This window comes from Sylvia atricapilla, chromosome 11 (assembly GCF_009819655.1).
Source record: "Sylvia atricapilla isolate bSylAtr1 chromosome 11, bSylAtr1.pri, whole genome shotgun sequence".
NCBI classification, from domain to species: domain Eukaryota; kingdom Metazoa; phylum Chordata; class Aves; order Passeriformes; family Sylviidae; genus Sylvia; species Sylvia atricapilla.
The window spans coordinates 7722723-8299438 of NC_089150.1; the positions used below are offsets into that span (position 1 = coordinate 7722723).

The following is a 576716-nucleotide window of genomic DNA, read 5'->3' on the forward strand; positions in this document are numbered from 1 at the left end:
TGGGATAGTTACGGAGCCTGGAGCATATTCACGCACAGTGCTGGATTTTTGGGTCCCTCCCCTCTGTGTCAGAGTTTAGCACCTGCTGTGGAGGTGCTGTGCAGCCCCACCTGGATGGCCACACCCTACACCTTCAGCATCCACCTTTCCCAGGTGTCCTGGGAACACCACCCCCTTGGAACAGGGGCATTAGCAGGGGCTTCACTTTAGGAGTGGCGTGATGGGTGTGCACATTTAGCACCATGTACATGTTGAGAAGCCATCTGATGCACCAAAATAGAAGAATTTTGAACCCTGAGTGTAGCTCAGCGGAGTTGATTTTTGTCTTGCTCTGTGCTACTGGTAGAGGAAAGCATTGCCAGAAAAAGCTCCTTCTGAGGACTTAGGCAGGAATATGGCTTTGTGACCACTGACACAGGAAGCTTTTCCCTTCTCTTACCCACCCTTCGTATGTGCAACCACTTGGCCCTGAGTCCCTCAGAGGAGCTGGGGTAGTAGCAGAGTGTTCAAGTCATAGTCTATCAAAACCAGTTTAGATGCCTCTGCAGGTCTGTCACTGGCATGCACACAAAAAATATCTGTTCCTTGACCTCATTATGCTTGGAGCCTTCAATCCCACCCTGAAGCCCTTCCAGGACTTCCCTGACAAACCAAGTCTCACGAGATACAAAGCAAGGAATGAACTGCAAGCACTACCTGGTCCTTTTCTTTCCCAGGGGGTAGAGACGCACACACATACTGCTGCACATGTGTGTTCATGCCCTCTTTATCCTCTCCCTCAGCTGTCCCAAATTTTTATGTGTCCCAAAATTTATGTGATGGACAACAGCTCCAAGAGAAAGTCCTAAGAAAGCCTTACTGGGGTGGTCACCAGGCTGGTAGCAAAGAGCACTGAAGGACATAGAAATTTATAGCTCTGCTGGCAGTCAGGCAGAGCAGGAGAAACAGCTTGATTCTGCTCTGGAAATGTCTCCCTTTTTTTTTTTTTTTTTTTTTTTTTTTTTAAACACAAAATATTTATTGGGTAAAAACACAGCCCACTTCCACCTGCCACCTTTCAAAATAGTGAGCCCTGCTCAGTTTTTTTGAATGAGAGAGTGTGGGTGCAGCCTTCAGGAGATGCTCCTTGGCTGTGCATTGCTAACGCATGTTGGTACCTCCCTAAAACAGCAGCGATTGGACACCCTCGACTGAGTGTCTCTGTCATGAGCACTGACTCTGTGGCCTGGGACAGCTTTTTCTGTCCTCAAACCCCAGAAAAGCACCCCAGAAATTCCACAGTCCTGAGGCTTGACCACAGAACAGGGAAGCATTAGCCAACTCACTCTTTTTAAGGCATCTGGACACAAAAGATGAGCTTCAAGGTTATGTACTTTAGCGTGAGCAGGGGGAAGATCTCGCACACAGCATTGCTGCAAATCAGGATTTAACCTCCCACTCCACAGCCTGCAGCCTGTGGCTGAGCAAAGGAGTGCACTGCACCCTGATCCCCTCTGCACGTGGCCAGGGGGTGCTGGCAGCCCAACCTGCTCCTAAATGGGTGCAGCACTGTGGTACCAGGAGAGGGAAGAGCCACTTTGGGTCCATCCTGCAGAAATGTCAAATCCAAAATGGTTTGGATTTGCCTGAAAAATATCAGCCTGGGTTCAAATCCCCCCTGGCCACAGACTACAGTCTGGACAGGCCTCACTCCTGCTGCACCTTGGGCAACAAAGGTGCAAAGAACAAAGCTGCACCTTGGGCAGCACCTTTAAGGGCTTGTGGCTAGATGAGAGCACTGGCAAAGGGGGCTGAGGAATGCAAAGATCTGCTGCGGGTTCACGTCAACCCATTGCTGTGATGGAACAAGCTCCAACAGTCAAAGGACTTTTTGCCAGTACAACTGCACCTAGATGAAGAATCTGCCTGTACAGTTATGTCAATCAGTTTTGGGAAAAGAGGAAAATTTCATTCTTCTGCCAACAAAATTTTAAATGATAGATCAGGCCAAAACTTCTCTCATATTTACAGGGAAGTCCAGCGAAAATATCCTCTTTTTGACAGACTTACTTAAAGCATGTGGCATGGAGACTGAAAATGCTATCAACTATTTGACTGACAAGTGTCAGCAGCTGTTCATCCAATTTGTTTTATATTTCACCAACTAACAGATTCTTTCCCCTCTGCTGTAATGCATGTCTTCTGGCCCATAGGCATCTTAGAAATTGCTTTTCTGCCTTTCTAGTGACCAAAACGTCAAAAATATTACAAGACAATTTGTGTGCAGAAGCATAAACAGGCACGCAACAAAGCAAAGATGATTTTGCCAATGTTCAGGCTGTGTTATTTTTTAAAAAGTCACAGCAAACCTAAGGCAAAAATTATTTCTCTAAGCTTTAAAAGAAAATGCTAATGCAAACAAAGCAGATGATAAATCAGCACAGGTTAAAGCATCAGCTACCAAGGGGAAAAGCTGCTGTCTCTAATGGCCAGCCAAAATGCAGCTGAGCTGTATGTCAACCTCTGCACTTTGGCTGTGAAGTTCACAACTCTGCACTTCCAGTATTTGTTCAAAAACCTGCTCCGTGTTGCCAGGATTCAACAAAGCCACTTTGTTGTTTCAGCTTGTTGTATCAAACCAAGCTCAGCTAGGAGAATCCTTTGAGCCATTCACAAAAACCCAGCCCTCTTCATCTTAGGTCTAGCACTGCTTTCAGAACCCTTCAATCCTGACTGCATATAATATAATATAATTATTGCAGCTTTCACCCATCATGAACTTGCAGGTCTAAAAAAAGCCTGTGTGACACCTCTCTCTGGTGAGCTGTATTCCATGATATTTCCTTTAATCAAACACGTTTAGGCTTTCAAGCTAAACCTGAAGTGATATTTTTCTCAGCCTTTCTAAAAGATACATATTCCATTTCAAGTCGTAAATCCGCATTTGTTGTAACTATGCAAAATATGGGAGAAAAAAAGTGCAGAGATTATATGCAATCTGCCAGCAGAGTTGTGTGCCATGAGGAAAATGCCTCACAGGTCAAAACAAAGAAAAACACTGAGCAACAAATTAGTTGCAGGCAGTAGCTAATATGGAGATCAAAAGATTAAAATCAACATACAACGATGAAATCACTGGAATAATAGGAGCACTTAAGAAGATTAAGTCAATAACAGAGTCCAGTGCCACAAAAATAAGGTTTTGATTATACTGTAAAATTTTGTATTGGGAGAGCAAAAGCAATTACAACCATGACATGCTTCGCTATCCCCGCCTTAGACCATCTTGGCTCATTTCCTATGCAAGGAATACAGTTGTTGAAATAAACAGAAATGTTATGACTCAAGTGCTCGATTCAAAAACAAACCAGGTGGTCAGATCAGATTGGGGACTGTCAAGATGGGGTCTGTAAAATCAGGACTTGTTGCAGATCCTGGAGGATATGACAGCTGGGGGGAGCAAAGGCCACACCGTTTAGGACTGGCTTTCTGCACAGAGAGCTCCACAAGCAGCTGATGTCAGGGCTGTCCCAGGCTGTCAGCTGGAGAGGAGAAGAAACACGCACTGGAAGGGAGGTAGGAGGAGATAAATTGCTCAAAGACTGGTAGTGAATGTGGTGATGAACTCTGATAACAGGGAAGGTGTTTTTCTATCCAGCTAAAGAGGCAAAGATTGTGGGTTTGGTTTTACATCAGAGGCAGAGCACGTGGTGCCTTCAAGCCCATCCAGACGCTCATGTCAGGGACAGGAACATCTCCCATAGCCATGTTCAGCAGTCCTAGGACTCAACCAGTGGCACAGCCCAATGGGGATGGGAAGGATGACCCACCAGGGGCAGCTAATGCTCACCATGACAGATCTACCCTTGACCAAGTGCTTGGTGTATAAGCAGGAATTGATGAGCCAGTCCCTCCAGCACAAACTGGTCATGGCCATGGAGCACCAGCCTCATCCATGGACTGTGGGACCAAAGGCCTAGAGCTCCCCATGGAGGAACAGTTACCCTGGTGAGGTTCTCCATACTCAAGAAGTCTCAGAGCTCTTGGTGGGTTCTGCATGCTCTGTGTTTTGTGAGGAAGAGCTGAAACAGCTCCTCTGTGCCCCAGGGCTGATGACTTACCTGGGCTTTTCTCATAACTGTTTTTTCAATATCACTACCTCCAGCCCCACTCCCACGCCAAAATCACATTCTAGGCTCATAATTAAATAAATAACCATCTATTTTTACATAATTTGTCGGTGTTCTTGAACATTCAGGAAGTACTTGGGTTATGCATTGAAGTTTTTTCGTCCAGTAACAAAGTCCGGATTTTCAGTTTGGGCTCTCATTGTTGGGGGGGATTTTTTGTGGTTTTGCTAGACCATGTCTTCTGGGATGAAATCAACCCATTTCTCGTGCCCAAGCAGACAGCAGCACTTTCACTTGTCAGTCTGGGAGCCTTGCCAGGCTCTCTCTGACTTCGCCACCATGAGGGACAGAGATGCTGCAGTCCAGCAGGTCCCACACACCTTAGAGGAAGGGGACAAAGTGCTGCCATCCACTGCCACCTCCATGCAGCCCATGGAGTTCTGCAGCAGATGGGGACACCTGTGACAACAGTTCAAGCAATGGCAAATACAAATCTCAAACAATCTAGCGTGGCATTGCCAGAAAGTCTGGACAACACTGAGTGAGGAGTGAGTGGCAAAACGACAGTGGGAAGATTGGTTTGGGGAATATTCTTTCTCTATTTGGTTTTCTTCATTGAAAAAGCAAGTAATTTCAAAAATGAGATGTTTTTCTACCTCATTAAGGGGAGAATAATTCCAAACACGTGGAGTTTGTCCCACTTACTTTTTTGGCCTTCCTTCTTTCAAGCAAAAAAAAGGGAAGGAATAGGAACATGAAACTGAAGTGGGCTTCTACCCATTTTCACTGTTTTTTGTTCCTTTTCCTGAAACGTTTTCAGTAGGAAAGTGAGAACAAGGCCATCCCCCCATTATATTCTCCTTCTCTACTTCCTCCCACCTTTTCTCCTAAATAGAAAATAAGGGGAAAAAACCCCTACAAACCTAGAAAAACTTAAAAGCTCCCACTCTTTAAAAAAAAAATATAAGTACAACATTTCAAAACATTAGGAAGGAACATCTCTCAGTTTCAGTGTTCAGAAATGAAACGCAGCATTGCTCCATTACTGCAATGCGAAGGATGGCTATTTCTGACAATAAAGATGGAGAATAGCAGCTCACCCTTTCAACAATTTCTTCCTTGCATTACTGGACAGGTTGGCTTTGGACGTGGTGTGGATTCCAACGACTCCTCACCTGCCTCCTGGGCTAGACCAGTCTGGCACCAGGAACAAGATTTCCCTCAGGATGTCTCTCTCTGCTCCTCACAGGCAGGCAGGCAGCGTTTTTGGGGCATAAAGCCTGGCTGGGATCGAGCCGTTAGTTACCATTCCTGTTGACAGGCAAACTAGAATAGGCTCTGGCTCACTTTCTCCGAGCTGCGGAAGGAGGAATGAGCCGGGAAAAGAGTTCATTCAATTGCTTCTGTTTGGCAGCTCTGCAGGACTCTCCGCACAGACAGAAAGAGATGTGGCAAGTAAGGAGTTGCCATTTTTAGAATTACATAAGCCCATTTGATTGCCATCGAGGCACTCTGTGCAGCTCCTGCCACGGTGCCCTGCCGGTTGCTTTGCAGTGGGACTAGATTTCAAACAGTTTTAGAAGCAGGTCAGATACCAGCTTTTAAAATTGGATTCAGGTTGAAAATGTCAGTGTTACTCCTGCCATCACTGACAATATAGACCAGTACAGCCATGCAAGGACCCTGAGCCAGTTTGCTTCCAAAATCCCACTAATCACACATCCTCTGGAACCTGTAAAGTGCTCCAAAAACTTACCTCACCAATAAGAAAAAAAAATCTAATAATATAAAATAAAATTATCTGCCTATAGATAGGCAGTAATGTACATAACTTCATAAAAGGGATGAAAAAATACTCTGAAGGGTCTCAAAGCCACTGCTCCATCCAAGGTGGCCTTGCCAGGCACTCTCCCTGCCCAGTGTGGCAGTGCCCATTGGGTGACAGGGCAGCAGGGTCACCCCCCAGCGCTGTGGGTCCTGCGGGAGAAGATGGACTGCCCGTGGGGACTGAGGCACGCAGCACTGCAGGGGCGCTGCTCCCGTTGGACAAAGCATCGCCATTTCAAAGGAATAATTGGAAAGATTCACATGGGTAACGACCTCGCTTCACCTTTAACGCCCCAAACTTTTCTATCCTGACTTCTCTGTTCATTGCTTAGTAATTTGTCCAAACAGTGTCTGTCTCTGACCACTGCAATCTCACTTGCGGCCGAACATCTTGGAAGCATCCCTGGGCTGACCCTTCGAGGTCGTAATTGCTGCTTTGCATGGAGACAGACCCAAATCCAGCTCGGTGGGGCCAGGGCCGGGCAGCACCGCAGCCCAGCTCTCCTTCAGCCCAACCCCGGGCCCCTCCAGCGCAACTTTGCACAAAGCTGCAAAGCCACAGAAAAAGCTGCTCCCCCACCGTGGCTCACAAAGACACCCCATCCCACTTGCCTAGGCCGGTGGCTCACCCGGCAGCCCACCGCCTTCGATTAAAAAATAATAGGAAAAAGAATCGCGAAAAAAAAAGTATTTATAAAAATACCTATAAAAAGCAAAGCAGCACGGAAATCAAAGCCACCATTTCGGGGAGATTGAAGCATAATGCTAATAACTTTCGGCAGCTTCCACTGCGGAGTTTAAGCAGCTGCCAAGTTAAATAACTAGGAGGATCCTAAGTTATCTTCCAGTGGACCAGAAATGCCCGGTGCCGACTGCCTGGGCGGAGGCGGCCCGACGGACGCGGGGAGCGGGGCCGAGCCTGCGGGGCCCTGGGCTCCCGCCCGCCCGGCTCCTGCCCGGGACGCGTCCCCGGGAGCCCCGCACCGAGCGGCTCTGGCTGTCGAGGAGCGAAAGGGGTTCCCCCGCCGGGTTTCGATGTCAGCGCCCGGGGAGCCCTTGGGGCTGGGGCTGCCGGGCGCGTACGGGACCCTCGAGGGCAGCGGGGGCTGGAGAAGCCCCGAGTGACCCGGCGTGTCCCTCCCGGGGCCGGCCCGGCCCGCCCGGGCACCGCACTCGTTTTTCTGAGGAGGCAGCGGCGTAAAAATAACCCTAGAAGCGATCGCGCCCGCAATGGGAACGTCTTTGCGGCGCGCTCCTTCTGGGAAAAAATCCGCAAACCATTTCTCCCTTTAAATGTCGGGCGTGAAGGATTAACACCCCACGGGAGCACGGCCTCCACGGGAGAGGCGGAACGCGGGGCCGAGCCGGGAGCCCGCTGCGCGCCCGACGTGCAGACGCTGCTGCCTCCCAAAGCCGGGCTGGGCCGCTCGGCCCCCGGAGCCTCCCCTCCGCTTGGCGCTCCGGGAGCAGAGGGGCTCGCCTCGCTGGTGGGCAGGCGGCGGGGCCGGGGCAGCTGTCTCAAAGTCAGTCAGTTGTAATATGCTCGCCGGAACAGCAGAAGTCGAATCGATAGAGACGGCCTCCAGCTGTGCCTAAACCTGCGATTTCAATTAAAATACTGAGCTCTGATGGCCGGCTCTTAGCTGAGATCTCAACGCCCTGATGCGTAAGGCGTGTTGTACCCGGTTTCGAGCCGGCCGGGAGGCAGCCGCACACGGCCCGAGCCGGTAGCCGGCCTCGGGATGCGCGGGAGGTTCCCCGGGCTGCTGGGAGGAGGCAGCCCCGGGGCTCCGCAAGGGCCCCCCCGCCTCTCCTCGCCCCCAGGAGCCCCGGGGCCTGCGGGACCCGCTGCCCCGAGCAGGGCGGTGGGTGCGCAGCAGCGAGCGGGCAGCCGGCCCCTTGCCCAGGGAGAGAGGGAGAGACTCGGCTCAGCAAACACCCCGGCAAGGACGAGGGCGGCTCGGGGAAGCTGGCAGCGAGCTCCCGGTCCCGGCTCCACAGCCCTCCTTTTATCCTGCCCGAAATCATCTCGTTTACAGAAAATATTTGTTTGCACTATTAGTTGGTACTGGAGTTAATTACTCAACGTGTGAGCGGGGAGTAATATGGATAAAAGCAGCCCCAGTGTTTATTGTGTGGGTGAGCTGTTTGAGCGGTGCTTGAATAAACTGCAATTAGGGTTAGATAGAGATTAATTAACATGTGAGTGGCAAGGTGTAAAATAGTTCCCAACCCTCCACTCAGTATAATCTGCAGGCGAGGAAAAGAAGTTTGTGGAGGCTAATTAAATACTTCGCTAAAGCCGGCGAGCCCCGGCAGCGAGCGCAGTCCAGCCCAGCGCAGCCGCCGCCTGCCCGCTCCCGCTGCCCGGAGGAGGTGCGGGCCGGGCGGGCAGCGCGGCTCCAGCGCGGCGCGCCTCCCCGGGGCTCAGCCGGGCTCTCCCGCAGCCCAGACACCGGGCACGGCTGCTGCGGTTCTCTGCGGTGCCGTCCCAGCCTCTCCCCCAGGAGCGGGACGGTCCAGCCGCTCCCTCGCACGCTGACCCGTCAGATCGTGGCGGGCAGGGCTGGGCGGACGCCAACACCTGATGCTCCAGGCGGGGTGTCCCCCCGGGGCTGGGCTCTCCCCTCCGCCCGCAGGCGGTCCGGGACGGCCGCCGCTTTTCAAGTTTGTTTCTGGAGCGTGTTGTGGTGCGCAGGTGAAAAAGCCTGTCTGCAAACAGCCGCCGGCGAGCTGTCCCGGCGGGCAGAGGAGGCGCAGCTTTGTCAGCGCCGCACAAAACCCCCGAATTCCTCTAAACTTTCTTAGACGCGCGAGGGAGGGGGAAATATATATATATATATAGGGGCCTTTTCATTGCTTGCTTTACCTCTGGCCAGGCTCAATCTAAACCCTTCGCTCCCCCCCTCTCCCCCGGATAATCCTCCCCTTTATTTTAGAAACACACAAAACCTGGTTCCACGCAGCGCTATAGTAGCTACAAGTGAAAGAGAATTGAGCGCCCTGAATCGCCGGGGGAAAATTGGTTCGGCTGAATAGCCCCGGCCAGGGACGGGGCGGCTAATCAGAGCCCGGGGGGGGCTGCCCTGCAGCCGGGCCCCCCCAAACAGGTGGACGCGGGACTCTCTCAATTACCGCGTCCTCGCATCTGAGGTTTTCTGCAAATCCTCCCCTCCCGCATCACGGCGTTTTAATTGGAGAGAGGAAGGAAAGAAACCCCGGCATCCAGGCGCTATAATGTAGCGTCGCCTATTTGGGGGGGGCGGGGGGGAAAGGGGGAAGAAGAAAGTGTTGGAGAGAGTGGGAGAGTGGGGGGGAGAGGGGGATGCAGGACAAGGGCTACAAGGGCAAGGGAGGGTCGCCGGGTGCCCCCCGGGGCATCGGGCACCTTTAGGGGGTAACAACTAGCAGAACTTCCCTTCGCTGAACACGGGTCTTTTTTTTTTTTTTTTTTTTTTTTTTTTTTCAGCAGCGAACTCGAGTCCTGGACACGACTCCCTCCGCATTTATTTAAGGCTAATCACCAGCTACCCTGAGAGGGGAGAGGGCTGGAATTAAACTTAGTTTAATTAACATTAATACACTGTCCTAATTAATGGGTTGGCTATTAATTTATACATGCTGGAGAGGCTCGCAGATAAGTGACAATTTATTAATTATCTTCCAGCTCGGTTGCAACGGAGCTGATTGCAGATGGGTTGCCAAAATAACTCGAGCATGGTTGCGTGGTAGTTGCTTTAGAAAAAAAAAAATCATTCTCCCCCTTCTTCAAAAAAAAAAAAAAAAAAAAAAAAAAAAAAAAAAAAAAAAGAAGAAGAAGAAAAAAAAAATCCTCACGCTCATTCGGAGTGGCTCTTCTAACCCCAGCAAGAACTGGAGCACTCTTTTCCACCCAACTTGTGAATCGCACTTGCCTTCTAATTTGCCACATGCAAAACGATTCCTCTGCTTTGCAAGTTGCTTTTTAAGAAGGGAGAGAGAGAGGAAAAACCCAGCTCGCACACGAGCGATTTGTGCGTCTTAAACTGGAAGGAAATTGTGCGTGGAGAGGGGGGGCTCGTCTTCCTCTCTCAGCCCCAACCCACCGCGCTCCAGCCCGGCGCCTCGGCTTGGGGAAGATCCATGGTGGCATCCCCATGTCATTCTGCTCGAAGTGACTTCATATGATGTCAGCTTTAAATGTTCGAGACCGTGATCTGACGCTCAGGAAGTTGTTTGCTATCAAAATGTGACTGTGGCCACACCGCGCTGCTTGGATGAGTCTCGCCGGCGCTGGGCAAAGGTAAGTGGTCCCAAGGCGAGCCCCGCCGCCCCTCGCCTTGCCCCCCGCCCCTGGCTCCCTCATTTCCCGGACCGTGGCCATCGGTGGGGCTCGGCTGGGTGGCATTGGGCTGGGGGAGGGTTTTCTTTTTCTTTCCCTTTTTTTTTTTTTTTTTCCTTTTTTTTTTTTTTTTTTAATACTAACAAGGTCTAGCCTGCATGTTACTTTAGCGTGTTCCGCTTAATGAGCAGTAATCTGGTACCCTACGTGCCATTGTTCTTGAATATGTTCATTTGAATGTAAATAGGGAGGGGGTGCCGGTGGGGGGTGGGGTGGGGGGAGAACAAGGTGCTTATTAAATTGATTTGTCTCCTGGCTTTTCTGGAATGCAGAGCCGAGCGCGGGAGCGAGTCGCTGCTCACACCAAGTTCCCGCACGGCGGAGCGACATGGCGAGCCCGGGGTCGCTGGAGACGGTCATGCCTTCCTCCTGCCCCCGGCACGACGGCAGAGCCGCCACCGCTAACCCCTCCAAGACCCTGGCCTTCTCCATCGAGCGGATCATGGCAAAGACGTCGGAGCCCAAGCCGGCCTTCGAGGAGCGGCACGGCGGGCCGGGGCCGGAGCCAGGCAAGAAGCCGCTGAGCCTGTGCTCGCCCCTGCCCTGCGTGATCCCCATCCCGCCGCTGGGCTACGAGCTGCCCTCCAAGACTCTCAACTACTCGGAGCTGTGGAAGAGCAGCCTGCGGGGCGGCGCGGGGCTCTGCAAAGCCAACTGCGGCGTCTGCTGCAAGGCAGAGCTCGCCCTGGGCCAGCCCAGCGGCCGGCTCATCAAGCCGCAGGTCATCCACCAGGCAGGGGCCGTTCCGGCCGCCCCCCGCTCCCTCTACTACTTCAACTACCTGGACGCCGCTTACCACCCGGCCGACCTCCTGCACGGACAGCTCTTCCCGGCCGGCCTGCTGGGCGCCCCGCCGCCCGGGGGGCTCTCGGCCCACCAGAAGCTTTTCCTGCTGGAGAACGCCAAGCTGGCGGGGCTGGCGGCCGAGAAGCTACCGCCGCCGCCTCCCTTCGCCCACAAGGAGCGGCTGCCGGGACACCTGGACCAGGTGATGAAGGAGGCGGCGGCGGCGGAGCGCGGCGGCCCCCCCAAGGGCCACGCCAAGATGGGGGGCGGCGGCGGCGGGGCGGCGGAGGGCAAGCCCAAAAACTTTACCTGCGAGGTCTGCGGCAAGGTAAGAGGGACGCCGGCAGCCGGTGGGGGGACCGGGGGCGGCGGCGGCGGCGGGGCCGTGCCTGACCTCGCCTTCCCGGCGCTTCCCCGCAGGTGTTCAACGCGCACTACAACCTCACCCGCCACATGCCGGTGCACACGGGGGCCCGGCCTTTCGTCTGCAAGGTCTGCGGGAAGGGCTTCCGCCAGGCCAGTACCCTGTGCCGGCACAAAATCATCCACACCCAGGTAGGTGGGGGGCGGCCGGGTTGCGGGAGGCGGCGGCCGCCCCTGCTCTCCGCGCAGCCCCCGCTGACGGGCCTCTCGCACCCCGGTGCAGGAGAAACCCCACAAGTGCAACCAGTGCGGAAAGGCGTTCAACAGGAGCTCCACGCTCAACACCCACATCCGCATCCACGCCGGCTACAAGCCCTTCGTCTGCGAGTTCTGCGGCAAGGGCTTCCACCAGAAAGGTGAGCTGAGCCGGGGCGCGCCGGGGCCCTCGCCCATCATTAGCGGGGATTAAACGCGGTGAGCCCTGCCCGGCTGGGGGAAGCGAGGGGCGCAGGCAGATCCGCCGCCGCTCCCAATTACTTTCCCTCTAAGCTGGGCCGCATCGCCGGGCAGTGCTGACGGTTCCCCCTAAATGCTTTTTAAATGAAAGGTGCCGGGCCTTGGTCCTAATCCAGAGCCCTCCGTTTGCCGCGGGTCACCGGGTTGACCCTGCCTCTCATTTGTGCCATGCCAGTTGCGCGCTGCTCCGCGCTGACGAGGACCGAGTTTGACAAGTGGGACGGGGGTGCGGGTGGAGACACTTCCTAACGCCCCCCTTACCTGTGCACCGTGCGGCCCAGGCACCCTCCGGTAACTCCCTTTTCCATCTTCTTCCTCTTTGGCAGGCAACTACAAGAACCACAAGCTGACCCACAGCGGAGAGAAGCAGTACAAGTGTACCATTTGCAACAAAGCCTTCCACCAGATCTATAACTTGACTTTCCACATGCACACCCACAATGACAAGAAGCCCTTTACGTGTGTCACTTGCGGGAAAGGATTTTGCAGAAACTTTGATTTAAAGAAGCACGTCCGAAAGTTGCACGACAGCGTCTCCAGCGCTCCTCCGCCGCGGGACCCTGGGCGCAGCGGGCAGAGCTAAGGGCCCGGCGCGCCGCCACACTCGGACCTGCTCAACCAGGCCAGCACTATTTATCCAAACCAGCCTTCGCTTCTCTGTCCTTTTCCCAGCGAGCTCAGCCGCCGGTAGCAAGCGACCCCGAGCCGCAGTTGTATATAAGAGGAATCTTATTTAATGGCGCGTTGCGCCGCCGGAGCGGGCCAGGATGGGCCGGGCTGGCCGCCCCCCGCCCGGCGCCAGGACAGCGCTCTTTATACGTGTCTGTAAATCTCCATTTTAAATGTACGCTCGAATAAGTGAGGAATATATCTATATCTATATCTATCATGGGACAATAAACCGGCCCTTCGCAGGTGTCTCATTTCCCACCTGGGCCCCGGCCCGAGCGGGGACCGGGCTGCACGGCGCTGTGCCCGGCGTGAACGCGGCTTGCGGGAGCCGGGCCCTGCCGCTTCAGGGCCCGCCGAGCGCCGCGAGCATCAGAGGAGCGAAACGAGGGCGGGAGGGAGCCGGGCGGCTTCAGAGGGCTGCTGCCGCCCCCCGGAACGGGGTCAGAGCCCTCGCAGGACCCCCGGCGGGGCTGCGCCGCCCCGACCGGCAGCGCGAAGGGGCGGCTCGGAGTTTCCCAGCGCCGCTTTTCGGGGTCGGTTCATTACGGCGTGTTTAAACCGCTCCTGAATGACTATCTTTCCTTGCATGCAGATAAAATGATCTCACGCTTGCTTTCCGAGTAATGACCCAAATTAAGAGAGAAAACACAGACCCTTCAAACCGCATTACATTAATCTAATCACTCCCAGCAGGCCTCAGAAACTCTTTGTGATCAGAATATGGATAATCAAGCACTTGGATTACACTAAATATTCCATTCTCATCTCCCCCCCTCCCTCACTTTTAATACGCAAGTGTCTATTCCGGCCACGTCGTTAGGAACAATATTATTCTAGCGGAGAAAGGAGATTGAGGAGGCCGGGCGTGTGCGTGCTGCTCGGGCCGGGCTTGCCAATGAAGAGGGGAACGAGAGAGGCACCGAAATGCCTGGGGACGGCGTAATGGGGAGCTCACCTTTCTCCGCTTAATTGAGTGGTTAAATAGAGGGAGGCGAGGACGAGCACAGCTCGCCGCCGGGCGCAGGAACGGGAGTCGACCCCTCGCTCCGGGTTTCTGGATTCATTATTAAATAGTCTGCGATGTTCTGCGTTCTCCAAGGAGCGGGCTGGGGGCTGGGGCCGGGGCTCCGTGCCCCGCGCTCCCGCCGTAGAGACGGGGCGATTTTAGAGTTTCTCGGGGTTTGCATTTTCTAATGTCTGAAATAGCGTTTTGACGGTTTAAAGAGCGAAAAAAAAAATGTCCAATGATCCTGGCAGCGGGGAAAGATCATGACCGAATTTGTTAAAAAAAATTGCTAGAGTTTTATGTTAAAAGGAAATTTTTAAAAAAAGGGGAAAAAATGCAAACCCCGTTACCGATAAGTCAGCGGTCCGGATACCCTGTCAGGGGGAAACGGTCCCGCAAGCGAAAGGGTTGCGGCTCAAGCCCCGGCAGGCGGGAGCCGAGCCTGGCTCTCCCACCGCCGCGACAGACGGGGCGGGACAACCCACGGGCCGGGGACAGCGGGAGGGACCCCTCTCTCCGTGAGGACACTGTGCCGCGGAAGGCCACGGCAGGACGAGGTCCCGGAAGACGGCAGCGGGGCGTGGGCACCCCGAAGGGTTGCCTACGGAGCCAGTCCCGCTGCCAGGTCCGGGGGAAGCGCCGCTTTCTCCGCACCTCGGGTGCCGGGAGGAGGTCTGGGCTGCCAGCCGGGAGCCGAAAACGGGAGCCAGGCGCGGGCCCCACAGACAGCTCGCAGGCTGCTTCCTCAGCTCTCCTGATGGGCGAGAGCAGCGCGAAACCCACTCCCAGGAAGGGAATTAAGGAAGTGCGTTCTTATCGCATTTTTATAAAATGCGGCGTTGTTTACAGAGCCGTCTGGAGGGGAGGGCGGCATCCCCGTCACGGCTTAGGGCATCTTCGGGGCACCCTGAAGTGCCGTGTCCGCCACCACCGGTGGGCTGGGTCACCTGGGCCCTCCTGGGGGGCGGTGGGCGGCCCTCCCCGGAGCGGCTGTCGCTCCGGCTATCCCCCGATCTCGGCCGCCCCGGGAAGGGGCCGCGGCAGCGCGCTGGCCACCGGCCGGCCCCGGACCCCCCCCGGCTCTCGCCCGGATCCCGGCACACACAAGCCGCAGATCGCGGGGGAGGGGCGGCTCTGTCAGACACACACACGCCAGAGACTCCAATTATCTTCTCCCTCACAAGATGTTTCTGCTGTCCACGACTGCTCACACTTCGGCACTCTTGCCAGCAAGCCTCAATAACACAAAACCCGCACAAAAACCCCTTTCCCGGCGCCGCAGCCGCGCACACAACAGATTGAGCGGTGCCGGTGCCTCGGGGGGAGGGTTAGAGGTGCCTCTGCGCAGAGAGCGACGTGCCAGCGCCTCCGTGCTTCCCCCTCGGCCCGCCCGGGCCGGCCCAGCGCTTCCCCGGGACCGGGCGGCTCCCAGGTGCGTCCCGGCACCGCGCCGGGCACCGGGAAGCGACCAACCTACAGGCAGCTGCGTTGCCCTTTTCCCTGCACTCCGCTCTCCAAACGTCTGAGCAACCGGTTTGCTGCTAGAAACATGTTAATTGCCAACGGAGCTCATTAAGGCATGCACATGCAAAACACAGCGAGGGAGATTAAATGGACAAAAGCGCAATAATGAACTGTCAAAAATCGGACCCATCTACACGACCAGGAGCACTCAAGAATGAGGCATTTAGAGGCAACAAAGGATTGTCTGGGACAGGAAGAAAGGACGACCTAGACTTTTGTTTAGTCAACACAATTGATTACAAATGAGAGATTAACAGGATAGCTTCAGAGTTTTTTTGAAGGAGGCAGAAGAGAAAAGTCCAATTAAGTGCACCGAATGTTAACTACATTGATTTCCACGGCCAGCGCTGGAGAAATTCTCATTAAACCATCCCTGGCGATCCCTTTTGGAAAGTAATTTGTCTCCCTGATGGAGCAGAGAAAGGGAGCCATGTAAAGAGAAAGAAGCGCTAGTTCTTGGCACAATGAGCTTAGGAGACACACTGGAAAGAGCCAAAGGGGGAGTTAATGAGCATCTGACAAGCCGCTTGGACCCGGGCCTGGAGAGCAGCGATGAAAAGATGGAATTGGCCAACAACTATTCTTTATATCAAACATAAAAAGGCCAATCTGAAACAGCGCTGCTCAAAGCTGGTGGGGAATAAAAGAAAGGCCCCCAGTGAGGGGTGGAGTGGAGGGCTCAACTGCCCCTTTGGGACAGGGGAAGAAATGCACTGGCATGTCCCTCTCCGAGCGAGCGGAGCTGCTGGGCCCTCGGCACTGCACCCCGGCCGAGTACGGCAAAGGCCCCCCGCCCGGAGGCGCTTGCACAGACCCGAATCGCCCCAGGGCAGCCGAGCTGGGTACAGTTTTAAGAAGTTATCCCGCGGAGAGAGATCACGGTCAGCCGAAATCGCGGCGGCCCGGCTCTCCCCGAAGCCCGCTGCATTCCTCCTCCCCGGGGCTGCATTCCCCCGACCCCTCCCGCTGCCCCGGCTGCGGGACCCCCCCGGGGACCGGGCACCGCGGAGCGCAGCGCAAGGCAACGCGCGTCGTGTAGACACGGCTCGCTCGGAGGCTCTTAAATCAGATTAGAGCTCGTTAATAACAATTTTGGCTTAAGTCTGTATTGACTTAGGTTTAGGAATGGCTTAGCACTTTCGCTTAAGTCAACACCAGGGCTAAATTGACGCATGCCTTTCCCAAACCGCCGTGTCCCCCAGGACGCCCAGGTGCCCGCAGGACTTGCCCTTCTGCCGCTTTAAGCCGTTTTACGGAAGTATTTGCATTATTTTTAAGTAAGCCTGCTAGGCCTCGACTGTGCCAGCCCACCCCTGCGTGTCATCCACGAGGGTCCCCTCCAGGGACGGGTTTCGTGGGCCTCATCCTCCCAGGGCTGCGATCAGGGCACTTCTGTTCTTTCAGGCTCTTGCTGCCAGCCCTAGCGCTCCTTCCCCAGCCCTCGTGGTGTGGCTCCTGCCCACTCCCCTAACACCTCCTGCCTCTCTCCTCAGGTCCTCTCTAGCCCCTTCAGATTTGTACCCTGGATACCCCCAGAGAGCCGCCGCTGCATTGCCACCCACGGCCGAGCTCTGTGGAGAGACTGAGGGCCCCTGCAGCCGAGGGCAAAGACGGCACGGCGGGGCCCCGCGGAGGCATTCCCTTCAGCCGGCACCGACAGCGGCCACAGCGAGGGCTACCGCTGCCTGCCCGGCCACTTTAGCCCCATGGAGAGCCACATGCAGATGGGAGGGCAAGGGACAGGTAGAGCCTGGGGCTGTGCAGGCAGAGGGGGCCACCAGCAGGACAGGCACCCACCCCTTGGACCGCGCTCCTGGGCGGGGGTTAGTGCCTGGTGAGACGGTCACCCCGTGGCCTTCCTCTGCTGAAGATTCCTGCACACAGACCTCACATCACGGCCAGCTTTGCCCTACCCAGCTGCCCTCCCAGCTCCCCCTTGCTGCCATCGTCCCCGCCTTCTCACCAGCCCTCTCACGGGTACGGGGCTGTGCTGACCAACACCATCCCCACGGGGCCTTAGAGAAGAGGGAGGGAAATGTTCTTACCAGCTGGTTCTACCACACATCCTGATTCTCCAGGTGACGCTGTCCCAACTTTTCACTCCATTCCCAGCCTACTCCTATTGCTAACCCTGCCTAGCCCAAAGCCACAGCCAGCCTCGTGTTATCTGTATTTACCTCATTGATTTACTGCAATTGCTTAATTGATTGAATCACGGGCAACACGTGCCCTCAATTAAAAATTAAAAAAAAAAAAAAAAAAAAAAGGAAAAAGAAAAAAGGGTACATTTAGATTTCTGTGCTGTCTGTTTCATGGGCCGTCTCTCCCCGCAAGGTGTTGAAGCTGCCGCGGGCCATGGGGCTCAGCCCTCAGGGGGCCTCGGGCGCGCTCTCTAGGGAGCGCAAACAGCCCTTCACTGCGGGTGCTTCAAGTCACTAGTGATCTTAAACTCCGCTTTAAAGCGACTTCGGTAAGAGCATGTTTAGTCACCGAAGCACATTTTTGTCCCCAACGCCGTCAGACCACAGAAAAGGTCCGCTCCCAGAATTCTGGGTGTATAATCCCGAAACAACACAAAACTTGACTTGTACAAATATTTACATCTTTGCCGTCTTTTGCGTTGGTAGAAGAAGCAGGCCGATGGCAAACTTTAAAAGAGATCTGATCCGGGGACAGAAGTACTCCCGGCCGATGGGACAAGGAGTGGGGACCTCGCTGGACCCGCTTCGCCTCTCCCGGCTCCTCGCCGAGCCTCTGGGAGCATCCCCGGCCCCTCCCGGGCCGCCCCAGCCCGCGGGCAATGCGCACAAACGGGACCACAGCAGTGCTGGGGGGCAGCGGAACCCCCGTCCCAGCCCGAGGGGCTGCTCTGCCAGCAGCGGCCGCAGCCCAAACACAGCGGGGACGGGCGCTTTGAACCACTTGGGGGACCGAGGCCACGGGAGACAGGTATTTTCTCACACCAGCGCCGCTGCAATGGACACGATTGTCCTGGGAAGGGCTCAGGCGCTTAAACCGCAGAGAGCACCTGAGACCGCCCGCAGCCGCGTTCCCGAGGTCCCGTTAACTGTCTGATACTCATTCTACTGTCTTCCTCACTGCTGCCAGTTGCCAAGATATTGCACATAAATAGAAGCTTTCTGATTTATTATCAGCCTCTTCCTTCTGATTCATTATGTTAATGAATTGAGATATTACCAACACTGGATTATCGTATCTATCAATGAATCCAGCAAAAGAAAGCTAATTATAGAGGAAAAAAGCCAAGTGTACCCGGAAACTTCATACAAAAAAACCTGTCCGAGAAATAGAGAAAAGCGGCTGCAGTAGTTTAAGCACCCTCTAAACACAGCTTCCAGTTGTCTGGGCACTTTGGGTCACACAGACAAACCTTTTTCCTAGGGATTTACTGATACGTTTTTTACCGTTAACATCACGATTACGAGCGTTTCCAAGGAATCAAACCCGCTGCCCAGAGCTTTCCTGGGAATCTCGGCGCCGTTGAGCGAGGGAGGACACACACAATGCGCTTCCCTCTCCCAGCGCACCGCTCCCGGCGACGCGCAGTCCCCGCGCCCCGATCCCGACCGACCGGCACCCGTCCGTCCGCCCCCGCGCCACGGCGAGCTCGATTCACACCGGGCAACCACCGAGAGACGGGGTTTGGTTTGTTTGGGGTTTATTTTTTTCGTCCCCTCCTTTCTCCCTTCCCCACAGTCGCTTGGCTCGGCGTTCCCCCGGCTGGAAGCAGCACTGCCCCTCGGGCAGAGCCCGCACCGGCGGGGCGCGGGGCGAGCGCGTCCGCGGAGCGCAGCGCGCAGGTTCGCCGGCGCTGAACAAAGCTGCCGGCATGTGCTTCACTTTGAACACATTATCCTCCGGAAGCTTTTATTGAGCAACAGTCAGAGCTCCGTGAATGAAGCTATTGGAACGCATACGAACTAAATGGGTGAAGAAAGGCAAGTCTGGTTACCAAAATTACGTTTCTCATTCACCGCAGTGAGGCAGGTACTTATTTACTGCGGCTTCAAGCTACGGTAATTAGTAAAGGAGACTGTAATCTACCTAAAGGAAGGCAATTTTTTCCTTTTATTAATTCACAATAGATTTGTAAAATAATCTTACAGCAGCTGGCTCTGCTTGAATCTGTTTCAAAAGTGTGATGTAAATACTGTCTCACACTATTTTGTTGCTTATTAGGCTTTCTGGTAGGTGATACGACTGAGAGTGAGGGGAAAGAACACCACACATTTATTTTTAAGATCATCATCGCAGCGATAAAACTTACGGGAAGAAGTGAGCATACTTTCTATCTGTATGCGTTAAAAACAGACGTGTTCAAACTAAGTCAAATGTAAAAGCTACAACTGGAAGGCTACAAACACAGCGGGTACAGCTTAGCGCATTTTCAAGAGCTGTTTTAACTGTGTTTAAAAGGAGTAGCAAATTCCCAAATTAAATCACCCTATTTATAGCAAAGACAAAGAGTTTCACACAGCAGGAGGATGTACTAAAGAACAGTTTTCCCCCACCTGTTTCCTTAGCAAGGGTTTAAGTATCTATATCTACATCTTCCTAGTAATTGCATATCTGAAGTGATTCAGCTTACAAAGTATGAAACAATAGGAAGAATGCAAATAATCGATCTGGGATTCATTACATTTGGATTTTTCATCGGTAAACTTCTGAGATTTTAATCTTCACTTAGCAGATTAATATTTTATGTCAGAGTCAGAGGAAAACAAACACCATACCTAAGCAAAGTATTTATCACTCTTCATACTTGGCTGCAGCAGGCACCAACTTACATCCAACTCATACATGCAATGCAACACTGAGATCTAAGAGGATCAAAGCTTTATTTCAACTATAACACAGTATATCCATGGACTATAATCCTTCAGCAAACAGAATATCACAGTAATGAAGACCTTAGCATTACAAATATGTTAAAACAGCTTGCATTTGGGGTGATATTTAAGGTCAAGTTGTATCTGAACACAACTATTAAAATATTATGAAAATTACCATTATGGAGTAAATAATGTTTTCTTTCAGATATAACCTCTAAAAGTACATTCAATTTTAAATTTGGTTTTCTTATTTTTCAGTACCAACAAGCTCAAACTGAGCATCCCCAACCTGCTCTATGAGAATAAAAAAGACAGAAATGAAGAACTATCAGCTCAGCCTAAAAATTAGCTCCCAACTTCTATGAAAACATGACCCTGAATAAATACAATCAAGAGGATACCATAGTGTCAGATATGCATCTAATCCAACTATTTCAAATGTACCCTCAAATTAAATTAATAGGCTTGTGAAAGATTCTGCAGAGTAAGAAATTTCTTATGCTAGGGAAAAGTAACATGCCTTGCCTTCTGCTCCTGCCCCCACAGTCAGAATTACTGAGAAAATAAAAAGCTTGGGAATGTGATGGTGAGGTGACAAGATGGGTGAACGGCGGCGCTCCTGGGTTAGTATTGGGGTTACTCATCTGTGCATTAACCTAGAAAAGTATAAATAATAATTTCTTATTGCAAGATACTCCAAGATTAACTAACAAACAGGAAACACCTTTGGGTTTTCTCACTGCTTTTTACTCAATTGCTGTCTGCCATCTATCAGAAAAGCACAAAAAGTAACAGGCCCATAGGACCACTGCACCTTGTGTATACATATATTGCAACACAAAAGGACAAGCAGCAAGTCAAGACTATAGAGTAAGAAGTTTGGGTTTGTTTTTGTTTGTTTGTGTTTGATTTTTTTTTTTTTTGGGGGGGTGAGGTGTGGTGAAGGTATTTTTTTGGGGAAAAAATTATGATGAGTAGAAAATTACAGAAGATGTATATGATGTCATTTCTATATTTTATATTTTTTGATATATATATATAAAAGCTTGGGATAAAATGAGGTATAACTACATATGATCAATGTGTTTGAGGTGACCGCCTTGTCTTGGTGAAGAATACCCATTCAAGATCTCATAGAAGACCAATATTCAATCATATCAGTAGAAATCACTTTGGGGGATTCTGAATTTTTTTTTTTTTTCGAAGTACACTACAATTTAACATTTACTTTCTCAAATCTGTATCTACAAAAAAAAAGTATCAAGCTAGCCCAGCCATGGTAAATTAAACTCAACAAATCTAAGTAGAACAGGAGATACCATATAATTATGGTCCCTGCCACTGCATACCCCAACTCAGCAGACACTTGCTCCTGTACCTTAATGGCCCTGCTGTGTTGCCCCTGCCCCTCTTACTGTGCTATTTCACAGGCACAGGCAATTGCATTTATTTGCTTCATATCACAGGCCAACACGAAAGCCCTTGTCTCTGAGAACTGCTTCAAGTGTTTCTCTTCATTCAGTTTTTTCCTTTTCTGGACACATTCCTACATCATTTCCCCTGAACTAGCTGTGCTATTGCTTCTAAAGTTATGCTGCAGGAAATAAAATTAAATTCCCTCTTTGAAGATCATTTCATTTTACCCTCAGGCACGCTATGTGAGCACCTAACTGCAGCACGGTAACTACTCCAGCCCTGCTTGCAGGTTGCCAAATTCTCACCCATGCAGCTGCCATGCACTCAGTGTCCACACCCCAGATCTCCTTCCAGGGGAAAGCACAAGGGCAAGGAGCTAGCGAGCATCTGCATTGTGTCCCGGTGGTTAGGCGGAGTCGGAAGAGATAAAGACCCAGATTATTTGCATGTATAAAGTACTTAGGGGCCCGGATTTTTGTTGAAGTGATTTCCCTTTGGATGCAAAGAACAGGATGAATCCCATTCTTTGTTAGTAACTAACTGCTCATCCATCCCTTCATTCTGAGCGTCATGTAATAGGTTTTCCCTTCTTGTGTGCTCAACCGGTTCCAATTATTTGCTTTTTAAATGTGAGCTCTACAACGGTAAGATCCATACACATTCCCACTAAATCAGATTGAAAATCACATTGTGAGTTTACAGAAGAAAATATTACCAAGTTGTCTTTGTGACAGAACACTGAGTAGGTATAAAATTGCAATGGTCTCTATGCCAAGTTTTTTTTAAGCTCTCAGCTTGTAAGATGAAAGCCTAATTTGATATTTTTGTAGTTATATAACAGTTCTAATATTTTGTGACATTTTGTATTGTGACACTATAGATGAAATTGTCATCGGACTGACACCCTTTACTGTTTATTCCTTAATTACAACTGTTAACAACACTGCAGAGAAGCGTGCTAATCTGCCATCACATATTATGAAAACAACGTTATTGTTACAAACACCAACACCCACTCAACAGGATAATTCTAAGATGGCAGTTTCTGTAAAAAGTTATCAGTTTAATGGACACTTCAATAGAAAAAGTTTAAAATGAACTCTTAATATTCCTGTGGAAAATATGCAACAATTTTATATTGCACCTGAAGTTTTGATTTTATCACGTCAGTCATTCTTCATGCTGCAAAGGGATATGTTTTTTGAATAGTGGTGTCTCTTTCCATGTAGGATGAAGATGCATAGCACAGATAACTATTAGCCTAGCAATATTTGCAATCATTACACTTTCATATCCTCAGACACTGGCAGAGGTACTTTTTTTTTTCCCCCTACTACTTCCAGGTTGGGGGTGGAATGATGTTGTTGCAGGAGACAAAAATTTTACAAGTGCATTGACTCAAGTCCAGGTTCTCAACAATAGAAGAAATTAATATTTTCTAGGCTTCTTTTGGTTAGGAAAGATTAATTTTCTGCAGGCCATGTCACACACCAGGAAGGATTTTCCACTGAACTGACACTTTTGGAAGTTCTGTATCAGTGGATTTTTCATCCCTAGTTAGCTCAGTACAATTAAAACTCACTGATACTGCACCTCTGTAGGAGGAAGCTGAGAAGCTGTTCAATGCTGAAAATGAAAATATTATATCCTCAACTTCTGTATATGCTTTGTTCTTGGACAGCCACTGCCAGTTACCTTTCAGTTTGCTTCTTTCAAACTTTTCATGCCTCAGAAAAAGTTCTCACTTGTAGATTACATCAGCAGAAAGAAAATAGCATTAAGAGCAGTCTAGAAGTAGCAACAAGGCCTAGAGATTTGTTTGCCCAACCCTTAGACAAGCAATACAATGTAGGCAGAAGGAGGTTGGGAAAAGCTGCCTGGAGTGAGGTGTATGAATGAGAAAAATGGCAATGACAAAAAAAAATCAAGGAAAACAAGATGCAGAAATTGAAGTTTGTTCCTTCTACAACTGCTCTGGTGAAGGTTCTCGCACAGATTCCTGGGGCTAAACCAAGGCTACTCTGAGGCACAGCCTGCCTTTTCTGCTAACAGTAACTTCTTCCTTTCTCCCTCATCCACGAGCAGGCATGCAGCACAGATGACTGAAGTGAAGAAAGATAATGCAAGAATCTGTCTTATCGCACTTATATCTAGAAGCAAAGGATTAAAAATAACATAAAACTCTTTTCACACTGAAAACCCAATTGCCTTGGTGGAAATCTAGACACCAGTGTTGCTCCTTCTTGATCCTAAAAGCCCGTTTGAGGATTGCTTCCCTAGTACAGAATAAAAATAAGGATTTGTACACAATGCAACAATGGAATGAAATTATTCTATAAGATTTAATAATTTAATTTTCATTTAAATTATTTACACTGCAGTTTTAGTGGCATGATATTCTCTTGCCCAATCTGGATGATCTTCTCTGCTTAAGTGATAAATCACAAACCAAAATGAAACTAAAATGTTTATTTTTGTGAATCTTCTTCAGGGTAGTTTATGCTCTGCTTTGTAGCTTTCGTTTTCTTAAAGCCAATAGGAACTTCTGCTCTTCCTAAAAGAAACTCTTCCCACTTGGGAAGAGATTCTTTTACTGATGCCCAATAGAGAGTCTGAGAAAGATATAAGAAAAAATAAACTTAATTTTAAAATACGTGTCAGCCAGTTTAAAACAATATAGAAATTCAACGCATTATTAAGTCTTACTTTAAATGGAAAGCAATTCAGAAAAGAACAACGTACTTAACATATGAAATTTTTAATCTCTTGTATGATACAAAATATCAGCTTGGAAATATTTCATTCTGCAGGACAAACTGTGAAGTGACTGAATGTGCCCTCTTGTGGTAAGCAACACATCAGTTTAGACCTTACAGTACCTTTAAAAAAAACTATTTTCCATGATTATATACTTTTCCAAGAGCAGCTTTTATGGTTAAGTATGTTAGTTACTGGAATTTTATTTTGCAGTGGAAAAAAATTTGAAATGAAAGCTGCACATTTACCAATATAAGTTTACAGTTCTATATGGAAATATAGTTCAAAATATTTGAGTAAAATTTTAGACTTGATAACTCACTGATGAAGTAATCCCTCCAGTATATGGATCACAAATTAAAATAATAATAAAAAGGTGATCTATATTTAGCATGTGGTCTAGGAGAATCACTGTGGATCATCTAATCCTTCGTCTTGCTTTACACTGTGCCTCTGAGTAATACATTTAACACATTATTTATCTGGTTATTATCATTCATCCTTTTTGTGTTATCCTAAGGATAACTGTTGTTTGTAGGATTTTCAGGAAAATTTTAAGTGCCAGGTATCATTTTTCCCCACAAAATAACGTGATCTAGCAACTGTGCTAAGATAACACTATAATCCATCCACATATGTAAATATTTATTGCCATTGATGTCCATTCAGAAAAATGTAATTTTGCAGTAGAAAACAGTTTTGATACATATATAGTGAGCCTTTTTTCTTTACTTAAGTATATAATGAAGGAGAAGTGCAGCATAAAACTGAAGATCTCCCTGCAAAGTATTGGATTCCTGGCTAATCATTTTGATCCTTACATGCAACTCAGATATAACTATGCCTCTTGCAGGTTTACAAAAATATTTTCTTCAACAGATTTACTCAAAGAATCTTTTTTGACAAGCATATGTGCTGTCACACAAAACTACTCCGACTCAGCAAGCTGGGGATCCATTATAGCCATAACTTTCAGAGTATATTAATACAGACACATATATGGCTGAGTGAAATATGCTCAGAAGTGTTTTGGAACAAAGCATGCACAAGAATTTTGTACCACGAAAGAAAGTTTTCTTTTCCCACTATTTATAGCACTCTTCTCTAGAAGCATAAAAAAAAAAAAAAAAAAAAAAAAAGCTGAAATAGGATCTTCTCCTTCAAATAGTAACTCTGTTCTCTCCAAAATTTCACCACTGCTGCAGAGTGCAGACATTCTGCAGCCTCCAATTTGTGTGGACTTCGCTCGACAAGCAGCTTCACACCTACCACGGGACTAACTGACCCAAAACAACTCTAGTGGTGTCTCCAAAGCCACTGAAGAGTCTAAAACTACAGTCAAAATAGGTTGAATGTTTAATATTAGAAGGTTGGCATCTCTTTAGCATCATTCAAAGCCTACAGGTACTCAGGAAAGGATGTACCCTTCTGCCTGAAAATGTCTAAAAAATACTAAAAAAGCCACTGAAGGTGCATACCCAGTGTGCACCCTGTCACAGTCCCAGCAGGCTATTTACAAGATGCAATGACAGATGAAAACTTTGAACAGTAACCAGAACAAGAAGTGATGCCTCTCCTTTAAGTAATAGCCTAAGCATGCCAACACATGCCCAGCAGGTGTGAAGCTGAGGTACAATGCACCTCTCTTCACAGCTGACAGTGCTGAAACCTGGCCCTGTGCCCTGCTCTGACAGAGCCCTGGCCCCCAAACCAGCACGGGACACTCTGCTCCTGTGCCTCTGGGAACCAAGCCACCACACAGCACACAAACCACTGGGGCAAGAAACAGATGGGAATCTGCTCACAATTTTTTATCTTGAAGTAATGCTTTAGGGACTGCAGGTTGAGAAGGAAAAAAAAAAAAAAGAACCGAGTGTTCCTGCTGTAATACTTTTCATAAGCTTCCAAACAAATCTAAAATAATTGATGTGAAATTTTCTCTGTTCATGCTGATAAACTGTTGACCCTGAAATGTAAAGATGACAGTCTGTGGTAAACTGAGAATGGGATGACCATATAAAAGAAACTAAATAGCTCTGACACAGTAAACACAGTAATCTTCAGCTATTCACAATATTAATTTTTTTAATATTTAACTTAATTTTTAAATAGAAGTTTGTATAGATCTGAAAGCCGACAAATATTTCCACCAGAATGCTCCAGAATCTAGGGACCTTGTCCCAGAATTTAGGTTCAGCTTGCTACACAGTACACAGGCCTTTGGCTATACCAGTCACTGGATTTTAAAATCAATTATTTTCACTTTAAGAGCATGCTTCAGGGAAAAAAATAAAAGCGCAAAGTTTGGTAAACAGCAAATGAAAACAAATGAAAAGACAGTTCTAGGACTTACTTCTAACTTAACAGTATCAGGATGTGGAAGTAAACACATTCTTTCTTGCAGCCTTTTTTCTGCTGCTTCTATATCCTAAAACACAAGCAAAGCACATTTTAAAAAGAAGCACTTCAAATTTTAAAAGGAAAATACACATATAAAGACATTTAAATTAACTAAATAAACCCATTACAGCTAAACAGCATTTAAAAATTAACACTGAAGTTCAAATATATTTTTAGTCATTCTGAAATACAACTTGTACTACTTAGACTAACACCCTACAGCTGCTAGATATGTTTGCTGCACCTTTTTATACATTTCATAACCAAGTCAGACTTCTGCTGTAACCACTGCTATTCTCTCTGGACACCAGGGTAAACTAGCAACATTCTGTTGTATAAAACTTAAGGAAATAGAGGGGAATGGAACATCTTTTTCTCTGCTGCATAAGACTGAAGCATGTATTCTAGCTACTGTAACTGTAAAGTAACTAGGCAAATTATGTGCAAGATCTTTACTTCTCAAGACAAAGATGAGTTGCTAATATGCATGCATAACATGTGCACATAAATGTAGAGCTGCAGCAAGCTGTTCACCAGACAAGCTTGGATGACAATGCACCTCACATAGTTTTCTTACAAAAAAAAAAAAAAAAAAAATAAAATCAGTATTTGGGTTTCTGCTTGTCCAGTGGATGTGTGCTGGATTCACAGAGGCCCAAATAAATCTTTTAAAAAAGAAACAACAACAACAACAAAACAAATCAACAGCAACAAACAAATCAAAGCATGCCCCTAAACTAACCACTCTCCCCCTTTAAAGTTCTGACCTGTTCTTGTGGGCTTAGTTCCATACCCAAACATTGAAGAGATTGAGTGGTGGGCAGATGAAGAGAGACAGAAAGGGACGTGGGAGTGGGGTGTGAAGAAGCCAAAGCTGAACAGAGTGGAGGGGGAAAGAAAGTATAGCAGATGGCAGAGTTGGGAGCAGAGAGCGGGTGTGAAGAGTACAACAGAAAAACTAAATGAGAGAGGAAATTCCCCAAAGGGACTTCCCAAATATTCACCACCACTGCTGCTGAAAAGAAGAGTGAGATTCTGGAGGAGCATATCCACAAGAGAGACCAAACATGATTACTCGTATTGAATAATAGCCAGTCTGAATACATCAATAAGTAAACAGTGTTCAACTCAAGTTTAGTTCAGTAGAGTATGATTAATAAAAGCCAAAAACCAGCCTTGCTGAAGTTCAACTTAGTGACACACATACAGTCAGATTGTTCAATTTGGTGTTCATCTTATTTTATTTCATTAATTCCTTTTACAATGTTCTCTTCTATATAATTACAAACCTAATCCAAGCAAAATTGTTCCTCCCTTTTCTACAGCAAAATCCATACCACTGTACGAGTCAGAGAAAGAGAAAACTAACTCTCAGATTTATCCAAATTCTCACAAGCAGCAAATGGCTGCCCCTTCTCAGGTAAGAAAATAATTAATGGGATAAACATGTAGAGGACACAGGAAAAAGGACACAGGCCATTTGAAATCACGATGTCAAAATAACACAGAGTTAAGTGACTCAAGCAGGGAGTTTCTCTGTTGCACATACTTAGAACAGATAGATACAAACAGCAGCCAAAGAAGCTTGCACCAGAGTGGCTCAGGCCAGGTAACTTCTGGAGAAGTTACCACAACAAACCATACTGAATAAAAGGATCATTCAGTAATGTTCACCTCATATTCTTCCATTGGATTTTCCTCCTTTCCGATTCCTTCTTCCTAATTACTGCAGGAATTTTTCACAGGAAGGAAGAAGAATATCAATCATTATTTCTTTATAGACTCAGCCAAGTAACTGGGATGTTTATGGTGATAGGAAATGAATGTCTTTCAGGCAAGAAAGGAGACAGCAGTTGTGCATATATGCTTAGTAGAGAAGGTCACTTTGGCATAGCCTAGATATTGGATGTGTCTTTTCATTGCTCACTCCAGTTTGTGTTGTGCAGTCTATTGTCATTCAGAATACTGATTTAATGACAGACAGGGAAGGAAATTTTTGCTGGAAGGTGTAGTATGCTTTAGAAAATAACTGGAACTACAAAAAGATTAGATGGCACTTCTCGTGTGTCTCCACAACTGGTTAGCTTTATAGGAAAAATAAATCTTTGTCATCAATATAAAAATAAATACATCAGCAGTATAAAATTCCTTGAAAAAAACCCCAGCTAATCTAATATGTCACAGTACTGAAAAAAAAGAGAGCATCTTACAGTACTTCCCCTAAAACCACAAGGACTGGAACAAAAACAATTCAAGACCCTTCCCCAGAGGTAAAATGGAATGCATGACACATGCATTGCTTTTAGGGGACCAAATTCAGCTGTCACTTATATTGATATCAGTCTGGCACAATCACACTTAAATAATTCTGGAATTGCATGCCCGGGAAGGAAAGCAAATTTGTTTTAAATTACCTTTCCAGTACTAATTACTATATAGCATACTCTTTCTTTTCTATTTCATGGTACAAGCTGTTGCACAGTAATACATATTTCTAAACACAAGAAATATCACTGAGAAACAAATGTCATAAATTAGATTACAAATACTAGTCTAATTTCTGCTTTTATTACGACAACATTATATAAGCACCAAATGATACAGATTTCCCTAATCTGCAGTCTCCCTCTAAAGACATTGAGGAAAATACTCTGATAATTATGCTAAAATGCTGAACAAATGCTTGTAATGTCAAAATTTCAATTAAAAAAAAAAAGGTTAGTTCCTTGCTTCCTACTGATTAGAATTTAAATTAATTTTGAAATCTTTCCTGTGCATAAATTCCAACTAGCACAGAGAAAGAAAAATGGCTTTTGCTATGATCTATTACTGAAAACAACTGATTTTGCTTACATGCAGAAAAACAGAAATGCAAATAAAAAAATAACACTTCGTCATGTCCATGTATTTTTGAGTAGGCCAAATCAACAACTCTCCACATGGTAACTGTGAAATGTACAGTGCCTGGTATCAGGAACAATATTCTGAAGCTGGCACATTAATCAGTCTTGTTTTCAAGCTTCTCATATATTATGCTGCATAGATTTTTTTTTCCTGTTTTCTTCTGTTATCAAAAAGCATCTGCAGGAGTGCATGCTTGTTAAAACCAGGATAAAATTAATAGATTTAAATTGATTTATGCTATTTTATCCTGCAACAGAATTTGTTTTGGTACATATGTTTTTGCTTTTTTTCTGTACAAACACCAACATTTTTGACACTTGAAAGGAACAATTTTGAGGATGTGACAGAAGATAGCAAATATCTGTTTAACTGCAGAAATATTTACACTCTGTATATGTCTGAGCTATTGTTACCATTTCCAACACAATAAGGCTTTCAGGATGGAGAAATAGACTCTGCATTTATTGCATTTGCCTGCATACGTAACCTGAGAATGCATTCACAAACACATAATTCATAAAACCCTATATTTACAAAGTAAAAATCTAACCTAAAATGCCTGTGGAAAACAGGAGTCATAATGGCTGAAATTACTAAATCAACAAAATAAGAGCTATGGAAATAAACACCCAAACCATCCATTTGTCCTCAGCTTCTCACTGAAGCACCTACACTTACTATACCCAGTAAAGAGGGGCTTGATTGCTCCTGTCCAGAATGCACCAGTTCACCACCCCAAGTAGAAAAATATTCTTTGTCACACAATAGTTAAGAAGGCATTCCTGGCTAACTGTTCTCCTTGTCTGCCCCTCTCTAAATAAGCCTCCCGTTTAAATACAAACTCTAACATAACAGAACTATACCCACTCAAAATGTGAAATGTCAAATTTAAAATGTTCACATTTTAAATCTGAACCAGGCTCTGCGTGAAAAAAAAAAACAAACCCAAGAAATTCTGGTGACACAAATTAATCTTGTGATTTTCTAGAGTAAAACTCACTTTTTCCATACACGCATTATGGACCCATAATAACTAGGAGCTTAAAGAAAAGGCACAGGAGGTTCAGTTTCCAGCCTCCTGAAAAACTGACACACATTTTTCAAATGCATCGTGTCAGTGGTCAAGTGCATCTCTTCAGACTCAGATGCCTGAGCTAGGGGTTCCAGAGGAGCCTTTCATTATTCCAGTCCCTGCCATCAAACTTAGATCTTTTTAATTGCCTAGGAAACAAATCTTACCTAAATATGACAACGGGTATGTAGAAAAGCTATGAGTGTTATTAATGGTGTCACCCCTCTGAAGAGCCAGAAACACCAAACACTGCTTCTACAGACTTGCAAGTAAAATCCTTGAAGTCACTCTACACCTCTTTAGAGAAAAATATTACACTGAGAACCTCTTCCACAACTTAACACAACCACAGCAGGAGAACTGTTCCTGCCCCTGGCCCAAAGCACTGTAGCCTGGTCAGCCCATTTCCAAACACACCCCCATGTCTTGAATCAAAGCATAGAGGGGCTGTGAGTCCTGACAGACCCCGAAGTTCTCTCAGGCAGACATGTACTAGCATGTGTTACATCTCTACATGTGCTTAAAAAAAAATTAAAAATACATAGTAGCAGCTGCCACCTCGAGGTTTTTATAAGAAGGGCACGGGAAATAGGTAGTGATGCCATCGGATAATAAAGACTTGTCATTTAATACTTTTTGGGCAAGTTCCAGCTAAGGGAACCATATAGAAGAAAATTCAAATGACAACTATAGAGCAAACACTTTTTTTTTTTTTTTTTTAATTATCTAAGCTACATAACCGTGACATTTTGATGTGGTTCCTGGTAGTTGCAGAAACTTACATTTAAAAGTGCTGCATTCCTTCTACGAGCTGCATCAGCTGCTTGAGTTTGCCATGTCTTTTTAGTCTTTTTGTCTCTTAGATAAGTCTCCATCTGCTGTAGCAGCTCTGATCTCTGAGACAGTCTACAAAGGAAAACATTTTGCTAAGTGGGTAGAACATTTTGCTCAGGAGCTAGAAAATAACCTTTTTACCTTACCCAGTTTTCTCAAAACTATGGGGCTAATTAAGCCGGCTGCAGCGTGGGTGTGCTGGGGGAGAGAAAAGGTACAGGCAGGCATCACCTGCTGTGCTTGCACCAAGCTATAATGTTGCAACCAGCAGTCCTCAAATGCTGAGGTGTTTAGAAACACTGAATCTCCCACAAGAAGGAAAGACAGGGCGGGTTGGGGTGACTCCATCATTACTACACTTGCTCATTGGCACCTACTGTTGTTACAAGAAAAGCAAATTTTCCTGAATCACTACTGTATTTGCCTCACAATTTGAGTTTACAGGGCAACAAAGAAGCAATTCTATAATTGAGGCATTGAGTGAGAGAATCCAATTACCTTCCCCAAATAGGAATTTAACGGTGACAGGTTAACAATGGAGATCTTAAACCAGTACCACCATTGGAAGTCAAAAAAACCTCATCAACCTAAATACCCTTTAACGGCAGGCAAGGATGCTAATTCCCATGGTTCCTGAAGGAAGAGTGCCACCTCCTGGAACTCCAGCCCGTTGCTGAAGCAGCACTGCGCTGTGCAGAGCTCAGATTCACCGGGAGGGAGAATATCACCAGCCCCAACACAAACTGCTGCGAGGCAGAGCACAACTACTCACATCTCCTCGTGTCTTCTAGCAAGGTGAACCTCCTGAGCCAAACAAGATGACATCTTCAGTTGTTTGCCCCGGTTTTGTACTCTGTAAAATGAAAACCAAACGACATCAAAATCTTCTAAAGATGTACATTAACATGCACTTTCCAGCATTAAACAATTCTGCTTAGAAAGCTGCACACATTATATCTATATGTCAGCTATCTACACAAAACTTGCCACAAGACATTGCTACAATATGCTTTGAATACATTCACACTACTAATGTTCACAATATGTTTTAGGAAAATGCTACTATATCCTAATAATTTATGAAAACAAATTTTTTTTCAGTTCCAGACTCAGCACTGAGTTTTCTCGAGTTACAGATGCTTACAAACACACTCTGTGCTTACATAAATTGTCTATTACTGCTTACATTACTGATTTCTGGCTTTTATCACGTCACACTGAACACAGTTACTCTTGTAAACTACTTCTCACAATACAGGGATCTGTTCATAGGAAACTATGTTCATGTTATTTAGAACTTGCTGGGTTTTTTTTCTGAGCCATTAAGGAGATCAAGTGCTTACTGATGCAAATAAAGATCCTACAGCTCTTCTCAGAAGACTGAAAATGTTTTGGCTTTTTTTTTTTTTTTTCCCACCTCAGAGGTGACTGTGTTATTGTCACATTAAGTAAAATTAAATAACTTGTCACATGGTCATGTCTAAGGCTGGGAGAACTAAAAAACCCATCAAGATAACATTAGTTAAGGCCTCCTCACTATCACGTGTCACACCTAACTCTGAAACCAGCGATTTACACGTGCTCTCTGTGGACGCTGGGGCGCATCTTCTAGGAATACATGTTTTACCACACTCTGAAAACACTTCCATCAGCCTGTCCTGCTGCTAATGCTTCACCTTGTTTCACACGGAGCACAGCCCTATGGCGCTCCTTCCTTCAGCCGGGGCACTTCGTGCTCCTCGCCACACACCTTTACCGGCGACAGGAGAAGCCAGAGCACGTACCTCCTGTTTTTAAAGGCGCTATAGCTTACAACCGGAGCAATAAACCAGCATCAAAGTGAGTGACAAGCGGGCGCCAGCCTGAGCATCCTCCGCCCGCTGCACCGTGGGGCAGCCACTGCCCTGGGCGCATGCCGAGGCCTGAGGCAGCCCGGGATGAACCTCCGCGGGCAGCCCCCGGAGCTGCAGCCGCCCCAGGGAAGCCCCTGGGCCCGAGGACAGCATCGCCACCTCAGGACCCGCGGCCGCCGCGCCTCAGGCCGCGGCCCCAACTGCGCCGGAGCGCCACGGCCACAGCGGGGCCGCGCACCGCCTGCGCCCTACCATTGGGAGAGGGGGGCGGGATGGATTTACGATGTCGTAGAAAGGTACCAGCCCGTATGGTTACGGGAGAACAAGTCAGGAAATAAAAATTAAAAACCAAATACACCAGCTAGTTTACCTTTAGCCTCGCCGGCTTCGAAAAAGAAAGCCACCACCCGCATCGGTCTTCGGGACGTCTAAAAACACCCCCCGCCCCCGCTGCCATGGAGACGGCCGGAAAGGTGGAGCCGAGCTGCCGTCTCGGTGGGCGGGATCAGGCGGGGGCGGGGACGGGCTCCGTCCCTGCGATTGGAGGAGCCGGAGGGCGCGGGGCCAATCACGGCCCGGGGCGGGAGCGCGGGAGCGCTGAGGGGCGGCCGGAGGCAGTGGGTGGTGCGTGGCCGGGGTCAGCCTCACCGAGCTCCCGAGCCGGAGTCCCGGGAGCTGCTGCCGGGATATGCGTTTAAAATAAGTGTCCCTCCCTCTGTGCAAGGCACAGCCTTCCGTGTCCCTCCCTCTGGGTAAGGCACAGCCTTTATGTCCGACCCGCGAGAGCGCCCGGCAGCGCCAGCCCAGGTTCTCCACATGGTTTCCAAACCTGGTGTGATCCTGCCCGTGTGTCAGAACTGAGTTCCTTCCCGGCCTCAAAGCTGAAGAGTTGCTGAGGCGAGTCTAGTCCTTTAAACGCAAACTTACATCAAAATATACTCCATGTAAAAAAAAGCACAATTAACCCACTTTTATTGTTTTATGTAAATATTTTGTTCTTCATAGAAAAACAAAAAAATTCCAAGCTAGATAAAGCTGAAAAATATCTCTAATCCGTTTAATTCGTGCCCAATAGATTTATGCACATGTGCAGCTGCAGTTTTCTTAAAAGCTGCTCTGAAAGTGCTTGTCTTTCTATCTAAGCACTCTCTCATCTGAGTTTGACACCTCATCACAAGCCTTTCTTTCTGCTGATCAGATGCTTTCTTGTGGGTTTTCATCTCTTTATATTTCCTATTTTTTCCTATTTTATATTTCTGCAAGAAATTCACATTAATTCATTTCATGACATAAGTAGATGTTCTTTAATGTACTTGTCAACTTACCCTTGCTTACTGTAGCAGTCAGGATAAACTGTACTTAAAAAGTTATTTTAATTTCTTTTTATCGTTGTGATTTGAAGACAAGACTTTCTAATAAATGCCACGGAAGCGTAGGAGTCGGTCCTCATTTCTAATGGTGTGAAAAGCTAATTGTTATGGTCACACTAAATGTAACAGGGAACCTGAGTGTTTTGCATATTTTACTTTGAGCTACGCCTGCTCTCTGTAATGGCTGCGATCTTTCTTTCTTTCTTTGTAGCATTTAATGAATTTCAGGATGAAAAGAGACAAAGTGAAGTTTGGTTTACATATACCATTGTAGATGCCATTTGTGACGAGAATGCCAAGAGCGTTTCAGTTAAGTTGCAGATACTATCACTCGTTCAGTGCTGCGGAAACACACACAGGATGGAAGCCATAATTTTCTAATGGCTGGCTGATGTGACAGTGGGTGAAGTTCATAGCTACTGAGCTATAAATTCTTATTTTAACCTAAACGGGTTCTGAAGTTGTCAAGAATATAAGCTTTAAACTTACTGAAAAAAAAATTAAAATTGTGCTGGTAACAGGCAGAAATCCCCACGTGCTGGTTTGGGCTGGGGTGGAAGTAATTTTCTTCACAGTATCTGATCTGGGGCTGTGTCTGGAATTTGTGCTGGAAACAGAGATGATAACTCGGGGATGTTTTTATTTCTGCTGGTCAAGGTTGGTACAGAGTCAAGGCCTTTTCTGCTTCTCCCCCATCTTGTGGGAGTGCACAAGGTGATGGGAGGGACACAGCCAGGACAGCTGATCCCAGCTGATCCAGGTGACATTCCAGACCAATCCAGGTGACATTACAGACCGATCCAGGTGACATTCCAGACCGTACGGTGTCATGGTCAGTGGACAGGGCTGGGAGAGGCAGTCGTGTATGTGGGGAAAGTTTTCTCCTGCATATCTGAATGCGCTGGCACCTCACTGGAGTGTAACCTACAGTAGCATGTCATGTCAAGTGTGCCTCTGCCTTAGCTTCCAGTTATGTTATGGATCTTTCAGAAAAAAAGCCACCTTCAATCATTTTTATAAAAAGCCTTTTTTTCCACCCAGATTCTGTCTCCATTAGATACTTCTATCTTTAAGTGAGTTTACTGTTGGGTGACTGCTATAAAAATTTGAAAAACTAGATACTTGCCAGTGGGACCCTGAGATCTGTATTTACTGTCCATATGGATTAAGAACTTAATGTTAGCACTGAAATGGGAACATTGTGACCCTTGCTCTTTTTTAACCCTGCAACTTGATTTTTCTCTGAAAACCCGGAGGGTTTTTGTGAGTGAAATTGGTGGATTGGGACACTAGGTGGCACTTAAATACAACTAACAGAGATTTTTGTCTCTTCGACACACAAAAAGAGTCTAACACATCCTGTTCTAACATGCAGTTAATTATATCCTCAAAATGATGTCTTGGATTGATATTACTAAACAAACATATAAAAAATGTAATTACAGACAACTGAAAAAAATATTGTGGGCTTATAATTGCAAGATATGTTTTTTGCTTGTAATATGCTACGCACCTGTGCGTAGTTTATATAGATAGTATTTTATTTTGTCATTTTTACTAACATTTCGGATGGCACGATTTAGCTTTATGTGCGTTTATTTACTGCTACCAATTTTTGCCATATGTCAGTTTTAAAAAAAGGAAATGTTTTTATATGTTGGGATTGCAAGACACCAGTATTTCAAAGGGAAAACTGTAAGAAAGGAGTTTTCTTATATGAAACCACTTCAAAACTTTTTTAAAGAAATGCACATATTTCAGGTTTTTTTTTCCTTTGCTTTCCACTTCTTCCTTCCCTTACCTTTTGGAGGTACACCTCGGTTGGTACAATAGCTGAATATCCACTTTGAGGTCTATCTGTTCATAAACATTTGTTGAGTGATATCATTGGTAAAATGCAGCAGGCCTACGGGACATTCTGAGAGCTGTGAAATCCCATCAGAGAGAGCAGCTTGTGGCCATCACCTTGGCTTATGGCAGTTTTCCTATCAGCTGCAGGGGCTGTTGGCAGCGTTTCAATCAACTGCACAAGTCCTCTGCAAAGCTGCTTTAAGTTACTACAAGCTAAAAGGCAAAGGCTTGCCAGGAAATGCCCTCCCAGAGCAGGAGTGAGCTAATAAAGTGTCAAACTTAGGAGGGTAAGAAATGGGCTTCTAATTCCTCTTTCACATTCCAATATTTAGAGACTAGCTCTCAACCTTTCTGTTGGCAGGTCCCTTACCCTCCTCTGTCCTGAGTTAAAGATTGTTATCTTCTCAGTAGTAGTGATATTAGAGCTTAGATGAAGCTCATAAATGGTAGGACAACTCAGCAACACATTCCTGTGTTTGGGTTTTGGGGTTTTTTTGGTAGCTAAAGATGTGTATTTGGTGTGGGAAACACTGGTGCACATGTGGAAATCATGTGTTGTTTAAAAAAAATAGTCCAACACATTACTCTATGCTTAGACAAACTAATGTCACCTGTGTGTGCTTGTTGTACCTGTTTCAGGTGAACCAGGACCCAAACAACATACCAGGATGGGCTCAGCAACCATCAGCTGGTGCAAAAATAGTCCAAACTAGAGATGGCTGGGCCAAGTTCAGAAGAAGAGTTGGAAGGCCTGTGTGAAGAGGAAGAACCAAGAGCTGTGTGTGTGAAGGCACAGAAGTGGTGGAACTCCAGCTGCTTTGTGTGCCCACCAAAATGTGGTATAAAACTGTGCATCAGGCCAGGCCAGACTCTGTCCAGTGTCAAAGAAAAAAATACTGTTCCTGATAAAAAGATGTTAACGTGACAATATTTTCTTCATGCTTCAAGTAGAGATAGAAACCTGATAAATAGAACAAATCTAAGAAAATCAGTATTCAGCTGCAATTTCTTTTCAGGGAAGTCCTTTAAGGGTCTATAAATATAAACTAGACTAGACAATTCTTCAGTTTGCTGATACACCCACTCAGTCTGTCAAGGGGATACATGCCCCAACAGGTGCTCTCCATCAGTAGTGTCTATGGTATAGCTGCTTCTTTTTGAATAGTTCACAAAAATAGTTTGGCCCTTAAGTAATAACATTAAGCCTCCTCTTAAAAAAAATAAAGTACAGGTCTCAACTGACTTTAACAGATGTAGAGGTAGTTGAGTGTTTTACAAGGAGTTATAATAACTATTTGCAGTAATTAACTTGAATCTAATTGCTTCTCAGCGTGTTAGGGTAGTAAATTAAAACTTCATTTCAAACAACTCCTGTTGTCTGTTTTTCCTAAATGGTACAAAGGAAGCACAATAAAAAAAAAATCTCTTGGAGAACCACCATTCTCTGTTTGGAGTACTTTGAATGGAGGTGATTAGCTTTGATTTTACAACCAGCACTTCACTTACCTGTGTAGGCTGGATATTTCTTCCCCGGCATGGAGAGCAAACTCCCCCTGAGAGCGAAAGAAGTGCCTGTGAACAAGAGGGACAGAAATACACTTTTTGGCTCCTAAGTGAGAGAGTCATGTCAGATGGTTTATACAAGGGAAGGCTGATTTTCCCTGGCTCCCTCCCTAATCAGTGCAGAGAGCTCAGCTCTCCTTGGCCACAGTGTAGGCCCGAGGCTGAGCATTTGGAGCTGCTCTGAAGGACCAGAGGTATCATTCTTTACAGGCTGTGTGGGGAGCTTTGAGAAACTGCTTTCCTCAGATTGGTGCCTGTAATTATGTACCTGATCAGTGTCTGACCATCTGCTTCAAAACCATTCACAGCTTATGTCTTTCACACCCTAGTGGAGGTTCATTGGAGTTCCTCAAGACTGACATTGCCTGCTGCACAGACAGAAAGTCTGTCAGCTTTGGCCTGCTTTGAGATTCCTGTTTGAAACCATAGCAAGTTTACTGAGGAGCAGGTCAGTGCCTGCTAATTTCATGTGAATTCAATCATGTGCAGGTACTGCTGGTTATTTAAACACTCTTCTGACTGCATTCACACAATGCTTCAAACAAACTGGACTGTTCAGCTTTGTGCTCTGGGATGATGATGGACACCATCTTCAGTCTCAGGGCATTTGCATTGGGTGTACAAGTCACCCTACAGCTTTTTAGCCACTCTAAGTAATGCTATTGCCATCTGGTCGTACATTAAAATTGTCTTATTCTGTAATGATGATACATCTACAGCAGCAAAAAGTACTTTGAATTTTAATACATGCATTTATACGACTGTCAAGATGCCTGATATTAATAGCTTGACTTTTACTGTAAGCAGAGGTAGAAGAAATAACACCACCTTCACAGTTCTGGCACAGTTTCCTTATGAGCTGAATTCTCAGCCCATTGTTTCTGAGTTTTGCCATACAAATCTGAGCAGCAGTGTTCTATTTTTTAATTTCAGTTTAGATTTTGAGTGCTTTTATTATGAATTTCTTTGGTTCCAGAGAGAAATTAGAGGGGCAACAGTGCTTCTCTTACTGCATAACACCAACATTTACTGACAATAAAAATAACTGAACTTGCACAAGAAGCCAGTTTCTAATATACCCTTTTACTGGGTTGTTGTTATGAAGCTTGAGCTTTTCATTTTTGACAAAAAAAAAAAAAAAAAGCCCCACTTTTAAAAGAAAGGTCAGTCAATCTTTTTAGAAAGATTTAATAAATGACTTTTCCCATCTTACAGAATTTGGTCTTTTGTTGAATTGTTTCTGCTCCTATTAAAGCTTCACAAAAAATGTACCTTCTATTATATTTCTTCTAATAGGTTTCTCAGCCTTATAACTATAATAAATTTGTCAGTCTAGATTTGCTGAACACTGGAGTTGGAAATCCTACCACAACAGATTAAAAATATAACCATTTCTAAACCCTTTCAAGAAGTTTTACCCTTTCTTTCAACACATTTTATGTACTCAGAATTCAATGAAAATAACCTTTCAGAGTTATCCTTTAAAGTCTCTTTCTTGGTGATAGCACAGTTGAGCCATTTGATCAGCCAGTCAGAAAACCTGAGTTCTGTTCCCATCTCTGCCAGAGTGGATTCAGAGTCTGAACCAACTTGCTGAAAGCCAACATTTTCTTAAGTGTTCATTCAGAGGAAATGACCAACTTGACCCACATAAGACCTGATTTTTTAGAGCAGCTGAGTGCTCAGACCTGCAATTTCAATAATTTTGAGCAGTCCCCTTAGCACTGCCAAAATGGTTAAAAAAAGTCTAATAGATAGTGTAATAGTATCTTGTTTGAAAGCTTTAGAAGAAGCTTTTATAGCAGATTTTAAAAGAAATGCCCCCCCCCCCCCCCGTCCCAGTCTCTTTCCTCTCTTTCATTTTGTTTCCATGAATTTTGGTTGTTGGTTGTGGTTTTCCTTTTTCTTTTTAGGAGAGAAGTTACATTTCTTACAAACACAAAAGACTGGTTTGATAAACAGTTCTCTCCAGGAAATGTCTTAAAGTGTGAGAGAATGTAACAAAACCTTTAGAATATTAACAGCCATCCTAAAAGCAGAGAAGAAAGGAGCACAATCACGTAAATCTAAGAAAAGCAAACAGAATCTATGTAGCTCAAGCCTTGTGTTATAAAAAGAATCAACTTTACTTTATAACACTGTGTAAAGTATAAATGTCAGTGTATCATATTTCCTTTGTATGAATGATTTGGAAGGAGAGGGGCAAGAATTATCCAAGTAATATAAAAGCATAATTAATGAATACTTCCAAGGGACACAAATAATCTGCACTAATCTCAAATTACAGGTCATATTCTATCCTTCAATTTAACCCCCTCTCCTCAGGCTTACCTATAATCAGTAATGGAGAAAAAGATGTATTTTCTTCCCTTCTTTACTTTTGAGAGAATTGTTCAGCTGAGCTTCTTGCAGACTTGTTATGGCTCGTGCTACTTATTTGACCAGCTGTGATGGTTCTGGTGTGTTTCTGAGTTCAAGAGAAATGAGGATGTGTAGAAGAAGCTTTCAGGATGATCAAGAGAGTGAAGCAAACTTGTTTTGTGAGAAAAGATTTAAATATTTGGCTTATTTATCAAAGCAGAAGCAGGAAGAGCATCTGATTGCTTTCTACTAACAATGGAATGATAATATTAATATTGGTGAAAAAGAGCTTTTAAAACAAAATTATAGCACCACCAGAATTAAAAAATGGGTGTAATCCATTTGTGTCTCTGCCCATGGCCAGAAGGGTGGAACTAGATGATCTTTGAGGGCCCTTCCAACCCAAATCACTCTAAGATTCTGTAATGAATAAACCTTCTATTGAACAGAGAAGTTTCAGGAAAGTGCTTAAGCATGAGATAGATGAATTTCTAGACAGAATAGAGAGGGAGGGAGGTCATTTCAACACAGACCTTCACCCATCTGTGACTGGGAGTCTGAGCCAGGTCTTTCTGGTGACCTTCAGAGGGAAGCCCGACTTGCAGAGCCTTTCCAATGGCAAGTTTTTCATAGCAGACCTGTTCAGATGAGCCATGCTGGTGAAATAGCAGAATCCCACCACCCACATCAATATTGTTATCAGCTTATGGCCTTCACTGAGAGAAAACTTGGAAATATAAGGTCTTAGCCACCTGCCGCTCTGTGTCTCTGGCTATGGATGGCATTGCTGACGGAAAACCACACAATGCACAACTGATGTAGTTGGCTTGGCTCTGCCTGCCAAGCCAGGCTGCTTTTGTTGACATCAGTGCTATGTAGGTGTGCAGGGCATTGCTACTCCATGCAGGCTTTGGGAGGAGAATGTTTTGAACACAGCATCTCTGTGCTGTGAAGATCCTGTATGCATAGGCTTCCTAATGTAACCTTCTATTTGCTGTGATCTCACTATGAGCTTTACATTACAAAGTCCTACATAACATTATTTGTGGTTGGCTGTTTGTCTGAACTGATTTCATAGCCTAAGGCACAGAAAGGCAGGTGAATTTAAATTTTAGCTTTCAAGTTGGTTTTCAAATGCTGTCAGTTTAAAATATTTAAATAACAGCAAGTTCTAACAGCATTCTCAGGTTTTCCTGCACAGTTGACTGTCTTTGGCCTTACTGAACCAGACTCTATTTATGATAAGAGTTATGGACAGCACTGTGGAGGCTTTGAATAGCTGGGTAAAAATGTCAGTGCTGCCATTGACATGATAAGGGTCAATGCTTGCTTTTCTGTCATTTATGTTTCAGCTTAGCAATAATGTAGTGCAGGAGGCTTTGTTTGGAAAGATAAAACAGAAAGAGATATAAGAAAAAAAAAATACATTCCAAGGAATGAGAAAATGACTTTCTTTAGGGAGTACCAATTTATTTTCTTCATTAAACCTTATCAAAGAATGATATCAGTTGATGGTTGGTGGTATAGTTTCTGAAAATGGGCATGATGGGCATAAGCTGTAGCGTTACAGCAGTTTATATCAGTTTCTCAAAGGGAACGACTTTCTATTTAAATGCAGCCTGTGTGTTTATACTCTGTGTGTGAGTTTATGTAGCTGTGCACATCTCCATGCACTTCTCTCTTTCCAGTAATTTTTGGAGCTAACCATTTGCAGCCAAATTTAACACCAAGTTAAATAGTTTACTAGTCCCAAAGACATCAAAGTTCTGAAAGTTTTTTTTGAAGATAGATGGCTATTCAGAGAAAAAGAAAAGTAGTAAGGAGAGCTTTGTAAGATGTCAGAGGGTTCATGTAGGTTTTATTCCTACCAACTCAAATCTATAGAAAACCAGCCTCCTTGGTTCTGTTGTTCATAGAGCTGCATGTCTACTTAGTATTTTTCTGTATTTAAAGCAAGTGGAACAGAACCAGTTCATATAAGCAGTCAAATGATCTGTTGCTAAAATATGACTGGTGTATTAATCAAGCCATTACTGAGATGCTCTAAATTTCCTCTCTGGAAATGTCTCTCTGTAATTGGGTAATCTCTCAAAATAATTTGTGATACCTTTTTACACATTGTGCCAACTGGAATAATCAAACAGAGCTGATGAAAATTATGCTTTCCCAGTCATATTTGAAAAACATCGTGTGTAAGTTTTATATACTTTGAATTGTCTTAAACTATTAGGGATTCTGAGGAGGGACTGTTGTCTCTGCACTAAAAGACATGTAAACAAGTGTAGAAATGTTTATTAATGGCTGGTCATGTCTGTTTATTAATGTCTGTGTGAGAAAATCTGAGTGTTACTTGTAGGAAAGATCACAAAAGCATGACTGGGATCCATGGCTAAATCCTACAAAGTATGCTGAAGGTAGCAAGGTACATAATCACAAGATAATCTTTGCCAGTAAAGGATCATTTCCAATTAATTGCTCATGTTTAGAATAGAATGGAAAGGAAATACACATCTGAGAAAAAGAGGACTTTTTCTTTTCCCTTATAGTTTATTGAGAGTTTTTCTTTCTTTGTGTTGTCTCACTGCATATGCTTGCAGGACTATAAGGAAATACAACTCTGGCAAGGCTGGAAAGTTATGATTAGATATGTCTTGCTTCTCATAATCTACCTGGTGTAGTCTATCTTTAGATTTCATTCACTTTAGATTTCATTCATTGCTCACGGAAAAGCAACTGGATTAGTTTTAGAAAATGACTCAGCATGATATGGGGGTGAGGAGGAAGATAGACAGTGAAAGATCTCACAGCCTGCAAGACTGAGATTTATTGTAGATGTGACTTGGCAAAGTTGTTAGCTTTGAGTAAGATTTTTAAAAAGCCATTCGATTACTGGCTACTTTATGGGCCAAAATATATGTAGAAAACCAGATTAATCTCAGTGGAAACACTAAGTTAGAAATGGCATCATTCATTGTGAACTGTAAAAATGTTCCGTAAAGTCCCATTTATGGAAGAACAAGGCAACATAATAGTTCTTCAGAAAGAATCATCCATTTGCTGTCCCGATGCAGGATTGTGATCTGTTTGCCACTACACCAGTGATGTTCCAGACAGATTTTCGCAACATAACACAGACTGAAAAATTGCTGTTACTGAGAGTATAGGAAAAATCAGACTGTGTCCCACTTTTAAGAAGGGACAAGAGAAGATACCCGGGGAGGGTGACAAAGAGCAGCAGACATAAATTCTTGCCAGGCTTTGGCAGTCTGTAGACAAAGCACATCCTGAACCAGAGATTCTATCCACACCCTTGTGTTTAACATCCCCAGCTCAAACTCCTTCATGTCAATGTCTGAGGATAAGGTAAAGAGCACCATCCATAAATAAAGACCCAAACTGTCTCTTTATTATGCATCCACACACTGCTGATGTGGATGCATGTGGGTCCACAGCTAAGGTCCCAGGATACTACTACAGCAGAATAATTACTATTCATCAGGAATATCTTTGTCAGAAGACTGAAATAGGTTTGCCTAAAATTGCTCAGAGAAATATGCAGTAATGTTGAAAGCCAAGACATGTAGTGATAAGGTGACAGAAAATCTTGGCTCTGCTGAAGTCAAAATGAACTTTGCCCATGGTTTCAGTAAAGCCCAGATTTTTGCCTTGAGAGTCTGCCCAGACCAGCTGCTCTTCTTGGATGTCCTGAGAGTGCCCCTTGCCCAAAGGGGCTCCAAGGAAAGGTGTGCTGTCATGGATTCAGAACAATGGATTTTAACAAGCATGTGTGCACTGTGGATGACTGTACTGTTCTTTTTGTGAAGAACCTACTCTTTCCAGCTTAGCTCTTCATTTTCACAAAGCCAAATCCTGCAGCTGAGCACTTGTGGCTGTCAGTGTTCTCGTGCCACTTTGTGAGGGAGGACTGGCAGAAAACATTCAAGTGCAGAGGATTTTGTAAAAAAAGATGTTGACTTGCTATTTAGATAGCACCGGAAAGTGACTGTTGTGAAAAATTGAAGACTTGAGCATATACCACTTTTTTTCTCTAAGCTTTTTCCTCTTCTGTATACACAAATCAGGAAAAGAACCCTGTCCTGTCCTTTGGGAATTTCTTAATCCATTTGACAGCAAGTGCTTCTGCTTGTAGGTTTAGCACTTTGTGTTGTGACCACCAGAGTGAGATAAATCTATGAAGAGCATAGCCCAGAAGGGAAGCACAGTTTAGTGCTCTGCTGAAGCTGTATCCTCAGACACTAGACAGGTCTCCTGTGAAAGGAAGATTAAAGGCAACAACCCAGGGATGGGCACTGCTGTGACCTCACTGCTGCACACGTGAGCAGTGTAGAGCTCTGCTCACTCTGAGAGCTGTTAGCAAACACTTGGTCCCGTTCCCAAATCTGTCTGTACCAAAACAATGGTAAAAGCTCAGCTTCTGCTACAGGCATCAGTTACCATGTGGGAAAATGCGGCCCACAGATTATTGATAACCATGCCCTAGGATGAAGTGGATCTCCCCAGAATGTCAAGAGCTTATGAGCATTCCTCATTCAATGAGGAACGTGTAATGAAGCCAGGGTTAGCTGCACAGAGGAACTTTTTTAGTTCTGCCTGGTTTTGCTGTAATCTGTTGCAGTAGATACTACATCCTTATAATGAGGCTAGTTTATAAATTATTAATAGATAATATGAACATCCAGTTGATAAGGATAACATGGGTTACAAGCTCATCAGCAGATAATGCTCTATTGAAGTTGTAATCAACCTGCAGAACTCCACAATCGCCTATAGCATTTCAGACCTATTTGTGAAAATATATCTTAATTCCTATTAAATATAAAAGGAAATTTAGTACAAAACATGGCCATAATGGCTATGAGACCCTTTTTCAATACTTTTTTGTCTTTAAGCACTTGCTTATGCCTGCCCAGATCATTCTGTAAGTAGGAAATGTGTACACTAGAACTCACCTGTGAGGAGAGGGAGATGTATTTCTCCTCTGCTGCTGCATTATTGGGAAGCTCAGGTCTTGAGATGGGCAGAGTCAGGGATTTGGTACAACAGAGTGTGGAACAGCTGTGAAAACCAGCTGTGAGTGACGTGAAGTGATGTCCTCTGAAGTCACCCCTGGCAGCAGCTATTCCATGTCAATCAAGTGGCATCCCCCAGCTGTAGGTACAGAGCTGGACATCTGAGGGGGACAGTGTCCTCCTGTGCCAGCCTGGTCACTAAGTACCTCGTACCCACCTTGGATCTCATGTTCATGTGGGTGTCTGAAAAAGACTTTGAAGTTTGTGTTCTTAACACAAAATCTTAACTGCAGGAAGGCTAAAATTCCACTCTCTTGAATCTCGTTACTTTCTAAAATGCCTCAAGCCTCAAAAAGTGCTTTTGGGTATAGTGTGAGCTGTAATAGTTGTAATGACGAGTGGTGAAACCAATCTCTGTCCTGCTTTACACAAAGTGAAAAGAACTTTTTTTAATCCAGGAAGTAGTTAAGAGTGAAAGTAAAAGATCTGAGGATCCTTTATTTGGAGGTCTGCTGTCATTCAGGTCAGGAAGACTGTGATGTCCCCAGTGCTACAGAGCTGCCACCCTAGAGGGGATGTGGATTTAGTGACACAATTTTCCAAATCCAGCATGGAAGACCTGACTATAGAAATATATATTCCTCTCCTGTGAGAAGCTGAACTACAAACATATTTCCTGCTCTGTGCCATGGCTGGGACAGACCATTAGTTGTGTGCAGCCTGCCTGGAATAACGGGAGGTCTTTCTCCATATTGCTTTGCAAAAGTACCTTGTACCCTTCTCAGGAAACTGAAGTCAACAAAGCAATGGATAGGAAAGATTTTAGTGATTTGCTTATCTTCTGATATTTTAGCAGTAGATAAAATTAACCAGAGAAATCCCCAAACCCACAAGACCTGGAACAAACCCGTTCCCCAAACAATAGCCTGTTCAGTCATTAAGTGGGAATAACATGCACCAGTTGGATTATGATGCCTGCAGATGCACCATACTAAAATAAAACTAGTTGAAAAGGCAGGAACAATATCATCATCAGGTAGTTTTCTTACAGAGTGGAAAATAACTTTAATAACTTCATTGTTGGAACTAGTATAAAAATATAAAAGCTCTCCTCCCCCCCAGTACAGCAGTGATTGTGTTAAAAGCATGACTTCTGGGTCCTGAGGGCCCTTTTGGTGTCCTCAGCCTATGAAAAACGAGGGCTATGGCACACAGCTGGAAATCAGCAATGCAGAGTGTTGAAATCTCATTTGGAGGTGGGTGTATTTCAGAGTACAGAACCAAATGGGAAAATTCATTATATGGGAAGTTAATGCATCATGCTGCCTAGGAAGGATGCTGAGACATGGCACAGGAAAATCAATAAAAATTGAAGTGCAGGCAAAATGTGGAATAAGAGCTCCAAAAGACAAAGAATCTAAAGTTAGTATTACCTTTTTAGGACACGCTTTTTAGAGTTACTTAGAAGGAAGTGAAATAATGGAATTTTACTCTCTCTTTTGGGTAAGGACCACTCTATAGTCTGAGGAAGAAAAGAGGGGGAGATATGATTCAAGCAGAAAATTTGGGCAGGAGTAGCTGTGTGCTCAGAAGTCACCAGTCCTGCTCAGGGCTGTTCATTGCTGAGGCTGTCATTAAATACCTGGCAATAACAAATCTCTGCTCAAAGCACCCAAAGTGGTGAGTTCTAAGCCATTTGTGAGAGAATGGACTTTTCTGATCCGGCTCCAAGTCTATGGGGATGCAGCTGCCCCAAAACAATTCTGTGAACACTGGAAACCACCAGGAAAGAGTAGGACTGGGTCAGCATTTTGTGCCACATGTCTGTGACTTTGTGGCCATTTGCAAAATTTGCTTTATCATCTTTTGCAGTGTTTTTTCACCCAGCTACATGCACTGACAGGGGCATAAAACCAGAAAGAAATAAGGGCATAAAAAGTGGGGGTGTACTGGTATTCCTTATTTAAGAACTTTGGTGTAATTTGAGCTACTTTATGTAATTTATATTAAATTACCATGTTCTTTTTTCTTGTCATTTTGCAGCTTGTTCTATTTCTTTTTGTCTTATCTTTTGTGTGACAAAATTCCAGCTTAATATCTTTTTTTGGCAGTTACATACCTTATCTTCGTGGTGGATACCAGCATAAGGTATTTCAGAAACTACTGAAGCTGATGAATCAAAGACCAATCATTGATCTTCACTGGGGACTGGAAGGTGCTGAGCCCTGGTTGATCAGGCACCTGTGGAGAGACTGGAGGAGAATTTTGACAAATAGAGAAAACTGTGTTGTGACAGGGCTCTGTTCATCTCACCAGATCAGCTTGAATCAGTTATTCTTCCTCATACACACTGCTAGGAGGTCAATAGTGCTTCTGAAGTCCATACAGGATCTATAGCCTGACAGCAAACAAGCCACCTGCATCCTTTTTATTTCAGAAAACAGGGGAGGGAAAGAAAAGGTGCAAAGATTTGCTTATGGCCAATTTCACAGGCTGCAATCAATTTACAGGTCACTGGGAGACTTTCAGGCAAAGGCATAACATATGTCTAAGAGGCTCAAAGTAAGAGGCTATCTAGAAAATTGGATTTAAGTTATAAGGATGCTTATTTAAAGCACTAAAATTCAGAAGGCAGAGCCCTTCATAACCTAAGGGGCTGAACATTTAAGAGTTTTTAAAATTCCACCCCAGTCTAAAAATGGTGGTTTTCAGCTTGAAGTCTAGTATTAAGCAGGACTAAGGGCTTTCCTTGCCAGTTGCAAATTGTGATAACCTTTCTATACCTAGATAAATAAAGTGTCACCTTTTATTCTGTGTCACCATTGTTATACAGCTACATATATTACAGCTACAAGCCAACAGTCTCATTTGGTCACAGTCACGCTGTATTCAGATTCATGACGAAATGGTATTTAATTTAAATGACATTAAATTATATTCTAAATGAAAATGTTCATCTGATGATTGGACTCAGAGTTTGTCCAACAGTTCTGACACTGAGCCAATACCACTGAAGGTAATGATTTGAACCTGTTAGGAGAATGAAGCTGTGTGGAGCTGATGCTTCCATCAGGCTGCGTGTAATGAAGGCCTCCATTTATTGTTTTTCTATGGCTTTCTGTTCCTCTTGATTGTGTGCTGATGAAACATGATAAGCACCTTGTTACAGAAAAATGCTCTTTTATGTAGCACATGCAGGACATCTCCATTCCATCCCTCTTGTGCACCCCATAGGAACCCCACAGAAAAAAACAGCCAAACTTTCCTTCAGAGATCATAATTTCCCTCCCATGTATTGGCTGAGAGAAGAACAAAGATCTCATGTTACCCTGAAATCAAGCTCATCAGCTCTCCTTTGCTTTTCCTTCTCAGCAAGGAACTGGGAAGGATCACAGCCTTCTCTCTGATGGAAGGAACCTGCAGCATCTCAGAACTCTAGACTGACTGACAGAACCTCATGTTAGGAGACTCTGGGGGTCTCTGTGATGCATGGCTGAGAAGCCACTCTTCCTCTCTTGTGATATAAAATATTTTTAAAGAGTCTGTACTAGATTTATTATTTGGGCTTTATTTGGAGGTTCTCACTGTAGCCTCAGTGTCTCATTCCCTGCCTGAGCAGTCAGAGTCTGCTGCTCTCATCTTGCAGACAGGGCATCATTTTAGAACAAGACCCCAGTGAAACAGATGATGGGGGGCTGGGCCATGTTCCCTATATTGAGCCTGGGGCTTCCAGCCAATAATGCCTTCTCCCAAGACAAAAGACACATACCTTCTGCCTTTCTTCTGATGTTGGCCCAAAAACTCTCTCTTTCAGCAGCTCCTTAGACAAAGGAACAAAGTATTTATGATTAGTGCAAGGATATCCTGTGATATGGGACACAAGACCAGCAGGGTTTGAAGTGGGGAGTGACAGAAATGATGAGCTGTGCAGAAAGGATGGCTCACAGACACAGGGAAATGTGAAATTTGAAACGGCTCCCATAAGAGATATGGAACTGAAATGCAAAATCTTTTCAAAATTCAAAACCATAGCATAAAACACAAATGAAGCAGGCATTGACTCCTAAACAAGGATTTCAAGCCATAAGGAAGATAACAACTTTAGAAAAGAAAAGCAAGCCCAGTGACTGTCAGATTGATTGAACACAGTGTCAGGAAAGATTGCTTAGTGAGTGTTGCTTCTTAAAGCATTACAAAGTCAGAAAGACATAAAAAACATTGACTGGCAGCAAAGGGGAACAGAAATCACCAGTGATCAATAAGGTGGCTGCCAGCAGGTGGGGATGACATGTCAGTGCAGAAAGTACTTAGTGAGGCTTCAAGTGGCTAAGTAATAGGACTGGGACCAAGCCATTGATCAAAATTATTTTTATGTTGTAAAAGGTCTTGAAAATAAACCTTCTGGCATTTGAATCCATTTAATAAAAACGCTGCTATTATTTGTGCCTGCTTAAGATGACTGCTAGCAGCCTCTGGAAGCCTTAAAGGCTAAATTTGTTAGCTATTTATTACATAAGATGTTGGGATCTCCAGATACCACCAATTAATCGAGGCATATTTTTAGTAGTGGGAAGTGCTGCTAAATCATATCTCTGTTGCCAAAGCATTAATGAACTACTTACTACATCTTTCCTCCTGGTACATGTCTCAGCCAGGCCTCTTCCCTGAGCATTCTCAAACATGGAATCCAAGTACTTTCTCCAAGGTTTTGCCTTTTCTCATCCTCCCTTCCTGCCTCTGTTGCTGACAAGGATGTCTCAGGAGGAGCAAGGGCCTCCTGGAGCAAATGCTGCATCGCCTTGGCAGTGCAGGGACCTCTGCCCTGCTTGTTGTGTGTACGACAGTGACCCGGCTGGCAGCAGCTGGGGAATCACCTCAGAGGTGCTGCTGTCTAGTAAAAATACTGTTTTTTTCATTTAAGGTGCTGCCTTGGGGTGTTCTGATTTCTGTAGCTGTTACAGAGCTGTTTTTCGTGTTCCATGGCTGCCCCAGGTCATGTTCCCACTGCCTGGCCCCTACCTTCCTTGTGGCCTGTCAAACTCCAGTTTTTGTCATATCTATCGAAGATGTAGGAACAGTTCTACTCTTCCTTCAGGAGTGGTGATTTAAGTACCAGGAGATAAATCCCACAGCCCCTCTGCTCTTGCCTCTTCCAGGCCCTCTCTCTCCATCATTTCACTAGGCAACGCCCCAGTTCATCCTGTATTTGCTCAGATTTCCTGCTCACTGACCAGCCCTGTTACTCTCCTTTTGTCTGTCTTCAGTGGGGCTACATTTTTTTGTTTGTGTGGTTCTCCCTTCCCAAAATGAGACAGTTTTAACCCTGATGCGAGCAGACTGGGAGGTCTCCTTACCTGGTCCCAGTGTAGACCTGTCAGACCTGCATGTGTCTGCTTTGAACCAGTGGGGTTGGTTCATGTTCAGCTTGCCATCCTCTCCATCCTTCAGGCACTTCCCAGACAGGCAGGATTTACAGAACTTTTCCCCCTGTTGTTGCTGTGAAGTGCTGTGTACCCACCTACCTGTGCATGCAGGGGCTGCCATCTCCTCCACGGAGCTGAAGCAGCCAAAGTGGGCAGAGGAGCCTTCCCCTGGTGCCTGCTTCTGGCCTGGAAAAGTTACAGAGGCAGCAGCATGGAGCAGGGGCTGGAGGGAGCACCCACGAGGTGAGGGGCTTGGCAAGGGTCACCAGGCTGCTGTGCAGTGTCCCTGTGATCACAGTCCCCAGCCAGAGTTCCGGGATCCCTCTTCCTCCCAGTCAACCGAACACAGACCTCACAGGTGAGAATGCAGCAATGCAAAAGGCAGCAGATGTATTGATTTTAATCAGCAATTTTACACCAGCAAGCAGTTTGAGTTATTGATGTTTTTGTCCCTGTGCAGGTGCTGCTCTGGAGGCTGAGTGCTGCCGTGTTTCTGAAGGCGCTGCCAGCCTGGGCAGCTGCTGTGCCAGCAGCAGATTGCAACAAAAATCTGTCCACAAACCCGAGTGGCTTCCCCCCAAGAACAACAAAATAGGTAACACAGCCCTGAGCACAGAACCAGAACGGGAGGTGGCGTGTGCAGCTGCCAAGGTTCTGTGGCAAAGCACTGAGAGCATCGATGGCATCACGTGTGCTCACCTCAGTGACAGCTCCTGGCTGGAGCAGCAAGGAGCTGTGACAACTAACGCACCCCATGGGGGATATTTGCTGCATTGTCTCTAGGATTTGGAACATCTGTCTGAGGTGGGAATGGGTACTTTCACTTTTCCTGCCACAGTGCTGGGGTTAGTGAGCAATGCCATTCATCACAGTAAATTGGTGATGGTGGCTTGGTGGAAGCCCCTGCTCCTGCAGACTGGAAAGCCAGAAATAGATCGAAGGAAGGGCACATCAAAGGAGCTGGTGAGAAAGCTCAGGATCTGAGGTCCTGTTTGGAGACAGGTCCCCTTCCAAAAGGGATTTTGATGGCTCACAACTGTCTGGGGAGGAGCCTTGGTGGAAGGGGATGGGGTTATTTACTGGCAGCTCTCTGGTAGTTGGAGACAATTAAGAAGGGAACAGTGAACTCCACTGGCACTGGCAGTTCCCAGCTGAGTGCTGCCTGGAAATTTGAGATCTAATTAAAGCAGGCCTCGGATCTCATCATTCTTCCTGCACGCCTTGGACAATGAAATACTGACTCCTGCATCTGCTCCTTATGTGCACCCGATGCAAATAAGTAAGAAGTCTGTAAATACATCAAAAACCATACTTTATTTTATGTATAGCAATACAATTTACATATTAAATAACACTATAATAGAATGATTTGATATAGTTTAACATAACAAAAAGAAGATTCTTCAAGTTACAAAAAACCCCCAAACAAAAACCAAAAATGAACAAAAAGTCTCCCTCAAAATACTCCCTCCCACCCTTTCCCCAAACCAAACACCACATTTTTATTTTTCTTCTGAATGGATCAATGAGACAAACGTATCTAGTGACTGGCTAAGTCTAAATCCTGTTGTACACACTGACAATGGAATAAAAAAAATCTCCAACTTTCACAATCACTGCCCCAAAGAAATGACATTGTGGAAATTATTTTTGGAGTGTGATGATGGCGTCTCACTACCTTGAAACACAGAAGGTTTGTATTCACATAACCACCACAGAACTAGGAAGGAGGTGAAACTAGAAAAAAATTAGCTTTATATGAAAATATAAAATTCTATGATTATATACCATAGATACAAAGTTCCCAGAAGATGCTTATCTAAGCAACAAAATATTTACAGTTTTAATGACTTTGCTATTTTAAAAATGAAGGAAAAGAAAACAGAAGTACACATGAATGCTTCGGTCTTTAGAAACAATGGCTGCGTGCTAGTCTCAAGTGTTCTAACAAAACAAAAAAGTCACTACCCCAAATGTTGGAGAGTTGTGACATTGTATAAAATTGACTATCTCCTCTTTTGGAGACGTTTATTCTTAAAACTCAAGACATTTTTCTTGAAATTAATTATCCTCTGTAGAAAATGCTTCCCTTTGCAAATAGTTAACAAAAACACTAAAAACAGTTTAACAGCTAAGACAAAGTAGAGGCCAAATCTCTTTATTACAGTTCCTCTCTTTCCTTATTTTTGCATTCCTTCTCCTTTGATAAGTGAAGCCAATGTAGTTCACATTGTTAGAATGGCAACAAGGAGAAGAAGAGCAAAGGGGTAACAGTGAATTACATCCAAAAAAAAAAAAAAAAGAGAGAAAAAGAGAAAGAAGAAAAGCAATGCAGTAGATTAACAAATAGGCATTTTCCCTTCATATAAAAATTCACTGGCACCACTTGAACATAAACTTCGGAACAAAAGATCTGATGTCAAAAGACATGAATTTGAGAAAGACTGCTAAATCTTCAAGACAACTACATTTTTTTTAAATTAAGTTGGTTTTGTTTTGCTGAGAATTAGTAGCATGTATCTTTGGTAGAATCCCTATCTATACTTTGTAGCTTTTAAATAAAATATATCAGCTTTAAAACAGATTAATGAGAAGGCAGTTGTGCTGTATCATAAAGATTCTTCTCCTAATGTACTAATGTATCACTCTGTGTTCAAGCAATTTGAGCAGTCAGAAACTGGAAAAACAACCAAAATTTTGCAGATCCTGTAAATGACTCCACTAACCTAGAGCAGACCCACAGTACAGAAACAGTCACTTTACAAGGAAAAGTTTAAGGGGCTTGGATTTTTCTTTTTCTCTGTTTCTAAATTAGCGTTTGGAAACAGACACTGAAATACTGACAAATGTTGTTTAAAATGAATTCTTACCAAAAAAAAAAAAAAAAAAAAAAAAAAAAAAAAAGAATTCTTTAAAATTCTTTAGACATTGATCCTGCAGAAGACTTGGTGCTTACTCTGCACACCTAAGCAGTCCCAGCAGTTCCCCCAGACCTTCCTGCCAAAGCTCACACACAGGAGTGTTTGGAGGACGGGTTATTCTGAGCCTGCCACCTATTTCAGATGTTCAGACCACACAGAAACTTTCCAAGCATTCCCACTTGGAAAGCTTGGCTGCTTTTATGGTCTCAAGACACATTTCACATCTTTCACACGGTCTGCGAGCACAGGACACGTGCCAAGACATGGAGAAATGGTATTTTCTAAATGTAGACACATGTGTGCTTCAGTCCTTCTGTTCCTTATTTCTCAGGGCTGGTGCTGAGGACTACGCTCTGCAGTGATATAGGAACGTTCTCAGGTTCTCTTAATTTGCAGACCTGCACATTGCTTGGGAACCTTTGATGCTTGAAAGACATCCTGACTGAATGGCAGGAGCTGGGTACAGCAGAGGGGTTGGGGTCCCAAAAGCAAGGTGGTGATTTGCAGAGCAGGACTTTGGCTGGACACTCGTGGGAGCATCAGGAGAGTTTATCAGTGCCCATCTCTGAGCAGACATTGCTCCTTCTGCCACTCACTCAGTCCCAAGGAAAGGGTGCAAACCTGTGCAAGAGAGCAGAACTGCAGCTGCTTACAGGAGGATAGATTTGGCTCTTCTGTGTGCTCAATCCTGACCTTCACAAGCAATTTCTAGCTTCACTCCTTCAAGCCTCATGCACCACTACCATCTATTGGCTACCTGACTGTCAGCACAGCACTTAACATACAGCTCGAGCTCCCTTACAATACAGTCCATGGAGAACTCAGAGAACATCAGTGTACACTATTTCCCCATGGATTAAATCCCAATAAAGTATTTCAGGTGTTGGAAAATGCCCATGCAAATGCGCAGATTTCCAAAGCAACCACCAAAGTTCAACCCCCGCAGCCTTCATTCATTGATGTTTAAAACTTGTGAAAAGGTAAGGGATTAAAGCAGGGGTATTCAGGCAGTGTGTCACAAACCAGAGTTATCTTCCATCATGCCAGTGAAATGAAAAATAATCACCTGAAAGTACTGAACAAATCCAACCTCTTGATGCCTGCAGTAATCTTTGTGTCACTTAGTTGTCAAGCTTTGAATTTCTAACTTCTCCCTACATCTTCCCAGGAATTTAAAATACTTCTAGATTAAACTGATCCAACTAATGAGTCCCTTTGTGCTACCAGCTGGCATTGGCTGGCTCCAGGTTCAGACTGGGGGCACAGAGGGGCTCAGCAGCCTCTGAGGCTAATGCAGGCTGGCCAGAAAACCACTCAGCAAAACCTTGCAGCCCTTGCAGGGAGCAGCACTTGAGAACTTACTGAAACCATTCTGTTACTGGGGTGAAGTGACTGGAGGGCCAGTCCTAACTCCTACTGACTCCCACCTCCATGCAGTGCAAAGGGGATGCAAACTACAATCTTTTGAAACATTCTGCATATATTTTATTTGGATTAGCTGTTGCTGAAGAGCTTATTAAATTGTGATTTCCTCACCGAAACCATGGGCTTAGCAATTAGCAATTATTTGGATTGCTTGGATGGAGGGATTCAACAAACTGAGAAGTAAAAGGTGACTGTGTAAAAGGTTGCTGATGAATCCTTGAACACTTTGAATTGTTCTCCTATTAAGATAAAAGGCCAAAAGTTAGCACACATCAGTTTGCACAGCCCCTCTGCTCTCAGTGAGGCCGTATCAGTTTGCACCTTACATGGCTCTGAACCAACAAATCTCCTCTCAATATCCTTTTAAACAGTTTGCATTCAGCTTCCTTGTGAGTGAAAATACACAGAACCTTGCCAAATGTCCGTATTTCAGCAAGACTGCACTGGCAGAAAGTAATAGGTTTACATTTAAATGAAGAAGAAAAAAGTGGTAATATTTTGAAAAGTCCTAAAAAGTTACAATGAATTCTTTCTGTAGTTTCGAAGTGAAGGAATTAATGCCACATATAAGGGATAGTGCCTTTAACTGTACACCAAGGGTCACATGGCTAAAATCACATATTTCCTTTTCCAGGCAAATTCAATAACCCCTCCCTACTCAGTCAAGCTATGAAGGGCACAACTAATTTTAATTTTCAGGAGAATTAAGCATGTGCTTACTTCTTTTGTTATACAGGGATTGACCTTGTTAAATTGCAACCAAATACAAAGGAAGAGGGAGCCAGTGAGGATGCAAACTTAAATGCTCCAAACAATAATTATTTACATAATCTGGGGGAAACCATTCTATTGCTGTGGGAGGGAAAACACAACAAGCTAAGTTTGTGCTAAAGAATTAGTCTGGCAAAAAAAAAAGAGGGAGAATGTAACTTTATAGGTAGTTTTTTTATTAGTTTGCTTCACCAGTAAATATGGATCAGTACTTTATGTTTTAGCACTAAAGTATGAAAATTACACACCTGTAAAAATGGCATCTAACAGTTATGAAATTAAGAAACGCCTGTCATCATGTAACATACCATTAGGTGTGAGGTCATATTCAAGAAATAGTAAGGAAATTAGATGTGTTTAAAATATTGAATAGCTTAGTAATGTAAAATATTGCTACCTTTAATATATCTGAAAACTGATCTGATTTTGGGTTGTCATAGATTTTTCACTGTATTGGCTCCGATGAAAATAAAACCAAAATACTTTCCCATCACAGGGCTGGTTAAAAACCAAAATCAACATTTTCCTGAATACACGGGGAAACTTTGAAATTGTAAATTCGAAACTTATCGCCACATCCCACATATGAATTGCATCTAATTTATAATTATATTTTACGTAATTTATATATTCCATGTGAAGCAAGTCTCAGGCCTGTAAGTGTACAACACAGCAATTTGAAACAATACAGAAATAATTGTTTCAGCTCCACAAGGCTGTTAGACCTTCACTGTAGCTAATAATCACCTGCCACATTTGTCAAGAAAGGATGAGCACTGCTCAGCCACTCCACTGGAATGCAGAACACCGTTACCAAAACTTTGACATGATCACTAAATAATAAATATGGTACGAAGGGGTACAGTATCTGTTGTAGAAAGAATCCATCTGGCCTAGCATTCAAGATTTAAGATTCCAGGGTCACTGTAGTTAGCAAAACTTCACTGCATTTAAACAAAACAGAAAAAGTGTATGTTTGTTGTCATGGAATGTCACATCAGGGCTTGTCTTGTATTAGGATATTATAGGCAGTAACACTGATCATATAGTGCAAACTAGATAAAATTGCGTTTCACTGTGTGAAATAAACAGAGGTGCAAATGCTCAGTAGGATACCATTAAGACATAAAATGGCAAAAAATAAATATCAAAACTTTTATCAGTGTAAAAAAGTAATTGGGTTATTGTATAACCTAGAGTCTGGCAAAAAAGGCCTCAAAAAAGTTCAGTCTTCAGAAGTTCTACAAATTAAGTGCCTTTTCAGGTTTCCAATTAGACAAGAGACTCCATGCTTTCTGCGGGATCGGATTCGTCACTGGCCATCACAGCACCGTTTTTGTCCAGTGTCATGGGACCATTTCCATTTTCCTTAGTGCTGACCAAGCTTAGCATTGCCTTATAAAGAAACTGGTACTGTTCCTGGAAAAGAAAGAACAACTTATTTCAATCCTTTAAATGTACACAAATGATTGGCACTTTAATTTGGCATTCCCAGGGAAGGTCATGGGTGTTCATTACCAGCAGCATACACATAGCAAAGAAATAGACTTGGAGCAATTACCTCTGTTTATCCAGTTTAACCCTGTCAACCCAAACTCCAGTTTTGGGTAGATTATATTATTTCTGATATACTACTAAACACTTCAGGAGGGCAGGACAAAATCTGAGGCCAGAGCTCAGCTCCAGGTCATCCCCTGGGTGGCAGAACCTTGTACCACACACACTGAGGCAGGGAGGCTGCTCTTGCTGGACACTCAGGGAAGCGCCTCATCCCCCTGCAGCTTCATCTGCCCTGAGCATCCCTTCAGACCATAATGTGCCAGACCTAAAGAGCACAGCTTAGCTCACAGGGCTGGCAGGCAGATGGTGACAAGCTGAAAGGTCCTTCTCTGCTAGGACTTGCCTGTAGGATGATCCCCTCCAAAGTATGAGAAATAAGTTTAAGGGAAATCAGAAACTTACAGTGTGGCTTGGAGGTTAAGAAAAAAAGACAACTACACATAAGAAGTTCAAATTCTGCTAGGTAGCAGATGCTGTAGGGCTTGATAACATACACAATGCGTGTTTAAGTTCATGGTTTTGGTCTAAGATGAAAACCTTGTAAACTGTCTATTTATAGTCCATGCAAAGACTTACAATGTCTGTAAATACTCCAGGCCGCATAAGATTTATCATCTTTGCCACCTGGAAAACATCGACAGCATTTTCATTCTCCAGCTGCTGAGACAGAGTGGTAAGGGCACATAGAGTTCCTGCTGACACAGCTCCATACCTGGAAAATCACACCAAAATGAAGAGTTACTCAGAAACGCAACCCAGGCACTGCCACAGAGTCATGAAAGTGTTGTTATAGTCTTATCTGATTACTGCAGTTCCTCTTTTATCTACCAAATGCTTGTTTTATAGCTGCTAATTTTTTGTAATTTTAATTTATAGAAGAAATCTGATGGCACACCAGTCATCTCAGATAATCTGCACTATTCAGCACAAAGAACTGTATCAGCAGCAGAACATGAGCCATTCCAAAATACCCAGCCTGGAGACTGTAACACTGAAATGAGTTCTCCCACACCACATGGGCTGAGAGCATCTGCATTACAGAGGAGTGTATTTTAAATTCATTAGTGGGAACTCAAGCAAAACATGAGTGATTAGAAAGAAATGAGACTTTGCCTCTTCCTCCACATCTGACAATTGCAGAAAACTAGCACGGCTCTGTGGTGCTCAGAAGTAAATGGGGCACATCTCAAAGTCTTGCCTGGGTCTGATTCATTGGTAAAGGCAACGTCCCTGTGCCAGGCACCCAGGAGACATTACAGATTTTGAAGAGTTGAGCTGTGTTGTCATGTAACAAAACCCCAAACAGCAGTTATTCATCAGGAGCATGACTCAGTCCCTGAGATACCCTTGAGATACTGGTCAGGTGGAAACCTCACTGCTGCAAGCCTGGGGGTGTGCTTGGGCCATAGGTACAGGTGTGAGGCACACCATGAAGGATCCTACACAACGGCTTCAGAGCAGCCTCCACTCTCCTCTGCTCTCCTGGTGCTCAGGAGACTGGAATTCTGTCCTGGCTCTGTGGCTTTGAGAAAGTCTGTGTCTAAATGTTCCCGCTAGTAAATGTGGTCATCAGTGCTGACCTGCTCTCTAAGCCACTTGCAGAGCTTTATACGAAAAACTGAAATAATCAGCAAGTGCTGCAATACCATCTTGCACTGTGAGATTACCACTAGGATTTGTACAGCACTGCCACGGAAATCCAGACATGTGCTGACTTAATTTTATATGATTTTTGCAAACTCAAACTCCGTTTACCTAGAAATGGGAAACAGAACTCAGATCACAACAGATGTGCTCTATTGGATGTGAGGGCTAAAGGAGAAGCAGCAGCACCATACAGACAGCTGTGACTCATCTTCAAGGGCAGTGGACAAAGTATGTACTTGACAGGACACAACTAAATCCTTCTAAGGGTGTAATGGTATCATTTTCACTTGGGCTGGTAATTTCCAGTTCCTAACAATCTGAAGATTTTTCTTGCAGAAAATTATGCAGCACGTCTTTATGTAGTTGCCTACACTTGGGCAGTTACATTTAAAAATCTTGACAACTGTCTCAAGTTGGAATTTCTGAACTTTTAAAAATGTTATCAAGTTCATCCCACCATGTACTTCCTAAATACCACATGAATTTAGTTATCTGCAAATTCATATATTTGGAATTAATCTGCAGTTGTAATTATTAGTGGATTATGTGATATAGTTGTTGCATGTAGCAAAGGGAAATTTTCATTTTCAGCTACATTTCCTTAGACTCCAATGAAAAGCAGAATCTACATTATGTATTAGGCATAAAGATAAAATCATTGAATATGACAAATAAACCAAAAAAGCAATGTACAGAAAGAATGACTCAGCATTGCTTGGAATGCAATTTTGATTTTCCTTTTTTTTTTTTTTCCATCTAGCAATGAAATGCCCAAATCAATAATGTTTCTAATTCTGTAAAACATAATCTTAAATACTGCAAGAGCAGCAAAACTTCACTTCTGTCTACCCAAAGCATGAATATTAAAACCAGACTGGAATTAATCAGTGCTGGTGAAAGGCAACAGAGCTTAAACTCTGCATAAGCAAGGCAGGAGAAGGTGGTGGGGGAAAAACTACTTGCTGCAGCCCAAGGCACCATTTGCAGGAGTCAGTTGGGGAAAACCTGTTGCACCAGCAGCACATGGATGTGCAGGGAAAGCTCTGTGGATATGGATGTCCTATGGATATGTCTATGGATATGGATATGTGGCTATCAGTGTCCTCCTGGGACACCAGCACAGTGCCTGCTCTGAACCACTGACACACCAGAGCGTGGTAATGAGGCTCTTACAAAGACTCTCAAGACCTTCCCAGTGATTCTGTTTGTGGCAGTGACAAAGTCTAGCAGGCTGCAGTGCAGGGGGGCTGCAGGTAGGGCAGGTGCTTGTGCTGGTTTGGTGCTTGCTCTTAAAACAACCAAAGCACTGTCAGAGGCTGGGCCTCCTTGGGATTTTAAGCACAGAATGACTCCAGCAGGTGCTCTGTCCACCAGGTAACAGTCCCTCCACAGAAATCAGGTCAGACCCAGGCTCCAGCCTTACTATAATGGTATTTTGAAGCTCCATAAATGTGTGCTAGTAATAATTTGCAATGCAGTATTTAGCACCCTTTGTAACTGGGTGTTCAAGCATAGCTGGTGGGACAATGCTCACCACTGTGCTACAAAAGAGGCAAAATGTTGGGGCATGCTTGTTAGTGGGCCTCCTCCCTCCCACTTTTATGGGCTCTTGGAATGTTTTTTGAGACACAAAATGAGGAAGGATAAATCTGCTTTTAGAAGACCTTGGCCCTTTGTCACAAGATACTTCTGCTGCTCATGGTGAGAGAGCTGAGCCAAGCTTGCTCTGTCTTACATGGCACATGAAACCTGAGCTGTTAGACAGGAGCTTGGGCTGTTTTGAAACTTGTTTCCATCAGCCTGTATTAGGCTGCTTAGAGCCTTATCTAAACCAAAGTTCTGCTGGGTTCTGAAACAGGTTTTAAGGATTTGCTTGGAATACTTCCAGGACCAGAAGAACCCAAAATGCTTCCAAAGCAAACAGCCTCACCTCCTGAGTCCACCTAAGCTTATAACAGACACAAAAACTACACAAAGCAAAATGTATTTGGCCTCAGATAACAACTCATCCTTGAAAGTTTATATATTCTTAATCTGTTCCCTGGACTACTAAAGCCCACCTACTCCTGGATACTAAACCCCACCTACTCCATGCAGGAATGGACATCAATCCTAACAAGTGTCTTTCAGCTGAGTGTACAATCTGCACGTAAACGGGAGAAAAGCGATGACATACTCATCATGAACTATGGTGGGGCCATCCCTTGTTAAGGCCTCTTCCTTGATTACATTGATAAGTTCAAAGGTACTGCTTATGGGAGCGTCAGGGTTTGGCCATTTGGGACACTGAAAGTGGCGGACTTCCAGAACGTAGTCATCCTGCAATGAAAACCAGCCTGGCATTAGCTTCCTCCACTTCACAGGCATCAATCTAGGGGCAGAGAGGGAAGAGCCTCACTGCAAACTGAAGGGAAACTTTCTTCTTCCCAACAGTTTACACAGAAAGAGGACACAGCTCCAGCACGTCTGTAACAGTGAACAGCCTCAAATCATGCAAGTTTGACAAAAATGTTAATCAATGAAAGATTTTATAATCGAATTCAGGGCTCATATCAAACCTCACTCAGAGTCTTTACAGCTCGAAAGTCAAACAAGAGCAACCAAATCAAATTTAAATGGGCTTGCAAACTAATGTCTTGCAGCAAAGTCCAGATAGAAAACTAGAAACAGATCTACAGTTAAAAAGGATCATGCTTACATTTTTATGATTAGATAAGACCGCCAAACAATTAAACTATAAATGTTGAATTTTGTAAGCAGAAATAAGACAATACACCTTGGTAAAATCACATCTCCACTTTCCAGCGAGACAGACAGTTAATAGCAGCCTTACTAGCTAGAGGAATCTACCTGGAAGTAGATGAGAGAGAGGAAGAGCCAATGAGAATACCTTTCCCCTGAGAGCAACATGCATCCACAAGCATTTACAAGTAAATCCTTTCCAAAAATTTTCTGAACTCTTTTTCTTCTTGTGTATTTAAATGGCATCAACATAATTTTGGTGAAAAGCAAAGACCCGCATTTGGAGATTTACTTTACCTGGGTAGCTTCAAGGATAAAGTCATGGATGATAATTTGCTCTTCATTAGAGAGGCACAGTCTGTCTTTGCTGATAAGGGTCACAGTAAAGGCCTCACAGTTCATGGATTCCTCACGACTTGGCCAGTACACAAACTCATCTTCTGCCTGGAGAAATGAAAGAACACACTACTGCAGCCTTTCAGATACCTTGTGTGCAACAAAAAAATCCAGTGGATCAAAAAATTGCTTTGATAAATAGAGATGATCAGGAACTGACCTTTAAAAAACACTTCTGTCTAAAACAAATTTACTGTTACAGTAGGGTAGTAAACCTGCCAGATCCTCCCTTTGTGTGTTCAAACAGGTAACATCTGCTTTTTAATTGGTTTCACAGGGAAATGGTTCTCTTACCTCACTCATACTTAACCTTTGTATTGTATCCCAGCTTTATGACCTCCTGCCTACACAGTTCGTTTGCAAGTCAGATATTTGTTTAGAAAAAACTCATTGACCTTTAAAAATTAATGACTTGTTATTTTTAATTTGTGTTTATCACGGTCTAATACAAAACTCAAGTTCTGTGGATCAGGCCTAGGTAGAAGATTGATGGATACATCTGTAGGGCTTGAATTTTTAGGAGTGAGTGGAGGAGTGAAGAAAAAGAGAAATACCTAAATATTCTTAGCCTTGATAAAAACACTAGCTAAACTTAATGCAAGTTCTCCAACAAAACACCTCTGCCAAAGGGGCACTGTGTAACCTGAGTGAGACTGGGAAGGCTGGAAGAAGTTCAGTGCTGAAGTAGACTGACTGGCAGGATGTAAGTCAAAGCTGTTCTTTAAAATTTAACTGAGAATTCCTCATTTGCTACAGAGAAAGGAAATTATGGTCTGTCACCACAGACATGCAAAGTCCATTTCTTGTTCTGGCTTCAGAAATCTATGTCCCTGCAGCAGGAGCACAGAAGTTGCCCTGGCCACATGCACAGAGCAAACCTGTGTCTCTGGACATCCTGTCTTTCACTCATGAGCAAACGTGAACTATCACCTGATGTCATCTTGCTGTGGCCATGCACATCCCTCTAAAACCAGGTGTATTTCTGTGGGTCTGCAGCTCTGATGCACAAGATACTGTTGAGATTTGTGCTGTCGAGTGTTCATTCTGAAAATGTGACTTGTGGTTTTAAGTCCTTACAATTCTGCCCTAAACAAGCAGGAGCACTGGGAAGCAGAGTAATATTGCCAAGTGCCAGGCAAGGGACCTGTCCTGCCACCTGACAGGTCCTCATGCAGCAGGTACCTTGCATTATTGTCCTGTCCTTTGGCATTGCACATCTAGCACCTTGGTGCTGCCTGAATCCTGTGCACCCCTTCTTGCCAGCCCACACATCCCACACTGACACTGAGCTGAGGTGGGACACCACTGCCTTCCTGGCCAGAAGGGGAAACCACTGTGGCTGAGCCCAGGATTCCTCCTTTGCCCTTTGATCACTCTGGTTCTGCAGAGCTGTTTCATGTACATGTGAAGACAAGATCAGCCCCTTCATTTCCACCTGACACACTTCCATTTCCTAAGCACCTTCTGATCCTGTGGAATGTCTCTGAGCACTCCTTGCAGTGCTGCCCTGCCTTTCATGCCCACACACAAGCAGCATATTGACTGCTGCCTCTTTAGTAGCCCCTCATCACTGCTATTTTCCTGCTGTAATGAAGGCGGTTTCTCTTCCACTTTCAGCTACAATTGTCTGTTCACCTCAGTGATGCGTGCATGAAAGAACGAACCGATTAGTTCCTAATCCTTTTCAACACGCCCTCTTGAGACTTGCTGGTAAATCTGGAAGTAGTGATTAGCACTTCACCTGTGTCTCCTTATTCTCTCTCTTCTGTCTGACTCATTATTTCCACTTAAATTAACATACTTGTTTGCTTTTTACTTTCATTAAAATGGCATGTGCAGCTTTGCACAGTCACAATCTTGCACGGCCTGAGGCTTAAGCTCAGGGGCCAACAAGCAATTATCCTCCTGTCCCTACCTTGCATTTCTGCTCCTCTCAAAGTCCTTACCCATAACCCCAGGCTCTCCATACCCTCAGTGCTTGCATCCTGTCAGGCAGCCCCGAGGAGCTGCTGACAGCACTGGTGTGCTGTGCTGTCTGTGAGCACTGTGTACCCTCCAGCCTTGGACCAGGGATGAGTGCAGCAGGCAACAGCAAAAGAACAGCCCCTACAGCATGGAATTTCTCTTTTCGTAACCAGCTTATGGCAAAGTTTGACTAGGTGGCTCAAAAATTGGCTTTGCTTTCAGCCAGCAAACAGCCTCAGCAGGCAACGGAGTGACCCTGTGCTGTGCCCAGCTGGGCTGTGACAGTGGCACTGTGCAGGGAGGGACACAGGCGACTCACCAGGCTCTGGTTGTCCGGCAGCATGACAATGATCTGTGCATTGTGATCCCAGATCATTCGCCAGAAATCTTTAGTTGTATGTGGCAGTGGATGTTGGGTTATGATGAACTCGTTACTCCTGTAGTAGCCCTTTTGCAGCAAAACAAACACACGGTTACTTATTGCCTCCCATACTTTTAAAGCATCAGTTTCATTTCTGGGGACACATAATGACCCTATTTCATTTTACTCCACAGTATTTTCACACAGGCTATATTTTCTTAACTCTATTTCAATTCTACAGAGTCCCTACTGCTTTAATTTACTTTAAATCCCAGTATCTATTTGACTGTATCTCACAGAAATACACATTCCATCTAAATGCATCTTGTAATTAATTTTTTTAGGCAAGAATCTTTAATAAAACACGGTTAATAGCTTTACATTATGGGGAAGGTGTTAAAAATCTCATCTGTTAATACACAGCCATTACATACGGAATTAAGACAATTATAGGCATCTGGTATTTAGCACCTTAGAATTGATTTTACTTTGTAATTAGGTGTTGGCTTCCTCACCATGATATAAGAGGCATTAATGTAATCTGTTCCCTTCATTCCAGGCAGTGGTGCCAAGCCCACTCTAGCACGCTCAGCTATAACATTAAGGAAAAAAGAAACACAGAGAAAAAAAAAAAAAAAGATCAAAGTCTGATCATGGCACAATGCAGAAAGTAAGAATTTCTCAGCTGTTAACAAAGCAAACAGTGTGCAGCTCCCATCTCCCACAGGAGCAGGCCAGCACTTTAACTGCGTTAAAGCACTGCCTGCTAACACAGGATATAAAAGAGAATGTTGCACAATATTCCCACAAGGACAAAGTAATTTCAGGAATCAAATTTTACTATAGCAAAGATTTTCACAGCAGGCTGAATTACCAAATAACAGTATATGCAGTGATAACAGGGGATTTCGAGTAATTCTTGTGTGTAGTGTTCCATTTGTCTCCAGCAGCACACAAACCCAGCTGATTTATTTTGTTTTCCCTACCACTCTATAGCACTGCCATTTCTCACAGGGTGAGAGAACCTCCAGAGACAAACATCTTCCCTAATGAGGAACCTCCCAGAAGTGTGTGCTCTTCTGCATATCCACACTTCTCTGTGTTTGAGGGCTGGGCTCAACATCATCCTCAAACCCTCTGACAGCCCTCAAAATTCAAAATGAAATCGTGCAGCTGCATGACACAAAGGGCCAAATCAAACAGCCTATTTCTAGCCTGTTCCCATCTGTTTTTAAGATGTATTCTGACGACTTCCCTTTTTATTAACAAACTTCATGATGGACTGTGTCTGTGCCACTATTACTCTGTGCTAGCTTGGCTATCATCTGTCCTCTGTGTCCTCTTCTCTGGGTTATGTGATGGGGATGACATTGTGCCCGTGCTTGGTCTTGTGCAAGTTCATATTGCTTGACAGCCATGCACAGATTCCATTTTAATGACAGTGAAACTGTGTCCTCAGGCACTAAATACCCTGAAATCTGGGGCGGCTCACACAGAGGAACAGAGTGCAGTAGCTGAATTACAAACAACTGGTGCCAGTCACTCTGGGAGATCTCACCAGAGCTGGGAGCTGGTATCAAAGTAATCTCTCAGTATTCCATAGATTTATCCCCTACCTAATTATTCAAATTCTTAAGCACTTCAAATTAACATTTCACTTGGACAGTATATTTGGCTGACACTGCAACTATTTCCTTTTGTTCAGTTTCATCAGGGTAATACTGAAAGACAAGACAGCTTGGGCTGAACAAAAGATTACATTTCCCCTTCCTAGTGGCTATGTCTTTTCATGCCTAACACCGGGAGAATTAGGTACAAAAAGTTATGCTAGGCAGTAATCAAACCGAAGATGTGATCTTACATGGCACAACTGATGAGTTCCTGTTCTTCTCTTTGTTGCAGTCTTTCTGAGCACTGAAGCATTCCACGTATTTTGCATTACACTGTGTAACCAGCTGAAAAAGAATAAAGTAGTAAGTCAGCCCTCAGAGCGCTCTAAATGAAGAGAGAAGGTTTCTTTGCCAACTCCTGCGAAGATGCATTAGTAGAAGAATAAACTGCATTGTTAAACCTGTTTAAAGTACTCAAGTTTCCAATGGAAATCATCCTTTTCATACAACATGTTTAATAGATAAAAAGATCTCTGCAGCTCTCAGCTTTGAAACCTCTTGCATATGAAGTTCCACCAAAATGTATTTTCACAGAATACATTTCATTATCTTCGAGAATATATTTCACAAAATTTCAGGTGTATTTAGTCAGAAGCAGTTCTCAAGGAATAAAAGCTAGCAAAATAGAACAACAAAACTTTGAGGGTTTTTGTGGTTTTTTTTAAAATTTACTTTAATTTTATTTTTTTATTTTAAATAATAGCCAGATCATTCCTGCAGAATGTCTTTTTCTGCCAGACCTTTGGGGAATCCTCTACACTGGCATCTGAAATCTGAGGCCATGGGCTACATTCTCTGGTCTGCCATATTCATTTTGGGCTGCCTAGAGGCACAAAGAAAGGCAGATTTGTACTTGAATACACTCCCAGTACATGAAAACTCTGCCAGAGCAAAGAGACTAAAGGTGTCTTTCACATCTCCTGCACTCACACCTCGTTATTCAGTGTCATTTCACTCTGATGGCTGAATGTAAATTGCTGTACTGGGGCATGAGCACAAGTTATTTTCTGCCAGCTCTGTGGCTGCAGCAGAAACAAGAGAAAGATCTAATAATTGTTGCTGGTCACATCCCAGTTTGAAATGCACTCTAAACAAGATAGCACTCAACTCATCTATGCACTGGCATAAGCCCCATTAGAAGTTATGGGGTTTCTAAGTAACTGCCCAATGTTGTCAGAGAAGGTAATTTCTGAAAATAGCACTTAGGGTTTTTAAACTTTGGCACGAGTCATCAGAAAACATATAATTTATGTATATAATTTAGAATTGTTTGTAAAAGTGCAACGCTTTTTAGAATAACAAATCTTTGCCTCTTACTGCATTTTGTGTGGGTGTGCATGGGCTTGCACTTGTTTCTTTAATTTAGTAATTAAGCATCTGGAATGTCTTGAGTGATGGAGAAATACCGAGATTCCTACAAGTGAATTCAGATTAATTTTTTGAATAGCTTGGCACCTGGTGTAATTTAACAGCTTCAGTTCCTTGGGTAGTTATTAACTGAGTTTAGCTGTGAAAACAGATGTCATGTATCTCCTTGTGATACAAACTCTCACAAAATATTTTACAATGTATTCAAATAAAGTGCAATCAGAAAAATCTTAGGTCTCAAATAAGAGATCTGGGAGAAAGAAATTACTTTGGCCAGGAAGGAAGCAGCTATGACATAGCAGGAAACGCAGCAAGCCTCATGATTAACAAGAGAAAGGCAGATTGTGTTTCCTGGCCTTAAAACATTTGTAATTCCTTATCTGCACTGATAAAATAGTAGGTGGTGCAAAAACCTCATCTCTTGTCTTTCCTCATATCTATATGGATGAGAGCCAGAGTTTGGAGGAAGACTTCCAGCCAAGCTAACCACAGATTTGGGAACATCCAAGCCCCCTTGGGAACAGGGAGAGCAGCAGCACAGCCCAAACCAGTGTCCATGTCCCTCTTCTCACCTCTGACTGAGGAGCATGAGCACTGATTTCCAGCAATGAAGCTAAGACTGTATGGGACTGAACTTCTCAAGATGTTGTGTTGTGCTGTGCTGACCAAGTTTTCTGGTTTGGTTCCTTAGCCATGACAACAAACAGTGAAGATAAGCCATATAAAAGAGGGTAGGAAAATGAGGTCCCTCTGGATGGCAGTGATTAAGACTTACCTTGAACTGTTTTTCTAGGCGTGTCTTCCCTCCTATGCCAGGAATGAGGATGCTGTTAACATAACTGTGCAGCTGGTTTGCAGACACTTCAGTCTCCTTCCCAAGGATGGCTTCCAACAAGGCATCATGAATAAAAATGTACTGCTCCTAGAGAAACAGCAGCATGTCAGCTAGATATTTGAAGTACCTTAAAGAGCTGGATTTGTCTGAGGAGCAGTGCACACTAAAGGAAAGGGTGTGCAAAACAAGCCACTCATGCAAATATTGCCAAATTAAAAAAAAAAAAAAATTACAGATGGCGCACATACAACTCTGAACAAGTCAAAAACAAAATCCAAAGTTTCTAGTCTAGAAAAAGAAAGATACTCTTTTAGGGAATATTCTGTTAGGGAAACACAGTGCAGAAAAATATCGGCAATATATTCAATTTTTACAGGAATGTAATTGGAAAAATCTATCCTATTTTTGATTATAAAGCAAAAATGAATAAGGTTTTAAATTCAACCCCACTGCAATTTTTACCTCTGTCTGGACGAGGTAGTTGCGCTGCGTCCTGATATGTTTCAGGAAACCCAGGACATTAACTGTGCTTTTGTCTTTTATCTGCTGCAGCATACTGTCTATCACAATGTAGGTACCAGTTCTGCCAACACCAGCACTACAGAGAACATAAGAGAAACTCATGAAATACAGCCAGATGAAAGTAACTGCAGAAGTATAAGTAGAACAGAACTATGCAAATATTCATATATTCCTGTTCATGGGCTTCCATTTTCCTCCTAGCTTCAACTATTAAAGTTTCCCAGCAAAATATTTTGAGTTTCTGGAAATATTATCAGGTATATAATTCCTCCCTTCTGTGGGTATTTCTGTGCCTCAAGATGAGGCTGAACACAACACAAGCCATCACACCTGTGCCAGCAGCATGAGGAGGAGGCTCCTGGGGTCCTGGACCTCACACCTGGTTCACACTTGGCTCCTGTTTCCACTGCTGCTGTTATTTGTGCTGGCTGGATGAAGCCATAGAGAGGTCCACCCTTTGCCAAGCTGCTGTTATGTGATTGCCAAGGTCACTCCAGGCTGTGAGATGGCTCTGGCTGGCTTCAGCCTTGAGGTAAACTTAAGCTGCACAGTGGAACTGGAAACGAAAGTGGTACCAGCACTATGGGAAGGTATAAAAGGGAGCCAGAACTCCTTACAGTGAACGAGGGCAGTCCTGGGCCAATAGAGATGGCAGCTCTTCAGAGATTCTCAATTTCTGCTGAGGAAGGAGCTGTAACCCCCATCATCCTCTCCTCTTTGATATCATGCTGTGCAGCCCCCTCACACACAGCGATGAAGACCACATCCCTGAACTAGTATATTGACTGATCTACTGCTGTGACTGCAAGTGCTAGTTGAATGTGAGTGTGGTTCATTGCAATTGCATTCCCAGCTGTCCATGTGTCTACACTGCTGGCTCCCAGCAGAGGTGATCCTGCCCTGTCCATGCACTGAACTGGCAGCCTACAAACAAGCTTTGACCAAGCAGCTTCCCAACTACATCAGTGCAGTGTTCAGCAGCTCAGTATCGTGGCAATAGCAAAGCCCTGTATCAGCTAGGAAACTTCTGCACTGGAGGTGTTTTAAGGCAAAGTAGAGCTCGTGTCTAACTGCACTCCATGGTGCTGACACACTCCTCCTGTGTTGGTAACCTGCAGTGTTTGTCTGAGGTGCTCCAGCTGTGCTCCAGCTGTGCTTGCCATGGGTGTTTTGTCCCAGCCACTGTACCTGCAGTGCACCACCACTGGTCCCATGTCCGGGGTCCTGGCAGCTGAGGACCTCCTGACGAAGGTGAGCACGGGCAGGGCGTACTCGGGCACGCCCATGTCTGGCCACTGCGTGTAGTGGTACTGGATGACAGTCCTCTCGTTCTGCCGCCCCTTGGGGTTCCCCTTCTGACCCTGGGCACACACAAGGGACAGAGGAGGGAAAAGAAGCAAAAAAATATCATCAGTTCTGGCTTGCTCAGCTGAGAGGATGCTGGACTCTGACAGAAGAAACCTGCAGCTCTGCCTTCTGATGGGTGGAGACAGAGCTCGAGGGAAAATACAGGTGGGAACAGCAATTACAAAGACACTAAAGCAGCAGTGCACTTGAGGAAAAGAAACACAGGCTAAACCTTAGCAACAGGTTCCTTGTAATCATGTCTTTACTTACTTATTCCCATCCACCTGCCTCTCTGGGTTGCCTGTGCAAACACTGAGTTTTGCTCTTGTGTAGGGATGTGTTTCCCACACCGAGCAAGTGTTTCTATAGAAGGGAAAAAGTTTCAGCTTACCTGAACATAAAAGGAAACCAAACTAGAAAGTTCTGTGCCCTTTTCATTTGTAGTGGCTCAGTGCCAATACAGAAGAACTGATTGGGTTTTGGAAGCGTACTTCAAACCCTGCTGCCAAGTTTATTGAGCAAGGTGCCAAACAGCCCACCTAAAACATTAAGTATTTAAGAAAAGGCACAAAGAACTCGAGGGCTTTTTAGGGTGTCTTAGCAGGATGTCAGGGACTTCTCTGACACCTATGGCCAGCTTTCTCTTTTGTTTCTGTAGCGTTTGTTATTTTTCATTTATTAAACCTTTTACTTTGGCAAAACACGCCAGTCTCGCTAATTATTTTAAGCCAACCTGAAAGTGCAGGACACCCACAGAGACTGATACATTTTCACCCAGCTCATAACCCTCTGACCACATATTAAATTGTCTCACTCTTGTGTCCTACACAGGCCAGAAGACCCTGGAAGGGCGCAGAGAAGGCTCACCTTTTTCATCTTGGTGTTCCTGACGGTGAAGCGGCGCACGGTGTAGCAGGCGTGGACGTTTGTGCTCTTCAGCGTGACGATGATGTTGCCATACTCCTCGCTGTTCTCCGTGGGCCAGTACTGATCACATTTCCTCTGAACACAGACACAGGTGGGTGAGTTGGGTAAGGGCCTGAGCTGCTGCTTTGTATTTGTGTTTATAGCTTTTCGAAAAAAAAAGGTCATGGCTCAGTATCTATCCCTCTGTTCTGTTGGTTATGTATTATGCATCAGTACATATCAACCAGCGAGCCATTTAAAACAAATTCTGCCCAGGTGATTTGGGGAAGTGTTAAGGAGCAACTGCTAACAAACAAGAAAATCTCTTACTCTTCCTTTTTCAACAAGGTTTGTGATCATGACAATGATTCCTGTATTTTGTTCCCAAATCATCCTCCAGAAATCTTCAAAGGTAGACTTTAAAGGTCCCTGGGTAGCAATGTAGGCTTTTGCTTTGTTGTAACCCTTCAAAGAAAACCATAATGCCAAGTGAGATGAAAGCAGTATCATGGCAGAAAAATTAATATTTTAGAGGTAACAAGAAAGGTGCTTTCCTCGCTCAGAACAATGAGGAATTTGTAGCAAAATTATCAGGTGAAGTTGGAAAATACAATCACATCACAAGTGAAAATACTTCCTCCTTGTGGAAGGATTCAAAGGTAGAGCAGATAAAAACCATTAAAACAACTTACATCAACATAATTAGCATTAATGTAGTCACTGTGCTTAGAATCTTTCCCCGGTAAAGGCCTTAGCTTCACCCTGCTGTGATCATCTGCAGGACAGAAAAACAGCAGGGAAACATTAGGGAAACACAGTGCAGAACTGCATGCAAACACCCCATTTCCTGCTATCAGGGCTGCCCTTACTGATGCACAGAAGAAATTTGCCTTGGACTGGAGTCAAGAGGGAGATGAGAGTATCTGTTCTTGGTCCTCTGCTCATGTGCAGGTTGTCAGCCTTCACATCCCTTAAGGTACATGGTTCATGCTGAGACAGCTTCTATTTAAAGGGCACTGGAGCCTCAGGAGCACAATTTCTAGAATCATCTACATCACTGGGGGTAGTGAGATTCAAAGAGCCAGGGCACCCCATGGGCCTGGGAAATGCTGCCTGTGCTTGGCTCAGCTCATTATCCTCCCCTCAGTGCTGGGCTCAGACAGCTCTGCTGGCTCTGGGAGCTGAGTCAATGTCCTCACTCTTTCCCCACCATCATCACATCATGAGGACAGACTTGAGGCTGTGATCTTTAGCTCCTCTTTTTGTTTCACCCAAAAGCTTGAAGCAGGAAAAAATCATAGTCCTACTCTCAGGCAGAAGCACTGGGTGGTGCTTCCAACTCATGCAGAGATGAGACGTGAGCCAACTTTAAACATAAAGACTGGTGTCATTTGCCTTCCTTGAGGACCAATGGAAAGAGGTTCCCCCAGTGATAATCTGGAGGACTGAAGTGCCTGCTTCAATCTCCCTTCAATGTCACATCTCTGTACCTAGAGAGACATGAAATCTATGTCTAAAATCACAACTGGGACAAGCTCAATGAAAGCCTTTGTCCAAGGCCACACAGCAAGCCTTTCACAGGTCTGGGAATTGGTCCTCAGCAAGTACCTTGATTACTTCTGAAAATCTGTTAGAAATATGCACTTCCTTCCTATGCCATCAAAAGCATCAAAAGCATTCAAGATTTATTGCAATGTTTATGCACACTTTTTACCGGTGGGCTCTCCATGGCTGTCCCTACAGTGACTGTTGCATCTGCCATCCCATATAAGAGAACGACAGGGAAAAAGTTACTGCACTTCCATCCCAGACAATTTGCATTCTAGAGCAGAGTCCAGATTTGCAGTTCTCCGAGGGATACAGGCAAAGCCTACTCTGTGCTACAAAGATCACTATTTGTCCAAAGCCTGCACAGAGCTAAAACAGTTTGAAATACAGCAGATACACTCTGTAAGATTTAGCACCTTTGGGATTGTAAAGTAATCCCAGGAATCATCAGTAAAACTCTTTGCTCCTCCATGCACTTCCCTTAGGCCAGTTTTCAGGCATTAGCAGGCAGGAGAGCTCTGATCATCAATTTATCCCAGTTTTTCCTCCACAAAATTTCATACCAAACTTATACTTCTAAAACTACGCTTAGACTGTCAAACTGTGAAACATTTCAAAACAAAAGCTGGAGTGAAATCCTGGCCCTGGAGAAGTCAAAACATTCACTGCCTTTAGTGGGGAAAGGATCTCCTAGCCACCCTTTCACACATCTTTCATTACATCTTGGGGCCACCTGCCTGCCCCAGTCACACAGACACACTGCAAGAGGAGAGTGCCTTTTTGGGTTGATCCACTGTGCTCAGGCCAGTGCTGACTTACAGGCCAGGATGTTGATGTATCTGTTCTTGTGCTTGTTGTCGGGATGGTTGGAATGCTCTGCAGTGATGTTCATGTCAGCGGTACAGCGCTGCACTTCCTAGGCAGAAAGATGATTCAAATGGAGAATCTGTCAGTCCAAAAACACCCTGAGCTTTCTCTGCTTCTACAACAGCTCACAGAAACCACGTTCAGAGTATCAGTATTTTAATTGCTGGGTTAAACACGGAGTCTCTCAGTATTGTCCTGTGTGTTGTGGTCTCACACTGGGCTGTGTCAGCTGTCCCTGCAGCATGGTCACACTCCTTTCCACAGGCTTGGGGACAGATGAGCACCCTGAGGGCCAACTGTCCCCTCTGACCACCAGCCCCTCACCTTCTGCACTGCATCTCTTGCCATGTCCCTCCTTGGGGAGCTAAGATAGGGCCCCTGAGATGGAGGAGTGGCCAGTGCGGTGTAACAAACTAAGCACAAAAACCATTTCAACAGAAGACTTTTGACCGCTGGACAACTCATCTGTTTATAACCTCTCAAAATGGGGTTTCTGACATTTAGGTTTGGCACTGACCTTTTGCGAGTTCTCTGCAGAGAGATGCCTTTTGTAAAATATAAATAAAATAGATCTCTGAAGATAACAGTGAGAGCTTTAAATACCACTTCTGGGACACTGATTAACAGCCCTGATGCAGTGAAGAGAAGGTTGCATTAGTGTATATTTAAAAAGCAGAGAGACCAAGGGTCTCATGAAGCCAGAGATGCAGATGTCTGTCTAGCTGGGGCTGTAGGTGCCTAATTCCCTCGGAATTTTTAAGTTCTTAACCCACCTCTTAATCTGTTCAACAACAGAGTACAGAGCTATTGAAATGGGGCAATCGAGGGTCTTTTTTTTTACTCTAAAGAGAAGCAGCCATTCCCCTAGACCCTTCAGAGACTGCCCTACAAACTGAATGACTCAGGAGCCTTTCATCTCCAAGAGACACCTTTTTAGTATCTGTTTAACCATAATCTTCCTGAAAAAGAGAATCCTCTTTTTATCACTACATTAATATTCTTCATTTAAGGACATATTTTTGAAAAAAAAAAATTAAAATTTGGAGTTTATGAAGTTGTGGAAGAAATTATATTTATTCAAATCTTTTGTGACTCCCAGAAATTGCACCAAACAGAACCAATTTCCCCCCAGGATATGTGAGGAAGTGCCAAATTACTTTGTACTTCAGACTTTAAAAATAACAGTATAGAACCTAAGAGGCAAAGTCATTAGGAGCTCACAGCTGCTACAAAGATCATGAGCTAAGTGACAGAGAAAAATTATCACAAGAAATGCTATACAAACAGCAGATGTAGGAGTTCAGCATTATGCAGACATTTCACCAAGGACTTGCATAGCAATTTTGATATCTTCCCCAACATTTACATTTTAAAAGTGCAAAGTATACTAAAACCTTGTACATTTTATAGCTTTTATATCCATGTGACACTCTCAAATAACAATTGCTTCTCTCTCTCTTCCCAGCCCTCCATAGGGAGAAACATACTGTGCTCAAGGAGATGAGCTGAGCAAAGACAAAGACGAATCAAGCAAAACTCTCAGCTGGCCCTAATGGAATTTTCATAGTTCCACTTCTATCAAATAAAAAAAGCCCATATTAAAGTGTGCTCTTCCCCTAATTCTGCCTGTCAGCTCCAGTAAGCAAGGGATTTCAGATTACACAATAGGCAGGATCAGTTCAGCCTAAGTCATGGCTGGAAAAGCAGTGATATTTACAAGTTAGGTTGATTTGATGTAATTTTGTTTTACCTATTTTTGCATTTAGAAATCACACAACATCACTGCTATACCGGTACAGGTCACTCCCAAAACATACCCTGCCCCTTTCTGAAAAGCCTTGCATCAAACCCTACATCCCTGCATCACTATAAAATTCCTTTCAGATGATATTTGCATTGAAAAATTTATGCCAAATGCTGTAGAATTTAATACAGATTAATCCAATAAGGTTCTGTGGAGAATACTCTGAGAAGTTATACAATTTGCTAGGGAATTACCTCCCTGCTAAGGAATTTTCTCTGACAGTTTAAATACTACATAGTAAATGTATCATTTTCTATTAAATTCTATAGGATTTTTCCATAAGGGAATTGTTGGTGAGGTTAATCATTTTAATTAACCTTTTTATGTTGATGGTGACTGTTTCCTCGACTGTACATGTTCCCAGCTGGCCAATATAAAGTTAATAGAAGAGGAAGATTAAGCTGAGATGCTGAAATACACAGCAATGGAAAAGGAGGTCTGATGCTGTGAGAGCTGATGATTTGAAAATGCCTTTTCTTAACACATAGCATCCTAAATGGTTTTTAATACTCTGGAAAGCTGTTGTAATGGTGGATTCCTGTATCTGCACAATGCAAAAGCACAGCAAAAGGAGACCCTTACAGAAAAACTTCCCCCTTGCCAATATGCCTCAGCTATTTTTGCCTTTTTAAAGTCTTCAGCCCTCCACTCCTGTGTCCAGGACACAGGTAAGGCTTTGGGACACTGAAGCTGTCAATGAGAAGGGGACTGAGGACATCCTCCAGCTCCACCCTGGCCTGGGTTTGGCTGTGCCAAAACCCAGATGGGGCTGAGAGCAGGGAGTGGGTATCCTACCCTCCGAGGCTCATCTCTCCAAGTTCTAACAGCAAATTACTAAACCACAGCCCCCTCCCACCAGCCAGGAAGGCATAAGTTAACATTTCTCTGTTATTAAAGCCAAGGTGGTCGCCTTTCATCCATGCACAAAAGGCTGCAAGGAGACAAGACTAGCTACAGTCTGTTATCTGTGCCTCTGCTCAGAGTATTATTTACCCCTTGGCAGAAGAGGACACCCCAGAGTTAATAAATAACACCCCGGAGAAAGTCCCCTGAAGTCCCCATTTAATTACGTTATTTTACCACATTTATGTATATCACATATTTACTTTCCCAGCATTTTCTGTTGCTTATGCAATGAACACCCTGGGATTTCTAAACCTTACTGGCTACCAAGTCCTTTAGTTGCACTTAAAACATCCCCATGATTGCATTCCTATTCTAACCTACGCTAGCAGGCAGGTCACCAGGTCAGGGCTGACCCCAGGCTGCTCACTGCAGCTCAGCCTAAACAAAGTCCTCTCTCTGCAGGCACAAAACTGATACTGGCACCTTGGATAGTGTTTGTATCACCAAATTCAGAATTCATCCATAAACTTTTCATCTCTAGAATGTTTCCTTTGGCTTTCCTTAATCCTGTTTAGTCTCCTCCACTGATTTTAATGATGGCTGGCTTGCACATTGCTGCTCCTCATGTTTAACTTCCCAGAACACATTACCATCCCAGGATGAATGGGTACAGGCTTTATTCTGTCCTTTCAACTTAATCATTGACAACCCCAGAAACCAAAGTACATGGTTTCAATTGACTGTTAGTTACTGTAAGAAGTGTTCTAGTCTATGCTATTATGGCTAATTTACCTTTTAATTATATTGTCCATGCTAATGCTAATTGGAATTTGATACACCCAGGTTTAACGACCCATTTTAATTGCGTTTCTGAAACAAGTTACAGATTAGTTTCTTCTAAACTTCAAAGAATTTCCATTTAAGTGTAAAATCAAACTGCTCCAGTGTCTTGCTGGCAGTATAAGGTTCTGAGCAGGAATTTTTGCTACAGTGGCTGAGCAGGAACTTGGTCTCTTGATCTGGCCTTACAAAGTGCTGCTGCTGTTGTTTCCCATTACTTCAGGCTGATGTCCTGGCAGGGGCTGAACTGTGAAAGCCTATGAATAGCAATGAGGAGTCACAACAAAGAAAGGATCCTAATCTGAGCGACTAAACCTGAGAAGATCCATAGCTGTGTTTTGATATTAAGGCTGATATTTTTCAGCATGGAAGCAGATAGTTCATCCACCCCCAATATCAGTTTTGATCTATTATTTTAATCCCAAATTACAAGAATTCTGTGGTAGTGCTCTTGCTGTTTGTTTTATCACAGCAAATATGAAGACAGCATGCCAACAGAGACTGCAGATAGTATTTGAAGATATCCCCCAGGAACACTGTAGATTTCTGTAATGATTTAGCACTGGTATAAACTCTCCAACAGCACTCGAGAGAGAGGTGAGTTGGGGACAGCCTAGAAAGAGGTGAAAATAAACAAACCAGAAGGACTCAACAGAGGAATAACATCAATAGACAGCTAAAAGCTCCTGTGAAATGCATGGGAGAGGAAAGGATGGTGGGGTGGAGGCGTCAGTCTGACCAAAACCTTGCATTGCCCAGCCAATGGCTCATCCAAGTGGGGCTTCCAGGCACAAACCTTGGGAATGACTGGGAATGGCTGTGCTATGGTTAGTAACAGAAACCCCAGATACCTGAACTTTTTACTGCTTCTCTTCATCTCTTAATTCACAACAGCAATTTCTCAGGGTAGGTGAAGCAGTGAGGTAAGAATTGAGAACTCCACGAAGGCCCTGCTCTGCAGCAATATTTTCTCCTCCATCTTCACAGTGCTGCTTCCTTCTGCTTTCAGTACAGCAATGCACAGGCTGAGAATACCTCTAATTAAGGCAATTTTGGGCCAAGGGCTATAAAACTTTCCCAATGCAGTATTGCCTGCTAGCAGCATGCTTTTGAAATGGCATCTTTCTGCTGCTGAATTCCTTGGTGTAGATGCAGCTATAAGCATGTGTCTGGTGTGAGCTGTGTCTAATCTGTAAGGGATGTCAGTATATCTACACTGGGTTTTTTAGTATCTCAAGAAGTGTGCAAAGTGCAGCATTATCTGTTTTCAATGCAACCCTTTGCTAGAGAATAACATTCTGAGGTCCCCAGTTAAAAAGAGCCAGTGACCCCTGCCCTGAGCAGCAGCAACCATGAGAATAACGTTAGCAAATCCCTGCCACATGGCTGGAAATATAGATTTATGTTATTTTCTTACATTTCAGGACATTTAGAAGAAGGTGCCACTGGAGTATAAAGATATTTTCAATTGATGTGATGAGGGAGCTAGACAGCCTGCCTCTGAGTTCAGTGAGCCTGTTCAGACTCCAAATTGGCAATGAATCATTACACTCACAGGGCCACAGGCAGCAGAGGTCTGCAGAGATTGCATTTCCCCTCTCCAACCGCTTCACAGCAGCACTGACCAGCCCACTCCAGAATTACAGAGGAGGGAAATAACACTCCCTGATCTCAAAAATCCAAATGCTGCATTAAACTGTAAAAATTCACAGATAGCTTTGGGGATGGAAGGTGATTTCTTGGCTTAGTGTTCCTTTCTTAGAGCAAAAGGACACGATCACTCAAAAAAAACTTACTGTGTTATTCCAGTAACCGGCCAGGGGGAGGGAGTGAAAAGCTCTGCTGTGGGAGGTGGCACTTCACACTCTTTTTGATACAGGAATTTGGAGGGCACATGTCCTATATAGTCAGGCTATCAGGGGAATAGAGGATGACAAATATGACATCAGTTTTTAAATTGAGATTCAGAAGGGGTTTTAGGCACTGCAGCCCACTGTATCTGACATTTCTGTGGGGCTAACTGCAAGACTGCAATAGAGGAGCAGAGTTAGTGAATGCCTTGAACACTGGGAACAGGTCCCTGAAGAAGTCTACAGGCTGCCTACAAGAGAGCAGCATATCAATTTTCAAAATGTGTGAAAAGGCCTCTCAGAAAATATTACTAAAAAAAACCTGTTCTGGTTTTGGAGCAGAAAGAAAATTCACCTTGAATTAAAGGTGGTTAAAGGTGGGATTCACTGCCCAGGAACTGATAGTGTTCAACTTTCACTGATGGGACCTTAGAGGGACTTAATTTATTCATAAATGGACTGCAGAGGAGACAAACTGTGTTTACAATACAAAATTTTTCAGGATAATTAGAACAAAAGCTATTTCTGAAGGGAAGCTGAACAATCTCACAGCACTGAGTGACCGAGTGACAAAATGGCAAATGAAATTTAATGTTGAAAAATGCAAAGTGATAAATGTTGATAAATGCAAAGTACTTGGGGGAAAAACAACCCTAACTGGACATATATACTGACAGGTTCCAAATTTGCTATTGCCATTCAGTGATGAGACCTTGGGGTCACACTCAATAGTTTTCTGGAGGTGTCAGATGAGTGCTCAGTAATTGTTAAAATCCAAACAATCTTTTAGGAAGGAGGAAATAATAGAAAACTGAAAACATCAGTGAACTCTGCAGTAAAACAACCTGCCATATACTGTGCACAGCTGTGGTCTTCCCATCTTGGCAAGGTTATGGTAAAAGAAGAAAAAAAAGGTACAGAGGGGACAACTCATCACAAGTCTGGAGTGACTTCCTCCAAAAATCGAAGTGAGTAATTTAGACTTCTTCAGATTTGAAAATGGATTATTAAGGGGGAATATAAAGGCAGACAGAATCATGTGAGTAAACAGGGATGCACTTTGCAATGCAGAAAGTAGGAGGCACCTAGGGAAGTTATTCAGTATGAATTAAAAGCAAAAGGAAGTCTGTTCTTGTGGAACAAATTGTAGAATTCATTGCCATGGGATGCTTCGGACACCAGGAGCATAAAAGAGACAATTAGAAATTTATGGAAGAAAGGTCTATCAAAGACTGTTAAATGCAATGATACCAAGAAAATCTCTGGCTAGACAAGGAATAGATATAATCTCTGGCTCAGGAAGCCTTTCAATCTCCGTTGTGTATTGCCTTTAAACCCTGCCCTTGTAAAAGCTACCTTGTGGTAGCTCATCCTCTACACCACAGCAAGACAGTGCTGGAGGTACCTCAGAGCAAGCCAAAAACCTTCCTTGAACTTCTCTTAGTCTGCTACTGACCAAACTCCAGGGCTGAATACAAAGAGTTATGTCAGAGACCAGCACGACTGATGCAGGATCTTTATTTTAAAAAACTATTTGTTGTTTCAGTATTAAATTGGGTCCTGTATTTCCAATTTATACCAAAAATTGAAAATTCACAGGACTCAAAGGAAATCCTGAAAATTCTGTACATACAAGAAAGCCCAGCTATCACCAGACAATAAAGCTGGTTACTAGCACCATGATTACCCAAAAGGGAATAAGGATTCATTTCAGATGTACTTTCCAAGGGAAGATTTATGAGTTCAAAGTCCTTTTTTCCTCTGCACATAAAATGCTTCCTAAGCACATCCACAAAATATTTAGCTGTAATTACAGCTCAGTTTAAGAGGAGGAGGGAGCATTCACACAATTCACTTTTAAAAGAATCTTCTTCCTGTAAAAAACAACTCAACACAGCCCTAAATATGCTTCCAAAAACACAGGAAGTGACCCCAAAATCTAGCAACAAACAAATGGAGGAGGTTCACCTTCCACATTGGGCAGTGTATGTGTGTGCCTAGCTTAATCTTCCCTTTTGCAGCTTCTACTTTAAACCTCCTGCCACAGACATTTCTGAAGAGATTTTTGATCCATTTTTTTACACAAAATCTCATGCACTGGCTACCTTTGGGAGGATTTATTTATTCTGCAGCATTGACCATTTTTTCAGCACCTCCTTGCCACCCTCTTTTCTTCCCTCTTTAGATGTAAAAAGCTGTATTTTTTGTATGACTGCAGGATCCATTACCTCTTTTCAAAAGTTCCACAGGCATGAAGGCACGATATGGCTGTGGTACTTTCTATCCAAGCTTAGCAACCCTGATTTTCTCTTTTAGCTGGAATTTTATTATTTCTCCATAAAGCATTGGCTAAGTCTTCCCCATAGGTGGCAGATGCAACTCCAGCACATGGAGCATGGCTGGATCTGAGTGGATGTGAGAAGCTGCACTGCAGCCACTCCAACAGCTACTGTATGAATGGAACCTCGGGTTCCACTATTCCTCAGCCACTCTCCAAACTGGGGCTCTGACCCCTGAGTCAGTTTGGGCACTTGAGAAACATTTTACCTATGGGCTTTGTGAAAACTCCTGGGTTTCAAATCAGGCCCACGAGGCCTCAGCAGGGCAGAACACCAGAAGACGAGCTGGGTGGTTTATCTCAGACACAGATTGCCTTGTTCCTATTCCTGCTCCTTACTCTCGCAGGAGATTTCATTTACATTTAGGAAACTCAGCTATGGAGAAATACATCTGGAGTAGCTATCCTGACTTCAAAGCAGATGCTCCAAGTTTTAAGGCAGCACGGAGAATAGAATTTGGAGCACGCAGTGCAGTCGGAGGAGTGTAACTTCCCTTTGGAGGGGACCCTGTGCTCCCCAGAATGGGACTAATTGGCCAAAGCTCTCTCCAACTAGCTGCCACAGCACAGCACTCACAGCAGGGAACTCCAGGAGGAAGGGAAAAAAATAAGGCTATTAGAGCAGTGTTTTTCTTTGCTATAACACAGGCAGAAGGTGTCCAACATTTCTTAATAGCAGTGATTTAGTGACAACTGAAGCAAAGCCTGCTTAAAGCCAGACCAAGTTTACAGATGTGTTGTTGATTATTTTGAATAATTAAATGGTGTAAAACCCAGCTGTGATGAATAGCACTGGGGTCACAATTCATAAATAATTGAGAAGAGTGAGTCGCATTTGATCATCCTGATCAAATTCTACTCTCTGGAGAATAAATGTTTGTCCTGAATACCATCAACATTGTTAAATGCCTCAATATTCCTGCTCAGCCATCCAGCCAGCAGTCAATTGAACTAAATCACTTTAACACCTTACACATTTGCCTTCCTCATGAATACAAAATGTTTCTAACTTACACAACCCCTTTTGGGCATCAGACAAAGCAGACACTCTTTATAGACAGTAACCAAACAGCAACAATAAACGTTTTAAATGATCCCATTAAAAACAATTCCTGCATACAATCTTGTCTTTACAGCGCAGTAAGCAAAGAAGCTGTAGATATAAGGCCACCTATTTTGGTTCAGTGCCTTGTCTGTAAGCAGAGCTGCTGCTCCGATTCACAGGCAGCAGGCAAACACACTTTCTTTTGCTCACGGGGAAGCCAGAAGTGCAACTCCAAGTGATTTCTTGGGGCTTCTCCTGTTTCTCAGCACTTCCAAAAGTTCTGCAGGCTGTGACTAGACTGAGTGAAGGAAAAGCCTGACTCTGCTGTCTTATGCTGCATCATGTTTACCATGCTTTCATAATACGGGTTTGATAACCCAGAGGTAGAAAACTACTTTCACTCCATCAGAATTATCTCCAGATGACAGCACATTTATAGGTCAGAATCTGTTCTACACAGGTAACAAGATGCAAATTTAAAAATAGTCACATTAGATACATACCACCAACTAAAGTCCAAATCCTTTCTTCTTGGTTTTACTTGAACAAAATAATCAATGACTTCAATAACAATCTCTCCTGTCTGAACAGGGCATTAAAAAGGACTCAAGGAACTAACTCATAGCTTGGGTTTTCATCAAAGACTCTATTTTTACTCATTGCAAACACTATTTCACTACTTTTGGACTACTCAGGGAATATGTAGCTTCTCAGATGACTAGGAGGAGCAAATTCTGGAGCAAGAAGAGTAAAATAATTGTAAGAAAACCGTCTAGTTAAAAGTGACTGTTTTTATCTTCATGTTGTTCCTGGGGGCTTGCAGGCAGCTTTTCCTACTTAATAAAAACCTAGGAGAGTTCCCCCTTAAAGGCACCCAATCTTTGGTGGTTAGAAAGCATCTGTAAATGTCCAGTCCCACATTGCTCATAGCTGGTAGCAAATTGGTATCATCCTGTTTCTTCTGATACATTTGAGCGCTGCATTTACCTGACATGACAGCCTCACACAGATGTCACATGGTCCCCAATTATTAATACACAATTAACTTTAGGAAAACAACATTTTATTGGTGGGTCATTAAATCGTACCTCAAAGTCTTCTGAGAACCCATGCTGGTTATTAGAATACAGCTCACTGATGTGTTTAACAAACTGCTTGACTGGAATTGCTTCCATATCATCTGTAAGGAAAAAAAAAAGATACTCAGAGTTGCTCTTTGTTTCATACATAAAACTTGAGGAGAGGAAGTCTTCACTCGATACCATTTAGATCTGAGTTCCCAGGGGCAGAGCTAGTTCAATATGCAGTAATAAGAAATCTTGATAAATCTGGCCAGTTTCGAGGTAAACATTTCATTGTATTTCCAATTCTGAGCACTACAATTATAAATACTGAGAGCCTGTTCCCTGGGATGCTGATTTATGAAGTCCAATTTAAGCTCAAGGATAATCAGCTCTTGCTCAGTTTGAAGATGGCTGAGGATGGGATGAAGAAGCCTCCTCTCCTTTTACTTTACATAAAAAAACCCCATGAGACCCCAAATGTGAAGATACAGTTGACAATTACTCCCAGTGTTTCACCAGACTGCGCAGACACATAAGCCTTTCTTATTAAAGTTATTAACTCTTTCCCTTTCACACAATGATGCAGAATCCAAATGGGCTTACGAAACTGCTTCCGAGCAAAAGAGAAAGCAAACACAACAGCCACACTAACTTGAGTTCTTTCTCTTGCCAGACATTATTCTTAACATTGAATGGTATTGAGTATTCCACTGGACATTTGCCTTTGCACAGCACAGTGCAAGTGCCACCCAATATACCAGTACATCACTCTTATATGTCATCTTACAGGAGAGAAGTTGAAGACTCAAACTGAAGACTAACAAGACAGTTTTGAGCACCTAGGACTCCAGGCAGCTTCTAATAAAGCTGGGCTGTAGGATGGCTGCCTTATTCCTCTATTTAGCTCTCAAAAAAGGCCTGGATATTGTTATGACCACCACTGCAGTTGGCAGAAAAACTGCTTGCCAAGATTTACCAGATAATATTTTCAGTCTGGCATTTAGAAAATGCAAATTGCTATACAACTGTGATTACTTTCAGCATGTGAAATAACCTATTGCCTGATGGCTACCATTGTCTGATTGCATGATTTTATGGCAATACCCTGTATTTATATAATCCATTTAATATTCTTCTGAAGATAGTATCTAGGTTATGTTTACTCCCAGTAATTCAGTGGTGTATTTTTGCTCCCATTTAGCAGACATATGGTTTGGTGCTACAGCTGCATTATAATCTGGATTCTTTTCCTTTTAAACATCTACATTATGATAGAAAAAATCCAAATATTTCTACAGATACTTAGCAAAATTTAACGATAAATAAATAGATGTGACATTTACTGTATTCAGAGTGAAAGATCTTTGGCAGCTAAAACCTCTAAGCTGTCACATACGCTTTTCTTAGCAAAGGGTATGAAGATCTGTATGTGTAAATGAGGTTCTACTTTGGCAAGAATTTTATAGATCCCTGACAATCTGATTTCTTTCCAGCTGATGGCAGTTAATATTGACCATGTCATTACTTCTCTCCTTTTATTTTATAAGGTAATGCTCTAAGGTGGCTTTTTGCATCTATTGACATTTTCAGATCCCAATCAGCTCTCTTCTATTTTATTTACAAGGGCCAATTGTTAAAGATATGTTTGCAATCTGGTCACCTCACAGTATAGTAATGCTACTTTAATTAACCACATGCTCATTTACTGAATAATACAGAATTCAAAAATTTGACAAGTGTATGCTCTTCTTAGCAAAAAGCTGCAGCCTGCAGGAATGCTGGCATTTAAAAATATTTAAGTGATAACATTTATTCTATATAATATTGGGAATATCATGATTTCATAACAACATTTACTTCAATATTTTCACAGCCAAGACATTTGAATGGAATGATTTATAGGAAGAGCAAGAACCTGTAAAACAGTATTTCCTCTTCTGAAAAGTCACCCATACATCTTAGGAAATTTCCTTGAAAATAGCTTCTGCTATGGCAGCAATTGCATATAATCTCACAAGAGAAGTTCCACAGTTACAATTTGGGTTTTTTCCTTGCATAGTTTTAGCTCAGCTGAGACCAACCAATATAAAGGATTGGCTGCAGCAGACCAGTGTGTCCAAGCTAATTTTGTAGAAGGCAGAATTTAACTTTAATTGTGATCTGTGAGCCAGAAAATACATTAGAGATAACATGCTCTTCAGTCCATTGAATTCCCACCAATTTCAAGGATGGGTCTGCACCAGAAATCCATGGCAAAGAGTGGTTAGTTTTCTTTTTATCATCATTACTGCATGGTGGCAGTATGTCTCCACCTTTACAGCCACTGCTACTCCACTTCTCTCTTGCTAACTGTCCTTTAGTGTTTCTCTTCCCTTTTTCCTGTTCTGCATTTTCATTCTAACTCCCTCCAGAAGCCTTAACCCAATGCAGTTTCTTACCATATTTGATGACATGGGTAACAATTACACATTAAATAATTAAATAGGAAGTATTCTTGACATATGAGCTGGGTCAGAGGGAAATGAAGTTGCCCATCAACTTAGGAAAACCATGCTGGAGCAAATATAATTATTACAAATCAGAAAGATTAAAATCAGAACCATGAACATTTGAAATTTAAAAAACAGTTTTAAGGTTTTCAGCTTTCAAACTGGTGGGATAACACGGTCCAGCATGGTCTGTGACTGGGACAGGCACACAACCCTGAGGGGATGGGCAACCTACAGTGTGGTAGGATGTGGCTGGTCCTCCCTGCACACCCACCTTGGCCCAGCTGATGGCCACAGGGAAGCAGCTGCACAGCAGATAGAGCCTCTCACATTAACCAGTGAAACCTAAGTAATCTGGGCCGGAATTTTTCTATTCATAACCTCCAACTCCAAACTCCAGCCCAGGAACACAAATTGCTTTAGCTGGATACAGGCATGCTCAGCCATGGGCAGCTTGCCAGGCCTCTGGTAGAGTGTGCTCACATGCTCAGCACTCTGGAATGCTCAGAGCTGACATTATCTGGAGATGGCTGTGACCTTCTCCAGGAAAACCAATAGATGTAGCTAGATGCACAGCATCTGATTTTCCTTTAGCTATCGTCAGCCCAAAGGCTTTGGTTAAGCCTTCTTTCCATCTTAAAGCAAACAGATTTAAATGACTGTAATTCTTTTAGTCGATTGAAGAGATTAATAGAATCCTATAATGGCTAATTAGCAGCTCTCCATAGTTTTGTGCATATTCACTTTTGCACTATATACTTTTTCCCATCAAGAAGCTGGAGTGACATTTGATATTGTCAGTGCGATCCTTATATTTTGCAAGACCTACACATTATTCAAAGAGAAGAGGGAGGTGTTTTAATAACATACCTTCACCTCTAACACTGCAGATATAATTACATTTCTGTCTAGCTTGGGTTTAGCCATCTGTTTTATCAGTGTCAATAAAGTGATTTTGGATTTACTTCACTGTGAAATATGAGCTGAATCTGGCACCATAATAACGTACTAACCCTTTGTGTTACACAGAGAAAGAAATAGACTCAGATGGACAAAATTTTAGTAATATTTTTTATTATCAGATACTACCAAAGCTGGTGGGGTATGTTTAATTTCTGTGCTAAATATTTAATATACTGGTGGAGTCCCCATCGTGACTTGCTGGTCCAAGCCAAGCACCTAAGAGGAATATCAAATAAACCCAAAGGGAAGCACAAGGCAGCTCATTTCCTGCCACAAAGAGACAATGCCAAGAAGAAACTCATGTTTGTTTTAAAAAAAAATGACTGTAGAGGAAAACCTTCACTAACACTTCTTTTTTTAAAAGAAATGGCAATTGCAAACGCAGAACACTTAACACATTCCTTCATAATGCAGACACCTTCAAAAGAAGCCCAAAGCGTATAGAAGCAATAAAGTTCAAACAGGGTTACATTTTAAGTTCGGATAATTAGTAATCCTACCAGGAAGGATTTTCCCACAGCTCCCACTTAATAAGCTGCCTTTGTAATGTTAAAGCAATAGGGGCCAATTTCCAAAGAAAAATAGGATATCCTATCAGAAATGACATTTCCACATAATAGGGTCTCAGATTCATTTTGATTCATTTATAGTCTGAGAGCTCACCGGATAGTTTAGTGGCATTGTATTGGAATAGATGGGTTTGGGTCAGGAATTAATGAAGAAGGTCAAAACCAAAGTGCTTCCTCATATTACCTTTACTTAGATGGAGTTTTGGTGCTTCTGAAGACCAGATGTTTGACACATGAAATAGTCTTGGTAAGAAAATTCTCCATGTCTTTTGTTCTGTCTGTAAATGCTTTCTGTTTTTCAGCTATTACCTTACCCAGCCTCCTAAATCCAATATACTCCCTGCATCTTATGCCTTATTCTTAATGTGAAAGCTTATTTAGTTGGTTTGTGAGTCCCTGCACTTCAGTCTCTCATTTACTAAGCCACCTGGATTCATGTGCCATGGCTGTCACGTGCCTTGGTCCATCTGCTCCCACAGCAGCCCCTCACTGCTCTGTGCCATCCCTGCATCCTGGGAGTACCTCCATCAATTCAGAGTGCTTTTCCCAGCTGGCTTCAGCCAAAGAATGAAGGGATTCTCCCACTGCCCTCTCCCTGACTGGGCAGCTGAGCAGTGACCTGAATCCTGCTGATGTGGCTGATGACTGTAAGAAAGGATTGATTGATTTGTGGGAGGGGGAAGGGGAAGAGGAAGTTTTTGGTGGGGTAGATGGGTTGATCCTACTCATTAGGATGACGAATAGTGAAGTGACAGGGAAACTTCTCTTTCTGAAGGCAGCACAAACCTAACTTGGCTTATGATGACCATTAAACCAGTGACATGGCTAGCGACAGTGATCCTTAAGAATCCACTCTCAACAGTGATCCTTGCAGTTCTCATTTTCCGCAAAAAAAGTCTTCCCAAAATATCTACCAGTAGGATTGTAACAGGACTGGATTTGACCTCTTAACTCACTGTAAAGTAAGATACATGAAAAATACTTTCCCATATTCATAGCAAACGAGCACCTTTCTGTTCCCAGCAACACTCAACCCTGGGACGTTATTTCATCTTTCACTCTCTTATTCCTAGGAAGAACACTGAATGCAATCACAGGTTTCTTTTTAGAAGATATTTATTCATTGTTAATCACCTTCAGTGAAGTTTCATGGGTTTTTTTACTTTTTACAAGGAGAGATGAAAAAATTCTACAAGCAGCTGGAATACCTAAGATCAATATTTAGGATGCCTTTCACTTAAAATGGAATTTAACAGCCATTGCATACGCTACAATACGTACCAGAATGAAGGCTGCCACAGCTATGGCAGCAGGAGTAACCATGTGGAGTGTGATATTCTGTCTCTACAAGGCTGAGCATATACAATACTGCAAGGATGAATAGCACACCCTTGGGCAAAATTCTGCCCCAGCAGAGATTATTAAAATTTCCCATCAACTCAATTCAATTGTCCAACTCTAGAGAAAAGCTTAGACAAAAGTATATAAACCTACAGACTGAGCATCCACTCCAAAGTGCACATACTTAAAAGGGCTGGAAACTTCACAGGCTGCTCACACTTTGGCACACACTGAATTTGAAATGTCTGAGCAGACAGAAATAGCCAGCCCTTGCCCTAAGTCACAAATACTGGACTTTACGAGTAATTCCACACGTAAAACAGGGTGGTGCCCAGCTTTCTTCAAACCATTTCAGATTTAATGCAGTTGAATTATATACATTTATATTGTCAGAGCCTTTAATTCTGCAGTATACTGGCTTTCCTTGCATAACTATTTAAAATAAGAATGCAACTGAAGCCATTGTATTTCAACTGAAATAATTAATCTTTCTGACTGATTGCATTTATTTGCTTTATAAAAATTTGCCAGAAATACAATAACTATTTTATTTGTTTACCATTAGTATCAATTAATTTATGATAAAACAAAGTCATTAAAAAGCCTTAGTATTGAGAAGGTGTCTGCCTTCTGTGGAGATCATATTCCACAAATACTGCAAATACTGTGCAGAAGGTTTCATTCTAGGACATCAAACTACCTGCTGAAGATCTCTTTAGGGGGAAATCCTTCTTAAGTCACTGACCTTAATAAGTAAGAAAAATTACAAATTAAAATGAATTAAGATGAATAAGAGATCATTAAGAGTTGATTAATGGGGACACTATTCCTCATTAATGTTCACATTTTTGTAATCATGTGTTTATGAAGTATTATTTTTAATAAAAGCCAGCTTTGGAAGTGAAAAGGCATGGAAAACACTTTGAACACATTCAAAAGTCCTGGAAAGATGGGCATGCTGAAACAAAAACAGGAGTCCTTTCAGCAAGATAATTGCTATCTATTTGTTATAATCAGATCAAATGAACACAAGGGCAGGCTTCTGATAAAGGGAAGACATATGAAAAAGCAGAATATGAAAAAACACCTGCGTAATTCTGCTACATTCATCTCTCTTGCTTCAAGACTTAATCTACTACAATGCTATTAGCCATGTGTCAGTCAGGAATATAAAGATGTTAATGATAAAATTTTATATGTGTCAAAATAAGAGCTCACTTTAAATCTGCTTGTACAAAGATTAGGTTATCATTAATTATAAATGTAATAGCAATACACTTCTTCCCTTTAAGCAAAAAACCAATTTCAGTCCAAGAGAATGAAATAATTTGAATTTTCCTTTAGCCTAGACATTAAACATGATCTTATTTGGTATTGCCAGCTAAGGAATGCAATTTTAATCTCACACATTTCCATCCTCAGGTCCCAGTCCTGCCATCAATTACACACAAGCCTTACATTTGAGCACATGAAGATCCAACTCCAGGGCTCTGCCTCCCAGTGTAATAGCTCTCAGAAAAGGACCTATCTGCATTTCACATGGCCACCATAAAAACACATTCTTTTGTGCTGTAGCCAACACATGAAGCCTCCACTAGAAGAACCACAACCATAAATTCTACAGTGTACTACTGCAGGAGCAGGGTTGGTACCAGAGTAAAAGGTAGGTGGATGTTCCCTAAAATACCTTGATATTTTCTTGGCTTCAGAGGATGGCTGTGTTTGCCATATTGCATTCATGAATTTAATTGAAGCTGAAGATAGGTACAATTCACAATATGGTGCTGGAACATAAATCCACAGGGAGCAGAGAGCAGAAATAAAGTCTTAAACAGCTGAAGAGCACCACCTCTGTGCTCAGTGAAGAGCTTCATGCCCTTGAGAAAGAAGCCCTCGGCTGCAGTTAGTGCAGTTCCTGTACCTCACAAGGCTCACTGTGCTCGCTGCACTGTCACTGTCACTGCCACAGACATACCCTGGGCTCTGCTCTTCAGCTCTGGGAACGCAACTTGAGACAGACACACCTCAGCAGAAAACAGTAAGATACCAAGTCTGTGCTGGGAACCTGCAGTTTCCTTGTCAAATGAGATATCATTACTGTCTCTTCACAGATATGGTTTGTCAAAAGGTGCATGCTACCCGAACACAGCAGCTGAGCCTGTAAAAAACACATCCAGTCTGACCACTGACATTTGCCAGGAAAAGTTCAAGGCACTATTCAAGTTATTGAAGAGCCAAGAATTAATAAGATGGACTCATGATGGGAGTTCCTTGTAACCATGAAGAGACAGAGGGAAATGAAAGAGGCTCATGGGTGCCTTGGCCTTCACACCCTGGTGGGTGTGAGGTGGTCAAAGCACCTTTTGATTGCTATTCCTTGATTTCCTGGACTTGTACACCCATACTGAGACATTCTTGAAGAACCATGAGTGTTTCTCCATCAGATTCTGCCACTAGTTTTTTAAAATACATTATTGATAAACTCCATGGCTACTTAAAAATTAATTTACTGTCATTTAAACCTAAAACTGAACATACTGTGAACTGTTTATTAAGTCTTGTCATCTAGACACAGCTGCAATGATTGTCATCACCTCTGAGAAATTTTACTTATACTGAAAATATAAGACGAGAAATACTTCTGGAGAATATGGTAAATGAATCAGCTGCATTGGCCAGCTGTTTTGTTCTTTATGATATCTGCTTCTCTGGACTATGGTCAAAACTATGTAGAGTTTTGAGCTTTCCATCAGGTGAAGCCTTAAGTACTTCTGTACTGATCTGACCTCAAGCCCTACTGACATCAGTGCCACAGCATCCATTGTGCCCATGGGCTGGGCAAGGAACCAGTAAAGTCACAGCAAGATCCACAGCAAGAACAATGCTCCACCCAAGAGCAACAAAACTCTGACACAAAGGAGAGGAGGAGGAGGTTAGAAGTGGAATTTTTATTCATTTCACTGCTTGATATCATCTAAGTTGCACAGTGCTGCACTTCTGTTCTGCTGTCAGGGAACAGCTCTTGCTAGGAGAAGAAAGGAGAACTGCTAAGGGATGCATTTTGGTTTCATGGTTGCAAAATGCACAGGTCTACAGCTGTGATGCTGCTGGTGTTGTTACTTTCCCAACTCTACTGAAAAGGACCAGGTCCAGAAAATCCAGAAAGTCAGTCAGATACTGACCCAGCAACAGAGAAGACCAAACAAACAGAAGCAGGAGCAGCTTTGCTGAGTAAGATTCTGCCAAGAGCAAATGTTTTAGAGAGGAGATCCAGGGAAAGATGGTGTGTATGTGGCCAAAATCACCTGAGCGTGGAGACAAAGAGAGAAGATAGGGAGAAATAATTTTGTTGGGTGGAATGGCAGGGGAGTTTTCAGAAATCTGCCATTGAGTACAGATGCATAACTGTTAGGTGCAAGGCTTATGTGAGTTGAGATTCATACCTCAGACGTAATATCCAGTGGGTGACTCAGATAATGACAACTCCTTTGTCCTATGTTTCTCTAGATCAAGCAGTGCAGATAATTATGAATAATGATAATGATTTGGATCTCAGAGAGAATTTGTACAGATAGGCACACACCTATGGGTGATGTGGCTTCCTGCACAATAATTAAGGACGTAGCCAAGGGAAGTGAAATAGAAAATGGATAAAATGATTCCTCTGCAAGAAGATATTTTAGATTTCACACCTGAAAAGTTGCACTGTGTGCCTATAGCAGGTAGCTGGCAGTCTGATTTACAGCTCGTAGACCTGAGAAAACAGAGGGTTTGCATAAACAAGAGCAGGACATTGAGTAGAAATAAACACAAAGGCTACCTCTGATTGTGCCGACACGTCACGGAGCAGAGCAGTGGCACACAGAAACACCAGGGCTCTTCTGAAACCTCGAGCTGTGTCAGGACCTCGCTGTGCCTGGTGCCCGGGCACGTGGCAGAGCCACCCCATACCTGGGCCAGGAGCAGCCAACCCAGACCCACTCAGCTCCCTGTGCCCAGGAGCTCACTGTGTGCTGAGATGGGTCTTGGCAAACCTGAACATCTTCAGCCACGCTGCACTAAACTGCCATCACTGTGGCTGCTTCCACCAAGAGTGGATGTTGATCCACTGAACTGTAGGAGGTAGAGGCACAGTCCCACAGGGACATAGTCAAATTCCTCTTGTAAAGATGGGGTTTCACAATCTAACAAGGTTACTTTAAAAAACTTGTTTCTGTGAAAATGCCACTTGCATTTTGCTTCTAGTATCAACGTGGCAAGTAAGACATTCTCACACCCTGCGGCAGCTTCCAGAGGAAAAGTTCAGAGACTTATCATTTCATCAGCTGCCATCAATTTAAAGGAGAATTTTGTCATTTCATGTTCTTGAGGCATTTCAGTGGGCTGTCTATGTGGGAGCAGCAGCTGACGTCACGGAAGACTGTCATCTAGCAACAGGTATATGGGGGAAAACAGCCCACTTCTACATTTCCAAACAAGGAAAATACCTCAGAGAGCTTCAAGATCTTTCAAGGCAGTATCTCCCATATTTGGAAAAAGCCAACATAGCTGGAATTTTTCTCTACTAACTGGAGGCTCATGTCTGAAAGTATCTATGTATAAACTATTACCCCTGTATAGGTAATAGGTAATACACAAGAGTGAGGTGCTTACAGAGGGTGATTTGGCTTTTGGTGGCCTAAATAGCTTTAATGCCAGTGTAAAGATCTTCAAATTCACCAGTTTATTCTCTTTTAAGATTTTCTGGGCATGATTCAGCTTCAGATTAAGCCCCCTCCATTTGGATGTCTGCATTTTTAACTACAAAAGCTGCTCAGGGTGTCCTGAAGCATTTGCTCAGGGGATGCCTTAATCTGCAGTGCCCCTTATCAGGGGCGAGCAGCTCTAAGCAGTACTGAGTCTGAGCACACCTCAGGGAGCACTGCAGTGACAGCAGCATCACAGTGACAGGTTGTGGTGTCACAGCCTGGCTTCCTCTAGTCATGGGGAATGTCCCCAAAAGACAGTGTTCTGTTCCCAGTCACTTTCTGCCATGTCAGAATGTCTGCTGGAGAGGCACTGGTGCACAGGCTGCCCTGACAGTACCTGCTGCCTGCACGGTTTTAATGGAACTTCTTCAGCCTACACAGTTCATATGAATGCATTCCAGTCTTAATCTTTTGATGGACTGACCATCAAGACATCTCTGTCCAACAGGGAAGAGCCACTGTTTCAACAACACACACTGCAGCATGGAAGATGGAGCTTTCTGCTGGTTTATCTGAGAAAAAAATTGTCTCAATTACAATAAAAATACTACACATTGGCCAAAGAGGTTTCTATCTGAAGGGAGAATTTGTCTCCTCCAAGTGCCTTGTAGACATAATCCTGTGGGTTCATGCTGTGCCCGAGTCCAGCTTAGCCCAGCCTCCCCTTCCCCAGGAGCTCCAAGGAGGTACCACACAGAGTGGTGGGACCACTGAACTGACTGCCACAAGCAGTCCCAACAGGCATTTGTTCCTCTTGGTTTCAGAGTAGGAAGAATGGAGTTCTCCAGCTATTTAAGTTCCTCTGTGAAAACTAATCCCTGGTGGTCTAAGATTAAAACCAGTCACCTCCTTTACCCTAAAGGAGAAGGATGACTTCTTGCTAAGGATGTGAGGTGGCCAGGACATGCATTTTAGTCTCCAACAGAAAGGAGAGGGGACAACAGCACATTTTCTTTATTTTCAGTGGTACAGCATCAGACTGCAAGGCAAACTGCCTAACACTTTCTGCAGGAACGTAATAGCTGACCTTTTCTACTAGTTCCCATGGGTGCTTTGAAAGACTCTTTCTAGAAATAAGTCACACATGTCTACTGAATAAAATCAAGGAAAATATAACTGGAAAAACTTTTTCCTAGCACTTCACTTTGCTAGGAAGCAAATTTTTTCAGTGTCTCAGAAAAGGCTCTGAATGTTTTTTTGTAAAATGAACCTAATTAGCTACAGATTGAACCCCAGACCAAAGATGTAGATACAGAATATGACAAGGAAACTTAAAACACCTTCAAGAAACAAGTACAAGCCTCTGACAGACTGAGGTCAATATAACATTTTTGGTATCTTAATCCTGCCTGTGAGACTGACCATCATCAAACAAGGCAGCGGCTGCAAAGGCCACAGTAACACCAAGCTGCTCTCTGTCATCACAGCTTCAAGGCAGCTGCATCCTGCGCTTAATAATTCCCAGGGGAAATGCCTCATGAAGAGAGAATAGCACTATACTCTGCTTCCAGCATCACTCTCACTATAGCTGAGAGAAGAATTTGACCTTTGGTAACTTTATTAATACCAAATTAACAGATGGCTTTGGACTTTACTTTGAGATGGTTTGCTTATCCCTGTGTCTCACTATTCTTTCTGAAAACCCCACATTTCACCTCTACACACAGTGAAAGTGGGGGCAAGGCCCCCAGTCTCGAGAGAGCAGTGGAGCTGAATATCCCTCCTCTGCAACCTGCCCTGACAGAGCAGCTGGTTTCACCCTGGATGCAATGTCTCAGTGTTTTCAGGACTTGTTACTCATGTTTTTGACATTTTGCAAAGGTTATTCTGAAATTTCTATTAAAACAAAGTGGGAGAGGTGCCTACGGAAAAATACAGCACTGGCACTCGGAGCCCCATTACAAAGCACATTAAATGAAATGAAGCAGCACCGATACAACAAATTTCTACCAAAACTCCATGATTTATCACAAACACAACCTTCTCTTCTTTATGGAATTAAACCAGACTCCAAGTAGTACAAACACAGGAGATGAAGCCCGTCTTACCTGGAATAGGTATAATGGGAATACTTTCATTGGGGACCACACGGGGGGAACTGCTGTCCTCCACATAGAAATGAGCAGTCTGAAAACACTTTCTGTTAAAGAAAAAAGAAAAAAAAATATTCAGAGTGTAAAAAACTGCTCTCTGAAAAAAAACTTTTGCATATGTTCTGTTTCTCCATTTCTGTTCCATACTTTCAGATCTTACAATTTTAAAACATTGATACATGAAAACATATGTTTGTTTTCTACAATTACAATCCTAATTCCAGATTCTGGTGTGCTCTAATTCACTGACATCTGACATCCACCCATCATAAATGCCTCTATACATTATTGCTAAAGTACTACTGAATATGAAATTATAATCATAAAAGTTAGTGGCTGTAAAACAGGTTCCAAATACATCATTCAGAAAGAAACTCTGCACAGAAGAAACACATTCAGCATACAATTCAAGCCCAGATCCACCTAAGACACGCAATTTCCAGGGAAAATACACTTACTGTAAAAGTTTCTGCTGTGTAACAACCACCAGTAATACAGCATCTGTAACTGCTGCATATCATGATGTTCTGCTATGAAAGTTACCCTTCAAACATTAAGATCTTTTGTTTGTTTGCTTTTTAACACTTATGCCATATAACCTTCATCCCATCCTCCTCCTGCAAACTTGTATTACATATGCTGGTACACGAAAATCCAACAGACACTTCCCTTGGGCCCTAGGGCTCCTCTCTAAAAAGGCCTACAATGAAGAGCAAAACTTAAATCCACCTGACTCTTTTTTTACCTGTATTTAATGCAAAGCAGAGAGCACAAGCTGGTCATCACAGAAAAGGTACTGAGCAGAGTAACATCAAGAGATCCGGGGAGACTCTGCATGGTGATGTTAACTGAGGCAGGGTTTTCCAACGCCAGCGTCACTGCTCATTGCTGACTTAATGAGCTGCTTGAGGCTGGAACTGAATATTTAATGAGTCTTGCTTGGTGTGAGCAGCTATTGTGGCAGGAGAAGGGTCTGCTCTCATCTGTCGAGGCACTAAACAATAGCTCCCCAGTGCAGAAAGATCCCCCTCACTGTTGCCCTTCAACTGCTCCTCAACACCTGGGCTAGGTTTGTGGGGACCTGGTGAACTGGCCCTTTGCCAAGTTGCAGGTTCCCTTGCTCAAACATATTTGCACATGTGGCTGCCAAGCTGCTGCCCTGCAATTCCTGCAGTTTGCTGCTCCGCAACTCGGGCTTTGTGCTCTCCATGCAGAGCCCATCGTCAGAGCAAAGCCATTTGTGCTCCCTTTGTTTCCAACATCCACGCACGCTAGGGAGAAAAAAAGTCACTGAAAACCAAACCACTGTCTTAGGTGAAACCAGGAAAATTATCACAGGTGCTTGCTTTCCATGCATCTGTACTTTCTAGTGCACAGGCACAGCGCTTTGTAACACAAACACAGGCTATGTACAAGTACAACTTAAGACAATCCAGAAGCAGGAGAGAGTGCATTTCACAGCATGGAGTCACTGTCTGGGAGCAGCTTTCTATTTTCAGGCACGATGGCTTGCATTCTGCTGAAGTCATATATTTAGTGAGTATACTTTTGTTAAGAAACACCATAAGGTGAATTCACACATGAGGATGCAAGATGTGCAATAGTCTCACAGCATTTAAAGACATGGGTTGAACTCCCCCCGCCTCACCACTTGCTCCCTGTTCTTATTTTTTTTTTTTGGCAGCCTTTATTTTGGACAATGCACACCCTGGGGGCACGCAGCAGAATAAATCAGTCACACATAAAGAAGAAACTATGAATATGAAACAGGCAAAATGTTCCTGATTTTGATGTATTTGGGGCTCTCTCCCCTGAGTCAATACTACGGAAATCCTTGAATGGCTTCTCCTGGTAATGAAGGCCTTAAAAAAGTGTTTGATAAAACCCCAGACCTTTATGCAGGGATTTACAGGATTTTTTAAAGCTGATGATATTGAAGAAAAGCAATTTTTTCTTGTTAATTTGTTATTTTATACTCTCAGAGGCTCTGAAAGGCTGGCATTATGGTTTTTATACACAGTCATAAGATGGCTTTTTCTTGATAGCCTCAAAACATGTAAATGTGTCAGATAATCTCACTGTGCAATATTTTAAGGCCCATGATGGCAATAGCTGAATACTCAGCCCAGTGCAACTCTGCTGAGCACAATGTTGGATTAACAATGTATTAAATTAATATTTCACATAGTAACACTTGCTACAATCATTAATGTAATTAAAATTTCTGCACTGTAGTCCTGGAAGAATTTCTGCAGCTGTTTTGCAAAGGCAGACAACCTTCGACTTTGACTAAAGGTTTTCCCAAGTCACAAACATCACACTATTGTTTAAGGTACATATGTAATGCAGCACTTTTATTACTTTACAATAATGGATAGTGGCACATTTCGTGAAGAAATGTCTCTCAAACTTTTTTTTCCCACTTGTTTATAATAGCTGTAAATATTCTAAGTGTAGCCTCTAGAGCTGAGCTTACTGCACATGGGCCATTGCATCCCTGTCCCAGTGATTCCTTCTGTGCCTCAGATCTTGAAAAGATTTTTAATGGATTTAACGAATTTGCTGGATGAATTTTCCAGCAAGTTTTGCTTCCTGGGTCTATTCCCCACTCTGGCATCTTTCCTCTGTGCAGCTCCAGGAGGGAACACATCTCAGGGTGCCAGGCAGATGACTCCAGGTCGGATGATGTCCATTCTTCCTGAGTAAGGAAACACCTGGCTCCAAGCAGAACCTTCTGCAAACTCATCTCTAGTTTGTAGTAATAAATACTGGTAGCTGCCATCAAGGCTACTGAGAGGCATTTCAGACAATTCAGTATCTGCCTCCTCCTCCAGTTTAGGATTCTCCTTTCCATCCCTTGGCATTTCCATTCCCCATTACCTTTTCCTCCAGATACAAACCTTAAGTGGCAGCAGTTGCTAAGGCTACAAGAGGCTGCAGTAAATCTGAGTGTGTGTATGGGGAGGGCTGGATAAAGGAAAAGGATGAGAGCAGGAAATTGCTTTTTTCGAGCCACCGAGAGGGGTGAGAGGGGAGTGGATGCAGGGATAGACAAGGTTCAAATCTACACCTATTTTCACATGAGCACTTCACTCTGTAACTTTTAACCCCAGTGTGTATACATGGGCAGGTGCTTGCATATCTGTGCCCATTTGCTCAGGAAACCACCACTATCAGCAGAAAAAGATAACAGGCCTTTTTTCCTAATACAAGCAGTCCACAGTGAATGCACAACTGGGATTTGTCATGGCATAAATGATTATTAAAATCTTAACAACCGAAACACTAATTTTAGAACAATTATTGTATTTATGCAGCAGTAGTTGAGAAAAACAAATCACAACCTTGATTCACTTCTGAAAGATTTTGGGGAGCCATATCTTTTCTGTGAAATACCACAGAGTCTGTTGTCTCTGAAATGTGCCCGTGAGCAGTGAAGCACACGATTTTCTCTTGCCCCATATGTTTTTGTGGCTCTCTTTCCCTGGGGTACAATAACTGTGTGAGATTGTGGTGATCAGACACACAGTTGTCACATATGGACCCAAATGCAGAAGTAAAACACTGCAAGATTAGCATCTCCCCAGAGAAGCAGCACAGGCAGGGTCTGGAATGCAAAGACAATGTGAGGGAGAACATCCCCCTGCCCAGAATCTTTTTGCAGAGATACTGGCTGTGAGTTACTAAAGCAAATTAACAGGATGCAAAGTCCAGAGAAGCAGAACCTTATTGCTAAAATGAAAGCACAAAAATATGCCAAAAGATGGTCCTGATTAGCTGGGTTAAATGCTTGTTCCATCTCTGTGGAGCAAAATACCAAATTAACTTCTGCATAAGAGATGCCTTGTGAGATTTTGACACTCCAAACAGGTTTCTTTGGTTATTCGTTACTAAAGCTCAAACAGTTTCTTCTTTACGCTCCTCTAAAAGCAAGAGGGAGAAGTAGCTCATGTAAAGGCCTGAAAGTATGGATGCATTTTATTTTCATGTAAAAGGTAGTGCCTCAGTGTTAATCCTGCCTCCAATGCAAACACAGCTCGGCTGCAGACAATGGGAGGGCTGGGAATTGTTCCGAGGGCACTGCCTGCCCTTTACTCCTCTGTACTGGGTCTAGCACAGGCAGCATCCCCTGATCTGTGATGACAGGCAGGATCTTGGGAGCTGTGTGCTCTGGAGCAGCCAGGGCAGGGAGAGGAGGAGCCAGCACTATGGTGAGGGACAAGTGATTGCCTCTGCACTGGCTGGCTGGAACCACCAGGGCAGTGGCTGAACACAGGAAAAACCAAAGGGGAATGTTTCACATTCTGGGGACACCCAAGAGCCATGCCTTGCCTGACGCTGAAGCAACCAGCACATTCATTGCTCCTTGTTCACTTGTCCTTCTTCCAGGTGTTGATGTTGGCTGGAGCAGGGTGTATTCCCTCTCCAAGGCCAGCCAGATTTATATTACTTTATTTCTGAACTAGCATCTAGGAGCTCTAAGCTCTCTTCCTGGGTCATTACCTGCTAAAGCCAATTCAGGGGCAGATGGCTTGAAAGGGTCCTGCAGGTCTATTGACTACTGTCAGAGCAGAGCAAATCTTGTCCTTCAGGCACCCTTCCTCCAGAAACAGCCTCCCACACACAGAACCTCTGCAGAATGTATATTTGTTAACAAAGAGGACAATAGTCCCTGCAGCCATCCTACTTTTACACACATTTTTTAGCTGGTGGGAAGAACAGGAAAGATGGAATAAGAGTCAGATGAGGATCTGTAAGGGACCTCTAAACCAGGCTGCACAGGACATGGCTTAGTCTTTACCAAATGCAACCTGGATACAGGCATTCATTCCCCTTGCTCCTCCATCATGGGGGTGTCTGCAACTAACTCCTAAACAAGGATGTAAAGACAGGAAACAATCCCCTTTCACTACCTCTGTACATTCATTCTCACTTTCAATAGAAGAAAAGCTGCTTCAGATTCCCATTGAACTGTTTTGCATGTTTTTCAGGAGACACAATTAAGATCGGTTTCTGCTGGCACCAAAACCAGAGTATGTATGCAGTCAAGTGTACTAGTAACACATGGCTCTGCACTTTAAACTAGCTTCACTATTCCTTGGCAAGCATTTGTCACTGTCAGAATTGGCAATGACTCCTCAGAAAAAAGCACAGACTTCAGAACAACAGAAGTGCTGCAAATCATGACCATGTCACCAGCAGAGCAGTGGATGGGAGCCTGGACAACAGCTGTCTGCAGTCTGCACTGCTCTAGCTGGGGTCATCAGTCACTGATTTTTATGAGCAATAAAACTGACTCAAGCGTTAAGAAGAAAAAGAGGAGAGAAAACCACATGAAAAAAGCTGATCTTATGAATATGAATAAGTGACCAGCGTGGAGCAGTGATATTACATTCATTTTATCAGGGAGGCATCTGCATTTGCTATTTTTGGCCAGAAAATGGCTTATATTGCCCTAATTTTCTACAGTTATTTTCCTTCACTGGTCTTAATACTTAATGACCAGAATTCAAAAGCCAAGTTATAATAGAACCTGTGCCATGCTGGAGCAGTAAAGCACTGAATGCTGACAGAACTGGAGCTGCTGGAGGATGTACAAAGCAGGAATGCATAAAAACCAGGAGAATAAAGGAAAGCTGATAAAGGAGGAAAATTTCCCTACAGTAACACTGATTTTCCAGCAGATCCTTCCTGAAGACCATTTGCCTTTTTCCCACAAAGCAGTTACTGCCTGAAATGTTCTTTATTTCTTTATAGCAGTGTTAAGCATCACACAGATCTGGTACCTGGAGAGGTCTGGATGGTAATGGGTAGGTTTCAGAAGTGCATGGCATGCCAAGCCCTTGGCATGTAATCCTAGACAGAACAGTGAAAAGTCCACTGTCTCCTTCAGGGGACTTCCTCTGGGCAAGGAGAAGTACTTTTTCACATTAGGGAGTTGAACCCACATAGATCCACGAAAGACTCCAAATGCTAATCACCTGTCCATCCACAATATTCTCTAGTATCATAGGGAAATAAAGACAGGAAAAAGGCTGGGAAATGGCAGAAGGACAGTAAAAAAAAAGGTGGACAAGACTTCAAGACAGTATTTGTGCTGAAGAACACACCACTAGTAAAACTGTCCAGTTGAAAAACTAATCTGCAAACAAGCCTAGGGATTTCTGACACAAAATGACAGACAGCTAATTTAATATTTATGGCCTAAATTTGCCAGCTGACTACACAGCTCTCCACAAAATTAAAAATCCTCTTCTCCCAATCCTCTCCTGCACCAGGGCCCAGACACCCATTTATATCACATACAGTATTGAACTCAGGCATTATGTGAGACATGATTTTTAGAAGGGTTTTCAAATAATTAAACAGTTAAGAAATGACAACACCCCCAGATGGGCTGCCTTCATGTCCTCCCCCTTCATCAGCTGTGCAACCAGAGAGCACCCAGGTGGCCAGTGCAGAAATGCACTTAGAAAGCTCTTTAATTGCAAATCATGTGGATAAGTCTTAGTTTAACTCAGCACAAACGTTTTCCACGCTTCCTTGTCCCATCATCCTGGTGTCCCTGGAGAACAGTGAAGGCAATGGTGAAACCTTATTTGTGATGACACTTGGCCCTGTGACACTTGGTAGCTAATTACTCTCCTGGTGACCTCTGACAGGGCCAGAGGCACCAAACCTTCCGCTCCTGCTTTAATCAATACTCACAACAGCTGCCTTGGATACACTCAGCAATTTTACAGATGACTGAATGGGTTTACTCATCAGTATTTCCTACTGCAAGAGAACAAGCTCCTTGGTTATATGTATTACCACTCAGAACTTTAATGTCTTCAGGCAAAAATAGGGTAGACATACCTCTAGGTGGTATCTTAAAATGGTTTAAAATTAAGCACAGCTTTAAAAACCAAAGGAAAACCTGACCATGTTCATTTTCTTCTCCCTGAGCCAACTATTTATGTAATGCAACATTCATAACAAAGGCTAGAAAATTACAGAGGAAAATAAAGACATGACTTTTCCAATCAAATATTACCTCAGGCACTTCCTATAAAATGTGTGCTTCCAATGCCCAAAACATCATGTAATATTAAAAAGGAGACCTAAAATTTTTTTCACAAAAGAAAGCTGGATTTAAGCAAGTTAAGAGCGGTTCCATAATCACAAGAGCCACAGCAATCAACGAAGATTGCCTCTTACTAGAGAGGAGCTTTTAGCACCTCCAAGATCTCAAAATTTGGTATATTTGATATTATTGGTTCAGGACATGAATTCCTTTTGGGATGACGAATCTTAGGAAAAAAAATGAATAAAAGCAAGGTCACACAGTGGGACATTAAAATCCAGGTAATTTTAAATGCAAAGTGTAATTCCTCTGGATTGGACACAGTGTTACAAGAAAACCAAAAGACAGATGATCCAACCTGGGAGAGGACAACAGAAACAGAGAGACAGCCGTCTCTCTTTTGAATACTCACATAAATGTCCCTAATTACTCCCACCTAATTACTCTCAAAACAGGAGAGCTCTGCTATTGCCTTTACAAAAAATATTCTTTTCTTCCTCCAAATGGGACATCAGGACATTCAACTGACAGATATTTTAGGTATCCCAAGGCTTAGGCTGAAATCTAACGTAAAAGTCTCATAAAACTTTAAGCACAGCTTGTTCCTCAGTTTTGATGTCCCTGCCCATCTTCAGGCAGAAATGCCAGTTTGTTAAATACAATGAAATACTCAGTGGGAAGCTTCATCTTTCCAACACATGTGTCCATGTGCACCTGGACTAAAGCTGCATGGGAGAACTAGGAAGAATTCCCAACACTGCTGGACGTAATTCATGTTTAGCTTATCTGGGGCCAAGATAAATATTAAAAGAGTTATTATTTTCTTTCTCTCTTAATCACTGAGGGTATTTGGAGGGTGGGCTTTTTTCACTGGCCACTTCAGCAAGAAATAGCTACTTAAAAAATTTCATGGTCTCTCTGTTAACTCTGTTTAAAACACAGTCAGAAATGGCATTACACCTTCGGAAGCACAGCACAAAGGAAAAGAAAAGAGCAGCTGGCACCAAGAGCAGAGGAGCAAATTATTTAGTACCTGGTAGATAATAGGAACACTGAAAATACACTACTTAGTGCTGGTGCTTTAACAGTCCGTCATCTCATCAGGCTAATATAGACAGACTGGGTGGCAGCCAGCTGGTCCTTCCTCCCCACCCATCTCGCTGAAAGCAAAGATTTGTAAGCCTCCCAATAATAAACCTGGACAGAAATCTTGAGGATCATTAATCTCACTATCAATCAACCCATTTGGAGATTTGCTTCTTGCAGTTGCTGATGCTAATCAGGGCCTGAGTCGAGAGCTCTGGGGAAGCCTGGAGTGTGCATCTCAGGAATTGCTTTAATGAGTTTCTTGCATTCAAAGGTTAACAAATGTGACAAGGAAATGCAAATATCAGGGCAATACACTGCCAACCACCGAGCCAGACCACTGAGAGTTGCCATGCTGTGTACTGTGCTGCAGTATGAGGAATGCATCCCTACCTCACTCTGGAGAAACATCCAAGTGAGAGCCAGGACCTGTCTCTGATGCCAGGGAGACACACAGGTACTGAGAGCTTGGACTGCTCCAGCATTCCTTCTCTGCTGGGCTTCCTACCTTGGGCCCAGCTCTGCACTAACTGAGCTGTGCTGTACAGTAGCATTTGCTGAAGTGGTTTCTGGTTAAATCAGGCAGCCAGCATGGTGTGAACATCCCCACTGGGCTCCCTTCACCAGCCACCGCAGACCCACAATTAATGCATCACAATGAAAAGTCCCCACATCAGCAGGACCCCCACAGTAGCATCTGCCTTAAACTACTGTATTTTCTGTGAGAATGGTTCTACAAAATAAATAACATTAACCACAACAATGAAACAAATCTCAAGATAATTAAACTACAAGATAAATTTCATTAACATCAAAAAACCAGACAGCAGCATTAAGCATTGTCTTAGGTTAAAATAACGTAATCAAAAGTATGTATTCTATCACCATCTCCATAAGCTGTTAAAACCAGGTGGGGCAGTGTTCCTTATCTCTTCCATGACTCATCCCTGACAACTCCCTCTGGAGATATCTTCTATTAATGGGCCATCGAGGCCTTACTGAATGACTCACAACAATTACATCATTCCATTGTGAGATGCTCTGCCCAGGGGAGGGACCAAGCATTCCCACCTGGATATAATCTGAGATTTGGAGCAGCATGAGCAGGACTACCTCCTGGACTCCCAGAGGACAAGAGCTACATAACCATCACTGGACTAGAGGAAGGCCAGAGCCTTCTACAGGATCACCACTTCAACAGAACCACACCTATCACTGCAACAGGACTGCGGCCACCATTTAATCAGACTGCTGCCACCACCCTGACCAACACGGTGTCAGGTTGTGTCCTGGCTCTCTCAGTTTAAGACAGTGCTTTCTGCCTTTATTTTCCTATAAAAACGTAGTTCTGCCTTGGAAGCTCTCACTGGTTTGATTTCAAACAAGTATAAGCATACACAGGCATAATAAAGATACACAGGAAACAAAAAGAATGGATGTTTTTAACTACCATTTCCACAGACCAAATAAGCCATAATAAAAATTCTAGAAATACTATAAGCAAGTAAGAGAGGTAGAATCCACTATATCATTAGGCAGAGGGGACTGGAAGCATGATCCTGACAGTGCATGAAAAAAAAAGAGGAAGAGTTCCCTTTTCTAAATATTTATTAAGAAAAGGACATCTTGGAAATTTCTATAACTCATTCAAAGCTTCTTGAATTTTAGTACCAAGGACATACACATTCATTACACAAAAAGGATTCAAAGTATGAGGCATATCAGAAAAGTTACCGCAGTGTCTATTAGCAGGCTTCTAATTACACAGAAGAGCCAAGGATTGAAAAATCATAAAGTAACAAGACATAAAAGTGATTTTCCATTTAAAAAAATCAGTTGAAATTATTTTGAAAATTAGAAACAAGGAACTAGAAACTGGTTTCATCCTTATGACAAACTCTTTTGCACTAAGCACACACTCAGGCAAATAAATCATTGTTCTCTTATTGTCTTGATCTAGAAACAGCTGCTAATCACAGGAGCAGAACATTATAATTCAAGACAAAAGTTCATTGCAGATAAGCAAAACAGGAGAAATTCAGTCAACCTGTGTTAATTATTCGAGCCCTTAACACCAGATACAATTTGATGTATTTTCCATTTATGGACTGTTCTCTTAATCTGCACTACTTCTAAAGCTTAAACCTATATTTTATTAAGTTCTTGATAACCTTTCAGTGTTGTTAAATGTAGGACTGGGGAAAAGGAGAAAAAAAGTCCACAAGAACTGCAGTTCACATCTTAGGGAAAATGTGTTTCTTAATGTATGAAGAAATGTGCCTGGATGCACAAAGCACTAGCTCAGAAGCAGACACAATTAAACACAAGCTCTTGGCTCTGCATTTCCTTTTCTTGAAGCTCACGAAGGGCCGTGGTTGCTCTGGCAGTGTCCTGGAGGAATGTAGTAGATGTCTGCTCCCAGGTGAGCTGCTCAGCCCTGGCACCTCTAGCAATCCACATCCATTTTTCTCCTGCTGTATTCATGCATTTCATTTCCATGTTCTGATGTGATCTTTGGTGGTGCTTTGGCTGCCATCAGACTGTGAGCTTGGGAGAAGAAAAGACAGGAGCCATCACCATGGCCAGCCAGACACATCCAGGTGTGCAGCAAAAGGAGATTCCAGTGGGGACTGAGGTCCTGCTGTTAGATCCACCCCAAATATTTTCATCTCTCCTCATATCTAGGAAATGTAGTAACAAGTTCCTGCTTTATTCTAGTGCTCTAATTCAAGGACTTTTGTGAGCTAAAAATGTTGAAAACGCAGACTAAACAGCAGAGTATTTTGCCACTATTTCTGGTAGTTTTGTCCCAGACATTTGGTTTCAGATCTGTGATTTCCTGTCGAGAACACACAAGTGTGAAATACTTGTTGATCCGTTTATTCATTTGCCTCCTGGCTGATTGTAGCCATTTTGACAGAATGGATAAATTGACTTGCTCCTTGCTGTTTTTTTTTTTTTCTCCACACGCTTCTCTATCAGCCTGGAAGCACTGCCCTGGCTATCACTCCTACACCCTCACTTTACATTCTGCACCCTCCTTTTAGAGGCTTGCTAAGCCAATTTCACACAATACCCAGGTTGTCTGAAATGCCACAAACAAACTCTTGCTATAGCAGCTTCTGCAACTCCATCTGCCAGATGAAAACAATACATAATATTTAGAGAAATTATTTTTCAACAATTCAAACTCAATGAATACATCACTCTTTATAACAGAAGATGTATCTGAGAACTGCACTTGGTTTCTTGAGGCAGGACTTAGCCATTTGTCTACAACACATCTCAGCAAACCTGTTTTTCCAAATCATGAACAAAGATTGCAATTTGGAAAGGGGACAACTCTTGATCATCCTCACTGAGGAAATGGCAAAGGTAACAGCTTCAAGTGATCAGGCAAAAAACCTGTAACATCAGCAGAAGATTTTCAGTGCAAACTAATTTCAGCAGGATAACAAATGAGTCGCTTTTCTCTGACAGACGTGTAGCAGGACAGTGCATTAACTGATGTGTCCTTTATTGCAAAACATACTGTGTCCCTCCAGAGAGGGAGGGCTGGAGCAATGAGATGCAGCATTGTCAGGAAAAAGCAGAATAATGTGAACTTGGCACCACATAGTAGCTAAATGTTGATGCATGGAAATTAAGAGTCCAGGTCCCAGGCTCCAAATTATGCTTGACTCTTGTATTGCCCCTGTGTGATTATAGCAAGTTTGCATAGAATTTCCTGCTTCCTCTTCTAATTGGATTCCTGCAAAGGGCATTTTGCTGTGCCACGGGCTTGTAACTTTATATCCTGCTTTAACTCCAAACCCCTCAATTAATATTAAATTCCATTTATTATAAAACCATTTGTTTTTACCCACACAATGCTATCAGCAGCCATCTCATTAATATTTATTTCCCAAAATAAATGGGAATGTTGATGTTAAGATCTCAGATACAGCTAGTAACTTTAAAAGGGGAAAATATGTGAAGCCAAGAAGGTCAGGACAGAACATGAGTTGTTAATAGAAAGCATTCAACTCATGTATTTAACTCATTCTTTGCAGAAAGCTCAGTAAAATAGAGTAACATTGGTGGAAAGCAGCCACAATGTTAATGTTAATCCAGTCACCAGAACAAAATAATGAGTGAAATTGCAAATACATCTCTCTCTGGGATGGGAAGTTGCTGTATTTGGCATAACAAGGGAAAAAAATCTGGAAAGAGGATGAAAAGGGAATGCTCATCTTATCCCCTGTATTGTTTCCCCAAAGAGGTGAGCTGCCTACTTTGCCTAAAAGAGAAACAAAATCCAAACCAAGAAATTGTGAACTGTGGATAATCTTAAACCCTGGGCTAAGGTTAAAGTCCCTTTTCCTCAGAATCCTCTTCTGTGCTCATCACACAGGAAATTAGCACAGCCTTTACAGTGCAGAAGCTCCACTGGACTCAACACTCACTGTCCAGGGAGTGAAGGAGGAGAGGGCTGTGGATGAGTTGAAGTGTTTCAGAAATACTGGTGTAAAGCTCAGGGATTCCCTTGCACAGTGCCAACACAAGGAAGCATTGTAAGGAAAGAGAGGATCCAAGTGCAAGCTCAGACCCTACAGACAGCACTACAAATCACTAATACACATTTTTCATTGCCCCAAGAGCCCAGCTGCTGCTTGGGTTATCCCAAAGGCAGGTGAAAGGGGGTCATTTCTCCTGTGCTCAGTGGTGCCCAGCTGTTTCTCATGCAGAAAGATCCTGAGAATGAGATTACACAGCCAGACACAGGGAGATGAAGCAGCTGCTGAGAATGTGTATCGAATGCAGTGATCGCTTCTGCTCTCTTATTCTCCGCACTTCAAATAAAACTAAGCTGCAGGGACAACAGGTCTCTTTCTAGTAGTCTCCACCTGTACCTTGAAGCTGTACAACAGGGAACTTGTTCTCTGTAGCTCTGTGGCTAACAAAACCACATGTCGAACTCTTACCTTCTGCTGTCACAAAGACCTTAACTAATTCCCTGCTGCACATAAGCACTGCTTTTGAAAAGGTCCAGGCTCTGCAAAACACCACATGGAAACTATACTTTATGGGCTTCTAAGATGTCAAGGATTTCCTCACAGAGATGCCAATATAAATCTTTCTTCCTCCCACCAATTTTTTTATTAATCAGAGCACACATGGCAAATCCCTTTGTGGCACCACTAAGGACTCACCCTATCAGCATAAAACCTTCCAAAATTATCACCTTGGGTTTGTTACCGGGATAACAATGCTTTTATATCTAAAATTAAAGAAATGAATTGACACGGCCTTGGCAAATCAATATGCAATAGCAGACACTTAACTTCAATACTATTTCACTGCCCCTTCTCTTCCCACAGATTCTTCCCACATTCACAACCAGTTATGGCTCAGAGAAAGGAGAAAGGACTCCTGTTGTACTGCTGTCACCTTTGTGCTTTGCTTCCAGGGCTCTCTTCTTCCAGATTTTGGAGTACAAGCATATTTTGGAAGAGCAGAAAAGCCAAAGCTGCAGGCTCCAGCTCTTACAGCCAAATACACTTCAGACAGTACAGAGCCCACCTAGGTCAGGTCCCCCCATCCTGGTCTCCACCATCACATTATATGGAATGGAATACACATAACAGAAAATTCCACACCACCCATTTTCTTGAAGCTGTTTGTGTGAGGACCTGAGTCAAATTATTCCCTCAAAGAACTGAGCTGGCATTTTTACCATCAAGACTGTGGAGCAGTTGTCAAGTGCCCAACCATGTCTGGAGAGCCACTGGGGACTTGGTGCCAGCTCCTTATCCACAGATGACAATAATCACCATAAGCAGAAGAAAAAGGCTTCTGGCCTCCTGACTGCAGCCAAGTGCTCCACAGGAGTTGGCTTTGCAGTGATAAATGTCACGTCTACAATGGGTTTTGCCACATGAAAGTCCATAATTTGCTTTCCAGGGACCTGTGCTTGATTATCAGGAGACTCAGAAGCATCCACTGAAGTCTAATGAATAGAATTAACACATCATTTAAACAGGGAGTAATATGTATGCAAATGAGAAAAAGTTAAAAATAAGAGTTCAAGCCATAATTTCAGAAAATGTAGACTGCATCCTTATGAAATATGGATGTCTCAATTCACCTCATATCTTTACATCTATGTTAACTGCTTTGCATGTGAACAATAGGGTGCATCAAGCCTATTTTGATTTTTATATTTTAACTTGGACTTATAAAATGGATTATATTGAAACATGAATAATATATATGCTAATTAAAGACTGCATTTAATGATATAAATAAAGACAAAGACCAACACAAGCTAATTTCCATTTGCAAATTTCCTAATTACTATGTTTTCCTTTAGAAAGCAGAAACTTTATTTCCATAGTTTCAAGAAAAAGAAGACAATCTTTTCTTTGCTCAAATTCTTTAAAAAAATCCTTTCATCTCTTTTATTCTTTAGGATTGATCTCCACAGAGATACAATTGCTTTGCCTAGATAGATTCAGTATTAAAAAGCACCCAAGTCAAACTATAGTGATTTGTGCATGCAAATGCTGTGCTTTAATTATTAATTTCTTTTTCTAATAAGGAATTTCTGCTAATAAATATAAAATTTATAAACCTCTTCATACCATAAACATGCTCAGAATAACTGTGGCAGATATAAACCAAGTAAATGTCCTTGGTGCTTGATAAGCTGTTCATCATTCTCCCTCTTGCCCTCCAGGTCCCCAAAATTAGAACAAGGACACAAGACAATTGTACAGCTGTAGGGAGACAAGGTATTAGCAGAAAACATGACTTCACCTTCTGTCACATGAGACCTACAGAAAAGTTTGCTGAAAAATAAACAGGCTACAGGAAAAGCCCTTTTAAGTTAAAAGGCTTGTCCCTACTTAAAAGTGAGGAAATTGGGCAAAACAAGTTCATTCATATGAGTATGAAGCCTGCAATAATATCTAGGCCAGGAGAATCTTTTTTTGCTGTTGTCTAAATGTTGGTTCTGTGGATGAAGTCTAGACTCCCCCTTAACTGACTAAACCAGCATTTTCAATTTGCTCTTCTGAGCCTGCAAAGTAAACCCATTTACTCCTGGATTGAAACAGCACAATGAATGCTTCAAAAATAAGGAGCTGTATGAATGGGCAGAGACTTAGCATTTTGGTACGTTTATGTCCCAAGCTTTTATTAAAAAAGCAAAATAAAACCCAACAAAACAAATTGAAATATTAAGGCAGGTATGAGGACTGCCTCTTCTCAGCTTTCACTTCATGTCTGCACTACCAGCTGCTGTTACTGATGAACACTGAAATTTAGGAAACTTTTAAGACTCTGGAGAGTAAACAACCATCATTTTGAATGATGATATGGTTCCTACTAAATGTAAGGAATTTTACCAGCATTCACTGGAAACTTTCTGATGGTGGTTAAAAAATGGCTGTGGAGAGTGAATCACTGTGCAGAAATCCATCCATTTAGCTGACAATTTGATCAGAACCATAAAATAATTTTGAACCCTCAGGGAACAGAACATTTGTCATTAATAAGAACGGATTTTTCTTCTATTTATTGTTTTTTAACATTAACAATATTTTTACAATTCAAATTTGGCTTATTTCTACTACTTTAAAATGTCAATTTGTAGGGCATTTCAGAAAGGTTCTTTCTTGGAAAAGACAGGGTTTCCAAACCATGCAACAATCCACCAACCAAGACCCAGGCACGCCGCCTACGCCTGTTTCAGCTTAAAAGTTCAAACTCAAATGAATTTTAACCTGTAAGTCAATAGAGTAAAACACATGCTGTTTATAGCAATAGAGGAACTGTTTTCTTTTAAACCAAACAACTCAGCATTCCACAATAAACTGAATGAATTCGTGTACTTGCTACATTTGTAATAGCAGCACAACGTGTTGTGCATTCCAAGGCCTTGTTTTTCCCCAAATTGCACAGGTTTTAAGAAACAGTAAAATGAAGTTCACCCCTGCTTGTTATTGTTTTACTAGTTTGCTGATTCCCAGTATTTATCAAGCAGCTAAGGTTGCTGAATTGATTTAATATTCTTACCCTATAATTTTACACTCACACTACATCCTGCTGTGAAATAGCTGGTGCTAATGTTAGTCCAAATGCTGCCATGGGACTTAGGACAGGATAGGGCTTTTCAATAGCTATATTTTATGGTTACAAGGAGAGAGAAAAAATACAATTTATCTGGTTGCTGTGGTTAATTCACAGTTTCACAGCAGAAGTATACTGTTCCCTCAGGGTACATCTAGCTGTATTATAGGATATTTCATTCACAGTATGTCTGAGACATTACTCTAGCTCTGAACCTACCAGTTTATGAGAGTGAATCTACTCCAGAGATACCTGTATACACTCTAACTCATACTCTTACATACTAAGAATATGATAGAAATTAACTAGCAACAGACCAATTGCCAATGAGTATGCAAAATTGTTTCTTTGAGATGGGAAGGGGAATAGAAAAATAGTGCATCAATTTCTTAATAGAGCCTTCTTTTCATGAAGTGATATAATTTCACCAAAAGCATTTGCGAAATTGGCTTCTCTTTTAAAATATCTCACAGCTTTAAAAGTCAGAGTTCAAAAATTTTAAAGCTGTATGAGTTTCTCTACAGTAACTTACAACAGACCCAGCAGATGAGTAGGAGATGCCAGTGGTACCTGGCATCCTCTGCCACTGTAATTATGAGAAAACCCACACTCCTCATGGCATATTATTTCTGAGCACTCAAAAACCTGTTCTTAATAGAGATTAATAAGAATATTTTGATATTTAAATAATATTTGTTCAAACTTACACATTGCAAACTATTAAGCCAGTAACTGAACAGATAAAATCTTGCTCTTTTTTTCCCAGGCCTCACCATTACAACAGCACTGGGGAAAGCATTTCCAGAGAAAAAAAATATGTCTGCAATTAATCCATTTAATTAGTTCCACAGAGACAAAACAGTAAGATCGACTGCAGTTGTGCAGATCCCTCCTTGCCTGACCTCAGCTGCCCTTGCCCCTTCTCCTTTGCTCTCTCTGCAGAAGATATTTTTGGAAATGTTGGGGAAATTCTGCTACACCTCTCAACAAAGAACTGAGGAGGGGTGTCAACAGCAGTTTTCCAGCTTGCTGCCAAGCCTTTTGCATAAGCTTTAGCCCTTAGGATGGCCTGAGGGAAAGGTACAGCATGAATGTCTCAGGTCTTATGGGACACATCACATAGCAAATTAAAAATAAAAATTATACTTTTTGTGTTTGGGAGTTTTCAAGGTCACCAACATGATATTTTGAATTCTAGTCTTCCACACCCGAAGCACATATTGTCCTGTGGTGTGACTCACGATTGCATGCTTGACATTATCTTTCAAAATAAAGGTGATGCACATCTAGGCTCCCACTGAGTTCAGTGGCCACATCCATAAAAGTGCCTGCAGAAAAATGTTCATGCAACTGACCCACATGCTACAGTTTAAGAGTGACAGGCAGGCTTCTAGCCTGTGATTTACAGGGCAATTTATCACACTGTACCATCCCTCCCCTTTTCTCATGCTTCCATGTGTGCTTTAAAGCCGGCACTGCAGAACTGGAGAACAGGCCTGGCAGCTCCTGTGAGGGATCAGACTCCTGTGGTGCTCCTCACTGGAGCTGCTTAACCTTGTCTGAAACCTAGAAACGATGGAAATTCTACAGACCACCACTTTATTGTCTTGCCTATCAGGAGGTTGTTTCTTATAGCCAACCGAAATTTCCCCTGTACTGTAATTTAAGCCAAAGACTCCTCACATGCACAGCACAGTGGGGGCAGAAGATCACAGATTCCTTGCAGACCCCTTTTCATGTAGTTGAGCAGTTGCTTCCCCTGTCTGCTAACTGCTCTGCCTGCCCCACCTGATGCAACAATCTTCCTTGCAGAAAAGGTCAATCACATAAAACCCCCCAGAGTTCTCTCTTATTTACACCTGGAGATACATCAGCCTGCTATAAAACTGTATTTGCTTTTTATTTACAGGACAGCTGAGAGGAGAGCACTGATTCATGAAATTCAGATGAAGGCTGGCCATGTGGGGCACAGGAAGAAGCTGGCTTCAAATATTGGGCAAGAAGAAATTTGATATTGCAATTACATTACTGCTGAGAACCCATTTAAGATGATACAGGTTCCTCAGTGATGTGGACTCAAATTTACAATAGCAAAGTCTGTTGTAGCTGGTAGAAGTTATCCAGAAATCACTCTGTTAACACCAATGTGATGGCTCAGGTCTAAACCTCAAGCAAAATCTAGACAGTCCTATTTCCTTGAAATGGGACATTCCTGGGTTGGAATGTGCTTATTGAGTTTGGTTCTGACGCTGTATAATTAGAATTAAAATAGTATTTTCTGAGCTTTGTCAATATCCTGATAGTTCTAGGAATCACCACTGATCTGCATTTAAGCTTAGCAAATACCTGTTTCCTTTCTCAAGACAAAATATGTTGGTTTGTAAAGCCGCAGGTCACTATTGGCCTCACCAGAAAGGAAATGGGATCTTGTAGAATTCTGTTTCATGACAAAAAATTAAACCTAGTGTTAATTAAAAGAGAGTAAAAGTAACAGGCATATAATGAGAGACCGTGCCCCTTTCCACAGTCAAGCTCTTAACAGATCATCCAGCATGCTTAAAAAGCAACTTTCCATCTGCAAATCTGTCTCTCTCTCTTTTTTGTCTAATGAGCCTGAGTTAGTCTGTTCAAAAGCCCAAATGGGCATCTCGGGGCCAATCCAACAGCAGGAGGTTTGTTACTATAACAACTGACAACTCCCAGGATTTCTGAAAGGCCCCGGAGTGCCCATTTGGGAAATGGCTATGGAACAAGAGGTTGGGGAGGGATGGTTGCAGGTGCAGGTCCTGGGCTCCTCTGCCTCAGCCCTTCCCACAGGGAGCCAGCCCCGTGTCCCACCAGCCTTGGGACCAGCAGGGCTCAGCTCCCCTGCAGGAGGAGATGATAAAACCCCCTGAGCAGCCAACACTGAAGAGCAGCAGCAGCACAAAACTCTGGTTTGGTCTTGGGCTCTACCTGTGGGCTCTGCCCCTTGCCCCAGGCTGTGTCCTGCTGGATGAAAAGGGCAGAGATGCTGCCAGAGAAGTTTTCATATTGATTTCCCTCATAAGAGAAGAATGATGAGCACTGAAAGTATGGTACCAACAGCCAGAACCAGCAACCAGTGTCTGCCATGAGCATCTGGCCTGAAAGTGAGGGTCTGACGTCGGCAGAGAGGATGAGGTCGGGTCCCAGAGTGGGAGAAGAGGGACGTGATCACAGGCCTGCTCCCTTTTAAGGAAAACAAGAAATTCTGAGATACTGAGCACAGATGGACCTAAGATTCAGTACCTTTACCTCTGGCACTGGCAAAATCACACGCAACCCAGATATTCTGCAATATGAGCTGAAGTGCCTTTCCTGCATTGCCTGGATTGAGAGCAGGAGATCAGAGGACTCTATATCAGGTTAGGCTGCTTCCCATTTACCAAGCAGTGATCCACCCTGTCCCCATCTCTCATCACATGAGACTAGATGTGGCCATTTCCAGAGGAAAACAAATGCATGCCACGTTCAGTATGAGCACGGCACGGCTGGGCACTAAGAAAGAGATGGAACTGCAAGAAGTTTCAGGTATGCCACTCACCTCCACGTTTTCCCTTGTCTCCCTTGGGAGTTGGCTGCCTCCAGGGAGTAGGGAAGCCTCTTCCCCTTGTCAGTTCTCCTCAGTGCCTATGGTGACACAAGCTCTGGGGCACTGCGATCCCCAAGACGAGCACAAGCACCTGGATGTGGTCCTCATGCATTGCTGAGGACAATGTTGGAGCAAGCATCCCCATTCATCCTCATTCCTGCCCCGTGCTGCTCCTTCAGTTGTGCTGGTACAGCTCTGTCCTGTTACTACATGAACCAGACTAAGAGCTAATCTGGTTTAAATCAGGACATGAAAACTCCTCTCATTTTTTTTTTAAAGTTTTTTTTTTTTTTTTGAACATGGATTATTTCACAATCCATCTCCTCACATGGTTGTACAAACATTTGCAATGGGATCACAGAGGGCAGAACAAGGGCAGGAACAGAGGACCCTGCCTGAACTGCTGCTGCTGAAATAAATACTCATGCAACTGCATCTGGGGCATTCTTAAAATTAACACCCAGGGTCTCAGAAAGTGTTACCACTCAACATCCTCCATGGGTGAGAAAATGAGAAGAATCACAAACATTTTAGAGTAAGCTGAAAGAAACTTTTATCATTGTAAGCAAACAATTTTACAATGGTATGTAAATCTGCAATGTTCCTTTTCCAATCAGTACAGTGGATGAACAACACATTGTGTACTCATAAAATAAAACCTAGAGATAGGTTCAGATAACAATTTCAGCACTTTTTACAACCTGGTACAGACAGAAATTATTTTTTTTTCTCCCAATTAAGTTTGAATGCTCTCTTAGCTAAGCAGCTCTGCAAACTCCCTAGAATATAACACCAAAAGGTAGTTTTCCGAGGCATGGTTATGAGACATGGTAAATATGAGGGTTCTTTATGTTTCAGCTTTTGTTGCTCTAAGTTGATATACAAATACAGCTGACCAACCTTCTTCAGTGCTATTTCACCAGTGTCAGAACTCAGATGCTGAAATTTGGAACACTTCAGCTTGCCCCCAGTGAGATCTTTGCCACTGAGTTCAACAACAATACTCTCAACCCGTAAGTGACTTGGCCTGAGGTCCCACAGAAATCAATGACCGAGTCTGAAAAGAGAACTCATCTCCTGGTGCTCAGTGTAATTTCTCCTGCACAGAAAGGCACTGCCAGAGAAACACAAGGCACCGTCACAGGACTTGTCCCAATGATCTGTTCAATTTGACAGGATGCTTAACAAAAACCTAAGAAAACTCTCTCTACTAAATTCTATAGGGTTTTGCCTAAGGAAAATTAAAGACATCTTTTTCCCAAGCTGTCTCATATACACACACAGCTATAAAACAAGCAACGCAAGCTTGCTTGCTCTTTGAAAGGCAGCAGCTGCGTTGTTCCAAAAATCCCCCCTGAAAGTAAACATATTAGCACTGTATAAACAGCTTGATTTAATAAGAAATGCAGTACAATATTCCCACTTTGTCTTTGGGATCATGATGTTGATGGTGGCAATAATTCAAGGTGAATTATGGTATCTGTTCAAAAGAAAGAAAAAGAAAACTCTCCAGCTATAGTCGTGAATGAATTTCTTCCTCTTAGCTGAAAATGAGAAATGGCTATAATTTAGTTCCCATTTAAAAGTTGCTGTTGGCTAAACTCTAAAATCTTAATTGCTTCTTAATATTCTCTGCTTATTTTTTCCCTCTGAAACCACAGTCTATAGGACTGTAGTGTTTAGATTAAAAATCAGAATGAAAAACAAACAGTAGAAGGTTACCATACCTTCCTGAAATATGTTATTTTCCCCCCAAATGACAGACCTTACTGTGTATGGAAATATTTCAGTTGATTTCCTGACTCTGGTCACCCTTCTGCACCTGTGTGATGATGAAAGTGACACTGACTCTAGGTTTACCCCTAAGTGTCAATACTCAGGACTAGTTCAATTTGCTACAGAATATAGTGGAAGTTCTAGAAAAGACATGTTTCAGGCCACATTACAGCTCAGCATACTATAGGAACTCATCTTGTTGCAAAAAAACTGAAGTCACACTCAATCCCTAAATAGTTTGGAGGTCACTATCAAACACACCCTGCAGTTCTCAGAGCTCGTAGCAAAGGCTGTGAGAGTAACAGTGGCAAAGACTGTAGACAATCCAAGTCAGATTTTAAACTGACCTTGAAGATCTGCAGATGGATCTCATGATACTAAGTCTGAGTATAGAATCACAGATGCAAAACAAATGCCCAGAAATGCAAAAATAATGTGTTTGGGAAACAGCACCTCATGATGCCCACGTTTTAATGGGCTCTAGACGAGCTAGCAGTGCTCCAGTGAAGGTCCTAAAATCCCAGTGTACACTTTTCAGAAATACTCAGTTGTTGTCCCTACAGCACACAATTTCAGCACTCAGTATGAAAGGAAAGAAGGCAGAAAAAGAAGCACCACTGTGCCACTGCCAAAATGAATGGTGAATCCATATGGTGAGTAAAACAAGGGTCTGGTCTCTTCACCTTTTCTGTCTGCTAAGACTGAAATTCTCAACTTGATGCTAAAAGAAATCAGTTTAAGCACTAGAGGTCCTGGGAGCAACAGTCCCCTTCATCATGCCCGTGACAGCTCAAGGATCAGCCAGGCCAGCTTTTCCCCAGGAGGAATCAAACATGCACAGAAGCAAACTGAAACTACAGTATCATTGTTCCTCCTGCCCAGGGAGCCCAACTACCAACAGGTCCCAGTGGATGTCATGGCTCGTGGTCACCCTGTGATTGTGCTCTCCTCATTTTTCTGGGATAAAAGGCAGCACAGTTTTTGCAGCTTCATTATGCTGACCTAGTTTATCTTCCACTCTACCAATGTAAAATCACAGACCCCTTTGTGCAGCAGTGCCATTTAAAGTACTGAATCCAGGAAACTTTAGTAGAAAGGTAATTCAGAGCTCTGCCTGCCTGCAAGTTCCCATCCCTTTTCATTACTGAGATGGCCACCACACAAAAAAGATGGAAGTGACCCTTTCTCTTCAATATTAGTCATATTCTTTCACCATTTGTCCAGGATCCACATGAAAAAGGAACTGAGAACAGCAAATTACCTCTGCAAATAAGCGAGTCTTGTTCAGAAATGGCATAGATCATTTCGAAATATATTCAGTTACAAGGAGTCTCTAAAACACAGTATGGAAGCTCAACAGATGGAAAAAGGAAATCTTCATCAAACAATGACAGTCTCCTTTTCAAATAAAGGGAATAGAAAATGAAGCTTCCTTACAACAAGTCTTCTTCACAAAACTTATTGCTTTGCTGTATCGTGGAACGAGCCACAAAGAGACCAAACAAAGTTAATGCTTTTCCAAACCTTCCTAAGCAATTTCCCAAGCAACTTCCCTTATTTTGGTCCCTGGATAATAGGGCACCGATGAGATGGAAACAAGCAGAAGGCTTCTCTCTGCTTCATTGTTCCACTTATGCCACCTCCAGTCTCAAATCATCTAATTCCACGAATGCTCAAAATTGCAAAAGCAAAAATAAAATTTGTTTTACCCTCACAGTGCATTGCCAAGGGCAACTATGCCTCTTCTGCTTCCTCTATTTATCTGGGTTTTGATTTATAACTTTTTTTTAACACCAAAACTAAGTGCTGCTGTGCAAGGAAAGACCTCTTGGTCCAGCACGCCTGTCCCCTTGAGGGTTTTATCCTTTCATCACAAGTGTTTCTCTGCTGTGCACTTCAATACCACGTTTCCTCTTCTGAAATATCCGTCTCAAACTTGTTTTCATGCCATTTGCTTTGATGGTGTTATTCGGCAAATTATTCCATATGTTGCCCATTACATCTTAAGCTAAGTATTTTTTCCTGAAAATCCACATTACTGCTCCTTTCAAACTTCTGAATTAGAGTCTGCAGTGCTTCAGAATCTCTTTTTTCCTTGCTTTAAAACGCTCACAGAGATAAACATTTTATTTTTTCCCTGAGGAAAGGCAATCACACTGCAAATGAAATGCTGTGCTGCCGCTTCAGTGACATGGTCTGCACAATGTGAAATGTTACCGGCACGATTTATGTTCTAGTTGCTTGTTGATTTGTCCTAAAACACGTGTGTATGTTTAATACACTCTCTGTATTCGTTAAAAATCCTCAGAACTAGACACAGATTATTTGAAGGTAGTACATATGTCCTCTCAAGTTTGTTCCTTTATTTCTTGCTTCATATCAAAAAACTTTTTATCAAAAAACTTTGACTGCTACATGACATAATTTCCGTGTACATGATGGTACTGTTACTCTTTGAGCAAACGAAACACAAATTTTGCAAGTATTTCTCTCGCTCCACTAGTAAAATTGCAAAGAAATGGAAATGCTTTGCAAACAAGGATAGGTACCAACATTCTTCTTGATAATTGCTGTTAGCATTGTATTTCAAAACCTTTCCTCCTTAGAAGAGCATTTTGTATCAACGGTAGATAAATACTACTAATCCTTCATCCCAGTGTTTTGAGATATACCATTTCCTTCCAGGACTTGCCTGGTGTGAATATGACCAAGGTTAGTACTTCAAATAAAGACAACATAAATATTGAAAAACAGGACAACACAATGGGATCTTCAGAACCCTTCCTAATCCAGCTTTTGTGCATACACCACGGCAATTTTATTCACCATCTTACTGCAATGATGTTAATTACTTACAAATGTTAATAGAAATTGTTTTCACAAGACTATTGCCATCTACTTATTAATTCTACCTAATGTTCTCAGCCTCTACAATTGGGCCAACTAATTGTTAGGAAAATGGATGTACTGAAAAATAGCTTGGTACTGCAAATATAATGATCAATGGGCTGGTATTTCTCATCAAAGCTACTTTCCTCTATCCCATCTAATCAGATTTTAAAATAATTCCTAAATACCTTGTATGTGGCTTATCCCTGGTTAATGTTAACTTCCAGACAAATGAGGTGCCTCTGGGTTCTGATTTTGACACAAGGAGGTGCTACAGGTTTTAGTTCACTCTAAATCCAATGAAGAGGGGTTTGTTGATGCTAATCCTGGTCTCCACCACTGAACCAAATCCACTGGTGTGAATGACAATGTCTCTTTGTAAGAGGCAATCTTCACTTTCAAGACCTTGCAGGCTGCACTTCTGAGCTCTTCACCAATGCTAAAGAGCATTGCTGTGGAATGTGAAAGAAGCTTATCCCTCTTTCTTGAAGTACAGTCAAGGAAGTAAAGAACTGCATAAGATTACACAGGAGGTTTGTGGCAAAGACACCCATAAAACCAAGGCAAATCCACCTGGGATTTTCTCCCATAACCACCTTTCCTGAAGGCCAAGACAAAGATAATTTTTATAGCTACTTCAGAGGGACTAATTGTGAAAATATTTGTCACCATTACAGCTGGCTCTACCATTGGTAGACCTCTACCAAGCTCATTTTCACTGACACAAAAATCAGTATTTAAGACTGATGAATAGTTAACCAACAAACCTGTTCTAGCACCCAGAGAACTATCTAATGTATCTATCACTGTAACTTCTATCAAAATAAAAAAACACAGGACCTAAAACACTACCTGAAATGTGTTTCAAATGCTAACTAGTTTCCACTGATAAGGAAACAGGCTCACCTCCAGTAGACAAGCACAGCGATGAGAAGAATGAGGCACACGAAGGTCAGTGCTGAGACCACAATGAGTGGGATGATCCATTCCATTTTACCAGGAGAAGGTCTCGTGGCCATGCTGGAGCTGTTCTTGCCAGCTGTGAGTTAAACACATAACAAAACCAATCACTGGATGGAAAAAAGAATTACTGTACGGAAAAATGTGTAAACAAAACAAATAGCTTATCCCTTTTACATGCTATGAGTAAACAGAGCAGAGATCCTCTAACTGCAGGGTGGGACTCCATTTGTCTTCAGTCTGAGACATGAGAGCACAGAAGTATGGTGTTTATTGCCACATATGGCTAGGATTTTACTACTGCCTGTAATTAAAATCTCATAGACACTTTTAGGACTCTTTCATGTAAGCACCTATTATCAGATGTGGAGTACCCCACTGAGCCAATGCTGTGCTCCATCATCAGTGTTTGCAGATAAATTATTGTACTCTGTTTCTCAACAGTGCAGGACAGCCCTGTTTGCAAAGCTCTGTGTAATACTTTGCTTTAGAAATAAATTTCTTGGTAACTATCTTAAAATAAAAAATCCTCAACATGTTGGGTGTCATGTCACATCATTTGCAGAATTGTCACAATCTGGTGGGTTACTGCATATGAAAGCACTTTTTAGCATATGGATTGTCAAGATGGGTGGATGAATGAATGGATAGGATGTGTTGTAACTGACAGAAGAAATCATTATGCCACAGCTTTTGAACAAAATGAAAGTTCGTCAATACCCTGAGATCTGGCTGAGTTAACTCTACTTTTTGCATGACATCTCACTAAAATTATTGTATCATATATAAGATGAATATCTAGAAGTTCTGCAAGTACTGGAGCCAGTGAGCATAGACACTGCACCAGTGCATTTCAAATGACATCTAATTTGTGCAAATTCATGTAGACTTGATGAATAAATTGGTTTAGACAGAATGATAAAAGAAAAACGCAGAAGCAGATTCCATATCTTATTCATGTTTCCTAACAAACAGGCAGTGGTTGATCAATACCTGTCAACAGGACATAATGCAAAAGGATTAGTACAAACAGTTTCAGATTTCAAGGACTGAAACATGCACACTTGACTTCTACTTTTAAGCCTGTTTGAGTCTTTCCTTACCAACATGCTTCCTTGCCCTCATTCAGTATTGTATTATCGTATCTCCCGAAACTGCTGCAAATCCTACCAGAAGAACATAATTGCCTTTTCACCATAGGCAGGCAAAACACAGATAATTGGAAGTCACCAGATGTCACATAATATGAAGTCATACTCTATTTTAATAGCATTTAGATTATACTCCTCCGTAGGCAGGAGTAAAATTCAACTAACGTGGAAGTAAAGGTTAATTGTAAATGCTTTTGCCTGACTGCTGAAAACAGAGCAAGGCTGGAGGCTGCTGCAAGCCCAGCAAGAAATCTTCCTAGTTTTGAGAACTAGGCTGATAGAGGTAATGCCCTTTAGCAAGCAGCCTAAATGACATGCTCATCAGAAGGATGTTTGGGGGAAGTGAACGTGCACGTTGATTGAACATCTTTGAATTCCTTGACTAGCAAAGAATAAGAAGAGAAACTCCCAAATTAGAGCAAAGGCTTATTCTCTGCACTTGCCAAACTTATTAAATGCCAAGTCTTGAGCCATCACTTATTACCAGTGCATTTCAAATCATTTAAGAGCATGAAAAAAAGTAAGCCTGTGAGGTGTTACTAATCAGAATAGTAAAAGGGACAAAGCAAAAAAAACTATGCAATGCAAGAAAACTTTGTAGGAGAGTCAAATAGTCCCACCACCGTATATCCATTAGGGTGTTGCCTCAGTTCTCTCCAATGACAGTATTCTGTTTAGTTTCACCTCCACATCTTTCAACACAAAACCATATGTTTCTATTTGCATGGGAAGAAAATTCAATTCCATTGTAAGCACAGCATGGGCTGGAGTCCGAATGCAAACTATTAAATTCTGCAGTGCTCACGCTGCTCCTCTGAGTCAGTCTAGTGTGGAGAACACACTTATCTGACCCTGCCAACTCCCTGTGCCACAAATGTGAGGACAAGAAAGTGCTCAGTATGCTGAGTGCCAGAATAGCAATTCCATTCCCTAATACTGATGGCTGGCCCTGAAATTCCAGTTGGGAATGCTCAAGCAATGATGCGCTTCAGAAGAAAAGATATAGTTCTTGGGCTGGCTTTGAAGAAAAAGTCTGAGGTGTTTCCCACTGTTTAAGTAATGTGTTGTGAGAGCTTAAACACATCAGTGCAAATAAAAACTGTACCAGAATGGCAGCTGGGGCCAGAGGTAGAGCAGTGCAGCTGGAGAGCTGGTGTCTGTCTTAAGTGTCATGGCAAAACAGCCTAAGAAAAGCCAGTGTGCTGGATAACTTGGAAAAAGACGAAATGAAACACACACACAAGAAGACAAATCTGGGCCTCTACAGTTTCCTCTTCTCCCATATAACAAAATAGTATGAAATAAAATAGTCACCATTTCATTCTTTTCCAAAGCAAGAATGTCAAGCCCTGGTAGTGTCAACAGCATATCCTTGTAACTGTGCCACCATAAGCTGTATTTGGCAGAGGATGGGGGAAGCTTAAAAAATGGACTAGGAAACTCCATTTTTGCTAAGAAATGTAAACAGTTTCCAGTGGCATATGCCTTCGTTGAATTAATTCAGTTTGCCTTTTACTGGCTTGGAATTCATCCCAGTAGGAAGGAATAAAAATTATTACAGCATATCTGTTTCAGGAGGTCCCACATGATACAAGCCCTGGCACTACTAAATCTACTCTTGTGTCTGGAAAAGTCCTTAACTTCTGTGAACCACCCATTCAGCAGTTCCACCCAGGCACTGGATGGATGAGCCCTGGCACAGGGAGTATTGGATGGCATCAGGCAGCCAGGGAGGCTCTGGCAGTGCAATTCTTGTGCAAAGGTCAAGGTAAAAAGGAGGCATTCTACAGTTTGTGAAATGTGTTTTTTTCCCCCCATGTATTCTTGGAAATCGTTTCCTGAGAAAAGAAACATGTTTATTTCCCCTAAGTAACACTGCTTACTATAATAAGCAACCATAGCTGTACTATATAACCTATCTACTTTTATCATTCCTTGCCACTGCACACACTGCCAGGACAAAGTTCTGTTTGTTGTACCATTTCAGATGCCATTAACCAAAGAAAAGCCCTGCTGCTGAACTGCCTCAGACCACATGGTCTCCTAAGAGAAAGTCAGCTTGCTCATCTTTCCCTTGAGTAAATGAAGTTATGCACTTACACAAAGTTCATAAAAAACTTACACATTTTAATTAGTTCTGGACAATAATATTGGCCATATTATTAAATGACAAAAAGGCAAACCCATGTTTCTTAAAGAAGTATTACCTTTGATACAAGCTTGTGTCATGGTGCAGCTGCTACCCCCTATTTCTTCAAGGCCCTCCTGTAATAGTCACAGGCTGTGCACTACTAAGCACGGCTTTTCACTGCTTTGTAACAGATGCCAATCATATTTAATCCTATATCTGAAATTCATAGTTTGCAGGCATTAAATAATTCAACTTTTTTCTTTTCAAGCCATTCTGCTGTTGGTTCCTGTAAGTTGCCTTGTACATCTCTGAAGATATTTAAAAGCTGTCTGAACACAAGGCTGATTAAAGTGCTGTAGGGAACCCTTCTAGAGGAAGGAGACTGGTCTCACTGACTCCAGTGGTTCTTCCCAACTTTATACACTCTGTGATTCTGTGTGAAAATGGCTGAAGTGCCACATGAAAACACAGCTTAATAATCCTTGCTGCAGATGGAGAAGAATTACACAGATGTTTAATTATGCTAATGAGGTTATCCCTAAAAGGCTTTTGTAACCTCAGATGTGGCAAAGACTGCTCTAAAATCCAATATTCAGTCTTCATTAAATGCATACATCAGGCTTGAAATTTAACCCTGCACATCATGATCTCTCTGTCTCTACAAAGCCCTCTCATGGGAGGAATTCAGCAGAGCTGGGTGAACACTGAGGGATGGGAGGACCTGGTTGAAATCTGGATGAAGAGTCAAACCCATCTCTCTGTCTTCAGTCCCAGCTCACTACCCAGGCTTTTGCCCCAACCCCACAGCTATTACTTTGCTACAACAGCCCAGTTGTTAACTCCAGTAAAAAACAAAGGATCTGTTTAATTGTCTGGCACAATCAACCAAAATTCTGTGGGATAGTATCCACTTCAGCCTGATTAAACTGAATCCTCCTAGGTTTCATCTTTTTCCCTTGCTTCTTTTCTTTTTTTTTTTCTCCCTCTTTTGTGAGAGTATAATTTTAATTGCTGTTTTTCTGATTTTCAGGTTTCAGAGTCACAGACAATGCTGAGCAGCTGTGTGTGTAACAGTTGCAGATCAAAAGTACAATTAGTCTAATGTGGGCACCAAAACAGAGAAAAGGATGATCAGGAAAATGAAAGAGGAGAATGCAAGCAAGCATTCGGTGACAGAAGACAATCATTAGCATTGGCCAATACCACAGGCAAAAAGAGGCCAATGCCATTTGGAAAGTAATGACATGGCCTCAGGAGAGGTGTGTGTGTATGTACATGAGAAATAAGCACTAAAAGAAAATGAGCCTTGCTGTACTAATTGGCCTCACACTTTCCCTGTAATTTCTTATGAGTTCCCTGTTCTCCTGTAATCATGCACACTCATGAGTACTTCCCCATTCAGTTATCTCCTTACAACTGCTAATTTGATGCTATATAATTAATTTTACAAATGTACATTGTTATGAAACAATTTTCTACTCTTTAAAATGATTAAACTTTCTACTCACAAAACCATTTTTGAAACCTTGACAGCTTTTTAAAACCTGCTTTTAAAAGATGCAGAAGAGAAAAGATGCCAGGAGAAAAGACGCATCCAAAAATGTTTCTGCCCTCACATTGGGACAGAGTAAACTGCAGAGATGCTTTTTGCTCACTTTGGAAGTGGCCTTAACAGTCTTAGCTGTCCTGATGCACAGGAATCCTTTCAGATACTTTTGGCAATGCCCTCTTGGCTTTACTCATCTTGATTTCAGGCTTAACTTGTTATGGAAAACCTTTAAGGCCCTTTCTCACAAGAAGAGGTCTTGCTATGGCTGGAGTTTCACTGAACTCAACTCCTGGCATGAGTTAGGTCAGGTCTGTCTGTATGAATTGCAAATTTCCATGTTACTGGGGAAAACAATGAAGCTGAAGCAAGTAGTCTCAGGCTTTGTGCTAGTCTAATTCACCAGCCTGTGTCTTTGGTAACCTCGATCTAGCCTGGAGGAAAGCTCCTTCTGCATTCCCAAGTGTCTTCCCACAGGGGGAGCACTCCCAGGAGACCTCTCTCCTAACACAAAGGTGTTCAGGGCAAGTGGCATGTTGAAAGCTGCCTGACAGGCATCTCAGACCATATTCAGTGGGAGCACTGGCCTTTGAGGATTTCCAGCTGGGGAGTAAGAAAAACAGCAGTGTATTTAAAAAAAAATAAAATCAATCAGCACACCCTGTTGCAAGCTTCTCAGCTTGTGCATTGTTAATCTGATCTCTAACAGAACAGTTATGATTCACAGCATTACAGACTGGTCAGCACTTCTGTAACAAATGTTATTAAAGATTGGATTTAGCTTTGTTTTTTAAATTGGTTCTGAGCTATAACTGAATGCACAATATCTGCATTTTTGTGTTTATCAATGTAGGGACAAAGAAATATGTAAGGCTTTTTCACACTACTCTAGAGCAGCTTTGATGGAAAAAGAAAATTATAAAACACTCTACAGATTAGCAAAACAAACAATAGTAGTAAAAAGCCCCCAAAAACAATAAATAAAAAAAGCGCACTATCTCATAAATGCTGTGGTAATACACACAATCACTCAAATAAACTTGTCTAATGAATCAATCAACCTAAAGCTAAATAAATAAAGCCCCAAATAAATCCACATGCATGTATACTCCGTTTGCTTCCTGCAGTTTTCCTCACCAGTGCCCAGAGCTCCCCAGGCAGGAAAACGTGTGGACATTGCTCACTGGGAGCACCATGAGGGGCCAGCTGCAGAGGCACATGCAGATCACCTGGGCAGCCTTCCAAGAGCCTGCATTTGCTGTGCACACACCGTGGAGCTCGTGCACACATCCAGAGTTGGAGTGTACAGGAGTGCAATTCTCACCAGGACAAATAGAGAATATGTTTACTCGGCCTGGTTAAGATTTTTCTTTTTCCCCCCCACAGAAAAATCAGAAGGTAATCCTAGTGCAGAAGGTGCCTTGTTTTGGAAGATCAGAGCATGCAGGTTTTGTGTTGAGAAATAAAGCAGCAATTACCCTTGATTTGGGAGAATATCTCAAAGCCCAGTCAGGGAGAATCCTGCAGATAAACTAAATTAGCTAGAAGCACATATACCAAACTTCCTATGAAATGCCAGTTCAGCACAGCAGCCGCTCTTCCAAATTAATTTCACAGCTATAGTTCATTGCATTCCCCTCCCTTTTTCTTTTCAACCAAGTACTTGGTGTAACATGTTGGGAGTTAAAATTTTTCCAGATTTTATCTTCCAATAAGCTACAAGGACCACGAATCTGTCCCAATAAAATAATATCCATTTCCACTCTGCTCCACCCAGTAACAACTTGTGGGGTTGGGTCCTGAGACAACCTGCCAATCAGATATAGCCAGACACCACAAAAATGGTGTATCACTGGAAACCTGTCAGGAGTTTGGATGATGTTGTTTTCCAACACTTACGCTGGTAAAATCGGTTTCCCCGGAGCTCACTCACCTGGGTTGATGGTGATGAATTTGTTATCTGAGGGATGTTCCTCTGGAAACCTGTCCACCTTTGGAGAAGGTTTTTTTGTTGTCTCTGGTCTTCTTGGGACCTTGCCCAGGTACAGTTCGTCGGTGAATGCTGGTGGCACTTGGGTGGAAGGGAGCAGCTGGGGCTGAGTGTCGGCTTCGGCAAAGCTCTCCTTCTCGGCCCCTCCAGCCGTGGGGGCAACGTTTTGGTTTGGCACTTCTCCCGATAGGGTTTTATTTCCTTCTTCCTCAGCAGTCCTGTTGGGGGAGGCCACGGCCACGCTGGGCTCTGTGCTATTGCGTTCCTCTGCGGCCGCCGTCGCCCTGCTCTTCTCCTTCTTCTCAGCATCCTTTTCCTCCTCCTCCTCGTGCTCCCGCTCCCCGTCCTCGCTTTCGCTCTTCTCATCCTTGTCGCCCTCCTCGGCTCCCTCGCCATCCTTGGTCAGCGCCGAGTCCCGCTCGGGCCCCGGGGAGGTGGTGGCCTCGCTGGTGGCCACCACGGTCCTGCCAGCCTGTTTGCTGGGGGTGGTGGCCGCGGGCAGCCGCGTGGGCCACACGCTGCTGGGGAAGGAGGAGATGCCCCCGCCGCTGAAGCCCAGCCCTGCCAGCAAGGTGCTGGTCACCACGGAGGCCACGGTGGCCTGGCTGCCGCTGGAGGAAGGGCCCATGCCCGTGGCCATGGACACGAAGGAGAAAGGGAGCCCCGAGGAGGTCCAGGTGGAGGAGCCAGAGCTGATGGGAGCCATGTCAGCTGAGGAGGCAGGAGATGCTGTGGGCTTGAGGAGATCACCGGCAGCAGAGGGGAAGAAAACACAGCAGAGAGCATCAGCAGGGGCCCAGCATACCACCTGGGGTCATCATCTTGCTTTTCCCTCCCTTTTCACACACGTGCTATTCTCCTAAAACCAGACACTCATCACCAGCTGGATGAAGGGCTGAGCCAGGACAGAACATGCCACAGAGCTACCAGCAAACCACAAAGAGGGGAAACCTCCCTGCCTTCATCACATCATCATTAAAGCCCTCTTTATCCTTATCTTTATTTTACATCGGGACCTTCTCCGCCCACATCACTACTGACTTGTGAGTAACGTTTCCTCTTGGGGTGAGAAGAACGTAAAGGAGTTTAATGAGTTCAGCTGCATTACTCACAGTGCTTTCATCCTCAGAATACAGGAGTTTAAAAATACCGTGTTACATAAGGGCTGTCCCAAAATAATGGCTGCCAACGTGAGCATCCCTGGCTGGTGGGTCTGCTCTGACAAGGAACTCTGGCTCTTCCCACGCACATTGTGAGGGCCTCAAAGGATACTATTTTTATTTCCTTAATTTATCCATCAGGATTATTCTCCTAAGGACTGGTGTTGCTATGAGGCATTGCTCATGCTACAAAAGAACTGCAGCATGGTCAGCTGCATACTCCTGAAGGACTTGGAGAGCATCAGGAGCCCTTCAGCAAGCCAACACCATGTCTGCCAGGACCTCTAGGCTGTGACATCCATGTATAGACTCAGTTTATCCACAGGACTCTCAGTTTATCCACATCCACAGGACCCTCCCTGGCCACCACCAGCGAAGGAAAGGCAGGACTGACACTGCCTGCTTCACTGAGAGAAGGAGGTAATGAACTATGCACTTTGCATCCTCTGCACCGTGCCAGTATTGTTCTAATGTCAACCCACTGCAAGCATGCAGGTCTCTGCACACGTGTGTGTGCTCTGCTGTAAATAAAACCCCTCAGTACACACATAAAGAGCTAAACCTTAGTCTATTAATAAAGAATTAGTCCTGAATTACACATGGAAAAAGGGACTGAGGTGAATTGTCTAAAGACAAGGAATAATTCCGTGGAAGGGCAGAGTCAGTGGTTCCTCTGGACAACTCAATCATTCTCCCTCTGTAAATTACTGAAAAATGTCTCACATTACTGAATTCATCAGCAGGAAGAGAATTAGCTGGAAAGGTACGCACCAGGTAAGAACAAAAAAAGGTTAAATAGGTGCTGCTGAACACTGGAAAAAATGAAAAATGTTTATTTTGCATACTGAAATTTATAATTTAACAGTTTTTCTGCATCTCTGCAATTCCCAGGTTCAGTCAAGCCGTGTGGCTGAAAGGCTGCAGCAAACCAAGAAATGCTGCTTTCGCACGTTATTTTCGACCAGCTGCAATCACAGAGAACCTGAGATCTCAGATGAAAACCTGTGCTTTAGAGATTTTGAGCCAAAATTTTAAATAAGCATCTAAACTTTCAGATACTTATCAATCTGAATCCCTAAGGCTCTGTGAGATTTGGTTTTTGCTGGCATGAACAGTCTCAAAGCTGGACTGAGTATTCAAATTTGACAGTAGATTTTATATATCTAGAAACATCTATACATCATTAAACAAATATTAATCATTCAAATGCAAGCTTTGTATATGTTATTTGCTTATTAGAGAGTAAATCAAACTGGATCACAATAAAATCAGAAGCAATGTACTTAGAGTAAATTCAGTAGTATGAATCCAGCCCATAAATTTGACTGAATAACTCAGTATAATGGATGCAAAAAAATTTAGGTTATGGATAGTTAATATTAAATAAACTAATAAGATGCTTTCAAAACTGAAACAGTGTATTCCACTTTTACTGTAAATGTACCAACATTTCAGATTCTGGAATACAAAAGTCGGCCTCAGTGACTTGTTACAGTCTCACCTGAATTAAAATAAAACAAAGACATTGTTCAGGCTTTGTTCACAAAGTAACAGGTATCCTTAGAGCCCTGGAAGAGCAAAGATGCTGTCTGTGTGGCCTTATTTCTGTTGCATATACTTCTTCTCACAGGGTTAGCAAAAGAAATTAAATTTATTTCCACAGTTTTCATTAGGATTTTACAAATCCCCTCTAAATGGGTTGAATACAAATTGAGGAAAACTTTTTAACACTCGATTCTCCAATGATCAAAGTCTCTCAGAGCATGAAGCTAGAAAACCATTTCATATATGAACTGTATTTTATGCTATAAACCCTTCGGTGACAGGTCTGGACACCCCTTCCCCAGGAAAGCTGGGTCCTGCTGCAGATTTCCAACATCGTGCTGCCACCTGGTGGGAAATGTCCCCAAATCCCCACTCCCTAAATCCCTGACTTACCACTCCTGTCTTCACAATCCGGGTGCCCTCGAAAATTCGAGTAGTGTTAGCTGAGGAGGGAAGAAGAGCAGCACGTCAGGGCAGGGGAGAAGGAAGAGGAACAACTCCTAAACTACAGCTCAACACGTGCCTACAGAATACAGGTACGAGTCTCAGTCTGGAGCAAAGGCAACTCAGCTCTTGGGGCATTACCTCACTCTGCACTTGCATCCAAACACTTGCTTGTCTTTAATTACTCAGGCCTGGCAATGCTTACTGGCAGAAAACAAACTCTCTCCTTCAACCCCAAGCTGGATGAAACATCCTGACTTACACAGGAAGCAAGAGTAGCTTGATGATAATAGTTTTTTTCTGTCCTTATAATGTTATTATTATTATTTATTGCTATATATCTCAACTACAACCACAATCAACCTCTGAATAATGTTTTGAAAGCTAAAGTGGATTAATTTTATAGGTTAGATGTTGAGTACAGCCAGAGATTAGAACAGCAGCTCCTTTTTGGGGACATGTGAAAGGAATCACATAATCTACTCCCACTGCAGATGTATCACTTCCACTGCACTGAATACTGGGCTAGAACTGGGCTAGAGTACCCAAAGGATCTCCCACAGAGCTGTCAGTAATGATTTACTCCTACTGTGATTTAACAGTTATTGTAGTCAAACTTCAAAGAAGTTTCCATTTCATCATCTAGTAAAAGAGGTCATAATAAGCAACACACCACTTTCTAAATTCTGCCTGGCACTTGAAAGTGAAGTCTAAAACACTGTGCTGAGGTACACATGAGTTGTGACTTGGACAGGACACTTGTCTAATCCCTGCTCTCTCTGCAATGCTGCCAGCACTGTGGCATGCCACCACAACAGAATAAACCATGTCTATAGCTCGACATCCCTCAGACACTAAGTGCTAGCAAAGCAGGATCAAAACCCCTATACTTTCTGAAAGTGACACTGAAGAATGCCCCTATTATTTTGCTCCATACACAGCATCAGATCCAAGTGACAACTCTGCTTCATCCTATGGATTTAAACTTTTAACTCTCTGCTTGTTTTATTCTTCTGTTACCCATATTGAGGTTTATGCATCTATAAGCTGGAGTGGGAGGGAATGCTCTCAGAGGCAAAATTTGCCCTACTTAATAAAAAATGTCATAATGAATTCTCAGGAAGGAGCAAAACTTTAGCACTTAAAAAAACCTCTAAAATCATTAAGTTCTTCTACCGAATCTCAGCTTTACCAGATTTCTCCAATAAACTTAAAAGGAAATCCATGACAAAGGACAGCTTATCATCTAGTTCTTTTGATTTTCTTTAAATATGTATGTTTTGAAAATCACTGAGGTTGTGTGCATGGTAAAACCTGAATGTCTCCATATGTGGTTGTCAAGGTAGGACTGATCTCCTTTCCTCTTTACATAAAACAAACACCAATCACACTCACATTCTGTTATAGCTGTGCCTCTGATGCATAAGCAGTCTCTGATGCATTTGTTTCAGAATACTACCAAGAAAAACTCTAAATTCTCCTAAAACCTGACAAACCCTGACAGTGAGAAGTGTAGGCAAACCCTCCTCATTGGAAATGGGATTCAGATCAAGTCATTGGCCACAATATGAAATTAGCATTGTCTACATGCATTCAAATATCTTCTGAAATAACTTCACACCATATTGCACTCTGAAAACAGAATATTAAACAAAGAAAGAATAGTTCAATATAAAAATATGTACGTGGCTTTTTTACCTTGAAAGAGCATAGTCTGGCTAAAGTCACTACGCATTTCATTTCGGCAAACTGCTTGAACTCTGAACAGATAAAGGATGTCAGGTGAGACATGGCTAATGATGGCCTTCTGTTTAAAAAAAATAGATATTATTCAGTTTTTTACCCCCACAGTACTGTCCAAGATCAATTTGAAATATATAAAGCATTGTGCTAACACAGAACATTTATGCCATGTAAGACAAGTTATATTTCTACACAGAAATATTCAGTGGTTCCCCTGGAGAGAGCAAGGCTGAAGGTTGAAGGGATGCACCCAGACATTGCTGACTCTGCCCGTGAGAAAGAAATTAACATGTCCCACATCTGTTCTCATGACAGTCTCCATGCCTCAATGTCTCTGCTCTTCTCAAAAAAACTTAAATATAAGTTATTTGCCTTTACAGCAATTATAGTAAGATTTTTTTAGGTGGAGATCCATGTCCCAAACACAGGGTAAGCCCAGAAAAGTTACTGCACATTCAAACTGATTATTTTGCAACAAACTGGCCAAGGCAATTTGATGCTGGTGTACTATGCAACATGATGGCTGAGCATCCTGGGCTGGGATATCCCTGCTTACTCCTGGACCTGAGAGTTGCCTTAGTCCACAATCACATCAGGTCACAGGAGTAGCTGTATGAGTCACTTATGATCTCTACAGCAAAACACTGTCTAGCTCTGATTCAAGATGGGGCAGCCCAACTGTATCTGCCAGGGCTGTGTGAAACTGAAAGCAATCTGCACTTTCCTCTGAAAGCGGGTTTTCTTCTTCTCTTGCCCCTAAAATAGACTAAGATGTCATTGCTTTTTTAACCTAAAGCTCTGCTGAACAGCACAAGGTCTCACTGCAATTTATTTCCAAGCTATCACTCCATCACATCCCCTGCACTTGTAATTATTTCTTTTACATAAAACAGGATGCTTTCATGGTGCCCAGCTCATTTTTGCTGATTAAGGCTCTCCTCCTTATACCTGATTAAAAAATCTCCCTTAAGAGTGTGAAATTATGACAAGAAAGAGGTTACAATGCATCATAACCTTGGGTGCCTTTCAATGGATTCCTTTCTGATTTCATGAGGCAGATCGTTCCCTAATGTGACCCAGATAACAATGTCTAGTGGGGAAATTGGAAATATAAATGGAAATGAAGTAAAAGAAGCTTCATCTAAGGGAATAAGAGAAGTATTATTGTATAACTGATTGAATGGGCCCAGAGGATTGTGTATTTGAAAAAAAATATGGTAACAGGCATTAGGAATAACACTGTGCTGCTGCATTTTTCATGTGCATATACAATTACTGATTTCATTATTCTAGAGGCTTTCTTTGATTAACAATAAATGGAGGCCTTTCAAACCTGAATATGTCACTCTGGTTTTATATGCAGAGAATGTTAAGGACCAGTACAATACTTGCTTCCACTTAGACAAGAATGACAAGCAGATGAAATCCTACATGGAGGAGATAGAGCAGTGTTTCCATCTGTGCTGGAACAGTCTTGCTCTTCTCTCTTTTTCTCACACTGCCAGATGTAGGCAGTGCTTGTACAGGGCCACTCCAAAATAATCTTCAAGCCCTGACTATGCAACTCCTTGCCTCTGGCAGCACTTACTGCCAGAAACTGCTCCAAAGTCTGCAAGGGGCTATGCACAGTGAGAAGCCTGAGCCCAGAAACAGATTTTGGGGGATCGGACTTTTAATGTGAAAATCTGTAAGTTGAACACAAGCCAAAAGGTATTCAGAGCCTCACCATTTCCCGGGCCAGCTGCTTCTCAGAAACACTACATGAAAAAGTGTCTGCAGACTCAGTCCTTTATGCACTCACATAACTATAAATTCACACTCCAGTGTTTGGGTAGCCTGTTAGGCAATGTTCAGCTAATGCTGAATATTGAAATAGCAATCCACTGTGGGCCAAACATTAGCCTGCCTATAAGGTAACAACTACTTTCCTCCTCTGCCTCCTCCTACCAAGAAAATGACAATAGAAGGATAGCTTGATACATATGTCTGGGGTTGATGCTGTGCTTTTACCAGGTCCTTGTCACTGTCCTTGGTGAAAGTCTTCTCCTTTTCATCTTCATTTTTAGTCCAGCTATATGAGATCATGTAGTTCATGATTGGAGGGTGGTAAATGGTTTCTGGTTGGTTCCAGGTTACCAGGAGCGCTGTCCTGTTCACAGGCTGCACTTTCATGTTGACTGGAGGAGTGCTACAAGCTGGAAAACAGAAGGAGAAAAGATGAAGCTCTTCTAAATAACTGAGAGAAAACAAACAGGAAGAACAGTGCTTCACTCTAAGAGCTAGGTTTTTTTCTTTAATGCCCTGGCCTACAGTAACAGCTTAGACTGCAATCCACTGAGACCAATGGGATTTAATACCACCTGCAGCTGCTTTCTGCTTTCCTGAGTAAAGTGAATGAGAGAATCCATTCTTTGCAGGCAGGTTGCTTAGTTCTCAATTTAATTCTCAGTCCTGACATTTGTACCAACACTTTAACTTGGTAACTTAAGAGCTCTGCACTGGAACATTCAGAAATACAGTGGACCTGATCCACAGCTTCCCCCATCCACACTCTCCTGCTGTTAAGGGGTAAATACCCCAAAGTGCTCTGCTAGCCCTGGAAAGAGTTGAAACCTCTGAAAATGTGGCACTATTGGGTCAGTAAATGTTCTCCTGTTAACCTAGTACATTTTTATAGTTATTTTATACTCCTCTTCCAATATATCTTTCTTTAAAGATGCTCAAGGGTTTGTCAGTAATGTATCACCAGCACAGGGAAGAGTGGCTCTTTGAGGGCCTTGGCAATCTCCTCTGAGCAGGCAGAGGTACCCCCTGGCAGCTCTGCCTTCCTAACCCCACGTGCAGCATTGAGGCACAAGTCACTTCTCAGCCATGCTTAAGTCAGTGGGGACATCAGCACAGGGACAGCTTAACCTCTGGGAAAAACACGGCTTCTGCTTCCAGCAGTACCAAACCCAAAATTCTGCAGGGCAGACAGAGCCCAGGCACAAGAGGGGTGGGATGTGCACAGTCCCCTCGCAGCGCTGAAGAAACACTTTCCAAGGAGCTGCCACGGAAAGGGCCGAGTAGGGATGCACAACACTAGATGGCACTCACATGCTGTGGGAAAACTGCATCATCCCCTTCCCAGCTATAAAGAGTTTAGATTTTTTTTTTACCAAGCTTTAAAAATCACGTTTAAAATACGCAATTCAGGGCAGATTCTCACATTCTCTTTCTCAGTATAAACCCTGAACCAAGGAAAATCACTTGCAATGATACCTAAACACATGTGCTGTGGCAAAGGAGCTGGTCTCTCCTGCCAGGGAAAGGCAAAGTGTCACCCAGCTCATCAGGCTGACACTGTTTGCAGAATTACTTTTCCCAGTAAGACTTTTCCTTCTAAAGCCAACACACTGAGCTTGTTTGCACTCTGCAGGTATGTGGCTGCGTGTACATTTGGCCATTATTTCACTTCTAAAGAGTCCTAGCAGCACTGAAGGGGAAAAATATCTCTATTCCTATGCCTGGACTTGCAGGTTAGCCATGCAGCACTGCTGTTACATTACTGAAATAGCTACAGTTCTTAAATAAAAATGATTAAATACTTTAAACACCAGTATTACCAGTACAATAGAAAAATACCTGTCAAATGCATTTGTGCAGTTATAACTCACATTTTGTAGCTAGCTGAACAAGACAACATGAATCACAGAAATATGCTTGGGCAGGAAAGATCTTTGATGTTTGCTCTTGCCATGAGGGGTGACAATCCTGCAGTTTTGCAGGATTGTCACCTTCTGCTCAACCCAGAAGGATGATCCAGCAAAAGAAACAAACCCTACCCAAAAGCAATGGATAAATGTATGTGAATTTCCATTTACACCAAGCTGAAGGAATCAAAACAGCATTCTGCTGTTAGTGACACAAAGTCAGAAGTCACACCATGGCTTCCCTCTGGCTCCCCTTGGTCCCCCAAAGTACAACATGAAGGTGGCCAGGAGCTGGATGAGATGGGACAGCTGAAAGCCATCTCTGTTATCACCATTTAGAGATCTTCCCGATCCTTGGTATGCCTCTCCACACTCACCTCTTTCCGCTGACATGGTCAGATCAATTCTCTCTGACATCACTGTTTATTGATAACTGCACCAATAAATCATAACTGCCCTCTTTGACGCCCTTTGTCATCACAGAATTACACTTCAAAATGCCAGGCCAGCCTTTATCGCTCCACCTAATCAAATCCCATCAGAGACAGGAGCCCAGGGTGAAGCACTACCCAGACCTAAAACTCTTACCCAGTCCTTGTCCTCCAGGAGGACATGCAGAGATTTATGTATTTAAAGTAATCATGCATCAAATTGTTTTAGAAATAATTCAAGCAGGTAACCTTCCTGAGAGACAGAGAGATCTACCTTAATTGCACCAGCCCTCTGAACAGTGTCTGACCAGCTGCTTTTCACACGGGGACACCAAGTCACCCCAGGGAGAGGGGGCTGCCATGTCCCCAGTCTGTGCCACTCTGTAGCCAGCCTGGATGCCATTTGGAACAGCTCATTCCAGCCAGAGAAGTGGGTATTTCCCAAGGATAAACAGGACACTCACAGGCTCAGAGTCAGAAGGTCCTCCCTGACCCTGTACCCTGGTCCAAGAAGGTCATGAGCACTTCTAATCACCTGAGTGACTCTGATGGCTTCACTGAGGACAAGTCTCATTAACAGCCACCTAAAATGCAGCTGACCTTACAATACTGCAATTTCTCAGTAAATATTACAAAATTTTCATGACTTAGTGTGACTTGGTTCAATTTACTCCAAGGCACAGAGCAGTATCTGAAAAACCTGAAGTAATTTAGTATTAATCAACCTTTTCTGTTCAACCACATTTTTTTAAACAGCTTATGAATGGGCAAAAAAGGATTTTTTTTTTTTTTTTAGAAATGAAACATATGGTTTTATTAATTTAACTAAACCTGCTTAGGACACAATGGAATAAAGAAACATTTGATTCAATAATTCAATTTGATGATTTAATTAAAGTGATACATAATAACACAGTGAATGTCTGAAAGGCAAGGAAAAAAATTGCAATGATTTGACCATCTATAAAACAACTAGCATTTCCCAGAGATCTAATTTTTCTTTCAATACTCTCTGTGCCTTGGATTTTTCAAAGAAGATTAAAAGAATCACAGGCTAAAGGACTTCTACTGATTTTGCAAAATGTGCAGCTGAAGAAGAGATAGAAATGCAGGAAGAGGTTGGGACAGGGAAGGGGAAGTGTAATCAGGACATACTAGAAAGAAACACAAGCTTTTCTTTTTTTTCTTTTTTTTTTTTTTTTCTTTTCTTTTAACAAAATCAGACTTAATAAGCTAAAAAAAATTCAGTGAATTAATGATTTCTTGAGAAAAAAAAAAGACCCCAAAACCAACAACCAGCATTATTCTACACTGAAATAGCATCTCAGCTAATTTTAGAAGAAACTATTACTAATACTCTGTTTAAAATTCAGCTCCTGAGGGATATTAAAATATTGTGGGGGCTCTCAGGGTGTCTTTTTGCGGTGTGTGCAATCTTGAGCAGATACCTGCACAGGTTTGGCAGGACACTGAAGCCACTATGTCCTGAGCTAGGAGCCCCATGGCAAGACATGTGGGGACAGAAACCCCCAGCTGGGACACCCAGGCCACATCTCAGAGGCACTGAACGGGCAAGAGCCTTTGCAGTACCATGGCCATGCTCCACTGCAGGCACAGACACGTCCTGGACCTCCTTGGAGGGAAAAAACACCCTCCTCTTCCTGTCAGGGGTGACCTGAACTGGGAGAACCTGGCAAACAAGCCAGCTCCTGCCTCCTGGACAAGTCCTGCAGAGGCAGAAGCATTGTGCAGGTGCATCTGGAGGATGCCCCTCTGACCCAGCTCAGGCAGCCTCAGTGGCTCTCCCAGCTGCTGGCCATGTGTGGGGCTGCCCAGCAGCTTGATCCAGGCTTCTCCCTGCAGATCAGCCCACTGGGGAAGGCAGGGGGAATCCAGCCTCTTGGCCAGCCTCATCTTCCAGGGCTCACTCAAGCCTGGACAAAACCTGTTTGCCACTGGCAGACGAATGCAGCATGCTGATACAGTCATAAGCACTGGGCAGGCCGGCCATACAGCAGAGAATTATTTTCTTCATGTTAAAAACATTCCAGTGGGCTGGAACAAACAAAATTAATTTAACAACTCTGCATTCATCTCTCCCTTAATTTGATTTGTATGTTGTATTTGGCTATGTAACCTCCACGAGGCTTTCCTAACTGAAAGCCTGATAAAGCTTAATCTAAAAGCTCCTGGCAGCTCCATTTCAGCGAGCTGAAAGACAAAAAAAGGGGCTTGTTGCTTTGCAAAAATTAATTGCTGATACTAAGACACACCCATAAATGCAGAAATGGCATGTAAGAGAATATTGCAGCTTTTTTAAATTAATATAGTTTCTTAAAATTGTTCCTTTGTATTTCTTTTTCAAAGACAGAAATGCAACACCAGTCAGACTTTCTGGGTTTCATCACACTTTTTGCATATGCTACCTGTGGTTATGAAAAGACCTATTTAGGGAAACTTTGTGAGAGTGCAAGAACTGTATATTCAGTTATGGCTTGTATACTTTCTCCCTGTAAAACAGATCTTCATATGATGAATCTAGCTGCACTAGGCTCAGCGGGATTTATAAAATCCTCTAAAAATGTTCTAAGTTAGCTTGTCCATGCATAAAAATGTCACCACTTTAAAGGCAGTTATTTCTAGCTGTGCTATGCCCTCCTTTGAAAAATCCCACTCTCTACCTCCTGCTGAATGTCTCAGCAATGCAAAACTGCTGTTCCTCTCCTTGGTGCCGTGGGATACACGTTGTGTGCTGAAGCCGCGACAATTTTCAGCACAGAAAAGCAACGTGACAGTGAGATCCTGAATCCCTCATGGTGACATGGGCAGAGAACTTCTAAGGCAATTTGTACATGGAAGGGGAAACATCAGCACCAGGATGTGCCCACAGTATGTTACTGGCTCAGAGCTGCTCAGTGGTAACTAAAAGACAGGGACAAGGGTCTTGCCTTGCTCTGGGAGGCAGCTCCTGGTTGTAAGGTGAGAGAGGCCTCCCTTCTTTTTCTTACTAGTCTGGATATGCAGGATGACTCATTCAAGAGGATGAGTGGCACGGAACTCTGTCTCTCCCATAGAAAACAGGAGCACAAAGGAAGGTAACCGGGGCATTTCTTCCCCCATGATCAGCAGAAGAGAAACTGAGAGGTCAGTATGACAGTTTCATGTCTTTCTCTGGCATAGGGGCAAAGAAGTTGGTGGCCAAGTTCTTGGGGAGAGAGGGTGTTTCCCTCCCCTCTGCCTCAGCCCCAGGAAGGAGCTGGAAGGGCCAGTCCTGCAGGCCAGATGCACCACTTGCTGCTGTAATGACACCCAACTCAGCCACAGGCAATCCAGATGATTTCAGAGCTTCTGAAAGCTGTGATCAGTGCCTGTGCTATTGCCAAAACACTACACCTAGTTCATTCAACCCTGTCATCCCCAGGAACCTGACTGCAGACAAGAGAAAATTAATGCCACCACCAGAAAAGGGAAGAAAAATACCTTCAACTACATCCATACCTTTATACAGACACATATTATATTCCTTCTCATTATTAGATCCTCAAAACTTCAAATAAACCCTGAAATGCAAAAATATGGGTTATGCTGCAATGAGAAAACTCACACTTGCTCTCAGTGCCATGGTAAAGGACGTGATACAGGGGCAGATTCAGCTACACTGAACTGGTGTGACTCAGTGGAGGTGTTCAGGAAGAGACTCTGATCCATAATAAACAAGAGCGTGCTTTGGGCTGTCAGATTCAATCCCAGAGTTCAGCCAGGGCTCTGCTCCCAAAGGATAACAAATATACTACAAAGATCATATGCAGAGACAACACAGGCTTTAATATATCAGAAAGTGCTAAGAGGCATACTTATAACATTTTCCCCCTTCTTTTACTAATGTTTGCAGTTTTTGGGCTTTGCTTTAGTGTACATTGTTGACTTCTCAGAGCACTTATAAATGACATTATTAATACATAAGGATAATTGCTTTAAAGAGTAGCACACATTTTTCCTTTACCTTTGCCTGCACTTTGCCAGCAGGCATTGGCAGGCTCCGGAGCATGCTGTACACACAAATATTTGTGTTGATCTACTTCAATCCACAGGCAGAATGTAGCTAGGAGACAGACTATTTATCTTCCCTGCTCTTACCTTCCACTGTGCTTCAAACAGACAGGGTTGTTTCTTGAGGTGTGAGGGACAGACCTCACACTTGTTTTAGGAGCCCTGTGAAATAACCTCAGGAGCAAATGGGCACATGGATCTGACAGAGGATGTCTGGACACGCTGGGGTTTGCCCCTCTGTTACTGACCCATTTCCCAAAGTGCACACACAACAAACATTTGGATTAATACCTGCATGGCTTTGTAGCACCTAAATTTCCATGGCATCACAGATCCTGTTTTACTGAAAGGCGCGGACTGTGTGTTTGCACCCAAGTATTTCACATAATTCACAAATCCTGTTTCTACAGCTGTGGTCTGAGTCCTCAGCAGTGCAGGTCAGCCTTGCACCATCAGATGCCATGCTGGGCTAAACTGATGTCTGACAAGGACCTGCCCTGCAAGTTTGGTGTTTGTATTGCACACATCCATGTGTGCACACAGAGGGTGACTCGTGTTTCAAATGTACACCTGTGCCCTTATTTACACTGTGTTTGTGCCACATGTGTGATCACACTCAGTGATCACAAATGGTATCAATGGGGAGAAAGAAGGATTTCCTGCCAGAAGGACACATATTTGTCATGTTAGCCAAGCTGACCTTTCCAATGTTCTGGTGAGGGCTGTTTGGCCTGAGGAGCATAGGAAGGATAGGTAGGTAGAGCTCCCAATACATGCCTGTGGGATGCCCAAAATCAGATTAGAAAAGCAGCTTTCCTGTCATAGCTTCTGGAGGCTTTTTCCAACACAAAGGATGAGCTGCAGGCACTCATGGTTCAAACTAAAATTAGTACTTCTGTGGGCTGAACAGCTGGGCCAGCAGGTAGGCAGTGCAGAAAGGAATTCCCTCCAGGTGTAAATGGAATAAATCATCAGGCTCAGCTCTTCCAGCTTTAGTGGCAGCTGTGAACCCAAACCACACCTACACTTTCACACTGAATTCCTCTTGCTCTGTTGGTTTGGACCCTTTATAATCTCTGAAGAAGTGTAAGCAGCGACTTAGTGCTTATTAAAAAATCTGTTGATAAGTTGTTTACTACATTCAGGCCCAGACACACGCACTCCTCACATTACAACCACATGGAAGTTACCACAGGTGTAAAACAGAACCCCGCAGAACAGAGCCACTGCAAGGGAAGCATGAGGTCTGCGGCAGGTATAACTATCACACCTTTTTGCATCTGATTCTCCCTTAAAATGGGTCAGTTTTTTTAATGGAAAGCTTTGTGTTCTACATGACCTGAAGCCCTCTGGAAGGCAGAAGCCTGTCCTTTCCTGCTTTTGCAGGACACTCTCCAAGACAGCTGCACACATGAGGACCCAGCCAGCACTGCAGAGCAAGACAGGGATGAGGTGGAAGGGATGGAATATGCAGAGGGAACACACTGATTTCTGCCTAAAACGTGCATTCAGCAGCCACTTGAGGCTCAAAAAGAGACTCTTGCAGCTGCAGGTGATTGCCTCTACTTGGAGCACTAAGGCAGTGGCAGACAGGCAGGTCTGTAGTGTAAAGATGCAGGGCAAGCAATGAGCAGGACAGAGTCACCACCTCAAGTGTGAGCTTTTGCTCCAAGCCAGGCTGCTATACCAACAGAAGTCCTAATGATGAGACATGAATTCATTTCCACCACACCTAGTAGGGTGCTGACCTGATTAAAGGGAGGGGGGGGGAATAGAATTGGGAAATGATAACTTCCATAGCAAAATGAAATCCAAAAAGCAAATAGGAAAAGCCCAGTTGTCCAAGGAAATGAGGACGGGGTTGTTAATCCATGAAGAAATCTTCCAAGGTTCTTCCACAGACAAAAAGAATCAATGCTAATGGTAAACATACTGTAAATTAACTTAAAAAGGTTCTTGTTCATTTCCATTTCCCCAGAGATATTTGAAGAAAAGAAATAGCTCCATTTTGCTTTAGCTGTACTGAATTATATTTTCAATAATGAATCATTTTAAATTTACCTTCACTTTGTTGTTGTTCTGGATATGTTACATATTACTATGGAGCATTTTTACTAATTTAGGTTTGACTAAAACATAAAAATGACATTCTGCACGAGTAGAACTTCTCTGCCTGAGATTCCTTCTGGACTCCCAGAGAAAACCTGAGGGCATGAAGAGACTGCAAAGTTGTTTTGAGGCAGTTTTCATAAAACATGGGCATTTAGAAAGCAAAACCAAATTACTGGGAGTAATAACAGAGGCTATAAATGAGACAAATAACTTGTTCTCATTCAGAAACACTGCTGCCAATGCTCTAGACTATCTGCCTCAGTGTTGATGTCAGTGCACTGAATCTCTGGACCTTTGGCTGCTGCTGCATGGGAGGTGCACTCCAACGCTGTGCAGAAAGGCAACCCCTTTACAGAAGGCTGTAGTCTCATTTCTGACATCAGGAGCCACGAAATGGTGAAGAACTAAACTGCTTTGTTTGAGCAGTGCTTTGCTTGGCTGCAGGCCGCTGGCTTGAGCCATGCCTCCAGCACAGGGAGGAAAATCCAAGTATCTTCTACCCATGTTTTAGTGGCATTAAGTCAAAAGGACTTCCAAACTGTGAATTACCACCAGACAACAAAAAACAGTAAGGAAAACGATCACCTGTACAGTGCTAGAGAAATGTCCCAGCTGCTAATTTAGAGTCCAAAGCTAACTTTTACTGGAGTGAATTTATGGCTGCTCATTATTTAACTTAGTGCAGGATCATAATTACAGATGGTACTCCGAGGCGAAATCCCACTGATGGGAAACAGCATCATTTGAGACTCCAGCAAAGAGTAATCAGACACCTTTGGGAAAGTAATCAGGCATCTGTGAAAGAAAACTCTGATGTCAAGAGCCCCTCACATGGGATGCTTGTTTAAGTGTTGGAAGGCATGCAGCACATTTAATGAGATAGAAAGGTTAAAGGGTTTTTCTGAGTGTTAAAAAAAACCCATAAAGAAACAACATTTGATGTAATCAGCAGCAAAATAAAATGGGCAAGTATTGTTGCACATGGGGTATCTCCTGAAACAAGGAAATGAAACACCTTTTCCTCCTGAGTTTCCATGCCTACACCTTTACTAAGGCAGGTAATGTTTGGTAAATACAGCTCTGCTTGATGGGACAACATGTGAAAGTAGAAAGGATCCCCTGCAGACCCAGATCCTCAAACTGGATGGACTTTTATATAAGAATTCTGTCTGGCCCTGAAGAGCAATGTACACTATTAAAGCAATAAATAATTAGCAATCCCTCTACCAGAGCTGCTTGAGAGCAGCCCAGGAGCTGCAGGAGCACAATATATGATGTGACAGAGCAACACAGTCCTGAGCCACAGAGGACAGGCCAGAGAAGAAAGGAGGCAATTTTAACAGAGATTGTCTTGTCCAAAAAGTCAGACACTGCCACAGTCACTCATAATTACAGTATCTGACTAATGCTTTACAAATGCATTCATCTTGACTTAGAATGTCTGTACATTCTAGAGAACCTCTAACTTTTCAAAACTATACATAAATTAGTATTGCAACATGGGTGAGCCCTCTTGTTAAATGATGATCTGCCTGATTTAACAGTATGATCCACTGTATAGCTTGGATCTCTGAGTTTCATCTTAAAAAGTATCACTGTACAAGGGTTTATTATCAACCCACCAGTTGCTACAATTACATAGCTCAACAATTTTTAACCTGGATGGTGTTTTTCTGAAATAAGATCTTTAAACATCATCTGTATGGTTATTTGAAATAGCTCCAGGGTCAACTTAAAAATTAAGTTCAGCTCATGGGCTCTGTCTGATTCACCAAAGGTCTTATGCATAAGTTTTTATTTCAGGCATCCAAACAGTCCTCAAGAGAACTGTTTTAAATCAGCTTTTGCCAATAAGAGGAAGCAATGAGATAATGGAATAAAGGAAAACTCTTCTTGTTAAACACTGACACAAAAGAAAATCTGGTGTTTTCACTTTTAAGTGAAAAATTAGTCCTACTTCAAATTAGCTTAAGTATTTCACCATCTTGTATTCTGATGATTGAAAACAATGCCCCTCTCTTCATTGCCTCTTTCAAATTAAAACAAGAGAAGGGAGAGGAGAGTAACCACAAAGCAAAAGGCTGGTAACATTCATACTGGTTAACAAACTGGATCCAAATGCACTGACCTAAACCAGCCTTTCCCAGAAGACATTTTGTTTACCAAATGCCATCACTTTTGGGGCTTTGCTAAGGAAATACTCAGAGGACTGGTATAGAGTGAGAAAGTTTTCCTCCAGTGTATCTGCAGGTTATGCTACTGGTGACAGTTCTGTGACCTGAGATAGCTTTGATAGCTGAGAGAAAAGACATTCCTCTTTGGTCCCAAACTGCTCAGGATGGCACATTTGTGAATGGACCACTGCTTTGTGTTGATCTGAAATTCCCTATTCACCAGGGAATTCTGAAAATTATTCTGAACATTATGCAAATTGTTCTGGGCACATTTTCCTCCAAAATAAGAAAGGCTTACATAATGAATGCTACACTGCTTTCCAGATTAGCAATACTGCCCACAGACTTAATAGAGTGTGACAGAGGAAACAAATTGCAAAAATTCACACCGACAAACATACCCGAACCTACCCTGCAGAGCTGAAGACCATCACAAACCATATCACCTTGCAGAAAGTAAAAGACACATTTTCGTGACCATGCCTTTTTCTACAACACACAAATCCAGAACAGGGAGGGCAGACAAGAGTCTACATGTGACAGCCATTGGTCACATTGCCTAATGCAATGTGGAAAGCACTGAGGTGCAACCAGGAGGTATGAAGAAGAATCTGCATAAAAGAAATTTGTTATGCTAACCTTATACTGTTCTACACTTGTATGCAAGACTGTCTGGCTGGAAAGCACTCCATGCACTCAGTTCCTCAGTATTTGGGCATGAATGACACTGTATGAAGTGGTACTATATTTACTAGCTGAATAAACAACAGGTTTTGCTTTCACTCAAGAATTATGACTTCAACCCATTTTATTTGTATGTCAGTAGTTCAGAATGTGCAGTGGACCAGGCACATCAGTACTGTTCACCTTTGTCAAAAAAGGGGCCAGAAACATCCAGGTTGTTAAATTTTTGGGACAGCTATATCTCATCCTTGTAACCTTTGGAGGATATACTACAATCCATTTTGTGCTAGCAACACTGCACAAACCTATCTTAAGTTTATGTAAAAAATGCATCTATTTTTAGTGTCCCCTGGTGTGCACACAACCCAGAAAGTGACAAGCTAACAGAGCTGGTACAAACCCACTAGCTGCCCAGCCATTAGCCTCCAAGAGCAAAAGCTGAGGGGAGGAAGAAATCACCAAGTCCAGCCTCATCCCTGCCATTAGATGGCATGCTGAATGTTGTCAGACCATGGGAAATGCATGTTCCCTACCTGAGGGCCTCTCTTGTCACAAATTCAAACTCCCAGGCAGGCACAAACACAGAGAATTACAGTACCTGAACATGATGGCAGAGGACTCAAAGAGAACCTGCTCATAAAACCAGTCCCCAAGGACCAAACCACATAAACATGGACTAATGGTTGTGCTAGTCCCTTGCTCCTGAAGACTGGCTCACGTCATGATAAACTAAGCCACATGTGTTTGGTTCTTAAAGATCAAAGTCATGGTGAATCTTTCTGGTTATTCAAGGTGCTCCTTTGGTCTCAGCAGTTCCAAATTCAAGATCTGCCCATTAACTACAGACCTTAGTGTTTATAATGCTCTGACAAAATTGTGGGTTTCAGTTATTTACTGTAGTGGTGAAAATCAACCCAAGATTCTTAATAATCTTAAAAACAATTGAGCAAGGTGGGGAACATGCAGGCGTGTGGCCAAAGCAGTTAAATCTCCCTGAATGTTATATCAGAGGTATCTTGGCTGCACTCAAAATAAAAACTAGTCAGTTTTGTCACTTTTAACATTATGTAAATCATTAACTTTCATCGCTGTTCTGGGTAAATAATATGTACAGAGGATATAACTGAAGAAATTACTGACACATGTTGCTGTTACAACACTGATTGAAAACTACGGGCCAGAGCATCCAAGCATAGCAAGTTTCTTCATTCCCAAGATCTCCTTCTCACTTCTGATGTAAATTCTCTGTCCCAAGGCTGCCTTGTACATGAAGTTTGTGTACGTGTATATTATATATATATAAATAAGCACGCTCAGAGAATAATGAGCCCTGAGAAATACACTCTCCCAGCACTCTCCTGGGAAGGTGAGGTTGCTGAACGCAGCTGTTTTCATGATTCACATCCTCTAAAATCTGCAGTTTCTGTGCCTGGCCAGGTGAAAATGCCAGGTAAAAAAGGGAAGCTTGTAAATCTGCTTAGCTGTTTCCTTCTGGCAAACTGCCCCTCTCTTCTTTACCTCAACTGGTTAAGCACAGAGCACTTCGCAAGACTGAAGACTGGAAAGTACATGTGATTTCTTCTACCTATAAATAATGCCAGTCAATAAAATAAAGGCAAATAAAAGTAGTAAATTATATTTATTTCTAGTCTTATTTTCTCCAGAACACATTTCTCACAGAATTTCTGATGTGCTCCTTTAGCCAGGGCTGCCTGTGCCAGTGCAACAGGAACCTCCCTCCACCCCCTCCCTTCAGCTCATTATCCGGTGTCTGACAGAAGCAAGTGCCAGCTGCTCTACAAAAAGGCACATGAAACACTTCAGCAAGACATTAGAAAATCACCTGCCTAAAAGGAAGAGATTATTTTCCTCCTGTCACCATTACCAACAGACTGACACAAACGTTGAATTAAAAGGTCGACAGTTCTTCAGAAGTCTTGTTACTGGAGAAATGAAACCCACAACCACATGTGGATACTCTATTTCCATTCAAACACCCAATGCCTCGGTGCTAATGGGGATGAATTTTTACCTCTGACCTTGGCCCTTCGGTTTTCCCTTTTTGTCTGGCATCTCCACAGCCCTACAGCCAGTTGGCAGAAACAGGGACATGGCCAATTTGGGATATTTTGTGTCTTTGAAACCCACATATTCTAAGGCTGTACTGTCATGGCACCTTGTGACAGAGTTCTACAGGTACTTGCAGCATAAGCAGAATTATTTAGTTTATTGACACCAACAAGGAATACCTGCACAACCTGCATTTTTTCTTTGGTAGCTCACAGCTCTTGACACCATTTGATGACAAAGTAGACAGGAAAAAAAATCTCCTATTAGTCAAGCATAAAATTCTAAAGTATAATCTACCTTTGGAAGCTTCTGTGCCGAGTGGATTTTCCAAGATGTCTGTCATATCTTGGTTCCAAGCATCCTTCACAGCAGACTTGGATACCTTCCTGTTGTTCAGCCTTTGCTGTGGTCGGAAGTTATTCCTCAGGTACTCCACAGACTTGACGTGGTCTTGCTGCTCAGTGGTGAAGATGGAGTAAAACGCCTCCAGCTGATCACAGCCATCATGGCAGGGGAGAGAAGGGACATTAATTAGAAAAACAATGTGGTGAAATCCGGGTGGCTGATAAGAGAGCAAAATGGAAGGAAGTAAAATATTGATGCCAAGACTGATAAAACCCCAGGGGAAGTCAGACTGCCCACTGAAATTATTGCCAACCCCTTTATCTCAGTAAAGGGCTTATCCTGCCCAACACAGGAGAAGGCCTTCCAGAACCTGTGGACATCTGTCATTGGCAAAGAAACATTTGCCCTTAAGATCCCTTTTGTGTGTTACACAGCCTTGCCAATCCCTCCTCACCGCTGGCACCGTTTTGTTTCACAGTATCGCGTCAAAAAGCGCTTCCAGGTCATTCCACACCAAGAGCTTTCTCCTGGATAAGGCAATACTTCCTTATCTCTGAATACCTTACGAAGTTTAGCTGCCAGCCTAAGCTTCACAGACAGCTCGTGCAGCACTTTTAGGCACAGCTAGCATATACTCCTCTGGGAATAAGTTTCTTCTGTTGGATTCAGATGTGAGCTATTTATAAGAAAACGTATTAACCTGTAAGAAAGAACTGTAATTGGAAAACTTTTCTGTTACTTCGTATCTTAGTGTTTCTTAGAAAAAAAAAATTCTAGCAAGCTACGGTGAAAATATTTTCAGCTAATGTTTTTCTCCCAGCTATCAAGGTAGGTACAGCATTTACTGTTACCTTGTTATCATTCAGGACAAAAACTAGAATTAATTATGTTGCTGCTGGAAAGACTGACCAAGATAGAGCAGAGAAGAAATCGGTCCTGATATTGTTTGCATCACATTAGTTACACATATTGATAGTATGGATTTTGGGAGCGCAAAATCTGGCGCAGAACTTCAAAAAGGGACTTGAGTAACATTCATAGCTTAATGACAGGTCACTGGAACTTACACACTTTCCATTAAGTGTGTCTGCTCTAAAAGCTCTGGAAAAGCATGTGAGCCCCAAACTTTAAAATTGGAAGAATTATCATGGCAGCCTCAATTGATAAAGCTGATAAATACAAATCAAAGAAGTGTGTAAACAGAGCAGTTAAGCATCCTCCACTGACTCATGAGGCACTCACTATCATTATTTAATTTCCCTTCAAACCAGTAACCTTCAGCAGAGGGACAGCAGGGCACGAGCAGGAAGGGGTGACCACCAATGGCCAGTTCCCACTGCAGGCAGGGAGCTCAGGTGGCACTTTCAGAGCTCAGGTGTGGCTTCCAGGCTTGCAGGTGTGGATGCTGGGATTTCAATTGCACTTTTATTTCTGCATCTTATATGAATGCCTTATTCCCAGGTTCTCAACACTGTTCTATTTCTTTCAAAGAAACATCTTGAAAAATTACAAAAACCATTTCCTTTTTATCAGCAGGATCCCCTCAAAAGCATAGGAGGGTCGATTAAAAAGGGGTAAAAGGACTGACTTATACTTTTGTCTTAAAAAAAAAGACCTCACAACAGATCATCCTGCTACATCCTTCTATAAAAGCACAAATCAAAACTCTTGTGTTTGTTTACATACCTTTTGCAATCACACACTGGAAGCAGTTTTGAAGCCAGCTAACAGGGTTTAAGGTGACTTTATAAAAGCACAAGGACTTGGGTAGTTACTCCTTCTCTGAAGTCAAGTCTCTAGGCTTAGACATCTGTGACATTAATTGAATTTTTAAACTTTCAGAGAGAACTTTTTAAAATATTTTCTTCTGCCATGCTACCTTGGGGAGGTATAATTGCATTTTAACAACTGCCAATTCAAACATGATTTTTAACCTTCCACTTTTCATGTGTTGAAGTATATATAAGCCATTTCAACCTCACTTTCACTATAAAAATATTATCTACGACAAATGAGAAATTAATTTATCTACAGCTGCCAGAAAAAAATAATATTCTAAGATCTGCAGTCAAGGAGCTATATTCATGCTCTTCAAGGAGTACAAGAGCTCCTGTTCTGAAGAAGAAATTAAAAGCTCTTGTAAGACTATTGTAGATACAGGGAAACCTGATCTAAAACTCTGAGTCATGCAATTACAAACCATTAAAGCCTGATGTGTAGTTTTCTAAGGGTTGGCTATACGAATGGCAATTAAAAATACTGAAACTGTTACAAGCACAATGAGCTACTCTGAGGTATGCATTACGAGAGATAATGCCATGCTTTGGGTCATTGAATGCACTTAGCTTTACAATGCATCCGCAGGGTGACACAGCTTGTCCTGGATTGTTGTCTAATTATCAGGGAAGACGATGATGATGGAGGACTGCAAATAAAATAGAGAAGCCTCCACAAATGGACCACTTCACTACTGTCCTTTTACTGGCAAGGTATTTTGCACAAAAGCAAGAATTTAATTGAAACAGCAACAAAGCCGAAACAATATCACTGTCATCCCCTGGGCTTACAGGCTGCTTCATGGGGTTTGTGATAAAGAAGGTTAAACTATGGCAATGGATTATGTTACACTGTTTGTTAGACGAACAAATAATAATCATAGCAGTGGCAGGGTGGCAGGCTCTTGAAACACACATCTAGAGCTACCAGGGAGGGGGAAATACTATTATTTATTCCACATGTGTTGTAGTATCAATGAAAGTCTGTCTACACACAGAATTCCCAGCCCTTCAACCACACACACATGCACAGAGCAGCACAATGCCAAATTTTAAAGGCTTGTTTTGGAACAGTTACTTGTGTACAGCACAGGAAAGGAGCTATGCCAGGATAAAGTACCTTTATACTGACAGCCGAAATCGATATTTACCATTTTATTTGCATTTGTTAAAAAAGAAAAAAGGAGTCGTGACCCACCTGATGTGCACACAGGGTATAAAACTGAGCATGGGCCAGGCCTTGCAGCCACCAAATAATAAACAGTAAACTTATTGATGTAGTGAAAAGCTACAAGGGATTGCAAGTATCCTGCAGGCAAGGACAGAATTCAAAATGATCTCGACAATCAGAGAAATAGCCTGAAAAAAACAAGGGGTCTGATTCAAACGGGACCATGTGCAGAGTTCTGGCTCCAGCCAGAACCGGGGGCTGCCTGGGGGCACAATGTGCTCAGCACTGCCACAGGGCTCCAGGGAAAGCCTCCAGCAAAAGGGTTCCTGCTGACCAGGAGCTGAACACAGCCAGCAGCGTCACACTCCTGTGAAACAGGCAAAATCACCCCAGGATGGGTGGCTGCACTCATGAATCCCGATGTCCCTCAGCCTCTGGAGGGCCTCAGCTGAAGCACTGCAACTGACTCTGAACACAGACTGTCAAAAAAAGATGAAAGTATCTATGGGGGAAAGCAATGAGCTCTAGAAAACAGGAAAAAAAAAAAGCCTGGAGCAGAGGTATGGCAAGTTATATTATTATGGCATCCCTTTCCATATTCTGAAACCTTTGAGCACAACATCTGTCAGTCAGGATCGCTGTAAAGTGCACTGTTCATGTGCACTTTACAGAATTAGTAATGTAAAAAGTTTGTTTTCAGTGGCCTATGACAGATGAGTAAGAGGCAGGAGTAAGTCCAGCAGGCTGGCTTTCTAAAGACTTACAGTGTCAAAATACACTGAACTGGCAAACATTTGACTTCATATAGACATTGCTTTATCAGGATAATTCTTCAAACTCCAGACATTGTGTCTATTTGCATTAAAAGCTGCTATGTGCTAATTTTAAAGATTTTTGCATCAGCTCGCTGAGCACATAATGGCAGCTTCACTGTGTTATAAAAACAGTTAAGCATGGAGAATTAATGGAAAGATGTCTTTTCTAATGTAATTAGTTCAAATTACTAAATCTGAGCAGAACTGAAATCACTCACTTTACTTTGAAAAGAAAGTTTCAATTAAAAAGAATAAAAGAGAACTCTATGTAACTATTTACACCGTAGCTTAATTTAATCTTAACAAAAACAATACGAAATAAATCACTGAAAGGAAACCGGGTTTCATGTTGTACTGTCTTCTCAAGACTGACGGCTCCCGTTCAGAAACAATATTACTTAAGAGAATTAAAACAAAACAAAACAAAACAAAACAAAAAAAATAACGGACACTTCCTTTTTTGTCAACAGAAACATTTGCATTCTCCAAATTAAACCGGCGAGTTTTGAAAACACTGTCTGAAGGAGGGCAAATTAAGAGATGGGCTTCGCTGACCAAACAAACACACCTGATGGTAAGAAATGGGCACAGGCTTCCGAAAAACGATCCACTCCACGATCTCGCTGCAGGGAGGAGTAGTCAGGGAACCCGTGTAGCGGTAGTAGCTCCCCAGCGACGTTGGCAGAAGTTCCCTCAGCACAAAGGGATCCAGAAAGGTCTCCTTCTCTGCGGGGAAGATTGACAAGCAGGATTGCACTTCTTTTTTAATGTGTCTTTGAAACAGACATCACATTGCCAGGCAGCCTAACAAGGTGTAATGGCAACAACATATTTTATCATGTATGTAATGAAAAAATGGAAACCCTCTGTTAGAGCTGACGCGTGGTTTCTTAAAAGAGCAGCCAAAATGCTAGTCAGTCCCATCCCAAACACACACCCTCCTAATCTGAACGTGTGCAGGTGTGAAATGCACTTGCTACCTCACTGGTTTATGCCAGTATAGAAATAGCCAATGTTCAGCACTCTGTACACGAAGTCAATGGTTCCAGCACTCAGTACATGGCTCTCCAGTTTGATGGCAGCAAGACAGAGCCCAGGGGGACACAGCCAGGCCCAGGGGTGCTGTTTGCTGCTGCCTGACCAAAGAACAGTGTATCTGTCCCACCTCTGCCAGGGGCAAAGGGGATGCAGGAGCCGAGTAAAACCCCCAGTGGATTGCTGTGATGGAGGAGGCATGCTGCTCAGCCAAACTTCTCTGGGAGCTGCCAGGCAGCTGGGCTGAGGAGCAGGGACACAGGACACTGCTGAAGCTCAACGTGGTGCCCAAAGCAACATCCAAGCAGTGCTCACTCAGGCCTGCACCCACCCATGCTGGCACTGCCAGGGTGCTGCAGACACAGCCAGCACTGCACTGTAAATAGGTTCCACAGGTAAAACTGCTGTTCCACAGGTAAAACTGTGGAATAAGTTCCACAGGTAAAACTGCTGTCCCTTCTCCCAAATCCAAGAAAGTCCTTCCCAGAGTTCAGCAGTCTGGGGACAAACCTATTTTTCTCTGACAATCTCCTCAGACAGCCAGAAATGCAGACCTAAGCCCTGGAAGCATTCACCCACAAGTAACAGTTACAAGCTGGTAATATTTAACACCATGAAGAGAAATAAATAAACAAAAGGAGGGACCAGCTGCAGGCAAGGCAATTTCCCTGCCATCCCTGAGCATTTATCCTCTGCAATTCCTGTTGACTCAGAGGCTGAAGTGCCCTCTCAGCCTGTGCAAAGGTGCTCGCTGCCTCGGGCAGGATGACACGCGGGGCTCTCCGGAACATCTTCATTCCTCACTTTCAATACCCTGCATGCCTCAAACAGGAGTCCACACCTGGGCACAGGGAACTCATTTTTCTGTCTCACCAGAGCTGCTGAGCAAACCCACTGCCACTCTCTCCCCACCCCAACAAAAGGGAGAAGCGGGTGGGCTGGTGATTGACACACACATCTTCCAAATAGGATGAAGCCTGCAGAATTCACTTCCACAGCATCCCACAGTCTTCTAGAAATCTTGATCAAATCAGGAGTTGCCTAAACCTCCTTAGCAGCAGTCTGATAATCAGGGGATTTTTTTAACTCCATTGCTGCTGCATGATACCAATGATACATACACTTCAGGTATCTTCTATTTTCTGCACAATATCAACAGGTCTGTGATGTTTTCATAGCTTTTAGCATCACAAAATATGAGCACTTCTATTAAAGTCAAGGCAATACTGCAACTTCTTGGTGAACAATTCCTTTCCTTCTAATCCAAGTAGATTTTGACCACATCTGCATCTCCAAAAAGGAAATAAACAAACAATAATCTACAGTTTTTCCCCATCATAGCATACCTGTGATAAAAACTGTCCTTAAAATATATGTGATTGGCCAAAGTTCAAAGAGATTCTAATCAAGAAGTCATAATCACAGCAAAAGGTCGCATTTAATTTGATTGGCTCATTTTTATGCAGAAAAACTTGGTTAGAAAAACTAGATACTCAGTCACAGGACTTGATTTCCAAACGCAGCACACAAACCTTGACCCTGGATTTCTATTTCAGAGCTGTCTCTCTGTATCAGCACTCGGCACACAGTGGGCCACAATGAATCCCAAAGAGTGCTTGAATACACCAACATCCCCTGCATCAACAGCCAGTGACTACACATGAAAGAGCTGGGAGGCAGAGGCACGTTTTGAAAAGTGCTTTCCTCTCCAATTTAAGAAAAAATGTTTCAGTTAAAATTAAAAATTTAACTATTTCTAACTTTTGTAACCTTTTAGTTACAATGATGGAATCACTTAAGATGCTGGCTCTGTGCAAAACCATAAATATGGTATCCCTTTATCAAAGGATGGCAGGAGAAGGAAGCTCATTTTACACTTTCAAGGATTTTTGTGCCATATGCTGACAACATTATATTTTAATAATTAATTGTTCATCAAAGGAAAAGATGAAGAACAGGGATGCTAAATTCAAAGTTATTCAAATTGCAAAAATGAATAATGCATAACTTTTATATTAAATACACACTGTATTAAGTAGTCTACATTTCATCCAACTCTGTCTTTCATTTTTAAACATTTTGAACTACAATATGAATAATCAAGTAAAGGAAGCTTATTTAGACAGAGAAATACCTTATTTGAATGCAAACTGGAAATATCCGACTGTGATTAATTTTTGGTTATCAATTAGGGAGGGTTTTTTCCTAAGCACTTGGGAAGTCATAGTCAGCTGTGAAAAAGAATATTTCTCAAGGAAAAAGTAGCTTTGCTAATACACAGTTTAAGTAGGGCAGGGTGTACTGGATCTAATTTTTCATGGCTACAAGCAACGCTCTAAGTTTTCATTAATGAATGCCAAAGATTAAAATGAAAAAATACACATAAGTGGATTAAAATTACTACTAAAATAGATGATAATCAATTGATTATGCTTCAATAATGTAACACTTTTGAAAACATATTCTTTTGTATCGCTTGCCATCTAGATGCATGGTGCAGAGTTTTAGAAATCGGAGTCACAAAGATCTTCACATGAAGCTTAAAGAAAAAGGGACTTTGAAACTCCAGTGCCTGCCTGCCATATCCTTCAAGAGCATATTGAAACAGTAAATGCCATGAAATTAAAGTTCCTAAGAGCTTGAGACAGTTTTGAAAATGGCATTTTGAAGTCATATCATTTTAAAGATTTCAACGTTAAGTCAGTTATTGTTGTTGGCAAAACTGTAAGGAGAGTAATTTTCAGGCTAAGCAGGAGCATTCACTGATTATCATAGAAATATTTTATATATATATACACACACACACACACACACATGCTCCTATATAGTTCCTACTAAATGAAAAAGAACAAGGTTGGAAATAGTAACAAACCTTTCTTCACTGACTTTTATTACCAGCTCCTGTTTCCCATTTACAGTGCCTTGGATGGGCATGGACTGTGTCCAGAAGGCTGGGAACAGACTGAGTGGAGTGAGGAGTTTCTAGGAGGAAGAAAGTGGAAAAGGCTGGAAACTACATGATTGATGAGCCAGTGTTTGCTGACAGGTACTAGGAAATAACTGGCAGACAAAACCAATAAAAGACAGCAAAGCAAATGTCTTCACCTGCAAACACCCGTGAATCACTGCAATCAATGCTGCAAAACTGACCCCTGAGCCACCTACTCGCTCTCCCACATAAACCAGAGCCCTGAAATGCTCTCTTCTGCTGCTCCTTGTCCGCCTCTCATCTCTGCCTGAGCACCCAAATAGAAATATAAACAACCAGCAAAGCAGAGCCCAGAGATCCTGCCCCTGAAGACAGGCCCTCGAAACACAGAGCATTCCCCTGGGAAAGAGCAATAACCTGCTGCTGCCACCAGTGCTCTCAGGTGGTGCAGCAAAGAGCAGCATCCAAAACACTGCCCCACTAATGCAGTTTATGCACCAACAGCAATCCTTTGTTTTACAGCACCAAGGCTCGGAAAAACATGTTCACTCTAATATCTCAAAAGTAAAAATAGCAAGCACCACAGATTCATTGTTGACCATTAAGACAATGAATGTGGCATTTAAAATACTAAGTGTTCCACAGTATGAAAGGACAATATTGTATTTCAGCTCTTACATTCACAAAAAACAATTAACTGAGCCAGCTGGTAACATATTTGACCTTCTGATACAACATCCACATCTGCCTCTTGGCCTGTCTCTCACAACAGAAACGAGAAAAGTCACACCCAGCATATTCTTTGTTTGGGCTGAGAAATCTCCCCAGCATTTTGCATGGGACAAAGGGCCATTTTCTGTACAACCTGACCCAAAGGCTGAGCAACTGCAGACATGCTCTAAAAGCCTGACCTATTTACACTCTTTGTCAAGTCATCTTTGCCAAGTCATCACCACTAGGTCTAAACTAATGCTAAATCGTGCACAATAGTTTACTGAGCAGAGGAAAAAAATCAGATGTTAAAACAGAAAACAGCAGTGGATCTCCACCAACTACTGCAGTTTTCACACACTGGTGCCAACAAATATTATATTGAAAGAGTCATCAGTTGAACATTTTGCCTTCAAGGGCTGACTTGCTAAAATACAGTCTGTAAATCACTGGATAAAGATAAACCTGAATTTTAACCAAATCACTAGAGCAAGAGGCTTCTTGAGATATGCAGGTAAACAGCACACAACTATCTGATCAAAACTCTTTTAAATCTAACAGGAGCTTGGATTAGACATCACAAGAAAATAACTATATGCCAAGTCCATTTATATCTCATGGAATGCTTTGGGTCTTTCATCATGATTTTCTGTAAGAAAACAGGAACTTGGCTGCATTGAAAACAATATTTTAAAATGAGCTTATCTCCATAATTAACGTATGTGCAGTGCCTGATAGGTACCCAGCTACACTTTGAATAACTGAAGTCTGCAATACCAATATGAAGAGCTTTGAAAGTCTCCCAAATTTGTTAAACAATGTTATTGCCAATTTCATTTTCACAATGAGCCAAGACATTCTAAAGCTTCTGCATTCAAACTTTTAAAAAGCAAACACATAAAAATAATCAAAAGGACATCGTGTTGCACACCCACTGAGCCAGAACTTCCCAGATAAAGCAGGCAACAAAGCACAGCCAAGGACCAGACTCATGGGGGTGATTTTAAAGATGAGATTACAAATGTTATATATTACTTTAAGTGAAAGGATCATCAGATGAGTGCTTGCTGTGTAAATCCTGCAGGAAGAGCAGTATTTGACATCCTCTGTACTCAGGAAAATTCCTGTCATTTATTGTGCAATTATTTTTTCCACTTTTATTTAGTTGTTTTTTTGGTTTTTTTTAAAGAGCCTCTGCTGAGCAATGTAAGAAGCTGTAAGGACACAGAAAGCACAGCATGGCAGGGAGGAGGAGAGTGAGATAATAACACAGTCCTGCACACTAATTTAATCTGAGATAACCAGTGAGAGGTACAAAAAACCAGGTGAAAGGAATAAAAAAGGCAAGTCTCTTATTCACAAAAAAACATTTCCATGCCACGTGTTGGTCTAAGGCTTAATTTTTCTCACTCCCTTTCTTAAAACAGCTTAGGAGGAAAAGGTTTAGCTGCACAGAAGAGGTCTTAACACTTTAAAGAAGGAAAATGTTATTCTGAACCTTTCATGCTTAAGCAGTGCTGATGCAGAGCAGCTCTTGGCATTCTAGACTGGGATGAGACTCCTCCAGGTTTAATAAAATCTAAGCTGAGGCAGAGGTACATGAGGCTGGACAGGCAAGGAAACTAAGAAATACAGAATAAGCACCAGCAACTGGAGGAAAAAGAAACCATGACAAAATTCAGAGAGGAGGATCTCTGGAAAAAGCTGGACCCTGGCAGATGCTAAAGTGAAACAGAAGTGCCCAGAGGAGCATGGATTGTTCACATCTGCTCTGGTAGAGCCAGAGCAAAGCCACATGTTCTCAGATTTCTGTACCACTCATTTCACAGTGAACATCCCGAAAACCCACCAGCACAGCACCCAACTCCTACTCCCTGCAGATGATTTGTTCACATTCAGCATCAGCTTTAATTCCTAACTTTTGTAAGTGCAATCCTTTTTGTTAGTTTGAATTAGTTCTTCTGTGCAATCTATTAATTCTCTGTCAGCTTGCTGGTCTTTACTCAGCCGTGACCAGCACTGCTTTCTGCAGAGCAGACAGGTGAAGGACCAGAGATTTCCAACACTTTCACCATTTATTCCTTTAAATGATGCAGACCCCTGCAGCTATGCACAGAGCTGCCCTATATAAAGGTGTGAACTTATCACCTCTGCTCTCATCTTCATTTCCCACTTCCCTCCTCCTCCCCTTTGCTCCACAGCAATCGTGTCCTGGCCCCTTTCACAGAGCTACTCTGACTGTGAACACAAGAACAGAGCAGAAAACAAAAGAATATATCCAGCTCATCCCTGAGGAAAAAGAAATGCTCCTCCACGTTTCCTTCTCAGCTCAACCTATGGTGCTGCTCTCCCTTTGATGGCCCTTCCTTGTTCCAAATTGAGCTGCTGATTTCTTCAAAGTTTTCCTTTCAAAGATGAGGTCCCACGGTATCACATCTCACCTTCACCCCTCTCGCCCACCCTTCTCTATAACCCCACTGATATTTGGTGTAGAATGCAAACAGCTTGTCAGGCGGTGTTATGGTTGAAGTTCAAAACAAAAGAGAAAACGTGTCATGGTGCTAATGGTGTTTTCTTGTTGTTATGCCTTCTGGTGTGATAGATCCACAGGGTAACTAACACCATCTAGATTGCTTCTTTTTTAGTGCTGATTTATTTTAACAGGTTATTCACTGGTTTTTCAGCTGGAGAGATGTGCAACACATTTATTCTCTATCCTTTTTCATTATTAAAACAGTTGTTTCCACTGTATTTTGGTAAGTTCTCCCCAGCAAGACCAGAAATTTTAGTAATCATTTGCCTGACCACTTCCGGCCCATCTCAAGGGAGATCCAAGACTACACTCGACTCCATGCTGGGTTCCAATTACAGCTTTTTAAGACTTTTTTCCAACCTCCCTTTTAAATAAACAAAGGTTCCTTTCCTCCCCTCACCCCACCTCATGTTCACAAACAAGCAACAGATGCCATTGATTCACTTTGTACCTAAGCTTTTGATCTGGTAGCACTTTGATTTTCAGAGTTCTCTTTTGACAAGGAAGGGAATAAGAGCCCCATTTTTGTGACATTGAGCTTTTTCTGCTGTGGTAATTTATTTGTGCTCTAATAATTTTCTGCTGATCAGTATAGATTCTTGATGACAGCCACAGAGAACAGGACAGAAGGACAAAACCATGGTTTCCATCACCCTGAAATCTTTTCCAGGGGTAGTGTGGCTGCTGTTCCCTCTGACAACACTTTGCCTGCACAGTAAAATAGGACTGTGGTCCTGTGCAGAGCACCCATGCCAGGCTGGGAAATGGTGAATGTCACACAGCCTCCAGCACTGGGAACTGCCCCAGGACTGACATCAGGGAAAAAGGCTCATTTTAATGCTTTCCAGGCAGCTGGTAAAAACAAGGAAAAAAAGGCTTCTCTAAGAGGCTTACATACAAAACGGTACCAAAAAGGGGAAACCAAAGACAGCAAAGGTGGGAAAAGCAATGTTTCTGTGCAATAGCTCCATCCTGGCAGGTGCTCCTCTGAGACCTCGCTGGAATGTGTGGCAGGCAAAAGCTTTCATAGCTATTTTAATGCAAATCAACTGTATAACACATAACCTGGTATTTCACAGTCCCCTACTCCCACAAGGGCACAATCATTCCCTCTCAGGTCTCACTACCCTCCTCAGCCCTTGCACAAGAGCAGTTCCTTCCTGCCCTGAGATCCTCAGCATCACGAAGGATGAGGAGCAGAGAGGGGCTCAGGGCAGGGCACCCAGCTGAGCACATCAGCAGCAAAACAGGCAGAAGAGTCAGATGTGCAGCCCCAGGACTGGTGCAATCACAGCCAGGCACCAGCGACCTTTTTATCTATGATCCAACTTCAATGAACAACACACATCATCTGTCCTGCCAGGACCAGCATTGCTGAAAGACCCTTCCCACCAGCTTCCATGATGAGAAGAGCATTTGTAGAGGAGCTAAAAAAGACCCCCAGCAATCAGAGCTGAACAACACTGGCAAGTCAGAACCAGAAAATCCAAATCCCACTAGCTTGTACCCCATCCCTTCTCCAGGGAGGGCTGCCCACTCCCAGCTGTCAGTCCTGGCTGGGCTCCATGGCAGATAGATCCCCACGTGCCCTGGGGCAGGGAAAGCAGGAGTGAAAAGAGCAGGCACCTGGCTGGCAGGAGGTGTGACAAATCCTTGGCAGAGCACAAAACCAAAAGCAATTTGAAAATCAGCATCAAGCATTTGTCAGCTCCCGTAAGAGCCTCCTCGGCGTTCCTGTGCTGCTCTTGGAGGGCAGATACAGGAGCAGGGGAGAGGTGTGAGAACATCCTGTTCAGCAGGAGGAACACGGGGCAAACCCCAAAGCATTATCATAGATCCAGACATCACTTGGCAGTTTGGTTCACCATGGTTTCCCCTCCAGCTAAGAAACTTTATGTGGTTGCTCACGTAAAATTAAGTTTAATGTGGCCATTAAGATTCTACAAAATTATGCCTGGAGATGAGGAAACAAAATCAACTAAGTAGCAACTAAGCCTGTATTGATTTTTATGTGTACGTTTCTCTATCATTGTTACTAAGCTGGTGACACTGTGAAGGGCACAATTATTTATGTTCCATCAAATTAGTAAGTAATTCAAATCCCTGATGAAATATCAAGCAAAAATTGCTTTCGCTTCTACAGAAAGTACTTCTGACTTTGGAAATGTCTGCATACTCCTGGAAGGGCAATATAAGAATACAAGAACTTCACCAAAAAAAAAAAAAAAAAAAAAAAAGAAAAAGAAAAAGCATACTAAAAAATTATTTAAAAGCCCCAGCTCATCATTCATAAGCACCATCTCTCTATCCACCAGATCTGTCACCACTATGGGGACAGGCCAGTGTGGGAACCCTGTACAGCGTGGTGCAGAGTGGAGTTCCCATACAGGACCAGCCTTTCTAGTAAATGACCAAATGAGGATGGTGAGGGTTTGTGTGGGTGTGCCATTCCCATGCTGAAAACTGAATGAGTCCTCTGCCAGATGGAGAGAGAGGGACAAGAAAACCTCAACATTTTTATGTATTCCTAATTTTTACATTATATGTATGTGCCTCTGTATTGTGACAACCACCTAAAACCAACATGGTAATGGAAATGTTATAAAATGCAAAGAAACTTAAGGTTTCAATTTTGCCTTCTTTTGTTGGATTCCCGTTTGATTCAACCACTCTGTTCAAAAGCCACAAGAGTTTTCCACTGTATTTGAGCCAAAAAGTCCATGTTGCCTTAGGGTTCCAGTTGAATGCAGACAAATGGAAGGCAGGAAGAAGCTTTTCAGATAAATTCATAAAACTGTGCTCATGTAAGATATAAGTAAATTACATCAAGAAAAGAAATGTGAGAATCCTGTAAAAAACCCTCACATCTTTACTATTATTCTATATAATAACATTAAAAGGGAGATATGATATGAGAATTCTTCACTGAAGCGTTCTATCAATATTTAAGTTAAAGAGAATGATCTCTTTCAACAACTGCTTTGCAGAAGGAAATTCCTTTACTCTAACCACCAAAAGAGCCTTAGAAAAGGCCTTTAATCAGGGCCTTTGAAACAGGAAGGAAAGCATGATTTTCCTCTTTTTCTTCCTTAATGTTTTGAAAAGGAAACAAGCTATTGAAATATATCAAGCGATTTCCTTTACTTGAAACACTAGCAGACTTCTGTGCATTGTGTGCAAAACAAAAATAAACGCCTTTTATCCACCCAGATTTTGCTCTGGGTAAGACAGCACGGAGATGGAGTGATCATTATGTGGTCAGGGAATCACAGCCTCGGGACCAGTCACATCCTACCCAAACAATTAATTTTGGGAACGGAATAATCCTCTTAGGAGACACTGGTGTGATTATCCATGAGTGGCTGTTCTGTCTGTGAAGAGCAAGACAGGGAGCAGAAAAACCTGACGAAGTGGCTAAAACACACCAAGTGTGTGCTTGCAGGAGGTTGGGAGCCTTGGAATAGAAAGCAGGTAAAGAGAAAAACTAAAAGGAGATGGCAGTCCAGTTAAATGGCAGCTTGGCTGCAGTGTCAAATTACACAGACATCAAAAAAAACCTTGCAGCCTAACGCATCCCAGCTCTGCTTTTGCTGCCCTGTTTTGTTATCCAGTGGCAGCGAGGTAATAACTTCTATTTTTGTGGAAAACCACACCAGTTTTTCAGCTCAGTGTGTTGTTTTTATTTCATGGCAGAACGCTGCAATTTATAAGCAGCAAAACCTACGGAAAATTCCCTAAATGAAAGACTTTATGGCGTGTTATCATTTAACCCGTCTTTCACTGTGTTTGGATTTATTTGCCTCCCCAGATGCAAAGTTAAATGATTCTGAAAGGAGAACAATTAATCCAAAACCCTATTTGTTTTAATCTAACACTGTCAACTAGTCTTAGGTTTGCAGTCAAGAGAAAAAAAGTGTCTGCTAAGCTCTACGGCACTAGCTAATGTCTAAAGACAATCCTCAGAAAAGGTGCAAAGATGTTTTATCACAGCACTATAGATGGAACAGAGATTTATTATTGCACTGAGCACCATTCCAGCAGATGCCTTTTGAATTACAATGAGATTATTAAAACTTTACAAATCATTATTTTAAAACCTGACAAGAGTACTTTGGGAACCGGAGCAGCTTGATGTCATTGCTGATGATGCATTACCTATGGTAAGGCTTCAGGAAAATTCCCAAGTAAAAGATTGGTTATAAAAGTATAAAATATATTAATATTTATTTTAGTACCTGCTATAAGTTCAAGGATAATAGGTATATGCATCAGAACAGCTGAATGATCGTATTTATGCCAGTATTAGAAAGATGTTCATCTGCTGCAAAGTTTAATTAATTTTCATAGATAGTTAATTTTCTGTTTCATTATCAGTTCCCTAAATTTGAAAGACAAATAATTTATTAACAAATAGAAACTTCAGAGAGGTGTATTTTTAGAGCAAACAGAAGATAAATAACAGAGTGAAGTATCCAGGCTGCCTTCGAAGTTCTAATACAAATGATAGATTGCAGCAGGTTGTGATTGATAACTTATGCATTCTGGAGCACTGACTGAAAAGAAACAAATTGTTTACTGTTCACCCCAAACCATTCTCAGGTAACAAATGACTCTGATCTTTACCAATCAAATAATGGCTGTGATGCCCTTAAACATCGGTGAATGAGCAATGTGTAGGTTCACTGTGTCCTTCCAGGGGTGACCTGATCCCTTAAGGACAAGATTTCTGCCCCTCTCCCCTTCCCAACAAGTAGAAAGTTTAAGCAGCTACTTACCATGATGTACAACGCCCTTCAACCCATGGATAATGGGATCCAGTGCTGAATTGTCCCTCTGACTGACCTACATACAAAGGATACAGGATTGGTTACATCTACTCTGGCATTAGGCAGAACAGTTTCAGTTTATTCTTCTAACCAGAAAAAAAAGTTGTTACCTAACAAGCTGCTTAGTTCTCACATTTACAATGGATCTTCATCAAATGCCAAAGGTACATGGTGTCACAAAATAAAGTGAGGAAGATTAAATTAAAAAAAGGTGTCCTCTGCACTCTTTAAAATGTTAACCACATTATCAGCCCTGCAAAGCCTAAAAGCACAGAGCTGATTTTTCTCCATCTACTCCTGCTTCCATAGAGGAGAACTACTGTGATAAACAGAAGCCATCTCAGACCAGTTCATTCCTTACCAACATGGTCATAAATCTGGTGCTGCCACTGCAGTCAGTGAAGCTGGACCCCTTTCAGCCCTAATGGAGTTGGGCCTTGGCATCTCATTGTTATTCATACTTTAAAATTTATTTAATTTAGTGTCAGTTGGACAAAGGAAAGGCAAAAAAACTCTGTAAGAAGACCTAGAAAAAAAATACCAATTTTTGACACTGTAATTGCCTGCACTGCCAGAGCAAAACCTGCAACATTCCTTCTATCACTCAGAGATTGCCCATGTCCTCCACAACAGTGAGATCCAGCACCAGAGAGAGTGGGGAAAGGCAGCAGGAAGGATTGACCCTGTTGAGCTCCACAACTTCCAAATTAAACCCATCATTTCAGTCACTTACTTGCACACATCCAAGGAATCTACAACCAATAATGCAATTTTTTTTTAACCTTTTGCCTCTTCAGAGGTATTGTAGGAATAACTCACAATTTCTGTAAACATGGTCCATTATTTAAGATACTTGCCAATTTACTTTTGAGATATAAATACTGACATATATCTTATTCATGGGGTACATTCTTCCTTTTTTTTCCCCTACCAGCCAGCTTCAGAACCTGAGCCATGTTGATAATTTCTGGATGGACAGTTCCTAATGGGAGACACATCAGATGCAAAAGAGCTGCTCTGTATTTTACTGCCTGCTGATGACCTCAACGTCATGAGGAAAAACAGAGTTTAATTACATTATGGCTGTGTATTAATGTATTTGGAAAGGAGTGGAGACAAAAGAAGAAAACCCTGAGAAAGGACCTTGTGCCCAGCAGGGAACACACTGATCTATGAAGGGCAGAAGCAGCTTGGAGCTGTTCCTAGGAGGAGGACATCATTGACCACAGCACATCCAAAAAATGTGCTGCAAAAATATCACAAATTTTAATAGCCTGACAGGAAAATTGGAATCCACTGCTCAAGTTTCACAAGCACAAGCGCCCCTCATCTTGTCCTTTCTCCCCATAACTAATTAAGAATCTTAGAAACCTCATTATCTTCTCAGCCAACTACACTGAGATAAACCACAACAAACCATTTTTCTGTTCTCTGTTTATTTGCCCTGTGAACTACTCTGCTGTGTTCAGGACACATTCTCATGCACTTCTCTAGAGACAAAATGGTTTAGTGTTGTAAACGGAAATTGAAAATCCTCTCCTCATCACAGTACTCCAGAAGTTGCAACGATCATCTAGGGCAAGAAATGCAATAAAATTATCAAAGCAGCAAAAGCAGCTTTGAAATATATACAGCTCAGATGTTACTGGACATAACACCATTACCCTGAAGGCTGCAAGCTCTTTGAAGCGTGAACTTTTATATGCCCAAAGGGGTGCTCTGTACACTTTGAATCCTGTATAAATAATAATCACAGAACAGTGGACCCAATTACCCACTTTGTGGGTTCTGTCTGACATCTGACAAATCAAAAAGAAACACTGAAAATACAGAGCCTATTGTGAGACACATTCTCCAGCCATGGGCACCACTGAAAAAAAAAATCATTAAAATGCTACCAGCATTTAAGTAGAACATAAGAAAAATCTTGCTCTGGACTTAAACAATGTTTTATTTATTGCTGCCTAACCATAAGTGGTAAAGAGTTTTATTTTGTTTACTTTGGTTTTATTTCTTGTGACAGCTGCAATCAGTTTGAAGAAAGCAAATAGACAGAAAAGATCATAAAGGTTAGAACTCTTCCTTTTGGGATTTTGTGTCAAAGTAGATCAATCCTTAACCTCAGCCCTGGCAGCGCCCCTTTAATCTGAGGTGGTGTGGCTGTATAGATCCGGCCATGCAGCCTCTTTGATAGCACATTCTGCAGATGTGCTGCGTTCTTCAACAGCACAAAACCAACAGGCACAGGATTTCTACGGAGGCTGGAAGACAAATGCTCCATGCATCTGTAATCTTGTTTTCTTCAGGGGTATGGGGAGTGGGATCTCATGTTTCTTTAAAAATCATATTCAAACAAGTACCACTTGCAGAGATGTCAGTTCAGACCTGCATGGGATGTAGCTTTTCTTTCCTTCCAGATGAATTCCTTCTTCTTGCCTTACATTCACACACAGCTCTCTCACACTTCAGTACAACTGTTTCAGAACTTGGCAAGACCATTAGAAAAGTGACCAAAAGGTTTTTTTTATTTTGTGGAGGGGTTCAGACTTCAGAACAAAAGTTTTCTTACATCTTTTTATTCTTCAAATTCTTAAACAGCCGAAAAAACCTACCTTGAATTTCATCTCTCTCTCTTTTTTTTTCTCCCCCACTTCTTTGTATCCTTTTCCTGCCTGTGTTCACAGAGGAAATCAGGTTTCTGAAATCCAAAATGTCAAGTTCTATCCCCAATGCTGCACATCTTTGGTTTAACTGGCCTGCAGCTACCACGCTGGTTGAGATCAGAAATTCACCCATACAAGAATCCTGTCTCTGATAACAGCTGATACTTAAAAGAAAGGAAGGGAGGAAAAAAAAAAAAGGAAAAAAAAAAGGCAGAAGGAAAAAAGGAAAAAAAAAATCTCTAGAATAAGAAGTGTCCTTCTGACCTGCTTTATGATTCCATGTCACGAAGCTTGAGCTTATATCATCCTACAAACTGTTTTAAACTTTCTTTGTTATATGTGTTCCAACCATATTTTTTTTTAGTATCTTATGAACATATCCTGAAGGAAAATAGCAATGAATTATTCAGATTGACCTTACATTCCTGCTGATACCTTGGAGAATTAGAGAAAGATTGTAACTGGGTCTGGGCACTTTGGTTTCGCCCAATGCACGTCTGCCTAAGCTGGGCAAAGCTTTTCTTTTCCTGTGAGTGAAGAGCTACGAGTTTCCCCCCTACTCCTTCAAGACTTTATCAGAAGAAACACCAAGAATGACAAATTTCATAAGCCATAGGGATTCCAGGCACAAACACAAGCCTACAATGCTAGAGTGAGTATTAACAGACAGATGGAAAAGCATCCTAAAATTGCCCTAAAATACCCACAGTACCACTACTACAAATGTTGTTTCCTGTACAAGATGTTTTTGCTCAAAACTGACTAACACTCTATAGGTCTGCAGTAAACAGATTAAATAATGCTTGTGTGCATCATTTATAATTGAAAAATGCCTGTAATCCTCTTCAGCAGAAATAAATAGGTAACTATCATGCTAAGCACAATGGAAAAACAAACACAGAGATATCATTAAGCAGTTTCCTGTGCTAACAGAGCTCTCACCATAGGGTAAATACGGGATGAACATGACATGAAGAAGCAAAATCTCTTGTTTATTGTACCCCTTCAGTGACTTCAATACCTGGTGCACATGCCAATCTGAACAGAAAGAATGGCTTGATGTTAATGCAATGAAACAAGACAAATATTTGCAATATGGGAAAAGGCAAGACACAAGTGACCCCACTCTACAGTCATAAACCAGATATGTACTTCACATGAAGTCATGGTGGAAATCATACTCTCCACAGGATAGATTTACTTACAGCTCCTGCACCTGCAGGGACTGAGAAATTATTCTTTCTTCAGTGAACATGGCTGATCAGCCATGAACTCTATTGACAGCAGTTTCAATGCTTCTCAGCAGCACAATGTGTTGTCCCTGTGCTTGAAAGCGGTGTTTCTACTGCTGTACCCTTGGAGGCAGCCCCTTCTCAGGGTAACATTCATACTCCAAAGACAACAGTTTCAGTGATTGAGCAGAGCAGGAATGTGAGCAGAGGACCTCAGCCAGGCTGACCATGTTGTCCAGCCACCAAGCCACAGCACATGAAAATAGACTTTCCTGGGCAAGGTACAGCCCTGTGTTGCAGCTGTACTGAGCTCAGTCAAAAAACACCAATCCATTCTCATTCTCTATCACTCATTGTAGAGCAGCCAAAGCTCTCTGTTCTTCTGATTATTTTATAGGACAAACTCAGAACCTCCTGAAGACCCTGATTTATCAAAACTCAGCAGACTTGTAAAGTGTTAAAATTTATATCACATGCTGTATAATTAAAGCCATATGCTAAAGTCATGTAAGTAATCCATGACCTATCTTTCTGCTGGAAATAGTTCTGTGAAGCTGGAAAAAAGATCTCAGGCAAAAATACTGATCTTACCATGCCGTATTTTAGAAACAGTAAAAAATAAAAACAGGGAAACCCCCAAATACACACTGAGGCCCTTAGAGAGGCCACACAGCAGCATTAGACCTTAACTCTAAGACCCCTGTCCAAAGGACCAGACACTCTCCACTGCCCAGAGCTCCAGACAGCCTCTCTGAAACCCAGATTACCCTCCCGCCAACCAAGGAGGTCTGAAGGGAGCACCACATAGCTCTCTAATGATCACTGGTACCAGCTACCCTGTGAACTAGGTGAATATTAATCATTTGAGCAGATCAGGAGTAAAGAATGCACTTTCCTTTTAAAAATATGTTTAAATAGATGTTGTGTGGAAGAAAAGGGTGTGGGAAAAAAGGACTGAAGAAAACTCACCTATTTGGGTTGATACAAAATATAAATTTCTCTTTCATTTCCACCTTAAAAAATATCTGGCATTTAGACATTAAACTGTCATAAATTTGCAGCAACCGCTTTCAAGCTCATTAAATGGGCTCACAGACAGTATTGCAAAGCATCTCAAAGTGAAGGAGAATGCCACAGTCGGCTATATTGAAAGGTGAAATGACATGCATTTTGTGAAAGGCAGAGGAAAATGAATGGCAACAATTTTGTGATACAGTACCTGAGCCTTTCCCCTCTGAATAGTGATATAATTTACTTTTCTCTCCCACTGCAACATTTGGCCCTTGACTTGGAAACTAAATCTTCCATCTATCAAGCCTTACCCATCTGCTAAGTAAAATGGCCAAGAAAATCTGCATGCCTTGAATTCGATATAGCCAGCTGCTCCCAGAGTGCTGAGCATTAACATCCAGAGACCATCCTCTCATGCTGCAAAGGACGGTGTCTGCCAAGGATGAATGACTACATACTTAACCGTGGCAGCTGAAGCCAGTGACAATGGCTGACACAGAAAGATGCCAATGTGTCAAACTCTACTTTCAATTACAACAGTGAAAGTCAGGGGTAATATTCCCCCAACCGTGCGCCTTCAGCTCCCATACAGCCTGCAGTTAAGATATACAACTCACCAGCCAAAAACCTAAGCTCCAAGCACTCTGTACAAACAACTAAGAAGAAAAAGAAAACTATTATGAATTAACTAAGTTGCAGAGATAAAATTGTCCTGTAGGGTTTCAAGACAATCAACATCATTAAACTATTTTCTCTTCCAGCAGCTCAGTGGCGTTGGACAGGTGCCAGTCCCCAGTCTCTATGGGAAAGGACCTGATTTTCAGTGGTATAGAACAGAAATTAGAAGAATCCCATTAACGTGAACACTGTGCCACACAACATGTATTTTAACATCACAGCAGCAGGATTGAAAGAATCCAAGATAATCACCATCAAAAGAAACATTCTTTTCTCCCTAAAGGGAAAGCACTATGGATATTGCTTTTGAAACTCTTCAAATCCATGTCTTCAGGGCCAAATAATTTCAGGGCTAGATATCAGCTAGCTATCAGCTTGGGCAGGCCCAACTCCTAATCCTTCTGAACAACAATGCTTTAACCTGCATCAGTCTGCAGCACTTGGAAAGGATCCTGGCTTTGGGGTCCACACCCTTCTGCTCTGCACTAACTCCATTGTCCCACCTCTTCTCACCCTTTTGAAGTCCACATTGTAAAATCTGATTGTGGATAAATATCTAGTTTCTTAAACATTACTGAATAAAAGGAAGTGAAAGATTTCAGCCGGATCTGGAATGTGGATGAACCGATATGAAAAGTTTACATGTGCTTTGCTTTGAAATAAAGTAGGAAATATTTATCTGGAGCTTTCCAGGAGAACTGACGGGTGAGAAGGGATACTGGTTGACACAATAGCACACTGAGCTATCTGTGAAGCCAAGAAAATGCCTACAGAGCTCCCGACATAATGATAAGCTAGATTTGGTGCTCTAAGTTTTTCACCTTCACAAGCACTAAATGATCCAAGAATGATATATTCCTGCTCCTCCACAGATGATATTTTCTTCCATCTCCCCCATATAAGCTATAATTGCACATCTCCCATATGAGCTGATGTAAAAGGACAAATCTGGCCAAAAGCCTGCAGCCTGACAGAGGTGAGCAGGGAGGCAGAAGGCATTTGCTGTGTAATGAATGGACTGCCCAAAGTAAGTATCCTGCAGAATATAAGGGAAAACAAGAAATGAAAACAGCCCCCTTAATACTTCAATTTTCTACTCATGTGTAAAATCAGAGAGAATAACAGGTACCCAGGCAAGATGTGACACTGAACCTGATGGTGGCACATGCACTATTTCACACAACCTTTGATTTTTTTAAACAAATGTGCATTAGAGCTGATTTTGACTTTGCCTACAGTAACTGGTTTCAGGTTTAGGGATTTGAAGGCAAGCTCTGTTCAGTTAAATTTGGGTTTTGGCCTTCAGGTATTAATAATCCTGCTATGAATGAAAATACACCGAAGTCATAGAGGTGCATATGCTGGAGGAGGGGGTGTTTCTAAGTGTCTCATTCACTATGTTATTTGAAGACAAGAGAAAAAAATCAGTGAGTCTTTCAATGATTATTTTAAACAGAGTAATGGGTGTGCATTGATCCTTCTAGCTAATTCCACTTTGAATAACACATCATTCTGGCTGAAAGCTTGCTGGTGATGTATTAACTTCATATTTCACTACAGCTTTGGAGGATATCTACTAGCAGGGTGTATTAACTAGCCATGCCAAAGACGAAGCTCCACTTTTTCCTTCACTTTTTTGAAGTCCACAATGGTTTTAAAAGCTATTGAACTGACTTGTGGGTCAGGTGTTCTGGCTCATCTTTGGTTGCACTCTGGCTCATCTTTGGTTGAGTGCAATGAAGCTGTTTGCAACCACTGCTCCCCACAGCCTTTAACTCAGCCCCTGCATCACTTTGTACCTGCTGCCTCTGCACCTGAGTTAGTTGCAGACATCCTGGGACTAGGACGAGACAAAGTAAATTATAGATCAGCAACTTCCCCTTTCATAATGTCCAGTAGGGATGCTTGAAAACATGAGAAGCATAAACACTCATTTTTACACCACAGGTTGGCTGAAATATCAGTGTAATAAAAAGAGCAAAGCACTGGCTACCACAGAGCATTGAGCAGAATCTGTGTGTTGGTGCAATGTCCTGACACAAGAGACTGTATTGAAAAAAAGAAGCAAGACCATAAAACTCCGAGGTAGAGTTAAGTCTGCTTAATAACTCAGCTCAGAGTGCTCTGTTTGTGCACACTGAGCTCCTTTGTTAGCAGAGAGGAACATTGATCGTGCATTGGAACCTGCTGGCAGTGGCTGATTGGAGCACCAGGCTGAGGAAGACTCTGCAGCTCCCCCTCCACAGCATTTCCTCCATTCACTATCACAAGATTTGCAGCCAGCAGCACGGTAAGAAACAACAGACAATGTATTTTCCTTTATTTTTGTAAGGCACTCTTTTGCCCAAACTTTGACTTACTCCATTGCTAAATTAATTAATTTCCCCAAAGCATTCTTGAACAAATGCAGCTAATTTACTGCAAGTGAATAGCACATTCAATTAACAAATTACTAGAAGATCTTAATACACATATATCTAAGGAAAAACAGAAGATATGTTCACATATCTATCACAACAGAAGATGTGTTCACAAAAGCACAATCTGATTAGAGCAATAGAGTATCTCAGATACAAAGTTCTGGAAAAGACAAAAATGTAATTGCAACACAGAGGAGAGGCAGCTTCAGTGGCAGCTTCTCAAAGCTGGGAAAGCTTGATTGATAGACTTTCCCATCTGCAGCTGCGCAAAAAAGGGCCACAGTAGCTGCAAGTTTATTTAAAGCAATTTCAGTGCACTGAGCCTACTTGTTCTCCTTTGAGAAAATAATATGATTTTTTCATAGAGCATGTAGTCTATTTATTTAAGCAGCAGTGTGCAAGATCTCTCAATCCTACCAGCAGTTCAGCTGGAAAAATGACACACCAGGGGGTGACATTTTATCAGGATGGAGACTATTTTATAAAAACTGCCATCAGGTGTAAACGGTTCTCATCCTCTGAGTTTAAAAAAAATTAAGAAAAAAAAAAAAGAGTTGAGTCTCTTTTAGAGTTTTTGCAATTTGCTCAATTTACAGTTTTTAGGTAAAAATAACCATTTTGACCTAAGTGGGGAGGAAAATGAAAGGGTGTAATGAAAAAATGTAACAAGCATTACAGCCAGATCATCTTACAACACCCACTCCTTGATGTACAGCTTCACACATTTGGAGAGGCTAAACTCAAAACTGTGAAACCACAAATGGAAGTTAGCTCTCATCTTTTTCTGCTCCTGGCTTGAATTTGGTACAAAATTGTGCAAGTGAGAAAAAAAAAAAAAAAACCAAAAAAACAGCTTTTTTTTTTTTTAATTTTTTTTTTTTTTTTAATTAAAATAAACCAATGAACTCTGATGGCTAAACAAGAAAATTTCCAGGGCAAAACAAAAAAGTTAAAAAAAGAACAGCTCAGATGGACATCTGGAACTCCAGCATTTTGCAGGGGTTTAATTTAATTGCTTGAGCTAAGCTTGCCTAAGATGCAGCAGAGATTTCCAGCCTTTTCCTCTTTTCTAGCCAACACAAAGTATTTTGGTGAGAGAGGTCACATCAATCTCTCCCTTAAAATAAAGAAAAGGAATCATCTCAGCTTCCCAACATTCATTCATTCTACAAGAAAAGTCCTGTATTTTTCTCTCCCAGCTCAGCCTTGGGCTCCCTCCAGCCAGGCAGTACAGATGACTCAAGCCAGCATCTATGAGTCACAAACACAGAGGATGCAGAAATGTCAATTAAGTTACACAGTCACTTCCCTAATGACAACCACACCTCAGTTCACAATTAAATTAGAAATCCAGTGAAAACAAATTCTTGTAGGGCAGATTCTTTTTTCTTTTTAATCTTATGCTTTGAAAAATCAAATTCCAACACAGCCGCTCCTTTTACCTCATTTCTGAGGAGGTTGGTGTAAACCGGCCTTCCAAAACTGCAGCAGGAATTTTTGCTACACCAAATTCCCCACTTCTAAAGCAGCAGCCATGGGCTGGGAGGGCTCTCAAGCTTGCAGGCATCTTTGTGGCACGAGGCCCCAATGTTAAACCAGTGCTTTTCATTAATACCTTCCAGCACAACAGGACAACTGCAATACATCCTTGTATTTGTAATTTTCTTTCAAGCAAGTTCTTCCACCTTTACTTACCCTTCTGTAAATTCTCAGTGTCATATAGTTCTTGCAGGTGGTGTGTACAGCTTTGCAAAATGCTATGAATTTGCCCAGTTTGGTGCTCATAGTACCTAAGGCAGAAAGCACCTACTAATCCTCAGAGTTCCCTCACTTCTGACTGCATGTTCATGTCTGAGTTGCCTCCCTCTTCCCTCACACACCTGCCACATCCTCCTCGCTGTCTCCCTCCACCCAGTGAGCTCTTTCTGTCTCCTCAAATGTTACAGCATCTACCCTTCCCAAACTGCTCCACACATCCCCTTGCACCCTTCCACAACTCTCCCACCTTTTCCTCTCCACCTCCTGCCTCTCCAAGGAAGTTCCTCTGCTCTTCCACCCCCGGAGATGTTCTTCACGGAGACAGGAGAAAGAAGTAGTTTTGGCTGCTGAGGATGGTGAGTGGGTTTGTCCAGGGGAAGCCTGGATGCCAGCAGACAGGGTGCCAAGGGTATCAGCTGCAGGACTGCCAGGGGCTCCAGAGCCAGTGGGAATGAAGTGTGGGTGCATCAGGAGCCAGTCACGGGCTGTCCCTGGGCAGTCACAGCAGTAGAACTCCCAGAAGCAGGTGAGAGAAATGAGGCAGTCCATCTCAATCTTCTCTTCAAGGCACTGAATTAAGATTGGCAGCATGTGGCCTGCATTTTTTTTTTCTCAGCTGCTTCTAAACTGCTCAAGTTCCTGCAGCAACAGAAGAACAGCTCAACCCCCCTGTTTCACCTGGTGTAACACTAGACAAAACCTGTGAGGATCACGTGTCAAGATGTTTATTTTTCTCTTAGTTAGCATGACCCAACATCTCACTCGGTTCCTTAAAAAAATATTTCAACAAGCATCATGGCTCATTTTTAGAACAAATGGGGAAATTTTGTGCAGAAAAACAGCACTTAGAACACAAGTGCATTAAAAGCCTGGCAAACATTCAGTTTGTGGCAGCAGTTTCTTCCTCTTGAAATACAAAGAAATACAAAAACTAACATGACATGTGTGCTTGTTTCAAGATGTTCTACATTTCTGCAGTGGCAAAGTGATTGCTATTCAATCACTGCGAGTAGGTGATAGTCTTAAAGCCACAGAACTCCTCAGGATTCTCTAGCTTTCATTGCCCTGCTCCATGGGCTCCTTACAGCTTTCCTGTGCTCCTGTGGAGCGTGACCCATCTATGGAGGGCATTTTCAAGCTCTGTCTCTGGTCAGGAAGCCCTCCTCCTACACAGGGTATAACTTCAAAATTGCCAAAATCTAAAAATCTCAGAGAAAGTTCTGGGAGAAGAAGTAAAATACAACTGAACAAGATTTAAAACAAAACTTAAAACAGGGTTAGAACAAAAGGTGCTCTTTGAACAAGTCTAGCCTGACCCAGAAGAGTGAAGATGCTTCCTGCAGGTGAATGTGCACGGGAATGCTTTCAGGAAGATTCTTCCATCTCGTCTCCTCCTCTCTGAATCTGCTCGCCAGAAAGCCTGGCTATTAATTTGAGATGTTTCCTTATGCTTCCTCATTATTTTTTCTTTCTTCTCACAGCCAGCACTGTAACTCCTGGGTGTCCACAGCTCATGAACAGTGGCTGTGATCCGACTGCCATTGTTGTGGCAGGTCAGCTGCCCCATCCAGGCTCCTGGCACATGCTTTACCACAGCCCCAGTTTTGGTGTCAACCTCTAGAAAAGTCTCTTATCTCTCTTCTTAAACCCTGTCAGGCTGCATGGTCTCTTGATGCCATCACCCTCATACAACCACCTGCAACTGACACCACAACCAGCATCAGGTTTTTCCCTGCCAAAATCCCGATTGTCATGGAGGGAGCCAAAGAGCCAAGGCTCTGTGAAGGCAGTGCACAGAGGGCTGGCACCAAGGGCCACCTTCACTGCCAGGCTGCAGAGGCAATCGTGCCCAAAGTGCCTGAGACCCAACACGGTCAGACTTCCAGCCCAGCTGTAACAAGCACATGAGGAGCACTGCACTGCTGGCTGCTGTGAGGATGAGAGGCTCATGCTGGAGCATCCCATGTTCCCCAGAGTCTGCTCTGTACCCCCAGCACACTGGGAGGACACACCTGCACTTGCAGCTCTCTTTACACTCAGATTTTAAGGGGGGCAGCAAATATATATGGTGTGATAATGAAGGCATAAAAATATCTCCTGTTTTTAGGGGCAAGACACCGTATGTCTCAGTTATTTGTCTCAGATTCAATGCAAGCAGTAATGAAGGAAGGAAGAGGGCACTTTCTCAAAGACGGACATAGGCTGGCCACTCAGGACACAAATGCAGCATTTAAAAAAATTGCTTATGACACAAGAACAGCTGACAGAGATAATCTCCACAGCCCAGCATGAATTCATACAGCCTTTCAACAGCTCTATTAGACAGGTGTGGTAGCAGCCAGCTGTACTGCATGCACAGACCAAGTTTCTCTAAGACCTGAGTGCCCATATGGCCCTGCAGCACAGTGAGGTGGTGCCACCTGCCCAGGCATCACCCTCCTCTCCCACCACCATCTGTCCACAGAGAGGCATCAGCCCCAGCCTGAGGGGCAGTGCAGAGCTGGTCTAGATAATGAGTGAGTTCAGACTCCAAAATGATGGCTGTTCCCATCCACAACACAGGGACCCCCAAAGAGCTCGACCCAGACAGGTTTAAAAGCCAGCTTTCCTTCTGGCCTTTAATTCTCTGCAGAAGTTATGAGCAGAGACAAGTCAAGCCATAAGGCAGGGTGGGCTGCATGCTATTAGGAAGGTAAGCTTATTAGCTGAAATGTAATAAATCTCTGTAAATATCTGGAATAGCAGAAGGCAATAGTTTGCTTTGCCATATCACCAGTAATGACTTGGCAAGAGGAGAGCATTCCACAACGTTAACCTAAAGCTTAATTTGACTGGTATGCACTTTGGGAGAGTACTTAATAAGACTGGTTCACCCAAGATGGGGAACTATCTGTCTGTTCATGCCTCCCATGAAATGCAGGAGGATATAAAAGTGTGATTTTAGCAGTTGAGAATACAAAATGATGAGGAAAAAAAATCTGAAAAGTGATTGATGCAGTCTAATCGTGTTTCACACAAGAGCATTTCAAATTATGTTAGATATTTTTATAGGATCTAGATATGATAAAGTAGGTTTGCTAGGTAGCAAGGTAGGCAGGAGGGAGGAAGGAGTAAGAAAATAATAAAATTATTTTCTTACTTTTTACACAGACATATGGATAATGCCATACAAACCACAGATAAAATGCACCAAAAAAAATTGCTAGCTTAGCTGTTAGGGTTATGGAGCTTTGCTTTCTAATCAACACTTACCCATAAAGCTGTTTTTAAATATTGATCTGATATCATGATCTCAAGGGAAAATAAATATCAAAAGGGGTGATTTAATTCAATCTTCCTGGTTCCTGCATAACCATGATCCTCTTTCTTCAAAAACCCAGAAAGCAGTTACTTAAGTGAAGCTTACAGATCAGCTAATATATTTACAGCCTTAAAATAACATGAGACACACTATAAAATACACTGAGATCCAAAGTTAATCTCTTTTAGCAATATTCTTGCAGCAAGTAAAGATGAATTTTACGGTGAAAAAATCCATTTTATCAGGAACAAGACTGAGCTTTCTAATAACCAAGCTCCTTTCTAATGTGGTACATCATTTTACTTTACTCATAAAGAACACTTCGCCAAATCTCCAGTTAGGCTTCATTTGATACAGCAGAGATGTTGCAAAACCAATTCCCTCTTTCAGAAAGTCTCTTTAGACTTGATAATGACCACGTTTCAATGCATTTTTGATGCACAGAAATGGTACAGTTACAATCAGCAGCTAAATACTGTTCTGATGGTGTCAGCCAGACAGCTTTTCCTTGGCTCCTCAGAGCTGTGAAACAGTTGCAAACACCATAAGCTCGTAGGAAAAATCCTGCTCTGTCAAAACTCACTATTCAGAGGTGCTGAACAGATTTAAGCAATCTTTATTTAACAAGTTTCACTTTTCTGCATAGAATAAGATGGTGATTGGCATTCTTGACTCTCACCTATCTCCAGCAGAGCATAAGAGCACATCCCAGCTTCTGTGCTGGTTTTGTTCTGGAAACTCTGATACCAGCACACCTGAACTTTAAACAAAGGGAGGTTTACATTGCTCAAACCAGGACCTCTGAGCTCATTTGGAACTCGTCACCTTAGTCAAATTAGCGTCAATCCCAGATGTAGAATATACATCTGAAAGGTACTATAAAATTATGCTGTAAAAAGGTTCCCAGGTTCCCACACCCTCAACTCCACCTCATAAACCTGAAGATTTCTGATTTAGATTCATAGAAGGTAAAACATCAGGTATCAGGATTGCTCTGGGCAAGCTGCCATCTCAGCTGCAGGATTATTTTGGGGGTGATCTGCCATCAGCATTATCAGCTAACCATCAGTTATACATATAAATGTCTACATCTGTACAAAGACATCAAGAAGAGACCAGACTAGATTATGATTTACTTTCATTGCCTTTTTTCTTTGACCTCTGGAATGAAAACCACGGGCTCAGAATGCCCTCAGTAATCATCTCTCCCACAGTCATTCTGCAGCACAGAAATGGCAGACGACATAACCCAGCAAGAACTCAATCCTCTGGCAGTAACCTGTGCCACTGGATTTCTAGTAATTTACGACAGATGATAAATAAATTACTGAGAGATATTTTCCTGCATGCTTGCTCTGCATCACGTGTAACGTTTAGGAATTGCACAAGAAACCACACGTATCATTGGTGCTTACATGGACACGCCAACCTGACACCAACCCGTGTGACCCTGAAAGCTCCCAACCATCCTCTTCTCTCCCTTGCATGCCTTCATGCTTTCCCATCACTTCTGATCCGGGAGAATACTGACATTTCAGCCAGACCTGCTCTGTGACTTGACTAAGGCTGAAGAGTGTGGGCAGCACAAAGACACAGTCAGGATGACTGTGTAACCACCTCACTGACGGTACAAAAAATGACACGTTCCATTTATTTGTACAAAGAGAGCCCTAAGTGATTCTTACAGCTCACGGCAACCTATTAACAAAAGGAGACTTTGTGAATGGAGTATCCGGGTAAACACTTCAAACAAATACATCAATTATGCATAGTCTGTATACTTTTTCCACCTTAGAGATCAAACTGGAACGAGACTAAAGAATTATATTTTATTTGTATTAAAAATGTATCAGCTGCTGTCCGAGAAGGTTTTCCAGAACATTTGGTATGCTACCCAGGAAATTCTGTCTGAAGCTTGTATTGTTTATTCTTGCCAATACAAGGAGAAACGTGGCACTGTTATAGCTGAGAACTAAAGTAATAATTCTTCAGGCAGAACAGCTTGTATTTAATAACTTTTTCATCTGAGCCAGAAGATCTAAAGGGGAAGGAAGCCCCAATTTTACCTATCTATTTTATATATTCAGACTTTACAACCAATCTCTCTTTTATGGCACAAAGTGAAACTAGGCAATCATTTATGAATAGATCCTGTGCTCACCTTTGCTTAAAATGTGCCATAGCACTCACTGGTAACCAGAGATATAGGAAGACTTTGCAGTTTCATGGAAGATACAGAGGGCAAAACCAGGTGTGACTTTCCTAAGGGTTACACAAATCCTGGTCAAAATCCTGCAGAACTGGGCAACATGTGCACTGGAGAACTGGAGTTTCATGGCTGAAATGTTAGATTTCTCCATCTATGTCGCATGAACGTAAACCACATGTAATATATTTGATTAATCCTCTGAGAGAAAAATGAGTCAGAGAGCCAGATGAATACAGAGCCTGTTAAAAAAAAACCCCAAAACAAAACAAATAAAATTGAATTTTAAAATTAGGTGGGCAGACAGGCATAAAAAACTATCTCCCTGCAATCCAGGGTGGATGTCTAAAAACTGGAGAAAACAAGGACTCCCCAGAGTTCTGTTTAGGAGAGAGGAGAGGAAAGGAAATTAATGTATATCTTTACATCTCCTGTGATTCTGTAACTAAGATTAATTTTAGCAAAACTCTCCTAAAACTTAGATAGCAAAAAATAAATTTTTTATTTACAGCTTCTATCTCTCTCTCTCTTAAAGAAAAGGTCAAGTCAAAATGCACCAGAGATTTGGAACATATAAGAAGGACAGGGATGAAGCAATCATTGCTATCACAAAGTTACAAACAAGCCACATTTGACACTTCTCAATGCCCAGAGACACACAGAGGGCTGTTGTTCCTTCCCAAAGCAGTGATGGAGCCTGCAGGAAGGCTGGGGGTCCTTCCACACTGGCTGAGCTCTGGGTTTGCTTTGTGATGTTTGACAAAGTGACCAAGGGATCCATCAACAATGCACAACAGGGGCCAAAATGCAAAAACTACTACTATAGCTAGGGAACAAGTTTGTTTTATTAGTCTAATGATTATAATCAGTAGACTTCCTGAGTCTCAATGTTCTTGAACCACAGAAGGGGTGAGATTATAGGCTGACAACTGTAATTTTTACATATTACACATCTAAGTGTCATTTTTCAGGAGTCTATTAAAGAAAACTTCACAAGACATTTTCTATAAATTCAATGATTTTTATAGCATGGATCCATGATTTTTGTTTTTTTTTTTTTTGTTTTTTTTTTTTTTTTTTTTTTTTTTTTTTTTTAAACAGGATATTTTTAAATAACAGAAAAGTAAATTACTGTGTTTAAGAAGCTGACATTAGACACTATAAATATTCTTAAAGTGATTTAACTTGTGAACATCAAGGTGAGAAAGCAAAGGGAAGAAAAGAATACACAAATGCATGCTGATCAATTTCTTGAGGAAAGTAACTCAAAAAAACCCGCTAAAATGTAAGGAGACAACTATGAGAATTAATGCTAACAGGCTGGTATGTAATTTAATGAAGCAAAAGGTTTAATAATGGCATCCTGCTTGGGATTAATTTCAATACATTAATCAATTAAGAATCATTCAGAAAACAAAAAACTGCAAGTCAAAAACATTTCCAATGCTGTAAACTGAAAGACAGTGACCCTAACATTCAAATGAACACTAAACCAGAAGAACACAGAGCACTGCTCCCATGCAATGCAGCCAACCAGCTCTCATTAATGGTTATGACTGATAGCTCAAGACATTGAGGACAGACCCCATGAAATGTGCAGAGCATTTTTCATATTTGCAGCACTGCAGAACTTTGGAGTCTGAGTCCTTCCAACAACAAGAAAGTTTACAGTTCCCTCCTAACATCAATAATTGCGATTTTTCCATTAAATAAATTGGACCAAAGGACTGTGATTTATCACAAAAAGCAGAAGTCACTCGGTAACCCATCCCCACTGTTATCCTCCCCCCTTGCTGCTGTATCCAAACCAGAGACAGCACAAGTTTTGCATTGTGGTCTCAGACTTCACAGTTAAGAAAGCATTAACAGAGTATTTTTGGGGGAAAAAAGATCCATCTCTAATTTTTACTTTCAATTACATTTTTTAAGATGCTTTGGAAATTCATTTCCCTAGATACATCTGAGATTAAAAACAAAAATAAAAGCCAAAGACTCTCTGTGCATTCTGGTACTTTGCTCTGTACTGTAAAAAGAACTGCATGGCACTGCCTTCAGTACAGCCCATATCCTTTAAAAGCCAATCAAACAAAAATACTTTAATTTCGGAGGTCATCAGACTTTTTGCCTTAGTGGAAAATACCATGAACAAGTTCAGAGAGTGAAGAGAAGAAGGGAAAGGAAGACGATTGCTTGGGCACTGAAGAAGATAAGTGCACATAAGGTAAATTACCCTTCTACACTGCACAGTCAGCCTGTGGATAGAAAAGTTTCAACACAGCAGGTTGCAGCCATCATGATCTAGAGACTGCAAATGCCTCTTGGCAGAAGACAGGCAAGCAGAAGTGGAACGATGTGTTTGCTTCCAAGAACGATCTGTTTCAGCCGCCCTGTCAGTCTGTGCCTCCAAATCCAGCCCCCCTTTCGCTCACACATTTGTACCTCATTCCTCCAAGCAGGCTCGCTGTGGATGTTCAGGCTGCTATGTGAACACCTCTGCTCTTCACACGCACAGATTTAGCCACATGGGCTCCTTCTCATGACAAGCCATGACGAGTGTGTGGCCATGTGAGGAGAGCCCAAACCCACCGCACCCTGCGCTCAGACAGAGACTGGGCTCATGTTCGCAAGGGATGTGACAGGAGGGAATCCCAATAGCCCAGGCTCTGCACAGCAACCCAGCAGCAAAGGTGTGCCCCAGTGCTGCTGCCAATGCACTGCAAGTTTGGAGAACTGAAGCATGTCTGGTACAAAAACCGACCACAGGTGAAAGGGCCACTCTTTCTCCAGCGCAATTCAGCTCACTTACAAAATGAGTTTCCTGAGTCCAGCAGCATTGAGTGATGAACACTGCTGGGCTCACAGATTCCTTCCCAGCTCCCTGCGCTCCCCAAATTGCTCACAGTGAGGTCCCAGGGCTCACCCCTGCAGTCTGCCCCTTCCTTACCCTCTCATGGGCTCTCCTTTTTGAGAAAGGGATTCTCACATCTGCCCTTCTCACAACTACATCACTCTCCACAACTAAAACCTTTTCAAGCTTTTCTACTAAACTCAAGACTTCATCAGGGATTGTTTGCCTAGTGCTCTCAGGAGTCAACCTGCTTATTAATGCATCAAAAATTAAAGGTTGAAGAACATGACTACAATAACCTTAATTAAAAAAAAATCTGTTGTAAACAGTAGTTTTACTATTAAACATAATTTGAAACATGTCTAATCTGGGCAGAGGTATGGATCAGAATAAAGTTTAAGTCTTGTTGTTAAGCACTGGAAGTTTAATAAGCACCAAAATTGGAGATTTATATATATATGTATTACTCTCAGAGTTATTTTCCATCTGTTCTCCCTTTTCTTTCTTATTTTACATAAAATATTCAGAAAATATTCATATTTCCCTAAGAAACTTTCAACATAAGTTGAAATAAAAATCAGAATTTTTGGCTTAGCTTAAAAAAAAATTTTTGTTTTCTTTAATGGAAAGGGTAGAATAGATTTTTTAGAAAGAGTTTCCACGGATTTTTAATCTTCTACCCAAACCCTCCTCCAATCAAAATGGTTTCAGAGGAAGTTGCTTGATCAGCATGAGCACTTATTATTAGGCAGCCAAACTCACACATTTTGGCTTAAAAAAACCCTCTGGAGGCTGTGGGTGCCACTGACAAACTGAACTCAAATGTAACAGAGCTAAACAAACTTTTAAAATTTTGTATTTAAATTCTCCATGACACAAAATCACTTTTGACAACTTTATTTGCTGGAAAATTAGGAGAATCTTTCTCGGCTCCAGAGATGCTTCATACATCACTATCCCCTGCAGCACCTACTGTACAAGGTGCTTCTCGGAAAAACCTACTCTGGGTGCTCTAGTGGCCACGTCTACCTACTCTGGCTGTGCCTTTATGTGTCAGGGTAGCTACTTTGTACCTCTATACTATTTTTCAACCATTTAAAGGCCCTAATATTGCTTTTATTAGTAACAACGAATGTTTTCAAACAACTGCAATATTTCAAAATGCTGCAAAACTGGACTTAGTGAAGAAAAATATATTTTGAATTGTTTTGCTTGTCTTCACTTACATGGAGAGTTATTGGCATACAGCTACTGAATAAGGAGCTGCACATACCTTCATAGGATGAAGATAATAAAAATACACCTGTACTGATACTAAATAACACTGCTAATCAATAATAACAGTTTTATTATTCATAGCTGCTATTAATAAAACCCCATGGGTTCTAATGTAACCATTAAAAGAATTAATACTATAATTCAATTTTAAGTTCTTTACATCTATCTGAAGTCTATTACAATAAATGAAAAGTCTCTCAATGACTCTGGATGATGCTCTGCATGTTAATGAAGCCATGTCTTATTTTCATTATTGCAAATCACCTTTAAGACATTGCCTAAACACTGGAGTACTGATTATGCTTCATGTAGGTGGATGTAATGTTCCAAGAGAAGTGCACACCTCTCTCTCCATTCTCATTGTCAAAAGCAAACTAGTTTTATTCAGACTTTCAAAAAGCATTAGAATGAGGAAGAGACAGAACTAGGGAATTTCCAGAAATTGAGATGGGGACATGGGACCCCATCTCCTACTGGATGTGGTTTTCTCACCCGTCACTGTATTTAAATCACTTATTCATTGAATCTATTTTATTATGGTGGCAAACACATGAAACAGTTATTGAAAGGGAAGAACAGGGAACAAAAAGGCTGCCAAGGGAAGTTAAAACCTGAATTCTGTTGTTTGAGAAATATACATTTAAAAAGCATATTTTTTGGAAATATTGAATAGCTTTGACAGTGTTCTACCAATTTATTCTGTGTTCAGCTAATTTAGGTCCCTGTGAAAAGTGAGTGATTGATCATATTGATGAAGCAGACCAAGAACTACTACCAAAAAAATCTCACAAAAAGCAAGGCCACAAACATGCATTTTACTGAAAAACAAACCTCCAGTTACATGAGTAACTAGTAAATATAAAAAATATCTATATAAATATATATTTATATATTTATATAAATATAAAGACATTTGTATGCAAAAAATACACACATAGCTCTGTAACTTAAAAGGGCAACAGAGTAGTTTTTTTAACAAACTTACAAAGACATGTCAGCATTGGAAGGTAATTCAGCTTAAGACATGCAAACCCCTTGATTTTTATCCCATGTACTTTTAGAAGTATTGCTACTTGCACATTTGCTGCCAAGTACCTAATTACCTTTAAAAATCTAGCTCTGCACTGCTGAAGCTCTTGAGTGATCGAGGTATCAACATCACTCATCATTATGGAGCTAATTTTAATGATGAAAGCATTGCTAAAAGTTATTTTAAAATTCATTTTTACTTAATTTCTTTAGAGATGATTTGTTTGAGTACCTGAGACACAGTAACTAATCACTGACGGTTTTCTCTGCAAATATAAAATAGATTTATATGCCCTCCCGGTAGGAACAAGAATTCCATCACCTCCTCCTGAATTTCTGAGCTATCGAATATTTGATGAGTGCTTAGGGAATCAGTATTGTGCCTTTTCACAGCAGTAATCAAGGAATGAAGTATTCTCTGCCATAATGAATCTACTGCAGGACTAAAAGATGAATATTTCAAATGCAAAAGCAATATGTTTGTTTTGAACACTTTCAAGTTTGGCTTTAATAAAGCAAGTAGTGAAGTATGCAATGAATTATATTGTTAGATGGTTAAAACAGAGCTGTGCAATATGTCTGAGCGCATTTAATCCAAGTAACTACTCATTTTAAATGTGACTTATAAATATGCATTACATGTATGATGAACGGATGACTCAGGAACCATGAGAGACCTGGGCCTTGCCTTCCCCTCCTGGTTTGCTTCAAAGCTAGCTCAGCCTGACAATTAACCAAGGCCCAGAGCCAGAACATCATTAACTACAAGCTGAATCTTACATGGGCTGAAATTAAACACGCGCACCAACTATTCAAGTTAGGATCATTTGAATCAAGCCTGAGGTGCCTGGCTGGACTGGGACCTGCTACATGTGTTCCAGCAGCTGGCGGGTCTCAGAGCGCAGCCAGAGGCTCACTTAGGATTCCCACAAAGCAGGGCCCCTCAGCTGGATCCATCTCTACCCTTCCTGCAAATCCAGAAGCCTTTCCTGCCAGCCAAGAGGGTGCTGTCGGCAGGAGGGGATTGGCTTGTCCAACTGAACACCTCCCAGCTCCACTCTGAGAAACACCAAATCACTGCAACACTGAAAGGAATGGCCATCATGTGTTCTCCTGAAAAACCTGTCAGAAGGCAAGGTCTCATTTGTCATGGCATTATCTCCTTTGTATCCAGGGGATTTTTTGATTTTTGCTAAAATAACAAGCGAGTTCTCTTCAACAACAAAGAAAATCCAGCTGGAGATTTTAGGCCAGCTCATCTCATTTGCAAATTGACAATACCTGCTACAGTCCCCACAGTGCTATTTTGTGTGAGACCCTCTCAGTGTCTATCCACAATGAGATACAGAGATGAGCAGTTATAGTGGTTTATATTTGCAAGAACTGTTTCTTGGTTTAGTAATTTTTTTGGTCAGATCAGCTAACCTGCAGCACACAAACAGAAAAAGCATTTATCAACAGAGCTTAAAATGAAAGTAATGAGCAAAGCGCAGCTTTAATTACGACGAAATTCCAAGTGCTTCAATTATTCAAGTTCAGAACCAATGTACTTTACCTGGAAATTGCCTCTGAAATAATAAATTCAATAAGGAAAATTCTTGTATAGTCCAAGTTAAATTATTTAAAAAGGAAGAAAGAGGGTACTTAATTATTTAATGTTTCACCAATAATTATATAGTTCAGTATAATGTTCACTCACTGGAGAATCTGATTTTCAAAGGAACATTTACGAACATCAGTCAAACAAAAAACACCTGCCTGACTATAAACTCAGCCAGTGTTGTGCACGTTCATTCCAACACAACATTACCACATTAGCACAAATCCAAGTCTTAATGGAAAACATATCCAATAATTTATGTTAAAATATTTACACAGAAAAGCATGCATGACACAGTTTTCTAATGCATTTGTAAAAAACAGTATGACCTCTCTTGCTACAATTTTTAAAAGCTGTGTTCTAGGTAAATGAGTTCAAGATGGGACCAAAGCTCTGGAAAATAGAAAACTGTAGTACTTGAACAACCTACTCTGCCAATCAAAATATGACCACTGACGTCTTAGGGACATTTTATTCAAAAGTCACTAGGAATCAATTTTAAAAGACAGCTTTAAATCAGCTGCATGAAAGCCATGGTAAGTTTATCTGCGTGGAGTCCTGGGAGGCAAGGCTCAGGAACACCAAGTATTTCACAAGGAGAAGGCTTTCCAAAGTCACAGATCAACAAGCCCAGCACATCACACCCAGATGAGGTGGCTAAAACAGCACCTTGGTCAAACACAGTATGGATCTGCAAAGGATTATCATCATCCATTAATAACCCTGTGTTAACCCTATGTACAACAATTCAAGCCCTATGGGACTAGTTCTGGAAAATCCTCATGATGACCATGACAGCAGCTGTCACACTGGTGTCCCTAAAGTTTATTTACAGGTGCCAGAACTCAGCACATGCCTTTCTAGATTGGGGACTCAGGCCTTTACAAATCTTCTTCAACTGTTCTCTGTCTTGGAGCAAAGCTTCCCAGAAGGAAAACCCGATACTCACAAGTTTAACAACACAGCATTGATATTTTAACCCAAAAGAAAATGAAAATTTGCCAAAACCCCCTCAACCATTTCCTTGCAGCCACAAAACAGGGTCACTTTGCCAAAGAATTACCTTGACCCCAGTCTCTGGAAAAGATCAGAGTGCTCATCAGAAATGGCCTCAGATTTCACAGATCTCAGAGCAGAGGAGCCCAGCTGCACCATCATCCAGACTTTATGGCCTCAGGTCCTGTGGCCAGCACGGCTGGAAACGATGAAAAGTCTACATTTCTGCTTCCCTACAACACTCACTTGGGGTCTTGAAAACTTGAGGTCTCTGATAAAACACTATTTTAAGTTATTTTAATGGCTCCCTTGGAATAGTGCAAAGAGAGACTTAGAGTAAGTGCACCACTTGGCTTTGCAGTGGGGAATACCAAACACAGTCCCACCACAATTTTAAGATTCTGTTAAAAAAAGGATTTAGGGAATACATGTCACATACAGACTAGGAAGTGATGTGACATGGGGCAGTGCTTCACACGGTTGATGTGAAGCACAGCAGGGTAATTTAGCAGTTAAATTCCAGACAGATGACGCCACAACATGCAGTGCACACCATGGCACAAACCCACGCTCCTTCTGACACGGCACACACACCAACCACACAATGCTTCACTGTGGTGTAAGCCAGCCTTTGGTTGTTCTGCTCCTAAACTTCTGTCTCATATGGCCAATTCAACTTGTCCAAAGCTTCCCACAGTACACTGAGATTAGGAAGTCTGGGGAATCATCATCATGCCATGCCACTGTAAATTATCACAGCTCCACCATCTCTGCCCTAATATGAAATGCCACAGAAGTTCTCAGAATCCAACAGTGATGAATTTAACATGCCTCCTTCCACTATCCTGATGTCAGCAGAGTTACAGCAATTTATGCAATACAAGGATCTGTCCTTTTCTCCTTATCAAAGCATTTGATCAAAATCAGTGACATGCAAAAAGACAACCTTACTTAATTTGAGCAGCAGAGTCAGGCTTGTCACTCTAACATCATAAGAAAAAGGGAGGTATTTACATATGGGTACTTGCATATTCCTTTTTATCTGGCTTCACAAAGATAACAGCAAGATCACTTTCTTCCTCAGTAAAAACTAGTGTGAAACCTCACAAAGGATCAGCATTTTCCCTTGCTCTTCCCTCCCTCTTTTCCTCCCTTCTGAAAAGCAAGACCTCAAGACATTTCAAATCTTCATTAGCTACTTCTCTGCCTGTGACAGCCTGGTGGTGTGGAGCAGCTCCAGCTCCCTCTCTTCGATTCACCCCCGAGTCAGAAAGCTAAGACTGTTTCTGATGTGAGGTGACAAGGAGCTCTCACTGCTGAACGCCACTGCCACAGGTGACACTCTCATCACCAGTGGTGGTCCCGGCACCACACCGCAAATTTGGAACGTGTGGAACCACAGATGAGCTCACCCAGCAGCCCCAGATCCGCATCTCTCAGGACGCATTTCAAACAAGCGGATGCATAAATTCACTCATTCCAAAACCTGGTCTGTTCAAGAACTTGTTACTATGACAATTTAGAAGAAGCTGCTACAGATAAGATTGATGAAACGTATTGATTAATTTTCTCTCAAGCTACATTTGAATTTTAAGTTTTCCCTAAACAAAACCAGTTGGTGTTGGTTTGTTAGTATTCCAGGGACTGCAGCAATGTGCTTCAGCAGCAAAGGAAGTTCCATGATAAATGTGTTCTCCAATCTGCATCTGTAAAGTAGCTATAAAGTCAGAACAATCCAGGCAAAATTTTTCATTATGTTTTTAAATATACTTATTTACATTTTAAATCACACATAGACAATATGAAATATCTTTCACTTAGACAGGTGGGAACAAGAAAACAGATGCATCCATTAAGCTTGAAACAATTCAATGAATTAAATAGTACTTGGTGAACACTTTGGTTTATGGATAAAGGCTTTGTTTTAACTTACTTGAAAAAACACGGCCATGGCTCCTACCACCCTGTTTTCTAGAACTGCTGTTCCAAAACTGTCAAAGTCATCAGGATTGTAGAAGTAAATCTGCATCTGCAAAAATTAAAAACAACAACAGAATCACATTAGTGTTGATTCACACAGCTTTCACATGATGTAATGCATGCACGTTGTATGTAAACTCAGTGTTATGAACCTGAGATAAAGGAATTCTGCTGAACAATATTGTTTAACCAGCATCTTGATTAATAGCATGACTGCCCTGGTGGGACAGTAAGCAGGGAACAGAGTTGATGCAATGCATTTTAATATCAAATCCAAGGGTAAACAGTATGGCCAGTCTGTTCAGATGTTAAACTTTGTGCTTTCTGCCAGCATCTCTTCATTTCTTTGCACATTGAAGGCTCATCTCCCGCTCTGTTAAATGTGCTAAACATATTTATCTCAAAATCCATAGAGAATTTTGAAAAGGATTTCAATGTTTAGAGTTATTCCTTTACTCCTAAAGTAATTTGTAAGATAAAAGTCTGTCTCCATAGCAATGCATTTTTATGAGCCTCTGATATTCAGGTCTATCAGTTAAGGTCACACTTCTCCCTGTCTTCAGTTAAATTTCATGACTGTTATTTCCAAAGCGTTAGTACTCTGCCGAAAGTACGAGACAAAACCAGACATAGGGATGTAATTTTTTAATGAATAATAAATATTAATAATTACACAAACCCCAAGTAAGAGCAGGTAAGAACAATGATTACCCCAAACTAACAACTGTTGGAAGTACACAGATAGAAGAGGACCAAGAACAGCTTCCTCTATACACTCTGCTGGTAAACAACCCCACTGCACTACACACATGCCATGAATAAGGGCAGCCTACAACGGCCTGTGGGTACTTGTGCTCCTGATTTCCTGTATGGTTCTTGTTCCACTTCCCACAGTAGCTGAGCTCCCACTTCTGCCAGCTGTCTAAACACACTGCTGCTTCTCCAGTTGTTTAACCCCTCTATTCCAAGAGAAGTCCCTAGTGTTAGTCCTTCTCCATCAGCCATGAAGGATCTGGTTTAAAGTGCTCAACGTTCCCCTCTCAACACTACACCATGCAGGTGTGTACATGGTCACAGAATAAACTCAGTGTTGCCAACATTTGTTGTACATCTACCCCACACAACACAAATTAAACCCCCATGCTCGAGGGTGGCAGCCAAGCACAAGGACTGGAGTTCACAGCGGTTGCTCCTGCGGCCATCCAGAGAACCTTCCAGATGGATTTCACAACCCAAACCAGCACTGGCTGGCTGATATCTGTGCTCACTTGTGCTCATTAACACCAGAAAAAAATATAAATCTGTTCCTGGCTATGAAATGGGAATGGACCTGTTGACTTCTCTGCCAGTAGCCTCTTGCTGAACCTGTGCCCTCACTCTGCTGCCCACCACCAGTACCTGCCCTTTTCACAGCATTACAGTGATGGTAGGAGATAGGCACATAGCTCATAGTTTGAGGGAGAAATAAGGTCTAGTTGAGACTGCCCATGCCTCCCAACACACTGCTGGTCTGACCATGGCTCCCTCCAGCAAGTCTGTCTGCAGGACCCAAACATTGTTTGGATTTTTCCAAAATAGTGCTGCATGACGCATCCTGCAATACTCAAAAATTCATTATTTCCCCATATTTTGTATATGCCAAGAGAGATTATACCCTTTTATCTTGCACAGTTACATTTCTACACACATTTATTGATTCCCAGGCTTCTGACTGTATATACTGGCTGTAGTGGAGAGGTGCTTTGCCAGTGTTATACAGTTAAAAAAACATCACTGCACAGGGAAAAATCCAACACGAAGATCAGAGCATTCAGAGGTAGAGGTATCTTTTCAGCAGAGGAAGACCACACCCCAAACAGGCCACAAAGAAATGAAAAAAACTTGGCACTCACATTAGCTTTATAAAATTTGAAAGCAATTTTCTTCTCCTTCTTTGGCCTTCCTATTCCCAGCATACTCACAGCACACACACAGATGCTGACAATATCTCACAAATGTGGCAGTGCCTCCAGATTCTGACAACTCCTGCACTGAACAAATGCAGAGCAAGGTAGAGCCATTCATTGATGCAGAAATTAGAAACAGTTTGTTTCAGGTAGAATTGCTCAAACTTCAGTTTAGCCAGCACAAACCAAACCTGGCAAAACATTCACAAATTACTTTTTGCTCCTCTGCAAAATAAAGTCTAAAATTATCTATACCTTACATAAAACATTTCACAATATATTCCTCATAGGAGTTTATGAAGAAAAGCATCACTGAGTGAGTTCAGCATATGCCAGGATCATTTTGGATCAATTTTGCTTACGGCATTTTAAGGAAATTAATTTTTACAATGCACTTTTGCATACCAGTGCAAAGGGCTTTGGTAAAAGAGTTTTTCTTTTAAATCCCTCATCTTAGCAGTGCAATTTCATAGCCTAATCAAGAATCACACTCTGCCTTCATTACCATACACATTGGAGCACTTTACCACTGCTCCCTGGTGTTTTTCCAGAGAGTGTGGTTGCTCTCTCTGCATCCATCATGTCAAGGGGAACTGTCCTGTATGAAAAATTATTGTCATCTGTCATACAGTAGCTTCCTTATGTGCTCATGCAGCTAGAAGGAACATATTAGGAACACAATATCTGAGGAACTGCTATTATATAATTTACACATGCATACCCTGCAAAAACAATGTTAGAAAGACAGTAAAGTTACACCCTCAAAGCCTCATGGTTCAGGCTGCTCATAAAACCACACCTGGACACCGCTGAGCATTAGTATCATGGCAATTTTGTAATTATGTGATCACATATTGTTCTCTTCCATAATACAGCCTCATCAGTTTTCCCCAATTTACAATAAAATGCAAATGTATCCAATGTATTTTTGTTCTTTTATTCATAATATACATAATATTGAATGCATTTATCAGTAGATAGTTAATTTAATATTTTCTATGGGTGGGATAAGGTTCTTTATGTACAAAGTGGGAATAAGACAGTTAACTGTAAAATTAATTTCACCGCATACTTAAGTGGCCTAAACATGCTAGAAAATTTTCATTATTACTCCTTATTATATAATTAGTATATACAATATATGGGGCGCTTTGCATATAAATGACTTCTACTGTCTCTGCCTGGGATGCAAAAAAGCAGCAGCACAGAATGCAACAAAGAGGCTTTTAAGCTAAAGAAAATTTGGATTGTATTATAATCTGCTATTTGTGAAATGCAGAAAGGAGAATCACGCATCCAACCTAAACTGTGGCACTGACTGATTTCAGCCCCACACAACAGCATTTCTGTACATTTCTGCATGTGATTGCACAACAGCTTCTATTTTCCAAAATTAAAAAATTTAAAGGCTGAGAATCCTGCAGTAAAGCTGAAATGCCCTTTGCAGTGTGACAGTACCTGTGTGCAGTCAGAATGCCCTGCTCGACACATCCCTGCTGACTGTGCTCCAAAGAGCCTTTCTCATGGCACAGGTCCAGGAGGGCATCAGTGTCCTGTTCTCCATGGCACAGTATATGAGATTTACAAGGCTTTCACATCTAGCCCCATTACAACTAACAAGGCTGAGAAAAGCTTACATGGCTTTCCTTAATCTCAGATGTGCATCACGGCAGTGTACTTGCATTTACCTTGTAAAGAGGTATCACAAAAACCACAAACCACGTGTGTCCAAGCAACTTGAAATTTTCAGTGTTTTGGTAAAGCTGAGGTGAGATAAACCATCCCGAGTGAAACAAAGGTACTTTCCCTGCAGGAAGAACTCTCCATCCTAAAATGCTTCCACTAATACTGCTTCAGCTACAGAGCTTTACCAAGGCAGAGAGAGGGCAAGAGTTTGATTTTAATGGGAAAACTTCATGCTTTGACACTCTTCATGCTGTAAAAGAATTGTTTTCAAACTTGAGAGAGATTTGCTGAACAGCACAGATTTAAGCCTGAAAAAATATCAGTGTGGGTAAAATCTTCAGACTGCTACAAGTGCCTTAAAACAGAGGATCAGGGAGAAAGCTCTCACTCTGCCATAAACCAGGAGATAATCACCAGTCATCCTGAGAAAATGTCATGTTTTCTAGTCTCTGCTGTCCAGGAAGATCCAGTGGCCAAGCATTACAGTTTCCAAGGAATCCAGATCTGTCTATTCCCAGCCTACAACACTTAGACAAGTGGTTACACCACGTACATCCAACATGTGGGTGATTCTCCAGGTTTGAGAGCCTTTGCCTCCAACCTCCTGCCCCTCCACCATGCCCTGGGGGCAGGAAATCGCCTGCTCCTCAGGACAACCTGCTCCCTGCAGAAACACCTTTCTTCAACCATGTTCTTCCAACCTCTACAGAAATCTGGTGTTGCCCAGACCTGCCAAAATGTCAGGCCCCAGTCTGTGCTTAGATTTTGATGCCAAACTGGGCTGCCACCACGCTGATGTTGTAAGGACAGGCTGTCCAAAATGTGAGCATTACTGAGAAATACTGCCCACCAGAGACCAGTTCTGATTTTATTAAGTGCAATTGCCTCTGAATGACTAAACCCTCATTATGACATGTCATTGGCTTGCAAGAACTGAGCCCGCTTCCAATGAATGGTCTCTCCTCACCACCCATCCACAAATAAAAGGCTCTGTCTCTCTGCTTGGCGTGTCAGGCATCCAGACAGAAATCACCATTCCCATGCATGACATCTCTTTGCTGTCATTACCTCACTACAAAGACAGAAAGTTTACATCCAACACAGACTGTCATGGCCAAACTCATTCAGCACTTATGAGAGAAAAGCCACAACGAGCCGTTTGATAGATCCCAGAAGATGTGAGTGAGTTCAAAGCAATTCTAAGAGCCTGGAAACTAAGCAAGTACATTTTCCATAGACAGATGCCAAGCATTTTTAAAATAAATAATTGAGACTTTTAAATTGGGCTGCTATCACCCTGTGCAACCTCCTACAGCAGATTTCTCTTTAGATTAAAAAATGAACAAAGGCTCATTGTGCTGTCACAGATGCGGAGTACAGAATATTCAATAGAATCAGGAATTCTGGTGCAAGGGAAAGGATCCTCGGAATTATCTTTCTGCTCATTTCCTTCTAGCAATCCAAGCACTACCATGTAATTTAAAGCATGGTTCAAAAAAAGCATTAAAAAATAAAAGGTCTTATAGACCAGTCAATTTTTTTATGAATTAGGCAGCAAGACACAGAGGGAGCAGTGATGTGGATTATTATGTCTTGCTTTAGAAACTGAGAGTATTTTCAGGCAGTGCAGGTAGATTGCAACTCTTTGCAGAGCGGTGAAACAAAAATTTTGAAATGTTTGCTTTAGATGATGGAGTTAAGCACTGCATATACTAATTCTTAATTAGTGTCTTTGCTGCTTACATTGTAAGAATAAATTATTCTCAGTGACTTTTACAACTGGATTGAAAACCTTTTGCACAAAAATAAATTCTCTGCTAAGATTATGAATCATACATGATTTTTCTTAATTGAAAGCTCGCATGTAACTTACTTTTGCTTTAAATATGTGCATAGATTTCCAGTGAACTGGATGATGTGATCCATTTGGCTGGAATAAAAATTTTCTACAGACATAATGTAATCTTCACTGCAGCACTAAAAATTCAGAATAACTGTCCTGCAGTCTGTGTGTTTACTGGAGTGTGAGATGTACACTGGGGCAATAAAGTCTAATGTTTGACTTCTCATTATATTCTCTTTAAAAAATCCATGAAACTTATCATTTATAACATATTCAAAATATGCTTAGGAAAGGCAAGGGGAAGAGTGAATCGTGATGTTTTCCAGTTTTTCTACCAGAGCTTGATGTAATAACACAGAGTATATTGCATTCTTTTGAAAAGATAAAGTTGAACAGGAGCAGATAACGGCATGTTTTTCCTGCCTAGTCTATTATTCATCAGTGAATTTTTAACTATAGTTAGGCAGGTAGAGAGATGTATTTTGAATGGCATAACTTGGTATTCAACAGTGCCTAAAAGTGTGCTGGGTAAAACTGCAAAACAAAGAGTCAGACAGGGACTTTGTCCTAATGTAATTGCAACTTGATAATGAATACAATGCTAGGCTGAAAAAAAATGAAAGGCGCTGAAACAACAGGAAGAGCAACATCATGCAAGTGAAATACCAGAATTTAACTCAATTTAGACATTCATATCCCTCAGAAGTATGGCAAATTTCCCTTTCATCTTCTTTAACAGTAAGTATGAATTCTTGCTTTGTTGTCTCCAAACAATGCAGTAAGTGTACCTATGCTATAAATTGAGACTAAGCAATTTCAGAATCTTTTTCAACCTGAAGGGTGGTAGCTGTCGCACCCTCTGCAGACTTATGTCTGCACAGTATTTAAACCTGTGAGTGGTCCAGTGACAGTTCAGTAGAACAGGGAGGAAACCCAATCAGGGATCTCCCTGGGCTCCCATGCATTGTTGGATCACAGCCCCACCACTCAGTATCTTGAGCATTTAGTCCTGAACGTTAAGAGAAAAGGACCTTCCCAAGCTAGAAACTTCCCTGATTTCTACTGCCAGAAATAAATACCCCTTAGGCCTGCTCCCATCCCTAACATGAACATCCATCTCGTGTGTACACGATGAGTTATTACACCAGGAAGGCCCATTTGATGCTAAAAAGCTGCATGTTGCATTCATTTGTATTACCCTAATATGAAAATAACGGTGTCAGTGTTTATGCTTTACGTAACGTGAAACTTTTTTGCAATTGCTTTGTACTCCGAGTAACAGCCATATGATTCACCATGAAATGAAGTCTGGAAAATCGTTTTGGATAAATGGAACTATAAATTCAATAGAATTTCCATGACAACATAGATTGCAACACTCCACCACAAGTGAAATGTTATAAATCATTCAAAACCAACAAAAAATCAGCAGTAAGTCTTCTCTTTCACAATGCACAAGACCCTTGAATTATAGAGCTGTGGTTATTACCTCCCAGTGCAATGCCTCTTGTTTCTGATCCTCCTTCCTCTGTGTTACAAGTGTTGTTTCATATTTGACCTCCTTCCAAACACAGGAGATTTTAATACTAACACTTTAATACTAAGACATTAGCAAGAACTGAAGCATAACGAGCAGGAGGCGTTTTTGAACCTGTCCCTCTCATCTCCTAAAAATGTTTAAAATATCTTCACCCTGTGGTAATTATACCTGTGTATGCAGATACATCACAGCATCTTGTTAGACACACAAATTTAGGAGGCTCTTTTTCTGGAAATGTGGGTGGTAACTGGTGCAACAGGGCGCTCAGTCAGCTTGTGAAAGGGATGCGAACCACATGTCCAAGGGATGGAAGAGATCCAAGTAGAGGAAGTAAAAATAAAAAAAGACTAAAAGACTGCCCCACACAGTATTGCTCATTTGTACCCTTCCATCAGAGGATTCCTGACAAACTTCAAATCCAAGGAACCGTAATGATGTTATTCCAGGAGAACCTTCACTGCAATTTGAAAATCACTGTGACTCTTGCCTTCATGCCTGGAAGAAAAACCTTGAAAATGCAAAGCTCTTTCCTTCCTGAAAAGATTAAGAAGCCCATGAAAACAAAGGAGAGAGAAATAGTTCAGTATTCTGGGGGTTTTTGTGTGTGTGTATACTAGTGGGGAACATTTCTTAAATATCAGGTCTTTTGGTAACTTGAGAAGTGGAAACCTATCACCCCTCAGACTGCAAAGGCTACAGAGAGTTTCTGCTGTCTTGAATTGATCACTGCCCATTTCTGGGCCTCAATTCCTCATGTGGTCATTGCCTATCCCTTCTTTAAGAAGAGGTTTTATGAAAAAACATTTGAAAAATTTGAATTTAATAGGAAGAATGACACACAGTTGAAAGCCATATTAAATTTAGTACTATATGAGTGTTGTCAGAAGAAAAAAAAACTTTGAGGTTGCTTCACTTGCTCCATATTGCAATAAGGAAGAGTCAGACAGGTACCTCACAGAGAGAGTCTATTGCTTCCTTAATACTGGTTCTATTACATTACATACAGTTATGTCTCCAGCCCATAACTGGAGACAGGAGAAGATGTCACGAGAAGCTGTTTGTGCTCCATCCCTGAGGTGTTTGAGGCTAGGCTGAACAGGCCTCTGGATAACCTGATCTAGCGGAAGGTGTCCCTGCCCATGGCAGGGAGTTGGTATCAGGTGATCTTTAAGGATCCTTCCACCCCAAACTGTTCTGTGCCATGTGGTTGACATCCCTTTTATGAGCAGATGTCACAGAAATTCAGTGCACACAACTGCTGCAGGGCAGTGCACCCACACACCCAAGGGCATCTTCCCAGGCTCTGGGAGGTCAACTAGTGTCTTTCACTGGTCTTTACCTCTTCTACCAGAGGCTTTTTTTGTGTATTTATTAAATAGCTCTGTGTCTCAGTCACAGTGGCTTTGTCTAATGGTGGCATATTCCAAGTAAGACAGCAGGAACACACAACATTGAGGCAAATGTGGCTTCCTAAAACTGTACAAATGGAAAAATTAGAGGCAATAATTAGCTGCTGTCATGGCTGGAAAACTGAAACAGGTGATTTAGAAAGTGGCTAAGCACCAAATGACACAGCAACTGAAAAAAAGCTGGGTGGACTAACTGTATGAACAGAATAGCTCTGAACTCGACACAAAAGTGGCTGTTTTAGATATCTTCATCTGCTTCCTTCCCATGGCCTTCCTAAAAGAAAAAACAACACTACTGAAGAGTTTCTAACTTCAAGATACTCTAACTGTCCGTACTTCAGCTCATCTTTCAGGAATCCATTTACTTTCTTAAACACCAAGAAGTGCTGCCAGAATGGAGTGAACTGGGATTTCCTTCCAAAAATACTCCAGTACTCTTCAGGAAAAACAAAGGAGCTGCACTTGAAGGATAAACCCCTCAAAAGCATACTTTTCCTAGCATGTGTGATTAGTACAATTTCATCTCCCATTCACTTTAAAGATGCACTAGCAGGAGTACTCATTCCTCTGAAAGCACATATCTTAGCACAAATTCCTTTTTTTTTCACTGTGGAATTCAAAATGTCCCCTCTGTGTGTGGTCTTTTTTCTTGTTGATGATGGGGTTTTCTTTTTTGCCTTTTTTTTTTTTTTCCAGTGGAAGAAGTTAATGTCTTCCAAGAGGTTTAATGAACTTCCAACTGCTTCAGAACAAATTTTGAGGTATTTATAGTTTCACTCTGGATTCAAAGCTATGCAGCAGATGGGGCAGGTTTTCAGCAGCATTTTGCTGGGCGAAAGGCCATTCCTATCTCTGAGGGGATGTGAAATCCTCCAGGCTGTACACTTGCAGAGTTATTTTTATTTATGAACTGTGAAGGAGATGGACAGTTACAGCAGAACCAGGCCAGGACATGAGCTTACTTGGAAGGTAAAAATAATAATGAGTTTTCTCATATTTCGCAGAATACACCTCTATCTAAACCCCCATCATAATGCGAAAGGCAGAGCAAACAGAGTGCTCAGCACCGTTCCTAGTTGCTACCTGCAGATTACTGGAGGGACATGTGACAGTCTGTGCTGCAGGGGCAGCACTAGTTCTGTCACAGCTGTACCACTGGAACATGAGGGATTTTTCCAATGCAGCTGCTTAATGTGGGTGTTTTACTTCAAGATTCTCAAAAGGGTTTAATATGCGAGGAGTGAGTACAATATATCCTTTCTAAAACTCAGGATCTCCTAAAAATACCTTAAATTTAAATCCTTCCCCACCATGGGCTGCCTACCCAAATTCCCCAGTGCTGGAAAACCTTACATGTAATAACTCTGTACTCCATCTCTAATTTTCTAGGTTTCTCTACCCTTACCCTCTGACTGTTTTACCAAGCAGAAAGTGAAGTCTGTACACATCTGGAGTGTAGTGTTAAGAAATTTGTAAGTGTACAGACACACACACACAGAGTAGCTGAGTACATCATCTTAATGGAGCCAGTGTGTTAAGGACATGATTCTGGATTTACACTAACAAATCAAAAAGAACCATACTTCAGTACAACACGAAACAAAATACTGACAGAAAAGAAAAGTGCTGGAAATTGTGTAGCCTTTTAAAGTTAAACCCTTGTCCACTGTCACAGCTGCAAACCCATTTGCAAACACCATCTGTAATGGCCCTCTGCTAAATGTCAAAGTTATTCTTCCATGCCTATGAAACAGAAACACAACTCTGATTCTCACCCCCTCCCTTGCTCATACCTGTCTGCAGACGACATGTTGAGACTCCCCTGGTGCATCTAATGCTCACTTACGGCATCACCTTTTATAAAATGTGACCAAAACAACCTCTCAGCTTTAACACTTCCAGTTTCTTACAGGCCCACTGATGTTGAAAGAATGTTGAACTTCTTTGGAGCCCAGAAGAACACAACAGCATCACCAGATTGGCGTTTGAGTTCAAATTTCACAGGCTTTGGTTCAGTACAGCTTTCAGAACACACTCCTGGTGGGAGGTGTACCCAATTGTGTCCCTGCTCAACTAGGCTTTGTGCCAGTTTCATCCCTTCCCTCGACTGTATTTTAATCATAGAAATTATTTGCATGCCCAAGAGTCACATTTCCAGTCTGGCTCACATCTGAAAGCATCTCTTCTGCCTCAGCATCTCACACTCAAACAATTCACCTGTGTCATGAACACCAGAGAAGTTCTGGTTTTCAGTGTGACAGCTGCTGGCTTCTCTCCAGACTCCTGGTGTCTCTGGCTCCAGAGGTGCCCAACCAATTTCGCTCTTGTTCATGCCACTCCCCTCACCACCAGCCACCAGATATTTGGATGGCACTGGCAAACACAAACAGGAACTGGGAACACTCCAAACTGGTGCAGCCTCTCCCATCACACAGTAGGGAGAGCTGCCCCAAGCTGCCCAGGGCCAGGGCAGGACAGACACCACCTGCCATACAAATCTCCACCAGTATGTGCTACTGGTGCATTCACCTCTCCTGGTGCTGTTCTGCCACAGCACAGAATGCCTCACTGGAACTTTTGAAATATGGGAGTTGCACGAGTAAAGTCTTTATCATAAATCTGATAATTAACCTGCATAACTGATTTCCCTCCTGGCAGCAGGCAGGTTGGAATAAATAGTCTATTCAATACCTACTGAGAGAAGACTCCTATATTTCATGTTTACTTTAGACAAGTACAAAAACCTTTGGACAAAGGGCCTCAAAGAGTCAAATTCCTTACAGTTTCAACAGAGTGCCCTGAATAATACATAAAGCAGCTATGCTCTTATCCCTAAAACCACAGGTGTGAACCAGATGTCATGCTTATCTTCTCTTGAGATTACAGCATTTGCACGCCTTCAGAATATAAAGTAAGCTTTGGATCAAGGAACCTGAAATATATTAAAAGTGTGGCACTGAAGTTAAAAATTCAAATACTAACCTAGAAATAACTGTTTCATTCGAGAGTCTGTTTATAGCTTACGTTCTGTAAAAGTTGTATTTCTTTTATTTAACCTTTTTATAACAAGATGTATTATGAGTCACAAATCTAAGATAAAGCTATTTGCATAAATCTCAGTATTGGTAAGCAAGATCTTGCCAAACAAGTCTTTCAAATATACCACCATCAATTAAACATGCATCATGTGTCAAAAAACAGAATTAAAGTTAAAACCCTAATTTAAATTTTAAACCTTCCTGTTATTGTAGTGAAGATTTAGAAAGAGAAGAACATATGCAGCACTCAAATATTGAAAGGAGATTAAACCCAGAAAGGTATCTCAAAGAGAATTTTAAAGTTAACAGCACACAGTAACAAGAAATGTTACAGGGTGCAATGTGCAAATGTGCTCTAACCATACAGCCTTGATCATAACCAGTCACCTAAGAGTGCATAGCCAGAGAATTATTTAAAAATGTTCAGTTTTAAGAAAAATAACAATTTCCTCACTCAACAAGCAAACATCACTAATATGTGTGTTTGTTACTGGGGGCATTTCTGGAAAAAAACATCTCACCAGATGCACAAAACATCTTGCCCCAGCAGATTTCAAAGGTCATACTCCCATTGGAATATTTCTTCTCTTAAACCAGTTCCAGGCATCACCTCCCAACTCCTGTGTCAACGCCTCAGGAGCAGCAGTGATTGCTGCAGAGGGTCTGTTGTCCCTGAAAGAGGGTTCATGTCCTACTTCAGTTTTTGCTCAGCTTTCCTCCTCCACCTCAGCTAGCTTCATTCTTTAATCCAACACTCTGGTTTCCTTCCACAGCATCCCCTGTCAAACACACATACACTCCAAAGGCTGTCAGCAGCTAATGCTAACACTTCACTAGGAGAAGTGTGCTAGGTCAATTTATGACAGAAATATTGCAGGTTTGTAATTAGAGCCCTACATAAGAAAGCCTGTGTTTACTCAATAATCCCCACATTCACTTAACTGATGCATGTATCTCCTCTCTAGCTGTAGAGAAAAGGTGGTGAATGTGACCTGAATCCAAGAGCTGTAATGTCACCTGCTTGATTTTGAGAGTTGAACTACCTTGTCCACATACCAGTATTCACCAGTGACCCAGAGCCTCAGCCTGCCCTCCAGCAGCAGGGCCTGTGACTCTTGGGGAAAAAGCATCCAACATATCGGCTCATTCATGTCAATAAAATAGAGTATGAAGAGTCGTAGGTTAAGGTGTTAACATGACCCTGTCTGTAAGGCTGAACAGTCAAACTTGGTTTGAGTTGAGAGCACAGACCCAGGCTGCTCAGCTCCATGGCAACACTAATGATTTAAACACCTTTATAACTTCTAATTGAAGATATAGGAGAAAAGTTGAGAACAGTACAAAAAAAAAAAAAAAGAATTTGAAATATAAACAATTGAGTCTTCCAGTGTCACCTATGCCTTATCCCCATTCCTGTTAGCAAATGGGTTTTTCTTACAAAACAATCCATGGATGATATTAAATATGGTGAAAAACATTCTCCTTCAGAAAAACAGGTGAGATAAGCTACATCTAGTTCTGGACTCCAGTCCTAATTTCCGCAGAAGAAAAAACATGTAACAGCAAAAAGAAAAGACGTGCACAGCCAGATAACTCAGCCTCTGCAATGAGACTTGCAACTTCATTCCTGTGGAAAGCAGGCAATAAAAATGGCTGTTATCAGCCACTTCAACACGTGGTAACTCCTGCCAGGTGGCACAGGACAGTGCTTTTTCCTGCCTTGCCAGGCATGGGATCACAGCAGTGCTGTGAAAGGGAGTGTCTGGGCTCACTGTGCCAGGCTACTATTGAACAGACGGAGGAAAGAGATAGGAAGGAGAACAACAGGGATGGGGGAAAGAAAAGGACAAAGAAAGAAAAGACAGCTTCCCTATCTCTCACACTAAACGGCTGTTAAGACTTTGCTGAAATTGGTGGCAGCTCTGGTAGCTTCTGGTAGCCCTGCTACTCTGAGCAGTTCAAAACACATTCAGGATCATGACTGGCTTCCTTGAACACCCAATGGCATTACAGGGTCCTGACATTCCAGGAGATTGTAAAACTCAAGTATTTCCGTTGATCTCCTTCCCTTCAGCAATTATCATCTGGCCCTTTCACTCTCAAGATCTCCCATCACACAGCCTGCCAGCCAAGGGCTATGGGTAGCACCAGCAAATCTATCAATTATCTGCACCAATCTTTTGCAAACACCAGCCTGATCTGCTTATTTCCAGCTCCATTCCCTTCTCATTTAAGCACATAGCTTGGAAAGTATTTTGATGGGTTTTAGATTATTTCAAGCTGCCCTCTTTCTGTTGAGTTTCTTAACAACACTCCCCACAGATCTTGCGTAGAGCAGTGTGGCCATGGATATTGTATAATACTCCAGGCTGCAGCAATATAGCTCTGGAAAGCCCTCATAAAACACTTGATTATGGCTACAGGTGCATCAGGCTCTGTATCCTGTCTCAGGCACCAGGCACTAATGGAAAGTAAATCAAGACATGGACAAACAGCAACTGTTCCCTCCACTACACCCTTGCAGCTTCCAGCAAGCCTCGGAGGCCTTTCTGACCTGGAAGCTGCACAAGGACCATCCCTGACTGGTGTGCCTCTTTCCAACCTGTATTTACTGCTGACTACTAGAAATTCCCTACCCAAGGGGTTCCACAATCCATGCACTTCAATACACTGCTGGAAAAGTGTTGTTTCTGTGGAATGTGCAAATTCTGTCTCTGTCTCTGTGGACTCAGAACCTTTGCTATACTGGGAAGCACAACAAGTAACACGCATTTAACTTAGTTGAAATTTCACAGTCCTTTGTAATCATACACCCAGAGTCACCTTTTCCAAGCTGAGATGTCAAAACAAAGATTTTTCTTTTTTTCTTGTCACCAAAGATCCTCTATTTCTTTGGACATACCCAGCATTTTTTAGGATGGGCAGTCAGAACCACTCAATTTATATGTACCATGGAGTAAAGATTTTTCCATGCACTGATTTCCTAATAATTTCGAAACTTCCTCTTAGCCTTTTTGCTCCTGCTGAGCACTGAGCTCACATGTTCAGACAGCGCTCTGTAAGGACTCCAGGAACACTTCCTTGAGTGGCAATAACTAATTTAATGTTCATTACTCTATGTGCAAAGTCAGAGTCTTCTAACCTAGTTAAACTAGAAAATGAGATTTACATGATCCCGCTTTGTGTGTGTGTCTGCATATGATGTCAGACCTTCATAATAGTTTTAGAGTGCATTGACCAGTTTGATCAAAACTCAGCTGCTCACTTGAGTTCTCGAAGACTCAAAGACACACATTCAAGTGTCTTTGCAGTTAAGCAGCAAAGTTAAAGAGAGGCACAATTAGTTTCACAAGTATGGATCAAATATTGAAGACACTGAAGACACTCCCTGTCCTCCTTCACAAAGCACTTCATCATCATGCCCAGCATGGGCAGCAGACACTTCAGTGGCTCTCACATCCCCTCCTAACTCAGCAATGCTGCCCATAGATAACCTGGAGCTTTTTTGACTTGAGAGCACTCATTTCTGCACCTGGGGATGTTATAGATCACATAATGTACCCACTTTCTTTTGCTCAGTGGGAATGCTATCAGTAGGTGCAGATTCCCCTGAGTCACGGAGAGAATACCAGCATTTGAATCTAAGCACACATAATATTAATAGAAATCCACTACTCTGTTAAATATTGTAATATGGTAACTTTAATCATAAAGCCTCTCAGTATTTAAATACTTCAGGCACTGTAGACATTTATACAACTAGCAGTAGATGAATTTTCCAACAGATACTTCTGAGTAATTATCCTCTTGAGACAGCACCAATTGCTAAATAATGCCTCAGTTTAATAGCATGTAGCTATTATTCTGGGCCCTATTAAATCTCTCAGAAACGAAACAAAGATGGTGATAAATACCTGACACTCCATTTCAGTCTTCATGTGGATGAGGAATAGGACACTTTTCCTCACCTGTTAGTTGGACTTCAAAGAGAATTCCTTAGAAAATTAGGAGGTAGCCCCTCCTGCTTGTTCTAACAAAGCAAGGTATGCAAATTTGTTCTAGACATCAGCAAAGACTCCTTACAAGCAAAATTAGCACTCAGAGTCACAAGGAAAGCTGTCTTAGCAAAACATATCAAAGGAAGAATAACTGGATTGGATAGCTGAATGGGAATTCCTGAGAATGCCAAAATCCTTACAGATTAGCTGGCAAAGAACAATTGTTCTGTCCCCCTAGAACATCCCTCATTCCAAGGAAGAAGTGTTGAGCAAAAAACTAGAGAGAACAGCAAGACTATTCAGTCTAAACTTCAGTGAATCAAGGTGTTGATTACAGAGTGAGTATTCAGATGAACCTGCTTTTATATAACACCCAAAGCTCTAGAACATCAGGAAAATGCAGGCCTCTTGTTCATATAAAGCACTGGCCTTTATTCATGTTCCCTTAAGATGCTTTTCCTAAAACTCCTCCCCACTTACATATTACTTATCACTAATAAAAGAGTCTGAGGAAAGAAATTTGCATTCTCTGGTCACCACAGGTCTATGATTAGGGCAATTCAGCATGCTGCTCCATAGAAAAGGCTGTCCTTTCACTGTCAAGGGTAAAAACATGGAAGAAAAATGCATAAAAATACTTGTATCCTTATCCTGACATCCTTTCATGTCTCAAGGGGGTTCCAAAACCTTAGAGATGATGAGCTCTCCAAAGCAAACCATGTCAGACTGTGTTTACCTTCATGCTAGTTCATTACATCTTGATTTAATTTCAAAAGTAGCCATCAACAATAGAGGCCACCTCCTTAAACACAGAAAGCAAAAGTTAAAATACTGCAATAAAGCAAATTTGTAGCCACCAACTACCAAGTAGTTTAATCATCATCTATCAGTGCGTCATGAAATGCTCCTTTTCTTAAATCCACTTTGATGATGATGACTTAAATCCACTTTGAATGACAACTGAACACAAGATGAAAGGTTTGGTAACTTGCTGGCCAAAATTTTCCATTGTACGTGTGCAATAACCCACAGCATTTTAACATATATACAGACACACACATACATATATATACATATATATATGTCACTTTGGGTTCAGTATCTGATAAATTTCCATTAGTATCTCACTGACAACTGAAGCATAATACTAAATAAAGCCATGTGGCTGCTCTGCTAAACCCATTTGTGGAAAATAAGGAAGGTCTGAAAACTTGGGGGAAAAATATGTGTGAGGTCTAATCACAAATATTTCTGTGGCCACTACAGGGAAAGAATCAGAGGGATGTGGTCACTCCAGAGCACATGGTCACCACATGATGGAATCATGTGTCCTGGACCTGATAGTGGCCATCACCTTGACCTGTGAAAGGTCAGCCTCTGAACAGCTGTATTACACCTTGCTTCAGTTTCCGCATGTCAGTAAGTCATAAAGAGAAACAGAAGCAGCAACGTCCCAAAACTGAGATTTAATAAATGCAAGAGATAATTTTCAGAATCTCATATGCAAGAGGCATCTAGACCTGCTGGGACAGAGCTCTGGTATATTCTGCTGTGAGTTTATACAGATGAAGCCCTCCTTTGATGCTACCTTAGGATTCAGTTAGTGATGGTTCAGTGAGAGAGGGCATGAAGGAAGTCTATGTTCTTAATAAATATATTGACTTTATTATTCTGAATTCAGAACCTCCTGAGAAGTTTCAGATCCAGGATTTCTGTATCTACACGTCATTCCTCAGGAAGCCATGCTCCAATCTGTAGATGTTCAAAAACTGGTAACACTAATGGTCCCCAGACCAAAAAAATCAGGCTGTCTGTAAGTATACAATACCAAATTTAATGTTCTAGACAAATTCAGGAGTATTCATGGACACATACTGCATTCTGTCCCTAATAAATTACCTTTTCAGAATGCAAAGCATTTGACCAGTGCAAGCTGACAAGTGCCAGATGAGCTACAAGCAGAGCAAGACACCCCAATCCGTAAGTTTAGGTACATATTCTTAATTGTATCAGGTAGATTCTCCTTTTTTACCCCCATACATGGACAAAACAAGTAAAAACAGTCCTGTGCTAGACAGGGACAAGATCTTAGAAGTGCTGAGAATAAAATCAAATGTCAGTGAGAGGGAGGGCTTGCTGCAGGAGGCTCACTTTGAAGCCACCCATGTGAACACTGCTCAGTCCTGGAGCAGGCTCCTTGCTCAGTGTTTGTTTGCACAGGATCCAACCTGACAAACACGAAGTCAGGTTCAAAAGATGCTGCAATCACAGAAGCCAGCAAACCACAGGACTTCTGCACAGTATTTTGAGCTCAAAGAACCTTAACAAAGAGGCAGGAGTTCCTTGGATTGTCTCTGGCCTATCTAAGCATCCAAACATTCCTGCGGGAAGGTGGTTTAAAGATCTAATGTAAAGCATAACATCTGCAGCCAACTTAGGGGAGATTTCTTCCTCCTTCCTTCCATACAACAACCTGATTACAGTCACATACAAATCTGAGTTTGTAATCACTATTATCTTGCTGTTTTCCACGTTAACAGTAGCAAGGCATAAATAAGGATGAACTTGCCCTCATGGCAATAATGTCAGGCATTTTACTAAATCCATGATATAAAGAAATTTCCCCTATTGTTAGATGCCCTTTATCACATGGATGCCACATCTCACCAAGAAATAGTTACATGCACATGTTTTTAAAAGATTCAGGGCTTCCACAGAAGTAAACACACACATATGCCCACAAACTTATGGAAGCAATAGACTTGTTTTCAGCAGGATGCTGTGAAAACCAAAGTTTATTTCCCCTAAAATGCATAAAATTGCACTAACTGATTGTCAGAGCACTACAGTCTACTCACAAAACTCTAAGAAATTTTAGCTGTTCTCAAACTAGTCTTGAATGACTTCCAAAACCTTTGTTAATGCCTGTCCCCAGAGAGGATGGAGATTACACAGGAATCCCACCCGCCATGAAAAAAATCAATATTTTAACATTCTTACTGCGATACTGTTGATCCAGACCTCACAAAGAGCTACAAGGAAAGTTAGCCACAGCATTTTCTGTAATTTTAAACTCATCATACACCCAGAGAAAGCTTTATACCTGATACTTTGGGGGATTTTTGTCTGTATTTTCCTAGCATATTTCACAGATTGGCCTCCTTGTCTGTCTAGGCTTTTAGAAGAGCAGTGATTTGATTGACCAGACCTTAACTCCCCAGATTCCACAATTTAACTTTCCTAGGAGTTATAATTATTGAGGGCAAGGACTGAAATGAAGTTGTCAAGTGCCAGTAATGGGCTCTCTTTCTCCCTTCCTCAAGACTGATGCTATTCATTTGGAGCAGGTCTATACACAAGCCCTTCTAATCTGATCTGCAGAAACCTTGGTAAGACCTGGCTGTACCTCAACTGGAAAACAGTTCTAAAATTAATAATAAGCTGACCTTTCAGTTTAATGCCTTAGCTATCACAGCTATCTATTGGTGCACTTTGCCCAAGTCTCACACGGACTCTGGCAGCAGGACAGGAACAAAGACAAGAATTACAGCAAATTCTTCACTGCCACACAAATACAACCACTTTAAATGCAGAATTACAGGCCAAGCAGTCAATTTTATTTCATAATATATTCTGTTTCTGTAAGGCTTGATCTCAATCTTTGCTTATTCAAGGAAAGTCTGAAGACAATTGTGTGGGAGCAAAGGCTTTTTCTTTGCTCGAGGTATACAGATTAAAATGGGCTGAGGCTTGTCCAGTGATTGCAACACTGAAGTGATAGGGGACTACTGAACGCCATTGTTTCCTACTCAGTAGGAAGAAAAACATGAATATAATATCTTAATTTCTTAAATTTCAATTAATTGTAATTCAATTTGGCAAGGCCTCACACAGGAAAATATCTTTACTTTCCCTTCTTGTACATTTTTAAATGAATTTGAGACTATATGATTGATGGAAGCCTTCAAGCTTTTAAGTAGTGGATACTATATATAAGCTTTCCTTAGATAAATGATTTCCCCAATGTGAAAACGTTCGTTTTAATGAAATGAAATAGCCTTAATTGGTTGTGATGGGAAGTAAACCCTGAGATAAACATTGCATAAATAATTCACATCCTTCCATCTGGGGAACTTTTTCCTGAACTGCAAAGTGTCTCCAATCTGAAATGCAATACACATTATTTTAGCAGCAACCAAAAAAAAAAACGCAGACTTCTTCCCATACACTGCATCTGGAGCGTAGAGCATCTGCTATTCCGGAGCTGAGTGCATATTTTAAGACATAGCTTCAGAAAGATTTTTGATTTTGGACGAGAACATTTTCCCCTAACACACGGCCTTCCACAGAACTGGTGTCCGCTGCAACCGAATCTAACTTTAACTGGATCTGTGGAAATTCACAGTTACTATGATGAAGCAACTGGAATATGTAAAACCTTCTCCACTCTTTTCATTTATACCACACTGTGGCCAAGGCAGCACCTAAAAGATATTTGGAGATACAGCTGTAGCACAGTTCATACTGGTTTATGCTATATGACCCTAATGTTCATTTTCTGCATTTATTTGTTCTGTTTATTTATTTTAAGAGTTGGTCACCTGCTCTGGAACAACTTTTCCCCTAAGGACTTGCTAACAACTGCTGGCAAATGTACTCAAGGTGGGTCCCCTTGTTACAACAGAAAATACAGCTGATCACAAATTCTCTGCAGAATTTATGGCAATTACTGCACCCTGCACAAAAATCAGGGGGAGAATACGGAATCTGTGAAACCACAAAACCTACATTTACACTATTAGTTGTGATCCTGTACAACTCACCATGGAAAATGTAAGCAACCATAGCTTTTATGTGTTGGTCTTTTGGGTGTTGTGCAAATGAAACCTAATAGCACATCACAAATTATTCTCTTCTGATCACATCTCTTGTTCAGCACAGCTACTGACTTTCTCTGGGTGCCTGAAGGAAACTCAGAAAAGTTTTTTTTCAATGGTATTATTCAGAAAATATCACAACCTTTGATGAAAATAATGTCTATTTAAAACATGAATACATAAAACAAAAGCCTCTACAGTAAGTATGTACTCTATACACAGCTTTTTAAAGGTTTCAATCAACAATAATGTTGATTCAAAATGTTGTTCAAAATGTTTCAATCAACAATAATATTCTTAAAAAGGGCAACTGCTAGCAACATACTTATTTTTCTGCTTATTACACAAAATAAATATAGAAGCATAATGAAAGAATATATTATGCTTGCTTATGCTCATTGTCACGATTTTTATAGGATCAAATCAAACAGACAATGGAAATGAGTTTTGCAGTTTCACTATGCCTTCTGGTTATCAAATGATAAGTTCCTAGCTGTTGACCATTTTTATTCCCTTTCAATGCATACTCCGAAATAAACACACAGAATGAAACTTTCACTGTAAAATGAAATTCCAACAATGAAATTCCAACACACAGAATGAAACTTTCAGGAGTAATTTCCTTCTCTCCCTGCAAAAGCTTACAGAAGTCCTCGCAGAACAGGGTTGGGTATAATTTTTCAGAGGATTCAGTCAGAGCATTTCCTTTTTTTCCAGCAAAGCACAAGACACCCTGGGACTGGACTCAAACAACAGAGCCTACTAAGGCTGCCTCTACTCACTCTGAAGTTTGCCACGCTTAAAAGGTTTCTCCTGGCTTGGGTAGCTCTTAAATACGGAGAAGTGCTGCTGGATGAGTCACAAATCATTTAACAGGATTCTGCTCTGCTTCCAGAGAGGCACGAGCAATGCTTGCAGCTTTTTATACCTATCAAAGAGCATCAGAAAGGTGCTGAGATTTTCCACCCATGGAACAACTAAGAAAGGAAACGGGGATTTGACATGCCAGGATTTTTGTTGCTTCCTCTTGCTGGAGAAAAGCACCCTAAAACAGCTGAACCTTTCATATGTCACTCCATGTAATCAGCAGCTTGAATTAACTGGTTTTCTCTATTATTTTCACGCAACATGGGAAAGGGGGAAAGACGGGAAAAATGAGATTTTCAAACCCCAACAGCGAGTCAGGGTGACTCAGAACAGGTACCAATTAGGAACAGAGAGTAAATGTTTTGAAACTGCCTCGATTCCACTTGGTGACATCTGCGTTAGAACAGCTTGCTCAGAGAGGATGCGCACGAAGCCTCCTTTAAGTTTCTTCATTCTCAAAATCTACACCTTAAACACTCAGAGCAGCTCAACAGTTTCAAAATATAAGAAAAAAGAAAAGGGGAAAGAAATAGGAAGCCTTATGCTCAGAGTAATTTTGCAGAAAACCCCCAAACCACAGAAAAACAATTGCTTAGAACTTACATTTAATATCGAAGGCTATTCAGGAAATACAAAATGGTTCTTTTAAATGTTTAAACACATAAACAGTGACTGAGAAAGCATTTCTTATTAAGCATTTTTACGGTTACAGCTACTTTGCTGCTGAAAAAGCAACTACTTATAAAAATAAAGCTAATATTTATGGGCACTATAGCTCAGGAAGGGACCTCTTTTATAAGACATTTACTGCAGCAGCCATCACAGCTGAATCATGTTATTGCACAAAAATGAGGGTTTTTTAAAACTCAGGCTAGCATTTAACAACTTTAAGTAAATGATAGCATATGAAATTAACTTTCAATAGTAGTAAAAAACAGAATAGCAAGGACCAAATCTGTGAGTTGTTGATCATTCTCCCACCGTGTAAGCGCCTGCAATGGGCCAGGAAGTGGGGAACACTGACCACCACAAAACAAGATGATTTACAGAGCTGTGCAGGTTATGAACAAAGTACTGCACACAGACCACCTCTTCTTGAGTGGCTGCAACCCCTGAAAGTTCAACATCCCTTTGTGTTACTCTCCCCCAGCACCAAGAGCTGGATACAACACATCTTCTTTTACACTGCAGGAGAAAACACCTCACCATCCCTGTTCTCTTGGAGTTACATCCTGATGTTTTTCTCCTCTCCTTGGTAACTGCCGGCAGCCTCATTTGTGAAAACTTCTGCTCTACAGCACCCATTACCAAAAGACCTAATTACAGCAGTAGAGAGTTACCCTCAGAGACCTCGATGGCATGACCTTTAAAGTACAAGCTCAAGGTCATACTTTCATTCACCCAAAGTCCCCAAGACTATTATTTTACAATGTATGCAATAATCAAAGCCATGCTTTAGGGTTTGGCAGACAAGCTGTTCTGTCTATCAGAATAACTCACAGATGGTATGTATGTGACACAACATATTCATCATGTTATATTCTTAGTATATGCAATTTTCCTCCTTGCTAAATTTTCCAGCGTTCAGCAAGGGCTCTGAGAAACTGCTGGTGCCTTGGAAGAGATACCCTTCCAGCCTTGTTGTCTTTAAATTAACTGAATAAAGAAAGAATCTAAAGGTTGAAGAAACTCATTCTCCCGTGTAATTCTAAAACATATTGAATTTGATTTTTTACCTTAGGTACTATTTTTTAACTTCTATTTTGTAGCTCATGTTTATTTTCTGCACTTCACATATTGTACTTTCCTTTTACTTGATGTGTGCCATATTGTTTTAGATTTTGCTCTTACTTCTGCTTATTTATGATCCTTTTTTGACCAGAATCTCAGTAAGATTTGCTTTAGGGGCATTTTTTAATCTTTTTTTCCAGGTAGTTGCATACATAAGTGAACCATTAAAATTGAATCAGTTCAGTGAATCAAAGTGAATGACAACAAACTAAAATGAGCAGAAACATACCTAAAGCAACAATCAGATTACTTATTTTACTTATTTGTAATGCTGCTTTTTTCCTCTCCTTGAGTTCCTTTGATGAAATAAAGAACCACTTTTTTAAAAAAAATACTGGATGAGTTTCCCCATCCTGAACACCACATAGTTTTAATGTAGGAAAATGCACAGAGGGAAGATGCACCCACTCAAGGCCAAGTTTCGGATGCTGGCCCAGCAGCCTATTTTAAAGCTCATCATTTGGAGGAGTGAGCCAGCAGGCACAGGAAAAAGTTCATGAAAATAAACTTCCTGCTCCCAGTTTCTCTTGCTTTTGTTACTCTGTCATTTATTCCCACTTTGCTGGTGTTTTAGAGCCTCAAGAACAAAGTCACCTCTACCACTGATCTTTGCTTTGCACAGTGTGCTGGCTTGGGTTAGTCCTTGGGAAATGAGGACAGGAGAGGAAAATAACTGAAAATCAGGTTCTCTGCTCTGGAAAGAACAAACCAACACAGCCAGCAAACAACCCACAGGTTTTGTGTTACAGAATAATAAATGTCATTGCCATGAGCAGAATTTTACAGTGGGTTTTGGTGTTTTAGCTTTTATGTTGAAAGCCAAAACATTAATAAAGGAATTGGAGTAGTAGGCATGTAACTCCACAAGTGTCAGTAGCAAGGCTTCATATATGTCACTGTGCAGTAATAAAACACTTCATACATCGTGCTAGCACTGGATGTTACTATTTTTATTTTTTTATATGGAGAACTAAGGACAAGAATGCAAGCAAATGGAGAAGAAAAATGAAGGCAATTCCAATTAATCATTTCTCCTAGTGACATTTTAATGCATTATTACAATTATTTTAGAATGTCCTCAAAGGATCATCACACCAGCTTTTTCAGACATCATTTTTCACCAAGTGAAAATTTAACAAGCAATCTTTTTCAAAAGTTTGGATCTCTGAAGGGGAAATACCTGTTCATCTCTCTGACTTTGTGGAAACAAGGCTACTGCACATAACAGGTGTGCTCTGTTACTAGGGCCTCTTTTCATTTCCTTGTACCTTCACTGGTTTGAGCTTTTCCCTGCTTTGGTTTCCTTCTTATTCCCTCCCCAATTACCTTCTTCAATTCTGCATTTTCAGAAACTGACTGAAAATATGGCAAGAAAAAATGTAACAGCCAGGCTGTGGTGGAGGGGAGGGATGAAGGAGAAGTGCTGTGTTGGTTTTTTTAAGCTATAAAGTTACTTTAATATTTTTTCCATTTTACAGCATATGAGTAAAATAACCTCTTCTGTCTCAGCATAATTAGTTCCCCAGTCCTGGCATGCCTAAGAGCCTCGTGTTGTTTGGGGTGCTGTTTGCCAGGGAACACTTAATATTCTCATCTATCACATGAATCAATAAAATGCAACCCTGTTTTTCACAAGGTGGCAGTGTATTAGGAAGAGTCATATGGGCTGAGTTAATTTAAAAGTAATAGACTGAAATTGTCCACATTACTTTTATTGAACTGACATAGCAGGTCCACTGCTGCTAAGAAATTAATCCCACTTCATGGAATCACAGAGCAAGGCCATAAAAGTTACTGGTTTATCTTAAAAAATAGTAAAAAAAAAAATTAAGCTCTGGTTTTTACTTCCAGAATATGGGGATTTTTAAAAGACATTACTCAGGAAATGAATAGGAGAATTAGAGCTCTGCCAGATTGATCATATAGCCATTGGGCTAAGTTTATGTTCATCAGGGAATAAGCATCTCTCCTTCCGATTACCAAAAGGTCAAAGCCTGAAAATAAACTTCAAGCACCTCTGACATGTATGAAAGCGAGGAGTGGAGTAACACCATTAATTCCCTTCATTATCTGAGTGGAAGGACAGGGTCCCTTCAGAGGGCAAATGATCCCAAGAGTTTGGTGACCCTCGGGACAGTGCAAACCGCTACTGAACAAAGTGGAAAAGCACAGGAAATAGTCTAAAGTAGGGATTAGGACTCGGTACATCTAACCAAGCTGTCCTAAAAGGACAAAATCTCAGCAAATGAATTCCCCCCAAATGGAGAGCAGGCAGGATGCTCAATGCTGGATTGTGCTGGGGGCCTTCTGCCTGCAACACTCACTCAGTCCCCCACCCCAGCTATGTTTGGGTTTGTGAACACCTTGTACTTTAAAATGTTACAGTATTTTGTCCTGGACAGGACAGGAGACAGGGCAGGCACAGTGCCAGAGAGAAGCATGGTGAGCATGGCAGGACAGGAGCATTAGCAGGATCTGTGTCATCAAAGCAGATTTCACCTTCCCTAATACCTGTTTGATCATTACTGCACCCATTACAGGAGGTTACTAGGCATGAAACCTTCAGTGCAGGAGACAGCAATGCACTTCTCATGGCATCCCCACACCACGTCTGGAAATTCTGACCTTTGTTTTCCTAAAAGTTTCATCCTCAATTTGATAAATTTCCTCAGATGCGAAATTAAAATCTTCAACACCAAAAATATATTTGCATCCAAGGATACATGTCATTTCTCATATTCTGCTATTTAAATCATTTGACTTTGAGTGAGATATGGGAGAAATTTAAGTTTCAGTACATTTTAGTCTCCATCATGTCAAATTTACAACCCTGGAGTAAATCACACTGCCAAGACAAATGTCTTCTCTTAAATCAGATTTGTTGCTTCCTTCCATACTTCAGAACATTAATAAAATTGGAGTTCTAGTTCATAATAATAGTTTCATCGTCACTGTGCCAGGAAACCCACAAAAAGTTCACAGGAACCTTAATTCACCCTCCCCACGCTCACTTCTCTAGGTTGAGTAATTCCTGTTTTTTTATTAGCTCTGTGAATGTGTGTGCATCTGACTCAGATTATTACCAGTACACCAGCACGCACACAGTCAGTGCAGGTATACCAAAATTTGCTTTAAATGCCTTCTCTAAAAGCTGTTCTTATCTTTAGACTTCCTGAAGATTGGAGTCATTAAAATCAACAAAACAGCTCTCTGGGAAAGGGGCAAAAGCACCTGAAAGCAAGCAGAAATGGCAGGGATGTTTACAGCTCACTAAAATTACTTGACACTTCTCCCATAGGTAAAAGAAATTTCTAACAATTGTTTTTCTCTTGTCGTCTTTTCAACACCTCTTACATCTGTGCTCTCAAGAGAACCACGACCCTCTTTCACTTCTGGATCTGATGCCCAATTACAGGAGCTGCTGCTGAAGAGCATTACAGATCCAGTCTCTCCAGCAGATGCAAAGGAGATGATCACTTTATGTTCCCCCATTGCAGCACCACCCTTGACCCCAGTCAGAGGCCAAGGTGCATTGCTTTAGTCTTTATGCAAAGTTAAAAAGCGCATCCCCACCAAGGCGCACAGCACTGAGCTGAAGTGGCACAAGGGTATATACAGTGCAGTCGTGGAACAGCAGGTCACAGAGCAGAAACCTCAGCATCTTAAAAAAGGGCATCTCTTGAAGGTGTTTTTTTTGACCTACTGCTTGACTAATCATCATTCCTAAACCTAGACACTATCACAGATGGGGCGAATGACACAAACCTGGATTCCTGGCACAGACAAGGAACATGAATGCACCTTTGTAAGCACCACCCATGGAAACCCCTCTGACATGTGTGGCTCCAGCATTACACAGGGCTTGTCAGGAGCCCTGTGTAATGGGAGGCACACGTCAGGGGAATGTTGCTGGGAACTCTGTGTGATTCAAAGCACTTACTGCAGCATTATTACGGTAATCTTTCAGCATGCTTTTACTCCCCAACCTCTCCCCATTTTAACAAAACAATCCTAAGCCTTTATTAACAACGGGGTTTAATGAAAACCATACATTTCATGATGAGTGTTTGGTCATGCATGGGAGATTTGTTTGGAATCAGGATCACTTCTCTCTAGGAATATGACAGGAGATTAAATCATTAAAAATGTATAGTCTGTAATTAGTTTATCATTGCCAGAATTGCAGAAGTATTTTCCAACATAAAACTGATGCCACCAGCAAGAGATCATTTTGAAAGATCAATGTTGCTGAGATATCAAAAAACAAAGTAATTAGGAGACAGCAGGCACGCTGTTCTCCTCTGTACTTCTTTTTTACTTCTTTTTTTTTTTTTTTTTTGATACACAGACGCATGCATATATAGACATAGATAAAAACTATGTAACTCGCTCCTTATAAATCCAACCAATGATGAGACAGACTCTATGAGCCACAGAAACACTATTAGTGATTGTCTTAACTGACATGGTGATGTAAGATTATTCTGAAGCCATCTTCTAAGCCTTGAGGATTTATACTAACTGCGTAATTCTGGGGAAAGCAGAGAAAGCGACACAAACAGGATCTTGGTATTAGTTAATTATAGCACTGCAATATTTTCACCGGAGGCATTTTAGAAATAAACTGCAGTACAGTGATGCTGTTTGTATTGCAATAGTTAAGGTGGTTTCAGACCATAAATTATAAACCTCATTTTTCAGAGTTTATGACAGGGCTATAAAAAAGGAACCAGCCCTAGCCAGTTTTCTTTTATGACATAAAAAATTAGCTATTTGAAAGCTATACATTTATGCATGAGTTCAATGGCTTCAAATGTTTTTTCCTCTCCCACACTCTCCCTCTTTCCAGCATGGACAAATCCATGGTCACACCTGATGGCCACTCTCCTCTTCCTCCATACTGTGCCCCAGTCCCTCAGATGTATTGCCACTTAAAATCAGATTCTTTTGCTTTCCAGGAGGAATCAACAATCTCATGTGAGTCAGCATCCCTGGACAACTCTTTGTATGTATTTAGTAAGGAAATATTAAAGCTGTCATTTTCAATATGAGGTTCACAGACCCCGGTGGACTAATTTAAAGGGGTCTGGAAAAGATAATTAAAAAAAGTCAGTCTACTGTCAGTAGGGCTAAACTCATTGAAAAAAGGGCTGACACTTCATCAGGAAACTGACTAGGAGACTCACAAAAAAAATTTTAAAAAAACCCATCAAACCTTCACTGAAATACTAGGGTTTTTTTCCAAAGAGAATATGAATTTAAAGCAGCACAGAGGGCTGTTGTCAGCTTCCAGCACAGAGTTTCACTGCAAAGCAGATGCCAGCCCTATAGGCTCAGAGCTCACACACAGCACTTAAAGCAGCAAATGCCAGCTTTGTCTGTGAACAGAGCAGGGAATTCCCACCACAGCCACAGCTCTGCAGTGAGGCCACCACCTCCCCCAGCTGCCACTGAGCCCCCACCTCCTGCCTGTGTGCATGGACAAGTGGAGGCAAACACACCAGCTCAATGCCCTTTGGCACTGAAATGGATTACTTCCTGGATCTTGGTGTCTTTGGAATCAGAGGAAGAAAATGTCCACCATTTTTAACAGAAAACACAGACTGCCCTTGCCTCAACTGGCCAGTCCTTCATCACTTCTGACTGTGGTGAGACAGGCTGCCTGGAAGGCATCTTTCCCTTTTTAGAGACCTCTTTCTACAAGACAGCAGGATATTTACACAGACACATACCAATGAGGCCAGAAGCAGAGATCAAGCTCCTTCTGCACTAACAATTACCTTGACATTTGTGGGCTTGACTTTTGGGAGCTGAGGAAGCCACCATGTATTGACCTGAAACTATGCAGAGCCATGTGCCAGGTCCCTTTCCAAATGGGACACAGGATCCTAAGTCACTTAATACACAGTCTTAATATACTTCCCTCTGCTCATTATTATTGCCCAAGAGCTTTATGCAAGCCTTTCAGCATACAGTTTGCTTTTACACATGCTTTTCAGGCAACAGGGAAAATACAGTCATTTTACATGACCATTCATCCATTCACATGGCACTGACTCTTTCTAGGTATGCAAACATCCTTATTTTATGAATTATATATATGTATGTACATATAAACAAGAGAGAATGCAGAGAAAAATCACTTATCAGGTATTAGTCACAACTTCTTGAAAGGGACATGATATTTCTGTTGAAGCGCACTTTAAGTACTTTAAATTGAGATACTGAAACCTCTTCATCATTAACCTGGATTGAAAATAATCAATAAATAATCATTTTGCACGTAAGTAGGAAAGACAAATGTCTGATACATTAATTGTGAAACCCCTTCTGTACTAATGGTTGCCATAACCTAGGGGATCGATTCCATTATGGATATTTACACAGTGACCTATTAGGAATACACGGAAGTATCATTTTTTACATTGATTATCCATCCTTAAAACAGATAGTAATGTGTACTTAAATGCTTGGATTGCAAAAATAATTTTTAACCTTTGTTACATACTCTTTGTTGAAGAGGAAATCGTTCAAGCATCACGGTATAAAGAACACAAATTCAATTTTTGTCTTAAGAGAGGAACACTATGAATGCATATAAGAAAAGAAATCTCTGATTTGTAATAGTTACCTAGACCACTCATGTTTTTTATCTGAACCCAAGCAAACTATACAGACAGTTTTGGGGAATCACAAAATAAATCCATATTGAACTTTCACAAATTCTATCACCTTTTGAAAATGCCTGAAGCAAAACTCCCCTTCTGAATAGCTCCAGTACAAACCAACATAAACTCTAATCCATATGCCTGATGCTGGAAGCAGAACATTTTAATTTGACAAACTGTCCTGTGTCAAGCTTCCACAATAAATAGCAGAACTAATGGAGAGGCAACAGCAAATCCAGCCATGAGCTCACAAACAGCCCAAAGGTTACATCTGAGGGAGATCCCCTCCAGCCACTGCTGTCTGTACCCCAGGACACAGCACCTGCCTGCCCTTCTGGTGTGGGGCAGGGCCACCATGCCACCCAGGAAAGAAATAACCTCCTCTTTGTGCTCCAAAGGAGAAAAAGTACATGGGTTACCAGGCTAGCTGGGAATGAGCAGCTAGAAATGAGAGCAAGGCTCTGAGCGAGTCAAAGGCTGCTGCAAAGCTGATGCCCTCTGTCTAGGGAAGGCAATGGAGGTGAAATGCTGTAGCCACATCAAGAGAACAAACACATGTGGCTGATGATGGTCACTACTATCTGGAGAAAATGGTGACAGCTTAACCTGGGACAGCAGCTTTTTTGTAAAAGCAAGGTCTGGTTGTCTTCAGGTTGGTTTTACAGCCAGAGGAGAAGAGGCTTCTTTTATTTGGCTCTTTGTGGGGTTCTTCCCAGAAAAGAGAGGAAAAATTAACTATGGCCTCCTAGTACATTTAAAACAAGCTGTCACTAAGTTAACCAAGCCCCAAAGAAGGCACGAAGTACTTGCTCTCAGCAAATTCACTTACTGATTATCAAATCAATTTGGTGATTCAGTGAAGTGCCTGTCATCCCTCAAAGCTTTCGCCACACCTGTCAACAAAACCAGGCACCGACTCCTCTCTTAAGGACATAACATGTGTCAAATTGAAGGTCCTATTCAAATCACAGCTTCCTGCCAGTTCTGATCTCCTCCTCCATCTCTCATGCCATAATCTTCTTAAAACGAACTAAACCCACTGGTTATGAGAGTGCTGAATTTTCCACCTGCCAGTGAGGCCGGGGGTGGCACAGCGGGGACAGCAACAGACCTGCAATGAAGAGCCCATCAATAATAACAGGCAGAGGTACAAATAATTCCTCTCAGGCACTCAGAGGGCAGCCACTGATCTTTACAGTCTTCATCATAAAAATGATTTTTTGTTAATGTTAGATAAATAGGTTGTTTTCAACAAGAGCTTCTCCCTTGCTAGAGATAGCACATATATATGGTGCAGTCTGGGAGGTGATATTGTCCTTGTTGAATGTCTCCTTGTCCTTCACAGCAGATCATCAAAAACTAAAATTTCCAGTCCATTTCAATTCATCCAACACACATGCAGTTGGGGAAATCTAGTGAGTATACTCAGAGAAGCACACCTAAATCTCTTGCCATACTTATCTACAGGTTACTTATCTGCATGGGTATTATTTCAACCATGCTCACACTATTTCTGGGTCCTGGGATGGGCATCACAATCCCACAAATAGTTCTCCGCAATGCGAAGAGATGTGGACCAGCAGGAAACATTAACAGAAAGCAGCATCATGTTTAACCCAGCAATGATTTGGCATTATTAGAGCCTGGGCACAATCTCAATCTACAAAAGCAAAATCTCTGCTGTGCCCAGCTCCTGCTCCTCCCCCCTCCATGAGGTCAGCAGAGCCAGCATCAGGGAAGCTCTAAATTCTAAATAACTCTTGCAGAAAACTCCCTGCCATTGTGAGCACTGCAAACTCTTGAACCTGTTCAGTATGAGGCCCCATTTTAATCTTCTCAGCATCCTTTCTTTTTAAAGCATAAGCAGATTAAGCTCACTAGGTATCTTTCTTCAGCAATCACCACAGATGCATTAAAATACAGTAAATGAAGAAGGTCCAATAAGGCTGTAATGAATGCATTATCTCAAATCCCAGATTGCTATAACTTTACAGAAGTCAAGAAATGAATCTAAGAAAAGATTTTAAATACTGCTTCAAGGATAAAGTATCGATGTATTGATCTTATGAGTGCCATTATCAGATGGCTATCTCTGGGTGTTAGGTGAATCCATTCTCTGTTAGAAAGACACACCACGTTGTCAAGGCCTGACAATTATCCTTACTAATTATTTCTCTCCTTCTGCCCTTTTTCAGTTCCAGCTTCTGACTGCTGCCAAATTATTCCTTGTAGTGTTACCAGAAGGCTTTCCACTTTTACCTCACTTAAGTATGATGGGAAAACATCCGAACTAACTCTGCTAATAATGCAGCAATATTATGTCAGAGATCATGTGTGGCAGTGTTAAGCAAACCAAAATGGTTTGCTAGGTAGCTTTCTTTGAAATGAGAACTTGCTCTTTTTCTACAGAAAACATTAATTTCCTCTGACACGGTCTCACGTTCAAACTCCTCAGAGCCGAGAGCTGCATCTTAGCTCTCATATATTTCATATTTCTTTTCTTTAAAAGGGACCAACACAACAGCCATTTGAGCTGCAAGAATCCAGAAACTAATGCTTTCAGTTTCTTGAAAGACTAACTTGTAACACTGTAATCCCATACCCTGGAAATATAGCAATTCCCTTCCAGGGGACACACAGCTCAATGCACACATTCACAGTGCTACAAAAGGAACAGGAAAGGAACATATTATCAGAAGCAACATAAGGAAAATGCATTTTCAGACTTGACCAACTTGGGTCTTGGTCTTGCTACCACTAAACTGTCTGATAAATCACCATATGGTTCAGTGGGAGGGCCACCAGGCTTTCAGAAATGGTATTCCAGCAACAACAGCCTGTAGCTTCCAGCAGCACTGAGTAAAGGGCTCATGCTTTAACATCAGTGACTGGTATGTACAAAGGTCTCTACTTCAGGTATTTGCATTTTTCTAGTGAAAAAGGGAGCAAGGGGAATATTAGATCAGGTTGAAGAGGAAATAACTATGGATATGAGGATGGGCGACTCAATTTATGTTCAGGAAATACTGGGGTTTACATTTACTCTCTTGAAATTTCATCCTTTGAATGTAGCTCATTAAGTGAGTACTCACATTCCTGCCTCCCAAACAGAATGAGGGCTCTCAAGCAAAGAATTTCAAACGAATCTTTTTCAAAATCATCCTGTTATTGCCTATCTCCTATTTTGAACTGGATGTAATGACAATCCTTTTTCTTAAGAGATATTATCGTCCTGTCTGGAACATGCCACCTTGGGGTCAAATGTGTCACTCAAATGCCAGCACGCCACCATCCCTCTCCCTCAAGAGCACTAACCTGCCCTAGGAGGACACAGACCACAGAGAAAGGAGCATGGAATTCCCCAGTCAACCAAAGCTGATGAGAAATGAAGCAAAAGAGGCTTTCCTCTTCTTTTCAAATGTATTTTGTAATTTTGACTACTCATCTAAGGGTAGTTTTGCATTTTAAAAAGCTAAACCTTCTACTCTTTGAAAACCCCTTGAGCAGTGCATGCAGGCATTGAGTATTGAATTTGTTATCTTATTTGTAGGCACTACTGCCCTGAAGGAATGGAAGGGCTTTATGTAGGCATAAAAATCACCCTAAAATCACCCTAAAATAATACACAATAATAAAAAACTAATCTGGTTAAGCTAAAGAGCAAACACAAGCACTATTGCAGTTCTGAACTTCGAAACACAGAATGTAGTAAAAATGTATATAAGGGCAAAAATGACAACATTAAAGAAATTTCATCCATTTATGGCATGATAAAACCCTAAGAGCTCTCTCTCCCTTTCATAACAAATGTGTGATAGATGTTGTATTAATGCATTTTATTTCTCAAATTACATTCACCATGTTGGGTGAACAAGTTTGCTTCCCCATCCTGCATTTGGTCCCTGAGAGTCTGTAAAAAAAGTCAAATTGTCCCCAGTCCCAGAGAAGAATGATTCATCCCTAATTTATTAGGGAAACACTCTCAATCTTCTTTTCCTGGACAATTAACAATCCCCTCTGGAGAAACTAATGCTCTTTTGGCAGACCAGGCGCCATGTTCTGTGCTTGAAGAAACCATTAACAAACTGTTAGCCCACAGTAGGGGGAAGAGCTCTTTCCCACCAGGTAATGGTGTTTCTACCTCTGGTGAGAAGCCTAAATTTATATTTCTTACATATGTGTAGATCAGAGGTATGTTTTATAAAAAAAACCCTACTGAATGGTCAAGGGGCAACAACAGCCAAGTGTCTTTGTGGGATATACTAACAAAGGCACTGAACACTGAAGGCAGCTGCAGCATTTCCTGGAAATACCAGCCCACCTTGCCTCCTCTGAAGCCAGAGGATAAAGGAAAGCCCCTTCTATGGACAGCCAGCCTAGATGGGGCAGTGATAGAAAAGGGCTTTATTGGCCTTTCATGGAACGCGCTGAAAAGCCCAACTATTTAGGGAAAAAATAATTTTTATTATTAAGCCATGAAGAGAAACACAAAGCAAGAGGACACATATTCAGGGATACAACTATCTTCACCAAATTGTTTTTTTTCCTTACAGAAAGACAGCAGTCTCAAAGCATGAGCAAACACATATATTTTTTCTTGTTTCCGGCTACTTGATTTTTATTTCATTTCCACCAAGCAGTAAACTCTAGCTGTATTTTAGATATTTTTTCAGCTTTAGTTAAACTTCCCATCCTGTCTGGAAATACAATGCCTTTGAAATGAGGAAATAACAAGGACTATGCCCATATTGCTGCATCCCAGAGCAGGAATTCCTCTGGGGCAGGTATTCCACAAAACTAACGAAGATATATTCTTCATCCCAAAGAGCTTTTAGAGTCAATATAAGAAACTGCAAAGAGATTCAGATGGAAGGGAAAGAAGTTGAATATGATACTACTGATCAGCACAGTCCACAATAAATATATTTCACAGCCTGTTCCCCCTTAGAATTAAAAAGCCTTTTGGATACCTGCATTGGAAAATCAGTTCTAACGAAAAGCTTTTTTGATACACAAACAACCAGACAAGAAGATGTGTCTTCCTTTCTGGTTCACACAAGCTTTTGGTAGTCATCCCTTACAATGTAGTTCTGAAACACGTAATAAAATGACAAAGAAAAAGTGTCTGAATAAATGTACTGAATTTTCTCACAGCAAAAAACATGTCTGATGTAATTTATTCTCTTGGCACAAAATTATAGCAACTGTTTAGAATTCTTCAGGAAAAAAACCCCAAACAAAACCCAAAAGAAGTAAAATGCAATCAGTAAAGCACCAGTATAATAGATAATTTAAATGCTGCCTTAAATCATGATTAACATTAGTGAAATCTATTCTGATTGTTTGAGCCGCAGTGAAATGGCTTCCACAGGAAATACTTCCTGACAGCTACCAACCAGCCCATTAACCACATTAAGGTTTTGTTTTGATCTTTTTGTGTGCCAAGGAAACACTATCGCTTCTTAACATATTTGTGCAACGTTTCTTTTATCTCTCACATCCCTAAATATTATCCCTCTTTGTCATTTCCAGAGAGCCTATTGGGATAATCATGAAGGGTCACACATCTCCAGGGGAAGATATCCCAAAGACTGTTGGACTTGCCCCATGGAAAGGGGCTGTGCTGAGCCCTTTATCAAGCCTCGCATGTTTCTAACCAACATGCCAGGACCCTCTCGTGCAGCCAGCCTGGCACAGCATGGAGTGTGCACCTATCCTAGTGCTCAGAGCCCACAGCCCAGGCACACTTGAGGGGCCTGCAGCTCCCCTCCCTGTAAGCCTCACATGCTTCATGGCTGTGCATTGGAACCTGAAAAAAATTGCCTTCTGGCATTTAAATTCCCAAACTTCAAAAGCTATGAGCAATTATGGAAAACTTGACTCCCTGTTTAAGACTGAAGTGGCCATTTCTACTGAGAGTAATCAAAAAGGCCCTTTAATAGTTGCAGGAGCAAGTTTCTTTTGCAGAATTGCTGAAGGTCCCTTTTCTATCCACGCCAAGTGCTTCTGTCCAAGATGTGTTTGATGCTGAGGTTCAGCTGACTCCCCAGCTCACCTCAACTCTAACCCAAGTTAGAAAGTCTCAGTGCATAGAGTCCTACCTGCACTCACCCCTAACCATCACTGCTGGGGAAGGAAGCTGACATGAGTGTGTAACAGAGCAGTTCATGCTAAACAGCCTGTCAAGTCCACCAAAGTCCTGGCCTCTTCATTACAGTCAGGGCCAGATGAAGCCACCTCCTCATAATGAACCACTTTTCCTTGCAGGAGACTGCTAGACACTCTCACATGGCAGCTTACCTCACATGCTGAAGCAGCAAAACCAGCAATCACCTGCTCTCCTCTTCCTTCTCCTCCCATAATCAAGTAACTTTCCCAGAAGAACAGGATTTAGTAAGCTCCCCTACATATCTTCCCCCCTTTTTGTCACACGGAGTGCCCAGAGCAAATGCCAGTAAATCCAGTGGACTAAGTCCACAGCAAGCTCAGCATGCAGAGCTCACCTTTACAACTGGGGAGAGACAGTCCCATTTTTCTAACTCAGACAATCCTACATTTCAAGTAACAATCCTATTGAATCTGCTACCTTTCATTAAAGTAGCTCTTACAACTCTGTAAAATTCTCCAACCTTTGTATTGATCTTTTTCTCCTATTCAAAATAACTCTCCTTTACAACAAGAGCTGGCCGTCAGCCTCTTATCTCTTATTTTCACCCCATCTGATCCTCCTGCTCCTTGTCAGTCTTTCCAGATTCCAATTAATCATGTAGAAAATCAGGGACTTATGTTAAGAAGAATGTTCAACTCTTAGCTCATCATTAACATACTGTAATTGCAGTGTAGTGCTACTGCCTCTGACCTTTTCAACAAGTCAGTCGAAATCCTTTGGGGAAAGCAGGACATTCCCAGCCACAATGAAAAGGGTTATCTCTGATTCATGCTACGGGATAGTTATTTCAAAATAAAACTCTGGATGCATTGTAACATTTGTAATTCAGTCTAGAAATTACTGGGGCCTGGCAGACAGCAGGAAGATGCAGCCATAAAACCAAACTGCTGTTCCATTCCTAAATTTTGTCTGAGTCCCTACATGAACAGTCCCAGGATACACTAACCCCTCCACTAAACATATTTAATTTCAAACCATCCTCTCCTGTTTCTTCTTAATTATCATGGGACATCCACAGAAAAGATCAGCCAGATGGAGACTAAATATTTCACTTCTACAAGATGGAGCATTCTGCACTAAAATGGAACCTTGATTACAATAAAGTCATTAATTAAAATCTCAACTGACTCTCCCGACAGTATATGGGAGACACTAAAGACAACTGAGAGAAGGCAGTGTACCAGCTACACTAAGGAAAATAAAACAGTAAACCAGGCAGTGATAAGATGATGTTTAATTTGCACTACTCACAGTGAAACAAGACGGAAACTCAGCCATGTGTTCAGTATATCCATCCATTTTATGTTTTTAAAATGATGACACACTGCTTTCTTGACAATGAGAAACTTGAACAAGATTTAAAAGCAGTGAAGAGCAAAAAGAAGTAAAGCCTAGACACTCCAGGAATAAAATCTTACTTTAGTGGAGATAAGACAGAGATGTAGATTTAGCTTTTCAGAAAAGACAGAGATGCAGATGTGGCTTTTTAGCTTATTGTATATTTAGAGTAATTTATGGCTATCTGGACCCTTGAAGACTGTGGGGAAAAGGGAGAGAGAAGACTGCAAGAAAACAAGAAAAACACCCCATGCTAAGTGTCATTTTGAAGAAAAAGAAATTAAATGTGAAAATCCCCAAGCCATTTCCTTGTCTGAATTATTAAGCCAGAGGTGCTGTAAGAAATGCAGATGGAACAAGCAGAGCATGCTAAATTCCCTGGACACTCTACAGCACAGACAGCACTCAGAGTTTCACCAGCTCATCTCCCATCAAAGTCACTGGGAGCTCTAACTATCCCTTCATAAGTATGGATTTGGTCCTTGGAGAGAATATTACACTAAAATTACTTCAGACAGTTGTAGTCTCTCACTGTGATATATTCCCAATGGTCCTCTTTAGGTCCCCTATAAGTTTTTGACTTTTCTGCCTTGCTACATCCTGCCAGATGCAGGTATGGAAATTTGAAGAGCAACAAGTCAACAAAATATAAAGAAATAAACCCAACACTGGCTCCCTGTTTCATAATTCATCTTTACTTGTGCTTGAAATCAGCACCAGAGATCTTTGCAAAATTACAATTACCAGATATGCTGCTGGATGCCAGAAACAATAAACCCAGCTGCAATACAGGGTGTTAGTTCTCTGCTGTATACCAATAGAGAACATGCAGTGATATGTTCATCGTTTAATGTCATAAAGTGTGTGCAAATCTAAACAGACTCACAACTGCACCACGAGTAAAATTACAGAACAGAAATGCTTCCATTTCTAACATTAAAAAGTAAATAGTCCCTGCAATTCACAGGTGGACAGAAGGCTGGATGTATACTGTAGGTGATACACCAGGTGTGATAGAAAGTCTTAATATTCAGGATAAAACAAAAAAAAAAAAACCCTAGTAAACTGAGACTGAGTTTCCCTGTAGTAAAGTTTGTTGGTACACTGAATACCACTCATTTCTTCTACATTTATGACACTGATTGTCATCTGCCTGTGATAATACAAACCATCAGAATTTAAGTAATATAATGAGAGGTAGAAGAGCACACAGTGATAAACTTTGGCAAGGTTATCTGAGCATTCAAATTACAGCAACTACTTGTAGATCTAGACCACACATGTCAGTATGTAGATTCAAAGAGAAAAGGAAGAAAATCAAAGAAGCAGCAAGAACAAAGACACCATTAGAACCTGGAAAGTCTTCTAAGAAACACACTTAAAGAGCAGTAAGAATTCTTAATGCAAATGATTGTTTTGTAATAATAATTTAATAAAGTGAATACATAAACATAATGTAAAAGCTTGTTAATTGACATAAGAGAGGGTCGGGTCTTCCATTTTCTGCTGGGATGGTTTGTGAGGGTGGTGGTGTTAGTGTTGTTGCTGTTTTGGGGGGGGGTGGTATTTTTGTTGTTGTTGTGGGGGTTTTCTGGGTGGTGTTTTTTTTTTTTTTTTTTTTTTTTTTTTTTGTGTGTGTGTGTGTGTGTGTGTGTGCGTGTTAATGGAAAAGAACTTGAGATTTCCAAAAACATGCATGTTGGTACTTGTGGATATGAAATCATATTGCTCTTTCAGAAGCAATTTAGCCCAAACAGTGCAAGTTTGCTCATGTAAGAGTAAAAGGATGAGGTCTCTATGGCATATTGCAGTATGGTCCTTGGAATAAGATTCTCATTTACCAAATAAATTACTGTATAGTACTGTATAATGGTGTTCACATTATAACTGACAATTAGCACCATTAAAGAGAACGCTCATAAACAGCCAAAGCTCACATCAAATTAACACAGCCATGATTAAAATCACTCTTCTGATTTCTGCTCTTCACAGAAATAAGCAGCATTTTGCATAAAAATTACTACGAGACAGCTAAGAGAAAATTAAAAAAATAACCCCACGGTACTGCTGGGATGGGGGTACCTCACTCCAGCAGCAGCAGAGCACTGCCACGTCAGCTCCTCACTTGCTATGAAATATTAAGCATTGGGTTTCCCTTGAAGCAGCCAGCCAGCACAGTGAGCCCTGCCTGCTGCTGGGAACCAGTTACGTGGCACAGGAGATTCAAGTGCTGCAATTACTACTCTTGGCTCTAATGAGGGGAACCCAGGTTCTCTCTTGGCCTGAGGGAAGCTCATCTTCTTTATTTTAATTTTGTCACTTTTCCACTTAAGTGGTTTCTAGCGTTTGCATGTCCACTTAAATTGCTGTGGCTTCAGAAAGAGAAAAATAACCTGAGGAATTACAGTGGGGAACAACAATAACAAAATACAAAGGAGTCAGCAATTCATTAAAATTTAGAAAACATTAAAAACTTTTCTTAACTCTTAAAAAAAATAAAAGAAAAAAAAAAAAAAAAAGAGAAAGAAAGAGAGTCTTTCTAAACTGGCCCAGAGCCCACGTCCTCATTAGGATTCACACTCCACTCACACAGCAGTGCACTAATGGTATCACTTTAATCTTCAGCATCACAGCACTATTTCCTGGCCTCACTCAGACCTTGCTTGTAAAGTGGCAAGAAAGAGGGGAAAAAGAAGTTTCCAGTGAATGCTGACCAGGCCTGGTATCAATCTGGATGTACGTGGAGGTTTGAAGCACATGGACATCTCTGTTCACGAATGCTGCTTCAGAGACACCCAAATGCATAATGACTCCATAAAGATCAAGTATCACTAAGGAAAATCTAATCAGTAAATAAGCAATCAAGACCACATAATGAAAGAATACCATTACATGCGCCACAGTTTAAAAAGAGGTCCCAATATGCTACATTAAAGTACTGCAAGATAATATGCCTTTGATCCAACATGCCTTTAAAGCAAGAAACAAAAGGATATTCTCATATATCTTACTAACTAATTTAACATAAAATCATAAAAAAATATGATCCAGATGGGCTTCAATGAAGGAAACCAATTAACGTAGGCAGCCTTACCATCTGACACATTAGTTGTAATAATATAAACCAAACAACATGGTCAAACAATAATGCTCTGTATTATATCTGACATTTCTAATTAGTTTCTGTATCCTCTTTCAAGAAAAAAATACTACCAGCAAGCACTTTTTTCCCCAGAGGAGAAAACTTCTAAACTTAATGTGCACAGACCTCGTTCTGTGGATGAAGCTGATCTGTGTTCCCTTGGGATCTGCTTTGAAACTAATGGGTTTTGCATAGTCCACATCTGGTTGCAAAATAAAGACTTAGAAAACATTTCAGCTGCATTGCCACTGTAACTGCTGCAGACCTGGAATGCCAATACCTCCACACTCCTGTAAGCCTTTCCTGTGACCATGGGCTCAGAATAATCAAAATTATTTAGGCTTTGCCTTCTGTAGGACAGAATTTTGGTTTATCCTTTCTACAGCCTCCCTAGAAACACTACTTCTCAAATGAAGTAGAGTGTTTTTGGCACAGACCTCCCAGCATCAGGCAATTGGGGTTGCATCAGACAGTTGCAAGCTGCACTACAATTAGCATTACAAATTAAAACCCCCACTGAGAATACATGTACAGTTACTGTCTGAGAAGTCTAATCCCAACTATTTAGACTAGTCTTGCATCTATCAGCAATAAAGACTCAATTTTATCACCTTAGACCTATTGGACCCTCCAAAATCCACCCATAGAAATGCTCAGCACATGACTAAAAGTCAGAATTCGTGCATAGGAGGTAGATGGCATCACAACAGGGAAAGGCTTAATTTGGAAACAGTTCTTCCTAGAAAAAGAAAAAGAAAAAAAAAAAAATGGCTGTGGGAATTCTGCTAATGTCATCATACCAGGGAAGGCCAGAGACCAGAGGTCCATGTCATTGCAACAAACACAAATCACTTGGAAATTATTAGGATTAACACTAAAAGTATCTGATCCTGCAATTTATTTTGTTCAGCATTCATAAACAAGCAACATAAATTCCTAAAGGCAGTCAAGGCAGTATCCCCTCAATTTTCAAGTTAATATTCAAAACAACTGAAATGAAGAATATTTAAACTGCATGAAAATTATTTCTTAGGGACTTGCTTATTTCCAAAGTACAAGAGCTTCCATTCATCAAGCCACCATCAAATTGCCTTGGAATCATAAGAAAGGGCTTCTGAAGTAGAAATACTACTTTTGACACAAACAAGAAGGCCCAGGCTTTTTCACCTGCTCCACTCCCCCAAATTTGAGAGGAGGAGTTGACTGGCTCTGTGGATTTCCTGAGAGCATCTTCCTGAGGTTTACAAATGCCAGTATTTCCAACTGAGGCAGACAGGGCAGCATGACAATGTTTGAGCCTTTGCTACATCTGCTCAGGGATGGCCCCTTGTGAGAAATCACAGCTACATCAAGGAGATGATAATGGAAAAGCTCATTAAAATGAAGACAAAAATAAAATCTCTGCCTCTCAGAAAATCCAACAACAACACAACTGGGAGACAAAAAACAGCTTCTAATTCTTGTGTGATGGGGCAGTTTGAACTGGCAGGTGAAAATTGGAGGTTTTGATAATGCACCAGAGTCTATTACAACCTCCCTTTGAGCTTTGGAAGCCTCTTCCCACCTTCTGAAAAACATGACTTGTCTAAAGCCACATGTGATGAATTATGGCAAGCTGGGAGGTGAATCAAGTCGCAGGACCACCACTTCTGCTCACTCACGAACATTCTGGGGAAGGAAGTGCAGGTCGCTGTAACCTGCTCAGGAACCACACGCCGCACTTGGGAACTGCCTGTCTGCTAACCTACAGGCAAAGGTAATCCCAGATAACCTTTTGTTTATCTCACCATGCAAAACCTTGATTATCAAGGTTTCATAGTGAAAACTATCAACAACCTCTGTTGACACAGTAAAGCAGCAGTGAGGACAGAGCAACATGGGGCTATTGGTCATAAGCTAAGAACCAACCGCACCCAGCTCCCTGACACTGCCCGCACTCAGGGCACCCAGCTCCCTGTGACACTGCCCACACTCAGGGCACCCAGCTCCCTGACACTGCCCACACTCAGGGCACCCTGCTCCCTGAGAATGGCCGCACTCAGGGCACCCAGCTCCCTGTGACACTGCCCACACTCAGGGCACCCAGCTCTCTGACACTGCCCGCACTCAGGGCACCCAGCTCCCTGACACTGCCCACACTCAGGGCACCCACACTCAGGGCACCCAGCTCCCTGAGAACGGCCACACTCAGGGCACCCAGCTCCCTGACACTGCCCGCACTCAGGGCACCCAGCTCCCTGACACTGCCCACACTCAGGGCACCCAGCTCCCTGACACTGCCCGCACTCAGGGCACCCAGCTCTCTGACACTGCCCGCACTCAGGGCACCCAGCTCCCTGACACTGCCCACACTCAGGGCACCCAGCTCCCTGACACTGCCCGCACTCAGGGCACCCAGCTCCCTGTGACACTGCCCACACTCAAGGCACCCTGCTCCCTGTGACACTGCCCACACTCAGGGCACCCAGCTCCCTGTGACACTGCCCACACTCAGGGCACCCAGCTCCCTGTGACACTGCCCACACTCAGGGCACCCAGCTCCCTGACACTGCCCGCACTCTGGGCACCCAGCTCCCTGAGAATGGCCACACTCAGGGCACCCAGCTCCCACACTCAGGGCCCTCCAAAGGCACATCCCCGCAGTCAGATACACTCAGGTGCCTGGCCCTGTGCTGTGACCTGGGCCATCTGAAGCCATGTCCCCACAGTCAGCTGCACACAGCTGCCTGGCCCTGTCTCTGAACACGGCTGCATTCCCGGGCCGCCGTGCCCGAGGCCGTGGCTCGCTCCCGCCATAGCTGGGCCGCTGTGGCCGCCTTGGCCCCAGCGCGGGCAGAGCACACACAGAGAGGTCTGTGAGAGGGGCTGTCAGGGCCAGCAGCTGAATCCAGGTCAGGCCGTGTGTACAAGGAAGCAATTCCGATGACAGACAGCGGCCTCAGCACGATGGCTCCCAAACTGCTGCTATTTGTTTGTAAGCGTCATGGGAAAGGAAAGGCTTGGAGGACAACGAGGTCACTCGGCGGATATTTGTAAGCAGATCCTCCCACACATGGAAAGCTTATGGGAGAAACGAGAAAAGTGGCTGTTTGCAACTTAACCCATGGGACATGAGAGCTGCCAAGGCCAGCAAAGCAGAGCTTGGAGCTGACATTGCAGAAGCACATGAGAGATGACGGATAGAGCGCTGTGAGGGCCGGAAGGGCTGCAAAGTGATATGTTCACTGAAAGAAACATTGCCCTGTTTCACAGTTGCCTCGGACTACAGCAATACATTCTGATTTTGTTTTCTCTGAGAACAGAAGCACGTGTTTTTCCACTCACCTCAACGGGGAACCTCTTGCCGTTGATGCTGTGTTCAGAGCCAGCTGATCCGTTGCTTTGACCCCAGTGAAACTCCACTTTCTCTGCCTTGAATCTGCCCGGTAACCCGGCACCACTGACAAAATAATCGTCCTTCAACAGGATAGCAACTGCACACACAGAACAAGGAGAAAGAAACTCTTAGCATACTTCTTCGGAAACAATTACAGTCTTTGCTCATTAGATGAGAATATTTCTCCTAACGCAAGTAAAATGTCGGGTCATCATTTTCCTCTTTAGAAGGATTGGTTAAAAAACAGGTCTGCAAGTAATGTTGGCTAATTCTGGAAGTGATTATGAAGTTACACAGACTACAGAAAATCCCAAAGTCCAAATTTCTCAAGGACATTTTGCCCTCCTGATTGGACTTTGATTAAAATTTAAATGGAAACTACATCAAAACCTGTTTAATGTGGTTCCAGAGAGTAATGGCTGACCATGGTCCCTCGCCCTTATAAACCCTCAAGGACTGTAAATCACAAGTCAAGAAAAGAATTGGTCTCCTGTTTCTCAGATGTCCTCTTTTTATTGATGGGGACCCCTTTGCCCTGTCCCCCCTCTACTGCTGGGAGTGCTGTGTGCTTTCCTCAGCCTCCCTGCTCCTCCTCTGTGTAAAATGGGGAGAGTCACAATAACATTTTTGAGACCCACTCATGAGACATCCTCCATAAGAACTGGGTTTTATAATGGTCACTGATATTATTATTACGTGATTCAATGAGGGTCAGAAAGATCTTCTTTGTATTCTCTTTTCACTTCCAAAAGCCTTTGTATTTTATGTAACAAGAAAAGCTCTAGGTCCAAACAGAGGGCAGAATTGTATGGTGGAAGCTGTTACACATTACAGGGGAGGCCTGTGGTCCAACCAAGAACTGATTCCAGCTTTCAAAAAATGCCTTTCTGCTACTCTCACTACAAGATTCCCTTCCTTCCCAGCATCTCCTAATTTTAATACACACCATTCCTAAAAATCACTCTCGACAAAATTATTTCTTCTCATTCCTCACAAAACCATTGCTTAAAAACAGAACTAAATTTTGAATTTTATTTCTGTGAAAGTCATTGCAGACCACTGCTTGCTGTGCCTAGATTCCTGTGATTTAAGTTGTGGGGTTGGTTTTGGAGATTTTTTTCTTTTTTAATGGAAATAGCAAAACCCACAAGGATTTCTCTGTGTTCTCAAGCCAATTGTGTCATCACAACAGGAACATTAATATAAATCAGTTTTATTATGTAAGGAGGATTTTATTCACTGTTAAAAAAAAAAAAAAGCCAAAAAAGCTACTTGTGAAATAAAAGTTATTTCTCTGTTGGTGACTCAGTGCAGGCTCTGCTGCAGGCCAGGCTTTGTGCCCTCCCTGACAGTGAGCTACAGCAGCAGCATCTCAGGTGCAATTTTTTCCACCCAGCTCAACTTTAAACAGTTTGTATCAAAACCATCTAAAATGTTAAACTGCATGAGATGTTCAGATGTTTCTAAACTGCGCCAGCAAAATCCTGGGGCTGTTTTCTTCCATGATTTCTGCTTCTTTTGGCATTTCCTTTGCATTCAAGTGTTTTGTGTAGGAGGATGGGTTGTGCAGAACTGGCTATAGGATAATGCCTGTGTCAGCCATGGTACTGCTGGTAGGCACTGCCTGCTGACACCAAATCCATGAAACATAAGTGACTGAAAGCACCACTGCTGTCTACCTCCCTTAAAAAACTCTCAATGAGCTCAGAAGCATTTTAAATGGTGAAAAAATCTCATTCAATTAGTTACAAATTCCACAGATGAAATTGTAGGAGATGAGGAATACAGCAAAGCAGATATGCATGCATCTGTTAAAAACCTCTGTGGAGATTCTGTTGCATCTAATAAATATTTGATAGTTCCCAAATAATTTATGGCTCTGTCAGGGGTCATTTTACTTGTTTTAGATGAATAATTAAAAGGATAATTAGGAGGATGTACAATCTGAAATGTTCATCTAATTGTTCATTTTACAGTATTTCTTACACTGCTGAGCTGTATGACACATGTTCCCATCACCTTCCCAGCTAAGCAGCTTCCCCTTACTGCCAGGAGCTTCCCTCCTTTTTCTGTGACCCCAGGTATTCAGGACTAAAATAACCAAATATCACTTTACTGGGCTTTGGGAGCCACTGCCTTTATCCCAGGATTTCTGTAGAGTGCAAGGAACCAACGCCCAAAGTCCACTAATCTAAAATACTATATAATTGAGATTACAAACCCAAAGAAAGTGGTGTGCAGCCACCAGGACCACAATTATGTGATGTCATTTTCAGGTTCAGGGCTGATGTTGGATGCTCATCACCCCTGTGAGAGCAGGAATAAACCTGGACTCACAGCAGCTCTTCCCCTGCCTTAGCAGAGTGGCTCTGATGGTCAGGACCAGCCGAGTGATGCACATCACACAGAAAAGATACTTAACAAAAACAAATTTTTGGTAGAAAATTTAGTAAGTTTCTCTAAGCAGAATTCTCCTGATTTTAGAAGTTTTTGGTATGAACACAATTAATGCAAATACAACTGTGAAATGTGTATATCCTCCAAGTGATCTCTAACACTTAATATTATGGCCAGCTACTGTAGTGATGAAAACGAGCCCACATTAGTGCCTTTGCCAACGTAATTGTGCACAAAAGCACTTCTAGTTAACACAGAGACCTTAAAAAATCCATTGACATTTTCTGAATGAAATGCTGTTTTCTGTACATTGTCTGCCCTTTACCTGATAGTGAGGGGGATACAAACAAGAAAGACCAGAACAAATCTAAACAGAATTACCTTTCAGAGCCTAAAAATAACTCATTGTTCTGTTGTAAAAAAAAAATATAATTACTAGGTCCTACAGCAATAACAATAACCCAAGCAACATATTTCCTGCCAGTTAATGAGCATTAAGGTTAAGGGCCTTTAGCTTTCCCAGGGACCCCTGTCTCTTTAAACCAGTCATTAATTCCTGAGAAATGCCCTCTACATCCATCACCATTTCTTAAACAGTTATTTAGTTTACTGTCTCTGTCAGTCTGCAATATGAAGGTCTTGTGTGGCCATCTGCTCCAAGACTCCGCTGCCAAAATGCATCGCGATTTATGGCACAGTCGGCCTCTATCTTCTACCCACAAGCCAAAACGACCTACTTGGTTTGCTGCTCTACCATTTACCACCTTAAAAATTAATGCCAGGCAAGTTTCTTCAAAAGGTCAGAAAACCAAGAAAAGGAATGGGACTTGATAAAACAAGGGAGGAGTTAGGAGCTCAGCAGAAGAAATCAGGGCTGACAGCAAGGCAAAAAGAGTCTTCACGTTCCCAGTAAAAGGCCGTAAGTTACCCAGAAAAGTGACAGTTAGTGTTGCTCTGAGAAGCAATAACTTGTCGGCAAAAATCCATACCCCAATGGGTGAGGAAATCAAATATAGCAGCAGTGCTAAAATCACCCAGCAGAGAAGGCTGAAGCTTCAGCTTCCATTGCCAACTGTGCCAACACCAGAAAATCTGATGACACTGTGCAAGTTCAACAGAACAAGGTTCTGGCATGTACCAGCAAGAGTGTGGCCAGCAGGACCTGGGCAGTGACTGTCCCCTTGTACTGGGCATTGGGCTCAGTTTTGGGCCTCTCACTACAAGAAGGACACTGAGGGGCTGGAGTATGTCCAGAAAGGCAACAGAGCTGGGGATGGGTCTGGAGCACAGGTTGGATGAGGAACTGCTGAGGAAGCTGGGGGGACTCAGCCTGGACGAAAGGGGACTCAGGGGGGAACCTTCTTGCTCTCTACAACTCCCTGAAAGGAGGTTGCAGCCAGGTAGGGGTCAGCCTCTTCTCCCAGGTAACAAGTAAAAGGACAAGAAGAAATGGCCTCCAATGTTGTCAGAGGAGTTTAGATGGAATTTTAGAAAGAACTCCAAAATGGATGCCAAGCAGTGGAAGAGGCTGCCCAGGGAAGTGCAGCAGTCACCATCCCTGTAGGTATTTAAGAGACACGTAGATGTGACACTTGGGGACATGGTTTAGTGGTGTCTGTGGCAGTGCTGGGTTAATGACTGGAATCAATGTTCTTAAAGGTCTTTTCCAACCTAAATGATTCTATGATTCTAACGTGGTTTCCTATTATGTGTGCAGCAATGTCACAATAGTAACATGTATGGGTAGCAGTTACATCCTTCTTAGAAGAATAGAACCATCACTTTTTCATAGTCTTTCTAATTACATTTATTGCTGATTACCACAAACAGCCTCTCTGACCATAAAGGGCAGGGTGCATAACATGAGTAGATTAATTAAACACCAAATTTCCATAGCATTCAACCTTGCTTGAACCTCATGCTGCTACCAAGGTCAACCAAGTCAGGATTTCAAAGCAAACAGGAGCACTTGTCAATGAAGCTGGGGAAAAAACCCCCAAGTAATGCAGCAAAAACCCCAGCTTTGCTTGGTGGTGGTTTATGTTAACTGGATTTGCTTTGCAGTGAAAGAAAACAGGCTCACAATCTGCCACTCCTTTTCATCTGAGGGGCAGTAACTCCTGCTAAAATCCTGAACTGCTGGAGCTGGATCTGAGGCGCTTGCTGGACTCCAGGCCATGGCTCGGATGTGAAGTGCCCTGGAGTTGATGGGTGTATCTGAGGTCACACTGTGTGCACAGCTGAGCCACCAACTCCAGAGCAGGTACATGCCCTGGGTCCAGCTAGCAGACCTGTGACAGGGGACATGGTACAGAGAGCACTATAGTAATGCATGTCAGATGTTAATAAAGATAAAAATACACTTCCAATAAATAAAATTGAATTAATTAGTGGTTTAATCCAATTCCCTAAAAATACTTGACCTTGTCAAATGAAGAGGGTGGCCTTATAATTTCTGCTTTTCACGTTTTTAGAATTAAAGAGTAATCAAATGCATGAGGCTTTGCATATAAATCAACCTTGACCTTTCGTTGAACTGTTTTGGTAAAAATAAGCAGTACTCATGCCTGCTCTTTTTTCTCTAAAAGCCAGAACAGACAGAGCAGAAAGGGATTCAGTTCAGTGAAGAACACTGTGCTATAATCATATCAGAAACACATTAATAAGCCCCCACTACTCTGAGCAGTTATTGCTCTTTCTTCTCTAAAATCTTCCAATTTCTAAGACTTCCCCTCTCCTTCCCCCTGAGCCCTGCATCTCAGCATTCTTTTGGATTAGGTGTTAGAGCCTCCCAAAGCTGATAATTCAAGGTTACACCTTGAAACTCTTACACTGCCTTTTATTCTGAGGAATAACTGACTACCAAGAGAATTAGTTTAGACTGAGAACAAAAAAAAAAAAAAAAAAAAAAAAAAAGAAAAAGAAAAACCACCACCAAAAAAATACCCACCAAAAAAAGCAGCCCTTAAAAAACCCCTTTAAAATCAATCTGCAGAACTAGCTCTGCACAGAATGCAGAGGCAGAGGTAGGTGGCTTCTACTGAAAATTACATTAAAAAAAAAAAAAGACAAAAAACCCAAACAACAGAACAATGAAAAAGAAGGAGGGTGGAACACGGCATGAATTTTTAATTGACTGCAGTCAGGTTATGGAGACAATTAGAAGAGAACATACCTGTTTTTCCTGTGTTTTTCATCCAAGTCTTGTTTGAAGACTCATTGTCGAAACCATCCAGCTGCAGCTCTTGGTACTCATCTCCGACGTGGGCCAGGTGGTCTACGATGTCTATGGGAGACTGGTGAGGCCCCCCACACTTCTCACTGGAAGTCACCCAGTGCTCAGGACCATAGGTACCTGTGAAAATACACCAGTGTCAATGTCCCAGTGCCTCATCAGTGCTGGATAACTCCTAAGTGTGAGACTGAAGGACTTAAGCTCCCCAGGTAACTCCACCACAGTGACAATTCCCATGTTTGAAAGAGGTTAAGACTTGCAGAGGTACGAGGAGACTGAAATCCTTTGGCTTTGTGCTCTGTTCCAGCTTCGCCTCTGGCAGTAATGAACAATGGCCTTTTTGAAAAACAACTATTCTTTAAAACCTTCTGCAGTTCCCAAGCTCCTCTCGTGCATATGTTATCAATTACCATGTTGCTCCAGGAACTCCCCTAAAGGTCCAGCCTTAATATATTACAGTATAGTTTATCCTTTCATTATGGACATATAATGTAGCAGACACACATTAACTTGTGTTCTAGCAATACTATGCTTAGATAATATGATCTTTATTAATGATCTCATTTCTTTGGAGGTTTTGAAGCTAGAAAAGACTAGAAGAAAGAATTAAACTAAATGTATGTTAGTAAATTTGAAGAAAATAACAATGGAAAATAAATTACTCTGGAAGAATTAAACATGACAATGACCTGTCAGGAATATACAGCAAATGTCTTTTGTTGCTATTCTTACATGGATTTTCTATTTTTGATGAACAATTAACATAACATGAAAAAATGAACGGTTTGAGGCAAAGACCTTCTCATCCACACCATATACCAGCCCGAGATGTACCAGAACACTAGGGACCCTCAGCACCACACTTAGGAGGATCTAAAATGAATTTCACATTGTTTTTATTACCTCTCTCTCCAATTCTTAAGTTGTATTAACAGAGACTGAGAACTTATCTTCCTATGAGTGCAAACAATGGTTTCAGCTCCTGAAATAACAGCACAGATTTCTTGTAAAGCACTTGTTGCTTACAGTTCTTCAAGGGCTTTACAGTAGGAATCAGCTACCTTATTCTCATGCAAAGACAGGGAAATTGATGGCTGAGAAGGGAAGCAATTTGCCCAAGCTCAACTACCAAAACCAAGTTACAACCCAGAGCTGAATTCTGCTCTCCTCAGAGTCCTGATGTGACGCCTGTGTCACACCTCTGAACCACACAGGCAGCAGGTTTGCTTGCTAGGCAGCCACCAATGTGCAGTTCTTACATCTTTGAATATGTGTATTCAATTAGTGTCATCCAAACCCAACAGTAGGGAAGACAAATTTCTTTGGCCCCTGGTTTTTATCTGTCTAGTTGTGAAGTGCATTTGTGGTCTCTGCTTGTGAGCTGATGCAGGACACTTAATCAATAACAGGATTTTGCTACACTCACAAAATATGTGAGTGTAACACACACAAATGCTGCCTCATACCCAGACGACTATAAGAAAATTTTACTTGCAAGTACAATTAGGTAAAATTGCAGCATTATTTAAAAATCATTTACATCATCTGTCCAAGTTAAAAATCAGTTTTGTTTATCTTGGGGTTCAACTGACATTGTTAGCAAGAACTGCTTTCCCTTACTTCCCAATGTACCACAACCAAGGAGAACAGAACAATTAGAACCCCTGCATGGGGGAAACCAAATGCCTTCCACTCAAAAACATTATTTTTCCACAATCAGGATGCTCTTAGTAATTGGTTTGTAGTGAGTTAATTGAAAATTCAGATTTACTTTACATATAACCTTGCATCTACCCCATGAAATTTGGGAATTTGCTTTAAATATTTAACACTACACATAATCAAACCCACCAGCTCTCATTTTTTGGCTTTATTATAAACAAGGGGTGAGCTTTTCAAAAGCACTCTGCCCACAGAGGCTATCACAGTGGTTTCAGCTGTGCATTCAAAAGGAGCTGTGCACTCCAATTTTTCTTTTTTAAGTATTCTGGTGTCAATGAGGAATTTTTCCCTTTTTTTAAGTAGGCAGATTTATTTTAACAGGGACTGGAGGGTTTCTTCCATGCATCTTGTCACAATTCTTTCTTTTTTGTTTGTTTATTTTAAGTATAGCCAGCTCTCAACCTATTTGCAGTGAAAACTGCCTTGTCAAAATGAATAAAATAAGCCATAAGGGTAAACAAACAAACCACCATGCTGAATTAAAACCTCAAGTGACTTAGGTACCTGAGTTGACTCTTGCTCAAATGTAGTGTTTCACAGACCTTTGAAGGCTTTGTTTCATGGTAAAAAACAAGTTTGCTTTTTTTCCTTAAATTAATTTCACTTGCTTGAATTAACTAAATAGCAATAAATCTCTTTCGATAAACACAGTAGCTTCACTTGCTTGTAAATCTATAATCTAACAAAACAAAGTTTAAAACAAATCTCCTTTCTTCATGTGACAGTATAAGTTTCTATGCATAAAATGTTTCCATATCATGCTGAATTATTAAAGAAAAAAAAATCTAATGCAATGAAACTCTCTCAGCAATTCAAAACCTCAACTTAGTGCTGGTGCTGTGACTCCAAGTCCTGACATCACAAATTACAGTCATAAGGCTAAGCTCCGATTTAGAGGTTCAAGACATGCTAGTTAAAATTAGCCCAGGATTTTATAAATGGTTATAGGCTCAGCATTAATTTCTTTCACAAGTTTTTTGATAGGTAAATGACTACATGCAACGTGACCTGCACCATTATGGTTGCAGCTTGAGAGAGATATAGAGGCCACAACCTCGACATCTCCATTCCCAGCAGCGCAAAACTGGGGATCCTCCAGCTTTAACAGTGACCACAGAAAGGGGAAGGCAGGACAGGGAGGGGAGAGGAAAACCTGCGAGTTTGAAACCAAACTAAATAAATTACAGCCCTTGTCCAGAAAAAAAGAATAAAGAAAAAATGAAAGAACTAACAAAAAAAGGCACTCAGCAACCTATAAAATGTAACCAAGAATACTGCAGTGGGATTCACGAATTCCCAGTGGCCATCAGAAGGGTTCAGGCCCAACTGCCTGTTTTTTTCCATGGACATTCAAGTGCAGTTTCAATTAAAACTGATCTTCCACTACAGATTTCAAATTAATTCTTCTTCCAAGTGTCTCATGCTTCAGACATCCTTGCTTTGCAAAAAAAGCCCTATATCATTAGAGGAGGAAATAGAACACTTTTTCCAAGCTTGCAGATATTGATTACCTATTCCTTCCATCAAAGCACAATTGCCATTCTGCACTGTATAAATCTCTTCAGTGTTAGACACTTTATAAAGTACTGAGAATTATATCATTAATCATTTGCAGTTACACCTGTCTTGCTTTATTGAATTCTTTGTTTTTTAGAACTTTAAATAAATGCTTTTAAATAAAAACATGACACTAAATAAAGACTCTGTTTCACTTAAACCTAGTTAAAAAAAGAAATCCTGTAATTCTGTGTGTGACATTTACCCATCTGAAACACAGGAACTTATGGTTATTTGTATTTCATTTTTCCAACAGTAAGCACGGTGGCTTAAATCAAATAAAATTTCAAATGAATTTGAGTTGGCCTTTTAAGGCTGAGAGATAATTCGGTTTTCAGAAACCAAGTTAAGAGCCCACACCTGGGTTAATAAATAATACACATTTCCACTGAGCTGGTGGGACAACCTGCAGGCCAAGGTAAACTTCAGACAGCCCCATCCTAGCCCTGGAATATTTGATGCAGAGGCAGCGCAGAAAGAATGATAACTGATAATGTTTGGCATCTTCAGGAACTGAAGTCAGAGTCCTGCCTCCAGAAAACCCTGGGCTTGGGTCCAGCAGGCTCACCGTGGGGCAGGAGGGCTGGATCCACCCACATCAGCCAAAGGCAGCAGGAGCAGGGTCACACTGAGGTGGCAGCCAGGGCTCTGCGGGCTTGGACTTTCCTCTGCTGACATCAGGGACAAAAGAGCCCCTGGCCCCCAAGGCTGGAAGGAGAGCTGGGGTCAGCAGAGGGCTCAGCAACACGTGGGGTCTCACACACATTTCAACCCACACTTCAGGCCAGAGATGTTATCACTCATCCTTCTCTGAAATTTTCTGACACTTCCTAAATTCTTTTCTCGTGCAAAATCATTCTGTCAATGACTGCAGTAACTTTAACAGTTTTTTAATAAACTGTCTGCTGCTTAAATATAGTCCAAGATTACTACTTCTTTTTACTGTACAAAGCAATGAGAAGTCTTCATTAATGAAAAACCATTAAAGTAATGTATTCTGCCAAAATCTAATTAAAGCTTGTATAAAAACCTCCACTTAGAAAAAATCAAATATATTTGTTTTTCTCCCACAGGTTTTTTCTTTTAAAACACCTGTTATTAAAAACATTGGCATTTCCTTGATTTTGCATAACTTTTTAATTAATGCATCAGCTACTCTGATATAAACTGGTGTATAACATACATCCCTTTACAGAGATATAGTTTAACAGAAATTAGCTATTTTTGAGTAATGTGATTTTCATCATTCATTTGTAAAGAGGTAGAAATATCAACTTTTTTTTCCCAATTTCATTCGTTTTCTAAACATTTTTACAAAAATGTGATTTTAAATCTCTCTCTCTCTTTCCATGTCAGGCCTGACATGGAAAGAACTCATTCAGGAGCATTAATTTTGAAGGTTTTTATTATTTGCTCTTCTTTGTTCTTTTTTTAACAGAATTACCTCTGACAAATCTTTGTCTGTACTCAATGCCTCTCTACTTTTCATTTTTGAATGGAAATGGTAATAATGATTGCAAAGCAATCAAATCCCCTCATTTCTGCAATTAGCTTGGTCATTTCATGGAGACATCCTATCCTATCATCTTAATATGGGAGAAAATTCCATGTTTCTCTTAGGGCAAAATCCAACCAGTTATTAAGGACTGATGGAATGGATTAGTATTTCCTCTTCAAATGAAACCAGAGGTCCCAGCCTTTGCTTGCACAGCTCAGGAGGGGCAGCCTACAGACTTCAAGGATCACAGCGGGTAAGAACCTCTGAAAGTTTTACAGGCTCTGGATAAATGGGAATGCTTCCCTCTCCATGGACAGGCAGCTGTGACCTGCCCAACCATTCCAGCTTTTAGATTTACAGATCTGAATCTCTGCCTCCAAGTCTCTGTCCTACTTGAACTGCTCCATCACGAGCCAAATCTCAAGAAACTCTGAAATGTCACCAGCAGTAAACCAAATGAGTTCCTTTCTTCCACAAAGAGAAAGAACAAGGAAGAGGTGCCCTTGCTCAGCTACAAAGTAAAGAACTTCAGTAGCAGGCTGGATTTTCAAACAGGAAAATTTTGTTTTAAACAAACAAATACCAGTGAAATTCACTACAGAAAAAAAGCATTTTAAGATCCTTCAGAAATCTCAGTCCTGAGGCTCTTCTCTGTTATTTGGGAACAAAAAATCTGAAGTTGTTACTTGATGCCAGAAGATCTCATCATCACTGTTTGCCATGTAAAAGGAGAGGTATCAGTAAGTCCAGGAAGGCACTGGAGAAGGAGCTTAAGCCACGTAAATTAGTGACAGGAGGCAAGGCACGTCCTGTAGATCCAGACTGGCTGCTTCTGGGAACCAGAAATAAAGTGAAATCTGTAGGATGAAGCCTAAAGACTGCATTTAGATACAAGGCCGAAAAGAATGATTTGAATGACATATCTCTTGCTGATTGATTTAGCATGAGGCTGCAGAGCTAAAGGTTTAAAAATCCCTAAAGCCTTGATAAAAATCAGTAGCATCTTTCAGAGGTCTTCCCATTGCAGAGAAAGCAACCAGGTTGTTAAATCATTATATTAGGAGGAAAAGTTGCTGAAATTATACTGTCTTGCTTTAAAGTGATGGCATACCAAAATCAAAGGGATGGAGAAGGAGAGCCTGTAGTTAAGAGTTCACAGTGCTGCTTTGAACAAAGATTTCCTGCCCTGGGGGAAAAGGGCTTTTCATTTTATTATTCTCTGTCATCACTCTGTTTAACATGAGACACTCGTGCTTGCAGAAAATTCCAATTACTGCTTGAAAAATGAGACCGAATACCAAGAGCAAGATCCTGAAGAGCTTGCTGAGACACAAACAGGTCTTAAGCAATCTGCAAAGCTCAGTACAGGGAAGGTGTGCAAGGCATGGGAGAGGTGTAAACAAGCAGGGACAGTTTTCTGAGAAATCAAAAAAATCTGAAAGAAACTTTCTCCCAGAACAATCTCTCTAAGGCATATCTTAACCAGCACTTGTTGGAACAAACACTGCATACAGGAAGATGGAACAAAAAAGGGTTGGATTTAGATAACCTTTGAGCCAGCAGCAGCAGCAGCACAGAAGCACTGATGCCACCACAGCCACAGCTCCAGCACTGCCCAGCCATGGGGCTGTGGAAGGAAAGCTGATCTCCAAAACTGATGGTGTCAGTGATGCTGTCACACTGCCAGAATGTGGCAGATGCAAAGAAAGGCTTTAAATCACGCTCCTAAATATAAACTATCCTATAATGTCTGCAGCTTTTAAACTGAAAGACAGAGTGACGTGCATGTTCTCCTTAAATTTTCATATCCACAGATGCTACAGTTATTGCTGGATTTTTAATTAAACTTCCTAACCTTCAATTACCTTTGGCGAAGTTTTTAATGTATGTTTTCAACCTTTGTATTCCTTAGTGAACTATTCTCGATTATGCAGCCACAAATGTAGTGACTTTTTATTATATATCCCCCCCCAACTCATATACAGACTTTCTGCATCCCAATTTTTATCCTCAAAAAAGTATGAATCTGCCATGGATCTTGTATGAAACTCCCACTGTACCTATCAACCTGCCAGTGGCACAAATGTATGATAAATATCCAACATTAGGAAACACCAGGACCTTAGGACTAACGCTGCTGGAAGCTCACAAAAAAGTGAAGTGTAATTACTAAAACAAGCTTTTTCCATAAACATTTCAAGTTTTAGCATTTGTGAGCTGAATAATTTACCACCACACAAAAGTGAAAATGGTACTAAGTTTAGCTGTGCTGGCAAAATAGTTTGAAGCTTTTTCAGGGGTGTCTCACACAATAAACTCCAGATAGACTTGCCTAATGACCTGTTGAATTTTACAACTAATATTTCAAAATTATTTATATTAAGCACAGAGCACAACAATATCAATGAAATTATTATGCTGAACTCACTGAGTGGGAGGAGAAATTGTGGTATTGAAAGTGCCTACTGGTGGCAAGTGACTGAGACAATGTATATCTACATCCTCTGTTTTTTATAATTTTCTACATTTTTAATAAATGTATCTGACATCTCACACCATTCATTTCATAACTGTCAGAGGCCTTTTAAAAACTGCTCACCCTGAGCTGCATATAATAAATGAGGTGATAACTTACAATATAAGGAAAAAACAGGAGATTAATTTATATGAAGGCATCGTAAATTACCTTTCTTCTATTCCTATACTAGTTCAGTAAAGCCTTATGAAGATTAGGGACCGACATAAAAATAGATTTTTTCCTAAATATAATTTTAAAAAGTATAAATCCTAATGGAAATTACAGAATGAAGATGTATTATGAATCAATGCAGTAGCTCAGTGAGAGCACTTTGTGTTGCTGGGAGGAAGACACAGATTTCAGTAATGGGTGCATTGGAGAGGTCACATCCAGGCCAAATTTCTCTGGAGAAGGGTCTCCCTTTTCAACTATCCTTTTTTTTCATTTACAGGGCAATAGCTGGATAATGATGGATCTTGAGAGGAGGGCTGTTTATATTGCTGCAGTGCCCCAATAGAGCAGAAGAGGGGCTCCATTCTTACAAAACCTCACTAGCTAACAGCTGCCTCCTCAAAAAGCTTAAACTGAACAGTATAAGACAAACACAATATAAAACATCTCGAACTTGAACAGATGCATCCCCCTGGGCTAACCTCCCCCTTCTCTGCAACACCTTGTTGCTTCATGCTTTCTTCTCCAAGGCCATCTTCCAGAGCTGGCACTAACACACCAGAAAGGTGATCAACCTTCCTGTGAGAAAGAAAAGAAACTCAATTTCTTCCAGACAGCAATGATAAAAGAAGAAATGAGTCTGGTGTTTCATAGAATTAAACATATGAAAAAGCATAAGCTCATGCAATGTTGATGTAAACCATGGTTCCATCTGTGCTACTCTAAGGAGAAAGCATTGTGTGAACAAAGCTCTCAGAAAATAAATCTGAGCAAACAAGAGGAAAAAACTGGGCGAGAAACTTTCCCACTCAAGAGTTGTTGGATGCAGATGGAGGCTTTGGAGGCTTCAGCAAGACTTTGTTGAAAGAAAAAGAAGCAAGAGGACTTGAATTTGGCTCAGTGCTAATTACAGCCACCATTGCCAACACTCAGAGCAAGCAAAGCCCAGAAGACAAGCAGCCAGCTTGCCACTCTGTGCCTGTGATCTTACCCTGCACTGCAGGTGAAAGTCCCCACGGGTTCTGGAGTTGAAACTGAGGAGCAGCCTGGGAGCATTTGCTGAGCTGAGACTGTGCGAGACAGACCTCAGGCTGCAGGAGTACTGAGGTAAGAAGAAAATGTGCAAGAAGAGACACGATGGGCTCAGGAACCCTTTTGTGGTTTTTGGACCAGAGATCATGGGTTGTTTGAGGGCTTGACTGAAGCATCAATGCTCCCGTGCTGCTGAACCTGCTCAGGGGCTCAGACATGAACACTGAACAACAGTGACAGTAATAAGCCATGACATTTACGTCAGGAAATCTAAAACTCCCATCTTGCTTCTCTGTCTCCTTCCTACCATCAGGAGCTACATGCTCCATTTCACTCCCTTCCTTTATAAAGGGAGAAATTCACCTGTCTCAATCAGAGCAGCTGCAAAGATTGCCCAGAACTTGAAGAGAACTACAAAGATAAAAAGCTGTGCAAAACTCAACTGGCCCACTACAAATCTTTGTGCCAGAATACCTGCAAACACATTTAGAAAAAACCCAGTTCTAGTTATTTCTCAAAGCACCACAGACTTGAGTCCTATTACTTCTCACATGTACCCTTAATATGCTTGATCTCACCAAAGGAACTGCTAACGTAAATGATGCATCACTGTAACTTAATTACCTCCAATTTGGGTGGGTACAGGAACAGAAAGTACCTTTTCTTGATTCCCATCTGTTCCTTGTAACTAACCAAAGAAGTCCCCCCCTCCCGAGCTCTGTCTCTGAAAGCCAGCATGGAAAAAAAAAAAAGAAAAGGAGGAGGAAGGACAGGAAAAAGCTGTATATTTTTATTGAATTTTTGCAGGATGCAAGTTAATAAAAGACCCACAGAGAGCACAGAGCAATATAGAAAGGGAATAAAGGGAGGGAGGGCTGATATCAATAAAGCCTATCCAGAGGCACTGCTGAAAGTACTCATCATTTCAAAGGAAACCTACTACAAAAATGATTTTCACTTGTTGCTTTCTCTCAGGTTCACAAAAAACAGAAGTGTCCTAAGCAAAGGGTGGATTTAAAAAATAAAGCCAGGAAGATAAAATTATCTGCTGTTGAAACATGTCACCCTCAGCTTTTCAAAACCCCTTGTTGATCCTAACCTGACCAGAGACAGCCACCAGATTAGGAACCTCACAGTTCAATCACAGAAAACACTACAGCCCCCAAAATCACTCATCAAATCTCAACAAATACTGGCTTTGCCACGATATTGCCTTTTTAGGTGAAAATCAACTTTTGCCCAGATAAGTTCTTAATGGCATCTCTGTTCCAAGAGCCTTCTCAATCCAGCTGTCCCTTTCACTAATATTCACCAGTAAAATAGCTCCCAGGAGAGTTGCTGGGAGATTGCTAGCTTTTACTTAATGACACACAGTGAACCCTGCCCTCAACTTCTATTAACATTCAGTCTATGTTTCTACCATTAATTTAAGAGGAATGAATAGGAAGACAATAAGCAGCTACAGTGTCCAGCCTGAGGTACTCCATCAGAAGGCACTGCTTCTGTGGCTGACAGAGAACATTTACAACCAGTTTTCTCATTTTTGTTCTATATCTGTCATTTCCAGTATGTTACACTACATGGCTTAAACTGTTCCAAACCAGCTTTAGTTTTCAAACAGGAAAGTTCGGAGTTAGGAAAAAATGACTAAAAAAACCCACCAAAAAAAAAAAAAAAAAAACAAAAAAAAAAACAAAAAAAAAAAAAAAAAAAAAAAAACAAAAAAAAAAAAACCCAACCACCCAACCCCAAAACCATACCAAGCCAAAAAACCCAACAAATCAAAGTCATGAAAGGGACCTAATGTTCCTAATGTGGATTTTATTCACTTGTACTCCTTCACTCCAGATGAGTTTTAGATGGTAACCTGTCAGTGCTGGACAATGGCACTGGCAGCAGCCCCTCTCCTGCCCCAGACCCCTTCCCTTCTGCCAGCACTAGCCTTTGGCAGGGAAATGCACACAAACACCTGAGCAGCAGCTCTGGGGGAAAAGCAGCTGCTGCAGAGAGCTGGCAGCGAAGAGCTGCTGTGATGGATGGAGTCAGGGTGAGCGCTGCAAGAGATTCACTCCCACAGCACCTGTGGTGCACATTCAAACACCAAGTTAAAAAAAAAAAAAAAAAAAAAAATAAAAACAACAACAACAACAACAAAAAAAAAAACCACAAAAGATCCCAAAGCTGGGATGAAAGTTCTTTGCTCCAGCAGCACATGAGCTGTTCATTTAGAGATGGTCACCCCAGAGCGCAGCTTGCAGGCTTTGGGACGCAGCTGCTCCCAGGATGAATTTTCCCATGGGCAATGTAAAGGGCAATGTTCCTCCACCCCACTGCCTGCAGCTCCCGCAGCCTCCCATGGGAGCATCTTGCTGCCACCAAGGATGCTCGGAAGCCAGGCAGGTGTTCTCACCCCCTCACTGTTGGGTGTGGGGAGGGCAGCAGCCAGCTCTGAACACACCTCCCTGTGCTCTGTACTCACAGCAGCATTTGGGCAGCCCACGGAGACACACACCATCAAATGGCATCTGGAGTGTATCCCTTCACTGTGAAATCTGTAAGATATCAGATTTATATGGTGTCTGCAGAGCACATTAGAAGATCATCAGCATCATCATGTCTTTTCCAGACAGCCATAATTATTCAGGCTGTTACTTTATCTCACCGGTGCTTTTGAAAAACTATTCAATATTAGCAAACTCTCACTAAAAACAATGTTTTGGTTGAGGGACTAATCTTCCTATCAGTACACAGCCATACCTGGGCTTATCTACACCACCAATTCCCTGCTGACTGAGTGGATTCATTAACAACACAATCTCTGGTGACTGAAATGAAGTCTCATTCTTCGTATCACCGGTGCCTTGCTGTTTGCTTTTCCTTCACAGTATGCACACAAGTAATTAACTTACTATGCTCCGCTAGCTCCTGACACATTACTTGGCATAGAAAAATTCACCAGCAGGTAGTTAAGCATGCAAAATATTTTCAGTCAAATGAACTTCATAACAAAGCTCTACTTAGGAAAAATGCAGCTCTTTCTGATACAGTGCTAACAGACAGCACACTGCCCATCCCAGCAGGAGCTTTTTCAGAGGTAACAAAAAAAAAGGTATCATTTTTACTATTTTTGCTCAACACGTAGGAAATTTCTTTAGGGGGGAAACCTGGTAAGCAGTAGATGCTCACTGAAAGGACAAGCTTGGAGATCAACCTCATTGTCCCTTGTGGAAGCCTGATGTAACAAGGACAGACACAGGATTCATACGGTATGAAAGAAAATGGGGAAAAAAACCAAACAATGCAAATAGGAAATTCAATTCAATGCAGCATGGCTGAGATTACAGGCGTCTGGGAAAACAGTGCATTTCGACTTTTACAGCAAATTTTAAAAAAAGATAAATTGCTATTTAAAGCATGAATGCTTTTAACCCTGGAGAAATGGCAGTGAAAACTCCCTAAATAAAAAAATGAAATTTGCTGTATGCTTCACCTAATGAGTCCACTGAGGAACATGACTTGAAATATTTAAGTCACCTCAGTAATGTCAAGAAGTAAAACTGGAGTAAAGTTAGTGCTGTATTTAAAGGTAAGGTACAAAGAGATGGTGACTGAGGAGGAAGCAGTGTGGGGACACTGGGCTGAGCTCAGTGTAGGCTGATGTCACTGATGTGGCAAGACTGGCACTGAGTTTGGGAACACCAGGACTTTCCCTTGAGAATATAAAGATGCCGCAGCCTTGTAGGGCTCTCCTCTGATTTCAACATACCCTAAACTATCATTTTAATCACCACAATGTTTTTCTAATACCAGAGGCTGGGAAGCATGAGATCCTCACACCATGCTGCTGCAGTCCAGCCAGTGCTGTACAAAACATCATCACTTGCTCTACACTCTCCTGGTCCCTCCTTTAAGCAAATAGTAGCTGAAACTTGAAAATATATGCACAAAATACTTGACAAAACCCCAGAAACTTGGTTGTATAAAGACCCATTCACAGTATTTTTCATTCCAGCTTTGACCTTTCAGAAATTCAATGACTGTATTGACCCAAAACACTGGAAATTGTTATCTTGAAGTTTCCTTCTACATAAGGAAAAAAATCCTTAAAAGTCTTTATGAAGTCCTGGAAAAATGTAACTGTTCTTTTCCTCAGTTTTTTTCCAGAAGATATTTGTTTCTTTCCCCTTCACATACCACAAGGCATGTACCTTTGCCAAACTCAGATTGTTGTTTCGACTCACTTGGTCACAAAAGTTGATTCCTCATGTTCCATCACAGCAATTTTTGCTTGGGACAAAAGAAATAGATCTGCGGAGGACAGAATTCACTGTGATTTGTGTATATCATTTTCCTCTATTCTTGCACTGCTTTCAACTCGGCTCATTTAAATATAGCTCCTGTCATACCCATCATTTTCAGTTCACCTGTTATGCAAAACCACACATTCCAACAGAGCAGCCTTCACTGCACAGTTTGCACAGATTCTCTACTCCAGGCCTGAAATCCTTATTCATTTACAAACTAGATGTTCCTTGAACAGTATTTCCAGTTGCTTTACTGGCATATTAATGCACAGAATAGAAAGCAGATTTTGTGTTTTCTGATTTTCATTGAAAAAAAAATTATCTCACTTAAACCCCTGACATTCTTGATAGTTACCCAGGTCTGTAAACAGTTCACTTAATCAAGAAAACTCTTGTTATATTTCCAAAAGACTGCTGAAGCTTGCTCGGTTCCAGGGGAAGGAATCTCAGGTTTTGTTTGGTTTTCCACTCTCACAGTATCAGTCAAAACTAACAGGTTTTCATGCCAGAAGAAACAGTTGGATAACGCATACAAACGTGAGTTAATACACTTCATAAAGCCACCTCTCAGAGCCTTGAAAACAGTTTTCACCTTGTTCAGAGAGGCATTGAGTACTGAAGAACTCAAATCATGAGTAGTCATTGTGTGTGGCATCTTAGTTTTGTTTCTTAAAGGTTGTTACCATATTTAATTGCTCTCCAAGTTTCAATCTGCAGCTTACTTCTTACACTGAGCTCACCAAATGTCCAGCCCAGTCCTTTTTTGCCTTTCAGGGGCAGACTGCGGGTGATCTTCAGGATACAGCGTTTTCCCTTGATGGAGATGCAGACTTCTCAATCCAGGCAGTCATGTCAGACAAGTTTTCTCCAGAGAGAAGGTCACACACTGCCCAGAACTCTCGTTCAGAGAAGTCAGCCAGGCTGGAGAGTCAATGAGAACCCTGAATAGACCCAAACAGAGCCCTCCACTGCCTTCATTAGAGGATATTTCTTGGATCAGAGCTGTGTAAAGGAATCCTGTCTCTCCTAAATCACAGATATCCTCCAAAAGCCTAGATTCTTTCTTTCAGCTCTGATGGAATTTGTCAAGGACTTGCAGCCTCCAAAAAGCAATGGAGGAGGGGAGACAGATCAACAGATCCAGCCTAAGCACCACACACAAACACTCAAAAAAAGTTTTCTTCCTTCAGGTCAACCCTTATTAGTTCCATCTACAAAAATCCAGATTCTGACTGGCTCACTGTGGGGCCAAGATCAATTCCTGCAATACTGAGCAATGCACTGTTGCACTTGTTTGTATTCCTGCGGTATCCATGACCTTACACTGAATCCAGGAGGAGCCTTTTGAGGAGCAGACAGACTTTCTGGTTTTATTTTGCTCAGAGTAAAATACAAAATAGATTTCAATCCATGACTGGAATTTCTTTCCAGTACAAATGTATGGGAATAAGTTAGGAGTATTCAAAGTACTTTAAGGCAATTGCAGAAGCAGTATTTGGGAACAAGGAGTAAAATATATAATTAAACACAACCTTCCTGATTATACAGCATGTCTTAAGCAATTTAATGACTTTATTAAGGCTATAGTTGGTGGGCTCAAGAGACTGAAGTCTTGGTCTCATGAGAATGAATTATGTCCAGCATTTTAAACTAGAAATTTTCCAGACTCTGTGGTTTCAGAGGAAAATCTGGAAACACACACACACGCACACACACACAAAAAGAAAAGGTCCAGGCCCCAGAAGGTAAATGAGAACCTTAGAATTATTATCTCTTTTCAATCTCCCCTGATTTGTTTTGGTCAGTCTCACTACCTTTGAGCACCTGATCCTGGCAGTACTCCAGAGTACCTGACTTTATTGACAAATGCAAAAAAGAATCTAATCCAGGGGAAATAAGAAAAGAAACCAAACCCATCAACAGCAGGAGCTGGGCTCATACACCTGGATTCACTCAGGTGTCCAAGGGCCAAACACCTTTCAGTGCTTGGCTCGGAGCCACTTTCATTGTTTTTATAAGCAAATGAAAATCCCTGGAATGCTATTTATCTCAGAATGGAGGTGACACCTACACTCTAGATGACATCATAACCTTCATACTATCTAACAATAAAAAAGGTGGGTGGGTTTTGTTGGGGTTTTTTTCTGGTAAAATAGCAATTATTTGTATTTTCTCCACGTCTTTTTCAGAAACTGCTTTAAAAGCACATACAGCACTCTTGTTTCTTCCTCAGTTGTGATGTCCTGTACAAGCTCTCAGAAACACAGCCTGGGGCACACCTTTGAGAGGAGTTAATTTTCTAAGGGACAGAAGCTCATGCAAATAGTTAAACTTTGTGAGAGTGGTTGCACCAATGCTTTCATGTCTCTTTTTAGCTATCAGTGACGGATACCAACTATCTTTTACTTCTGGTCTCACTGGTCTTTTCAGGTTTTCACAGCAGCAAAAATGCAAGCAGGGCTTATTCTGAAGTAAATTCTGGATGTAACCACTTACAACTCCACTAACACAGAGAAGCTAGTAAATCAGTACTAGAAGTTTATTAATTTAAGAGTTATTGAGACACATCTTATTGATCTTTACTCACACTCAGCCTCCAGAGTTTACCTCACAGCTCCAGTTTATGCCTCGATTAAGTGGTTCAGAGAAGCCTTGCATTTTATAGCACGCATATCATGAAGCATAATGCTCCTGGTATGATGACTTGCAAACTAAGCAGTGGATTTATTGTTCTAGAATAGACTTCAGTTTTACTCACCCCAGGCAGCCAGCACAAACACTCCTGAGTAAAAGCTCACAGCTTGGAGCTTGGATGTGAGAGGCACAGAGCTAACCCAGCCAACAGTGGTCTACCCAGCTTTAGCTCACTTGTGCAGCCACACAATATCAGCTAACTAGACATTAGTTTCCATTTTCAGCATTCACATGTTTTTGTGAACATTTCTTTTTATAGGCTCTGATTCAGCAGAGTACTTAAGCACATGCTTTACTTTAAATAGCTGAATAATCCAATGTCTTTTCAGCAAATGTTTAACTTGAATTGTGTGAACAGTTCCAGTTCAAGGGCTCCTCATATCTTGGACACTGAGCACTCACTTTTGTGCTCTATCCATTGCACAGATACAATATCATTCATGGGCTTCACATTATGTATTTACTAAAGTGCTTTGCTAAATAAGGTCCTAAAGCAAACATGTCAGAGTTTATTTAAAAATGCTTCTACAAATTCAGTTCTAAACTGTTAAGAATTTTTTAAAAGAAAACTAAGTAACCACAGGATTTACTTCCATTTCTCTCACATCTCTACCTTGATTTAGCTCTGACTATGATTGTGGCAACATGGTTCAACAAAACGTTAGGATTAATTTTTCTTAATCCATATGAAAAGATGTGTTTGCTTCTAAAATAAAAACTAACAAAGAAACAAACCAACCTAAAAAACCAATATGATGTGTTAAAACTACCCCTGCAGGGGCTTTTCCTCTTAGCCCATACATCACACAGAGCCATGGTCCTGCACAGGGGCTGTAGCCACACATTGGGAAGAAAAAGGGATCACCTTGGATGGAGAACTGGTCTCTTTGTTTACAGCATTTGTAATCCCACTATGCATTTCATCTCCAAAAGTTGATATTTAATCACAAAAATATGACCAAAATGTTCTGGGAGGTTTTTTCCATTTTTTCCCCCCAGTCTGCAATACCTGGAATAGATATTCAAGTTCCTCTCCCATAACCACTGCTGCCTTTTTACACGGAGCTGATGAATTTTCCTCTTATTATAAGACTCCAGCAGCTGTGACTTAAAGAAAAACACCAAATACTATGAAGCCAACAATAAACTCCCAGACCTGGCAGTGCTGCCTCACCCCTTCGGGCCATTTCAATTCCAAGCTGTTTCCCACTGAACCACTTAGTGGAGGGCTCCTTTCTACTTTGATGGCTACTGCTTAGATGTTTCAAAATATGGTAGTTTAAATTATTCGAAAAAGGAATGCCATAAACCTCCGGCCTACCAAAAGCTGGTTCTCAACATTTGTTAGATTAAAAGGCAAAGAATGAAATCCACACTTTACAGGCATCTGCCCTCAGAGCAGGACATCTCCCTTGCCTGGCATTAAGTCATTATTTCAGATGAAAGTCCCAGCTCCAGCCCTGCAGGTAAAGCAGGTTTATGTTCTAAGGTGGCCAGAGAAGACAAATTAAAGAGGGTAAAAAATGTAAACAGAGCCAGATGCACCTGAGAACAGAATGAAACTAAAATTGCCTTAAAAGATAAAAGGATTAATCTCTTCTGACCAGTAGCTGTAAAACGTGTAATGAATTTAGACACTTCTTTTCCAAAGGAAGAAAGCTATTTGATGAGATAAGTATTATTAAGATAGAGCATAATAACTATAGTGTAGAAAACTGCTCATTAGTTGGGGCTTAATTGCTCTTACAGTTGGTGAAGAAGCAGTAATTATTATACCCAAAAAAGATCTATATTTCGAGATTACTTGCTTTTATGCATAGAACAAGAATACTACCTTGATATTAAACAGAAATTTAGCCAGAATATATCCAGTGTCACCCCACTGGAACTGAACACTGACAACTGTATAACTCTCTGTGAAAGTAAAAAAAGGAACAATTGATTATAGTGAGGAATGCAATCATACATTATTCTGAAACAGGACTTTGATATTATAGTTATTTATCCACTGTGGTCTCCCTGTTTGCCTGTTTTGTTTATAAATATTTACCATGGACTATCTTCATAAAATAATTGCTATGCAATGTGCACAGTAAAGACATTAGAAATCTGGCTGTGTGTTTTTCCATTCTAATCTGTATGACAATATACTATCTCAGTTTTTAACACGTGGGTCCTTACAGCTGAATGTCCTGAGCTTTCTTTGCCAGGTTAACACATGCAAACATTTACAGAGAAGCAGCATCTCTGCTCCTGTGGCTGCCTGTGTGACACAGATCCCGCAGGGATTCCCAGTGCCTGTAGGACTTCCGGGATATTTTGGTGACATTAGAGAGGATTACCAGAGACTGCAATATTTTCAACCCTCATAAGCAGTCAGCACTTCTTCACAGGGATGTTTAAAGAGTCTCTTAAAAGGTAGCTTTTTAATTGATGCACAAATATAATCAGAATGAAAGCCCTGAGCTAGGAAATGCTTCACCCCGAAATGCTCCCCTGAGAAGCTCCACCAAAGTTCAGGATGACAAGGTCCATGTTCCCATGCTAACAGGGCTTTTTTTGCCATATTCACGTGGCACAACACATCTTCAAGTGGTAAACAGCCTCATGCTTTGGAGTCTGCAAGGCACAAGTCAGGCCCAGGTCAGTTCTGCCTTGCAGACTTCCAAGGATGTGTTAACACTGCAGCCTCATCTCAGAGCCAAGAGCTTCCTTCCCCTACATCACAAGGGCATAAAGCTTTAACAGAGTGGCCCAACCAATCCTGTGCCAAACAGCATCCAGGTTCACTAATGCTAAAAAAGATAAAAGGAAAATTTCTTTGGATTTATCATCAGCTTCTGGCTGGGATCTGCAGCACCCACATGAAGTACAACTAGTTTGGTGATATCACCTCATTCTCTCACAAATCATGGCTGTAAAACAAATAATGGCAGGGCAGCCAAGGCTAGAAACAATAAAAGACTTTCTGGCCAGTTTCTATTTAATTTGATTGTGTTTCAAGATAATGATACCCCTTTAACTATGGGAAACATGCTCCAGCTGTTCTCCAGAGCCTCTATGGGCCCGCAATTTCCTTCCATGTGCACTTCCAGATGTTAACAGGGACCCTGGAAGGCCCCCACGACCCAAGTTTCTTGTTCTTGCTCCCTCAACAACACCAGGGAGCCTACAACAGCAGTGAAAGCTGCATCCAGCCCCAAGCAGCACACAAAAAGATTTCAATGAGATTTCAGCACAGAGGGTCTTTTGCCAATCCTGGCTTTGTGTGAGCAGGTGAGATTCACAGCACTTTGGCATTCTGAGCCCAAGGGACCAGGGTCTCAAAGCAGAGCACCAAGCCCAGATCTAGAGCACTCGTGTTTTTCTGCAGCATCTGTAACCAGAGTAACCTCACAGGCATGGCCCACGGCTCTGTCCTACATGGAAGTACATAAATATGTTTTTTTGGAACTCTGAAACTCATGTGAACAAGATGTCTCTGAGCAGTTTTTGGGAACTGACACCACACAAGTAGTTGGCTTTTCTGCTTTATAAACTTCACACGTATTTTTAACAATTAAAAACAATTTTCAAGAAAAATGAAATGCTGGAGATTTCCTCTGTGATGATAAGGCACACATACATACACCTTAAACATCATTAAAATATTTTTGATGTAGGATTTGAAATCCCTTCAATGAAAAAAACCAAACCTCTGATGTATAAAATGATAAATTTTAAATCCTGGACGATCATTCTGTGATAATTACTAATCCCTTTCTATCACCCAGATGAACTTAAGGGAAGAATATTCCAAAGGAAGAGATAAATGTAGGGTAATGTGCTATTCTGCTTTTACAAACTAGGAAGCTTTTCTAGCTAGATTCAGCATCTAAACTTGCACAAAAGTAAATTGCAGTCAAAACAGATTATATCACTTTCAACTTCATATTGTTTGCATTAATCACACTTACTCCTTTATATTCATGGAGGGATTTTTTTTTTACAGGATCAACATTAATAGCGTAGCAGATAGAATATTATTCCAAATTTAAATAAAATCTGTTCATCATTATGGTCATTAGGTAATGGTTTTGCCTACCTTTGGGACTGTAGTAAACATTAAAATTCAATTTATTTAACATTTACTGCTCATAAAAAAGAGCATCATTTCCTTGCAACAATAGCAAACTCTTGGGGTCAGAAAACTCTTGAGAACCAGGTTCAACAAAAACCAAACCCCACGAAACAAACAAAACCCACCACAGTTTGAGGACTAATGAGGAGCTGAAGAAAGGATGTGAAAACACAGGATCTGCTATATGGGCTGTGTGCCTAATCCAGCAGCTTCTAATTCTCCTGCTGCTGCGAAGGCTGTGAGGCTGGCCATTGCTGTCCTTTTGAGCTGCACACTGCAAACACCACCCAAGGTGGCTGCACAGCCCAGGAACTGCAGATTTAAACTGATAGGTAATTGGTTTTCTGTTCTTAGATACCACTCCTGGGCTCCTTATGCAAACCCCTGGATGCCCAAGGGGGCACAGCCCCAGAGTTGGGCAGGTGACCGAGGCTGTGCTCTGTGCGTGTCCCGGGCTGCAGGACACAGCAGCACACACAGCTGTCCTGGGGACAGGCAGCACTCTGCAACAGCTGGGTGAAAACCTTTGTTTTCCCAGTGATAGATCTGCATCATTAATCAAGCCCTGATAAATGCGTTCTTTTACCTAAATTGATTTTCTTCTCAAAGCTCCCTTTGTCAGCTGATTTGCTAAGTGCTAGAGGACTGCACATCTCGCTGACTGGAGCTCCCCTGTGCATTCATTTTCCTCACAGGTTCCCCTGCAGAACTACCAGAATTTCACTGATTATTTTTCAGTAGACACTTTGTTAGACTACTTATAAACATACTGACCTAATTGCTTTTAATTATTCCAGTGAAGCCCTGCTTTTACAGTGGCTATTTCCTCACACACAAAAGGAGAAATACTACTGTGAGAAGCATTGAAAAATCCATAGCCTGGGCTTCTCTCTGAAGCCTAATGCACACTGTAAATGTTTATGTGCATGTGTTGCTATTGTACACGTATGAATACATTACATAGGCCTCTTTTACATCTATATACATCCATTTATCACATAAGCCAAACGGGGCTCAGAAGACTGCAAACCTGTTTAATTCCCAGTTTTGGAGACAAAGCTGTTTTCTTAACAGCTCTCTGAAGGATCCAGACAAATTTGGTGTTTTCACATTCATTCCTGGTGTTTTGAAAATTGTTTAAATTTTAGATATCTGCCATGTGTGTTCATAGTCACACATATATTTCTGCAAGCTGTCCACATTAGCAAAGCTCTGTGAAATAGATGAAAGGTAAAAATACACAGAAAGCCATTTACCCTTTGCATCTATCCTTTAGGAGACAAACTATCTTCAACCACCATAAAACCTGCAAAATATCTCCTTTGAACACCAGGATGGGTTGGACTGTTAATCCAAGTGAGTGTCTTTAGGAGAAACAGCTCACCAGCAAAGTGAAAAAAAAATGTGCAGTTCAATAGGGAAATCCAAAATGAAATGAGGGACAAAACCAGGAAGGGGTGATACATAGAAAACTGTCCCAAACACACTCCAGAGCTAACATCAAGGAGAACTCTTGGTATATTTGTAAGTATCCATTAAAATGGCTTTTTCTCTTGGCTGACATTTTAAAATCCAAATGAGAAGAGAAAGAGAGAGAAGAGAAGAGAAGAGAGAAGAGAAGAGAAGAGAAGAGAAGAGAAGAGAAGAGAAGAGAAGAGAAGAGAAGAGAAGAGAAGAGAAGAAGAAAGAGAAGAGAAGAGAAGAGAAGAGAAGAGAAGAGAAGAGAAGAGAAGAGAAGAGAAGAGAAGAGAAGAGAAGAGAAGAGAAGAGAAGAGAAGAGAAGAGGAGGAAAAAGTGAAAATTAGAGCAGATGTCAGAGGCACCACATAACTCTGGTAACTCCTCATTCTGCTCTCCAAGGACTGTGCAGTACACACAAGACCACAGGATCTGAAAACACCTATGCTGATAATGGCTTGCTGCCCAGAAGACAGCAATATGCTGAAAGCAAGCCTTAAACTTCCTTCAGATTTAATATTCAAATACCAAAGGAAAATTGGTATTTCCCACAAATAAAAACAAGCTCACTTTTGAGAATCTTTTTCAGCCACAGAGTTTTGTGAAATGAGCAGCTTGTGTGTTACTCTTAACATTCAGTTTAATATTTTTCGGCAAGGAAAACATAAAAAAAGAGGCAGTATGTAGCACTTCAATTAAAACAAACAAATCAAAACAAAATAACACCCACGAGATGTCTGTGAAACTGTCCCTCTTAGTACAGAATAAGATAAGGTTGAAACAACCTGCTAGCTGAGGTGTTCAAAATCCTTTTCAAAAGTGGTTTACAAAATCACTTGCTTGCAACAAAGCAAATTGTTATCTTGACAATTATTTAAACATTTTCATAGCATTTTAAAATAATTTTCTTCTGGTAAGAATCTTCTGTTGAAGTTGCAAATAAATATCTCAGCACAAGACAGGATTTGAAACCAGACTATTCCACCACTTACTGCGCCACTGCCAGTGGTTGGATTGTCCCTGGCACACAACTTGACGTCTTGGAAGAAATTTCCCCAAATTCAAGCAAATAATTTGAAAAGTTCACATGTTCTTTGATCAGCCTTAAATTAAATATTTTATTTTTTCTGTTCTGTAGAAAAGCTTAATTTTGCAGTGGAGTTATATTTTGAAAAAGAATTAAGAACATGCTTCAAATAAATGCTTTGTTTAGCTAAAAAATTTTTGTTTACATTTCATGTTGAATAAATGCTATTCTTCTTTTGAGGCTGATCCAATGCTTTTCCCATCTCCAACCTCCTCTCCCTTATTTTGTTGCTTAGCCACTGTCTCAAAAATGAACTATGACACAACTACCCAGGGAGGAGATAATCCCAGCTATAAAAATTTATTCTAAAGACAGAGACAGATAACAGATTAGGGATTTTCATTCAAAAAACAACCCAACAGGCATTATGAGGAACTTGCACAGCTTTGCTACATGGATTACAATGGATTCATTTTAAACAGCCTTAATGTTTAAAAAAAGAAGGAAACAAATATCCCACAGAAAACATCCAATAAAGTCAGGGATTATGGAAGGAAAGCAGAGTAGGAGACACACGTGCTGCACTCCTTGTTCCCATTGACCCAAACACAGACTTCTCCAACCAGCTACAAAACAGCCAGAGCCTTTCCCCTCATCCCAAAACACGAGTCCCAGCACCAAAAACGCATAGGTTTTGCATTATATTATATATTACTGATAACTCAGTATCAGTAAGGGCAGCCAAGCAATACACAAATTACAAGATCTAAAATAAGTAATAAGTGCAAAATTATCACTAGCTGCAAAGTTCCCTACATGCTTTGCAGTGAAATATATATAATTGTGATTTCCAATAAAGAACAACCTGAAACAAATTACTCTGGCACACTGTCCTTCTGCTCCTCAACAATATTACCTAATAGTTTGATCTCATTTCCTTAGAAATAATCGCCAAGCTACTTAAATATTAACTAGAGGAGAACAGTAACACACTGTTGGGGAACCAAGATGAAACTGATCCCAGTCCAGCTTCCTGTCCTGAAACATTCCTAAACTCTATTACACTCAAATCTGGGGTCTGAATTCTCAGAAATATACTCAAGGGCAGTAAAGAAACCCAGATGAGCTGATCTGATGCCTGGGTACAGTAATGAAGGTGGTCCCATTTCTCCCTCCTCACAGTCCTGGATACCAATGGCAGAGCCCCTGTCCATGTCTCCTGCCCTTCCAATTTCACACAGACAACTACATTCTTTAGCAACAGGCAGGATTTTATTGCATCAAGAGTCTCATCATGTGAAATCCTTTTACAGCATCAGATTCTGATTCTCACATAAGCTCCTAAGGTATTTTTGCAGATTAATTGAAACTGAATAAATTTCCTTAACATTTTGAGTCCAGGTAATTCAAGTGGCAGTGTGCCATCACAGCTGAGCCAGCAGAGCCCCACTAAAGCTCCCTGCCAGCGGTCAGCCAAGGTCTCCAGCCTGGCTGAACACTCCTATTTAAGATTCCCCAAACGGGGAGAAGCTGCAGGAGCAGTACTGCTCTTAGGGCAGCAATGATGTCCTTCCCTTTAAAGGAAAAATGTCTGGGGTGCAGGACCAGCAAGGGCAGACTGCACAGCTGGTAGACAACTAGGAACAGAGCCAGAAGACTGTGGCAGAGGGGAGTCTTTCAAAGCTGGGAAGGAACACCTGGAAATGTGACTCAGAAATGCAGAAGATGATGGGTAATTCCAGAATAGAGGTCTGAGGGGATGGAGTCTGTTTTGGTGGGGAAAGAGACACCATCAAGAATGGGGGAGATGCTGAAGTTCAGGAGGAATGAATCTGTGACCCTGTGGAGATTCTTCTCTGTTCTTCTGAGTTACACAGGATAAAACATCACACCCTCAAGTCCTGCTTTTACCTCTCTGCTACACCCTCAAAACACAGCTGTCCCAGACAAGGAGCCAAGGAGGTTTTGTCGTTTCTTTGGGAGCTGCATTTTCATCTCAGTGTTTCAATCTTCCTGCTTATTCTTCAGTGATGACTGTCTCACTTGTACTAGTGTTCATATTTTCCAGTCACAGAGGTAGCACAATACTGTCGTGTGACTTTGAAGATAGGCAATAAGACCCTTTTTCATAACATAAATATCATGAGGAATTCTCCCCAAGAAGCTTCTGAGATGAATTCTCTGTGTTCCAAAAAAAACCCCAAAAAAGTTACCTGAAAACAATACAGCTCGTGCTTGCACATGTTGGTAGGAAAAGAGAAAGAAATCCTCATCCGGAAACAAGTGATATCTATTTTTAGCCTACACTTTCCCAAACAATAACTGGTCATACCCACAACCCCAGTACATCCTGGTAGGAACAACTGCTGCCTCCACCAGCAGCAGGTTCACAGCAGAAGAAAAGCACGCAGTTCAGTGTGTCAGGAAGGGGTTTTGTAGGTTCAAAGGCTCACAAAAAATAGTCCCATAAATTCACACTAGCAGTCCCTTTGAGAGCTAGGGTTTGTTTTTTTTTCCTTGATGAAGATAATTTCTAACTTACTTTCATTGTCCTACAAGACCAAAGGGTGCACTATCACGTAGTATTAAACCTCAGATCTTCAGAAACCCTCATAGCCTCAGAGCTGGAAAGCAAACACACTCCAAGCTTGTACATGTAAATATTTGTGTGCTTGGAGAAGTTACTAAAACAACTACAGCACCTCCCAAAAAGGCTCAAGACGCAAGGAAGGAGGGAGAGATGGGGACAGGAGCGCTGGCTTTTGTGTCAGTGACTCCACCTTGTTCATCAGACATGTTCAAGCCAGCACATCTTTCTCTCCCAAGTGAAATCTGTTTCTACAATTTTGCCAAAACTTTTATATATGGCAGTGGCCAGCTGGCTGCTTGGAGAGCCATGTGTCAGCGGTCCTGGCGAATGCTTAATGTGTGAGATGGATCTGCGCAAACTGCAAGCACTTGGTTTGCAAACATTCTTGTTTTATGCATTTAGAAAGCAACTAGAAAAAGGAGAAGCTTCTGAAACAAAGTCACACAACATGGCAGAGACGATATATTGAGACAGTTCCTCGGTATACAAATACATCGTGGTAATTCATCCCTTCTCCCTGGCATTCTCTGTCCCCATGCCATGAACCTGTTCTGTCTCCTCCTACAAACACCCTCACCTCTGCTGCCTCCTTTGTTTCTACAGAGGCAGGAATTCACCAAGGTTTCCCCAACAAGACAAGATATGAGAAACCTGTGCACACTCCCTCCAGCCCCGCTGCCTGACTGGGTCCCAAAAGGGACAATGCCAGCAGATGTGACCTCCTCCCACACCGCAGCTGGTGACAGGGTGGCTCCTGGGCTGCTGGCAGAGACCCCTCTGGTGCAGCCACCATCCACCCACACAGGAATCAGCAAGACAGCCCACACAACTCTGGGAATCCAAGGGGGAGGCAGTCAAGCAGGACTGAGGCACACTTTGAGTCAGTGTATTTTTGGGCTGCATTACTTCTGATATACCATCCAAGAGCAGACGTGAGAAGTGAATCATGTGGGTTTCACAGAAAGAGCAGCAGAAACTGACTACATTGAAAGAAGGCCATGGCTACATTCTCCATGTATATAAAAAGTGCTCGTGAAGTTTAAGGCCATCAGTTTAGGGATTTGTAAATGCATTATCCCATGTGGTCTGCAGGCCTGTGTACAAGAATATGTATGGTTTATTGAGCAATGTCAGGGAAAATAGACTTCCCACCCTAGATTAAGTTTATCAGAATCTCCGCAATCAGCCCAGTGAGCAACAGCACAGGTGAGAGATGAGCCTGCCATAGTCTCCCAAGTGCCAGCAGACACCAGGTGACAGGCACCAGGGGAAGGTAATTCCAAGCTAAGGCTGCCTGAGAGAACAGACCCCATCTAATGTACAACAAACAGGCCTCACGTCCATCTCGTCCAGCCTGGCAGCTCTTGGGCCCCAAAACAGTCTCATCAGCCAGGCCCCAAACTACAAAGACACCACATATCAATATCAGCACCACGACTGGTCCCTAGAGACGAAGGGAAGGCAGGGCTGGTCTCCCCCCACTGCCAGGACGGGCTCTGCACAGCTGCAAACAGCTGGCTCCTGCACGTCTGCCCAGACATCATGTCTGGGGGCTAAGTGTTCACCATCTGAGATGAATTTGGCAGATGTCTTCACTGGAAGCAGTCAAGGGGGAGGCTGGAGAGGAATAAAGCTTCTCTCTCTCTGCACAAGTAGAATCAATTGATTTTAACGTTTTGAATCAAGGCATTTCAGCCCTTCAGATCAAAATTATGTATCAATTACAAAAGCAAAAGAAAACCACAATGCAAAACTGAGGTCAGAAGTTTGATCCAAACGCTGCAGCTGCAAATCAAAGATTCCACAATCCGTGCACCACAGTGGTGCTCAATATTTGCAAAATAAAAACGATGATGACAATCTCAGTGAAATTCACAATTGTTTCCAAATCCACCATAAAAACCAAGCCAAATCTAAAACATAAACCCCTAACAGTACCTGTAAGGACACGGATAAGTAGTTCATATAAACTTAACTGTCCAGAGAAGGAAACAGAACACTGTAATAGACATTGCATCAAAATTAATCTTGATTTAAACAGGAAGCCAACACAGGATAGTGAGCAGGACAAAATGCTGGTGTCCTCCGGGTTATCATTAAGTACTTGCTGCAAAGAATCTGCTCTTCCTCAAACTGCAATAAAGGATTCTTTTTTCTTTCATTACACTGCCTGAAAGCTTCTTAGGAGCACCAGCAGTTTGTAAAGATGAAAAACGTGTTTAATCAGTAATTGCAGTGGGTTTAGGAACTGCTAATAAATACACAAAGAGGCTCCAAGGGGGAACACTCAGTCACTCAAAGCCACTAGTGCCACAAAAGTCAATTCCACACACAGTTGCCAGCCACGTGACCAAATTTGTTTCAAATCAGTTATTAAACAGAAAATGCTAGCAGTTTGTTGTTGTTGGGGTGGTTTTTTTGGTTTTGTTTCGTTTTGTTTTTAATCAGGCTACAAAGTAAAAGTGCCTAGTACCAAGGTGGGATTTAAGCCCCAAATCTAAACATTAAACTGTTCTTACACAAAATTTTGGCCAATACTGCTACAAAAGCCTACCTGATTTAACATTCAGCACTAAATCCAGCTGTTGTCTTGTGGGGAGATGTAATTCACAATGAGTCGTATCTATTATATGTTGCTCTCAGTGGAAATAAATACAGAAAACCCAAAAGGCGACTCTTGCAGATTAAAAATGACAGTCAGCAACACAGAAGATGGGTCATTAGAACAGTGAGAAGTGCAAGAATGAGCTACATAACAAAATGGCTCAGCAGTGGTGACAGGGGCAGTGGGGATTACAGCTCTCTGCCCAGCATCTGGTTACGGTTATGTGCCCCATGGAAGGGGAAGGAAAGAAAAAAGGCTACATCTGCTGTGACTGCTCTGCCTGTTTAAGATTCAAAAGCTCCACTGAAAGCTTTCACAGAGCTGAAGGGAACATGATTTATACAAAAAGCTACAAGCCTTTTACAGTCCATTTTGAGCAGAATGGACATCAGTGCTACCTGCCCTTGGAGAACAGTGTTTCCTTTTTTATTTACCATTGCTCTTCATTATGCTTTTAGAGTAACTTACCAATCCAACCAATCAATTCAAACTATTTTGCAAGCATTTCAAGTCATTTCTTAGCATCACCCCGTAGGCACTTGCTTGTATGTAATTACAATCATTTTTCTGCAGAGATTTGCCTCATTCAAGTGGCTTTGCCAAGCAACAAGAAACAAAAGAATAACCACGTCTAAAAATAAGTAGAAAAAAATGTAGGAATCCCACAACTATATTGAATAGGGTCATCAGGAAGATGACAGGATAAATGTGTGCTCCCATGCCCTTCATGTCTTTGCTGACAGCCAAAAAATGGTGCTGTTTAATGTTGATAGTTATGTCTCCATATTATAGCTTAAAATTATTAAAAAAAAAAAAAAAAAATCTGTCCTAAAATAGAGCATTTTCAGTTCTTCTGGGGAGACCAGAAATAATCTAGCTAGTTGGTGCTTTTTATCATCTTTCTGTTGCAGAAGCAAATTTAACTATTTCTTTTAAGAATAAAAGAACATGTCAGCTCAAAAAGTGCCTCACATAGAAAAGTACTAGAACTGTCCTGATCAAGTATCAGAAAAATGTGAGCTCTTTCCTTCATTTTAGCAGATAAGGTGGCATTTGACTTGAATTAACCTGCCTGTTGAGAGGGACACTGCTGTAGACCTGCTGCTCTCACACCTGACCAAGACACTGGAGTACAAATCCAGGGATTTTAACAATGTAAACCCAGGAAAAAAAGGACTTGGAAGAAAGGTACAAGCCTTGAATGCCAACTGTCTCCCAATGGAAACAAAAGATACAAATGTGAGTTCCCAGCTGTCCCAGCAAGTCCAGTGTTTTTTTAAAAAGTAAGAGGTACAATTTCTTCACTGGCAGCTCCCCTCTTTTTATTATTTCCATATTTTTTTAGACCAAGTCAAAACCTTGTCAGCGATTGGCAGCACCAAATATCACACAGCATCAGCCTTGTCACCAGTTTTAGGGCTGCCTTAAAATAAAAGCAATCAGAAAACTTCTTAAAACTAAATATCCTCCCCCTACCCTACATGTTGACGTGGCCACTAAATCCCGCTGGGTAATCTCCAGAATCCATCTGTTCCTTTTCATTCTCATCCCGAGAAGCCTCCCATAGCCCCTGATTATTTCTCAACTTGTCTGAAGAAATATCCTGTCTTCTGGCTTCCCAGACGTTTGCTTCACCCCCTTCTCCCCAGAGGTTTGCTGAAAAAGGCAGCTGCAAAGATTATCCACTCCAGTGTCATGCCCAGGCTCTCTTTAAATCCCTTGAGGGAGGAGACATTTTAAGAGGGAAAATGTTTAACAGAGGAGAACAAGCATCCTTCAGGAACTGAGCTTCTTCTCAGTTAAATCCTGGAAGCAAGATCCACCTACAGATGCCCTTTAGGCAAGCATCTCTAAAAGCACAGCTGGTTAAGAGAAGTAGGGATTAGAGTCCTACACTGACCATGTGCAGACTCTCCACCAACACCAGGAGATGGACTGTGCCTGGGCCAGGTTGCAGTAAAGCCCTGCCTTACCCAGCAACACAAATTAATGGCATGAGGGGGACTGGGAGCATTCACCAAAGGTCATCTCCAAATAGCAGCTGTAAGCATAAAAACGATGACATTTTCGTAATGACCACAAAGCAGCTAAAATTACAGGAATGCATATCTTCTCCTTTTTCAGGTCAATACAGCCAGCATGTCTGTGCATTTAATGTAACAAACACAGCTGCACAAAACACTCCAAACATTTTTCATTTAACTCAAGGGCTGTTAAAAGTGGTGGAGGAAAAACACACCTCTGTACTACTTGTGTTGTTGCATAAAATCAAAACACAAGAACTAAGGCCACAGAGGCCCTGAGATTTAATTGTTTGGTTGTATTCTGTTATTGCTTTATTTGTAACTTGAAGCCTCCCCAGGATTACAGCTCTCATGTTCCTTACAGGTTCCCACCAGCCCTTTACGTGTTCCAGCACCAGTCAAAGGTACCAAAAATCCAAACAGCAAACAGTAGTTCACTCCAGGGCTTTTGTTTTCCTACAATTCCAACATTACTGCTGCTCAAGTTTAATTCCAAAATTTATGGGGATGCCAAAGGGTTAAGTTTGCTTGAAATTTTCCTATTTATCGTCATTCACATCAAAAAAAGCAAGTACTGTAGGAATTTATGATGCCCGAACCTGACAGTCACTGACTGGCTAACAAATCTTTCCTTCTGTTTTCAAAACAGTTTTGTGTTAATCTCCCAGGTCACTATCAAAGACAGCTTAGCATCTAATTTATCACCTTTTGGGCAGAGATCCATGCTGAAAAATTCACATCCAAACTGTAATTTAGTTCAGTTAATGGCCTTTTCTCAGAGGAACTGGACAATTAAAAACATATGGAAATGGAATAAGCTACTCACTTTTCAACTAAATGTTTGCTCTATGTCCTGGGAAATAAATTCAGGATGAACAAGCTGAATTCAATGAATGGATTTTAAAAAAGGAATGGACTGTTGTTATAAATCAACTGTCTTCCTTTCACAAGCCACACAGCAATATTTCTTTTTTTTTTTTTTCCCTTTTTTAACAGAGCATTGGCTCACAATGGAGAAAAACCTTCAAGAAACTGCAGGTTCAGACAGAATTAGTGCTATTAAAAGAAAGGGTGGGGGGCATCTCTTTATGCACTATAAACACCTGACATATTTAGGCACCTAGATAAAATAATCGGAAATGTCAGGTTAAAGAGGAAAAGCATAAAGGCAAAAATAGTTTAAAATGTGTACATGGATGTACACTGGCTTTCATTATAGTGGCAATCAATCAAAGGTTTTTGGTGTAACTATGACATTCCATTATGTCTGGAAAATACCATGGTGCAGTTGACACCTTTACAGAAGCTCAAAGCCTGGAAACATATACATGGCATTTCAGCAATGTTTCTTTCTCTTTTTTTTCCTCCCTGGGAAGCGCCAGTGCCTGTGTAACAATTCACAGGTGTCACAAGCCCCTGCTGCATGTCCTGCTGAACATCTTCCATGGGATTTAGTGGGTGCTGGACGAGACAGAGGAGAATATCAGTGCCACTGACATTCCTTCAGCAGTCAGCTCCTTTGCTGTGTCCCACTGCCTGAGTAGCTCCAGCCACCAGGAAAAATCATAGTGTGGATTCGTTTGTACACTATTTGTTGGTACCAAAGTGAGGTACCAGATTTAATCCTAGTCTCTTTCCCAATCTTAGAAGCATTCCAAAGTGGGAACATCTTCCACTATATTCCGAAGCTGTGCTGGGTCACACACCTGCTCCGAGTCACCACGCCTGTGTTTTGCCAGCCTCCTCAGCAATTAAACCTCCAAGGCACAGCTCTTTCCACCAGCTGCAGGAGACAGACCTCAGGACCTCCCAGGTGAGGAGGACACACTGACAGTGACAGCCCTGACGTTACACCTTATTACCTCTGATCACAGCCACCACTACAAAAAAAACCAAAAAACAAAAAACAAAAAACACGCCCACCATATTTTAAAAAATGGCATGATGATACTATTCTGCTTCTGACACTGCTTTGGACAAAACAAGGGACCAAACAGGTGACTTGAAGGACCAAAATGACAGGTTTGTATCCTGACCCAAAGCCCCAGCACTTCTGGAGCACAGCTATGGCAGGCTGATGATCTCCAGGGGCATGGCAATGGGAACACAACCATGCACGGGCTGCACTGAATTTTTCAATTAAAAAAGGAAAATGTAGTCCCTAGCAACAAAGGATAAAAATAAATAATAAAAGAAAGCCCACACAGGAAGACAGAGGAAGCTACACCCTTGAAATGCCTTTTGATGTTAATGCTATGAGTCTTAGCCTAATCTGCTTCAGGAAAAACTGAAAGTAAATACAAAAAGGACACAAGTTATCAACCTTTCCACCTTACAAAGCTACCTAATGCCTTCGGTCATCCTTACCATGACATTTCTTAAAAATTTTAGCTAGTGCAAAAAGGCCCTCAAAATATCCCTTTCAATTCTTCTCTTTAATGAAGAGTTGCTCTAAGATCAATTAACTGAGACGAAAAACAAAACCGAGGCTGTTGGTTCAGGACGTCCTTTCATAAAAGACCAAACATTTGATGTTAATTTTCTGTGATGCATTTTCCAATAATCCATGAGTATGAGCTTGAGCACTGACAGAAAGAAGAGCTGTATTTCACAGCCACATAGGGGCAGACAGTTTTAAGATCATTTACTTAATTATGCAAATGCTACTCTTGTGACAACAAGAGACAGACTCAAGCTGAAGCCATACATTGGATAATAAAGTTCACATCCAATTGAAGATTCACTACCTGCTGAGTCAACTTCAACTACTACCACATCATTATGGCTTGCACACTACTGCTTAGTTAAAGTTGAGATAACACTTCCAATCTAAACCTCTATTTTTAAGACAGTTAAAAATAAGTGTTCATTTTTTATGTTTTCTTTAATTGGCTATTCGACGAGAGACTCTGCACGTACAAATTAAAAACAAAACCCAACCACTGCTCTGAAGCTAATCACCATTGAATAAACAAAGAGGCTTTTTAATCAACCCAAACTTCACTTCTTTCCTGCATTTTACAGCAATGTGTACTCAGAAGACATGTAGTGTTTTCTCAGCAATAGGTGTACTAAAAGCAGTGACAAAGCTGAAGCCCCTGGACCCCAGTTCAGAGAGGATGGACCTCAGACCACACTGTGCCTGGCCAGCACTGCTGAGCGGGGAGGACAGCAGCACCTGCTAAATTGATTTTGAAACTACTGTTCATCCAATCCAACAAAGGTTTCACCACCTCTCCTGGAGGTGTGCTACAGTCAGGAGAGCAGGAACAGCCATGCTACAGAAATGCTGCTCCTTGGTCCTGCCTGCTCCTCTCAAAGCATTATTGTCAATGAAACACAAAGCAAATATTCACTCTGTGAACACAAACTCTCAACTCCATCCACAGGGCTCCCAGCACAGTGGTGAAGCATCAGCCAGGACGGAATACCCAGACATGGGGCAGTAATGCCTGAGCCCTGTGCTGGAGCCATCCTAAGCAAGGACAGCTGCTCAAAGGATGGGACCTTTCTCCCCTGTGCACCTTCCACCCCTCGACTGTTCTGGCTGCTGGGCTCATCCCACAGGGGCCTGAAGCTGCTCCTTTTCTCCCTGGGGTGAATTCTTCCTAAAGAGACTACAAATGGGTCAGATGAGCAGAGCCCCAGCAGAGCAGCAGCACCAGTCCCTGGTGGTGACCAAGGAGACAGAACTGTGCTTTCCAGGGGTAATGCAATCTTGAGTTGGCTCAGGTGCACCACAAAACTGTGACTCTTAGGTAATTATATTTTAAAACCTTACCACTGAACAAAAAAGCTTTTGCATGTAATGGACCACTCCTTTGTAACTGATGGACCAACAGGGGACAGGAGGCATGTTTCAGCTACACTTAGCCATTTAAGGTTTAAGAGCTAACACATTTCATCTCAGGTGCCACATGCACCATGAGACTGGGCAAGAAAATAAGTCCAACTTCTGCAGCAAAATTAGTTTGTCCATATCAAGCAGCAATCTCTGGCCACAAATCTTGAACTGCTTAAATTAAAAGATTCAGGGGTACTCTAATATGTTGAGTAGGCATCTTTTTAATTAGTATACTAAAACACTTCTTTTCAATATGTCACAGTATATATCTTGCATAACTACTTACGCTTGTCACTTGTCTTTTCTATTTTTTTTTTCTTTTTTTTTAATAGGAGAATTTTATTATCAAAGTGGTTTTGGTAATATGTAGCTACTGCATGCCAAACACTGTGCATGAAATACCTTCTTGGATAGAAGATTAATGTGCTTACTGTTATTCTGTGGACAAATTAATGTCACTGAGGAATAAGGTAAGGACCTAAATACAAAGCACCACAAAAAATCTATCCCAGTCGACATCTTTGAGGGCTGAGAAAATGTTATATGCATGTATGTTTACATACACAGTCAGATCTAAGGTACATAAATAAAAACCTTTCAACAAGATGAACAATACACAGAACACACATCTGATCTCCCAGCTTGAAAAATGTTCTCAGTGCCAATTTCCCTGCTCTGCTTCCCCGTGTGCTCGTGGCCCTGCACAGCTGTATTCAACCCAGCACAACGGCTGCTGGGGATGTAAGCACCCGATTTCATGAAATCCAAAGGTAAGCAGATCCAAATCTCACCAGAGCTAATGGATTTGGCCCTTATCTCCCCTTGCTAAAGCATCCTGAGTGCTGAGAGACTTATCTAAGCATTAGGAACCAATATTAGTATTAAAATGCAATATCCATGTATTATTCTCTTGTCAGTCTTTTAGCTTATATACAACACTTCAGCGTAGACACTTGCTCATATTCGGCTTTCCATCTACCTTATTACAGTTTTTATACTGAATACCAGCAAAAACATCTGAATGTGTTAGCTACATCAGCTTCTGCTGAAATTTAATGAAGAAAAGAGTTATTTTTAACCTGGGACAGCTCCCAGATCAGCTCATTGCATAGCTCAAAAACTGGCACAAGAGGAATGCATGTAGCTGGGCACAAGCTGGGGGGAGGAGGGGGGAGAAAATATTTGTACCAAATTTGTCACCAATAAATACAACCAAAACCCCATGTCCTAAAGCAGAGAGTTAATAAAGGCCCAGCACACAAACCTAGCTGGGACATAAAGTGCACCTCTGCAGCTCAGGTGCTGCTCCTAACTACTCCATGGGATTTAAATGTCCAAACAATTTTGGGTGCTTTTGTGAATTTCTATACACACTTTACTGCATCTCTTTCAAAATTGGCCTCTGCTGATTTCTCTCTCTTTTGCTCTCCAGAGTCTGAGCAAAAGATCAGCACCAAAATTCACAGCAGAACATGTGTGGCTTCCTAAGCCTGGGATGGGAAACTTAGCCCAGGCCAGCAGCCACGCCAAATTTCACCAGCTGTACAGGCTCATATCACAGCATCAGCATTTAAATTTGTCTGCCCTGACAAGAAGAAAACCGCTTAGAAAGTTTTATGTGTGTACAGACAAAAAGATGAAGCACCTCAAATCCTTTTTGAGACCGCAGGTTTCCAATACATCTTCAGATGAAAGCTGAGCTTGCCAGCAAAGGCTGAGCAGGAGCATCCCTCCATCAGTGCCAGGCTCCCCTCAGCACAGCACACAGCCCTGCGAGGCTGAGGAGCTACAGGAAGCGCAGGCGGCTCATCGCTTAAACACTATTTCATCCCAAGGTTCCAAAATGATAATAGACTTTATTCTAATTGGATTGTCTGCAATGAGCCAATTTAAGTGCTAAATGCTGCAAATTATTCAGCATGACATAGCAATGCAATGATCTGAGCCACTGCAGGGCAGAAGGCTTCCTGAAAGCTACAGTTCCTGAAGCATAATAAGGAGACACAAGTCTTTGCCTGGCATGTCTCCACCAACCAAATTCACATTGTTTCAACAGCTGCAGTGTGCCCACTGAGCATTAACTAATGCTCTGACCTAGAAGCAACCACTGCCAGCCAGCACACCTGATTAGATGATGATTTTTCTGAACACACCTTTAAAGTCCACATCACTCTAATTGCTGCCTTTCAAAGAGACTAAGTACAGATGACATCCTACTGCACAGTGTGGTGAAATACTGATCTAACCACAAGCCTTAAAATATTTAACCAACTTGAGTCTGTGCTTTTGTCATCAGGGTAAGAATGTCACATGTATTCACCAAGATTTAAGGGACAGGAAGAGACAGACATTTAAAGCTTTAGATTTTATTCTGGTGCAACTACAGCAGCATGAATTACAAATGCAAATGGAGGACTCCTGTGTTAATGCTTAGCTCCACAGTGCACAGTTCAAAAGACAATTTTTTTAGTAATTATGTATAAAGTGGCTTTCTACATACATTTCACTGTAAAATGTATTAAAATATATCACTGAATTAGCAAGGAAGCTAAAGTAAAGCTCTTCTGAATTTAAGTCTTAGATTACACCAACAATTGGCAAAATGGAAAGAAAGGAAAAGTAAGTAATACATAACTAATGTTCATAACTTTTAATATCACATAATTATTCTCCTATAGCCATCAGAAGAGGCTATCTGGAATTCTCTTGGTACTATAGCATTTTAGAAGACTTGAGGTTATTTGCAGTTAAAGTCCAAAATCAAACAGCAATGCCTGTTGTGGCACTTTATTTTGATTTTGCCCTGCCTGGTTTTTGGTAGCAGGGGAGCCACAGAAGTGGCTTCTGTGAGCAGCTGCTGGAAGGTTCCACCGTGTCCAGCAGAGCCAGTCCCTGACAGCTCTGAAGATGGACACGCTGCTGGCCAAAACTGACCCAATGAGAGAGGTTGGTAACACCTCTGTGATAACACCTCTGGGGGAGGTGCCCATGCCAGGGCTGGTGGGTGCCTGGAGGAGGCTGTGATCCAGTGGGAGATGAAGGGGAGGGAAAAGGCCCTGCTGCTTCCAGGCTGGAGCAGCCTGTCCTTGGAGGATGCACCCGTGGAAGGGTGACCCGTGCCACAGCAGTTTTGGGAGGACTGTGCCCGTGGGGGGAATGCAGGTTGCAGCAGGTGTGGTAGGGCTGCTGCTCATGAGAATGGAACCATGCTGAAGTGCACAGAGAACTGTCCCCCATGGGAGGGACCCCAGGGCCTCACAGGGGAAGGACTCCTCTCCCTGGGCAGGGGAACAAACCTCAGTGATGAACTGACCCAAACCCCCCTGCCCTGTCTCCCTGTGCTGTCAGTGAGGAGGTGGGAAGGGCTGGGGGAAGAAAAGGTGTTTTAAGGGCTTCTTTCACTGCTCATTATCTCCCTCTGACTTTATTAGTAAAAAATTCACTTTGTGCCTCTAAGTTGAGCCTGTTTTGCCCTTGGACTGTTTTCTCCTGGTCCTTATCTCAACTTATAAAGCCTCCATTCAATTTTTCTCTCCTCTGCCCAGCTGTGGCAGGGGAGGGTCAGTGAGTGACTGTGATGGGCGCCTGGCGTTTGGCCAGGGCCAAACCATGACACACTTACAAGGTAAGAAATTTTACATCTTAGTTCTGGTCACCAAACTCTGTTCCTGAAACGTTGGACCTCCAGTCCCACAGAGCTGGAGACAGAAAAGCCTCAGCATAGGAGATAAGTGCCTTACATCTTGGCTCTCAGCTGGGTCTGCATCTCCTTCAAAACAGTTTAGCAGCATTCATCCTTAGTGGAAATCAACTCCTCAGCTCTGCAAGAGTGCTTGTATCCAAGTTATCTGCCCCCGCTGATATCAAAATGATGGATTTTAATACCTTCTGTCCAATATCATGCCTACTTGTCAGTGTGATGGTACGTAGTTAAATCACCAACATCTCATATGAATATATCATCTGATTTACTGAACAGAAGTATTTATTAAAAACTTCTGCCTTAACTTGACTTTGCTATTTGGCTTTTGGATTTATTAGAATTAACTCCAGTAGATGAGCAGTTTACTGTATTTTATTTTCCCACATATTTTCTAATCCAGAGAGGCACAGGAACATTAATTCAGGAATTGGCTGCAATTATTTTTTGCTATTCAGCTAGGGGCAGTAAATGCAAACAGAATTGGCTGCAGTTCAATGTCATTGCATAAGATTTCCTCTATTGTTCCCTTAGATGCAGATGTTAGGGTATAGAATGCTAAATTAAAACAGTGACAGTGTCATCCTATGCACTTTCTAATGGGTTCCCACTAGGTTCACTTTTCTGGCTGAAAATTAATTTCCTTTTACCTCAAAACAATCATAGAATTACAGAATTAAGACCACTTCTTCCTTCACCAAAATATAAAAAGGAAAGAGTGCCTCAGCTGCTCATTTTTCACATAAAGCTCAGAGTACACTAGAAATCGAGGACTGCAAGCTTCGAGCATTCACCTGAATCATGAAGGCAGTGAAAATAAGATAAGTACCAAATTTGACATTGCTATTTAAACAATGATTCTTTCTCTTGCAAATGCCATTTCCTTTCACACTGAAAGCACTAGAGAGGCTTGAAAAACTTGTGCATTAATCAGGATTTCAGCACAATTCTCTAGGTTCTCAAACCAATCATCAAGAAATTCTCTTGCTCTTTGGAAACGCTGAGGGCAACAGAAAAATAAGGGGAGGCAGCCTTTTCTGCTGTGTTTGTTCAAGATCACTGTTTTGTCTTTTAAAAGAAATGTAGATGACATGCAGCTACTGCTGCTTTTTTTTTACCCTCAGGGGGAACAGAGCAAAGGGGGCTAGATTATCTACAGATTGATATTATTGCTGTTTATCACACAAAAGCCTCTTCTCCAAGGAGCAAGCTACATGGGACAGCACAGGGATTACAGGTCCTCATTGCTGTATATGTAACCACAACTGAAAATACTAATTATCCTCCCAAACAGAGCTCCTCTGTAGCTGCAGTAGCCCAATGAGGGGTAGTAACACAATACCCCTGAGGGCAGCCAGCCATCTCTTACTTATTTCTGTTTGCTCATTTTATATGCTGGGGGAAAATTAAAGGAGGAAATGATGGTATTAAAAAAAAAAAAAAAAAAAAAAAAAAAAAAAAAAAAAAAGCTTTCACTGCTTGCCCCTCCCCACAGAAATAAAGATACAAACAAACAGAATCCATCTCTCTTTCCTCTGCTGGGATGCTCCTGACAACAGTTATTACAGCTCCCAGCTGGGAGCTCACTCTTCACTGCTATCTGAAGACTGTCACAGCCACAGGTTCCTGTAAGATGAGCAGGAGGAAGAAAAGATGCTGCCAAAACTGTGTGCAGTCCGTGCAACCCTTCATACACTGGCTGAGCACCGAGAGGCAACAGCCCCAGATCCATCCCCAGTGTCAAAAAGCAGCCCATGTAAAGATGAGCACACTCAAGAGATAATGAGTTCCCCAGGGAGGAATCGAACATCCTGGCTTGAAAGAAGTCTGCCAAGAATACATTTTTATTTACACTCATTTTAAATGTCCACAGCTTTACTGCAGGAGGCTGTAATCTCAACTTTCTCAGGCGTCAGCTCCCAACCTCCCAAGCCTTTTACCACTGACCTTCAGTGGCTCTTTAATTGCAAATAGCACTCTTGGTAAAATTAAAATGTACATTTTAATGGATCAATCTACCTTTTCAAAATGAAGATGAAGAGCCAAACATTGCAGTTAAGAATCACGGCCTGGCTGCCTGGTCTGATCTTCTCAGTTGCTATTTTCCACTGCAGCAACGTTAAAAAAGCTAACACTTTCAAAAACATTTCATTGCTTGTCTTTACTTACACTCAAAAAGAAAAAAATGTCCAAGAATGGGGACAGGTGGCTACAGGCTGAGCAGAGGGGAAGGCACCAAGCTCCCTGCCCTGTGTCAGGCTCTGGAGCTGCTCTCTGCACAGGCACAAGGCATCACCTCGAATTTGGCCATAAGGACTAGACACCTCTATGCTGAAAAAAAAATAAAAAAATCCTATCCTGCATGTCATTAGAAGGTGACAGGGCAGAGCCCATTTCAGGAATCTTGAATCCCTCCTGCAGAATTTTGCAGCTTTGAATTGTGCAGAAAGGGGCTACAGCTGTTCAGAATCCTCCAGCTTCAGCTTAAGCACAGGGGAGGGTATTGCAGACCATGCACAGAACAGGAGGAAGAAGAGGATCCAAGAGGAAATGATCAAATTCAGTGATTATGAAACTAGATAAAACTCACACTAACAAGATTAACTTGTTACACTATATGAATAAGCTACTGCTAGGACTCTGCTTTTTATCAGACCATTAGAGGACAGTTCATTTTTTGCATGCAACATATTCCATTCCAAAAGTACATTCAGCAGGTCATAACACACAGCTGTTGGGTAGAAACTGCCCTGGGCCCTTCTATGCACTCCTCTCCCCTGAGTGCTGCAAGGGGGGTTTATTTGTTCACTCAATTACTAAGTCTCCAAAAGAAAGTGTATTCCCCAGGTAACAGCAAAAACATTCAGCAAAGCAGGAGCAGTGAGTGCTTCAAGTGGGTAATTACTCTACAGAATGTGCCCAAATCAGCCGTGGCAGAACCAAGGGCTGGCAGCAGGCAGCAACAGGTCAGACAGCAGCTCACCCAAAGTGCCTCTGGGGAGGGACACACAAAATGAAGAAGCTGTGGCTGTCCCATCCCTGGGAGTGTCAAGGCCAGGTTGGACAGGGCTTGGAGCAACCTGATCTAAGTAGAAGGTGTCCCTGCCCATGGCAGGGGGCTGGAACGAGATGAGCTTTGAGATCCCTCCAATCCAGGCCATTGGATGATTTGATTCTGTGAAAGCACTAACAGAGGGAGTCAGTGATGAAAACATCAGCTGCCAGTCTTACAGTGTTTTCAGAGGCCAAGTTAGAAACAAAGAGCTTCTCCTTAACTCCATGGTTACTCCAAGGGCAGTAAATAAAACCATGGAGATGACTTTACCGGGGCATTTTCTTGTGCACTCACGCCCTGAGTTCTGAAGAAGCCCTCCTATAATATATTGGTGGGGATCACATGTGCTAAGGGTATCTTTTATGAAGAGGATTATCTACATACGAAGAAAAAATTAACAGCAAGAAAAACTGTAACAGCATACAGAGATATAGGGTAACTGAAAACTCAATGCTAATAAACAATGTACATTGAATAAATGGTAAAGTGATTGAGAGCTTAGCTAAAGATAACTTTAAGAAAAATCAGATCAACGTGTGACTCCCACATCTTTATGCATTTTGCTTAAGAACCTCCGTTATGTTCTGCATTGCAGAAATCATTCTGACTGTATGCTCCACTGGCTTCTGATTCAGAATGTCACAGATCTAGCAGGATTTGTTAAGCAAAAAAAGAAAAGAATGCTTATTTGTCTTTAAAGCTTCTAGTCTTGATTTAATGTTAAGGGTATGAACAAAACAATGAAAATTATCTTTACTGTTTCACGCACAGTTTTAAAATAAAATAAAAACATCCAAGTGTCTTCATATCTCATATATATTCAAATATTGTATATTTAAGTCAATCATAATGAAAAAAATCCATAACCTGAAATTACAGGGCAACTGTTTTGTTCTTATACGACATTTGTGGTTACAGTTTAATAAAGAAAAACCGGTGCTAAAAGATGACAGACTCCTGAAAGTGAATTGGTAATTACATTTTAATTAAAAAATGGAAGCAAGAAAAAGACATCTATAAAGTAAAGTATCAATTTGCTTTACAGACAAGTAATTTCAAAAAAACCCAAACAAACAAAAACCCCAAAATAAACATTTATTTTGTTAGTTGTAGAATAGCACCAATAAATATGGTCACTAGCTGGTAGGTAGTCAGAAGCAGTATGAAATTCTGCAGTAAACATTTATTCTCACTTAAGATGAAAACATCCACAGATTCATCCCCTGAACACATCATTTTCCCATACTGAAGGAAACCTCTCGAAGAACATTAATACATAAATATTGGAGAGTTAAATGCCCCTGGGTCAAAGGGTCAGTGTAATACAGTATTTCTGTTACACTTTGCATTATTATCATCATGCTTGGTTTGCATTTTTACAGCACACAAAATCAAATTAGTTTGCTCTTCTGCTAAGAGCACGGTTCCTGGTGGCCATTAGTGTGACTCCCAGGTCAGGAGGAACCTGGAATTTGGCAAACACGTGTCTCCCTTCCAGAGGCTCCTATCACCTATAAATCTTATTGAAAAGAGTGAAGGGGAGAATAGCAGAGCATATTTTGAAATAAAGATACTGCTACCTAAGAAACTTGGAACCATAAAGTTACTTGAAGATGTTGGATGAAGAATAAAATGTATTCAAAGCATCTGAACTCTTACTGAATGAGTGACTCTTACTTACCAGAGCAATTAAATTATCTGGCACATTTCCTCATGAGCTTTCTCTACACATCATCTTGAGGACTGAAATGTTGCAGAAATCACAGAAACCTTACTACAAAAATTTTGGGCAGTTCCTGCTGAGATCGCTAATGAATAACAGCACAAATACAAAAATCCTTATCAGACCTTATGAATACACACACAGCTAACTATTCCATCCCTGCCCGAGATGACCTCAACGGTAGTTTAATATTCCAGTCACACTGACATTGCTACAATTATTTTTATACCCGTATCATTCATTTTTAGGTAGATTAATTATAATAAATATATGCTATATCAACAGACTTTTCATTACGGTCCATTTAACCTCATAAAACATAATTGATTCCTATTTGCTCTATGTGATCGATGCTTAGCACTCAGTGCTGAGCTGTGTTAGGAAAGGAGAAGGCAGAGAAGGGCTATTTTTTTGTAGGATAAATAGGAAGGTTGATATCTCATGTAGCTCTGACTGTCTCCATGAATGTATGTCTATGCACTTATGGAGAACACAAAAATTAATACTGATGCTTGACTACCTCAAAAATCACACCTGAGAAACCCATAATTCATAAATCTGTAATATTTATTAGTTTGCATTTCCAGGCACATGCACTAGAGGAACTAGACCTCCTATGCCACATAGATAAAAGGAATATTGGTACAAAATGTAGCTTTAAAAGCTCCCATTTTTAGCTCACACTTTCCCTAGTGCTTTGGGAGATTGGTCTACAACTAGTAATGACCTCCTGGACTTTAGAATATGTCACAAAATGCAAGGAAGGGAAAGGAAAGGAAGGGAGCTGTGTCTGTATTGTGCCCCTTCCTACAGTCTGCTGTGTTCTCAGTAACTGGAAAGCTCCAAATTTAATTTATGTGAATTAAAGAATAGTGAGCACTGCTTTACACAGATCTTCCATGCACAGACCCACACCAGGAGGACCCTGTGAATGGACAAACTATGGGACAAGACCCACCCAGGCTGGATTAACAAAATCCATCCATCCTTCCTTCCATGCTTGAGTATTTTTTACAGACACTTACACAATTTCTGTGTAAGTAAAAATCAACTGAAATCAACTCAGTGCCACAAGATGAGCAATGTAAGAACGGGTAGATCTGAAACTACTCTGATTCAGGCAAGGCTGAAAGACATTATCTGCATTTCTGGGATCACAGTCTCACTTTGATCTGTCATAACAAGATATATGGAAATGTATAAAATTAATGAGCTTTTACTGAAGGAAAACAACAATGGCACATGCCTTGATACCTCAATTACTCAAAAACATGCATAGAATTCATCACTTTTGTAACTATTAGCAAATAGGATAATTGTGATGTATACTAATGCAATCTGTTAAAAATAGAACTTGCCAAAAATTTCACCTCTAAGAAATGAAACATTAACTTAACATCACTGAAGCTAACTGGATATTCAGCTCACCTCTTTAAAAAAAGAAAGCATGTTTGAGATGAAAACCAACTTTAAAAAACCCCAAGCCCCAAAGATGTTAGTACAGTGCTGATAATAGTGGGCAAATAGTTCATAGCCAAGTTCTTAACATTCAAATTTAACAATAGAAGAAGCTTATTCAGTATTTTGAGAAAGAAATAACCTCAGAACCAGCTAATTTACTAATTGTTGTACTGAGTTTTAGTGTGATGGATAGGAAAAAAATAGCAAATAGAAATACAACAGGAAAATTTCAGCAGTCTATTTCTAACTGCTGCTTTCCAGAATTTCTTAACTATGAAAGAGAGGAGGATGTATATTCTTTAAGCAAACATTCAGTGTGTAGCTTTGCCCTTTGGGCCAGTTAAAAGCCATTTAATTAAAATCTAAAATAATTTTTAACTTCAGCTCCCAAGAAGATGTATTAGTAACAGAGTTACAGTTAAATAGGAATGTCAACCAAATCGTTCACAGTTTTACCATATGAAAAACACAGTCCCCACTATATATAAAATTATATTTCATCTTTCTGAGAAGCCATTATTTGAAAGCTCACCTGCCCTGAATTTCTTTTAACGAGTTTATCAATTTTTAGAACACTAGGGTATAGTAATATTTAATACTACACACTAAATTTAAGCAGGATTTTGAAGCATTAAAAGAATGCCAAGAGACAGTTTCAGATTTCAAGATGCCAAGCTCGTCCAGGCAACTAATCATCTCCCAGCACAAGCAAAACAACAGGAGAGCAGCTACAGCACAAGGACTTGGTGATTAATTTAACTCTTCCAGGTAAGTGCTTCAGGAGGAAACTCTAAAGGCTCAATTAAGGGATGCTGAAGCAGGATTTCTGAATTCTTGCTGTGAGATGATGCTAGACCCAAAAGCTTTTACTTTCCTCTCCACTAAGGCAGAAGCAATTTCCTTTCATTAAGGACTCTGCCAGCCCCTTAGGTCAAGACGAAAGATCTATTTTTTTTCCTGTGTGAATCTGACATGCCAATCACCCAGCCAACCTCAGTGGAATAACATTTGGCAACACAGGCACAAATAAGCAGGGCACAGCTGGCCAACAGCTCCTCAAGGAGCAGCCTGGACAGAGTCTCCAGCCAATTCACTCCAACCACAACACTCTCTGCCCGCCTCCCCAGCAAACCCTCACTGCATTTCACCCTGCTTCTGGGCAGGGGATTAGCCACAAACCCTGCTCTTTGGAAGACCTGGGCAGGATTCACTCTCCTAAATTGGGAAGTTAGCAGGATGTGAACATCTTCTGTCTACACACCAGAAGAAGACAAATAATAATAGAATATTTGCTTTAATAGGACGCTGGCACTCTATGAATGAGAAACAGCCATCCACAGTGCCCTTCTAACGAGGTACCCACAGCTCCTACAGGACTTTGGGGCTGCAGGGCTGAGGGCTCACTCCATTCTGGACACTGAACCACTCTCACATGTGAGAGAGGACCAAGAACACACGTTCACGTCCTGCTGCCTCAGACAGCTGCATGAACTCTGCAGGAATGGACTAACATCTGCACGTACACTCTGCCCTTAACAACTGAAACACGGGTTTTACTGCTTCACTCGAGAATTTGCAGCCTGAGAAGAGTGATGTTTCATCAGCATAATTAATGTCTCCATGGGTTTCGAAAGGCGACCTCAAAGGTTATAAAGGGTTAGAAATTGTAGGTGTTAGACAAGTGAGAAAAAAAAGAATGACTCCTCCTGCCCTCATTGTTCATCTGCTCTTGTCCTACAAGTATTTCCTGCCAGGTTCTCAAATCATACCCACAAAAAAATTCAGTATTGTTACTGCAGAGATTACATCCCCGCCTCTGATTTCTGAGGCACAAAAGAACGTAAGGCACACTGGACTTCATCAAAAGGAAAGGAAGCCAAAGCCATTGGTGATTTGGGCAATTCCTTCCATTTCTCTCTCTCCTCACTGTCACCTTCCATCAGTTATCCCAACAAAGACACCCAGCTGAAGAGCTTGGATGCATGGCACAGAAGCATTCACACCCCTCTCAGTCCAAGCTGGATTCAGGGGGCTCTGCCCAGCCCCAGGCACAGCCCAACCCCTGCCTGGCTTTGCACAGGCTGAACTCTCCCACATCCCATATCCAGTTTTTGTGGGAACCAAAGCCAGAGCAGCAGAATTCATCTTCTGGTGTCATTTCTCATCTGCACGAGGTCAGAAAGTTGTACACCAGTATGTGGGGTCATAAAATTGGATTTTACCTGAATCTGCAAGGATTCACATCTCTTTCCACACTGTCTTTTTGCCCTAATTGCTGCTTTGACTCAGAGATATTCCAGCATCTATCAGTTTAAACAAAATTTTAAACATTGTTTGAATGCATCTAAATGGATTCAGAAATGTAATGAAGTCCTGCTTCCCCCAACAGGCTGTGTCTATTGCCCCTAAATAGTTCAGCTGAGGATTTATTTGAATTTATAGGCATCAACCCAGTCATATATTGCTCTCTTAAATGCCTTATACAAGCAAAAACACATAACTAAGACATGAGGAGTTCAGCATAATAGCAAACCAATGCTTCATAAACTGCAATAATTCTACAAAGCTCCTTTTTAGAAGAAGTTTTGAAGATAAAATACACTTTTTTCTTCAATAACTGAAGATGATCAAAACCAACCTAATGAATTCCCTGGGCTACAGCATTTCTCATGGAGCACTCCTGGGCTTCTCCTTTTACTTTGCTGCATATCCCAACATCCATTACACATCTGACATTAGCAAGAACTGTAAATGTCCAGAACTCAAATGGTAGCAAAGTGCTGTGCGTGATTTTCTATCAACAAAGGAAACATGTTAATGCTCTACCAAGGCCAAGTCAGCTCCTGAAATACAGTCTAGGCTTTCTAGGCCAAAGGCTTTCATTGAGAAAATGCAAGGTTGTGTGCTATGGTTCAATTTACAAATTAGTCACTGATCATTATTTATTTGCACTGCGTCAAAATTAAGAAACTGGGTGATGAGTCACATCCCTGCATCAGAAATCAAGAAAAAGCCATTTAAAATACAGTAAAGTTAACATCTACAAAAAGGAACAAAATGCACAACAAAATTCTGATTATTTTCCAAGTTTACATGATAACTTGCAAGTGTAAAAGACTGGGGGGGGATGATGTGGGAAGTTGAATGGAACGTTTCATTTCACCAAACATGCCAAGATCAGCTGACTATGTAACATTTTCCAGTGCTGGTAATTCATCCAAATGAACATACATGCTTTTTCTGGGAAGAAAAATGAAAAAAGGGGAGGGAAGGGGGAGAGAAAGGAAGAAAAGAAGGAAAGAAAAAAAAAAGAAGGAAACAGTCCTAATAATTCAGATGATAGCTTTTAAATTTTAAGCACACACAGAAGTGTGTTCCAGTGAAGACTTCTTCACCTCTACATCATCATATCCCTATAGAATTAAATGCTCTTAATCAACAGTTGCTGATAATGATTTGTCACCTATGAAGATTAAAGTCTGAATGGGAAAACATCTGTTACACTCTTTTGTTGGGAAATAGGCAACATAGTTTTTGAACACTAAAATTTGACTTTTAATTACCCTCTTACACCTTCTGTTCAGCTATTAACCAGCATTAACCATAAATCCACTTAACACATTATGAACTATAACACTAAATCCTATAATGTTTCTGTATGAACAAAACAGAGAAATTCTAACACAGAATAGATGTCATCTATTTTTCTAGTTTTTGAGTCAAGTTATGAATTCTGTATTTAGATTGGAGGAAAGTAAATTGTGCTACCTTAGACAAGACAGCTAAGAACATTGGACACAGATATTGTAATAAACTTAAATTGATATAGGTTAAGCAGCAGCACAGCCCAGTAACTTAAACAGCACAAGATAATTTGTTATAGTTTTCTTTTACAATAATGAAACCATTTAGAATCATATTCAGTAAGCAGGAAAGCAAACCACTACATACACAAATTAAGAAATGTTGTGTGCTATAATCATGGCCCATGTTATTCCCTTTCTCTTTAATTGGGCTGAGTTCTCTGTTGATAATTACAGTGATAACAGACAGATAACCACACAAAACACTTCTCTTTCCAGCACCTGCTTGCACAGAGTAATGTTTCATAGAAAGGTCAAGAAAGTCCAACACCTTAAAAATAAATTTAAAAACACAAACGTGTATTACAGCACCATGAGGTCTTAGTACAAGAAAAATTATTTGCTTTGCCATTTGCTTCACATGCCTGCCAGGACAGAACCACTCATGTCCCAGACAATATGAGTCCAAAGACTCATGACTTGGGTTTACTGTCTCATGATTGGGTTTGTGTAGGGTAAACAGAACCTGGCACAGCATAACACTTTCCCAACCCCATCACCATATGCAACAGTCTTTTTGAAACAAACACATCAATGGACACAAAACTACCCGTTTGCACCACAGAGGCACAATAATGTTAAGAATTAAGGGATAAAAATATATAAAATATAAAAAAAAAACCAAAAACACAAAAAACCACAAAAAAACCCCCAAACAATCTTGCAACAACAAATACTTCACACAAATACAGTATTTTCCATGTTGAAGTGCCAGCTATTTCCAGTCTTGTTAGTGCTGTGGTAATTAGGTAGCAGTTACCCCATGCTGTGGAGTGGAAAACTGGAACTGGAACCCAACCTTCACCTGTCTCACCCAGGCAGGGAGGAGGCAGGGAGGATGCAGGGAGGATGCTCACACCCAGCTGTGATCAAATTGCCTCAGCCTCATTTCCCACAGAGGAAACTGGCTCCAGCCTCACCCACGTTACCCAAGACACATCTATGTCAGTCATCAATACTTCTTCCAAAACTAAGGGATTGAAACAAGAACCTACAAAGAGCATCTAAATCTACACCTTAGAAAAAGAGGCACTTGCAGAATTTCCTTTTTTTTTAATGGTAACACTCGACCAAAATGCAGTCAGCTGTAGTTACAGTTTCAAGCTCTGATATGTTCAAGACAGTGCATGGAAGAGATTTAACCTTGATCTGTCCTAAGCACATAGACACATAAGAGGAATAGAAATAAAAATTTTATGTCATTGACAATGGCATTAATCAGCTCAGTTCTATCTACTGGCAGCTCCTTGCTGCTTGACACAAAACACAGCACATGGCAATTTCCAAATTACTCCGAGCACCAAATTCCCCAGTGATTTCACAGGAGAAAATCTGCCACATTCCACCATTACTGTGTGTCATCCAGGGAATGCACAAAGGAATTTTGTCTTGTGCAAAAGCTGCTCTGGAAGGATTGTGATATTGCAGGGAACTCAGAGGCCACAACAACCCAAAGGATCTGCCACGACCTGTGCAGCAAGAAAACCTGCAGCATGGAAAGCAGGAAATACCTTGAACAAATATAAGTGTATATATATATATATATATATATATATATATATATATATATGCATGTATGTATGCATATGTATTTATATATATATATGCATATATTTATACATGTGTTTATTTTTATATTTTATATATTTATAAATAATTTTATTTTTATATATTTATATATATAATGGTACTTGTTAGTAAAACACACAAAAAACCTCCCAAAAACCATTAAAGCCATTTGTGTTAGCTTTCACTTCCAAAAACTCTCAACAGAAGAAATCACTGTTTTTAAATGCTGGAGCATTCTTGTTAAATTTCTCCCCCCTTTCCATCGAAGCTAAAACAAGAAATAATATTATTGTGAGACTACCAAAAGACGTAATTTAAAATTGCACTGCATTTATATTTCCAAGCTTAAGGCCAGGAAACTATGTCTGTATTAAAAAGAGTATGTATGTATCCCATGTACAGCCACTTGGCTATTCAGAAGTGAGAGGTTGCAAAACACAGGGATCAAGATCTTCACATAAGAGCACTGCTTCTAGTGAAAGAGATGAAAATATTTATCCAGTAAATCTAGACAAGGGGCAGGAGTCAGGAGCTGGACTTCCAGATACAGAACAAAACAAACAAGCAAACCAACCAACCCCAAAGAAACAAAACAAAAAACCAAAAAGATCTAACCCCAAAACCTTACAAAAAAATTACTGTGAAGAATTTGGATATAACTAAGCAGAAAATAGAAAGTTAAAGGAATTTTTAAATATTGGGGGTTTTTTCCTTACTTTAATACTATTTGGGATAATCAGTTAAGACAAAAAGTCTTTGTATTTAACACCACATTAGTTCTTACAGAACACAACTATAGCCAAGCAGCCTGTGGCTGTTTCCCATTATTTCTCCAAGACTGCAACCTTAAGAATTCACAATTTTTTTGCCAGAAACAAAATGATTAAAAAGTGTCAGAAAAGAGCAGTGAAGAGGTCTCCAATTTCTGCTGTACCTTCTCTGTCAACCTCTTTTCAGACTCCAATTCCTCTATAAATCTCAACCCTACACAATCCCTTGTGGAGTTCAGTGGCTCATGGCCAACACAGTCCCCATTACCCACATCCTCACAACAGAGACATTCTTCACCCTCACAATGCACTTAAACTTGGGCGCCCAGTAATTTGGCCAAAGGCAGGCTTCCATTCATCCAACTTCTCAAGCAACTCCTTGTCATTTTGGCACAAGCACTTTACAACTCAATTTACAAGAAAAGTGGCAGTTTAGTTCCAGCTGCAAAGCTCCAAGAGTAATATTAGGAAAATACGAACCATATTTCACCTTTTATTGGCAGGGCACACACAGCACTTCATTAGTTTACTTAGCACCCAGGAACTGCGTGTGTGGATGGATCAGCTCTTTGATCCAGCTTTCACTTATTTAAAAGAGGCCAGACCTTCCGTAGATCAGTCTTCTAGCACAGACCAAAGGCAGACATGTAAATAAAGAAATAGAAGTCCATAAAATTCAGGAAAAAAAAAAAAGAAAAGAAAAGAAACAGGCAATCGCTTATTTACACTTAATTAAGCATAAACCAACTCTCCTCCTCCTTTGGGAAGGACATAGATAAAATAAGAATAGAAATAAAGGAGTGGTGAATAATCACTGCAGTTTCAACAATATTTCACAAGCAAAACAAGCATGATAAGATTCAGTAGCCTGTGGCTGACATTTGTTTGAGTGAACAAGATCTTATTTTCATACTTTTGGCCATCTCTGTAGTCTGAGGCAAACTGCCAATTCCTACTCTACTGTCAACCCCCAGACCTAATGGAGATGAAAGGCAAAATATAGCTCTGTTCCAACTGCATTATTAATTCCTGCAGGGCCATATTCAGGCTGACAGGGCTGAGGTCATAATTTAGCCATTAGCACCAGGAACAGCAGGATTTGTCTGCCCAGAACTGCAGGACTATGGCCATGCTTTCCCTTTTATGTCCAATCAATATTATATTTCGTGTTGTCTCGCTGGGCTAATGGAGGAACAGTCACAGCACTGGTCTGAAGAACGCTTCTAGTAAAAGACAAAATTCTCCTCACAGACTATCGGTAGTCCCACTTCTGTTTTTCTGCTGGAATACCCTGGTCACATTAGGCTCTGTTTGCTTTCTACAAAGATGCAAAGGGAACATACAATATGATTGAAAAAACCTGTGCTGGCAAGAGCAGTTCTGCCTACACCTTGGGGTTTTCATACCTCTGCAATGCTGCAGGCAGCTTCACCCATCTAAACACGAAAAACCTCAAATATAAAATACTTATAATCCTTATAAGCCCTACTGCAATATAATACACCAACAGTTATGGCACAAGTACAATTTATAGCGTGATACTGCCATTTTTTATTTGCCTGTAGGCAGCCAGAAGTGTTTCCCACAAGGAGCTGTGGAGCAAAAGGCCTGCAAAATCCAACCTCTTTGATTTCCTCCTGGAGCTACATTTATCCTCTCATGCTTTCCAACAACTATGTGGTGGCAATTAAAAATATCCAAACTACTACAAAAGAATTTCCTTCCCTGCTTAAATGAGTCTTCCTTGCCAGGATGTGCACTGGAGGTGGGGACATGGGACAATCTGTTCTCACATTGCTCTTTGCCCTCCACCCTTGGGCATCTCTTCTAAAGACTGCCACACCTACTGAACAGGACTGAATTAAGGAAACTCAGTTTTACACTTCTACAGACTGCAGGATGATCCTTGGAAGGATGAAAGTTGTATCATCTTCACACTCAACTTACAAAGACTTCAGACTTTGCATTTTTCTTCTGCGATTTCTCTGAGGACCTTTCATTTCCCTCCCCAACATTTTTAGATCCAGTCAGCTTTCACTTTACAGTCAGGTCTTAGTCAGAGCCTGTAAGCAGGAAGAGCTGAGGATTTTAAGCATCTCTGTACCATCGGTTATTTTAATTTGGTTTTGTTTTTAAAATAACAATATAGAATGATGATCATTCTCTTGATCTTGATCTCTCTTTAAAATTGGCTGCTGTAGTTCATTGATTCTAATTATTTGATGAAGAGAAAGAGATCTCTAAATGACAGCTTCTGATATATGGTAGGGCTTTATTAAATGCTGAAATATTTAACTGAATTCAGTGACTCAGAAAATTTCAAAGGATATGAATTCAGAGTGGTGATTTTTTAGATGAAACAGCAGCCTTAAGGCCCCAAATTATTTTAAAACAAATTTTATCAACTTTTTTTGAACATTTAAAATTTAAATGTTACTGTCACAGCTCCACATAAGCTCATTTCTGCAAAGGTTTCTCATGTACTATGATACCAACTTAAATTCTAATCCATTTGCATTAAACTGGTACATACCCTGATAGGTTATAAACAAGGGTGAACTTAAATGTGTTCCCACTTTGCTTCATTTGCAGCAATACACGCTACTTTTATGTAAAAGAGGTGGGGCAGCACTAACATATCAAAATAAGAACATGTTCACAGTGAATGTTAAGTTGATGCAAACCTGTTTTAAAAAAGGGAAGAAACAGATGTAATAATTGGACAAGTCTTCCATAGAAGGAAATTGACACTAAGGAATTCCCACTCCAGACAGATACTCAAACCTGAATTTATCTAGGAAAACAACATTTAAAATTTATCTATGATTACGTTAAAAAAAAAAAAAAAAAGTCTGTTAACCAACAGCTCTTGACTCCTGTCATGCACCAAAAATGACTTCAAAGAGGTATATAAGGATCTCGCAGCCCTGCTCAATAAATAGCAGATGAAATTCAATGGCAATCAATGCAGAATCAAAGCTAATTATATATACAATGATGACTTGAAATTAGCTGTTAATATTCAGGGAAGCCTTCAGAGCAATCACTTAGGCTGGCAGTTCTCTCTGTGTCACCTCCGTGCCCCACAAGGGTCTGAAGGCAAACAGAACCCAAGGAACTGCTATTAAAGAATTAGAGAAGAGTGAAACACCATCACAGCCATCTTATGAACTCACCTTCTGAACACAGAGCATTTCTGCTTGCTCCTTTCTAAAAGGATGGAAAAGTGATCAGGAAAGGCATGAAGGATGAGCATGCAGTGGCTTCTGTTTCAAAAAGGAAAAACAAAAAAATCCAAGCCTGAAAAAGAGATGACCCAGGGTAGAAGAGAGGAGTCTACCAGCAGACTGATGATCACAGAGGAGGTGAACACAGAACCAGCGTTCACACCTTGTGCCAACACAAGAGCTCCAGAGCATCAGGTGGATGCTCCATCCTTTGGCTAATGCATGAGTTACCACAGGATATTGCAGAGGCCAAAAATACTTAAATGGTGCAAGAAATCATTTAGGAAAAGGCATTGGAGAAAATCCAGTCAAGGGGTGTTAAAAGCAATTACACAGATACAAGCTCAGGCTGAAGAGGCCCCTCAGCCCAGGGCATCACTGCTGGGAATGGGCAGCTCCCAAACATTTTGCCTTCCCTTCTTGCCCTCATCACCAACCCAGCTAGCTGAGCCACCAAAACCCACAAAATACTGGGCTAGACAGACCTCTGTGGCCATTTCAGTATTTTCCTAAGGAAAGCAATGAAGCTGAGACACATTTAATTGTGGTGCAATGGGATGCACTAAAAATAGTGATATCCAAAGCTCTATCACCTGCACGGGAATAAGCAGAAAATTTAAAGTGCCATTCTAAGGCAATGTATAATTCATGCAAGTTTTGCCATCTAAGCTCTTTAGGCTTATCTTAAATAAACAAATAATTCATCCTCCACATCCTCTGCAGTCTGAAGCTCGTACTGATTATGTTGATATCCTGCTAGAATTTAGAGCCCAGCTGAGCACAGAGTCCCATCATGTCCTCTGCAAACAGAGGAAGAGAAAGTTCTTGCCTCACAGAGCCAGCAATATTAAAAAAAAAATAACACAGGGATCAGAGTATACTAGAAACAGAGATGAGGCAGCTCCAAACCAGAGCCTCAAGAACAGAATTCAAATTTTTTAAGTTAGTGTCTGCGTGCTTCTCCCAGACTGTCCCAAAAAGAGACAAGAGTGGATCTTTCCAGATGGGCAAACTAAGGACTGTGAAAAAGCATTTGAGAATCTCATGCAGATTTCATGCCACAACTGAGGAAAGATGATCCACAGAAACATTTTTAATTATTTCACATATGCATAGACTATGACAGACCCCAAGAGTAACCTTCCTGTATCTGTCAGGTAATTTAAATGGAAACCAGGTCTAGCAGTCTTAGGCTAGTGCTGTGAAATCTCAAGGGATAGGAAGCACAAGTCACTACCAAGAAATACAAGACAGGAACATAAAGACATCTGGTACAGCTTTCACAAATTCCAGACTTTGGCAATGTCAGTAATGAACACAGTTAAAGAAACCTTTTCTTGAGGGGTTTGATTCTTCACTGTTTGGTTTTTTAATATCATAGAATTTCTACTGTCTCAAGTCTATCACAAAGCACATGATAAAGAAACACGCTGCTTGCCCTGTCACTCAAAAAAAAAATCAGACTTCTGAAAGAACAAAATATCCAAACCCAGAGAAAAATAATAGGGTCCACAGACAGGTCAGTTGGTTTTTGAGAGGCTTTTTTCCTTCACATCAGCTTCTATTTACATACCTATCTTACTCCTTAAGGCAACAGGCAACACAGACAAGGTCCCAAAGGTGTAAACCAGCATGTGAGTGCACAGAATCCCCTCTAGCTCCACAAACACACCAGCTGGCTTCTGATATTTTTCACAAAGTTCTGGTACAGCCTTTGAAATCCAGTGTCAAACAGTCTAGAGGTGACACGAAGTGGCACTGTTAGTATTCTAATCTGAAAAGACCCAGAAATAAGAGATGCATCACAATCATGCAGTCTAGCAGTGCTATAATTTGGGTGACAGTATGAATGAGTCACAGGTAATTGTCAGGTAACAGGAGGAACACAACTGCCTTCAGTCAGCACCAGAGTCCCACTAAAGGCATTGGAAATCGGGTTTTTTGCAGTGGGAAAACAACTCAGGGAAGCAGAACAGAGAAAATCAGAGTCAAGGAAAAAGTGATTGAAAATATTTAATGAAAGGATTTCATTCTTACAAATAAATTACAGTCATATTCACTGTAAGGATTCCTGTTCTCCAAATTAAGAAGAATATTTTGCAATTAACACGAGCAAAAATGGAAATATACTTCTCTTTAGAAAAATATTCTCTTTCCATGCTGAAGGCAGTGCTGATTACACACTAGTTTTGTCCCAGTTTGCTCTGAAAAATATGCTAGAATACAGATCCATTTCTGAGCAAGGTGTGAAGTCCAACTTGTGGCATCTGGTAGAAAGATACGGCAATATCTCTTTAAATATTTGGTTTCCTGCCTAAAATTATTACTGGAATATCAAAAAGAACCCTGTGACACCTCCAGTGAAAATTCTCTCATATGAGAATCCCAATTTTAACAACAGAGATCTCAGGAACTACTTCTCTCACTTAATGAGCCTTGGCAGCCATTCAAATTAAACACTCTATTGTGCAAGGAGCTAATTATGCTGAGATTAAACCCGGAGAATGATAGGGACATTTACTGTACTTCTGGCAATTATAAGAGCTCTCAGTATTGGAGAATACAGCTTGTATTTCATAATTCTGAAAGATGTCCCTGCTAATCCAATAAAAAAATGCACGTGCATGCTCACACATACAAGATTAATTAAATTTTTAAAACATTTTTCAACTATTTCTGACACACATTCACAAATTATTATTATTATTTGTTTTGCCTTGTTTCTCCCGTATCTGAATGTTCATCCTGTCTCCCATATATCCATTTGTCATAATCCTCCACCATTTCTCTGATAGGCAATTAATGTTATCTCTTTCCCTAGGAACGCTGAAGTAATGACAGTAAAATATTTGCTCATTTAGTATTGTAATTAATTTTTCCAGCATCTTCCCTGATAGTGCCCTTTTCTTTCCCAGAAAACCCAGTGGTCAGTTATCTCTGTCACTGCTACCCAAAGACATTCCCTGTAAATAGAGGGAGTTTTCCTTGGCACATGCAGGCAGGAGCACTCCTGAAATTTCATGAATAAAACTTGTCACAGGATGATTTCCCACTTCCTCTGCACTAAGGTCTACTTGGAAGAGGTTTGATTACGCAACATAAAACCCTCTAAATCCTCACAAGGGCCTGGGGAGACCAAAGACGAGTGATCAGACTCTTCTGCAGCAAAATGTGCTCAACATCTCACAGGAACACGCTCTGGCACACACGATGGGAAGCTGGGCAGCGAAGTAATGAAACTTGGATTTGTGATGGATTTTGCACCTTGTGGTTATCTCCACCAACACCTAACAGTGTGTGTCAGGTGATTTAAGGCTCCCCCATTCCACAGCACTCACAGCAGCTGCTCCCTGGGGATTTGCTGGTGTCTAATACAGGCACAGCCCCTGCAGCACCACTCCTCTGAGGGAGAACCATCACCAGAGCTCTGCTTCTCTGCCCTGCCTTTGGTTCTAATGAGATTGGCCAAACTGAAACGCATTGAACACTCCTAACCCTGCTTTTCCCATTCTGTGACGTTCAGGAGAAATGCCAGCAGGTGAAAAGATTTTTGTGAGGATATAGACAGGTGGACAGAATGATCAGCCTGAGCAATTAAGCAACCTGATCCCTGCTTCAGGCTGTAAATTGGTCAAAAGCAGCTTTTCAGGTTTTCAGCCAAACTGGATCACCCAGCAGAAGGAAAGTAGTGTCTATCATGCTGAGGCAGCAGCGTTCCCTCGAGGAAAACTCTCCAGAAGCTGTGAGGCAAAGCCTTTGTTCCCAAAGGCAGCCTTCACTCACAAATTCTGCAGTATTTTATTTTCATATTCTCTATCAATATACTGTTTGGCTTAAAATGGAAAAAAACCCAAATGTGAAAGGTCTGACCTCTCTGGGGCTGATGGGTGTGAATCAGGGCATGAATGAGCTGTATCTGCAAGTAATGATTACTGAAAACAAGTCTCTAGAGGACTGGAGGCAAAGCAAGGTTGGTATTATTAAATGTAGCTCACCGTAAAACAAGATAAATCAGAAAGAGTTACAGGTAATCATCTGTATGTTGTCACTGGTCAATCAACAAACTGCATTTAAGAATCTGTGATAAAGTGATTTCCTAATTAGAAATCTCATCACAAGTGCCTTTGGAGAGAACAGAGGGGCTGAGCTAATTGTTGCAGTAAAACCCAATGATAAACAAATTATAAGTTTCTTTAAACAAATTAAAGAAATAGGTAGCAGAGCAATGCAATTCCTAATCTTGCACATTGCTCTGTTCTTTCTGTATTTTTGTTTCTGCTGCAAAGCAGGCACACACAATGCACCCACTAAATGTCACCCCATTTATGAGCTACATCCACCCTGGGCAGCACTCCAGAAACTCTCTGCATTCCCCCATGGTGCTATTCTAACATTTCACATTCACTTCTGCTTTTCCTCACCCCAGCTCCTGCATTTCTGATAACACCAAGGACACAGCACAACCTTGAGTGTGGTCCTGCCTCTCCTTCCAGGCTGGTCTGCCACAAGAGCAGCAGGAATCACAGACCCAGCATTCACCTTCTAGACTACGGGACAATCTCCTGTTTTAAACTTGTACCTTTTAAATTCTGCAACAGCCACAAAGCCTTTGGAGAGGCCCCTCCTGCTCCAGCAGCCCTCCCAGAAGGTGCATTTCACACCCCTTGGCTCCTCTTATGAACCTGATCTTATCAATATCACCAGGAAAACTCTGGCCACAAGTCTCTCTCAGTTGAATACACAGGTTTTGCTAGTTCCTCCCCACTAAAGTTTTAAATGATTGCTTTTAAAATAATATGTAAATGAAAAATGCATTAACTTGATGATCTTAACATGTAGGTTTCCTAAAATCTTTGTTATTTTTTTTTTTTTTTAAAAGAAAAAAAGCTAAGATTGCATAACACCACCACTCTGGAAAACTTTCAATTATGTAGTCAAAAGCCTTCAAAAAAGTAATGAACTTAGTGAATTAAAAATTTATCTACATCATTTACATCTTTACATGTCACCATTCCCAACAGTTGTTTTTCCTGCCAGGATGCAATATCTGTGTTTGAAAACCCTTACGTAACTTCTGAATTTTTCCATCTTGCTCCAGCAAGCTGACATAATCTAGCGATAGAGTCTTCTGTGTCCCTGTGCACATACTGGCAGTGAAGTGTGAATGCTGCATGGGAATAGCTTAAAATATTTCTTTAATATTTTATCATAACTTTAGTCGATGCTCATTTGTGTTCCCTCCAATCTCAGGTGCTGGCAGATGGAGTTTTTTCCTTTTTAACTAGCAGGAGATGGTATTTTCTGGTTTGTTTTTCCCTACTGCAGATGTATTAATATCTCAATATATTTCAGTAACTTTTCTATCCCTCATCTCTTCCTAGGAGATTGACTGCTTACTTACACAGTTTTTAAAATAATGATGTTTTATTTTTTGCTCCTTGACAGGAGAGACAGGTTCTAATATTTTTTATTTAACTATTATATGTAATTTGATAGTTCCTAGTAAGAGACAGGTAATTCTCCTTATAAGCATGTGGACTGCAAAATTTTATTTTTTAAAAAGTCAAATACATTAGGGAAGAACCCCCAAATTTAGGTTAAAGAACCAATATTCTATCAAGGCCATTCACCAGTAAAACCCATCTCCATTTATTCTGCAGTCTGCTGCAACTGAAGCACAGTGTCTCAGATTAATAGATCCATTCTCAGATTAATAGATCCAATATCACTATTTAATCCTCTCCTCAGTGACAGAATATAATGATCTGATGAACATGCTACTTAATGATTTTACTTTTGAACCTGAAAGTGTTCAAAAACGCTAGTGATGAGCACAGGCTAGAAAACTATAGAAATTATCCTAGAATAGAACGAGAACTGAGAAATAAATCAGCCTGTAAGGGACAAGATTTATTCAGAGATGTATGGGGCCTTTTCTTTCCCTTAGCATTTCCATTTTTACTTCCTTTATTAATTTTTTTATTGTTTCCCCAGCTCCATGTGAATGCACTGGAATCATACGAGGTCTAATCTAAATTATCTCGCAGACCAAGGTTGATAACCTCCCACAAATTACCATTAGCTCAGTAACTTGGCAGTTTGTGTACATAAATTACCAAAGATCCATGGCGCCTCCCTGCTTCTGTATAAATATAATTTCCCATGGATTTATTACTAATATTACAATACACATTCACCCTGAGGCAATTATTTATTTGTTTTTAATTTCAATGGGGCAGAAGTCAATTTGTCAGCCATACAGGCTCCTTGCTCAGTAGCTGACCAGGAGACTCTGGGAGCTCCTGGAGCACATCCAGCATGTGCCAGCCCAGAGAGGCTGGGCAGGAATCAGCTTCACCTGGCAGCCAGGGAATTCCCAACCTACTGTTCATGCCAAGGACAAACATTAGCAAGGACTCCTTGGCATTGCAAATAGTGGAGAGATTTCCATGCCTATCCCACCTACACAGGGACTCAGACTATACAACACTTGCAGCATCCCTGGAATTTATATGAATAAGAATATATTGGCATCCAGTCCCTTATAACAACCCGGTTCTGTGGAATTCACTACACAACCACTCATAACCATCAAGTCCAGAATGTCAAGATCCTCCCCACAAATGCTTTAAAAAGTCATATAGCTTCCTGCAGATCTCACAGTAAACACAGTCAGATCTATGTGGATCGTGTTACCTATATGCAAAAATCAAAATCAGTTTATCCAAAGGAAAAAAACAACAAAAGCCCTCACAGACATAAGATTCAACGTCTTGGAATGACTGCGAAATGCCAACATAAACCAAACCTCCAAAACTTTACTGTTCTGGAGACGGAAACATTGAATTACCAACATCTTTACATCTCAATCAAATACCAAGTTAACTTTGTTTTTAATTACCGATCAAATTAGGACCATCAAGGACTGTTTTATTATACAAACAGTGCAGAATTCTTTTAGGTTTTGGTTGTTTCTATACAAAATTGTAAAAGGACGTATAAAATAAGGTTTTTACATCCACACACTAATCAAAAGCGGAAGAGAATTTACGTAACATACATTTTGTGAACAGCAGTTCACATAAAAAGACATTTTTTTAACACATTCCTAATTAGATTGTCAGCATACACGCACAAACACTCTACCATGCAGAACTCCTATCCAAGGACTGTTTTGTGTCTTAGCTTCCAATTCAACCTCTTCTAAACCACATCCCATGTCGTGCCTGCACTCTTAATTTTAACCTCATCCTTTCCTGCTTAGTAGAATGCATTTAGACACTCAGCATTTTAGCAGAGTTCTTTAATAGAATAAAAACATTCTTCCCAATTTGTCTTTTTATTTTCGTAATTAAAACATATAATTATACCAATTCGCTTGCAAAATAAAAGGGAACCATAGTAGTTTAAAATATTTTTAATAAGTACCATAATCACTTCACTGCTTTGCTTAAAAAGTAATTTTTTTTACAAATATCTGTGCTTAATTTATTTTGTAGATATACAGCCAAGGATAAGCCACTCAAACATGGCCTTAGGTATAAGGTTATAAGAAAGCTACTGTCAATAAAATATGCATAATATGACTCAATATGCACAGTCATGCTATTTGCAAACAGACAGAGGGCAGAAATTAAACTGTACAGCTGCCTGGCATACAATTCACCTGTGATTAACAGCAAATGCATGATGTTGAACAGAGGTGTGCCTACACACGATTCCTCACGTGTTCAGTGTCTGTGTTAGAGCTGAAGCTGCAGCAACAGAGATGTGTCCTAATGCAGAAACAGCAGATACATTATCATGGAAATGTTGGAGACACGAGCATTGCTTTTTCTCAGCTCATACATTCTGACAAGTGACAATAATAATAACCCCTAGTTTTATTTCCAATAACAGATGCAGCCTGAAGGCAGCAGTACAAGCTGTGTCTTATGTCTTTCTATGCCCTTCACCAGTCTCCACACTGATCTCCATCTGCTTGGCCCTCCTTTAAGGCTCTCTTTAGATTTTAGTTCGTGCCTTTTGGTCAAGCTTCTGACCAGCTGGTAAACAGAGAATGAAAATTCCAGATACCTCCATTGGTTCAGGACCTAAGCATTCATTCCCATCAGGCAGACAGCTCGTGTGTCCAGGCTGAACAACCCTGCTTCACAAGGAGGCTCATGAGCTCAGGAGATCCACAAATGATCCTTAACAGCAACTCAGCCCCTGAGCCTGAAAGGTGCTGGGAGGGGACACTCAGCTCTGTTGCACCTGAATTAGCTCATGTTGAACATCAAAGGTAACTCTGCAAACTGCTCCCAAGTTCCTCCATGCCAGGTTCTCTTGGCACACAGCCATCCTTCAGTGCATCCATCAGCAAAAGGAGCATCCAGAACCCTGACACAGCTGCTCCTGGGGAGATGACATCAGAACTTGGGAACATGAGGAATGTTCAGGCCAATAGTCCATGATTTAGCATTTTTTTTTTATCTGTGAGACTTCAGCATGTTAGTTTTCCTTCCTCCTCTCATGGATCAAAAGGCCTGAGGTGTTTCCTGCCTGTGTTCATGAGGAGTTATTACCTGTTCCTTTAGAAAAGGGACTAAAACATCACCCTGTTTCACACAAGTCACTGAAAACATCAGAATGGCGTAGCTAATGCCAAGGCTAAAATTAGACCAGTGACAAAAAGACAAGAAATAAGTGACTCCCATATGAAGGAAAAAAAATCCAAACAGCCCTATCATTACAGCCTACCGTGGGATCATGTTTCATTGTGAAAAGTTTGAAAACATCGATACATAACAAATGACATTAAGGTAACACATTTCATACAACTCACATTTCCCATCTCATAAAAAACAACAATCTCTGCCACAAACTCCTTTTGATCAAAGAACAATGGCCTCAACAGAAACAGCTTCCAGGGATGTTTGTCCATTCAATCAGAAGACCTAGCTCAATTTTCAGTCAGCTGCATTTAATAACAAAAGTTGTATCCCTGTTCAGCCATTTAGTAACTCATATTATCTTCACAAAAATATTCTGAAGAAAGGTTGCTAATACATTAACCCACTCAGCAATATTTTGTCTAATTGGTAACCCTAGTGGCTTTAGGTATAGCATGAGACCATCCTTTGAAATCAGTTGCAGAGACATGGAGATAATTGGGATTGATTACAGGACTCAAAGCAGTAGGAACAAAGACTGACAAATTATAGTCTAAGAGACAGAATGGGAGCTTTTTTAGACTAAACCATCAAGTCACACAGAAATGGGAAAAACATATTCTAAATTGTCAAAAATCAGGATATTGTTTAAGAAGCATTTTCTGTTGTACAACTGCATGACTGAGGTACAGCAGTATCATTTTGTACCTGTATCAGGGATGCTATTTATTACATTTTATTGACTCGAATTTTATTTCTCTTTACTCACACTGACTTTAAACACAGCGAAGTCACTGCAATAAGAAAATAAACGTATATGCTGCTCTAGGTGATTCTGCAGGGCATGGAGCTGGTCACTCTGAGCCAGACAAGCCATGCTCAATGGCCAAAGGTCATGAAATTCTGACCAATTCAGAACTTAACCGATTTTGAAGAAAAGGTGGGCCAAGACAGATCCCTATATGTACTCTCTAATTTCAGTAGCATTTTTAGAATAAGAATCTACTCTGGAACATCAACCAGAGGATTTGTTCCACTGCATTAGGATTTATCTACATGCACAGACTTTCCTCATCTCTCAAGAGTGAGCTAAGCTCAGTTTGACCTGTGTTTGGTAAGGTGAAGAGCGTACCTTGTCTGCCTTGATGTAAGGCAAGGATAATTATTTCTTACAAACACTGTTCTATCCATATTCCCAAGTACCTGCTCTTTTGTTAAGCATTCCTGATCCCTTCTCAAGTTTTTACAGGAACAAGTTCCACTGTAGAGCAAGCATACAAAACCAAGCCACAAATAAGCAGAACAAAGAAATCCATTTCTAGCCAGCTTCAACAGTCATCCTCCAGAGCAACTCTGCAAAATTGTCTGTCAGTGGGAGGCCAACACTCCTTCCACACAGGTACAATCTTCCTCCTGCCAAACTAAATTCTTGAGTAGTAACACTTCAGCCAAGCTGCAAAAAGGAGGATATTCTGAATACTATAAGAGATTTTGCAGCAGTTTAACTACAGCAGGATGATTAAGACCAATAAACCTGCTGGCATTTTCTTAAATTTGCTTGGCAGCTCCTATTGTGTCAACAGTGCTACACCAGTGACACATGATCAGAGCATTGCAACAACAACTCAAAGACTAACAGCGAAACTAGTTCCCAGGTTCCACCAGCAAACCTGGGAAAATTCCTGTTTCAGCAGAAAGGAGGCAGAAATTTCAAGAAGACACATAATCAGCTTGAGGATTTTTTGAGTGGAGTGAATCTATCAGCAGATATCATCCCTCCTTTCCCCCTCCCGGGCTGCTGAACTGAGTACTTTCCCTTCAAGAGTCAAACATCAGTGACCTACTCAAGACTTTAAAGATAGACACCAGACACAGTCTGTCCACACTCCACTGCATTGAACGTGGCCTGAAATGAGAGACTCTGGGAGAGGAAAATAACTTGGGTTTCTGCTGCTGGATCACACCAATGAACCTTCTCCAGATTAACAGCAGCATAACTACAAATGGGATTGGAGTGTTACCTCTGCTTTTACAGGAGAATGGTGCAGCAGGTACCATGCCAGCTGCCATAGACCGCACTTGTTAGGGAGGGCTCCTTTTCTTCATAAACCCTATGAACCAATTTCACTAGTCAGAAAATAATTATATGGTTTTGCATACTTCAAAAGCCTCTGGAAAAATTATACGTTGGCTGTCAATTTAGAATTTGGGTCTATTGTTTTACTTTATTTTGCTCAGAGTATAAAGTCATTACATGACTAAAATTAAACTGTTTCCTTGAGAGCTGTTTAAAATATTCTGATGTATTTGTCTTAGAGCTTCATTAATCCATTTCTAATTCATTCTGCAGGTTTACTCAACAGCTGTGCCTGATGTAAACTACAAATCTGGATGAAATTAAAGCTGCTATGCCACTAAATCAGTTTATTTTCAAAGACTTAACAAAATTCTTCTGCTGCTTCAGGTCACAACGGCTTACAAGTTTTTCTACCTATAGGGAAAAAAGTACCTTTGCTGTAATATAAGAACAAACAAATACAAATACTAGAGGTTAAGAGTGAAATTCATTTAGATATCAGACACAGAAAATATTCTGTCTTACAATCTACATATTTTTTACATTAGAGATCAGTTTTCATTTTTAAGCTTCCATGTGCAGTATTGAAACAAATCTGGAACTACCACTTTATTGTTATTTATAGCATTGTAGCAGCTTTCACAACCTGCAGTTTTTTCTTAAAAGAGACTGGAATTCAAAGAACAGTGAAAAGCAGCCGTCACTAAGTATTGTTTATGTCAAAGATGATTTACTGTAACAAACACCCAGTCCTCTTTCTGTTTCAGCAAAAATATAATTAAGGAGCCTAGTTACATACCACCATCTAAATAAAAGGCAGTGCTGCCTTTCCAGCATTTTTGGCCATTCCCAGCACTGCAGCACCTACACAGAAAATCTCTCTGGGCTCAGAGCTCAGTGGTGTCTCGGGGTGGAAGTGTTCCAGTGAAGAGTTCAGGTAGTTCATTATGAATTGTATCCCTGCACCCTTCAGGCTTTGCTGTAGTATTACTGTACGGCAGAGCTCCGTTCCAATTTAGGAAATGTTACACTAATTGAGTATGCAGGCACACGCTCTCCCCATCTCTGATTAATTAGCACCACTCTAGCTCTTCACATCAATCTTGTGAAAACCACTGTGACTGATCTTGTCTCACTTGGAGCTGAAAATTACTTTGCCAATAGTATAACATAATACTTTGGTATAAACAACAACAAAAAATGGGACTCTTTGGTGGCCTCGGGATCATTCCTTTCATACTGCACATCTCCGGTGCTTTTGAAGACAAAGCAGAGGACTTTATTACCAGCAGACAAACGCAAGTCAGAAAAATGAAGGCAGCACACTGGAAGCTCTGTATTTTTACAGCGGTGTCTCTGATCAACAGCAATGTATTATTTGCAACCCCTACACCACTTCAAAGGTCACTTTTGTCTCCACACCCTTCCTTGCCATGAGGAAAAGGTCCATTAGGAAAACACTGAGGAGCTTCAGGCATTCCAGAACAACTCCTGGAGGAAGACTGCTAAGGCTGAGCACAGCCAGACTACACAGCACGACCCAGGGCCGCTGTGCTGTGCTTCCCTTTCCTAAACTTTGGGAAAAGCCTTTCCCTGCCTTGCCCAGCAGCGAACGCAAAGGAACAACAATGAATCGCAAGATGTTTTTTCTCACGTTGTCTTTTGCTCCTGACAAGTCAAACCGTGAAGCCAAGAAATGTCAGCAATACAGAGATGAAGGCTGATGATTTCGGGGCAGAAGCGAAGTTTTCAGACAGAATTTCCCTGCTGGACCAGGCTGCTTTCATCGCGTGTGTCTCAACTCCCAGGCTCGCCCAAGGCTGCGCAGCTGGCTCCTGCTCCCAGCCCCGTTGTGTTACACCTTCTGCTGCCACAGTTATCAGCCCACATTTCACAGGCCACGTTGTCTGCCTCTGAATTCACTCATCAGTTTTAACCCAGCATTTACAAAGCTCCTCCAGCTTTAAGTTCTAGGTGAAATGTAGGGAAGGTTTTGCAGCAAATACCAGCCTTTTATTTTCCCTGGGAGCTGCAGCCTTCCAGCTGAGTGTCCTTCTGTTAGGGGCTTGTGCCCCACCACACATAACATAACTCAAGGGAACTGGCATCTACCCCTCTTCTTCCACCACCACATTTCCACCAAGAATTTCTGCACGGGGAATGGGGAACACAGCAGTCCTTGCTGGGTGACTTCTGTGCCCCCAAAACTTCTCCCTCCTCCCCTCCGTCCGAGGATGTGCACTCTACCCAAAGGGCTGCAGAAGCAAACAGAGCTCCCTCCCAAAGAGGCATCGGGATCTCAGCGAGGTTTGTCACTGAGATCCTATTTCTGCTTGTTTTGGCTGCCTCCCTTGCCCAGCGATCCAAGAAAAAGCCCCACCTTTCCATTTATAGCTGTAGAAATGGGTGAGAAACAGATTTGCCACTAAGTTGAAACTGAAAAGGTTTTAAAACCAGCCATTTCCTGAAGGTTTACAAAGGCTGAGATTTTGAAAGTGTCCCGAGGGAAGCAAAGAACCTCTCTGAAATTAATGGGAATTAAATGTCCAAAACCCACAGGCAATTCTGAAAATCCTATCAAAGTATCTAATACTTCTATCTGTCAAAGGCACTAACATTTAAAACAAAAGTGATTTTATCATCAGCTAAGAATCAGTTTTCAAGTGAAAGAATTGCAAAATATTAAACCAATTAGTCTGTTTGACAACTTGACATGGTTCTTCCCAGATGATGAGAAAGCTGCAGCATGGCAGGAAATTGTAACATCATGACATAAAATAAGAAGTAACTTCCAAGAACTCTCAGAAATCTATAGGTCAGAGCTCAAACCCATGCATGAAGAAACAAGCATTTCTTTGTATTTGATGAGTATAATGTGGGTATTGACTACCTGGGCATAAGATTTATGATCCCCTTAACTATCTGTTAACCCGCTTTGAAGTGCTTATGGTTTATAAATTCCTGATAGCTAATCACTTTTCTTGTGCTACTATCTTCTTGTTTTGTCACCTAAACCAAGGGTCTTGTATATGCTGGATATTTGAATGTAGCATGTACTAACCTTTTCTCATATTACTAGCTCCAGCAGATTACTCATTTCGAGGCAGGGATACTTGTTCAGCTTGTGTAAGACAAAGCCATGCCAATGTGAATGGTAAAGGAAATTTAAATTTAAGCTTCATTTTACGTGGGGGAAAAAAACCCACCACATTTGAATGCTATAAAAGGTCACATCAGTAAACAACAGGGATTCAGAGACACAGCTGCTGAATGTTCCCTATGCAATGTAACAGTTTCTAAAAGAAAAGGAAAAATGGTGACATTAAGAAACACATTTCCTGCTACCTCAGACAGTATGGTTAAATTCAACCTCCCATCCTTATTTGACCTATGAAATTAAGCTATGTGCCTCCCAACTCATTCACACACTTTTTCATACAGTAAAGGTGTATATGAAAATGCCTCATTTGCTGTTAGGAGTGACTTGTATTCAGGTGGTTTTATGGGGACATGAAACAGGATCATCATCAGCCCAGCTCACCAATGAGGAAATGCCAAAGCAGCATTTTACCACAATTCCCCAGACCTCTATTTTCGACTACTCTGACATTGTAAAAAAGAAGATTCAATTAAACAGATTCTTTAGGCTTACTCATCCAGCATTTTATGAACCATCTCACCTCTTATCAGGCTAAACCAGATATTTATTATAACAATAAGAGATTTCATACTAATGTTTCACATTCACTGAAGCTAGAGATATTAAACAAGATCATTTACCGCTGTCTGCTGCCATTTGAAAAACTGCATTCAGAAAACGTGAGGTGTTCAAAGGTTAATTTGGATTAATATCAATGGATTTGGCTAACTTCTCCCAGTCCTTGACTCCTGTGCTCCCTTGAGGACACGGGGCCTCTTCCAGTTGATGTGGAACAGAGCTCAGATGCTCGGGGATAGGAATGGCTCTGCCCTCAGTCCATGCTCTGATGCTCTCATCCAACCCAGCCCACATCTGAATTTTCAAGACATTCAGGTACAATGAAGCAGAGTAGACTTCTGGATCTCTTGGTAAGTCCTCATCACCTGGATCAACCCAGAGGGCTCAGTCCAGGACCCATCCCACCTGCCCTGAAGGGTTTAAACCACAGCCACTGCTCCCCCTTCCCTGCACTAAGGGAGGGTCACACAGCCTTCAGCACAGCCGCTGTCACTGCTTTGTCCCTGCAGAGGGGAGTCACAAGGAGAGTTTCTGGGCACTGTCACAGCTCCTGAAAATGAACAGGTGGCTGCATACAGAGACCTACACCAAGGCTGGCCATCTGCAGCTGCTGAACCTGAGCACAACCCACGTGTCCAGACTGCACAAAGGGTTAAAAAGCCCCAAGTTGAGCCAGCAAGTAAAAACCAACACCCCAGACTTTCCTCCACACTTAGCCAGAAACCATCCTCAGGCACTAACACAGTACAGCCAGGCAGGACCAAGCAACACATAAAGATGCACAAATTAAACTAAAATCTAACTCCAAATAGGGAATGAATAACTACATTAAATTTAATAATTAATTTCTTAATCTCCCCTTCTTTTGAGAAGAGTAGACTAACAATATACAATGGGCCAGATAATGAGGAAGCCAGATGGCTGGATCTTGTGGAATTTGGGAAACAAGATACGGGAGAAGCATACAGAGATTGAAAAGTAATAGTATTTTAAAACCATTATGCTGCCGAAGACACATTTTAACATATTAAAAGCATATGCCTTTTCTTCCTAAAACAGTACCAGTTGCTAGGCCCCTGAATATAAATCATGCTATCTATCCATGTTTTAAGTACTAGATTGGCATCTATTTGGCTCTAAAAGAGCAAATACCATGCAATAAGAAGACACCATTTCCATGTAAAGCAATGTTACCTCTACACAGATTTTTCCTTTTGCTAAATCTACTTTTCTCCTATCAAACAAAGCACATACTATAATTTGCCCCACTGTATCCTGGTCTCTAGTAATGCTCCTGTTGGCTCTGCAGTTATTCATGGGAAACACCACATTCATTTTTCCTCTGGCTACTCAGCCAGAGCTCTGCAAACAGGCTGATGTAGGAAGGATGTTCTTCACCAAAGTCAGTTTCAGGTTAAAAATAAGCTGCACTTCAGTCCCAAAACACAGAACAAGTTTACAGTGGCATTAGCTATGTATTTAGTAACAAAGAGATGCTGGGCTTCTACATTGACACTTGAAATTAAGTCCAAGTTTCTTCCATGGGAAAAGTTCTGGGTCAGGCTGCCTACGTGGGAGTGCAAGGTCATCAGCAGCACCATTTCATCACAGCTCCCAGCGTGCACTAAACTAATCATGACAGAGAAGGACCAAACCCTCTCCCTGCTCCCCACATCCCCAGCTCCCCAGCTGCTGCCTGCGCAGGGAGATTGCCCCAGAACAAAGGGCACTTCTGCAGACAGCTCTGGGCTGAGAGCTGCTCCCAGAGACAGCAAGTGTAGCTGGGGAGGAGGCTGAAGGAGAAAGGTGGGGCAGTACACAGGGTTTCTGTTTTGTAGGGAGATCTGCACAGCAGGGTACAGCAAAGAGCATACTTGGCTGCCCCGTGCATAAATTGCTTTGGTGGCTCCTGAAGTGCTTAAAGCGTGGAAGTGTCCTCAGACAGCAATGCAAATTACACTGGTATGCAAGGGCTGTCCCACTGTGGCAATTGCAGGAGAAATTCATGTTCAAAGCCTCTCTCTGAGCTAGTGAGCAGTGAAACGAATCTCACTTTTGCAGGGAATGGAAAGTGGAAAGCAGGCACTTATCTGGCTAAGAGGGTAATTCCACAGCACAGGAAACATAACGCAGATGTGGTCGCTTGGCATTAATATTATTAATGTACTGTGGCCTATATGGCTCCATTAGCATTGGGCTTTCGTGGGCCAGACACTCTCCAAACACGCAAGGGGAAAGCTCTGGTACAGCAGTGAACTCTGCAGAAGGAAGTGCCATGCAAGGCATCACTCCTTTATTCACTGGTGGTGCCTTTTAGAAGGCAAGAAATGAACGATGACTTCAAAAAGCATCTAAAATCCAAAGCAAAAATAGCTTCTCTTTTTCAAAGTCTCTCCTGTCCCCATTTACTAAGAGCATTCCCCCTTGTGCAGAAATGCCACATTATAAATCAATGGCATCAAGACACGTCTGGCCATCCGAGAAGGTGCCCAGCCAGCAGCTCAACCACCACATATTCCAACCCCATATTTTTCATTCTTAACTTAACCATCAAATACTTTCCACTGCCAGAGAGCATTTACTGCCAGAAACCCATTTTTTTGCTTTGCACTCTTTTGAATAAAAAAAGGAAGGGAAGGGGAAGGGGAAGGGGAAGGGGAAGGGGAAGGGGAAGGGGAAGGGGAAGGGGAAGGGGAAGGGGAAGGGGAAGGGGAAGGGGAAGGGGAAGGGGAAGGGGAAGGGAGGTTAGCATTAGGTTCTAGAAATCCAGAAATCATGAAAAAAATTTATATGCTCTTTTTAAAAACATGCGTATCTGAGCATCATATAACACATTTTAATGACGGTGATGCTAGGATGTTTCATTTTCTTTTTTAAACTAACTGGAAGCAGGAACTGTCCTTGATGAATCATCCATGGAATACGATGAACCAAGAACATGCTGGAGGCGAAGCTCACTTCCCCCAGAACTGGTTCTTAGTACAAATTTTCTGGCTGCCTTGGGCCCATTTAGCTAACAGTCTCTGTTTAATAAAATAAAACATTTTCTTCTAAATCTGAAATCCTGAAAATTTTCAGTAACAGCACTTGTATCGTCAAATCATTCTCTGCATGTCTTGCAATCTTGACTTTGTGCTTCATCACTGTGACTAACATTGCCAAACTGGCAGATACTGGGAATTTGGTCAAGTGCTGAATCCCATTATTCTACTACAAGACTATGAAAAAGTTGTCACAAAATTATTTATCATCCTCTTGAGGCAAAGATGAAAGTTCTAGTCTCTGTCCCTGGCTAGTCATCCACAGCTCTGAAGACCCAGAACAGCAAGAAGAAATACAAGATCCTCTGCCCTTGCAACACCATGTGGGTGTCCCCATGTATCAGCGTGCCCTACGTGTACTTAGTACTTTCTGTTCCTCAGACTAAAGGGTTCAGAAATTAGGTAGGGATTTATATTATATCCTTTCCCAGACTACACTGCATGATTCTACATGCAAAAATGCTTTGATATTTTGTAAAGTTGTGGTCATATTTAGTTTGCAAAGTAGTGGTTATGTTTAGTTTGCATTCCTGAAATAGTTTTATGACCTACACTCATTAGCAGATACAAAATGAAAAGATTTGTGAAAAAGTTTAAAACATTTTTGTGCAGCACAACTAAATATTTGTCCCTTTAATTCCATCACTTCTTTCCTTAAGGGCCCAGACAATCATCTCTAACTGAAGATCTGGCCTTCTTTTAACCTATGCTTAAATCCATTATTCTCAACACTGAGTTAGCACTGGGTCTACTCTCGGGCCCATTCCTTTAAATGTTTTTACATGAGGAGTTGGTGTCTTTGCCCTTCTTTGTTACAAAAAAATTTTCAAGTTCAAATACCTTAAGTTCAGTAGTGAACTTCAAGTGGCACAGTGCACTAAACTCATTCATATAAAAAGGGTAAAAGGATAAAATAACTTCTACATTACTATCATCATCTCAAACCATTAATTGTGGTAAGTAATTTAAAACAGGAAGGTTATCTGTCTCCACCTTGAAGAAATTTAGGACAATCCATGCTTTCCTGTTAAAGGGTGTTGTCCAAAACTGCTCAACAGAAGTCTGCAAAAATAATCTTTCTCCTCCTATTTAAAAAGCAGAGCTTGGAGCTTTTCCCATTAAAAAAAGGAAACGGGCTTGTCTGAAGTGCAAAACCTTCGTATTCTTCAAAGAATACAAACAACCAAACAACCTAAACCTTTTCTGGGGGAGTTGAGGGAAGAAAAGGGAAGAGCTTATAATGTGGGATGACTGGATTTTTATCTTGATGCCATGAGGAGACTCAAATATGCAGTCTGACTAATAATTGTTTAACTTAGCCTCACTAAAGTAATTAGTTTAATATATAAAACAGTTAGATGACAAAGAGACAGGAATGTTCTGGGTTTAATACAACAATGAAATGAAACTTTCCCAAATAACTCCTAATCTTTATAGATAAATCTGCTATCTAGGTTTACACTAGCGGAATACAAAATGGTTTCCTGAGATATTCTAGACAGTAACTATGTGTTATAAAGGAGCTGCTAGACAAGAGCCATTTTTTATTTTAAATTACCTCAGCCAGTCACCTCTCTGCATTCTGAGGTTTCTCTTGCTGCTATTCGTTCTCTGGTTTTAAATGCCCTGGGTGGTTTCCATCAGCCTGGTCCTGCTCCCAGAAACACAAGATGCTGCAGCCAGGAATGGAAGATGACCCCCAGTCGGGAGAGGGGCCAGCACCCAGATGCTCCCAGAGAAATCTGCTGCCCAAGCACAAAAGACTGGGTCTGCCTACATGTGTGTCTGAGACACAGGGGTGACACAGTCCTGACTCCCACAGCAGCAGCGGGCAGAGCTGAGCCTGCACACAGTGCAAGGGAAAACTCCTGACACACAACAGATTTCTCCTGAGCTGTTCCCCCTCAGCTCACACGTCCCCTCTTTGCTAAGAATAAATGTACTTGTTTTCTGCCAGCCACCCTTTCAGCCAAAGGGAACCCCAACACATTCCCACCACTACACAGGAGAGATCGTATCTTCTGCATTAAAAAATAAAAAACCTAATAGTGAAATCTCAGCAGAAGGAGACCACCTCTGTTGGGTGTAAAATGACTAAAAGAAAAGCTAATGAGTGCCCAGGAAGAGGGCCAGCCATAGCTGAGAAATGTAATCTGGAACGTGGAATCAGGGGTGCTTTTGCTGCCAAACATATGTCACGAGCTGTTCCAGAGACTGTCTGTCTGTTCTTCTCTAGGAGCCAGCTAAAGAAGGCAGGTCCCTGCAAGCATTCTTCCAGTTCTGACCTAGAGACTTTGCAAAGCAAAGGGATTATTCCATTTGCATGAAGATTGTGCTCGAGGCAGTTAGGAAAAACTGCAGCAATGAAATTCTAATCTGCCAATGTATTTATAGCTGAAACACGGCTTGCAAATAAGAATTCCAAAACATTTTAAAAGTCTTGCAAACAAGGACAATTTCATACATTTCATATGATTTCATAAAGACAGAGCACCATAAAAAATGAATCATAAAACTGGTGACAAAGACAACTGATTAGTTCATCATCTTCATTGCCTGCCATGGCAAAATTTTTCTCCAGAGTATATTTAAAAGCACATTCTAGATCTTAACAAAATTAGTTAACCCTACAACTATGTGCGACGTAGCGAGAATAAATGGTTTCTTACACTGCAATGGTCTAAAAACTGAAAAAGAAAGAAAAAGAAATTAAGATCATTCTTGCCATGGATCTCTTGCTACAAAATCCCAAAATGGGGGTACTGCAGCTGCCAGGAAGTCTGTTCAGGTTGCAGAGCCAGCCCATTTCACAAGGTTATGAGAAGCATGACAGAGGACACCGAAACAGCAAAGGACTTTAAAGAACTCCAGTGAATGGGAAGTCTAAAAATGTTTAGAGAGCAATGTATTGATAATTATTTGGTTTAATCAACTGGTCTGACTTCTGCAGTTAATTTTAACCCCTTCCACTATTCACCAAAACAGCTCTTTAAACAACCTATAAAAATCCCAGCTTTGTGTAGTGGTTCTTCCTGACCCCCTGGCCCACAAACTCTACAGGTTACAAGCCCACCTCTTCCACCCTTTGCATGTCACTGTCTTCTTTCTGGGAATGAGAGGAGGATCTAACACTTTGTGTATTTAATCACTTCACCAGCAAGCATCTAACTCATACTCCTTGATTGGTTTCAACCCCCTCTGCACTGCTGTGCCTTATCTGAACAAATGGACTGAGCAAAGTCTCTGCTCCCACGGGCAATAAAGGGCAGGTCTCCACACCTTGCCCTCCAAACACATCCCTGGGTGTCCCTGCCCTTTCAGCAGGACCCATCAGAGCAGCGAAACACAGTCTGTACTCCATGGCTCCTTCCTTGGGAAAAAGCTGTAAAGGAAAGGGCCAGGTTCTGCCTGATTTGAAGTCAGTGGCAGTGCAACTGCTTCACTCAGAGGGAAAAACCCACAATGCCACAGCTCTTCTCCTTGGTGCATATTTGACAGTGCTCTCGTATCTCTCTATTGAGTTTTCACCAGGCACAGAAATTATTTGGAGTACCCTGGAAATCCTGTAAACAAACTAGTTCTAAGATTTTGGCTTTTGTTGTGACAAAGCAAAGCCGGAAGACAGGCAGCTAAAAGAAGTTAAAGGTATTTAAAAAAGAGGTATGTCTGGGATATTTCTGTTGTCAGCTTTCATTTAAATCCCCAGACACTGCTAAATGGCAGGCATTCCAGTATGTAAAAAATACATACAGGATATGAGTGTTTTTCCTAAGCATGTAAGGGGTTCACACTCTCTTTCTTAAAAAAAACATTCTTGCTGTCTTTGATGTTGTAAATCTTATTATGTAAAACAGACTGTTGTGTAAAATAAATGATGGCACATGATCCTGCAAGAAGCTTAGTACCCATAAGTCGTTTTAAAGCCAACAGGAGGAAAGGGCACTCAGCATCAAGCAAATTTCTACTGTGAACTTGTGCTAGACAGTTTCTGAATGAAAAACCTCCTGAGAGAATGAAATTTTATGTAAACAGAACTCACCCAAATCACAAGTTGGCATGCTTGAGAGAAAGCATGAGTGCAGGAAATAGTGCACAGATCTTTCAGTTGCTCAGGAAAGGGCTGATCTATGAGGAAGACTGTTCCTCTTCAAAACCAATGCAGTAAGAAACTAGCTCACCATCAGCACTGTAATCCTTACAGACCCAAGGAAAAGACAGTGGTCTCACAAACAAGGGAAATATATAAAGTCGTTTTTGTGAGGGGCTTACAAGGTGATTTTGTTCACCAATATCCGCAGCTGTGTGATGACTAAAATGAAAGCCCTTTAACTCCAGAACCATGGATGCCAGTGGGAAAACTTCCACTGGTGTATGGACCAGGACCAGGTTTAAGGAGAATGCTGTATTGCCTGTGAAAACTGATGGACTGATTTCTCTCTCAGCTGATGCTGAGCTCAGAAGAGAAGCCATTGCATCACTGTCTTGCCTCAAACGTCCTCCTCATGCTCTCCTCAGAGCCAGGGATTTTCAGTGGCATAATAGTAGCTAATCCTCTGTGTTCTGCCAAACATTTCTCCTCTGCAGAGTCTACAAAGAGGCACAATTAGAACAAGTTGCTCTATTAAGAACTGGAGTAGAGCCATCAATTCATTTTTACTGTCCTCACAGGGCCAGCACTGATAACGGCTGTCCCCCTTCTGCTGCACTTGGCCCAATGTGGGAAGATGACTTGAACAACCTACCAAATTGTCCATCTTTTTCTCTTTCCTCTAACAGGACCCCAGACATTTTCTGAAAGGATAAGTATGGTGAATCTTCACCTTTCAATCTGGGCCACAGCAGGAGATCACGACCCTGCCACAAGCAGCGAACTGGTATTTACTCTGCTCCATGGAAACAACTTATGCCAAGCAGGTATTTATTTTTAGCTGGCCACTTGGCATAAAAAGGGTCACATCATGTTTATTTGCATTTTTAGCTTAATTACCTCTACCCTCCTGTTATACTTGAGGGAGTTCTAATAAGATGTTAAGAGAGAAGCTGTTCCCTACATCCATTGCCTCAGGTTAGTTCGAAGCCCCATTAGCCCATTTAATGGCTTCTCTCTGAAAGCTGAGTGTGGGCGTCCAGAAGTCAACGTAAAGAAAAGCACAGAGGCTGAGGGAACAGAACTCATCTTCCTGGACCTTTCATATTCAGCCAGGCATTTTTAGCTAGTAACAATATTGTTGATTCAAGTTAAAACCTCACCCCAATTAAAATATTACTAGATACCACCTACTTAGAAAGATAAAGAATTTTTTTAATTGTAGTTGATTTAGAGAAAAGTAGAAAACCAAAACATAATACATTACTTATTTTAGGAGACTGCCTTTTTCCATGCTGTTTTTACTAGGTGGTAGAAACGATCATGTTTTGTTATTTGAATTCTTACACAGCAACTTCATTGCATTGCTGTCAGATACAACAAAGGTACAGTTTTTCCCCTCTACTTTCAGTAATGGAATACTTTCTGGTTCTACTGTGGTAACAGATCCCATTCACTGCTGCTTAGGACCAAGACTAAGCTCCTTATAACTGATATTTCCCACAGAGAACCACAGCAGGAACTGACTTTGTTCCTCATCTATCCTCCTGGCTCTGTGAAACAACTAACCATCCCCACCACCTTCCCACATTTCACTGTGCACACCAAGTGGGAATAGGAAAAAACATGAGAAATTTAATGTTAACTATCCTATTGTTCAGCAACAAGTAACTGAACTCTTGAGCTCAGCTGAGGAAGGAGCGAGGAGGAGGAGGTCCAGAGGACTGGAACATCCAAGCTCAGAGCAGCACCAAGCTCAGAGCTGTGCCCTGACTCTTGTCCTTCTGCAGGGCTTAGGATGTCATTGCACTGTCCCTCAGCTCGATGCAGGGGGAAATGGCAAGATGGGCCAGAAGCCCAGTGCTCTGGTTCGTGACTTGGCTTATGGATACAGGCAGAAATACTGCTGCCAGTCAGAGCCACACTCTATGGAGCAGCCCTGCTCCTTCCTCCAGCTCTGGGGCAGCACTGACAGCCTCCAAGAGAGCAGAAGGGGCTGCCATGCCTCCAGCTGTCACCTCCACTTCTAGAGAGGGGATCTGGGCAATAACCCACAAGCCACAACAGTGAGAGCTGTGGTTTCCACCCTCTGCAATCACTCCAAAACTTCTACTCTGCCGCCCGGCTGTGAGAAAGGAGAGAGAGGAATGTGGCAGTGAGCAGGGGACTACCTTCTGAGGACAGGATCCAGTGGAATATATGTTCTCTGTGTTCTGACGAGGGTGGTAACATCACCCTGCCCCCTAAATTATGCAACATGAATAGAAGTTCATTTCCTTATTTGAAGGCTCCCTTGATTTCAAGCTATTTTTAAAATAACTATGATCAAGAATGTGAAAGTACAGTTCTAAATCTACTGAGGTGCTTGCCCTGCATATAATGCACATGTCTTTCCAGAGAATTCAGTTCATTTACTAAGGTATTATGAAGAAAAAAAACCAAAAAAAAACCCCAAAAAAACCCAAAAAAACCCAAAAAAAAAAAAAAAAAAAAAAAAAAAAAAAAAAAAAAAAACAAAAAACCCTCAACAAGCAGGAACATGGCATCCCCATGTTCTTTAATTCATCTGAAAAAAACCACTTCCAAACTCACTTACATATTTAAGCATCACTTGTAGGACAACCCAATTCATCCACATAAAACACTTATTAACTGCTGTTAAGTCAACAAATTTATAGATTACCAGTCCATTATTTATGCCAGTAGGAGAAAAATAACAATCAAGATGCATTTAACAATCAAGATACATTATTCAAAGTATAATTGCACACATAGGGTGTGACCTTCACAATAAGAGGCACCCCTAGCACTGAGTGGTTTGGGTGTGAATAGGCAACAGAATCACTAAACCCCAAACATTCCAATAAGCCAAACCACCAGCAGCATGGCTCCCTCCTGGCAAATAAGTATTTTTCCTCTTACAGTTACTTATGGGGAAAGAAATAAAGCACTCATTCCAATCATACTGAGGTTTGAAAATAAATTTTTCATCTTTATCTCTCCAAATTACCTCTCCATCCTCCCACACCCTCAGATCCATCAATATAATGCTTTATGTTCTCCCACAAATCTTGCACGTTACTTTCTCTTGAGTAATTTCTGATGGGATCTAAAAAACATGTAGAATATTTTGCTTCATGCAAACCACCTCACATACCCTGAAAAATGTTTTGATAAACTGCAATATCCACAACATTTCCTAGACAAAACCTATTAATACCAATATATTCCTGTTTCTTCTTAATTCCCTATTTCTTTTGATTCACAATAAATTAAATGGAATGATGTAGTAAGAGAAATATTTCCTAGACATCAATTCAAAATGTCATTGAACTGTTTTGCAGTGGTTTTGAAAACACAAACATAGCAATGTTGAAAATAGAGACTGGTAACATTATACAATGCTTTTACTGAAAAACAAGGCAAAAAATATTTTCAAATAACAGTTACTCAAAGGAAATGTAGGATAAACATTTAAAATACACTCCAAAAAACAAATAATTTTAAGTCTCTCTTATCTAGCTTTCCTGGACATTTCTGCATTAATAGCAGTAATACAATTTAACTTTAAATAGTATAAATGGAAAATAATAAGGATTTTTTTTTTTTTGACAAATGAATTAAAGAAGACTCACTGGCAGATGGGACAAAAATTCAGGTGGGAACATTATAATACTATGATCTTCTGCAATATGTAGCACAGGGTAGCTCTAAGTATAATACAAAAATCACCAGTTTAAATAGATGAATATAAAGCAGCAGTCATGTTGAGATTGGCAGAAATATACATAAATGTAATGGGAGGCAAAATCTCCCTGTTTAGTTTCTGGGAGGTGGTCAGATATTTATGCTAATACAGAACAACCTTGGGTATGTGAATGTCACAGGGACACAGGATGTGTGTGGAGAGTTGAGGGTTTGGATAACTGAGGTAATTTTCAGAGTAATTAACCAATGTCAGGGGACACGACCATGTTCCAAATAACAGGGAAGGTTAAATAATCGAATGCTGCTGTCTTACCACTTATCTTACTGAATACTGTAAAGGTTTTCAATGAAAGGCTTTTACTGAAAAGGAGTTCAAGACCAAATGAGAAGAGAGACCATTAATTTCACATGCAAAAAGCACTGCTACAAGGTATTTTGTGCCAAACCACATAGTGCTCGTTTGCCAGACAACAGAAAAGTGGTTTGTACCTTGAAAAGTGAATTCCTCCCTCTGGAGAATTTACCATGCACATCCTCCCTCCAGCAGCAGGAGCTACAGCAGCACCTACCCAGCTCTCCAAATCCCAGAACAAGCCCAAGGGTAAGAGCCCACCAGCTTTTCCTTTGCATCTCCAAAACCAAGGCTTCCTGCATCACCTCAAGTGCTGAATTTGCTGGTCTCAGCCTCATACTGTCCTTCAGAAACACCCTGCAGAGTCTGGAATTTGCTGGGTCATGGCTGTAAATGTTATTTAGAATAACAAAAGCTGATCAGGAACAAGCTGGGTGATAGAGCTTTGCCGATAGGCAGGTAGTACAAAGTTAATATCTGCTCTAACTGTGCACAAATCCAGCCCAGACCAAACATGATGCTGCAACCTCGAGACCAAAATTCTCTGAGTCTCTCTCCCATCCAATGGTCCGTGTTAAAAGAAGTGTGAGTGACTCCTGGGCCATGTTCCTGCACTGGGGAAGATATTCCCAACCATGGTTTTACACCTCTGAATGTATTCTGTAGTTTTCAGCTCACATCACAGGATGGGTGCTGCAGTTTTCCATCTCTCTCCCTTTTTTCTTCAGCTACCTCTCTTGCTCAGTATTCCTGAAACATTTGCAGTAATAGCAGCAGAACAGTACCTACACCATTGTGCCTGTTTTATAAGGCAATAATCCACTTCCCTCCTTGAGATAAACTACAAGAGAGAACAAGAGCTGGGTTATTGGCTTGTAAAGCAGTGTGATGATAGTATTATTGTCTAAATTAATGTCATTTAACACCTTATACCACAGTTGCAGAGGTCCCACCTCAAGCATTAATGATGCATTTTGCTTTTTAACATGTCACATGGGAAAAGACTGACTTTTGACATCCAAGGATTGCATCAGTAAAATATAACTAATTGGGGCAATCTGCAAGAACAAAACAGGAGACCTTGATTGTTCCCAAGAATGGTTCAGTCACTTCACCCTCCCACCCCACCTTAACCCCTCCCCAGCCCTCCCAAACAGTCTTTTGTTCTTTATGATATTAATTCCTGAACAGTATGAGGAGCTAAAAATGAACTTCCTCATACACCTTTTCTGTGCTGAAATGTATATGCATTACCTCTCCTGAGTTACCTTCTTCTCATTCATATATTCTATCCAATCATCAGTGTAAGAAACTGAAGCTTTACAAGGAATCGCACAAACCCACCACCCAAAAAACCAAATTAAACCAAACCAAACAATAACAAAAAAAAGAAAAAGCAACAACAAAACAAACCAAAAACACACACACACAAAAGCCCCCCACAAACAAACAAACAAAACCCCATCAAATCAGGCCATGCATTGCTAAGACACAGAACACAAGTCCTTGGCTGATAAATAGGCTTATGACAATATTGGCAGTAATTTCATTCAAATTCCAGCAAAGTAAATTTTGAATTATAGCAGTCAGGGACAAAAAGTAGCTGCTTTTCTTAACTGTTAACCCCATAAAAGCTTTTTTTTTGAACCATAATGTAAGTCCAACACATTTCCCTGGTGGTACGGCGTAAACCAGTGATCAGTATAAGTGAAGCATGATAAATAGCTACTGCACTACACCCCCATCAGCTGAAGTCTACACAGGTCTAGCTGTGGAAACAGAAAGGTCATTCATTACTCTGTGTGAACAAACAGACGGCACATTTGTGATAAATAATAGCTATTACAGAGCTACAATACACACTGAGCCTTTCTGCTCCGTGGCTGTGCATGACTTCCCCTGTGTTACTCTTTAAATATAATTATTTAAAATTGGCTTCTGTGATAAAGACCCCCCTACCTCTCTGGATGAAACCTATAAACCCAAGTATGGATATATGTGTGTGTGTATATGTGTGTGTGTGTATCTACCCGCACATGTATTTTTAAAACCATTTGCTTGATTATGGCAAGCAGAGCACAAAGTCATTTGTCTCCTCTCCTAGAAAACAAATAGGATCCAAGTGGCATATTTGCTTTTATTTTACTTCTCTCATCGCTCACAACGTGGATCTCAGGACTGTAATAGAAACAGTAATTAGTCAGCCAACCTCTGGTCAGGAGACTCCTAAGATGTCAGTTCTCAGTGACTGCCATAAAAATCATTTCAAACAAGCAAACAACATCCACATACGGTTTTCTTTCCCTCCCACCCCTTCCAAAAGGGCAGGTCATGCCAGTACAGTTTTCACTGTTTGATCTTTGAAAAAAATATAATTTCTTTTGAGTATGAAAGGCTTTACTGTTAGTTCAAACCCGGTAAGCAGTGCTGAGTTGTTCTGACATGGGGACAGACAGATTGTCCTAACTCTCACAACACGAACTGCAAAAGCCATGCAGGACTGTGACTTCTCATCACACTGAGAAGCACTCTACTTCCCAAGTGCTCCTTGCAAAATAAACAGACTTTTGAGACCTTGTTTGTGAAGTAATTCACAGCCACAGAAAGTTAATAGACTAAAACACATTCTCTAGTTATCAACCTCTGTCCAGCATCAAGCACAGGGAAGCATCTGCAGTGCTTCTGCCTTCTCTCTCCTGCAGGGGCACAAAGAGGGACACTCCCCTGTAATTATACCGATTTAATTTACAAATCTTCCAGCTCTACTGACTCTGAACACCTCACCTTGCAAAACTTCTGCTTCTGTGCCACAATCTGAGCCTTTTGTGGCAATGCAGGAGTCAAAGGCTTGGTGTGCAGTAACTTTTTTCAAACCATACTAAAAACCTGACGGACGTTCAGAAGTGTTTGGGATAAAATTGCTTTGTCTCACCAACATACCTAGCTGCCTGTGTTCAGGTGTACTTTAGGCAGCCCTGATGCTGCCAGCCCTGCCCTGCTCTTTGCTCCAGGGGACAGCTCACCCTGCTCAGGAGGAGCAGCTCCAGCCACACACACGGGAAATTAACCGGTCACCCCGGGAATGCAAGGACATGAACGCTTGAGTGCATGGATCTGATCACAGGAAGAGAGTCCAAGCAGGGATGTGCTCCCATATTCAGCAGGAAATTAACTCTCTTGCATTTCCATGCCAGCTCCCTGCTGAATATGCAGCAGCAGCAATTAACTTTTACGGAGGTGGGGAGGGAGGGGAAAAAGGGTGAAAGTTCTGAACTTTCACCAAACTTGGACCATTAATCACAATCTGTAAATTCAGGTGAAGAGACCACAGAAGCAAATGACTCCCTGTAAATTTCAATTCTTCATTTACATGGCAAACAGAAAACACAAGTCGTAACTCACAGCAACTGGAATGCAAACTATCAAATTAGCCCAATAGAGTATGTCATTGTGCAGCTTCAGAAACAAACAACAGCCAGCCAGGAAGCCTCCTGAAAGTCAGAGATATTCAACTGAGCACACTACACAGTGTGCTGGGATGAGTGTGGTGATTAGGGGGAGTAATGACATGAATAGCAAAATGATACAGAGCATTTATTTCAACCATGGAAATCAAGGAAACCTGCAGCAATTTAAATTTCAGGCTTTGCAGCTAAAGGCAAAGCAAGCTCTATAAAAAAACTCCTAAACTCCTAACACAAAGAAAACCAGAGCTGCTTACTTTCTGATAGGTTTATATTTTTTTAGTTCTAAGTGGAAATGATACAGAAATTTGAAAAACAATGTACAACTGCAAAACCTTCTGGTAGCTATATCATTTTCTGTTTATATGCAGAACATACATGTTGGATATTCTGCTATAGCATCTCTGGGTTTGTGTATGTACACCAGTGTATAAAACTGGTTTGGTCTCATAAATGTGTTTCAGGGTTTCTTTTAAGCAAAGCACATGTTTTTGACGTGTAACAGGCAGAAAGACCTTCAATTGTATTTTTTCTCCCAGGTTCCCTTCTGCATCTCTCTGAAAATGGTCCTATAACACAAGGTTCAAAGGAACAGGAACATTTGCCCAAAATATGGAGGCTTCCATCTCCATTTTCAGCCCTGAAAGCTGGACCTTACTGCCAAGAAGGGAGGGATTGCAAGATTCAGCTTTAAAACACCAGATTTTCAGGAGTCTGAGAGTCTATATCCAGTGTGACTTGTCCTGCACAAAGGGGTGGCTGCACTGGGAACAGCTTCTGTGGCAGCTTCCCAGGCCAGGCAACAGCACAGATGCTGTCAACACTGTCCCAGCTCCCTGCCCGTGATGCTGAGAGCAGTCAAACCACAAAACCCACCCAGTTCCACACTTGGCTGGGACCTCTCACCTGACACCTTTTCCCCAACACGTTTCTTTGCTTTTCTGAAGCAATGTGGATGCACTGTAGAGCATCCAGTCAGATAAACTGGAAGTCCAAAGGAAAACGTGGGTCCAGCTGCAAGAGGAGCAGGCCAATGCAGCAATCCCTTTGCAAGGGTCAAACCACACCAGCAAAAGAGCAGAAGCCAGGAATAGCTCCACTGATTTGAAATACAACAAGAATGAATATATCACAGTGACAAACTCATTACTTTCTACCCTCAAAAAAACCCCTCCAAACCAGTGGGCCCTGGGTTGGTGACAGGGAGGTCCATTAAAAATTCTCCAATTGAAACTCTGATAACTGAATTTCAGGAAGCTCTGTTCTTCCACAGGATCTGCCTGTCTAATCCCGGTACTGGGAGCAGGATGCTCCTCATTCCAGTTCAGGTCCTCAGTTGAGAAACCTGGCTCTGCTTCCACTGCTGAGAAAAGTCAAAACATGCCATTTTCTAGGACATACGTATTACTGCAGGTAAGAGCACAAATTATTTCTTGTTCTAGAAATGTCTCTCGCCTCTTGCCTTTCTTAAATCAAGCTGTACAAACATGAAGGAAAAAGCAACAAGCACAGGGGTTAAATTATTTTTCATGCGACTGGTCAGCCAGAAAAAGTTTTACCTGTCAGGAGATTTGAAGACAAAAAAAAAAAAAAAAAACCACCCAAACCCCCCCCCCCCAAAGCCCCCAAACCCAAACAACAACAACAAAAAACCCCAAAACCCCATCAAATCTCCTTGACACCTGAAAGCTACAGACAAGTTAAAAGAACCAAAAACTTCTAAAGTGTGAAAAACTCCTCCTCATTATTTAAGAGAAACAAATCTCTGGGCCCAGCCCTAAAGGCACTCACACAAGGCAGAGCAGCTTTCAGGGTCTCTCACTTGAACTATCTCCTTTCTCATAAATGTTTTTATATTTTTTGTCTGATTGGACCCTGGAAAGATTCCTTGGAGGCTACAAAGGATCTTCCTTTCACTTGCTTAAAAAAATTATTTGCAGAAGTAATGAGATGGTGCTCTTTCTTTTTTTGAAAGCTCTCAGAGGTGCAGTTTGGGGGTCAGAGCTGCAGCCCTGATCCACACTCTGCAATCACACTGATTGCAGTAACTGCAGGAACCTCAGGCAGTAAGATGCAGGGAGCAGCCTGGACCTCAGGGCAGGGCTCTCATTTACATTAAGATCATTTTAAACCACTCCCAAAGGGCAAGGAGCAGCGTAAATGGCTTCTGTGTGGGAGTAAATTACATGGGTACAAAAGACCAAACAATGCCAACAGCAGGCATAGAAAGCGACACACTTATGCAGAATTTAAAATTACTTTAACCTGTACCTTGCTTAAAATTCCTCTGAACAAGCCTCTTTTTAACCCCCCAAAGTAACTGTAGACATCCTCCTGCACAAACCCCTTCTTTAATGAGTGTATTTACTTGGTTTTCTTTGCTGAAAGAGGGAAGTTGAAATACCCATACAAATTTTGATGATTTTTCTGGATCAAAAGAATAGCGTTCTAGAAAACTGCAGTTCAATCATCTTTCAGGATATTGCTGGGCAGCACAGCCAGAGGATGTTTATAGACTCCAAAAGACTAATTTCATACCCAATTTCTGTACACTCAGAGTCTTGCAAAGTTTCCAAGCTTTCATACTTCTTTTACAAATCTATATTTTTAAGAGCTTGAACATCTTGGTCACATGCTGCTTTAAAATAAACTGTTAAACACGAAGCCTAATTGAATTACATTTATTCATTTAACTCAGTTTTTAGTTCTCAACATAGGCAAAGCTGAGAGGACTGATTCCTTCGTGCCCCAATGCAGAGAAATCCTTCCATATATGTGCTTTGACTTAGCAACCCCCTTAGTTCAACGGGATTTACAATCACCACAAATACTCTTTTATTCACACCATTGAGGGTGAGCCACTTTATCCACTTGACAAGCCACAGCCAGAATGCCCAGGTGAGGCACAGATAATACACTGGGATCAGGTTCTGGGCTATTACTCTGATCTGAATGACACAGTTACAGCAACACAAGGAGAGAGTGGAGAAGTTAACAGACACACACAAAAAAATCCTGGGTGAAGGTGCATGCCATGAAATTTAAGTGGGTTAGGTTTGCTTATTCCAAAATCCTTTCATTCAACAATCAAAACCTGGAAGAAAGAGGCTTTTTTGTTTGCCATTAGTGGGGCTGGTTTGTTTTAGGAGTAAAATAAATTACACTGAAGAACAGTGCTGGACCACAAGTTGGCATAACACCAGCTTTTAATGGTACTCTGAATGGCTCACACACTTTCCTTTCAGCCCAGGTCTCTTGATACTCCTTTGGAGTTTGTTCACAGATTTCTTTCCTTTTTTTTTTTTTTTTTTTTTTCTTTTTCTTTTTTTTTTAAAAAAAGAAAGAGGCCTGAGGATTTAAAAAGTTTGCTATCTGAGTCATCTCTACATGATTTGGGTGAGTGAGTCTTTCATTTCCAGTCTTTTTCAGAAAGAAAAACTACCTAACAGAATGTGGCTGAATCTGGAGTGAAATTTGCTGTTTGATGAAGTAAGGTGCAGAAGTGTGGTCTACTGGTTAGAGCACGGGCTGGGGAGACAGGACTGCAACACTCAATTCCCAGCCTTGCCCATGACTCACTAAACCTGATTCTACAAAGCACTTGCAAATGCTCAGCCTGTGGATAAAAATTATTGCACTCCCTGAAGAACCTCACCGGCTCCAAGCCCGGATGATTTGTATTTGATTTAACTTCTCTGTACCTCAACCTGTGGTGTATGCAGTAATTCATTTAATCTGTAATACAATTTGAGATCCCTGAATAAATATGCAATCCTCATAAATATTAATACTTTATTATTAAGTAGGTGCTTCTTGCTTGTAACTGACCTAGTAAGTTCTGAAATATCAGCTGCTGACATCAGTGAGGAAATTTTTAAATTTATATGAAAACCTGTTAGCAAGTTCAAAAGGCATGAAAAATCCACCACTTTGCTCCTTTTACAGCAAATTTCACTATACTGGTGCGAACTCCTGAAACATCCATTTTCCATGCTGCACTTTTTCTCAAACACTTTCAAAGGTAATTGTAAAAAGCCAAGGCACAGGAGCAGTTCTGGCTCTCCAGACCACCAACAAGTCTGATGAACAGCCAAAATCTGTGGCGGCTCCTTGCTCTGTCCAGCACCCCAGGATGGCCCAGGAATAAAAGGGCAGATGAAACACACTGACAGTGTCTTTCATTCCCCTCGCTTCACGCCGATTTCCAGAGCAGCACAACACATTGGAGCAGCAGCTGGAGGGTTGCTGGACACATAACTGCACTTCATAAAATAGCATCTGACCTCCTGCACTCCTCGCACGAGAATACTCTTAATGAGCTGTAGCCTGGGAATGGCTGGAGATTCCTAAAATAGTCAGTTAATGAAGACTGACGTGCACCAAACTGTGACAGCAAGGGGAGCGATGGATGTGGCAGCCAGCTTGGGATTAATGCAGCACACATGGCCAGGGCTGCTGCCAAAGCTCCAAAGCTCTTCCTGAGCTCTAAGGCCTCCATAAAACTAAACCAAACAAATACAAACCCCCTCCCACGATAAAGTTCATTTCCTAAGATACTTTTGTGACATTAACAGTTCGTGTCTAATTACTCAGTGAGTACAATGCAATCACTTCCAGCATCCATGTGTTTACATAACAGCCACTCTCAAAAGCATGTTTATTGCCAGAGGTAACCAAGAACCTTTATCTCAGGATCTCTTACAAGAGGCAATGGATTTAAACAGTACCAGCATGATCCTCAATCATAAAGGCAAAAGTAAATAAATAAATGAAAAAAAATTTTACCAAAAATAAAAATCAAGGGTCGCACAGACATATGCTGCTCAAAACATCCTGCTGAGATGATTACAATTCAAGACATGATAGTGCATAAAGAGAAATACATAATTTCAAAGTACTGCAGCTGCAAAGTGTGTTAGTTACAGGCACAGTAGCTGAGACAAAAAGATCTCTGTTATTAATCAGAATTCATATTTAAGAAACAGTGGTTGTTAAGTAACTCCCCTGAATCCTAATCACAACCAGGAGGGTACCAATTATTCTGACTCTGTTACTATTCATTAATATCATGCTGAAATCTTATTTGTTTCCACAAGCTGGGGTGGGAGATGAAGGAAATCAGCTTTGAGGGGGTTGCTCTTCTGTTGTTTTTGAAGTGCATCTGTACCTGAACCAGCTGAACCCACAGAGATCAGACAGTCAGGATACAAACAAGAATCCACATTTGACTAATTGGAAGGTCAGGTAAACAAAGTTCCATTATCATAACAAGAAGATATGTTCTTCCTGGCTGTCTTGTGATTAGTTTTATGCATCTCTTGCCCTGACAACAAATGAAACCTCTGCTGAAACAGAAGTAATACTATTATACCATTCCCTACATATTACTTTCTGAAAGGCTTTGCCCTCTCCAAGATTGACCTAATGCTTAATTAAAGTTACATAGAGAAGCAGGGAAAGATCTAAAGCTCCAAGCCAGCAATGACTAGGAACTGTTCAATCTGATTTTCTGTATAATGATATTCTTTTATCAGCACAAGCGAAACAACAACAAACGTGAGCTGTAATAATGGTCAAGATGTGTTAACACATCGTGGGGAAGGCTTTTTAGTTTTGCTTTTAAGCCCCTGCCATTTTGAAAAGTAACCAAGGTATAATTCTGCCTGTCTGATTGACAAAGTCTGCTGTACCTTTAATTAAATCTGTGACTGTATGCCACCTTTTCAGTAAGAATAAGGAATTAAAAATTTATTTTCTAGAGGAAGAGCCCCTTCTCCCTACTGACAAACAGCATAATTTTTTTATAAATATATATATATATATATATAGCATGATTAGGTGAGATCATGTGTATGGCATTTCCAGAATAAAACTAATCAGTGTTACATGCTCTCCATCACTACTCTATTTGCATTTTCTCCTGGAAAGCTTCCAAAGAAAGATGAAAATCTGCTTAGAAAGAGGCAAAATGGTCTGAATGTCTACCCCAGAGCAGGGCATCCAGCAGAAAATCCTGTATCCAGAGCCTGCTAGACCTGACTGTCTTCACTGGAGCATCCCTGGACGTCATGACCTGCAGAGCACACACAGGGATGGGAGGTCCAGCCAGGAGGTGGAGATGGAGCAGAGTGACAGCTCAGCCCAGTCCTCAGCTCACACAACACTGACCCTCTCCCTCCTGGGGCTGGGGCTCACCAAGAGTATTGATTGCACAGTGGAACTTCCCCACAAGGTCTGGTCTGAGATACAAGACAGCAGCCATGCACTGACTGCTTTAAAAGAGATGTGGACTTTTGGTGACTCCTCTTCAAGCTTGTGACAGTCAAATCAAACTTCAGAAGGTAATGCCTCCCACATTTTGGAAATTCAGTTGCCATGTGTGTGCCTGCCTCTGGGATGGCTACAGGATGGTTAGAGAAGGATCTTATCAACTTCCAGTCAGAAAATGGGGCAGGGGAAATAAAAGTCAATTCTTCCAGGTTTCACAGAAAAGTTAAATAAATGCCACCCAAAAAGAATTAGAGAACAAATCAAAAGAAAAAAGCAGAGGGTTATTTTTTGCCTTCCTCTCAATAGTATGAGTTTCAGTATCAATCTCCTGACTGGGCTTTTCAAGGATGAGGGCTGAGGGAACTGCCTGAATCTGAATACTTCCAGCCTTGCTGGAGGGATGAGCAAGATACCAGAAGGAGGAGGGAAAGTTTTGAGGCATTTTTCATTATGGGATTATCAGGTCTGCAAAGATCCCTCTCTTTCCATGAGTACCTAACAGAACAGACAAGCTAAGGACATGGCAGGACACTCCAGTGCTGTCTACACTGTCTCAGAAGAGGAGAGCACAAGAGAACTCATCCCAGGCAGCACTGAAGGTCACAGCAAACAGAGTGAGGGCTCATTGTGCCTCTGCTTTGAGCAGTCCTCCAGAAGCCTACACTGCAGCCTCGGAGTGAGCATCTCTGAGGGCAGAATTCCAAGGTTTAGGGGAAAATACTCATCTGCAGGCCCATCACAGGGGGGAATGGGACAAAGCTCGGTGCTTCAGCCATGTCCTGACAGAAAACACTTCCTCCTACAAGCAGTGACAAGTGGTTGTCAAGTGACAAATATGTCACGAGTATCAAATGTCAGATTGAAAGGGTGTGAAACAACCCTGACATCAGCTTTAAGTATGAAGCTCCCTAAGGCATGTTCAGGGGGTGATCTTGTAAGCATTATTTGCTGAATTTTGAACAAACAAAACGCTTTGGGAAGCTTTAGAGGGTGCATAGAATGCAACTTGTACATCCAAAACTGTTCTCACTGAACAGCAGCTACATTTCTGCATAATACAGAAGGCAGGACTCAAAATCAAGCTCATACAAAGCGAACCTTTGTGATTAAAACATTAAGTGCCATTCCTCTCTGTCAAAAGAAGCAGAATAAAGTAACATTTATTAACCTATCCCTGTCATGAGCTTTGCTATTGCATCTCATCTCATCCCTGAAGGACCTGGGAGCTTTTCCACAGAATCAAACTGCAGGAGAAAAGTGGACAGGAGACTTCAAAAGGTTTTTCCCTGTTCAAGTTTCAGCTCTGTTTGAAGTAGAATTATCTTGACCAGGGAAGAAGGAAAGGTCTGATGTAACTGCTTTCTTGCTAATGGCAAAAATATTTGAAAAAAGAGCTTTAAAGATGCTGAGCACGGCTGGACTTCAGGTTTTCCAACCTCCTCAAGTTTATAAATAACAAGGTACATATTGAGCTGATATAACCAAGAGGCTCTCTTGATAACTGCAGGGAGCTAAACACATCAAGCTCTAGACTAGTTAAATAAAAATACAGTTTATCTGAGAAACTTGGTACTTGGGAGCTGGACAGAAAAAGCATGCTCACACCATTTTTGAGGTAGACAGGAAAGGGGCTAGATCAGAGGGAGGAGGACCACACACTGTATATATTATAATACATGAATCATGATCCAAAAATACAAAAAGAGTTGAATTCTTCCTAATTTTAAGATCTTGATGATCTTAAAAAAAACTTTACTCATGAACTACAATGACCCTGAAAATTCAGCATGCTATACTCCTTTATATTACTTTTTTCTCTTTAACAGATTGTCAGACTCCTTATTTCCACATATTATGCTAAATTATTCTTTTAATTCCTTGAGACACTTTAATTTTGATCTTCAGTGTAAAGCAAAGTCAATATTTGTACTACACGAAAAGTGATACAAACATACATGAATGAAGAAGCTAAAAAGAGGCACCAAGAATGCTGTCTAACACGTATTTATATCCACTGACACTCCCCTGTTCATCAAGCTAAGTGAAGCTGTGCTGATCCCACTGAATTTCACAGCATCCCTTTGCCACAGCTCACCAGTGAATCCTAAACATGACTTATTTACATCCCAGCAAGGCCAATTACCAGACCTACAAACCCCACTCATGGAAGGGCTCTGCAGTGGCGCTAAAAATCTGTCACCTACACGAGGTACACACAGGTAAGAGATGCCTCCAGTTTACACAGGCTGTGGCAGCAGAGCCCTCTGGCATTCAGAACCACCTCAAAGCAACATGAAACTTTATTCACATAATCCTCAAGTCAAAAGTACATCAGATGTTGCCTAAAAACAAATAATTTGGATTTGCACCTCCTTCCTCAAGGAACCAGCCACTGCATTTTCCAAACAATCCAACAGTCCACTTTAATATTCAATCCAATGTGCCTAACATAATTAAATTCCCAATCTACCCTCTGGGGTGTCTAAGCTCGTCTACTGAAGCCTGCAATGATTTACAAACAGGACGTACTGAATGCAGAAAGGCTACTAACAGAGTGGCTTTGGCAAGTGTTTTTTCCTGAAGATAAGGAGGTTGAGACCCCAGTTTCCACCCCTTCTCTGTGCTGGCAGCTGTCATCTGCGAGCACTGCCTCCAAAAGATGCAGGTTACTGTCTAGATAGATAATACATCAATCTAATAAGCAGCAATGACAAATACTAACTTGCTTTATTACCAAATTAATATGCACATTTGTGCAGCTTAGCACACGTCCTGTCACCATGTCAAAGCTATTTCTGTCAAGCTCAAAAATAGTCAGAGCAGAGGCTCCAGTGGGCAGAAGGACATAAAGGAGAAAGACAACCAGCCCCAACACTCAGACTCCCCCATGACCAGTGAACTTAATGAAGTTAATGTCAGGGCAATAAAGGAAGGGGTTCAGCTTTCCTTTGTCTCATTTTTCAAACACGTGTGCAAGCGCTCAATGCTCTCAACACAACTGACACCAAGAAGCTGTACAGACACTTGAGCAACTCCAGGATCAAGCTCTTTGTTAGCAACTTGACAAGATGAGATTTTATGTACTAGTTTTCAACACTTCCCCCTTCGTTCTACTTCTCTTCTGCAAGCTACAAAATTTAATGAACAAAAGTATCTTTTCTTTCACTCAGCAGCTCATCACTGCAATGACCTGTTAAAAGCAGTGAGATTCTTCAAACAGCTAAAACTGCCTTTTTTCAAGGGGTTGGCAGGTTTTGATTTTTAAAATCAAACAATTAGGTTTCTACCAGAAGTTCTCTGCATGCAGGAAGGCAGCCAGCAGGTCGTTTAATTATTTATCTGCCAGAGGTCTTTTAAGGTGACTCTTGAAATATCTGAGCATCTCCATTTGAGAAGGTATTGATTAAGACAAAGTCATTAACAAGTGAATGTGTAACTGCAGGAAGAACCTTGGCAGGTCTGTAACACACACTCAGGCACTCAAAAGAGCTCTAAAGAGTATTTTAAAAGAAGCAAACAAATCTATTTTTTAAAGTATTAGACACCTAAAATACAACAAAGTGATGGTTTTTTGTGCCTAAAATTTGTGACATAGAACTCCTTAAAGCCATTCTAGACTAATTGCCAAGTATTACACATTATATGATTAATCACAAGGAAAGCTCTGAAATTTTCCTATGTGTATATGATTAGGTAATGATTTTTTTTTTCTGTAATTAACTGACAGCAGTCTCCTTTCTATTTCCTTAAAGGTATTGATGAATTACATCAAGGGTATCTTCAAAGATAGATCTGAAATACAAGCTAGGATACTGTTTTTCAGATTGGAAGATGTGGTTTCTCTAAAGCTGAAAAATTTCTTTAATGTGGCACCACTTAAAACCAAAGCTCAGAGTTGAACCAAGGAAAATGAAAATGCTCCAAAATAGGATAAAAACCAGTTACATTCATGACAGTATTTAAATACCTAATTCTTATTTACATATTAGTTGTTCAAATACAAAATGGACCTAGATTTTAGAGCCTGGGAAGGAGCTCCCACCTCCTTCCAAAAAGTACAACATTTTCTTAAATGTTGAAGAAAACGTTGCCTTGAGTTCTGTACAACTATTGGGCTGCTTTCTATAAATCATGAGCCTATTCTCATTTTTTAAGCTATCAAGTAAATGGTGTAACGGTGCTCTTTCACTGGTGACAACACAGCCTTGACCATGAAAAACCAAGAGAAAATGCAGCATTTCTAAAAAATGTTGTGGAAACTTGACAACAGGCCAGGCTGAGGCAGAAGGCGAGGTCATGTAGAGGAGAAGCAACTTTTCTGCCCAGATTTCCATCTGTGTGTGAAGATGGAAGATGAAGACGTGCTCAAAAGCACAAGTGCTTTGGGAAAATAATGGCCCTGCTTATCTCAAAGACTTTGGAGGATACTGCAAAGGTGGAAACTCAGAGTTTACTGAGGCAAAACAAATATTTAATATGATGTTGTCTCTATCTTTCACATCTCAAACTTTCCTTTTTCGCTTCTTTCGTGCCAAGTTCACCTCATCTGGCATCTGACCTCCACCAGAAGAAACCTGCTAAACTCCCCTCCAGCCTGCCCCAGCAGCCTGCAGACGAAGGACTGCATTCTGTGCTGTGACCTGTAACTCTCTGCAGCTCAGATCAGGAAGGGAGGCCTGTTTGTAACAGAATTTTCTTCTGCTGTTCCTTCATTTTGTGCCGCAATTTCCTGGCAATCAGTGCTCTTCCCTTCTTTGTTTTAAGCCTTTCCTATTTTGAAACAGGGACAGGTAGTGGGTGTGCTGTGCATAGGAACCATGCAGGGTACCCACCCAGCAGTGGAGAGGTTTTTCATCAAGAACAAATCATAATTACTGTCATATTTTGAAAGATCTTCCCTTTCCACCCTAACAGCTCCCTTTGCAGACAAGGGACATTTTTAAAAAGAAGCTAAATCTCTGAAATTCTCTGAAGATTGCTGGAGTCTTAACTGCCCATGAAGATGCTCCAGGACAGGGTGAGGGACACTGGTCACAACCATGTATCTCTTGATGATTTTGCTCATGTTGTCAGTCAACCTATTTACCAGCATATCCTGCAGCCATCTATTTCAGATGTACTACTGTCTCTTGACACACAGAGGCAGCATATATAAAGGTTAGAAGTGGAGACAGAAAGTCACCACTGCTGGGCTCCACTGGCAGCTTTCTCCTGCCTCTTTAGTGGTGGGTGGGTCATGTATTTAAACCTGTGGTTTTACCTCCTGGGCGGTGGAACACCAACTGCAGAAGGAACATTTGCTGGTTGATGTCCTGAGAAATTGGCTGGCCAAGCACTGCTGCCTCTCCTTGTTCCCACACATGTATGTGGGATTTACTGCCAAGGCAAAGACAAAAAGGCATCAGATATTTTCTTAATTATCCTCTGCATGAAGAGATATACTGTTGTTTGAAAGTGCCGTGATATGGCAAATGGCTAACGCCTGAAATATGGGACTTGGGAACTAATACAGTCAGTCATTGGGGAAAAGATTACAATTCTTCCTCTTAAATATTTCAAGCTTCAATTTATTTGTACAGAAAAAAAGGGTACATTTCTGACACGCCTAATGGAAAGCTATCATTCTTAATTGAGTTCTCTTTGCTCTATGCTTTGAAAACCGCAGGATTTGCAGAAAGAAAACAAGTGTTTTGTGACCATAAACGCCTTCCAAAAGCTGAACTAGGAAATAAAGGAAAGGTTTGAGTAGGATTCTGCTGAGCTGATGTTAGACAAGGGCTCATCTGTGCTGATGTGCATCAGCAGTGCTCTATTGATTACATTGATTTTACCCAGCCAAGGGTTTGACCCACAGTCTCTGAGGAGGACCTAAAGCTAAACAACCTCTAACTAATACCAAACAATAACTATCAAAGCAATAACTATCTTTAAGAAAATAAGTGGGATCAAAACCAATGACCATTCAATAACAGCAGCACAGGAATAAACAACACACATGCTAAGGCACACAGACAGGGCCAAACCAGAATGGCTGCAGCTGGAAAGATGATACAATACACTGAGAAAACATCAAAACTCTGAGGGATTGAGGAGACAAGAAAAAACAGTAAGAATAAGTAAATGGCTAACCCTGATCCTGAACCAACACAGTTTCATCAAATACTGAAGTACAACATACATCTTCATTACGTTTCTCATTCAAACCAGGAAATCAAGACTAAGGACCACAGTCTTCAAAATCCCTTTCTCATACATATTTAAATCCCCAAATTGCTTTCCACCTATCAAACCTTCTGCCAGGGAGAGCAGCAGCCCTCATGCCTGTGCCCACACAGCCCAGAGCTCCAGGGGCTCACCCAGTCCTGCTCAGGACTTGTCCAAGGCACTTCCATCTTGCAACAACAGCTTTGAGCTTTGCTGTTACTTCACTACCAACGACTAACTGTGGCCTGAGGAGTTGTTGAATATGCAGAAATGCAGAGAGACTTCCTTATACATGCACAGGCCAGTTTACAGACACCTACAGCATAGATATAATGCAATTGAAGCTTTACATTTGCATGTAAGTGATTCTCCTTGTTCCTGCTAACACAGAAATGCTACAATCCGTGCTGCTATCCAGGAAAATAGCCACACACACACACACACAACCCCCAGATATCCTCAAACAACCCCCCTCAAAACCTATCTATATTCACATTTAATCTCTGTAATATAATAGAATTCCATACAACACATCTCTCCAAAGAACCATTTTCTGTTAGAGACAGTGCCATATATATACTTGTTCTGAGCTGAATAACTGATTGTACCCATGTTCTGTCACATCTCTTCCCCAAAAGAGGCCTCTCAATAGAATCAGCCTGTATTCCATGCTCTGTCAGCATGAAATGACACTGCCAGTCACATTTGCTGACCATACAACAATATCTTCAAAACCACTGAGATGACATAGATGATCAAAGCAGCCTAATGTTCAGATATAAGTTACTGCCTGCTGCGTGGTCTCATTTGGCTTGGGTCAAATTTTACTGTGCCCAGGTTCCAGTACAACATGGTTTAATGGCTGTAGGGACACAGGGGTGTCCTGGTGGGTCAGAGAGATGCCCAGCCAGCCTGCTCTTCTCTCTCCTGCAGCAGCAGCTGTTTAGGAAGTGCACAAAAGTGAGTGAGGAGTGTTATATGGTGCATTCCCTTTAGCACTTGTTCACAGGTGGGTTCTTTTAGTAAGTGCCATCCCTTTCTTGAGGTGCAAATACTGGAATCACACAGAGCACTCAAGATTCAGGAAAACCAAGATTCTATGTAGCAGCAATATAAAGTAAACACACAGGTAAGCCCTTCAGAGAACTCCTGGTTTGGCCACTCTTCACCGTTAGGAGATTATAATTAAATTTACAGCATTACTCTGCTACAATAACACCTATCAGCTCGTGGCTCTATTGCCATTTGATGATTATATCTGGTAAAATGATCATTAACCAACTTAAGCCCATTGTATCAATCATCTTCATCTTAAAGGGGCTCTGGGAGCAGTGCTGAGCAGCCCCACAGGACAGGAGAGCTGCACACTGTGCCCATGAGGCAGACCTAGAGGCATTTCCATTAAGGATGGCAGGAGCTCCAAAGGTGCTATTCCAGTCCATGGTCTCAGGGATCTGGCATTAGAGAGTTCCCAGACAGGCCTTAATATGAGCCTTTAATGGGCAAGTCACAGGTTGCTGTGTCATATCCTACTTGGGGACACTTTAGTTCACGGATCACTAAAGTGAAAGGCAGTAAAGGCAAACTCTCCAGAACTTCTATTAACCAGCCATCCATGCCCAAATGTCAGCTCCTTTAACCCTTACAGAACAATTTAAACCCCTCTCTGTTCTCACTACCCTTTTCCTGCTGCTAGAAAGGAACCTGTATTACAAATGGAGCACCTCTTCCTCCACCCTCCTTTAGCCACCAATAGATGACAAGAATGTAAAAATACCATTAATAACTAGTTTGCTCACTGTAATTAACACCTTTGCAATCTCCTTTCCAGAGAGAAATTGGCATACTTAAAGACGGCTCAGCAAGGTGTTATTTACTTTAGGAAAAAGAAAACATTAAAGCTTTATGTGAAGGAAAATTATCTGTTCTATCTCATGGCTCTCAAATACACTTTGCAGCAGTGACTTTCCAGCCTGCAGTTAAAAAGCCAGAAAGAACTTTTCTAAAAATCCATTAGGAGCTTAAAAGTATTATCTACCACTTTGCTACACTCTCTCTAATGCAACTGCCAACAATAAATTCACAAAATTGTTCTCAAGTTGCTTATTTATTTATTTATGCATACCTGTGTTGGTGACAGAGAGGAAAAGCACCAGCCATCCAGGATGTTTTTAGTGTGTCACACTAGTGTCAGCCTGGGGGGGTTCACAGCTGCCCCCAGGTACAGCAGCCCAGTTCCAGGGTCACTGCTGAACTTCCAACACGGCCACATCACACAGATCCCACTGGAAGACAACCTTGAACTCTCATTCCTCACAGCCAAGTGGGAAAATAAATGTCCTTATTCTAAGGGTTTCCTTCTTCCAGTGAACTTTTCCCTGTTGGGCTGGAATTAGCATCTCCTGCTGTCACAGGGCAGACAGCTGCTCTCTATGGGACCCATCTTTCCTTGCCCTGGGTATGATGACACCCACATTTTAGTTATTTGTGCAACTTCCCAAGCCCTGGACGGACATCAGTGAACCTTTAAAGACCAAGTGAACAAACAGGGAGATGACAGCAGCTTCAGTCTGAGCTTCCAGACAATGCAAACAGAACATCAAGCCACCCAAAATCACATACACAGCTTCCCCTGGCTTGGAGTAAAAGGGTGGACAGGATACCCTGGCAAACCAGAGAACCTGGGGAAGAGTGTCTGATTTCTTCCTTCTCTGTTGGCCACCAGAATTTACAAAGTACACTTTAATAAATTGGATGTTTTTATTTGAATTCTGTCTTTCTTGTATAAGAACCAAGCTGTTAAGACAGGGGGGTCTCTTTCTATAAATCCAGAAGATAAACCCCAGAGATTATTATAAATGCAAATGCTGTTTTTAATACACCTAACTATAACCTTTTCAAAAAGAAAGGACCATCTTACTCTAGTTGTACCTAAAATACAGGACACTAAAATATTTTTTTCCAAAGTACTCCTACAAATAATCCACAGTAGTCTCAGTAATGGCATGAAAGCACACCTACCCCCTTTACTGCTGCACAATCACAAGTGACAGGCATTTGATCATTATTGCAACCACCTGTCACATATCACAATGAGTTTTCTCGCATTTTGTGAGTTAAAAGGGCTTATAAACTGGAAAACTGTGCAAAATACAAAATGCATTTTAAAAAAATCTATATCTATTTAAATATCCTCTTAAGGACACTTACTTTTGATTCATTTTCTTGACTCTTGAGAAATCTGGTAACAGGAACAGAGGAAGAATGCTTGTACTTATAAATTGGTTTGTCTAACATGTTTGAAGACTTCTTTTTTTTTTTCAGTTCTCATTTTGCATATAACTGCATCTCCTCCTTTGCAGAAGATCCTCTGTCACATGTTCATGTAAAAAGTGTTCTTTTGAAAGCCAGGAAAAATAAATCATCCCCTATTCAGGCAGTGGATTAGCTCTTACAGCCACCCTTTTTTGTGAAGATAGCAGAGAGCTGTCATGTTTCTAGCCAGGCAATGACCTCACTAATGTGACAATGCACCGGTAAGAATGGTACATAGGACTTTAAAGAAACCTCAAGTCATCTCAAGTTCACTAAAAACAAACAGAAACCCGAACAATTCAACATCCAACAAAGAAAACCTTTAGTACAAGTTCAACTTTTGCCCTGAATTTAGAAGAACACCAAGAAAGGGGTGGTATCAAATCCTGATCCCACCATATCCAACTCAGCAAACACTGCATTTCTCTACCAAGAGATTTCAACTCTGCAGATGAGACCTTTGCTTGTGATACCAAGTAAAGGCCCATGTACTCTTTTTGGAGCAGGACAGTATAAATGCACATAGAAGGTTCATTTGGCCAGCTGCAGGCTGAGTGTTCATAATTAATTCAGGAGCTACATCTACTCAGTCAGTAATTCACTGGATTTTGTAAATAAATGCTGATTTTCTGATATTCTTCTTCAAGTAAATGCAGTTCCTCCTCATTCTTTGTCTGGAAATCACAGGATCCAAACTGACCCTGTCCTCTAGTCCCATCTTATGCCTCTTTAGGGCAAGGAACGCTCCTTTTCTTAAAACCAAAGAGGCCAATTGTTCTAATTTAAGCAATGGGTAACAATTCATGAAATATATTACACCTTTTACTTTAGGATGACAAAGGATAATCAAGATTTTGAACACATCGAAAAATTCCCTAGCCAGGCAATACAGCTCTGAGATGACAGTGAGAGGCAGCAGCCAATGAAGCAGTGCCCAAGGAATCCTTGCTAGCACAAACCTTGTAGAACTTGAAAATGTCAAAAATTAAGAAAGACATCCCTTCATGAACTTTTGTTTCTCAGACCTGGGACAGACTGAATGCTGACCCATATTAGGCTGGTGTTTGGTGTTAGTGTATCCATATCTCATGTGTCCTGTTTGATTTTGTCTCCATCCTTATTGGAGAGGCAGGAATAATTTTCAGTTCTTAGGCCACGTTACTGATCTGAGAACTAAGCCCACTAGAAACACATCAGGTATTTTCCCCTTCCCAATTTAGTGCTTTTTTAAAAAACAAGTCATTAATCTGGAGCATAGAACCAGCTGAAGGATAGTCCAGGTAATTCTACTGTGGCAAGTATTGACAGTGGTTAATGCTTACACAATATTGCTTACACAATACAGTTTGCTTTAGTCAGAGGAGACAAATGGTTTGTGGTCTATGAATTCTTCCAGTGCCTCACTCACTCCTCAGTTTTCCTGCACGCTGTTAGTATAATACCCTATCTCTTTCTTCCTTAGATATTTGTCAGTACACAAATGTCTTCCTACCCTAGATAATCATGGCAGACAGGGACAACATATTGATATACAGCACTATTTTAGACCAAGGTATGAATATTACATTAGCTGAGTTATCACTGTAAGTTCTGACCTTCAACTATCCAATTTTGAATTAATTCATTTTCCAACTATTAAACTCTTCTCTGTCACATCACAGAAATAGACACTATGATGGTAAATTTTCCTGACAATGTTTTACTCAAAACAAACTATGATATATTAGTAGAATTTGCAAAAACGTGTTGGTGCTATTAAAAATCTGGAAGGACTCTCTAGCCTATGGTCACAGCTTGACCTTGAGCAGTCAAGCAGAGAGAAGTGTCAGGTGAGTGATTGGTTCCTGTACTTCCTTCTGATCCCTGGGCAGAAAGCTCAGCTGTGCTGCCAAGCACAGAAATATGGGCTCTGTTACCATTCCACTCCTCCTCACTGAAAAACCTCCAATGTGTGGATACTCCCGTTCTCCGGAGCGAGTCCCAAACAGAAGAACAAACTCGATTAAGAGGAGCACAAAAGAGAAAGGTTAAATGAAACTTTTTCCCAACACATTAGTGGCAATCTGAGGGAAGAGCAGGGAGCTGAGAAAAGCCTTCTCCTTCAGTTTGCTTCCCTCAAATCTTCTAGCAAGTCCCCAACCTGGTAACATATCTCAACAGTCTCACTTCTCACCTAGGGCAAATTAAAAGGTAGATAAGTGATTTCTTATAGAAAGTGATACACTCTTTTGGCAGTTACCTCTAACTGGGTATTTTATCTTTTGAACTACAACACATGAATTTAAAATGAAAAAGCCAAACCAACGTTAGAGTCCCCCTGGAGCAGTACCAACTGCTTGCAAAGAGCAGCAGGGAAGTGTTCAGCTCCACTGCCTGCAATGTGGGGGTTAAAGGGGAAAGGGGCAGCAGCATTACCACTTAATACAGGGGATGTGACAACAGAACACTTAAATAGAGATACACACCTCCCTCCTTGGCTTCCCAAGCCCTCCTACCTGTGCAGGCCACTGCAGATAATTGTATAATAACAGCAGGCTGTCACAGCAGCGTGCAGACATCCCTAACAGGCTGTGCAGGAGGCGTGCACGAACATTTAGATGTCAATTAGAGACACTTTTTGCCAGTTTTTAAAACATGCTGAATACAGTGAGCACCTACAACTGTCAAGAGTTTAAACAGTGAAACCTTAGTAAAAAAATAAAATAAAATTGTATGCTCTAGGATTGAATTGAAACATGCGGCGTAGAATGCTCTGATGAGCATCTGAACAGTACTGAGAGATTTACACAAAAATTTTGCTTCTGTTTAAATCCTAGAATGAAAAGGATTCAAAGATGCAAACTACAAGGAACAAGCCACAATTGCTTTCAGCATCTTCTACTGGCCATAGCTCTGATGACCATGCCCCTCATTCAACAAACAGTGCCTGAAAAGACTGAAATATCTCCACAAGGGAACAGAAGCCCTTATTTTATCAAATCGATTACTGCTGAAACCTTTGAGCTCTAAACAAGCCTTTGCTGAAGTCCTATTGGCATTTAGGTTAACAATTATCTTTTTACAAGTTCTGAAGACGTGCTGAAAGTAACAGCACCCCCTTAGTTAACAGAGAGCTAATTGATGCCAGAAGGATAAGGGATGGGATTCTGGGATGTTATTATTAAAAACAAATCACTCAATCAGTCTAACTTTGCTCTGAATGACAGCCTAAGAAAAGAGATTTTGAGGATTGTCTTGTAAAGAAGGTGCTGCCTATGACAGCAGTGGGAAACCTCTTGAAATCCTAGACAGCCCAGTGAAGTGGGGAACCAAAACCAATGGAAACATCAGTCTATTATACCTACAAAAATAGAGAACTTGAACTCAAGAAGGGGATTCCCCTTTAAAAATTCAGGCTGTAGGCACAACAGAGCTCTAGCTGTCACATTTATGTGGGCAGCCACTTAAATCAACCTTTTTAGCATATATTTTGCGTGTCTGTATTAGAAATATGAATTCTTCCTACCTGCTTTCTGAAAAGCTCTTTCAACTGAGACACTGCCTCCTCTGCAATGTCTTCTCTCAGAAGTCAATGCCCTAGAACGACAGGAATCTAGACTAAAAAAACCTCTTCTACTTAATGTTTCTCCATAAACAGAGGAACTTCATCTCAATTGAGGAAACAGCAATTCTTGAACTCCAGTGTATGGCAACATAAATTTCTTACCCAGCTCAAGATTTATCAGCTCTTAAACCCAGAAAACTGTCTCCCTCAATCCACTCCTTTGTTTCATCATCCTCAGACAACACAGCTTCTCTCAATTTTTATAAACTTTTTCTGAGGGGTCTTAATTTATGCCAAGAAAAACACTGTTGGTTAAATGGCATCATTAGACTCACATGATTTCTTGTGGTGCATGTGAAGTTTTTGGTCTCCTGCATACTAAATGATCCTTGCAGTGTAAAAGAAATCGGTATAAACAGCTGCTTTATTTTGTGCTCTGATAACTGAGGAAAAACAACCCTCAGTGAAGAAGTCGTCCTTCGCTTGGGAGAAAGTAAATGGGCAAATAAGTACACAAATAAAATCAACAGATCAGGCACTAATTTCCTCACCAAGGCACGTGTGGGCTGGAGAAAAAGTGTTCATAAGCAGAGTTCTGCCTTTTCTCATGGATTAATGAAAGATAAGGCTCTTCATCTGCTTAATTTCATTGCCACAAATACTTTGTAGATGAGGAAGAAGGCAGCAGCATAAGGAAACACAGGTTCAGATTTCTTCTTGGTTTCAGAATTCACATGTAGGATGTGTTGATAGCAAGCCCAAAACTTCCATCCGGTCAGAAAGTCACAGAAAATGGGACAAGAGCCAGGTATCAACCATCTAGCAAACAGCTTGGTGATGGCATCCATTTGCAGCCTGATAAATAGGTTTGTAAAGACCTGCAAGAAGTTTTCAGGCTTTAAATAAAAATACCGGGGAATCATTTCCATGCCTTGGTACGCTATCTATCTAGTGCCAGTGAGCAAACTGGAAAAAAGGTGAAAGGAAAAAAAAGTGAAAAGTTGATGCACAAAAGAAGAAGTCAAACCATTACCTTCTTAGGAGACCAAGGGTGACAAGCAAGGGAGAAAAAGTAGCGTTCTCTTTCCATCTCTTTTGAGCTAAGGGGCAAACAAGAAATTAGGGAAATAGACCCAAACTTACCTGAGCACACGTAAGAAACACAAGATATTAGGAGGATACACCCAAACATAGCTCCAATACCCCGCTGTCACAGAATGTTTCCCATACACATCTAAACCTTTCTCTTTTTTGGCATGCTTTGGGTCTTATCCAAAAGCCTGACACAGACACTAGAAATGGTTATTGGATTAAATTCTTAGACAGCACAGAAAATAGCAGGCTAAAGAATCTTAGCAGACTTTCCAAGAGTATTCATTCATGTCTGGCTTGGGAAAAGCTTGTGAAGTGTTAGACTGAAAGAGAATTTTGCCAGGAAAGTCTGCGTTTGCACCACAAGAGCAGCTGCCTATAACAGTATTGCCCAGAGAGGTATTGAACAGGTGCTAGAACCAAAAAAAAAAAACGACAAGTAAACAAAACAATAAACCAAAATTGCCTTGTGCCCTCTAAGTAAGTTTCTTCATGGTGTATAACAAAGCAACAACTCAGAGAAACTTCTGAAAGACATAAATGTCAACCCAGCACCCTGCTCAGGCTGACCTTTACAAAAGAGTTTTTCATTTTCACATTTTCCTATTTCTATAGCAATAGAGAACTCCTTTGAAAACCTCCTCTTGGAGAAGCACAAGCCCTGGGAAAAGAACAAGATTGCCCAATAACTCCCAGCACTCATGAATTTCCAATTCTGCCCTGTTACTTGTGAGCTCTGCTAGTGTTTTGGGCAGGGAAAAGGAAGCCTCCTGCTCTTGTCCACCTCTGCAGCTGTCCCAGCCTCCACATCTGCCAGGCATCTCGGCACGGCTGAGCAGTTACACCCCGGGAAGAATTTGCTCCAGTGAGTCCCGTTTCTCCACAATTGCTGGCAAAGGGGGAAACAATGACAGCTTTCAAAATTCCCATGGCAACAGCTCCTTCTCTCTGCAAGCTCCACTGGCAGCCCGAGCACTGCACAAAGCAGCAGCACACGGAGGGGATTTGCAGCCAGGTAGCGACTGCTTCTATTTCATAAAAAATTCACAAGCTCAAACCACTGGCCACAGCTGGACACTAACACTGAACTCAGGCACCTAATTGTTGCTCCAGTATGGATCCTTCTGGCTTCCTATCTTTGCAATAATGGGCTTACCTAAAACGTTGGAAATTAGGTTTTTAAGGTCAATGGGAGACCTTTAAAAGCCCTGCAAATAGAACCAAGGTCATGACTACTTGTGGTCATTGACATGACAGCAATTTTTGTAAGTACAGAGGTATTAATCCCAGGAGCCTGACAATTTCGATTTTAGTAATGACATTCCAAACACCTAAAACTTTTAGTGAAGTTTAATATTCTACACTCCATGTACTGATCTGCTCTGTGCTGTTCTTAAGCATTGTTAAATGGTTCTTTCATTCCACTGTGGAATTGGCTGACCACATTTCAGCTGTGCATGGACTGAACTCTGGATATTGTAACGTAATTACTCTCAGAGGATCCGAGGTAGTTGGAAAATGTTCTAATTTGATTTTGGACTTTTTTTTTTTCTTTAAAGCAGCTACGTCTTGCAAAAGCAGCCAATTATTTCTCTCCCTGGAATGAACACTATAAAAAAAAAATAATTACGCCATTCCATGATTAATTGAATTTTAAAATGGAAAAGGTCCACTATAAAAACACCTACTGTATCAGTAATGATGTTACTTGGGTTGAATCAATAATATTTAAACAAGCTTGAGGAAGATTCCAACAGTATTTATACTTATTTATTTCATGCACAGTTGGAGATCAGTGCCCTGACATTATTAAGAGCATATATGCAGTGTAATTCATAATCACCAGGTATAGTTTTACAGAATTACTGATATGAATCAAATTTCATGATTGTTTCAGTGACTGCAAAAATTGAGCTCTGGAATTTATTCCCTGTAACTAGGATTTGAACCAAAATCTGTAGAATTTTTTTCCAAATTTAAATGCTTCTAATGGGTAGCAAGAAACATCTCCTCTGGGACACATATTTGGCTGAAAAAAGGTGTCCTCAGCACAGTTAACAGCATCAGCACGGGTCTAATCTCTATATCATGCTAAATATTTTCTTCTTTGAAGTGATAAAAATCCAGCTGTCAAGCACTGCTTGATCTGACCCAGTGCCGAGGGAAAGCTCATCAAAAGTAAGCCTTATAGGTTCCCCCTGCTTAAATCCACCCACCCAAATAAGCACAAGTTGGAATTTTTATGAGGTAAAAGAGACTCTGCTGTCACAGCCCAGTGTTAATTGGCACAAAGGTTTGAGAATACCTTCCTTTTACTGAACTGCTTTGATTTCAAAACTTCTGAGCTGAATTTTCTTGCTTCTTTATAATCCTGTCTTAACTATCACTGAGTTTGAAGTGAGAAAGGAGCTTAGACAGATCTATATCGGTGTTCATTCATGCCAGACTGTTGCATTTTCGTCTGAAACACGGTTTGAAAAAAAATTCCAATTGAGGGCAGGAGTAGCAGGGGGAGCACAGGGAATGCTAATTCCCTGTTCAGCTCTTGGGGGAGCAACAGGTGATAATTAGTCATTGGCCATCATGTCAATGATTTCTTATTTTCTTCTCTGACTGGAAAAAACCACAAAAACCATAAAAGTAATTCTCTCCCGTTTCCCCTCCATCTCTGGGTTTGTACAGCTGATGCAATGATTTAGGCAGTGACCTGAGGCCTTTGCAGGACACTCAGGACACCTCCCAGGACACTCACCTCCCAACTGCTCTGGGAAGCATATTCAAAATTCAGCAGGGAAATAAACCTCTGATGGTAAAAGAGGATGCAGCTTTGGTTTATTTCCACCCTCCATTTTACTCCGCATCAGTTCAAAGGCCTGGGTGTCTGTTCTCCATCTTCACCAGGTGAAAACATTATCATCAAGGCAGTAGAATGGAAGCCCCAGCGGGGCTCCACCTCTACTGAAAACCAAACCCCAAGATGTAGAAACACACGAAAACCCAAATTAATACTGCACTTCAATATGGAGAGGAGGAAATGTTGCTGAAAACCAACCCGTGATTTCCATATTACCTGGAAAACTGTCAGAGATGGATAAAGCTGCATACTTCACATGTAGCACTCAGTTTCAAGCGTTACCTTGTTTTTCTCTTCTACACTTTCCATCTCATATAGACATTTTACCTTATAAAATTCCCTCTGCAATTAAAAACAAGTTAATGACACTTCACCTGATCCTCACACCTATGACTAATCAATGCAAGATTGAAACCATCTCTAGGACTAAGAATAGGATTTCTAATTTTCATAAAATTACTTCCAGTGGGATTTCAATATTCTTTTTTTTCAATTTGAAGTATTTGATGAAAGGAGTTTAGGGGTTCAGACTTCATACCATTTACCATCTAGCTTTCTAGTTAGTTCCACTTTTTATTTATGTGCTGAAAGGGATAGATTTTCTTCCTCCTTATTTTATAAAACTGCTTTTACTGGCAAAAATATAGGATCCCCATTCTGCTGGCCTTGCTTATCAAATTAGAGCCAAGTGTAATAAAATGGCTGTTTGACAAAGATTTTAACAAGGTACCCAAACACAGCCATTTCCATAATCTTACACTCCACTAATATGTTTCCCCACAATGTTTTTTCAAAAACTTATTTAAGCCATAAAGCCTTGCAAAGATCACCCACATTTTACAACACACAGTACACAAACTTGAATATTATTTTACATTTTTCTTTGTAAGTATACATGCAGCTTGCAATATCTAGTAAATATGTCTTGTCACAGATAACCAGCCATTCAACTAATTGGAGATTTCTATTAAGATTTCTCCCAAATTCCCCCTTCCAGTAGCATTTTTCATCCTAATTCATCTCCCTGAAAATGAAATCCATTTTCTCTGTATTATCAATTTCTGTAGGAGATACTAGTATCGTTTTGAATTGAACAAGCAAAAAAAAAAAAAAGTTTTAAGTCTGCAAAATTTATTTATGCTGCAAGGTCTTGAAAGTGCCTTCTTAAGCCATTGAAGACAAAACTCTCAATTTGTTTTAATGCTGTGGAATATATGTTCCTATTTTCCATCACTTGGCTTTACTTTAAGATACATATTCAATAAAAAAACCAAAACAACAGGAATGACTGAATATGAGGAGAGAAACTATCAAAGGATGAACTTCATTTGAATTAACTGATAATGCATTTCCTAGATATATTTAAAAAAATAGGTATTTAGTTCTTTATCAGAGCATTAAACACAGAAAAAGCCATCTCACATTCACACAGGTTTGTTCATGAGTCACCTGTACCCCAAGAGACAATGTGAGCACACAACTGACCCAATGTGCTTCCACTGTGCCTTCCATCCACGGCAGAAATTCTACATTACAATTAGTGTCCATTCTATCAACACTAATTAATCTAACAGCAACCTTCTCCTGAATCCAACCTTCACTATTTTAAAGGTAGCCATTATCTCATGAATCAAAATCCTTGTCTGATTGTCCTGGAGGTCTGGATGTAACAAAATTCCATGTACAGAAGTTGCCTGCGGGAGGTGCTTTTTCCTTTATCTCTCCTTTTTGTAAGTGAAGACAGACCCAGTTTCTGACAGTTCAATCTCTCTGCCATTCAAGTCTACAAAACAGCTTCATACGAACCACGTGCAGTCTCAAGTCAGGGGTTTGGTTTTTTGCCCAGCTCCAGGCAGAGGAGGCAGAAATACTTCTAGAGCACATCCTGACACAGTCCTGCAGCCCAGTCTACTGTAAAGCAATCTCTATCAGCATACAGTGGCAGATTGCACAGGTTTAAATCACACCAGGAAGCAGTCAGGACAGGTGGCTGCAAAAATATAGGTTTCCAGGGAGCCAACACCTGACTTTTAGAAACTGGTTTATTTTAAGAAGCAAGCTTTTCCTGTCAGCCCCTGGGCATGCAGCTTGCTTGAGAAACACCTCTCAGAGGCCCTGGCTGGCAGGACATGGGTAAAGTGTTTCCAGCACTTTGGGCTTAAAACCATACAGGAATGGCATTTGTATTTTCATTGATTAAAAATTATTTCCCTTTCATTTAGGGAGACAACGTGTATGCATCAAGATAATGTGATCTAGAGTCTAAAAAAGTCAGCAATACATCCTTTGTGAAAGCAAGTCCTGTGGAGACAGGGCACAATTATTCAAAAAGCGTGTGAGAAACTGAACAGTGTAACTGGCTGGAGGTCTGTGCCTTGCTATGGATGTTCAAGGAAGAAAAATGTGTGAAGGCAAGAAAATTGAGAACTGATGAGAGGACATAATGAGACCAAAGTCTATCACATCCAGCTTCAGCTGGACTGACCCGGGCTGAAGAGAATCAGAAAGCAGAACTGCCACAGTTGGGAAACACAAGTGAGTCCCTATCTTCCTTCTTTTACCAAGTGCAGGAGTCTGAATGGGTGCTCCCTGCTTCACACCATCATTGTTCTCCCAGTATGGGTAAGTTCCGCCAGCAGCACATTATCATAGGATTTATTCAGGCAAATACTCCACCAGCAAGAGGTCACAGAAGTCACAATCCCACAGAAATAATACAAGACAGTGTCCGTACATGGCATTGGAATGAGGGGGTGTGTTTGCTTTCCCCAGCCAAGCCAGAGGATGTTGATAAGGGTACAAGGCTTTTTCCAGGGACAATAGAATATTGTTATTTTTATTTTTTGAAGGCCTGAACTATAAAAAACATAAAGAACGATTTTAGAAACCTGATAAACAGCAGCTTTCTAAGAGCCAAGCACCGCCCCAAAAATGCTGTTAGATAAAGGTATTAAAGTTCAGTGATTTGCAAAATGTGGATAGATTATTTAACCTGCACTTCTACAGTGGAGCTACAAAGTATTTTTGAGCTTAAAATTGAAAACATATAAAACCAACAAGCACACCCCACAGATATTGAAACATCTTATTAAAAAAGCTGAGAGAGTTGTGAATGCAAAAAGCATCCTGCCTTGCCTGCAGAACCACCTCAAGTCTTCAGCTCACACAGACCCAACACTCACAGGCTGGTAGCATCCTTCTGCACTGCAAGAATTACCTGCTCCAGAGAGCTGGAGCATTCACAGTCAGAGAATAACACACCTGTGTGGCTCAGACAGGTGTGCTACCACACACAGAGTGGGCTGTGTCTTGAAAGAGAAGAAGCTCATCTACAAACCCTGATTTGGACCCTAGTCTCTGCTTCCTAAATCTCCTGGATGGCTCAGGACTGAAAATGGCTTTCTTTTCTCCTTTACAGTGGTGGAGGGAGCAATAACCTCTGGCCTTACAAAGGTGCTACAAATAAGGACATCTTGGGTATTCCCTCAGTGAAGACAACTCTAAACATAACAAGCCACTGTCAGCTCAGTGTGATTTTTATGGGCCAGACCCTACTTCAAAATTCAATGGTAAGAAACAATGGGGTCTTTTTTTCTAGTGAAAAAGCAGACTGGAAACAGAGGTAATGGATGCACTTAAGATCTTTAAAACAGCATTATTGCAGTGTTCTGGGTTAATCAGGCCCATACGGTTTGGTACAAAATTAATCATCTACAACGGAAGTAATAAAGACTCACTTGGAGGCCGCATCTCTGCTTGGCATGGGCCCAGGAATGCACACTATGTCAGGCTGCTGGAAAACCATGGGGAAGGAACAGAAATAGTCATCTTCCCTGCCCAAGTGCCTCAGGCGTTCTCTCCATCACACCAAACAAGGAGGTTCAACATCTCCCATCAAGATTTCTCTGGATTTACTGCAGGTACAAGACAGACCCTTGTGCTCCTTCAGGCATGTGGGAACTAAGAGCTTCATTACAATAATCTATGTACCACTGATAATAATGTATCAGTTTTTTACCACAATTGGCTTTATTTGCTCTGAATTCTTGTTCCCCAAAGACACATTAGATACTAAAACACATGACTGGTCTAAAACAAAATGGTTAACTCTAAATGACTGGATAATTTTCTTGTTGACAGTGAAACAGATGCAAACTACATAAAGTTAAACAGTAATGACTCTTCTGTAAAACTTCTAGTAGATGAATATAGATGCTGTTAATTGCTATTAATTCCAGCTCAGTTTTAATTGGTGGTGTAGGCAGTTGCAGTACTTTTCACCAAAAGTGCATCAAACTCAAGACATGCTCTGTTTCCTATTAACGTCATCTCTGGCAGAGCTGGGGGCGCACACAGACTGGAGGCATCTGTTACACACTCAACAGGGCACTGTGTGGTCCTCCCTTCAGAAGCCAGGGCACAGGGGTAGGCTGCTGAGGGAGAAAAAACAGGTTTCGATCTCACTGTGCCTCTTATTCTCTTTCAGCTCCACTGAGGATGCTGGAACACCTTTATTTTGCCTGTTGGGAACGTCAAGAGGACACAGCTGCTCTCAAATTTTCGTACCAGTAACAAAATATTTGGAAGCAGAGGGGAGAGTATTCATGCCTTTTTCTTTTCTTCTTCTCATCATGAGCAGGACCAGACACAGGCTAGTCCCAGCTCTACACAGTAATTTAAAATCAATATAATCACAGTGAACTTTGTCACCTCTGCTTCAGCTGAGTAGGTTTTTCATTCGTGTCTCTTGCCATCTTTCTCTCTGAAAATAAGTTCTTCAGTTTCTAGTCTGCCTTGAAATGAAATAAAGCCACCCTTGGCTTCAACACAGCACCTGAGCAGTCTCTCAGGACATGCAAGACACAGAGCAAACTTCCATCATCTGCACATTGCTACATTCAAACACAACGATTTCCATTAAATATTTAGGACTCAAATATTTATATCCAGTCAATTACATTGAACATTACTTATTCTCCAGGGAATTCTTGCTCTCCCTCAGCACAGAAGCAGGCACCAAAGTGCATTTCCTGTACTTAATAGCAACACAGTAACACCTATAAGGAAAATCATTCCCATTAGATGCAAAGACCCATTAGAAGCAAATATACACATTTAGTATAAAAAAAACCTGAAAGATCTTTTTGAGAGCCAGCATTAACAAATGCTCATCTCTGCCCCAAGAAGCTGAAAGTGTCAGCTCTGAGAGAGAGTAAAATATGCGTGGTGGAGAAAAGGTCAATGATGTAGGAGACCTTTTCCATAGCTGTACCTTCACTCTGGAATACAGGCAACTGGCAGGTCTGCCAGGCTTCAGAGTAATGCCCCAGGAATGGAGCTGTACCAGGAGTTCCCACCAGCAGATCACTGTTGTAGGTCCTGCTGGGAAGATTTACAGCTCGCATTTTGTACCAAAGAAATCACCAACTAGACTTTGCTAATCGTGTTATCATGCTCAGTAATTCATACAGCTCTCCCACAGCAAAACCTTTTTATTACAGAATTTCAAAAACCAATACTTGAATTTTAAACTTTAATATGAACTTACATTTTAAAACATTAAATTATCCAGTGAAGCGGACGTGAATGTGAAAAAAAGGCCATTTCCTCCATCATTTCATTAAATTTGAAAGTACTTATTTATTTTAATAAGTAGAGATGTCCATATGCCAGGAAATTAACATCAAAGAATGTTAAATATGCCCAGTATCACTTAAGAGTCTATGGAGCATTATGCATTTGCAGAAATAGCATAACTCAGCAAAACTACTCTCCCAGCAGTTACTTTTTATTACAGTTTCCAGTAGTACTTTGGGGAAAAAAAGCTGAAAACTCTGCACTCCTGCTCAAACTGAAATCCTAAGATGCAATGCTGAATGATGTGTTCAGGTGCCACACCACACCACCTTCTCTCATTTAAGGTCTTCTGCTAATGCCAAACAGATGGTTGCCTACAAATCCCTCTTCCAAGGGCTCCTGTGCAGACCTCCTCCATTGGCACATATGATCAGGGCATCAAATGGAAAAGCTGGTCTTGGACTATTTCCTATGAACAGTTATACTTCACTTAGCACAACAGGATAGAATTATGACTAATATTTTGATCACTTGAACCACCCAGACATTTTCCAGCCTTCAGAACCCATCTGCCGAACTCGCAGGGGCTTCCTCGCAGAAGCAGAACTTTACTGGCACACGTTCTGAAAAGCTACTTGTGAGCACTTGCCATTTTGAATAGGGGCCCATCATGGATTAGCCTAATTTCCTAAAGAAATAGGCTTATGTATTTGAGCCTTCTATTGCATCTGGGCTACCAAGTCCCCCTCTCTCTCACCACAACTTTCAAAGTACCTCTGACCCAATGTGAGAGACAGGGATGACCTTACAGATAGAGCACAGCCACTGGTTTAGTGATGCACAAGCCTTAACACGGGTAACAGTGGCACACAGCACAACTGGAGGCCATGAAATAAGCTCAGAGCTTCTTAGGCACTGGAGACTTTTCACAGGAATGTGAAGCACTTAACCGTTCACAGAGCTGCATGACTCTGGTGTTTTAACAGCAGAGAAAAGGAAGCTCTTGGTACCTCCTCCAGCTCATAGTCTTCACCTCATTACACTCTGCTTCAGTCATTGATGCATTTAACACCAAGCCACCTCTCAGATGACTTGCACAAATTTAAGGTAGAAGTAACTTTTCTGTGTTTGCACTGAGAGCAATTATGTCCTGCAGGCATCTGGGGAGCCTTTGTGCAATATAAGCATTAACTGAACTACATGCACTGAGCCCTTCTTTACAAAAGTCACATCCCATTCTCTGCAAACACCTTCACAGAGCAAATCCCCTTCCTCAGAGATCAGCATATGCTAATAGTGAATCACAAAGATGTGTCTCAATTTCATGTCTCCAGCAACAGAAATATAAATTAAAAACACAATTTGAAGTGCCACAGAAGCTTCCAAGTTAGAATCTATCTGAAAAGTTCATGTCATCTCTGGGTAGGAGCAGACAAGCATCTGGCATGTAAAATGGCTTTTCATACCCCAAGGGGCCAGAAGGCTCCAGCAGCAGCCTGAGCCACACCACCACACCTCGGGAGCAAGAGACAGCATGTAAAACTGAACATGAAGTGATCTAAACTCTCCATGACTCCACTGCTGTGCTACCTCGGGCTAAATCTTATTTCTGTACTTGGGAAATACATTCGCACAAACACAAAGCAAATCACATAAGTTTCACTTCTTCATCCTGAGCGCGTCCATTCAGCGGTTTGTTTGTCCAGGAGCTTGACACATGGGATGGGCCCCAGTGCTCAAGGTGATGTGAAATGCACCAGAGGGGCCCTGGGAGTCCCAACCCAGCACAGTGCAAAGCAAATGATCAACATTTAAGGGACTTCTGTCACCTCAGCTCCAGCTGTGAGTGTATTATGGGGAGTTGGGACACACAGGAAACATTTGTTTCACTGTTCCACATAAGGAAAGCAACAAGAAACTGCAGTCACATGCCAATACTCATTACTTTCAGGCATTCAATTGCAGGGATTTTTCCTCTTTTGCTCATTTCAGAGGGAATTTATACGCCAAGACAAGAAAATCTCACAAGAGAGTCAGAAATCAAGAACCCCATGTGGAAAGCTCCTCCTGAATTTTATGCCAGCTGCACAACTTAGATGTTGGCTTGAATGCTTCAATTTACATCCAGCTAAAACAAGCAGCGTGGGCCATCATCAGAGACCTCAGTTCAGCCACAGTGGGGTGATGTGAGACGTGGCACCCTGCCTCCCTGTGCCCTCCTGGCCTTTACAGCTGTGCTCACAGCATGAGCTTACCTCCCAGCAGCTGTGCCGCTGTGTAAGTGCCTGCATGGCTGTAACCCTACAGCAGCACACAGAAAACGTGCATGGAGTCAGACTGCATTCAAACAGGAGTGTAGGGGACAGCGTTTACTTCAGCCATGGCCAGAACTGACTGGCTCAGGTTAAACTCAGGAAATACTGTTTGGAAGAAAACAGGCAGGATGCAGATGGAGAAAGATAGAAGGTCTAATACTCATGGCAGCAGACTCCTTCAGTGGAGCATTTACTTGCTGGTCAAGTCTCAGATATTTTTAAAGGAGTTCTGTGCTCCAAAAGTATCTCACCCTACTGAGGGTTCAGCCACAAGGGCTCCATGAGTAAGCAACACCCACCAGCCCTTACCATGGCAGGTCAAGTGCCAGTCTTTGTATCTCTGCAACAGGGACAAAGGGTTCCTAATTCTTTACAAATGAAACCACTCATCTCGGTAATTATCCTGAAAATGTTATCAACCCACAGTCCCACATATCTCACAACTGGGCAGCGTAAAGAATTGGGAATGGGTGGGAGCACACACTTAGGAAACAGTCATGCAGGGTTCAGTTGAATTAAACCCACTTGCTTTTCTAGCTTTACAAAACCTGAAGCTTGATACTCAGGTTCTCAGTAAGGCTTGACATTATTTTTACACTGCAGAGCAATATACCTCTTGAATAAATCATTCCAGTGCCAATAGCCTCCCTCAGATGGAAAATCTACAGAGATGACCCTTAAAAGTTCAGAGGAGAGTTGAAAACATTTCCAGAAAATCACTCAAGTGCCGTTTAAAGATGTAATTTATATGCACAGCTCTGCACTCCCTTGCAAGATTTCATATTTATTTAATGTGACAAGTTAAAAGTGTGCCCATCCAACTTTTTGGGCACACGAAGCCTTAAAAAAAAACTTTGTAACTTAAAGCCAAATGTTCTGTGTATTGAATAGGAAAAGAATGCCATCTTCCTCAAACCCACTGGAAAAAAAAAAACCTGAAAGTATGAAAACAGATCAAGAGCTTCAACAAAGCACCAGCACAGGGAGAAATCAGGTTTGCTGATGAAGGAAGAATTAAGCTCCACAGCCTGATCACCTCCAGAAGACCTTCTGTGAGCTCAGGAGCTTCACAGCAGCTGTGCTACCAACCTGGTCTCCCCCAAAGGAGACAGTCTCCAAGGCAACCAGGGCCTCTTCAATTAGCACCTGATGAGGTGGGATGTGTGGCCTCAGAGGCAGAGCACAGCGCTGGGACTCCACTGAATTTCCCACTCTGCTGTGCATGGGATGTATCCAGGAGTTACTTACACTGCCCTGTCCCTCAGGCCCACTGTGCAAACACATCCACCTCTAACACTGCAAGGATCAGAACTCCTGCAGCTGCTGAGCACTCATTCTGCAGCACCAAAGCATCTAGAGGAGACTCTCCTTGATTCTTCCTGTCTCCAGCAGATGCATGAGTCTGACACAATAAACACATGGCACCTCTCTCCCACCGCAGACCTGCCCCACTCATCCTCCCCTGCAATGGAGCCCAGGTCAGCTCCTTGTGCAGGCAGGGGCTGCTTGTCAAGGGTCACAAGGATTACAAACCGTAAATCTGCAATACCACGTTCTGCAAGATGGAGACACTTTTTGAGAAAGGGGGGAAGATGGGGCAATTCCTGGGGCAGAGATGCTGAAAAGAAGATTATCCTCTGAGCAGTGACTGGAAAGATACAAAGAAGCCACATGACATAACAAAAATAATGGAAATAATTCTACATCTACTGCATCAACTGCAGTACTGGCCTGGCTCAGTCATTTCATACAAAGACTCTGCTTATATCCTGCAACTAGAATTCCGATTCATTCCTTGATTATTTCATGCTTGGACTATTGCAATAATGTTTGTGCCAAGCTACTTTTTTTTTTTTAATCCACACACTGCAAGACTATTCAGAGCTTCCGTGCTTGCTTTGTTTCTCACTGAAGTATCCTTGCTGTTCACATACTTTTTTCCTCACTGTTATTCTCCTATATGTGTTCAGTTACATATTAAATCAAGATTGGAACTTCAATGTATCACTGCAATCATTCAAGTACCTCAAAAAAAGAAGACTCCAACTTTCTGAGTATTCTCCAGTCTATTTGCTGAGCTTGTATCACAGCTGCTACCCAAATACTCCATCTTTCTTTTGCATGCTTAAAATATATGCATTTCACATGTTCTTATGTCTAAAGAACTTCAAATATTTTGTCCTGTTGCTTATTTCAGTGCCTAGAGATCAACTAAATTGACAACTTTTTGCTGCCCTTCAGCACATTCTCAGTCCTTTGAAACAGTGCACTGGTTGTTGTAATTCCAGAGGTTTTCCACAAATGTCCCAGTGTTCAAATTGAAAGAAAATGCAAGAAAAAACACAGTACATTTAAAGAAGTGAGAGGTCTCCCCTCCCCAGCTAAAGCAGCTCTTTGTGCTCCCTCATGTGAGGGGAGATTGCCACAGCTAGGACTGCAGCAGTGCAGAGTAAAAATACTTGTGATGCACTATCGGAACAACTGTATCTGAAGCGCTGAAGATTTCATCTAGCATCTGTTACTGTTATTTTTTACTCCTGTGCTGTGCTTGTTAAAAAAACCATGAAAGAGTGAAAGTTGAGGAGACTGGCTCCTTGCACATCTTATATTTCAGCCTCACAAAGCTGTTCATCTGCCAATGGCCTCTCTGGTAAAAAACAGTAAAGAAAAGAAATTCAGAACCACCAAAAATCAGAGATTTGCTTTAATGCACTTAAGCATGAAAACCAATCAAATTCTAGTGAAAACCTCGCCAAAAAAAAAAAAAAAAAAAAAAAAAGAATTTCACCATACCTGTATCCAACTTTTAAAAATCCAGTCAAGCATTTCAATGTAAACTGAATATACCGTGATTGACTATGACAGTACTTGGAATAAACTGTTAGCATGGCACACAAGAAAAGGTGGCAAGAGAGAGAGTAAACAGCATTAATGGTATTCAATAATTGAATAGTGTGTGTGTCTAAGTAGAAACTAAATTACTATCTGAGGTTTCCTTAGCAGATTATTTAGAAACTTGCCAATAGACAAACAAAGTAAATGACAAGACTCTCAATCAGGGCTGTGTTCCCCAGCAATATGGCTTAGTAAAAATGATACAGACTGCTCGGGCTGCTCCTGGCAAAGCTGGCTCCCCCCAGGGAACTCCTAATGGTAAATACACAACACAAGTGTGATTGTGAATTCCTTATTCTTGCTATGGTTAGGAAGATATATCCTGTTCTCTGGGATGGGAACGTGACAACTCATTTTTTCATTCTCAGAAGAGAAACAAAAGGGAGAGTTTTGTACTGGTTTCTTCACAGGGGGAGAATAGCTAAGGAAAGGTACAAGGCATTCTCCTTGACATGCTCTGAGTATGTGCACTCTGAGATGCAGCTTCTGCAGACACAGACCTGTCTCATGCACATCTGTACAGGGCCGTGGACATGAAGACTCCTGAACCAGAACCGTCAGAATAGAAACAATCAAAATATACAGATGGTAATTCCTGTTCATTCGAGAAAACACACAGCAGTTGCTTTAGCCATGCACATTCGAAATCAGGGTTCATGCTCAGACAGTAGCAGCAAACTCTGGAGCTATGGTTTCCTGTGTTCCCCTTATGAAAGAGTGTAGCATTGATTTCTGGAACAACTGTTTCACTAATAAGATGCATATGGAAACGAATGCCTTGCAGCTGGTTCCAGCAGGGTTCACTGAAGACTACTATTCATCTCCGATGAATGCAGATAAAATATTCAAAGCTCAGTTTACTGATCAGATATTAATGGGAATGTTTTTCCTACTTCTCTCAGCTTAACTCCTCTTTAGAAAGTCAGCTCAAAAGAGTGAGAAAGTAAGAGAGCCAGAACCTCCTCATTTTGACTATCCTGCATTTAAGGGAGATGAGTACTTTTACAGAGGAATGATAACTGAACACATGGTGTGCCAGAGTTTTGGTCAATATCAAGATTTATTATTCTGAAGGAGTGAAATACTGACCACAGCAAATAGCCCATTAGTTACCTCTCAGTTCAATAAGTCTTGATGCTTTCCTTACTATGTGCTGATTATTTCCTGTCCAATTCACATTAGCAGCTTATTTAATGAGAACAATCTAAGCAAAGAGACAAATTCACACATTTACAAAGGATATCGCCAAGTTACATTCCATCACAGTTAACACCATTTGCTGTTCTTTCAGGAAATAACCATTACCCATCATTCCTGTTTTAATGCCAGCAATTGCTTTTGAGAAGAACACTCAATTCTTACATTCACCACCGGTTATATTTTAAATAATAGCATCTTAAAGGACAGCAATAACTGCCTAAGTGTTGCAGGACAAAGCATTCACACTCTGATAGTGTCCACTAGCTTGACAGCATGGTCAAAGTTCCTGTTCTTAATGGACACCTTTCCCCACTCACAGGGTCATCTCTACCCTTGTAAAGCCTATTTTTCTTCTATTAACTTCTCTTAATGTTCACGGCAGCTGCACAGAATCTTGGAGATAAAGGATTCAACATTTTAGGCAGAAAAAACATCGGTAAGGACATGCACAAATAACAGAACCATCATAAGCAGCACTAATAATTTCACATAGAATATGAGACACTAAAGGTACAAAGAGGACAGAGATGCCTTGAATGCACCATAAGATTAAAGGGGAAAAACTGTATAAAGTTTTTTACACAGGATTCTCTTTACAAAGCCACAGTTAGATAAACATCTAAAAAGAACACATCTACATCCTCAGCGTCTGGTTTTTTGTTCTCTGAGAAGCCCAAATGGTTTTGATTACTCAAAAGAGTATTTCTTAAATGAGTCAGCTCACAACACTGAAGCTGATCAGCAGAACAGCCATCAAGGGAGGAGAGGACACCAGCACTGCCAGTGCCAGAGCCCCAGCTCAGCTGGGAAACTCCAGTGACAAAAGCACCATCGTTTGCAGTGTCCTGCCCCAGAACAGTGCAGACCCATTCCACACCACTAATCACAAAAATTAACACTGGGAGTAATTGGACATCCCATATCTTTTACCTGAAGACTCAAAAAGGAGCTTCCTGATTTGGGTAAGCCCTTTGCTACTTCTGGTTTTCCACAATCTCATGCAATTATTGTCACATTAATTTTACACAACAGCTTTTCAAAAGGACAGATATGAGTAGATACAGGTCCTCCACAGCTACCATCACTTAGGGTACAAGCATCTGCATCAGCATCTCACACTGTAATCTCCTCCTAAGGTCCTGACCCTGAAGCCACTCATTTTTTGGGCTACTGCAAGGCAAACTAGGGTCTGTTCAGATTACCAGCAAAGTGTTCTGAGCACTGACAGATGCAAAACTCGACACCAAGAGGCATCTTTAAATATCTGGAATATTATGCTCTGTGAAGAAGAACACGTTACACAAGAGAGGGTCAGTCAGAAAGCCCTGGATTCCAGTAGGTGTTTCAGTTGCATATTTCTGTAGGCTTTTGTTTCAAGCATTGTTTTGGTTTTTTGTCTAAAAACCAGTTTACATATTTACAAAAATATGTCCACACTGATGAAAAAGCCCCTGAACTGTTACCATCTGTCACTATGATGGGTGCTAGGAACATACTGAGTTCTGTGGCAATTACAAAGATGTGCTAAAAATCATTCCAAAGCTGTCCATTTGGTGGTCAGCCTAACAGAAAAGATGACTTCAAAATGCAAAGATTGCAGTGAAACACATTCACAAGAAGTAGGTTGTGGATCCTGACTGTGCTGTGCCTATTCCACATTTCTGCTGCACTAAAAGTAATGTGGCCAGTCCCAGTTTAGGAAGTCTTTGGCAAACCGTAAGACACAATCATGGAATAAATACTTTGCCAAAACATACATGAATGCACATGCACAGAGAATTCCCCCTAGAAATGTCATTTGAGCTTCTTAAAATCCTAAAAAGAACTTCTAGGAGATCTCAGTCTCTGCTCAGTCTTGCCGTTCCTATTTAAAGACAAACTAGTCTTCTGTTTTCAGCATTTGCTCACTTCTGAATTTGGTTTAAAGAACTGTTAGCAGAGACTTAACGAAGTTTCTTCTAAAGGGCTGATTGTGTTTCCTGCTGTCTGTTTGACAGAACCCATTCAAAATGGGCCTTCTTCATTTAATTATCTAGTCTTTACTTTTGCAAGTTTTATTTCTGAACTACAATAAATGTTATAGTCAGAATTGCATCTGTAGACAACAGGGTTATTTTACAAGGTCTAAAATCCTTTCCTTTCCAACCAGTGAAAGGAGGAGTGTGGTGCAGCTTTGTGCTCAAGGCACTGGAGTTCACAGGTTCCTGTGGCAGGCACCTTTAGGGATGTGGGTACCTTATACAAATGTTCCAGGGCAAGGGTTGTTCAACACCTGATCAATGAACCGAAGTTTCTCTTCTCTAAACTCTTGTGCCTGAGAGGATCAATATGATCAGGCAGCACAGGGTAATGCTATAGATTACTCATAAAACCAGGAAAATTCCTAATCTCCTGAGGTTAAACCAGCCCCTAGACCATTCACCCTCCACAAGAGCTTGGAGCAGCAGAAGGGTTTCCTACAGGCTACTGAGGAATTAATCCAAAAGCCCAGTATAGGACAGATACATCCTGTGGAAGATGGATATCTGAGGGCTCTCTGCAACACAGCTGTGCCCTTTTCCCACCCCCAAGCAGGAAAACCACAACTGGCCTCCTGCTTTTAGACCTCTCCACCCCCACCTCAGGATTTATTACAGAAATCTTAAGCCCAAAAATACAAAAGCTCTGCAAGCAGGCAGGCACAGCCATAAAAAGAGAGAGGCCTGTGCTGCTGTAAATCAGTTCTGCTCAGCTGAGATCAGTATAAAGCCATAGCCCAGCCTAATACACATGGTCTGTGCTGGGGCTCAGCAGAAGCTGTCCACTGACGGCTGTCAGGAGCTATCCTGGTCTTGTTTATTCCCCTTGGCCAAGTCCCTTAGAAGAAACTCCAGACTCACCAGCCCTCAGCCCAGCAGAGCCTCCTTCCCTGCCCAGAATTGCTGAGGCTGGGCCAGCAGCTGTTGTACAGATAACTGGAGGGGAGCTGGGCTGACCATCTGAGGATAGGGAAAGGAAGCAGCCTACCAGATAATGTCTGTAAAAGAGCCTGGAAACCACTGACACAGGCTAATTGCTTACTGCAGAGCGAAGTTTCCCCTCTCTGCAGGCTCATTTTGATGTAAACTTCCTAGGCATGTCCAAAACCCTACCCACAGGACAAACGTTAGTACATAAACTGCTTAGCCAAGCCCTGCTCAGGGTTCCTGGGAAATATTCCGGGGAATGAGGAAGCAAGGAGAAAGAAACAAGATAACATGATCATCCTCCTCACTGTGCTCAGCTAGAAACTAACATCTGCCTGGCATCTGGGCTCTGCCACCCACCATTTATTCCCACTTTCAACCTAAACACAAAAGCTCAGCATTTTCATTACTTCTGGTCCCCTCAGTGAGCAAATATGGGCAAAATGGCATCAGAGGCTGAACTGGCTGAAAATCAAAAGTGGTCATTTGTCCTACATTACTAAAATGTTTAGATTTATTTTACTTGCCTGACCCCATTTGCAAACGAGGTAGATTGTATTTTGAGATCTAAATAGAGATAACTTGTGTATATTGATGGAAAAAACCTCTACACTTAGCTATAATCATTCATTCCCAATGAAATAAATGGTCTGGATAAAAGAGGGGTGTTGGCAGTCAAAAAGTAGCTGTTGCATATTTATCTGGTGTCAGCATTCAGACCTCTAAGAAAGTAATGTTTTTCCTTCAGCTAAAACTAGCCCTGCACAACAACCCTCTTGGACAAGCAACAAAAGTCTGAAACATATCTCAGATCCTCCAGAAAAGCACACACAAATTCATTATAATACTTGAAATCTTCATAAAAACTTATTACATATTGGGTATCTTCCACAGAGTCAATATAGCTCTTAGCATCATTTCTAGAACACAGCAACCAGCAAATCAAAAGAAATCGTTCTGAAGTGTATTTTTATTTGTGATATTTCAAAACTGTGCAGGTTCATGAGTTCATCCATAAGACTTTACGAAAGCAGTGGGACAAACAATAAAATACACTTCCAGTATCTTTTTCAGCACCACACACCCTGGTTTGATGCACTGACAAGTCTCACTGCCATTACATATTACCATAAAAATGCATGCACAGAAACAAATAAGTGTATAACTTCTGGAGTGTTTGTTATTTGTTTGGTTGTTTTTTGGTGCCTTTTGTGTGGTTTTGTTTTCTTTTTAAATCTGTATATATATATATATATATATATATATATATATATATATATGATGCTTACAGTCTTCCTAGAAGGCCCAATTGGTAAGCAAATGGTGAGATTTTGGAATGTACTGATTGGACCAGAAGAGCAAAGAGAAGTTTAGGTGAATGCCTGACCAAGGGTATGTCGAGACACTAAAGATTGAGAGAAGGAGGAGAATAATAAAGCAAATTCTGCAGGTAAATGGCAGAAATGCAAGAAAGGCAGGCACATGTACAGCGGGAATTTGTGAAGAAGGCAGAAGAAAATACACTGTAAAACTAATTTAAACTGAGCACAGTAGTAATAAAAAGCAAGTAAACAATTTGATTCTGAAGACATTTCATGTTTTAGTGCTCTGAAGAAGACTCACTCACCCGAGTATGCCCAGTAAGGATCCCCTGAAGCCTTTCTCCTCCGGATCTGCACAGAACTCCCATGTCTGTTCTCATGCAGAGAGCCCACATAACCTTCAGTCAGAGCTGGGAAGAAAAGAAGCAGGAATCGTTAAGAAAGTGGTATTGGCTCCCTGGAGTTTACAGAGTGAACTTTGCTGAGCAGAGACTACAAACTGGGTATGCTTAAAAGAATTTAACAGGCATGTTCCTGAAACCTCCTCCCATCCAAAGGAGAAACCAGGACTCACTGATGCCAATATTCTGGTCTGGAAGTCTGTGTAACTCCAGTAATTTCCACAAGGAAATTTAGATATACACAAACAAGCAATATGAGCCTTGACATGTGACCAAACTTTCTCTTTCTAGACCTGGAAGATAAGTTTATTTTGCCAGTGACTACCAAACTTTGTCAAAACACCCAGTGTGCCATACCAGTGACTTACAGCATGAAAGGGAGAGGACACGAATGGAATAATCTTTGTAAAACTCCACAAGCTAGAAGGTGTTAAACTCAAGTAAACCAGAAAAAAACCCCACATCCTACATTCCATCCCAGAATTTTTTCTTTTATACCTCCATTAATTTTTATTTTTTCTTTTGTAAAGGAATGAATTGCTTCCATAAGCATATGCGGTATTTGGGCTTTTTATATGCACATTTGGCTTATTGTTTCTATGCATCTGATTGAACCAAAGTGGAGGTGTGTAAATTCACAAACGTCAGTAGAAACTCTGTAATAAATTCAACTCCATTTCTCAGAGCACCATAATAAATGCACACAAACAAAAACCACCTTAGATCCATAGACATGGACTGTGAGGAACAAGTATGCACCAAATGGCTTTATGGAAATTTATGCCCAACTTCTCCCAAACCACTTATTTGATCAGTAAGAAACTAGCTGAATAATTCAAATTAAAGCTTCAGAAAACCCCATAATGCAGTGCTACCAGTATGCAGTCACCAAGTGCTGCATTCCCTTCTATTCCCAGGCCAATTACAGCTGGGCTGGAGAGAAGCCTGTAACAGGACTTTATTGAACATCATGCACCAGTAACTCAGAATTTGCCTTTCTTTCCCTTTGGAAAAGCTTCTGGGAGGCTCCACACTTGCACCACAGTAGGAGGGAGCCTGCTGTGCCTGAGGTTATCCATGAATGCTACACAGCTCTGCGGACAACCTTCCGTCTGCAGTGTGGATTTCTGCACGTTTTGGAATCCTGAACTGGTAGGAAAAGTTGTGCAGTTTCAGGAAAGGCAAGTACAGGTTTGCCCCTGCCAAATCTTCTCTTGTGAGAGCAAAGGTACTAATTGTGCCGTTTGAATGAGTTTTCCAGATTCCTTGGCAACTTTCTAAATGTTAATTCACCCTAGGCTGCGAACTAGAAACACTGGAACACATCATGGTACGAGGATTTGTAGGCAACATGACCTCACATACCTTGTTTTCCTCTCTAAAACACTAAATTAAACATTTTCAATTTCTTTTTTTTTTCCTTATTATTTACTTTTACATGTCTACATAGTTGGGAGGCAACAGGCATTCATTTAAACAGGAAAGAACGGGTGTGGGATGTGGAGACCCAAAAATTCTTGGCAAAAAAACCACAAAACTGAACAAAGATAAGAGACCATGAAAATCCTGAGGAAGAGAACAATGAAATAGCCTGGGCAGATGTCTGGAAAGGCTATGAGAAAAAAATGGCCCATTTATTCACTTAAAAATCTCATGTGCTGGCAAATACACCTAAAGCCTCTCCTTGTTACAAAACGAAAGACAGCAGTTTTCTCCTTTCTCTGCAGAGAAGGCAAGTAATTGTGGGGTTTTTGTTGCTGAAAAAGTCAGAACCCTTCAGGCAGGAGGAAGATTGGACACTGCCTCCTCCAAAGAACAAGGTGCTCCTGCAGGTGCTCAGCAAGCCCTCCTGTGTGCCTTTACATCCAGAGAAAGGCGCTGACTCTAAATAATCTATATTTGTTGAAGGCACAGGGGCTCTGGGTCAGTGCAAAACATCTAGGGTTGTAAACACCTTTGTACTTCTAGCTGCAGCCATCAAAAAGCCTCACGGCAACCATGGTATGGCCATGAATCATACCACTGATTTTCAGTGTCTTCTGTGCAGAAAATTAAATTATGCAAATCCAAGCCTTTATGAATGCCTAGTTTTAATACGAAATTGAACATTTGCTTCAGTCAGCATCTTATTCATGCAATTAAAAACCTGACATTCTTATGAAAATATGCAGTTTTATTTTTTTGCATAGATACTTAATAGATTTGTGCACTTAGCTGTATTTATGAAAGGTGAAGAGACATGCTGTACACAAATTTATTTCCACCATAAAAGATGTTACAAACCAGGAGGGGCTCAAGTACTTCACAAGAGAACTATGGGAAGAGACTTGCTGGTTGCTAAATAGCTTCTGTAGGACTGAAGAAGAAACAAATTGGCACATCCTGTTCTAAATAAAATCCTGCACACTGCTAGATAGCCCAACATTACTGTCAATAATCCCCTTAGAAACATGCAGTAATTCAATAGTCATCAGCAGTTTAGAGAGGACATACACTTATTGGGTAGCTGCAGAAACTCTGGCAACAGGATGATAGCTCAGGATCTCTGGCCATGCTGTGAACTGTGTCAGGCTCTTGCAAACATGCCACAACACCACTTTGCTCCCCTCAGCCTGTTCGCAGTACAGCCAGGCATCTCCTCATGAGGCCACAGAAACACCCCAAGTATTGGTGTGTCAGTGAACAAACAGATATTGTTGGCCATATCTCATACTGCTAAAGTCATCAGAAAATCAAGACTCAATCTTGTGGCGATTCTGTTCTTTGGTGTCAACTGGGGTCAGTGGACTCTCATCCTCGAGAGGTACAAGGTACAGAGCATACAGTGGCTTTTCAGATAAAAGTCTGGAAGAGCCAAAGCATTCAAATCAAGTTCTTTCAAAAAAAGGAAGTGCTTCATACATCAGAACAACCTTATGTTTCCGGTAGAATCACAACCTTTTCCAGATTTGGGGGAAGGGGGGGAAGTGAGGGAAGTGGGGATATACCTTCTGACCAAAACAACACCAATGAAAGTTTAAGTTTTCAAGAAAATATTTAGGTTACATTAGCACCAATCCCTACAGGATTCCAAAAGTCTTTTTTCAGCTGGGAGACAGTTACCAGCTCCAGAACAGGGAGCAGCCGAGTGGTTTCCTGCTCCATTCCTGCAGAGCTGGATGCTGGAGAAAAGCCAGCAATTAGACAGGCTGGTCTGACATGGAGCAGAGAAGAGAGGCTCCTCTCTTCTGGGAACCCTGCAAAAGTTGGGGAAGTGGAAATCGGGACAATAGGAGGGGCAGGAACACGCTCTAGGAAGGCTCAACGTGGAGCAGCCAAATTAGAGGGGTGGAATAGAGGCAGAGAGAGCAGGAGGGAGAGATGAAGAGAAGGCACAGCAGAAGCCCTTGCCTTGCAAGGTTTCCTTTGATCCATCATGCCAGTGGTGATGGCAGAGGAGAAAGGAACACCATAATCTATGGTCTGAGGCTTGCAGATAGGCGATGAAAAGAGAAAGGGAGCGATTGCACACTCAGATACACAAGCGTGAAATTAAATCCTGAGCAACTCCCCTGGCTGCCAGTGCGGCATCGGGGTCTGCCGAGCAGAACACCCGCAGCCCGTGGAGCTGTGCTGGGCCCTGCAGACCTGCTTCTTCCTGCAAGGAGCAGAGGATCCTTCAGAGCCAGCACAGAGAAATCTCTTACACACAATTTCATATAATTCTGAGCGGCACTGAACGCTACATGATTTTCGATGATGTGCTAAATGAATCAGCCCGGGCCCCAGATCTGCAGACGGCAAAGGCAATGCAATGCTGGCTTCACTCAGCATCCTGAGCAGCTCTCCATTCACTCTGTCTCAACATATTAACTTTCCAATAAAAATTATTTGATAAGTGCCCTCAAAGGTACCATAAGGTAATTCCTGCCTGAGTACCTTCCTGCTATTCATAGCTCACATGAAAACACAAAATTTTATCCCCAATCTACCTTAAATATAAAGCTATTGCACTATTCAGAGAGATTATACCCTCGGCATTAGTGTTTAAAAGGTATCAAGCTATCAGCTATAAAAGAAAAATCCTTTAAGATCGATACGTTATGTCTGAATGGTGAAATCATTAGTTATAATGGGAGATTAACTAGATTGTGTGCCACACTCACATTCTTTTGTGCCTTCTTTGAAGACAAGGGTTGCACACAAATCTGTTTTCAGCTGTTGCTATTAAAATGGGACAAATTCAAAGGTACACACTTTGCCCACCTCATAATCATTCTGACTTGCCACCGTGGACTACAGTAGCAGCAGAATCACAGTTTTATTCCTAGTCCCTGATGTGTATGAACTTCTTAACTGCGTAGTTCAACACGGAGCTGCAAGCCAGCCTTTGGAGACAGAGCCGTGACTAGTGCAGTCTGGAGTAGTGTCACACTATGAGAACACTTAAAGCACGGGAGTTAAAGAAAAGATCTTGTTAGTGTGTAACAAAAAAAAGCATTAAATCATAAGGAATTCTAGCAATTAGCTCTGTATCAAATCAATGCCAGCAGAAAAGCAACTTTTCAAAACGAAGAAAACCATTCTTTTCTTGAAGACTGCACAGCACTGCATTTTAAAAAGGCACAAAAGCACAGAGACATTACTTGAAGGGCTTTTATACCATCTCTTAAATGGAGATAAAGAGATGAGTGATCCAAGACACCCATCTGCAAGCCTAAAGCTTCATGCAAGCCTCACCAGAAAAAAGCAGCACCTTTATCTAGGTGCCTTCACTGTATTTTAATTGGACTGTGCTGAAGAGAAGCAGGTAAGCTGGAGACATTGCAATGCTATGCACTGTTACACACACTCTGCTGAAACAAGTTCAGGCTTCCAGACAATTTCTTAGAATAAATGTTGCCAAATGAGCCGGAAGGAAAAAAGAAAGGAGAGGGGAGGAAACTGATAAATTTATAATATTGGACAATTAAAATATTTTGCACAATTAGTAAAAATAATAATTAAATTAATCTCCCTAGGCTCTTTCATGGTCAAATTCCTAAACATAACTAGGCTATTTGCCTTAAATATTTTACCACCCTTTGACAGCAAATAAATCTAGAAATATTTCAGGCACAGCTAATCCATTTTGATAGTGCATTACTTTGAAACGGACTTTCAGACACGGATCTCCATATTTTGCAGATTATTTTATATCTTGCCAAAGAGGGATGGAAGTTACAACAATATATATTGGTCAGACAGCATCAACAAATTATATTCTGAATGAGACTTCATCCTATGATAATGCTGCAGAGATTTCTTCCAATTATCAGATAAAAGCCAGAATCTGCTCTCCTATGAACACACAGGCTATTTTCACAGCTTTCCATTAATGAAATATGGGAATTAAAAATGACGAGTTTCTCGCAATTTAAGTGAAATAACAGACACCCAGATGTTACATCTGCCAAGAGACATATGTCCCTTTCCCAGATGACAGTCACCCAGACAGCCCCTTAATTCCTGTGTGAGTGGAATCCACAGGTCTGTTCATAAAACTGACACAGAGACTTTTCACACCATTCATCCTCTGTTGTTCATGTGTCTGATAGATGATGTGGTAACAGCACAAATCCTAAGAACAAGAACATAAATGCAGAGCACAGCAGGCCTCTACAGGAACTAACCAGCAGAATGCAATTTGAAGATGAAAAATAGTCCAAGGAACTATTCCAATCCCGTCAAACTAAAGGGATTAAATTAACTAGCAGAATTAAAAGCCCTTATGCCAAACATGAATACAGCAGTCACTAGGTGTGACCCTTGCTAACCCGTTGTGTTCAACGCCATGAATTAAATGCAGTGCAATTTTCTAATACACAACATAATGCAAGTCCCAGAGCAGCAGAGCTGGTGTGGACAAGCAATGGAGAAGAGATTTACAACACAATCTTTTTTCCTTGTATTACAAGGGATGGTGCTTAAGGGTGACAGAAAGTCTCCTCCATCAGATGCCAAACCAGCCCTTGGGCACACACTGTGCAGTGATGCCCAGTGCCATCAGCCACTCTCCCCCAGAGCAGATGCCCTCCCAAGGAGAAGCAAACCAGCTTCTTCAGCCACGAGTTCCCACGGCTCTGCTCTCAGCCTGCCTGGCTTTATAAGTGAGATGAGCAAAGCTCATTAGCAAGATAGCGAGGCAAGTTCAAGTTGCATTAATGATGCTCCATTAAGGGGACTCAGAAAAAGAAGCTTGGGAGACCAGGAAGAGACAGATGCTGCTGGATGATTAGAAAGGGCTTGATTTTGCATTTTCATGGCTTACACTTTGCTCACATCAGCTGGGCAAGATGCGACATAGCTGGTAAATTTGGACCACTGATGTCGACCAGCATCACCTGCAGCACTTGTGCTTGGAATAAGCAGTCAGCCAGATAACAAACAGTGCCAACAATTTCCACCCCAAGATAAAAACCACACAAAATAAACCAAATGCAACATTGCTCCTTCCAAGAGGACGGTGCCCTGCAGCAAAGCTTCTGCTAGAGAACTTGCAGAATACCCTGAGACTAAGGGTCCTGTGGAACACGGGCTCCCATCTACCCATGTGTGAGCTACATGTAATGAAAAAAGAATCAAACAAAACGGTCTGGTATTTTTTCCCCCTGAAGAAAGGGGAGAAAAAATAGCCCAGACAACTGCAGTGCTCCTCCAGGAAGGAGGGTCTGCTGTTCATGTCACACTGCAACAGCTGAAGAAATGAAGTCTGAGCACCCCAGGAACACTCATCTCCCAACTCTGGGAACTGCAGACACATCAAAACCAGCTGTTTGTAAAACCCTTATTCCACCAAACTTCTCTAACACTTCCCAGAGAATACAGAAGGCAGAAATACACTCCATTTACCTTTAAGACAAAGTTTTCAAACAGACTGGTACTCTAGGCATCTAAGCTGAGATACCTTAAAGAAGACTAAAGCACATTATATTCTAAAACCTGGAGTCCTTTTAGACACTTCTGATTGTGGCAGTCAGACAGAAAAATAATTGGGAGCACCTGAAAACTCTGTAACCTTAAAAACTCTTGGTCTGTGCATCTTTCACAGTCCCTCAGACTCCTGTTAACCATCATTATCTGCATTTCTTAAACGGAGGAATCCTCATCCTTGTTCATTGTCTCTCCCCACTGCACTGCACAAGGGTCCTGTCACCTCTGAATTTTACTTGTAGCAATGAGTGATGCAAACACAGAAATAAAACTCCAGAGCAGAAGTTCATATGCAAGGCTGACCTCCACAGGGAAGCTGATGCTGTCTCAGCCAGTACTGACAGGACCACAGGAGGTACTTGGGAGAAAAGAGAGAAATTCAATTCTCCAGTACCCTGAGTAGCCTGGTCAGAGTGAGCTGAGGCAACAAAAACCCAGATATGGGGGTAAAGTCACTGCTCACACAGCCAGCTCCAGCATCTCTGCACTGTTTCCCCAAGGACAAGCTTGAAGCCAAGCTTGGAACAAGCTGGAATTCAGTATATTTGTGCAGAAGAGACTTGAATCCATCAGCGCAGGCACTCTGAGAAGGGACTGCTTTGATCTTTTCATTCATGGCATGGTTTATCTGGGAAATGTATAAACCACACGTGTGTAATGGAGTTTGTACAATGCATTAACAGTGGCAAAAGGCAGCTTTATTTCACTTCTTGCCTTTTTGCATGTACCCAAACTTTAAGGGTTTTGCAACAGAAATTGCCATGGCCAGAACGTCTCACTCGAATTCTCACATCATCAGGTGCTGCAGCATGCTCGGTGTTAAAAGAGCACTTTTTGAATAGCAAATAAACGTGACCTTAATGGAGTATTCTGCACTTTCAGTGCCTTGCTTAATGCAGAATCATACCATTATCATTTCACTAAATCCAGCAGTACTCACAAAAACACACAAACTTATGCAAAATCAGCAGTTCCACCTCTCTGCTCTAGAAATAATTCGCTTGTATCGACTGCCAGCATTCGTGGCAGTACAGCCTTATTACATTTTCAAAATGGATTCTCCTAAGTACATGAAGTATCTTGGTAAAAAAAAAAAAATACTAGACTCATCCAAAGAAGCACAGCAAGGACCGTGGGACACAGACCTGCTTTGTGCATGACTTCTGTCCACCCACTGCCATCCTTCCAGACATATTCCTGCCTCCCTGTAGGCAGCCTATAATTTCATTTCTCATCCCATCATCCCATTAAAACCCTCTTTGCATTCCAACAGTAGAGACAAACATCTGTCTCCAAACCAGGGTGTTTGCTAAACTTATGCAGAGTCCCCAGAGGACAAGTGTTGTGCAAGAGCTTCCCCTCTGCACTCCCTGCTCCCAGGGCTCACGGATCTCACTCCAAGGCAGCCCTCCAAATTCACCCTCCTCTAACTCTGAAGGAGCAGCACACCCAGCATTCATCCAGCAGAAAATGCAGGGCACAGTGCTGATTTCAGTCCCTTGGGGAACACTGAGGCTCTTTATGAAGCCAACAGAGCTGCTCCACTGCATGACATGAGATCAAACATGCCCCATTATCAAGTTTTCACAGACAGGGGCTCGTCATCTAATAAGAATCCCTCATTCTTTATACAAAATGATTTTTTTAACCTGTGTCCTTTGGCCCATTTAACAATTTATCGACTGTGGGAAATAAAGTGAGGCCACATCAATCTCTTCCTGGTTATTTGGTTCCGGCTCTCAAATTAATGCTGAAGGTGGAAAGCTCAATAAAGAACTATTTAAGAAAAGAAAGGAGGAATGCTCTAGTCCCACTGTGAGATGCCTTCCTCTCAGTTTGCAGTCAGGTCTTGCCACCTGCAGCGGCACAATCTCCTGGAGGAAAGATGGAAGAGCATAAATGTGCATGCTCCCCTGGACTGAGCAGAAATAACCTGAGATTTGTACCATTCTGTGCTGAAACAGATCAGTAGTGCCCAGGTAGCCAGATTTAGTGCCTCCAGCATGTGACAGCAATTCCAGCCAGATCCATAAAAATTATTTTGGTATCAAACTTAAAAGCTGAGTAGAACCAAGCAAGCAAACATTCGTTTTTATTTGTGTAAAAATGTATTTAATTTGGCTTATGATCTACAAAACAAAGTTTTTAGTATTTTTTTTTATGCTGACAGCTTGTACTACATACAGATTTTGTAGCAAAGGGTTTCATCCACACTTATTTCCCAAAATATAAATCTAAAGTGTAAACTGCCATAAATAAAGGGGTTTTTTTAATGCAGACTGAACAACTTGTTAGTCTGGGATTTATGCCCCAAAAACATGACCCACCATTCTGAGAACTCTCTCCTTTCCTTGCAAATAAGTTGCACTGTTCAAAAGGAGAAAACACTAAGTACTAAAGAGCTGATCTGTGTGAATCAAACTTCCATCTTGGCTTTTCAGTTTTTACACCCAGGCAAGACTTTTTTCTGGAAATTTCCCAACAGGAAGGTCTGGTGCTGTTTAGAATCCCGAACTAATACTTGGTTCATTGGTCATTTGTCTCCAGAGAATCCAACAAAAAAATCTTGACATAGAACCTCATACTACAAAGAGCGAGAGAATTAAGGCCTTTGGAAGGAAGAAAAAAAAAAACCCAAAACCAACAAAACCCAACTCCAAACCAACCAACCAACAAAAAAAAACCACATAAGAAAACCCCACAAAAAACAAACACAAAACCTCCACAAAACCAAAAACAAACAAACAACCAAACAAAAGCAGTAACAGAGCTCAGATGAAGTGAGCAGCCCAAAACTCCCAGCAGCGGTGCTCACTTTGTAATGATAGAAAGGGCACAGGGTCACTGTTCTTTCCAGTCCAGCCAACTGGAGCATCTGGAGGACAAAGCTAACCCCACACTCCATAAATGTAAATGATGCTAAACCAAGAGGAGGAGAAGCAGCAAGAATGTCTCAAAAATATTCAGCTGCCTGGCAAGCTCAGCGAAATGGGCTGATGTAAGTGAGACATTCCACTGAAGATAAATGTAAGGCTATGCAGTGGGGGAGAAATAATAATCAGTGCAGGAATGAAGTGAGAGAGTGCTGTTTAGAAAGCAGTAATGCAGAAAGACTCGAGTATTAGGGTGGATAATGAATTAGATTAAAGTTCATGCTGCAATACCACTGCAGAAAAAGACAATTGCTATCCTGGGCCACATGCACAGAGATACTGGAAGCAATAATTCAGTTTTAGACAGTTTTTGGCAAGCCTGTCACTGCAGTGCCACATGCTGTTTGAGGCCTATTACTCAAAAAAAGAGTAAAATTCATTTTTAGCAAAAAATCTAAGACCTGGGGCAGGGGAGGGCGGGACCCATGGGATGTGGGGATGACACATGACACATGATATGAATCAAAGCACCTTTTACACCAACCTTGTTCTCTCCTGTTCCGTTCTGGCTGGGGCAGCCTCAGCCCAGGCTGCTCAGCATCACCCTCTCCAGTCTCCAATGCCCCACTCCACCCTCCACCTCCTTGTTTAATACATCAATTTTCATAACAAGCCTCATAAAGAGCTGGATTTTAGAGTGCTCAGAAATGGTGATCTTCAGGCAAGAAGTGCTCTCACAGCACAAGAGTGAAAGAGGAGGAGATGAAGAGCTCCGTAAGGAACAAAGGGACGCTTTCACCTTCTGCCAGCCCGGGGGGACCCCAATGAGCACCACGACAGGTTTGAGAGGAGGAGCTCAGTGCACACAAGTGCTGGGAACAACACACGCTTCTCTTCTCGCTGGAGTGTCACTGCAGATCAGCTGTGGCTGAGAGCAGAGCCCATGGCCTCAGGGGACAGGGACACAGCATTGCCCATGGCCTCACAGGACAGGGACACAGCATTGCCACCACCCTCAGGGGACAGGGACACAGCATTGCCCATGGCCTCAGGGGACAGGGACACAGCATTGCCCATGGCCTCACAGGACAGGGACACAGCACTGCCACCACCCTCAGCAGGACAGGGACACAGCACTGCCCATGGCCTCAGGGGACAGGGACACAGCATTGCCCATGGCCTCAGGGGACAGGGACACAGCATTGCCACCACCCTCACAGGACAGGGACACAGCATTGCCACCACCCTCAGGGGACAGGGACACAGCACTGCCCATGGCCTCAGGGGACAGGGACACAGCATTGCCACCACCCTCAGGGGACAGGGACACAGCATTGCCACCACCCTCAGGGGACAGGGACACAGCATTGCCCATGGCCTCAGGGGACAGGGACACAGCACTGCCACCACCCTCAGCAGGTCCCACACTGCCAGGACAGGGACACACAGCATGTCCCAGCACCCTCAGCAGGACAGGGACACACAGCATGTCCCAGCACCCTCACAGGCCAGCAGGAGACACCTCAGCCCTGGCACGGGTGGACAACAGCCAAGAGCTGCAGGCTCCATGTGCAGGCTGTGGCTCCCAGGGAGGCACAGGAACAGGAGCAGGAGCTTTCTCCCTTCCCACCGCAGCCACTGTGACACTCCCATCTCCGCGCTACCAATCCCACAGTCATTACCAGCACTTCAATTACTGACAAACACAACAAAGGCGCCGTGCCTCCAAAGGCCAGAGAGCTCCGGTGTGCAGCCCGCAGCCTGACAAATGGAATTGCTTTTGTAAGGATCGTAAGAATCTTCCTGAAGACTGCAGCCCACCTGCAGGAAACAAGGCTGTTGGCTGCTGCAGGTTTCTCACTTCCCAAGCAGATTGCTTGGCTATTTAATTACAATACAGCTTTGTACTTAGTCCCCACTTGACTCAGAAAGCCCCAGAATGGTCCTCAATACCCACAGAAAGTTTAATTACTCAAGAAAATAACTCCCCCCGGGCGAGTTAATTCCAAAGAGTGCACGTGTTCCACAGTTGTTATTTCTGTGTTTTATGTTTCCTTTATGCTTTCACTGTGAACTGTAAGAATATTCCATCTCCCAGATAGCCGGTGTCAGTGCTGAAAAACAGGTTCACCCTTTTATGCAATACTTAAAAAGATTTCTTCATGGCCATCTTCTGTGTTCTAGTTTGTTAACAAAAAGGAGATATTCATATCAAAGCAGATATTCTCTCTCTTACTCTAAGCAATTTAAAAATACATTAAAATAAGGAAATAAGTTTTAAAATAACAAAAGCATTAAATATTGACAACATGTCAGTGTTTGCTCTGTGACAACATTCCTCCTCCTATCCATGACAAGGATCAGCAAAGCTGCATGTTACAACTACAGAGAACTTCTATCAATACTGCACAGACTATCAAAAATGAGTTTTCCTCAAAAAAGCTGCTCACCATTAAATATGGTTTTATTGCTATTCTCCATACACACCACAGTCTTTGCTAGAGAAATCAGAAGTCAGTCTATTCATAAGAAAACCTCTTGTTGTCTTTCTTTTTTTAACCCCCAATTCATATTTTGTAAACAAGAAGCTGAAAGCAATCAGTTCCAGTCAGGCTTTTCAGCTTTGGATTTAAATCCTTTCATGACTTCTGCAAAACATGCATCAAAATTTCAGGGAGGGGGAGGAAGAGGACTCTTGACATTGTAATTTTCTCTGATGAACAAACTGATGTATTACAAAGAGGCATCCACATACCCAAGCTACTTGCCAAGTGACAACCAAATCCGGTTTGAACACAGGATGTGAAATAGCTATAAAAAAAGTAGCAATGATCAGAAAATATCATCTACACTATGTGATTAGATGTAAAGGTGCAGGAAATATGAAGACTGATGTAGAACACACTTGGCAACTGATATGTTCCATCTGAATGCAGCATCTACAAAGATCATCTTTGCTCACACGGACTGTATCTCTCTGTTTACTGCACTGCTCTGATGGGAAATAAAAGATACAAACACCAGATAAGAAGTTAGTATAAGCAGATCTGCTGAAATACCAAGAAACTGCAAGAAGCTTAGCTTCCAACTGAGATGGCTCAAGTCATTATCCTATTAAGATGGATACTAGGACTTGCCAGGATTTTGGAAGGCCAAAACAATTACCGAATACGCCCCCAAAAAACCCAAACCAGCAAACAATCCTCATTTTCACCCCCAGAAAACACAACATACACAGAAAAGAGGCACAGAGGCTGAGGCTTGCAAACAGAACAGCAGCAAGGGGCCAGAGCCAGCTGCAGGGAGAAGGAATCAGAAACAAAACTGAGCCACAGGAAGGTGAAGGAGGTTGGTGCAACAGAGAAAACCAGTCCCAGACTCCAAGAGGCTTGGACACAAGTCATCCCATCAGCTTTCTAAACAGATACATGACCAGCAAAGACCCTGCTAAGGGGCAGAATCCTGGGAGCTGTGTGGTGAGGGAATGGAGCAGCAGGACCATTTCTGAGGGAGGCTACACAGAAAGAACACAAAATTCTCAGCCCCAGTCTGGTCTGGCTTGCAGAGCTCAGGTGGGCAGGTCTGACAGGTCAGCAGGACCTGGGCACTGCTCACAAATAGAAAATGCTTTGGGACAGGAACACAAGAGCCTCCCCTGGCTCCAGGCAGCTGGAGCAGAGGGCAGTGACAGGGAGCCAGGACTGCAGAGCAGCTCTGCCAGGGCACCCTGGGCACAGGGGAGGGAGGAGGGCACCCCAACACAGGGCAGGGCCAGCAGCAACAGGGACACCACAAGGACAGGTGTACACACCTGGCCAGGGACCAGCCGTCACTTGCAATGGCACTGACCATTTTCTTACCAGGAGCCCACTCTCTATGTCTAAACACTACAAATAACAAAAAAAAAAAAAAAAAAAAAAAAAAAAAAAAAAAAAGCCACGGAGCAGGACGCTGCTTGAACAATTTTTAGCCACTCTGCTGCAGGAGAGTGGTGTTAATGCAAAGAAAGGGACTAGGCCCTGATTTAGCTGGAAACACTCCACTGGAGAATTTTATTTTAAGTGCAAATTTATTAGAGCCCATTAAGCAACATGTAATCAATAACTATTCATTATTTTCAGTATAGGTAAGGAAAGGAAAAAGGAAAAAAGGTGCTTCTCAGGTCACAGTAAGGAATATATCAAGTCAGGAAAGGAGAAATCCTTGAAAGAGCTGCAAGTTCTTAATTGCCACTGAGGTCCAAGGCAGCTGAGATATTCAGCAGACTCTGCATTTCTGCCCCTCAGAATTAGGTAAGTGAGAAGGTGTTTCACACACTTTATGTCATTCACAGGCAAGGCCCTGCGTTGAGGTAAGTTTATTTGTACTATACAAAAGCCATGTGACACTCAAATTGAAATTTAAGGTAATTTTGTTTGTATTCCACTTACAGACAATGCAGAAAATAGGGGGAAGAGGGGTCAGAAAAACATTTTTAATTTTTTAAAAATTTTACATTTGAATAAATATCAGCACTTTAAGAAAAAAAAACCTAAAAATACATAGTGGTGCCAGAATAAGCTAATAAAATGCTGTCACTATCGGAAATTTCACTTCTTGAAAATATATCTACTTTAATTTGCTTTTTAAAAGAATGACTGTGCCCTACTAAAAGTCTGCAATTTCCAGCCAGCTACATTAATATTTCAACTTGGTAAATGATTATTTTAAAAAAGTTTTTAATAAAGTAGCACTTGCTGCACGCCTTTTAATAAGATTACATTTCTATTTATGACGTTATAATACATTGTATTAAAAACAAAAGAAAGATTACCAGGGGAGGAATAGAGACGTCTTTCTTCATTTTAAATTTAATTTAAAATGGAGGAAAAGGATTTTTCTTTAAAATTAATATTTCCCTTGCAGTGTTATGAATCCCAGCTTGTGCTATTGAATGAGAAGCAGGAAAGGAAACTTCATCATTTTTATGCAAACTCAAGGAAAAGTCAAAACTAAAGTTCACTAAGCCTCATATATACCTGTAAAGCCAAAACTTGCATCTTTGCAAGGTCCTAAGCCAAGGTGCACATTCCTCCTGCTGAAGGGGATGGTAACAAAGAGCTGCTATTGCTCTGTGTTATTACAGCCACCCCTACGGCAGGTGAAGGGCAGAGCAAAGGAACAAAAATCATCCTCAAAAGAGTTGTGCCAGTCAGAGAGGCAGCAAAATATCTGCAGTGCCTGTCCATCCTTCTCACCCTTCACCTGGAAGGCAGGAATGTCTTGCTTGCAGTGCCAACAGGGATAAACTTCCCATGCCTGTTAGACATTTGTATTTTCTGATTCTGGGGAATGAGAGCAACAGGAACACATTAGAGCCTACAGTGGAAAGTCCCATTCTATGGAGCTCTCACAGCAAGATAAAACTGCTCTTACACAGTCCTGCACAATGTGAGACACCACAGAATTTTGCAAAGACAGCCCTGCAAAAACAGAGGTGCAGAGAAGACAATTCATTACCTGGTATCATCTGATGGCCATCAGTCAAACCCAAATTAAAATGCAGGATCAGACCTGAGTGCCAGTGGAATATTCCATCCAGGCAGTTGCACCAATTTGTCCTTCAAAGTTAAACCCAAGGTGATAAAGGAATTTCACAGACTGCACTAGTCAGAAGGTGCACCCAGGCATTCAGCCACAGAAGAGACCCACAGAGGATGTACACAGAACAAAGGGTAGCAGAGGAGTAACATTATCCTGGAGAAATATTTCTATGTATATTTGCCGTACTGCAAAAGATTATGCATGTTTTTTACTTCTATTAGCACCCACTATACGAATCTTCTAGCCCAGACTCAAGGCAAAACAAACATTTTATAGGCATTCAAAGACAAAAGTACACACTAAAATAATCACCTATAGCCTGAAATGGAACTAAGGGACAAAATCACTGTCTGAGTAGAAGCCAAACCAGACTCCAAAACCCTTTCGGAACAACTAAGAATTCCCAGAATAAAATGAGAAAGCGTGCTTAGAAAACGTGCTTATTTATTCACAGCAGTGTATTATTCTTGATAAAAATCAATGCTCATGATAGACACCATTCCATGGTGATGACCTTTAAATAGCCAATCCCGGACAGCAGGCCACAACCAGGCTTCAGAGGGGACAGGGAGGGTGGGAGAAGTGCAAGACAAAAAAAGGATGTTCTTCAGATAAGCCTTTACTGGTCCTTGACAGTCAACAAATTTATAACAGATGTGCCTCATTCTTGGTGTGGAGAAATGAGTGCTGGTAACTGTTATTGTCAGGACAAATCAATTGGAGCCATATGTCTGCAGCAGCTGACAGCATCATGAAAATCTCAAACAACACACAGACGTTAGGATGTTGCAGAAAATGGGAGCTTTCCCATTGTGTAAAGGGCCTTTGGGAAATGCCTCTTTCTTTGAGATAGGTTTGTGGAAATTAGCTTAGCTATTTTGATTCTTTCAAATGCTTGATTCTATGTGAGACTTTGCCCTCTCTTACCTATTCCCCAGACAGCACGTTATAATTAACAGGAGGCAAAATGCTACAAATTAATCATAGGACACATCTCATTAGGATTCTTATTTTATCTAGATTAAACTGGAAACTGCCACAACTGAAAACAGGGAAGTTTCCTAACCTTCTCCACTACCCTGTGCTCCTCAACAAAATGTCAGGCATTATTCCCAGGGATAAAACCCAAGGGGAATACACAACACAGTTGTTGTAAAATTTCACTGATAACAAAAGAGAAGAAAATGCTAGCAAGCCAATTCTAACAAACAGAAGCTATGCTTTGAGAGCATTTCCTCCTACAGTGCATCTCCTGGATTTTCCAGGAACACGAACTAGTTAGTGGTTATCAAATAGCTGTACTGTAAAACAGAGTGGTTATCAAGCAGCGGCACTGTAAAATAAGACTAGACACAGTGGAACAGATCCATGGTCTTCTTTTTGGCCACTGTGCTAGACCAAAGCAGTGTGACATGCTTTACATGAAAAGGAAGTAACTGACTTTGTCAAGTCAGCAGGGTTTCATGCAGGTTCAAATGTAATGCAAGATCAGTGCCATAATTATCCACACCAAGCAATTTTTTAGTTTATTGACTATACTGCAGCTCCTGAATTTATGTCCTTGGGCTTAAATTACAAAATATTATTGCAACATGGCAGATATTAGAATGCAGATAATTGGTAGCTGTGCAGGAATTCTTGGTATTTCTCTGAACAGCCAAATTTCTCCATAAAAAGAGCCTTTCTTGTACCAGCACTAAGGAGGAGTCTGCCAGAACGCAAGCATATGTATTTCTGAATAAAATACACACAGAAAGCAAAACAATCAAGGTTTTCAAGGAAGGACTTCTTTTCCAAAGAGCTCTATCTAGTTCACTGGCATCCATCACTCCTGATCCTGCACAGTGAGGAGGCTCCAAGAGCTGCGTGTTCTCACTTCCCCATCCCTTCTCTACACCACAACTCTGCAAGACTTTTCCCACTTAGGTCATCATTTCCAACTCAGCCCAGGCCTCCCCTCTGCAGCCCAGAGGCAGCAAGACATGAAGCTTAGAGGACCTGAACTAGTTTTTCCCTCTTGGAGAAGGAGTACCTCATTTTCCTCAGGAGTAACAGTGAGGGTAGGGCTGGGCAGGAGTGACTGCTCCACCTCAAAACCTGAACACGTAACAGTGACCCAAAAGCACCGAAGTGAAAGTGCAATAACATTCAGTAGAACATCTTGAAAGCAACCAAAAAGATTTTAAGAACAAAAATCAGCATTTTGTTCTTGACTGTTCCCTGCAAGTAGAAAGCCTGTGTTCACATGTCCCCATGGAAGGCTGGCTACAGCCGTAGGATGAGGCTTGGTTTGAATGCTCAATGTTCTCAGCCTTCCAGATCTGCACCAGGGCAACTGTAACAAAATCTACTGTAGTTTTTCACTCTACTAAGAAGTCCAGGGTCACAGTACAGACTGACACAAGCTATAATATAGTCCTGGAACTTGGGGCACCTACAACACACATCTGCTCCAAATGTCAGCCTGATAACATGGAGCAACAGGGCAGAATTCTCTGGTCTGTGCTCTGCAGGTCAGATCATAACTTAAATAATCCCTCTAGCCCTAACTTTTTGATATTTTGTACTCAGGCAGGCATGTGGGAAAATATCACGTCTCAATCTTGTCAGGAATAAGAAGAGGGAGGAATAATCAGAACATACTCAAGACTTTTTGTGAAGAAGCCACACAGATAAACATTTGGCACAGGGAAAAGACCATACTTGTATTAAGAAACTCATCCATACATCTGCTACAGTCAAATTTTCCTTTGCTTGAATGTGGAAGTTTCCATTACTTGCGCTGAGGCTCGGGCTATTTAAAAAGTAATTTTTCCTCTGTGTTCTTTTGTTGACATATGATTTCAATGCTTTACTGCTGTATTAATCCTATTTTGTCTTTCAGATAATCAGGATTTTGTTGTTACTAAGTACTATGCTAATTGTTTTTGTCTAATATTAAAAATACGTTGCACTGCCTTATTCTAATTAACTTGAGATTATTATTGAAATAATGGTTTTATTATTTTACCACTGGCATTTTACTGCCTTGGAGTCTTAGTTGTACTGAAGCTATTATGACTTTGTAGCAATTGACTAACTACAATTATTCCATTATCCAGCTTCTAACATTTAATTGGGTGAGTGCAGAAAATACTTTCCTATTACAAGATCTTTGCTTTCTGATTTATTAGAATTAACCTTCAACATACAAACTAGACTCAGTTTATTTTTCCCTCTTCTCAAGAAATAGCCTGTGAGGATCACCATAAGCTTCATTTGGTTTAATTAGGAGGAGGAAAATTCGAAATATATTACAAGATTTATACTGATGCCCTCCAGCACACATTCTTCACTTCACACTTTATGTAAGACTTCAGTAGCCAACACACTAGCCTCCTCCCCAGATAATCACACACTGCAGGGCAGGGCCGTTGAACGACATTAGCATGAACTAGTTTTTATATTGATTTTTGCTGCTCTGCTCCTCCTCTGTCCATCCCATGCACTCCAGAGTTCAGATTTAAGTTTTAATTGAAATACTTGGAAGCCTTAATACCTTACCCAGGCTGCATTTTTCCTGGCGTTCCAGCTACAGAAATCCATCGGGCTTCCCAGTGCTGTGGCAGCACCAGCAGCAAAGCTTGGCTCAGCAGCACCTGGGATGTGTTTACTGCTGGTTTCACTGATTGCCAGCACAGATACCCTGAGATGCTCCAAACCAGACCATCCCCCTTGGTGTGCTCCTCCTCACACTGGCGGCCCTGTTACCCTACCAGCTGCCTTTTAAGTCAGGACTAAGTGATTGGCATGTCAGGAGACTGCTCAGTCCCAGGTGCCAGCCAGGGCTGGGCAGGCAGCAGCTCTTGGCTGAGGCTCTGGTGCAGAGAAGGTGCCTAAAGAACTGAGTTGGCAAAGGAGGACAGAATATCAAAACGTTTGTGCAGTGGCCAGTGTGAGGACACTTCTCATCCTCTGATGTGTGAAGAGTTAGTTTGGAATCTGGGCACAACCTGTGCTTTTGTGGACAGTCTGGTGGCAATGCAGGGGGGGAAGGGAGAGATTTTAAAAAACTAATCAGTAAGCAAACAAATAAACCAACCAGGATGACTGAAGGCTAAAGAGTGCTACTCTTTGAACTCCTGCACCCTCATTTCCAGCTTTTATTGGCATTAAGTTGGGTCATTAACATTTTATCAATATATTATGTGTATATAATGTTACTGAGATTAATGGACACAGGCAATGCTGCTCCCAAGGCAATCAGAGTTCTGTAATAAGTTATATGCTTGCTCTTCCAACAAGCTGCTCGGTGGTAGGGATGCATGGATTTTTAAACAGCTCAAAGTTTAATATGTTAGAATTAAAAGTGTGACTACACTGCAGAATTAACTTTAAAAGAACAGAAAACTTATCCAAGATTAGTATGCTGCTCCCTACAATCGAAGTTTTGAAACCCACGTAGTTCAGACTCCAGCATATGCTTTAAGTCAATATGTATTGAACTCCAAGCCTCTGCTGCAGCTGATTAAGGACAAAGAAAGGACATGATACAATACTACAGGAATCTTTTTTGTGTTCTTGAAGAAAGAACATTGCTCATTTTTATTAAGTCTTAAACTTTCTGTTATCTGGAGACCTAATACCAGGTATGTTTACTGCCCTCATTGCTGATTTTAAGCTTAAAGTACATAGCCTCAATTGTCATTCTGCTCATCTACTCTCATTAGATGCTGCTCTCATTTAGCACATATTCAATTATACAAGTTCTAATAGAAGCCCAGCCAAAACCCCACTGGCCTTCCTTTTTCTCCTCCTCCCCACTCTCCATGCGACTGGTGTAGGTATGCTCTTATGAAATATTTTTAAAATTTATTATTAGGATAATTTGCATTTACCTAAGGGCCACCCTGCAGCTCGGTAAGGTGACATGGAAGCAGTTAACTATTAAAAGCCCCCCAGCAGCACTTGGAATTTACATAACAGAAATGAGACATAAGCTCCTATCTCCTGGTTAGCTTCCAAATGCCACTACAAAGGAAGGGAACACCTTTAGTCATGGTGATACAGCATAAAAGGAATCTCATGTCACACTGTAACAGGTGTCAGCACGATGTATTAGCTCTCTCTCAAGTCTTACAGATGTCTCTGCTTTGACCACCATACACATTCATGGAGAAATTTTAATTCAAAACCCCAGGTGAGGAGACTCACTATGTTACCAGAAATACTTACTTTACACATTCTTATATGACTGCCTTAACAGCAGGAACACTCTCCTCATTCCCACAATACTTGGTGACAGAAATGCTGAGCAGACTGTGAAACCTCACAGAGAGCTGTTAATCAAAGCTTCCTAAATAACAGACCACAAATATACAGCTCATTTTATCCAAAAGTGCCTGCACACCCCACCTGCACTCCTCCTCACAACCCATCCAGGCACACTGGTTCATGCTGAAGGAACAGGCTGATCCCATTTTCTTATGCAACTTCACACAACCATTTCCAAAACTATCTCATCACTGTCCAACTTGCCTACTCTGCCAACTAGCTTCTTCATACTTCTCCACTGCTATGTCCCATTATATTAACATGGAAGCAGAGAAAAGAAATAGCTCTCAAGTTAAAATTCTTGCTTGGGAGATAAAACAGGATACTCCCCCCCTTCTTTAACACCCTAGCCCCATTTCTGATTCACAAGCTGCATTCCCTAAAATGAATCACGTTGGATAACAAAGGTTCCCACGCTGACTCAGATAACTTGGAAGAGGTAGTCTTCCCCCTCAATGTTTTTAAAGGCTGAGTTCTAAATTAGCAGTTCTGTTTAACTTATCTTCTTCCTAAAGGTTCAAGAGGAGTTTAATTAGTGAATTGACTGATTGTACCAAGTAAGGAACCTAAATCCCACCATCAGCACATCATGTTCTGAGAAGTTTTTCTCTGCAAAGCATTGTGAAAAATCAGATTAGGCTTCTGAAAATATTCCTTACATTTTAAGAAATTATCTCAAATATTTTGAGAAACTATCTCAAACCCCTATCCAGTATAACAGCGGATTTAAGGAGATCCACACAGGACTGAAATCAGCACTCAGTAATTTTATCATCACAGTTAACTGCCAAGATAAATGCACAGGTAACTTCTCCCTTCCCTCAAGGAATGAAACCCCATTGCCTCTCACCATTCACTGTGCAGCTGACATCCCAGTGGAGGGAAGGTCACCAGCATCTGAAACCACAGCAAAAAGCTACATAATTTTTTCTGCCTTGTCCATCATAATCTCTCAACTCCTTATGGTGAATGAACAAGAGCTGAGCAGAAGCAATCAGTCAATGACAATGCAAATGTCTCTCCCCTGTGATCATAATGACATAGTATCTAAATCTGTTCATCACAGCATAGGTGCATTAAAAATACACACAGATGTGTCTTTCACACCACCACTAGAAAGATACTCCCCCTGTATTTGCTACATTATGAGATGATACCAATTTGCATTTATGTTTTGATTACATCTGACTGAATTTTAAAATGTTCAGCAATTTGTGATGGCTAAAACCTGACACCATCAAAAGAAGCATGAGCTTTGCCATTGGCTTCAACAAGGACATGATTTATCCTGAGTGCTCTGATCTGCAAAGCTCTAAAGAAACAGAGGAGCACACCACAGTTTTTTCTACACTTCACTGTTTTGAAACAGAAGAACCACAACTGAATCTACAGATTTAGACCAGTAAGAACAGAACTCACCAAGCCATTGCTATACCTCAGTTAAAGTTGACTGCATTACAGTTGAATGGTATTTCAGTGCTGGGCCTTAATATGTAAAATGTCACATATTGTAAGTGCAGCTGGAGGTTCCTTCCATACCTCCAGCCCTTCTGCCTCTCCACATACCAGACTTCCTAGGCTCCTCTTCAAAGTCTTGAAGGATTTTGCATTCAATGCCAGTTGAGGAAACAGCAGAAGGCAACAACAGAATTTTTCATTAACTAAATCTTGAGTCCCTGAGGCCACCAAATTCATCACAGCCAGGGCCACTCTGCTATCCTGGTACCTGCTTGCAATATTCCAGGTTCACCGTAACTCACTTTTAGAATGTGTTCAAAGCAAACTGCCCTGATACAGCATCAGGCACTTACCACCATGTAGGTCCAGCATAGTTTTGATTAGCTGCACACATCCTTTGGGAACGTGAGCCCAAGGTCAGACAGACTAAAAGCACATTTGGAACATTTCTGTTTAACTAGGAATAAAAAAGATTAAGATGGACATGCAGCATGTCACATATCTTACACTTCAGTAGAAGAGAAGAAGGCTAACAGACTTTTTCAGGAGCAAGATCTTTAGAGATATATGGGAGCTCACCTGATATCAATTTACCAATTCAAGAGATGAAATGCCTTATGTGCTTCCAGGAGTTACAACCTTTCAAATTCCCTCTGCTGTCCCCTAAATAAAAATATTTAGAAGTATTTTATACATATATAATATATATATGCATTCACAAATATCTGAGACATTCCCTCATCTTCCTTTACTGTATTTTTCAGCAGTGCATATGGCAAGGGACAAAGACTTGAACAGTTTTAAGTTCTGCTGCCTTTTTTTTTTTTTGCTCTTCTAACCTCCAAAGAGTTTTTCCCTACTCAGACAAATGCACCCTCCAGAAGAGCACCACCCTAATTGCCCCAGCCAGTTAGATCCATTCAATCTTAATGTCTTGCAATTGCTGGTCTTATGACTGAATCCACTTGTCAGGGGGAAGAGCCAAAACGGCTCCTCTCTGATAGCCCGACATATCACCCCTAAAATCCAATATATATGCCAGTTTCTGACACCCGAATCAATAATTGTCATCAAGAATTCACTGCCCCATTGGGCTGAGCAGTCACCTTAATGTCCAAGTCCTGTGTCACCACGAGACTCCTGCTAAATCAGGAGTCACTGAGGTTCAGCCTTGTGTCTAATTCCTCCTGTGCTGAGCACCCTGTACTGCACCCACCACCCAGGTACCCCTGACCCTCCTTCCACTGCCCCTCAATCCATCCGAAATAATTCTGCAAAGTCCCCTTTTTCAGCTCACACGTAAATATTAAATGCATTTTCCTAAGGAGCACAGGGAGCCCTTTCCCAGATGTAAGTCTAATGTTCCATTGCTTGGCCAGGTTTCAGTCCTGATTTCTGAGGTTAAAAAAGATGAAGATTCACATATCCTGGAATATTTAAAAAGGTGGGAGTTAGTTAATGAAGAAGAGTTTAAAAGGCAATTAGAGAGGCAGAAACTGGACATCTGCTGGCACAGCAGTGCCTAAGTAAAGGGGAAACAACTCTTCAACAGAGTTTGGCAACATCACAGGAGAATTATTTTCATTAATAAAAACAAAGTCAGAGATTGTGAGCAACTTTTAGCAATGTTCATGCTGAAGTCACAGAAAGTAAGCAGCACCCTTCCTCCAAGTCACAACGCTGATGCCATTCCTATGAGAGTTCACCATGCAGAAGGGCTGCTCAGTATCAGACCAAGGGCTCAGCATCTTCCCAAGAAGCTGCACTGCATTCATTTCTGTTACAGCAGCTCCTGGAATAGCTACTGCAATTGCTGTTACCTCCAAGGTGGATTCTTGTTCTGGAATAAGACCATTTAAATGGGATACTGGTACAACAGCAGCAACATAAATAAATCACTACAACTGTATTGTTTCATTTCCTTGAGTGGCCTTTAAAATGATAAAAACCTTCTTGTCCTCCAGAAGACAAGAAGCTGGTGTCATTTTTTAATACATTATGTACACAGAATATTCCTATTTGGACACTCAGACATGCAGAGAATGCCTTCTTAAACAAAGCTTCACCAGCTCAGACTCAATACACAGAACAGCTGTATTCTATTAAGTATGGAATATAAATATCTTTTTCTATTTACAAAAACACCACATCAAACTCCTCTTGCAGGTAACAAGCACATGGAAACCAAGGTACCTAACTGGGCTGGGACAGCTGTAAAAAGCCTATCTGGAGAATAAGCTTATTTATGAGAATAAAGCCTTCACAGAATATCTCAAGTAAGTTGGTGAGAAAATTAGGACAGCAGAAAAAAAAAAAAAAAAAACACACACACAAAAAAAACCCTGGGATGTTTTTTCCCTAAACAAATGGCTTCATATTTCAAGCAAGCACAGGAGATGCCGGGGGGCTGGTGACAATCATCACTGATGCGAATGATGGGATATGTCAAGGAGAGAGAAATGTCATGTGGGAAATGTAATTAGCCACCATAGAAGGGGGCTGACACCTCCCCACCACTCACATGCCAAAAAGCCCAAAATAAAAGTACAGCTTGTATTCACTCATTTTCTGTTTGATATTCTTGCACCACATGTAATTAAAAACACATCAACTTTTCTTGAAGCACCACAGCATTCCAGTTACTTTCAGCCCAGGTATCACTTGAAGATATTTAATGGGAAAGGATCAACTGTTCCAAATTCATTTGGGGTACTCCACAATAAATCACTTTTTTCCTTCATCAGGGTAGCTCAAAAGGCGAAATGTGTCCATAACTATGAAATTTGATAGATTCTTCCTGTGAAATAGCTTTTTTAGACTCAGTTGATGTTACCCACTCATTAACATTGTCATATCATATAAGCATCTTTAACAGCAACAACAGTGACATATATATGTTTGATATGACAGTGATATATTATATTTGCTGTAATAAAATCCCTGGCCAAATTTTCTGATGTAGATTCAACAAGTTTGCAGAGAGAAATTCACCTGGCATCCTCTGCATCTGTTCAAAACTACCTGATGTTCACAGGGCACAGCTGAATGTGACACACTCTTGTTTCCATTCCAGGGTGCAGGGATGGTGGAGGAAGAAGGGGAAAAAATACAGATGCTGACCTTTCAGAGATAAGCTGGAGATGTGGGGAGAAGTTTTCCCCAAGGTGCTTAGGAGGTATCCTGGAATCAAGGTTTGCACACAAAGCAGACACACTGCTCTGACCTTAAGCAGGAGCTGAGGCGAGACCCACTGGCAGTGCATTGCAACTCCACATCTGATAGTCAGTTCAAGCTCTGTAATCCCTTGTCCTAAGCCAGTTTCCAGGCAGACCCACTGCAACCTAACAGGTTTAATAAAGTCATCATCTCCAGCACCACAAGAGGATTAGTTGCCATCATCTGCTCTCTGCCTCCCTTTCCTGATATACTGAAAAAAATGAGGTTTGAACAATCTCCTGAAGGCTGGGCAGGTAAGCAAGCCCTCAAATCATCATAATACTGGTGCACTAAAACACCTCCTGACTTCCTCAGAGTGTCAGCTTTGTTAACCCACGTGCTGGACAGATTTCTGTGCAGAAGATGCAACACATCTTTCCCACATCCCACTTCCCCTGGCAGGTCTAAGCTCCACCCAAAAAGATAGCCTTAATATTATCTTAGAGACATGCAGAAAAAGGTTCCTTTTTACCAGGCACAGTAATAGATGCAGAAGGGGAGATGTTCCACCTTCCACAAGTTTATAGTCTGAATAGTTCTAAAGCAAGAGGCTTATTCAGAGTTGTCCAAAAGCCATGAACAAGCCCAGGTAGATTTCCATTAAAGCAACTGCGCCATATTTTCACCCTTGAGACACCTTCTTCCTCAAGAGCAGCCCATACTGCACAAGAACACAAGACTTCTCTCACTGAGCCTTGGTCAGCCTCACCTGTCAGACACTCCCTGGAGATCCCTAGAAAACAAAATCCCAGTGAGCTGGGTACTGCAGCATTGGTGATGCTCCACCACAGAGCAGCTCCAGCCCCTGAATGCTGTGGGGCTCTCTGAGCACAACTGCTCCTGCTGTGATGCACAACCAGGGTGATGGGGAAATCATGCATAGCCACTTTCAAATGTCATGTAAGTAGGTTCCAGAAGCACAAGGAAGAGGTGATTCAAAGATTGTTCTTAAAAGGTGCCTGTAGTTTTCATCTCTGAAGAAAAACCTGTGTGGAAACGCTTCAGTGCTCAGGTAGATAGGTTAAAGGTGCAACTTCAATACAATGGTATTGGCAATCTCTTTTTCCCTTTTCTAAATAGAGACCTTTGACTATGGTTTCCATAATCTTTCTCCTCCATCCCTCTACTACATCCCTACAAACATTAGTTGATTTCTTCAAGTTTACTTGTTCGGGGTCATATTAATTTTTAAATAATGCAGGGAAAAAATGACTGTAAACAATGTCCTTGTAAATACACTTGCCAAGAAATGGATTACATGCATCCATGCAACATGCATCCAGCCATAAAAACTAGTTCTTGAATGTGACCTGAGAAACTTGAAATGATACAGCGACTCTGGTTTGGGTTTTTGTTTTTCTTTTTTTATTGTATAAACCAAATTACTCTGTTTAAGTTCTGCTACGCTGTTTTTTGGGCAACTTGTTATTCAGTGGACATAAATGTGAGAAATCGCATTTCAAAATGCTGCATGTTCTGACAAGACCACAAGCAAATACACAGTCCCCAAAGATTCAGAGGCCTTTGCAGTCCTATTAATTGCTAGAGGAAAGCAACCATATGGCAAGACAGTAGCATGCTCTATGAGTTGCACAGTGGGAAATATGTAGCTTACTGGGAACTTTTTTATAAAGGACAAGGGGAAAAAAAAGACAGAAGCTGCTAAATCTATAGATTATTCATTAGAAATTCAGTTATAGACTAGTGCATTTCTAATTACAGAGGTTCATTAAAGAACAGGGCTTTTTCTAGATAAACTAGAAAACTTTCATCCTTCTCATTACAAGAATAATTGAAATCTTGTTTCTATTAAAGTTTAGATGGCTTTAAATACCTTCCTTTAAAACTCTAACAGCATGTAATTTAATGCTCACACAGGCGACAGAATTCAAATTACATGCTTGCTACTTGACAGACACTACACCTGCATGGCACACACAGCCTCTGGGGCACACCTGAAGTCCACAGATTCCAAAGCAGTTGGATTTGAGCCATTTGCTCTGGGTGTGGGAGCCTTTGGGCTGTAGCAAGGCATGCTTTCCTGGCACAAGTAAAAGTTCAGGCATTCTCCAAGCTCTCCCATTCCATTCATTCCTCTCCCTGCTCAAAAAACCCCACTTGGGCTGGTGCAGCTGTCTGTGGGCTCAAGTGGGGAACCACATTTAAGCCAAAAAAAGCCTTCAGCAAAATAACAGTTTTCTTTAATGGCTGTGTTTTTAGTTGAGCTCATTTCATTGACTGTGGGGTCACTGTGGGGGCCTGTAAACATCACATGGTGCCAGCACAAGGGAAGAGAAGGCAGCAGCAGCAGGAGATTGAGCTGCCTCCATACCAGAAAGGCTGCAGCCCATGCTCTGAGCAGGGATGTGACTGACTCCTGTCTGCATTTCCTGCACAAAGAGCCCCCTGTAGCTTCACAGCACCAATCCCAGCCATGACAAGTGCTCAAGACAAAAGCTGACCCTCACCGAAACCACAGGTGTAAATACAACCCCCGGCACAGAGGTACAGACTCACCCTGGATATGTGCAACAGCGGGAGCAAACAGACATGGGGATTTTATAAAGCCTTTCCTTTGTAGTGGGGCTGCACAGAAGTATGGATTGAGATAAATAGAGCACATTCCCCCTTATCTCGGTTTGCCTCATGATTGCAGCATCCTCCTTGAGCTCCTAAGGCTAAGTGAGCACTTGTCTGGGGTTCACAGAACAGCCTTTTCTTCCCAGAACTGCCAGGACTCAGCATAGCTGGAACAGCCACTGTAATCCACAGGAAACAAGGCACCAAAGCTCCCCACAAACCTAACACACCCCATCTGCCTTTTGCTAAAGGCTGTCAGACCCCACAGCCTCTCACACTATCATCCCAAATCCTCCCAGCCTTACTGTTTAGCTTTTCCACTTGATTAAATTTAAGTTTCTTGCACCAGGAACAGAGAGAACAGATTTCTCTCTTGAAAGAGAGAAATGTTATTAACACACCTCCTGGCAGCTTTCTTCAGGGTAACCAGCCTCAAGTCAAGTCCACTCAGTCACTCCACCTTTTCCCTTGAAGCTCAGTGCCCTAAACCAGAGCCAGAGAGTTCCCAAGGATCTCAGAACAGCACGAAGCAGCAGGATGAGACCAGGTGAGCTGCAGGCCAAAGTGACCTGATGGCTGCTTCTCACAACAAGGAGTTTTGATTTCTGTGGAAAGTGCTCTTGCAGCAATGGCATTGCTGACTCACGTTCAGCTTGTGACACACCACAGCACCAGTTCTTTTCCTGCAAGCCTTCTGCACAAATCCAAGCCATTGTTCTACATTTCTCTTCAATGAATCACATCCATTTTTGTAGAAAGATTATTTTATGTGATGTATTTACAGCCCAGCCCAGCTTCACATCATCTGCAAGCTTAATAAAGGACACTCCTTTTTGCATCATCTGAGTCATTATGAAACCAGAAATCTTAAACTGAACTGGTGCCAGGACAGGCCTTTTCCAAGCCATGCTCAGTACATTATCCCACACATTCCTGAAAAAAACCCCAGGTAAGTAACCTCTCCTCACTCTCATGACCATTATCTAGCCAGGTTTGCATCCAGCACCCAAGCAAGACACTGATCCACAGCAAGACACTGATGGCAATAATATCTGTAAGAATTGCCTCTCCTTTATCTCCAAAGGGTATTAGCCTACTGTAGAGCAAATTTGACATAAACCTGTCAAATAACTAGCAAGGCATGGTAACTGCAGTACAGGCATCAGCTGGTTATTAAGTTACACTGAAAATGCACATGAATGGCTGAAGTAAAGCCGCTCACACAAGTCTCCCAAAAGCAGCCTGGACATCGAGGAGCCACCTGATGGACACTTTTATCTCTGACCTCCACGCAGGCAATGGCAAAGGGCAGGATCAGCAGGATTGCCAACCATGACTGCTCTGGAGTGCGTGTTAGGGATCCATTTCCAAGGGATAAGATGAATTAGTTACACAAGGCTAAACCATCCAATCCCCCCACCTGCAGCATCACCACTGACTCCGTGGGGTGGGAGTTTGGGGTGAAAATCTGTCACACACTTGCCATTCTGCTGGTAGTTACTTTCAATATATAGTTGGCAAACGTAAAAATAAAGCAACAAAAAAACCTCCCCCCACAAACACAACATTTAAAAAGAAGTAGCATGGTCAAGCTGTTCTTAGGCTTTTAACGTTTTGTACCATGTATTCTTTTCCATTTTCATAGGGAAAGTGAAGCTCCTGGGGTGTTTCATGAAGAATTGCAGTTCAGTCCTGGCAAATCTTTCCATATTTCAGCGTAACAGTGCAACACACAGATTCATGTCCTGTGTTTAAGTCTAGACACACAAATACTCGCTACAGGAATGTCTGATGCTAAATATGAAATGTCTTAGCATATGCAGGATCAGAGCTGAATTTCTGGGAGCTGAGATTGCTTGCCACATCCCAACAGACAGTGTGTCTTACAGGCTGGGAACTACTCACCTGGTTGATATTCACTCCTTCATTTCACATTCAATAATGAATATTTATAAACAATTTTAGGAACGCAAGCAAAATAGGAAGGCACAGAGACTGCAAGGGCTAGGCACAAACTATACGTGACATTTTAAGACTGATAGTGAGCTCTGGCTTCCTGACACTGCCACTGCCTCATAACTGCTTAACTCAAAGGCAAATATTTCCCGCTGCCAGGGGACATCTCTTGTTCCCAGGCAACATCTTTTAAATCATCTTTTGGCCTAAGTCATGCCTTTAGTACAACTGAAAACAGGAGAAGGGCAAGATTATCCAAGTGTTTCACCAGAGGAACAAGGATGGCAAGAAATTGTCAGCAATTGTCTTGGGCCATATCCTTATCACTTCATGATCCCTCCCACTTGGGAATTTCTTTCCTTCTCTGCCCAACAAAACTTTTGGATGGGCATGTGGCTTTAGATGATGCTCCTTCAGAGCCCCTCCCTGGGGAACAGGAGGGTGGCTTTGCTCTGGGGCCCACAAACCTGTGTGCCCACACTTGTTACTGCACTGTCTCAGTGCAGTCACAGCCTCTGCAGCTGTTCAGTGTATTAACCTAATTTTAGGAGCCCCTTTTGAGTTGTTACTTGCAGGGAAATCACTGTGCTCTCCTGTCATCAGCGAGGCTCTTTGCTGTTCTCCTTCCTTTGTTCTCTTTTGTTTCACTGAGTTAAGCTTATCTTTTGCTTTTGTTTTCCTACAGTAGTAAAACTCCATTATGATGCTTGGCAGACAATTTAAGCTACTGTGACAATCATCTTTGCAAAGGGAATCTGCTTTCATAAACCCTTTCTACACGACTAAATATTCCTTTCTGAGCCAGAAGTAGGCAAAAATGCCGCCCTCTCCACTGTCAAGCTCCTGATTTTAAAGCTACTTAAAAATTAAGAGGAGCAGCAGCTGTTTGCAGAGGATTGTTCATTTTAAGATATCCACAATACCCTCCTCGAGAACAACTCCCCCTCGAAGACTTCTTTGTTATTTCTCCCTCATCCTGTTTCTTTTCAGAAAGGGGGCAAAGCAACCCAAGATACAAATCTGCAAGTTCTTCTCCACACTCATGTCCCAGAGTGCACCATCGCCCAGGCTGTTCAAAAACAGCTCAAGAGCTGCAGAGGGATTTCCTTCCTTGTTGTGTGTTTTGTACAGAAATACTACATTAGTTTTTTAATCTTCCCTTCGGGTTTAGAACCTTAGTGGGTGACATTTTTGAAGTTTTTCTCTAAGGACCAAGGATTCTGTCTCCACTAACAGGCAAACAACTCGCACATGAACAGAAAAAACCCAGACAGGCTTCTTGTATAATCCTGTGTCTCCAGGAACCAGGGCTTTCAGGGGAGCTGTACCATCGGTTTCTGATTAGATATCTCCAAAATGTGAATAACCAGTACAAAGGAGTCAAACCACAGCAGGTCACTAAGCCCTGAAACAGCCTTCTCCCTACACTTCCCTCTGTCCTCCCTGGAATCTCTCTGCCCTGACACAGGGAAGAGCATGGTGTGGAATCATAAACACCACACCAGGGCCTTCCCAGGAGGATGTGCAACAATTCCAGCACCAAGGGTGGCCCAAACTTGTCTCCATGGCTAGCAAGAAGCAGCAGCAGCACCATGGGGTAAATAAAACTGAGCAAAGAACCAGCAGAAAATGAGTTGTAGGTAGGGGGTGCAGGGAGAGGAGAGGTGTGTGGGATCCCTGCTGCTGGCTAATACCAAGGAGGATGGAAAGCTTTGCTCTTTGCTGCTCACAACTGGCTGCTGGCCCTTTCTCAGACTGGCAGAGAGGAGAACTGATCAGATGGACAACAGGAGAGAAGCAAAACCAACCCTGGCTTTTACTAAACCAGAGCCCTAAGCCAGTAAACAAAGATGTACCAGTGATGAGGGGAAGTTCTTTATATTTGAGAGTCCCGCACAGCATAAGTTAGGTTGCATATGAATTAGAAAAAAAACCCCATGAACACACAACGAACAGCCAAACAGACTAACCCTATGTTAAAATTAAAAACAAAAAACAAAAACAAAACAACTCAAACAAAAAACACCAATAAAAATTAACACTCTTAAATGGTTGCCAAGAATTTCCCATTAGGGGGAAAAACCCCTAAACTGTCTACCATGAAATATTAAATTGGCAAGGAAAACCACAGAAGGATCACCTGTTGCTCTCCTAGTAGTATTTTTCTAATTCTTTGCTACTTTCATTCCATCAGGGTTTGTTTTGGGGTTGTTTTTTGTTTGTTTGTTTTTGGTTTTTTTTTTTTTTTTTTTTTTTTTTTCCCCCTATTATTTCATTAGTGAATAAAGCACGTTCTTAAAAAAATAAATCACTGCTCACAGGCCCTGGCCATGCCCAGAAATCCACCAGGCCCAGTCTTGCACAGCCACAGAGACACTCTGGTGCCCTCTCAAGGAGCTGCTACCCTACTTTAGAAGCAAAGGCAAGAGGTGAGGATGCCAGAGGGAGAAGGCACAGAAGACCACATCATGCACTTATAGAAGTGCTCAGTTTAGGTCATCAAAGCAGTGGAGAAGGTAAAGACTTGAGGGACTTGCTGAAAATATTTGGCAATACTTTGTGGGGGTTTAACACTGATGACTTGGAGAGGGCAGAGTCATGGATCACTGAAAAAAACCCAACACGGGCTCAACAAACTGATACAAACCTGACAGAGGCAACTCTGCAAACCCCTGTAATAACAGGGTAGGTTAAATTCCACTGACTAAATTCACAGAGCTGCTTTAATAAATTTCAGTAGACATCACTGGACACTGCACACAGATTACTCCAAACCTCAGTACCTTTTAAGTTTCTACATGTTTATTTAGCCGTTCTTTCTCCCTGGAGTGAATATTATCCTGTCTTAAAGGTTTGATGTAAAATCAAACAGCATGTTGTCTGGCAAGGCTTTGCTCTTCCTTTTAAGACTGCTACTTCTCAAAAAGACATTTCAAACCACAAATATAACAAGGGCATCTAAATAGAACTGACCTTACTTGGACATAAGTTCTCCATACATCTGCCATCTCTCCCTCAGATCTTTTTAAATTGCACCTACTGGGTAATAAACTATGCTCTCCTGCAAAGGCACTACTCCTTCATCCCCCAGTTTGGGGAGAGGATCAGCCACGAGCTGCACAAAGACTGCTGAGTGCATCCTGTGTAATCGCCGCAGCCATCGCTTGGCTCGCTCAAACAGAAATTTATGTGTAATGTTAAATTTATGTTGAAATTCCCTTCAAAAACTCCCCTCAGTGCCGTGGTTTCCTGGGCTAATTTAACCAGCAGCACAGAGCACTGGCAATCAGTGGCACAGAGCTCCTGAAGCTGCTGGCTCAGGGAGAAATTAGAAACTGGAGGCAGCCTTGCCCTGGGAGCTGGCTGGGCACAGACTGTGCAAAGCCTTCTGTCTGAAGTGCCACGTTTAGCTCAGGATCCTGCCTGCTGCACCAGCTGAATCTTCACCTCCAAGATCCCCCAGCCTGCTCAGCAAGCAGCTTTCCTCCTCCTCGGAGCACACTGAGGTCCAGAGCACAAACCCAGGTGCTTTCTGCCGTCGGATGGAGGGCTCTCAGAATAGTAATGCATGAATTAAAAAAAAAGGCAAAGCAGCAAGTCTGGAGCTTCAAAACTGACTGCTGCTCTAGAATGGTGTTTCTAATGCACCAGGCTATCAAATGGTGGTACAAACAGGGTATTTCTAGGTATTTCCGGATACTTCTATAAGCTAGGAGTAAACCAAGCTGCAGTGTGAAATGCCCTGCTCTTGCTCTGTGTCACTAGGCTCTTCATAGCCCAGTTCCCACACTGATACGGATTTCAGGCAACAGCAGCTTCGAGGCTTTTAGCAGAGATGGGAAAATTAGGCTTTCTTATTTGCAGAGCCACTTTATCAATTACTCTGTGAGATTATACCACATACTGCTGAATATTAATATATCTCGAAACTGTGTCTACAATACTGTTGTGTCAGAGTGCTAAAGGCGTTCTGAAGCAGTCTCAGTTAATTGTTCTTAAAATGTACTAGTAAAACTGTGCAAAACAAAGTTTCCTAAAAGCACTCATCTAAGAGTTCTTCAGACCTTTGTTAATTAAAAAAACCCCAAACTTTTTAATTTAAATGAAGCAGCTTTACCACCTGATTCTAAGTTGCTCCACCTTTAGAGATGCTCAAAAGTGCTTGACTTTCATCAGTTATTAAACGTTCTCCTTTTAATTAACTCATTAAGGTAAAACAACTGTACTAGAGATCCAGAAAAAGCTGAAAACAGAAATCCAATGCTTCCCACTCCCACAGAGAAGCCCTCATGATTATCTTCTGAAGAAATTACATGGTTTATCAACACATAATTGATTACTTATTGGAGAGTCTTGCTTCTTAATGGGTTTGAATGTTCTGGGTTACCCTTCTGGAGGATGGTCAGAAGAGAAAATAAAGGAAAAAATCCCCAGTCCTTGTCCATGGAGCTGCTCCTGCTCCATACAAGTGTTTTATTGGAACTCTGGTTTTGATTGAAGGTGAGGTTTAACTTGGGACTGGGGAATAATTAGCTTTAAAAGAAAATGCTTCATTAGGCTGGAAAAGACAGTGTTTCAAAACTTGCGAGCTCTGATGTCTCTTTCAGCTTAAACAAATCCACTAAATTAGACACTTGTTTTGGGAAAAGGGTTTTTATTGTGTCCTTTATTTCCCACCCCCATCTTGGCAGAACAAATCAGAATCGCTGTTAGGTTCAGCCAAGATAAATAACTGGTCTTCAGGAAAAGTTTTCTTCAGGTCTTTTTTATATAACAGGAGATATAAAAACTGTATCAGCCCCTTCCTTTGGTGAGTGATGAGTCTGAGCACTCAGCTGAATTCCATGGTATGCAGTAAGAGTAATATTCCTGCTGGCATGTTTTGTTTCCTGCAGCATCGCCAGCAAGGTGATTGCCAGACTTGTGTGTTCATGGAGATCTGTGCTTAAATTGCTGAAAAAAATTTAAATTGCTGAAAAAAAGTCTGCATTGCTTACCGTTAGCAACAAAAATTAGTGGACAGTAAAACAAGGGGTTTCAATCCTGGAAGTCCAAGACTGGAGTGAAAAATATCAGAAGGCTCTACCCTCTCATTCAGTGAAGAATAACTGTGAGTGGCAACACAGACAAGCAACTTCTTATATAACCAAGATATTTTCTGAGCCAGAGCCCTTGGCAGTGTGCTCTCTCTCTCCCCAGGTTTCTCAGAGTTCTGTGAAGGAACAAGGTAAACAAAATCCCCCCCCACACAAGAACTTTGCTCTGCTACCTTTCCCTCAGAAGTCTTTCTGTTCATTCCAAGTGAACAGTTCAGTAATAGCCAGAGGTGGCTGCATGACAGGAGACTGACATTTAAGCACACCTACATACTGGAACATAGAGCAGTAACATTAATTAATTATTACTTTCACATCAGCCGTGAATATAAAGCAATGTAAAAAAGATTAGCTGCTCCCTTTTCATTTAGTTGCTTTTATTTCCTCTTGCCACTTTTCCTCCAGAGAGAAGGAGGTTATGGCACAGAAAACAATGGTTGAAATGGTGTATGACTCTCTACAGGTTGCTCTAGCTTTCAGAGATGCCAAGTCATGAAATAAGCAATATAATTTAAATTATTATATATGGTCCATTCTAATTTTCGTGTTCTTAAAAACGAGTACTTGGAGTGTATTGGAGCATTTCAATCGTATGGGGATTTGTGTTAGCACTTCCCTGCTCTTCCAGGCTTCTGTAGAAGTAAGGACAGCCTGAGAATTACAGATGACTGTTGTAGCATAAGCTGAGATCCAAAATGGTCCTTTTCAGTTAAAAAAAAAAAAAAGAAAAAAAAAGAAAAAAAAATCACTCCTCCTCCTCCTCCCTCCAAGAATCTAAAATAGCCCCAAAAATATAGTTTTAAGGAACAAAAATTGGCCATGAACTTAAATTTAGGTAAGTAATTACAGCATTCACCTGCAGACAAGCAGGTTGAAACCTCCTTTCTGGCAGATCTGGATCTCCTACTCACCAAATGTCCTTACACTACAGAGCTGCAGGGTATTCTAAGGGCAGCCCAACATCAAAGCTACTCATTCTGCCTAACAGCTACTTGTGAAAGCATGTGCTGGAGCTCCTGTTCCTCCACCACCAGTAAACTACACTAGGCATCAGCATATGGAGATATTCTTGTTTGCTCACTTGTTCTCAAATAATATATAGCAAATATTTGCATAAAATATTTAAATATTCATTGGATCAGAAAAAGGCTCAATTGTCTGGTGCTTGGATAATTTGCCACGGGCAGAAAGCTGGGAAGAGGAAAGGACTCAATTTCCAGGTTCTGCTAAAATGAGTATTTAAACCAAGCAGAATAGAAGAGCTTCAGTGGAAAGGAACCAACAAAAGACCGAACCTGGAAAGGCAGAAAACATATTTGATAGGCTTGAAATATTCCGTGTCCCTGGAACACAACTGTAGCAATCTGTGGATATGCTGACATTGCCACCTTCATCCAGACAGGCTGATGACTTCATCCCAGTGAGTAAATTAAAACACAAACAACAGACAGCTGTCAAAACACAAAACACATCTTGTCCCTCGGACATAAAGAGACCTGGAGATCATGCAAAACACAGATGGAAATTGTGCCAAATCATCACAACCAGTGAAACCCTGCGGATGCTGAAATGCAATTCCATGCAGTCCTGCCACCGTGGGATCAGAGAGCACATGTTTTACTGGGATTTTGCAATGACAACACAGAGGAAATAAGAGATGAGTGAAAGGGTGAGTTTTAGTGCCCAAACTGATTGGCAGTGCCTTCTTCAGTAAGTGAAGAGACACCCTTCAAATTTCCCAATTCTGAAAGGTATGAAAAGAGAGCAAGGTCAAAGAGAAAGATGACTAGATAAATGGTGGAATATTTTGGAATGAGAGCTAAATTATTTGACTAATCATGTGGGGCAAGAGCAAAACTTCCTTTGGGAAGGAGGAGAGGAAAAATATACATCACTCTTCAAAATAGAGCCAAAGTTGCATTTGCTTTTCACTTCCATCCCTGCATGAACTCCTGGGAGCCATGAGGCATGAGCATAGAACAGAACTGATCCAGGGGACAGAACCTGTAGGTTCCAGAACTGCATTAACGCTCTTTAGCTTCTTTCCATCAGAATGAGCCATGATCAGGAGACACTTCCCACCCCAGCTGGAATGTCCATCTCCTGAATCCAACCAGTGGGAGCAGCTGCTCCTCCTGCTCCAGTGACTCCAGTCTCCCAGATGTGCCCAGGAGAAGTCCTGCTGGAAGAGGTCACTGGCACTGCAGACATGAGGGTGGATTCTCCCTTGCTATGAGACAGCAAGTTCTCAATCCAAGGACATATTTAGAGGAACAACAGAGTTGTGCAAAATCTGGCAGGAATCAAGTTTAGTGTCTCTTTCAGTCTCCAAATCCTTGTTATTCTATCAGGAGAATGCATCCATTAATGTTGCATTGAACAGTCACTGGTGCCCCCAGGAAGACTTTGAAAAAAAATTCTATTTAAAGACAAGCCTGTTAATGTGTCATCTACAATATGCCTCTCTTACTCCTGGGAAATTTGCATGAAAACAGGATTGTTATTGCTCTGACATTCTTGTGTTCTTACTGTTTATTCTCACTGGAAGAGGCATGTTAACTACCCTGCCATCCCTGCACACCCAGGCTCCCATCAGAAAAAAAAAAAAAATTAAAAAAATTAAAGGGAGTTTTAAATGCAACCTCACTGCAGTTTCAGCTCACGTTCTTGAAATCCCTGTTTTAGTAGCAGGGAAGCTCACATGCCAAAGGAAACAGATGCTATAAAAGCCAATAAAAAACAAATAAACATAAATAAATAACATTTTGTCACCATTAGTGAAGGTTTGTGATTATGTGAGTATTCAATAGGAGCAAATACAATTCCAAAAAGAAAAAAAGTACCAATACAAAATAGATATGACAAAATTGAATGGAAAAGGCAGATCAGAGCACTGGAAAAGGCTGCCCAGAGACATTGTGTCTCTTCTTCTCTGGATATGCAAAATCCTGGATGAAATCCTCTACAACCTGCTCTACGTAGACCTGCTTTAGCAGAGGATTTGGGCTAGATCATCTCCAGAGGTCCCCTCCAACCCCAAATCATTCTGTGATTAGCCAGCTAAAACAAGAAGAGACTGTAATTTTGAGCTAATATGTTCCCAGTCAAAGAGTTTTTACTGTGTGCTGCCACACCTAAATAAAGTCCCATTCTTCAAGGAGGTAAAAGTAGAAAACACTGAGAGGATTTAAGGGGAGTTAGGTTACAGGGACAGGGATAATTTACTTGATGGTTCACCATTAGGGGGAAGATTTCCTGGGGTTTTTTTCATTATATTCCTCATCTTCACTGTTACACATGAATTTCTCTGCATTTTCTAAGACATACATTCACAGCAAAAAGGTTCACAGAAGGGTTTATTGTTTAAGACTCCATTTGAAACAGATTGATCTGCAGCGTCAGTGCAGCTGCCTCATATGAAGCACTGCATTCTAAAAATCCTTCATGACATTTCTCTTTAGACATGAATCAGCAGACTAACAGATGTCTCATTCACACCATGTTTGAGTTTCAGCTTTACTAATGAAATTAATTTGGGGCCAAATTGTATCTTGAGTCGCACTCAGAACTCTTGGTGGCTTGTGTATCAGCCAAATACATGCATGGGAGAAAGGAAATTTGACCTTAATTTTAATTTCATCTTTGGAACAGATTGCTAATCTAAGGCGACAGATTGTGATGTCCCTTACTTGTGTTACACACTCCCTTACATCACAAATGATCCCACTGAAGACAGCAGGATTGCTGGAGTTCCACATACTCCTGGAAGGGTCAAGATCTCACAACCTGCCTGTTCCTAGTGCAGACTGACTCGGAATCTTAAGAGGTGCCAGGATGCAGCTTTCTGAGCTTGTTCCCTTTGCGGAGCCCCGTGTGCTGTCCTGGCAGGACTGGCGCTGTTGTTGCGGAGTTTTGTCACGCCGCGCTCGGCACAGGCAGCAGCTGTCAGCAAAGGAGATGAGGAAGCAGCAGGGAAGTCTGCTCTTCCCCACGGGTTGTTCACAGTCTTCTGCAGGCAGATCTAAGCTTGCCTGGACCAGAGCCTGTGCAGCCAAAGTGGATTTTCCTCACTTCAGTCAATAATCCTCATGGCCACAGCTACCTGTCAGAGCTCAGAGCGCAGCCACAGCTGCTGGAAGAGGAGCCTGAGTTCACATCCACCTGCAAACACAGCCCAGTCCCCAGTTCACCCCTGACTGAAACAATTCTGAAAAACAGAGCTGCTCCATGAGAAGTAAGACATTAGACTGAGGGGTCCAAAGTTTCTGAGGGTTCTAATCTCTCGGTTTTCTCAAAGGAATGTCCGAACCATGCCCTTAGCAGATTTTCCAGTGAGTAATTTTTTAAAAAAAAAAAAAGTTAAAATCAGTGCGCTCTAGCACTGGTGTAGCATCCAGTCTAATGTTCCCTCATTCCCTTCACCTCAAATACCTTCTGTAACTTGGAGAAGACAACTTCTGTGCAAGTGACATTATGTTAAAAATTCCAAGCTACTGTTGGCAGAATATTCGAGAGTTTCCATTTGCATGACTTCAGTCCCCAATCACATTCTGCTTCCCACTGCTCCAGGAACACACCCACATTTCTAAGCCCCATACTGTCTCTAGCAGTGACTGATGTTTATTTGGAACCAAGATAAGTTTTTATTATTTTTATTTATGATTTTTTTTTTTTTTTTACTTCACAGTTAACTCTAAGGACCCAGACATATAACAATCACCACACGTTCCAACAAAGTGAAATCAAGGTTCCTTAACAAGTATCATGTAACAAGAGCTGAGGACAACTTCCTACTTGACAAATAACCACCTGGAGGGCAGCTGGCTGTAACCACTGACAGGGCTGAAGGTAGTCAATAGCCAAGCACAAGGTCAGTGAACTCCATGCATTCAGCATCCGAAATCTGTAACTTTCTCAGGAATATCACTGTGTATGTTCACTTAAGGCTGTAAAACATTATTTTTGTACTTCCACAGTAGGGTCTACTCTTCCCATGTTTGCTTCCCATTTAGTTATGGCCAGTGTTCACTCAGAGAAGAGATATCCATCCCCTGTTTAGTTTAGTTGATAAACTAAATGAAAACCTGTGCCAAAAAACTGATACTGCTATTAACAACATTCAGAGTGTGATTCTTCCTTCACTTATTCAGCAGCTTAGGCTGGTTCACTAGCATTTCTCTGGCTACTTTCAGTTATTCTCCCCACCTGCAGAGATCACTGAACCATATTGCTGCTCCCTTTTCCATAACAGTCTGAGGCTGAATTCAACTATGACTTTAAAATAAATAGCAAAAAACCAATGGCTCCTTGAATTTGTTGCTGGGATATCTGTTTTACAGCAGACCCATTTCTGCTATGATTACATAGTTAAAGATGCAGAACATATTGTATGGCTTTCACCTTCCAGTTACTTGTGATAGGCTACTTCTGTAAGCATATGGTTTTCAGCATTTTAGAAAAATCTTCTTGATGGTTCATTGCAAGATGCGAGGCTCTGCTTTAGTAGCCTGTAAGCTGAACCACTGCAGTGTGAAATTCAAGAATATCAAACCAGAGGAAGAAAAATATATGAGAAATCCCAGGAATAAAATGTTTAAACTGGCTGGCACAAACTGCTACAGACTCTCACACGTGTCCAGTTTCCCTGGTGTTTTTGTTGCACCCTCCCTACCCCAAACTGCCCTCCATGGGTTGTAACTTTCACTTGGGTTTCATATCCTATTTCCCACTGCATTTTGAATTGTTACATTTATATTTAAAATCAGTCTCAAATATGTCCAACACATATTAATGGCCTCTAAATAATTTAGGGGACATTCAGAGCATAAGGTGAGCCTCCACCAGATATTCCAGAGCTCTTTGACAGAAGGTCAAGGCTTTGGATGGTCTAAGCAGGTACTACCTCAGTGTCTTCTTTTCCTTGGCCTGTGTTAGTTTCTAAGTGGGTCAAGAGTTGTCTTTGATTTATGTTCCTTTAAATAACCTGAAAGGGTTTTCATCGAATTTTGAACAAAAGGAGTTGAGAGCATTGCTATTTTCTCAGCAGCACCTGGGCAGGTTCAAAGATGGTTCCTGGTACCACGTACCTGTAACTTGCTTGGATCTCACACCACTTCAGGCATTATGTGCACCTCACAGAAATGAGAAGTACAAATCTTCATGGAAAAAAACACAGAGCTGCACATGTATGACATGCCTAGACAAAACAGAACCCTTTGACTTTTCACACTGCAGCCTGAGCTCTGTCCAGATTACTGAAAAAAAATCCCTTGTTCAGAACTTCAGTAGCAGCAAAGAGCCTACTTCAGACTTTAGGCATTTTTAAAAGCACCACAAAGAAATAAATGAATGAATTAGGGAAAATATTAACAAGTGATCTATCTCAAACACAACTCCTCACATAAGCTGCACCAAACCTCCATCCAAGCCCACTTCACCACGAATGAGTGGCATCCCGAATGCTCAGTTTGGGATTTAGCACCCTTAGGGCTAAAAGCTCCTACTCGGGTGGAAGGGAGCTGCCATCAAGAGAGCAAAGAGCTCTGAGTCCTAAGCACAGCCCTGTCCAGGGCACAAGCAGCTCAGTACAACACACCTGTGAAAGATGTACAACATCAAAGTTTTGCCGCTTCATGCAATTTATCAACGAACTGCTTCTCTCACCTATTTTTAAACATGTGCTGCACATAACTGCAGCTGACTCTGCCCAGTAATTGCTGTTCATTACTGCTGATTTCTAGCATGGAAGTGTGATCCTTATCATCAGCAAGAGAGCAGAGCTGACTGGGAGATGGCTTTCTCTGGAAATACACTCACAGAAGAGCTGCTGCAGAGGAGGAGACGAGTGGCTGTGATGGCAGGGAGCTGGGAAAGGCCCATGGAAGCAGCCAGGTCGTGTGCTGCAGGATCTGCTCAAGGATCACAAGCCTAACTTCATGGCCAAAGAGAGAGCTAACAAGTTGGCTTGTGTTTAATAAATATTTGAGACACAGCTCTGGTTCTTGACATTGTTCCATATGCGCAAAACCCAAGAGTTTATAAAAAGACACTGGGATTTCTAGCCACGCTTCCCCAAGCCAACAGCAGGGAACATGTCCCCATTCTCCAATGTATCCATAATGCATGAAAAGCTGTAAAGGCAGAATAGACGTCGCTGTGTTATCAGCTCTGAGCTATAACACACCAGATTTGTCTGTGGAGTTCCATACGTATCCTGAAAACTGTTTCAAAATGTGCACAATAAAAGTTAAATTTTCATTTACGGTTTAATTTTGTCAACAAATCGTGATTTACTATACCTATCTGTCAAACACTACACTACTCTCTTTCAAATATTACAGGAACTAAAATGTAAGCTTCTAATTAACTTTGTCATATGAATAAGAGTTGTTCTAAAACTTCTCTCTTCAAAGCACTGAGATTTAAAGTAATAAATATTCCTTCAGAAGTAGGTCAGTTTGAATTTAATATGCACCAAATAAATATTCCCTCAATTAGATGTGAGCAAGTAAAAAGCTTTATGTTATGGCTTATAGCAATTTCAGATAAAGAGCTTGTGTGATGGAGTGAATCCAGCTACAAAATGATTGCAGTAGCACGACGTATTTTTAGCACAGGATAGCACTCGTCTCAAAAATAATTCCGAGAATTTTTGTGATTTTCAGATCACACTGTTTTCATCAGGGCTACCATGCTTAATAGATTTCACAAATTACTCCTAAAAAATTAATAAGGAAAATTAAGGATCCTTGTAATGAGTCATGTAACTACTTATTTGGCAGAATTACACTCTCTTTCTATTTGTGCAGGAACAAGCATCCAAGTTGTACCAAAGAGAAAAAAAATAATAAAATTACCCATTCCTGTCATAAAACTTGTACATTATCACTACTTTAACAAAATTATCACTTCTAAACAAAATTTCTACTCATCAGTTTGACTGAAATCTATGTCTGTCTTCACAACCACTCAACTGTTGTTACTAGTGTGGAGCAACCTTACCACCGATTTTTTTTTAAATTAAAAAGTTTAAGTTCAAAGAATATTGATGAAACAATGCAAAAAAAAAAAAAAAAAAAAAAAGTGTATACTCCACAACTGAATCTCAGACTTTTCACATATCAGTCACCATAAAACTCCTTCCTGTGATGACATCTCAGAGCTAAACACTGACTACAGCATGTCAGATACCATTTGGACTACATTTGCTCCTAGCAAACATTACCAGCTATTTTTTCTCTGGAGTGCTGTGGCTGTGTAAATAAGAAAGCACTTGTTCAAGGGGTTACACATCCCCTATTTTACATACACCCCTAAGTCAGCAAATCCTCCAGGGCAGCTGCAGGTATTGATACAAAGCATGGCTAGACTTGGCAGCCTGTGCTACGAGCCACTGATAGAGCAATGGTTCCCCTAAGCCTGGTCAACAAATCCACAGGCATTGCCAAAAATCAGATCTTTGCTGGAAAAAGGGTCTACATCAGGAGAAAAGCAGTGGCAGAATCCTCCAAAGGTCAGTCATGGTCTCTTCTAGAACAGGGAATTATTCATGGGAGCAGTGACTACTTCAAGCCATAGAAGTCAATATTCAGGTTGCTGCCTTCACCCATGATACACTCATTTTTACACAGAGGAGATGAAGCATCCTCAGCCAACACCCCTCTGACAGACAGTTGCTGCAGGGAGCAACTGGGCAGGATTGCCAGCCAATAGCTTAACTGCTGTGGGAGACACAAAACATCTGGACAGACTTGACAGATCAAAAAGACAGGAGAAAACATACTGTACTTTGCTTTCCTTTATTCTGCTCCAGGATCTGTTGTGCTGGCTCCAAACACCTTCTCCCTGCAAGAGCTGGTACCAGTTGTGCACACTGGAATATGGCAGTGAGATAATGCAGCTTTCAACGGGGCATCCACAAACGTGCATTGCTGACTGCCAGGGCAGCCCTTCAGTTTTATCTTGGTTCTGCTTTCAAAACACTCACATGAGGACTGGGAGATAATTTGTGCTCTATCTAGTGATGTATGATATCAAACCAGTCCTAATGCTCTGTTTCCCCTAAAACAGGTCAGAGACAATCGGCGTTATGTAAACTGGGGGGATGGGGTGTACACACCAACCAAAACCACATGACTACAAGTTTACCTGTAATAAACTCAGGAGTAACATCATTTAGGACTTTCAGTCCCTTACTATAACCAGGACGAGGTCTGTAATTTTCAGACTGCAGACCCCTGCACTCCTCTCTCGGAGCAGATCACAATCCTGGACAGTGGGGGCTATTATTAAAGTCACCTCGTGTTCACAGAGATAACACAGTTATCAACATGGCCCCTTACTTCTAAAATTCTGAATTTATTCCTCCTGCAGTATCTTCCCGAATTCACAGTTAATGCTGTTTTTTCAAACATGAAGAAACTTTGTGACACTGTGCTGGGTCTGAACATGTCAGTGGAACAGCTGAAGTGAAAATGACAAGTGGCTTCGGCATCACTTAGACCAGGGCTTGTGGGTAGAGGCAGAAGATGAATTTCTGGCAATGCTTTTCAGTCCCTTCACAGTCCTTTGTTCTGGGGGATCATTGCCTGTTATTAGCCTAAATCAAGAAATCCAGCTTTGTCTCATTTACTCTTGAATGATTTAAAATTCATCATATAAACGGAGTACAGTCTGCTGCGATTCGGAGCTGCAAGCCTACATCTCTGACAGGAAGAAAGATATGACACAAAGTTCAATCTCAGGCCTGCTCATAGCTTCACTTTTCGTCAATTATTTACCATCTGTTCACAGGACTGTCTATTCAGACGAAGCCGGATCAGCCGTCCACGCCGGGAGTTACAAGTGGAGAGGCTGTACCGAGGAGTCAGACTGATTTCCACTTCAACCATTATCGCTTTGTAGGTGCTGCCAGCAGATAGAGATGCCAAGCATCTTCCAAACACTTTTCCCCAACCTTGACTCAGGGAACAGTGTGAATGTCTGTCAGCTCAGTTCACTGAGCACACACAGGTCCCCAGGAGGGACACGGGGACCTGTGCAGATGAAAGCAGGGAGGTCAGAAATTAACACAGAGGGAGTCACAGAGAAGGTGGCACAAAGATGCACCGGGAAATATCTGACAAGCGAGGAGCGCAGCAGAAGTGACAAGGGACCTCGGCAAGCCCAGCAAGCCATGCTAAACGGAGAGGGTCACAGCTGTGTATAGCTTTCGAGACTGACAGAAAGTATCCATCAGACACAGTAACTGGATGTGAAGTTTACAGCGGATTTCTAGAGAGGAATTTCATGAACAAGTGCGTTAGAACAAGTGTTTTGGCTGCACCAACAGGAGTAATGAGTACGGCTGAGAAGACAGATTTACTTAATATATATTAATCAGAACAGGTTAGCAGAAAAATGCCTGAGCAAGAAAACACCCTGGAGAGATGGAGAAAATTCAGAATAACCTGTCTGGTGTGCTCCAGAGCCAAATGAGATTCTGACGTTTCTGTAACACTCTACTTGCTCTGAGGAGACATTTGTAAGGCATTTTAGAGAAACAAGCCAATATGCAAGATCAAAAAGCAAAAGTTTAGCAGCGAAGAGGCACTTTTACAAATCATCAGCACAGAGATGATAGCCTGAGCTGCCATTGATTTAGCTGTGAATTGAAGAAATTGCCTGAAGGTCAAGGTGAAGAGCAAAGAGGACAAGAACAAAGCCTTAAGAAACAACCTCTTCCCTCCCCATTAGCGAAAGCAGAAATTGAAAATACAGCACCTCGTAGAAGAGGAGAAGGGTGAAGCACCAAACACTTGGCCATTTGAAATGAGCCTATTATGATTTTTATTACGACTGTCAATGGCAACAGCTGTCCTTTCTTTCCTCAATAAAATCCCCACACCAAACACAGCCTGAGCAGCTGAGCTCTCCCCAGTCAGAGCACCTCCTGGAGGCACTCTGCAGCCTCGGAATGTGGCATCTCCCCTCCCTTTGCCTAGTTAGAGTATGTTATTAGTAATCCCACTATTACTAATCCCACGTAGAGAGCACAACAGCAGCTCAGAGGCTGATAAAAGCAGATAACACACATCCCCTCAAACACAGCATCGTTTTCTCAGGGATTTGTGCTTATTTACTGGTCTCCTCATGCTGCTCAGGAGTCGGCTGCATCTGCTGGGGACTGCAGATCTGACCTCTGTGCTGAAGTCTGTCTATCGATCCTTGCAAGCTTTTACATTTAAATAAACACGGTGTAGAAAGTGTTCTTCCATCTGCTAATTACTGGGCAGAGACAGAGAGCTGTGCTGAGCAAAGGCACATTATCCTGTCCACACAGGCTGGCAGTTGTCACCACCACTCCAGGTTTTCTACAGATAACAAACCGTACTAATGCAAGGAATCATTCCAATTCCAGATATGCAAACCAGCCTCTTACAGGTCTCGTAAATTCCTATGGCCAAATGGAAACACACACACACACACACTCCCTCTCTCAAAATACCAACAAAAAGTGTATTGGGAATCTACACGCACAAAAAAAAATTTTGACAAGCTGCAAAATTATAATTGCATAGAAAAATAGGACATGATTAACTGCTGCATATTATAAATTCCTTTGGGACACTGAAATAAAACCAATGAGATATATACAAGAACAAGGAACTCTACCACGGCAGAGAGCAATAAACTCCCTACCAGCAAAAAATTAAGCTCACATTTTAACAATCCTGCCAGAAATAAAGTACAAAGAATATTCCTTCACACAGTGAAAAAAACCGAGCAAACAAAAAAGTTGAAAGAAACACTGAAAGTACAGATACTGAAGAAAATTCTTAGAGCAGCCTGCCACAGGCAAGAAACAAGTGCAGTTGTAAACAGAAAAGGCCAGTAAAATGTGTATATTGACAATACTTCCTGAATTAGGGAAAATTATGCCTTGAGTTAGTGGCCTGCTGCCACCCAGATCCCATCAACTTAGCAGCAAAAAAAGAAAGCTGGCTTGATATGAGATGCTGTTCTCATTTATGATATGCTGCTATCAGTACCAAAGTTAATAAAAATGAGCTATGGATGATGAGATTCAATTTTGCTTATGTGGTACCCAAGCTGTGCCAAGTTCATTCTAATGTACAGATGAAGATATTTCCTGTCTCTATCAGCACACAATCCAGAAACTGCACGTCCAATGTGGGCAAAACCCGCGTGGAATGATGTGGTTTCTCCTGCACATGCCATTGAGAGGCTCCAAGGTAACCCAGCAGGGCTTTAGGGGCTGAGCAGAACCCACAGCTCCTGTGCCAGGTTTGCTGCCCCTCAGGGGTTGTCTCAAATACCCTACAAGATTTCAAGATCCCCACGTGCACATCTGTGCTTATGCAGCAGAATCCTACCCAGAATACTGATCAGTGCACACATCGGTCAAGTTTAAATTTCTAGACAGATTAAAGTAAATTTGAGAGCAGCCACTCTCCTTTTCCCTTCCAACCAAAATAAACTGGGAATCCAATTCCCCTTCTGCTAACAGCCCCAAAGGAAGCCCAGGGGATGAGGAGGTTTCAGAGGTTACAACAAAGACTGCCAGCTGAGGCTGCTCCCTCCCCAGCTCTTGGGATGCTGAAGCCAGAGTTAACCATGGCCTTGTTCTTCAGGAAGTTTCTCAACTGAACTTGAGAAACAAGGATGTTCAGCAAGGATGTGGGGGGCTACATCTGATTTTTAGTGTATGGAGCTGCTTCTGGGGGCTTTTTTGCGCGGTTTTGTTTTTAAGTTCGAATCACCTTGAGAAGATGGGGAACACAGGAGAAGAGCTGTGAAGAGTCTTTACCATCAGAGCAAAGCCTCTGAGTGCACCCCCGAGCTCAGGGCCCTGCAAGGTGCAGGAGGAACAGCAAGAGACACCACTTCCCTTCCAGGAACTCGCTGGTTCCTGGCCAAGACAAGTCGTAACCCACAAGGAAGACAGGACAAGCTGGAGACTAAACATGCACAAGGGGTAAGAGGCATTGGGAGGAAGAGGAAACATTAAGGTGAACAGCACCTAACAAAAGAATAAGATAAATACCAAGAAGAAAAACCTCATAGTAGTAAGCACTCAAATCTATTTCTGATCCTATTCAAAGAATGACAAATATTCTCAAGGGAAATAACAGTTCCTGGCACCACACCCACACATCATTTTGCTAAAGCTTTTTGCATTTTCTCACTGCTCATATTAGTTCAAGTTCTAAAGAAACACAATCTGGAAAATTCAAAACACAAGTTGGAAGATTCTTTGTTCTCCTGCAGCCCCAGCCAGTTCCCAAATGCCAAAAGACAAGTCAGCAGGGAAGACCACCAACCTGGCTGAAGAGAGAGCTCTGGCTGGAATCCAGGATAAAAAGGAAAGCTTATGACCTTTGGAAGTTGGGGCAGGCAACTCAGGATGTATGCAAGGATATCAGGAGGTTATGCAGGGAGAAAATTAGAAGGGCCAAAGCCCAACTCAATCAGGCTACTGCCACACCATAATAGAGAGTTTAAAAAGTCTCTATAAATACATTCTACAACGTATGGTATTCTACAAATACCACTCTAAATGCACAGACTATAAAGAAACATTAAATAAAACAGAGTACCTCAACTGTAAATAAATATTGGACTGTTACACATAAATATAACAGCACTTTGTAGTACTGTTTTAAACTGCAGCATTGACAATAACAATAAAACATTTTGTGGCTAAGGAGCCATCTAATATCAGTGACATCCTTTGGTAGAAAGCCAGACAGGTTTCAAAAGTTCAACCCAAATCTTCCAAGCTTAGCTTTGTTAGCAATAACCAGGCAGCAACCACTTGTTCTACAAATTGACCCACGAGCCCAGCCTATTTCACAGATCACAGGACAGCAGAACTTTTTTGGTTGTCACATCTCACATCAGCCTGCTGAAGCACAGCACTTCCTAAAGCAGTGGCTGAGGACAGCAAGACCCAGCTCTGTCCATAGCACCTAAACTTCCCTTTCCACACAAAAATCCAGCACTTTAACCAGCACCCTCCTGAAGTGGGAGGCATCACTTTGATTGTGTTGTGCCCTCTTTACATGGGGATATGAGAAGAAAAAAGAAAGGCAAGAAAGCACTCAGCTCCTTGTCCTGCCATGGAGACCCACTGCTGAGCAGAATGAGTCCCATGGCAGAGCAGAGTCCCTTCCCCAGCCCATCTCCAGCAGCACTCCTCTAAACACAGCACTGTCATCTACAGAACCAGGTTACACAGCAGTTGTTAAGTGTTTACCATTGTATTTCACTTAGATACAAGCATTTCCAGTAAGAAGTGTGTAAGAGGACAGCCAAGGGAAAATTCAGAGTGGATACAGCAAAAGCCATTGCTCCAAAAATCACAATCATTGAAAAGGTGTACAGCACTGTTCCAGCAGTGCTCCATGTGCACAGATGAAGCAGTGCTTGTCTCTAGTTCCATCTATTCTCTACATCTGAAAGACAAAAGTAAATTTCCAGTCTAAAGAAAGAAAAATATTCTTGCTTCATATAGAGGATAGAAAGAAGTTAATGCAGCAAAGCAGTATGAATTAGCTTGAATCTTACACCCTGGCACTTGCATGTAAATAAATCTAACTTTATTATGGCTCTTGTGTTAGCACCCAGTCTCTGAATACTTCATCATGGATGAAAATGGAAACAACTTAAAAATCCCATGCACATGATAATAAGGCTTTGCAATCTACCCAAAGAATACATATTCACAGATTTACACTCCCTGTTGAAAAACTGGATTCAAAGCTGGAACAACTTAGAATTAAGGCTCAAGTTTTGAGAAGGAAACAAAATCCTCATTTTTACTGGGCTTTTGGGTTTAGCTTTTTTGTTTGTTTTAAGATAGAACTACACTCAGGAATCTGAATTCATTATACAGCTGTTTACTGATCTAAATTTCTCCATCATCTCTTTCCCTCCAAAATCATGTTGAAGTACTCTGTCGAGATCCAAAAGCACAACTACAGTAATTGCACTTTGGATGGGACAGAATTTCCTTGCTTTCCCTCTCTTGCCAGGCAGAGTTCCTTCTCAGGTGGGTCAGTTTTAATCCACTGATGTACAAAATAAAGCTTCCCATTTTACTTCACAATAAAAATAAGAGCAAAACATGCAGAAAGAAATTAAAAACTAGATCCTGGAGTGTTTCCCACTCTTGCTACGTTTTTTTTTTTTTTTTTTTGCAGAAATTAACTATAATGAAACCATTTATTTTAAAAAGGAATTATAAACTCAAGGCATGCTTTTTGTTCTTCCCATCACACAGGCAAAGTCCAAGATAAGCATGATATCTGGTCTACACACAAGATATTGAGGGGGATTTTTTGTTTGGTTTTCCCCTACATTCTTCTTCCCATGCAGACACTGCTTCTCGTATCACCTTAAAAATCTGTGCATGTGCTGTCAGTAACTTGGGAGGCAGAAAGATATTTCCAGCTCCATGCCGAACAACTGCTTCTGTAGCTGAATGGTCAGACTTTTCAAGCATACTCCCCCTCACTTTTAATCATTTCTGCTTTGGGGAAGCCACCCAAAGTTGTAAGCACATGCCCAGCTGTGCTGATATATTCCATGTGGAAGCCCACACTACCCGAGTTCATCCTCAGTGGTACAAGCACTCGCCACACCAGAGCCCAGTGCAAATTCCTGCACATTCTGCAATCCAGATTGCAGCGCAGCACAACTGCAGCCTCTTCACAAAGCTGCAGGATTCAGAGCCTCTGAATCTCTCACAAAGCATTTCTTTAACATTGCAATGCTTTTGTATTTTTGGACCTAACACAGCTTTTGATTCCAGCTTAAGCAGCAGCTCAAGAACTGAAAGAAAATGACGCATTTTTTTTAAAAAGTGAGAAATGTGTTGCTGCTGGCACTTATCTGGAATCTCTGCTCGGTGCTGGCTTTGGCCAACGCCAACCGAGATTCCAGATGGGCTGCTGAGTGTTTTTGGTTTTTAAAAAACATGGCAGCCAATGCACCCATCTGGCTGCATATAGAAGTGATGGAGGAAAAGAGATCAAGCTCTACCACTGTAATCGAGGCTGATAAATCAGGAGCTTAAATTGTGCACAGCAGGGAAGAAATATAAATGTATATACAGAGAGGAGAGCAAGCACGATTTGTCTGCATCATTAGAGTCAATGTTACCACTGAGGGACTGCCACCGTGCTCCACACACAAAGAAACCTTACACTGCTGAATCCCTGTGAACTTTTAAAATGCTGGTTCTGGTATTCCAATACAGTTTACAGCAAGGAGTAGAAGCTTAGATGTGCAAACTTGCCACAAGAATAAAATGCAAAGAGCAAATAACAAAGGGCAAAGCAGCAAGAGGCACAGGTTCCAAAATTTGTTCTCCAAGGGAAGTCAGAGGTCAAATTACCTTGGCACCTTGCATTATTTTCAACGGTATGAAGTTAATAAAAGGTTATGTGTTTTTGTTTTGAGACAGCTTACATTTACTTGCAGCAGTAAGTACTTTCAAAAATCACACGACAGTAGAAAGCCCAGCAAGGCTAGCCAAAAGTGTGTGAACTGAATGGCACAGCAGATGAAAGCAAAGACTTCAAACTATTTAGCTTTGCATGCAGCAAATCTCATGTGTGGCCAAGTACTTCTGACATGTGGCCACAAAAACAAAAAAGGATGGAGCATATTTTGTCATTAATGCAGGCTCTGTGTATTCTCTACTGCAAATGTCACTGATCTCTGACCTTCGGTTTTGACACTTGATATCTGAGGGAGAAGAAGTTAAGCCTGTTGTTAGATTTTACAGGAAAACTTCTATTCTCAGTTGCAAATACCAGAACTGTTATTTTTCAAAGAACTGTGTTAAAAAAAAAAAAAAAAGCCCAAAGCACACTTCGGTTTCGTTATTTTTATTAGTTTAACATCAAGAGGCACAATTTTAAATCTCTTCTCACTTAACACTGATTTAGTTACTTTAACTTCAGCAGAGTAATTTCTAATTTACAGTGGCAGAGGCAGGAGGGAAGTGAGAATGACAGAACTCTGGGGATGAGCACTGACTGAGCACACTCTTGGAGAGGTCTCTGGGCCCCAGTTCACCATCAAGGAACGGGAACACTCAAGTGTCACATTCCCCCAGCTGCCATGCAGGATGACAGCCTAAATGATGTGGGGTTTGCTTGCTTTCTCCTCTCCTTGAACAGCTCACTGCAGCATCGACAGAATAAAAAGAAGTCATGGCAACCAAGACATGGAAGGAAAAAAGCCCAGGCACACAGAAAGCAGTGGGCATTGTGCCATCCAGGATGCTGGAGCCAGGATTTCATGCATTGTCTCATTCTATTAATATTAAAGTAATAATGAGCACAGATTTACCCAAAAGGACATCTCATTCAAGCTCTTGGATCACTGGCATCTTCTAAACAGTCAGCCAGATGTTCCCAGAAGCACATCCTTTGCATCATGAAGAACAGAACCATTTCAAGCATTACCATAGGAAGGTTCTGGCCACACTTGTAACCAGAATCAGATGGGTTTGGCTCACTAAAATGGCAGCAGCTTCCTTGGAGCCTTCATGTGCAGCAACACAGGGAGATTGGTGTCTGTCAGCAGACTCCTCCTTCATCACAGACTTCGACAGAGCACAAAGAAATAAAAACAAATTCTGTGTTCACTGAAGGCAATAAAAACACCTCCTCTTTATGTTATGGTTTCCAACTCACGCTTAGTGACTAAAAATTATATATTACTTTCCTAGAACCACTGAAATTAGAAGCTAAAAAAATACTTGGGAGAGAAGGGAAAAAGTGACAGTATGATCAATCCCACCTGGGATTCCTGCTTCATCACTCAGGGGCTTTTGTTTGCTCTTTCACAGACTGAAACAACAATTACCAGCCCTGACCTTGCTCAGCTGTACCTGCCTCACTCTAGAGCTCAGCAAAGCACTAAGAGGCCAGGACCTATCCTAGCTCTTGAACAGAGCTTTTGTCTTTTTTTCTCTCCTTTTTTTAAACAGTATTGCTTGCTAACTAGGGTTCAAGATCACTAAATATAGACTGTAGCTGTATAAAAAAAAGACAAAGCAATGTTGAGTCTACTGTCATTGTGACAACTGCAAACATCCTGCTCAGTTGGGACTGTCAGACCCAGAGCTGTGGCAGCAGCAGTATTTAAGTCACATTAGCTGCCTTTGCAGTGCTCCAGGCAAAGGGACAACATGGGAATCTGCTGTCCCCAGCCAGATAATTTTTTCTATGTAAATAATATGTTAATAATACTTTATCTTCTGCTAGGTCAGGGCACTAACAATCTATTGTAGGTAGTAGACATTATCTCGAGGAATTTCAGCAGATCTTTGTAAAACATATTTCAGTATCAATATTTATCCAAGAAGAAAATTGAATCAAACTGGCATCTGCCTGCCTTCTCCACTTTGAGGTCACAAATGGAGATGCAGGATTTGTTTTAATTGATTTTTAAGTTGCAGTAAGCCTTAGCTGCTCCTTTGTAAAGCCGCCAGGCAATGAACAGCAGTTCAAAGGTGAACAAGTAACTCTAAATTAAACCGGTCCAGAAATAATGGACTTCTGCCCCAAATAATTCCTTTTACTGCAGGAGTATAGTATTGTTAATAGAACACAGCTAAAGGTTTCCTCTCCACAGAGCTCACCCAAGAAATCTGCTGGCATCAGGAACTCCCTGCAGTGGCTGCAAACAGCTTTGCTGGCTCTACATGAAACCAAACCAATGAAAAATGTGATGAGGTACCTGCTCACCTCCCCGGTGTGTGGGGCAGGAGACTTCATGAAGGAAAAACCACACTGCTCTTTTCCATGACCACCTTGTACCACTCAAAACATGACACTCACATGAGTGTGCAAAACTCCTTTTTGTATCACATGAAAGAAGTGCAATTACCTGTGAAAATGTCTTAAAAGCCCAAAAATTTTTAAAAAAACCAAAAACAAAACAAACCACAATGTATTTGAGGCCTTTAAATCTGTGTAGACTTAAATGTTATTAATGCACAGAACCTGACTCAATTTTGAGAATTTGAAAATCCTGGACTTTCCTTGGAAGAACCCAGTTTTCACCTGATCTGAATGTGTAAGCCTTATGCACACATGCAAAACTCCATGAAGTCTTGTTTTTAAGTATATTAATAAGGTTTATTTCTAGGGCTCAGACACAGGGGCATGGATTTGCTTTTCATTACACAGCACTGCTACTAAAACCTGAAATTAAATCAAAGACTAGAGAAGAAAAATGTATTTCTCCACAATATCCTGCAAACTTTAGAAGCCAATACAAACAAATACATGAAAGTTGATCAAATGTATTAGCAGTTGGTGGACTACTCAGGCTTTCACTAGAGCTCGATTTAACAGTGTTTGTACAGATTGAAGGCTGAAGAGCCAGAGGCAAAACAGGCACATATTAGACATCTAGGTCAACATTAGCCTGATAACAGGCCATTTCACTGTGAGAATAAATAGAAATAAGGAGAGCTGTTTCAAAGGCCAGATCTAGTAATATCTAGTTCCTGCATTTAAAAAGAACAAAATCTAGCTGAAAACTCACCCACTAGATATATAGAAAAAAGACTTAACACACATCAAGTCATTTGTGTGCTTTCTCTCCAGCTGAGCCTACTCAAGTCATGTATTTAACTATTCACTCACAATTACCAGGACATTCCCATGAAGGGGACTTATGGACATATTACAAGCCAGAGAAAACCATCAGTTTTGCAGATTTTGCTCACAGGAAATTAGTTTATTGGTGCACACACACACAAAACCTGAACAATTAGAGCTACCAAAATCACTTATAAATTCTGCTATTCATCATCCCAAATGTTACATTTGGGAGCTGGGGGAGGAAGGAGCCTACAAACCAGTCAGATTTAATCATAACATCTGCCAAGAACTCCCAACCTTCGATTTCATTCCAACAAGAAGTAACCTTTAAGAAGAACACGCAAAAAAAAGGCTGCACTCTGTTCAACAAAAACCCACTTGAAATATTTAATGTCAAAGCGCTGATAAGTTTAAGAGAAAACGTTGGGATGTTCCAGGAGCTGAAGCAAGTCGGAGATTTACAGTGCCTGCCCAGAGCTGAGGGATGCAGCATTAAAGAGGCTCAATCCAACGTGCTACTTAAATCCAAAGCAAGCTTTGATTTCTGTTAATTCTTTCTGATTCTAAAGACTCTGTGTCCATGTGACACCTGCTCAGTTCAGCCGTGGTGGGGACAGCCATCCCCAGCCTGTGCAGAGCCCATCAGCAGCTCAGCCCATAGGTTGGGGCCATCAGGGAGCAGAAGGAAGGGGCAAAGGGCTGATCCCAGCACAGGACACGGTGACACAGGTGGCTCTGGCCCTGGCTGCACCCCTCCTGCTGATCACCCGCTTTCCCATCCCCGCCCTGCGGACAAGGGGAAAAAAATATTATATATATAAAAAACCACCCAAATAAAAAAGTTCTGCACTTTGGATTGTTCATGGAGGAAAAGGGGAGGAAATGGGTTTAAAATTGCAGAGGAAGGAAAGGTCTGCAGACCAAGAGGAACGTTTCTTTTTCACTTCCAAAAACCACACGGAGCTGAAAGCACACCGTTCAAAAGAGTTGTAGCAGCTTGAGCCCCTCGAGGTTCCTCGCACCCCACTGGAAAAGGACATTCCTTTAACCAAAGCCTTTAACAACAAAGCACCTCCATCAAGCAGTCCAATTTCTATTGGCAGTGTATCAGAATACACTGCAAACAGGCATTAACAGAAGAAGAAAACCCAGTGCAGTAACTCAGGCAATACAAAGTTAGCTCACAACAGACAAAGTCTCCTGCAGCCACCAACAGGTTAAAGGTCGAACCCTCTCATGGAAATCAATGCCACTTCCAATTGGAGGCTGATGGAGAGCAGCTAACAAAGCTAATCCAGATTCATCTCCAAACGATTTCACAAGGGTTTTTTTTTTCCCCCCTCCCACCATCATCACATTATATTTCCAGTTTAATTTTGTTTCAGCAATATGCTTCACAGACTAAGATATTACACTTAACATTTGACACTAATGTGTTCTAACAAAGTTGACGCATTAAAAAGATTACACATTTACAGATTACTGAACAGGTTCCTCCTGGATGGCTGCCGAAAAAATCCTGCAAATGTTCTGGCTCCAGGCTCTCTGGGTTACACCCAGCATTCATCTTGCTGACTTTCTGTAATCGCTTTGCATGCCACCAAAGGATCTGAAGCAACTGGGCTGCTTTCCCTAGAGCCAGGCAGAGCAAAAGAACCTGAATAAATTAAAAAGAAGGTTAAACATCAGCTAATTCTTCTCGCAACACATTGCTGTTTGTTCTGGTGCTTTGTCAATTTAGCAATCCAGCAAAACCATATATGTGGCTGTTATCTTGTATGTGCAAGCGAGAGATTATTAGGAGGGAAAGGAATTGAAATTGTCTGTAGTAACAAACCTGGAACATTCAGAAAGAAGAGAGAAAGGAAAAAAAAAAAAAAAATAAAGGAGAAAGTTACCAGATAAATCGGGGTTGCAAAACTGAAATAAGCATTTTATGTTTGCTTAGTTTATTTTCAAGCAGCAGAAATTCACATGTTCTGAAAACCATTTAACTTCCAGGGATTTAAGTATTGGAAATGCAATGACAGAAAAACCAGGAGGAGGGTTGGCACATTTGCCTCCCAGGCTGCTGAAGGAAAGGGCAGGACTGCAATTCTGAACCAGGTCAATAACACAGATATATAAGAACTTTGCTGAGGGCTTTCTGCATTTCCATACTTGCCAAACTTCCAACATGAATTTGAACCTCTGTTTCCTTGGGTGGAAAACAGGAGTTTTGAATTAGTCTTTAATCACTTCACAATACAACCACATGTTCCACCAAGAAGTGTTTCTTTCAACTCCTGTACAGGGCAGGGGGAAGTACTGCTTTGTGTCAGTAACTCATCTGAGAAAGAATTATGAAACAGTTAAACTCACACACACCCTTCCTGCCTCTCTGGGAAAGGAAGAGTGCATTTATTTATGTATTCCATTCAGAAAGCTATATTTGAAAGCTATTTTAAGGCTGCAGACTGAAACGTTCAAGAGGCAACATAAAAGCAATCTGGACAAAAGGGGCTTTTGAGCCTGCTGTAGCTACATGGCACCACAGCCTTTAGATGATTTCTACGTATATTTAAAAGATTCACGCCAAAATTAGTGCAAAAGGGGAACAGGGGCACTGAAGAAAGCACCACCACAACCTAAACTACCTACGAGCTTTACACCTGTAAAAAAAATGTTCTAGCAGGGCAATCCAACGCTGTTTCAAGTTGTGCTGCAATTTAGAAAGCTCGTTCTTGACAGACCTCGTGTTACTGCTCCTTTTCAATTAATTTTTATGACCTTTTCAGTTGAATTTTGACATACGTACAGACTGCTCAGAAAGAAGAAATTTCCAACAGCACTAACAGGAGGCATGAAGCAGGAATTTAAACCCTTGGTGTTTGATGAAAATGTCATCAATGGGATAATGATTCCTTTATACAATTTGCTGCAATGAATCGCTTTCTTCCAACCGTGAATATTTCTTTTAATGGTACACTGACTGATCTTGGCAAATCCAATGATCCTCAGTAACCAAGTGGTTTTGTTTTGGTTGTAAAAATGCAACAAGTTCCAATTTACATCCCTTTGGTACTACTTTCAATTCACAAAAATACTCCAAATCTTGCTTTCCCTCATTCATTCCACTTCTACCCTTGTCCTGTATCCTTCTATTTTCAGCACACTGCATCAACCAAATTAAAGGAAATGTAGAGAGCTAAAGCTGCTAATCACCTGCTTGTACTATTGATCAGCAGCTTTTATGACCTCTTACAGCAGAGTGAGAAACAACCACAGAAATTTAACTGCACACTGCATTTAGACTTTTGGAAGTAGACATCCTCCCACACCTTTCCATTAGTTAATCCCCTCACACTTTTAGCACAGCAGTTTGAACAACTGTGCCCTACACCAGACTAGAACAGAAACATCTGGGGGAAAAAAAACCAGTTGCATTTCATAAAATACACGCTTTTTTTTTCTAATAGTGTCAAAAAGCAGCAAATGTGTTTTTACTCAGATCCTCAGAAACGCTATTCTACACTAAGCAGAAATTTATCAAATTGGTACCCAAAAGAAGATATAATGCCCTAGGAGGGGAAACTTAAAATGAAACTATTTACAGAGCCTCAAGTGCAGAAGTCATGTTGTACCTTAGCTATGATGCAGCTGAAAGCAAATATTTTATCAATGAGGAACAGGCCACATGCATTTGTTTCTTCAAACTCATTACTGTGCCTGAGAAAGAATGCAACAAAATTCAACCAGTGAATTAAAAAAAAAAAAACATAACCCCACCCCAACATTTATTTTATCTCACCTCTCTCTCTCCTCCAGCAATGACAAAATATGTTGTTTTACCTAAAGCAGAGAGAGTACCACCACACAATACCAACATCAAACAAAGCAGCGACCTGACAACAAGAGGCAGAAGTAATTTCACAAACCATTAAATAATTAAAGCTGTGTCCAAAGGATTCTTGTAACCACACGCTTTGATAGGTTTCAGGAAGCAGGACTCGATATTTCACTGCATACTCAAAAACAAGCTCGTGTGCTTTACAAGGTCTCTGCACTCCTGTGAACCCTGTCCATTACAAATATGGGCTCAAAATATATTCTCACTTGGAGATAACTTACACAGTTGACTATTTGCAGGGCAAACTAATGCAATCAAACACCAAAGCTTCAAGGAGATTAGAGAGCTGCCAAGGTCTGAACTATATCAACAGCTTGAAGTCAGCTCATTCAATAGAGCTTTGACAGTATTATGCTGGCAAAACAAACAAACCCATGGCGCTCACACTGGCCCTGGCTTCCTCTTCCTCTGACTCTTTCTGGAGTCAGGACAGGGGAAAAGGCACCTGTTAATCCCCATTTTTAGGGAAAGAATCTGATCCTGCTGCCCCAGAACATCCCAAGAGGGCTGCTGGGCCAGCACCCAGATGTTACAGCCCAGCAGGGATACATGGACTAAGTGTTCTTGCTTTATTTCAAACTGAATTTGTCCCATTTTAGCTACTGCTCCCCTCCTACCCCGCCTTCTTTGCCAAATTGTCACATGGAAATAAATCAAATGTCTCACAGAAATCAGACAGTATCACATCACTGTGTTTCAGTCAAATGTACAGCTCCACAGCAGGACGCCTGACTGGGTCCCATGGAACAGCAATGGTCTGCAGGAATTTCACTACTGCCTTCTATTCACACTGTTTATTGCTTATCACATCCACCTTTCCTTATTTTGCCTGGAATGGATCTCAGGCCATCATTATCATCCATATTTCAGCCTCCTGAAAGCAAGGATTGTTCTCTAAACACCTCCTGTTTCTCAGGGCCTCAAAATGTACTGGAGAAAAGTCATGTCATTATTTCTGCAATATGGAAACACAGCAGCTGCTTCCCCTCTCACTACACAACAGACATTCATTTAGATCATATAGATGAATGAATGTTGGCAAATTTACCCTTCTCGCTCATAACATTTCATATTTGGTTTGTCTCAATGAATTCAAAATATTTCTTCTCGTTAAGTGTAAATCAGTTGTCCAGCTCCTAACAGTTAACTTCTTAACTGACAATTACCTTCCCCTTATGAGGAGCTTTACTGCTGCTGCCTTGTTTGTATTTTTTCCTGTAACTTTCCCTTTGTTATTTATGCTTTCTATTCCCTTTAACCAGGAATTTTCTTTTTAAAAAACATACATTCATGTTCCTCTGGAAAGAATGCTTGGTTTTGAAGGGTGTACAACAAGGCATTGAAATGCTTTCCATCTATTTCTGTTTGCACTTTGTTTCTTCCCAGTCACCAAATCCTTCATGGCTCTTTGAGTATAGAAATAACAATCCTTCCATAAAGAATTACTGTATGCATGTGTGTATCCAAACACACACTCAACATCTCTAAGGTGGGTCAACATTTTATTTCTACATAAACTTAACTGGCTTCAAGCTCATGAGACTTGAAATCCATATACTCAAGTGGAGGTGCTCTTGCCTGATCTCTTTTCAAAGCTGAGAGAGTTCCATCTCCAGCAGGTTTGCAAGTGGCTGGGAAAATCTGCATTCTGCCTCGTCCTACAGACTTCATAGATCTTGTCTCCCTAGTTTTGGTGCTCAAGCACTGGAAGAGAGAAACCAAACACTGGAGTGAGCACCTGTGCTCTCAAATGTTACACAGCACACAAGGGTTGATGCACAGCAGTCAGTGGTTAGAAAGGCAGCATTTCCAGGCAAACCTAAATTGTCCAGGTCCTGTTTTGATTCAGTATCTCTTGCCTTATTATTTCTATAGGCAAGAATCTGCTTACCAAAGTGCTGAGAATTTATGTACTGATGACAAAGAAACTTTACAGAGTCATTAGAAGAAAACTGCAGGCAGAGACAGCAAAGTTGGGAGCTGGTGGCGTTTTGACCCTCTAGAACATAAAAGCAATACATTGAACAGCTTGTATTCTCCACAGCCTCTAACAAGTCATTTTACCTACTGTGTGGAGAACACTTTCATTCTTGGGAGAAGGCAGAATCTCCATTTCTATAGCTCATTAGTAACCAATTTCCATAGTTCATTAGTAAGCAAAAGGAATGTAAACCGACACCTTGAAAAATTGTCCTGTGCTTAGTAATAAACTGCTATTCTTTTCCAGGTTAAGGCAAATATGCACAGTACGTACACTTCAGATTTGCATTTCATGAATTTAACACCAGTGCAGCAGAACAAAAATAGAATAGCTTTATTCATCCTTGGAAGATAATAGACTAAGTTCTATCCTTCCCTAGAAAACCAACCACTTCCCTATCAGATTTTGGACATTTTAAGCACTTGGGAACTCACAAAATTGAAATTCTTTCCTCTGGAAACTACAGAGCCTAGCAAAACACATAACCTACTTAGTACATCATACTTTAAAAAAACCTTTCATTAGAGTTCTCTGAGCAATAGCAAGGACAAGTAGGTTAAACCTCTGAGCCTGCCTGTAAAAAAAGTGCAAGAAAGAGATTTTGGGGTAATAATAGTGCTGGGCATGACTATTGTATTATCTCCCATGGACCATACAGCCATAAGAAATTAAAACCAAAACAAACTGAAAACACTGTTTATAAAAATCCCCCGTGTTTATTAATTTCTTACAAACTTCCCTTCTCCATGTAACTCTTTCAGGGTCACAGAAACCCACGGTGCAATTCCATGGTATTTCAGCCTCAGAGAACCCCAAGAAATGTCCCCACTCAGTACAGCTAATACCTGCACACCCAGAGCAAGCCACCTGCCAGTGGCTGAAGCAGTGAAACCAGGCACAAGTGCCCTGACCTCAGCAGAAATGTGCCTGTTTAGGCTGATGGTAAATGTCACCAAGGCTCTGTACTCAAAGAGCTCCTTATCTCAGCCCATCACCACGTCCACAGAGTCAGTTGCCCTCCACTGTAGAAAAGCATATATAAATACACTTGTCCCTTTGTTCTCTGAAAAGCCAAAAGGATAATCACTGGTCACAACACACCAATTCTGTCACTTTAAGGAAGTGATTCACAGCATACTGTGGTTTTAAAGCTGCTCATCTGTACCAGCTCAACCAGACAGTTTTTCTTCTACCACTTCCTAGCAGTATTAATTATTATTTTAACATTTAAATAATAAATACTCATCTCCCCTTCACTTAGGAAAAAAATATTTCTGCTTTTAATGCTCCTCTGAATCCTTAATCTTGTCTCCAAGAACATTATCTCTTCTATTAGGATGATGTGTGTGTGTACACGCACAAATAGTCATTCAATCATTCGTTACAGTTTAGCTGACTGTTCCAGAGGCACTCCAGAAAGGCCCAGAAATAGCTGAAATTTTCAGGGAAAGCTGTTTCTTGACACCACGACACAACATGATCCATTTGGTGAAGCGGCCAAAAAAGTGGAGTCATTTACTTCTGTGCCACTGGTTAACACTGGGAGTCTCACTGAGATCAATTTCAATCTGCCATTTATTACCACTTCAAGAACTCTACACGCCTTCAAGAGGATCTACAGCAAACCCCTGCCCTTTCTATCTCCTTCATACCTGAGATCACAAAACTCGTGTGTCACAAGCTTTAAGAGGACACTGCTTTCCTGTTGACTCAGATGGCTTCCAACAGCTCTGCACACAAAGCTCTCACTGCATCACAGGGACCTTCCCAATCTGCCGTGTGAGGCAGCAATAATGCATCCAGAACAGCTGGCAAACAGGGCTCATTTCAGCAAGACATTTTGCAGATTCTCTTCAGAGGAAAACCTTCGTCTTCCTCTTAATGGATTGCTACCATAAATGTTTCATGAACGTAATGTTTTTATGTGGGTGCTAAGTCAGGAAAAGACAAAAAAATACTTGCTGCTTCCAGTCTGCTTCCAAAACAAACATCTGCACGTACATAGATACATTATAAAAAATACTCCCATTGATCAACCAAAATATTATTGGGCTACACTGGACCATTCCATCTTATTAATACCATATTAGCAAAAGATTTCCTAAGAGCTGCAGCAGTGTGAACCTCTACAGAACTGCAGCAGACAGGAGAGAAACCAGCCTCACTCAGAACAAACCAAAGACTTCACAGGATTTGGACCCAAGGAAATCTGGATGAACTAATGCATCCATTTCCTTGCCTTTGCAGTGTGTGAAAGGACATCTGAGCTGTACATGCAGCAAATTGTAAGAGCAACAGATAAGCATTTTGCAAATTAAAAGGGAAACACCAAGCAATAAATCACCTACTTGGCTTCAGAAAAAATTGACTTATAGTTTTTGAAATAAAAAAAAAAGGCAACAAAAAGCAGTAATTTACTTGTTTAGTGAAAAACTTCTCACTTCCACCATTTTGGCTCCAATTCAGTAACACATTTAAAAAATTCAAAAGTTAAGTTCATGTTTAAGCATGTTCCTGAGCTAAAGCCAAGAAATAAAAATGGGCTGTTGAGTCAATATAAAAAGAACACAGCATTAAACCAAAAATACTGATGGCTGCAACCTCACACACCCAGCTGGGCACAGAGTATGAAACTTAAGAGTGTGAAGTAGGAATCTCTCCTGCATTAGCTAAGAGACCCTGAGCCAAAGTCAGCAGTGCAATGGTTCTATCCACATTCACTTGTCTGTGTCTTGAGCACAAAGTCAAAATGTCACAAGCTGGTTTTACTGTGAGTCCTCATGGCATCCATCAATGCCTGCAGAGGGACCCACAAACCCTGTCAGCCACACTGCACAGCTGTTGGCACCTGGCCTTTCTCAGCACCAGGGTGAAACTGCAGGGTTACTTCTCAGGGGGCCACCTCCCTCTGAGATTCATTTTGTCGAAGGTGCAAATTGGTGCCAATCTTCCAACCCCACCCATTCTGTGATATCACAGTCCAGGGGGGTTCAGACCTCTGCTTCAGACACATGAATTACTGTATCAGGGGAAGAAATCTGCCTGTTTAGCTGCCAATCCTATGAAAAACAACAGTAACAAAAAAGCAGCTGCTGTCATTCACAAGGAAGCAGGCAGGGAGAAGTGCTGTCCCTTAATGCCATTTACAGTGCTGCAGTCCCCCTGGCTCTGCAAAGGTCTGCAGATGCTCACAGGGGAGCAGCCCAAACTGTTCACCCAAATGGGATGTCCAACCAACCCAGCCTGTCTGGATCTAAAACAAACCAGCGGCTTCCAAATACTGACATTTAAACAAATCAAACCCCACTCACAGCCCTCTGAGCCACCTGGCTCTTTCTGCCCTAAGCTTCTCAGGATAGCAAAGCCAATTAAAATAAACAGATTTATGATGCCCACAGCCTTTTCTGCAATGGGACCATTCATGGAGTGAATACCAAAAAAAAAAAAAAAGAAAAAAAATCAGAAAGTAGAAAGGCAGTAAGGCCTGTAGCCAAAACAGCTGAAGTTACACTGCAGGAAATACTTGAGGGATGCTGCTCACAATGGGTGATTTCCTCTCCTGCAGCCCCAGCTCTCCCCCAGGACAGCCCCACAAGGGCTCCCAAGCATTACAGCCAAGCTCATGCTCAGAAAGCTCCAGCTTTAACCAGTGGCACGATGAAAACAGGGGCAATATTAACTACAGGTAAAACAGAACCCTGTTCTCCCCACATGCTCCTTTCTTGTCTTCTGCAGCTGGAGAGCAGATCCACAGAACGCTCTGGACCCACAGGGACCAGCTGAGTCCACCACACGGGCATGAGCACATGGGCCCTTGCATCTCAACCACTGGCTGTAATGATTTGAAATGGAAAAAATTTATAAAAAGGGATATATTTATAAGCACTTTTCCCCATACTCCGTAATTACTTCTATTCATACTTTTAAATTATACAACATTTAACAAGGACTATACTCCGGTTAAAATGGAAGGCAGCTTACGAGTGTGACGTTCACTGGTCTATAAAAAGAGGGGAAAAATAGAAACAAGATGAAAACAAAGCCAAAAATCCATCCACACCATTAAATTATCATTTTCCTGTCACCACCAGTTTATTCTGACCATATGAACACTGGCATGTCATTCTTTTGCTCTCACACGAGGGAAGACAGAGCTCCACAGAAATCAGCACAATACAGATGTTATCATTAGCCACATAAAACTGCACCCAGGATATAAACCAAAAATTCTGCAGTCCACTGGCAGGCCCAAAATCACACTATAGGCTGGTGGGGATTGGCACACAGGTACAGTTGACAGGAACCCAACAGCTCCATATAATGCACAGTTTAATCACAGTTGGACTGGAAATTCTTCAGGGCCAGGTCTGTGATTATCCAGACACTGCAAAGTCTCTCAGGCACTTGTTGTGCTACATAAAGCACTCACTAGGTTGATACCACAAGTCCATACATTCCCAAGAATTATGTCAAGGTATGTTTTGCCTTTATTATTGCTTAGATCTTAAAGAAGCACTATCCCCAAGCACTTTTCCCCTCTTAGTAAAATAAATCACAGCATCCCATCCTTCCCCTACTGAAGTCTGTGGGCACAGGCTAAAGCTCAGACTTTGCATACTTTTATTTGCCATTAGCTAGTTACTCCCACACAGAGTGAACCTGGACTACTTTCATAGTCACCTGCATAAATGTTTTGTCAAACCACAAAATTGCAGAAAAGAATGAATGAATGACCATTACAAATCCATTTGGGCTACATCATTATCATTTCAGACTACAACCAAATCCCATTTTCCCTTTGCAAATTCAATTTCCATCAATAGCCCCATACATCAGTGGCTGCTCCTGTTTGTGGACTCATTTTTTATATTAAAAAAAATTGAAAGATTACTGCCAGTATAAAATAGGCAAACTGCATTTTCAATTCCCAACACATGTGCTTCAGGGGAAAAATAAGAAACACAAGGTAAGGGGAAGAAATGCAAATGTCTGCACTGCTATCAGCTGTGTATTACCCCAGTGACATTAACATACTTCATATCTCTGGTTGCACACTTCAGATGGGGGAAAAAAAGCCCACTACATTGCCATTCAAGTGAATTCTTTCATCATTTTACTGAATATTAGTTTACTCTTTAGGCTTCTGTTGTATTTATCCAAAACCAAGCAGGGATGTGTCTTTCTACATATGTAGTTTTTATCTAATTTGGCAAATTTTCTCCCATGACTGACATGGATAAGAAGCTAGACTTCAGGTGCAACGCTGCCTTCCAAGTGACAAGACAAAAAAATCCAAAATTTTAAAAAAACCCACCCCCACATCCTGAAAAGTTTAGACAACTGCTTGGTGTGCCAAATCTCTTCCCCCCATTCTGTGGAGCATCATAGAGCAATGAAGTCTGCAGCAGTCAAAACTCTAGACTTCTCACGAAAAAAACCCCAAAAACAAAACACAAAACAAAAACCAACCACAACAAAAACCAAAACAAAACACCACAAAAAACCCAAAAAGCACTCCATCATTATTACAGCTACCAGCACCCAGCACATGAAGTAAGTGGCCCTGAATTTCAGCATCTGTGCTGCATGGATAATCCAGGCACGTTAGCTGACCGCTTCTGGTAAACACTCATTTCATTTGTGATGTGCTGCAATGCAACACAACAGCTCTTGAGGGAATTAGAGCAGGCAGGTAGTTCCTGCCAATCATTTCAAGGGTGCATTCTCACACCAACAGACAGAAGATTCAGACACAACGCCAATTAGTGCTAATTGTAGTTTTCTCCAAGTCCCTCTGCAACCAAAGATGACAGAGACTTCATACGTGCTTCTTAACGTAAGTGGCAACACTAATTTTGCTCACTTCAAAATCCTTTTTGAACGCAGACCTCTACGCTCGATAAATAAGTTTACCAAGTTTTCAAATGGCACAAGTACCTCTCTCCTAAGGAATCTACTCAAGTATTTTTTCTTTACCTCAGTGTCACAGCTACCTGAATAGGAAATGGTTGTTCTGTAGGTTTTCGTGCTGCATTTCCCTAAGCAGAAGGCTGTAAACCTTCAGAGATGAGAAGAAATGATGAAATGCCAAACTCTGGTGCTGGACATGGGGCCAAAGGACCTTCTCCAGCAGTGGGAACACCCAGTGCTGCCCAGAACAGTGTGTGAAACCCCCTTGGGACACAGCAGAGCTGCTCTGACACACACCTGGAGTTTCTTTCTTTGCCTCCAGCAGCATCTTCTCTCTTCCCCTGCTCTCTGGAGCTGCAGGAGCCCTCCCACACACACGGAGGATTTCTGATGTCAGGAGCTGCTCACTCAGGTTCTCCTTCCCTCCCTGGCAGGCAGGGATCTGCTCAGCTCCTCCAGGAGCTGCCCACAGCTTCCTCAAGGGCCAAGTCAGGTTATCACAGACTGAGCACAACGCAGCAACAAAACCTTGGGGAGTTCAATTCAGGTCAATGCTGTCATATTCAATGGGGAACTTTAAAGGCAAAGGTCGCAGGGGACAAACACAACCTCAGTTTCTCCAGTGAAGTATCTGTATCATCTGTGAAATCCATAGTGAAGGATAAGTTTGGCTCCAAAAGGACACTTTAGAAATAGTTTTTATAGTTCAGTTTCAATCCTGCAAACATCAAAATCAGTCTAACAGGATTCCCCAATGTCCATCCACCCAGAGCCTTTCAAGTAACACATATGACTTAAGACCAGAACTGTGTTTGCTGCCAACGTTTCATGCCTTAATCACTGTGTGTTTAAATACACACATCTACAAAACAAATGGCATGTCCACAGACCACAAGCCTTCAAAAAAAAAACCAAAATAGAAAAATGTGAACAATTAATTAAACCAGTTCTCATTACCTCAATTTCCATCTGCAATTATAATCATTTCCCATTTAAAATATCTACCACATTTTATTCTTAATTAAAAATTACATCCTTGCAATGAAGTGCAATATGAATTAACAATTCAAATGTTATCTATGCAAATACGTTAGTCCTTTGATTTTTCCCCCATTTATGCAAAGTCATGTATAGGTTTATTTTTATTAAGCTTGTATAACTTCACTCAACGTCTTCTGCTGTGAACTCTACACATATTTCAATCCAAGGACGCAGAAATAAGTTGTAAATTACACAATTTCTTTTCAAGTCTCATACCATTCATTTAAGAATCAATATATATGTGAAGAGGTGTCTTTCCTAAATAATTAGGAAAAAAAACCCTGTAATTTTAAGATTCAAAGACGTGTTAAGTTTCCAGTGGTTTTGACAACAGCCATTTCTTCAGGCCCTGCTGTGTAAAGCCATTGGAGAAATTACTGTAAGACAACAAAACCACATCTCTAAATTAGCTTTGCCTGCACTCAGAGTTCAGTGACTCAACTCCTCAACATGACTCTCTGCCCTCAACTCTCCCACAGGCATCTCTTATCCAATTTGGTTTTATCTCCCTCAGCAGTGTTTTGAACTTTTACCCCAGATTTAAAATTTCTTCCTGCTCCATCGGCCAAGAGCAAACTCAGTCTCTCCAAGTGAACAAACCCAAGACAAAGCATCAATGCCTTAGAACATGGATTGTCTGCCAACAGCAAAGCAGCACCAAAATGGTAACTTTTTTCAAAGTCTACACCTTCCAGCACCCACTTTGTATGGAGAAAACCCAAGAGTTTAAAACCCATTTTAATAAGAGCATCATTGGAATAACACATTTGGAATCACACACACATCCTACCAACACCAGCCATTACCTTGCCCACACCTATTCCAGGAGAGAGCACTGGACCAGCTCCAACTGTGCCACACACACAGGGAAGGGGACTCCTCAGCAAGGACTAGCCAGCTCCAAGAAGCTGCCTGTGACTCTTTATTCTGGCTCCCCTGCCAAGAGAAGGCATCCTGCAGCTGGGAGAAATTAGGGCACATGCAGTCAGCCCCCTTCAGCTGTGTGGTGGCAAACTGAGGTTATTGAGGATGGCAATTAGCTGTGCCTGCCCAGGCAGGGAGCAGGCAAAGGTGGCCAGATGCTGCACAGATCAGATCCACACGCAGATTATCATTACACACCACAAGATGAATTTTTCAAGGTCCAGAGGGCACTGCAATGGCTTTAAACAGAGTATATACTTATGAGGCAATTAGATGTGTCAATGTGAGGCACAAGAAAAATGCAGCAGATTGCAGCAAGATCTGCAGTTTACCAAATTACAAGGACAGATCTTGAAGTCAAATTATACAAACACAATTACACAAATTACACTGTAACCTTCAAAGGAAGAGGTCTTCATTGTATTCCAAAAGCCTCATTGTGTTTTATTAATAAATTCTGGCAGGACAAAGTTTGAAGTCATGCATTTATTTCAGAGGCTAGTTTAAAACCCCCTTTATTCAATGATCTTTTTCTGTCATAATCTCCTTATCTAATTTAAACAGAGTGCATCCTCTTGCTATGAGTGTAATTTTCATTTAAGTTGTTATAACTCGTGCACAAAGGGATATGTCAGTTCAGCTCACCAGCTAATACATTCTCCTGTGCTATATGTGAAAATTAGACTATTTATATATCCCAGTATGAGAGTCACTTTTTTACCAAAAAGGCCAGATAGCATCAAGCCCCACATAGCTCACCTGGGAGAAGTCACAGGACATTTTTACACAAATACTTACTTTTTCTTCTTTCTTTCCCAACCTGCAAAGACTGCTTGAGATAAAAGCAACCAGAAAGGACTAAGATCTGAAGGCAGTTCCCTGGCATTGTCTCCTCACTCTTTTAGAAGAAAGCACGTATGAAGTCTCTGTCTCCCCCTCCAATTATGTCATTTGTCCTCTGCTCACTCTTATCCATGTTAAGGGAAAAAAAAACAACCTTCTATCCAAGATTGTAATTGGAGGAGCTTTAAATAGCTAATTTAACCTTGGGAGGATGTTCATTTTCACTGAGCATATCTCTCCAATCTATGAAACAGACAAACCCTTTCACCTGAGCATGCCATTCTTTAATTGTGGCAGCACGGTGAGATAATGCATTTCAAATAGTTGATCAACCCAGGGAGAATACAAATGCCCAAATATTTAATAGACAATGATGCCTTTTAAAATGAAAACTCAGGCTGGTGAAGATGGTTATTGCATGATCAACAGCGTCCCAATACCATCACACAGAGACAATTTATTTTACACACCACAAAGAACTGCTTTTTCAGAAACTAATCAGTAATTCGCAGCTGTATCATTTTTGATCTGTCTCAGCCACTGCATATCAGTTTACCAGCTCACAGCCTCTCTCAGAAGAGGTTATCTGATTAAAGAGAAATGGAAAGACTACTGCTATTTGTCCTCTTTGAAAAATTCCACCAGCTCAGTATCAATGCTGATTTCATGATTATGAAGCTCCAGAGCAAACCAGATTTATCCTGCAGCCAACCTCAGAGAAGCTGAAATGATGAAGGTGTAGCTGTAGCATCCCTTAGGTCAGAGAACCTCAGACAGCATTGAGGAAAGGCTCCTTTATTCTGAAGTGCAGCATGGTCTGATAAGACAGGTACGTCCAAAAGGAATTCAAGCCATTAAAGAAAAAAAAAAAAAAAAAAAGATTCCCTGGAGATTACACACCTTCTCTTCCTCATTGCCAATGTTCTCCTACTCAGCACTGCAAGACACTAAGAACCCTCAGGACATCTGCTGGCACAATAGACATTGCCCACAAAGGTACCAGAGTCCTCCCAAGCACCTTGGATCCACTCAGCTCAGTCTGCTGCTGTGCAGCACAAACCTCTCCTTGTCTCACTTCCCAAGCACAGGAATCAGGCAGGCTGACACCTGCATGTACAGCGCCCAGGTCGAGGAGGCCTGGCTGCTCTCTCACTCAGTTTTTACACAGATTAAAGCAGGAGGAAGTCTGGCCATTTGATACCTGAACTGAGCTAAGCACAACAAGCTGCAGCTCCTCCCTTGCCAGAACAGTGAGAAGCCAAGCTGGGTCAGTCAGCCTGGGCTGCCTTTACCTGGGCACACTCCTGCTCATCCCTGTGCACTGAGTCCTGAAAGCACCACCAAACACTTTGCCAGCACCTTGCTGAGCCAGAGTGAGGGAGGGAGAAAGCACAGCCACCTACTTCTCATCCAAACACACAGGAACACAAAGAGCCAGAACAGACTGTGTTTCATGAGTATGCCTGTGAAGAACATAGTCTAAACAGTTCAAGTCTAATTAAATTTAAATGCTTCAAAACAGGAGTGACTGGTGAATGGAGAGCAGAGGAGTCCAGTCTGGCAGTCACAGGTGTGGTGTTCACACTGGCCTTCACTACAAGGATGGGGCATCACACTCAGCTGGTCTGTAGCTGTCAGAGCCAACCCCAGAAATAAAAGCTAGAGCAATTCAACCAGGTCCAACATCCAGGAACTGATGGAAATGCAGACTGTCCTGTGAGAAGTCCTGGTTACACACAAGACAACTTAAGAAGGTATTTTCAGCATAGTTTGTTCAGCTCCATCACAGAAAACAGCTACAGCCCCAGTGCATTGGGTCCTTCTCAGGGATATGGGAACATCAGGAGACACTGAGGTCTCCAGGGGAAACACAGCTCATCCCTCTTCAAGGGCTGCATTTCTTCATACTAAGATTAAAATCAGAAACTGTCTTGTTTAAGATCCTCCAACACAGTCTCCCATCATCATGGTGGGATTCAGTCTTTTTTCTTCAAAATTATCATCAGGTACTTTCAACTTGTTTATGCTTGAGCAAATCACATGTGATCTGGTGTATTATGCCATGCAATTTCTATATAATTGTCATTTGTAGAATTCTCCCACGTTCCACAGTGAGAATTCTGGGCCTTAGAAACACTTCTGGGATGGCACCAAACAGAGAGAACTAGGAGAGGAATTGCAAAGAAAAATACAGCTGAAGTTTAGATTAAAATACATGTTAAACTGATTTTTAGAACACCAATATGTATTTTACATAGACTCTGTTGCCATTATTTCTATTGCTTTTCCTTGAAACACTAAAGAAAACACATAGTTGGCAAAATAGAGCCTAGACAGAAAAAGGGAGAAATCTGGCTGTGAACATGATTGTCCAAATAGCTTGTTTCTTCACTGCTTTTCCTCATTGCAAAAAACGTGTCCATAGGCATTAGTGTTTGAAAACAAGCAATCTCCACACATTTCCTTTCCATGACACCAGCTGCCCAAACTGATGAAGCAATATATAAACTATAAAACATCAATGCCACTGTAGCTTTTCAGGGAAGAAACTGCAATGAAATATCATTGTCCTCTATCAACATAGCCTGTGGTAGGTAAGTTTCTTCTTGTCAACGCTGCAATAAATCATTCACCAGTCAGATTTCATCTGGTGTTGCACCATCACACTCAAGGTGGAAATCTCCACTGCCTGAAGGGAGACTTTTTTCAAGACCAAAACCAATAGTCTTGTGTAACCAACAGCCTGTTTCTGTGTCATGTGGCCTTTCTCCACCACTTCAACCCTGGTGCAAAGCTAACAGGTGTCACCAGTTTTTATTTGGACACTTACAGCTCTGGCTACAAAGTCAACAGAAAAGGAACAGCAAAAGACACTTCAGCCAAAGGAATCCCAAGGCCATCTGCCTTCAGTCTCACTCCCCAAAGAGGGCTCCTGCCCTATTCAGCAGCCTCGTTACTTGGTTGGACAAGACTATTCTCTAAAAAAGCCAAACTGATTTTGTGAGGGTGACTCTAATCATGGATTCAGACACACATTATGAATCCCCGGGGAAAAGTCAGTTCTACTCTACTACTACAATATCTGCTGAATATTTGTTCTATTCCACCTACTGCTTTCCTAATGGAAGAAACCTATACTGGTATATAATTCCTAAACTTAATTATTATTATGCCAGTACTTAAAAGCAGTTGTATAAATAAATAAATAAATATATAATAATATATATAGCAACTTAGGACCTTAGGCGTGCTCAGCAGACCAGACAGTGATCCAAGAGCTACAGAGCATCCTCCTTATCAGAGATGATACATATCTGAGAAATCAGGTCCATGTGTCTGGAAAACTGCTCCAGCTGCTCATCCAGGGGGATGGATGACCCAGCTACCCAGAGCCATGCACCCAGGAACCCAGACTAAGGCCTGGACAGCAAACACTGCCTGAGTGAAAAGGCCCAGCGACACCAGAGAGGGACAGGGCAAAGTGGGAGGATTCCTGCAGATGAGGGGCAGATGCCTGCAGCAAGGACAGCACAGGGCTCAGAAGGCAGCACTGCACCTCGTGCTGGGTTTTGGTTTTGCAGCCAAGGAGAATGACTCAGGAGCCCACACAGCCAAGACAATCAGGAACCACAGAGCAGTGACCATCAGAGCAAGTAATCAGTGGAAGACAGACAAGAATGAAAAGACAAAGGAACAGCAAAGCAGCTCTTTGAAGTTATTGATAGTTCTGAATAATACACAATTCGTCACTCTAAGGTATTTCTATGAGATGCTGCAAATACTAAAGACTGCATTATTCTAAAAGTCCAGCCAAAAGGTCTCTGGAGCTCTTTTTTGTTTATATCCAAACCCACAGCAGCAGCTCCTTCCCAGCCACCTTGGCACCACTGCAGTGTCATCCTGGAAGGCAGGACAGCAGTCACATCATAAAACAAGCAGGTGAGCAGGCCTCTCACAGAGCACATGGCTGAAGACAGCAAGGGCAGGCAGAAAGGTCCCAGTTTTGCTGATGCTGCTTGTATCAATCACAGCAAAAGCCAGTGAAAGGTGTCAAGGGAAGCACTGGATTGTTCATCAGCTTTCCAGAGCAGACAGGACACTACCCCTGACTTTGATCCTTTATTTCACTCTATTGCATGCCCCAGCCAGCCAGTAGAAATGGTATTCACCAAAGCCATGTCTTTCATGTCCACCTCACTAAGAAAGAACACGCTTCAACCTCATTTCCAATGAATACAACTGAAAGTGGCAAACTCCAAGATGGCCTTCACTACACAGATAGAAGCAAAAAGGCAAATCAGAAGCAGAGAGACTGTAAAAATCAAACTGTAAGGCCTATGTCTCATACTCAGCAAACATAGTTTAGAAATGGCTGGTTTTGCAAAGAACGAGCACTGCTTCATTACATAAATAAAGTGCTCATAGCCTCAGTTCAGCTGAAAGCACAACTGTCAGGCTCATTAATAATTCTGTCCTGATCTTCAGCTTTTTAGCAAGTGAACTTGTTACTGATAGGGTGCAAATGAGACAAGTTGGAGCTGTTACTCATTGACAGTGTGCATCTTACAAACCTCATCTGTCTCTGCACCCGAAGTGTCTGATCACATCTCACAAACACAGGAGTGAACGGGGCAATGCAATCTCAAACTACAGGAATGAAGAGTCATTGACAAGACAGGAGTCAAAATTGTACAGTGTGAAGGTGTAGCCAAGACTACTGTGAAACTCTAAGCCTCCTCAGAGCCAATGGAAAAAGTTAATTTTCTTCCTAAGTTGGTTTTCACCTTGGAAACTAATTGTTGAAAGAGAAAAGGTCACACTGCTTAATAGCATGGAATAGGGAAAACAGAACATGTAGATAGTGTTTGACATGAAGTATTAATTACCTTTTTGGCAGAGCATCTGTTTGTGCTGTGATGTATTACTCCTCACACTGAACCATGGCTTGGGATTCACTTAAGATAAGCGTCACTAGCACGTGCACAAGTCCCTTTTACCTTACATCCCTGCATCACTGTGTCCCAGGTGTGCTTATGTGTTTTTAAACACAGCTGGTTTCTTGGCACATAAACATGAATTGCTGTGTGGTTTGAAGTTATTAGTTAAAAAGAAACGGGTTGCTGTTTTGTTACCAAATTCAATAAACTCACATAACTCCTGTGCTGCCTCCAAGGGTGAAGGAAATGTGCTCTTCATCATGTCACCGAGTTACTAATTATGTTTTGTTCCTACAAAACACTACTTTTGCTGTTAACTTAAGAGAACGCTCTCTTCCTTTGATTACCAGGGTAGCCAGACCTGCCTTTTCTTGCCCTTGGTTTGCCCTCTTCCTTAACTCATAAACATATCTGAATCAAAGCAAGCGGAAGGAAAAGAAAAGGTGAGAGAAAAATGAACCCAAGAAATTAAACAGGTATCTCGTAACACTTAGGCACTTCAAAGGAAGGTCAGAAAGGAAATGAGATTTAGACCAAGCAAAAGGCCCTTGGATTCAGTATTAAGCATTCCACGAATTCTTCAACATTTCTTAAATTACAAGAAGCATTGAGCAAGATCACAACAACCCAAAGAACCACATGACAAACACACGGGCATTTATTTTCCCAGCAAACCAGCAAGGATGATTTCCTGCACCCTGTGATCAACCCACAAGAGCAGCAACACTTCCTCCTCTGGACATTTCATCAGAGCACTGCCTTCAGATATCTTCTCTCATATTGCATTATGGCTCACCGCTGCCTTACCTGGGAATCCCCAGCACTGCTGCAGTGTGAATTCCATGTTGAATTTGACTCAGGGTAATTGTTATTGCTGGCAACCCGCTGGCTGTGGGGTAAAAGCCAGCTGACAACACAACAGCTTCTTACATGAATTGGCATAATGCAGAAATATCCTAGCCAAAGGCTGGAAGCACAGAGACCCAGACTCTGCTTTTTCCACTGGAAGTCATCTCTGCACATCACTGCCCAAATGTGCCAGGGAAAGCCTGAGCTACCTTGCCAGTGCGGGACTCCAGGGTCTCAGCATTCACTACAGCCCCCAAGATATTTTTAAACTACTTCTAACTGCCAAGTATTTTTTTACTGCATTTATTTCTCAGCGATGACTTAGAGTAAGTGCTTATTTTTAAATCATATTTGACATTTTGTTAGGTACATTGGAAAATAAACCAATTCCTACATATGCAAAAATTAGGAATTAATGAGGCCTGGCAATTATCTTGATGGAAAGAACCAAGTGACTTAGTTGAACATACAGAGACTCACTAAAAAAAAAAAAAAAAAAAAAAAAAAAAAAAAAAGAGTCTGCACTAGTAGTTAAAAAACAAACGAAATTGCTTCTTATTGATTTTAATTTAGGTTGAAACACTAGCTGTCTCTCCAACAAAGCCAGAAATGGAAACAACTATAAATGAGTACAAGATGTGATAAGATAGACAGATTCTTAAGCAATCTAGTGTAGAGATGACCTCCAGTTTAGACAGTAGTTAAAATATGATATTATATGAATGGATCAATAAGTAAGTTTGCATTTGTCTCAGCTCCAAGAGCTGGAGAGCTACGTTCTCTTTTCTTTAGCTATTCTAAAATGTTGTCCAATTAAGCTCTGGGTTTTTGTTTTTGTTTTTTTTTTTCCCCTTCCAGATCCTCTAGATCCTAATTTACAAATAAAATCAAGAGAAGCAATTAAATGTTTAGTACTATCAGCATGTTTCCCCAAGTGATGCACACGTGGAACAGAACAGAAGTAGTCCAATCTTGATACAGGAGAACGGGTTACAAATTGAAATCCGTTCCCATTAGCGCTGCTCGCAGGCTCCACGCTCCAGCAGCTCCCAGCAGCGCGCTGCCCATCGCTGCACAGCGCTGCACAGGAGCTGCACCTGCAGCCTGCTGCAGCTCTGCCCCACGGCACTGCAGCCTCCAGAGCCAGCACAGACACAGCAGGGGCTCGGGGTGCACAGAACAGCGTGTGCAGCACCACAAGGGACGTGCGGTGATGGCCATCCAGCCCATCAAGTTAAAGGCTAATTAAAACCCTCCTGGCAAACTGCCTGGTCACTCCGCTCTGCTCTCCAGACAGCGTGCACTGCCAGGGCCTTCCTGAAGCGCACCAGAATATCAGGATCCATCAGGATGATTTATGATCCTTCCAGAACTCGAGCCAACATTACCCAGTAGGTACGGATCAGGTGTTCTTAGTGGGTTTTGTGAAGGCTCCTATCCTGAAGGCAGGTCTCCCTTTCTCCTGCAGCCACAAATCTCTCTCCACTCCCTCACACACCTGGGCACACCCCAGGCTCTTCCCAGGTAACATCAGCCCAGGGAGAAGGGACTGTTTTCCCCTGGTTTGATACACGCTGCTAATCAGACACAATCAAGGCAAAACGCTGAAAGGTCCCAGGGAATGGAAACAAGGAAACCCTAATGGAAACAAGGTCACAGTAACAGAGCAGACCTAAATTCTGGCAAACAGCTCAATATCCAGACCCCCCACCCACTTCCAGCAGAGGGGGAAAAGAAACACTTTGTACCACAACCAGATTAACAGTAACACAGTGAGGGTATGGCCGGCAAACCTCTCCCACATTCCTGGGAAACTCTTTCCTAGGAAATTGCCTCCTCGGGATTGCACCCACACTGTGACACCGAGTGTCTGAGGGAGCTCATCCCTTACCCACACCCAGACCATCACTCCTGGGTGGGAAGTGTGGCCAGAAGGTCTCCAGCAGGTTCTGGAGCAGTGAGAAACCTTCAGCGTGTGATGTCTGGGTCACCCTCTTTAGGGACCTCCACATCACCTGGGCTGGCAGAGGACACACAGATCAAGCCATATTAACAAGAAGAAGAAGGAAAAAAAAAAAAAAAAAAAAAAAAAAAAGAAGAAGATTAATAGATTAATTCAAAGAGTTTATGAAAAAAAAGGTAGAAGTCCTAAGAATCAGTGATCCAGGCCACATCCAGTGAACAGCAGAGTATTTTACCCAGCACAGACTCCAGTAATGATCCAGAAGTCATACTAGGCAAACAATCAACATGAGCTTCCTTGCTGTGGCAGAGAAATAGGCCACTGAAAATCCCTGGACAAACAGAAAGGGCAATAGCATTGCACACACATAATATGAACAAGACCAATGTTCAGTTCTGGTGTGCACAATTCTGAATTAAAAAAAAATAGAGAAAAAAAAAAAAGACTGACAAAAATTTTTCAAGGACTGGATAAAATCTCATGGCAAAGGGTTTGTGGGGTTCAGGTCACTGGGTTAATCAGGACATTGGAACATGGGTTGATTCTAACGTGCAAGTATTCTCATGGTAACAAAATACCAGAGGGCTCTTTAAGCTAGTAGAGAAAAGTGAAACAAATAAAAGACAGTTGTTAAAGTAGTTGTAAATTTCTAGTTTGATCTTCAGTAATTCAAGCACCACTTTTTTTGGTGGCTTATTTATTTTGGTCACTACTTTGTTCATCGAAAGAAGTGTGATATAATTTCAAAACAGGCACCAAACAAACGATTGATTTAAAAGAGACAACTGACAGCAATTCCAAGGACTGATACATACGATAACAACATCCTCCAGAATTTTAATGGCAGACTGGACATCTCTGCCTCACCACAGGCAGACTCATACTAGGAGGTGGTTTTGCATTTCACCACACAGTTAAAGAAAAACTTTCAGGGAAATATAAAGACAGTATTAAAAGAGCACCCCTTTGACACAAGGCCACCCAAAGGGAATATTGACAATAAGAAGCATCGCTGTGTTTCAGAATAATGTCACGATGAGAGCTATGGGACAAATCCTCACCTGGTGAAAGCTGCCACAGCAACAGCAGCATCTGTCGTGCCATGACAGTGTGCAGCAGCTGAGGATCTGCCCTTGCACCAAGAGAAGAAATTATAGAACTTGCACATTTTACACCCCCAGTTTGCAACTATAACAATGAATTAATTCACAGTAAACAGGAGGGAAGCGTTTTGCATAAACAATGTAGTAAGAAACAATTTAAAAAGTCACAGTTTCTGAAACTGCTGTCACCGAGCACAAACTTTTAACACTTACTTAAATAGCTAAAACTGTACAAAGGTGTCACTTCAGAACACAAACAGTTATACAGAAACCATATAATCTGATGCAAAACCCTTGGGCAAAGAAGGAAAAATAAACAACTAATTTTAGAACCTGAACACTCCATTAGCGCTTGCACCAATTAAAATATGATGCAACTGCTGTCAACAGGCGAAGTTCAGTTGCATTTTAACCATGGATTTAAATACAAAATACACAAGCTTCTGCGCTGTAACAATAAGAAGTCAACTACCTGCAAGTAGAATGGAGGCCAACAAGAAGAGATGTTGCACTGGTTCTCTCTGCCTCTCCAGTGAATGGATGCAGTGTTTAGGAGACAGACATGCTGCACAATCCCTCATTCCTACTCTGACTGCAGTAAATCTATACCACAATCTCCAGAAGTCTAAAATCACCTTACTAATCCAAATGCCAATGAAAGTCTACAGAAAATTTAATCCTTAAACTCAGTTTTGATAGCAGTGTAGACCTGCAGTTAATTATTTGAAAGCTACTAGGTATCCCTATTGTTTCCAGGGAGTTGGGAATGGGGAGGGAGGGATGGACACAGGCCTCACGTTGAGGCCACTGAACAGGGGTTTATATTAAACATATGTCTATAAAAAAAAATCATTAAGCTTGCCCTAAAAAGCTCCTTGTCAAAACCTATTTATTTTGAGATGTGTATCACAAAGTTCACCACCTCCTAAGATACAAACCAAATTCTTGTACAATCCAGAAAGGGAGAAGCGAGGCGGGGAAAGGGAAAAAAGATTATTCAGGGGAGCATTTCTAAGCACACCAAACTGACAGAAAGGCAGAGAGTGGTCCTCAGTGATGGGAGTTACTTCAGGGACATTCTTGTTTCAAAGAAATGGAGAGACCAAAAGAAAGTCATTTGCTTTCAGCTGAGGACCATCCACATGGGTCAGGACAGAACTGTTCCTATTTACCTCTGCAGCAGGAAAATTACTTGTGCAGTGCCTTGGCACAGCAATTACCATCAAATCCTGCTTATTCAGTGCTCACCTCTTCTTCCACTCTGGGACAACTAGCACTGGTCATCAACCAGCCTGACAACCCCTTTGAGGAACTCCAGGTCTAAGACTCCAGACTATTGTTGGATTTCCAGCAATAATCCAAATAGCAGATACTTTTATAGGAGCAAGAAAAGGGCAATGTGCTGCTTTGGTAAAAGCAAGTATTATAGCATTTCCTGTGTCTCTTACAAGACTCCTACAAGGACAGAAGATGGAAAGAAGGAGGTGTGGGAAAACTGAACAACTCTTCACTTTGCCTGTGAGAAGTTATCAGATAGCTTTCCTTTCCTGTCAGCAGAATAAACTGACTCCCAACAGAACTTTTAATAGCACTCTGTCAGGGAGACAGGCACATTTTATTTCAAAAAGAGAGAACAAAGCTGCTGCCACAAGACCAAATAACATCCTGCATTTTGCTCCTAAATACCACTGCGGCTCTTCAGGGCTCAAGGTTTCATTCATTACATTGCTGCAAGCAGAGAAAAGGATTTTTGAAAGGAGCTTTCCTAAGCTAAGCATCCAAGCCTCAAAACACCTCGATTTTCTTTAGAAAGGCCCCAACACTATGAATGCAAAGTCCTTCAAAGCAGGCACTGGACACGATAAACATCTATCAGGCATCACTGCAGCATTTATGCACAGAAAAACTGCAACACCCATGTCAATTGAGATTTTTATGTGCCAGTACTGTTGGCAGGTGCATGATGCAGTCATGTTTTAAGTTCTAGAAAATGGTTCATCATTATTCAAATGACTTGATAATTAAGAGCACTAGTACTTCAACTCCCAGGCAAACTTGGAGATGCATAATAAAACCACATTATTAAAAAAAAAAAAAGGCCATACACTAACTGATTTTACTTTAACCATAGTTCGCTTGAATACTAATTCAGATTGCTGTGAAGTGAGCCATTCAGTGTAGCAAAACACATCTTACAGTGATGGCATGAACTTCTGAGCTTCCTTACTGCCTGCTGGATCTCAGTTCCAAATAACAGGACAGGACTGGTGGGGAACGTTCCTGGAGCTTCACTGTAACATCAGCCTCAGGACAGGCTGAGACAGGAAAGGTGGCAACAGCTCATAGCAGCCAGATTTCTCTGTGTTACAGGGCCTTTTAAAAGTTTTTTAACTAATAGCAAATTGTTAAGAGCTTACAGGCATCTGCACAAAACAATCCTTAAAACTACACGTATACCTTATATCTAACAATAGGTGCTTGTTTCATATTTCTTGCTACTCGGGAACTTCTTATACTCTTCTATAAACAAAGCACAAAGCCTCATTATTAAACTTTTCTATTACCTTGCTTATATCTACTTGCTAAGGCTTAACTCCACACAGCACAAAACCACAGTCTTATTGCTCTACATCCTCATTTTTGTATCTTTTTAACTCCAGACCTACATCCTCACTGGTGTAAGAGTTTTCTACTTTTTCTATTTCCCACAGTGCCCTGTGCCTTCACTCCTCCTCCAAAGTGGAGAGTTTATCCCCACCAGTGTTTCCTCCAGCTTCCCAGTAGTAATATCCGGGGAAAGGAAAAATGAGACAAGAACAGCAATTTCCATGGAGCATCTCAGCAGCATCATTGCTGTGCTTGCAATCTGCTCCCTAATTCATCTGCTCACTTTCAGGGTGGGAAGAAATTCTGCTTAGGCCACAAATATGTGACAGCTCAAGGCATCAAGCTGGAATCTGCTGTGTCCTGGCAGCTGTGCCTCAGGAAGATGAGTGTACATTGAAAGGCAAGCATTTGGAGACACAAGCAGTGCAGCCCAGATCCATTCAAGAGGACACTTGTCCCCACTGAACTGGGCTGAGATCACTGGGGAGCACTGCAGGACCTGTTGGCACCACTGAAAGAAAGAAACCGATTTGACTTGCCCTGGGGCAAGTAATCTGTACCCAGCAATACAGATAACACAATCAGCATTAGATACTGAGTAATGGAAAAATTAACAGCACTCAAGGATTGCTTTTCTGTGCCTTTTTTTTTTTTTTCTCCCTCTAAAGGTTTATGGACACGCAAACATGAAAACTAGTTGCTTTCATCAGAAGTTATCCTCTAGCTGGGGAACCTCTAGTTGGCCACACCCCAGGTTCTTCTGCTTAGGATGAAAGGATGCATTAATGTACATCTTCCTTCTCTGCTTTGCTTCCAAGCCATGGATGTGTTCACAAAACTGGTGTTCCCTGGTGGAACCGGGCTGCATCTGGCAATCTGTGAAGTTCCATTCCCATCAACCTGTGCAAGAAGATGCAGATCCACAATTTTCACTTGGAGGAAACGCTGACATGAGTTTACCTCATGAAGAAGGGAAAAGTTGATCAAGCTATTTTAGATACCTAAAGCAGCAAGCAGTCTCCAGACGGAATAGATAAACCATAAATTAACCCATATGGTGCATATCTAAATCCTCAGATGACTCTATTTTTAAAAATACTTGTCTGATAAGATTCCACTTCCTAAAATACTTAAGAATTGTTATTTAGAATTAAACTTAAAGTAGCATGGCACATAAACATAAATAATTACAATTTCATCAACACACAGGAGCAACTCTTTTAAAATGGAAGCACAATAACTTGGGCAAACAGAAATTGGGCTTGTTTTTTCATGATTTCTCAGATTAAAGTCATACATTAGCTAAAGTACAATGCTATTACTAGACCCTTAGGCTTCAGAGCACATCATGCCACATGTTCATTTGGCTGCTAAAAAGCAGCAACCAAATAATTAGCACTTTTTTCCAAGGACAGTTGAGATTAATAGTCTGAAGTCATTCCTTAATTTAACCATGAAACTTGAACATTTAAATTAGAATCAATTTAATAACATTTATTTCAGAAAACTTTAAGTATGTTAGTCCTTGAGCGCTGATTGTAAGATGGATAGAGCTGTTAGCCGTCTTTTCTGCAACTGAAAACAAATTTCAACTATTAAATTTACAGAACTTGACAACAGTAGAGCCAACACTTGTCTCTGCAAAGACCCAGAAAATGGGAGTGAAACCACCACCCTACTAAAATCAGTAGGGGATTTCTAGTTATTTTTTAATGGTTCCAAGCAGGATCTATTTGTTCCACAAAGATTTCCAGCGTGGATGCAGGTGGGATGGGTGAAGGACACGACATCTCTGCTTGACTCACAGAAGCTCATCATTCTTATAAGACACCCCTTTCCTGAACAGGATCAGAAACCCTTACATCCTCCTTTCCTAGAAAAAAAAAAAGAGAGGGTATAGGGGATAAGAGAGCAATAAAAGAAATCCTAACTCATAGAAATAGGCAAAAAATTCTCCTTGTTCTTCCAAGCAGAGCAACACCCCCAGCCTGGATACAGGCTTTGTAGATACTGCAATATGGCTGAGGGAATTCCAGTTATCCCCAAATTGTGTTCCTTTCCTGTTCTGAATGTACCAAAAGCCTTTCCTTCTGTGATGCCTCTTCCTCCCTCCCAACTTGAGGAAGCCTCTTCCTCTGGCTGTGAGCACAGACAGCTCCTGTGACTACTGGAGGACTTTTGAAAGCCAGTTCCAGGCCCCCTTACCCAAAAGCCTGAGAAGAGACAGCAAAGCCCTCCCTGGAGTTCTCCCCCAAGACACAAACCACCAGCTCAGCTCCTGCAGCCTGGGGAGGCTCACTTGACTGTCTTTATCTGCAAGGACTCCATTAGCAACTTCCCGTAACGTAGAGCGTATTTTGAAACAGCACTGAAAATAAGGGATAATTAAAATGTATGAAGTGTCATCTTCATAAAAGCCACAGGACTAAATAAAGTCTTGGAGGGCCCTCTCCTGTACATTCTGTATTTCTCTACGTGCACAATGCACCTTCCTCTGTAAAACCTCTTCTAGACAAAGCCAGTCTTCTCTGTACCTTTAAAAAGATCTGAGGTAGTATTTACTTAGTTCACAAGGCATAGCTCCCAGTATCATTTTTCCTCCAAGCAGAAGACAGTTACATGCAAAATTAACTCTCAGCTCAGATCTGTGAAGATTCAAAATCCAAAACCCATTTCGGCAGTTACCAGGTTAGCAACAATTTGATTCATTACCAAAGAGCTAATCCTGACTCAGGAAAATTATTTTCTTTTATGCATCTAGCCTAAGAAAATGGTAGCAATTGTCAATCCTTAGACGACAGGATTGTCAAAGCAAAAGCTAAGAACTGCATAAATGTGTACTTTTTCCTTTACAAAAAAAAATATTTACTCTCTCTTGGCAAAGCACCAAGAAATCAGACAGTAAGGATATCACCGTAATGCTAATATTTATGTTTTACTGATTTTTGGTACTGTGAATTTAGATTAATGAGCAAACAGACCCCATGGAAACAACCTCTCTTACCTTGTCTTGGTTTGATTTATTAACCAATGCAATTACCAGTGACAAGCCCACAGAGAAATGCACTAAACAGTTCAGAAAGTGGAAAACCTTACCCACATATTTTTTTGCCAGAGTGACTCCTTTCTCTTACTGCAACCAAAGGAACAACAACAATACCTACTTAAACAGTGAAACCCTATTACAACACCACTAACAAAGAAACACTGCAAAGACTTATTTTCTACATGGTTCATTTATTGTTACTGGTCAAAGAAAAGAACAGTCTTTATGCTTCCTCACAAAGTGAAGTCATTTGCAGGGGAGAAAACAAGTAGTGACCTCTCTTCCATTTAAAGGGAGCTAGATATGAAACAGAGAAGCTGACAAATATATTACTTCTTTAATCCTCTCTAGAAAATGCTATAAAAAGGTACAGAAGCCTTTGTGGTAGATACCAAATGGTTAATAGTGGCCGGGATTCCCTGCCAACACAAATCCCGATGATTTGCCATTGGATGTTGTCAGCAGCAATGTCCTGTTAGAGCCCACAGAGATCCTCCCTGCAGCTTTGGTGCCTCGGGCATCTCCGCTGTGCGGGCTCGGAGCCGGCGGCGCCCCGTTTGCCGGGATGCTCCACTCGTGTGATGCTGCACACACACACCGGGCACCGGGAGACCTCACGGGAGCCAGCGAGCTCTGACATGGTAGCTCCGCACATAAACTAAAGGCAGAAAAGCTTTTTCTGGAAAAGAGTTCGCTTTCCAGGCAGACCTTTAGCAGGGAACAGCCCTGAAACACATCCCCGAGTATTACACAGCTGTTTTATGGCTTCTGGAATTAAGGAGTTTACCAACACTCTGCAAGCGTCCTGCTACCCTCCGCTTGCATCCATCTTCATAGTCGAGCCATAATGCAAATATTATCTGGTTCAAACATCGCTGATCTAAATCAGCAAGTCATACAATACTGTCATATTAAAGCAACATCAGGGCTTGTTTTCCTGCAGCATTCCTGGAGCCTGCCTTCTAGATGTAATTACTATACAATATATATCAGAACCAGAGAGAAAGGCATCACTCCAAAGGCTGAAATTGAGAAGAAATCAATACAAAGAAGATAAATGTTTCGTCAAAAGCTGCAGAGGCATTAACCCTCTCCCCAACTTAGTTTCTTTTTGCTTCAAATCATTCTACCATGTGAGAAGCTGCTGGAAGGAATGGGATGGGTCTATCTGCTTAGCTCTCAATTTCGTGTTATGCAAAAAAAAGGAGGCATTCTAGGAAGAAAAATTTTTAAAAAGAGAAGAAAAAAAAGGAAAGCATAAGTGAAGTTCCTATAAAACCTCTAGAATCTCGTTATATGTTTACTCTTGCAGCCCTGGGCGCGGCGAACAGCCAGGGCTGCTCAGGACCCCGCGGAAGGGGCGGCAGAAGCCGCGGTGGGCGCCGCTCCCCGGGACGCGGGGCCGGCGCTGCCCCCGGCGCCTGGCACGGCGCGGAGCCCGCCGCGGAGCCCCGAGCCGTCCCGCGGGGCGGGAGAGGCGGGGACGAGCCGAGCCCCGGCGGCCCGAGGCGCTCGGAGCGGGGCCCGGGGGCGCGCGCGCGGCTCGGGAGCGCGCCGGGCGGGGCTCGCGCTGCGCGCCGGCGGAGGGGCGCGCGCCCCGCGGGGGCGCCGGCGGCACCAGAGCGCCCCTGGCGGGCGGCCCGGGAACTGCGGCGGCGGGAGCCCCGAGAGTTCCCCCGGGCCGGGGGCGGCGGCGCGGCCGCGGGTCCCAGCGCGGGGCGGGACAGCGCCCACCCGGCCCCGCCGCACGCCGGGCCCGCGGTCCGGGGCGGGGGGAGACGCGATACACAGGCACCGGCCGCGGGGCCCGAAGGGAAGGCGGGGAGAACTGCGCGGTGGTCGCCGAGTGCCCCCCGCCCGCGGAGCCCTTCTCCCGCGGGTGAGGCGCTGGCCGCGCAGCTCCAGTCCCGGTGCGGAGCGGGCGCGCAGCCCCGCGGGACCGCCCCCAGCCCCGCCAAGGTCAGCACGCGGCACGGCGAGACCCCCACCGCGGACACGAGTGGGGCGCGGAGCGCAGGGACCGCCAAGTTTCTGGCGGCGGACCGAGGGGCTGCGACGCGGGGTCGGAGCGCGGAGTCACGCTGCCTTTCGGGGCGGCGAGCGGCGGTCCCGCAGCACAAAGAGAGCTCCAGGCAGCCCCACGAAAGAAGAGCAGCGCACAAGGACCCCCCCCGCGTCCTCCCCACGCCGCCGGGCGCTGCAATGCACCGGAGACAGGGGACACGGCGCCGGGAGCGCGGAGCCGAGCCCCCGCTCCGCTCACGGCCCCACTCGCGGGCAGCGCTGCCCGTAGCCGAGAGGGTGCTCGGCAGCCGGAGGACGAGACCCGACACTGGGGCCGCCCGGCAAAGGGGCCCCCGCGACCCCCGGCGCATCCTCCGCGCCCGCGGGCTGCCCCGGCGGATCCCTACGGGGGTCGCGGACACGTGTGGAAGAGGCACCGGGAGCCCCCCCAGCCGCCGCGCTCACTCACCGGGGAAGCACACCACATCATGGAGCACGGAGCTGGTGATTTTCAAGAAAAAGATCCACCAACACGGTTGCAGTAGCCTCCGCATGTCCAAAGCCGCACATCGAAAGGGGAAAGGGGCTAAAATAATTAACACACAGGAGGAGAAAAAAAAAAAAAAAAAAAAAAAAAAAAGGGGGGGGGGAGGAGGGGGAAAAAAAAAAAAGGCAAAAAAAAACTTGTTGAAAATAAGTTTCTCCCCGCACCCCTGTTCCTGCGGGAGAAAGCGGGGGGCTCCTGCTCGCCTCCTCTACGAGGAAAAAAATAAAAAATCCCTCCAGGCGCGGGGCAGGGGGAGGACAGAGACGAGCCCTGCGGGGCGCGGGTCCCCCCCGCGCGGCTCGGCGGGCGCGGGGCGGCGCGGCTCAGGCGGGCAGCAGCGGCGGGGCGCGCATGCCGCGGACGGGGCGCTCACAGCCGCCTCCGCGCACGGGCGGGCGGGCGGCGGTCAGCCGGGGCCCCGGCGCGCTCCATCCTGCCGTACAGGAAGTGGCGGGCGAGCCCGGATCCTGGCGGAGACTTTAAAGCGGGGCGAGGGAGAGAGAGGGAGAGAGAGCGCGGCGCGGTGGCGAGGCGAGGCGAGGCGAGGCGGCGGCGCGCCGGGCGCCCCGGCGGCGCGCCCCCGCCGCCCTTAAAGCGGCCGCGGCGGCGGCGCGGGGGCGCGCTGGTGTGCACGCTCCCGGCTCCCGTGCGCGCTCCCGCCTCGCCGCCTGTGTGCGCGTGTTTGTGGGGGACGCCGCCGGCAGCGGCGGGGTTGGGGGCCGCCGTGTCACCGAGCCGCGGAAATCCGCCGCTTTGCAGTTTCGGGTTCCGCGCTCTCGCCCCGGCGGTGTCTGTTTGAAGTTCCTGGTCTCGTTATGCCGCCCCCCGGTGCGTGCTGCGGGGGGGGCCCGCGGATCCGTGATGGGTGCGTGGCCCTGTCCTTCGTGGTCCATCCCCCCACCTGTGTGCATCACTTGGGGTACAGTCAGAGGGGTCCGATCCTCCTCCCCGCCCCAAAACCAGTAGTTTTCCATCCCCTTCGATAGCCTGAATGACTCCGTGGTCCCCCACAGAATCACACAGCTCAGCGCTGTGCTGGGTATTTCCAGAAATCCTCATCGAAATCATACAGATTTTTTTTTTTTCTCTCCTCCAGTGGTATGTGTCTTTTTGGGTACTGCAAGAGACACCTCCACCCCCACTACCCCTCGAACCACATAGATTTTCCTCCCCCAGTAATACTCATCATTCTGGGTTTTGCTGGAAGCATCCCACAAAATTGCTATTTTCCTCCCAATAATCTGCATTATACTGTATATTTCCTGCGAGCCACCTCAAAATGAGATAATTGGTGTTTCTGCAAAGTCAGATGAAGGCTGTCCCAAGCCACTCTGCATCCACACACCCCTCCACACACACTCCCCCCGGCAGCAGTTTCTGAATGAGTGATAATTTTGCACAGGAAACAGAAGCAGAAAATGGTGTGAATTCAGGATGAAGGGCTGGTTGCTTGTACTTGCCATTTCCTGGCTGTGCTGTGGTCTGCTGATACTTAAATTCATTCAGAGGTAGTTTTTGTCTGTTTCTTTGTTAATTGCATCCATTCAGGGGATTCTGTTTCAGAAAGGAAAGGGTTTGGCCAGGTTTATCAGTGAGTAGTGTGCTCAGCTCTGGCTGTCATTTGCTATTCTCCTTTTCGCTTACCTGCGAACCTTCCACATCTGTGGTGTTTCCGGAGGAGAGGAGATGGTCGGCGGGAGGAGGAACAGAGTAGGAAAATTCAGAAGTTATTTGTGGGGTGGCAGTGATTTTCTCTCCCCCTTCCTCAGCTTAGGGGTCCCCAGAGCAGCGCCCTCAGGTATGTCACCGTCTGCAGGTGGTTTTGTGTCCATCCAGGTTTGCCCCACTCAGCACAAGATGCCAAGGCAGCGGATTGTGCTGCATCCAAAGGGCCCCTCATCAGGAGGCATTTGTTGGCTTTCCTTAGACTTTGCACATACCAGGTCATGACTGCCGAAAATCCCAGTTGGAAGTTAGAAGTGCAGTCCTTATTGGCCAAAACCATTCATCCCAGTAGGGATTTTTCAAGTGTAAGGTTTTAAGGGCCTGATTAGATGTTTTCTGCCCTTGAGGACACCACCCATTGAGGTGTGCAAAAATTAGAGAAGGTAATTGTGTAAAGATTTGTCTAAAGCAATGCAAAAATGTTTAGGCCCTGGAGAAAGGTCTCATCCAACCTGTTCATTAAATCATTTCCCAGAACAGGCGGTGTTTGAAGGTCGGTTTAAACTCATAAAAACAAAGATACAATTTTAAGAGCTAAATTTTCCTGATGTTTTTTGTTCCTATGAAAATCAAAACCAAATCCCCACCTGCCTTGACCTTTTGGATTCTGCCATGACATCTGGGCTCAGTTACTTATTGGGCTGTTCAGAAAAACCTGCAAAATATTCCCCTTTCAGCAATCGATTCCAACTTCACTGTTCTATTTCAGCAGATAGGGAGGCAGGTTCTACACCAATACTGAGACTTGCCTCTTCAAATGATGTCTCCCTGGTATCATAAGAGGCAATCTTAAAGTGTTTCAATCTAAAAGTGGGTTTCAACTGGTCTCATTACATGAGAAAAGTTATTACACACTATTGCAATATCACAAAAGAAGAGTAAAAGCAGTGGATTTTTTTTTCAAAGAGCAGTTTGAATTAGTATTTTTCTCACTAATTCAAAATCCTTTGCAAAATCCTTTGCACCATTTTATATTTAAAACATATTTTTAAATGAGTTTAGGGTTTTCTCTCCTGGAAAATGACAAACCTGAAATTGGACCCAATATCTTGGAATTGAAGGAATTTTGCATTTTCCATTCTTGGCGCAAACATGAAAGTCAGATATAAAATGCATAATCAGAATACAGTCTCTTGAGGAGCACAGATGACTTCAGATCTCTCTAAGCTGCTAAGGAAGATTTTAGAATGGCAGTGCTCCCATCAAAAACCAGAGGTGTTCAGGCTGGATGTTCACAGTAGTTGCCTCAGGTCTGAACTTCTTAAAACAAATCTGTAAAAGCCCAGTGTCAGCACGGCCAGCTTGGTTCAGCCTGCTGTGGTACAACGTGTACAATGACCCACTTTTCCTGGAGTGGGAAATCAATCATTGCATCGTCACACATCAGTTTAGGAGCGGTGGTGGCAGAAGTAGCTTTGTTTCGCATTAGCAATTTGGGTGGGCAGAGAAATGGGGAGATGGATGACGGAGATGCAGAGAACAAAATTAAACACGGTTAAATGAGAATCCATTTCCTGCATGCAGTATCTCTGTGCCCGAGGCACGCTGTCTATCAACAATACACAGGTACAAATTGGCCTGCAAACGGATCTTTAGCTACCCAAACACAGCAAAGTGCATTAGCAGGATGCTGCTCTGCTGGGCTGGGGCCGCCTGTCTGTGGGGCAGCCACAGGAGATAGGACAGATGATCCTTCCCAGTGACTGAATAAAATAACTGCTGCTGTATTGAAGGGATTGGAAGGGGCCATTATAACCCAATGCAGCTAAACCAGACCAATGGGTGCTCTGCAAACCTTGCAATATCTATGGTTAGCAAAACAGGTGATGTCAAGGTGACAGGAATGGGACCAGCAGCCCTGGTTTGCTTGGAATGGTGAATAAAAGATAACTTCTATCCTTCTTTTCTCCCCTCCTGTTTGAACAAGTAATATTTTTATGCTGCCTTCATCAACATACGGGCATGACTCCTGGGAAAGAAATGAAAGTCTGTTAATTTATTTGATCAGACATGAGAAATAATAGAAAACTGAAACGAAGAGTTGTATTTGTCATATGTTTGAATTAGTGAAAAGCTGAAGAAAGCAGGAAAATATTGCAAGGAGTTCAAAGATGAGAGGTTTTATTGAATTAGAAAATTATTAATAGCATTAATCATTTCCAAAACAGGTTTCTTAACATCTATAATGACTATGTAAAGGATTGGAGAAATAAAAATCAAAGAAAAAAGTCAGATACAGAAAGTTACACTTCTTTTAGTGTCTAGAAAGAAAGGGATGAATTTTCCTTGATTTACAGCCAGCCTCACTGGAATGGTTAACCTGTGGGGAAAAGACCAGGTGAGGATCTAGCCCTGAAAGGATAATTCAACATGAAGTACGAAGAAGCAGCTACAGTTCAGATTATAACTAATGTGACGTATAAACTTCCAGGTTAATTCAGCAGTCCTAGTTCCTGTTCAGCTTTGCATGGAAAGGAAAAAAAGGATGCTGAACTTGTAGTTTCATAAATTATGCTATTGCAGAATTAGTTCCTCGTAGCCTCAGGACAGATGCATTCTTCTCAGATTATGCTGTGAGGCTTTGAAGGTCTTAACAAGGCATCTGAGAACCTGCTGAGAACCAGAGGTGGAGGGCAAGCAAAGTGCTGTGATAAAAAGAGAGGCCTTTATTTCAATATAATCATAGCAATGAGCTGTGTTGTTTGATTTATGAAGACATAAAAATAAATGAACTCAGAGATGCAGGTAAAGCGAAAGGTATGAAAAATATTAATGGGTGATGAAAACTGGCTAAGACAGGCTGTGGGTCAGAGATTGCTGCAAGTATTACAGGCTGCACATCCACAGCTCAACCAGCATGACAGGAGTGAGCACTGACTTGAGAGGTATTCCAAGATGTCTCCTGGCTGGGAAGTGTCCCATAGGGTTTGCACAAGGCTTTTTTGGAAGACCAATACATTTATTTTCTTGTGTTCTAAAAAAGGAGCCACCACCTTAGGGTAGCCTTAGGCTAAATCACTCAGAACAGACACTTGGTCACATGCTGAGATGCCAACTTGAAAACTTCAAATTAACCTTGAAGTCAAACAGTCTTTTGTCTCCGAAATAGCCCCAAAATGGCTGTGTTTGTACAAGTGTGTGTGGAGGGTTGGACTGATCTGCAGCGAGCTTCTCCTTCAAAAGCAGCCGTAGTTCAGAGTCCTGCGGTAGGACCTTGCTAGGGCAGTGAGTGTGTGTTTAATTCACAAACCCTCTCCGGTTAAAAGAAGAGTATAAAAGTCTATCATCAGTGTGGCAGTGAGCAGAACAATCATGTCCATGACTAGAGCTGAGGGATGAGATGAAAGACCCGGTTTTCTGTCCTGTTGCAGAAATATTTGGAATAAGGTGAGCAATTCCAGACTGGGCCCTTGGCCTGCAGAACCGGTGGGCCTTTGTGGCGTAGCAAAAATTCAGGTCGTGGCGCAGCAAAAAATTCACCTCTCTCCCTTAAGGTGTTCCAGGTTCTAACGGGTGTTCATATGTAGTTTTATAGTGTTAATACGGAAGCCTCCTTAAGGCAGCAAATGTGTACATTTTTTAAGTGCCTTGTAATGTCAATAAAGTCGCAGGAGAATAAATATGAAGAGAAAAACAATAAACGGGAGTGTGGCATGAAACACGGTCTCGGTGTGGATGTCGTAGCTCGGCCCGACCTCTCAAAAAGGGACCGCAGCTTTACTGTCCTGCTTGTCTGTGACCATGTCCGTGACTCAGCGGGAGTTACTGTCTTGGCAGAATTTAAGGTGGAAGGTGATGAGACAACAGACTTAGGGTCTTCTATTATTGGTGCGAATATTGTTTATAGATTTCAATAAAGGCCTCATGCATTACAACCAAAACATCATTAAAAACACTGAAGAAATTGGTGAGAATGAATGCATTCATTGAAGGTGGAATTTCTGCTCTTCCCTTCCCCTCTTTCAGCCCACTGCTGATTTCTGCCAAAGAAGTTAATGCAGTATGTCCCCGCCCTCCTGCATGGATGTCAAAAAGATGTATCAGAAGCTACTGGTGAAGGGTAAAGCCACAGGTGTGCTGTGGTCCCAAGGGGAGAGGCAATGATCACTCTGTAGCAGCACATGACCTTCTGCTGTAAACCCATTGCAAATGGTGTCCAAAGCCAGACCCCTGGAATTGCTCCACAATGAACACCAATCAAGCAGACTGCAAAAAACACTTTCCTAGTCAATCCCAAGAGAGCACTCTGGAGAAACGAGAGTCTGTTCTATAAATGGTAGAAGCAGACTCCCAATCTGTTTAAAGAAAGAAGAGAAAGTTAAAGAGCGGCATTTGCCATACCCATATTCACTCAGAGATACACTCTGTTTGACTGCAGGGATAAGATGATGTGCAAACTTGTATGTTCTGGCTATCTTTTTTTAGCTTACAAGAGCTTGTACAGATGTGAATAATTACATTCCAGAAACTAATGCAGTCCCTGGTGGGAGGGTTGGCCTTGACAGAACAAGGAAAGAAATAACACTTCTGAGGTACAGGAAAAGTAACTCTTACTTTATTTTGAGTCCCTGTGTTGTAACAGAGAAATGCAGATTGAAGACTACAGCATAGTCTTTGCTATTCCTCTCTGGTTTCAGGTATCTGTGTTTTCAGTGTTTGAGTATTTCTTTTTCCTTAAAACATTAGCAGTTACTCAAATATAGGCTTGTGTAAAGCACTCTGGATTTGAGGGTGGACTGGCAGTACATTAGCTAATATGATTCCATTAAAAAGGGATTCCATAGTCAGTGTCCCAATTAAATGAAAAAGTGTCAATATTAATCAACCTCCCAAAGAAAGGAATAAAATCAGATGCCCCAGTGACCCCTCAGACATGAGTTATTCAGATCAATACATACCCATAAGCACCGATGGAGATAGATAAACAACAACAGTGTATCCAGGCCACTGAGGTTTGGCAGTACAGCACACCCACAAAGTCTCCTTTGTTTTCTCTATTTTGCTTTCCATTCTCTTATTCTCCAGTGTCAGGAGCATGAGCTACTTGTCTGCAAACTCCATTTTTTTTGCTTGGAGTTCATCCTGTCTCCTCTTGACGCCTGGACTAAAAAGGATTTCTTGGAAGCGTAAAGATGCCGTCCCAAAAGTTGAATAAGCAGTAATCCAAATCCCTGACAGCTTACATCCCTAATGCAACCGAAATGATTTTCATTCATCTTTTCAATTGTCATCCAATACAGATCCACTGCAGCTGGGCACAACTCCACTGGGCATTCACTTTCCTGGAACTGCACCTACTCGGGTCCAAGCCAAAGTTTTGCCAGTGCAAGGAGGGATGTGACCAAACACCACAAAAATGCAGTTGTTATTTTCTACAGTGTTTTGCTGCTGTGGGAGTGTGGCAAGGCTGTGCCCTTATCTTTTCTCCCCAGATTTCGTGTTCATGATGCATATCTTCGTGCCATCAAGGTCTGGTAGTTACAGTGCACCCTGCTCACAGCTACAGTGTTGGAGGGTTTAAAACGTTTTAGAATTTCAGCATCTCTTTTCGTTGATTTCAGATGAATGGGAGAAGAGGTTGCCAAATTCCTGAAAACAATAAATACTTCGGGTGCAATTCTACCTTTGTCTGTGCTGGTGTAAGTCTAACCTCTCTTCATGCAGCTGACAGGTAATTTGAGACGGTGTAACAGTGGGGCAGAGTCAAAACCTTTAATTTGGAAGAAGACAATTGCTTCCTCTGGCCCATGCCCAAGAAAATATACATAAGACATACAAAAGATAGTAGTAAAAAATTGTGTTTGTTTGGGGTTTTTGTTTTGGTTTTTTGTGGTTTTGGGTAAAAATATTCAATTCTGGATTGAAAACTAGGCTTTCACTGCTAAGCCAAAAAGGGGGAATGTTTATCGTAAGTGACCTGAAGAGGAGTACAACTAACGTGTTGTGCTAGTCCACACAAATTTCTAATGCCACTTTTAAAACAACTAATGATGTCCAAATAGATTTTAGCATCTATTGAAGTATCATCTTAAGACGCATTGATGGGGAAGAATGAGACTGAGAATTAAATTGTTTAGACTAATTCACAGCAAAGGAATATTATGAGACCTCATAATTCCTCCCATAGCTTCACATTTAGTAAAATATTACATTTTTTTTTTTTTCCTGCAGCAGAAACGCACCAGACACTGTTGTCTCGGGGTCAGTATTAATGGCCAAGGGAAGGTCATTTCTGAGCTGGGAGTGTTCCCCGGGCCGTGTTCGCTGCCGGGGCCCGGCGGGATGAGCCGGAGGCGGCTTCGAGCCACACGGGGGAGTCGCAATGCGCGCACGGCCAAGTTCGCGTCTCATAAATCACTCCTTGGAAACCTGATTTCTCCGTGCTGCCGCCTTGTCAGTCTGTCTGGGAGATAACACCAGATCTGCAACACTTAGCACAGCAAAATGCAAAGCTGGAAAGGCGGTGTTTCTGTACCAGAACGGCCTGTAAGTACGGCGGGCCGGGGGTTTCGGAGGGGGAGAGATCTGTGCCACGCACCATTCTCTTCCCTGAACGCCGAGCCACCAGCTTGCCTGCTAATGCCATGTGGAACACCAAGGAAAGTTAAAGAAATCTCAGCCATCAGGAATAAAATAGTAGCGGTTTTGTGCGATCCATTAAGAAGGCAGAGAGTGTGGCAGGCTCATTGCGTGACACGGCAACAGGGAATCTCGGCACAGCGACAGTGGAACAAGAGTGCGGGAGCAGGAGCCAGCCCTGAATGCACCACACTTCTCACTGCAATGTGCTGCACAGCCTTCGGCCATGCAGCTGCAGGGATCATGGCTGTGCGCTCTGATGCTCCTGTCCCAGGATTTAGCGATCCTGGTATCCTGACAAAGCCCACCTTCGGTGAGGACAGGCCGTGAGCAGTGGACGAACAGCCTGGAAATCCTGCAGCAGTGAACCATCCTCACTGCCCAAGTCCACCCCAAGCCGGAGGACGCAGCGGTGATGAGGGTCCCGAGCGATGCACAGAGGGAAGTTCGGATAAAGATCTCTCAACACGGCACAGGTTTTCTTGCAGTACTCGGGCCATCCTAATGAGCATTCCCTTGGATTTTTATACATCGTTCTTGTGACCTTTCCAGATCACACAGGAGACTTACTTTCCCAGCTTATTGTTACCTGCTGCTAATCCAGACGGCTGCACGCACAATACACCATTATCCAGCAAAACAACACGTACTGACAAACGCTGCTGGGTGAGCGCTGGCCACCAATCCGGGAGAGCCAGGGTCACTGCTGAACAATACCAAGAGAGGTCTCACTAGCTTCTTCTCCCTCCTCCATTCAATGGGCTGTTAATAGACAAGCTGTTAGAGAGAAAAAGAACTAAATAGTTTACAAGCTTACATTCGAAGGCCTGTGAATTGCATTAGCTGAGCCAGCTGAGTGAGCGCCAAGGCAATCTCCCCACGATTGTAGAAAATGTGGCATTGAGGCATGTGGAGGCAAAGAAAGAATGACAGTGACCAGGTTTACAATATGCAAAGCTGAAATAATTACTGCTTTCTGTGGCAGAGAATTTTTAGCTGAACTACAATATGGAATCAAAGCATTCCGTTAAATGCACAAATGTGTTGTGTTCATATTTTAAAACCTTCTCTCTTCTATGTAAATACTAATTTACAGCTTTAGCAAAAACTTTCTGACTCTGATTTTTTTTATTTCCTCATTGGACCTTCCCCCCCTCCTACCTTTCATTCTCTACTGCAGAGGCCACTCTCAGTATGAGAAATGACCACAGTATTTTTCATTACTCTCTGGGTTTTTTGGGCCTAGCAGTTATGAATAGGAATGGGAACCACTTTCAATACAATTACCTGGACAATAATTTGGGATCTGTGGAGCTGGAATGTGCAAGTGAAAATATTTGTAACCCTTTGGTTACCAACCAAGAGATTGACTAGTTCTTTTTAATATTTCATTCTATTCTTTAACTTTGCCAGAGTGGGAAAAAAATCGAAAAGCAGCAGAACAAGACAAATTAATAATAGTGAAATAGAAAAATTGAAAAGTAAAGAATGGAACCATCAATTCATTCATTTTAAGACATTCTGTGGCAGAAAATAATGAAGGAAAGAACAGTGAAAAAACAGCCACTATAGAACAATGATAGTTCAAAATTTCTACCTTTGAGAAACGCTCAGCAACTTTCAAGGAGGTCATATCTTCAAACAAAATTATTGTTTTGGATCAAATACACTTTCAGGTAAAAGATTTCAACTTGCTTACTACTTTTCTTCTTTATACTGTTCTCCCCATTTTCCGTAGTCTTTGGTTAGAAAGAAGCCAGGTGCTGTCTCTAATGCAGTGCTGCAATGACAGCAGGAAAAGCTGAGGGTTAGTGCAGCCCTTCCAAACAACCTGAGGGCCTCAGGCAATTACTGCTGGGGCTTTCAGAAAAGGACAGTGGTGCCTTTTGCTGTATCCTCCAGTAGTGGGCAGCTGTCTTTGAATAGCTCAGTCAAAGTCCAGTTAAAGCAGCAGAAATCAGGTTGACAGCAAACACAACTTTCTGTTTTTTAAAGAATTTTTTGGTACATTGTCACATAGATCATTCACAAACTGGACTTACTTGGGTCAGTGATCCAGAAAACAGCTTTCCCAGTCAGACTTGAGCTTTGCCCATTAAACTTTGTCTCAAAATCTGAGTATATTTACCAAAGAGAAACCTTTTAGTCATGCTTAGAGTACCAGCCAGCTATTGGTTTTTTTTCTGAAAGGAAAGTAATCCAGCATCCCTCTACATGGAGTAAGAATTTCTGCCACTATTTTAAGACCAATGGCAAAACTCATGTTGACCTTAGAATGGAGAGACTGACTTCTGAATTGTTAAATGCACTCTTTTGGTTCCAGTCCTGCAGTGTCAGTGCAGGTAAATCAGTTTTTGGAATTAGTCACCCAAGATCAGACCAAGTCGAGTGCATTTTCAGGTCCTCGATTAAGAAAATTTTTCAAGTATGCTGAGAAAAATCTTCTTGGAGGCTTCAGAGAAACCATCATGTCAAGGGTTATTTTGTTTTAGTGAAAGGCTGAGGATTTATCTAATCAAACCTGGGAATAATTCTCTTTTGTTTTGGTGGGTTGGTTTTCCTGAGCTGTTCAACACGCCCTCCTCTTAATCCTTTCATTCAAGTTAGTAGTTTCCTTATATTGTCTGATCTTCATTTCTGCTTTTAATATCCTCTATCAATATTGTTGTAGTGCACTTATATGCTGTTCAACAGTCCTCTATCACTGTAAATAAAACGAGATAAATAACTTGGCTTCCTTTCTGCATGTGAAGTATTTGGCAGCAGCCATCCCCACCCTTAACTGAGCCCTTGACAGTGTCAGTGTCAGTGTGTGTGAGAGCAGCTCTGCGAGCCCTCACATGCCACCAGAGCCCATGCTGCTTAAATACAGCTAGCTTGGGGTCTGCTGATATTTCTGGCTGGCTTTATCTATAGAGCAAGCAGAGGTACCAGTGGCATCTGTGCATCTGTTGGATGTGCAGATGGAGGCAGCTGCCCTCTTAGACACTGGCAGCAACAGCAGTGTTAACACGGGCATCTGTGACCAGGCAAGATACTGCTTATCTGCAGTGTATGGTAAAGTCACCGAGGCTCCTGTTTTCAGATCAGGCAGGTGTTATTTCTATCTATCACTGACAGACTCGGGCTTAACCGGTCACTTAAATAACAACGATAAGATCCAAAACACAGCTTCATCTCCTTTGCCCCCGGTGACTCCGCGGACACTCGCTGTCCTCAGGGAATGAACCGGCACAGCCAAAGTACAGCAGGTGCATTCCTTCGGCCAGCAGGAGTCTGTACGGCATTCCCAGAGCTGCCCTCCCTGCGGAGCCCTCGGCGCCGGCTCTGGTCAGCTGGAGCCGCTGGTCGTGCTGGGGGACAGGGACAGGGACAGGGAGAGGGACAGGGACAGGGACAGGGACAGGGACAGGGACAGGGACAGGGACAGGGACAGCTCCGGATAGGGGCAGCTCCGGACAGGGACAGCTCAGGGACGGGGACAGCTCGGGGACAGCTCAGGGACAGAGAGAGCTCAGGGACAGGGACTGCTCAGGGACAGGGACAGCTCCGGGACAGGGACAGCTCTGGGACAGGGACAGCTCCGGGGCAGGGACAGGGACAGCTCAGGGATAGGGACAGCTCAGGGACAGGGGCAGGGACAGGGACAGGGACAGGGACAGGGACAGGCACAGCTCCGGGGCAGGGACAGCTCCGGGACAGGGACAGCACCGGGGCAGGGACAAGGACAGCTCAGGGACAGGGACAGGGACAGCTCCGGGGCAGGGACAGCTCTGGGACAGGGACAGCTCCGGGACAGGGACAGGGACAGCTCTGGGACAGGGACAGGGACAGCTCCAGGACAGGGACAGCTCCGGGGCAGGGACAGGGACAGGGACAGGGACAGGCACAGCTCCGGGGCAGGGACAGCTCCGGGACAGGGACAGCTCCGGGACAGGGACAGGGACAGCTCTGGGACAGGGACAGGGACAGCTCCGGGACAGGGACAGCACCGGGGCAGGGACAAGGACAGCTCAGGGACAGGGACAGGGACAGCTCCGGGGCAGGGACAGCTCTGGGACAGGGACAGCTCCGGGACAGGGACAGGGACAGCTCTGGGACAGGGACAGGGACAGCTCCAGGACAGGGACAGCTCCGGGGCAGGGACAGGGACAGCTCAGGGACAGGGACAGGGACAGCTCAGGGACAGGGACAGCTCCGGGGCAGGGACAGCTCTGGGACAGGGACAGCTCAGGGACAGGGATAGGGACAGCTCCGGGACAGGGACAGCTCCGGGACAGGGACAGCCCCGGGGCTGCAGCTGGCGCCGATCTCAGCCCGCTCTCGGGAGCCGGGCCGGGGCCGCCATCCCTGCGCTGGCCCTGCCCTGGGAGCGCACAGCGCTCGCTGCCTGCTCTGGGCACTGACAGCAGCTGACCTGAGCGCTTGACTGACCGAATGCCAGCATCTGCCGGACGTTCTGCTGAAGCCAGCCCGGGGCCAACCTGATTGTTATTGCCCCCGGCCCGGACGGACTGCGCTGGGGGCTGCTCCAGCGGCGCCAGGACTGGCCGCAGTCCTTTTGTGACATTTGTAAATGACAGCTCCGGGACAGGTCTGAACGGCTCAGGACTGATGTCTTCTGCCAAGGGTACAGCTTTCAGCCTTTCTGCAGGTGATGCTGACTAACCTTAAAGTCCTGTAGGTTCATTCCCTGTTATGTCTGTGAGCCAACTCTGAAGATCAAACCAGAGTGGAGGTTCAGATAACACTGCCAATAGTCATCTGTATTTGTTCTCCAGGAATATACAGATGTGTCTTCCTGCTGTGCCTTGTGTGGCTGCAGCCCAGACAGCCTCTAAAACAGACCTTCACATGGGGTACGTTCACATCCAGACATGCTGAAACAATGCCAACATTTTATCTGATGTCCCAAATTTTAAAGTATGGAGTTACAGGTTTTGACTCATTTTTATTTAAAGACATACTTCAGATCCAAAAAGATTGTATTTTAATTTTGTTATTGCAAAAGCAAATCTATTCCAGTTAGTTAATGCAAAACGCTTTGAAAACAGCTGCACAATATCTTTGTAAATATATTGTGGAAGCTAGTAATTAAAATAGTCAAAAAGTAAAAATCACATGACTTTAAAAAAGCACATAAAGAGTAATCAAGCAGAGTAAAACTAAATAAGATTAACTTAAGTTACAGACTCAGTATAAGGTGTATTGTATTCTTTGGACTGAACAGAATCGCATGCTGTGCAAGGGTGTCTGAACTCCATTAAAGAGTAATCTTTGTACACAACAGAAGTGCTGTGCAAATAAATGTTGTGAGGCAAAATAAATAAGTTTTGAGAAATGAATGACTTTAGCAGGAGTTTGGCAATTAATTAGAGCAAAGAGGGAAGTCTAGCAGACAACACAAAGAGATAAACAAGGAAGGGTTCAAGTTGCCATAACAGCTTTTGCTATTTCCTCACTTTACGTTTTGCTCATTCTCCTTCTTAAAAGCTTTGTGGGGTTTTCTTTGAAAGGGAGAGGGAGCCAAGAGGGTGCAGTGGTAATTTTGCTCACTCATTAAATGCTATCTTTGGGTCTTTCCTCAAAGAAGGTTAATTGTAACTCGATCATTTTGTTTTAACAGGGCAATGGAGTGTGAACTAGAATAGAGAAAGAATTAGAGAATATTTAGTTAAGTTACATGTATAGTAGACAGCAAGACCTGTCCCCCTAAAGCAGTAAAGGAATTAACCAGTGCAATTTCATAATTATTAGTTATCATCTCTTGGAACTTGTGGAGGATAGGTCAAGTCTCAGAAAACCACAGGAGGACAGATACAGTACCTGCTTTCAAGAAAATGGAAAAAGGAACTCTCAAGAAACCATGTATTTCTCAGCCTAACTTTAAGCAGGTTATAACTGGAAAGAATATATTAGATATTATAACATTTGTAAATGACAGCATTTTGGAAGGAACTGGAAATACCAGAGCACCACAATTAGAACTGGTGCTCTTGGTAAACCAGGGAAATTATTCCAATTTAACAAGGTCACATTCACTCAAGTGAGATAAAAAGAGCTATATATAGGCAGGAGAAGCCAAATCTCTGCACACCAAAAAGGCAAGAGAAGCCTGGAAGATCTGAAGGTGATAACATCCACAGTAAATGAGAAGTGAGATGTACTCATAAGAAAGCAAATCTTGTAAAATGTACTAACAGTGGCACTGCTTGTAGCATGCCAAACATCATTACTTTGCTGTGCTGAGACCTATTGGAAGTTTACCAGTTTACCCAGAACGGGGTTTAAGTACCATATTTTTAAATAAAAGGTTCAGTCCCACTGGACAGGAACAGGAATAAATAGAAACCTATAAACTATGAGAAAAGGCTGGAGAAACTGAGTTTGTTTTCTGTACACAATTGAGGAGGGTTTGATAACAGACTTCCAGCATATAAGAAGCCACTAAAAGGAGATACTAATCCATTGTCCTCTGAGGTCAGGGCAGGAAATATTGCTTTAATTTCCAAGAAAAGAGATTTGGGTTATCTTTCTAACTATAAACCTAGGTGAACACTGGAACAGGCTGCTAAAGTGTCTGTAGAATCTCTATTACTTGGGGTCTTAAAAAACAGATCAGATAAAAGAGCTGTCAGCCTTGTTGGGTATATTTGATCCACATTCCTCAGCAGAGGTGGACTACACCAAACATCCTCTAACCTCCTTGTCAGCCCTGCCTTCCTCAGCTCTGAAATGCAGCAGTTGCACTTTTGTTGCACTCACACAAATTTTAATAAAAAAAGAACATACAACCAATCAACAAAAAATGCAAAAAGGAACTTGAGAAGGTGCTTCTTGGAATTGCAAAGGTCAGAGGTGAATAAAACAAGTCAGTAATTTTTCCTGATTCTGATTGTTCCATATCCAGCTGTGTTTTAACAGAATCACAGGACTTAAACAAGGAAGGTGGGGAAGGCAGAATTGGGAAATAGCAATAACTATCCTGCTACCCATCCTTTAAGCCTCTGCACTGTATCTCCTGGAAGAGAGGGGAACCTGTGGTTCTCTTTCTTTCTTTCTTCTCTCTCCTTGGCCAGCACTTCCCTGTTCTTGTCCAGCCCCACACAGCCTGTGGATTGAGGCAGAGGATCCCCAGACTGGAGCCCAGGGGATGTGTAAAGGCAGCAAGAGAGGAAAGCAAGAGATTGGTTCATGCAGGTTCCTCCTCAGCACTGCAAAAGCTCATTCCCCACACACTGGTGTCCCAACACACAAATTTGCTGGGACAAAAGCGGCAGATTCAGCAAACTCTGGGGGGTAGTTTAATATTTATTTAACTATCCTCAGGCACTATTTTTTTTCTGTATGTTCAATTAAACTGTGGATTTATTGATAAATAAATCAAGTCTCTGCTTTCAATATTTGCACTGAGGGAAGCCACAGCTGAGTAGCAGATTTTCAGGAATACATTCATCTAAGCATGTGAAATTCTCTTTGGTCTTTGAATCCTCTTTCAGATAAACTACTCTTACCATGTTTATGGAGTACCAGCTTTTCAACACTTATTTTATAACCCATAGTCCTCTGCCCTCTTGCAAATAACTTCTGCTTTGTCCAAAAAGGCAGCCTCTCTCAGCTCATATAGCCTATGTGTTTTGTCAGTCTGCATTATTTACACCTCCACTAAAGCTATTCCTCTTTTCCATGTTCTTATAATGGTGCCTCTCATGTAATATTTGGGCCAGTGTTTGTTGTTGCTGATGAGACTTTGGCCACTGCTCCCACCTTTATGGTACAAGCTTTCAGCAGAGTTTTGAATTGCTGGGCATCCAGCAGAGTCTCAGTAGCAGAAGATGTCCATTTCACAAGTGAGTTATCAGTGATATCTAAGGACGTCTGGAGTTTGATCTCTGCTTTTCTGAATGATGCCTTTTCATTTTGATAATTCATGGTGTTGATGCTTGCTTCTAAGCCATCATAGCTTTTAAGTTTCATCCAGCAAGGCATCAAAGTCAGAGCCCACAGTGTATATTTCTTGCTCAATTACACCAAGAGAGGGGTAGATTTTCTCTGGACAAGCTGCAAGCAGTGGTTCCTACAGATTAAGTCCCTGTTTGAAAATATCTGTATTGCACAGCTGAGGGATGAGGAGACCAATACTGTCCTCTTTTTCTTCTTGGTGTAAACGCCTTAACTAGGAAAGATCCCTCCCAATCCTACCCATGCTGAGGGCTTAAGAGGTGCCCTGTGCCATCAGGCCAACACTGAGCACCCCTTCCACGTCCCCTGTGCTGATGGTTCCCATGGGAAGCAGCAGCTCTGTCTCTCAGGGACGGGGCTGGCTGTGAGTCCTCCCAGCAGGGCTCGTTCTGCTGTGCCCTGCAGGAGGATTGTAACTGCACCGAGATTTCTAGCACAGCACCTTCTCCTGAGCTACTTACACATGAAAGGAATCCCTATAGTGGGATACACCTGGGAAATAATCTGTTCCCAGGAGTGGCGAAGGAAAGGCTTCTGGGTTTTCAATATCAATATTTTATCAAGCTATAAGCACCTCCCCCAGAGGAGGTGTCTGCTCCCCAATTCAGTCTGTTGATGCTTTTGTCTGAACTAAGCAACTCTGTCAATTGTAATTACAATCTATAAATATTTTATATTACTTTAAAATCAGATTTTAAAATATTTAAATTAATTAGGGCTGGTGAATTAGATAGCCAGGAACTTGAAACTGAGCTTTTCTAATTCTCTCTGCATTTCAGCTTTTAGCTGTAGCTCAAACAGTTTCACTTTCTGTGGGATAAACCAATGGGAGAAAATTTTACTTGCAGTGTACAAATGGTTTGACTCAGTTATCCACGTCCTGTGTTTTCTTGCAGCTATTTCAGCTCACTGGAATCAGATTGAGTATCCACATTGCCCAAGTATGAATTTGGATGGATGGAAACCACAGAGGGTCTGCCTGAGCCTTGTAAAATTTCACAGCACAACTGGGATTGATCTGTAAAATGTGAGCCTGTTGTGATCTATCCCGTAGTCATGCTGTGTGCCCTGCACAGTACTCCCTGGATTTCCTAACCTGTGCTTCAGCAACAAAAAGGCTCAGGGAATTCTCACAAGATATCCTTCTGCACACTGTATCCAGTAACCCCATCAGGGTCTACAAAGGATGTTTTCAAGATACTGTGTGTCATATATATGTCACGGTAATTGCCAGTATGTCCCAGAAATGTGCTAAATTCTATAGTGACTACTTATAGGAATAATCCCACAGACTATATGCTCAAAATTTAGTTTTTAATTTGACATGTGTGCCAAATAAACACATACGTATGTTTACTATACATATAAAGGAAACTTCAAGAGCTGAATGTTATTAGTGTGATGGTTCATTTAACCAGGTGGTGACCTGTTTGAAGTGAATTGCCATTGAAGACAATGTTGAACCCCTGAATTTAAAAGGCAAGGGAAACTATTATACTCATCAGAGTTGGTTTTTAGGAAGGTTTTCTTAAATTAAGAAGCTCAGACAAGCTGTTATCTTTAATAACTAGCTACTAGTCTGAATTTCAAGTCAAGTACTGTCAGTCTTACTCATCTACCAGTTTGTGCAGTGAATGCACCTTTCAGGAGAAGAAGAGAAGGCGGTAATAACGCATGAAGGAACACTCCTGTAAACTCCATTACCAATTATGGAGTTACTCACTTCTCACTCTTTTTGACCATAACGCCAAAATGACATTTAAGAAACTTTTCTGGTGCGAACCTCAAGATACTGAATTGTAAAGCACAAAGTATTGAAGACAAAGCGGTGTGTATGAAGCTGTGTCAAGAAAGGTTTAAGTTAGATATCAGGAAAAGGTTTTTCACCCAGGGAGTTGTCAGACACTGGAACAGGCTCCCCAGGACAGTGGTCACAGCACAAATCCTGCCAGGGCCCATAGAACACTCAGACAACGCTCTCAGGCCCATGATGGGATTGTTGGGGTGTCCTGTGCAGGGCCAGGAGTTCTGCTTGGATGATCCTGGTAGGTCCCCTCCAACTCAGGATATTCTATGAGTCTATGATTAACTGATACCTTTCAAATATTACAGCAGAGTTTAGGGAGGCGTGAGGACAGTGTCTTGGCTCACACACTTGGAACTCCTAGAAAAAGCAGGAAGTTTTGCACAAACAGATATCTAGGATCTTTTCCTTAAATCTAGATCTTGCTCTAGATTATTACCTTGTGTATTATCCATAGGCTGAAGCAAACTACATTTCCCCCTATTATCCTACTTAAACCCTAGAAATAGGGTTTATTTCACACGCAGTGACTAGGTGGGAGCAGGGAACAGTGTGATTGATTTTCACTGTGACAAAAGCCACCTGGCTCTCCTGGAGAGAGGACAGGGAGGGGGAACCAGACATCCTCTGATGAGCTCTTCATATGTTTCTGCTCTACTAAAGTTTATCTAAGGCCATTTTCCCCACTTTGACTCTTGGCAAGCCATACTTTGTATTCAAAGGAAATCTGTCCCAGGACTGTAATCACGGAATTAATAGACCTATGCAGGGCTTCCCTGAATCTGCATTCACTGAAAAACCCCGTACCCAGCACGTCTGTGAGGAGCCATTCAAGCAGCTGCCTGAGTGCATAAAGCATTTGAAAACACTGGCCTTATCTCCTCAAGAGTCGACAGCAAAATGTACGGCCATGTTGAGGTTTCTGGCAGCTCTAGAAATAGTGCCTGCTGAGCAAATAAGGTCAGAGTGGGTGGGTGAAAATAGATTGTTCTCAAAATTTGGCACACAAAACTTTAAAAGTGCTTTATGAACAGAAATCATTCTCGCAGGTCTCGATCCTGCAAAAGCTCATGTGGGTAGACTTCTCAAGATCATAAATTTTAAGACCTGTTTATGTTTTTGCAGGGTGGGGTTTTAGGCTAAATTAAAATGTGAAAGATTAGCCACAGGAGGCTTCACCTGGAAAGGAAGACATCCCTACCTTTCTCTTTATTAGTTTTCCTGTGAGAAAGATACTTGACTAATTTATTTTTTTCATTTGCCCACTCTTTCAAAACTTTAAAAGCAGTTCCTCTAAGGCACTTGTTTTGATTTTTTCACTTAGGTATTCTAGGAACTCACTTAAATCATTTGATGTTTGTGTTAATAACATAAAATCTTAGTGATCTGAAATCTTTATGTAATTAAGCAAAATAATACAGCTCCCTACAAGGAACTAAAGTAGTTGGGGGCAATTCTCAGTGGAAATAAGGATGACTCATTCCTCAAGCAACACCAAGAATAATGTATATAAATGCTCTAAGTTCCCAACTGGAAAATAAATATGGGGACATTTATATAATAAAGGGCTTTTTTAATCTGCATGGAGAGATGACAAAGTATTTGTGCAGCTGAGACTGTATCCAGGAATGTGTTTACCAGTAGCCAAGTTTATTCTCAAGAGCAACATCCAATGAATTAGACTATGCTGCTTGTATTTTTAAGTCTCACATACTCACATAAAGTCATTATGCTGTCAGTCCTTTCTGTTACCAAAGCCTTCATGCTGTGCATTTAGGGGTTTAAGATGAAGGACTGAAAATAATTTCTGCATTTAGGCATCTGGAACTGAATAAGAGTTGTGCTTTGAGAAAAAAATCCAAAGAAAGAAAACATTCTAATGAAAAAACAGCCTGAGGTGCCATAAAACCAGTATCTTCCTGATAGAGATACTTGATTTTGAAATTCTATCTGCAATTCAGATTCTTCCTTTGGCATCAGCATCCCCACTTCATTTGTGGTCTCATCACAGCCACATCATTCCATGACTTGTGCCAGGTGATGGACACTGTAAGCAGCAATACAAGCCCTGGGATGCATCCAGATCACCTCTGCTGTTTGGGGTTTTTGCCTGTCTTGCTGACAGATCCCTGTGTGGAGGAACCCTACAACTTCTAATGTCATGAGGGGTCTGTTTTGAGTTAATCACATATTGGCACCTGTCTCTGCTCAAGCCCAAAGAGAATCAGTCAGTGCCCATGCTGAAGGCTATGTGTGCCCTTAATATTCACAGGTAAGTGTCAGTGACATTGGCAGCACTGTCTGGTGTCCCATAGCCCTGCTCTCCTCACCCCAGAGTGATCTGGAATCTCACATTATTTATCTCTTGTGGCATTAGGCCCTGTTTCCCACTGAAATCTCATGTTCTTGTCAACAGGTGGGGACCAAGGCTGTGAGGAGAGAGTGCCAGAGCCACAGGAAAGGCTATGAGGGTCTGTCCTGTGCCAGAGGTCCTGTGTGCAGCGACACAGAGCACTCAGGGATTCTCAGGTACCACAGGGGTGGCACAGCACAGTGACCAGAGCCAGGCAGCTCTTTGTCACCTCTGCCCTGCAAGTGCCTCCATGTGAGAGCTGCTCAGCTGGTAACAACAGCTCTACTGAACCTACAGCTTTATGAACCAGCACATCATTCCTGCTTTCATCCCCTGTCTTCCCAGAGCTTGCCAGGGAGCCCAGTGTCCATTTTCCACAGATGAGCCTCTTCTGACAGTAAACTTCACTCCCTGTGTGTCTCTGCTTACACAATACACCCAGCTACCCTGCTTCCTTCCTAAACAGTGGGATGTTCTTTGAACTGATACAAGATTTGATCCACTGTGTTTATAGTGCATATTGGATGAATGCTAAATTGCAGGAAGTTTTTACAAGTGGAAAACCTTGCTAAAACACATATTATTGAATGGACATCTTGCTGTGCTCGGATCAATGAAGCTTATACTGTGGCTTAGGTCTAATCTTACAACAATTCAGCAATTGAATCCACTTATGTTAGGCTACTGGCAATGTTGCAGGATGCATTTTGTATCTACTGATTAACTGTGTTCAGTTTGTGCTGAAAATGAAAAAGAAATCAATGAAAACACTTAGAAAACTAAAACAGAGAAAGACATGAACATATCAAAAACCAAAAAGAAGAAACAAGCCTGTAAAATCTGTAGTGAAGTTGAAGATTTCACTGAATTAATAACTTTTTTTTGGTATCCTTGAACGATTCCTAGGTCATCACACTGAAAATTTAATTTTTAAACATTTGGGGCTTAAACTCTTAAAATAGCAGCAGCTCTGGACATGTGGTGACTTAATGTGGGACCACTGCAAGAGGTCCACTGGAAATCCACTGACCAGCACACAGGACTGTGATGTTTAAAACATAGTCAAGAAATGTTTCAGACTGCATTCCTGGAATCATGCAGCTGTGGGGATGGGCACAGGGATGGAAGTCTTGAAGACTTTCCTACACAGCTGTAGGCAGTGAGTGGAGAGAGGTGATCAATGTTCCTGCTTAGAAGGAAAAACTTCTATTACATCTCATGCCTTATTAAATATTGGGAACTACACAGAGGCAATCTGAGCAAACTCCACAGAAAACCAGGCAGGTTTTCTGGTTTGCTCAGGGAGCTCCTCATTATTAATACAGATCTGAGAATTCAGTTCTCCCAGTTTAAGTGTCTTGGAAGTGATTTTCACTGTTGGACTAATCTCCAAATGGGAAAAAATGGAGACAGTAGTCTAGAGTTTGATCCTGCAAAGCATTCCCAGGGTCTGTCACTTGGTTCTTGCTAAGTGGCTTCATACAGCCAGGGATGTATCTTAGCATGTGTATTTAATGCTTTTGAAAGGTGCTTAGCTGACAGTCTCAGAGGATGACTCCTGGGCACAGTCTGTCTTCAGTTGTGTGCAAACTACTTCTCTTGATATCAGTGAGAGCTGCCTTTGCTTATGATACATGCAGGCAACTCACATTTTCCTCCTGTTTCTCCCCTGCTACTCTGACATATTGGCAACCTTGAACCTTCTCCTTTTTAATTTTCACTTTTAATTCTTATGTGATTCTTAAATCTTACGTGATTGATCAAAGTTTGCCTACTGGAAGTCGGTGCTGGAACTGCAGCTCTATGAATGCTTTCAAAAGTTTGCTTCATCATTTTAATCCTTAGACAAGTCTCAGCATCCCTTGACGATTTCTATAATTCTCCCCCAAACACCTCTGCTGAATACAGAAACTCTATTTGTCTATGTTCTTACACCTTGATCTGATGCAGAGTTATCTCACATTGGATTTGTCTTGTGCCTGTTTTTGTATGTGCATTTCTTCCACTGCTTTCCAAATGTGTCTGAATTGCTAAGCTCCTGTTCAGAGATTACTGCTTCCCCTCTCAATGATCTAAATTTGCTTTCATTTCTTTTATTTTCAACTACTGTTTTGGCCCACAGATCTAGCTTCCAGGTTCTCTCTGTTTTATTCTGGTATCCAGTGGTGCTCACAGCACCATCCAGATCGGGCTTGGGCAAAAAACCCGCAAGTATCTTGAGTGGCAGACCATAACTGGAGTGAAAATTTCCAGGCCTCGGCTGTGGGACATCTCTCTTTTTCTCTCCCCAGAGCCACACTGAGAGCTCCTCCTGGTGCCATAGCAGAGGACGGGGCAGGCAGGATGTGGGGTGAGGCAGCAGCAACATCCTCCTGCTCCTCCCATCAAAACAGAAGGTGCTGCCTTACTGTCCACAAATCTCCTCTTGCTTCTCAGTCCTGGTAATTTCCTTCAGAAGACCAACAACTAAATTTGGCAGTTCTTCTGAGAAACAAGGAGCTTTCCTTCGATGCAATAAGACTGAAGCTTTGTCTGCTCTATACTTTACTTAATATTCCCCCCTGCCACCTTCTCTTCCCATTGCTTAGGCTTTGTCATGATTTGAATCATCTGCTTTCTGAGAGTAATCAGATTAAAATATTAGTTTTCTATATCTGAGATTTCCTTTACTGAAACAGAAAATAACTGCAAGATGAGGTGGTTCCTCAAAAAATGCTGTCACAAAGTCGTGTATTTCAACTATGTTGAAATTCACGTTGTACTCTAAATACCACTTCCACAGGCTATTTTACCATTTAAAGACAATACTAAGTTCTTTTTATGCTGTACTGATTTTCTAACTTCTTTTCCATTTAAATTGAAGCTAAAAGCTAACCATATGTCCTACTTTAAAGGACAGGTGTCTGCCAAGGAAGACACCTCTGCCCTTCTCAAGAGAAAAGCCCCGGCTAAGAGACTGCAGGCACCTGCACCCCTTTCCCCCACCTTGGCCACTTCTTTTGTCTCTCTTAAGTACCGGTTGTTACCATCTCTCAGGCAACAAATGGGACAAAATTACCTGAAAGAAGGAAGAAAAAAAAGGAAAAATCCTAACCTCCAGCACCCTAACATTCCCACTATTCAATCTGTTCCTTCTCTGCCAGAAAATCATCTGCTGCATTACATTTGTAATAGGACACAAATCAGAAAGGAATTTTTGGTTTTCAGAGTTATGGTTATAGGTTAATAACTGCTCATTGTAGTGCCAAATACTTTTCTCCGTGATGTTACTGTGAGCATGCAAGCAAATCCTGCTTTTCTGACTAGTGCAGGGAAATCAGATAACCCCAAGTGAAAATCGTACTAAATCTGAAAAGATGCTAATGTGCTAAGAAGCTGGTGAGGTCAGAGATGAGATGAACAAAGGCTACTATTTCCTATGAAATAAAGATTCAGGTGAAGAAGATGAATAAGGTGCTGTGGATAAAATGGGAAGTAAAGATCTGTCACTTGTTTCCAATAAAGTGCTGCAGGAGGGTCTCCCAAGAGATTTCTAGATGTTTTAGATTGCTGAAGTTTAGTTGTCTCAGCACAAAAACAATGAAATAACATAAACCCATGTCACAGCATATCCTTTTGCCTTGGTATCATCTGTCCAAAGACTTTAATGTGACCAAGATACTCCATCTCATTATCTGTAGTTTAGTTTAGGTTCATTTTTCATGGAGATAATGGATTCCTTGAGGCTTGCAAGCCTGAGTGAGCTGGACAGGTGAGGGCTGGCAAAGATCCATGACATGCGTATAACTCAACAGCTTTCCTATAGTTTGATTTTGAATATCATAAAAGCCCAACTTTGATAACAGATTGGTGCATCATTACTTAGTGTAATAGTGTGCAAACTCTGATTAATGCTTTACATTTTATCAGTAAATGTAGCCACAAATACTCAAAACTCATACATTAAACAATGCTGATATGAACATGGTTATATGTGTCTATGTGCCTTTCCTTTGGTGCATAAGGAGTAATTTTTATTGTGTTTAACTACAACAGCCACATTTTTATTAGCTGGTTATAAACTTCCTTAGCACAGGACTTCTCAATCCTCAAAGAAACAAACCCATCAGGTTTTGAGAGCTGTCTTGAGAGCTGTCTCATTACCCTGCACATGGACCAAAGCTGGGGAATGACTCAGCAGCACCCAGACAGGTACAGACAGCCCGGGCTTCCCCTCTGTGGTCACATTTGTAACCAAAAACCAACACCCAAAAGATAAAAGGGTAGCAGAAGGTTTCCTCCAGGGCTGCATCTAAACCCCAAACCACATCCGTGGTGAGGTCTTCCTTTCCTGCTCCCCAGGCAGCAGTGTCACACATCCTGAATTGTGTGTGGACATTTGATGTGAGGGGTTGTGCTAAGTGAGAGCTGGGCTGCAGCCTGGCTTCCTGCCCTGGTGCAAAGGACAGAGGGCATTTGTCCCTCCTGGTGGACACAGGAGTTCTTGGGTGCAGACTGGAAAATATCCTTGCTCAGGCATCATAAGATTACAGGTCACTAACTGTCCTGCTTTTTGTCTCAAAGAGGGTAATTCTCAGAAAGTGCCTAATAAGCAAGAAACACTCCTGAATTTTTGGAATTAGGTTTAGGTGATTTTCTGTAATTTTCACCTTTCAACTATCGGTTTCAACTTTGCTTTTCATTCTTTCAAGTTGTTCCTTGTCATGTTCTAGTTCAGAAAACATTAAAAGTAACCTTTTCCTAATGTTAAAAGATATCAGGAGAGTTGTCTGCCTCTATAATGGAAGTGTTTAATTTCAAGAGGGGGGCAAGTTATCATCTGACTAATACAAGGGAAAGGAATTATGTCTGGAGGCAAGGTCCCTGGACTGGGACTCAGGGACTGTGTTCCCAGCTCCACTTTGTGCACTTCTTTCTACTATTTTCTGTTTTAAGCTTTCTATAGCTCATTTACTTAGGCTTTAAGTTCTTTAGGGTTGAGACTTTACCATGTGCCATGAAACTGTGGGGTCCTGATTTTCACTTGGAATGTCTGGGTACTCTAATAATTGAAAAACAAAACAAAACAAAACAAAACAAAACAAAAAAACCCTCATGTAATTGGCTTAGTGTAGGAAACAGCTAAGTCACAGGGACTCTGATGCAGATTCACTCCTAAAGGCACTCTGTTCATCATGCTAGCCTTTTACCACCATCTGAAGTTGGTTCTTTATATATTTCTGCACCAGTAAAGTGTATGCTGAAATTCTCATCTCCCTCCTAGGGGTGTTATAAGGTTTAACACATTACCATTTATAAGTACTTTTCTGTGCCTGGATGAAAGTAGCTATAGATACACAGTAATGCTCTGCATTAATGGCAAGGCTTAGCATTAATGGACTATACACTGTGGAGAGGGAAAAGGGCCTTGCACACGAGGTACAGCCCCTCTGAGGGCAGCACAAACCAAAGGACATCCCAACCCAGGGAAGTGACGCTGGGCAAAGCTTGTATTCCTGGAGCTGAACGGGACAGGGACATGCTGGGGATCAAGGCACACCATGGTGGGGGCTGTGGTGGCACTCAGAGCCAGAACACACCCTGACTGTCCTTCCAAAGCACAGAACACAATCAAACAGCTCCCAAGCTTCTGCAGCAAGAAGTCTAAAGAGATTTAATTGCTCCAGTTTTAGAACTGGGTAATTGTAGCTGGTCAAAGTGTTTCAGCACTGCAGCAATAATTAACCATGTAGTGCATTGGTTCTCCTGACAGCCCTGATGTCAGGCTCTGCAAAACTGATCTCCTTCTTCTCCATTAATATGCATTTACACCAAAATCTATGCCACTGACCTTATATCTTAATGATCATTTTGTTATAGGAAAAGATGCAAGTCAGAACCCAAGAGGTTAAATGTATCTAACTGCACAGCAAAAAATACAGTTGATCTGGGAACTAATTTCAGCTCCCTATGAGGAAGAAAAACCTTCATTGCCTTAGATGATTTTTAAATGCCAAGATCATCTATTTAGAAAACTCATTAAAAAGATTTTGTATATCTGAGATCCTAGTTTGTTCAGGTGAGCCTTTTTTCTTGCAAAAAACGCATAAAGTAGACGCTAAATATATGATAGGAATTTATTAAAATTTCAGATTTCTAAGAATATTCTTGAGAGCACTGTGTAACTACAAGTCCCTGTGAACAAATACCTAGTGTAAAATAAGAGTCCGGTTCCTTGAGGAACTGAAAAATGCAGCAATAATCTTGGGCAGATGTGGAGCTATGATGTTTTTGAGTAACATGGCTTTGAGAGAACAAAGGAAGGCAGATTTTCATTAAGCTGGTCGGCTGTTTGGGGCAAATCCTGCAGACACAAGACATTTAAAAGATGCTTTTGGGTTATGTTTTGGTGGAGTCATGGTTGAATTCAATTAGATTAAATACCTGGAATCATCCAAGCCGTTGTGAGGCACCTGACAAGCATGTGTGGTCTGTGTGCCTCCAGGAAGCATTTGGAAAGCACAGAAACATCCAGCTGGGCACTTTTCTGCCAATGGGATTCATTCATTCAGCAGTGTCATCTGTGTTTCATAAGAGTGCTCTGAAGAAGGTGGCACATTAGATAAGTCAGAGTTTGAGCTGACTTTAGGGGTCTGTGTCTTTCATAATATTATACTCTCATTTATTTTGTTTCAAATTATGTGAGTCAGCCTGTGTAGAAAGAAATCTGCCACAAAAAAATGTTTTACAGCATTTATTAGTTCTTCTGCATCATTTAGAATCCCTCCAACAGCAGAACTGGGCCAATCCCAACCTTTTTGTTATGTTTTGGGTTTGTCATGAAAAGGGCAATTGTTCTTATCTCAGCAAATCACCCAAACCCACACTTTCCCTCAGCCAGGGAAAGACCAGGCTCTGCATCCAGGGGAAGTGACACCTCTGATGGAGAGTCACCTGAGGCTGCTCACCACTGTCAGTGTTCTCCTTTGGCACATCTGCCAATTAAAGTTGGCATTCACACTCTGCTATTGCCATTAGCAGACACATTATATTAAACAAAGTTTGTTTTGTGCATGCAGTTGTCCAGAACTTAAAATATGATGAAATACGACAATGAAATAAAAGCTACCAAGTTAAAACCTTCTTGGAAAGGCTATGTAATGCAAATATGTATCCAGAGATTTTGCACAAGTTCCATCCCAGCATTGCATACTACATTTCTGCTTGCAAAACAACTATTAATTTGGTAAAAGAGAACAGGAAATATCACTACATTCAGAGAATTGTTCTGCTGAAGAAAAAGAACTTATTTAATTAAAGTGAATTGGCTAATTTGAAGATGTCTGGAGGTACCCCTGGGCAATATTAAGGTGAAGGACAAAACATATAGGAAACATGGAAAATGATATCTTCTCAGATGATTGTTTAAAAGTATTTGATGTGAAATGTCTCTTAATGAAATTTTTCTCCAAAATAATGATTACAAGGTGCTTCAGGAAATATTTAAGTCTAATTTACCTTTATTTCTGATGTTCTAGGTTAATGAAAAGCATTCCCTAGGCAGCTGCACATTGCCTGCTGTGTTTGTTCTTACTATGAATCTCAAGACATAAAGCATAAGAATATTAAAAAATGCACATGCTACAGGGTGATAATGCACTCACAAGCAGGTGGAACACAGAACAACCTGGCTACCTGCTCCAGCACTCCTCTCTGATATCTGTGACATTAGCAGCAGGAAACAAGTAGAATTATTTGTGAATCTGTGTTCTTTGTTTAAGAAAGGACAAAAACAGTGAAACATCTCAGTTAAGGTGCTGAAGCACTGGAGAGCCATTTACCACCCTAACTCCTTCCTAGTGGAGACTCCTTTGCTTGAAATACAGCACAATGCATTAAGTCTGTGCACTCCTCAAAGAACACCTCCAAAGATATGTGTAATGCAAAGGTATCTGCATGCATTGGTATGGTAATCAAATGTAAATGTCATAGTAGGTTACTTGAGATTATGTATTTTACAACACAATTACATTCCCATTAAATTAATACAGGAATCTTGCATTAGCAAGTCACACTTGCTGGCAAATACCTACTAAATGGTTGTCTGTTACAGTGCAGAAAAATGCAAATTTTGACTGATGTTGAAATACACGACTTATTGCAATAGACAAACAATAGCTGATCCACTTCTCAGCAGTTTGTGGGTTTATTTTTCCTTACTCAATTGCTATGTTCACAAGCTGGGTACCTGATTTGGTGACCTGTATTTCAGTGTGTGCTTGGGAAAAACCCCAACCAACCCTCCGCAGACATAATGACTGTGAGAATGGATAAGTTTTCATGTCCAAGGGGAGAATGTTCAAATTATTTATGTGCCTAATGCTATGCCCTCTTTATCTTCAGCACACACCTCTAAGTTCCAAACTTAAGTAGTTTCCTTACTTGGGGTTTTGTGTTGGAAATTTAAATGTGGCACAACTGATTGTCCTGTTTATAGCCTTGAGTGTGTTGGCATGTTATAAGGTTCCTACATTAATGATTTGTTCCTTCCAGTTGATGGTACAGAGCCCTGAGTGTCAGTTTGGCAGTGAACACACCACCTCTGCTGGGTTACTTTGATACCAAGAGCTGGAATTCTTTTTTTCTTTTTTTCTGGCTCCAGCAATGGAAATCCCTACTTACAGCTTCCTGATTTGCCAGGAAAGACCCTGTATCTTGGAGAAAACTCCAGAAGGAATTAGCATTCTAAAGAATTCCACCCAGAAGCTGTGTCCTTTTCTCAGAACTCTCCAGGACAAATTGGTCATTTGTCTAAGCTCAGCTCTTTGATACACTGGGAGACATTGTCACTGTCTAACCTGAACTGCCTCCATAAGAAATGCTGGATGCTGTTGTCCTCCTCCAGTGACTGAAAAGAGGTTGCTGAAAGTCATGGAAGCGACTGCAAAATAAAAACAATGTGACGGAAAGTTGGAGCCATTTCCTTGGCCGTGGTAGCTCACAATAACTTTCTAAAAGTCAATACTGCTACACTTAATTACTCAGAGTAAAAGATTTTAGTCCATATTTTCATCAGCCTTTCAGAGCAATAGAATCTTAGTCACCCACAGCACAGCCTTCATGGTGGCATGGAGCAGAATTAACTCTGGCGATGGAACCAGCCCAGATCGATCGCTGAAGTAAAAAGCCTTGTTACTTACAAAGACAGACTTTGCATTAAGTATGCACAAATCATAGGCTGAGACAGAAGAGTCTTTCCTGTAGCTATTGTCAAAGGCAATGAAACAAAGTATTTGTGCAGATTCAGTTCTCATCAGAGATATTAATGCATGAAAATCTTTCTGGATTCCTTTCTACAGCCACAAACCTTAGCTCAATCCTTAATCTCAGGATTTGGCCTCAAACTTTAAAAAAAAAAAAAAAAAGCCAGTCATGTAGCTTTTGCAGCTGTCTGCAACATAATTCATAGTGGAAAATTCATTTGTGCTTGATTTATTGAGGGTGCTCACTTAAATCTTCTGTAGCACGATAGATTGCATCTCAGTAAAAGGGGCCAAACCAAATGGTATTTGGATGAAGTATAAAGCTTCAGACCCTGACCTGAGCACATTCCTAAGGCTCGATGACTTCATCATCCAGCCATTGCTAAATTAAAGATGAAGAGTGTAGGAAGTTGTACGTAGCAGATGCAAATGTGTTTTATATAGAATATGCTAACTCTGACTATTTTTTGGTTTTGTTTGCACACCCAAGGAATGTTAGATGAATTTGTACAGATTCTCTGTGGGTGTAGGAATGCACACTCATCTAATAAAGGAAACTATATATATGAAAATTCAATTTTCTTGAAATTTAACCAAATTCATCTATTTGAAGTAGACAGTATTTTCACACACACACATGTAATTTTTTTTTCTTCCAAGTACTAAAAATAATCCATCTTCATCATGAGTACATTTTAAGAGATGCATTATATGAGCTCAGTAGTACCAAAATGCATAGATTACATGAACAATTCTGTGGTGATGTTCTTGTAGAACAAAGACTTAAAGTTTGCAAAGCCAAAGCCGAATAATTTTATTTAAAAAAATAGTTTTAATGTCTGCTCTGGAACTGAAAAGAATTGGAAAAAAAAAATCTCCTGTATGCTGAGAAAGAGGTAAAACAGAAAACTTGAAAGGTGCCTCATAGAGCAAGTAACACTATCTGTGATCTGCATTTTAAGAGCATCTTCAGAAAGAACTAAGTCGAAACAAGGATTATCAATACTAAAGTATCATCAGTAAGGATAGAATTGTATGGGCCTTCTTCCAGGCTTAGGTAAAGAGAAATAAATGTGCAAGTAGGAGGCTGAGAGAGAATTATGACATTATATGGAATGATTATGCTTTTATTTCCACAGGTAATCAAACGGAGAAACAATCGAGTCAAACTCAAGATGTCCTTGCTTCTTTTTGCCCTTTGTCACTCTGATGAGGAAATTACAAATTTTCAAGTGAAGAAAAACAGCACCTCACAAGACATTTCTCCATCCAGTGTAGGAACTGCCAATCTGTGCCCATTTGTGTAGGGATTGTGAACAACCTGAACACAGACCAGGAGCATGGTTTAGATTTGTGAACAGACACAAAGGGCCTCCACTCTAAGAAATGGGAACATACAAAGAATGGCTGCTAAAAGGGTAAAACATATGTGCAAATGGTCATTCATGAAAAGCAACATTCAGAGGTGAAATAGCATTGCAGTTACTGTGGCAGTGAATGGCACAGCTCTCACCTTTGCTTTTAACACAACCTTGTTTCAAATGTCATTGTCTCAAATGTCATTGTCCCAAACGCCCTGACCAACTGTTTCAAGGTGACGTTGGAATGCTTGGGGACATCTTTTCCACTTTTATTTTTTGATGTATATGTGTTAAATCATTCTTAACTGTTGCTGACAAAGAGTTGGTATTATTTTCTATTTCTGTATGAAGGCCTAGCCCTCCTTTTTTTATTCAAGCACATACGTTTTCACTCATTGTATTTGACCTAAACCTTCTATTTTTATTTAACACTTTATTTATGTATAAAATTTACTATATCAAGATATTATAAGTCAATAAGAGAAGCATTTACATTATAATGAGCATGCAGCTGTTTCAACCTGATTGACCTTGCTACAGCTTGTCATTCAATTTCTTAATTAAAAAGATGCAATTTTGTTTCTATAGAGAACCCAAGGAAGATGAAATTCTGAGCCAAAAATAAACCAAACTTCTTCTGGAACTTACAAAGAAATGTCTTAGCATACTTCACTGTGAAAGGTCATTGATTTACTGCCTCTGACTAATTATAATAATTTGAAAAACAGATTGCTTCTTACCTTCATTAATATTTTTCTTTACTATGGGGATAGAGATCTGAGACTTGGACAAAACAAGGAAGGTCATAAATAGAGCATCATTCTTTCACTCCTTTGAGAATCTACTGATGTCTTCAGAGAGGCAACTTATTTAAGAATGTGCTTGAATGTCCCTTGTCAGGAAAGAACATCAGCACATCCTTCTCTTTGCTTGGAGATTTAGGTATCTTTTTACTGTACTTGGATGAATTCTAAACTTAGAGCATAATTTGTACTTTAAGACAGGAAATTATAAACACAAAATCCAAATTCCTCATAAAAAGGCATCTTAGGAATATTTTCTGACTTCATGTAGCACAGATGAAAGAAGACCTCATACAAGAATACTGCTTTGACAATGGTGCTTTGCAGCGAGGACTGCTTCTTGAGTTTTTCTTTCCTGAGTCAGATAGGTGTGAAGACCCCACCTTTGTGGTCCTAACTTCTGAAAAGCAGCTGTCAGGATTCCTATCAAAATAGTTTTGAGATCAGCATTTCAAGGAACAAAGGATGTTACAACTGTTTTACCTAATCCAGCCAAGCCTAGCAGTATTCAGCAGATGGTCCCAAAGAGCTGTTATAGGTGTTGTTGACTGTGACCAGTTATATTGTTAAAGTTCCATTACTTTCTACATAATTTTATAATCATTTTACAAGCATTAATGCAAGATATTAAATCAAGCATTGCACTTGAAGTTTAAAAATAAACTCAGGACTGTAAATGTTTATTTGTGTTAATAGTAATGTTGCCAACCCAAACTAAGCACAGGGAAGTGTAACATTACCTGGCATGTGAAATTCCCAATCTGAGTGAAAGCCCTCAGAAATCCATGTCAGTAAGTCTGTCTGCTGACATCAGCGAGCTTGCCAAACACCAAACCAAATGTGGGTCATTCTGAAAGCTGGTTTTGTCTGGTTTCTCCTGGAAAACTGCATTGTGGCACTTTTTAATTTTTCCCCAAGAGTGAATTAAAACATGAATGCAGGAGGAAAGACTTTTTTGCTGAGAGAAGTATCTTCTTGATCTTAGATGATTACAGATTTAATGACTCATTTCATTAGCTGACACTGCTCCGAATGGCTTTTGTTAAGAAACTATCAATCACTGCTGGAAATTCAGCTTCAAGTATTTGCAAACAGTTAGCAGCCAAGATGGATGACAGGAGATGGAGAGGAAGGACATGGCAGGAGGCCTTATGGTGTTCTCTGCAACCAGATGTCCATTGCCCAGCCCATTCCCCAGGCTCTCTGCAGTGATTTCTTGCAGAGCACAAACTGAGGAAGGGAAGGAAGGGACCTTGGCCTTGGGGCTGCACCTACAAAGTTGTGAACTGTCCAACATCCAGCATTTCACTCCAGCAAAGGGACACCTTGTCATCCACTGTCACTGAATGACATCCAATTCATCCTTGCCACTAGATGACAGCACAGCAACACACATCTAGGAAGGAACCTGTATTTTGCTATGGGTTAAGAATTCCTGGAGACACAGGTTTGGAATTTCAGGACTAGCCCCATGGAGGCGAGAGATGACATGGAATTTCTGTGTCTTTGGACTTCTCCATCCATTATGGGAAGGAACTTGCATGATGTCTGTGCTGCCGAGCAAGACAAAAGCCTCCCCATGGAATGTTCTGCAGCTGGATGGTTTCCTGGTGTTTGTTCAGGTAAAGCAGAAACTAGGAGAACATGGAGGCCAGCAACCCTCAATGCCAAAACACAGACCTGGCTACTATATCCAAATGTCTAAGGAAGGTATTTGGTACAAGAAGAAATCAGGATCCTTTTGAGATCAGATGTCTTCTGATGTTTTAGTTTCACACGTCTTTTCTCAGTGCTGATCTGGGAACTTCAGGAATAGAGTAGACCCTTACATATTGGAAGACTAGAGAACACTGGTACTTTGGGCTGGAATGCTTTGGGCTGGAAAACATCAATAATTCTGTCATTATTTCATGCACACTTCTTGACACACTCAGGACTTCTGGTAAAATACGTTTGTCAGATGTTCTGATGAGAAATTAAAGATAATTAAGGGAAAAAACCCTATGAGTTCAGTTCCATGAACAATTAATTCTGGAGACTTAACACAAAACAAGAATCTTCCTTTCTGCTCTTTTTCTCTACTCTAAGCTACACAATTCTTCCAAAAAGATAAAGAAGAGGACTATCACACAAACAGGTCCCTGCTCCAAACTTCAATAATCCAGTTCATTTCCTGTACTCAGTGCATGAGTACATGATCTATTGATCTATTGAGATCTATTGAGATCCTCTTCATGATCTATTGAGATCTTCTTCAATCTCAGCCTTCTTTCTTAAGTCATTGAAGTCCTTGAGTTTGAATTATTTCGATATTTAGTTATAGTAATTCTTCATCCCGTAAGAAGGAAGATCCAGGAGTAGGTCAATATTGCCATGCCAAAAGACAGGGCTCGACACCAAGGTCTAAGGAGAATGGTCTCTTATGGTAGAATAATCTAGCAATTAACTATTGCTTCAAATGAAGTCTTGGAATGGTCTCCCATATCGGTGCAAGCACTCTACCTTCAGGATATTCTGAGATCAATCCCAGTCTCTTTCCTCTCCTCTGCCCTTTCCCAGAAATTTCTGAAGACTTTTTTTTTTTTTTTGCTTGTCAAAAAATATGGTACATTCCTGTGAAAACTTCTGCTTTTGAAAACCCTGCTTTCCCAAGAAAACCTTGTTTCCAAATTTTTTTCCAGTTAACAGATAGGGAGAAGGTTTATGGTTTTCTGTGTGGCAAAAAAAGAAAGAGGAAAAACGGTGATTTTAATTTCAGTGTAACATTTTAAATCACACCTCCTCCCCAAGAAAAAAACAAACAAACAAACAACACCTCTGGTTTATCTGTCCTTTCTTAAAGGTGCACATGTCTAATCCTGAATTATTAGAGTGCTTTCCTCCATGTTTGGTCAGTCCCTGATAACTACTGCTATTGCATATGTGTAGGTATTCACCACATACAGGTGGTGACACAACAGGACTGCAATATATTAGCATTTTGTGACTAATTCATTCTTTAACATGTTTACCATTTCCCTCATAATTCTGCTTTCTTTCAAAGGGTAAGGAGAAATTACAGCCCACTGAGAAAAGGAGGAAAGAATAGTTGTGCGTGGGCAGAGAATAAGTGTATTACAGGATTTTGTGATTTTCTTTCATCTACTTCTTTCTATTTGATAACAGAACTGGTTGATACCATACAGGGTGTACTTTATCATTGGCAAAAAATGTGTAGGAGAAAAAACATCAAGCATGCCATTAATTGCTTATAAATATACGCTCTCAACATTAGCAATCAGCCTTCAGGATTTCTAACCTCTAAATTCTGTTCAATTCCTTCATTTGAATAAAATTATCAACTTGTATCTTTTTTAGCATGATTAAACACATTGCTTGCAGGTAGGTTATGATTAAATAGGAAAGATTTGCATTTTTTGAACTACAGAGTCTCTATGTCTCTCTGTAGGTGTGTCTGTGCACATCCATGTCCCAGTATAAACTTCCACATGTGTGGATACAAACGTGAATGTGTGTGCCCATGTCTGAAAGTAAACAGGGGAGTGGGGAGCAGGAAAGAGGAACCAAAGCTAAGCTACATGGAATGATCTAGATGCTGAGGCCAGATTCTTCAGTCTTCTGCACCCAATGTGACAGCCATAAGAATTCAGTACTGGATTTCTCAGGGATGTTTAGGACCCAAGATGCTGAGTCTTTCTCACTCTTTCAACCACATAGCTTGCGAAGCTCAGCTGGAGGTTGTTATTTCTTTCCTAGAAGACCTGTGTTTTAAAAGTGAGTAGGAATAAAAAGGAAACTCTCTCAGCTTGCTGAAAGCTTTTTCCTTAGACAGTCATGCTTCGCATACATATGGCTGCACCTGCAATGCCTATAGGAATATTTGTGCAGGCCTGTTGAAAAGCTGGCCATAAAAGTAATTTTCCCCAAAGCCATGGCTATAAAAAAATTTCCTTACCTAAATTTTACATGCTTTTAAATCTGTTTTTATTTCCCTTACTTATTATTTACTGTCATTCTGCCTCCCCACTTGCCCCTACAGAGTACCAAGGTTGTGCTTGAGAGAAACACAAACATTCTCTCACCTTATGATCTGATGCTATAATGTGTTCTGATCCTGTGATAATAAATGAGAAAATTAGTGCCAGTAGTACAACATACTAGTATACAACAGGAAAAACCATGAGTGATGGCAGAAAGGAAAGTATGTGGTGTCTGCTCAGTGGTAATTGGGAATAAGGAGAGCACTCCTGCTGATCATGTGCCTACCTATGGCAACTGAGTCTGAACTTCACTTTTCCATCACTTGGCTGGTGTAACACTGATACAACACCACTGTGGAATTAAGATCAACTGACATTGGTAAAAATGAGGGCAAAGTTAAGCCTCCTCTAACTAAATATCATCCAGTTGATTTTTTCCTCAAAATCTCTACCTTTTCTCTGCCTGTGGCCAATTAAGGAGGAGGCTTTTTTGTCCTTCTAGGGCAGGGCATTTAATTTGTTGTTGCTGTTCATCTTGCAGTTACAGCTGTCAATCAGCTTCAAGGGCTGCGCTGTCACTTATGGTCCCACAGGGCTAAAATGCAGAGAAAAAAACATGTTACCATTTGCACCTGGATCATGAGAATCAGGAGTTTACCATGTTCATAAGAATGCTACCTAAGCATGACAAATTCTAATGTCTTAGGATCCACACTGTTGGACAGTACAACCTTTGTCTTCTTTCATGGACTTGCATCACAGCACTGCTGAGAGACTCCACTGTACTCCTCAGCAGAGATACTTGAAATGTAAATAGCAGGACAGACAAAAGAGAGGAAAAAGCAGAATCTTCATTCTAGTCAGGCCTTCTGGGTCTCCATGAGATTAAATGATCTGTCCAAGGCTGCACAAGTAGTCTGTGGCAGTGACAGTTTTCTGTATTTCATAGTAATTTGTAAACCTCTGCGCTATATAACCAACAAGTTTTCAAGTTGCCTTTTGATCTGTATTTCATACCAAGATCTTTTGCCTCAAAATAAGGTCATGACTACTCAACTCTGAGGAATTTTGATGCCTTTTGCAGTAGTTACCACACCTGGGAAATACTGAGCAGTTTCATTTTCTGATTCATCTCCCTAACAGTTCTGCCCATGTGGACTGCAGCACAGTGGTGGGACACCAATTTACCCTTCATGCATTCTCCCTGGCTTTGCAACCTATTGGTGCAAATGGGATTCTGCCTCTCGTCTTCTGTAATCTGTGATTCTGATACTATTCAACAGGAGTCAATGATCCTTTGCAGCAAAAAAAAAAAAAAAAAAAAAAAAAAAATTACCACATCTATAACAGGACTTTTACAAAGATAGGAAAACTGATAAAGCTAAGGACTAAGAGTAGTTTTGAAAATTTATTTGGTAGACACAAAGCAAAAAGATTTCAGAAAAGTCACATATGCTATAACACTGCTGATTTCAGGAAAATTGTGCAAGTAAATTTGACCCATTCCCTTCTCTCTTATGTGACGGGTAAGGGATACTCAAAATCAACAAAGTCAGAAAGGACTAAAAAAATCAGAGATATGTCAGATGAAAGGACCTTAATTGTACAGTTGACTAGGAAGTAGAAATGACTGTAGTTGGACTATTGTAGTTGGACAGAATTATTTTGATACTTGCATGGACTGCACTTAGAATGTTTGGGAATAGCATCCATAAGGTGCTAAAATTCTCTAATAAGCCAAATGTGTATTTGGGTATGTCGGAAAATCAGCTGAAAAGACTAAGAAAAGGTGGTTACACATATGGGGCAATGCTAGCATGACAGATGGTATTTGTTTTATTTATGTCTTCACAACTGTGTTTATGCTCTTTCACGAAGCCTGTCTGGGTGGAGTCTTGCAGAGAGGTTGTACAGGCTCCTTCCTCAGGGAAGCTGTTGAATGTGTTGAGACAGAAACAATTCCAGGCTTCATGAGGCCAGCAAAAGAGACACAGACTGAAGATGATGGCTTGAAGCTCATGCAAAGACACTGCAGAGATGAGGAGGGTGAAACCAGGCAAATCTCACAATAGATGTTCTCTTCCAAGGGACCAGAGAACAGGATTTGCTCAGTGAGTTAAGAAGTCATGGAATTAATTGAGAGCAACCAACCACCTGCAAGGACAGAGGGATATGGGGCAGCTACGTACAAAACATTGTAATGCAGTTCTGTCTCCCCCACCTGTTTTAAATAGTATTTAATAAAAAAGTTTCATTTCTAGTTTCTCTTCAAGTAAATGTTGGCTTTTCTGAATTTAAAACCATTCTGTCTGCACTGGGTTGAAGGTCTAGGCATATCAAGTGTACTGCTTGGTTGACTCACTGTCCTGGCAACAGTCAAAATATAAAAAGCATTAAAACCACCTAATTTAATGCAAACACCTATTAAAATGTTTTCTGACTTCTAGGGAAAACAGAAAGTACTGGAAATTCTCAATGATAATGAATCCTTGAATTACAGTTTTGGTATTTAAACCTTTCTTTCAATAACAACAAATTGTATTTAGAAAAATATATACAGTAAGATATGGTTCAGGAAAAGACAGACACTCCTAACAGAAGTTTGGTTTTTTGCCAGATGCTAAGCTTTGGCTCGACTAAATTTTCCTTTAAACCATAGTCCCATCTCCAGGTAAGCTTCTGAGCACATCAGTAAGATACTGCTTTTTCTTTTCAGTTCTTCACATAACTCAACTGCTTCAGGTGCTTTTTGGCTACTGTAAAATAGAGCTCCTCTGTGGTGGAACGATTTTGGTTTTATTTTTCAAGCCATTCCCAGGAGAACAGGATCATTTGGCTGTCAGTTCCTGTTAGGTAAACAGCACATCTTGGACCTCAGTGCAGAAGCCTCTCATTGCTACAATTGTATAAAGGATAATGCAAGCAATTTATACTTTCCATTTATGTTAATAGTGACTTATTAAAAATTCATCTGAACAACTGAAGTGGTAGAATCCCCCTGAACACTAAATAATTAATAAGTCTTCCACAAAGGTGACCTAGGCTCAGCATGCAATCCGTATTTTTTTGGCTTAGCATGGGAATTTCTTGTTCCCTACCTGAGGAAATAACCAGTGTCCCTATGCCAGTCCCAGGGAATAACCAGGTATCTTCCAAAGCTACATTACTGAATAAGACAATGCCAAATGTAATTGATTGTAAACGCCAAGGAGAGAAAAAAATGCTTCTTAATCTCCATTCTCTTCTGACGCTTTTGCCCTCAGAATATTGCAGATCTCAGGGGTTGGCTCTCTGCTTCAGATGCCTTTGCACAGAATAGAGTGAGAAGCAGCAGTGGTGTTGCAACTACCTTCTATCTGGTGATCAAGGGTTAGAGCAGGAAGGATATGAAAAATACAGACTCAAATCTCATATCAGCTTCAGCAGATTTTAAGACAGGTCTTCATCCTTCTGTTTTCCTGAAGCCTGGTTGATTTTGAGAGTTGATCTCAGTTTTGACTGCTACAACTTTGATTTAATTAATATACTTAATTCAAAATTTTAAAGTAATTGGAGAAAGAGTCCAAAACTTCTCATTTACCAAGTGAAAAGACAGATTTTATTTGCAGTGACTGTTTAAATCCCTTTCTAAATAGAAACATATTGACTTTTCAATTAATAATATTTTTTTCCATGCAGTGTGCTACGAGTTCAAGAGATGAGTATTCTCTCTTGGAATAATCAATAATTGGGTTTTGAGGACAACATGACAGAATTTGCAGGGTCGAGTCACTCAATATGGATCTGTCACATCTCCAATTTGTGCATTCAAATATTCCAGGAAAATTGAGACAAACTCTGAACTCTTCAGCACCGGCTAAAGGCATTTCTGATCATGATCAATTACCTCTTGGCTGTTTATGATCATGATCAATTACTGGTGGACAAGTTTTACAGTTATAGACTCCAAGTGGTAACTGAAGAGTGAATCTGAGGATTAAATGTGGTGTGAGTCAAAACTCTCAGTCACCTCTAAAGAGGTGTCTAAGGCCAGTGTAAGCACTTTAGAAGACCTTCTTCTCACTGAATTCTCTCAGGTGAAAAATGAGGTCTGTAAAAAAGTGTAATTCTGTGCTTTTCATAAGCCATGTATGAGTAAATCCAATTATTCCACTTGTACCAGCCAACAAAAGAGGGATACCTTCATTTCAATTCTACAGAATGGGAGTTTAAGTTGTTTAACTTTTTAATATATTACAATTAGAACAATGGCTAAAAAATGCAGTAATTTTAATGAGCAATTCTGTTAAAACTGTATAAAACAATACTGACTTTTATAGCTGTGAAAGTTGAATTATTTTTGCAAGATTCTAAGGTACTGATCAGCAAATCCAGTCCTCCAGTGTGTTATCATTTTTCATTCCACAGAACTTTAGTATCCATAGTCCTTTCACAGTAATTAAAAAAATTAACATGGAAATGCATTTCCCCTTCAAACAGGCTTCAATTACTAATTCTGCTGGTTTGATAGAGCAAGGATGGTGCAGTAACTCAGTGCTGAATTTGAGCCTGCCACAACAATCAGTGTTTTTGCACTGCCAGACAAATCAGTCCTAACAGCATATGTTCATTCCAGAGTCTCGACAAGTCTACAAGGACGCAATACATATTTTCTTACTGTTACCAACTTCATGTCAATCACCAAACACATGAAATTGAAATGGTTACATATTTGAGAAGACACATATCCAGCCAAGGAGGACTGGAATATTAAATTAAAAAAAAAATAGCATAGGAAATTATGGCACAAGAAAATCTATTGGGCTGAGGGCTGCTAGACAAAAGGAGGCCACTGGTAAGATTTGAACATTCAGATTAGCAGACTTCCCTATGATACCAAATTTATTAGGCACAGGAAGAATTTATCTGCTTAGCAAAACAAAAGAATTCTTATTTATTCCTCATGTAACCTGGTTTTTAAATGCCTCTGTGACAGTTTTGTCTTCTGGCCTTGCTCCTGTATAGCAGTCAACAAAAAAAAAAAGATGATTTAAAACTACAGAACTTACTTATTGACAGTGTACTGTTTCTATAATGGGAATTGCTTTGAGTGACTTTAATGCTCCCTTAGGGCTCCCCTCATCAGCAGAGTGGCCAATGGAGCTACACAGCCCAAGGGAGACCAAACAGTAACCTGGGTCCCCAAAAGAGAGGAACAGCTCCTGTGGAAATGAGTAAGTTGCTCTCATGACTAAATCTTTATCCCCTTCATCCCCTTTTAGACTGTGATGGTTAGCTATGTGCTTCTCAGAGGAGTCTGGTTGTCTCTAGCTGACTACAAAGGCACCTTTAATACCTTTGTCTCACCTTGAATTCTATTCTATTACAGTGTCCCTGAGCTCTATCAGGGAAAACAAGCCTAATTCCTCATAACTGCCCTGCATCAAAGAGTGCCTCATAAGCAGGAACTATCCTGACTTCCTGCACTGCACCCTTCCAGAAGTGATAGCATCCCATACCTGATAACGTAATCAAAGCTGACTGCAATACTGCAGGTGGAACTAGATTTTATACGTTTTGTCTTTTCATTATTTTTCCCTGTGTTGGCATTTTCCTCTTCCTATGGATGCATTTCAGCAAGTGTGTGGTTTTTTTCCAATTCACTGGGATGATGACTTCAAGTAGTTATTGAAAATAGCCCTTATCTATTCTTTTTCTGGTCAGTATTCTGTACAAATTCTCTTTTTAATAAGTACTTCCTTACTTCCTTATACAAGTCCAAATTACCTGTATTGTTGGAGACCCTGAATGTCAGTTGCTCCTAATTCAAACACAGTTCATATCCCTTGGTAAAAGCCTGTGAATGCCCTGTGGTTCTCCAGCTATGCAGCCTTCCATTATATACCCGTGGACTCATCAGAGTTCCACATCCTGATACTCCTGGATGATGAGCAAGGAGACAAAGAGGAAATCATTTTATTTTGTCAGACAATGTCTAGGTCTTGGAGTTACTATTACTGAACCTGCACTCTTACTTTCTTTCTTGCTGTGAGAGGCAACTTTTTTCTTTAAAGAAACTAACATCTAAACAGATGAGATAAAGGATGGAGAAAGGAATAATATATTCTCCATTTTATAGATAAGTAACAAAGGTACAGGGAAAGGAAGATACACTCCTGTGGTCACACAGGAGGTCTTCGGCACAGGCGTGTTCCAAACAAAGCCTTCACTCTTTGGTGAGGAGTCTATGAACTGTGAGTTGCAAGGATGTTAAAGCTCTTTTGTTAAATCACATTTTCTCTTTTAAGCAAGTTACAACAGGGCTTTCTATGGGAATATTCTATGATCTAATTAATCATCTCCAGACTCGTCATTGCAGATTCAGTACCTGTATTTTTATCATTTAGTTTGGGATTTTTTTTTGGTTTTGTATATGATGAATCCTACTTGAATTCCTCCAGGTTCTTTGTTTTGTTTTTACTAAAGTTCCCCATTTCCCTCTTGCTGGCCAATGTCCTTAGTTACTCTCTCCCCATGTGTGCAGCAGGCGAGCAGAGTCAATGCTGCAGGTGCAGACTGGCTGTGTCTGCACTAAATCTGGGATGAACAGTGAGTGTGAAGTGGACTGAGTTCCCACTGAGCTCTGTGGAAGGAGTTGTGTAGAAGGAATAAAACTTACCCCAGCCTACACTAAGTCTTCACAGTGTAACACTGCCCTTTAATCTATATGAGGGTCTCCCTGTCCAGCAAATTAATTGGTTTTCTCCAGGATGGGGTTAGGTAAGAAATGAGTGTGTAAATGGTGTAGACAATGGGGACGCTTTAACTGAGAGGAATCAACACAGCAGTGCAGCTAATGCTAATTGAATCCTTCCACTCAGCAGAGGATTACTTTCAATTGGTTCTAGAATGGCCTTTTCCCCGAGATGTTCACAGATGTCACCAGAAAGAATTAGGAAAAGACAACCATGAAAAGCTGTCTAATGGCATCATTCCTCTTGTATTCCCTTCATGGATGTCTCAGCTTTAGAGCATGGCCTGAAAACGACCTTTAAGTAGGATAAAAAAAATTCCCAAACACCTTCAATAACTTGCATTGTCAGACATGATCTGAGTCTCTAGGGATTTCTCTGGGCCAGAGACATGTTATCAGGATAGGTCAGAAGCAAACATGGGCCTGCTTCAGAATAGTTTTATTTGGGAATGGAGAGAGCCAGAGAAGAGTAGCAACATTTGGTATAAAAGAGACAAAACTTCAACTGCACTTCTCAGGGAACAGTTTCTCTCTTGGATGCATGGTTAAAAATGGGACTGAATTTCCAGGTGTGCTTATGATCCCCAGAGTGGGTCAGGGCCTTTCTGTATTATGGAAGCACACAAGAGAAAAGCAGCCACAAAAAACCTACACCAGAGACAGAAATTACTTTTCTGCTCCAGGATTAAGTGTATTCATCACATCATCTTAGCTAGAATTTTTGTGGCTTGGTTTCCTTTGTTTGGCTGCTTTGCATGAATATTAAAGGACGATTTGGGGAGGAAGAAAAAGTGTCTCTTAAGAAAAAGAAACACAAAGAAAAAACCCTTTTGTTTGCATGTGCACCAGACCTTATAAAAGTATATAATCCATGGATCATTGGCACGATCAACTGTAATGGCTCCAAAAGAGCCATTGTATTAATGTGGCTGATGAGCACGAGTATTGCCTCTGCATACTAGAAATTCTCATGCAAATTTAAGAAATATGCAGATAGTGGATAAGTGAAGCATACAGTTGTTTTTAAAAATTGAGAACACAGCACTGTAAGTTTCATCAGAATGCAGAATAAACCACCAGCAAAATGTAACTTTACCAGCATCTGATATTTTTTCTCAAGATAAAGTAACTGATTTTTTGACAAAGGAAATGAAGCAGGTCTCATTCATCTGGACTTCATAAAGGGTTTTGATATAATACCATTTGGGAAATTACCAGTTAAGCAAGAGAAGTTGGGAAATAGTAGAGGAAATCTAAAGTAGGCAAGGAAGTATCTAAAGGAGAGATAACAATTTAAAGGGAAAGCATTGCAATGAAAAGAGCATGCTAATGGAGTTCTTCAAAGACTCATTTAACATTTTCATTAATGAGCATGACACAGAAAAGGAAAATGTGGTAAAGAAATTTCCTCAAAACAGAAAACTAGGAGAGATAATCAATGCAGAAGAGGACTAGAATAACATGTGGGTCAACTTAGATGATTTGATGATCTCAGAAATACAAATAGAAGGGTATTTGATATTGCACACTACAAAGTCATTAGTTCAGAGACGAAAAAGAGGATTTTTGCTTTTAATTGGTGAAAGTCTACAAAAGGACACTGTGAGACAACTGCAATGAGTCATACAAAATAGAAGAGAGAAAACTTCATCTGAGGATGCATCAGGAAGGTATGGGAAACAGCATTGCATTTAGACTGTGATGTAAAACCTGATCATGAATGTGACTGAGAATCACAGGCTGAAAGAATAGGATTAGTAATATGATTAAAGAAACTGTATAGAATTGGACTTGTCTAATAAAAAAAAAAAAAACAAACAAACAAACAAACAAAAAAAAACCAAAAAAAAAAAAAACACAAAAAAAACCAAAAAAAACCCAAAGGCTGGGAAAGCTTCTCATTAATGTCTGACAAAAATGAAAAGATGTAGACACCTGACACAGAGCGTAACTATTTAAATTAAAAGTATTGCAAATAATGGCAAGTTTCACGTTGGTAATGCATTTGTTGTATCTGAAAATTAGGAGATTTTGGCCATTGGAGGAGTGACTTACTGGAACAACTTCCAATAGGAATAAGTGTCAAACACCAAGTGTTTTCTAATACAGGGCATGAACAGTTGGTCAGTGGGAAGAACAGGAGAGAGTGGTGGGAGCTCCAAGATGGGAATACATTTGTGTCCCAGGTGAGATCCTGTGCAACAATACATTTTGAACAGTAATGTTACTAACTAGCCTCTGAGTGACTGATCCAGGATCTTGGCACATGATCATGCAATTCAAACAGATTTATGTCACATCTTGTGTCACTCTGCATGAGAACTGGTATTGCTTTCCATCTTACTGAGTTATACTGGGGCTGAACTTTTGCATGCCAGTACTTCTGTGCTTTAAAACAAATGTGTAATTCTAAGTAATTTTATTTGTTGATTCTTTCTTTTTATAATCTTTGTTTTTAAACTTTTCAGTTTCTACAAATTTGTAGCTAAATATATTGTGCAAATAATCTGTTTATTTCCAAATCTTAATCTGGGTTGAGTTTTCTGACACCCATTGACTTTTGATTTTTTCAGCAATGACAAAGACCGAATGACATTAACTGAGTAGACAGAGATGGACAGAGACACAGAACTTAGAGCCTCAAAAGAGTATTCTGATGTTGCTGAACATTAAATGATACACTGTTAGTTACATTATGCACTGTCACATTCTGTATGGCAGAAAAAAGTCAAAACTTGCTTTAAATTCTCTGATTTTTACCTTTTTCTGCTTCCTAGGATTTATTTATCCCTCTTCAATCCTTTGGTACCTAACCTTTCTTCAGTGAGGTCTCAAAGATGTCTGTCAGATCCATCTCAGTCAATTCCTTAAGATCCTTTGGTTGAATATGATTTAGATCTTCTGAATAATAAATATTTAAATTATATAAATATTCTTTTACTTGCTTTTTATTAATTCTGCTGCTAGATATTCCCAAACCTCATTAATATTTATCTCACTGAGCTCCATGCTTTCCTTTTCTTTTATATTAAATATAGGGAAAAAATGTAGATGTTGAGCAATCCTTTTTCTCTCTGGCCAGTATGAGTTGACCTTCCTTTTGATTTAGGAGATATTTGTTTTCTTTTGTCCATAGTGTATTTATTTTCTTCATTTTTTCTCCTAAGTTACTCCATTAACTTGAACTCGATTTTGTCCTCTCTCATCCTTATTATTTCTGTATTACAGATGTAGCTGCTTGCATTTTTAGCTCTTATTTATTGTGTTCTTTTCTTTCTATCAGTTTGTAAGTGGACAGTGCTACCATATTTATGACTAAGGAATTTTCTACGTAGAAGTTGCAGACTGCCTCATAAAAATATTATAATATGTGCTTTATATATTTCTCGTATATGCAGCTATATAAGAATAATGCCTGTTCATTTTTGATAATTTGAAATAGTGGCATTAGAAGTAGCAATTTAAGGAGGGCATTTGGATGCAGGTGTTTGAATATGAAAACTGTGTGATTAAATACTGGCATCATTGTAGCCTATGGGAATATGGCTTCAGCTGGGTTAGGATTTTTTTTTGATTCTGCTTTTGTACATAGCTTTAACTTTAAACCTAGAACTAGAGTGATGCCTTTAGCAGAAGTTGCAACATAAAACATTATTCCTCTGCTTAAAAGCTTGCTCAACTGGGCAATATTTTTCAGGTAAGAAATGTTTTCACACAAAGAACAAATTCATGTAGAATGAAGAGGTTCCTGTTTTAGAGCTAATGAACAACTTGAGTGAATCCTTCATGTGCTCAAAACACAGCATCAAAATATTTATGGACAATGTGCTTTTTAAAAATATCTGATATAGCCACAGTCCCATTTGCATGCTTTCCTGCAGTGCTCCATCCACAATACTCTTCAAAGAACAATAGAAGCAATATTTTATTAATTATCATTAAGTAATAAAAACATCCTTAATTTGTGATATTATGCAACCCTTATTCAAAACTGCAAAGACTTCAGTTTTTACTGTTAATTAACCAATACAGCCTCCTCCCTGATGAGTAACAGCTACATCCAATAAGGATTAGTGAGATAAAAGAGGGGGTGAGGTGGTAAGGGGAGGATCATTATGGAGGAGGAACTTTGAGGAGCGTGAAGGAGAGACTCATAAAGCAGGGTCCTGGGGAGAATCGCTGCTGCAGGGTCAGTCTGGGTCTGCAGCTGGAGCCTGTTGTTGGAATCTGCAGTCACAGTCTAGCTAGGTAAAAGCCTGCAGTCAGAGTCTGCAAACTGATCCCTGCAGTCATAGTTTAGCAGGAAATAACCAGCAGACAGAGGCTGCAAGGGAAGCCTACAGGAGGAGCTTGCTGCAGCCAGAGTCAGTGAATAGTAGGAGTTAAGATGACTAAGCCATGAAGAGGAATAAACCAGGACCCTTTTTATACTGTACTTAACAAAAAGTCTGCGCCTCAGCTCATTTTTACTCTCTAATAAGAGGGCTGCTGCAACAGGGTAATGTCTAAGAAAAATGCCTAAAAATACTACTGCTATGCTATGACTACTCTCACAGGATGGCTGTACATGTACACAAGTGTTTTTTTAAGCCATGATTTCTCCATAGTGTCACGGTGTCCCTCACGGAGCAGTGTCTCCATCCACCCGCGCTAGCCTGACACTGCAGACATGTGCGGAACACTCCTCCAGATCTTCAGAGCCAGAGGGGGAGCTAAGGGAACCTTCCCTTTGTCACCGGAGAGGCTTGTGACAACACCAGAGGAAGGAGTCTGACTCAGCTGGAGGGCAAAGTCCAAGACATTTATTCAGTCCCAGATGGGGCTGTGAGCCTCAGGGGAGCTGCTCCAGCTGAGCAGTGTGACCAAGGGGACAGCAACTTAAAAACAGGGGAGATACAGCAGGAGGGATCAAACCATCAACCAACAGGGAACAGGGTAGGAGTGGACTTGGGTTAGAGGGACTGTCAGAGGGTCCAACAAAAACAGCAAGGGAGGAACTTCTTCTGTTCCTATCCTATCACTCAATGCCCTTCCATGAATTTTCTAGAAGCAAGAGGGGTGCAACTGAATGACAGGACTCAGAGGAGGTGACTGGGAAGGATACAACAGGATTGACATCAAAGAGGGGCACAGATTAGCTTGGGACATAAAATTTTTCTACAGAGGGGGAAAGGAATATACCATTATTACATAACACAATACAACACCATAGAATCAAAACTTGACACATGTAGATACTTGGAGTATCATATACATTTAGGGCGTACGGAGGTTTTCTAATTGTAGGGAATTCTGCAGGATGTGCAGCTGATATTGATACACATTTGCAAGAGTGGCTGAAAGCTGTGGTGGGACTATGGCACAGTACATGGCTTGCAGGCTTGGCACTTAACCCTGGTCTACCAATAGAGGCACCTTTTTCTCACCTGGCTTTTATTTATTGGGTGTGAGCAGTTCTTTGAGCTGCATCATGAGTTTTTAAGGAACCTGCTTTCTCATGTTGTGTGATTAAAAGTATCTCTATAGTAACAACTAGAAAGTATTTGCTCTTTCAAGTTCTTTGTGAAGTTTCTTATTGCCAACTCAAATGATATGGAAATTTTGAATTTCTTAAAAATTAAGGTTTGCATGAAAAAAAAGACACTGTGTCAACTGCACTAAAGCTGAAGTTTGGTGTAAATCTCAGGGCTCTAGCTGTAGCTTTTTTATTCTAAAATCTATCTTAATTATTTCATTTAGAATCAATAATGACAAATAAAACAAGTTCTTCAGACACTACATAAAAGACAACATGCAGACTACATTTCAAAAAAATCTGGTTGTATAGGTTATTAATATGGATTGAGATTACTGTATTTTTGTAATTCAGATTCCATTTGGTTTTAACTTATGCTCTAGAAAATGAAAGCCTAGACAGAGATCTTGAGTATCTGTCTTATTGGCTAGAGCTGCTTGGAGCTGTAGTGCCAAAAGAATGAATGTGAAAACTGACATGCAATGAAGGCTGATAAATAGAGATGCAATGGTGTGAAAATTATAGTTATGAATAAAAGATTTATACTCAACCCCATGATTTTTTGTATCATTTATATCATCATAGTATACAATTTTCCACTGTCACTTATTCCGCACTTCCGAGCTTCTTCACAGAAAAGTAACTAATACTTTAAAGTCAGAAATACCAGCAATTGTTCAATAGCTAAAACAGGCAGTTGCAGGAGAAATGGCCATAACAATGAGCTGGAGCTGCTCATCTGGGATCATTTTGTTTATATTGATCTCTTGCCAGTGTTTCACTGAATAAAATATCTTAGCTGGTTTGTAGTTTGGAAATAAATATAAATGTCTAAGGATGCATTGTCTTTTTTCCCCAAATGTTGGTGTGCCAGCAGGACACTTTCCAATTTGTTTGTTCCTAAGTATATGAAAGCCTTTTCATACCAAGAATAATTAAAGTAATAAACAGACATTACTGGGCCAAACTAAAATGAATATTCCTAAATATTTATTCTTACTAAAGGCTTATTGCAAAATGGCAGCATTATTCAAGTAAATCAACCAATATGGCCCCCACCATTAACAAATAAACACATCTGAAAAATGAACAGAATGCCCACGACTTTTTCACTGTTGTGCAGCTTTAACTCCATGATTGTTTTCCAGTGTGGCAAGGCATTTCTGTTCAATTTTAAGCCTGGTAGCTGCCAGAGGTTCCCATAAAGGGAAGGAATGGAAATAGAATGGTGCCTGCACTACTGGGTGCTCCTCTGTCACAGGTTCTTTTTTAGAGTATAATGTTTAAAACCTCAAACACTGTGCTCTGGTTCTGGACCATCATGTCTTCATCTCAAATCCTTCCACATGTCTGGAAAGTGAGAGGTCTCATTGCTAAGCAAAGATGGGAGAAACTGATGCAGGTGAATTCTTACAAACTATCTCTTGCAGACGATTATCCTATCTTACTGAATACTAAATACAAAGCAGAAACAACTTACGCTATGCAGTAAAAGTGCACTAGACACCACCTTTATTGTATGTTTACTTGAAAGTGGAAAATTTCACCATGATAACCGTTCTCTGATATTTAATACTATTCATTTTTGATTACAGAAACAGAATATGGACTGCACTTGAGGTGTTACGCTCAGCTCGTTATATGAGATATTGAACACAATGTGCTTCCTGTTGTGCAAGATTATGAAAATCTCCTTCCTGCATGAAATTCTTCAGGTTTTCTAAGTCATGGGAAACCATGTTGGATATTTCAGATAAAGGTGATTTTCTAAAGTGAGTTGCAATGCATGCTTTAAAAGGTCTCCTCATATTCTAAGTACAAAACAAATCCAAAAAAGTGAAATGTGAATTTAACATGAAAACTCAGGTCAAATTTATCCATCAGACTCCAGTGATACCTTTTTCACTGGCTTGTTTTACTGAAGACAGGGTACAAATATATGAACTTATTGTAAATCTTGAAGTTTTTCATCAGATTTTGTTTGATTTAGTAAAATTTGTTCTGCACTGCTTAGGTTGATGTCAGTGTACAAATATTTACATATTTTACTATTCTTCATGTATAATCCCCCAGAGCATTCGAGTGAAATGCTGGCAGTTTTGTAATAGGAAAAATACCTGCACAGAGACAGGCTTTACATTTTATGCTAAATATATTAAAATTCAAATGACATCTTATGGAAAAGAGACTGAAACCAAGAGCCATTTATTAAACATCACATAAAATTTTTAGAGCAGCACAGAGACAGATTCTGCTCCCTGTGGAGACAGATGGTAGCAAAGGGTAAAATTGAGAACATAGGTATTAGGAAAAAACATGGCAACCTCCTTTTTCAGTACAATAAGATGGTTATAATTTCACCTCGGTGCCCAAGGATAGGGTTGCACTCCTTCAAACACTGCAGCTACAAGATGGAATAGTCTTTTACTGAGTTTCTAGATATCCTATTATCTATATCCCCTTCCCAATTTATCCACTGTATGGTGCCATGGTGTTAACAGATCCAACTGCATCCTGCTTTGCTTTTAAGCAGAGAGTGCGTTTTGGTGATTGAGGGAGGACTAGAGAATCCCTCTCCATCTTACAGGAATTATAAAATATATCAGCTAAGTCAAGCTTTTTTGCCTACTCACTGTCTGAGTGGAGCGCCAATCTAGGTAAAAATTCTGCCTGTAGTTTATAGTCATTCTCCTCTACCAAATATAAAATTCTCCTCTACCAAAATGAGACTTTTTTCCAGCACTTATTTAGGGAAGAATACTACATTGCATTTAAATGTTCCTGTGTGGCCTCATGTCTGCGAGACTGGAATTTATCTGAATGTTTTTGTTGCCATTCTGTTGGCAATGAGTCCAGACTTGCTGTCTTGCCAGCTAAGGGATCTTAACAGTATTATCTATTTCTTGAGCAGCACCATTTTTCTCTGTATCGCTCTATCTGCCTCTCATGCTATTTTTGCTTTGCTTAGAAGTTTCTTGTGATAGGTATGCAGTTTGCTTTGTACTCTAATTTTTTTTGAAAAGGTATGAAAACAAATCAACAATTTAAAGATCTTTGTGTTTCTCTATTGAATTACTTTGTTCTAGGACACAAGCAGTTTCATAATTAATCCAGTTGGGAAGCATATAAAGGACTGATCTGAAAGCTCAAATATCTTTGTCTTCCTCTGGAATTTTAGCAATATAGCTTTTGATTCATTCCTGCAGCTTATATTTTTATAAGGTTAGTCTCAGCTGGTTTGGCTCTCTTCTAAACACTTACTAGAGAGCCAACAGCAGCCGTGGCCACAGAGTACTGATGAAGGAGAAAGCAGTGTGGCAGCAGCCTTCAGTTACTTACTGTGAATCATCAATAAACCCAGACCCCTTTAGATTCTCCCTCTCTCCAACCAGCAGCAGTGGCACTTTACTGATACCCCAGTTTGGAATACTTTCCTTTCCCCAAAGGAGTGATGCAGCTGAGAATAAAGTGACAAGGCTGTGCTGAGGCTGTGAGATGGTGAGACTGAGTGCTCTGAATTTTTGTCAGTCTTTGCACAGGGCCATGCCTGCTTCTACTGCTGCCTTCCTGCTTGCAGACTATATTCCCAGATTAATGCCAAAGAAAACTGATCATGGTCTTCTGTTAGTCAATGAACACCTATTCAAAACTCCATGGGTTTCTTATTGAAAGAAATGTAAGACAGGATCATATGTGGTTTATTAAATCTCCCACATATGAACAAGAAAACATATTACCCAAACTACTAGTGATCCTAAACCAATGTCAGCAAACAAAAAGCATACTGACATCCAGTTAATGCCTAAAGTAATAGTTTTGACACATCGTGAACAGCGTTGAGAAAACTGTTTGGCTACAGCTGCCAAATAAAGAATTTTCCAGCCCATATTTGTGATTAATATTGGTTAAGAAATGCTATCAAACCCAGGTTTCTTAATTTCTGAATCATAATTTTAATATCCGGTGTGAAGCTTCCTCCTGCAGAAGTCACTTCCACTAAGTCTGAATTTGCACTGGGTATTTGTGCTGTGGCATTTCCATTGTGGAGGCTCACTCTGCCCAATTAGCAGTGACAGGAGATTTATAGAGACAGCTTGGCAGGTCGGACGGAAGGGGAGGACCACTGTGGTGGTTGTTCCCAGTGCGTTATCTGACACGGGCAGCATGGGACAGGGAGAGACTGTGCTGCTCAGTGCAGTCCTTTCCCACCAGCAGCTCCAGAGATCAACTGTCCTTGCAACTCTTCCCAGTGATCTTGAGGAACAGTGGTTTGATGACTCCCATTTACCAAAAGTACTGTAATATCAGTTCCTTATGACTTAAAAGGTCAGAATATGCTGCAATAAAAATTACCATGAGAGAGTATTTTAGAACAGTTTAAAACTTGTTCCTGTGTTCTCTGGCTCCTCTCCTTTGCTGACTGCATAGAAGTTGGTGCAGACACAGTTTATGAAACCTACAGTCACTTTCAAGCCCCCTCATCCCCCTGAAAAAGCATCTTCCAGAGAAACCAAACAAATCTAAAAATACCAGAGTAACCCCTACCTACTGAAAATCGAGCATAAAAAGAAAAACACAAAATATTTAAGCTATCAGAAGTGTGGAAACTCTTCAGCTTTCTGAGTTTCCTGTGGCCTAGTCAAGACTACAACTACATTTAAGTAGCTGCTGGCACAGTGGTTTCAACCACTGAATGTTTTTCACAAGCACAAGAATTGTCAAAGGATAAGTTACATTTTTGTCAATACTTTATCATACTCTACTCAAGGTAAATTTCCTTTGGGTAATCTATGGATTCAAAGGACAAGCTCTAAGAAAGGCCAGCAGAATTTGATTAAAAACAATAACTGATTTAAACTGGTTTTATGTGGTTTAGAAAAAAAGATCCGTAAATGACCTTGTGTCACGGACATATGGAAATTTTAGAAACATTACTCCATAGCTATACATAGCATCAACCAATTTAAAATACATTTGAGCAAACCTATGATTGGTTTTGTTACTTCCAGTGAGATGCTTACAAGAGAAATTTAGTCCCTTTTTCTCTGTAAAACAGAGCTCTAAATCAACTTAACTTATGAAATCTTCAAAAGGTAAAGATAATTTCAAGCTTCTCAAAATGAAATCCCTTAATGTAAAAAAAAAAAAAAATTGAGTTTTATATAAGTTCTGGAAATCCATATGAACCGTATTTCTCACTCCCAGCTTGTCTGTAAGACTAGGCCTGGTCTGCCAAAGACCAAAGACTGTAACCATGGTTATCTATGCTGCTTTAAGAGCTTTGTCTGTCCTGCAACTATCCTGCCTTTTGCTTCTTCCTTCCCAGTAAAACACAGTATTTTATAAGTAATATTAGTATATCTTGAAAACATTTTATAATTTCTTTTGACATGACATGTCAAACCAAGTGCCAAAACAAAAGCAATTTTTCCTTGATTTTGCAAAAATGTACTCCACTTTGATTTATGCCTTTGATAGCATCACAATATGAATATTCTTTGCATTAATATTCCCATCTATTGTTTAACAACTTCTGTATGTAACATATGTGATGCTCAATCTTTTCTTTTACATTTAATTATTGTGGTATGTCTTCTAGTTGCTCTGGTTCCTTACAAAATTGTCTAGCAGATTTTGAAGGTTAAATAAGTTTTCTGTTGTACATGAAAGCTTTCTTGCTTTTTTTTTGTGATAAAGATCCAGTTGCTTTTATATTAAAATGCTTTAAAGGTTTTTGTTGCTCCTTTAGTTAAATAGGCACCATACACCATCTTCTTTTTTTCAAGCATTGCAGAAAGAATTAAAATAGAACCTGAAACAAAGTGAAAAGCTTTACTGTTGTTTTTAGAAACGTGACCAGTGATCACATAAGTAAATTACATACTTAAGTCTTTGTGTATAAACCTGTTTGCTTTTCTGCCTTTCACAATTTCAACACTTTTTGTCCCTTGTGTAAACTGAGTATCTTCGGTTACCAAAAATATTTTGGTAAAAAACACATTAGGCATCTGATTGATTTACTTCAAAGAGAAGTTTTCCAGCATCAGAAGACAAGGATTGGTCTTCATTCAAAAGCACAATGTTAACAATCTAAAGAATTACCTAATATATTTAGTCTGTACTGATTAACTTCGTTCTTGATGGAGACAGCTGCTATTGCATGTGACAACAAATGAAACTCCCTGCTATGCTGCAAAGTTTTCTGACTAAATTGGCTGGTTTCCTACTAGTCTCAGTGGCCACAGAGAGCATGAAAAAGGAAACAGATGAAAGAAAGACTTGTGGTGTTTTTTAGGATTTTTTGCTGTTCTTAAAATTCTAATTCAAATTATCAAGCTGTGTTGATTTGAAAATTGGTGTTTATATTTTATTAATTGTATTGTGTGCTATGACATGTCTGTGAACCTACAACAATTAACCAGCTTATTTTTCCAAGATATGAGTGTTTCAATTATCCTTTTGAAATTTTATTTGTAGCATGCTGTAATTATACCTTGCACATATATTTTGTAAAGTTTCCCATTGAAATGAGAAACTGCACATTGTGTTGACAAACCCCAGCTTGTTGTGTTTGCTGTTTTAAGCATGCTGTGAAAGCTGGTCCCTTGTGCTCCAAATGTAAATTGGACACAGCTAATTGCACCTACAGCTGGTGAGTGAGTTCAGTGAGTGCTGATTTCTGGAGGGAAATGTGCCTGCACTCCTTGTGCTTAGATACAGCTTTGAGTCCTCCCTTAGATGTGCTTCATTATTGGCAGGGGCAGGCTTCACTGGCAGTGCTTCTTATGGGAAACCAGAACATTCTGCACTTTACTTGTTGATATAAACCTGGAAATGTTTTTTCTGTTTTGGATATAGAATATTTCTCATTACTTTCTGTGCAAAACTCACTTCCCAAACCCCTGAGTGATGAAACTTATTCTGAAAGTAAAAGCAATCTTAACACTCTTGTGCTGTTTGTAGAGTCCTTCACTCCAGAGAAAGGTACAACACCTAACACAAAGAGAGGCTGCAGCTCTGTGGTCAGCTGCAGCTGCTGAGGTAGGGAAGATGAGAACTCAAAAAAGGATGTGGTGCTATTATTGAAAATCCAGAGTCATTTGTGGATGCCCTGTGGGTGCAGTTATGGGAAATGCACAGAAGTAAACTCAGCAGACATCTGGTGGTGACAAGCTACCAGAGATGAATTAATGACTGGCTTCACAGAAGGGGCTGTTTTGGTTAGATGCAGTATCATTGTTACTCTGCTAGAAACATGAATATTGTTGCTGGTTTTGAGGAAAAGAGAAACGACTAAAAGCAAGTTGTCACAGTAATAAAAAAGTTGCTGTGAAAGTGAAACTGTGCATTGAGCACCCAAGGCCCAGCCTCCTTAGAATGGTGCTAATCTAACACATTGCAAGGTCTATATCCCATCTAAATAAAATCATCAAGAGATAACTTTATAATTTAATACTGAAGAAAGAAGAGTGAAAATCTTCTTAAAAATCTTCTTAAAAAAAATCCTGTGAGAGTTTGCTGATTTTCTGATGGCTACACACTAAGATCTCACAGAAGCTTTTGGATTGTGAGTTACATCATTTCACATACAAAGTAAACACACACTTTAAATTGCACAACCCAGCAGAAACAGACCATAGAAAGAATCACCTTGTTATATGACAAAACTACAGGTTTTTTCATTTACTTATACCATTTTTACATCTTCAGAACTACTACATTCCTACTTCTTGAATACACAACAAATATTGAAGCAAAACACAATAAAAAGTTTGTTTGAAAATACATGGTATGTAACATCACAGATCTAAGGCTTGTAATTTAATATAATTTAAGACAGTTTCATATTGGAAACCATAGAATTCACTGAAAAATAAATACAATTCCCATGCATCACAGAGAAAGAGAGATTTTCAATATCATTTTGCAGGTAAAACACCTTTTATAAGGACTTGACTTACTGAAACTGTGAACTTGGCAGAGTCAAGATATTAAGAGCTTGTGCTCCTCAGGATTAGAGGGAGAAAAAATACTTTCTGTGTAAGTATGAAGTAACTCAGTTTAAAGAACAAAGTGAACTGCCCCATTGAACAAAGCAGCAGCAGTGAGCTAAAGGGATGTTTTCCTGGGATTTCTATCAGGCTTTTTTTCAAGAGATTTCATGCTCAGCTGAATGTTAGAAGCAGATTATCTAGAAACACACTTCACTTCTGCTTATGTATTATATTTCTCTATTAATAACAAAAAATTAAAGCTGGTTTTTTGGTAAGCCAAGGCTTCTGATGTAGCAGTAGCCCACCTCTTTGTGTGTCTCTCATGTATTTTAGCAGTTGCAAGTATTAACGTAATGCATAATCTCTGGTTACAGACAGAGGTTGCAGAGGTAGAATGGAGAATTATGGCTAGAGCTATTCAAAGAGATTAGAATTTGCAGTTTGTTTTCAACAGTGTTGAATAACATTCAGGATTGTTTGTTGGCGGTGTTTTTCTGTTGGTTTTAAAACTTTCTGACATATTTAAGCAGATTTTCTGATGTGCTGCTTTAATGAAGTGTCTGTTTTTCAGCATATACTTCAGCACAATGTTTTCACAGTATCATGAGTGTGTGTTTGGCACAACAAAACTGTCTCAAATTTTTATCTTTTCTTGCCCACCTTAAAAGAGGAAATGTTTTTGAATCCTTTTAAAAAACATGAGTCAACAAAAGACAACTTACATAAAAGGTGTGTATTTTCATCAGGGTGGGATGGGCACATCATCTCACACAGCATCCCTTGATTTGGATGGATTTCCACCTGCAAATAGCAGTGAAATTGTCCATATACAACAAGTCTGACGGTCTTTGCTTTTACTAATGATACGATCTCCTTAACAATTAATGACAGTAAAACATTCCAGGAAGGGAAAAGTGTGGTCATTAAGAAAGAAAGTGACCCTGTGATCCAAAATACATCCCTTGTACTAGATAAGGGAATTGCTCCTATTGTTTGTTTTTTTAAACAAAATGAGTGGTCAGGATGTTTCTCGGGATCAAGTGCATATGGGAGGAACAGGCACTACTAGATTCTCAATTGCATAATCCTAGAAGACGGGTGTACACATTGTAAAAGGGACATATCTAGGGTAGCTTTGCAGACAAATGTCTCAAGGGACCTGTTGCTGGGCAGTGTCACAAAGGGATGACAAAATGTGTAACAGCAGGGGGAATTGATGCTGTCACTTCAGCACAGAGTTGTTTTTGGGATTAGACAAGGGACTTTGCTGTATGGAAGTACAGATACTGAGGCATAATGCAGTGGCATCAAAAGGCAATCTTGGTGCTCTACTGGCATTCAGTAGCAATGACACATGATACCACTTTCACAGGTTGGTGACAACAATGTCTTCAATGTGAGTTTACAGGATAAACTGTGATAACTGGAGTACTGGTCATTATTTGTTGGAGTGTTCATGAATACAGCAGTAGGAGTGTCTTGTATTCATTCCTAGTGGTACTGGCTCCAGCAAATACACCAGGCATGTCTTTCATACTAATGCTCTCTAGCATATAAAATAAAGTTCAAGGTCTGGGCTTGAGCCCAGCGTCTCTGATTGCTCAAAGTGCTGGAATAACAGTAATGTTCAGTAACTTCATTTCCTTACAGAGGATATACACAAAAGTAGCTGTGCAAGACAGCTTTCTTGGGTACCATATGGAACTCTCTACAAACCAAAGACCAAAAGGAAATATGGCTTTCTGCTGTAAAACCTTATCTTCACCAAAAAAAGCTCAGTCCAACTGAATGAAAGAAACGCACTAACCATGCTTTCTCCCTTTATGAAAAGGATGGACGGAAAAATACGTAATGGCAGAAGCTGACAATAGCGCTGGATGGATCTGCTGCTAGAGAGCCCTGTGTGACTCCAACACCGAACTGAAGGAGCTCCAATATCCATGTCTGTGCCAGGGTATTCAGCAGGGACATCACTGCCTGCACGGAAGCACAGAGTGACAGTCTCACTGTTGCTACACAGAACTAAAAACTAAGGCAATATGAGAGCAGAATGCGCGGTACCATCGCAACTCTTGTGTCCGGTAGGGTCTAAACCAGATCCGCAGGGAAGCGGCACAAGCCAGCACATACTTTAACATTATTGGTAATGGTGTGGGCCACTCGTATTGCCAAGGGAAACGTTCACACAGTTTGTGAAGGCCTTTCCCTGCAGGCCCCCTCGGGCACGGCTGGCCCCGAGCAGGGTGCTCCCGCACTGCCGCGGCGTCCCTCATCGCCGAGGGGCCCGGCACCTCCGGGGCGGCCACCGCGGCCGAGGAGCCGCTGGCTCCCCTCACCATCCTGCCGTGCCCGCCACAGCGGGGAAACCCGCCCCGGGCGGGAATATCGGATCCAGGCGGGGAAATCTGCCCCGGGCGGGAATATCGGATCCAGGCGGGAAACCGGCCCCGGGCGGGAATATCGGATCCCGGCGGGGAAATCTGCCCCAGACCGGGAAAACCGGCCCCGGGCGGGAATATCGGTCCCAGGCGGGGAAACCGGCCCCGGGCGGGAATATCGGATCCAGGCGGGAAATCTGCCCCGGGCGGGAATATCGGATCCAGGCGGGAAAACCGGCCCCAGACCGGGAAACCGGCCCCGGGCGGGAATATCGGCCCCGGGCGGGAATATCGGCCCCGGGCGGGAATATCGGCCCCGGGCAGGGAATATCGGCCCCGGGCGGGAATATCGGCCCCGGGCAGGGAATATCGGCCCCGGGCGGGAATATCGGCCCCAGACCGGGAAAATCGGCCCCAGACCGGGAAAACCGGCCCCGGGCGGGAATATCGGCCCCGGGCGGGGAAATCCGCCGCAGCTCAGGCGCCCCGGCCGCTGAGGCGCCGTCCCGGGGCCCCGGTAGCGCGGCGCTGCCGCCTCCCGCCCCGCCGCCACAGGCGGGGCCGCGCACGCGTGTCACCGCGGGACTGTAAGTCTCCATTTTGTGTCCGTTCCGCCCTCCTCCTCCTCCCCGTGCCCCTGCCCATGGCGGCGGCGGGCGGCGGGCGCTGACGGGGAGCCGCGGGCAGCGCTGGCCCCGCTCCCTGAGGCCGAGCTGCGCCGTGCCCTCCGCGGCCGCCGCCCGCTCGCTGCCCCGCGCCCTGCTGGCCCTCCCCGCCCCTACTCAAACACCCCGTGGGGACGTTCCGCGTAATTAAAAGTGCTTTATTTGCCTTTCGTGAGCGCTGCTGTGGCCCTCGGAGCGGCAGAAATACGGGGTGTTATAGGAGATCCTTTAATTGCCGTGCTGCAGCAAACAGCAAGGCAGTCATTGCAACAACCAGCCCGTGCTTCATTGAGACCGGGCAGTTTAAATTTCTGTGTAAGGCGCTAACGCTTAAAACCATGCCAGAAACCTTACAGGCTTTGTGGGAATGGTGGATCAAGTGCTTTTATGCCAGTTTCTAAATGATTTTAGCTGAACATAGGTAGGCTGGGTGACATACGCTAGATAAATGGTGTAAGCCACTAGGAAGTCATTACTAGATTATGCCATGTGCTAGATAAATGTAGCTGTGTTTTTCCGAGGATACCGTGTGTCCAGGGAATGGATTAATATTGCAGATTCCTGGTAACTCATTTCAGAAATTAATAAAATTAAGATGAAGGACAACAAAAAACCCCCACTCCCTATGCCCTCCTTAAAGTAGTCCTCCTGTTCTTGTTTGTAGGATGGAACCTAAAATGGGAGCTCAGGGATTTTCGGCTCAAAGTTGTCTTGAGAGTAAAAAAAAAAAAATTAGGTTAATATATATATATATTTTTTTTTTTTTTGAGGGTGTAGTGTACTTAAAAATTGTACATGATTTTGTAATCTTAAGAAGTGGAAAATGTGAAGATCAGTTCAAAGAACAAGTGCACAATGCATCCACCTGTAAGCAGTTTTTTAAGCATTTAATTTTTGAATGTTGGATGTTGGTGATTCAAATAAGACATGACAGAGCATGTGCTAAGATCTTAATTTTAAATTGAATCACTGAAATGTCTAAAGGAAAAATGGCATTAAATATTCTGTCTTTTTCCTCAGGATAAGATGTCTCTTATCTTCAATAAATAGCAGGCCCCCTGATTTCATAACCTGCTTTCACATTTCCCTTCGAATGCACTTTTAGACATTCGTAATAGTTTGAAATCTTTGAATGACGAGAGAGTACTTTTCTTATCTTTAAAAGTTACGTTTTGTGTGCTGAAAAATTCTACACACGCACACACATTGCTTTTTTCCTGTGTGAGGCAGAGTGCTGGCAAAAGCTGAGTTTATTTTGCTTGTCAATTCCACCACTTACTATGAAACCTTTAGTTTATTTCTTGCAGGTTGTTTTTCTTTTTTTTTTTTTTTTTTTTATTTTCCCTTGTGAGACATTTGGTCAGAGGTGCTTCTAGTTTCATTCAATAAGAGCTGCTACTTTTCCAAGTATAGCACTTCTAACACAAGTTCTAATTCAATCTCTTCAAAATATGCTATTATAATAATGCTAATTTAATTGGTATTGCAGTATTGAGAAAACTTAGAAGAATTAAGGCAGCAATATGTGAAAGCTGCGGAGCCTACTTGTTTTCATTCACTTGTTTATTAAACATTTATTTGAATCCATTTTTCAGATGGCTTTTTCAGCTTCTTATAATTTTGTTTTCTTTGTTATGGTTTATGTCCTAGTCTTAGAGCGCAATGAGAAGACTGTGTTACACAAAGCCTGCAGTCATAGTAAAATATTTTATTTTGACAGCCTTTGAACAGTGTGGTTGCAGTTTCCATTGACTTTGCTAGTGACCAAGTTAATACTTTCACGTGCTAGGAAAATTGGAGGGTATAGGGATGTTATTGGAAACAATGGGTCAACTCGTATAACTTCACGTTGAACATGGGATTATCCACTTGTCTTGCATATTACAACTGTGTATGCACTTTATAGGATTTGCCTTTTTATAGTTACAATGTGTAATCCTCTCATTCGTTTTGTCATCTGTCACATGAATCCTTTTGTGAATTTGCAGAAAATTGAATTACTCAGTTTTATACGTGTCAGTCATTCTTTCTTCTCCAGTATCTATAGCTTCAATTATGTCAATTACATTTATTTATATTATTTAATATGTTTTTAATGTTCCCTATTTCTGCAAAAGTTAAAAATATTGTCACTTTCCAACTCTGTCAGCTGATTTGTGTGTAGAATGTCTTTCGTGTGTAAATAAACAGCTTCAGACAAATTGGCCATGCTTACTACAGAGAGCCAAATGTTGATGTATCAAGTCTGCAAGAAAAATGTTGACTTCTGTAGCTCAGATCCTAATAGGAGTGATTACAAAATGCAAATCGATTACTTTGAGATATTTTGGTGCTGTGTAGGCAGTGTTTTGTTTTGTGCATCAAACTGAGTTGACCAGTATCATCTATATTGTCTCCTTATTAAAATAGTATCTCAGGTGTCTTTTTTGCCTTCCTATAGATTTTTTCTCACTTAGGTTTAAGTTATTCTTACAGAGCTACATGGTTTTGTAGCTTTGTTATTTCCATAAGCTCTAGGGGGAGATGGGCGCTTTAAAGAAAGTCTTAATAAATTACATTGATTCTTTTTTGCCTTTCTCTACTCCACCAGTAATTTATCAAATAAAACTCTTAGACGTGTTTGGTGCAATGTGTTCCTTGTGCATCCTTGTAGTTTATAACTCATGTTTTCCGAGTGCAGCGTTCAAATGCATATCTAGTTGTAATTTTTGTTGGCTTGTTTGGGGTTTATTTATTTATTTATTTTTAAGGCCCGACCAAATCTTTGTTTGCTTTGTTTGCTGATAAAATGCCTGCTGGGTTCCTTTGGGTACCAGGGGGTGAAATATGATTGTCCCTAAAGCTACAGGATAATTCTGAGTATCCGTGGTAAACAGTCAATGGCAGAATTTGAAGCCTTTCACTTTTGCGTGTAAGTTTTTCTAGTGAAGGAGTTACCACCACATAATAATGTGTACACAAACGGTGGATAAAAATGGGTTGTGTGGGAAAAGCAGCTTCATAATCAGCGTTTAGAAAGCTTTACTGGTGAGAGGGAAACTTGCATTAGTTGGATGTGATTCCTGTTGAAGAGGGCTGGATGTGGCCCTGACTGTGACTCACCCAGCACCCTCAGTGTCTGTGCAGTGTTAGTGGGGACTGTGCAGTTGGATTTCACTTGTTCTCTCAGTGACTCAGCTCTTGAAAGGCTTTCTGCAGAAGTCCTTAATTAAGACTAGTTCCTCCTCCCTTCCCTTAAATTCCAAGACAGTCTGCTAACAGTATTCCTTCAAGACTGGAAAATTGTTGAATGAGCTCTCCAGCAGTGCTTCCACTGTGAGGGGGAATCCCAAGGTATAAAAGGCTTCAGAGTGGAGATCCCTGAGACTGTAATCCCTGAGGGGGATGTGTCAGGTGAGAGGGCTGAGGATACCTGCAGAGGGGAGCACGTGTTTGTGTACGTCCCTGCAGATTGTTGCAGTAACGGGGTAAAATTTTTCAAATTTGTAGAGTGCTTCTAAAGGCCTGCTCCTCTTGGAAGTGGTGTGGCTGTTCTGGTAGCAAACTTGAAAAATCGTGAAGTGGTCCTGGGGAAAAAAAGCTGGTTGCAATCTTTTGGACGATACTAAACAAAATGTCCTAATTGAGAGATTTAAATAAATCTTTTTTATTTTATTCAGACTGTGTGCTTCTTCTCTCATCAATTTGCACTGCAATACTGAATATTCCCAGTGCAGCTCATCAGATTTGCATTGTAACACATAACAACAGCTGCATTTGTCTGCTTCACATTTGTAGATACTCCAAAGTACAGAATTTCTGTACTGGCGCTGCAGTGATGCCAGTTACTTTACCAAAATAATGCTCTGTCATACTGCATGAGAAATCAAAAACATTCATATCAATTCTTCTGAATGTAAAGGTTTTTTAGCATTAATGTCTGCAGAGATTTAGCAAGGTCTTAAGTCACTAAAAATCTGATGTGTCTGGTAGGTATTTGCCTTGGCAGGTGTTTTGTTGTTCAGAAGTCATTGCATACTGACTTGTTGGAATACTTTATGTATGTCATTTAATTTGCTTTCAAAAGTATTTCTGAAATGTTAAAGAATAAGGCTTTAAATTGGCATAGTGCTGATGCTTGGCACTAAGTGTGCATATTATTTATCCTGTTCAGTGTTATTATGCAAATACTGAAAATTAAGTACCTTCTAAACTGTTTGCTGGATTTGTGCACGAGTCTTAACTGAGAACTAAGAGATAATGAAGGCCTGTTAGAAAGCAGTAGGTAACACATGAGGCTCAAATTTGCATTTAGCTGGCATTGGGAATGAGCATCAGTGTTCCGTTAGTGAAAACGAAATAATGATTCCTTAAACTGGTAAAAAGTAAAGTGTTTCACAGGGTCTTCAGATTTTGAAATAGCTTTTAAACAACATTAATGCAGTTACGTTTTTCTAGATGGTCACTAAAATGAAAAGGTGCTTGATTTTGTTGTTTTCTGTTGTTACTACTGTTACTACTTTGCCCATTTTATCTGACTCTTGCTACCTTCCTGATACTCCTCTTTCAAAAAGAAAGAAAAGAAAAAATCATAAATTTTGTATACTTTATCCATGATCTTTTTGGCATTTCCATGAATCAAAACCAATAGCTTAATTACTTGCTTGTTTAATATACAGTAGCAGAGCAACCAAGCTGACAGTCTTTAGATCCCTCGATGAAAGGACTTTGAAATTACATTTGCAGAGAAATGTATTTCTCCTTTTTTATTTCTTGTGCTGAGACATCTAATGATTTCAGGCTTTCAGTCTCTTTTTAGTGCATGTTGTGCTTTAAATATTTAAGAATTATATGATTCTGATGAATCCTATTTCAGAAGAGCAGAATTTGGTTCATTGCTGAGAAATCTTTCAGGTGAAATTTGTTTTTAAAGCATTCAATATTACAAAGAAAGGGGGGAAGGATAGAAGGAAGCTTGCTTAAATCTGGGGTTTATGAGTCTCCAAGTCTTATTTTTAATTAGGCAGATGTTTTGCTGAAGAAAATGTATAGTTTTGTTTAAAAGTATGGTTAGGGTCACGTATTTATAGAAAAACCAAAATGCAGACAAACAGAGCTCAAATGGAGACCTAGTATTTTTCTAGAACATTTCATGATGCTGGAATTCAGCTTCCATTGCTCTGCAAGCCTTCATAGGACTTGGATTCAAACTGTAGTGATGTTATTGTTTGAGGAAGTGTGGATTGTCAAACTACTGTGCCTGTTCTTGCGTTGCTGCAAGCTATTGTCAATAAAATATTTGGTTCAGTTATCATTATAGACTGGTGTAATTTGCCTAGTTAAAAACTAGAGTGAAATATTGCTGGTGAAGTATTTATATTATATATAAAAGAAGGTTTTTATGAACGTAGTTGTCGTGAGTTGTCCCGCTGAAGACTGAATTGGAAAGGGGAGAATGCAGAAAGTGTTTGTGGCTGTCTGACTGTAGCAATGCGACTTTTCAGTGGGGGTTGGTAAATAGTTGTGGGGTGGGAAAATCTGCAACTTTTTAACAAAAACCAGGGTTAGTGTTTGAACTTCTATGAGAGGATTTAAATCAGCAAAGAGGTGATTGGATATTGAAGCTAGACAGTGCAAGGAATCTTTCTCAGGATACAGCTTGAGGTACATGAAGGGTAGACAATACAGTGCGTTTTAGTATAGATATTTTAGTAGGAGTAATCAAACAAAAATTACTTTCTCAGGAAAACAAGTTTTGTAAATGTTTTTGTTTGCCTAAAGATGCAGAAAATTGCTTTAAAATTTGAAAGGAAAATATGAAACTAGAAGTTCTGTTCCATTTGGCAGCTGTTTTTCCTTTATTTTTCCTAATCTAATGTTAGTTTTTGGGCATGTATATGAGCATTCATTGTCTGTTGAAAATAGGAATACAAAGGCAGCCTTAGAAAAGGTATAACCTTTCTACATGATTTCTTAAATGTTCTACAGTTATTATAATACTCACATTGTAAGAGGTTCTGTTGTGTGTTGAGACGGGATGATGCAAATATCAATAATATTTGCCAATATTGTAAGGAACCACCCATTGCACTCGGTGTGAATCATTCCCCAGTGCCAGGGCCTCTGTGACTCTGTTTGCAAGGTCAGAATGCTTCACACTGACAGCCTGTGCAAGTGTCTGTGCACAGTGATCAGCTCCCTTCTCAGCCTTCCTGATAAGCTGAATAAATTAAACTCCTTAATAGGAAAAGATGAGGATATCAGATAGCTGTTGCAGACAAGCTGTACAATTCTCTGTGAGCAAAGGAGAGAAAAAAAGACCAAAACAGTGTGGCAGAAGAGGAATGTGGTTGTTGCCATAATCTGAAAGCCATAATCTGCAGCAGGGAATATTTCAGAGAATAAATCAGTGACATGCAGATGGAGGAATGCTGTTCTGGAGAACTGTATTGTTCATGATCCCACCTCAACATGTGTTAGCTCTCAGCAAAGCTGGTTTTCAGAACTGTTATCTTGCTTATTGTCTCAAGAGGCCAAGTCAAATAGTACCAGGTTTGCTCACAGTGATCTGAGTATGGATAAGGGGACCAAATTCTTTAGAAGCACTTTTGACTCACCTTGCTGCTCATCAGAATTACAAGGGTAATGCAGGTTCTACAAGGAAACAGCCAATATAGAAAATTCATTTGTGAGCCATGAATACTTACAAATTCATGTAGTTAATAGTATTTACTTTACATTTCTTTTCCAGCTGCTTGAAGTGGTTTATTAAACTGAACATCTCTGTGTAAATACAAAGAAGTGAGGCTTTAAAAAGGCAACTAGGCCAGGAGTAATTTGGACTGGTGCTGTTGGATAAAGTGCATTATTTGACAAAGCTATGTTGTTCTGTTGCATCTGTCAACTGAGCAAACAATTAATGAAGATCTCTGTCCTGCTCACTGTTGCTTTTTCTCAAAAGTACCAACGCCGAACTTCAGCTTTTTAAGTGTCTTTGTTTAGTTGCATTTTACTCTCATGCTGTCTTTTCCAGCTTGGGCAGAACCCTCTTGTTGCTGTTGGCTTGGAAGGTCTGATTTGATGGAGGTTGAACATTGTGAACCTAAAGAGGGCTTTCAGCTCCCCATGCTAATTATTCTCATTTCATCAGGCACAAGTGACAGAACCACTTGCAGTGACCTGCTCTGGGGCTTGTATAAAGTGTAAAAGCTTTCTTTCCTTGTTTTTTCCAAGCACGGCAAGCAGTGGTCAGCTTTGGTGGCTGTTGAACTCCTGGTCTAACATCTGTCCTTCCACAAAAGAAGGTGCTGCCAGTTAAGGCTCATTTGTGTGTGTTTCTGAGAACTTCTGCTCTTTGTAACTAGAGATTTTTTACTAGTCAGCACTGCTTGTCAGGTTATTTATGCTGCAGATCTTGATATTTTTAGTCATCAGCTCTGGAAAATCTAAGATAATCAATGTAACTGAGAAGCTTTAAGCAGCCACTGCATGCTAGGTGATCGAGGAGGCAACTAGAGGCCACTCTTACAAAACCCAATTTTTAAAATGTTTGTGTAAATTACTATCTTTTTTTTTAGATGGCAGCTCTTCATCTTAGCTGAGACAGAAATGTGTCTAAGTGGCAGAAAGGGCTTCTCTCTCTAGAGCTGAGATACGCACCTTAGCTCAACATTGAGAGTTTCAGAGGAATCTTTTTTGAATCTGAGACTCTTAGGGATATTTAAAATAATATTTAAAGATGGTTTTATTTTGGTAAAATGTTGTCTTTTTTTTCTTAAGTAGTTTTGTCATCTTTGTGTTGCTACACAGAACCTGAGACAGACTAACATTGTGCAAATCTGATTAAAATTATCTGTGCTGTTTCAAAGGTCAGGCACTCTCAGTGAATTTGCTTTCAAATTATTTTGTTTATTTTGTGTACATATGCATCTTGAGCTCTATAAAGGTCAGGAGAGGAGACTCATTTCGGAATTTAAAAGAAGTAGGGTTTTTACTGCTGGTAGCCCTGGTTAGTTTCATTTGAACTAATGAAAATTGTTTTCCTTTGTTGATTTTGTTTTGATGTCAGTGCTATTTTTCTAGTGAAACTTGTTTGTAACTATGGGGTCCATTTGAAAAATAAGACAGGATTAGTAATCCATTTTATTTTTCTCATATTTTATGTGATCTTAAAAAATAAGTACTGTTTGTACAAATTAAATTGTAGTCTTGGTTTTTGGTTTCTTGGCTTCTTTAATTCATCTGGTAGACTAACTGTTTTCCCAACTCGAATAATATATTTAAAGGATACACAGCATTTAACTTTCTTGCCACAAATGGTTTAATAAAATAGTAATGGTGATGCAATTCCTGTAGAATTTATAACAGTCCTGCTATTAATATTCAGGTTGAACAATAAAACCACAAAAAGATTCATGTGTGTGTTGTGAAGCGTAACTAATTGCAGTTTTTGGTCACAGAAACAGTGACAATTGGTAAGGAAGTGGGCTTCTATTAAATACAAAAGGAACTGTATTGTAAGTGCTTAATTTTTCTCCTAAGAAAGGCTTTTGTATAAGTCCCCAGTTCTGTCTCTAGAATGGTTGAAATCTTTGGGGTTGTTTGACACAAAAAGATTTTAATGATGCTAGTAGGAATGAAGAAATTTTCAAAACAATGGTAATAATTTTCACTAAAAATTAGTATCTTTTTCTAAGTTTACATTCACTTGGGAGGTCTTGAGCTGTTTAACCAATTCAGACTTTCCTGTCAAGAGCATCTTCTGTTCTGACTTAAGGAGGTGAAATCTGAATGAGACAGAACATGACGATTGAATGAACATAACTGTGTTTTCATGCACATTTTACTGGAAGGATGGACAAACTTTGCAGTTACATGAAAGGTTAAGAAAATCGTTCTGAGTCTTTTTTTGTGTAGAAGGATATAAATCTCATGTGGGCAGTTGTGGTGCTTTCAGAAGTAAGTAATAGATGTCATTGAAAGAAGAGCACTCCTCTGCCTTGCCAAAGATTGGTTCAGTGTGTGTTTAACCAGCAGTTGTTTCAGTCTGTGTGGATGTAACCAAGCTTGGCCATTAGTAGCAACAGATTGGTCACACTGGCTTCTTTTTAGTTCAGGAAATTGCTTTAGTAGGTCGGGTGTTTGCCCAGGCTGGTTGGCTCTAATTTCACAGGGCAAACATTGGACTGCTGGGTGCCTCCTTTGAAGGACAGGAGATGGTGGGGCCTTGACTGAGTGCCTTTGCTTGTGGGAGTTTTGCCAAGATGCTGCTCCTGCTTTGAGGCTCTTATCTTTCTTGCCTGCTTCCTACTAATTAGTATAATTTGTAAGCTTCCCTCCATTGCTTCATTATTTTTGGTAGCAGGCACTGTCATTTCTCTTTACCTAAGTGTTTCCAATGAGAAAGATTTCTGTATCAACTTCTCATCAGTTTTGCTGTTCGAATCCTAGTCCATTAATTAACTTTAGTGTTTTATACCTGTTGTGATGTGTTGCCTTCCCAGCGCAGCAACTGAAGCTGTAGCTGTTAGGCCTTGACAGTGTGATTTAAGAAAAAAATTCAAAAAAATTGAAATTGGGAAACTTTGGGATATTTGAATTAGATCTTAGAATACATTTTATAACAAACCCCCCTCAAACCTCAAGCATTGTGTGTACTTGACTTGGAAAAAATTCTGTTAAATAATCTGTTACCCTGTTTTTCACTTTCCCAGGTGTCAGGGAAAGAAATTGCCTTCTAGTATTGTGATGCTAACACTTTTTGTGTCATATGAATTCTGATGTGTGGCTTCTTTTGAGAAGACCTGCTTAGGTGGGATAAAATCCCAGTACAACAGATGCTGTGATGGCACATCTCAGAGAGGAGAGCTTGAGAATAAGAGTTACAGACCGAGTATCAGGGTCTGAATGCAGGGAAATAGAGAAGAACAGAAGGGAAGAAATGGTGGAATTACTGTTCCTTAGAGGAAGATTAATAGCACTTAACTTTGGGAGTGATCTGTAAGGACTGGCGTTGCACATAATCAGGATTCTGGCTTGTATAAATACTTTGGATGCTACTTAAAGCTTCTAAAATTACTTTATTATTTTATTCCAGAACTGTGTTGTAATATAGAATCACATTCATATTCATATATTTACACCTAATAAAACATTTGCACCCTTGGAGATCTTTTAAACATTGATATGCAAAAGAAACTATTTTGAAAACTTTGGGATTGGTAGTAGATTCTGAAGTATTAGGTACTAAGCACCCTGTGAGATAAATTTGGAATCCTAGAGTTAGGAATACTCTGTCCTTGAGCTTTTTTGTTATTATTTGGTACTGAGATCAGAGCAGTGGCTTTCTGTGTATGGAAATTTGGAGTACGGTATGACTGTGCTGTTGTGGGCCCTGCATAATCATGTACCTCGCTGCATTTGCACATTTATTTTATTGTCATTAGGAAGCTTATAATGGCTATTTCTCTTCCAGTGTAGGAGTTAATTCCTAGATAGAATTCTCTAAAGGATGGTTTCAAACTGGTGTAACTTTAGCTGAAAATATATATATATATATAAGTTTTGATATATTGTCTTGAATCTGTTTGTTGCCATGTTGTGGTGGGTTGCATTGTTCCCTTGGGTGCTTCTCATTTATGCTGTGTGTGCAATGCAGGTGATCCTGGGCAGCATTCAGAGACTCTTCCTTTCAGCTTCCTGTGGGTATGGACTGCAAACAATGGAAACTCAATCTGGACACAGCTGATGTTTTCTGAAATACAAAGCGCACAAGTGCCTCGCTGTTCCTGCAGTTGTGTGTGCGCCTGGGATGGGAAATATCAGTGCCTGCTCTTGTCATCTTGCAATGGCACTCCTGCTTTTGTGCCTGTAAACTCCTGAGACTGAAAATTTGTGGCTGGATTCTTCCTTTGAGCATTATTCATTCTGTGCATATACATTATATATTTCTCTTGTTATCTGCTTAGAGTTCCATGCTCAAAATTGGCTGAATTAGTTATGCATTTGTTGAGTTCTCTTTTCTTTTGGAGAATGTGTACCATGTCTTCAGGAAGTTTAGAGAAAAAACTGGAGAATGCAAAGAATTAAGTATTTTCAGTGTTGAAGAAAAACATAAGTTGGAAAAAAATTGATAGCATTGTTTAAATAGCTTCTCATAAATGTGTAAGATTCTCATTAGTCCAACATCAGAAGTCTAATGAATATTAATGAATGAGATCAAAGACATTTAAAAATCAAAGCAAGTAAACAACAATTATTTTTAAGAATTATATAAGTTTTTAACTGCACTAAAATATGAATCATCTTAACAGAATGTCTCTGTGAGAAGTTTTTCTTGAAAATATTTTTCCTGAAAATTTTTGTGTTGAACTAGAAAGGCAAGTATGTAACATAAACCAGAAAAATAGATTCACCAAACCTGAAATATATAACATGTCTTCATTATGCTGTATTGAAATACCTAAATTAAAGTGTGGAATCTAACAGGCTGGGAATTTTTACTTGGCCTGAGTCCATGACTTGAGCTTGACTCAGACTGTCAACACAAATTGGTAAATATTGAGAAGGAAATTACTTTTGGACGTCTCAGACCTTTACTGTTTCATTCTACATTTCTAGTACTTTTAGACTAAAGTAATCCGTGCTGAAACATATACATAGTGTAATTCTGTTAAAAAAGATAGATTTACACATCATTTAATACATGCAAGGTGTTGATCATCAAATATCAGAGTATGACCAGAACTGTCTTCATCTCATTATCTGCTTTTCCAAATCTTATCTAGAGGCAGCATGTGGTGTGACCTGTATACCACAGTTATTTAATCTTTGAACAGTACATGCTTGTAATATAGCGTGGGGTATTTCATACTCACAGTATGATGTGAGTAAATCTTCCAAGAATAAGGAAAATAGTTGGAACAATTTATTAAATATTACTTTTAAGTTATCTTTACATTTTTACTATCATTCATTTAATAATTATTTCACTAAAAAAAAGGTTAATTCCTATATGAGATGGTGATTTAAAAATAACAGGTGTAGGCATGAACTCAGGTATCTTTTATTTTTATTTCTGCAATTAAAGAAGAAACGTTTTATATCTGTATAACTATCTTTAAAATTCTGTGATGGTTTTAATGCATTTAATCCACAAAGGCTGTAATGGTGATAGTACCTCAAAGGCCCTGCTCCCCTGGTGCAACGTGGAGAGTGTTGTGCTCATAAAGCACCCACTGGCTCTGGGCAATAGTGACATTATTTGACAGTTTGTGATTCCTACGAACTTTAATGGCAGAGAGGATCCTTCAAATACTGTCAGAGAAACAGTTTCCTTTCGAAACTGGATATAAAGCTAATGGTATCTAACAGCTTTTAGTGTCACTGAATCAAATTCCTCAAGTAGAAAGAAAGGGGTGACATTCTGTTTTAAAGTGACCGTATGTTTGACCCAGTTTGGCGATGGTGGTGTCATCACAATTGTATCTTGCTGCTGTAGGCTCTTGCAGCCTGACAGGCGGAACAAGTTGCTTTAGCTCACAGAGCTCATCTGTCACACTGAGCAGCTTGCAGGTTTCTATTATCTGAATGAAATGTGGAGCGAGGACTTCTCCCTGCTCCCTGCCTATCAGCGTAGTCAGCAACCTGCTCACACCCCTGCTAATGGACGGAAATGAAATGGTAGAAGAAGAGAGGAAAAAAAAAATTCCAGAGATGCAAATATAAGCCACATTCAATAATTAAATGACATGTGGTTCAAAAATAATAATTAAAAAAAAAATTACAGGAACTAGATGGAAAGTTAATTTCCAAAGAAGGGTTGCAATTTCCTTATCTGAAATGAGAGATGGAAAGCTTTTAATTGTATATTTAAGACCCAAAACTAAGAACAGTTTATAATTCCGTAGGGCAGTGACAGGCATCATGAGCACTTAGCATTTGAAGTATTCAAATCTTTATGGAGATTTTATTGTATTTTCCCAAAATAGTGTACCTAGAATTTTGTACCCTAGGCCAAATCCTGCCATAATCTCTACGCTCTTTGTAGTTCTGTGATAGGAGCAATGTTAGAGCACTGAGTTTGTGCTGGTTGCTCTTTGAAGTTCATATGTGACTGACTTGGCTGCTTTGTTCTTGCAATGACAAATTCTTGCAAGGACAAAATCCTTGTTTTGAGGATATTGATAGAAGGTGCACAAACCATAATGCTTAGTAAATGTTGATTACTGGATTTTCCTATATTAAGCATAAGAAGAAATTTTTTGGGCATGTTATATTGAATTTTAAATATGTTTTTACTGCAGTAAAATTTCCAAGTAAAACTGCAGCTAGTAACAACCACCAACTGGTTTGTTACAATAATAATGATTGTGGCAGTCCACAAGCAAAATGATTCACATGTGGCACATGTTGGGAATGCTGTTTAGTATTCAAAAATGAGATAGATTATGGTGTGGGAGAAACCTGTTAATAATATTTTATTCAAAGTGATGCTGTATAACTATTCAAATGGAACACACCAGTTGGTATTTTCATCATGGAAATGATGAGCTGAATCACCCCAGTCTAATGAAAAATATGACTATGGATTGTATGGTGTATGTATGAATTGGAAAGATACTTTTATCTTTGGGTTTCACAGTTTCAGTGGACTAGAAAGGGTCATTCTGTAGTGATCAATAGATTTGTGGTGAATTGCACAAGATCTGAGAAAATGAGGATTGCATTTATCACATCTAAGGGGAATGTCAAAGTGTGTGTCTGCCCGTAACCCCATCAGTGGTAAAATGATGGCAATGTGCCTTTGGGAGATACCAAATCAATATGACTGTTGTAAAGCTCAACAGTGACTGATGCCATTCTGTCTGATGAATTCTGGGGGTGGCTTAGAGAGCTGTGGAAAGAAAAAAACAAAAACATCTGGTTTGTACCCAAGACCTGCTTGGAAAAAGTTTGAAATAAGTCTTATAAAAATTAAATGGGACATAATGTTCTAGGTTTGAAAAATTAGATAAAGATGTTCAGCTGAATTCCATTTGTCTGGTCATTATAGACAGCATTTACACACTATATAATCATTGAGAGCATGACACAGAACCAGAATGAGTGTGTAATGAACTTACCAGAGTGTAGTTGGTTGGAAAGAACAGTAGTTCTTGGCCTCCTTTTAAAAAAAGTAAGAAAAAAAAAAAAAAGAAGAAGTTGATGATAATTCATTCAGAAAGCCCACTGGTTTGCTCAACAGAAATAAATCCTGTGATTTCTGACCAGAATAAATCAATGGCAGTGTCACAGATGAAGAATATCCAAAACAAGCTCAGAAGTAAAATGTAAGTGAACAGGAACATTTTAAACAGCAGAAATTTTAAAGAACATTTGAAACAGCTGCTTCTGTCACGAAACCCGTAACATATAAAGGCTAAAATGTATTTCATATATTGTTTTCCTTTTCCCAGTAAAAACTCTGAAACCTGAATCAGATTTTCTGTGGACAAGAGTGAGGGATTTCTGAGGGAATAACCCAAATGCATGCTGATAAAAACATGCATATATAATGTGTACAGGCACGCTTGAAATCCCTCTAAATATTTTCAGCAGTGAAGACAAAAGCACCTGAAATCTGTGCTCCTGTTTCCTAACTCTGAAGTTCCTAGCTAAAAGATATGCAGCTTTCTTCCTTGACTTGACCTGTTTTTGTTAGAATGGGTATCTTTCTCCATATGTAGCCAGCTCTTGCTAGTCTAAATAATTTGAAGAATCATTATAATTTAAGTGCAATTCTGAAATTAAAAGAGGGAAGAGGGTAGAAGTTGGAGGATTTTTGGGAGCAGTAATGAGGTGTACACAAGCAGAAATTCTCCATCAATTTTTCCAGGAAAACTCAAGGAAAGACTCAAACAGTTTTGTTTTTCCACAGGTTTGTATTTCTTTCTGTGCTAAACTTAGATAAAAATTGTACCTAGGGTTACAAGGTAGAGGTTCATAGTTGTAGAGATCAGAAGTTTTTCCTTTGAACTCCTGTGTGGGGAACATAAATGTTACTCATTTCCCTCGGTGGAGGCTGGTAATGTGCTCAGCTGAAGTGGATCTGCTGGAAAGTTTGTCTTCATTCGAAGGGACTGAGAGGGATTAAGTGTCCACTTCCTTTGGAAAAGGAAAAGTCCTACTCTTTTGTTAATCATCTTCCAGATTACGCTTGGGTTTGTACCAGTTGATCTTTTATCTGTGTTGAGTTGTCTCGCTGACGTGCAGGGAGTCCGGCCAAAATTCCTTCAGCTTTGGGTCCCCTCTCCATGTGCAGGGCTGCTGGATGAGTTCAGTGTTAGTGACCAAACAATGGTGTCATTAAAGCAGTAGAGGGAAGCAACATCTGTTAGTACAGGCATTTTTTCATGCAGGAGTAGCTGTACAAACTAAACATGGCTATTAATGTATAAGCCAAACATTGGTGTATGTATTTATTATCACTTTGTAGTCTCGAACTACAGACTACTCTAAAGGTAAGTGTATTTCTTGCATTGCAGTGACAAGCGTTGCCTTACACCCTTTGTGTTACATTCACAGATCTGTGTGCAGAGATTAAAGATAAAGCTGACAGGACAACTTCTTTAGCCACCTGGCTTCCCTATCAGGCAAAAGGGCTGAGTGATAGAGGGAAAATGTAAAGAAAGTTGATATGCTGGGGGTCTCCAAATCCAAGAGAGTAAGTGCTGACTTCTGCTTTGTTCACAGTGGTTGAGTTGTGCTGGTGTAGTTCCGTTTGCAAAGATTAATGCCGGTATATTTAAAAATAAATGCACTGGTCCTGCATCTGCTCCCTAGATTAATAATGCCAGGTGAGAAAAACAAGAAAATTGAAAGTGACTTTTTAAGGTTCTTCCGAATTTGCATGAGGCTTGCTTATGTAGTAGTATGCATCAAGGATTTCTATAGAAAGCAGGAAATTAAGATAGATAAGACTGCATAACTGTGGATTTTTCACTGTGTATTAAGTGGATAAATACCTAAAATTTAGGTAGCAGAGCATGATAGTTGTCTGTGTGTATAATACCACAATAACAAGTCTTTGAAGGTAGTTCAGCATTCTGTACTTGCTCATAAATGTGTAACTTAATTGTTCTTTGATTAATAGCTAAAGTAGAAATAGGGTGGTTTTTTTGCTAAAAAGAGGCTGGATATTACATCAGGCAGCCTGACAGAGACCCATTTTCATCAATAAGCTATTTTGCTGAGATTCACATATCCCATAAGCTTATGTTTGTTTCAGCAACTTCATCTTTTCCTTTTTCACTTCATCTTCACCTTTGTCTGTTGTCACTTTCAGAAAGTTGAACTGGGATAATTAAAGCAGCCTGCAACATAAAAGAAAGATGTAGAAATTCAAGATAGTCGCATTATGCAGTGAAATTTAAATTGATATGAATTTGTGTTGTTACAAATTGTAAATCACTGTGATCAACTGTTTAAAGACCAATTAAGCACACATTTGTATAGCCCAGAAGAAGCAAATGTAGGTTATGCTGTGGTGTGAGTTTGCTTTTTTTTTTCTGATCATGTTTGCCTTTTATGACATGGTACATTAATTTTTAATATATATAGGCAGTTGAGCTGTTAATAGGTAGAAAAAAATAAATGTAAGAGAAAAGAGATGGGAGAAAGCAAATATTTCTAATGAATAGAAGTATTTTCAAAGGAAAACATTTAAGAGAAGCTCAAAAGTGGAGTTCTGTGCATGGCAGCAGCTGTTTGTACCTGTCTTATCTTTTAATCTGAAGTTATCATGGTAACTGTGGTGTTGCCTGTCATAGGTGACCTTGAATGAAATAACCTCCTTATAATGATCTTTAATTTAGATAGATTTGGCTTCCATTTCATACTCACACATGCTCACACCCAGTTCTTTCTCCTGTTCTGTATTTGGGAACAGAGTGAAAATGTCCTTTCGATCTCCCACAATACCTGTGTCCTTTAGATGGCACATCTGACCAGCTGCTGTCAGGTACTGTTCCCTGCTTCAATTGTCAGACTTGCTTTTCCTTGGAAAGATCCTGGCAGGAGGAGAATTCTCTAGAGAGGAGGTGACTATTTCTGCCCTAGTATGAGCACATTTCTTAGATGCTCTACTCTGTGTAGATAGATGCTCATCACACCTTTGTTGTGAACTGGCGAATATGAGCCAGCTCTGTCCTGAAGCTGATGTCTCACCCCTTTATCTCTGAGTTAAACTCAAGCTGCTATGATTTGCCCCTTAGCATCAGCTACTGATCTGGGCTTGATGTCAAATTACGAGAATCATACAGCTTTTCTTTGGATTGAAGAGGCAGTTTAGGTCTGTCGTTTGTATGTTAGTGGGATGTTAAGCACACAGGCTGGGTGAGCAGAAAATGGCCGTGGAGCATCTTGACTGTAGAACCTCATCCTTGGCTGTAATGGAATTACACGTGGTGATCTCTGTGTCTCATTGAGAGCCTAATTGCTTTGCTTTTGAGCCCTGAGCAGCCCTGGTGAACTGAATCAATTTATCTTTTTGTGAGAACATGTGGCTTGAATTCCTGATTTTCTGGGCATGTTGTTGTTTGAGCTGATATTAGTCTAGCTCCAGACAGAAAACAGGAGCTCTGAAGGGAACTTAGAGAAAAACACGTCTTTCCTTCTGTGGTTCTATGCTCAGTTCAAGTAATCAGCAGAGGAGTTAGAAATTACAACAGTTCTCTTTCTTGTTGGCCTTTTTTATAATATGGAATGTATATTTAGAATCATTTAGGTTGGAAAAGACCTTTAAGATCATTTAGTCCCACCATTAGCCAAGTACTGCCGCTAAACTGTGTCCCTAAGCTCCACACCTACGCATTCTGTGTTTGAGTATAGGATGCTGGTGTACCTAGAATGTAGGAAATGTGGGACTTGCTTATCGTGTCATTGTGAATTAATTCTATGCACTGTCAGTTTTATAATAGTCTCAGATTTTCCAGATGGAGGAAGATTGAATAAAGTGAAAAAAAAAGAATAATAAAATTTTAATCACTGACACATCACTACCTGGCAATAACAGTACTGTTTATTAGGTGGAAAGATGAAAGTGTTCCATTTGCAAAGCCACACACTAGGTATTCACATTGTTTTACTGCTTGCACTGCAGTGGATCTAAATTTGATCGAGTATCTTTGTCACTGAGAGGCAATAAATGTTTCCCCACTAATTGTTTCTAATGCATTTCTTTTAATTTATTGCAGACATGAGAGTTGACAACACTGAAAGTTGCTCAGATTTCAAAAAAGAGCTGGAGCAATCTTGCCTTGAAACAAAACAAGAGTGTCGGGTTCTTAGAGGAGGAAGTGTGTTCCCTGAATGCATCCCTGCACCAGATTAATTGAGAAATGGCTCAGTAAAAGCAGCAAAGACCTGTTTTCCAAACCAGCTCTTTCCTACATCTGAGATTTTTAAGACAATTTTCTTTAGTAGTTGTTTACTCATAAGATGATTGACTTTAATATTTTTCTGGGGCCATTTCATATCAGAGGCATGAGAGGGTTATATAGATATACTTAAAAATATAATTGCATTGAGCAGCATAGATTTAATTTTTTTAAGTAAGTTATCTGAATTTGGATGTAGCTGACTTTGGAGCCTGCTATGTCCTGTAGAATGGGAGTGTTTAGGTAATGTGTCCATTTTAAAGAGAATATTTGTAGTAGCAGAATACCAATTATGTTATTGGCCCTGCAGAAGAACTGAAAGGTGATTGCCAGAATTAAGGTGACATTGGGTGTGAGTGTGATCGAATTTAAGTTCCCTTTTACCAAACACAATTGGTAAGCCCTTAGAATCTCCAAATAAATACTTGTGCTTTAAGGTCAGTCCAGACCTCATGGTTTGCTTTTCCTTTCTCTGATAAAAGCAGATGCAAGCATGCCAAATTGCTTTGCTCCAGCTTAACCCCAGCACTGTTTGAATTCATAAATGCTACAAAAGGAAAGCTTATTATGGCATATGACGGTAAAGTGGGAAAATGTCATGCCTACCTAATCTATTTCCTGGGAAGAGGAGAAAAATCTTTTTATCTTTTTTACTAAGACCTGGGGAATAAAGTTAGGAGTGGATGTGATGCTGATAATCAAGGATTGTCTTTCATATTGTAAGGACAGGGTTGTGATATCAACCCTGTGTTTTCTGTTGTCTCTGATACATTTTCTCAGAAATGAGACAGTTAAAGGAACTTTTTCTGTATTGAATTAGAATACTATACTGTATTTAAATAGTTTTTTTAAACTTATTTTTTATTATTAAGCAGCTGTTTCTCTGAAGCTCTTGGTTTAAGGATAAATTGTTCAAACACTGGCACATCGTTTAGCAGATGAAACAAAGCAGTGCTGCATTTGGGCTTTATATGGTAACTATAGCAGTATTAGAAAGGGCACCAATGGGAGCTTTGCTCTGAATTGATAGCAAGTACCTAGTTTTAAATAACTTGGACAAGAACAAAACACTCCTAAAATGGAGTGCTTGAGGGGAAAGTAGGTTTTCAGACTGTAAACAGTATTCTTTCAAAGCTGAGAGAAGGAAAAAATACTGTAGCACAGTACAGTAAGTTAAATCATTACATTAATTGAACATTTGTCTATTTGCAGTGGTTTTGGTTTGTGGATGTCACTAAGATGAATGATTGAGAAAGGAAGTGAAAGGGAAATAGTAGTGGGTAAGGTTCAAAATAAAGTAATTAACATTCATAGGGAGTAATTGTGGGTAATGTGTTAAGTTCACTTTCCTGAAAGTGGTTTAGTGGTGTTGTAAACTACTACCTGTAATCGACTTAGTAAATCTACAAACACATTTTTTATAATAATATGTTCCTCAAGTTTTAAGTGCGGATGACTCACATCTTGTGTTTTATCAATGCATCTTATTTTCTCTCACAATAAGCATTATGCAAAATTTTACTTCATTATAAAGTTGAAATTCTGCATCCTTTTCTTTTGGAAGGTGGTGCTTAAACCTGAATGCCTCTCATTGTAGTTTTAAGCCTGAAATATAGCTGGTATTTCTTAAGCTATTTGGTAGACAGTCTGTCAGCCCAATTGAGATACTTATTATTGATTTTTGTTTTGTGAGAAAACAAAACGTGGTGTGTGGCTACCTAATTAGATTGCTTTAAAGACCATTGGAAATGCTGGTATATTTCTCATAATCCTTTTGCCTTGGGTTGCTGTTGTTAAAGGCTTACTTCTCAGTTTTGGGTAAAAAGCTTGTTCACTGGGCTAAACATGAAAAATGCATTATGCTTGATGTTCTGCTTGGTGCTCTGTTTGATGCTCCTGGTTAAAGTATAATGTGCAACAGAATTCTCTCTACGCTGTGTGTCTTGAAGCTGTAGCTTCTGGGCAATAATGGCAAAAAGATGCTCAGATTACAGTTATAGGGGCTGTACTTAATCATAGTTGGTAAGAGACTAAACTTTAATCATTCGATTAAAGCTTTTGGCCCAACTTTTTAGAAAAGCATATCAGTAACAAAAAACTTGGTCTGGGTAAGTGTGTGTTATTTGACACTGCAAACAGCGTTGTCTTTGTACAGCACATGTATTGCACAGGAAGAGTTTGCATTTAATAAGGTACTTGAAGAAAGTAGAAGGATTTGATTTTTTAAATGTGCCTTAAAATTGTCCATGAATGAAATAGACTTCATTGTACAATGTTAACTACTAAAAAGGGAACCACACTTCTGTGTGAGAGTGGTAAGACTGAAATATATTTTATGGAATTGCTTAATTAAAGGTATTCAAAGGCAGTTGCAGAGAACTGAAGTCACCAAGAAGATTTAGCAAGGAGCTTTGAATACTTAACAGGAAAACTTGACACGTTCAATCCCCTCTAGTTCATGTAGCCTCAGGGTAAACACAAAACTAAAGTTTGAAGACATTCAGTTGTTTTGTGAGCAAAATCAGTTCCCAAACTGGCATGTATTTATTGTTTTATTGAAAACACTTCTGAAGAAAAGCTATTGAAATGCATCTTTAATCCCACACCACTGTATCTCAGTCTGTTTTCCTTCCATCTTAATTTTCAAGTTATTCAAATAATTTCTTGGAATCTCTACCAGTCTTAAAGAAATTATGTGAGCAAGGAAGGTAGAAAATAACCTGTTTGTTCCAGCTGCTCTCCTGGAATACCATGTCTGGTGGGTGTCTCAGCCCTGAGAATCTATCTCGGGTGAGCTGAGCAGAGTGCTTGCAGTGATTGTCCAGGAGTGGCTTCACTGTGCAGAAACTCAAACTTTGGTTCAGTCCCACAAAAATAAGGATGACTTTTGGCCATATTCTTGTTGTGAAATGTTGTACTCCTTTTGGCCTTTCAAGTGTTGGTACTAATGGTTAGAACAGAGAAGCTGCAGTAGCCTATTGATTCTTTTTTCTAATGTCAGCATTCTGTATTCTGCATGAGGAGCATAAATCCGTACTGTAATTCACAAAATGTTTAAAATAATAGGCAAACCTGCTAACCTGCAGATATGTAAACCTGCTTATTCTTGTTATCATGAAAATGAGATGTTGAATAAGACAGTGGAAATCTGAACCTATTATGTTTTATGCTATTTAAGTCAATACTTTATAAACATTTGTTACGGTACGTTCCTCTAGTTAATGCTATAGTAATGCCAATCACTGCTGCTGTCACTGTTTAAATAGTTTTGCAAACTGAATTTCTTCCAGGAGAATCTTTGCTGACTTCCAAGTCTGGACAATGCTGAAAGGTCCTAAAAAGGACTTGCCTATTTCTTACATGTTTAAAGACTCATTGTAAGAATAAAGATTTAGTGATAAATACAGAATTCTAATTTAATTGGAGAGTATTAGAATGTATTTTTGCCCCTTTTCTAATTTAGAAACTGAAATATTTTAAAATTTTTTTCCTACCTGGCAAAAGCTAATTTAAGCCAACCAGATTGCATATTCAAAATGTACAGAAGTTTGGTGCTATTTACTGAGTATTGCTCCCTAGGTGTATCTCAGCTTCCCCTCACAGGACTGACAGATGCCTAAATGTAAGAGATTGTTCTTGTCATGGGAGGCACTGAGACAAATTCAGTTGTGAGAGTTGTTGGCTCTGTCTGATGTTGTCCCTTCTAATGCTACAGAACAAATCACCTTGCACAAGGTAAACAGCATGCCCTGTCTGCCTTTTATTGAAAGCTGTTTCTTCTGATCTGTCATGTCATGATACCCTGTTTGAACAGTGTTCTTGAAGAGTCTTGTGTTCAAGCCAAACTTTCACAGCAGTTTTCTGTTGCAGAGTGATCTCATATGCAGCGTTTGACTGTGGATGAGTATCAAAGGGCCTATTCACTGCAACATGAAAGGCTTTTACCTGCTGTGACTAAACCGTGTTAAATTGTTACAGACGTGCAGGTGTATCGTGTGTTGGCAGGAGTATTTGAGCATAAATACCTTTGTTCAATCACTGAGTAATGAAACCAACGGACTTGATTTGTCTCCTTCATGTGAATTAAAGAAACAGATTGAGGAAGATCTTGCTGAAGGAGCATTTGCTTCTAAAGAAGTTCCGTCTTTCCTTTAAACTATATTTTGTTCACTATATTTTGTGGGTCTTCTAATTGTGTGTTGCTCAGAAGAGGTTTACTGTAAACACTGCATAGCATGCTCACACTGGTATTGAAAGAAAATGTGATAAGCTGCAGCTTCACTGAACTAATTAAGTACTTCCTGGCTTTGTTAGTGTTCAGAAAACTTGACAACAGTTGTATTGTACTTTCCCCTGTTTGTTTTGAAGAAGCTGTATTGTAAATGATACAAGGACAGTTTTTTTGCTAGAGTGGTACCTTCTGTTGCACGGCTGACCCTGATGGAAAAGCTAAAAAAGACAGCTCTGGTCATTTTTTCTCATTATCAGCTGTCTCATTAAGTATTTCTCTATGCAGATTGTACAGTAAAGTAATTTTGTAAAAGTGAGGGATGAAGACATTTCTGTTGACACTCTTGGTGTAGGAGAAAAAGTGTTGGCAGGGAAATCTGCCCTCCAAAGGAGGAAGAAGCATGAACAGTCCTAAAGAAACTTCTAGAACAAATACAGGTATGGGCAGCCCTCTTTCTTGGGAAGGGTCAGTGTGAGTGAAAATATAAAACCCCACAATGGTCTATGGAATCTCTGTCCACCAGAGTGTCCATACTGCAGAATACTGTGTTTTGAGCTTGAATTCTCAGAGCAAGCTGCCAGGAATGGGGATGAGATGCTCACTTTTATTAGAGCTGTATTCTAGTCAAAGCTTTCTCTAGGTTTTTTAGAATAAGTAGGATGTACTAGGGGTGTGAAAATGAGGTGTTGGTTTGCTTGAGAATGCAACAATTCAGAGCATCCTGGAGTTTTTCTGTCACAATGACAATGTTTTTAGTGTTTTGGTAGACACAAAGAGGTGGAAGGAGCAGAGGCAAGATACAGTTATCTTCAGTAAGATGAAGTAGAGTTAATAATGTATTACTCTACTTGAAAAACTTCTGAGAATTTTTTCAGGAGATATTTTGATGAGTTCAGAGAGAAGTTGGTGGTATCATTAAATAAGTTGACAACTTCTGTAATCAGCTCTTTGGTATTATAGCTCAAGGGAAAGTCAATAAACTTTGATTCCCAGCATTAATGTAATTATTTTTCCCCCTTTTTTTTCTTTTCTGACTCCTTCTACAGAAGACTGCAGTAATATAATTTCAGATGGCCAAAAGCAATTCAGTGTTCAGAAAGTCAGTGTCCCCTAGGATGACGTACAAATGTAGGAAGACTGGGGGTGGAATAAATAATTTTCTCTGATCTTGTTAGGGATGAAATTATTATAGAGGAGCAAACGTAATTTGCTGAATATTCTGTGAGAGAGGGAAGTATGAAGCTCCTTTGATTATCAATGGTCTTTTTTTAAGAGGTTTTTTTTTGTTTTCCCCTCACCTACAATATATTCCATACACAGTATATGAATGTCTGTTCTCATTGTCACTTGTTTTGGTGGTTGTAGTATACTACTTTAAGTCAGCTGCTACTCCTATATTTTGGTTGACTGGGCTAATTTGACTTTAATTTTTGTCTTCACCTGACCTTGGCCTAGTGAGAAATTACTTAAAATGTTTCAGTAAGAAAACTTGCATTGTGTTTCATATTATTTAATTATTCTGATATTAGTGTATTCAATTTCATTCTCATATGAGACTATGAGACAGGTGAGATGAATTAATACAAATAATTATAATATAAACATCCTAGTGAATATATAGGCCAAAGAACTTGCAAATTGACCTAAAACCAAAAAAAGCTTGATCAACCTCCTGTGAAAATACTCTTTTCTAAGGGAGAAAATATATATATATGTAAAATAAGATTATGCATGGCATCTTTAAAACCAAACATTTCCATAGGTTCATCATCAGTGTGATTATTTGAGGGTGACCAACAACATTCAGGTGGAAGTGTCAGGCACAGCATTAAAGGTGTGATTTCAGGTGTGATGTAGCAGCTGTGATCATATAAATCTGCTTTCAGTCACATAAACAGCCAGTAATTAGCAGCTAGCAGAGCAGACTGGTGTCAGTGCTACTCTCAAAGTCTGCTGTTAAGACTCTAGCACTAAATTAATTCTGCAGGTATAACTCTATCTAATTCTTTAACTTTTATAATCTGGTATTTGAAGTGCATTGCTTTTCAGTTTAAGCCTGAAGTTGCTTAGAATTATCAGTTATTGTTATGTAGGAATAATGTTCCAAATTCTTAAATGTAAGGGTAAAAAGAGATACACCCAACTGACTGAAGAGATTAATTTCCAGTTTGGGAAGAGATTTGACTTTGAATAAGGTAAACACTTTTTTAATCATTAATTCAATGAACAATCAGATACTGAATTTACTGCTTGGTTGTTACTCTGTAGTTACTCTCTGGGTAAATATTTGTAGAGCACAACTAGTACAAGATGCTTTACTCTATACTTCCTCAACTTACCACATGCTTACAGACATCCAGAGAATCAGTAGTTTGTGTCATGATTATTCTCCCCTTTGTCTGTGTTAGTGATTTCCCCAGGAAGACAGTCTTAGAGCTTGATCAGTACAGAGGAATAGGTTTCACAAAGCAGTTACAGGTTTGGATGGTGCAGCTGAGCCTGTCTTATAAATTCCACTCTGCATTATTAGACAACAAGAGTTTGGTGACCTGTGATAATTAGATTGTGTGATCTTTCAAAAGAAGGATTGGGCTCACATAATTGGCTTAGGTACTTTGGAAAATGTACTTTTTGATGTTTATCTTATGCAACTAATATTTTCTGGCATTTAATAGGAAAAATACTTTACTACGTGTAAAATTGAATCTGAACAAAGTAATCTAAATGTTCCTTCCTTGTAGTTTTTTCCTTGTTTTTTCTTATTTCCCTCTTAGAAGAAACTGGTAATCAGAGTAGCAGACATCTGGCTGATAAGAGCTGTTTTGTGTTACTGTGAGTAGTGGTACACTTTGAAATGCTGACAGGCCTTGCATAAACCAAGAGCTGATTTTTCTTGCCCTCTGGCAAGCAAGCAAGATCATGATGCTTTATTATTGAGGCAGGTCCTTGAGTAGTGTAGCTAGGTCTTAACAAAATTTATCAAATGAAAACTTTGTTTCTACAGATGGTAAAACTGTGTTGAACTTCTATTGTTGTTGCACGTGCTTTGTTTTTCTTGTGTTACTTGCTTAAAATATTTTTTTTTCTTTCTGAAGGCACAACTTCACCTTTTCCAAGCATATACTTTACACTTTGAAGTTATCATTAGGGTATTTCATTTGGCAATATATTTGATTGGAGCATTAACAGTTCAGTTGAGCCACTGAAAAATGTGGGAGCTATGGGCACATGAAGTTTGCCTGGTAGTTTTGTGTTAGTAGTAGGATTTTTTTTTTAGTGGTCTTGAGTAGAGGCAACTGTCAGTAATGTTTACCTTGGCAAAAACAAGGCTTTGGGAGTTGCATGAGCCATAATGAGAGTATGTAGGTAATATTGTGAATGATGATAATGATGCTTTTTAGCAGATGACACATTTGCATGTGAAACAGATTGTATACAGAGTTGTCCCGTACACTCTACTTCTGGAAGAGCCAGTGCCAGTTGGTAAATAGGTAATTAATGGGCTTAATTACTTTTTTCATGATTTCTTGAAGAAAGTCTGTGGTTACAGTTAATGATAACATCACGATATTATTTTGCATAGTGACACATGTTTTCTTCTTAGGTATGTGTGTATATCCATCATTAAATTTCTCTTCATGGTGCAAATATTTACATAAGTTCAAAATCCTGAATGACCAAGCAAATTTTATAGTTGAAGTAATCTTTCACAGGCAGTTGACTGTATGACTAATAGAATTACATGTGCGTAAAATTGCTTTTACTGGAGAAGCCAAAATGCAGAATAATAGCTTGTCAAACTGTCATTTGCCAGTGAGATCATAGATTTTGTAGTCCAAATTAGGTTGTGTTCTTTTTCTTTTTGTCAGGTCACATTCTAATAACCATATTGTGCATTAAACCCTGTTATTATCTGAACACTTGACAGATGGTAGGATGTTAATTTATATGTAATAGACAGTGATTGCCTGTGCAGCAATGGCATTCAACAAAAAATGAAATGTCAAAATTCCCTTTTTTTTTGTTATGTCTTCACTTATTTCAGCAAGGTAATTCTAGCAGAGGAATATTTTTTTGTAACTAAACATATGGTTTATTTACTGTGATAACAGGTTTTGGAGTATTGAATTGTGCTTTTTATATTGAGAGGTGTTTACATGATGGTCTAGTGTACAACGAAATTGTAGAGTACAGTGAAAGTGAAAGAGGTTATTACATTTATGAATCTAAAGTTTTTAATATGCATATTACTATCTTAAGGAAAATGAGATTATTTTTTGGCTCACTTAAGAGTTACTATGATACCCATGAGTTGACTTTATGATAACACGATTGTCCTAACTTCTATCAGAGTTCATTAATTGTTATCAAAATGAGAAATTAGTTACTCCTAATTTCTTATTTAATTGTAACCTTAACTCGTATAAAATGTCATGGGAAAAATGTATTTGAACCCAAAGGATTTTACCTTTTTTCTGGATTTGAGACAGTTGGGGCTGTAACATAGAGCTGAGGGAGAAGTGTAAGAAGTGCCACTGTTCAGCACCACACACTCGGTGAAACCTGAAATAACTTTGTAAAGCTGAAATACAAATACCCAAAAAAATGAGCTAAGATTATAGCTTCCTTTTACAGTGTTGTTTTCAGAAAATTCTTTCTACCTTAGTGTCTTGTCAGGGCCTTCCTTGCTCCCTTCTGTTTATTGTATGCAATACCTCTCTACCTGTGGTTCACAGGATTTATCTGTTACCGATTGCTTATCATTAGTCATGTTATCTGCTGGGCCTTCAACTAAGTACTAACACCTTTAAGTTGAAAAACTTCACTTCTTATGAGTCAAAGTCCCCAAAATATTTGGCTTTTGAACATTTAGTTTTAGGTTTGTTGTAATACTGAGGAAAAGAAAAAGGAGGCCAAGTATTTAATTTACTTGAAACAGTTTTCCAGAGGAAGAGAGTTGAAGTAGAAGAGCCCAAGTCTTAATGATGTATTTTTGCAGTTCAATTGTCTTTGGCTGAGACATCATTATTATGCATATATAATCAATCACTGCTGTATTTAGGTATTCAGTGACTCTTGACTTACGAAAAAATACATTCGTTATTAATGTTCCTTAATCACTAAGAAAATTAGTTTTCTGTAAACTGTTTCAGTACGCCAAGAAAGGAGTCATCAAGCCCTGGAGAGTGGTAATTACTTTACTTGTGCCACAGCATTGTGTTGTTGTTTTCAGTGTGTGGGAAGTCTGAAAGGCTGTGAATTGGTACTTACCGCGTGAAAACAGCAAAGATAATTTCTGCCGAGTATATAAGTCATAGAAATTCTTTGTTGGCTTCCATGCTTGGGGAAAAAACGTGGTCATCAGTGTAGTTAATAAGTGTTATGTATATACTTAGAAATATTAGCTCTGAAGCATAACATTTTTTAGGAAGAACAACATGTACAAGAATTTCGTAAACCAAATAGGTTGTACTTCTCTTTGTTGGCTGCTGCTTTCAGGTGAATGTTGTAACCTCTGGGGCATTATGAAGCTGTGTTCAGTCATGAATGCTTGTGGCATTCTGGAGGACTGCAGAACAGGGCAGTGTGTGATTACCTGTACTTCATATTATAATGATGCTTCATATAAACTTCTCCAAATTTATGGTAAAGCATTGTTTTTCTAGTCCAATAATAATCCAAGTATGTACTGCTAAAGTGAGAAATTAAAAAGTAAGTATCAGCATTTTGGCAGCTGTTCTATTTGTCTACAATTTTGCCTCCCATTTCCTATAGCATCCCTATTAAAGTGCATTTAAAATAGAAAATATAATTGTTAAGATGAGCTTTTTCTGTACTAAATAGTAGGGAGAAATCTAACAGGCCTGTCTATCAAACTGAGCTGCTGTTTAGTATGTCTTTTTCAAAACCATCTTCCTTAACTTTGGATTAATGTAGTAGCTCCTTTTTTGATATTTTATTAATTTTTTCTGGCGATCCTAATATTTTGGCTTTAAGAAGTTGGAGCACAGTCAATTATTTGTATATCTGCTATTTCTGGATAAAAATTGTTCAGCTGAGCATTAATGACCTCCTAAAAGTTTTCTAATGGTTTCGTGGCCTTAGTTACTTATTCTCAGGCTTTCTGTCATACTGAAAAGCATTAAGAAAATGAGTGCCTACTGTAGGATAAAGAGTAACTGTATGAAACACGATAGCTAAACCCTTTAAGTGATGTTAGAATGATTTTTTAACATCCTGGTTGATGTAGATATTCCTTTTTCATTTAGAGGTGTTGTATCTGGCTTGAGTTACTTCTGTTACCTGTTTTCTGTAGGATTAGATAAATTTAGGAACATTATTTAAAGCACACCACAGTAGGTGTTCTGTGGTATTGTGATATTTAACTAATGCATGTGTTCATATACAAAGTGACAAAAGATTGCCCTGGGTGTTACTTTTGTTGCTGTTGAAACCTTTGATAGATGGAATTGTAGTCAGAAGATTAAAACTTTTTACAAAGGTCAAATTGCAAAATTCCCCAGGAATCTCCTTTGAAAAGAAAAACTTTAACAAAAGTATGTTCATTTTAATAATTTTTTTTTAATTTCAATAGTGAATCATTCTAAATGCTATCTTTATGTGCAAGCCTCTTCCATTAAATTGGCTGCTGTAAGGATTTGAGATGAAGCTTTAAAAATGCACTGAATATTCTGCATACAATATCTGGATTAGCAACAGTTTGAGGGGTATATGGGGGACTGGCTTACCTCACAATTTAGACTTCTTTCCACGCCTAAATATGTTAGAAATTGTGACTCAGCGAAACACTAGTGTTGTTGAAATAGAACCTGTTATGCAGCAACAGCTTGTAGTCACACAATAAAGGAGAGAAAAATAATTGTTCTTACTGAGAATATGAAAGAAATGAACCAAGCTGTAAACAAGTGTAGAGATTGGTTACTCCAGAAGTGGAAGAGCATGTTTTAATTAAAAAGAGCAAACTGTCTGAAAGCAATCATCTACCGATGTTCAGGTTCCAGGAAAGCCTGGCACTGCTTTTAAATTTTAAATCTTGAAGAACTTTTTGCGACATAAAGCCTGTTTCCCTTTAAGACAGCAGTGTGCTCAGCTAAGAATTTTCCAACCATGAGAGCTGGAGGAAAGAATGTTGGTGCTCAGAACTCTTGTTTCTTCTTCCTGAATCTTCTCAAATTCTCCTTAATTCTGAATAATTTCAGTAACCCTTGGAGGTGCCTGTTACCTCGTCCACCCTCGTTTAATCTCTGACCTTGTAGTTTTTGTAGTGGACTCCTTCCTGTTGCAATCTTTTCTTGAAGGCAGATAAGAATCAGGGAGTGAAATAATAAAAAGGCGGTGAAATATTTTAATATTTGCACTGGATCTATGCTGGACATGAAGTTTACAGCCTTGCAGTCAGAAGTAGATTCTGTGTTGAGGATTCTGGTGCACTTGCAGACTCTGAGGAATTCATCCAAGTTGATTGCAATGTTTGTGACAAGAATCTGAGTTCTGTAAATGCACAGTGATAATCCTGTATGTAGCTGAAAGAAGATATATTAAGTGGCCTTCCTTTTTTTTGTTCTTTTTCTTGTGTTTTTTTATATGGTGTGGAATGTATTTTCAGTGCACCTAAAGTCGCTTGAGTACTACTTATGAACTGACATTTTACTTGACAGTGAGATGTGCTTTCAAATAGGAATTATGTTTCAAAGAACTGTTTGAAATACAGAACTTGTTTCTGTTTCTACAGTATATCCATCTAAGAATCTCTCAGCATTTCATAAGCATTAATGAAATAAGCCTCACTGCAAGGCAGGTATTATCCCAATTTCACAGATTGCAGGGAGGTTAATTAACTTGCCCAGAGTCACTCAGTGGTCTGTGATGAAAATTGGTTTCTATTTAAAAATGGATTTTCTGTCTTGCGCTTCAACCATTGGGCTGTGCTTTCAAAATAATATTTGTGATTGAAAATAATGTTTGGCTTATTATCAAGTTACAATAAGTTTTGTCTCTGCACAAAATTGAGTTGAAGTGACCAAATCAGTTTTAACTCTACCTTCCAACTGAATGGAGTTGGGCTTAAGCTGGATTTTATCTAAAAGAGATTTATACCAGGTGAATAGGAATGCAGACTTGGCATTAAGACTATTTAATATGCAAATTTGTGCTAGTTTATGTCAAGGGACCAAATAAAACTAATATTCCTTTATTGGTCTGAGTTTTTAATAGAAATATTATCATTTCCCTTACTCTGGTTTAACACAATTTGAAAAGTGAGGGGAAAAGGCATTTTTCAAATAACTTTAGAAGTCCATCAGGCATGTGACCTGTTCATTGCAATTATTTAAGTTGTATAACTACCACTTCTAATTTTAAAAAATACAAAAAATAGTTTCCTGTTAAGTGTTTTCACTTTCATTAATGAAACATACAAATTCAGGTGAAGAAACTTACTTGTTTTAAAATATAAAAATTTATTTCTGGGAGAATCCTCTCTATGTTTTTGCTGACTTGGTAGCAAAGAAAGTAATTTAGGAAAGAGGGCTTTATTTTTCTTGATTTATAGCCCCTACTCCTTTAATTAAGTGTGCGAATCTGGTTGTAAAAGTGATGATGCTTGGCTATTAAGAGACCTGGAACTTCTTTGTACTCCCACTGTTGATTCTTAAGGTATCTTCTGACAGGTCATTTTAACTAATTTTAATATATTTTTTGGATTTATGAAATTGGCATAATGCTTGTGAAATGCTTTGAAAATTTGAAATCTGTTTTGATCAGGAAAGTATTAATTTTATTATAAAAGTGTAGAAAGCTTTTCAAAATTGAATGATCTTTGTTTTTGACTTTAGATTTAATCTAGTTAAATGCAGTTCTGTTTAATGAACAAGACTGGAATTCATCGCCTAATTAACAGCACTTGACTTTATGTACCAAAATGCCTGATTTTAAAATCGTTATTTCTTTAAAGTTTTTTTTTTAAACAAGTATTTTAGGGAATAAGTTTTTTAAAATGCCACATAATTGCTGATTGCCTATAATGCAACACCTACATAAGGCATGTAATTGTGGATCTTTTCTTTGAGCATTGCTGCTTCTAAGGTACTGCAGTAATGCATAGGTGAGTGCTAAATTTAAACTACTGTTTTACATCTTCAAATGTAGTAAGTTTTTAACATCTAAGTTAATACATTCAGAGTTTTTTTTTTTTTGGTAGAAATAAGAGGTTCAATGAGCTTTTCAGTTCTTCCTCCTCATTTTCCCTACTTTCCCGTTCTTTGATTTTATTTGAAGGCCAGCACATATTTGTAGCTCACCAACTGATGTTTTCCTCCGTTTCTTTTTTTAGTTTTTGTTCAAGCAATGAAAAAACTTCTAAGAGTGTTCTAAAGGTAGTGGTCTACTTAGTGCTGACAGTAAAAATCTGTCTCTTCCCTTGTATCTAATTTCCATAAGGACACTGTGGCCTGTAAATGCAATATAATATAAATAATGCAACGTGCCAACCAGGAAAAAGAGTTTGATTTAATTAATGTTCCTTCAACACATTAGTCCTTCATTACATATAATTACTTGGGGACTCAAAGTAGGCACAGCTGTAATATGGCTGGTGTTAAAGTTGAGGTTTCTCAATAATGCATCTCAGAGGTTACTTTTTCATGTTTCCTTCAAGTTCTCTTCTCTTGGTGTTGTGCAGAAAATGACTTCAGTGGGAAGTGGATTGACCAGGGAATGTTTAGTCTTGCTGCCATTCAGGTGTCTGGGAGAGCAGACCGAATTTTACAGTTACCGGGATGTTAAATTTATAGCAGGTAAAAGCTTTCTCTGTTTGTCAGACTATTCCTTGAACACAAAGTGATTGCACCCTTGAGGCAAAGAACCTCACTGAAAAGTGGCTGTACATAAATACAAACTAAATTCCTAGCCAAACAATTCCTAAACTTCAAGAACATGTTTCAAAGGAAAACAGAGTGCCAGCCAACGGCATATGTCAAGATTTGTCTAATTATATTTGTACTGCACTAAACAGAATAAAAGTTACACATTTCCCCAGAGTATTTAACTTTGTTGTATTTGTAATCTTGGTCTTACACTGCATTGTTGAAATTTGTCACTTTTTGTACATATAGATACTTTAGCAAAGGGACTTAATGATTTCAGTTGTGCTTGAAAAATTGCATCCAGCTAATGCTCTTCACTGTAAAAGAAACACTGTGCAGTCAGGTAGAACATCTGAGTTTGTGGCCATGCTGAGAACAGAACTGGCTGAGTGTAGCACTCACCTTTTCTGTGAATGGAAGTCCAGTTTCTTCTGTTGATTTATTCCTCAACAGAAATAAATTTTGTGTGATATTCTTAAAAAAATAATTGTAACCGTTGAGGGAATAGATATTTAGGTAACACTGTGCTTCTGTGGGTAGGACAGTATTAATGGGTTGTGTATTGCCTGATAACAGAGTCAGGTTTGTTATAGTCAATATTTTCTCTTAATATTGTCTTGCAGTATTTTGAACATTGAGTTGGTGTGTCCAACTCAATGATATGATATCATGTCCCAGGTCAGTTATGATACTGTTCAGCATTTACTTAAGGTTTGTGTAGATATGTTTTAATGTCCCATTGAAGTTGGAATTGAAAGATGGTTTTATTATTATTGGTAGATCTTGATAACTTATTTCATGTTTCTTTGTATTTGCTGGTTAAATACCTTCAGTCACAGTTTGCTGGGATTTATAGACTTACAGTTCCAGACAGGGGTGAGGGAGTTTCTTTTTCCCCCATGTTTGCTACAGCCCTTGGGGTTTTCACAAGTATTTGAGCCTTTCCATATTTTCCCTCAAGTTAAAGCCTTTTGGTTGGTAAATAGGACTTAGTAAGAGTAGTAATGGAGTTCTTCTGAGCACTTGGGCTTGGGAAAGCTAATACCTGCTGCCAGGGGAGTGAGCATCAAAAGAGACCGCGGATTAATGCTGACTCTGAAAGTTTTTATCTTTTCTCATTTAATCTTATTCCTAATGCATGCCTGTGGCATGTCAGGAGCATAAGAATTCTTCCTTTCAAAAGTCTTGCATGTAATAAATGGATTTGTTTTAATGATACTCAAGTCTGTTGTAGTTCTGTCTAGTCACTGGAAATGATTTTGTGAAGGATTAAAAAAGCATTAAAAATCTACTAAAAAGACATCTTGACAAGGGAAGTTTTTTGAGGAAAACTGACTTCGTTTTGTTGTTATAAGAATAACAAGGAAAGCAGCCTAGTTCAAGTTAAGGGATGACCACAGTGCTGAAGGTGTGTCTCATCAAATGGCTGTTGAAGATAGTAATTTATGAACAGCAAAAGCATTTAGGAGTTTTTTTTCACTTACTTGCTTTGAGCATTCTGTTGTACAGAAATCTATACTATAGTAGGCAGAGCATGTTATTAGCTGACTTAAGAGAAAAATGATATAGCAAAAGGTTGGTTTCTTGTCTCTGTGTCTGTGTTCAACCCTTTTTTCACCATAGCCCTGCTTTCCATTTTTGTATTGCACATTTCCATTAAGTACTTCAGTGTGGTGCTCTGAGAGCTGAAGCCAAAAAAAGTGTGAATTTAGAACCAAATAATGAAAATCGGGGATGAGGAAACATCTGACTCCTACTTGTGTTTATGGGTGGAGTATAAGAACTGTGAATCAGCAACAGAAACTTGAAAGTAAAAATGAACAAAAGAGGTGTTATTCCTGTGCTTTAGCAGCACATGTAGCTTAACGTGGGAGTTACTTTGTGCTGATAAGATTGTGCTTCATGCCTTAAAGTGATGTTAAACACAAATTTTTCTAACTATTATAACAACTATGTGCTTCAAATTAATTTTGATTTATACCTGCTGTTGCTGCTCTAACATAACAGCCCTCACAGTGGAAGGCCTCACCTGCATCGAGTTGAGTATATGTATAAGTTTTTGCAAGACTGGAGCTGGAGCATTCATTAAATGCAAAATGGTAAACCTTTTATGGTTTTACACTTACTGTTTCTGTAAACCAATCTATAATTTCATTATGGCAGGGGAAATTGTATGAGTTTTATGATAAGCTGTCTAAACAATGACATTTTTTAGGTTTTTTTTAAGGAAGGAGATAGAATAAATTTAGCTTTTGCTAGCACTAAAGTAGATTTTTTTTTTTTCCCTGTGGTTCTTTTTTCAATAGAGCTGGGTGCATCCCCACACATCCTGTAGTTTGAGAATGCCTAATGAAGATCTCCTACTCTTTGCTGCTTCTCTCTCCCTGTACCCCTGGCTCAAAGGAGAAAGGCAAAAAAGCTTGTGTGCTTGCAGGGTCTTGGTAAAAGTTAATAATTACATTTATCTTACAATATTTCCATTTGCTATTGGGCTGTTTTGGTGCTCTCGTCTATCATGTCATGTCTTTTGATCAAGACTCTTTAACATTTCTGCTTCTTCCTAGGCACAATGCTTAGCGGGGTAGAGTTTACTAATTGTCCTTGGCTCCTTTCACATTCAAAAGGGGGAAAAGCTGCTGCAGTAGGGTTTCGAGCACCTCCAGCACAGCTCACCAGGCTCTGCTGCCTTCAGGGTGTGTAAAGGGAGCTGTGCATGACTAAGACACACAAGGTTGCTGTCATACTTTAATCTCCCAGACTTGATTTTTGTTGTAAAACAAGGAAAATGTGATTTTTTAAGACCAGGCTCATAAGATTTTATAATGGTTTGACACTTTTGTAAAATATTTGTATTCTACCTAGAGAAAATGCTCATTGACTGTGGGGTTTGAGGTCACTTCTGCCCAGATTTGCAGCATGTCCCAACATAATGTACTCACATAATAAGCATGATATAAGATTTTGCATACCTGGGACAGTCAGAACTTGTGACTTGAATTTCAGGTCAGAGGATGTGATGCTTGGATTTGTTTTGAATGTGGTGGATTGTGGGAGTTTTTCTGGTTTGGTTTTTCTTTTTCTACTGGAGAACAGCAGTAAATAACAAAGCATGTCTTTTCAGTGATTGCTGAAGTTCTTGGTCTGAAGTGACGATGAAAATTCTCCAAACTTTGAATCAAGTAACTAATGTTAATAGCCTTTTTTTGGTTGCAGGAAATACTTTGACCTGTCATAACTTGATTGAAAAACATAAGACTCAAAATGCTATTCTAAATGTTATTGTTTCTTTGTGCAATGAATGAATTACAGATGTTAGAATATACTAATTATTTTGAGGAAAAAAAAATTCTTTTGTTAAATTTTATTGGGACTAAATTTTACTTGAAGTTGTAATATGTGCAGTTTTCCAAGACATATGTAAATGAACTCATTAGTGCACAGTCATATTGAAATCTATTTTGGCCCTGGGATAATTTGTCTTTTCAAAGCACAGCATGCCATTACTGATTCTGAAATTTTTTTTTTCTGTTTCTTTAAATGTGAAATTATTTCTATTTCTTCGTTCCATCTTCCGTATATATATATGTATATATATAGCACTAAACATAATAGAGATGTTTTCTTTCCCCTCCCTAATATTTTCAAATAGATATTCAAACAAACTTCAGAGTTAATCTTGCAGTTAGGCCAGTGGAGAGAGCAGAGTAATCTGTGGTGACAGGCAAAGGGATAAGGATGGAGAGGGTCCTCTTGAGATGCTGCTAGGATAGCATTTATGGACTTATCCCAGGGGAACTGCTTCATATCCAAAGCAAGTATGAAAGTGCTTGCAGAATTGGCAGCTGAGTGCAAATAGAATATTTTATGTGGCGCTTCAAATATTGTGATAAAGTTGCTCAAAATAAATCTATGCTTCCTATAGTCATTTTAGATTTTTGTTGCTAAAATAAAATCTCAGTGTACTCGGAAATTTGCATTTAGCATTAAACATGTAAAGTTCATTTCCTACACTTGTGCTAATTCTTTTTCTCATCTGGTTTTACAGAAATAGTTGTATAAAAGTAGAAAAATATCATTGTACTATTGCTCTGCTGTAGTGTTTGGTTGGAGTTTTTATTCTAGTGGTGGTCTTGTTTTGGTTTTTGGGTTTTTTTTTTCCAAGAAAGCGATCTCTGTGGCTTGAAAAGCCAAACTTGGTACAAATGTCCTGCATAAATGCGTTGTTTCACAGCAGCTTTTGGATCCTGCTATTGCCCTGTGGGGTGTTGGATTTGTACCATATTTATTAGTGGTCTGGAGTGGATCTTCAATAACAGATGAAGGCCTTTAGCAAAGGCAGAGTTTAAAGTCTCAAGTGTTTATGTGGATATAAACAGGACTGTGTTTTTCAGTTTTGTTTGTAATTGTTTGGTGTACTCCTCTTCCTCTGAAATGTGTTTGTGAGATAATCTGATGGATGTAATCAGAGCTCACCAAAACGTTTGCTGGTTTCTGTTTAGACTCTCATTGTGGGGGGTTTGGAGAGGCTTGAGGCTGATCTGCACTGAGCTTTTTGTTGGCAGACCTTGAACTGAGTTTGCTGTTCTGTGACTTTCTTCTTTAGCACTTAGCTACAGGGATTGCTTTAAAAAACAGTGGCAACTAAACCCAACAGAAATAACCCCTCAAACAAAGCTTTAGGAAGTCATTCTAATCCAACGTCAGAAAAAACCCCGAACAACTATGAAACAAATTATAGATTTGAGGTCACTGTAAGTGACCTAAGTCTGTGAGTATGGAGGCCTTTTACCTGTTAGATTTAGTTTATATTACAATAGATTGTATCTCTAGTATTCCAATTTGCAATTATAATAGGTATTTTTGCTTTAGAGAGCTTGTAAAACTATACATTTTCCTGAAACTTTAGTTTACTAAATGTGCCCTTACTTTCTAAAACTAATCAGCCTTGCCCATTTGAATGCAATTACTAGAAAGTGTTGGATGTTCTGGAGCTACTTTGTGAAAAATAACCCCCAACCACCCACTCCTCCCCCGAAAACTAAAGCAAAATAAATCCAACTCAAACCTATTATTAACTAATTTATTTGGAAAGAAAAAACCAAGTATATATGTAATGTGTTTCATTTTGCTGGAGATCTTGACCTCTCTGGCATATGCAAGGTACCAGATGCAAGATCCTTAATTAGCAGAGAAAAAGCAAAAATCTAATAGATTGTATAGCTTGTGGTTTAAGAAATTATACTGGCAGATGTTAAAAATGTTCCTTGGAGTATACAATTTGGTTAATGTAAATTATTTTTCTGTGTTTAATGATCCATGGATAGTAAATGTTTCTCATTTGTTACAAATACCCTGTGTCAAATAAAAAATAAGCTGCTGTTTTGTTTTACTTCATATTTACACAACCAATTTAGCTTCTTTAACCCTGCTTAAAGAAATTATGAAGAACAAGCTGCCAGTGATGTTCATAAATTGTAGGAATTTCTAATTTCTGCTTAGGTCTCCCTTCTTTAAATTGCTTATTAAAGTTACACTAGAAACGCAGTGAATATGACACAAAGAAATAGTCTGTCTGGATCCTTGTTTTCTTTTCTAAGGTATATAAGGAAAAAGGAAAAGCGTTTGTGCCAAATATAATTTTGGGAAGGGATGCAGTCTGAAATGGTTTGAAATGCTCCTCTTTTTTTGGGAAAAGAAAATCGATTAGGCTTGCTTTAGAGTAAACAGTATTTTGATTATTGCAAATGGGGTGTGATCTCATGTTCACAATCTCTTAAGAACAGGATGAGTAGACAGAGCTGGTTCCTGGAAGTTGTTCTGTCGTCTTGACCTTACCATGACTTTTGCTTAATTCTGTGAAATACAATTGACTCCTTAAAGGCAATGTGATTTAAAAAACATTGGAATCAAAACTGGGCCATTGAAAATAGAATTTAGTTCCTGGTTGTGGTTCATCTTCCTTGTAACCTTGATATGGAGGCCAAATTCGGTTGTTTCAGTGTCTTTTAATATGTAGTAATAGGTGTTTTAGAACAGTAATTTATGGAAGTATGAATTAAATGAAAAGTACAGAGGTTTTTTCTGGTTTTTTATTAAGTACAGCTAAAGTGAAGTGCAGGGAATGAAAGTGCCTTATAAGATGAAATATTCACATAAATGTTTGAATATTTCCCTTTGGCTTAAACCTTTTTATTTCCTTATTTGCAATAGAAATGTGCTGCTGCTGACAGTGATGACTGAACCATCCTTATCTGCTCTCTTTTGCAGCTTCACAGTGGAAACTCTTGCGACCCTTCCCATTTGGGCAGGGTGACCGTTTGAGGGAACAAGCTTTTTAGCTCCATTTTGTACTTATCACTCTGGGTCTTGATTGCTTCTGGCTGTTTGATTGCTTTTAGCTCCCTTCAAGGGGACTTGCCTGTAATCGCGCGAAATTGGGCAAAAAGAGTTGCATGTGAATATATTGAGGTGGCGTATTGATAAATCAGTGCTGCCTTAGCAACCATTGGTGGTCAAGTGGTTTAAATTTAAAAAATAGTCATTAAACCTCCAAGTAGCCCTTGGGCAACTTAAAAGCAATGGTGGAGGAAAAATAAGTTGAATGAATTAGTGACTTATTCAGCGTTACTTGAGAGGTTTTCTCTGTTGGAAGTCTCACCCAGTGTGACAGTGCCCTGGAAGATGCTGCTCGCCCTGGTACAAGGTGACACATGGCATCCTCCTTTGTGGCCATGCTCACTGTCTAAAGAGTGTCTTCATGTGATGAAGGTATAGAAAATACCATCTTAGAATTGTTTGGGTTGCAACCGACTTAAAAGATCATCTTGTTCCACCACCCCTGCCATGGTTAGGGGCGCCTGTTGCTGGACCTGGTCATTCAGTGCCCCATCCAACTTTCCAGGGACAGGGCATCCACAGCTTCTCTGAGCAGCCTGTTCCAGCACCTCAGCACCCTCACAGCAGTGAGCTACTGGGACAGGCTGCCCTGGGGGTGGATCTTATGACAAGAGTGGGCTATTCTCCAGGGACTTAAAAAAAATACATTTATTAACAGATTGGGAGAGGAGGAAATATAAAATAGAGAGAAATTTCACAATATTTTTTGTTCTAGAATTTTTCTGTGGATTTAATTTTTTTTTTTTTTTTTGTGATTTACAAACATTTTACTTACCACTTAAGAGACGATGGATGATGTGCTTTGCATTGAGGAACAGTATGCTTTTAATGTAATGGGAATCAGTTTATAATCAAGTTTTTTTTCCCCCACAGGAGAGTTCTTAGCCTTCAACAAACTCGTACTTAAATGCTGACTTTTTTATAGTACAATTTAGGTTAAGCTGTTTAAAAGGAGGGTTGAAAATAACATTTTTGTTTCTTAATGCTTTTCATGGTTTAACCCCAGCTGGTGACTCACTACCACACAGCCCCTTGCTCAGTCACCCACTTTCTTTCCCCACAGTGGGGAGGAGAATCAATTGGAGACAAAATATAAAACTCCTGGGTTAAGAGTGGTTTAATAATGGAAACAAAAGTATATATAATAATAGTGATGATGATAATAACAGCAACAATAATAATAGTAGTAATAATTGTGATGGAAAGAAACAAGTGATGCTCAGTACAATTGCTGGGCACCCACTGATGCCCAGCCCATCCCTGAGCAGCCATTGGCAGCTCAGTCTATACCAAGATGCAGCAGATTGGGTTTTTTCCTCAAAGATAGAAGAGCATCCTTGTGTGTGAAGTTTATTGAAGAAGTGATAATAGATTAAAATTGTGTGCTAGGGTGTTTGTTGTGTAGAATTTCTAAAGCTGTATCCCATCTAAACCGGCTGTGTTCAGGACTCAATTATTGGCATTTTAGATTCTCTTATGTGATCGTTATACTCTGTTTTAGAGTTACCTTCATTTATTGATTTGGGACATATGCCAGTCCCTAATTGTTTCTTTCAAGTAGCATTTGTTGAGAGTTCTGACTCCATTATACAAAATCAGACTGTACAGCCCTTTGCCATATTGTGACAATCTCCCTGAGCAATTTTAGGGACTGTGTACTTGATCAATCCTGCTCTTTGTCTTGCAAAATTCTGTCTTTTATACTTAAAGCATTTTGAAGCCACTTTTCTGTTGCTAGTTGCTGTATATTTTTTCCCACCTGTTAGTCTGTGTAGTTATATTGTGGATATCAGTCAATATCTCTGCCAGGTGGAAGCATTCTGTGTGTCAATTTACCTCTGAATCCTCTTGTGTACCATTTTCTCTCTGCAGTCAAGCAGCCCCTCACTCTTTTGGACATATTTATGCAGCTGTTCTCCCTGGAGGAAATTTCAGTCCAGTTATGTGTTTTTTTGCTTGCTGCTGATTTTCACATGACTGTGCCCCAAGCCCCCAAAATTAAAAAATAAAGCTTATCCCCCAGTCCTTCAGTTTCTGCCGCTCAGACTTTCCTGTTTTGATTCTCCTTTCGTTCCATCATTTGCGAATAGTTAGGGAGAAGAAAGTCTTTTTTCATATATACACACATTATATACGTATATGGTTAGAAGAGATAAAGGATGTCTTGCCTATTAGCAGTAATGTTAATGGAAGGTTTTGGGGTGGTGGTTCATTCCCCTCCCAACAATAATAATTCTGATTATATTTTTCCTGAAAGGTTTTAAGTTTAATGTGGGGAAATTTGATCTTTGGTCAAGTCTAACCTGGATTTTGGAATACATTTCTCTAATTGAATGTGACAGACACTTATTTAAAAATGAAGATTATTTCTAGTCTTTAATTTAGTCCTGGAGCTGCAAATAGCACAACAGTGCTGAAGAATAAAGGCGAGCTTGGGATGAAAGCAGTTGATTTAAGTTCAGCAAATGTGAGTTCAGTTCCTGACTCTTGCTCCTTCCTGACTTCATTTCTGACAGTGGTATAGTAATTTTGGTTTTGACCAGTATTTGTCTTCATTATTCCTACTGACTTACAGTGTGAACAGAATGTAGATGTGAATGTAAATTACTTAGAAAAATTTTACCTTTCATTCTTTGCTTCCATCTGAGAGACAGATGATGATAACTCTGTTCCTTTATCTTGACTTATGTTCACCAAACAGGAGAACTGGTCTCCTGTACATGAACAGCCACCATCCTGGTGGGACTGGGACATTCTGAGAATTCCCGAACTCATAGATGGCTGCAGGAGATTAATTCATGGAGGTGCACTCTGTTGTGTTGAAGAGTCTTCAAGGTCTTGAAAACCGCAAGTGAAAGGCACTTTTCCTAGTGCATTTATACAGAAATATAGTAAAAGCTTTTATTGTGTCAGCAGATTTCTTAGCTGGACTGATGTTCAGCATACCTCTTAAAAAAAGCTCTGTGATACAGTTTTGGTGGATATGGACTCTATGCATAATGTCCATGCCACTGTAGTCTCTGCATTAAAATTCCAAGGAGGAATATTTTGTTTTAGCTCTCCAGTAGAAAAAATTAAAACAAAATACAAAGCGGCAACAAGAATTCAACTTCCCAGATACACAAAGTATAAGAAGAGTTTTTGTAAGTATTTGGTTGTCTTAAATGTCTTGTCAAGGAGCTGGCCAGAATTGGATTTCAGTCCAAGTTAATGGCAGAACTGATAATAAGAGCTGTCAGCAAGGAGCAATAGGAGTAACTCTGATTTCTTGGCATGTCAAGAATTCCAGGAAGTACTATGTGTCCCTGAGACAGAGTGACTACTACAGTAGTGGGAATATATTGAGTGTCTTCAGAAGACAAATAGGTTGAAATGAAAATTAACCTGGATGATGCATAAAAAATTGGGGACTGAAATAGGCAGTTGTTTGTGCTGACTGGAAGGGTACAATTTCAGTCATGTCCCTGCCCACCAGCCTGTGCTGCTGTGTTTCAAAAGATGCCTTCCCAGCTGCTTTCTTTTTAAAGCAAAATAAAGATGTGCTTTGCTTATTGGCATCTATAGAATAATTTATTTATTTTTCAGTGTAGAAGTTAGTAAAGTTAGAGAGGAGATACAAAGTTTTTAATAGTTGGTGAAGAAATTTTTAGCAACAGAATAAGGAGTCTTATTTATGGTCATGGAGAAGAGTTTTATTTTGTACTATGTTGGCTATTTCTTAGGAAAGCTGTTGTTCAGGATATAATGTTGTCTAGATCATATTTGTGCAAAAATTAGAAATGCTGCTGGATAATGCTGAAGCCTTTTGGTGGTAAGTCTAAAAACCTTTTAGAGCATTTCAACATGGGAACCTGTCTAATGGTGTCAGGTAATAGAATTATTGTAGTGTTTCCAGGAATTGTATATTGGTAGGATTATTAGAAAATACACATTCAGTTAATCTAGTCCAACAGTCTGAAATACCATAGATGTCACAAAAAACTGAAGGTTACAAAGGTTTTCATTTGGAGAGTGAATAGAACAGACTCTGCTGAACTGAGTGTGTAGATTCCCTCCCCCTTAACTGTTATATACAATGGACAGTTAAACAAGTTGTAGTGGCTGTGCAGCTTTGCTGCCTGATTCATTGTGCATTTAATTTAATTCACTAAAGGTGACCTTTTTGTATTTCAGTACATTGACACAAACTTTGCTAGCTCTGATTGCCCAGGCTTACACTGGAACTCCCCATGGTAGAAAGGACATGATAATTGTACCCACATGCTATTATGTGACCTGGCCTCTGAGTGTTATTTAACTGACTTGATGCAGTTGAAATTTCCTCATCAGAGTTGCTCACTTTTGGGGGCTAAAAAGAAATGTATCTCAGCCATGTCCTTGCCCGTTATGTGTGGGCTACCCTTAGTAGCAACTGCTTCAGCACAGTGCAGAAAACATTTTGGACTCTTAATTGGTGAGTGTTGGGGCCTCTCATCTAGAGAGGGATGACTTTGTTATATATACACACACACATATTCTGATACCTTTGAAGGTACAGTGTGATACCTGTCTTCTCAAAAGAAATAGTGAAATTATGTCTTGTAATAGGACTCTTTTTCTTTTTTTTGGAATGGGATGGTGGTTGTAAGTGGTTGTAGTTATTTTTTGCCAATTTTGTATCGTTCAGAAGACCTGGGAATTGATCACTGCAGAAGATTTCTCAAGGGATGGAAATAAAATAATAGCTTGGAAAAGGCTTCAGTCTGGTCTTTTGCCCACTTCTCATACTTCAGGCTGTAAGAAAACGAATGCCTCATAAGCCTTTCACTGGGACAGATCATCTCCTGTCTAGCTCTAGATTTTCTTTGTTCTTCCTGGAAGTCACTGTTCTTAAGTCAGTTTTATAGGAAATTCTTAACCAATAAAACTTTGAGTTAACTTTTCCTCAGTATTAAATTCCCATAGTAAATCTAGGCATTTACTGTGAAAACAGATTTTTATTCTGTCTCTTTTTTGTTTCTTAATAAAATGTCTTCGAGTAGCAAATTTTTTTTTTCTGTTTTCAGCTCTAATTTAATGCTAGAATTCAATCTAATTGACATATTTCAATTTTCCAATAGAAGTTTGACTCTAATTTGATGTTTAGATACAGGTTGAATCTTGTCTTTGCATATTAATAAGTATTCTAGAAAGGTATCTGCTTTTCACAGCAATAAATTTCAATGACTTCTGTTTGTGCAGCATTAGAAAACATCTGGTGTTATCAAAACCCAGACGAAATGAACTTGCTTTAGAGAAGACTGCTTTTCTGCTCATGAGGCCCTCAGCTGTTTATTTTGTGCCTAAATAAAAACAAATTTGTGTACATGGAGTAATATTAAGACCCTTGCATTAATAGGTTTTGATATTATCTAAAGCCTGGGGAGCTTTTTTTGTTACACAATGATTTGTAGTGTAACTTTTTTGGTTTGTGTAAAAGCTGTTTTCTTCGAACTTGTAAAGAATTCTATGTGTTTTTATAGCTTTGATACTTCAGTTTGTCTTGTCAAACATATCCAAGGAGCAGAGTAGTTTACTGCATAAAGGTTTTTGAAAATGTCATGGATTTTAGAAAGCTGCTGAACATGTTTGCATCTGTGCAATCCACCTCGAGGAAGTTATTTTCTTGAGCTTGACATTTTGTTCACACTTCCATGTGCACCAGATTTATGGCATTAGCTCTTCATTAATACAGACTCTCTCTAGGTGAACTCACCTCTGTTAGTCTGGTTTCTACCTCTATTTAACTTTTTAAGTGTGTGGGAATATTTAAAGTAGCAATGAATAGAACATTATCTAATTTCGAGGACTATTCATGATTTGTGCCCCATCCTCAGTATAGAGGATAACTGATTCTTTTTCTTTTCTTATGTAGAATGAGGATTTTAGTGCAAATTCAGATGAAAAGCAGGGTAGTTGTCAATAGGGTTTAATCTTCTTTGAAGTCCATCTGAAATAGAAGTGACTGTAATTCCACTTCCTGAATGGAAGTGACCCTAAGGCACAGAATTAAAAGGTATCAAGTCTGGAGCTACACACCTCTGCTGAATGGCACTTCTCATGGTAGTTCTTTCAAACAGTCATTGCAGCTCTTCAGAGCAGCAGTGACTTCAGTGTTATGAAAATTTCTCAAGCCAAAATGGTTTCCCAGTTGTTGGATTTTCTTCTCTGATGCAAAGACAAAAATCCCAAAAGGTTATTTAGGACAGCAAGGAATTTGGCTGTTGGAAGTTGAGTGTTTTGGGTTGGATCTCATCTAATCTGGGTGTTTGTGTAATATGTGTGATTTGAAGGCACAACTGTGGATTGAAAGGAGATCTTGCATCAGTTGCCAAAGCTGGGAACAAGTGTTGCTGTCTCTGAGGATATATGTTCTGGAGGGCAATACTGAAATAATAATAATAGAATAGTGAGTCCTGTGTGATTTAAAACAATGAACAACTCTTCTCCCATTTTCCTATCCTACCCTTATGCATAAGATTTCCAAGGAAATTGACTGCCAGTGTTAAAACACACCTGCTGGAGTGGGTCCAGAGGGGGCCACAAAAATTATCAGGGAGGTGGAATATCGTGTGGTGAAAGGCTGAGAGAGCTGGGGTGGTTCAGCCTGGAGATGAAAAGGCTCCAGGGAGATGTTCTCATGGCCTTTCACTCCTTAAAAGGGGCTTACAAGAGAGAAAAGGGATGAACAGGACCTATTGTGATAGGACAAGGGGTAATAGTTTTAGACTATGGGAGGGTGGCTTCAGGCTGGATTTAAGGAAGACATTTTTTATGATGAGGCTGGTAAAACACTGGCACAGATTTCTTAGAGGTGTCCCATCCCTGGAAACATTCCAGGTCTGGTTGGATGGGGCTCTGAGAAACCTGCCTTAGCTGAGGATATTTCTACTCACTGCAGGCCAGTTGGAGTAGATGACTTTCAAAAGTCCCTTCCTACTAAAACTCTGCTTATGTGATTTTCAAATAGAAGTTTAAGATGTGGAACTGAAATTAGATATTTCTATGAAAGAAGCAATCAACACAAAGTTTGTGATCATTCATATGGTTGATGTATGATATTGGTAAATACTGCCTCAACAGTTATGCTTGAACACAGTCAGTGAAGCCAAATCTCTGCTTCAGAATGCTGTCTCTTGCATTTGTTGATTTCATCAGTTGAATCCTTTAATAAGTTCTTTTCTGCAGATGATATTATAGAAACAGTCAATGGTTAATTACCATAAATCAATAGTTTGTCTGGTTCTTGAAATGTCTACCATAAAACAGCATTAGTCTTGAATCTGTGAACAAGGGGATAAATTCAATTTGGGATTTTCCACAGAAGCATCATAAAGTTATGTATGGTGAGGTGGAGGGAAGGAGGCTCCTAACTCCTAAAGCTGAGGCATTTGTCTCCTTTCGACAGAAGTGCAATACCATTGTGCTGTGTTTTGAGGCTGAATGCTGAAAATAGCAGCAGGTAGTGTGACAGGTTTTGGTATGATTTACATTGCTACAAGATTCCATTGGACTTTTTTTCAGGAAAGTGCTGATATTAATTAATTACTAATCTAAGGAAAGTGTTGTTTTAATTTAGTGTGGAATTTGTGGAAAAGACATTCTCTTAAGGTCTTACTAAGCCTACTGCTGTGGCAATTGAGAATTTTCCAAGGTTGAGGAAAAACTCAAGTAATTTAGGTCCATCCAATCATTAACATAAGACAGAGTAGCAAGAAAAGAAATCGTTTCCTAGTTTTAATTTGTTAGTAACAAAGCCTCAAGTTTTTATGTGGTGTTTTGTATGCAAAATTTAAATGTTGTGTTAGGATCAAAGCACAGTCATTGCAGTTTAGTGTCATTACTGCTAAAGATGATTTTAATTAGAATAAAAAGTTCAAAAAGAAAACAAAAGTGGTTTGAAGAAAAATTGAAAATTTGCATTATTGAAACTACGAGTTATATTTTTGTCTTAATTTTAAGAACAATTAATTAACTTTTCCAGGATAGGTTTATTAGATAGACAAAACTATTTTATAATATAGTCTTTATTGTTTAGCTGATTTTGAAGCATATGTTGAAACTGTCTCCTTGGCTATAGTGAGGTTTTCTTTTTGTTTTGTAGAGTTAACAATACTATATTACAGAAGCTTTTATTTACCTTTAGAAGGTTTTTGCTTTATTGCAGTAGAAGAGTAAACATCAGTTTCTAACATTAAATATCTTCTGAAATGTTTAGTCATAGGTTCAGTATCCTACAACTGTTTTCTTCAAATTTCCATAGTAAAAGTAGTAAGGTTGTGAAGGTTCATTTGCTCAGTGCAATGGTGTCATTATTTGCAGTCCCCTGCCAGCCAACCCAGTCATCTCCAGTCAGCTCCTCTTCTTCCTACAGATTTCCTTTCCCTTCTCTAAATTTCCCCGCTCTCCTCCCTAAAGTTTCAGTGAAACTGAACAATTCTGGTTCAGTTGTTCAGTCCTTGTGTTCGCATGTTGCATTATAGAGCAGTCACATTATTAGCACATGTTCTGTATTTCTAAATGAATGGTTTTGGAGCTTAAGTATTTCAGTAAGGTGGAATTTCATTTATCTGGAAACATGGCAAAAAACAAGTGTGACAGCTGAAGCTTTTTCAGAAGAGTTTAGTCTTCCTATCCACTTTGAAAAGAAACATGTTAGAAAAGTTCTTATCCCTGTCTCACTATTCCCTTAAATCTGAAGTTCTTGTAGACTTCCTGCAGAGTTCCTTTTTTCCAGATTTGGTTAGTGTTGCTCACCAAAGACACTTGTCTTTTGTTAGAAATTAATTATTGGGCTGTTAGAGTGACAAGAACCAGATCAAGAGAGATGTCAGACATTTTCTCCCTGGAACATTTTTGTTTGGCTTTCGGAAGTCCTGAGCTTGACCAGGAGTTGGAGTGCTCTGAGGTGAAGCCTTATCTTGTCATAGGAGATCAGACAAATATGTTCACTCATCCATTGACACCTTTTCAGGTGCATTATTTGCATCATGCCACACAGGTGAAACTGCCAAAGATGTTTGCTGCCATTTTTTTGTCTGTTTTTGCGATTTTAGGGATTCCTCAACAGAGTAAAACTGATAACTTACACTTCTCAGTGACGTTCCTGCTTTTTCACCCTATGGGGAACCTCTCCTATCACTGGCTTCCCTCACTCCCCCACAGGACAAGCAATTATTGACAATGCTCATTCAACTCTTAAGCACCTTTTAGCTCAACAGAAAGGGGGATGTACACCAATGGAGTGGCTACACAAAGAACCGAATGTTTTCAATTTTTTAAATTGCCATGCTGATAGCAAAGTTCTGCTATAATTATGCACTTTTCTACTTCTAAAGAAATATTGTTAGACATAGGGCAAAAAGCATGAGTCCTTGTAAAAGACCCAAAAGGTGGAAAAATCATAGGCCCATTTGCCCTCATTACATGGGGGATGGGTTGTGCTTGTGTTTCCACAGATACCAGTTCTCACTGGGTTCCAGCCAAGAACATCAGGCCCTTCATCAAACAACCAGCTGATTAAAATACTGAAAAGGATTAATGCCCTTGAAGAGGTGGTTTGGATTTCCTAGAGAAGTCAAAATAATAAAAGATAAATCTTCTGCCCTCGGGGAACCAGTCGATCATACGTCCAGAGCTGGTCGGTACTGTGCCTCCTTTCCTTTTGACGACCGTTTTCTTGCTTTAGACTGGCAACACCCAGACCCCAGCCAGTTTGTGACCTCTTTTGAACGTGAGCTTTCTGCGGGTCTGGTAGTTTCCTTTCCCTGCTTGGCCTGTCACACAGGGCATCATCAAGCATGGACTCTATGTGAGTGTCAAAGCTGTGGGTGCCTTTGGTATTGTGCGTCTCATAAAAGAAGAGCTGACTGTCGGCGTTGTGACCCTTTAAGGAGCAGCTGGAATAATATACGGATTAAACAGCTGGTGTGTGGGCATCGATATGGTTTACCTGAGCATCAGGAGTTATCAAGCGAGCAGTGGCTTGCCGTTGTTCGTGAGTTTCGTAGTGTTAGTTTTAAATCCTTTCACCGCAGCAGTGGGGAGTCCTCTGTCGCCATTACCTCAAGGTAGTATTCAGCTTACACTAGCAAAGGCTTTTTTAGTATTAGTTCTTTCTCCTGTTACTTTTACTTGGCCTGTTAATCAGCCAAAAACAAATACATGGATAACTTTAGCCAATTTAACAGGACAAGGTACTTTATGCTTGGCTACAGCCTTTCCTGAAAACCCATTTTCTACTTGTCTTGTTGCTTTACCTTTAGGTAGATGGCCACATCCTCCTTTGGCTCATGTTCTTCATTTTGAGAATCATGCTGATGCCTGGGACCAATGGGTCCCATGTCTGCCTTGTGCAGCCGTTGAGCCTCAGGAATTAGAACTTTCAGAATCTGTAAAAATGGACCTTTGTGTTAAACTTGGTTATTCTGGGGCCAACCAATCTAAGGCATGGGATGTTTCTCTGAGCCAGCCCATATTCAAAGATGAGAGTGCCTTCCACCAACATCTCTCACTCTAATAATGCTCCATTATTATTGCCAGCAGGAGTGGTTTGATTTGTGGAGACAGAGCTTGGGCTCCTATTCCATTGCATATTAAAGGAGGCCCCTACAGTTTAGGGTGACTCTTGCTGTTGACATCCAATATATCCATGGTTTTACAACATAAATTTCTGTGGAGAGGGAAGCACAGTATTCATGTGTTTACCCCTGATTGCAATGATAACCTCAACTTTTGGTCACTACAACAGCTTTGGGCTGCCTCCTTTTCTTGCTCCAGGGGTAGCGGATGGAAAGACACTTGGGTTGTTAAACAAACTAGGCTGTTGATTAGCTCGACAAACTAATGTGACTTTGCTTGCTTTAAGAGGATTGTTAACCAATGTTGGCTCAGTTAGATGTGCTACATTGCAGATTTGAGACACTATTGATTTTTTTTTTTTGTTCTTGGCACACGAACATGGATGTGAAGATTTTGATGGATTGTCTTGGATATACCTTTCTGATCACTCACAATCTATTCATGCAAGTTTTAAAGGTTTACAAAAAAATGTAGCCAAATTAAAAAAAAAATAGATGGAGTTGATTGGTTTAACAGCCTTTTGGAAACTGGAGGATCACTGAATGGGTGAAAAATGTAATTAAGACGGGAATGTTTATGTTAAGGATGCTGTTATTTACAGTGATATACCTGCCTTGCTTGATTCAATGTATCCAGAGATTTAATAATAAATCAATAAAACAAATAATGATTGTAGAACGGAGAGAGGGAAATGTAGGAGATCAGACAGCTACAGAAGCTGAGTTGAGTAGCACCACAGACCTCCTGGCCCTGGTACAGTGGAAGCTGTGGGAGAGAGAAACTCAAGGCAAGAACTAGAAGTGAAGACATCACATCTGACCACTCTGGTGCAAGAGGATGTTAACAAGGACTTGATAAGAGAAAAGATGATGTTGCTAAGGGAATGGGGGCAAGGGGTTCTGAGTGGAAAATTCTGTGTGGAAGTTAGAGAACTGTAAACTGTGGTGGTTAGTGTAATAAACTGGCTTTGCATGCAACAGCATGGTCTGTCTCAATCACTGCATCTCCTGGCTCAGGGGTTGGCCACAGGCTGCCCTGTGTGTTCTGACAGGAGAAAATCCTGATATAAGGCACAGGTTCCATGGTTCCAGGAAAACAGACCTCCTTCCTTCTCCAGCTCTGAGTGTAAATAGCTTTGCTAAAGAAACCTTGCTCACTCCTTTCAGCCCTGGCTCCCTAGCTCACACTCTTGTTTTCTGATTTCTCAGGATTGAACTCATAATTGCTTCTTGGCCTTTTAAGGTTTTTTCCTTCTGGCACCTCCACCAAGTTGGGGTGAGGTCATGGGGCTTAAATCAGTGGCATGCCCCAGGCTTTTCGAAAACATTTCTGCCACTTCAACGTTGATTATTTCCCAAAAGTAGCTTCTAACAGAGGCCTTTAGGAGAGATCCAGTGACTGGGTAAACAGCTTCTGCTATTTCAGCTCTGTAAATGTTTTAAAAAGCTTAAGTGGTTATATAATTTAGAAAGAAAGGTGACTATAGGATATTAAAATAAAAATAACAATTGCAAATTTCACAAGCTACTTTCAGAGTCTAGTTAGTAACTTTGTGTGCTAAATTTTTTGCATAATTGAAACAAAGCAGCTGCTGTCTGCAGAGAAGTGAATGTTTGGCCAATTAGTCTACTTTTGGAAAAAACACCAGTACATTTAACAAAGATATATGGAAAAATAGAGGAAAATGGTAATTTTCAGAAGGAAATCCAAATGGTAATTACATGTTTTAAAATTATAATATGATATTCCATAGTACTTCTTTATTTGCAGAGAGGAAGATCTAAAATTTTATTAGATACAACTTATGCTAAAAGCATTTTGTTCAAGGAGGTCTTCATGGTTTTTATTGAGCACTTAGACTAACAATCCTTACCTATTGTTAGTGTACCTAAATTACATTTCATTTTGACAGTTGACCGCTGTGTCACTTTTCCAGAGACTATTTTCTTCTTGGATTGAATGTGGCGTAAGGAGAATGGTTTATCTGTGAATATTGTTCCTTGTAGATTTTTTGTTCTTACAAAGGTGCTTTAACAGGCTTCAAGATTCCTGGGAAGAGTATTTTTTTCATTCCCTTGAGGTTTTTTCAGCATGAAAGTTGTGAAGTGTTGAAAGCATAGATTTTCCTTGATTAACGTAGCCTTTGAGATTCTCAGCTTCTTGGCAGCATGTCCCTGAAGATTCTTTTTCTTTATTTTTATTTCCCATCATCTTCCTCTTCCGTCCAAGATACAGAGGAGTACAAAGGTATCTACCTGCAAGGGAAAAAATGCTGAACATAGCAAGGGGAATTAGTCTTATTCCTAGCTTTAAAGCGGAAGTTGTTCCTGAGGTGTTTTACAGACTAAGGCATACTTGATCTGTGAAGACAATGTGATGTAACAGAAACTTGATTTAGTATAGCAACAGTTGAGCCTCTGTTTATGCACTCCTGATTCTGAATTGTTGTCTGTAGCTCTTTGCATTTAGAATGCCTTTAAAAGAGCCAGACTCCACTGACTTAAAACCATGTTGGTTTGCTTTAGTTTAGGAAGCAAAGCTGGTTATATGCTGTCTTTGCATTCAGAATAACATGAATGTCATGAAGTAAAATAATGAAGACAGTTTGCACAGTCTTTTGTAATTGTTTTGAGTTTCTAAAAGGTACTTCAGGTTGTAGTTTCCCCTTTCTGTGCTTGATTCTAGGAATGCCTGGTGATGTGATGGTGAGTATGTGAAAATACTTGCAAGAACAATGTGTCATGTTTGATCGATTTCTTTAAGAAGATACAATAGTATTTACTCTGTGAGCTGTAGTTATGAACACTTTCATGTCAGGTGATTTGTGTGTAAGGCTGATGAGGAAATGTGCGCACTTGGAAAAGTATTTTTTAAGCTACTCTAGTGAACTGCTAAGAAAAATAATTCTTAGCTATTGTTGCAGGACTTATTAGATACCACATATCATTGCTATGCTAAAAAAAGCAGGGTCTTTTCAGTTGCATGTATAGAAATAGGTTTGCTAAACATGACTAAGAATTTAATTGTGTGGGACACTGAATTTATTTAGCCAATAAATTTGTCTTGATTGGTCTTCCTTCGTAAGCTTAAAAATGCTATTTATGTATCTGATCAACGTCCTGAGTTTCCTCCCAAATTCCTTGTCCCTGAAAGAAAAAATTGTTTTAACAACAATTGTATCTATACAGAATTAATTTCTCTTGAAGATTTCTTTGATAGAAGGCTAGCAACAGAGTTAGAGCCTAGGCCTGAATTTAGGTCTTCCTTTTTGGGACTGTTCTGTGTAAGAGACCTGCAGGGAGCATCAGACATCATGTGTACCAAAGCAGATATAACATCTAGTTTCTTGTGTCTGTTTTCAAAGCTGTCTCATCTTTATATAAGGAGAAGCTTTCAGATTAAAGGCTTTGAATAAGCTTCCCATCTTTGGATTAATATCTCAGCTCTAGAGAACCTGAGCTAATTGCTAAGGGTGTCTACTTGGCTCCTTTGCACTGATCTGAAGTGGATTTGAGTAGGATTCCTGTTCTGTCCTGCCCAGTTCTAACATGGACAGATGACCTGTGAATGAGCAGCAGATCGTGCCTTGCAGATCAGTTTCTCTGAGGAAACTTTTCTGGCGTTCCTTGCTCCTTGGGCAAGAGGAGCAGAGCTCTAGAGCAGAGTGGGTTTCTGGTGACTGATGTGAGCAAAGCTCAGCTCTGATACAGGGAGAGTGGTAACAGTGGCGGAGCTTTAAGCTGGTTGTGCCCTTCCTTCTCACAGATTGCTGTGCTCTGCTGCTGAGTGGGCAGTGAGCAGGTCAGGGAGAGAGAGATCGGTGCTGCAATCCCAGCACTCTGGGGACCCCAGTTCTCTGGGGTAAATGGGACCCTGCCGACCCCAGCAGTGGTGTAGGGGGATGGTTGGACTGGAGGGCTGAACTAAAAGATAAAGTTTAAAGAAGGAAGCTGTCTCTTCTCATGATCCTATTCAGTCCCTGTGTAGAATGCAATTAATAATGTCTTGATCTTTCACATGATACAGTGTTAAGCTGTTAAAACCTTGTGTCAGATATTCATGGTTGGGTTTTGATCAGCCTTTTTACTGTGTGCGTAAGCTTAACCAATGGCCATCACTTTTACTATTAGAATGAGCAGTGCAACTGCAGAGGAAAAAGCCACAGCTCTCAGGTTTTTGATTTTCAGTTTGTCATGCTTTTTTTTCTCATTGGCTCAAAATCTTCCTTTTTTGTTCTGAACATTTTAGGAATTGGGCTGGATGGTAGTGATGCTTGATGCTGAACATGGGGGTTCCTCACTGCTGCTGTCCTTGGATTACAGCTCACCAATGACATGAATAAATGAGGACACTTCTCTCAGGAGAAGAGAGAAGCTTACAAAGCTGCTTGCATCTCGGGCAATTGATGCTTAATTGGTTGAGACTTAAAGAACCTTATGGCAACATTTATTCATAACATTTTCCCCCAGTTTTTCATATTACTTACTTGAGAGCTTCCTTGCCTTAATATATGGATTTTGAAATACAAATAGCTCTACTTAATGAAGAGCATCATACATATATATTTTCTATATGAAAGCGTATGTGAGAGAACTACAATTTGGGGCATGAGTATAACTAAATCTAAAATCCAAATTCAGAGGCTAGTATTTATCATAGTCATGACTGCCAGTATTTTAAGGGTGTTTTTTGTGGTGTTTGTTCGTTTGTTGGTTTGGTTTTTTGTTGGTTTGTTTGGGTTTTTTTTTTTCATAGCTAGGGTAATGTAATTTTGCTAAAACATGTCTTTTTTTTCCCCACCTGTGCTGGAGCCAGATTTGTTTTGCTCAGGTATTTTTGGGTGATTCCATTTCCTGACAGAGCCTTATGAAGCAAAGACCCTCACTGGGGACAGGACATTTTGTGTTTTTTATGTGCACAAATACATGTGTAATTCACTTTAAGGTGTACAATAAAAATTCCTCAACGCTTTCCTGTGTTTGTAAGGTTCCAGCATAGACAACTACTTCTCCAAGAATATAAAAGGGTGTGAAAAGTTGTATTTGGAACTTCTGGAAACTAGTAGAAGAATATGAAAAATAGTAGGCTTTAGAGCAGGTTAAGTATGCCTTCTACTTGTATCTCAAGTTATTGCTGCTGTTGGCAACCAAATAAGTTTCTTACAGTTCTAGGAAATCAAAAGGTATTGCAAGATATGGTATGTAAAGTATCACCTCTGAAACAATGATCTGAATCATTGCCTTTCCCAAGCTGCATTTATCAAGCTTTGTAGATGATGTTGTGACTGATCAATGGGTTTTCTCTTAGCAGAGAATGTGGTGAACCCTCCTCTCTTGGTCCCGTTCCAGTGTTAGATAATAAGAATATAACTAATTCATCATCTCTCTACAGTTTGCCAGTAATCTGTTATTAATGCTTGTATTCAAGTAAATAAAACTAAATCTGACAGATGTAAAAACTGTTGCATTCACATCCCAATGATTCAGTGAGGTGTAAAAAACTGGCTAGGAACCGAAAAGTATAGCTTTTCATGAAACCTAATGACAGTGTCTAACTTCCTGATGAAAACACATTTTTGTGAATGTCAGTGCACAGAGAATTGTTTAGACAGACTGCAATGATGATTGCTAAAGAAATATTGAAAGGAATAAAATATAGAACAACAACTTTCCATTGGTTTTGTTATAATTCAAATATGTTATCACTTATGTAGTATCATTTCATACAAAGAATCACATAGAGTATGACAGGTGATCCTTGAAAAGGCAGTCATGGGGAAAAAGGTTTTCTTCTAATATCTTAAAGACTTAATATGGATGTTGTCATGTTTTGTTTCTAAAACCCAATATTATGGCAATTTGAGATGGAAGAAACTTTGAATTAAACTTTTTTTTTTTTTTCTTGTGGGTGGTGTTTCAGGCTCCAATTTCATTAGTAATTAAAAGATCCACTTCCGAAGTAAATTGATTTGGAGAGTAATCATACTCAGTGGAAATCTTTTGTTGAAGGGAGCATCTGGTTGCATCCTTTGTGCTTCTGCAAATCAAGCAAACCAAAGGAGGCTTCTCTCTGATGGTATCCAATACAAATGGTTACATCTATGAACAGTGATTGTTTCTTTAGAATTGTTCCTGTATTGCATTTATGCTGAGGTACTGCTTATCTAATAATTGCAATACTTAGTGATATAATTACTTTTTTAGAAAGGAAAAGTTTTTATCCTTTTAAAATAATGGGTCACTACGTACATGAGTTAGTTAAACCCTTTGAGTTCCCTTGACATTGAAAATAAATTGCGGATCTTTGATCTCATTCATCTAAATTATACCTCTGCTAGGAAATCTCCATTAGAGGTTAGCAGGGTGCAGGCAGACGAGCTGCACTGCTTTAGGTTCTTACAACAGAAGGAAGCCTTGAGGGGGGTTGTGTGTGTGCTCTGCCTAATCCCTGGCTCTCCTGAAGCCTGGAATCCAGCGCTGTACAGATCCGTCTGCTGCACCGGGCATTTGGAGATAAAGCCACATCCTGAGTGAGCTCAGTAATTTGGCTCTTTTGGGGTAACTCTTAGTCCCCCGTTATCTGCTGCTTGTCCTGTTATTGGTGTCAGTATCTCCTTCAGCAGTCAGGGGCATTTTCACTCAAAACCAGAAAGTAGAACTCCAGGTTCAAATGACTGCTCAGAGTAGAAAAGGTTTATTCTGAATTTATGATGTTTATAATAATATGTTTGCTAGCTGTTTGTAAAATCTTCACAAATCCCGGTCTTTCCTGCCTTAGCTCCACACACTCTGTCCTTTCTGAGTGAGCTAGGTTGTCTTTAAAGCAAATGAAAATGTTGCATTCTTAGTTTGTCTGTTCTGCTATAGGAAATGAATTACTTAAATGATCAGCGAAAAATACTTTAGGATACCAACTTTTACACTACTTTTTTTATTTTTAAAAAGTTGCTTTTAGAACCTCCATTCAGTGTTGGTTTATGATGTCATGGGAGGGAAACAAAAATGAACTTTGAAAGCATTGAATTTTATTTTCTCTTAAGCGGTGAAAATAATGTACCTGTGGATTGTTTTGTTGTAACAGTATTTATCAGAGTCGAGTCCATTTAAGCTTTTGCTGTGTTGCATCTGTGCAGAGACAGATGGCTTAAAAGAATATAAAGAATGTAGTATTTTATCAGTTCTTTCTGTTTTCAGTGAAAATGCTCATTGGGCCCCTTGGCTGCCTGAACACAGAGCAGAAACAGGAAGAGATAGTGCAAGAAAAAGAATTTGTATATGAAATCTCATCCAGTGAAATATAGAAAAACTCCCCATCTTCCCCACTCCTTCAAAACCAAATTACTGAAAGCTAAATAACAACAAAATCCTAAAACTTCATATCTTGACTGGGTTTTTACATTGGTCATGTTGTGTGCTCTTGGGCCTGACTTCTTTTAGATGTTAAACTTTTATAAGTGATCACGCACAGTACTTTGTTCTGTCACTTTGAATTTCTGTTCCTATCTCTAGTTCAGTGAGCCTTTTCCAGTGTTATCAAACATGACTCAGTATTGGGAAATACTATCAGAATATTAAATTTGAGGTGCTTTGTTTCATTTTCAAGTTTCATTTATTGATAGGACACGTCAATATGCATAATGTGCATAATTAATGACACACCTTAAGCCCAGTCCATCTGAATTCTGCTGGCTATCAGCCGGTAGCAGAGGGTTCATCATAAATACCAAACCCTCTTTTTGCTCCATTATGTAAAAAAACCCCAAAGCTCCTTTTCTCACTTTTGTATTTTATATTTACATTGACAGAAACCCCAACAAACGAACAACCACACCAGTCTCCTGGTGATAAGGTCAGAGGTGACTCCTGTCACACAAAGGGTGAGCTTGGCTACTGCTGCAGGGAGACACAAGAAGAGCTTGCTTAATGAAGGGACAGATTATGCCTCTAAAGGGGCAGTAAGGGAGACTTGGTGAGGCTTTAGGATCTAAGAAAAGGTTTTTAAATAGACATGGTGGAAGAGTAGATAGCCAGGTGATGGGAAGCTGTAGAAACTAAAAGAAGGGTACCTGGGAACAAGAGATGTTAAGGAATGTGAAGGAAGTTCTAGACTAAAGGGATTGGAATCCACAGAAGAAATGCATTTTATATAGGAGGTATGGTAAAATATGGAGTGCAGGCACGATGAGATACTATTTCTAATAAGCAGCTTACACTTGCATTCATCACTGCTTTTCAATCATTGAAAAATCAAAACTTTATTTAAGGAAAAAAGTGTTCAGAAATAGCCCTTTATATAGTTAATAGCCTGTCTAGTCAGTGAGCTGCCAAATATATGCTGAGCTTAGTATTCCCACTGTGATTTGTTTTTCCATAATGGAAAGAGCAGGAATGGCTTTCATAAAGACTATTTGTCATCTTTTAAAGGATGTATTGGATTTTTTATTTTTTTTCATTGTAAAAACATGGCCTTTGGCATTCACAACATGCATTTTTCATAAATGCAATTCCTTGGCAGAGTGAACTATTCTGATGTTTGTAAGCAGTAGGATTGTATCAGGCAAAAAACTTTAAGTAGTTGAATGCAGGATGCTATAAATTTTTCATAATGCAAAAAAGTGTTTCCTAGACAAAAACGTTACCAGATTGTTTTAAAGTTTTAATGAAAATATTTTATTTTGGAAGCTTAGATTATATTTGATCTGTTAAAATTATTTTGTGCTTTCTTCTACATTCCTGCTTAAATTATGATTAGAGTATCAAAGATACAATTCCTAATGCAGCCTGCTCACATAATTCTTAGGAAGCTGAAATCCAGCTCCTTGGCTCTGATTCATCCAAACAGAGCTTCTTTGCTTTTAAACTACAGTATCTTGTGTTTGTAACAAGCTATTCCACAGGTATAGGTACTTACAGAATAATTATAAATATCTTACTATAGCTTTCTGGAAAATTATTAAATTAATATATGATGCTGTCTTAGATAATTCCAGGGGAATCTATTATTTTCTTGTAAAATAAATATCCAAGCAGTAGCAACTCCTGTTCTGTCTGTTACTCACTTTTATCACCAGGTAAAAGTTCAGTTCTGTACAAGCTCAGATCAAGGGTTGTGCATTTGTCATGCTTAAGAATCTGTGGGTTTGGGGATCTGCAAGAAAGTTCTGTCTTTAAAGTGAGTATCAATGAAATAAGCTTCCCTGTGAAATGTGAGTTACCTGTCACTTCAAACGTGAAATGTTCTTGTTGAAAGTAATATTTTATGTTTTTGGAGTAATGCAGAAAGGGCATGGTAAACGGGGAGTTCCTTACTGGGTGTTGTAGTTGTTGAGGTTTTTATTCTTCTCTGGGATCATTGGTGAGGGCAGCTGGAGGTATCCACTGGGGCATTCTAGAAAGTTTATTTTTAATTAAAAATGGGTATGCTTCTTATTTGATTCAGTGTGGGTTTTTGAATCCTGTTGCATAGTCTACAAGAGATATTAAATGTTGCCTTGCAAATAATAGTTCTGTAGTCTAGGGGATAGACTTTTGCCTTTGAGAATCTGGCTGCATAAAATAAGGGACTATGACATCTTTTGTGATGGACCTCCAGTGCAGTGCAGCAGAGAACATTGGTTTTGTCTTCAGGATTAACTAAAAAAAAAAAAAAATCAGTGTTCTGTGCATATGTTTTGACAGGTGAGAAGAATCAAACACTTCATATGCTAAATGGGACGATGCTAAAGTGTTTGTATTTGATACCCCTGAGAATTATGGAAGAGAAAGCACAGTGAGATCTAAGGAAAGGAATTGTAAAGCAATGAAAAACGGGTGACAAAAACCAACTGGTTACACACAGGATGGAGAAGGGGAAGTACAGAGCAAATGGTCATTGTTGACCTGTCATCCCCTGGCTAAAGTTTGTGTTTGTTTGTTGCTTTAGATTTTAGGGGTCTAAAGCAGTGTCGTTGTTTCCATGGACTTGTAGCAAAGGAAACTGTTGTTCTGGTGATAGCATCACTGTAATTGAATCTGGAACTTCTCTTACAAGGTGGATTTTGGGAAGTGTAGGGTGTGATCAGTATTGCATTGTTTCAGAATTTATTTCGTATTACATACGGTTTAAAGGATTTAATTTGGAGTATAAATTTGCTAAAAAGATGGACTTGTTGGATGTTGTGGTGGGATGAGATATATAGTTTTCTAAAGAAAACTTTCATTTCTTTGAAAGCTTTACAGGAACAAGAGCTTTGGATCTTTTTCCAGTTACTAAAATCATTGTAGTGTTTGCAAAATAAACCCAAAATCTGCTGCTGTATTTTCCTTACTTTTAAAGATCCTTCTTTTGCTGTGCAGAATTTGTTTCCTTGGCTTGAGAAACAATCCGGACTGTCGGCAGTCACTGTGTAAGGACTTGTGTTGTTAATGCTGGCATTGTTTATTTTGTCTTTTGAGTACACAAGGTTTGTAAGGGAAATCACCCTGCCTGACCTTCACCAGCATGGCATAGTGTGGGACTTTCTCGGGGTGAGGCTCTCTCAGGGGAGGATTGAGCAGGAACTGGAGGGCTGCTAAAGCCGGGTGTGTGCAGTGACCAGCTTTGCCAGGAGGAGAACAGAAATGTGTCTGAAGGTGTGCTGAAGAACAGCAGGCAAGAGACCGTGACTTGGCGCCTGGGGGCAATTAATGTTTCTGCCTCTAGCCCTGCTGTGCCAGTCTCCATGTAATGATTCATAACTGCTTAAGAGGAAAAAATGGGAGGCTGACTGGGATGGAGTCTGTGCAGCAGAGTGCTGTTTTATAAGGAGCCACGCTGTTTTCCAAATACATGTTTCTGTGGCGTATATTGCAACAGAATGTAAAAGATTCTCAGATGATTTAAACCAATGTGGTTTTAATTATGTTTGTAATTTCAACTATCTCTTTAATGCATTTAATCCATTTTTCTAATATAATGTTCTATGTTTTCTTCTGGACAGCTGATAAAATGTGAGAAGAAAATAATCCCCAAATTTTGGGAGATAAATTTTGCTGTAATAAAGCAAAAATATAATGAAAAATTATGGCTATATTGCTGTTTTTAAAAGGCTTTCCCTCTCAGTTAATGTGTGAAGTTTATTCTTGTGCTTATAAACAAAGTACTCTTGCACTTGATGTTCATAGTTATTGCTTGTTCATCTTACTTTAAGTTGTATCTAGAAGCTGCATAGCTCCAATTGTGCAAACCACCAAGAACTCCAGAGAAAAAACCCAAAGCTATTCAATTTGCTTTTCAAGTTCTGCTTGTCCTGTGGAATTTTGCCGTTCCACAGAAGTTTACTTTGAATAGGTTATTTTTACTTACAATGGTACACAGGTGACATCCACTGAAATGCCTGTCGTGGTTTCCTGATCTTGGGGAGAATGAGTGGTGAGGGAGCAGGAGGAAGAGTATTCAGCACTTTCAGAATATTTCAACTTGGAAATTATTTTGTTTGGATTGGCTTAAAGCAAGTGAGCATGCTTGTAGCAGTTGTTCTGGAATGAAAGTGTTAGAATTTTTGCAGTGGTCTTTATTTTAAATACTCCTTTTTTTGTACTAGGGTTCCAGTGGGATTATAAACAAGAATCTAGACTGTTCAGTGTTTAAGAGTTTTCAGAAGAAGAAAATGCTTTCAATGGCTTTAGCCTGCATGGTGCTCATGAACTTAATGTTCTTTAGCTGTCACTGTTGATTTTAGCTTTTGATTACTTTGCATATTGTCATCGCTACAAGGTACCACATAATAATTTAACACCACCTGCAAGACTACATTCATAGATGAATTATTTTAGGCTTATTTTGTAATGTGGGAAGTTGGCTGCAAGTAAAATAAAATAAATAAAATAAAATAATTAAAAATGTAAATAAAAAAAAAAAGCATAAACCCATAGTCTTAAGTTTTCATAACTCTGGTAATTTACTAAAGATTAAATGAATTAGAGTGAAACCACAATTCTTTCTTTTTTCCTTTTTGCTTTCCTTCAAAAAAATCCCAAACCCAAACAATAAACCCAAACTTCACTTGTCCTGTTGCATTAAGGTATTATTTATAGATAAACTTTTTGGTGTTAGAATATGAAGTGTTAGATTTCAGTTGAGCAGAAAATACTAGCCACCTCTCCTGTTGTCCTTGGTCCAATTCTTACCATTTGGTGTGAAAGGAAAGAATTGGAAAAATGAACAATAACTGCCAGCACTATGGAAGAATATATTTTAAATTACTACATTAAAGCTGTTTTTCTCTCTATCTCAGATAGTGATAGATAGCTTAGATATCTTAGATGTCGAATAATTGCCCAATTTCAGTTACTGTAGTCAAAAAGATGTAAATCTTTCTACCTTCTCAAAAATCTCCAATGCCTTCTAAAAATCACATTTGCATCAGTTTAAAATGGCATTTTAATCCCCAAATGTTATTGACAGCAGTAAGACTTTATTGGCTATTGACTACTGAAACTGTATTTGACTTCTGTATTAAATGTTCTGTTTTACAAGGACACTTATGGAGTAAAAAGAATACTGAATACTCTACCTTCTTCCCTCCTCATAATTAATAATTTTGTCATGTGCCTTCTCTGTGCCTCTTCAGTAACCATGACTCACCTTAATACCAGTGTTTGACATTAGAAGCCTCTCCAGAGAGGAAGAAAATCATTCAGAAATGAGCTGTATAAAGGTTATTAAACCAGCACTTAAGATTCTAGTCCTGCATATTTTCCTTTGCCCCTAATTACATGCCAAGAACAGCAATGTAGAAGTTTCAGTATATACATGTGCTGAATGTAACTTTATCAGAGGAAAAGTACCTGCAGGGAGCTCAAAGTTTACTCCCAGCAGTCACGTATATTGCTTATATATGGAATGCTGGTTTTTTCAAAAGTGTAGAGGAAATCTTGGGTGTTGAGTGTACTGAAATTTCACATTGAAGTAACATATTACATCTGTAATCGATTCTTTTCTTCCCATTATTGTATGGGTCAGTTTTTTAGCTGAAGTTATTTTACTGACTGCACTGTTGCTGTTCCTATAAGTAAAGGCAAATTGCACAAGGAAGTTTGGAACATTGGGTCCCTGCTGTGTAAATAAGTTCCTGTTTGCAAACTTCTCATTCATCACCTCCTAGAGAGCTCCAGGTCTAACCTGAATATTAATATCTACAATATATGGATATTAATTTTCTAAATACCTTTGAATTGTATGTAAAAGCTTACTTACCTTAAGTTTTTCTGTTTCTAAAGCTTCTAAAATCCATGTAGACTTGGAAATATTAATTTTTAATCAGCAGAGTGTAGCATGCTTAGTTACATTCCCTTTACAGGTGGCAGACTGGTGGCTGCAAAGCAGTGATAATTTGCAGTGTGGCTGTTCCAACTTGCAGTGCATGACCCTGGTGAGGTCGGGTCCTTTCAATTAGCAGGATGAGGCTGTGAAATCCCCTGCCATTATGGTCTTTGTGCCAGGGTCTGCTGCTGATTTACAGAATATTGCATGGGTTGGCCATTAAAATCTAATTCCTTCAATAAAAATTTAACACAAACTTCCTCTCCTAATTTATAAAACTATCTGTGTCTTTTTGTAACCAATTTTTTCAACCTTGTGCATGTCAAATGAATGATTTGAGGCTACAAAAGGTCTCTAGATCTTTATCCTTTTGTGTTGGCTTTTTCTGTGAAGTTTGTCTAATACTTTATGAAGTGATTTTGTCATCATGAGTGGTATACAGGTAATTCAGTTTAGCTGAGTTAAGGTGGAATTTTTGATATTTAGTGCTTACTGAAAAAAAATCAAATAATTTTAGCATTTATAAAAGCTTTAGAATCCCCAACGTGATCAGGCTGCTCCTGCTAATAAAAAATAATAATATTAATAATAATATGGCACCACAAAAGCATGGTTTAGCTAAAATGAGAATTTCCTAAATTGACAGAACTTTTAATAGAGTCTTTTCAAGAAGCAGGAAAGGCAGTACTAGGAAAAAAAGTATTTTTGAATTATGAAAATCTGGAAATTATATTTTATCCATAGGCATGGTATATAAAATAGCATTTAGTTCAGCTTGCTTCTCAGTTCTTCAAATTCAGATATTTTTTGACAATAACAAATTGGAATGCTAAGCTTAAAATAACTGATCTGGTCAGATAAGTCAAAACAAAAGACATATTGTAGATTTATTCTGCATGTGTACATAATGCTATTTTTTGTCTTGTTCATGGTTCAGTTTCCAATTAAATACTCACTAAAAAGGTAGTTAAACTGGGCAGGAACAAGTAGCAAGGGTCATGTCTTTAATGGTTGTTTTTCCATTTCACCATCTATGAATACAAATTTCATTTTCTTAAGAGAATATGCATATTTTTTTATTTTAAAGCTTTCCCTCGTTCTTCATTTCAAGAATACATCCCCATTTGCTTTGGTTTTCTAAGCATATCATAGTCCTAATTTGTAAATCAAATAATCCTGTTTATTTTGGAACACCTTCCCCAAGTGTAGTGCCAATGTTCTGGCCCTTGTGTCATTGGTGCTCGTGGAAATGGGAATGAGGCAGCAGTGCTGCAGCTCCTTGGCTCTAAAATTCACATCATTTGCTTAAATCTCAACTTTCATGGTGCAAAAGCAATGAGGGCAGCTGTTGAAAAACTTCTTAAAGTTATTTTTAGATATTCTTCATTTCAGTATGTGTTGCTTTTAATACTCTACTTTTTGGTCAAATGATTAGGAAACAGCTACACTGCAGTGTTATCACTTTTGATACCTTAGGAGTGTTTATACTCAATTAAAATATGCAAAATTGAGAAATAAGTTTTCATTAAAAACTCATTTTGTTTAGCTGATGTGAAGTTTGATAAAGGTTTTGAGTCTCTGAACTGGTATTTGTGTTAATGCACCAGCATCTATGCTGTATTCCAGATTTCTTTTTGATATTGCCTTCAAAATGAGTATCATGTCTCCTTATATTTCTCTGCTGGATATTTTCTGGTTTGCCAGAAGGTGTTTAATTACAAACTAAGATTATGCAAGTATTTGAGTCAAACTGAAAAATGCTCTTATTTTTGGATCTAATCCTTTATGATGTTTTTACTTATATAGATTGTAACACGCCTATTTTAATAATTTTAAAATGTTTAGATACTTTACATTTATTTTCAGGGTTGTCTGTTAAATTTTTCATGTGATGCATTCTGAATTCCTCACTGTTAGTAGTGTGGCTTCTCCCTTGCTCACGCATGTTGTGTGCACATTTGTATTTTTACACTTGTGAGTATTTCCCTATGTACCTGCCTCTCTCTCTCTCTCTTCTATCTTGAAAAATAATTTGGGAACATTCAGTTATCAATGTGTACAAAAAATGTAATAATTCAAGAATCCCGACTGCTGCTGCTTTGTCAGAATCTGTTGCTCTGTTGTAAAATGAACAAGCAGATTTAATTAGGAGAGTTAGAAGGAGTATTACTTGAGAGAAAGAAGCATTCTGGTGCGTGATTGATGCTAATGCAGATGTTTTAGGTACAACTTTTGACCAAATGATTCTTGCCTTGGCACTTGGAAGACACTTTTTTGTTTGTGTGTTGAGGGGAAGAACTTCAGGGTCATTGTGTATCTGCAGCTGGCCAGAGGATTGCAGCCATTCATTTCCTAATGATGGTTTCATTTTCTGGTTGTTTAAATTTTCACTTTTCCAATCTTGTCCCATCCTCTGTTTGAGGTGGAAGTGGGGAAAGTTCCTGCTAACAGAAAATCAAGGCACAAGTCATGTCATGGCCCACTGGGGTCCCCTGGTTCTCGAGCCTCAGTAATGGCTTTAAGTTCCTCTCTTGATACTTAGTCTGGAATTTAGTTATTTAAGAGTCTGACTTTTATCTTAAACCTCTATGAAATGAGATTTGTTGGAAAACATGCACAGCTTGAACTTCAGTCAAAAGCCTGCATTTAGGGAACACGTTCCCTTTTGTGGTCACCCACGGAGCAAACATCTAGAAATGTTCTGCAGATAATTGATTTGTTTAATCCTTTATCAAGTTATGTTATGGATCTCAGTTTTTAAGAACTGATTCTGTAGCACAGTTTTGGTGATAACTGCATTATTGATACCTGCAGAAATATGTATTCTATTTCTTGTGTTATCCCAGGCTTTTCCTGACTGTGATAATTCACTGTACGTTGTATCTTTTCCACAGAAAGTCAGGTGCAAGTATTTCCCATATTTGCTCTCATCATAGGGATTATGGCATACAGGAGTCAATCAGTTCTACCTTTGAGCTGTAACTCAGTAACCAGCAGTGAATCACTTTCTTAAATAAAATCCTGACCTTTAAAAGGTCTCATCAAATGTGATGTGTTTTGTGCACTGAGTGCATGTCTCCCCTTGAAGCATGGCAATAGGAATGGCAAACTGATAGATATTCTGGGCAAGGTACAGATCAGATTGATTTATTTGGTTGCTTTGAACATTTTTGCAGTAGAGACTTGTACTAATGAAGGTCTTTCCTCTTGGAACATTTTCACTCCCTTAATCCTCTTTTTTTTTTTTTTTTTCCTTTGTTGTTTTTTGTTTGTTTGTTTGTTTCTTGTTTGGGTTTTTTTTTTGATGGTACTGTTGCACCATCTTACTGCACAATAAACTCTGAATTTGTTATAAAGCTATAGTGTTCCATTAAAACTATTGTGACTGTTTGCTGAAATCTGGTTTTGATAAAGCAGAAAATTAATTCAGTTTTTAAACCAAGTAAATCGCTAGCAACCTGTCTCATTTTTATCAGAACTTGTGAGATTTTGCAGTTTCAGGAATCTTCCTCCATTACTGGATCTGAAGCAACTTAATATTTCTTTAGGAATGGGGATGAAGAGATAGACTTTCTTGTGCTAAGCAACAGGGCTGGCAGTTGCCTATGGAACAATTCATTATAATATTTTTTTTTTTTTACCAGTGCTAATAAAACCAGGCTGCGCTGATGTATAGTATGCAAGGGCACCTCCCTTGTACTTGACCTATAGCAGTTCCATACTTTTTACAAAAGGAACTTTTTAATTTCTTGTAATAAGAACTTTTAGTATTTTCTCTTTCCTTTTTCTTCGTATGATTTATAAGAAGTCTGTTTCTCTTTTATACATTGGCCTGATTTCTAGGAAGATTTTGTAAATGTTCCTAATCACAAGTTTGCACAGAGAAATCAGAATTGCTGATTGCTTTGGGCCAATTTGTAACATATCTCATATAACTGTACTGAGCTTAGGAATTACAGTATCACAATATCGTTCTAATAAGAGGCTGAACTGCCTATTTTTTTTTTAAATATTTGTCATTACCACTCAAATAACTCACTCCGAAGCTTCTGTTGGTGTGCTGCCTTATGAGTGTTTAATGATGACTTTCATTCAGTCTAAACTGTCAGTAGGTCAGAGATGCCTCCATATCTTGGATGGAGTTATGAAATATCCTGAGTTTATTACCCTATTAAAATTCATTTTAAATGTCAAAGTTTCTAATTTGAACAAGGAAATTTAGTTTAGGAGCATCTGCAAATAGAACACAATTTTCTCCTTGAGTATCAAGTGAAATATCAAATAAAAATAAAAAGAACTTTACAGCATATGATATTTAATTCTTTCTGTGTTTTAACTTCAGGTAGTTTGCACAGGGGCTATAAGAAATAATAATTTTGTGTTCTTTTATGATTTGCTTTTTATGTGAAAACCAGTTTGGAGAAAAGGCCTGTCTAACCAAAGATACCGATGATTTTAATAAAACAAGCCCAAACATTCTTAGCAAAGTCAACTGCAATTTTTTCCTTTAGAAAATTCTGTGCTTTGCCATGCCCAGAATGCCTCATTGTTTGCTTTGACCCACTTTGTTGTCTCTTCTGTGATGATAATTTAATTTTTCTCGCTTGTTGAGCTGTGGTCTGTCTGCACCAGGCCTTTTCCTCTCTGCTGGTTGGGGTGTGTTGGGTCCTCCTCTCATTGAGTCAAGGGGTTGCAGCTTCAATGACCTGAATGTTCTACAGCAGGTTAAATATTATGGGGCAAATAGATGGCCAAGCTAGATGGTAGTACGAGTCTAAAGTTGTCCAGATGAGTGTGAAGATTATCAGGTAATGATCAAAAGAAAAGCTTTTCTGGGCCCTTTCAGTGTGGTTCTGTTTCTGAAGCTGGACCCACAGTTGTTCCATCAGCTGCTTGTAAAACCTGAAGCTGGACCTGTGATAAATAGTCTTTTTTCTTATTAATAAAGAAATGTCATTAATGATATCAGAGGTACTGGCTTGTAACTCTCTGATTAATTTCTTGTGTGGAAGTATGAGTTTAACAATGGAGGACAAAAGACATCATAAATTTGTTTAGTGATAAGAGTAATCAGGAGTAGCTTGCTGGTTTGTGAAGCTTAAATGTTAAATTCCCTCACCAAAAATAATAGTTGTGGTGTTCATTTCAGTATCACTAGATCACTGTTGAGTTTTGAGGATGGCTTGTGTGAAGCTCGGTGAGGCAAGTAGCATGTGTAATGTATCTCTCAGGCTCTGTCCAATAGTCAGATATCATGTGGTATCACAGGAATTTTAATTTCAAAAAGAAATGACAGCAGCATGGGAGAAAATATTTTTTTTAAAAAATAAAGATAATGAATTTTGTTTAAAACAGATCTCTTAGTGTTTGATACCTCCATCATAATGGAGTCTGGCACTCTCCAGAATCCCCCCATTAACTGTAACTTTCTCTCCAGGCTAATTTACACATTTGCATACTCAGAGTCTGTACAAAGAGGTATCCTACATTTATTTAGAATGTAAGTCACAGTTATTCAGCCACTTAAATGTTAGCCTTCTCATCTGAATTTTTTCCTCTGAAAAACTTTTCAAAAAATATTTATTCTTGTGGTCCCACACAAAAGAGACTCTTGGTTTTGTTCTACAACGTGAACAAAAATGCAAACTATCTTAAATTTTGGTATTGATGTAGAAGAGTTAATGTTGGGAAATTGAATTACTTTCATGTGCTCTAAATTTAAGTTTTAAGACAGTTAATTTCAGAATGGCATATCTCAGCAGATGTGTGGAATTTATAATAGATCCCGTCTTCACTATGAGCCTTAATATACAATTACATAAAAATTCTAGAAATGTCAAGTAGGGAAAAATTCTTAATGCAAATCAATAATAATTTGGCCGTGTTGCTAGATCAGTGGTATTCTGTGGTTTGTAATTTTTCAATGAATAGACAATAATGTTTTACATAAGCATTGTAATTTCTTTTTATATTGATTAGTCTTGATAGTTCCTTCTAGTTATTAGCATGACTATTATTTGACACTACCACCCAGCGAATGTGGCTCTTGTCGTAAGCTGCAGTGCAGCTTCCTGCTCACAGGTGGAAGATACCTTGCCAGTAATACCCAAAGCAGGACAAAATATCTTGTTTTACAGGTGGTCTGCTGAATGTGAGTACTTACCTTGGCTTCTGGGCAGAATTGTCCAGTGCATGCTGGAAACTTTGCTGCCACAGGCACATTGTCACTGGTCCTTTCAGAATTCAAATTGAAGCCGTTTTGATTCTCTGTTTATAAACTGCAAAAACACCTCTTGCTTTTAGCTGTAGGCATTGTGTACTGTGCACCTCAATGGGGTGACAAGTTCTGTCATCAGTACTCTGTTGTTAAGAACTAATAACAAAGAGCCTTCCAAGCTGTGTTTATTTCATCCTCCATTCAAAACAGCCCAGTTTCTTGGATAGTTATAACCTTGCTTTAGTGGAAAGCTCGTGTATTCAGTGTGTCTGGTATTAAGGTCCAGAAAGGAGTTGAATGAAGAAATCAAGTTGCTGCAGAAGCCTGAGTCCCTGTGATGGGAGCAGCTCATCCTTCCATTTTCTCATTCTTCTCTCTCTTTCTTTGCCACAGGATCTGGGAGTCTCATCGCTGCTCTCTTCATTCAGGCCCAGTGCTCCCTCTTCTGCTGCACTTGTAAGTTGGTGGTAGTTTCCAGAGTGGTGTAGTGATTGGATTTGGGAGGGGTGGTTTGTGCTTAGTGGTGTATTTTCAGTGGTTCTTCACTGCCCGTGTGCGTTGCTGGGTTCTTTACTCAAGTGCACTGAACAGATAAAGACAGACTGCAAAGAATGTTCTGGTCATTCTGACCACTCTTGTGATCCCCTGGGTTTTACTGATGGAAATTACTGTATCTTGATATTGAAGGGCTTGTATCACGTGCTAGCTCAAACAACAGGTTCATTTGGTTTGCTCAATTTGTGTGTTTTTAATATTGTTTAATCCAGGTACTGTTGAGTGAGCACATATACTCTTAAGGGTGAAAAAATTAATTTCACTCCCAGCATAGAATCTCTCCACGGATTTATCACAAATTGTTGCAGCTGTGAGTGATTCCATGTTGTCATGAGAAGTATGAGATTAAATTCTGCCACTAGTGTAGTGTTTTTAATTAATTTAACCTCCAAACGAATCATTTCCCAGTGTCAGTTTCTCTCTTTGGTCAGTAGCTAAATTAGTTAATGGCAAATTAATTAGTTCATGCAGTCAATGTTTAAAAGAAGGGATAAGAATGACTGGTGCAGATTCTGTAAATGTTGCAGAAGCAGGGCTTCATGTCTTTAACAGGAAAAACAGAAGTTGTATTTTTGCTTGACTGCTGCTGTTGATTTAACTATGGAACATGCTCAGCTACAAAGCAAGAGTGGAAGCTGAAATACTGTAGTGCCAGTAGCTAGATCCTAAAGTGATGTTTTTGTAATAATTTGGAGAATAACAAAACCAAACAGGAATAACTCTGACAGAGCTGAAAAGAATTTAACTGTGCTGTGTGCTGAGGAATGGGCATTCTTTTTTTTTTTTTTTTTTTTTTTTTTTTTTTTTTTTTTTTTTCCTCCTTTTTGAACAGGAATGAAGAGGAATTGAGGGATGTCAAAAATAAACATAATTTTTTTTATTTTTTGAAAGAGTCTGAAGTCCTTAACATTATCTCATTGCTTACTTACTCTGAACAATGCTGAACAATGTCTTTAGGTGGTGAATAACAGGGAAACAAATACAATAAACAGAGGACTGTTGCACTTTTACTGTTTCAGCGTAGAGTGTTCATGCATTTGGGTTCCCTGGGAGATTAGCCTTACAGGGAAGGCTTAAACCGGCAGCAGAACAGTGACCCTTGAAGAACCCTGTGCCCTGGGTTGGCAATGTCTTCTCCTCGTTCTCAGGTCCTGGCCCTCAGCTTTGCCCAAAGTGAGAGGCAGGAGCTCGTTGCAGTGTGTGACACTGAGAAAGACAGAGGGCAGTGCTGGAGTACAGCCAGTTACCACAAACCCGTTTAGGAGTATCTGTGTTCTGAAGAAGGTATTTGTGACTTGGTACTGGTGGAACACAGGGGGTTAAGACAGAGTTGTCTGTCCAGGGGCTTGGGGAAATCACCAAGCAAAGGTCACACAGGATGCTAACCCCTCTGGTTGGGGGAAGTTGATTATACTTGAAACAAATGGCTGCTTGCCTCCTTCCAAACAGGCGGAACAGGTCCCTCATCTATCAATCAGGTTGTTTCTGTTTCTGTAGGGACTGGCACCTCCTGGTTGTTAATAACACAGACAAGTTGGATTTCTGGATACTTCCAACAAGCCATGATTGAGTCTGAGTGTCTCTGCTGATAACAATGACCAC

At 41.2% G+C, this 576716-nt stretch overlaps 3 protein-coding genes across 4 annotated transcripts; 1 reads left to right on the forward strand and 2 right to left on the reverse strand.

The window, feature by feature from the left end:
- Positions 1–8675: 8675 nt before the first annotated feature.
- FEZF2 (FEZ family zinc finger 2) lies at positions 8676–12900 on the forward strand. Of its 2 annotated transcripts, XM_066327273.1 has the most exons (6): positions 8676–9175; positions 9604–10218; positions 10590–11431; positions 11524–11658; positions 11750–11882; positions 12309–12900. In XM_066327273.1, the coding sequence occupies exons 3-6, from the start codon at positions 10646–10648 to the stop codon at positions 12563–12565; spliced, it is 1311 nt and encodes a 436-aa protein (XP_066183370.1). In that variant the 5' UTR covers positions 8676–9175; positions 9604–10218; positions 10590–10645; the 3' UTR covers positions 12566–12900. The 2 variants fall into 2 exon arrangements, with proteins under 2 accessions (XP_066183370.1, XP_066183372.1); XM_066327275.1 differs by lacking the exons at positions 8676–9175; positions 9604–10218 and having other exon boundaries at positions 10523–11431.
- Positions 12901–23248: 10348 nt separating this feature from the next.
- Positions 23249–33728, reverse strand: CEP15 (centrosomal protein 15). Its single transcript, XM_066327276.1, has 5 exons — positions 33644–33728; positions 32193–32273; positions 31369–31492; positions 26564–26638; positions 23249–24065 (listed from the first exon to the last, which is right to left on the reverse strand). Exons 2-5 carry the CDS (start codon positions 32243–32245, stop codon positions 23922–23924), a joined length of 396 nt encoding a protein of 131 aa, XP_066183373.1. The 5' UTR covers positions 32246–32273; positions 33644–33728; the 3' UTR covers positions 23249–23921.
- An 18438-nt stretch (positions 33729–52166) lies between these two features.
- On the reverse strand, positions 52167–447048 carry PTPRG (protein tyrosine phosphatase receptor type G). The gene is made up of 29 exons (XM_066326515.1): positions 446385–447048; positions 360069–360173; positions 238538–238717; positions 232914–233062; positions 189231–189326; positions 164227–164293; positions 152812–152969; positions 148435–148627; positions 134935–135119; positions 132880–132988; positions 131131–131180; positions 127976–128768; positions 121161–121293; positions 95668–95759; positions 83534–83625; positions 73675–73771; positions 72000–72082; positions 71638–71772; positions 71269–71403; positions 70243–70415; positions 68995–69130; positions 68473–68619; positions 66521–66614; positions 65175–65251; positions 64618–64746; positions 62235–62381; positions 61372–61514; positions 58125–58260; positions 52167–57407 (listed from the first exon to the last, which is right to left on the reverse strand). Exons 1-29 carry the CDS (start codon positions 446467–446469, stop codon positions 57261–57263), a joined length of 4266 nt encoding a protein of 1421 aa, XP_066182612.1. The 5' UTR covers positions 446470–447048; the 3' UTR covers positions 52167–57260.
- Positions 447049–576716: the final 129668 nt, after the last annotated feature.

Excerpts from the sequence above, each read along its gene's own strand:
- CEP15 (XM_066327276.1), bottom strand. The coding sequence starts at position 32,245 with ATGTCATCTTGTTTGGCTCAGGAGGTTCACCTTGCTAGAAGACACGAG. Across the intron at positions 31,493-32,192 it reads GCTAGAAGACACGAGGAGAT|ACTGTCTCAGAGATCAGAGC; the intron begins GTGAGTAGTTGT and ends TTTCCTTTGTAG. Across the intron at positions 24,066-26,563 it reads CTGATACTGTTAAGTTAGAA|ACTCTCTATTGGGCATCAGT; the intron begins GTAAGTCCTAGA and ends TATCTTTCTCAG.
- PTPRG (XM_066326515.1), bottom strand. The coding sequence starts at position 446,469 with ATGCGGAGGCTACTGCAACCGTGTTGGTGGATCTTTTTCTTGAAAATC. Across the intron at positions 95,760-121,160 it reads GCTGTGCTTGTCTACTGGAG|AAAGTGTTTTCAGACTGCTC; the intron begins GTGAGCCTGTTT and ends TTTCTTTAACAG. Across the intron at positions 69,131-70,242 it reads CCAGTGGTGGTGCACTGCAG|TGCTGGTGTTGGCAGAACTG; the intron begins GTACAGTGGCTG and ends TGTTCTCTGTAG.
- FEZF2 (XM_066327273.1), top strand. The coding sequence starts at position 10,646 with ATGGCGAGCCCGGGGTCGCTGGAGACGGTCATGCCTTCCTCCTGCCCC. Across the intron at positions 11,659-11,749 it reads ACAAAATCATCCACACCCAG|GAGAAACCCCACAAGTGCAA; the intron begins GTAGGTGGGGGG and ends ACCCCGGTGCAG. Across the intron at positions 11,883-12,308 it reads CAAGGGCTTCCACCAGAAAG|GCAACTACAAGAACCACAAG; the intron begins GTGAGCTGAGCC and ends CCTCTTTGGCAG.